At 39.2% G+C, this 521,832-nt stretch overlaps 7 protein-coding genes, 1 long non-coding RNA gene, 1 other non-coding gene and 2 pseudogenes across 18 annotated transcripts; 10 read left to right on the forward strand and 1 right to left on the reverse strand.

Moving 5' to 3' along the window:
- Window positions 1–4,792: 4,792 nt before the first annotated feature.
- Window positions 4,793–75,527, forward strand: PRRX1 (paired related homeobox 1). Of its 2 annotated transcripts, XM_010953856.3 has the most exons (5): window positions 4,793–6,113; window positions 57,734–57,909; window positions 62,460–62,641; window positions 66,453–66,524; window positions 72,260–72,498. In XM_010953856.3, exons 1-4 carry the CDS (start codon window positions 5,873–5,875, stop codon window positions 66,505–66,507), a joined length of 654 nt encoding a protein of 217 aa, XP_010952158.1. In that variant the 5' UTR covers window positions 4,793–5,872; the 3' UTR covers window positions 66,508–66,524; window positions 72,260–72,498. The 2 variants fall into 2 exon arrangements, with proteins under 2 accessions (XP_010952158.1, XP_010952157.1); XM_010953855.3 differs by lacking the exon at window positions 66,453–66,524 and having other exon boundaries at window positions 72,260–75,527.
- A 9,681-nt stretch (window positions 75,528–85,208) lies between these two features.
- On the forward strand, window positions 85,209–85,371 carry LOC123616557 (U1 spliceosomal RNA). Its single transcript, XR_006724570.1, has one exon. It is a non-coding gene; the product is annotated as a U1 spliceosomal RNA (small nuclear RNA).
- A 72,258-nt stretch (window positions 85,372–157,629) lies between these two features.
- MROH9 (maestro heat like repeat family member 9) lies at window positions 157,630–263,642 on the forward strand. Its single transcript, XM_074349963.1, has 22 exons — window positions 157,630–157,691; window positions 158,631–158,745; window positions 170,089–170,238; window positions 213,109–213,188; window positions 215,043–215,178; window positions 215,732–215,818; window positions 217,806–217,910; window positions 222,833–222,965; window positions 229,084–229,208; window positions 231,111–231,260; window positions 235,178–235,332; window positions 237,473–237,638; window positions 238,785–238,927; window positions 239,977–240,114; window positions 241,623–241,743; window positions 246,768–246,905; window positions 248,901–249,077; window positions 250,710–250,862; window positions 250,958–251,074; window positions 251,662–251,764; window positions 260,556–260,618; window positions 262,177–263,642. The coding sequence occupies exons 1-22, from the start codon at window positions 157,630–157,632 to the stop codon at window positions 262,407–262,409; spliced, it is 2,850 nt and encodes a 949-aa protein (XP_074206064.1). The 3' UTR covers window positions 262,410–263,642.
- Window positions 263,643–282,092: 18,450 nt separating this feature from the next.
- On the reverse strand, window positions 282,093–462,874 carry LOC105070495 (uncharacterized). 2 transcript variants are annotated; one of them, XR_835420.3, is made up of 6 exons: window positions 461,314–462,874; window positions 388,052–388,114; window positions 311,707–311,741; window positions 291,641–291,664; window positions 286,034–286,282; window positions 282,093–282,426 (listed from the first exon to the last, which is right to left on the reverse strand). It is a non-coding gene; the product is annotated as an uncharacterized LOC105070495 (long non-coding RNA). The 2 variants fall into 2 exon arrangements; XR_006725522.2 differs by having other exon boundaries at window positions 282,093–283,667.
- Window positions 291,956–294,008, forward strand: LOC141574407 (NADH-ubiquinone oxidoreductase chain 1-like; annotated as a pseudogene).
- Window positions 300,384–324,737, forward strand: FMO3 (flavin containing dimethylaniline monoxygenase 3). Of its 2 annotated transcripts, none has more exons than XM_074349786.1 (9): window positions 300,384–300,512; window positions 301,950–302,087; window positions 310,701–310,889; window positions 312,918–313,080; window positions 313,332–313,474; window positions 316,397–316,596; window positions 319,419–319,774; window positions 321,958–322,030; window positions 322,727–324,737. In XM_074349786.1, the coding sequence occupies exons 1-9, from the start codon at window positions 300,492–300,494 to the stop codon at window positions 323,067–323,069; spliced, it is 1,626 nt and encodes a 541-aa protein (XP_074205887.1). In that variant the 5' UTR covers window positions 300,384–300,491; the 3' UTR covers window positions 323,070–324,737. The 2 variants fall into 2 exon arrangements, with proteins under 2 accessions (XP_074205887.1, XP_010955230.1); XM_010956928.3 differs by lacking the exon at window positions 300,384–300,512 and adding an exon at window positions 300,738–300,881.
- On the forward strand, window positions 340,121–347,819 carry LOC105070489 (putative dimethylaniline monooxygenase [N-oxide-forming] 6). The gene is made up of 3 exons (XM_074349785.1): window positions 340,121–341,131; window positions 342,296–342,458; window positions 343,536–347,819. Exons 1-3 carry the CDS (start codon window positions 341,006–341,008, stop codon window positions 343,712–343,714), a joined length of 468 nt encoding a protein of 155 aa, XP_074205886.1. The 5' UTR covers window positions 340,121–341,005; the 3' UTR covers window positions 343,715–347,819.
- Window positions 372,500–402,988, forward strand: FMO2 (flavin containing dimethylaniline monoxygenase 2). 3 transcript variants are annotated; one of them, XM_010956903.3, is made up of 9 exons: window positions 372,500–372,633; window positions 372,993–373,130; window positions 386,283–386,471; window positions 388,498–388,660; window positions 389,940–390,082; window positions 394,509–394,708; window positions 395,912–396,267; window positions 398,603–398,675; window positions 399,646–402,988. In XM_010956903.3, the coding sequence occupies exons 2-9, from the start codon at window positions 372,999–373,001 to the stop codon at window positions 399,995–399,997; spliced, it is 1,608 nt and encodes a 535-aa protein (XP_010955205.3). In that variant the 5' UTR covers window positions 372,500–372,633; window positions 372,993–372,998; the 3' UTR covers window positions 399,998–402,988. The 3 variants fall into 3 exon arrangements, with proteins under 3 accessions (XP_010955205.3, XP_074205889.1, XP_074205890.1); XM_074349788.1 differs by lacking the exons at window positions 372,500–372,633; window positions 386,283–386,471; window positions 388,498–388,660 and having other exon boundaries at window positions 372,994–373,130; XM_074349789.1 differs by lacking the exons at window positions 372,500–372,633; window positions 372,993–373,130; window positions 388,498–388,660 and having other exon boundaries at window positions 386,337–386,471.
- Window positions 406,822–440,009, forward strand: FMO1 (flavin containing dimethylaniline monoxygenase 1). Of its 3 annotated transcripts, XM_074349787.1 has the most exons (11): window positions 406,827–406,981; window positions 407,081–407,144; window positions 408,307–408,423; window positions 414,369–414,506; window positions 423,252–423,440; window positions 426,403–426,565; window positions 429,887–430,029; window positions 433,500–433,699; window positions 435,441–435,796; window positions 436,329–436,401; window positions 438,002–440,009. In XM_074349787.1, exons 4-11 carry the CDS (start codon window positions 414,375–414,377, stop codon window positions 438,342–438,344), a joined length of 1,599 nt encoding a protein of 532 aa, XP_074205888.1. In that variant the 5' UTR covers window positions 406,827–406,981; window positions 407,081–407,144; window positions 408,307–408,423; window positions 414,369–414,374; the 3' UTR covers window positions 438,345–440,009. The 3 variants fall into 3 exon arrangements, with proteins under 3 accessions (XP_010955195.2, XP_074205888.1, XP_010955185.2); XM_010956893.3 differs by having other exon boundaries at window positions 406,822–407,144; XM_010956883.3 differs by lacking the exons at window positions 406,827–406,981; window positions 407,081–407,144; window positions 408,307–408,423 and adding an exon at window positions 408,501–408,657.
- Window positions 449,731–479,642, forward strand: FMO4 (flavin containing dimethylaniline monoxygenase 4). Of its 3 annotated transcripts, XM_045518006.2 has the most exons (12): window positions 449,731–450,342; window positions 450,498–450,565; window positions 454,561–454,700; window positions 456,928–457,116; window positions 457,746–457,908; window positions 468,259–468,401; window positions 469,339–469,538; window positions 470,612–470,964; window positions 473,052–473,121; window positions 476,443–476,505; window positions 477,561–477,966; window positions 479,250–479,642. In XM_045518006.2, exons 3-12 carry the CDS (start codon window positions 454,569–454,571, stop codon window positions 479,310–479,312), a joined length of 1,782 nt encoding a protein of 593 aa, XP_045373962.1. In that variant the 5' UTR covers window positions 449,731–450,342; window positions 450,498–450,565; window positions 454,561–454,568; the 3' UTR covers window positions 479,313–479,642. The 3 variants fall into 3 exon arrangements, with proteins under 3 accessions (XP_045373962.1, XP_010955183.1, XP_045373960.1); XM_045518004.2 differs by lacking the exons at window positions 449,731–450,342; window positions 450,498–450,565 and adding an exon at window positions 450,598–451,044; XM_010956881.3 differs by lacking the exon at window positions 476,443–476,505 and having other exon boundaries at window positions 449,751–450,565.
- A 151-nt stretch (window positions 479,643–479,793) lies between these two features.
- LOC123617410 (cardiotrophin-2 pseudogene) lies at window positions 479,794–483,324 on the forward strand (annotated as a pseudogene).
- Window positions 483,325–521,832: the final 38,508 nt, after the last annotated feature.

The raw sequence follows: 521,832 nt of genomic DNA on the forward strand, positions 1-521,832 counted from the left end.
TCAAGAAAAAGTGGTCAGGGACATAGAGAATCAGGAGAAGAATTTTCAAAAAGAGAGCACTCAAAACTGTCAATTACAGGAGAGGCATTTGGCAAATAAAGTCTGAGAGTACTCATTACATGTGCTAATGTGTTGGTCACTGATGTCTTTAGCTAAAGCTGGCTCAGTGGCACATGCGAAGTCAGTGTCCGGTGGTTTGAGGGGCAGATAGCTCCAGTAAAACTGCACTAGGTCCCAACTGAATACACTGGGCCTCCCAGCCTCTGACAAAATGAACCTGTTACCAGCTTGCTACTTGGAAATGTGTTTTTAGTCCTATGTCCTTTGATGATTGCAAAATTCCAAAACAACTTAATAGGGCTATTGGATGGAGGTAAGGATGTATAGAGAGCATTTACTCGGGCATAAGAGGAATGTTCCTGAAATGCCACTTATGATTACAAGAACCAGAATTGGAAGAGCAAAGGAGCATTTTTTTCAACGCTTGCATAAAGTCTCTTTCTAGGAAACATTAAAATATGGGAACTCTGCAGAATTTATCTTTCATTCCACTCTTTTTCTTTGTCTTTTGTTAATGAATACATACTAAAATGTCAACCATGAGCAGGAGAGCATTTCCACCCCTACAGCATGTTATTTGCATGAGGATGGCGGTGTCTTGTTTGTGTGGCATGGAACCTGTGACCTGTCACATGCGATTACCATGTCAGCTTATGAATATGTCAGAGAGTACAAGTCCTGGCTTCCACCTCAGAGGGGAGACTGCTTCGGGTGGGGCTATTCTGCGAGCCAGATGAGGCAGCGTTCTGCCAGCCTCCTGTGCCAGGGAAACCCTGGACAATAATCAGTACCAAACCTAACTATGACTAGGACCACCCAAGGGCACATGGCTGGGACCCAAACCTCCTTCTTACCTTGGTCTGATCTCTTGGCAAGTTTCCTTGCTAGTCCCAGCTTTGCTCCCACTTACTTGGGGAAGAATCCAGAAACAGGAGTTATTTTAAAGAGAGTAGGGCAGAAGGAAGGGTTGGAAAGCCACTCTCAGATACTGGAAGGATCATGAGGAAGAGGGTTCTGGTTAATTACATCATCCAGGGTGTCACATTTTTAATAAACATTGATTGATGGATGGAAGTCAAAGCAAAAGCCAAGAAAAGATCTACACATGTTCAGAGATTTCAAGTTAGAAATGCTCTCCTTCCAACTCTTCCCAGAAGGAAGTCACATGGGGAAAGCAAAGCAGTGATTAGGGAACTAAACAGGCCACAGCGTTCTCTGGGGCCTTCTAAGTTCCCAGGCCAGGCCTGCCGCCTGCCTGGGGGATGAGCATGTGCTCCCAGCCACAGCTTCTCCTCTCCTGACATCTTTCTGCCAGATGGTCGTTCTCGAATTCTAGAGGTGCTTGGCTCTCCTGGTTCATGCAACCTGAGCCCAGAGAACTTTGATCCACCAATTTTCCCCTCCCTCCACCCCTCTGGCAAGCAGGGCCTGGCGCCTGGACGCAAGGAGAGGCCAGGCGCGGCGACCCTTGGTGCTCTGAGAAGGAGTTCCCTGGCCCACCCCTGCGTGCCGGGGCAGAGCATCAGCGCTGGCTCCCAGGGTTCTCGAGACAGCCTTCTCCCACCTGGCCAGCTGGCAGCAGGAACTGACGCCTTTCACCATTTACCGGGTGAATGCGCTCTCTGCTTGCTCATGAATCTCCCCGTAGGGTTATCCCGATGGTGTTTAATTACAATCCAGAATCTCAACAAATTACAAACGATTTGTGTAAACATAATAAGGATGTGGATCCAATCCACGAATAATTGCTAATAGAAAAAAATCAAAATTAATTGCTAATAGTAAAACAAAAACAAAAACCCATAAAGACCTAAACAAGCAAAAAAAAAAAGAAAAGAAATCAATTCTGCAGGGTGTATGCCTCTAGGATTTGCTTTCTTGGGGACCCTCCCAGAGCATCCTCTCAGCCCACACTGCTGTCCCGGGTCTCTGAGGTGAATTCTGCACAGGGACTGAGAACTTTGGGGCTTGGTCCCTGCAGCTGAGGCCTGCGGGGTACCCTGGTAGAAGCCACCCTCTGGAGTGGTGGAGAGTCCTGAGAGTTTTTCGCACAAGATTCCAAAAATAGCGCTCCAGGTCTGCAAAGGGCCCTGCCGCCTGTCTCCAGACCCTGTCCCAGCCTGGCATCTCCCTTCCCTTGGACACCCTTGGAGTCTGCACCCGACTTTCAGCTTCTTCTGGGCTCGGAGGACACTCTGTCCGCCCTCTTCCCTACACGCAGTCCTCAGATACCACCCCAATTACTGGAGCGGGACTCGGGGCCTCAGGATTCCAGCGCAGCCGCGGGAGCCGCGCTGCAGAAGCACAACCGACCCCGCACAGGCGACTGGTATTTGAGCTCTCGGTCCGGAAGACATTTTGGGAAAATATTGTGCATAGAAATTTATATTATATGTGTATTTGGTCGACAAATGTTAAGCAAATGTGTCTGGTGTTTTTGTTGAAACCGTTAGCATCCTGGTTGGTACTGATGGGATTCGTTGATACTATTTAATGTATGACAAGCGGATGATGTTAAGGGAGCGCCTGATTTCTCTGGAAAACACCGTGCAACACAAGTGGAGACGTCTGACTTTGTTTCCAACTGCCCATAGTTTCCCTGTCGCTACCTCTCGGTCACCAACCAGGCCGACGCCACACCCGGGGACAAGGCAACTTTCTCTGCAGGGCTATCTCCCCTCAAATGACAAGAGATCAATGGGTCTACCGGGGAAGCAGCAAGTCCAAGGGGTTCCTTATCCAGACTTTAGTCACAAAGGGCAATTCGGTCGGTAGCAGAGACGAAAAGAAACATTAAATTACAACTGTGTAAATGAGGATGGAGGAGGGAAAAGCTAGGGCCTGCTCCAGTTCTGGGAAGATTCGAAAGGGCTGGCCCGGCTACGGGGACAAAACGAGCAGTGCCTCGCGGGGTGTGGAGCGGAGGCAGAAAAGGCCCTTTCACCTAAGCTCCTGCAGCGGGACGCCGGGTGAAAACCTCTGCGCGATTAAGTCGCGTCCATTCCAGCCAGTGGCACTGACGCGTGTGGCGCTCTGCTTGGGCGCGCAGAGGCAGCGGTGTTGGAAATCTCCGCGCCAAGCACCCCCTTCCAACTCTCCCACTGGCTGCGGGCCCACCCGGGGGCGCGTCGGTCTCCCACCAGTATCCCGCTAGCTCCTCCGCGCAGTTCGCCGCGGCCCAGACACGGACAGATGTTTACTGCTTTGAGCCCCGACCGCTGGGGAGACGGAGCGACCGGCTCCGCGCACCGCCCGGCGCTGGCGGGGCTCTGGGCTCCCGGTCGGGGGTGCGAGTGGGCCGGGGGAAGGGCGAGGGGATGGAAAGAGGAGGGGGGAGTGGGTGGACTAATGATGAAAAAGTCTCCTCCATCCCGGCTCCTTAATTAAATGCATGGAAAGAACCGAGGCGAGCACATCTGGTTTCAATCTGCAGCCCTTTGATGGCATCAAATGTTCTTTTCCTAGATCAGGGCTGGAAGTTCTGGGCTAACTATGGCCGTTTGGAGCCCAGAAACCATTTACACACACTCGGACCCTTCTTGCCCTCCAGTTGAGCCTCTGGGTTATAGGAAAAAAAAAAAGTTTAGTAATCAAGGGAATGAGGGAGTATGTGTTTGTGTGTTTAAATAACATAAAACGCCACAAATAAGCACTTAATATTTTACTTACTCGTTATATAGTAACTCATTTCTAATGAGACTATTAAAGCTGTTACCAAATTCCAACAGGTCATGAAAAAATCGCTCAGCACCCCTCTGTCCTCTGTCAAGTTCGCGCTCCGCAGACGGACGACAGAGCATTATCCATAGACTTAGATGGGGGCTCCTCCACCCCTCTCGGTCCTTCCTCCCCTCCCCCTCCCCCCTCGACACCCTGGCTGGACCCTGAACCGCGCAGGAGCCACGGCGACCGCTGGCTCTGCGAGTGCCCCTGTTTCCTCCGCATCTGGGCAGCGCGACCCTCTGGTCTAAGCGTCGTAGCCTGGGGAAGCGACCTTGGCTGCACCAAAGAGGTTACGAAATTGGCCAGGGTGGGGGAAGGGGAGCAATTGTGACAAACTCTTAAGAGTACTTTCTTCCAGCTAAATAAGTATGTACATTTTCTACTGCCTTGGCCCCGGGATTCCTAGCGGCGGGGAGATTCGAACCGATTCGGCGCCTTCTAGATCTCCCCCAAGCTGCCTTTAGTCCACGGAAGAAGCGTGGGAGAGCCTTCCATTATAATCAGTCCTGTTATTTTATTACATTATTTAGTACGCTGTCTGTACAGGGCCAAATGTAGCCTTAATACGCTTGCTCTCTCCTCGTTTTTTCCGACCCTCCTTCATCCCCACCCACCCCAAAACTGTTGGAACAGCAGGAAACTTTAAAAGAAAAAAAAAAAAGGCAGAGGGAGAAGAAAATTTGATTGAGATAGTTGTGGATTTTTTTCCAGCAAGTTTCCCCGCAGCTGTTATCAAAACATGCAAATGAGATTTTCCAACAGGATCTTAAACAAATCTGGAGGAGTTAATGCCGAAGCAAAATAATCAACTCGTTTGAAGTGACTGTGGGTTTCAGTTTGTCTTTTCTCCCCGTGATACTATTGCAGGGGAATGATAATTAGACCTTTACTTAAAAAAAAAAAAAAAATCCGAAGGGGCTCTCTCGCTTTCTCTTCCCTCCCTTTTCTTCCCCTCCTCCCTCTCTCCCTCTCGCGCTCCCTCCCTCTCTCTTTCTCTCTTGCTCAGAAGTTGGCAAAGGGGGTTTTCTTAATCAGACTGTTTTTTGGTCCGAGGGAAAGGAGGAAGAAGGAGATTGTGATGGAGAAAGGGGGTCTGTAAAACGTCAGGCACCGCACAAAGGCTTTGCCACGTAATTACAGGCTCCTATTAAGTCGAGATCTGCCCTCCCAGGGGTCTCCAATTTTCTTGTATTCCCTACAAAGCCTCCTCTGCATGCCAGTTTGTGCCTTTTGAAGTGCCAGAGAGCTTCTTGATCCAACTGAGAAGGAAAAAGGAGCTCAGCAAGAAGAGGGGGAGAAAGCGAAGGGAACGGGGGAAACCCACCACCACCCTCCTTCGGACTCCTGAAGCCCTTTTTTTTCCTCCTTACGAAAAGTAAAGTGAGAATCCTGCTCTCCAATACATCTGCAAGACATCACCCTCTCCTCCTGAAACTTTAGTCACTCCTGAGAATCCACAGGAGTGCGGAGAGGGGGAACACGTTTTCTTGAAGATGTTTTAAAGCTGGAACAAGCCTTCTTCTGTTGGTGCTTGAACTCTTGCCTGGGAATAACTTTTTTAACCTTAAAAAAAAAAAACCCACTTTGATTCTTCTCTCCCACCCCGTCTTCTCTCTTCTTCTGTTTGCCTAACTCCCCCGCCCTGCTGGCCTCCCCTTTCCTCTCTCCCCCTTATTATTATTTTTAGTGTATGCGTGTGGACGCTTTGGAGAGCTGGAAGGAATTTTTTTTTTCTCCTGACTTGAACATAGGGTGACTTTTAATTTTATTTTTTGGTGTGGATTATCTCTTTGGACGGCGCCGGACTTGGCCTCAGGAAAGCAACCGAGGCTGTCGAAGGCTGCTGGTGCAGAACGCTCTGCTCTACAGAAGGGGGTCCCCCGCCCTCTTTCCACTTTTTTGTTGTTGTTCTTCCCCTCCTTCCTTCCCTCTCTCTCTCTCTCTCTCTCCTCTCTCCTCCTCTCTCCTCTCTCTCTCTCCACTCCCCCCTCTCTCTTCCCCACTCGGCTCCTCTCCCCCCTCGCGCCCACAGCGTTTGGTGTTGATTCGAGCGGGAAGAGGGGGGTGGGTGGGATCGGAGGGGGAGACCATGACCTCCAGCTACGGGCACGTTCTGGAGCGGCAACCGGCGCTGGGCGGCCGCTTGGACAGCCCGGGCAACCTCGACACCCTGCAGGCGAAAAAGAACTTCTCCGTCAGTCACCTGCTAGACCTGGAGGAAGCCGGGGACATGGTGGCGGCGCAGGCGGACGAGAGCGTGGGCGAGGCGGGCCGGAGCCTGCTGGAGTCGCCGGGACTCACCAGCGGCAGCGACACCCCGCAACAGGACAGTGAGTGAAGGGGCGCATGCCCGCGGGGGGGTGTGTCCCCGACCGAGGGCGGGGGTCCGGGCTCGGCGGCTGGAACCCGCCTGGGGCCAGGGGGAGAAAGTCAGGAACAGGGAGAGGTCGGTGGCAGCGGCCGGAGGAAGGGCCGATAGCAGACGAGAGAAAAGGATGAGAAAAGGAGGACTCTGCGGAGGACGTAGCCAGGCGGACGCTGGAGGGAGGCTCCGAGGCCCTGCGGTTGGGGTCAGGGACCCTGCCCGCCGCGGACTCTCGCCCCAAAGCCGACTGTGCTGCCTCTCTGTCCCGGCCGAGCGGGGCTGCCAGATCTTCCCGCTTGCAGGGCGACAGGGCTGGGCTGGAAAAGGGTCCCAGAGCGGGGCAGACTCCGGGAGCCCGCCTGTTTGGGAAGGCGGTGGGCTAAAGATGCTGAGTCGGGTCGGAAAGGTTTCTCCCGGGTGGCGTAAGCGAGTTCGAGGGCTTACGGGACAGAGGTGGCGGAGGGCACCGCGCACAGAGAGCGAGACCCGAGCTGCTCCGGCGGCGCACCGCGCGCAGGCTCCGGAGGCCAGGCGTGCCGGAGGGGCGGCGCTGGTGCGCCGGGCTGGAGCGCCCGAGCCGCTCTCTGTCCCAGGGTGTTGCAGCCACCTGCAAACGGGTCTGAGACGCCCGGTAGAATCAAAGGCCTGAGTGACACGAGAAGACTCTCGCGAAGCAAAGGGAGTGTCCTTTAGGGGTGAAACCCAAGCTACCGCCCCGCATGATCCCGCACAGCAGAGATGCGCTGGGGAAGCGAGGGCTCCGAAGCCGAGCCCGGTGTCACACTGGAGGAGCTCTCCCTATTGGCCCCAAGATTTCCAGAAAAGTCCATACACAGTCTCCCTTCTGCACCCTTCCTGATTGGTATCGTGCCCTTATGGAAATCTCGCCTCGCGTTATTAGCGGTGTCTTAAAAAAAAAGTGACTCCAAGTGTATCCATACATCCTGGAGTCTGTAACAGACCTGTCACCTGGCTCATCCCTGGTGACATAGGATTGGATATTTCCTCCTTGAGGTTGCAAGAGTCAGAATGTGGCTGGAAGTTTTAAAATGAAGCGGATCTCTTTCTCTGCCATTATTTGCTGACTGCTATTTTGTCTTGGAACTTGGAAGGTGTGGAACCAGGGGTCCCGCTGGCATTCTATGATTTCAAAAACAAAAACAAAAACAAAAACATTTCCAAGATTAGACTCTCAGAAAACAGCGAAGCAAACTGGACTCAGAAGCAGCTGGAAACAAGGCCTGTGCAAATTGGAGGGAGCGCCGAGGGCTGCGCTGAAACAGGCCGCAGGGAGGGCCTCTCTCTCCTGCAGGCCGCCTGCCCATTGCCCTGCTTCCTTGGTCCAGGCCTGGGCTCCCCTCAGTTTTTTTTTAGCCAAAAGTCAACTGGGGCCAATCCACTCTACTTCTGTAGAGGCAGAGGGCGACGGGGAGTCTGGCCTGGCCAGTCACTAGGGAAAGACTGGCCAACTCTGAGGAATGAAGACCCGATGTCCCCAAGTCCGGGGTAATGGCTAGGTACAGAGGCAGAGGCGTCCTTGTTGAAGTTATTGGTCCGAGGGCAGGGGTGGGTAGCAGCGGTTTGCTGCTCGCACAGCACAGCCGGCAGCGTGAATTAATCTTTCGCGTAGACATTTTTAGTTACAGGAAAATGCACTGCGAAATAATATGATTATTTTAAAACATTTTACTAGGGAATATTTACACATACAAGAGCACGGAGACTAATATTACGTATCTCCATGTACCCATCAGCCAGCTTCACTAATTCTGCAAATTCTGCCGTTCTTCTTTCTCCATGACTAATTATTAATCATAACATTTATCACTGTTCAGAGAACTAGAGGCTGCACCCACGACAGAAAAACAGGGTCGTGAAGAAACTGCTGCATAGAGGACCAGGGTGGGGCAGGAGAGACCAGCCAGGGTTGCTTTGCCTCAAGAGCAAGCGGAGGAAATGTGAACAGCAGGCCCAGGGTCGGTGGCCGCAGCAAGCCCGGGGTCCAGGCGGCCGGGAGTTGGGCCCCGCGTACTACAGGGCTGGAGGGATGCTGACATTCCTGGCGTTTGACTTTGGGCGGACGCTACGAGAAGGAAGCTCGGGTTCTTGGTGGCCTCCTAGTGGGTAGAGAGCGAGGCTAGGCCGGGGAGGCTGGCTGGGAAGCACCCGCAAGCTGAAACGGAGGCCAGGAGATGTGGCCTAGGTATGGTTCCTGCAAGACCCAGGCCTGGTGCAGGAGAGGCTGCAATGATCACGTGGCATCCACGGGGGGCGAGGGGACACATAAGGGTGGCGGTTGGAGTTGGGACCTGTGTCCCAAGGGAAACGGTTGAGATCTGCGGGAACCTGCCTGTTCGATACATGAACACATCTTGAAGTTTCAAGTGGTAACCTAAGGCCTAGTGTGGAGTGAACCCCAGAGGGAAACTGAGGTTCAGAGAGAGAGGATGCTTGAGTAAGAATGATAGGCAATTTCGTAAGAAGGTCGCAGAATGCCGAGCGAGGTAATGGGGACTCTGTCATGGACGTCTGGGGCTGGGAAAGTAGCTGAGAAAACACACACCCAAACACACCCACAGCCAGGCCACAGGCCTTGCTTTGTAAAGACAGCCGGGGCCTATTCTAACAAGTAGTAGTTGCTTTTCAAAGCAATGTTTCCTCAACCTCCTTCCCCATCTCTGGGATGAGACTAAGGGCAGGGTAAGATGGGTAACAGCAAGTGTCCAAGAGGACACCTGTCCTGAGTCTTGGGCCCCCACCAGAAGTTGCCAAGAGGGCTGTCATGAGCTACGTGGAATTCAGGACCGGTGGGGTGGCACTAGGCCTCCCTGTCTGCAGTGGACAGAATGGCTCAGACTGTGAATTAGGGAAGAAAGGAGTCTCCAGGCAGAGGACTAGAGCTGGGCTTCGAGCTGCATGGGACAGAGGAGGGCATCGGGAGTCAGACGCCCCTTGCAGCCTCCTGGGAGTCTACTACTCCAGAGTGAGAAACCATAACCTCCTTTGGAGAGACGGGGGACATTTAACAGACACCCTTTCCTCTTAGAGCTATACAGAAACACATCCTTCCTAAGATTTCTGTTCAGCTGAAATAAGAAAAACAGACTCTATTTACACTGGCAATATTAATCATTAATATTGCAAATTTTTTTACAAACTGGGTCCAGTGTAGCCGAGAGGTGCTAATCACTGTCCAAAGTGAAGGCTTCTGGATGGTCCCCCCACTCCCCTGTTTCCCCCCTGATTTTCATCCACTCCACTTTCCTCTCTGTTGAAGGATTTCTTTCTCCTTTTACTGATACTCCCAGCCTAGTATACTTCTCAAACGTCTGGGTTCAAATACCTTAAGTGTTTAAAGAAACGTTCCTTAAACACGGTTAGGAATCCAATGGCTAATGGGGGAGTGTGGAGTGTGAAGTGGGGTGGTGGCAGAACAGGGGTAGTCAGGGAGGAAGGAGAAACAACTCATAAAAAATAGGCAGACCCACTCCTGGGAGGATGGTGCATCCCGCTGTCATTTCTTAATCTGAACTTCTGCAAACTCTTAAAAAAAAAAAAAAAAGCCTGCCTTCCATGTTCCCAACCTCTAAATTAGTGAAACCAGATTGTCCTAATAAGACCTTTTGTTGGAAACACATGTAGTCATAAAAAGGTAGACGGAAAGTCAATTAGACACGCGCGCACACACGCACACATTCACAAGGCGGTGCTAAGTGTGGACCGGGCGCAGCTGGGCCCCGGGTCGCGGCGGGATGCAAATACAGAACAGCGTCGCGGGAAATCGATTTGTCACAAAGGGAGAGGTGTGAACGCGGCGCGAAGGACTCACCCGCCCCAGCCGCCTGCCACACTCCCCAGGGCCCATCTCCGCCGACTTCTCTAGGCCAGAGACACGCTCAGGAGAGCGGGGAACGTTCTCCAGGGCGCTCCCGCGTGGAACTCGCACGGGAATATCAATTCTGCTGGCGTCTCAGCATTTGCAGTCCTTACGGCACCAGAAATTTTCTTATGCGGCACCACCCCGTGGGGCCTTGGAGCCGGTGCTGCCTCTCTGAATTTGGGCCTCAGTTACCACGATTCAAAGGGGAGCTAATGAAATATACCGTTTTAAGCGTAGCCTGGAGGGTTTTTTGCTTTTTCTTTCTTCTTTTTAGAGGAGGCAGTGAAATCTAGGATCATGGGAGGCCACTGAGTCCTCAAGGTCGAATGTCAAGTCCAGAGAAGAGGCTGTGAATCCTGTTTATCTTAACATACAGAAGCAAGGGGTTGAATGGCTTCCTTCTCTTAATATTTTGGAGAAATTTACAGTCTGGTGACTCCCTCGCGATTAGGAGCGAAAGGCGCTTGGAGTTTTAAGCGCCCGGGAGGTAAGCCTCTAAAGTCCGAGGCCCTGACTGCCAATACTCGCTGGGCCTCCAGATCCCCCAACTCTAGAAGACAGTGAGTTACTGGCTTTACCGTTCATTTCGCCGGGATGCCCTTCCCAAGACTCCGGAGCGCCTTTCCCGCACCTTAGGCGTCGCGCAACCCGGCATTTCTGCTCGGCGACCTTAACCTTCTTCCCGGCAAGCTCAAGTCAGAGCCTAGGGGCGTCAGGCGGGCAGCAGGAGGTCACACGGGTCCCGGCAGTTCCTTGGTCTTCCCAGGAACGTCGCTTTAGATTTTACAACATGAGTAAGTAAATCATCTCCAAACCAACAAGATGTCACCTCCCTCCCGCCCCCTGCGAAAAAAACCCCAGCAATTTCGGAGCCAAAGATATCTTCCTAGTCCACTGGCTCAGATCCGGTCAGATCCGAATTTTGAACTTCGTTTCTGGCCAGCAGCCACCTCCGGGTGCTTATTCACTTTTAAATGGCATCTATAGATTTTCAACGGTGAGGAGCCCTACACCAATTTGATTTTTATTTTAGAAGATGTGTTTCTTTTGCAGTTCCTCTCCTATATCCTGTTTACCGGCTCCCTCCTTCGTCAGGGCAACCCATCAAAGCAGACCTCTTCTTACTCCTGGAGAACCTCTCTCCTTCTCAGGGGCCCCGGGGCCTCAGGAACAGGGAAGTTGCAGAATTGTGCGCGCCTGTACGTTCCCGGAGACTCCTGAGCACCTTTCGCTCCTGGCGGTTCGAGCTTTAAATGGCTCTGAGAATATGTATTTATTTTTTACCCTTTAGGAGGTAAATGGAGTCAGCAGAAGCCATAGGAAGTACAACTTTTAGGTATCAGGGGAGTGTATATATAGAGGAGATAAGGCTTGCGTTTTGCTTGCTTTTTTTTCTCTTGCAGTGGGTAGAAGAGTTTTGGGGGGAAGAATCCTCCCGAAGAAAATACATAGGTATTCAGCATCCACCATCCAAGCCATTTCTAAGTTCAACCAACAGGATCCTCGGAGTGCTGCTCCGAGCTAGAGATCCGATATTTACAGGAAACATTTGGATAAGGAGCCAACTCTCTGTTGCCACTGGGTGTCCAAACATTTACATAACTACCTGGGATTGCATGCTAATGTAATCCAATTGGACGCTCTTTGTCAAATTCTGCATTTTAATTCGATACGGGGCCAGTACCACTCCCGTTGTTTTGGTTTCCTTCAACGCCCTTTTCAACAATCCAAAGAAGGTGCATCTGTCAACAGCATTATTATCTATCCACAAGAATTTGGATTCTTGAAAATCAAATAGCTTGGTGAGCAGGCTAACAACACTCAATTAAAAACCAACTATCTCCAACGGTAACAATAATATCAACAAACTGCCACAACCTCCTTTTCCCTAAGTGCTGTTTGTTATTAAATCAAACAATGCGGAGATATATAGCCAAGATATCTGAAGAGGAACAATCGTCGGTGTTTCAGGCTCGAGGGGTTTGTTTTCCACGTATGTAATCTTTTGAGTAAGGAGTCTCCACCGTGGTCTGAATATTAGTAGATTCTTGGCATCATCATTTGTCTAATTTAGTGAGGCAGTCTCAAGGAAGTAGTTCTACAGAGAATTATGGGCTATCAGTTTTAGGTTTAAGACCAAAAAAAATCACTACGTTTCACTTGTCCTGGAACCACTTTCCTTGATTGAAAAATATCTGGGAAGCCGATTACAGGGGCAATAGCCACTTGAGGGGATGGGAGGGGCACGAAGGCACAAATGGTGGTAGGTTAAGGAAATTTTGTGAAAGAAAATTAAAAAAACATGTCAAAACAAATCAATCACATACACAGGTGACTTCTCAGAAGAGTCTGAGGACAATCAGAATCAAGGATTCTGCTGTACCCGCAGTTCTCAAATACAGGAATTTATATCGGTCCGAGTTATGACCAGAATGCGGTCCTGGAGCACTGGATGTCCCAGCCCCTTTGCTGTACCACGTAATGAGGGAGCTCTAATTCCCAAGGACTTTGACTTTGAGCCTTATTTTTGCCATTATTGATTTTTCCAGACTCAGCTCAAAATGAGGACTGCATTTGAAAAGGGTGTATTAATTAGAACCTCCAAGATCCGAGTTATGAGAAAGGACAAGGACAGGTCCTCTGGTTCCTATTTTGTCTGCTTTCACGGAGTTAATTTGCAAGCAACTGGAAATGTTCTTAATGGCTGAGCGAGGAGAGACTATACCGAAACCCTCATACAGGAATGGCGATCGCACTGGCCTGAACTGCAGGCTGTCTATGAATCTTACCTCTTTTTGCGGGGGCGGGGGGACCTGGAGGAAGGAGTAAATAGTTCGAGGGAGAATTGATTCAGTAATTCAGTGAAGAATTTTAATTTGTAAAACAGACCCCACAGTATCTTAGATTTTAGTGTTCTCCATCTCTGCCGCCGGGACAAAGATGCAAACAGCCTCACACCACCTCTGCCCTGGTCCTCCCAGGTCCCAGGGCGCTGGGACGCAGCTCCCGGGCGGAGTCTGGAACGTACCCACGAGTCTTGCCCGACGCGCGTCTCCTTGCCTTCTCCCGCCGAAAGGGGGCGCATTCCTCTCCCAGGCAGGGGGCTTAATTAAGCCTGCCTTCAAAAACCCTTGGACTCAGGCAGGAGAGGGAGACATGCAGGATGACCCTTCTACACAAGCAGCAAAAATTGGCAAATGTCAATAGCGTGAAGTCACTCCAGGGACCACATAATGCCACACAGCTTTGTGTGAAATGAGAGTGGTCAGGATTCCAGGGTTAGTAGGAAGGGACAGGAGGAGAGTGGGACTAGATGACCCTGAGTCACTGGGTGCTAGGGCTGGATCCTGGGTTCCATGGGGAAGGAGACAGTTTGTCCCTGTGGAGTTCGGTGTGAGACATTTACGTGTATGATCTCCAGGTATTTAAAGAAGGAAGGGCAGATTTAGAGATGGAGAGCTGGCGGTAGTAGTGAGATGCTGCAAAAGTGCTCCAGAAACCCACATTGGTACCTGGAACCATTAGATAGGGCAAAACATTGGCCACCTTAGAGTTAGGCCCTGGGGTTAGGGTAAGCTGCTTTCTCTCAAAGGAAAAACAGTAGTTGCCCCCACAGTCTTGTGTGTGCCTGAAACCTGGGACTTACAGAGACTTACAGGACAGATGAGGCTACATTCTTAATCCTCCCTCTGCCCTGTGCCTTGAAAACCTTGGGATTTTCTATTTCTCTCCTGGTCCATTTCACACCCTGACCTTAGAGGGTCAACAGGACAAGGCAATACTGGGAGCAACAAACTGACAGAACACATATTTTGTCGTCTTAGCATTGATGGTGGTTAATACATACCTTCCAAGATCATCTGAGCTTGGGTGTTCACTTAAAACAGGAGCATGAAGCCAGAACTGTAAGGGAAATTGCTTTCCCACAAACGTTTGTCTGAGAGTAAGAATATTCACTCCATTCACTTAATTTTTCATCATCAGTCATGTCGTTATATTTTAAAGGACCTCACAGCGCTGGAAGGTAGTAGAGTATAAATAAGCATAAAAACAGATGGGTGCACATCCAGTACTCTGCATATACGTGGGGAGGCCAAACCTTTTCAAAGACGATTGAGATATACAACTTAAAGGCCAAGAGGCCCACCTCCATCAAAATTTGAGCCAGGATATGCTAAGTTCAATCAGCTTGACTATGGGCAAAGTGAAAGGCCGAGCCAGCAGTTTGGATATATACAGAGAACCAGGTTTTTCTCAAGTTTCTGTTGTATTTATCCACACACATTCATGCTAGTCTACAGAGGGCTTGGTAGAATTGGCTCGGGCCAGATGGGTGGTGGGGATTCAGGGTCTCGGCCTGACCTCGTCTGCCATACTTTTCCTTCTTTGCATTCATTCCCTGTGCCCCTGTGTCCAAGACCTGGGAGCTGCAGGGAAAACTGGTGCCTGGAGGCCACAGAAGCCTCCTAAATGCTGTTCTAGAATCCTCAGAAGAGGGAGTGCTGTTGAGCAAAATGATACGTAATGTACTAGGTATTTTCATGTATTCGTCCTCTGTGATAATTCATTTTATAATAGCCCAGTTAGAGACTTCTTAGGGATTGAGTTTTGGGGAACTGGTTACTATTCTGTTTCTCTTTCAAGTAATCATAAACAGATGACGTTGAAAGTTTCAATGGAAATAGGCATTGAATCTAAATCTTTATACCTGGGCACTGGCATTCATCACCATTAATCCAGACTGGGAGGGGACATTAGATAATTATATACATTGTCACTTTTCTTTCCATTTTCTACCAGTGCTACTTCCCTCAGTACTTGTCTGGGTGACAGCAGGCACGTACCACTGGCATAGCTGCCAAACCATTGTCTGTGCTCAGTAAGTGCTTCTTGAGTGATAGAATGAGCTCCCCGATTTTTGTGGATCCCCTTTCCAACCTAGTGCAAGTACTAGGCCCCCTCATCTCCCCTTCTCACTTTCAACCCTTTGCCTTGGAGAGATCCTCTAGGCTCACCATTTTAGAGCCATCTCTATACTGATTCTCAGGCTGTAGCTTCAAGGCTCCCGCTTGGAGCTGCAGGTTCATTTATGTAGCTACCTACTCGACATTTCTATTCGAACATCACAAAAGTGCCTCAACCTCAAAGCCAGTCAAAATATTGCTTTAATGAGTTCCTTTTCCTCCATATGTCTCCTTTAGCTTTCTCTATTTTCCCATATCACAACATGTGAGTGCAAAACTCAGAAATTTCAGACGCATCCTTGACTCTTTCCTTTATGCCTCTGTTCAATTCATCTCCAAATCCCAACAAGTTGACCTTCTAAAATCACTTGAATTCATCTCCTTTATAAATCTCTATGGTATCTCACCTGCACTGCGAAGCCAGCCTCCTAACTAATTGGGTCTAATTGCATCCATGCTTGTCCTCCTCTCTGCGGAGGTGATGGCAGAGTGGATATAATACATCTTCAAGGAATATTTGCCAAATGAATGAGTAAATGCTAGTGCATTCTTTTAGAAACACATTTAAAAAAAAAATCATGGCTCTCCCTTTCTTTAGAACTCACGGTTGCTTTTCATTCTTTTCCATCCCAAGACCAATTTTTTGTCCTCTTTTTAAAAAAAAGTCATTCTTTATACTCTATATTTCCACCCCTACCCCAGGAGTTAGCTCGTTCACACACATGTGCAGACTTGAGCTGTTTCCCCACCTCTCCCCAGTGTGCTACTCAGGCAAGTACCCGTGCACCCACCAGTCTCTCCTCCACTTCTCTGCCTTCTGCCCTGCAGTGTCCTTGCTCCGTGGCACTTTCCGCAGACCCACTCATGCTACCTTCCAAGTTCTGCTCCTCTCTCACCTCCTCGTGATGCCTTCCTTGACTGCTTCTTTCAGACCAAGCAAATGCCTTTTCTCATGCTTACTGTAGAAATAATCAGTGCCTCTACAAGTATTGCTTAATGATTTTCTAAATATTTTATCATTGTTAATTTACTTTGAGAATTTTCTTAAGATTAGATACTTCGGTGGGGGGAGCGTAGCATATTCCACAGTAGCACTAAGCAAAGAAATTAAATAGATAATGGGGGGGTGGGTTATTGTGTGGTCCCACTGTTTATGCAATCTCTAGTGCAAGTAATTTTTTAAATATAAGAGTAATACCAAAGTGTAATAAGTGCTCATTTTAGAAAATGCATTATTTTACATTTAAAAAATTTAAGTGGGACAGTCAAGCCACCTATATTTCACCACCCTGAACAGTCTGGTCTTAAAGCATTTCTTTTTTTTTTTTTTTTTTTTTTTACAGTTTCTATTAACATTCTTGATGACTGATTTTTCTTTAATTTTTCAAAGACTGTGTTTCCCCCATATTAAGAAAACATAAACACATTGAACCCACTTGCTCTCATCAGAAAATTAAACACACAAACAACAAACAAAAGTTCCCCAAGGATGATGAGAGCTGTGACATCACAGCTATTTCCCAGTGTTCTCAAGTTCCAATGGGTACATTTCCAGCAGTAAAGGCCTTCAGAGTAAACAGTTTCTTTTTCTTTTCTGCTTGTTCTTAGCTGGGAACCTTCCCTAGACATGAGCACATGTCTCCTTTTGAAAATTGGAAAAGCCTGCATAATACCTAAAGGACGTTCCGAGACCACAGTTGGAGAGAGCTACTGCTCAAAAAATTTGTTTTTACATAATTTAGTAAGGAAAAGCACCACAAAGCAAGTGGGGGAGAAACTTTCTTAAGGGAATGGACTGAAAATTTTCTACTAGTGTAGATCTCTGGATCTTGAATTTTCTTTTGTTAAATGTTTCAAGACTCACATGTGTTTTTGTAGAAAAAGGAGGAGAAAAACGACGTTTCTTTCTCTATACCTTGTAGAACGATGATCAGGTCGGACAGTGACATATTCCAGGACACTGTCATGTATTTTGACAGAAGAAGAAGCACTTAAGAAAAATCAAAGATAATGCATTTATCCAGATATGAAAGTCCACAGGCCCCTAGCCCTTATTTAAAGTGATAATTACAGAGAAAATATAAATTGTTATTATGAAGTCTATGTAAAAATCATTCCTCAGCAAGCTGACGTGAAAACATTTGCCTGAGGAATGCAAATATTTTCCTTAGGGAAAGTATTAGCAAGTGATATAAAATCATGCTGAACAAAATTTTAAAAAATATGAATTAGATACAGCCAAACAATCTTTCCCCTTCTCATGAGAAAGAGGGAACGGAGAGCATAATCATCATGTTTGAGGATGCAAAGCCACGCTTGCCCAGTAAAAGTTTCTGCAGTTCCCCCACGTTGCCTCGTCTCAGGGCGGAGAGACGGGGAACCACCCAGAGAGCTCTTTGCCTACAACCAGATGTGCTGTTCAGCAGCTCTAATCCTCAAGTTCGAGGGAAGACCACAGGATGAATCCTCAACACATTTAAGAAATAAAACCCAATTTGGTTCATTAATCACGAAACTGAAATCTGCAGTTTCGCTTTGCATATTTCAAAGGCTGAATGTCTTCTGACAAGAGAAACAGAAAATAATGTCTCTGCGTGTTTGACTGTTACGAGTCTGTTCTCAGCTGCCCTCAGGGAGGAAGAGATTTTTCCGCGTGTGATCATTTTTACTCAGAATATATGGAGTGTTCTTTAAATTTATATCTTTTTTGCTTCACCCCAACATTCTCCTTTCTCAGGGTGGGAAGAATACCTTTTGTCGGCACTGTTTTGGATGTTTTTGGTTTGGAGATTCAGGGCTGCCTTGAACAGTTAGGAAGTTCCAGCTGTGTTTGGGTAGGCTTTAAAAGTACAATCGTTTTAACTGAACTGAATTAATATACTCAGACTGCTGGTTTGCTTAATTCTTTTCCCTTATTACTTGTATAAATTGATGACTTATGTTGTCTTAAAGGATTAATAATATTAATAATGTGAACAATAAAGCGAGATAGAACAATGAAACTGCTGCACAAGCTCTAAGAACACTTGCCAATGCTATTACGTTTCACAAAGCCAATTCTAAGGAGTAGGTGGGGATAGCATAATTATTTTTATTTTACAGATAAGAAAACTGTGGCTTGGAGTATTTTAGTGTGCTGCTGATGAGGGACTCAAATCTTTCTCTCCTGATTCCATTTTAATTTTTTTCACTGTATCCTATCACCTTTGATGTCAACCAGATTCTTTCATATACATGATTTCCAGTGAATCAATACTGAGTTAGGAATAGGGACACCAGCACACCACTTCTTGACACATTGACATTCTGCACAAATCTCTTCTCATTCCTCTGGCTCTTGCTCTTTGTTATAAACCGGGCACGTTAACAGCACGTGACGGAAATCAAATGGAGACTCTTCTAAATTAAATTATCAAATAAAGATCAAAAACAAAAATGCATTTCAATAAATTTATACCCAGCTCTCAAAAGCATGAATATTTAATTTAGATTTAGGGACCTTAGGAGCTTCGAAGCGATTTACTTTGTTTTTGGACAATTCCATGTTCAATGACAGTTCTATAATTTACTTTAGACAAACCTCTGGGTCTTGATTTTCTCATGTAAAAATTCTGGTGCATTAGTATCTGTCACACAGGTTTGTTCTTTGGAATAAAGAGATGATGTAAAAAAGACCCCAACACCTTACTTCCCTTCCCACTGGATGCTCGCCCTTTCCCTGTTCTCCACTGCGACAGCATCTCTGACAAGTTCAGGCTCAGTTACATACTCAGTGTGGTTTCCCAATCCATTGCTAAGGCCATTTAATGTCCCTGAAATTAGGAATATTCCCATACTCTAAAATCACAGTCGTAACAGCATGTCGCTTACGGAGTGACTAAGGAGACATCCGTTTTTGCTCTACAGTTAGGAACTGAGAACTTAGAATTTTTGGTGACACTCCTAAGACCACACCCTCAGTGCCCAGCAGAGCCAGGAGTCTGGCTCAGACATTCCTGACTACGGCCCTCTCCTTCAGGCCACCCTCCCCTTCTTTAGTAAGAAGTAGATTGCAAATCTTTTAAAACTTTGGAATGGCACCAACCTTTCATATTTCCATGTGCGTCATCCATCACTGCGGACTTTACAGAGACTGAAGAATACAAACACCCTCCTCTAATTTTAACACCAAATTTAACGAAGAATATACGACATACGCTTAAGATACCAGGTGTCAAGACTTCTGATCCCAGACCCGACATAGCCTGTAAGTTTCCAGGAGATCAGACACATTAAATTTTCTCTGTGGTACAATGTCTCTAACATAGCACTGTCTTACCACTCCTCTGAGATTTCTGTGGAGTTTATTTAATTTTTTTTTTACAGGAATAATACTCACCATGTTAACTATGATTATACATAAAGTTGCCACTCTTTTGCCAACTTAGATTTCCTAACCAGTTGAGTAAGATAAACATGCTGTTTTCAGTTTGATACGTGACCTGCTTTTGTATGTATGGCTTTGAAATCTGATAAGCCTGGAAGACATACAGACTGCATTTCTGTATCATGAAGCATCCAGGACTCTTTAATTTTTTTTGCCAAGCAGTTAACGATTAGGTCTCTCTGGCATTCTTTGGTAACAGATCAGCATGGCTAACGCTTGTGGTGCACATGGAGAAAACGGGTCACTGTGGCTGAGGCACTCTGACAGCAGTTTATTGCAGGTCTAGTGCGCCTGCAGTCTGGAGAAGCAGTTTATGCATGTGGTAGATGAGAGACAGACCATCTCCTAAATATGCTCGGTGGGCATCGGTCAGAGGTTAGGAGCACAGCTCTGTGGGGAGTATCAGTTCTGATGTATGGAAAAGTGTGTGTTTGCTACAAATGCTGTGTGCACACTTTACAGTGTAATGTAGAGTCTCTAACTGGGGGTGTAGATAACTGGGTTACTGTGTTCCTTTAGAGAGCATGGAGTTCTTCCTCATCTAGGAAAATTTTCCCTTGGTCCTTATATTCTTCCTTTCTTTCTCCTGTATATGTTTCTCCCACATGCAGTTCATTCCCAATGATTTAGAGAAAAAAGGATAAAGAGAAATAACAGATAATCTGATTCTTTCTCTGAGCTGCTTACAGCCTCATCCAGAATATCTTAAAGCGGGATGCTTGGCTCACCCGCATCAGAAAGAACAGCGGTGTCTTCAAATGCAGCTTCCAGAGCCCCGCCCACACCAAGGGAATCCGAATCTCCTAAATATGTGCATTTTAGGTATCCCAGATGATGTCTATGTGCCGCAAGATTTGAAAACACTGATGTGCACCACTTTCTCTCACAGTAATCGGAACTGAATGACGTGTCTCTTTGTGGCATCCACTGTGTCTCGTGTGTTCCATTGTTATTTAAGTCTCCCTAAGGGTCAAGCTTATCTTTTCAACCAGGTGTCTGAAGTTTGAAGGCAAGGACAGAGAGGCAGAAATTGTGTAACTTCAGAGCGTTTATCACGGTGCTTTTCATATTGTAGGTGGCTTAATAAAAAAGCCGTTATTGAATAAATGAATGCACGGAAGAACAAGTGGGAGATTTAAAAAAGCACACAGAAAAGCACTCCCTGGGTGCCTGGCACTGTTTTTAGTGTTTCACACAAAACAAAAACAGTTTAAGGCAATTTGGGGGGGTTGTAAAAATCCTCGCTATGATGAATTTTCGGTGATTATTATCTCAGCTCCTCTAGAAGAAAAAGCATGAATTAAAGAAGGGGCCGTCTAGCACACAGATACTGAGATTTGCAATTTCACTTTAGTTTTAGGTAAGTTTGGGAAGTTACAGTTCAGTGTTTTGTATTGTCTTTCCTTCTGATGGTTGATACAGTTTTTCTAATATTGATGCAGTTTCGTGTACTTACCTTCTATATGATCTGAGAAAAGCTAAGGTTTAATATACCAGTTTTTTTTCTCAGACGTTGACTTTGGGAAGGTTGTATTTTGAAATTTCAGCATAACTTTTTCAAGTTTTCCATGTTTAGAGACAAATTTATTCCATTAGTGGGCACATACATTCGCTTGGCACGTACTAAAGTTTCGTCTCAAATATCTCCTTTTAAGGTGCGCTCCAGGGCTTTTGCCCTAAATGGATTTTTTCTCTTAAATATCAGGCTTTGCTTTTTTCTAATGAAGTATCTCTAATTCATAGATTGCTGTCCACAGAGGGTGTGGGGCGATGTGGATAGCCTCTTGGATGACAGACCATTTAATTAAAAAAGAGCTACATTTAGAAAAGCAGGCTTAGCCTGACTTTAGAAAGCTCTGAGGAAGAGAACAATAAAGGAGGGCCTTTGCAGAGACGAGGAAGGGCAGAAACCCAGGGGAAAGGCTGTCCTGGAGCTCTATCTGAAGCAGAGACCACGGCTGAGTTACAGGCCCCTAAGTCCATCTGGGATCCTTTGGTGACATAAACTTTGTTCTGGTGGTTGATGCCATCACTGGAACCCCCTTAGTGGAATTACAACTTCATAATTCACAGTTAGCTGTTGTTTATTTTATACGGAATCACTTGTGGAGCACACTGGCGGCATCCTCAGGGGAACTGTGTGGTTATGCTCCTGCAAATCTCATTGTTGCATAATTAAGTACGTCAGAAGCAATTCACCAAGTGTCATAACATCCCATATTTCAGATCTTGCAGATGCTCGCCTTGGTTGTGATTGTCCTGAAGGTTATCCCTGCTGACTCACCTTCTCAATGAGTTTTCCTTTGGGGGAAACAGTTACCAAAGACATCTGGGCTTCTGGTTTAAATACAGTTTTCTAAGCAGCAAGCATAATGCTTCCATAGAAAAATAATCATCTACGTGATACTGACCTCTGTAGTGTAACTGTAAAATGCGGTTCTATTCTGATTAACCCATAAGGATGTAAAATGTATCAATGAGATAACAGAGAAGGTTCCTTGGCTAGCAGAGGGAATTTGGATTAGTTTCCATGTTACTTTGTGTTTGGGCTCAGAGATGACCCCACTCATCTAGCGCCTTTGAGTCTTTCAATGGAGGAAGGGGGTTGAGGGAAAGAAATGAAGATTTATTGAGCACGCACCATGACGAGGTACTGTACTGGGTGATTTACGTTTAATTTTCACAGTAATGCTGAGTGGTAGATATTGTCATGCCTAATTTACAAATAGGGCTTTGAGGCTCAGAGAGAGCAGAGCAGCTTGCCTGAAGCCTCAAAGTTAATCCTGACAAAACCAGAACTTGTTTTGACCCCCGGGGCACCCCATACTCCATTATCCTATCACTTATCCTCCAGTGGCTAGAAAATTGGAAAGAAGACGATTGAGTTGAATGGCTTTTCTGTGACGTTTAATCAGTGGAACACAGGACTCCTGTAACTGTGGTATTGGACTGTGTATTAGGCTTACAAATTAAAAAAAAAGGAAATAGTCTTTCAGAAAATTACATCTTTGCAAAGAAAACCCCTCATGGCACTGGATAATTTAATGACAGTTAAGCAGCAAAGTTGAGGTTAATTACAGGGCTCAGTGAACTTGACTAAAGGGGTGAGTTGGAAGACGGCACTAGAGAAGAGATTAGGTGAGCCAGAGAGCTTTCCTGAAGATGAGGAGTTGATTTTGATCATGGCTCTGACCTTGAACGTGGCACCCAGCCCCTCTGAGCTGTGGGAAGAATAGCAGTATATTTTTTACAAGTCCATTGAAGACTGTATCAGGTCTAACACTGGATTAAAATACTGAAACAAAGCAAGGAGGTTATAGCTCAAGTGGTAAAGCACATGCTTAGCAAGCACAAGGTCCTCGGTTCATTCCCCAGAACTTCCTCTAAAAATAAATAAATAAACCTAATTACCTCCCCCAGCCAAAAACAAAATATATTGAAACAAAACAGGCTCAAAATTTTGGGCTATATTCATTCCTGCTATGGAAATGATTTTTGTTTTTTTGAGGATGCAGGTAATTAGGTTTACTTATTTATTTATTCAATGGAGGTACTGGGGGTGGAACCCAGGACCTCATGCATGCTAGGCATGCACTCTACCACTGAGCTATGCCCTCTCCCACTGAAAATGATTTTATTATAGTGAAGAATAGGATTTTATTTGAAAGAGTCAGTCTGATTTGGTTGTTTGGAATCGGAAATTCATTTTTCCAGATGCAATGTTATAAGTGGTGGTTAGGTTCCCGGGAAGCCTCCAAAAGACTAGTAAATATATGACACAGATGAACAGTAGTGACCATGGAGGCAGCTGGAAAGCTGCCTCCTGGAAGGGTCTTAGTGACTCAACAGTAAGGAGGAAAGGGATGCCTTTCCCTCTTCGCTGGTATAGGACCAGTGCTGGGCAAAATTAGAACTGGATGAATTTAGTCTCTGGGCAGCCTTCTTGAACACCCACTGCCCCACCAAGGTCTGAACTCAGCACTTCTCTCCTGGTGCACTCACATCATTTATGGCATGGTCACATTGCCCAATTTCTTTAAGAATACCACTGAGGTTTTGTGTGCCTCGATTATCCTGCTCACCCCTCTTCTCTACAGTTCTTACTGAGGAAGATAAACACATAGAAGAGAAGTTTAATGGGGAATAATATACTGAATTGTCATCATCTGGGCAAACACTCAGTAAACCCTGAGCATCCCAAGGCCCCTTCTTCTGAGATTTGCCAATAAGACAAGGTTAGAGGCCTAGGTTTAAGTCTGTCATGACTGCACAACAGACTTCCCTTCCACTGTTTTTCTCTTTCTCTCACTCATTTTCCCATGTTTGACAACTATGTATTGAATACCTGCTGTGTGCCCACCACTATTCTAGGTTTTGGGGATTCAGCAGTGAAAAAGACAAATTGTTTCTCCTCATAAACCTTACATTCTCCTGGGAAAGAAAGGCAATACATATGTAATTAAACAAACAACTAGATAAATGATTCAATTATAAATAAAGATAAGTCCTATAAAGGAAATGAAACAGGATTATTAAGCAAGGATATAAATTAAAAGAAGGAGTTAACCTTGAGGAGATCAGAGTAAAGAGCCTCTCAGGTGGTGGGAATGAACCACAAGTGCAAAGGCCCTGTGGCAGGAACAAGCTTGATAGATCCAAGGAACAGAAAGAAAGTCAGTGTGACTGTAAGATAGCAAGTGATGGGAGTTTGGCAGATGAGATCACAGACACAGGTAGGTGCCAGGTGATAGTGACCTTGTAGGTCATAGGGAAGAGCTGGGCTTATATTCTAAGTGTGATGGCTGTGGGAAGCCACTGGCGAGGTTTGAGCTGGGGGGAGGGTTGTAATCTGATTGATATATTTACAAGAACAACATGACTTCTATATGGAAAATAGGTATTAGAGGAGAAAGGAGAAGCATTGGGCCATATGAGAAATGATGGTGTTTGGAACCAGCCATCTGCATGACAAGCTGAGCAGTGGTGGTGGGCACCCAGACTGTCCTTCTTCTAGGGGCCCGGGAGGCTGACAGGAGCCGGCTGGCTTAGTAGATAGAAGAGGCCTCACCTGGAGCACTGACCCCAGGTATTCCTTTTCTCAGCCTCATCTTTTCTGTATTTCCTTACCTAGGTTTTCACTCAAACTTGTGAACCTTTTCACAGAGGGCTCCCTAGAAGCAGTTGACAAAGAAGAGGGGGTGGTTGGGTGCAGTGGGGTGTGAAATAGGAGCAATTTTTTTTTTGAGTTTGTTATTTGAAAAGTTAGAGCCTGTAATTCAGGTACTGCCTGTAATTTTCCCAGAAAGGAAGGGTTCCGTTTTAAGTTCTACAAAAGCAACCTCTTTGTAATTTAGCAAAACACCAGAAGGCGGTACTGCTAACGACCACAATTCAGTTACGTGAGGACTTGTGTAACTGAAATGCCTTGGGCAGTTATCAGTATTTCCTAGGCTGGAGTCACTCCCCTTCGGTGTGTATGCTTTAACGCAGCCAAAGGTCAGAAGTCCGTGAGGTCTTGTCTCCAAACAGTGAAACAGTACGCATCATTCAGATGAGCTGAAGTCAGAGCATTTTACCTACCATGGCCATTGGTCTAATAAGTATTCACTGGGTTCAGCACTGTGCCAAGCACTTTGGAGGATACTAAAGAAACATATGACCCGGGCTTTTGCTGGAAGAGACAATCATCTAATCGGTGAGGTGAATCTAACCCTGGCCCTCCCCTAGCTCACCTTCAGTGTAATTGTAACATGATCAATCCTGAGATCACCAATCCTGCATACCTGTTCCTCCTCTTTTCCTCATCACTCAATGGTACCTCAGCTACCAGGTGGAAGCAGCTCAAAATCTCAACAGCAACCGTAGCCCCTTCCTGTCTTCCATCCTACATGCCTGTTTCTCGGGGCAGACATTTGTCTCACAGGGGCTTGATCAGATCTTTCCTTGTAGATCTTTACAGACAGAATTTTGTCTGACTCAGAAGTGATTCCAGACTGGAGGAAGAATTTCAAACCTGTAAGAAGCTGTTGGAGAACACTCAGAAGAAACTGGGAATAGGCACAGCTTGCTTTTCAGGATGATTTTGAACCCCCAATACTTAAGCACTGGGCAGCTTGGAGCACCGTGAGAGTTAAGAAATGCCTCATGATCTCATCTTCCTCAGCCTCCTAAACCTTCTAACTCTTCTCGTGATGTTTCAAGTTATTTGGCAAATGTGATAAAGTCACAGTCAGCATAAACTTACAAGTATGTAATCGATTAAGCAGGCCACGCAGAGAAATTCAGTATTTGAAAAGAAAAACTGGATTTCATATAAACCAAACTTTGAAACAAGATGACAGTCCCCTGACTTCGAGACTAGGATTCAGGTACAGTTTATTAATTTCTTAGCACAGGTAATTTAAACAATATTTTTCCTGAGGCTGAGATACTGGCTTTACAACAGGGCTTACTTGAGGTTTTATTAGGCTTCTCTCTTCTTCTGAGCTTCTACTAATATCTTTATTAATGATCTGAAAAAAGGAGCAGAAGAAACTGGGTCAGGATAAATCATTGTGGCTAGAACAAGCAGCCCTGCGCATCTCCCGATGCAGGGGGACACGGAGGGCAGCCTGCAGCCTGGGAAGGCCGTTCAGAGTCAGCGCAGGCTTGGGATAGTCCTGTCAAAGAGTGAGTCAGGTCTGGACAAGTAGCTGACTAGGGCATGGCTCAGCAGCCCTCAGAAGGCTGACTCCAAGCCACAGGATTTATGAAGGCAATCTGCAAGACACATTTAGCGGGAAGATGATTGGGGAATGACAGTGCTTTCATCCAGACTAGGAAGTTTAAAAAATACTTGTTTTAGTAGATGAAGAATAAAGAATTTGGGATCAGAATATCTAGATATCAGTAGATCAATTCTGCCTCTATTACCCACCTATAAAATGGAATGAGAATGCCTGATTTTTCTCATTTTATCATGGGGTCTTGAGGGGCACAGCATGGCAGAAAAGATGTATACGGTTTGAGGTCTGATCAACACTACTATAAAAGTCTATTATACAGGAGGGTAATAGGCAGAAGGTAGATTTTTCAAACTAGCAGGGATATATGACGAAAGGCTTCCTGGAAGAGGCAGCATTTGAACGGGACTTGGATATATAATTTTCTTTTCAAGTCAGAATATTGTGAGTTAAGAACAATAGAAATACTGAGCAAGCACATTTCAAATGGACTTGTACCTGTTCAATCCCACAAGAACCCTTCCGAGCAGAAGGGTGAGGCCTGTGAATTTCCTTGGCAGGAGCTAACACTGCTTCACTCCGTTAGAGTTAAAAATACAGACCCTCCGCCTCCAGGCTGTCAATCTGGGCACCTTTCACCAGCATTAAACTCACTTAAAAATGATTTGTAACAACATTACACTTAAAAAAAAAGCCTGGTAGATTTTTTAGTCAAGGGTACAAAAAACAAGTTGCTGTTTGTATTCCAGATAGTTTTTAAAAATATGGTCTGGTGAGTGGAGAATGCAGCAGCTTGGAAAAAACGCTGGCTTAGAGGACCGAAAACCTAAGAGGGCAAAAGCGGGCAGCTCTGCGTTTTATAATCCAGCTTTTCTTTAAATGGAGCCACGGGCGGCCCTGGAAAAGGGGGAACGGAAGGGGAAGAAGAGAAGTGGGGAAGAGAATTTCTCGTTCAAATAATCCCAGGGTTTTCAGCAAGGTCAAAAGTCTGAGAGTTCTGTGGTGCCTTGGGGAGTGGGACTAAGGAAAATGTGACTTGCCAAGGTCAGGAATTTCTGACACTCATTCAGATTCTAGCCTTAGGGGGGTAGCTGTTTGATGAGGACAGAGGAAAGAGGTGGCATGAGGGGTGACATTTAACATCGGCAGGAGACAGGCGGCTGCAGGAGCTTGTGCGCTCAATTCCAGGAGAGACATTTCCAGAACAAACAGAGTCACCTCTTAATTGCCTGCATATGCATTTGGATTTCCCACTTGGTGGATTCTTTCAGAATCTACCGTTGCCGCCTCTGACATGTACATGCCAGAGTCACTTCATTTCCTTATCCCACAGACTACACATTGAGAACCCCAAATCATCTGGAAACTAAACCTAGGCAGAACTCGTTAGAAGTGTCTACCTCCTGGGTAAATGAAAACAAAGACACTAGTATTTATTTTTTCAAGCATAAATACAGAAGGCTTTTGGACTACCTTTTGTTTTGGGGAGTGGAACTAACATGCATTGAGTACCTTTAAATGGTCATGCCTTGCTGTTAGAACAATCAAGAATTGATTGTAATACATCAAAAACAAAAGAATTGATTGGACAATTCTTCAGCCCCACCCCAAATGCAAATTATTTAAGCTTTCTAATTAACACTAGCCTCTTTTCAGAGTAACACAAAATTAAACAAAAAGCTTAGTGTTTATGATATTAAGAGCTTTTTTTTAAAAAAAGGTCACCTTGACCATTAAGGATTTTTTTTTTACAGATCAGAATATTGTGAGTGAAGAACAATAGAAACACTAAACAGGCAAATTTCAAACCCCATATATGACAGCTGGTTTTTAAATAATGAGAGAAGGTTGGTGTGGTACATTTACAGTCTGTTCAAGTTATATTTGGTGAACAAGTCCATGGGAGATACTCATGGAGATTAAGCAAGGGCTTTTGGTCTACAAATTTCCCTCTCTACCCTCTTAAAGGAAATTTCTTTGGATGTTCAGGGACCCTCCACAACTTTTGTGAATTCTCTTCCTTTCTTTTCTGTGGCTAAGCCAACAGGAGAAGAGCTTTGTTCTGAGAGAGAGGCAGGACCCACCGACCAAGAACTGGACTTGGCATAGTAGCCCATTTCCTCACCTTCCCTTTCTCTGAAATGAGGATTACAACACCTCCACGTAGGGCTGTGCTGAGCGTCCAGTGAGGTACCGTGCTGAGCGTGGCCAGCCGTGTGCCGGGAGTGCAGCAAATACTTGCCGGATGGAAGTGATTTCGTAGTAAGCGCTTGAGCCTGATTTTACAATTGAGCAGACACCGCGGAGTCCTTTATCACTCAGCCATAAAAACTGTGTGAATATTTCCTTGAAATATTTGTAAACATCTGGAAACAATTTAGTCCGAGGACACTTTAGGTAACTAAAGGGACTCATTCTTAAAATGAATATATATTCTCGGGAGACTCTGGGGTCGAAGAGCAAGTGACCAAATACTTCTCCTCGCTCCGGAAAGCTTTGTGGTGAGAGAGAAGGAGAGAGAAAGAGGGAGAGACAGAAGGGGCGGGAGAGAAATAGATTTTGCTGGAAGCCAAGCATCAAGCCTGTTTTGTTCGAGAAGCAATATGTTGCTTATTCTGTGACTTTAAAAAGGGAAAACATCTAGGCTATGTATCCATTTATTTGCTGAGTTACCTCTACATCCAGTGCCATAGCTCTAAAAATTTGATGATGATGATGATGATGATGATGATGATGATGATGATGATGATGATGATGTCTATTAACCTAGAGCTCTTGGGAGATTAAGCCTAGAACTGCTTGCTGAGTTTGGACCCAGTAAACACTGTAAAATAACTGAAGGAAACACTAACACACAGAGTGCGATGCGGGTGAAGAAAATGTAATGTCACATAGTGTTAAGAGGGATCTGTGGAATGGGGCTATAATTGCCAAAATTGAAGTATTTGATTTTTTTTCTGTCTTTCTTAGAAATTGCTCTTATTTAACCAGTCCATTTGAAAAAAGCAAGTGGATTTTTAAAATTTGCTCTTAAAGATAACATCAAGTCAGGTTTTAAGGGTTTCCAACTTTTAAACCTTCAAAATTAATTTCAGATTCACGATCAGGATCATCCAGACTTCAGAAATTTTGTTTATTTGTAAAATTTTATTTAAAAAAATTCTGAGTACCCTTACTTATTTAGCCAAGTAAGGACATTTTTGTAAACCTCCTACTCGTTTCTGACCCTATCTTTCATAAAGGAAAGCATATTATTGCATCAAAATAATAAAATGACTGTAATCTCAGAATAAAACTGATAAGTGCATATGACTTATGAAGAAACTCACTGCTTTGTACTTATTTCCCCCCTTCTCCATTTTGTATTGGAAACTTGAAAGCTTTGTCCTTGTTCTGAGCACTGTTGACTGGGAATCTTTGATTAAGGAGTTTTTTGCTTCCTGCATTTATTATATAATTGCTGACTTCACTATTGAAACTCATGTGATGATTTTGTGATGACTCAAGTTCAAGGAAAATTCATACTGTTGTTTAGTTATGCATTTTCAGTTCTTAGTTCTATGACAATAAAATTATCATCAATATGCATTAACAACCAATTGCATATTTAAAACCAGATGAAAGATAATCTGAGTTAGAAGCAGGCATTTGAGACTTTCTTTCAGGAATTGTTGATTTGAAGTTGTACTGAATCCATCAGGATACACTTTTTCCTTATCCACTGGTACCCAATCTCAGATTCCCCAACTTCTTAGGGGCAGTAATAGGAAAACTTTACTAATTTTGTTATTTTGAAACACCTAATGAAAATATATGTTAACTCTCTACAGACAAAACAATTTTTCACATTTCTTGATTTGACTGATACTAGTTTACTGTAACTCTGTGGAGCCTTGTATCGCTCTTAGAACACAGTAGGGACTCATTAAAATGCTGATTGAACACATAATGAATGATGATATTCCTGGCTATCACAGGCTAACCGGAACCATAGACTGACAATTTTGAGCTTATTTAATGCAAATAACAAGTTATAATTTATTTTCTGGTAAATTTTTTAAAACATGGAATCTATGGGGTAGGTGGTCCACAGAGCTGAAAAGATTGAGAGCATTTGTGTGTGTGTGTGTGTGTGTGTGTGTGTGTGTGAAGATGTGAGTAGAAACAAGGCTGTGCTTTGAGGGAGTTTTGTGCACTTAATCTTTGTTTGTGACCAGAATTCTATGCCAAGAAGCGTGTGATTTTTTTTAAACTTTCAGTATATGATTCTAGGGTCCTGAATTAGCTTGAAAAAAATCCTTTTCATTTCTTAGGTATTTTTCTTGCTTTCAGACACCAGGTGGCGATATGAGGTGAGATGCGGGGAGTTTGGGGCACTGAGGTTGGATTATGTCATAGGGAAAGAGGATAGGTGTCTGGAGAGCAAACTGAACAGGTTCAATACTGTTATGTGTGTGTGTGTGTAACGCAGGCAGATAAAAAAAGGAAAATGTTTTAATGATTTTGTTACATTTTGTTGAGAGAGACTAGGTTGGCATTTATCATCTGTATGAAACGGTTTTCTCATCAGATTCCAGACAGTATTTCACTTGGAAAATACAGGCACTACCTACCAGAAGGTCTGTAGCTCCTGTTACCCATTTTTGATTAGTACTTCTTTCTATATAAGGCCCTCCTCCTCCCTTCTCTCCTATTCATTCAACATTCACAGAGCACTACAATGTTGCACGCACTGTTTTATGCATTAGAAATATTGTATTATGTAAGGTCTGGTGCCCCCTAGGACCTTGTAGTTTAGAAGAGGCAGACATGCGAACCCTAAATCAACGACATGTTATGGATTCTAGGATAGAGCCAGAATCAAGGCAGGATAAAGAAGAGTTACAAAGGATGAAGCTGTCAGCCCAATGGCTAAGGAAGAACTTCGTGGAAGATATGAAAGTTGAGTTGCATAATGAAAGATGAATCGATGTTAATCACTTAGAACAGATTAGGGGAGAGAAATTATTATACGTAATAGTCCATCTTGCCACTGTGAACAGTTCAAGTGTGTGTGGTGGGTATGAGAAAAGCTGGGTGGGTCTTAGCATTTAGTCACGGTCGTACCCAAAAGCAAAATCGGTAGTTACCATGAGTAGCCTAGTTTTGACTTTGAAAGTATGAGAGACTACACATTTGGCAACACTCCCCACCTCCTCCTATATACAAGGATTTGTGTGGTAAGAGTAATTATAAGAGAAATTGGGCTTTAAACCTTCAGATATTTTTATGCGATCAGGATGGATTAAATATGGGTCACCTGGATTTTTTGTCAGAGAGCTCTGGAAGTGTGATTCTGGGAAAAGTATAAATAAAGCTTAGAAATTCTTCAGAGAGATGGAAATTTCAGAAAATGCAAGAGTCTGCCTTCCTTCCTGCTTCCCTCCCTCTCTTTTTTTGTTTCTTTCTCATGTTTTTGCTTTTATTTCAGGTACATTGGATTATGTAGTTTTCCCCAGTTCCCATCTTTTCTTCCTCTCTCTTTTCTTTTTCCCTCCTTTTCTTCTTTTTCTCTCCTCCCCCACCTTTTCTTTTCTCCTCCTCCCTCTCCCTCTTTTTTCCTCCCCTATTCTTATGTGAGTGACAAATACAGAATTGAAAATAAATAAAATAATGTGGCACAGTCACAAGGGTTTAACATAAAGCGGGCAGTTTTTAACCCTGCTGCTCTGGTGGCTGACAGAGTCTTAGAAGCAAGTTTCCGGAGACGATGTGACATTTCATTGGGGTCAGGGGAGCTATGCCTTATTGTAACACTCAAACCTGCCTTATTGCAACATTAATTCAAGACATGTTTAATGCACAACTGTGTGCATGATACTGTGTTAAGCACTCTGAGAATACAAAGTTCCTTGTCCTTTAAGAAACTTCAGTTGATGGCTAGGTCTAGGATCTAGACACTAGATTAGATAAACACACAAATAAATATAATTTCAAATGAAAAGTGATGTTATGAGAGGAACAACTTATTTGATACAGGAGCCGTTTTTAATCTTAGAAATCCAAAATTAGAGTAGGATTTATTCAGGTTTACATTTCCAGAAAAGAATATGCATTTATATTAACAATCGTCCAAGATCAGGAAGTCCTTCCTAATAACTGACATTAATCCTTATGGGTTAACGATATAATTATTTTTCCATAGTTCCAAACCTTTTGATTAAATTCTTAACTTGAAGGGTTTAACTCAAAAGAAGAGCCTTAAAAATCCCAAGAAAAGGGGTTAGTAAGCCTGTTGGAATATCCTTCTGTGAGTCACTACTGAATTAAACACTGGAATGTAGCTAACCGTCTAGAATGTAGTTAAAAGATAACCTTATATTATTATAGCTCTACATTATTATAAGCATTATAACTTTATATTATTCAGTTCTGCATTACATATATCTGATGAAAATTTAAAGCTGTTTTTATTTCAAGTCACTAGCATTATTCTCTTGTTATTCAAGAATTATATTTGCCTTTTTCTTCAAGATAAGGAATTACAAGCATTGAGGATTGAAATGGATCCAGTAGAGAAACTTCATGGAAATAAGTTAAAGAAATCTTTGACTACATAACTAATTCTCTTTCTGTCTCCCTCTCTCTCTCTCTCTCTTTCTCTCTCTCTCATACACACACACACACACACACACACACACACACACTCACACATTCACACACGCACACGCACCCCTACCTCTCTTACACTTTTCTGCATCTGGGGCTTTTGGAATTTTTGTATCATCAAAAAGGCTTACCTTCTGCAGAAAGCCCTTGACCTTGAGGTACCTTGGGAAATTTTAGGAGCTGGCCTAATCCTATATATATTCCAGGCAAATTTTGACAGCCTTATTGCTTTTCATCATTAAGTGATCCTGGAACTTTTCCTAAATAGTTGGGCATATTAACACCGGCATCTTGATTCAGTTCCAATCCAACCTTCAATTTAGTCCACTTAGGCTAGTCATAGCATTCTTCTCCGATCCTTACGTGACCTGAGCCATTCTGGGAGACCGCTGTGCGTGCTGTTAATATTTGTAGAGTTCTCAGGAGACAGAAGCTATAGAGAAGCCAAATACCATGGTCTTGTTATTATTACTAATCACAGGGCTCTACCTCAAAGGAATGAGGGTGAGAAAAGATGAATTAGCATTAATAAATGGCTTGCAAGATAGAATATGCTGTAGAAAGGTTCTAAATTACTATAAAGAGTGGAGACAGCATGCAAATGTGATTAAGGAGGTGAGGTCAGAGGGCAAAAGCTGGAATATGGGTGCACTTAAGGTCAACGTGACTGAATTCTGCTATGATGTAATTTCCTGCACATACCAATCTCAGAGTCAGGTTTTCAGGAAACAGGATATTTGATATGGCAGCACTGCCTTACTTATGAAGGCGACCAGGAAAGAACAACAGTTGACTTTCTTGCTGGGCTGTGATCCCCCTCGTCTGCCATCCACAACCTTCACTAAACAATCACCGTTGTAAATAATTTGAAAATTGGTATTGCCAGGTAAAACTTGCTCAGCCAGACTCTTAAAAGGAGAACTTTAAGGAATAAGACATTTGATAGTGTGGTTGGTATGATGGAGGATGGGTAATGGGGTTGATGGAGGAATTTATTACTTGCAATTTCTTGGAAATTGAATTAAAAAGATGAGAAGAGCAGCTCATGAATTGGGTTTAATTTTGAGATGAAACAAGGGATTGAGGAAAATTTATCCTCTCAGAAATTTGATCTGATTGGAGGAAAGTGAGATGTAATAGGAAAGCAAGGAGTCTACAGAGTGGAAATTGCTAATGAGTCTTTGCCTACAAAGTGAAATGGCTGGGGGCAATGATTCCATTTTATTTACAAACATTTGATTCCTAATTTCCACGTTTTCTGCCTGTGAGAAGCGGGACTAGTATTGTTCACCACACACAGATTCCATGAGGCAAATACAGTTTTAGTTTTCTATAGCACTTCACAATTTTCTTGGAGGAAGGTTGCTGCCACAAAGTGTTTTATTACCACATACTTTGGTTTCTAGGTGGAAATGTGTCCAGAATGCTGGCTGCGAATGTATACAAATTTCAGCACCATAAAGTTTTAGTTTCTCACTGATGTTTGTTGTAGAACCAGCCAACACACGAAACACACTAGAAAGCTTCGATCAAATTTTTAAATGAATTTAGGGAAAAATAGTTACTTACAGAATCTTCGAACTCAAGGTTGAAAAAGAACTTATAAGTGATGGAATCAAACCTATTCTGGAATCTGGAATTCCTTCTCTGCTATTCCTGGCAGACAGAATCCAGGGCTTGCTTAAAGATTTTCTCAGCTAGGGAGTGCACTATCTCACAGAACAGCTGTTTCCTTTGTAGGGTGGAAATTATCTTTCTAAAATTTATATGCAAATTTTGTACACATGTATGTCTGTGTGCATGTATAATAATATATTTTGAAGAGGCACAGTCCCCATGTAACTTCATTTCCTTATTTAAAAGCTAGTCACATGAGCTTAGAAGTGTAACCATACTTATGGGGAAAATAAGAGAATTGGAATAGTGCTTAAAATCGGGGAAATGTGTGCGTAGTGTTTACCACTCTTTTAAGAAAGCACATTTAGGTTTTTAGTACCAAGCACATCCTCTTACTGACTCAAGAACTTCTATTATTTCACAATAAAAGCAGACTGTAAATAAAACGTTACTGATTTTTCTTCTTCCCTGTTCCCGTAGTAACCAAATGCTCTCAGCCACTGAAGTCTAATGAGTAACGGCTGTGCTTGAAGTGTCTCTATGGATAAAAAATTTTAAGTACGATAACATCTAAGGACTCTTTGTTGTTGTTACAGTAACAATAGATGCAGGAACTAAGAGGTGGCTAAAGGCATCAGTTCTTCTAATTCGTCATTCAGCCTCTCCGCACGGTAAACCAGGGAACTGGCCGCGTCTCACACGCCAGTGCGCTGGGAGAGGTGCCGAGGCCTGGCAATGCAAGGGTCTAGTTCACCCGCTGGGGTGTCTTCGGAGGCCTGCTTTACAAGATACCTGATATCAGAATGGCTAAATGCAATAACTCTACCCCCATGGACTATGGGAGCTAGAAGGGCCTGGAGAGGGTGTCCTTCCAATCCTCTTCTCTGCAAAATTAGAAATATGAGGTGATTTGCCCAAGAGCAGCTAGCTAGTCACAGAACTATGCCAACAACCGGAGCTCCTGTTTAATCTGCATTATGTTCCACCGGTGGCTTTTCCATAGCTCCCTTCTGGCTGTACCACTCAAAATAAAATGCTGTGTAACTACTGCATACCTACACATTCCATCAATTGTCCCTCCCTGCTTTTAGTAAAACTGTTCTGGAATATAGTCGTTGTTCGTGTCATCTGTCTGTTGGCACACGCTTGGGGAAGGAGTATGTGTCCTTGGGTGGAAAGGTCCTTCTTCCACGCTGGGAATATGTACACGTGTGAGAGTCTTAAACAGAATTCGATAGAGGAGAGTATTTTCTTCTTCAGAGTCAGGACCAAAAGTGTTTCTACTGCCTGCTGTGCTGGAGTTCTTTTTACTTGGACGTACCAACTCCCAGCCAATTCTGTTTCCTGTTCAAGTCACTTCCTGTCACAATATTGTAAATCAACTATACTTCAATATGAAGATAAATAAAAATAAAAAACTCAAAAAGGAAAGTGGAGACTATCACCACCAACATTTTTGGATTTGTATGCTGGCTGGAGTCAAACATCAAAGATTTTTTTTTTTTTTTTTTGGCCAAAACAAAGTTTATTTATTTATTTTTTAGTGTTGATTTTTTGTATATATATATATTTTATTGAAGTATAGTCAGTTTACAATGTTGTGTCAATTTCTAGTGTACAGCACAGTGCTTCAGTCATACATGAACATGCATATATTTGTTTTCATATTCTTTTTCACAAGTTACTACAAGATAGTGAATATAGTTCCCTGTGTTATACAGTATGAACTTGTTATTTATCTATTTTTAAAAAATAGATGTAGTAGTTAGTATCTATAAATCTCAATCTCCAAATTTATCCCTTCTCGCCCCCTCCCCTCCTAGGTAACCTTTATTTTGTTTTCTATGTCTGTGAGTCTGTTTCTGTTTTGTATATAAGTTCATCTATCTTTTCTTTTCTTTTTTTTTTTTTTTTACCACACAGCTTTTCGTTTCAGTGGATACTGGGTTGTGCTAAAATAAGAGAGCAACTGAATTACTGCTGGTTCATTATTTTAAATATAAAATCTTCAACACATATAACCAGTGATTTGATTAACAGTTAATAGTGACTAATAATTGTGGATGTGCTTTTTTGCTCATTTCAGTGAGGAATCATTTTTAAAGTCTTTATTCTATGAACAAACTTATAGCCTCATACTGGTATTAGATATAAGAACAATAGTTACGGATAAATAATAAAAAATAAAATATAAAACTAGATGTACTTGAGGCCCTGAAACAATTAATTTTATTTCATTTTTTAAAAGTAACATTTCTGTATAGTTAAGATGAAAAAAAAGTACTTCTATTAGTTCCTATTAGAAATTCACATCTCCAGTCAACAAGAAATCTGTAAGAGGTATGAATCCACATCTTCTCCCCCAACTATTCTAAGTGCATCTTCTCTTTTCACTTCTCTCCCTGGACATACTCTTTTTTTGCTCTGTTCTCTGGGACCTTTGCTGAGACCTCAGTCAAAGTATTACAGCACAGGCTTAGAGCAATTTAGGATGACTTTTCTGGGACTTTCTAGATGTGCAGTGTGGAGAAATAAAATAGAGAGGTGCTTCCAACATAAAAGGCTTGGGGCTTTAGTTTCCTCTCCCTGTGGTGGTGTGTGTGTCCAAAACCCAGCACAAAAGAGAGACAGAGAGGATCAACACCTCACATCTGCACTGGTCACTCATGCAAGGTGCCAGGTAGGCAGGAACAAAGGAGAGAGTGACACATGAAAAGTCCCAGGGCCACATGACAGTAAGACGAGCCCGGCATGCCTGTCTAGAGCTATTTGGAAACGCAGTGGGTGTTACTCCCACACCGCAGGAAGGGTGATAAATGCATCATTAGTCACGACCAGCAGTGACATGGCTGTACTAGAGAAAAAGAGGCAACCTTGAATCTCAATATCATATTTTTTGTTTTATGGTGCCTGTTCCCTAGTGTGCAGTTCTCAGAGAGGAATGTGCCCCAGTGTTCTAACAGTTAACATAAGGTACAGCTGGCAGTCCAGAAGGGATGTGGTTAAGATTTGTCAAGCCATTTGAAGTCCTTTATAAGTAAAAATACTTCACCGAATGACTCTTATGATCCAATTTTCCAGTTGAAAAAGGGCAAAGAACACATTTTGCCATTTGTGTTAAAGATTAGTATCGCTTTATTTACATGTAAATTACCTTAAAAGCTAGGAAAACCTATAAAATCTTAAATATTCCACACTGGGGACTCAAACTAAAGAGTCTTTGTCAAATAAAATGAATTCTCCAAGATCTGCTTTGAGCTACTTTCTTTGCATCTAAGCACAGCCTCTCTTAGAGGAAGGAAATAGTAAAGTTCTCACAGAGAGAGAAAACGTTTACCACTCAGTAAAAATCCAGGGGCCTTGCTATATGAAAGCTTTAATTTAGCTCGGCTCACTCCTCTGTGAGTTAATTTAGAGCACCAATAAAAGGAGATTATTTTTGGACTGAGAATCTGCCTGGCACATTCTTTGAACCTAACAGAGCTAAATAAAGCCATCCAGACTCCTTTGATTTTTTGGAGGAGGTCACCCACAAGTGATAGCCCTGTGATGGTTTTTATGAATGCAGCAGACCAAATGTGAAGGAACATGCTCTGATCTGGAGGGATCGGGAGCATCATATGTGAAGAGACCCACTTCTTAAACACACGTTAACTGGAGAAGGTATGGAACGTGAACACACACACACACACACACACTCACTCACTCATCCGTCCAGGAGGCAGCCAGGAGAAAGGGAAAGTACACAGGCCTAGAAGTAAAATGAGGTGTGTCTCAGTTTTGGCTGTGGCTCCTAACTGGTTTCTATTGGGCAAATCTCTTCATCTCTTTAGATCTCGGTTACTTACTGTAAAAATGGGAACAACTGTCTCCCTTGAAGGGTTGTCAAATTGGATGCGAAAAGTATATAGATTCACAATCACCTTACAGATAGAACATTCTAGTTTCGATTTTTTTCCTTGCCTGTATCTTTTCTATTTTGTTCCTCATAATAAATGTAAGACAAGCTCATCATAGAAAATTAGGGAAGTGTATAGAAAAGGTAATAAGAGAAAATATTTATTATTTAATTACTCAGGGGTGAATACTCTTAATATTTTGGTTTATTTCCTTCTAGTCCTTTTTTTCCCTGAGCACTGTTTTATATAGTTAAGAATATACCGTATGTCTAACTTGCTTATCCTTTATAAACACAACTTTTAATACTGCATATCCCCCTCCTCCTCATCTTTATCAACATTATTGCTACCATCATCATCGTCCTTTATTGAACACTATATACCAAACAAAATATAAGTGGTTTATATATATAATGTGATTTTACTTCACTCTCATGAAATATTGATGTTTGTATACTAAGATAAATATAGCCAATAAAAGTAAAATGTTGAAGGGAATAATAATATGAATCTGTAATTAATAATATTAATCTATAATTTTAAGTTAAAGTAAACTTAAGGTGCAACAAAGTAACAGTAACACCGACAATGTCCTCACACTTCTTTGGAAAGTTAAATCTAAATAAGGATATACACATATGTTTCTTGAGAAAGGTGTCTTACCACTTACTTATATATGCACTTGAGAATAAATTTTGTTTTAATTTTAAAGTCTGGAAAACAGAGCATCTCTTTGTTTTTCTGTTTCCTAAAGGATGAAATCATTTAAAGATGGTTTAATGCCTCAGTGAAATGTAAAAAGTCTTCTTCCAAGAATACATGGGCACCACTCAGGGTTTGGGAGGGTGTTTTAGAATCACTGTAGATGCCTTTAGCTTATTAAAATTCACTATTTTCCTGACCATTTCGCCTCTAAATGAAGCAGCTGAGGGGAATAAGACCATATTATTTCTTTGGTTTTCAGAAACCAATCTTGTGATTTCCATTTTTATCAACAGAACACATTCAGAGCAGAATTGGAGCAAAGTTGCCGCTGACTTGATTTGGCCAAGGATTCTTAAGCAATGCCTTTCACAACTATCACATCTTGCTGCTGAAAGCTTGCTGGTCGACCAGCCTCTATTAGACGAGGTGAAGGGAAAGAGTGCGAGAGATGGGAGAGTCAGCCTTTAAAAGTGAAGAGGGTGGGCAAGGAAGGGTCGAGGGGGTCTCTGGAGAAAGGGCTCTTGGCTGCTAACTTTCTAATCCTCCCTTCAGAGTGGCCTGCTGGCCGCCAAGGCCAGCGTTATCCTGTGTGTGGTGCTGATGGGCTATAATCCTTTGTCAGAGTAATTGACGGTGAAATCTGCACTTTTGCAGCTAATGATAAATAGGGCTTTTAAAGGTTGTAATTTCTTGTTTAACTGATGCCAGTTGCAAATACTTTGTGCTGAGGAATAATTCCTCTCTGCCAAATAAAATACAGTGGAAGTCTGGGGCGTGTTTTTCAGCTTATTGTTAATCACAGCTTGCCTGACAGAGCACTTTCTATGCAGGAGATAAATGCTCAGGCCGTCTAGCTGCCAATTTCAGTACAGAAAGGACTTTTCTTGTGGAAAAAGCTTTTCTGTTTCTCCAGCAAACATTAATAAAGCCTTTTATTTTTATTTTTTTTTAACTTTTGAATTTTATTCTTGTATAAAACTCTTTCAGAGAGGTAAATGTTTGGTTCCTTGAAAAGAGAGGGATTCTTTGAGTTTCTGAATGTGTCACTTCTTTCTCTGTTCCATCCTGGAGCTGTGGTTTGCACAGAGCTCCTCCAGATAAATGGCAAGGGGGTGACGTTCTCAATTCACAGGAAACTGTGTTGTGAGCAATGGGACTGGGGAAGAGGATCCTGAGGGGTCTGCCCATTTCAAGACTAAAGGGAAAGTTAGCAAAAAGAGCTGGAGAATGACAAGGAAAAGAGAAATGTGTTCCTATCAGCCCAGAAGGAGACAGCCTTGCTTGGATTTAAATTGGGATTACTGCCTTTAAAAATGAAACAAAGCAACACAAAAAAACACGATGAGAAATACCAGTTTGCCTCAAAGTACAAATGCATGCATTTCTGGGGTTTTCATAAATATCTAATTATATTTCAAATGTACCAGTAGAGTTAGCAACTTTAAAATACCTGAGGTCAATATTTCATCATCTGATACTATGCTTTTGAAAATTTTCATTTTTTATAAATCAAGTTGTTTGAAGTAAGGCTCCTGGGAGCCTGAGAGGCTCAGTAGGTCTCAAGTGGAATGTCGGAGGGTGGGGGCACTTCCAGGTAGTGTAGACAGAGCCTTTGATGGGTTGTGTTACTGCAGGTTCCTAGCAGTAGGATGCATGGACTTTTTGGACATACATATTTGGCCCATTTGGAAGGTCCTTCAAAGCTCTGCCGTACATTAAAAAAGTGTACTTCTTCATGTCGTGAATTTGTTCTTTGCATCTTTAGTAACTCAGATACACATACACTTCATAGATTGAAAGAAAGATGAGCAGGAGAGTTAAAAACAGGTCCAAACAAGACAGAAAGTGGGAGATGATGGACAGAGATATTAGGGTGGAAGTCTAAGACTCAGAGATGCCTGAAGCATCCTTACCATAAAAAGTAGGAGGACGGGTCCCGTTATTAGTACCGACCTTTCATTCCATAAAGCACTGAGGTTTTGCCTCACGCCCAGCCAAATCCAAGCTCTATGCCATTACCAGGATGCTATCTGAAATTCAGGCAAAACTGCTGCTGTCACCCACTCCTCTGCTGAAAAACTCATTACTGACTCCCCTGCACTAAAGGATGCTGTCCAAATGCATGTCGTAGGAGGCCCTCCACCAGCTGGCCCTGCTTTCCCTTCAGCTTCATCTTTCTCCTCTTCTCAAAGCTCTCAGTGCTCAGCTTTGGCAACACAGGAAAGTCAAGATCATATCATTTATCTGCCCTGCATTCTTGAGATGTCTACTTTTCTGAACCTCTAAAATTAGGACAGTGACATGCTCCTCCATGGGGCTGTCATGAGGAAAAAATGAAGTGAAAATCCACTATTAGGAATGAGTAATATTGCTTTCTATCACTCTGCTCCATTCAAAAACAAGCCATTTCCTCCCCTGGTCAAAATATGTATTTCTTTTCCTTTAAAAACCGGTGCAATTAGTTTCTCATTTTCTGTGGCTCTTTTTTCATCTATTAAGATATAGTCGATCTCTCCTTTGTGCCACAACTTTACAGTGCATGCCTCCATTATCTTACTTAGCTCATGTTTGCAAAGTTGCTTGTTTGTGTATCTGGTTTTTTGTTTTTTTTTTTCACTAAACTGAGCTCCTTGCGGGAGTGGAGGCCAGTGACCTTTCTTTCATACCCACCACCCAGACGATGCTCAATAAACGCGCTACATTGAATAGAAAGAAAATGCGAGATAGGAAACCTGAATTGATTCATCCTTGCAACTTAATTTTAATTCCATTGTTTAAAGGCTCACATAAGTCTTGGGCATGAACTCAGTTTAATTTGTTAGCTATGATCATTTCATCTCTACTCAGGCCAAATGCTTTGCTTGCTTTGTTCAAGAAGTACACATTTGTCAGACTCCCCACTATGGAGTTGGCAAGTGCGTGAGGTGCATGTGAGGGAAAAACAGATGCATATTTCTGCTAACAAATGTTAATTTCCATCACAGAAAGAACTAAAAAGAGAACTACCCAACTTAATTTCTTAACGGGGCTAACCAGTTCCTTAGACGGAGGTGCTTGCCCCCATTCATGTTAGAAGATATCAGATTTTGATTTGTTTTCTCATCTTTTCCATTGTTCTACCCCATGAGCACCCTCTGAAGGATAAACACTTGAATTTTAAATTTTATTTTGATAGCACTTAAGGCAAAGACAGTCTAATATGGTTCTTCCATAAATGGCCATAGTAGAGTATTTCAAATAACATAGGGATTCCAGAAAGCTGAGGCTGCGGCAGTTCAGTGATTTATGATGCTGAGTGTAATGGATGGGTACTAGATCTATGCAATTATCTTGTTCCCACTGGCCTTGTGCATAATCGGATTTATGCTCCCACGATTCTGAGAAGAATTTGTAACTAGCTGACCAGGAGATGAATAGAAATATCTTACAGGCTGTAACTTCAGTTTTTAATATTTTGCCAAATCAAATGCTCTGAAGTGTTTCTCTGAACTAAACACCTCTGAAGAAAATCATATGATTGCAACCCAAACACATATATCAAGAAGTTGGTGTGTTTATCAATTTCAAACTCTGAGTTCCAATTTTACCCAGCACACTCTCACAAATGCCTATCCATGTCTTAAATATTCTTCCACTTTTTAATAGTTTTAAGAAGGAAGTTTCATAACCTCTGCATTCCTCCAGGACCTCTGGTTCTATGAAAGACATGCAGAGTAAAGAGTTTCAAAACTTGGTCGGTGTGGCCAAACTGCCAGGAGTCAAGTGTCAGCTGCGTGCCCTTGGTCAGGCCGCTTAGCCTCGCTTGTAGATGGAGAAGCCTCGGTTTCACCATCTACAACGTGAAGGTAATAACAAAACGATCTCTTAAGGTAGCAACCTCTTAAGTGTAATGTTCCTTGTAAAGTACCTAACAATGATTCTTGGAAAGTAGTAAGTATTCAGTGATTGTTATTAAGAGACATTAATTAAATATTTCGTTGGGAAATCATATTAACACAACATCACATTAGGTCCTGGAAAATAGGTAAGAAAGGTACAAAATATTGTCTCTGCCTTCACAGAGTTAATCATCATAATGTCTTACATATATGCATAGTATTTTTAGGGGAAAAAAAAACCCCATCTTATTTGAACCTCACAACAATTTTTTAAGATTTTGTTTCATTTGTGCGGACATTTTTCCCCCATTTGCTGGTGAAAAAACTGGAGCATAGGAAGGATGTGAGCTTGCTGAGTGACAGTGAGGGGCAGACACAAGGCTGGCGCGCAGGGCTCTGTCTTCCAGTCGGTGTCATTTCCAGTATACACCAGTCTCTCCCTGTGAGTAGCTATTGAGACAACAATACATAGAAAACAAAGAAGGCAATATGACAGTGTATAACAATGTGACAAAATGTGTGAATCAAGCACTTAACACATCAACACAGTTAGAGTTAAGAAAAGAGAATAATCAATGTGATCTAGAGAAGTTGGGAAAAGTAAAGTAAAAATTTTAATTAAAGATAAAAATAATGAACTCACTCACTGACCATTTTTCATTCTGAATGTTACTAAATACTGGTTTCCCCTGTATATTAAATTAAATAAATGTTACTTTGATTAGTTTTGCTAAACTGCATTAAATTATTAATTTTTTCCTAGAATTGTACTAAGTACTCTTTTCTTACACCATAAAGACGTTTGGAATATAAATGAAATAGCATATGTGAAGTGTTTTATGATCTTTGGAAGAAAGGCACCATGGAAAAGCAACCTCTCAACCCTCGGACGTTATGAACACAATTACACTGTCTCCCTTTAACAGAATTCTGTTCTCTCCAACTGCACTGAGAATAAAACAGGGAACATAGATTTCTAGTTCTTTTCCTGAGATTTAAAAATCTCTAGGCTGTGGTTAACTTTTGGCTTGAGACCACAAAAAACACACTCCAAATATTCATCATATCCAAAGGTTAAATAGGGTACACAAGATGTAATTGATTTATTGGCCATTGGTCACTGCAGTCATTGTATAGGACCATATGCAAACTTGCCCTCTCAGCTGTACTGTATTCTTAAAGGAACTCTGAGAAGCAAGCTAGATTTTGGAAAGCCAGTGACATACATCTTCCTGTCTCTTGTCCTGAGCCCCCACAAGGGATGATCTTGGAGAAACTTGCCATCGTGATGGTTTTTGTTGAAACAAATAAAATGGTAGACAGATTTGCCCCCATAGCTCTGCACCCTGTGTATAATAGACTATACATCAAACTTTTCTTAATCCTGAATGTTACAGTTACTCTCCTGGCCTAGGGGATAAATTGTTTTTCTGGATGCTGTCCTTTTGGAAGAGGCATCAACTTGGAATCTAACTAACAGGCCCAAATTCTGTTGTTACTGGATCCTTTGTAACATTATTTTTCCAGCCCTGACAAGAAACTGCTTTTCTAGAGGGACTCATAAAACTTACCTAGTGGCTTTGGTCTGGACTTTGAAGCATATACTGCAAATGGTTCCAAAGGCTTGCGTATTACTTGGGTCCTAGTGGGATGGTATCAGTGTATAAACTCTCAGAGCTTAATGGAAGAGCATCCTTCGTGATTCATCTTTAGTGCACGCCCACTCTTTTCATGCCACTTTTCCTACATGTCTGCACGATGCGGCAGCTGAAGACCCCACTGATACAGCACTTGGTTGTACCAACCAGCACAACTGGGCAACTGACTTACTTGGAAACGTATGCACTCTGCCTTTGTTTATTTAAAATTTAAACATATGAAGTATCTATTTAAAATACTTTTTTTTGTTGTTGTTTACAGCTGAATCCAGCTGGCACTGACATCACATGAGCCATTGTCTGGGAGCTCCTACCTAGAAACTAATATGTCAAAGTGAGTTACCAGATGTAGCTGGCGTGAGACTAGGTAATGATGATAGGTTTCAGCAGTTTTAGTGGGCTACATGGAAAGCCCAAACAAGTAAAATCTTTCACAGTGCCGCAGGCTGGTCCTTTCCACTGTGGGCAATTAGATCTGCTTCTGGTTCTAATGTTTACAGCACGGTTGTAGTTCAACCCAAGAGTCTCTGAACTGAGTCACACAAACACTCAGACAGACACACACACCCCCACACATGCACACAAACATTTTATAAGTAGGTCCCCCATCTCTAAATGTTAGATTACTTTAAAATTCCAAAACTTTATAAAACAGTTTTTCATCTTTGCTCTCTTCTCAACTGTTTGAATACCTGCTATATCTGAACATTTTATTTAGAGTTTATCTAAAAGAAAATAAGCATCTATGCAATGTTGAAATAACCCTGATATCCACAAAGATCATCAGTAATGTTCTTTAAAACATCAAGAACACTGCAGATTTGACTACGAAAATGTGTATTCATGGAATTGCATGATATCTAGGTAATCACAGATTCCAAAATTGGAGATAATTAGTGACTAAATGTATTATTCTTTAAGGTATACCTCTTTGAGGCCACAAATTTAATCACTGGTCAAGTATTTGAAGAAGAATTTATAATTTAAAATCAGTAAAAGATATTAAAAACAGTCTAATAACATTCCCTGTTTGATAACAACAGAAATGGAAACCCAGGTTGGCAAAGTTAGATTCTTACGATCACGCAACTGGAAAAAAAAATCACATGACTTTTTAGGACCAGACAGGTCGAGAACCCAGGTTGTCTGACTTCTAATCCACTGGAGTACTTCCCTCCTCCAGCCCCCGCCAAGTAGATGAAGCCATCTTTATGATAAAATTCTATGGAAAAACTTATAAATATTGGATTTCTGGGGAAGGGTATAAAATCACTATTGTGTAAATCTGGTCTGGGGTATGACTAATTAGAGATAAACTTTGATATAAAAAAATAGTCTGTCTAAGATCAGGAAGTTAACTGCACTAATGTCACATGGTGACCACCGAGGCTTAGTGGCAAACAAAGCTAGTGCCCCTCCGGCTTTTGGAAAGAGCTGGGATTGGTACTAAGACTGAAAGTCTCCAGGAGAGAAAGTCATGATAATCCTCTAGCCAAGTAGCTTAGCTCCCAAACTAATAGATTTGTAGAAAGAAAGAAGTTTAATGATACTTTCAAGGGGAGGTGTGAGCACAACCTCTAGAAAACCTTAGTGTGAAAATAACCAAATAGAACAAAGTGAAGGAGCCCAGTAGGACCAGAAAATACACTGAATAGCAGGAAGGGAACAGATTTCCTTATAAGTAACTCCCTCTTTGGCTAGATTAAAAAAAACATAAAACTGCAGCTCAGGATGGTCTTTCTTGCCCAGATCGGTTACCGTACACACACTCTCCTCAACTGATTTACAGCAAACATGTTTATAAAATCTGGTTTTCAAAAATCTCTTCTCCTACCTACACACCTAATCCATATATATATATATATATATATATTTTGTGAGTCCCCTGAGTTCACAAAGACACTTTATTTTAAAGGTGCCAGCTTCCCAGTAAGCTAACCACATCATCAAATGATGTGCCATTTTAATCAGAATTGCAGAGGAATAGAGAAAAAATAAGAAGAAAGCCAGCAAACGAAAGTTCTGTCGGGTTGAATAATGGTTTTGTAGTGGAATTAAACACAAGTTTGTCCTGATTTGTCCCTCCTCTTGGTTAAACTTATTGCTATCAAAGCCCTTTCTTGAAAGTAATTTAAGAGTTGGGGAAAAAAAATCTAAAAATAGGGAAAATCTGTAAAAAGATCCAAGGATGTGGAGGGAAGAATGGCCATGCTGGCACTGAAAGCACATTGGAAACAGATGTCAAGGAAGAGAATGATTTAGGTGGTGACTAAAAAGCCATTGTTCTTGCCCTTGGTCATCCTCCTTTGCTAGCTTTCTTCTTTTTAATCAATAATACTTGTTATTAGGTCTTTCCTCCGTCCTGGCTCCTTCCTGTCATGAGTTGAGCAGTATATATTCTTTTTGCCAACTTTCAGTTGATGGGGAGTTGGAAGTGGTGGCCATGACATGAGTCACAGTGACACATAGATTACTCATAGGTTTCCACTCCAGGCAGACAGAATCACCTATTAACAAGGAGTTCTTTAGGGCTGTTCAACAGCAGGGGACATGATTCAGTGGAATAAGATTATTCCACGTGGATTCTGAGTGCTTTGCCCAAAAGCTTTTCTTTTTTTTTTTTCTCATATGACCTTAGTGCATCAGCTTCCTTACTAGTCAAAAGTCACATATCCCTGGAGAGGAAATCACCATATTATTAAGGTTTAGGTGTCGTTGACAGACAGTAACATTCTTGTATGTTGAAGAATGAATTAGTCATGCTTTTGCCCAAGTTCCTTTACCGGTGACAGGGAACAGAAAACACAGTGACTAGAAATGACGAAGTAGAAGAGAATACAACCTAAAGCTAAATATATATATTTGGAACAGAAATAACTGTGTCAGGTCATGTCTAAAATGGTCAATAATTCCATATGTGTCAACCATTATCAAAGTCTAACATTTGCCAGTGCTAAGCTGTATAGGGCTCTGTTCTACACACTTTATTCACCTGCCTCAAGGCTTCCTTTTAACTGGGGAGATAATTACGGATGCAAAGTCTTGAAAGACGCATGTAACACATGCTTCTGGAAGCCATGTGCCTTGTAACCCTATTAAGGTTATTATTAAACAGGAAAACTTGTGTACCAAGACTTTATAGAAACTCACCCCTGAAAGGGCTGTCAGGTTTGGTGACTGAGTGTGAATCAACCCTGGGTATAGAATAGGCGTTTTCACCAAGCACAGTTAACATGTTCATTCAGTCACTCAAAGAAAAGAACCTAAAGTATGCTGGGAACTCATGCTCGATGCTGGGATGCTACAGTTAACAAGTCATAAAAGGCTCCTGCCCTCATGAAGCCCATATTCTACTGTGTGAGCCAACTGATAGCAATAATGACAGATAGTCCTAAGTTATAACGCACATGGGTCATTCAGATGCCGGAAGGGAACAAGTACACTACTTCTCGTGGTAATCAAGACAGTCTCTATGAAGAGCTGACGGTTAACGGAGACTTGGAGGAGGAGGAGGAGCCGTCAATATTAGGAGTCAGTGGATGGGGGAAAGGCCTAGGATACGTTGTTAGGCAAAGGGAGACAAGGGCAAAGACGAATATGAATAAAAAATGGGGAAGGCGTGATTTGTCACTATCATCAGCTGCACAACTGGAATGGGCTGAATGGAGTGACTAGTCATAACGCAGCTGAGAAAAGGATGCTGAAGTTCACATATGGTAGAGAGAGGCTCATGCTGACTGTGTCTTCTCACTAACCACCTGCTTTGGTGTTTCTGTCCTCCTCCCTCACCCATTACTGGCTCTGATAGCCACTCCATCTACTGGAATAACTTATTTCTATTGTTACTTTACTTTTCAAGTGTTTGTGCTGTCATTATGCAAATCAGTTATAAAGTCACTTGAAGGTGGACTACACATAATATTTGTGTATTTTTCAGGGTACCTACTCGCCTGGCATGCATTAGATGCTCAATGAATACATGTTCAAACAAATGACTACGGTGATAGTGAGAGGATGTGAAGGTCAAGGTTAAGTGTGACCATTGTTAGTGGCACCAATTTTTGAATTAGCCTAAAATGGTTGATATAGACAGTGTTTTAAGCAAGTCCACTGTCACCCAACCCATGTAACTGTCCCTCAAGTCCACTGTCATCCAGCAAACCCTAATCGGAGGTCAAAGTTAGTAGGGGTAATGAAAGAAATAGCAATTGTTCTCATTTCTGTTTAGCAGATTTAAAGGTTAGAATAACTGTTTCTTAGAACCCTACCAGATTCCCTCTTTCTCTAGACAGTGCTCATAGGTGAACTAATTTCTTTTAAAATAAAGGTTCGCATTAATTTCGAATTGGAGACTTATCTCTGCAGAGTGCTCTGGGCATGAAGGAACAGGTCAATCGCCTAAACTTCCTCCAGGCATGAGTGACTACAGGATAGTCTTCATCCAATTTATCCTCTAGCCAGAGGTTTTCCAAATCAAAGACAAGAACAAAACAAAGCAAAATCAAAAACATACCAGCAACACAAACAAGACGACATGACTCAGTCATTGCCTTAAACAAACAATTATTCAAAGTTTTCTCTTGGGCTAGATACTGAAAATATAAAAACAATCCTAAAAACCCATGGTGCTGGATTTGAAAGAGATCTTTAGTTACCTAATGTAACCTATAATTCTTCCAGTAAAGAACTTCAGGCCTAACATCACAGATTTTGTCAGTAATCCTACTGAGTTAGTCTGAGCCTCCTGATTGCCAATCTAAAGCCCTTTCCACAATTGTTCCATAACAGAATTTAAAGCAAAATGGAAGGAAATGTGTATACCTAGTTGTTACAATTTAAAAAAAACATATATTGTTTATATCTTAAAGTGACCCATTTTACTGACAAGAAAGTTGAAACCCAGAGATGTTATAGTGTGATCTATTTCTCCAAAAATGTCAAGCTTTAAACCACTGTTTATACTTTGGCTTTTCTAATTCTTGAAAATTATTTAAAATTTTCTTGGTTGTTTAAAAATACCGGGCTTCTTATGTTGACCATTTTGGCATATTTCAGTCTTTATATGAGTTTGATGTCAGAGACCAGAGTAACACCTGAGAGGGGCTTCAATTACCTCTTGAGCCCTCCTCATTTTCTCTGTACAATTACCCTGGTCTCCATCTTTATTGTGATGAAAAGCTGATTCTGTGTTCTCTGTGGTTTTCTCTACTATAGGCATCTGTCTCGTTAACTTGAGACGAGAAAGCATAAGGAAGCACAAGTCATGCTTCTATTCTCAAGCCTTCAAATGCCTCATAACTGTCTTTTCATCCAAGTAAAAGAGTCTCGTTCCACCACTACTGTCCTTCCAAGAGCTGAGCTGACTCATTAATTATGTACATCTCCTCCATTGCTATCTGCTTCCAGCTATTTTTTTTTAAACCTGGGTTTTTTTTTTTTACCACATTTTTCTTGAGAACATTAAAATTTATTACCCCAAAAATGAATCATTAAAAAAAAAATGACTTATGGCTGTTGTCTCCCTTGAAGACACCAGTTCCTACTGCTGATGTCGAGACTGATGTTGTGTCTTTTACAAAATGACAACAAGTCTCACTACAAAGGAAAAATGCTCCCCAAAGAAGGCAGGAGCTTAGGGCCCCTCTAGAGCTCTGTTTGTAATCCTACTCAAATACCAGGCGCTTCCAAGGGGACCACACACCTGGAATATTGCGAGTTTAGAAAGCTTTTAAAATCTCAGTCAGAACTCACTCTTTTCCCAGAACTTTGCCTTCCTTGGTTTCTTTTTATCCCTTTGGAATTCACCAAAGCGCTCAGACTTTTAGAAAAAAAAAAAGTTACTGAATAAATATTGAGTAATATGACCCAACTTTTGTGTTTTTAGACATGTGGCAACCAAATTATTCAACCCAAGGCAAACAGGCTGCAAAATCATTGAATTTTCATAGCCTGGGTTTAGCCCTTGGCTGTCTTCCTCCTTTTTCCTGTCTTTTTTTTTTTAAAACTCATTCTAGTGAGATTACTTTTTAAAGGTACAGGTTGCTTACCTATCTTTGAGTCTTAGAATCTGCCTGCTTTCTGAATGTTCCTTTTCAAAATTTAAATTGAGAAAGGAAAATTGCCTTGTTAGAAAGCCAGGAATTGACTAGCAGCAGAAAAGTGTCCCAAATAGGGCTTTTTTGGACAAACTTCGATGCATGATTTCCATGTGCAATTTTGAGTCTACTGTCATGTCTCAGTTTTTTTTTTAATTTAAAAGCTTTTATTCATTTTTCAAGCTCCCTAGATCTTAATTATGCTCTCCATCAAACCTTAACTAAGCCATATCAACATATCTGAATGTCTTTCTCACTTTCTCCTGGTTATGCTGTGATAAGGATCTTACTGAATAGTTAGACTCCAACAAGCAGCGAACAGAAGTAAAAAGGAAGAACAGCCATGGTTTTGACTAGTCCGTCTCCAAGGAGAACTCGCAGCAGTGGTCGGTGGCAGGTGTAAAGCCTACACTTACAAAACGACTACTATGTGCCAGACTACCTGCCTGCTCTGTGTTCACTCAATCTTCAAATGACCCCAGGAAGTAGGTGGTCTTACTTCCATTTTATTTTACTTTATTTTTTTGAACACTGAGGCTCAGGGAAGTGAAGTGTGTTACCCAAGGCACACGGCTAGTAAGTAGCAGGACCTACAGGAGAACGCAGGTCATTCTGACCGTCAAGCCAGTTAACTTTCCACTCTACTCCCCTGCTCTCCCTCCTCATTATAGTTTAGTTGGCTCCGATGAAAACATTCTCATTTTCCTCTTTATTCAATATCCAGAAATGAATTGAAAAATGAGTAATTAAGTGATTCATCCATAGAGAAATCGGGAGTAGGTTACATATCTGAAGCCAGAATTTTATGTCTTTAGCAAAGAGGTGTTTTGTTCAGTAATGAACTCCTATAATAATAAGAATTCCAATATATGAATATTTCATGTCTGATCATTAATTTGTATTTACTGAGCACTGATAAGAGCTTCAATGAAACACACATGTGAACTTTGTACTCTGAAGTTACCATCTAAAATAGACACAGAGTCACATGGAAAAATGCCAACATGGGGGAAATTATCAAGGTAGTCCCAGAAGAAAACTAGGGCATGGGAAGGCTTGCTTTATGTCAGACATCCTCAAGGTTCTGATCAGAAATCCCTTCAGAAAGATGTCTTAAGAGAGTTAAAGCAGATAAGGTGACACAGATTGTGTTGAAGTTTTTGACTCTATGGAAATATACTGGTCCTAGAGAGGTGAAAGGAAATGTGTGAGATGAAGTCAAAAGCAGTGCAAATTGTATTATGATACCTCATGTTCTTAAGTGTTTTCTGTTTTAAATGAGAATTGGCTATACTGAGAGAGCTAAACTTTGAGCTGTATCTGCATAAAACCACTGTAGCTTTACATAGAGCCACTGACCCATCTTTTGGGTGAAAACTATTCAAAATAATGTTATTTCACACTTTGTGGAGCATTTTATTCTCCAAAGAACATACATCCCCCATATTACATGTAAGGTGTTTTCATGCTATTTTCTAAGGTTTAGGACTAATGCTTGACTGAAAATAAACCATGTCTATGCCAAGTTGATGGTAAAGGAAAAAAATATACTCATGAAAGACCATCACGCTACATTCAGATTCTGGCAGCTGCACAGCTGGGCATCCGTACTGGCTGAGACCTGGCCACTCTTGACAGTTGCTGGGATTCAGTGGTGCAGGATACGAGGCATGCTGTTGAGAAGATGTGCATGTGCTGCTGAACTTGGCTTTGGTCACTGGGATGTGCTAAGTGCAATCTACACTCATCCCAATGAAGGAACTCACGTGCCCAATTATCGGAGCACTTATTAAAAGGACGCTGCCCTAATTACAATCGGAGCTTAGTGTAACCAAAGAAACGCAAATGAATGCCACAGCTGAATCTCACTGCTTTTCATAAGCCTTGCAATAAAAGCTAAACAGTTTTTAGTGGCTTTTACAATTATACTTCCCTTCAATTTTCCAAAGGTTACAGGGCCCGAACCACACAAATCCCATTAAAGTAAGTAGTTGTTGTGCAATGAGTTCCTTTGAAAACAGTCTTCAATGCCCATAAAATGATCAGCGGGCTGCTCTTTAGATCCGCTTGCCTGCCATGTTTTCAACCAAGGGGCAGATGACAAGCTTTGATGTGGCGGTTGGTTTCTGCTACCGAAGCTGGCATTTTATCTTCTTGCATCAGATTTCTTCCCAAATTGATGTGACTCAGGCATACGAAACAGATTTTTCTTCAGATTTTATTCCTAAAATATGTTTTTGCTGTACCTTTAAATTACATTTGGCTGACTGATTTGGAATCTCCAAGGCTTCTCCCACAAGATACAGAGCAGGAGAGGGTCAGGGTCTTGGGGAGTTAACCGGAGCCTGTGTGATGAGTGCAAGGCGATCATGGCGCGCTGCCTGGGCCTCCCGCTGGAGGATGGCTCTCCATCCTGTCTTCTCTACCTGTCTTCAGTGCAACTTGAGCAGCCGCAAGTGAAGTCCAGAGTGAATTTCAAGCTAGAGCCAAGGACAGAGCTATTGTTCTGTTCAACTTCTATTTGAAAGCACGAGGGGTCTCCTTCTCCTCAGGAATTAGGGCTTCCTTTCCTGAAGAACTGCTTCATAAGTATTCTACCATCCTGACCCACTGGAAACACCATTCTCCTAGCGTCTCTTCCTCCTGTGTGTTCCTGTTTGTTTCAATCATTTATCTTAGATGTGCTTTTCTGGTAAGGAATAAAAATGAAGGATGAATTCATTCCTTCATTTACAAAGGAATGAGAACCACAGAGCCTTTTCTCACCTCTAAATCTGGTGAGAAACCTACTTGAAAAAACAACAGGGTAAAAGGATTTTTTTCCTCCACAGGTAAAATAATGCAGGGACAAAAGATAATGTTAACCTAACTGTTTGCTATACACTGTTAAAAAAGAATAATTGGAATTCGGGAATTATTCAGCCCTTGAAAACTTCATGTAAATCACCAAGGTTCTAATTTTCTGGGACTGCTTCTATACCACAACACTATAGAACTCTTTCAAAGTTTACTGTCATTTAATTCATCAAAAGACCCGATGTCTTTTTTTATAGAAATACTGAGTGCACAGAGGTGGCAGGATATTTACACAGAAAGAATTGAACCATAATTTTAAAAAAGTATTTGATTCTATACTAAAATATGTATGGGACTTTAGGTATGGAGAGATCCGTATGGAGTGGTGTTGTCAGCAAAGTTTTCTAGAGAAAGTAGGATTGAGACATGTCATAGGAAACAGGTTTTGAACTGTGTCTTGAAATGAAGAGAAGTCCTAATATGAATGTGGGGAGAAGATGGAAGCCGGGGGTTCACTACTGTGCTAAGGCAACCTTGTACATATTTAATTGATGACACAGAGACTTACAGAGGCCGCTGAAAAGGCAAATTCAAGAACGTCCAGATCAAAGTAGCTTTCCTGGATGAGCATGGCTGCATTTTTTAACGGCTCTTCTGGCAGGAGTAACGACCCATGATACTCCTCTGATACCAGTGATACACGTGGACCGTCATCCCGAGACCCTCTTTGTATGGCTGGTGTGGGTAAACCTGTCTTCGCCATGAAAACCTCTCCCAAGGTGGTGGGTTTTTATGTATATCCCTGCTGCATCCTCGTCCCTCTCATGCACAGCATGTGTACTGTCATTTGCACTTAAAAGTGGAGTGGAATTAGAAGTCCTGGCTTCTAGCTCTGGCTCAGGCACAGCTTGTATTGTGATTTGAGGCAAATCCCTTCATTCTTCGAGGCCTCATTTACCGCATGTAAAATAAGAGGATTAACTTAGACAGTTTCTCTGGCTTCATGCGCTGCCAGTATTTTATGACTCATGAATCCCAGTGAAAATTCACCTGTTAATAGAGTCATTTCTCTTGTTTTTATTAGAAAGCATGGCAATCACTGTATACTTGCAATTTACTCAGTTGTCCACAACGTACATAGTCGTCCGTAAAAATCTGTAAACGCTCTGGATTTGAAACATCTTTCTGATAAAAATGCATCCATGTACCTGGTGGTTATTCTGCAGTTTGGTGAATCCTACCCATTTCAGAATTCCAAAGAATTAGCTCTTTTCTGATGCCCATCAGACATCAGTATCCTTGGACAGCATCTTTCAAAATCCACCTTTGCAAGTAGCTATTTTTACAAGAAAGACGAGCTTTCACCAATGATATAACATCGCTGTGTTCTCTCCCCCATATTCAACCAGAGTCCAGAATCTGATAAAAGTCCTTATCCCAGGTATTTCAGATGCCCCATGTTTGTAAACCTCTACGACGTTCAGGTTTCCTCTCGTGCTGCTGGTGAGACTGTGCTGGGTCCTAGTCTTCTGTGTTCCGGGGGGAAAACAGGAAGCTCACAGGTGGTGATTAGTGAGCAAAGACAGAGGAGCCGAGGGCTGCCGCTCAGGCTGTCTCTGTTGCCCCCTCGCCGTCATTTCCTATTACACTCGCGCTCCACAGGACACTTGCCAGACCCAGACTCCTTGGACCCCTGTTATTTGAGTGTCTTTTCTCACCTTCAGCAGGATCTGGACTGGTGTTTTCATTTGTTAAAAACAACAAGAACATTTGCTGGGAAACTTTCACTGGAATCATTTCAGGTCATCATAGCTATTTATTCTCTGTCATAAACTATAATTCTCCATTTCCCTTACTCCCACGTCAGGGGAGCTGGTGGTTTATGGTGGACAGTCAGTGGAATTTGAGTGAACAGTGGAAGATTTCAGAGAACTAGCGAGAGAGATTCTGCAGCAGGTTGTAGTACAAAGAACAAGACATAAAATATTCTTGTTCTCCATCACAGTCTGGCAGGACAAGAAGAAACAGGCTTCCCAAACAGCATAAAGGATTTAGAATTTGTGGTTATACCTGAGAAAGCACTTTCTTTGAGGAAAGAAAGCAAATCATGGGATTGGCTTAGTAAGAGATTTCCTTTATATGATTAAAACAGCCTAGGGCCTGTCTCATCGGTCTCACTCTTGGGTAGGGATGGAAGCTAAAGACTTTGCAGACCTGTGTTAAATGGGAGCATGCAATGCAGGTGTGGTGCTGTCAGAAGGGCCTGAGTGACCTAGAGAGGCCTGAAGTGCAAGCCATACAGAACTGCAGAAAGGGAATGGGAGCAATGGGAACTGCCTGCAAACATTCAAATAGGAAGGAGAATGCAGATGCAAGGCAACAGCTGAAGGATGTGTGATCCTAGGTGTCTGAATTCCACTGTTGACATGATTGTGAACTAATTTTCCTAATTGCTTTTAAATCAGGGATGGTAAAATCAGGGATGTTGGTTGAAACATTCCAGGCTTTGATAGATCCCAGAAATCACGATAATGCAATTTGGCTGCATTCTCAAGATGCCGCTGACCTGACATTCTTATTGAGAGTGTCACAGCAGTGCCTTCAAAGCAGGGCTCCTCAGTGAGGTGCCGCAGATGGAAAAAACCAGAGAGATGGGCCATCATAACGCTGAGAGAATGGGGGCCAGCAGCTTCTCAGTTAGAGGAATGCGGTCGAGTTTTTATGGGTTTTATTCTACAGAAACAGTTTTCTAAAGACAAGAAAGGTTTCACATTTTCCCCGGGAACAAATTCAACAAGCACTTACTGGGTGCTTTAAATGTCAGGAGGGAGGCAGCCGTCTGTATTCCGAGCTCCCAGGGCACTCAGGAAGACAGGGTTTCTCATCAGAACGACTTGGAGCCTCTTGTTAGGTGCTGAGAGATGTGGGCCGGGAACCCCTGGATTTAAGCTACACTTTGAATCTTCACCCAAATCTAGAACATGCCCTCAATTTGCAATAATAATACTGCAGCTCAGGTGGGCGCCACTCTCCCTGGGACCTCAGGATTCCTGCTAGCAGTCTTCTTGACTGTTTTGTGTCAGTCAGAGAGGAGCAGGGGGCTTTCCGTGTTGGAAAAAACGTTTGAGAACTACTTCCCACTGAACGTGGGGCAAGTGCCACGCTCTTCTTTCTCTCCAGCCTCAGTCTCACTCCTCGTGTTTCCCTTTGCGTTGAGCCTCGTCAGGGGAGAGTGATTGGCAGTGCTCGTCCAGTTCATCAAGCCGAGCGTGTGACTTGGGCTCAGCAGCTCAAGCCGCACATCTCTGAGCGCTGCACGGGCTCTGCGGTGGCTGGGCTACAGGGGGACAGCTTGGTGGTGGTGATGGCACAGCTGGTCTTCCGCTCAGCTTCACACGCCCTCATCCCCGCCTGGGCTGAGTGGGGGCGGCAGGGCAGGAGCACGCCACTCCCTGACTGCTGCAGGCAGGCTAGGGGATCAGCTCGCCAGGGTGCCTTTGGGGGAACTCAGAGAAAACCAGGGAGGAATCTTGACAGGTAGAAACTTGGGGTCATGATTCCTCCAAGGTTCCTAAGACCTCAGGGCCCTACAACTCCAGTTTTGCATGAAACCATTTCAGAGATCTTTCAGGCCTGTTTCCTGCTTCCTGAATTCTCACAGGGTGAGTCCCAGGCCAGTGTCAGCTGGGCTGATGGTGTTGAAGGACTAGCCCCGATCTTGGCCGAGGCCCCTGAAGCCTGCGGCAACAGCATGAGGCCTTGAGCAAACAGAGTTAGCAATTACTTGCTGTTTCCAGGAAATGCATGGCAAAGCGGACATCCCTCTAGTCGGCGTGAACGTGGTCTTTCCTCTGTAGCTGTATTTGTGTTACATGGCTATGCTGAGGTGAAGTAACCAGGGAATAGTCGGTCCTCTTGGTTATGACAGCGTAGGAATAAATGAGGTCCAAAGCAGTCTGCCTTTCTCCCCCCATCTCTGGAGAAGTCCGGAGAATATGGGGAGGAGTAACATTTTCCTTTAGCCTTCTTTGACAAAACAAACTTCAAGGAGCATGCAAGAAATGTCTTTCTAATTGTTCAGGTCCGGTCCCAGATTTAGAAGCAACAAGGAAGCATCAGAACCATCGGGGGTTCTAGGCACACAGACGCGATAGCACCAGTGCCCACATCTGCGCAGTGAAAGTGGCATTTAGCCACAGACTTTGACGAGCATATGAGCAAATGAAACCATCTCATGGTAGAATCTGGGACCTCCAACGTGACTTTAGCTCCTTATCATCAATTTCTTTTATTCCAGATGACCAACTGAACTCAGAGGAAAAGAAGAAGAGAAAGCAGCGAAGGAACAGGACAACCTTCAACAGCAGCCAGCTGCAGGCTTTGGAGCGTGTCTTTGAGAGGACACACTACCCAGATGCTTTTGTGCGAGAAGACCTGGCCCGCCGGGTGAACCTCACTGAGGCCAGAGTGCAGGTAACCAGGGTATTCCCCTCCTCAGAGACACATCTCTGAAGACTGTTAAAAAACACAAGTTGTAGGTTTCAGACTGGAGCAGGTACTAATAAGGATTATAAATGGGCAGCTTGAGAACAGAATCCGTTTCTAACTGTGTTTCTCTTGGCAGCACGGTATTTTTAAAAATCAAAGTGAACGCCTTTAAGTAGGGCAGAATGTGCCTTGCTGCAGGTCTCACCCTCCCCAGGGCTTCCCACCCTTCCAGATTCGTGTTCCAAACATTGTCCCTCTGAGCAGGTGACTCTGCACCCCTCTCCCACGAGCTTTCAACTTTAGCTGCAGGGTGACCAAAGGGATGGACTCTCCGGCCCCCTCCTCAGGTTTCCTCCCCGACTCTGGGACTGTACAAATCTTCAAGAAACATAGTATACACACACACAGGCATGGACACGGATGGGAGTGGGAAATTAATGCATCAAAGACCTTCCACTTAGGAGCTGCGTAAAGAGCACGTTCGAGTAGATGATTTTGCGAAGCGAAGAAGGGTAGGGACACGTAAGACAGGGTAAAGAGAGGACAGCAGTTCTCTCTAACATGAATGCCATGACTCAGCAAATCCAAGTCAGACAGCTAGAAACAGTGCCGTCTGGGATGAGGAATAACAGTGACGATAACAATGCAGTAACACTAGCTGGGTCCTTGTTCACCAATGAGTGTTCTTAGTTACATAAACTAATCTGTCTAATCCGCACACCAATTCAACGAGGTGGACAGTATTACTCATCTTCAGGGGAAGAAACTGAGACACAGAGGTCAAAGTGCTTCATGCAACGTCACATAGCTAGGAAGTGGCTGAACTAAGATTTGGAGATGGCTATGCCGATCCAGAGTTCGTGCTTTCTAGCACGATAGTAGACTTTAAATAAATGAGTCTTCTGGCGAAATGCTTTTTTCAAGTAGTGCTTTGCTGTCTCTGCTGAGAGTCAAGATTCATTTATCTTCCATATTGCCGGCGGTAGGCTGCTGTTTCGCTAAGCGAGGTGGGTCAAATCTGTCTTGTCTTCCTCACGAAATTATTGTTTGTATACCTGTGTTCAGTCTGGGCTTGAAGGATTTCTTTCTGAAGATAGTAACTCTCTTGATGGGGGCTTGAGCTAGACTCAGAGGGCTGGGAAGGTAGGAACTGTATCCAACACCCTGTACTGTGAGAGACATTTGTTAATTTGAGGGACAGGGTCCTCGAGGTCTCTTTAGCCTGAAAAGAAGGTGTGTGAGGGTTTTCACCCTGGGAAACAGGGTCCTCATTCAGAAGAGGTCAGGAAGGAGGAAAAAAATGTCAGTGACAAAAGGGGATAGTTGCCTGGGCACCGTGGTGCCTCCAAGGATAGGTTAGGAGAAGGCGTACGCGACGATGTGTACGTTACGTGGTACATCACTGCTCTCCAGTCCCTCAGGGCTCAGGTGACATTGGTCCACAGGCACAAAGCTCAGTCGTGCCCTCTCCGCTCTGCCGTCCAAAGCAGAACACTGAGGTCTGCCTTCCCACATCCTCTTCCCCCGTGCTGCTTACCACAGCTCTCCAAACACACTCTGTTTCTACTCTTAAATCCCTTCCTCTCTCCTTCAAAACCCCCATATTTTTTATGTCTCAGGCTTGGCCTGCAGTGGTATAATAAATAATTTTAGGCCAATAACCCACAGTCCCTGAAAGTACCACTTTTGCCATGGCGATCTGAATTTGAAATAAAGAAACCTGGACAGGGCCATGCTGGAATTTTTTTTTTAAGATGTGGAAGAGCAATTTTGGGTTGGGGAGCTATTTCAGCCCCATCACAACAATAAGCAGATGACTTTCCTATCTGTTGAAACTATTAACGTCCACCTTTTCCATCCTGCTATGTTCTAAAGTCTTTTAGAGTTAAGAGCATTTCCTATGTGAGCAGGAAAGAATTCTCCCTCCATGACCTTTCTTCTCCCTTCGTGAAGTCTCACCCTTTCCCAGTCTGAACCACTCCCTCTGACTCTGGACTTCTTTATTTAAAAGAAAATTTTTAATGGAGGTACTAGGGGTTGAACCCAGGATCTCGTGCATGCTAAACGTGCACTCTACTACTGAGCTATCCCCTCACCCTGACTCTGGCCTTCTTTATATTTATGGCATTTATCACAACATGACATGTATTATATTGAGCTGTATGTGGGCCAACTTCCCCAACTAGACTGTGAAGTTCTCCTGGATGGAAGCCATATCTTATCATCATTGTGAAATTCTTTTTTTTTCTCTCCTCTCCTGTTTTCCGCTCAAACATTTATCGAGCATCTGTTATTCTCCTGGAGCTGTTTTTGCTTTGCTGGGGATGAGTAAGACACTGGCCCTCTTCTGAAGGGCAAAGAAGACAGATGGGCACATCCTACTGTTAATATAGAGTAAAATGATTCCTACACTAAGGGAATGTTCGAGAATTAGTGACAGCCCAGAAGAAGGCATGATAAATTCTGTCCAGGGAAAAAGGGGAGAATACGTACGCATTAAGCAGCCATTCAGTGAAACTCTCACAACAACCCTATAAGCAGGTATTATTATCTTCATTTGACTGGGAGACAAAGGATCAGAGAAATTAAATAACTACCCAAGGGCAAATGCTTAAAACCGTGGAGCCAGTATTTTTATCCAACTCTGTTAAAGTCATGTTCTTTCCACTCCAACATTTCACAAAGAAGGTGATGTTAAAGTTAAACCTTGAGAAAACATGTCTTTGACACCTGGACAGAGTGGGAGACTATCACAGGCAGGGAGACCACTCGGCGTGAATATACATAGGGGGAACATAACTGAATACATTTTGGGAGTCTTGGGCCTAGGGTAGGATTTGGAATAATAAAGGGCCAGTGCATGAAGTCCAAGAGACACAGGATGTGGCTGGATTGGTGGACAATGAGCTAATTCTTGAACAGTCTGTGTTCTATGGTAAGACGTTTTGATTTAATTCTGTGAGTGATGGAGAGTCAGTGATGATGTAAAGCGAAGCACTAATACAATTATATTTGCATTTAAAATGATAACCTTAATAGCAATGTGGAAGACACGTTAGAGACAAAAGAGCTGAGAGTCTGTGAAGCCAGGCAAGGTTCTGCCTCTACTGATTTCCACCCTGGCCTGCCTTCCACATACTTTCCATGGTTATCTTATGTGAATGTTGCCCTCTAGAGCTGTGAAGTTGTCCCATTCCACACCATAGGGTTTCTTTCCCCCACACCTTGCCATGCTTTCCCATAGTTGCACCTAATTCCTGTTTTGCCATTTTTCAAATGTATATGTCTGTCCTCTTTTAATAGATGGTGAGCTGCTTACAAACCGAGAATGTCTCATTTCTCCCTTCCTAGTATTTAAGCCAGGGTCCGGAACACAGCAGGCACTCCATAAAGATTTCTTGAATGAGTAAATGAATGAATAAAATTCCACAGCAGTCTGGATGAGTTGTATGATCATGAGTCAGATGTCCTTGAGCTCAGAAACAGCCATTTATTATTTGTGTGAACGTCAACAGATTACTTAATCTCACTGAAACTGTTTCCTCAACTTTGAAATAGAAACATTAAAATCTAACTGTAGAATTGTCTTGAGAACTAGCAACAAAGTATGGAATGTGCTCATATAAGTTCCTAGCCCTAACAGCACTTAATAAATGGTAGGTTTATCATGAGCTGTAGCCAGTGATGTCAGCACCACCTATCTCCTTGGAACCCTAAAATTAAACATACTCCAGTCAACTTCCAGTCTTCAGTATCTGCATTTCCGTTTCACAAATTTCTTTCTAGAACTTCAGGAGACATGCCAGTAGTGCTGGAACACTAATAACCAATGACTGACAGAAGCCAGCATACAAATCCATAGCGCTCTCCCCCTCGGGTGGGAGGTGTGTGTCCTGCATTCGTCCTTTGAGTCCCTGCAGGACTGGGCTACCAGGGAGCTGGCTGAGCAGCACACAAGTTAGAGGCTGCTCTTCCGTTGCTACTTCCTCACTCTCCTACTGGTGTTCCTTGCACTTCCCAAATAAACTATTTGCTTCTTAAATCCTTATCACAGGGTCTACTTTGGGGAAGATGGAGAATTTTCCTTAAATATCTAATAAGTATTTTGAAAACAGATGAAGTTTTGGCATTTTGAAGAATTTCGAAAAAAAATTAATGTCATTGTATCTGTGGCAGAAACCTAGTGAGATTTTTCTTCTTCTTCTTCTTCTTTAAATTACAATTCCAGCAGGGATTATAATCCATATTTTGCTACCACGTGAGTTAGCCATGGAGCTCATCTCCGGTGGCTTGATGTGGGGAAGTACCTCATGATCTTGTCATAACAGTCTTTGTCCTTAACAGGTCTCTCACACGGCCCACTAGGAAAAGATTACGGCATATATCTACGGTTCTAGAAAGAATTCCATACTTAGCCTATATTTCCCTCGGGAAGGCATGATATAGGAAAATCAACCAGGACTTGATTCATGAAACCTCTTCTTTGTTTCTCCTCTCGCTCCTGATGCCCTTCTCTCCTCCCGACGATCTTCCAGGTGTGGTTTCAGAACCGAAGAGCCAAATTCCGCAGGAATGAGAGAGCCATGCTGGCCAATAAAAACGCTTCCCTCCTCAAATCGTACTCAGGAGACGTGACTGCTGTGGAGCAGCCCATCGTACCTCGTCCTGCTCCAAGACCCACCGACTATCTCTCCTGGGGCACGGCCTCTCCGTACAGGTGAATGACTGGCCCACTCTCCCTTGCTCCACTTCCGCACGTTTCTCCGCGGTCGGTCATGTTCAAAGCTGCTTGTGCAGCTGGCTGACATTTCTCACTGGGTTACCCTCTTCAGAGACATTCAACTTGCTGACATCCCCAGATTTTCACAGGAGATTGCTAGTTGCCCCAGGAGCAGGGTGTGGGGCAGAAGAGAGAGGGACAGGCCATCAGCCATCTCCTCTTGGACTCAGGAACTCTTGCAAAGGTTTCAAAGATGGGGAAGAATCTAAAAGGAAAGATCATTAAGCTCTGCCCAGAGTCCCTCTTGCAATCATTCTGGAGCAAAATTTTACCCCATTTCTAAATTTAAGATAGATTTGTTTTTATTATACTTAAGTAGGAATCTAACACACAAGGTTCTAAGTGTATGACCAAAGGCAAACTTCACAGTAAAACTGATTTTGAATGAAAAGGAAAGAAGGAAGGAAGGAAAAAAAGGAGAGAGACAGAGAGAGATTGAGAAGAAAAAAAAAAAAATCCAAGGTCACTCAGATCCTGTTCCTGGCCACAATTCTTTGTTAGTAGGTGGGGATGTCTTATGATCCAAGATGCTTCCTATTCTGTTGCTAATTCTTACCTACTTATCTGAAGTTTTTTGGGAGTTAGTTTGTGTGTGTTTTTTAAAAAGTATATATAAAAACAAAGTATAATTTACACTAAATTTTTATATTTAAAAGGTGAAAAATACTAAAAAAGCAAATAGAAGACTATTTCAAAAAAAAAAAAAAAGCACTTGGAAAGGCTTTTAACCTCCATTTATTATGCTGTTGAGAACACATAGATTAATGCCAGAGGGAAGCTGAGACACACGTGCCTAGGGCAATGTCATCAGCCTTAAGTGTCATTCTTTAAACCTCAGCCTGAGTACTCTTAGAAACCAGATCCAGGTTCAACTCTCTGGCTCACTGCAGTGGAAGGCGAAGTATTCACAAATTCATTTATTATGCTTCTGTTTACCTTTTTATTGTTAAGGTTAATTAAGGGTTTAAAGAGAGGTTTTAAACTGATTATAGGAGATTATCTCTCAGCTGGGGATGAACTCCTGCTATGAAACACAACATTTGTGAAATGCAAATACTTTCCAAAAGTTGATTGCTCTAATCAAAGCCAAGAAACCTCACCTAAATATTCTTTCTGTTTCAAATAAGTTCCTTGAAAGAAACACCATAAATGCATTTGGAAACTTTTTTTTTTTAATCCCCTATTGTAAAATTTGCCTGAATTACTTTGGTCTTTGTACATGGAAACCCTATGCAAAGGAAATTGGAAATTTCTATTGCTCTCAGATAGAATATGCCTTGCTGATTTCAAAAAGATTAGTCAATCTGTATGTCCTATTTGAAATTTAGACTCCTCTTCTATAGAATTTACTAAAAACACATTTTGAAGACCACTGTGAAATCACGTAATCTTTAAATTTTTAAATACATGGAAGATTGCTTTGTTTCTCTGATACATATGGATAGTTCACAGACTCATTGAATGGCTTGGGAAATGGATGTGCTTCGGAGCTTGATGTTTCAAGGCCTCTGATTTGAATTTGGTCACAATCAGCAAGTTTTGCTTACTTTTCTTCCTGGGCCCTAGTGAGGAGCTTTCCGTACCAGCGCTAATAACCCAGATAGCTGTCATGTGGTTCTTAACGATGAGAGGCGGAGGGCAACACACTGCATGAGCAGGGACGAAATCCTTCCTGAATCAGTACTGGCTAGATTCCCTGGACCTCAGCGCAAGTTCAAGCCCCAGTGCCTGCATCATTTATCCTTTGTATATGGGCATCTACCTGAAACGATTAACATACAATTTATGTGTGCTTTTTGGGGAAGTGTTCTATTTTAATTTGAAAGATTATGTAGAAATACTAGATACATTTTTCAAAAACATTCATAATTCCACCATCTTGAGATAATTAGTTTGTTTATTTTTGCAATTAGAGTTCAGTATTTTTTATAGTACAGATTTAGTGTATATACTATTTTGTATTCTGCTCTTTTCACTTAAAATCATATAACCTAGTACTTCTTACTCATTTTATGGTATATTTTTATATCATTTCTCTCTTAGACACAGAGTTTGTAAAAAATAATTAATTAAAAGTTCATAGAATCTGATTGTTCATATTCTGTATGAAGAATAAATTAATCTCCAGCTTTAAGTAGAAAAATGGTGGTTTAAGCAGTAATTTAATCAATAATAATGTTTTTGACCCAATGTTGACTGAAGTGTTTATATTTTGATTAATTTCTCAAAGTGGCAAAAAGCTATTCTGTTACTTGGAGAGTTTTCTGCTATGTTTAGAACCAAAATATGTTATCATTTCATATTTTGAAGCTCGGTAGGAAATACAAGTCTTGTTAAGGAACTATAAAAGAAAAACAAGTGGTGAAAAGCCGAGGAAACGGTAGACCTTTTGTGTTATGGAAAAGTAACTCGCTATTTCTGTTGGTACCATTATGTCAAGTTAGTTATCTCACATGTGACATTCATTAAAAGGCATTTCTCTTGGTTAATCCTTGGTTAATGCTCCTGTGTGGCAGCTCTGTCCTTGATCTGGTTCCAAAGAGACTGAACACTTGCCCAAGTTTAAGCCTTCAGTAAGCAGAATTAGAGCCAGAGCTCACGATCCCTGTCTCTGTCCAACATGTTAGGCCACATAACTATGTTTTCATTCAAATTAAACTTTACATGATATTGAAAATAGCGAAAAGTTTGTAAGACTGGGAAACTCCGTAAACATGCCTGTTTGATTCAGGGTCTGTCTCAGATCCGTGAAGCACGCCTGTGCCTGAGGTCCATGTTCTGGGGTGTGTGGGCTGCCCCCCGGGATGAGTGATGTGGCTTGGTCATGCAATCCATGTTCATTGAGCAGACAGTTTTGCCAGAGAGGACAGTTTACTGACTTCCACAGCTCTCCCCTAAAAGAAGAGAGGAGGAAACCAAGACTCAAAGCAAGAGTGTGCATATGGTCAGAATTACGGGATGGGAAACAGCCAACACATTTTTTTTCTGGGTGTCTTTTATATCCAGAGTGATGGCTGTATAATTTATCATCTAAACTGGGACACTTTTGAGAGTAAAAGGGGAGTGCTATTAATAATGACACTAGGACAACAGGCATAAACCAAGACTGTCCCTGGCAAACTGAGACATATGGTTCACTCTATTTATAGCATGTCCTGACCTCCATCATTCCCTTGAGCATGTTAGAGGTGATGATGTCAGGCAGGCGACTGAGTCACCAGAAGGAGCAAAGCATCCTCTAACATGGACACTACTGTCCTGGCAGGTGTCTTTTTTATCTACCCGTAGCCAGCTGAAGGAAGCTTGTCTTTGGCACCCATGCTCACTGCTTAGCTCAGAATTGTTCCTGTAGGTAAATGAAAGCGCACAAAAGCACCAGAGTTACTAAGATTCATTACCTTGTAGTGCTTTTCCTCTTGGGTAGCAGTGATTAACCAAGTTCTGGACTTTTGACTGTTGTTTTAGATGAAGTAGTCAAGAAATCTTTCCACAGAGACATCCTTTCCTATGAAAGATAAAGAATGACGAGGCTCTGCAGTACTGGTCTGGAGTGCCATTTCCAGAGGGAGGGCTGGGCTTCAAAGAAAACTAATGACAAAAGAAAGAGAGGCCAGCGATCCTTATTCACAATCTCCCTCCCCCAACCTTCTCCTCCTTCTCCTCCCCTCATTTGATCGTGGTCACGGTGCTGCCTGACATCTGCTGAACGCATTTGGCTCATTTCTCCCTTTCACACTTTCAAAAATAGATCCTCGTCCCTCCCAAGATGTTGTTTACACGAGGGGCTTCATAACGGATTCTAACGGAAGACACTGAAAAGGTAACTTGTCAGAGGGGGAAGAGGGTGGCTGCTGGGGGTAGGGTTTAAGTGGGAATTAAGTGTGTTCAAGAAAGTAGAAATGAAAGTAGTGAGGTCCTCAAGTGGGGAATACTATTGGAAACCAGAGCTACAAGAAAATATGTCCTTAAAGTTAAGGGTAGTCTGATAGCCTAAAGCAGGGCTCTTCAAAGATTACCGGGCATATGAATCACCAGGATTCTGTTACAACACAGACTCAGATTCAGTAAGTCTGGGGCAGGACCTGGGATCTGCGCCTCTAACATGCTCCCATGTGATGCCCATGCTGTTGACACTTGGCACATACTTTGAATCGTGAGGCTTTAGATGACTGTAGGATATGCGACAGAGGTCAGAAGAACGATGTTCTTGTCCTGGCTCTTGTTGCTCCCCAGGCCAGTTGGGTCATCAGTCTCTTATGTAGGTTTGTATCTAAGATTGAACTAGTGATAGTTTCCCTATTTGATATCTCACCAGGGGTATTTGGAACCAATGGTTAAGCAATGTGCAATTCAAAAAAGAAATACAAAAATCATTAAGACAACAGAAAGATGCAAGGCTTCATACATAAAACATCTCTAGGAAGAAAAGTTCAGGATGGCAGAGGGATCACTGAACGTGCAGTGCAAACTGAAGGCTCTCTGATGAAATATGGTCCAAATGTGTCCACTTTCAGAGCTACATATACCTTTAAAAAATCAACTTCTGAATCTTAAAAATAGAAGTTGAAAATAATTATTTAAATCACAAAAGATCACTTCTAAAAGGATTTATCAGGTCTTTGTTTAAAAGTAAATTTCGCTAGGAAAACTCATATTGAATTTTCTTACATGAAGCAAGCACACCTAAAGTGTTCTTGCACTGACAAAAGAACAAACCAAAGATGATCGCCAACCTCTACACATCACGGACAGGGTCATGAAAACCTCAAGCTCTGCAGTCTTGGAAAAATACCGAGCTGGGAAGCCCTGGGGTCTCAGGAAGACACAGACTTCTTGGGCTGACAGATCTGTCTTTGGGGTGAAATTTTCAACAGCTTGTCATCATTTGTCCAAAAGGGCCAAATAGAAAACAAAGTTAGAGTTGAAAACTGAGTCAGGTATTATTTTCCCCCTAGCTCTCCTCAATTATCTTGTGATTTGTGGGATTTGCACTCTGGGTGATTAGAAAGCCGAGGGGGAGATGTTCATGCGTTTCTTGGCTTTAGAACCACCCCATGTATAGTATTTTCCATACTTCCTTGGTGTTTGGCAGTCATTTTAACACATTCTTCCTCACGACATCCTTTCGAGGTAGGTTGAAATTATCAAAAATGATTTGTCCCCAGTGAAAACAGAACTCTAACCCTGCCAGTGGTTAGCATTCTGCTGTGTATGTCTGAACTCCATCTGTTAGGGATCTCCAAATAAGGAGATGGAAAAATTTCAAGCTTACTTAAATGTGTCAGCTCTGTGCAAGTCCCAGAGCAGATCTGCTGAATCAACAGATGGGATACAAGCATTTCTTTTTTATCTCTAATTCCTTAATGCCCTTTATTTAGCAATGCAGTTTCTTGGTCATGGACACAAAGAACTTTACATTCTTAAAAGTGAAATAGAAATGTTGCTGTGGCCAAACCCTGTAAGCCCAGTCGCTGTGCTCATCTCACGTCTGCCTCCTGTTAGAGGGATGGGTGGTTCTAACTCAGAAGGCAAGACCAATGGGCGGGGTCTCTGGGTGTTGGTAAGCAGGCTCTTGGTGTTTTCATGTGCTACTCTGTACAACTTACTTAGTTTCAACTTCACCCTTTTATCCCAGGAAGCTTAATCCTGTTTGGGAAGAGTGGTCATTTTACATGGTTTGAATGGCCCTATAAAAGTGGTTGAAAACAGCTTACTAACCTCATTGGTTTCTGTCTTGTGTGAAAAAAATCTCAGGATTCTCTTTCTTTTCCTAACAGAGAGCCATAACAGCTTTGATGACATGGAAAACAGGTGGTCATGAACAATCTTTCAAACTGGCAGCCACTCAAGTCTCTCTTGCATCTGTTGTCACTTTTGGAAGTGGGTCCTCTCCACTTTACTTCTCATGCCTTTTTAAAGCATGACTAAGCTGCTCTTAGATTAATTCTGTCTTTTCTGATGCATAACATGTCTCTCTTGTCACTGGTATGTCAGAGGACTGGTCCCTACTTGCCTAAGAGGCACTTTTAGTTGAGAAACTAAACTCATGTCAAACTACAGGAGGGAAAGCAGACTTGTTTTGTTTAGTATGTGCACAAAGTAGCACTGTAATCTCTACCTACAGAGTTATGTACTCTACATGTGTGTTTTGAGGCTGTGAATTAAGGCCGTCTCTGTGCTTTTATCCTATTTCTTGTGGCTCTGCAATGCTGAAATAAGTCAGACCAATTTTTGAAAGTTTATAACTTTTCCAAACATTTACTGAGTGAAAACATGATCACTTATCAAGTGTCTAGGGAACTGCAAAACTCACTCTTTAACATCAACTGCTTTTTTTATTCTCACACCCCTCTAACTTGAGAGCTACCTGTAAGGCATTGTCATGGTCTCACTAACACAGTGGTGTCTTTCTAACAGCACCACAGTACAATTAGACAAGGATGCTGTTCTCAACTCTGCAAACACAGGCTGCCGTTTAAGGAAAAATGTCTCTGTGAAAATCCAATCTTCTGTATAAAATAGAGCTCTAATTTTATTAATTTGGTTTTGCTATGGGAAATGGATCAATATTCATCTCATTTGGGATGTTAACATTTGGCCTTCTTAGAGAATCTCAGTATTTCCAAGAAATGTGTTGCCATCCTGAGTCTTCAGACTAGAAAACCAGATGATACTAGTAAACTATGAAGTAACTACAGCAAAAAATGGTTATATAATAACCATGGAATCACAACTATAGTAGACATTTCTAGAAAACAGTTAACAGTACCTTCAGTAAACTAAAATAATTCCCCAAGGTTCTAATTCCCTTTGTCTGCTAAGGAAAATGGACCACACTTTGATCATCCAAAAAAAAAAAAAGAGAGAGAAAGAGAGAATCTCTATTAAACAGGACTTGGCTTGTCCAGAATCTCAAAGGATGGAAAACATAACGCTCAAAAAATTGGGCCAAATACTTAAAAGCACAATACTCCATGACAATCTATAGTTTGCCATCAGAGAATTTTTTTTCTTTTCACTCTCTCATGAAGTTTTAGCCTCCTATTTTCAGAAGCTATTCAACTTTATTCTCAGTACTTAACTAATGATACAGATAATTCAAATTTCCAGCTTCTGTTCTATGCATTTAAAATGGTACCATTTTAGGGCTTAATTCCTTAGGGCTTAATTTTCTCACAGAAACCTTGCTGAGAAAGGCTGGTTTGGTTGATTTCATGATCTGTAACTTAGGTACATTTCCCAAATCCAGTTGTCTCTTTTCTTAGCTACTTAGAACTTTGCTTTCTTTGAAATCTTAGATTTCAGTATATCCTAGCAATTTATTGAGTATGAGATTTATGGATTTCCATGTATTTCTAGTAGCATCTTGAACAGAAGCATGTAATTCATATACAACATAAATGATAATACATCCATGGTTTTTGAAAATAAGTGAGACTTCTTGATATATTGTTAAAAAAAAAAACTTGTCCTGTTTTAACAGGCTATTCTGATTATTTATCTCACTCCTAATTGAAACTCACCTGAACTGGGGATTCTTTTTCTGCTTTTGTCTTTTGATAGACAGTGGTAGAAGTAATAGTGTATTCGGTAAATCTAAACTGCATCAATATTTGTTCTTTTTTTAATTGTTAAAAGCTGTGATGGATTCAGAATATGCAATCATCAACCGCTGCTTTTGTCATGTCTCTTCTGATTCTACTCATTCTATTAAGATAGAAGAATTAATGGGAAGAACTGGTTCCTTAAAATAAAAGCATATTGGTAAAATATTTTTGTAAATCATTACTCACAGCAGGATGACAGAGATCTTTGATATTGAAAAGCCATCGGTTTAATCATACTAAATCTAGATATTTCTCAGTTTGTTATCTATTCATTAAATACTTTATTGGACGCTGAATATGGGCTAGATATGGTGTTAGCACTTCCTGGGGACACAGCGGTGAACAAGGCAGATATGGTATCTATGGAGTTTATAGCCGAGGAATTAAAATAAGAGCTAAAAGGAAAAGTACAGGGTGCTATAGGTGAACCTAACTTTGTGCAGACGATTAAGATCACGTATCCAGAAATGAGTAAGGGCGTAAGCGTGAAGCACACAAAAATGAAACAGAAAAGAGTATAGGATCCTTTTAGAACACTCTGAGTCTTTTTCCTTCCATAACACACACACTCACAAATATACTGGTGTTGTACGGATTTTAAATTAAGGATTTGTATTTCTGGAAAGACCTAGTGATGTGGGACTAATTACATTTCTTTAACCCAATTTTCCTGGGTTAATTGCTAGTAATTGAGCTGAAATAGGCTATTGTGAGTCTTGACTGTAAATCTTGACTAGGTGGTGTCCCAAATAAGTATTAATGATTTAGTCTCTCTATTTGTAGAGTAGCTTTAGTTTTTTTCTTTTTCTGGTCTGTCACTTGATCCCCAGAACCACAAACTCCTGTGTGGCTGACAAAATTGCACAGGAATGCAGGCACCAGAAGAGTTCATGTCTTTCCATTTATAAGTCTATCTCATTCCAGCCCTCAGTTGAAAGGTATTTTGCTAATCTTAGAAATGACTAGAAACATTTTCATTTAGATTAAAATGAGTTCCCTTTTAGCTGTTTAGTATAAAGTAATGGATAATTTGCATCCAAGTATAGGAAACCATTACTTTTCCTTTAAAAGAAATGCATGGATGCAATTAACAGAAAACCACCAATTACAATTTCTCCCCAGTGGTAGTCCCAGGTCTTAATTACAATTTCTGACAATGAAAAACAAGTCTGGGTTTTTCTCAACAATAAGAATGGTCGGAAACACGGAAACTGGAGCCTTCTCTAGTTTATCTAGGAGATTTAAACATTTCCAAAATAACTGACCCAAAAGACAGTGTGAGCTACTCAAGTTCATTTGAAGAAAAGCTATAAAATCAAGGCCAATCAGGATGGAAACTCTTGGTTTGGCAATGCTTGCTACTATCAACCAGTGGATCAAGAAAGGTAGAAAAGTCATCTTACGCTGTTTAACTGGTTCTCCAAGTACACTATTTAATATGGTATTTATTGACTATCTAAAATGTGTTAGAATTAAAGTCAGCTACCTAGAGAGAGGAAGGCAAAATGCCCTTTAGTTTCTTTTCAGATACCCTCTTCTCCTCTTTGCTCCCACAAGCTGGTGACGTAGGCAGGATGAGATTAAATACTGTTTTAATTGATCAGCTGATGAAACACCTGCTATCCACCATAAGCAACTTTCTTCTCTCACCCCCGAAATAAATCATTACTCACTATATCCGACACAGAAAGTACTTCTTCCCTGGCCTTGTTCCACTCTCCACTGCTTTTCCCTGCCCTTCAAAACACTGCCACCCTTTTCCAAGTGCCGTAGACTAATGGAAATCTGGGGCTGTAAGGGACCTCAGAGGTCATTTAGTCCAACCCACCTGCCCCGACCTGCCCCCACCTGCCCCCATCCTGAGAGTTGCAGCCATCTGGGGCACAGACTTGCAGCTTTGTGAAACTAATGCCTTTTATTCTCCCTGCTCTCTCCTTTGTCCCTACAGCGCCATGGCTACTTATTCTGCCACATGTGCCAACAATAGCCCTGCACAGGGCATCAACATGGCCAACAGCATTGCCAACCTGAGACTGAAGGCCAAGGAATATAGTTTACAGAGGAACCAGGTGCCAACAGTCAACTGAGGAAAAAAATAATTAAACAGGCCTAAGAAGAAAGCAAAAACCATAAGACACCTATCCTGCTCTGTCATTTCTTCATCTGCTGGAAAAATAAAAATAAAAACAAACAAACAAAAAACAGAACTAAACTATTGGGACCATGGCAGAGAAAAGCAGGAGAGGAGCAAAATGAAAATTAGTTAACAAATGTTCCTCCTCCCTCTGGGATACCACCACCACTTGTTTCTGTGTGTGTTAATTTTGTTTTTCTTCCTATTCATATGCTTTGCTTAATATACTCTGAGCTTCTTCAGTTAAGTTCGGCCCACCCACCCCCATGATTACATGGGTTTTAAAAGAATCCACAGCAGCCAAAGAAACCAGAATAATTGCCTATATTCTCCTCATTGACCTGTCTGAACTTCAGTGCCTTACCTTAGCCTTCTTCCCAGCTCTCTGTATAGAAGCTCTAGGAACTTCTGAAAAGCCAAAGTCTTTCTGAAAAATCTGTGCCAGACATAATTCCCTTTCTCATTGCCTCCATCTCTGTTGGTCATGGTAAGGTTTTCCCATCAGCTACTGGGAAACAATTGTGTACAACATCTGGTGGCTGGCCTGTCTGATCCAGTGTCATTGTCTGTGTCTGGCTAATTCTAAGCTCTAAGCTCTAGATCTAAGCTCTAGATTTAAGCTGTAAGCTATAGAGGATAATATCACCATCACCACCAACCCTTCCCCCCTATCCAAACAATTAGCCATCTTAAGTTAAAGATATTTGTTGTTTCTGGATTTACTGTCACGGGCTATTTGATAGAAGAAATATTTTTCACTTGAGAGAGGAAGAGACATTTTTCTAGGAAAACAAAGACTGAATCGTGAAAGGCATGGCCTACATCTCTTTGGTGCCTTAAGGATAGTCAGATGCACACTTATATATATACTGTATATATTTATATATTATATATAGATATAAAATATTTTTGCAAGCTTGAGTTTGCAGTTTTTCAAACACTACAAAGAGCAAATTTCACACCATCACCTGTGTCCTTGTCTCTACAGTGATGAGACTTTTTATTAGGGATCCTGTTTCCTTTCTTTCTCTACACAGAGCAATTGATAGGGCAACTGTTTGAGAACAGGTCCAATTTTCACATTAGGGCTTTAAATAAATTAGAAACTATTTGAGGCTATGAAAATGTCCTTAAGCCTGAAGCCCACGCTCTGGTGGAATGCGGATGCATCCTGATCTGTCACGGGAACTACACTTAGAAGAGGGAAAGCCATTTAGTCACCCACCCTTTTCCCACTCAACAGGAATCTGCAAGACACATGTTTAAGTGGAATTCTTAAAAGTCTGCCTAAATTCTAAACCTTTAAAAGCCAACTGTGGGCTGTTTTTGTTTCCTAATATTTTGAAATAAAGTTTAGTATCTAGGGCTGGGAGCCAGGACTGACCTTTTCTTTGTTTCTTTCTCTTTGTTTCTGGCCATGCTTTTGTAACTTGTCAGGTAGACTTGACCAAAACACATTACCATGCTGTGCCTTGGTTTACCTTTTTGTAAAATGGGTTTAAACAATATACCTACCTCACAGGGGTGTTGTGAGGCTCTAATCATTTGCTACTTTGTCCTTTCCTGTATTCTCTGTATGTCCAGCACTTTGTAGCCATGGGAGGAAAGGGACTATAAAAGTATACAATGTTAATAGAAGGATACGGTACCCAGAAGCCTTGTTGTCTAGCAAGGAAATGCTACCTTGCTGTAAAAACTTACATTTGGAAATGAGAAATAGGTTTATATTTTCAGACCTCTCAAAAAGCACATCATTTGATCAAAAATTAATTTAAGACATTTATTTGACTTTTATTTTCATCCTGACCAACTTGGGTTCTAATAATTTCTGTTATCAGTGATTGAAAAGCTTTAGATTGATTTTGGCCAAATATGGCAACTCTAAGTGACAGACAAGGATTTGGGATTTAAGATGCACTCTCAGTACACGTCTGTTATTTCCCCTGGCATATCAGATTGAGCTAATGGCGGTGTTTTTTCAGTCAAACAGCCACCAATCTGAAAATGTATTTCAAATGTTGATTTCGTACTTCTCTTAATAAGAAGGAAGACCATTGTATGCATTTTGCTTTCATCAACTGATTCCCTCATCTTTTAGTCAACTATTAGAACACTTCTTACTGAATGGCTTCTGTAGCCTGGCTGAACAACACACATCACTTGCTCCCTAAAGTTTTCTTCAACTAATTCTTTTGTCCCACTAGCTGATGCATATTATCAACTTTCAAAGGAAAGTGTATTATAACAGATTAAAACATTCTTTGTGAAAAGAGTGCAATCCAAGAAATTGCTGAGATTTTGGAATTCAGAGAGAACGGCTAAAAGAGGAATCTGAGTTATAGTTCAGGGGAGAGAAATCATACATGAAAGGATTTTGTCAAAAGCGAGGAATATTAGAAGAGGGAGTAAGAGTCATGTAAAACCAAACCATTTGAGAACTTCATCCTGATACTCATTTTCAGTGGTGAACAGAAAAGTCTGACTCCATAACCCCAATGCTCGGTGAAACTAGGCAGTTTTACTCAGTGCCTGGGCAAGTGCTGTCTGGGGATATCACAGAGCAACCAATGCTGTCAGCCACAGGAGCTTTTACTGCCAACCAATACCACATGCATCTATTATCTAAGCACCCGATGGAGAAGTGCGCACAGGGTACAAGCACTCAATTTTGTTCACTCGTTATTGATTCTTTAAAAAATAGGGGTTTGAGATGTGATTTGGAGGAACAGCCTTCTGGCTCCTAAGCCAGGTATCAATAGAGGGCCTCAGAGCCACAAAGGTCAGAGGCATGTCCTTGTTCATCACCATCATTATACCCAGATAACAGATGAATACTTACGAACTGTCTATCTGTGTCCCCAATCCCTCCCCAAACAAAATGCTGACTTGTAAGATACTTGGCAGGTTAAATCAAACCAGAAGAGGTGATCGGATAAAAAAGGGAATGACATGACATTTAGGATATAAAGATCTCATAAGAAATGTAATATGTAAATTATATCTTGCTTTATGATGTAAAATATACATTGTTTGCGCTAGAATAGAAATGATTCCTTTTCAATAAAAAGAAAGAAGGATACTACTGCGTTGTCTTTTGTTATATACACTGGAGGCTGCTGACTTTTCTCTCTTTGAACTTCAAAAGCAGGTCTGCTAAAATCTAAGGCTGCACTCAGAAAAAAGTGAAGATAGGAGGGATTTATGAACAAGAGAACCTTTATCAGAGTGTAATAATCGTTTCTATAAAGGAAAATCTATTGTTCCTCACAAACCAAAACTATGGTAGGAGAAAGAGAGGATTTTTTCTTTTTTAGTATAATAGGTAAGTATAGACAGGAACTTTTAGGAGAGTTTTGCTATTTTTTTACCCACATCTTTAGTATCCACAATAACAGCGATAGGACAAAACAGACTTCATATAAAGTATAACTTTTTCTTGTAGAAAAAAGAATTAACAAAGTAAAATTTAAGCACCTATTTTTATAGCATTGGGTATGTGGGGAGGGGAGGTAGAAAAACCTAATTGGGAGCCAAGGGTTCTTTTTCATACAAATTAAAATCTGATTTAAAAGTCAACTGTAGCATGAACAGATTTATGCAACAGTTCAAGTCAGTAAATTAATGTGTCAAGCAAACAGGAGTTCAAAGAGATAGCAAGAAAACACTGTGAGCTGGAGTGGGAGAAGTTTTCACTGAGGACCTGGAACTTGAGTTTCATCAGCAAGGATTTGGGCAGGAGAAGAGGAGGTGATGGCTTTCAAGTTGAGGGGTATGGTATGAAGAAGAAGGGATGAAGTCAGGGATACAGGAATGAGGAATTTGTATTTCAGGAGCACAGCAAGCTGGGCATAGAGGGAATGAGAGCTTATTTTGAAGTAGAGTGTAAGAAAACACTGAAGAAGTTGTGTCTTCATCTTGCAAGGTGTTATGTGTCAGACAAAGGAGTCTGGACTTTTCCTCAGGCCATAGAGGTCCACTGAAAGTTATCAGCAGGAGAAAAAAAAAAGGTGCCATGCAAAAAATACTACTTTAGCAGGATTACTGTTGTAAAAGAATGAAGATAAACTAGAACAGATAGAAGGAGAACAAAAAACAAAGGACGAATAGGAAACATCTTGCAAGGAGGAGAGAGTCAATAGGACTTCATGGCAGGAGAAAGAGAATGGAGTCAAAGATAACACTGATTTGAAACCTGGGGACTAGGAGAATGAATCACCAAAAAACTGATGAAACTTAACAAAAATGGGAGAGACCCAAGTACAGGAGAAGATGATTTCAGTTTTAGATGTGTTACACTGTTTGAAAACCAAAATTTAAGTGTCCAGTAAGTAAAGACATGAAAGTAGGGCGGGGAGCCAAAGTCAAGGATGGAGACAGAAGCTTGGGATTCATCCTTAAAGAGGTGACACCTTGAGGCACAGAAGTATGTAAGTTCTTCGAGAAGAGAGAGTGTCATTATGACTCAAATAATTACTTCAGTAAATGGCTTTTGGAAGTAGTTGAGTCCAGAAAGAAAGATAGGACTTTGAAGAACATCTATAATTAAGGAGAGAGCTACTGAAAGCAATTTACAAGCAGCTGTTGGAGAAATAGGAGAGAGGTCAGCTTGTTTGTTATCCCTGAGTTAAGAAAAGAGAATTTTTCAAAAAGAAGGGTATATTTAATATACTCAAATGCTGTAAAGAAGACTAGTTAATTGGGGATGGAGAGAAGGACACTGGGTTTGCGATTTTCTAGCGTACAGGGCACTAGAGCGTTGGTAGAAGAAGGTACCTTTGGGAAGTGATGGCAAGAATAAGTGCTTTAAAAAATGGAAGCGTTGGCTAAGGACCACTTGCTTGAGACTTTGATGTTAAAAGCGTATTAATAAGGATTCTTTTAGTTGCAGGTGGCAAAGGCAAAAACCTCTCAAACTAATTCAAAACATAAGAGGCTTTACTTAAAGAACCACAGGGTTGCCCACTGGAGCCAGAGCAGCTGTGGGAATCCCAGACCCTGGAATGAGGCTCATAGCCTTAGACCAGGCAAGGTCCATACATCCTGCCCTGGGTCTCACCATCACTCTTCTGACTGTGCCCCTCCCCTGGGAAAAGAGTCTACAGAACCAGCTGGATGTACCCGCTTGGAATCTGCACCCTTCATTGTAGATCATCCTTCAGGCACTCGAGACTTGGGATTTCCTGTTCAAATGATCTGGAACCCATTTTCAGGGTCTACATAGGCCTCTTTTCCTGAAGCCACTGTTTGTGGGGGTTGGAGTATGTAGATGGTCCTTGGATATGAGTGTTGCAGTTGCCACCTGTGTATGCACATCAACTTTTGGTGTGGAATGGGGCTGAGGTGAGAAGAGAAGTGGGTGGGCCATTGGCTTGGGGCTCAGGTCTGACCCTCCCCACACTGTCACATTCTGGAAAGGAACTAAAAAACAGTCTGAGAATTCTAAATGTGAACCTGGTGTTTTAGGTCATTATAGAGGGATCACTAATGTAGGAAGGCGGAATATAATTTGTTTATGAGTTTGTTAGCTTGATTTATAACATAAATGTGCGGATGCAAATATGTGGACCTTCATTTTTACTGTTGCCTGGGTATCACTCTAGCATCCCACTGGGTGAGTGACACATGCCTCCTTTAAGGCCTGGCTTGGTGGAGGGCGGGGCTTCAAGATGGCAGAATAGAAGGACATGGATCTCATCCTCTCCCACAAATAAAATCAAAATACATCTACACGTGGAACAATTCTCACAGAATACCTACTGAACTCTGGCAGAAGATCTTACACAAGTGGAGCCACAAGAAAAATCTCCACATAAACATGTAGGAGGGAAAAAAAGGAGACAGGACCTGCTCCCAGGGAAGGAGCAGTGAAATACGAAAAGCGCCCTTAGCCCAGAAAGCCCCTTCACCAGCAGGAGGGTCAGCTGAGACAGAAGGGGAGGCTCAGAGGAGAGCGCAGCCGCCACCCTGCAGCAGACAGCACAGAGAGAAGCCCGCACAGAGGGTCTGTGTGGCCCCCAGCCCGAGACACTAGCCTGCAGGTGCATGCTGGGACTCAGTGCCGAAGCTGGGGCTTTCAAGCACAGACCTGGGGAGAGAACTGGGGTTGGCTGTGTGGAGACAGCCAGAGTGTTGTACATGCTGGGGCTGGCAGTGTGTGCAAAGGAGCCTGGGTCTGCCATAGAAGGCGCCATTGTTGGTGCACATGAAGGGAGGGACAGGACACTGTCATAGCAACCTCCTTCTCCGTGAGTTCACAACGTGTGACCCTGCCAAAAAAGTCCCTTTGTTAATGTGCTGTCATGAAGGGAGGAATGGGACTCTACCATAGGAGTCTTCTTTACAGCTTGCTCTGGGAAGGCGCAATCACTGGCAGGTTGCCCCCAAGCAGAGGCAGGGCTGAAATTTGAGCCCATTTGCCCATAACCCCAGGAGCTGGCATTAAGAGCAGTGTGCACACGTGGAGGTGGGGCTGGGGTCTGGGCTGACCTCACAGCCCTCAGTGGATACAGGTGTGTGAGTCTGCATAACTACTGTGGGCCCCAGTGCCTGACTTCAGTGGAGCTTCCCTGGTGGCTTTGTGAGCACAGCACCCAAGGGACACCAGGGCAGGCTGCCTGCATTTCCATGGCTGAGGTGGGGCTGAGGACAGTGCCAACAACAGTGTACTTTGTGAGCTCACACCATGGGTTACGGTACGATATCACAGAGGGCACTTCCCAGTGGACATCTCCTGCGGAGGAATTCTCAGCTCCTCTCCCAGCAGAAGTGCTCCCGTCCTGCCTACCTCACACAGCAGCTCAGAAACAGATCTAGAAGTTTCTACTCCAACAGCTGAAGAACAGACCTGGCCCCCAACAGGGCTGTGACAACCACAGAGCAAAGAGGAGGCCTGCTTAATATCCAGTGCAAGCTGTGGTCACCACAATACCAACTGCACCCCCTATCAAGGGGATAATAGCCAGCACACACGGAGGAAAGATGTGACAGCCATACATACTAAAAACAGCGCTTGCAACAAAAATATTAGATGCACACAGTCTACACAAGGATGTTCCCAATAAAAAAAGGACCACAGTAGACAACTGTTACTCCTAAATACATAGAGTCAGAGAAATATAAGTAGAATGAAGAAGCAGAAGAACAACTCTCAATTAAAAGAACAAGAGACATCCCCTGAAAGGACAAACCATGAAATGGATCTCTCCGGTCTACCAGAACTTGAGTTCCAAAAGGAGATGATAAAGTACCAAAGAAATTAAGGAATTGATAGAAATACAGATTACTGTAAAAATAAATTAGAAACTATAAAGAGGAGCCAATTAAAATCAGAAAACTAAATTTCTGAGATGAAAGCTGAGCTAAAGGCAATAAATAGCAGACTAAATAATACAGAAGAACGAATAAGTGATCTAGAGGACAGAATAATGGAAATCATCCAACCAGAACAGCAGACAGAAACACAAATGAAAACAAAACAAAACAAAAAAAAGAAAGTAATATAAGAGAACTACGGGATAATATAAAGCATGCCAATCCATACATAAGAGGGGACATAAGAGGGGTCCCAGAAGGAGAAGAAAGAGAAACGGGGATCCAAAATGTATTTGAAGAAATTAGGGCTGAAAACTTCCCAAACCTAAAGACGGAAACACATATCCAAGTACAGGAAGCACAGAGGATTCCAAACAAGATGAACCCAAACAGACCTTATAATTAAAATGGCCAACGTTAAAGATAAAGAGAGGATTCTAAAGGCAGTGAGATAAAAACAAAGAGTTGGTTACAAGGGAACCCCCATAAGGCTAACAGCTGATTTCTCTACAGAAACATTACAGGCCAGAAAGGAAGGGCAAGATATATTCAAAGTCCTGAAAGACCTGGCTTGGCTGCCTTTTGAGTTAATTTCTGGAGATTCCATTAACTAGAAATCAATGCCAGAAATCTTGTTGAGTCATAAATCTTGAATCTGATCCCATCCCAGACCTCTTGTTTACTCTCTTAAAAACAGGACTTGGAGCTCTGTGCATCCGCAGGACTTCAGTTTAAAGGCTTCTTTCAAACCTTCTTCCTTGGGACAGGATGACAGGAGAGTTTTAAACAGAGATATTCTGCCCCCTATCAGCCAGCCTCCCAATTTATTGTTTTACAGGGGATGATGTGGCTCGATAACTTCTATCAGACCTGTGGGGAGAGAGGACAGCAGAGAGGTTTGAGAAGGGAGATTTCTAGTTATTTATTTAGCTCTTCTTAAGCCCCAGTACTTTCCACTGTGTTTCAAATTTCCTGACTTTGCTTGAAAAGGGGGAAATTCTGTTACATCTCACACCGTTGGCTACTGTCTGACCCTCAGGAGTCTTGGAGATCTGGCACTGGGTTGAGATCCTCCCCTGCCCCACCCCAGTTCCACAAAATACCTCAGGTCATGTAGTTCTAGATTTGAAGTCCTATAATAAATAACACTCCTCTTTTCATTGATTAATTTCTGTATTGTCAGGTACATTTTGGTTGCAAGTGGCAGAAACCCAACCAAAATTAGGTTGAGATGGTTTAATTAGGGTGTTTATTAGATGGATGGGAGGTAGGTGGTTTAATTAGGATGTTTATTAGATGGATGGGAGGTAGGTCACCGGAAGAAAGGAGGAGCTATAAGAGACAGGGTAGCTCTGAGAACCTCAGCTGCTGGACCTGAGACTTGACATCACCAGAATGCTCTGTCTCTCGTCTCTGCAGGAAAATTTTCTCCACGGAGTAGGGAAAGTGGCTGCTGGCAGAGGCAGACGTACATCCTTTCAGCTTTATAAGAAGTATCTGAGAAACCAGCTCCTTTTATAAACATCCTGGGAGAGTACTATGATGTCCCGACTTGGTTTGTACACACTCATAAGCCAATCACAGTATCTTGGAATGAAAGGTGTAGGGATGTACTGAGCATCCAGACCAAGGTTGTCTGCCTTTATCAGGCACCATTTGAGCATCAGTGCAACTCTTCTGGTCCACACCTCTAGCTCTAGTCACTACTGAAGCACTCAGTCCCCAGAGTATTTCCAGAGTCTTGTAGCCAGAGCATCAACTGAACCAATGTATAAATGCTCTCTGCTTTCATTTACAGGCATACAATTATTGGGCATCAGTCCCCACAGCAGTGGCAGCTACCTTGATAATGCAACCATGTGTTGTTTTCCTCTTTTTACCTTTTTATTCACTTGGCCCCTCATTCTTGCTCCTGGAATCATTTTTCCAAATAAACTAACTGCGTGTCAGCCATTACCTCTATCTGTGCTTTTTTTTCCTTTCAAGGGGATGATAGGGAGGGCCCTGACTAACCTAAAGCTCTATTTGCTTTTGCCAGGGACATCATCCCCAAAACTATGTGGATTGAGTACTGAAGACCTGTTCTTACTGGAAGACAGAGAAGGAAATGAAACATAGGCAGATTAAAAAAACACATTATCCAGAGCAAGGAAGAAGAGAGAAAACACTTTTGGCTGTAAATTGTTTTCCATCTCAATTGGTATTAACTATTAGTTCTCACTAATGTTGGCAAATGTTCGCTGCAAGCTCTTCAATGAAAACCGTACCAATTCCTTTCTTCTTTCCTGTGGAAGAGACCACTAGCATCTCAACAAAGTCCATTTACTCTCCTTTCTGGGCACTTGAGTAGACTTCATTTCCCAGCATCTCTTACAGCGAGGTGTGGTCTTGTGACTAATTTCTAGTCAATGGAATGTGAGCAGAATTTGACAATCTCCATCCTGACTCATATCTCCCATTTGTGCTTTCCCTTGCTCTTTCTTCCCTCGGGCTGAATGATATGACAGCCTCTGATCAACTTTAGGAGCCACATTTTAAGGATAGTAAAGCAACAGTCAACCTGGGGCCCAGAAAAGTGACTTCAGGAAGCAAAGCTGCAACTCTCACTCACCTGGAACCATTCTGGTATGTTATATGGTGGGAAACAAAGTTCTATTCTGTTAATCCATTACATGACAAGGTTTATTTGTTAATTGCAAGGCAACCCAACCTAATATACCTCCTTCTCCATTTTTGCTCCCTTTCCTTCTCTCCTTCCTTCAATACCACATGCATTTCAAGATCCTTGTAACTCATGGACTTACTGCTTTGCAACACCAAACATTCTTACTCTCCCATATTGGACATTTGAATATTATAAAGTCTTGTGCCCTCTTGTGCCCTTTGGATAATACCTAATTAACTAAATGTTGTTGTAAATGAATACACTAAGTAACACTTTCGGTAGATTAGTTCCTGACACTCTGCAGTTCCTGGAAAATATCTCAAAATGTTATTCTAGTTATAAAAAGGCAGCATTCCGAAAGTAAGATAGCTAGGTCATCTACAAATTGAAGACATCTGAAAACTATTCCTTAGAGTCACATATTTATTTACTTAGTGTCACTCAGTTAAGCAGAGGTAAAATAAGGCGAGCAACCCGGGACAGCCAGAGAAACTCACACATGTGCACAGGAAGACGGGAACAGAAATGTTCCTTATAGCATGGTTTGCAATAATAAAATGTTGGAAACAAATAAAATGTCCATCAAAGGGAGAGTAAACAAACTGTGCTATATTCATACAATGGAATACTATTCAGAGATTAAAAAATGAATAAATAAAACATGGGTACATATATCTAGTTAGACACCTCTCAGAAACATAATTTTGAGGGGGAAAAATAAACAAGTTGCAGAAGGATAAACAAGTTGATGCTATTTATATGAACTTTAAAAATGCACACTAAAATCATATATTGTTTATAAACACATATGCATGTGGTAAAAAGATAAAATGAAAAACAATTTCAGAATACTAATTTCTAAAAAAAGCAATTTCTGAGTAAGGTGGTATGGGACAGAATTGGGAAGGGTGTGATAGGTGCTTCAAATACATCTTAAATATTTCATTTCTCAAAAAATATGAGATGCAAATATGACAAATATTGAAGTTTGACAAAAGCTGGATGGCAAGCACAGCATGTGCAAGATACTGATCTCTGTACTTTTCTGTGCTTCTTATATTTCACAGTTTGTTAAATGTGGGGAAAAAAGAATGCACATGTATATCTTACAACCTCAGCAGGGAGATATGCAAGATTGTGGTGAGTGTGTTTGTGTAATCCTAGCCTTTGCTCTAGCCAAGGTGAAAGGAAAGATGTTATAATACATTTTTAAGAAGACAAAAAAAAAAAAAATCCTGTGTGTAACTTAACTCATCCAGTCAAGCTTCTAGGCATGGAAGAGGCAGTATCTCTGAAAGATTTCTACCAAAAACATCTCCCTTGGTTTACTACTGTACCTAAATTCCTGCCTTCACAGTTTGGGTTTCCAGGAGTCTTCCATTATCTGGGCTGTGTGCAGTAACCCATACCTTGAAGCTATTATCAGCCATTATCACTCCTGCATGGTCTTGAAGGCAGAGGACATAGCTCTGATGCATGTGATGGGGGCAGAGGAGAAGCATGTGTGTGGGGTAGGGGAGTCCTGCTGCAGAATAGCAAACATTGACGGGAACTCTACAGAGAGGAATTTTAGTGGATAACATGATGTAATGGGAAAAGCATGGACCTTGTTTCCAGTCCCTGCTTTGGAAAGTTGCTTATCCCCAATGAGCCTTTTTTTCTTCTTTTGTAAAGTGATGCCTACGCCATAGGTTGGTGGAGGGATTAAAGGAGACAACAAACCGAAAGGATTAACATAACTACCTGAATCATGTTGTAGATTTCCTGTTCCTTCCATACTTCCAAGGGGTAACTCACATACAGTGGAGGGAGTCTTGGGCGGTAGGTTAGGAGGCCCAGGCTCTCTGTGTGGCATCATAGCAGAAGGAACTCAAAGATAAGGGAAGTGTGGCAGCGAGAGGAGGAGGGAAATGCGGAAGGAAAAGAGGCAGTGTACAGAACGTGTGTGACAGCCCGGGTCTTCCCGGAAGTGTACACAAGATGTTTCTCCTGCTGCCTAGCTACTCTTAAAATTGAAGCCCCCCCCCCCTCCTTGGATACAAAAGTGAAACTCAAAGTTAGAAGCCCCTTTCCCCCACCCCTTTGGAAATTCTACAGAACGGTGAGTGAGGAGCGTTCCAATGAATTTCTTTTTCCTCTTCGTTAACACAAAATAGACCAGCCCCAAAGCGGTAGCACACAGAGATAATTTTTGAGTAAAGACAAAGTCCCCAAAGTGTTTTGCTTCTGCTTCTGCTTCTTGTGTGTGCAGTGCCCCTTCTTGTTCCGGATGGCGTGCTTTGCGCCAGTTAGCTATGGAGAACTTTCCTCAGCCTGGACATCACGCCCTATTTCTCCTGACCCCCAACCTTTCCCTTGTTGTCTCCTGGTGCGTTCTCAGTGAGTTTTCTTAAAGTTAACTGTTTCCATGCCAGTGAGGAAAGCAGCAGCCCCCACGGAGGCCTGTGAATGATTATGAAATTGTCCTTTTCCAAGCCTCAAAACATTGAAGTCTGGGCTAGCTCTCACATGCCCCTGCTGTCTCTGTCACTAGGTACCTAACTCAGCCTCTGCCTCCCAGGGAAAGAATGCACCTCCTTCCCCATTTCACCCCAACACCAAATAAATTGCCAACGATCAAGTGGGATTAAAACTATACTGCAGGGGGAGGGTATAGCTCAAGTGGTGGAGCATGTGCTTAGCATGCACAAGGTCCTGGGTTCAATCCCCAGTACCTCCATTAAAATAAGTAAATAAATAAGTGAACCTAATTACTGTCCCCCCTCAAAAAAAAAAAACTACACTGCAGTACTTAACTGGCAGGGAGGATACCATGAACACAAAGGTGGTTCTCCCAGGGTGAGGCTTATCCATTGCACTCTGGATGTGCTGACCCTATGATTTCCCCAAATGTGGGAAACTCAGCTGCATAACTTGTGGTAGTTGAGGAATGTGTTCATGCTCTCCCCTGAAAAAAAAATATACTGCAAATATGCTGTGGAGCAACTGGAAATCTTACACATTGCTGGTGGAAGCGAAAAATGATATGATCTCTTCTTTAGAGAACAGTTTGTTTCTTATCAAGCTGGAAATATAGTTGACATAAGACCAAGAAATTCCACTCCTACATATTTATCCAAGAGAAAAAAAAAATTGTATTTATAAAGACCTATACACAAATGTTTATAACCATTTTATTCATAATAACCCCAAGTGGAAATAATTTAAGTGCTCACAGTAGGTGAATAAATAAACATACGTGTGGTCTACTCATACAATTAACACTACTCCATAATGAGAAGAAACAAACTATTGATTCATGGATGAATCTCAAAAACATTATGTTGAGTGCAAGAAGTTAGAGACAAAGAGTATATATGTTTGATTCCATTACATGGAATTCTAGAAAAGACAACATCTAATCTATAGGAACAGAAGTTCAGCGGGTTGCCTATGGCTGGGGTTGGGAGGGCTGATTGCCAAGGTTACAAGAGATCTTCCTGAGGGATGGAACAGTTCTCTACCTTGACCGGGGTAATGGCTACATGACTGCACAAATTTGTTAAAACTCATCAAACCATACTTATAAAATATGTATATTTTCTTGTATGTAAATTATCCCTCAATAAAGATTAAAACATTGTATGACTATACAACAAGAAGAAGTTGGAGATACCAATAAAGCATGTAGTTAGTAGAAACAGAAGCTCCTTGAATGACCTGTGGTGAAAGGCTTAGGTTGTAGGAAGTAGGATCTAGGAACAGCTGTTAATCAGTGGCTTGAGCTGCAAAACAATGAATAAATTTTGGTATGTATTGGTTAATTCAATGAATTGGGCACCTGTACCAAAAAAAAAAAAAACAAAACTCCACTATGACCTCAGAGAAAATTATATATTCAGAGTTGCCCTGAAGGCCTAAAGGACTAGGCTCTGCAAACAGGTAATAATAACCATTATTAAAATCTTAATTATTACTTTTTATTGTATTTGTACTTCTCTTGGTGAGTAATATACCTGTATGATCACAATGAAGTTTCCTGAAATTTAAACACAATCTATTATTGGAAGATACTAATGTTGATAACTAAATACAGGCTGAACATGATTTTCCAATATGAGATAATGTGCTTAACATTTCACATGAATGTAAATCATTTTGTCAAGTAAGGCCTCATTTTATATCACAGAAGGGCAATTATAAGGAAATCCTGGGGTGTTGCTTTAAAAAATCAAAACTCAAAAAGACAGACCCCAAACTATGGTATATGAAAGCTGGATGGCAATTTAGGTAAAGCCACAGACTGACCCCTCATGCTAACATTTTCTCTGCCAAGACACAGTCAGGTTGGTTCCAGGAGCCAGCCTAAGAGAAGAATTATATATTGCACTCTCCCCAGATGGAGACCCACCAATCTGAGTGATGGAAAAGTGCGTTCTACACTTCATCATGATTTTGAACCAGGTATCTATATGAGGATACTTTTTAAATACATTTTTTACACTATTCTGATGCATTTTCAATGCTTGAGTGGCATGGCACCAATATGAGCAAGATGCCAGCTTTTGGTTAGCTAGCTGTTCCCTGGGCACACTGTGGAGAATGCCAGCTCTCAAGTCTGTTTGAGTTTCCAAACCTTTTGTGGCAAAATTAAACTCAAAAAAGAAAAAAAAAAAAAACCCTCACATATTCTGCTTGCTAGGCAGTCCTATCACACAGATTTCAGAATAAAGTCATTAGTATTGAGGAATTCTCCTAATTATGCTTGGAAACCTGACACGCAGTTTTGATAGTCACTTCATGTTGTGCTGCCCAGCTTGAACTCTAAAAATTGTTCAGCTGCTAAACCAAGTACATCCCAGGTTTGCCAAGGAAAATAATCTGTTTTCCTATTTCCTGTGCTCCAACAGGGTACAAAACATAGAATAAGCCAAAATTCCTCCACAGTGGGCTTGCAGTCTTAAGGAGACCATTATTTTCAATGCAGAAAGTCAAATATTTTTTCCAGAACCAATTTTCTTGCTGACCACACTGAACATTGAGAAATCAGTGAGCGCCTTTTTGAGAAAAATTGAATTGAAGAAGGAATTTGGCTTTAGACAACAGGAAGTGGGTTTCTATTGCTGTACGAGGTCAAGAGAGAAGGACTTCTCAACCACGTTGTCAAAGGTGGGCGAAAATCTCTAGAGGCAGTGACTACTCCTTTTGATGCTTATCTAAACCAAAGCAAGGTTTATCCATCACTCCTCATTTAATGACGAAGCCAGGATAATACTGATGGGTTATTCTCTCTTTTCAAGGGAGGGATCAAGTTGGGAAAGACCAATTCAACACTTTTAAGAAGTCTTTAGCAAAGACATATTTCATCCATTAGGGTAATGTTTTCCTCAGGCTTGTCCAGGAATAAATCCCAATCTTCTCCCCTTAACATCCCAAAGACACAGCTGATTTGTTTTTAGTTGGGGCAATGAAATGTTTAAATGGGAAACACATGTCCATTTGGTCTGGAGAGGACATGCTAGGAAGCTTCTTGTTTACGAGGCCCCCACTCAGCAATAATCTGACAGCCACAGAAAGACTAAACAAGTAACTAGCAATTAACTCCTAAATAATAGTTCTTCCTGGGAAGACAGTGGATTTTAAATCCATGTAGAACACTCAGTATGTAATGTAAGGTTTAAAAGGCTCTTTATTTCAAAAAGGAGGAAGTGCTGTTAAAAACCTTACTTAGTTGTTGCACTTCTTCTTGGAACACAGAAAATTTGGCCTAACTCTTCCACCCAAGTGCTCATGATCCCGGATCGCTGCCTGTCCGAGGTAATGTTTCCACGTGGCTATTTCCTCCCTGCGTTTCTTTCACCTTTACATTCTTTTCTAAATTCTGAATCCCAAGCAAACTCTGGAAATAAGAAGAAAAAATATTGTCTCCTGAGAGAATTAAACTTGATGAGCAACACAGAGAAGTTGCTGAGTTAAAGGAACCTCAGGAGACATATGGAGTGGAAGTTTAAGGTCAGCAGCTTTGGTACCAGGACAGGGGCACACAGGCGGGATCACAGTCTAACAGTTTTCCCTGAAGCTGTTACCACGGCATAAGTGTGTGCTCATAGCCCTGTGTGCTGTTAAAAGTGAGTCTTTCTTGTAAATAAAATATGGCAAGTTTAATCATGTGGAATATTCTATACAACTTCTATGAGTAGTGTTTCTAGAAATAACAGGTTTTAGAAACAAAGTATGTCCTTAAATTGACATGTGATTTTGTATACTGAGGTTAACCTTGTTAGAAGATCTAAATTACATTATTTTTATTATTACACTATTATTATTATTACATTATTTCCTACATTCTTTAAATCCCATCCAATAATGTTTTCTAGTGTTTGAATATTTGCTATAACCTATAGTTCTTTTTAGTACTATTAAACTTAATATCTACTATTTGTTAATAATGAACATTAATAAAATAATAATTAATAATAAATATATTTACAAACAAACATGTTTTAGGTATCCATAGTAAGAAGTAAAGAGTGTAAAGAATGTTGAAAGTCTTTTAAGAATAACTTATGACTTTGGAAATTCCCAAGAATTCCCAGGAATTCTAATTTCTTGTACCCCAATCCTAAGATTAATACTTGTTGGGAATTTAAAGCAGTAGTCCTTGGTGAACTTAGGAGGGAACATCATTCGTAAATGGAAGACTGGGTTCCCAGTGTTCAGTGCCTTAGCAAAGCTCAGTGAACATGTTTTGAACTTGGAAATTGGCAAGAGCTAGATATGAACCTTCCTTCAGAGACGTGCCCTCCAGACAGCCTTGGGTGAGCCACTGGCAATATGGAAAAGCTAGCATTTTACCGGATTGTTGATGAGCTCCAGTGAGATTAGGAATTTCACTTTGTACCCTTTTATACACTTTAGATAAGTAAGAGGAATAAATTCAGGCAATTACCTCAAATAATATTGCCAATTATTTTGTGTGCTCATGTATAATATTGGGAAGAGCCAAAACTGAGGTGGAATGCTGACTGGGAAATTAGTAGACTTTTGTGGCTAGTTCCAAGTATTCTATCCCTAGTAAAGAGTCTTCTCCATCTGCAGAATAGGATCAGGAATGGGTATGGTAAATGGCTGATGGACTTTGAGATTCTGGAGATTTCTACTGACTAACTTCAGCAAGGCTCCAGATCCAGGGGCCTTTCTTTTTCAAAATTGGAAAATCTTTTACTAGCCTAATGGGAAGATACAAAGATGGGATCAGCCAGAACAAAAAATCAAAGATCAAATGTGGCCCAAGAATGCTATCCAAATATTTAAAGTCATTAAGACACCTTAACCATCCGGTTTTTCCACTGTTTCCAACCTCGACCATTTAAGTACTATATTATACTTTCTATAACATCTGCATACCATCTGTACTCTTATTTCTTTAATATTTTTTCTTTAATTTGGTCCACTTTTAACTTAGCCTTGTCCCAAACAATAATAAACATGAAATTATTGATTGATGTGCAAATTATATTTCCCTAAAACACATTTGCATAACTATTACATATACTATAACACATTGGTACGTAACTATTACAGTAAAAAATGTCCATCTGTATACTATTTAAGATCATCTTGTCTACCACTGGACCACACTTTGGGAAAGACTTCTAAAGACCATTTTCATTGAGTTTACTAACAAAGCCTAAGGAAAGGCATCTTGTCTTAAATGAGTAAACAGCAGGCCTGTGAAATCACACAGGACCCCATGCTCAGAAGGGTCCCAAGCTTCATTTAATGATCAATTGTCACCTTCCTAAAATTCTTAACAATTTTTAAACAAGAAGCCCCACATTTTCATTTTGCACCAGGTGCTGCAGATTATCTAGTTAGTTCCAAAAGGATACAGGACTACAAAAGGATTGGCATCAGGACATAGCTCAGCTGTGACATAGCTCCCCGAAATTCGTTTTCTGTCAACAACTTTTTGCAATGAATCATTAAGTAGTTATTAGAAAAATCACCACTCTAAAATTCTGCAAGACATCCAAGGAAGATAAAAAAGAAATGTAAGATATGTATTACTTTATATTAGAGGTTATAGTCTGGTTGGGGAGTTAAGGTGATCTTCATTATTCAATTAGATATTCCATAATAAAGGGCTAAATTATATACTGTGGATAATAATTATAATAGTAGCTTATCAAAGAAAGGAATCTCAAGGCAGGAGCAGTTGGAGAAGATGTTAAAGGGAAAGATTTGAGCCATTTAACATGTCACATATCTATTTTTAGAAATGTCTATGCTAAACTGTCACGTAGAACCCTCCACAGTCTAGTCCTAACCTTTCTCTCCAGCTTCTTCTCTAACCAATTTCCCCCCAATACAGATCTGTCCCAGAAACTCATAAAACCCAGGTCAAGAGCATCAGTGGAGGCTCAAATACCATGTGTTTAAAAGTTTTAAAGCAAGGTAATAAGCTGTTCAATAATACTATCCTACCTTGATTATCCTATCTTTATAATGATCTGGAAGGCCAGGTTCTAATTTAGATTTCCTGGACTCCTGGGAGTTCCACTCGTGAGCATGGTGGAGTGGGAACAGCCGGCTCCCAGCCTCAGGCTCACAGCCCACCCCCCTTCTGTTACTGTATCCAGCCCCAGCCAACAGTGTGAGGAGTCTGATGCATGCTGTGTGGACCAGCTCACATATCCAAGCACATCCACACATACATAAATTCCTGTCTTTTGTTCTCACCTCAGTGTAAGTAAGCTCATATCAGCAGTGTGATCTGCCTTTGGGAAGGTGAATTTGAGGAAAAGGTCTGTGCAGGTCCTCAAGCAGGTTTGGGGCCATCTGGGATCCCTGGAAACCAGATTGGGGTCTGCAAAGGGCAAGGGTGGAAAGGAGGGTAATGGGAGCTCGGTACGGGCTCTGGGTGGGTGTATCTTCTCTCTCATGAACTTCTCGTTTCATGGAAGGTGTGTATCTGGAGAAGGGCTGAAGCCTGGTCCTGTAATACACAGGACCTCAGGAAGGCATAGCCAATACACCCTGTGTTCTTACCCTCTTCCTAATTTCCCCTTTTCCCTAAAAATTGTTTTTAAGTATCATATATATACACACACACACACACACACACGCACGCACACACACACACACACACACATACATCACTCCACCTGTCTTTTTCACATGGAACACCCATACCTACTCTGTTGTGTATCATAAGACCTTGTTCAAATGCTACGTTATCTATGAAGCTTGGTAAACTCTCTTAGGCCCAGATAGTTCATTTCTGCTTCGTGTTCCCTTAAAGTTTTATTTATGCCTCTTTGATGATCTCTACTATCTTGCATTGTAATCACTATTTTCCTCCAGTAGACTGTGAGTACTCTGTGCATGCCTGGCCTCTTGTACCTCTCTCTCACAAACGTGTTTCCCAGGAGAATTAATGAATGAAATATACTCTTGTGGCCCCAAATGTGCCATGCTATGTAAAAGTTTGTTTATCTTGGAGCATCACCAGTCTCTTAAGAGTAGACTTAAGCATCTACATGGCACCATTCTGGTGAAAACTGGAAACACTCAGTCATCCAGATGTTGGGTGTCATGTGGATAAATCCCCAGATGATTGACTGAAATTTTCAGTTTTCATCGGAATGATTGGCATTGTGTATATAGGGTCTAGTGTTATCAGCCGTTACACCCCCACCACGGTGGGTTCAAAAAGTTACTATTACAGACACAAATGCTCAGCAAGCTATTAATGGGATGCAGCATTCTTCGTTGTATGCTACTCACGTGAAAGCTGACAAGTTCAGTGCCAAAGGTGATTTCAGTTCATCAGTCTAACTGTCATTAGCAACTAGCAGTTATTGGGTATTCACATGTGCAAAGCACATTTTCAAATGCTTTCATGACAAACATTAGCTGATGAGAGATGGATTCTTTGTTAAGCCATGGAATCGACTTTCTTGTCGCCTACCAAACAATTTTCTAAGAATTATGCTTAAATGATTCAAAGTATGTACTACATTTTCACTATTAAAAGCTCACACAGTTCATGGAAGTCCTCTGTCTCCCCAGTTCCCTGCCCCTTGTCCTTGTCCTTTATCCCAAACTCCATTAACTGGACATGCATTTGCTTGGTACATCCTGCCACTTAGCTTGGGAAGCTGAGTTGCAGCGGAAACACAATGTACTGAGTTGCCTCTGTATTTGAGGAAACTCACTGAACCTCTCAGGAGTTCTGTTTCTTGATTTCTTGTTAACAATATCTGCCTTACAGAGTTGCTGTGACAATGAATAAGGTAATGTATGAGAAAGCACTCTGAAAATTCCTAAATAATACAAAACTAGTCAGGGTTATGACTATTTGCCTTAAGTGTACCTTTCCAATTGATTTGAGGTTTTATCTCTCCTCAAAACAAGCTTAGATGGTATCTGAGCAATGGTCCTTTAGGGTGTCCAGATATGACGGCAAAAAAAAAAAAAGTCAATTAAAGTGTAATAATTAGTAATGATGGTGTTTGTGATGGGTAACAAGAATAATAATCCTTCAAGTACAGATGGGAAATTAAAAACCTGGAATTTCCCACAGGTTTTCAAGGAGATGCCAGGACTTCTAATGCAAATTCCAAAGCTCAGTGTGCTCATTCTACTGCACTGACCTCCCCCAGCAATATTTCTTCCTTAGGGAGTTATAAAGTGAGACCTAATTTTTCATGTGCTTTTATGTGGCTCTCATGATGGAAGAGCTGGAGAGAATCAAAGAACCAACTCTGGCCACTGTGTCTGAGTGGTGCGATCTGGGCACAGGCCGTGGGGTCTCTTGATATGGGGGCCTGTGGGCCAGGCACTGCTGTTCCATGTGGCACTGTGATAAAAAGTGGCAGCCAATAAGAATAGAATTGTCCCTCTTCCTTGAAGCAGTGACACAAGCAAATGTGCCCTGGCAGCTTTTTCTGAACAAACACATTTGGCCAGCCGTCGCCCGCAGCTTCAAGAGAAATTTGAGAACACAGACATTTAAAAAGCCCCACGTCTGGGGGAGAATATAAGCACTTATTACAGAACTGGCAGGTAAGATTCAGGAAAGATACTCTTTAGATTAGAACTAGTCAAAGGAAAGGCCAGACAGCTAAAGAAGCAGTTGTTTTAATTGCACAACAATACCACATGGTGGCTCCAGAAAGAACTGCACTGAGAAGGCAAAATAGAATCTAAAACCCGTTTTCCCCCCATGCAGCCTCTTTCTCCAAGGCATGGTGAGAATTTCAGAAAAACAGGTGCAGTTAAAAATAGGAAATTTGCTGAATATCAGAAATTGCTTCTTGAATATTTCAAAGAAGTATGTTAAACTAGTCTGTTCTATGGAATCCTCTCTGACAGCGCCCAGGTGCAGAGGAGCCTCACCGCACTGGTGTGTGAAAATTGCTGACTTTACTTGTCTTTCTCGCCCAGGAGGTGGTAAATCCCTCGAGGACAGGGCTGTGTCTCTCATCTCTGGAAGGCAGGCTAGCGTAGTGCAGAGAGCTTCTGTGAGACACTAGCCTGTTCCACATTAACTGTGTGACCTTCGGAAAATGACATACTTATTAGACTCAGTTTCCTAACTGGAAAAGTGAAGATCGAAATAACTGCTTCACAGAGTCATTACCAGGAAGGTTAGTTCATGGTGAGCCGTGCCCAGCATACAGCAGACACTTAATCGATATTTCGTGAATGGATATAAGATGCATCTGTAAAACATCTGCTATTGTATTTTTCATTTTGAAACCTGTGTCTTCAGTATTTTTTCAAAAACGCAATTTAAAAAGAAGTATTAAATTAAGACTTTCTCTTTGTATATGCTTCTTGTTTTTTTTCTTTTGACCTTCTTTCATATCACCTCTTCGGGAAGACACTCCTTATTTGGGCTTATATAATTTTTTCTGCTTGTCTCTTCAATCTCTCCTCTTACTACATATAACAATATCTTAATAGATTCATGACGTGAAAATATCCCCTTGACCTGCAACTCCATCAACTCAGTCTTTTATCTTTCTCCATTTTACTATCAAAATTCTCAAGTGCACTTTCTCCTTCTAATTCTTTACTGTGAAGACATACTACAAACACACATACAAGTTTCAAAACTAGTTTATTATCCACTATGCTACAGAAACCAAATTTATTCTTGAACATCTCCAATGACTTTGTAATCATTAAATTTCATGGACTTCAAAACCTTATTATAAATTTTTAAATAAATTCCCTTTTTAAAAATAAAAGTTCTATGTTCTAGAACCAAAGCCACAGTTTATTAGTTTTATGCTATCAAGTGAGTCTCCTTAAAGGTCTTTGGACCTCAACTTCCAAATATGTATTCCTCACCAAATTGTGAGAATAAAATAAGACAGGGTATATAAAAGTTCCTTAAAAACTGTGAAGTGTTGTGCTCATATTAGGAATTATTGCTCTTGTTACTACTATTAGGGACATAATTTAATTAGAAACAGATCCTGCTCCGTTTCTAAGAAGACCTTATTGCTTACCTATAAGGAAGACCTATGGAAGATAATTTAGAAGGACACGAATGAGTGCTGAAAGAGCCAGTGTAAAAGTTTCTTTAAAACCTTAGCATGGAGTGACTAGATTGGGGTGGATAAGGAACAGACATTCAATCACTGTTGGAATTGATGAAGAAATGATATTGATACAGAGAGCAGATCTTTGAGTAGCGTCTTAAAGATGGATAAGGTCAGTGGTAGGAAGATGATTCCAGGCAAATGGGCCTGTAAGGATGTATGTGATGCAGTGGAAGGTGACGATTCTGGAAAAGTAGGCAAGAACTGTGTCATCCAGAGAATATATACCATTATTACACTGTGCTCATTTCTTACAAAGAACGTTCTAGAATGGCAATAAGGACAATTGTGTGTTGGTATTTCCTTATCCTTTCCCAAATTACATTTTAATAATAATTCACCTTTCTTTTAAATTCCTCTAGGGCAGATGTTCTTAGCTGGGGGTGATCTTGCCCCAGGAAACGTGGCAAAGTCTGCAGACATTGCTCATCATCACAATTAAAGGAAAGCCACTGGTATCTCGAAGGTTGAGGTCAGAGATGCTGCTACACATCTTACAGTGCACAGGACAATACCACACAACAAGAATTATCAGCTCCAAATATTCTAATACTATTATTCTCCAGAATAAAGCAGTCTCATTCAGAAGAATTTAGCCACTTTGTTTCCCAGGCCTCTGTCCAGTCAGTCCTCATGCCTGTAAGGTCTTACCTTTGACTCCAGGTTGCTTATTAGAGTATTTTCTTAAACAAAGTAAATTCTTTCTGCAAGAGAAAATCTGGCACCAGCTATTAGGATGGTAGACTTTCACATGCTAGGTAGAGACTCAGGTGGAGGAGAAGGGTATTACACTCATGCTTACTTGGAACACAGACAGCTCTGGAACCCTGAAGATGGGCAGATTGAGGAGCATCAGGTGACAGCACCATGCACAGCAGGGGTAGCAGCTAAGGAGAACTGTCCCATCCATGGCTTTGTGAGAGGACACCCACTAACCAGGGAGGGGCTGTAGGGTGGAAAGGAGTTCGGGAGGAAAAACACAGCAGACGTGTGATGGCGGCTGTAGTGGGGAGATTGATTTGTGAGACTATCCATCACTGCTTGGAGATTTTTAGACATAACTGGGAGGGACTGTGGAAGACGGGGGTCTCTCATGAGCAAGTAGGAGCAAAATACAGGAAAGTTACATCATTATATAATTGTGATACAACTGTAACACTATATAATTCCAAGTGAGCCTGAAGACATTTGTGTGATATATAAGCAGCCAGATGTCCAATTCCAGGGAAGAAATATTCTAGTAGACTTGCTTTGGGGGTCAAGAAACATTCCTTACAGCTGTAGGATAAGTGTAACTTTTTATGGTACATTAGCATTTTAATTTAAGCAGAAAAAAGCACTTTTTGATTTACTGTATAGAAAATTAATTGAAGAAAGAACTAATAATTCTTAGTAGTTTATTATAGTTTAACACAGGAGACTCGACCCCAGGGGAAGGTCCTCTGGAATCCAGTTCTTACCCTCCTACTTCTGTTTGTAGCTGTCATGGCCATTTGTCATCCAGTCAGAATGCAATCCCTAATGCCAGAGAGACGCTGGCCACCGAGGAGAGACGAGAGCCTGGTGCTCTAGGAAAGCTGCCTGATATGATGCTGAGGCTTGGAGAACCTGCCCATCCTCTGCACAACTCCGAAAGCTATAAATATATGTGGGTAGGACAGCACCATAATCTGGGAAATGAGTACAGATCCCTGTCACGCTCAGAGACAAGGGATAACTAAATACACATACATAATACATGTACATAAATAAATGTCTACCTGCTAGATTAGAGGCATGGATCACAGCCTGTGGAAATCTATTGGAATTTAAGAGAGGAAACAGTATTCAGTTACTTTAGAAAGAACAGTTATATCATGTAAACATATCACAATTTAACTCATTGTTATAAATAAGGCTTTAGTAAACACAGTTATTACAAATATTTGCCCATATATTTTATTATTTTAAAAACAGATTTCTAGAATTGGAATTACTGAGTCCAAATTATGAGTTGTTAGGATTATCAGTACATATTGCAACATAGTTTTCCAAAGCTATTGTGTTTGTTATCATCCCTCCGACAGTTCATGGTATAATACAATGGTCTTGCTAACAATTCATCTTTTACTTTCAATAGTTTGACTTAAATAATTGGATAATATAATAGTTTAAGACTATTGCCTTTATTTTTAGATAGTATGTTTTATTACATAAAAATAACTTTTTATTCCAATGAATTTTTTTCACCTAACCAGTATCTACCATTAATCATGCTTACATTGCTGCCATTATTCGTGTATTTGCATTTGCTAATAAATAATTATTTATACTTAAAAAAAGAATAGTTGTATATTAAAAATATATTAGTTGTGTATTTATATATTAACAGTACATATAACAATAGTGTACTGATTAAAATAGACCACTGAAGCATCAGTATTTAACAACACTTTTTAGACTGATTTTTTATGACTTTGAGCAAGTCACTTAAACTTCTCGCCCAACTGGAGGATAGGGTTCAGAATGTCTTCCTTTTAAATTTGTTGAGAATGACTTGATCTATATACTTACACCAGCGTATACAGCTTTTTCCTATCGAGCTTCTTGCCTTCAAGCAACCTTCTTAATTCAGTTAAAAAACATTTATTCAGGCTTCCTATATGCAAGCACGCTTTTAGATGCTTGGGTACATTGATGGAGCTTATGTTCCAGAGACAGAGAGTAAACAACATACATAATAAAATAAATTTTATAGTGTTGAAAGGTAATAATTGCTACAAAAAATAGAAAGCAGAAAACAGAGTAAGGAAAGTCAGAGATGCCAAGAGAGGAAGCAGGTTGTAATGCTGATGTACTGCCTGCCTCTGGACCAGAATAAGCACGACAGAGGCTGGTAGAAGATAATGTCACAGAGCTAATGGGGAGCCAGATCATACAAGGCCCATAGGTTGTTGTGGAAACTTTGATTTTACTGTAAGTGACACGGAGAACTTTAGCAGAGTTTTTAACAGAGGAAGGCCCAGATTTAACAGTTTTTCAAAAAGGATCCTCCAGCAGCTGTGATGAAAGTAAAGAAGGATTTCTCAGCCTCAGCACTACTGACATTTCAAGTCAGATGATTCTTTGTGGTGGGTGCTGGCCTGTGTATTTACAGTATTTAGAGCATCTTTGACCTCTGCCCCACTGCATGCCAGTGGCACCACCTCTCCCAGTTGTGACAATCAGAAATGGTCTCCACATATTACCAAATGGAGGACACAAAATTGCCTTCAGTTGAAAGCCACTTGGACAGACTATTGAGGGATAAGAATAGATGTAGGAAGATCTTTCAGGAGGCTGTTACAATAACCCAGCACAGAGATAAATGTAGCTCAGAGCAGGTGGCAGCAGAAGACATGGTAAGCAGTGTTTGGATTCTGGATAGATTTTGAAGGCAAAGACAAACAGAATTACTGATGGATTGTATGTAGGATGTGGGAAAAAGAGAAGAGTCAACAAAAGAGAAGAGATATTGTTGAGAATGGCTCAAAAATTTTGGCCTGTGCAAATGGAAGGATGGAATTGCCATTAACAGAGATATGAAAGGCTATGGAATAAACAAGTTTAGAGAGAACAGCCAAGAAAATCAGGAGTTTAGTTTGGGAAAGGTTGAATTTGGGACAGCTTAGTAGACACTCAAAGATGCCAGGTAGATGAGGAGACATACAAATCTGCAGTCAAGGGGAGAGTTCTCAGCTGAAGACATGAATGTGGGAGTCATTGACATACACACTGTATTTAAAGCCATGCAACTGAGTGAGATGACCAAGGATGGAGCCTCATTAAAGACACAAAAAAGAACGAAGGACTGAACTCTTTAACACTGCAATATTGAGAGTAAGGAGACCAGGAGAAATCAGCAAAGAAGGCTGAGAAGGAGTAATAATAGGAAAAAATACAAGCAAGCTGATGTTGTGAAAGCCAAAAGAAGAATATATGTCAAGGAGAAGTGATCTATAGTGTCAAATATTGCTAATGGTTCAAGGAAGATAAAGCCTGAGAACTGACCATTTGGGCTTAACAATGGGGAAGCCACTAGTGACCACATCAAAAGAAGTTTTGATCAGGGTGCAGGTAATAGCTTGACTAAAATGAGAGGAATCAGAAACGCCAACTATAGACAGATCTTTGCTGCAGAGGGAAACAAAGGAATGGGGCTGGTGTTGATTGGTGAAGAAATATTTTTGGTTTTGGTCTTAAGATGAAAGAAATAACAAGATCCTTGTATGCTGGCTGGAATTTTCCGGTACAAAGGGGAAATTGATGTTGTAGGGGTGAGAGAGGAGAACTGGAGTAACGTCCTTGAACAGAAGAGAAGGCATGCTATCTGTGCAAGCAGATAATTTTGCCTTAGGTAGCAGTATAGAGAGGGTTCAAGTTTAATAACAGGTAGGAAGGCAGGGTATATGCCTCCATATGCTGATAGGTAAGTTAACATGATGATGGAAGTCTATAAGTTCTCTTCCTTTTGCTTCAGTTTTCTCAGTAAACAGGAAGTAAGGTTATCAGCTCAAAGTGGGGATGAAAGAGGAGGTACTGGGTATTTGAGCAGAAAAGAAAAGGTGTTAAAAATAGTCATCTAGGACAGTAGGAGAGTAAACGAACTAAGTGTGGATACCTTGACTCCCTGATAGCATTAACTCCATCATGTGGTTTGTGGTTGTAAAAGTTAAGGTTTTTCCCAGCCGTGCTCAGCTGCATGAGTGCAGGTATAGACTAGAGAGAAGCATGAAATAGATGGACTAGTTGGGTGTATGGGCTGGAGCTTTGACAGAGTGAGAGAGGGCAAGGTTATTGAGAGCATAGACAGTGGTGTCATTCTAATCATTAGCTATACATTTAACTGTGTAAGGGAGGGAAAAGACATCAAATGAGTGAGATCGGTGAGAAAGTGGCAGGGTTATTAACTGTGGTAAAGTTAAAAGATTGGTTATTGGGGTTGGATTGACAAAGGGAGTGAGTGGGGAAAAAAATGAGAATGAAAAAAAAAAATTGGAGATGTTGCAGTTATTAGTAGTGACAGAGTCCAGGGAATGATTGTGGGAGGCTGTGGCTGAGGTCACAGAGGACAAAATTATTGGAGAAGGGAAGCCAAGGACCTAAGAGGTCACTGTCATTTACCAGATGTGTGAACTTAGAAGAGAAGGACTAGAATAACATGCTTAATAGGCCCTCAACAAATTGATTTTAACCTTGCTGAGCCTTTATTCCAAACTGAAGATTTTAACCTCTTTCTGCCTATGTTAGAGGACAATTGTGAGGATCACATGGGACCATAAATCGGGAGTGTCTTGTAAATACTGCACCAATGTACAAGCACAAAGACTTTATTACATTTGCTTTGGTTCATGGCTACATGGTATGGTGTAGAAATTTGGTGAAGGGCTGAAGATTTTAGATTTTTAAAGGATTAATAATAGGGAGCTATTTTAGGATCCTAAGCAAGAAAGTGACATAATCAAACACAATCAGTACAATTCCCTCATTTACACTGGATAGAGATAAATTTGTAATTATTTACTAATTACCTCTGTTCTTATTCTTTTCCTGCAAAACTTTTATACTATGCTCAAACATACAGATTAGATCATCTCAGTTCCTTAATTATCACCTTAATATTTCAATTGTTTACATGATAACATCTATATTCCTTTGCTTCATATTCAACAGCCTCCAAGATCTGATGTAATTTTACATTTCTGCCTCCTTAAGCTGCTCATCTGCTGTGCAGCCTAGTCTCCAAGATTTCAGAGCACATGACTCTTCATGCTCCATGGGATTATACGTTATACAGCAGCCCTGCTACTCCTCACATCTGATTCTGTATGATTCCATATGCCACCTATTCAATAAAGCCTTTTGCCAACATTCATCTTTCTTTTTTTGTATCTTCATTATTGAGTATATAAATATTCATGCTATTCTTAAATAATTATTAATTGCTTATCTATCTATTCCACATGTCTTAGTAGAAATGAGCAATGAATTCCGTACTCAAAAGCACCTATTATGGGTTTTTTTATGCTAGTAAATATTTGTTGGCTGAATAAATGAATGGAAGAATGATTGAAGGTTTCCTATGTACAAAGCACCATGCTGAATGCTGTGTTGAATATTGTAAAAAAGAAAAGAAAAGAAAAGAAAAGAAAAGAAAAGAAAAGAAAAGAAAAGAAAAGAAAAGAAAAGAAAAGAAAAGAAAAATATATGCTTAATAAAACTCAATTCATCTAAGTGTTCCAATTTCAAAGAGCTCCCCTGCTAAACTGGAAACTGCTGGCAGAGTAAGAGCAAATGGAGTCTTGACATGTCAACTAAGAAAGACAAGGCAGCTATGGAGTAATGGAAAGAGAACTAAACTGGGATCAGAAGCTCTGATTTCCAAAACCAGCTCATATGCTAGCTTTATGACTTCAGCTACCTTCATCTCTAAACATCAATGTCCTCATCTGAAAATGAGGTATTTAGATTATGTGGTCTTCAAGGTCCTTTCCAATGTTAACACTTCATGATTCTAAAATGCTGTGAAATCATTAGAGTTGTGGTCAAACTCAAAATCAACTTTTGCCAAGGAGAGCCACTTACGAATATCTGGATGGCTAGTAACCATCACTGAACAATATAACTGTTCACAATAGAAAATAACAAATTATAATACTTTTTTCCCCATTGTCTAAGGCAAGATCCCTGGTTCTGAAAGTTATACAATATTCTCAGCTCAAAGTCCCAAAGACTATGCCCCACCTCTGTTCTAGAGGGTGCGCGTGAGTAAATGCACATCTTCTTCAATCTAGATGGAAAATATGACATACTTCAGGTTAAGTTCCAACCAATGTGCATAGAATCACTTCTGGAACCTTGAGAAACATAGGGAAAAAAACACTGCACAATTTCAACCAAATTGGAGTTGATGTTTGTTGCAGAGCCTGGAGACTTGCCTCCTGGCAGAAGTAGATTTTTCCCAGTTGGTTTCAAAAGTCTAATGATATAAAACAACAGCTGGCCTTGTAATTTCTAATAGACTACATCTGCCTCTGATATTTGAGAGTGACCATGACAGCACTCTCAGTAGGGATCTCACCAAGCCTCAGAAGATAGCCTTGTTCTTTTAAAAAATCATATATTGTCTCGTGCACACATGCCCATGACTGAAGAATCTGGGCTCAACACTGGGACACACCGAGAAAACAAGAGTAAGGTTTTATTTCCTTAGGGCAACAACTAAATATCTTACAGTCCACTTCTCAGTCCATGACTGATTGGTTTTATTTCATTGCCACAAAAGGAGTGGCACAATATAATGGAAAAACTGTGGGCTTTGGAGGCAGGTAGCTCTGGGCTTAATTAGTAGCTCCTCAAATCCCCAAGTTCTGTGCTGTGATAATGGTAGTGAGGATTGCTATTTTAAACAACTTAAATGTGTTGTTTTAAAGTTGAGGATAGAATTTTTAGTATTACATACAGGAAAGTGAAGCAGCCTTGCTGGCAAGTGACTGTCAACTGCAGACAAGGGATCGGTTATCTACTGCCTCTTAGGAAGGAGCACTAGCAAGGCTGGCTTCATGAGTGTTCTTCCTGTGCAGTTGCAAAGGGCCCTGTGCTCAGAAGTGCCCCATGCTTGGTTTAATGTTCTGTGCTGTCGACACCTTGAGATTCTTAATAATTTTTTAACAAGGCCCCTGCATTCTCATTTTGCACTGGTCCCTGCAAATTACATACTAAGTACTGAGACTTAGGAAGGAAATTCAGTGCGATATGCCTGCTTGCTCAAATGTACGAAAAAGAATGCATACATGTGGAGGTGTTACTCTATCTTAAAATAAGAAGAGATATTAGCATTTATGCATTTGGTTTCAAAGGATAAAGTTAATTCTGAGTTGGCTTTGTACAGTCTAAGTGGAGTAGATTCCACATTACATATGTAAATATAGCAAAGATTGGGAGATAAATCAAAGGGTGGCAGGAACATTCATATACAAAAGCTCTCAAACTGAAACCATTTTTTAGCTAGACTGCCTGGATAGAAATCCCCGCTCTGCTTACCAGCTGTATAACTTTGAGGAACTTGCTAAATCTAACTACACTTCCAATTATCATCTATAAAATGGGATCGTTGCAATCTCATTGGGTTGTTGTGAGGATTCAATAACTTATTACATGTAAAGTGCTAAGAACACTGACACAGAGTGAGTGCTCAAAAGTATTATCTATTATTATCACCCACAAAGTTTCACTTTCTTTTTGAAATAATATGTACCTGCTACTTCAAGGGATTTGAAAGCCCTCAACGAAAAACAATAAAGATAACTCTGAATTTTATTGACACTGTGAGTTTTATAAGTCATACCCACCTTAGAATAATGTTCATTCCTTTTTTAACATACAAAGGGAAGTGTCAATAGATAGCTTAGTAAGTGGGGATAAACATTTAAGTGTAAGTCGTTCATTTGTATATGTATGTATGTATTTAACAGTTGATCATTGAGTGCTTGTTATATGTCAGGTTCTGGGTTAGATGCTACTGATCAGTTGGTGAAGATGTCTCTTCTCTCAAATAACTCATCATCTAATAGAGGATACTGACCTTCAATCAAGAAATTACTATTGAATGAAAAGATTGTTGAGAGGAATAAGTACCAGGTATAATGGAATCAAAGAGAAGTGCCCCCAATTCATTCCTGAGGCAGTAAGAGGTCAGGAAGGGTTTCAAATAGGAAAGAACATCTAAGATGAGACCTAAAAGGTCACGGGAAGTTAATTATGTGGAAAAGGAGGAGAAACATAAGCAGAGTCCTGGAACTGTTCATAAAAATTGCACAAGGTCCAATACAACTAGAATGTAGAGTGTGAGGTAGAAGAGTAGTGAGATAAGAGGCTGAATTAGAGATGGGCTAAACTATTTACTTTGTAAGCCATGCTAGGTTTAGACCTTATCCTGAGGGCACATTGAGTCATTAAGATTTTAAGCAGTTGAGGGACATGATTAAGTTACAGGTTAGAAAATTTACTCTTACTACAGTGTGAGTAATGGATTGGAAGGGGAAAATTATTTTTGGCAGGTAGATAAAAGGCTGTGATATAATCCAGGTGAGAGATGATAAAGACTTGAACTAAGGTAATGGGTAATCGTAGTTGTAATAAATGGACAGAGTCAACAATAACAAAGACATAGAATCATCAGGACATTGAGGAAGAGGTGGGGAAGAGGCAGGAGTGATCAAGTTTTGGGCTTGGGTAATTGTATGGTTGGTGGTAAATCACTGATAGCAGTGCTTAAGAGGATGAGCGGGATTGGGAAGGGTGAAGGCTTAGATAATAATGAATTTAATTTGGGACATGAGGAGTTTGAGGTGTCCTTGGAATACAGAACAGAAATGCTCAATAGGCATTTAGGCACACAGTTTGAGATTTTGGTAAGAGAGTTAGGCTTAGGCAACTATTTGAAAATCTTTAGCATAGAGATGAAAAGTGAAACTATGAAAGGAAGAAAATATGTTTAGAGTGAAAAGAGATCAGGATTTATGAAAGAATTCTAAGTCAAACAAAGGTAGATAGAAGAAAAAGAACTCATAAGAGGCAGGAAAGAAGATAGAAGAAAAACCAGGAGAGTGTTGTATCAAAGAAATTAAGGAAAGGAAGTGTTTTAAGAAGTGGAAAGGATCCAAAAATGTACAAACATATCAGGTAAGGTAAAGACTGAGATATCTCCATTGAAGTCTGCAACAAGAGCACTGCTGACCTGGGAAAGAAAGCTGCAGTGGAGTTGAAAGCCACCTTACATATCACTGAAGAATGAATGGAGAGAGGAAGAAGACACTAAGGATTCCTGTAGATAATGGTGGCTTCCTAAAGCAGAATCTGTTCATGTATTCTACTGAGAACAATGAAAATTTTAAAAAGATAGAAAATAAGATCACCCATAGCCCATGCCAACCAACTAATAAGGAAACAGAGAAAAATGCAAAGTCCAATTAACATGGAAGTGGAGAAATGAATACTCAAGATTAGTAAAGTTAGTTCTGAAACTCACAACAGAGCTGAGTCAGTTAGGGACTGAACAAAAGAGAATACAATGCAGTGGGGTCCTTTCAGTGGTGGAACACAGGCTAACATCAACTAAAGTCCACCTGAAGAGAGGGGCCTACTTTGACTGGAAAATGCTGAAGGTAGATCAGAAGATCCAGTGAGTCAAAGCACTGGATTCTTGGGAGTCAAAAGGAACAAACTTGGAAAGTGTGCAGAAACAGGATTTGGAAAGGAGGAGACATTTTGGGAGTTGGGAATTCCTTTGGAAATTGGTGGTAGAAGTAAAGCATAAAGAATTCAAAGCTAAGGGTTTTACTGAATCATCATACTATTGGTTTTCCATTTGTTTATTCTGTTCTTTGTTCTATTTTTTCTCTTTATCTTCTTCTGGGTTTTTTTTTTTTTAAGATTCCATTTCATTTTCTTTGTTTATTATTAGCTATAACTCTTTGTTTTCTTATTTTAGTAGCTGCTTTAGGGTTTATAGTACACATCTTTAACTTATCACAGTCAACCTTCAAGTGATACTATATTACTCCATATATATTATAATAACCTTACAACAGTATACTTCTCTTTCTCCTTTACTGACTTTATGCTATTGTTGCATTTTACTTTTCCAGATTTATAAACTTCACACTATATTGTTATTATTTTTATTTATAATTTTGTTTAAAACTATAATTATCTTCTAAAGAAATTTAAATAATAAGAAAAAGCTCTTATGGATTTATACACACATAAAGGTGCTTTTCATTCCTTTGTGTAGATACATACTTCCATCTGGTGTCACTTCCCTTCTGCCTGATGGAACTCCTTTAACATTTCTTGTAGTGTGGGCCAGCTGGTGATGCATTCTTTCAGCTTTTATATGCTTGAGAATCTCTTTCTCTTTTGAAGAAATGTCCTCTATTTTTGAAGGGTAACTTAACTAGGTATAGAATTCTGTGTTGACATTTTTTTTTTTTTTTTTTTTTGCTTTCGGTACTTCAAGGATGCTGCTCCATGGCCTTCCCACTTGCATTGTTTCTGACAATAAATCTGTAGTCATCCTTACCTCTGTTTTCTATATTTGTAACGTGTCTTTGTTTTTCAGAGGCTTTTCTCTTAATCACTGGTTATAAGCATTTGTATTATGATGTGCATTGGTGTAATTTTAATCAAGACTCTTGGGCTGGAGGTGTTTTTTTGTTTGTTTGTTTTTGAGATCCTGAGATCTGTAGATTTATAGTATTTACCAAATTTGGAAACATTTTGGCCATTATGTCATTACTAAAACCTAACGTGGTTTACAAAGTCAATAGTTTAGTCCCTCTCTAATTCAACCTCTTATCTCACTACTTTTCTACCTCACACTCTACATTCTAGTCATACTGAACTTTGTCCAGTTCCAGGACTTTGTTTATGCTTCTCCTCCTTTTCCACATAATTAACTTCCTGTGACCTTTTATGTCTCATCTTAGTTTTTCTTTCCTATTTGAAACTCTTCCTGATCCCCTACTGCCTCAGGAATAAATTGGGGTACCTTCTCTTTGATTCCATTATATCTTTAAATACTCCTTCTGTGACCCCTTCTCCTTTTAGGGCTCCAATTATACATACAAAAGGCCACTTAAAAGTTGCTCCATACTGCACTAATGATTCTTTTATTTTTAATTTTTTTTTTCTGTTTATGTTTCATTTTGGAGAGTTTCTTTTCTGTCCTCAAGCTTAGTAATTTTTATTCTGTGATGTCTAATCTGCCATTATTCTCATCCAGTGTGGTTTTCATCTTGGATAGTATAGTTTTCATTTCCAGAAGTTGACTTTTGTTTATATTATATCTTCCATATCTCTACTTAACTTTTTGGATATACAAAATGCAGCTATAACTGTTTTAATGACTTTTTTTGAAATTTCAATATCTGTGTTGGTTCTATGTCATTTTTAGTTTAAGTTTCTCTTCATTACAGGTCATAGTTTCTTGGGGTTTTTTTACATGCCTGGGAGTTTTATTATAATTATTAGATTCTAGATGTTGTTAATTTTAACTTGTTGGGGGCTGGAAAATTTTGCATTCCTATAAATAGTCTTGAAGTTTATTCTAGCATGCAGTTAAGTTACATGAAAACATTTTGATCTTTTGGGGTATTGCTTTTTATATTTGTTAGCTTGGACTAGATAAGTGCCCAATCTAAGGCTAGTTATTCCTTAGTCCTGAGACTGGTTCCCTCAAAATCCCTTATTCAATGCCCTTTAATTATGAGATTTCCTAGCCTAGTGGGAATAGAACTAAAGTGAAGTGAAGGTAAGCAATCTACCTGATAAAGGGTTCAAGTTAATGACCACAAAGATACTCACTGAACCAGGAAAAGAATGACTGAACGGGATGGGAAGGTATAGCTCAGGTGGTAGAGCACATGCTTAGTATGCACAAGATCCTGGGTTCAATCCCCAGTAACTATTCTAAAAATAAATAAACCTAATTACCTCCCCACCAAAATAAAATAATTAAATAATACAATGATAAATAAAATATTTCTTTTAAAAAGAATGAACACAGTGAGAGTTTGAACAAAGAGTTAGAAAATATAAAGGCAAACCAAATAGAAATGAAGAATACAATAATTGAAATAAAAAGCACAATAGAAGGAATCAACAACAGATCAGATGATACAGAGAAACAGATCAGCTAACTGGAATGCAGAGTAGTGAAAATCACCCAAGCTGAACAGAAAAAAGAAAAAGAATTTTAAAAAACTAGGTTAGTTTAAGAGACCTATGGGACAGCATCAAGTGTACTAACATTTGCACCATAGGAGTCCCAGAAAAAGATGAGAGAGAGAGAAAGAAATAGAGAACTTATTTAAAGAAAAATAGCTAAAAACTTTTTTACTTAGGGAAGGTAACACACATCTAGTCCAGGAATCATAGAATCTGTTATAAGATTAACCCAAAGAGATCCACACAAAGACTCATCTTAATTAAAAAGCAAAGTTTAAAGATAAAGAATCTTAAAAGCAGCAAGAGAAAAGCAACTAGTTACATAGAAGGAACTCCCATAAGACTATTAGCTAACTTTTCAGCAGAAACTTTGCAGGCCAGAACAGAGGGCAACAATATGCATGTGAAACATTCTCCAGAATAAATAACATGCCAGGCCACAAAACAATTCATAATAAATATAAGAAGATTGAAATAATATCAAGCATCCTTTCTGACCACAACAGTATGAGACCAAAAAGGCACTGCAAGAAAAAAATGCAAAAAACACAAACATGTGGAGTTAGCATCATGCTACTAAATAACCAGTGGGACTGAAGAAATCAAAGAGCAAATAAAAAACTACATGGAGACAGATGAAGGCAGAAACACAATGATTCAAAAATCTAAGGACACACCAAAAGGTTTTCTAAGAGGAAAGTTTACAGGGATACAAGCCCCTACCTCAGGAAAAAAGAAAGATCTCAAACAATTAAAAAAGGATCAATCAAAACCCAAGAAGATTTATTTTCTTTCTTAGCAGAAGAAAATAAATCATAAAGATAAGAGGATAAATAAATGAAATATACACTAAAAGTAGAAAAGATCAGTGAAACTAAGAGCCAGTTATTTGAAAAGATAAAGAAAACAGATAAACTTTTAGCGAAACTCATCAAGGAAAATAGAGAGAGGATCCAAATAAATCAAATCAGAAATGAAAGAGGAGAAGTTACAACTGACACCACAGAAATACAAAGCATCATAAGATATTACTATGAACAATTATGTGCCAATAAAATGGACAACTTAGAAGAAATGGATAAATTCCTAGAAATATACAACCTCCCAAGACTGAATCAGGAATAAATACAAAATACATACACCATTTACCAATAATGAAATTGAATCAGTAATTTAAAAACTCCCAACATAAAAAGTTCAGAGCAAGACAGCTTTACAGCTGAATTCTACCAAACATTTAAAGAAGAGATAACACCTATTTTCTCAACTATTCCAAAAAACTTCAGAGGGAGAATAGCTTCTGAACTCATTCTGCAAGGCCATCATCATCTTGATACCAAAATTAGATAGACACTACAAACAACAAAAATAGGTTCCAAGCCAATATCATTGATAAACATGGATGCAAACATCATCCTCAGTAGAATATTAGCAATAGAATTCACCAGTATACTAAAAGAATCATACACCACAATCAAGTGTGATTTATCCCAGGGATGTGAGGGTGATTCAATATTTCCAAATCAGTCAATATGATACACCACCTTAACAAACTAAAGAATAAAAATTATGATTATCTCAGTAGATGCAGAAAAATCTTTTAACAAAATTCAACATCCATTTATTATCAAAACTCTCAACAAAGTGACTATAGAGAGAACATACCTCATCATAATAAAGGTCATATATGACAAGCCTGCAGCTAACCTCATACTCAATGGTGAAAAGCTGAAAGCATTTTCTCTAGGATCAGGAACAAGACAAAGATGCCCACTTTTGCCACTTTACTCAACGTAGTATTGGAAGACGTAAGCTACAGAAATCAGAGAAGAGAAGAAATAAAAGACATCCAACTTGGAAAGGAAAAAGTAAAACTGTCACTGTTTTAGACAACAAACAGTGTAGTGTATGATATTTTATACAGAAAATTCTAAAGGCATCATTACTATTGGAAACTATTAGAACTAATCAATAAATTAAAATTAGAATGACTAAAATTACTAAATAATTACCAAAATAATAACTAAAATTAAATTAGAACTAATAAACAAATTCAACAAAGTTGCAAGATATAAAGTTAATATACAGAAATATATTGTGTTTCCATACACTAATAACAAATTATCACAAAGAGAAATTAAGAAAACAATCCAATTTACAATTGTATCAAAACGAATTAACACCTAGGAATAAATCTAATCAAAAAGGTAAAAGACTTGTACTCTGAAAACTTCTCCTGAAGTTTGATGAAAGAAATTAAATTTTGATGAAATAAATTAAAGATGACACATATGGAAAGATATACCATGTTCATGGATAGGAGGAATTAATATTGTTAAAACAACCATGCTACCCAAGGCAATCTACAAATTCAAAGCAATCCCTATCAAAATACCAATGGCATTTTTCACATATGGATTAAATAATTCTAACATTTGTATGGAAACACAAAGTACCCAAATGGCAAACACAATCTTGAGAAAGAAGAGCAAAGCTGGAGGTATTACATGCCCTGATTTCAAACTATACTACAAAGCTACCGTAATAAAAATAATATGGTACTTGCACAAAAATAGACACATAGATCAATGGAACAGAATAGAGAGACAGGTAATAAACCCATGTTTATGGTCAATTAACCTATGACAAAGGTGGCAAAAATATACTGTAGAAAAAAGACACCCTCTTCCATAAATTGTGTTGAGAAAACTGACAGCTACATGTAAAAAAAAATGAAACTGGACTACTTTCTCATAGTGTATAAAAAGTAAACTCAAAATGGATTAAAAACTTAAATTTAAAACCTGAAACCATGAAACTCCTAGAAGAAAACAGGCAGTACAGTGTTTGACATTGGTCTTAGTAATATATTTTTATATGTCTCTTCAGGCAAGGGAAATGAAAGCAAAAATAAACAAATGGAACTATATCAAATTAAAATCGGTTGCACAGAGGAGAAAATTATCAACAAAATGAAAAGGTAGCCTACTAAATGAGAGAAGATATTTGCAAATAATACGTCCAATAAAGGGTTAATATCCAAAGTATATAAAGAACTCATATAACTTATTATCAGAAAATCCAAACAACCCAATTAAAAAATGGGCAGAAGACCTGAATAAACATTTTTCCAAGGAAGACATGTGGATAACCAACAGACACATGAAAAGGTGCTGAAGATCACTAATCACCAGGGAAATGTAAATCAAAACCACAATGATATATCACTTCACAACTACTGGAATGGGTATTATCAAAAAAAGACAAAAAATAACAGTGTTGGTGAGGATGTGGAGAAAAGAGAACCTATGTGCACTGCTGGTGGGTCTATAAAGTGGTGCAGCTGCTATGGAAAACAGCATCTAGGTATATCAAAAGACTAAAGGTAGAGCTGCCATATGATCTGGTAATTTCACTTCTAGGTATTTACCTGAAGGAAAAAACCCCACTAATTTGAAAAGACATATGCACACCAATGTTCATTGTAGCATTATTTATAATAGCCAATTTATGGACACAACCTAAGTGTCCATTGATAGATAAATGCATAAAGAACATATAGTATATATTTATAATGGAATATTGTTCAGCTATTAAAAAACCTCACAAATCTTGCCATTTGTCACAACATGGATATATATATAGAAAGAGAGGTTATTATGCTAAATGAAATAAGGCAGGCAGAAAAAGAAAATACTATATGATTTCACTTATAGGTGGAATCTAAAAAACAAAACAAATGAGCAAAATGAAACAAAAACAGACTCAGATAAAGAGACCCAACTGGAGATTGCCAGAGGAGGCAAGTGGGGGTGAGGACAAAATACATGAAGAAGATTAAGAGGTACAAACCTCCAGTTATAAAATAAATAAGCCACAGGGATGTAACTTACAGCAAAAAGAATAGAGTCAATAATATTATACTAACTTTGTTTGGGACAGATGGTTACTAGGTTTATTGTGGTGATTATTTCAAAATGTACACAAATATCAAATGACTATATAGTACACCTGAAACTAACAAAACATAGTACATAACTACATTTCAATTTTAAAGGCCAAAAAAAAAAAAGACAGAGTGACTGAATGATTAAAAAACTAGACCCAACTATATACTACCTACAAGAGATTCCCTTAAACTTTAAGGACACATGTAAACTGAAAGTAAAAGGATGGAAAATATATTCGATGTAAATGGAAACAAACAAACAAACAAAAAGCATAGGCAGCTATACTTATGTAAGACAAAACAGACTTTAAGCCAAAAATGGTAACAAAAGACAGCAAAAGTTAAAAAATTAGTAGAAAAAAGGAAGTAACAAATATCCAAATGGAAATAGATATAATAGAGATTAAAAAGGCAACATAAAAGATAAATCTAAAAAGAGATAATTTTTCAAAGATAAACAGAATTTATAAACTGTTAGTTAGACCAAGAGGGAAGTCTCAAATCAATAAAATTTGAAATGAAAGAGTAGACGTTACAAGTGATTAGCACAGAAATTCAAAGGATCAAACAATTATACACTAATAAATCAGGTAACTTAGAAGAATTGGATAAACTTCTAAAAACATATAGCCTCCCAAGCCCAAATCATGAAGAAATAGAAAATCTGAACAGATCAATTATTATTAAGGAGATCAAATCAGTAATCAAAAATCTCCCAGAAAAGAAAATTCCAGATGGCTTCAGTGGTGAATTCTACCAAATACTTAAAGAAGAATTAATATCAATTCTTCTCAAATGCTTATCATAAATATAATAGAAGAAACACTTACAAACTCATTTTATGAGGCCAGCATTACCCTGATACCAAAGCCAGACATGACACTACAAGGTAAGAAAATTATAAGCCAATATCCCTGATGAACATAGGTTTAAAAATTCCCAGCAAAATATTAAGAAACTGAACTCAATAGTACATTAAAAGGACCATACATCTTGATCAAACGGGATTTATTCCAAGAATGTAAGTATGGTTCAACATTCACAAATCAATAAAGGTTATACACTACTTAATAGAATGAAAGATGAAGCAGTATGGTATTGGCATAAAAACAGACATATAGATCAATGAGATAGAAATAAACCTGTGCAAATATGGTCAATTAATTTTTGACAAAGGAACCAAGAATATACAAGGGGAAAGGTCAATCTCTTCAATAAATGATGTTAGGAAAACAGTATAGCCACATGCAAAAATAAAACTGGATCCCTATCTTACAGCATACTCAAAAATTAATTCAAACTGGATTAAAGACTTGCACATAAGACCTGAAACCATAAAACTCCTAGAAGAAAACATAGTAGGGAGTAATTTCTTTAACGTTGGCAATATCTTTTTGAATTTGACATCAAAATCAAAGGCAATAAAAGTAAAACCAATAGTGGGACTCCAGAAAACTTAAGAACTTCTGCATACCAAAAGAAACAATCAGCAAATTAAAAATGCAACCTATAGAATGGAAAAAAAATTATTGGCAAACCTCCTATCTAATATGGGGTTAATATCCAAAACATACATTATACTCATACAATTTAATAACAAAAACCCAAATAACTCAATTAAAATAGGAAAAGGACCTAAGTAAATATTTTTCCAAAGATGATATTCAAATGGCCAAGTACATAACAAGGTGCTTAACATCACTATCATTAGGGAAATGCAAACCAAAACCAGAATGAGATACCACCTTACGCTTTAGGGTATCTATTATTTAAAAAAATAAGTAAGAGATAACAAATGCTGGAAAGGATATGGAGAAAAGGAACCCTCGTACACTGTTGGTGGGAATGTAAACTGGTACAGCCACCACAGAAGCAGTATGGAGATTCCTCAAGAAATGAAAACTAGAACTACCATATGAATCAGCAATCCCACTTCAGGGTATAAATCTAACAGAAAATGAAATCATCATCTGAAAGAGACACCTGTGCTCCCCTGTTTATTGCAACATTATTCATAATAGCCAAGGTATGGAAACAACCTAAGTGTCAACTGATGGATGCATGAATAAACAAAATGCGTGTGTATATATATGCCTACAATGAAATATTATTGAGCCTTAAAAAGAAGGAAAACCTGCTATTTGTGGCAGCATGGATGAACCTGAAAGGCATTACAGGAAGTGAGATAAACCAGACAGATAAAGAAAAATACTGTATGGTATTGCTTACATGTGGACTCAAAAAACAAAAAAAGACAAAAGTCAAATGCATAGAAAAGAGAGTAGAATGGTTGTTGCTAGTGGCTAAGAGGTGGAGGAAATAGGGAGAGGCTGGTAAAAAGTGTACAAATTTTCAGTTATAAGAATGAATAAGGTCTGAGAATCTAATGTATAACATGGTGACTATGGTTGGTAATACTGTCGGTTTAACTGAAATTTGCCGAGAGTAAAACTTCTGTTTTCCCTAAAAAAAAGGAAATATGTGAGGTGGTGGATGTGTTAAGTGACTTGATGGTGAGAATATCAAATCATCACATTGTACACTTTTAAATATCTTACAGTTTTGTCAATTATATGTCTGTCAATGAAGCAGAAAAAAAGACATATTCACATGGAGCCAAACTACCTCCCTACATTTAACTTTCTAATTGTAAGGATAAAAACATAAATTTACAATGGAAAGATCTGACTGTCACCATCTTAATCAAATGCTCAAACTTAGCATCACCAATAGTAAGACAATTTGATTTTATGTGTCACCTGATGTAATATAATATGAAGTACACAGCGTTCCTTATAAAGCATTCTCACTGAACATGTTTAACCTGAAGCTAATTATTCCTTTAACCAAACTTCCAGTTTATAGAAGTATAGGAGATAAAAGAAGCAAGATAATTGACATCCAGATGGAAGTAATCAGTCAGGCAAATTCAGATTGTAGAAGTTTTACAAGACAACTGGCCCAATCTCTTCAAAATTCAATGTTATTGAAAAGAATAAAGGTATTGGGACTGTTCTCAATTAAGAGAGACTAAAAAGATATACAACTAAATATGATGGGTAAACTTCAATTGGATTTTTTTTCATAAAAAAAGCTAATTGAGATATTTTTGTGGACAATTGGGGAATATTTAAGTATGGACTGGTTTATGTTATATTAGGGGTTTATGGTTAATTTTATCTAGGGCATTCATAGTATTATGTTTACAAAGGAAAATTTATTTTTAAGAGATGCAGGGATATATTAATTTTGAGGATGTCACAATGTCTGCATCTTACTTTGAAATGATAAAATGTTCACAGTTGTTCCATCTAGATGTTTGATACATGAAATTTATTTCATTATTCTTTCAACCTGTTCTATAAATTAAATTTTTTTCATAACACAAAGTTTGGTGAAGGAGAGAACGTATTCTACTAAACAGTTTATTGTCTAGAAAATTTTCCTAAGGAATTACTGATGAATAGTGACCAAAATTTCATTAGAATGTTTGATGAAATAACATGTGTATAACAATTATAAATCTAGATAAATAAGTTCTGTATTCTCAAAGAATAAATTAATCTCAAGAGGATTGTTTGGTTTTTTTTTTTTTTGGCAGGTTGATTCTAAAATTTATGTAAAGCAGCAAAGGGCAAAAAATAGCCAATTCATTTCTAGAAAAGGAGAAAATTCTTGTGGTTATAAATGTAAAGGTTAGAAAGCTATTTTAAAGATAAACAGATATGGTATAGGGATGAACTAATTGAGCAAATTAGACAACTCACAAACTAGGGAATGCAAATATGGAATTTTAATACGTGATAGAGGTGGCATGACAAACTACATGAGAAAGGAGAAACAATTTAGTAAATGGGCCTGGAACGGTTATAATTTATTTTAAGAGAAAAGTGAAATTGTAGCCCTCCCTCAAACCATACACAAGAGTCAATTTCAAATAGAGTAAGAACTCAAATGTTGAAAAATGTTGTGAAGGAGAAGAAAGAGAAAGGTCACCAGCTGGAAGAGAATATTAGGTTGAAGGATTTGTTTTGGTCTTAAAGATAGGAGAAACTTGAACTTTAGAAAAGCATCCAGTAAAGAAGGAGATATAGGAAGGAGGAGTAACCCTAAGAAAGCAGAGGGCAACTGGATAACAAGCAGGATGGCTGCCATACAGTAGGTGTTCAATAATTACCGAATGAATGGATTAACCAATAAAAGAGAAGGAATTCGCTTAGACGGAATGTGCAGAAATTGGTTCAGATAGGAGGTAGTCTTTTTCTCACTGACAGGTGTCAGCGTGGAGTTAACAGATACAGCTACTGGTAAGTTTGCCTGGGTTATGACTTTTTACTTCAGGCTCCATGAACAGAACTTAAACTAACAGGAAAGAATCCAATGTGGCTAAAAATCCAATATAAAATTCTCACACTCAAAGGGCATGGGAAAATGCGTAGATACGAAAAACATGCACTGTAACCAGACACCAAGTGAGAATTTTCTAAGTAGTGTCATTTGTTCCTTGCTCTTCTCGTTGTCTTTCTAACCCTGGCACCAGTACATTCTTGAAGGATAGGGGATCTCCTTACAGCCCAGTGATTTCAGAAGATCAAAAATGGCATGTGTGGCAAGGGCCAGCAGCAGCAGGAGGCTAGATCTAAAATTAAACTGTCTGGGTTCATACCTTGGTACAGCCACATACTAGGTGTGAAAATCTTGTGCGAGTTACTTAGCTTCTGAAGATTCAGTTTCCATTCCTATCAAGTGAGGATTCTATTAGTTTAAGTTCTTTGTTACAAGTTATAGAACCTGACCCTGGCTACCTCGAACTCATTAGGAGAATATGGGAATCAAAGGGAAAGCTGCAGAATTAGGCTTAGGAAAAGCAGACACTGGGGCACCTCCAAATATCCATGTAACAGGAAAGGATGGATAGTTCTTGCATCCTGACCCCTTGATGCATAATATTCAGTTGTCAGCCTTTGTCAGTGTGTTCAAGATTCAAATTTTGGAACGTTTAGATTCAAATAGCCTAATTTAGATTCTTTACTTATCTTCCAACTAGAGGAGTATAGAGCATCTTTATTCATGGTTGCATCAAACTGTGGAAGAGTGTTGTTGGGAAAAAGATGGGGGGTAGTTGGTATAAGAGGAAAACAACAAATTTACATGTACTCCGTGCTTTGGCTATCCAGATGTTTTTACTTCTATACATAAACTTTCAGTAATGCTTTGGCCTAATGTAATGTAAATATTCCACAACAAAAATACATTCATCTTCTCTCCAAAGATGAATAACCCCAAACTGCAGCTACCTCCAAGTCTAGTATCTCTGAGTAATATGAGTTTATTCTTTAACTCTGTTATCAGCCTATCTCAGGAGTCTGCAGTCTATGCATCAAGCAAAATCACAAAACAGAAAATAACTGTGGCTTTTGGTTATAGAACAGTGCATTTAATTAGTGGTAATCTTATGTCTCAGAGATCCCTGAAGGACAGATATGGAAAACGAGACCCAGAGTGACCATGTAATTTATTTAAAGTCACCAGTGAATGAGTAATCAAGCCAAGGTCTGAATCCAGGTTTGTCTAATTCCAAGCTCTCCCTTTTCTTTCCATTACAAAAGGGTTAGAATAACATGTCCTCCTCAGAGAATTTTAACAGGAAATAAAGCTTTAGGGCATGAAAATTGAAGTCTGAAGAGAGTTTTACGCTATAGAAAGCAGAGAGTGGAAGGTTTAGGGTTGTAGATATGAGAGTAGGGGATGAGAAGTATATTTATTTAATGGAGAAAGTAGGAGGATAGAACTTTCCTATTTTTAAAACCATTTCACAGTAATGTAACACTTTATAAGTGGCTTAAATGACTATTTCTTCAACCATCCTTGTGCCAATAGGTAATTGTTTAGATTATTTTATTACTTAAGGCTTTGATTGACACAAGTTAAGTAGGTCACTTAGAAATCTAATTACCAAACTCTTGATTTTTTAAATCTCTGTACCCATAAAGTAAAAATACTATTCAATTAGAGCTAGGATGGTGTTGAAATTGACTATTTAGAAAAAAAAATTAGATTCTCACTTTACATCATACAGCAACAACAAAAGGCCAGGCACACTGGAAAGTTTTTTTTTTTAAAGGAACCATAAGAAAACAAAAACTTAGAAGAAAATATAGGAAGTATCTGGGAATAGAAAAAGGGTTTTAAAGCAAGAAGGCAATGAAATGTCCCTGCTGTTTAGGCGTTGCTCAAGCATTAGTGATTTTTAGTTAGTGATGGCGGAGGCATTTAGGAGGTGGTGGGGCAATCAGTGTCCAAAACATTAAATTCCCTGTAAGATCTCCTAAAAGCACACTCCCACCCCCACTTCCTTATACTCTGCAAAGATCAGTGCCAGACATTTTATTCTGCTAAGATTTATTCCCAATTTAAATCTTGGAAACTGCACACAGGCATAATTATTTTGGTCAATCAGGAGAGAGCTTATTGTGTTTCAAAACAAGTCATGCAAGGAAAGATTTAAGGAATTTCATTTTAGCCTGAAGATGTGAAATTTAAACTTCCACTAAAGGACGCTTAGAGGAAATGTTTAGAGAAAGTCATGGTGTTGGCCAGACTCTTTCTGAGTGACTTATTCTGATGTCAGGTATGTGGTAAGGGTTAGCAAGAATCTTACATTTGGCACAATCTAGGTTCTTATAGTCTCAAATAACAAGCTGGTCATACTTGGATTTTATTTTCCTCCATTGTTTAGATTGCATTCCACTATTGGCTTGGTAGCTATTATCCAACTTACACTTTTAAAATGAACATTTATCTGTTGGTAAGCAAAGAAGACCACAGAGAATATTTTTTCTTTGCTTTTAAATCTTTGGTCAGAATATTTAGAACTAGACGAATTCCAAGAGAAACAAAGATCTAAGCCAATGACTGTAGTTGCTGCTACAGAATTCAAATCCTTGTGTGTCATCTCTGACTGTAATTTTTAAATTAGTGATTATATGGTATCAAATAATGTGAGAGCTTCTGCCAAGCAAAGCAAAACTAAGGGATAATGTCACAGTGGGGAGTGACAATCAATTGAATAAGCTCTGAGCAATAAGGGATACATTTTAAGGGGGAAAAATATCACAGTTGGTGAATTGATAAGCTGTCAAGTGTATGTGTCAATCAGTATGGCTTAGTCTTGACAATGAAGTTCAATGGGCTGTGTCAGTTGACACAGCTTGAAGTTGGATTAAAGAATCTAACAAAGTGCATCAATTGCATTGCTCAGGGAAGTTTTAGGAATATTTCAAAGCTACAGATACAGATAGATGTGAACCTCACTGAATAAATGAACAAAGCAGAACTGAAAAAGAGGTAGATGAGGATATCAGAAGAAGTTCATTCTCTCAGCCATTACAGTAAAGCAGACGTCCCTTTATCCCATTACCCAGCAAATTAAAGGAACCATACATGTATTACATTAGACAGACAATTAAGTCAACACACCATATATCAATAAGGGCATTGCTGAGTTTTAGGACAGAAATAGGGGCCTTCCGACGAAGCACTGCATCTGAGAGGTTTAAATGTTGGGGGCCCTCAGTGCAACAGAGATGCTGGTAGTTGACAGAGAATGCACAGAAAAACAGGAGTGATTTGAAGGACTGGGAGTAAGGTTGAGGAAACAGAGATTCAACTCTGCCTGGTTAAACCATAATTTAGGAGGGATGTGAGTAATGATGCACAAATGTTTTTAAGTTCCCAATGACTATGAAGGAGAAAGATTTAGTGCTTTTAGAGCAATAAATTTAAGCTAATTATTAGGATAAACTTTCTGACAGTGTTATTTGTTTTATCTGGGAGATAAACTGTTCCTAGAGTGAGGAAATGGGACAGGTTAAGCCAAACACCAGCTGAGTGAAACACATTTTATAATAGGATAGGATTGTGATGTCTAACACACGATCTAATGGCAGGCATGTGACCATGAAACCCAAACTCACTATTGGCCTGATACTCACTTGAACTTTGTTGGGTTTGACTTTATTGAACTTTGGGTTTAGGAGGAAGTAATAAATTGTATGACAACCTCTCTGAGTGAGGTCCCATCTGTAAAGAGGAAGAAGTAGGTTCTTCTTTGCTTCATCATGGGAAGGTCCCCAAGGGAGGCATAAGCTAGAAATGAATGTGTGTAAATGTAGGAGGAATCCACAAGACAAGAATAGTTTCTTTGGAGCCTAAGGCTTTTGGCTGCTTGCGCTGTAGGGTGACATTTCAATGGCCACTTCCATCTGGCCCCTGATCTCTAAATTTCATGGGGATATTGGATGTCTTTTGTTAGTACCTTATTTTTAGATATGCTTATCAGGCAGCACTCCTAAGTAGCAGTGTACAGGTATCTGAACATTTCTTTCTTGGATTTATTTGTCCCTACTGGTAGTCACAAGTCTTTAGCCACTCAGATTTTGTATCCACTGTTATATTTGTAGCATCTTTGATTTTATTGATTCCTTGTGTATAAGAATCTTGGGTTACCAGTATTGCCTGGTTTAACGTGATATTTTTTTCTTACCTTATCTTGGGATCTCCTTTAGGAGGGCAAACCTTTAACTCTTTTTCTATATTGTCCAGGCCCAGCTATTCAGGATCCCCATAAAAATCTCATGTTTCCTCATAAGGTTCCCTTTAGTCAGCCATGCAGATCAGGTCAAAAATAGCTTAGTTTTGCAACAATACCCAGAGTGAGAGCTAAACCAAGAGTGGCAAGTGCTTTGGGGAAGTAGGAAAATAGAAGACATGTCGACTTCTTATCCTGTGATATGGAGAAAGTGATACACTAGTAATGTAAAGACAAGCGTAAACAAGTGTTAAATAGATTGTGTCCATTTAAGTCAACAAATATTTCTTGAATGCCAATGTATGCAAGGCTCTGGGCAAGATAATTCAGAACATGTAAAGATGAATGAAATAAAAATCTAGACATTAAAGAACCATATGTCTTTTGGAAAGGGACTGGATACATGACATCTTTGATGTAAATAGGGTAATGATGTGATCCAGTTGTATCTCAGACCAGGGTAAAAAAGGAGCGACAAAGCAACAAATGACAGGTCATATTTTCACGATCAGCTTGGCATCCCTGGCTTACATAGGTGCAGCCCCCACCTACTAGAAAAATTAAACCAGCTTTAAGTGAAAAATAATGTTCTTTATTAAATGATCTAAAAGTATTCTTAGGGAGTTCTTACATTCTCCTCTTGTCCCTTTATACTTTTTCACTCTTCTCATTTTTACCACCATATTTATTATAATGATTCATAAACAACTATTTCCATTTTATTCTTGGTTTTTATTACATTCAATCTCATATTATCTACAGGTTCTTGGGAATATATATTTCATTACCACTTCTGTCTTAATATATTTCAAACAGGATTTACTTTCTTCTAATGATACTCACTGTTCCAACTTTCATGACTCTAATCTTCACAGAATCTTTCAAGTCTCTGCTACCCAGTTTCCACACCTTTTCATTATCTTTGATTCTTTCTCCCCTTTATGTGTCTGGGTATTGATACATGCCAAGTACTCATTTATCCAACAAACTGTATCTTTACCCAAGTTTCCTTTTGACCACTGCACATGCCTTCTCTTCTGTCCATCTATAATTCATTCTCCACACATTAGCCAGAGTAAGCTTTCTAACAGGATTAATAACTTCAGTGCATTGCCCAATGCTTTATCACACTTGGAATAATTCACTTCAACTTGTAAGGGGTGATACAGTCCCCGCTCTGTTTCCAAGGTCATTTTAGGTCACTCCTTGCTCTCTACGTTGAATCCACACTGTCTTCCTCTCTGTCCCACCACCCTCGTCAGGGTCTTTCCATCAGCAGCCCCCTTGGCCTGCTGTGCCTGTCCTTAGTCGGCTGACTGGCTTCTTCTGCCAGTCAGGTCTCAGCAGAACTGCCCTGTCGCTTGCTCAGGGAAGACCCTGATCGTTCTCTTCTCCTCAGTTTTTCTTTATAACATGGCCCTTCATTGCTTTTGTCACTATCTGGTGTATTCTTTATTCATATCAGGTCCGTGAGAGTTTGGGAATTATCTCTCACGTTTGGCACTGTATCCTTAGAGCCTTCCGAAGTATCTGGAAGAAACGTCTACACAGAGCCAAGCACAGCACTTTGCACTGGGGACACAGCAATGGATATGACGATACGCCATTATGGGAACTATTTCTGTTACCCATTTGGTGCTGTTGACTGATCCACAAGCGTTGCAACAAAGTGTTCCCTCCCAGGCTTCTATGACTTGACAGACGGTCCCTTTGGATTTATACCTTCTCCCTTTAGAAATATTACATTGTGAGTGTGTTTTGTTATACTTGGACAGGGAATTGTTCTGTCTCTTCAAGTTAGCTTCTTGGAGATCTGATGCCATCATTCTGTGTTACTTATATGTATCGCCTTCAGCACTTAATTATGAAACTGCTTTTCTTATTATTGCTTTATGTGTTTCAGTTCTGTCTTATCTGGAAAATTAATGCCCTGTGTTATATTTATCTCAATTCACAGTATTGTTCAACACAGTATACATGCACCTAATAATTCTTTTCAGGTTGATTTTTCAACATTATCTTCATTGTCTTTCTATAATTATTATAGTCTCTGAATATGACTATTGGGAAAAGGAGTATTTTGTTTCTTAATCTGCTGTTTTCTTTCCAAAACACAGGAAAGAAAAAGAAAATATGCCTTGGGGAAAACCTTCCCTTGTAGAATTTACCGAAAGAGAATAAGCACCTGATTATGATACAAGGCTGATGGTTTATTTTACTTCTCAGAAACAGAGTTAGAATGCTAATAATGAAAATTTTTAAATAATCCCTTGAAATGAAAAATGTATCTCAAATTAACTTTTGCTTTATATATTCCTTTGGAGTAAAAATGGGTGACATTTAATCTTCTATCATTTTCAATATATTCTGAATAGCATAAATCCTAACCAGGTTTTAATTCATTTCTGTGGGGAAACTTTCTACTTTATGTCCCATTTCCTGAACCTTACTCTGCAGTCCAATTTGGTGCTATCCTGAGTGCTGTTTTCAAAACTGATCTAGTTGCAAATGTTGGAGACCACTTGAACTGTGGAAACGTATTACCCATAATTTGTTATTACTCATAAAAAAGAAGATATACTGAACACAACTTATCCAATATGCTCAAATATATACTTAATATATTGCCTATTATATTCAAAATATAATTAATTAGTAAGTCATAACAATAGCCATGTATTGAGGAAGCATTACATTTTAAGAACAGGATTAAAAACTTTATGGGCTGACTTCTTCCTGCTTTAACAATTCTATGAAGTAGTTCTTATCATCCCTACTTTGTATGTAGAAAAAAATGTATCTAAGTAAGCGGATGAAGTAGAACCTAAACAGGGTTCTTTGTGGCTGCAATGACTCTGGCCTTCATTTCTTTGCTATGTAAAAATTCACTGATACTCTCAGTCAAGCAGACGTGAATTCAGAACCTGCTACGTCTTTACTATATATCAGCATGCAAGGGGAGCTTGAATGATTGGCAGAGTGGGCTGGCATTGGTAGACAGTTTGGCAGGTGTTCACTGGGGATGACTGCCAAGCCTTTATTTTTGGATTGATATAAATAGTAATAGTATTTAAAGTCACAAGATTTGCATTTAAATCCTAAATCTAGGAACCCCTTGGACAAGCGACTTAATGAGTTTGAACTTTAGCCTTCCTGTCTGTAGGGCTGACAGTATTAATAGTTTTCCCCCAGAGATGCTTCAGGCATTATGGTACATGAAATTGTATTGAGTTGTATTGCTTGAGTTTAAGTGGAAGTCCAAAGTGACTGGCAAAATGATGGAAGGGATTTACCAGAAACCTACTTTCCTGGGTACTTTGGCATGTCTGGGGAAATGGTGGGATAATATCAATATATGTCCTTTTGTGGGGAAATGGGGAGCCTTCAGGAAGAAAATTCATCCTCAAGGAACAAGGATCCAGGGGTAATAAATTTGATCAATAATTAAAACTTAGTTATCGTAAAGGAGTAAGAATTCTAAATAGAGTTTGGTGCCCATCAGTAAAAATTGTCTCTCAACACAGTCTACTGGTAATGCAAAATGGGACAGCCATTCTGGAAAACAGTTTAGCAGTCATTATAAAGTTAAACATACGCTTAACATGTGATCCAACAATTCCACTCCAAGGTATTTACTTTAATGAGATGAAAACACATATTCACACAAAAACCTGTGCATGAATGTTTACAGCAGCTCTTTTCATAATAGCCCCAAAATGGAAAAAGTTCAATTGTCTTTTAGTAGCTGAATGGATAAACAAATTGAGGTACATCCATACAATGTCATACTACTCAGGAATGAAAAGGAATGAACGATTAATATGTTAGTTGGATGAATCACAAAGAGATTATGCTGACTGAAAGAAGACAGTCTCAAAAACGTTACATAATGGATCATTCTATGAATATGATAGTCTTGAAAAGACAAATTTATAGTGACAAACAGACGAGTGGATGCTGGGGGCTAGGGATGGGGAAGAAGGAGTAGCTACAGAGGGGTACCAGGATGATGGAATAGTTTTGTGTCCTGACTGTGGTGGTGGTTATGTGAATCCATACAAGTATAAAAGTTCACAGAACTGTACGAGAAAAAGTCAATTTTACCGTATGCTAATAATAAAAAAAAAATTGTTGGGTCCAGCACCCTCCCGTGTCACCAAATGCTGTCCTTGTCCTTGCATCCTATTGCCACATTATCATCCTTTCCAAAAGTGACCCACACCCACTTCTTCAACCTACCCCATAATATTCAGCAAATTGTTCTCTGTCTCTCTGAAATTACCCCCAAAGGCTCTCATGATCCCTATTCTTCTGCCCATGAGGACCTCCTTAATAATCCCAGCACACTTTGCCCTGCTATGTCTTGACTTCTATAACTCTTTCTGTATCCTTCTTCTTGGCACATATTCTAACACTTAGATTATTCAAAAAATGTTTCAGGTGTGTATATTGATCTGTCATAACCAAAAATCTTTTTCCTCAAAAAGCATGCAGATAGAGGACGAACCCCAGACTTGCTGGAGCCACAGTAATCAAAAAGTTATGTCAAAAAAATAGTCAGAATTATTTCTATGAGTATGAGACTTTCGGGAGGATAGCTTAGGACAAAATACCTAATACTTATTGTCTACAAAATGATTAATTACAAAATTTCATTGATGAATACACATATACATAACCACATGTGTACATCTGCACACATGCACAACTACATAGAGTGTACAAGTATCATTATCCATTCAAAATGACTGGTTGTAATCATAGCGAGGTGACAAGTTTGTTTTTTACAAACACACTCACAAAATTTCATTTTAATATCTCTTTTATACAATCCCCAACATGTTTGTTTTGGCCTCTCTTCTAATTTAATTATTTTGATCATTTATATTTTTGCAATAAAGTGCTAGAATGGGCCAGAATATTTTGACGTTGGTGAAGTTGCAAAATATTTTTAGTCCAAACATTCTGTCTTCAGCCAGACTTGTCTCTGTGTGGTTTTCTCTGCTAGAGATGCTCATTCCACATTCATTCAATAAACACTGATTGACAACTTACCATGTGTCAGGTACGAGGTTAGCTGTTGTGAGTAAAGTGATTAATAAAACAGACATGGTTCTTGCATTCATGGGGCTTACAGTCTAGCAACTGTAAGCAGACAAATGAGCCACTGTTTACAGGACATGTGTGTAAGATGTAAGTTATGGATGCACATAGAAGAGGTGTCTGACCCAGTCACTGGAAATCAGAGAAGTTTTCTTGGAAGGAATGATGCTCAGTTGAATTTTCAGAATAAATAAGAGAGAAGACAAGAAAGATGGGAATGGATTGACAGAAGAGAAAACATGTGACAACATTAGGTCTGACAGTCCTAGGATTCTGGTATCACTGTAGCCTGACATCTCAGAAACGTGGTTTCATTCTCCTGCAAAACCTTCCCTCGCTTCCCTGAAACACAGGCTCTTCTGTTCCTTGAACTCAGCAGAATGTGTTGCCTGCATTTATCTTTTGGTACTTCTATGCTACCAGAAAGCAGAATAACTTTTCATTTAGGCAAGCCAGTTAGGATAACAGGTGCTGAGGTAAGGGTCCCTAGATTTGCTCTGGGTTGAATTCCAACTGTGTGATATTTCACTACTTATTATCCTCTCTAAAGCTTCAGTTTCATCATCCATAAAATATGAGTAATAATACCTACTTTACAGGGTTATTATTATAAAGGTCAAGTGAGCTGATAAATGCAACGGTGCATTTATTTAGAACAGTGTGTGGAGTATTGTTAAGCACTGGTATAAATGTCACCTCTTACTAATATGTTTGTATGCCATAGCTTCCCAGCTAAATTGTAAGTTCCTGGAAGGCAAAACCAAGTTTTAATCAAAAAAGGCTAAAAGTTTTCCACATAAAATTCTATTTAATTCCTTCAGTAACTCCCCAAGTCTGATATTATTTTTCTCATGTTTCAGATGTGAATGCTGAGGCTCAGACATGTTAACTTAAGGTTGCCAGCAAGTAAATGGGAGATTTAATCCCATGTCCCTTTCGCTGTAAAGACCCTGCCATTTCCGTGATATAATGAAATAAGAGAAGTGAAATGTATCACTCTGGGGTTTTGGGTTACAAACAACATAAATGGAAATTGACTTATTTAAGCCAAAGGAACATGATTGGAAGGTTACCTGGTAGCTCTCAGATTAATGGGATGGCTGGCGGTCAGGGTCTGGGAAGGGGAGGTGAGTGTCCACGGTCTAGTCAGTGTACTACCACGGCCTCAGTCTGGGATGCCAAAGCAGAATCTGAACAGTCCCTGCCTCTTAATGACAAAGCTGTAGTTTTATGCTGTAAGCATAGCTGTTCCACGAGTAAATAGGGTCCAGGGAAAATGGGTATCTGGTCTTTGGGGACCTTGTTACTTCAAACCTGTTGTGCCAGACTCCCCAACACAGGCAGGAAGTTCTGCTTCTGGGCAGCCTAAATAAATAAATCAATAAAGTCCACTAATCATGCTGTAGGGTTTCTCTTGGAAACCATGCTGACTTTCCCTGTGATCCAAAGCAATAATACACTTTCAGTCTACGAAATGGTGATGCTGGCTTTATCTGTTCTGCTTGGCTGCACCTGGATTCTGAGCCAACTTGCCAGCATAAGTGCAGAAAGGAAAGATTCAAGTTTCAAGTGCTGGGTATTTCTGTGGAGACCTCTGGGAACTGAGATGATACAGAATAAGCACAAAGAGGAGAAGGGGGCTGGTATTCTAGCTGCTATGAAAGAATCAAGGAAAAGTTGAAGCATTAGGCAAAATAAGGAAGAAAAGGAAACATGAACACAAATAGTAAAAGTCTAGAAAAGGATCCTAAGAAGGATTAAGAAACCAAGGCTAGTTTTATATAATATTTGGGAATAAAATGAAGGCAGAGAAGCAATACCTAATAATGTGGGAGATCCTGATTTCGAGATCAAAATAGAAACAACAGGGCTATTTATAGGAAGAGCTTAGAGGAAGCCAAAGGAAGAGACTCTGGGGGACTCTATGTCAGAAAGAGTTATTCTACAAGGAAATTAAGAGTTCCAGTTCCCCTACTCTGCCCCCGCAAAACTAAGAGGCTGTTCAGGCCTCACGTTTTCTAGCAGGACCGCAGATTCCTAACGGGGTCACGTGAACACAAAGTCCTTTCATATTTCCTTTGATGTGTGAGTGTATGAGGTGGGGGTGTCCTGCCACTCTCTGGGTCCAGAGTTTCAGGGACAGGCACATAGAGAACAGATAAGGAAGAGAGCAACCATCTAATTTCCCAAAGTAGCAGAATTTAATAGTAAAGACCAGGGATGTTTTTGTCCAGATCCTCCACGGTAAGCTGCATCTGCACCAAGAGATAATAATCAGGACTTTTCTGTGTGTGAATTGGGGGAATCATTAAAATCACGTTTAAGTCAAGTTTAACATTTACTGAGGGCTTCACATCAAGCATTATTCTATGTGAATTCACTGAATCCGCATATCTGTCTATGGGGTGAGTGAAATTACTGTCTCTACTATACAGAAGAGGAAACAAAGGCTTGAGGGCTTAGATAATACGCCCAAGCTCACACACAAAGAAAGCTGGAACTTTAACTCAGGTCTGTAGAATACTGTGGCAGTTTAGCTGATTTCTGCTGCAGATAAAAGAATACTGACTTCCTGAATCCTAAGGCATATGCTGTTCAACACAGCAGGGGACATGGAGGAGGGCTGTTCAGCAGCAAGCGGCGTCATGCAGGACTGGGGTTTCCAGCTTTCTGCTCTGCCATGTGTGTTGGCGCTATCTCACGTTCAAGAGCATAGCTGTAGCAGTTTTAGGCATCCCATGAAGACATGACCACATTTGTTTAAAAAGAGGAGGGGAATGTCCTCTATAAATCTCTTTTATTAGAGAGAAAATCTTCCCTGCAATGCCTCCAATAAGTTCCTCTGCATGTAGTATTGACTAGTACTAAGCCACATGTCTATGCCTAAACCCAGTCAGCTTGCAAGATCAAGGGATTACTGTGATTGGTTTAGATCAGCCGTGACTCACTGCCCGAGACTGTTATAGGTAGGGGTCAACCTTAGCAAGTAAAAGAATGGGGTGCATAGGGAAAGGGGTGGTGGTGACAGCAGTCGGGAAGGGAAACAAATTTGTCTGCCCCAGATACTCAACAAAATTCTTGTTTTTGGAACGAATTTAGATCTAATACAACTGATAGAAAAGGAGGAAAGAAGAGGAAAGGAAGGCAAAGGAGAGGAGGGCAGGGAGGGGAGGGACGGTAACATTTATTGCATAAATTATGTTAGCCTCTTCCACGTATTTCACCATATGTCCCTCCTATGGTACTTTTATTATACCCATTTTCTAGAAGCTCAATAAAGACCTTCAAATCACACTGCCCCAAGATAGAGGAATGACCATTTTAATCCAAACTAATTGATTAGAAAGTGCATGTTCTTTTGCTCTTAGGGGAGATTGGTTGGAAATTATTTACCTTAGATTCAAGTATAAAGGAAATGAATATCAAAGGAAAACTCATTCTTTTCTGGAAAACTAGCCTAATGCCTCTTGGCACCTTCAACTCTCTCAAAATCTCATATTAAGCTAATAAGCATAACTAATTAAGCTAATGAGCTAAGCTGATTAATTATCTGTATGCACAGCCTGCTGTGCACTTGTCTATGTTGCATTTCCTGGTACTGGATGATGGAGGAAGAGGAGACATTTCTCACCTTCCATGGGATCCTTATTTCCATATATCAGAAGTTAAGGCAATCATAGACAGCACTGGTGGGGAAGCAGGAAAAAAAAAAAAAAAGGGAAAGAAAATCAGAAAAAAACACAGGCAGGAATGGAACAAGGAACTCCAAGAGGGGCTTCTAATATTTCATTGTTATTGAAAATTACACTTCATAAAAAGTCTTATTCATTCAAAGTTCGAAGAGTGACAGAAAAAATGGCTTTCATACTTAGGTCTGCTAAATGTATGAGAAATCAAAAAAGATGGAACAAGGAGAAACTTCAAGAAAAACAAAGCAGAAAATCAATGTGCAGTATAAATAGCACTTCATTAGTGCTGTGGTGCCTTACAAAACAGCTTAGAAAATTGCACGGGTGTAATCGTAGTATACAGTGGAGGAGAGAATAATTTACTATCATTAGGGGTTTGTAATCCCTACCATGGAAAGGGGAATGTTTGCTCATAACTCTTTAATGATAGTGGACTTGCAGGCATAAATCCCTAAATGATGAGATGTGAATACATTTTAGAAATTCAAGTTTCTGTTGGGTAAGAAAAAGTCAGGCTGTCTGGTTTGATCGGCTTGCATATCTAAACCTATCGCTGATCCGCTGAGAACTGCAGCCTTGGGAGTGATTTCCATCCTTTCTATGTCTTAAGAGGGGCCACCCTCGGGGGTAGAGCATAGTGGTTTAGTCTCTTGCCCATCAGGCACACATCAACACTATAAACACACAAGTTTTAGTTAGTGGTAGTCAGTGCCAAAGGCATGGCAGCCTGCCGCACCATCCAAAAACACTCTCAGCAATAACCCAAGTGTTTTCTGTCAGGAAAGCTTTTTCTGTCCTAAGTTTTAGACATTCAGCTTAGTGTGGGTCCAAGGCAAAAATGAGGAACAGGAAAAATTAATAATTTTACACTCCACCCTCCAAACTCCCTTTTCCTCTCTTAGCAGAGTTTCTTCTCTCAATGCTGTTTAATTCTCAAACTCTCTTCAACAAAATGATCTCTGAAGCAAAGATCTGAAACTTATTAATGCAAAAACACAAACAAAAGACAGGAGTTTAAGTATTACTTCTCCCAGAGGCATTTTTTAAAACACTGAACCTAGATCCAATTCTTAAGCTAAGCAAGATTTAGAAAAATTTTCAAAGGGATGTTCTCCGGACAAAGATGCCTAGAGGTTGGGTGAGAAGTAAGGAATTTCCTAGAGGCTGAATTAGACTGTATCCTGGGTGTGTGTGTGTGTGTGTGTGTGTGTGTGTGTGTGTTGCGAGGGGTCATTATTAGAGTGTAACCAAGGGAATCATATAATTATGGTTGACTCTTGAACAACACAGGGGTTGGGGCACTGACTCCCATGCAGTCGAAAATCTGTGTATAACCTTGGCTGTCTGTATCTATGGTTCCACATCCTCAGATTCAACCAACAGTGGATCTTATAGTACTGTAGTACATATTTATTGGAAAAAAAAACATATATAAGTAGACCTGAGAAGTTCAAACCTACATTGTTCAAGGGACAAGTGTATAATCAAGGAGGGGAAACACATCCAAAGGGGAGACAACACAAACATGAAAAAATAAGATTCCGGGTCAGCTACTAGGCAGAAAGGGTAGAGGCTGGGGAGTGGGAATATGAGACTAGTGTTCCAGGACTAGTGGTTTGGGGGAGGCTGTGAACAACACAGAGAATGTCAGAAACCTGCTGTTAAATGGTGCAGGCTACACATGGTGGGTGGGTTAAATCAGGGGTTCTTCATCTGGTGGGACAGATGGCAGAGTGAACAGTGGTCCATGGACAGCCTTCAAGAGGTCTGGAAACACCTTGAACTCTTATTTAAAAGGTTGTGCAAGGAGAAGCCTTGAAGATTTGATTAAGTTCTCAGAGCAGCTTGCCTCCCTAAAATGTCTAAGTACAGCAAGCCAATGAAAGGAGTCTTTGGGAGCTCCTGGAATCCCACTGCAGTGGCAGTGGTCTACTGTCAGTTGTGTGTTCAGCCTGGTTCCCACCCTCTGATTCCATCTTCTTTTAGCACCTGTAGCAAGACTGGTAATGCACATTCGTTTTCTCCTTCCTTCTAGTTCCCTAAAAGAGGGGAAAGCGTTTACTTAGCTAGGACTGTTGTGAAATGGCATCACTCTCTCTCCTCCCATGGGAATGATGCATCCTCCCACTGTTACACCCTGGAGTGCAGCTTGTCCCCAATACCACATCTCTGCTCTGCTGGCAGACCAGCTAGTCAGCTACAGTCTCTCGTATTTTTAGATTTCTCAGGTGTCAGCCAGATGCCACTCTATGTCCTGAGCACCGCAGAACACACAACAAACTCTCCAAAATGCCCGTTTCAGTTGGGGAATTTAATGAGAATGGAGTACACAGTATACTAACCGCACTTTCAAAAATTCTTTTTGATTTTACACTCCTCTGTCACATAATAATAATAATAATAACAATAACAATAATAATATTTTTATAATTATTATTTTCCCCAGGCACTTTAACTTCAAATGTTTTATGCTCTCAAGTGGGTGCCAGGTGAAGTTATCAAAGCCTGTAACTAGGCACCTTCTTGCAAACCCTGTATGGAAAGTCTTACTTTGGGCTGTAGGAGGAGCTGGAGTCTGTTTTCTTGGAGCCATGGGTAAAACTAAGACTGAAATAGTTTCATTTTGACAACCTGTTACTTGTGGGGATATTAGGAGTTGGGACAGGGCCCCATGACTATTAGCAGTGTCCACTGGAGACGAGAACCAGCCTATCAAACACAAAGTGTTCTAAAGAAACCAGTCCTGGGAGAACCATGGCTCCCTGTGGTTCTCTGAAAAACAGGCAAACATTGAGTTGACACCTGAGGAGGAGGCTTTTCTGGTCTGAATTTTTTTGTTTCACGTTGGTAAACCTGTTCTTTCAGGGCACATGCTGCTTTCTTTATTGGAAGCTTAGAGTGACACATCCCTGTTGATGGGGTACAGATGGCAGGAAGGAGAGGATGAAGAACCAGAGGGGAAGAGAGGCAGAGGGGTTCCCAAGCAGTTCCTTTGGGGACGGTTTTATGTTCACCAGCGGCAGCATCAATAGCAATGAACTCTCATGTGGGGGCTGACTCAGGTTTCTGTTATAAAGGAGAATATTTGCCATCCAGAGGGTTTTTAGTATTCTGGTCTGCAGCAGGAGTGGCTTGTGGCCAGTCTCAACACTGCTAGAGAAGCCCAGAGGGTTTTCTTAAAAGTCCCAAATTGTTTGTGTTCTTTGTAAAACAGAATCAAATACAGAGATATCTCACTTATCCAGCCCCTGGGGAATGAGCCATTCCACAGAAATGCATTTTTCAGATAATATTTAAGTTTGTGCTGTGATTTAATAAAGTTTGCAAGAAGTCTTTGGGGTTTGGGTTTTTTTTTTTTTTTCCTTGCCCTTCCTATCTTACTCTGATCCTTAAGCAACCACCAATAAAACAAGGCTTGGGAGGCTTTATTACCCCACCTGCAGCTGCCTTGCCCCCATGACACAGGTAGCATAACCGATACCTGCTTTGCCGTCCATGGCTCTGGGTCTTCTGACCCCAGATGTAGTTAGAAGTCTCTTCAATGTGTCACATATAGGATACTTTGGGAAGTCCTATTTTTATTCACTATTAGTGAAAAGAACAGTTGAATTAAATTCATTAAGTGTGTTCAGGCAACTTTTTAAGTGTCAAGTACTGTTAGGTACTCTCAAAGTTATTTTGGTTTAATTTAGAACAGAGAGAGATGTTGGGTTTAGAAAACTCTGGAATGCAATCAGTGGAGTGGCTGGAATGCTACTGGCTGGGGCTAGAGGCTGAAAGGCTGATCACTACTAGGAGGGCCAAATAGAAAGGAAAAACAGAAGAGAGGACTAGATGAACAGATCATGAACCTGAGACAGTGGCTCAGAGTAGAATGGAGTCTTTACTTAGTAAGACAATGTCAGAGCTGGGTAAGACATGGTAAGGTCAAGTGAACAGTCATCTGTTGTCACTAGTTAGCAATTTCTTCGTATGTGGGATCACCTGGATTGGCTCACTCTTAAGGCATCCTGCCCCAGGGCTTCTGGGGTTTTAAGAGGATACTAATAGAATGAGAGACATGGTTCCTGATCTCAAAGCTTTTAACATGCTAAGTTGACCCAGAAACTTTTTATTTCCTATGACCGTATCATCAAGTTTCATCAGCTTTTGCAAAAAATAAAATTATCTTTCTGGTATTTTTTGGAGATCTCCTTCTATTTTAAGTATTTGCAATATTCTCATTTGGAAATAGGTAAATCCCACTCTATCAAACATTTAAAGTTGCATCTTGGGTTATCCATTGCCCTTTTGAGAGTTGGAGAGCAGAGACATTTGCTGAAAGGAGAGAAGGCAGCACTTTATCAGACTTTGAAATCAGCATATTCCTAAGAAGGATGTCTAACCAGAAGGAGAAAGAGGAGCATCCTTTGAACACCAAAGAAAGTCCCCCTTCTTCATGCTTGGTATATTTCTCCCACATTGAAGAAATCCAGGTCTGCCATCTCCTGACTCGTTTTCGCTGCTTTCGCCTTTCCTTCTACCAACTCCCATGGGCAGGCTACATTCTTGAGCTGACTTAACTCAGTCAGCTTCAGGGTTGGCCAGAGCAGTTTCCACATTTGTTCAGGGCCCCCAGGTCCTTCCAACTTCATACTAATGATGGAGCTTTGGGAGCCTAAGATTCTTGTTTCTTGAGTTGATATGAGTACTTTACCCATCACACACACCCTCCCAGCCATTATACCCTCCAGGAAACCTACTAGCTGCCCCAGTTCACACGAGAGCTTCTGTTTTGGGCCTCCTTCTGAAAAACTGGCTTCCCAGGTCTTTTCTTAAGCTCCTGCCTTTTCCTTCTCCAGATGATGGAGCGCCTCCTCCGCACCCAGGCCAGGGGCTAGTGCCTGGGTGCCCAAGTACAACTGTCTGCAAGTCAGTCTGTACTACAGCATCTGAGTGTCACCTGTTGCTAGGACTCCCAGCCTTTGGGTCCTGCAGGGTGCTGTGCTTTCATGTTGGGTCCTCGGTGCCAACCATACACCTGAGTCTTCATTGAAGACCAAAATAACTTTTACCTCCCCTATTTTAGTCATGATGAACCACCCCTTTTTGTCCCTGCTAGTGGCATACCATCATCTGTCTATACCAGCCCTGGGCCCTTCTCCCTGTAGCTCCTGTCTTACTTGGCTACCTAGAAATTCTGATGGAAAATAGTCTTTATGGGTTATTAAAACCCCTTCCCAAGTATCTTCTTAAAAAGTACAAAGAGTTTCAGGAAGACTTAAAATAATGTTACTTTAGTGTTAATTATTTTTTCAGTGGAAAAACATAGGCAGTATTGAAATCTAGTAAGAAACTTGGGTCTGTTGGGTTTGTGTTGGGGGTGTGGAAGGAAATCTGAAAAGATGAAAAATTGCAAGTACAGAAGGTTAACTTTTCTCAATTTTGCCAACACTGGCATGAGGAAGTTAAATTTCTGTATAATAAATGTATTTAACCATAAAAAGTATTTTTCTTGTCAGTTAACTTAGTAATTATAAAGAGAGACTTTCAAATAAGCACAATTAATCACTCCAAATTCAGCCATTCTGAAACACTGTAAAAAGTATTTCTGGAAGGGATAGATGGCGACTTCAAAAGTGTAGAACAGATAGACGAGATTATACTGTATAGCACAGGGAAATATACACAAGATCTTATGGTAGCTCACAGAGAAAAAAATGTGACAATGAGTGTGTATATGTCCATGTATGACTGAAAAATTGTGCTGAACACTGGAATTTGACACAACATTGTAAAGTGATTATAAATCAATAAAAAATGTTATAAAAAAGTATTTCTGGAATAACGGAAGAGTCATATGATATCTCTTATGCAAATTTTTTGATATACATTTCTGTACCCCAAATTGTAAACTACTTTAGAAGAGAGATAATTTCATGAAGTTTTGCATCTTGAGAACTCTGGAATGGAATAAAACAAGTTCTATGCTGGGGGATGGGGGCTGTTTGCTTTCAGGTTCTAGCCCATACTGTGCATTTTACTTTTTCTCTTCTGTGTCTTCTATCTACTTCTGAGCTAATTGCTCATTTAAAAAAATTCTCTTATAGCACCTGGTTCTATGATTTAAACTTGGTAGTGCTGAATAATGGTTGTTAAATTGAATTGAAGTCAACATCACTACATATGGGCCCATTTTAGCTATAATTCTAGAGCAAGATTGACTTTTTGTTTTTCTGTTGTGTGATGAAAGCAAGTTGGCAGACAGCTAGCAACCTTTCATTCCCTGGTATCACTTTTATTATTTATTTACTATTTGTAGTGCAAACATGTTTTCAGGACCTTAAGCAACTAGAATGTAGTTTTCTACTTAAATTCAATCCCTCTGTTTAAAAACCTGTGTATCAGGGAGAGTTTGGCAAAATTCAGAAACTAGTAAGAAAAAAATGACTGCAACTATTCTTGGGATAGAAGAGAAAAGAGAGAAGAAGAAATATTTACTGAATCCCTTCATGCTTAACAGATCCATAACTGTTTCCAGAACCAGTTCAAACTAATTCTGTGTCTTGCACTATTTTATTTGGGGCTTAACGCACTTTAGGACCACAGAAGGGAGAACTGGTTTGGCAAAACATTTCAGACTATTCTTTTCTCTTCTCTCTTAGTCTTTCTTTTTCTTAAATGATTTGGGTCTTGGCAAAACTAAGAAGTGTTTTTTCCTAATGCTCTTTATTATTTTAGTTTAATTTTTAACTAGATGTGCATTTCAAAGGAAATGTAACCCAGCTGTTTCTTATTCTTTTGCACTCAACAAAATGGTACTTTGTAAAAGCCATTCAATGTCCAAGAAGCCTTGAGCCCCTTTTAAAAAAAAGTTAAGGCTTTCTTTTCTTTGAACCAAGAATGTAAGCTTCGCCAAAAGAGAAGAGTTGGAACCAAGAAAGACTGGGATTTGGTTTAATTTAAACTCAGAATTTATAAGTAAGGGAATGATTGCAGCGCTGGCAGGGCGTAGGTATTTCCAGGTAACTGAAATTTAACTCTTTTATTTAGGAGCCTGACCACATCCAATAGTGGCACTTCTATATTGTCTTCCCTGAGGACTTCTTAGAAGGGAAAACAGTGTCTACGTGTCTATGAGTGGGGTAGGGAGAGGGATGGGCAGGAGGATGTAGTGGGAGACAGCAATACCTCCTACACAGCTGCACTGGGGAAAAATGTAGAATGAACCCTGATCACTCAGGACTTTAGTATCTAAGAAAATAATCATTTCCACAGAAGTAAAAATAAAATTTACTTTTAAAATGTTTAAAAGTAGTTGGTTAAACAAATGTAATTCTCAATAAAAATGCAAAGAGATACTTTTACTTTACTTATGAGAAAGGAAATTTCCAAATCTTGGAAAGACCTATTTGTATTACATAATTTTGTATTTTGATTACAAAGTTTTATATATTTATTAAAGTAGATTGTTGAAGTTCTTCCCCTTGGCAACACTTTGTTGTCCTAATTAGAAGTTATTGAGTAAATGGAAGTAAAAAAAAAAATGTATTTCTCTAAAGACATTCTATAATTCTAATGTTCACTAATGGAAAACAAACTTTTCTCATTTTCCTCTTGCTCTGAATTAAATCTTATTGAGTTAAAAGGAGCTGTATGCAAATATTTTACAGACTTGGCTTTGAAAAATTGTCTGCATGATAAATAGGTACCAAGAGGGCAAAGAAGCACCAGGGCCTCCAACTCGTCAGAGCTTTTGTGAGAAGTTGGAAAAGGTTCCTGTCCAGGTGAGATGCAGCTTGCAGGTGTGGTCTGCAAAGTGGACAGCGCCTACATGCAAGGAAAAAGGAGCGGATTCCTTTGGGTAGCTACAGCCCACACTTGGCTTTCAGCTTGGAGAGGGTGGCCTGGGCTGGATTTCAGGCCCTGTTTACCCCACTGCTGAACTAGCACAACTGCTCAGATCTGAGAACTACATTGCCTGCCTGGGGAGACAAGAGGAATCTGGAGAAAACCCATGTCTGATAAAGTACTTTAAGAGGCTTGCTGTGAGCTTTAAGATTTAAAATCTTCCCAGCAAAAACTTTAGGGAAGTCTCTATTGTTCAATAACACTGTTGGTGCTGGGGGTTCCTTTTCCTCTGGAGAATATTATGCAGTATTGAAAACTGCATCAAAATGAACTTGAAGTTTCAACCAAGGACAGAAGACATCTGAATTACAAAGTTAACCAAGCTACTTTCCTGCCTTGGAGTAACTCACTGCCTAGTGAGGGGGATGGACAACCTAACCACGTAAGGCAATATGAATCAACCTGGTGACACTCATGCAGTCCACGTGCAGAGGGTATGCTCTCTCAGAGAGCAGAGGCCAGGTCTAAGCTGTGCTCTGCACAACCCCTAACAACGTCCCGGGTATGTGATGAGTGAGTATTGCAGAACTGAGTGAAAGAAATATTGCAATTCTAGGTCTATGTGCTAATCCATGTTTCTCACCTTCAAAAATTTTGCTTGTAGTAAATGAATTACAATTTTACTTACTTTCCCTCAGATCCAAAGGAAATGAAATATTTTGGGGAAAAAAAGTGATTGGGCAACTCTGAGGCATTTTTGAAAACCATGTGTGTTTTCACTTCTTATTTCCTTATTGCTTAGGAAACAAATACCTGAGTGAAATTTAAATTCAATAAAGTGTGCAGATTTCACTTCAATTAGGAAGAGAAAGCACTATGAAAGCTTTGCATTATGAGAAACTTGGGCTAGTTTGGGCATTTATTTCATAGTAATGAGTGTGTGACAGAAGGAAAAGGATAAAAAAGAGCTGTGACAACGGGGACTTATCACCCTTCCAGCCTGGAGTGTGGGCTCCCAGGATAACTTGGTGACAAACACAGTGAAGGATCTGTTAGTAAAGGGACCAGGGCTGGTGGGGCCCCACAAGGGCCGAGCAGGTTGGTGACAGATGGCTTGAGCAAAATACCGAGAATCTGGAAAACTTAAAGCCCTCAGGCTATCCGGCTAGATTATATTGTGGGAAAGATGGAAAGGCTAGGAAGGGCCTGCATCCAAAAAGTCTCTCTAAAACGTTATCATTATCATTATACTGCCCATAAGTCTTTAAGACTTTCCTTTCCTCCTTGGGGTTTTGTATTAAAATTCCAGTACTCTTGGTTTTCATAACCTTTTCAGCATTATGAGTTAACGACTTAACTACGCGTGGCTTTTTACCTGCAACAACAATCCAACAAGGCAAGTCTGTGTGGAGACTGGAAGTAGATGTGCCTGGCTGCGGAAAGGAGGCTAGGAGGCAAAGCGGGAGGAAGCCAAAGGAGACGCAGGCCTGCTTCACAAATTTGTGCAGGAACAGCCTTCCTCTGCAAACTGACACCATGCTAATGACCCAACACTCTGACAATCAAGATTTAAACTCATCGAACCCTTTTTGGCTTGCTTGGAAGGAAGGAAGAAAATGCACGTATATTTAGCATCTGCCAAGTATTATCTGTTTTCATAAATGACTTCTTTTGTATTTCTCATAACAGCCGCATGGCACACCTGCTCTTTCCATCACTAGCAAGGAAGAGCTGGAATTTAAACCAGGACTTCTAACTGTAAGTCCAATTCTCTTTTTGCTCTTCTAAGGTGTGTCAAGGCTAAAAATGAGCTTGTTCACTGCTGCTTCTACATCTTTTTTTCCCCTTTTGATTATTCTACTACTGGGATTTTGGAAATTCCTAAAATGAAATTGTCTCAGAACAATCCCGAGGTAGGCATTATTGCCCCAGTTTTCAGATGAGCCAACTGAGGCACAAACAGTTTAAATAATGGGCCCAAAGCTGCAGAGCTAGATACCAGTGCAGCCAGGTTTCAGGCACCCTGACACCAGAGCCCATGCTCTGAACCACTGGGGACTCCTCTGCATTGATGTCTCTAGGGAGCCACCGCCCCATGTTGACTGTGACCTCCCTGGCATCCTGGGGACCCACTAGCTGATTTGTGGTGGGTATCTGTGCAGACTTGAGAAAAGGATCTAGGAACCTTCACACTGGGTCTATTACACTAGCTGTGCACAGCACGCCCATTGCACAGTCCCAAGGTCAAATCAGTGATGGAAGAACTGAAGAATCTTGTCTGGAGTTGACTTCCCAGGATTGCTTTCATCCTTGTCTAAGACCGACCTAGCACTTCATGGGAACTAGGGTGACTGGAAACATTTTGCAGAGAAAAGCGAGCTATTTAGACTTCCCTTTTTTTTTCCTAATGAAAAAGCTATCAGGGAAAAATGTCAGGGAGTGAACACTGCCATCTCCTCTTCACCCCTCCATGGAAAGCAGTCCAGCAACAGGATACAGGGTGTCTTAGCAGAGTCTCTCATAACTCTGCCCCTCACTTGGGCGTAAATCATTCTCCACTTGCAGATCAGGCATAAATCGTTCTGAAACCACGTTGCTCACTAAATGTTACTGTGTTATTAAGACATAAATCCTATGTCAGCTCGATGAAATGTCTGAGGCTATCAAGTTAAACAAGTCAAGGCAGCTACTTAATGATTTCCAAACACTCGATTATTAAAGTTCAGACGAGAGGCTTGAGAGGAAAGCCATGTTAAAATGGACTCCAAACAGCCGTTTTTCACATTTGTTCAGTGACCAATAGCCCTAATGACTCCCTCCAGCTCTGAACTCCATCCCAGGAGTAGGGTCTAGAACGGACAACATGGGTCACCAAGGAGAAGCAGCCCAGGATTTGGGGAGCCTCCTTTGACCTTTGCAACTTTCATTGTATGAATCACAGGCTTGCAGCAATTCTCAGATCTCGCTCTTTTAACCTGTCTTTAAGGCATCTTCCATAATGTGGAGAGTGAAAAGGACTCATTTTGCCCAGTTGATGTGATCCCAGTGAGCTGATCACAGCCCAAATTTACGTAAACATAATACAGCACCTTATATGTAGGTAGCCCTTTAGAGTTTCAGAGAATGTCCTCAGTATTTTATTCACATCTTCCCCTCTCTCCCTGTCACTTCACAGAAAAGTTGGAATGATCAAAAAAGAACCTTCTTGACACCTTACCTCCACACTACGAATTTTTCTGCAGCTCCTTTTCCATCCCTGATGTCAGGATGGGAGAAATGTTCTTCCTTCTACACAAGATGCACCCTTCCACCTGTCCTGGAATCTGATTGCTTCTCCCCTTCTCTTTCCTAAGATACTTTGCTCTATTAAAAAGCTTCTCGATTTGCAGATACTGGCTACTATATATAAAATGGATAAATAGTTTATACTGTGTATAAACTTATATTCAATACAGTGTAGTAACCTATAATGAAAAAGAATATGAAAACAAATATATGTATGTGTATGTATGACTGAAACACTATGCTGTACACCAGAAATTGACACAGCATTATAAACTGACTACACTTCAATTTAAAAAAAAAAAAAGTTCCTCTCCTGGCTCTATTTTCAGCCTCTTCTTTTTACTGTTCCCTTCCCATTTGCATTTAAGCAACCATTAATCTTCCACATATTTGACAGAACAAATACATTTCTGCCAAACTCCGCCCCCATCTACTGCCTTATCTACATCCTTCTTTCACTACTAAACTTTTTGAAAGAGTCTCTCACTCACTGTCTTCTGTGTTTCATCTTTCATTCACTCCTCAATCCCCTCCAGTCTGACTTCTGCCCCTAAAAACTTCTCTAGAATCTTACCAAATTCACTGTGTAGATTAGAAGACTCTGGCTGCAAGTAACAGAAAATCCAATGCAAGGTCTACACTCCCGAATGAGTCAGCTGGGTGCAGAATGGCTGCGATAGATCTGGGCTGCACGTCAACGCACAATGACATTCAGAAGAGAAAAAGCCATCTCTTCTTATGGCTGTTTGGTAAGTACAGAACCTTTTCCTAGAAACTCCCAGAAAACTTATTTTAATTATTCCTTAATGTGAATTGTGTGTGTTGTGCCCAGTCCTGAAGCAAGTCTTAAGGCCAGAGGCACACCACGTGAGTGCCCTACTTACAAGCACTGAAATTCTTCTTATACCAATGGTTCTCAGCCAGCAGCTATTTTGCCCCCGAAGGGACACTTGGCAATGTCTGGAGTCGGTGCTGATTGTTACCACTGTGACTGAGGTGCCAATGGTGCCTAGAGGCTGGTAGTCAGAGATGCTGTTAAACACTCTGTGGTGCTCAGGGCAGCCCCCAACAGCTAAGGACGACCTAGCCCCAAATGTCAATAGTGTCATTGTTTTTCTTTATTATTCCCACATCTCGTCAATCACAGCCTCTGTCAGTGCCAGATCCCAAAGGTCTCTGTAGTTTGTCCATCTCTCTGCCTCCTCATGGCCACTTTCCTCCTTTAGGTCACTAGCACTTTTCATGTTTTTGTACAATTTTTTACATTGTTTTACTAGCATCATTTTTCTAACTGAGGTGTTGAACTTTGCTGCCACCCCATCCACTTAACCCTACACATCCTGTATCAGTTAAGGTTTGGCTATATAGAAAAGGAAATGTCTGCTACAGAATATCTTGTTTTATTTTTTGTCTTTTAAATAGACACAATGAGCGGTTGTGCCATTCCTGCCTCTGAATGCTATCATCAGCATTTCATCCCTGAATCTGAGCCGTCTGAGGTCCACAAGGAGTGCCAACATGCTGAGGACGGCAGAAGGGAAACACGGAATGCATCTGATTCTTGACAACATCTCTGAGTGCTGAATTAGTCAACACCAGCACTATACTATCTTAGAACTTCTTCTTATGTGCAAAACTAAGCATTACTTAGCATTTAAACCACATGAAACTTCATTTTCCTCTTGCGACCAAAAGCATTCCAAATGGAACACCAACCCTGAAATGCACTGAGGAACCCATTAAAATGAATTGTACACTGATCCTTTTGTAATGATAATAACATTTCTAGATGTTTCTTAAGTTTGGATTCAAAAAACAGTAGCGATGCTCTTACATTAAGTGCTGAATACATATTATTGCTATAGGAATGTATCGGATTATCTCTAAATTGTATGAAGCTGAATCCAGGAACACCTGGGACATACTGCTGTAACAATGAGTGTGACCTTTCCCAGGATTTTTCATCCTGAGACCCCAGTTTTCTGTTGTCCAGTCCCTTAAACAGAACAATTATATTATAAATAACAATTCCTCATACATACCTTGGCCTCGAAAGTATTTAAAAACTTAGAAGATAATTCTCTGGGTCACTATCTTTATAAAATGCATATATTGCTTCAAAATAAGAACCTGCTGTGAAAATGGTCCATTTTCCACACTCCATTTCCAATCAAAACTCTAACTCATGTCTTTAGCCTGCTTCACATCTTCCTCTGGAGAGTATGAAACATGCTGTCTTTGAAAATAGTGTTGGCTTGGGCAAGGGAAACTCATTGGTCATGTTTTCAGGTGTAAGTCCTAAATCATATATTTAAAATAAAATATGCACTCTCCTCTTGGGAAGGATGCATAGCTTGACATGGGAACCTGAAATGGCCTGAAGGTTGTACTTGGCTAAGGAATGATTTGTATGCTTTTTTGGTTCATCTCCTATTATAGTAGAAAGAAATCAACTGAGTCGATGAGATTATTTTAGGTCTGGGTTCTAAATATATCCTGGAAATCATTCAGTCTAGCATCTTCATTTTACAGGGGCCTGGGTCACTATCAGATAAAGTCAGTGGAGGAAGCTCCAATGAAGAAATCTTTACAGTTTCTGGGGTCACTCTGTGCAGCTCTGGGGTGAGAAGGGGATGAGAAGAGGCAGTAAACTAGTTGGACTGTCCAAACCAGTAAAACAGAAGCTACAGTGGTTGCCATAGTATGGGAAGGAGGGAGACAGACGGAGGCAGTGCTTTCTGTGTGGTTTAAGAGGGTGAAGGTTACACACACATTAGTGTATGCTTAGGTTCAAATCCCAGCTCCTCCATGGGCGACTGCATTAGTGTCGAAGTTAGTTCAGATATAGGCTAGGCTTCTGTAACAAAGGGATCTTATAATAAAGTTTCCAAATAACCAGTTGAAAAGATACAAGAGCCAACTTGAAGGAACTCCCAATGGCTAAATTGGGAAAATTTGAACAGGAAGAAAGAAAGGTGGGAAGGACAGAGGGAAGGAGAGAGAGAAAGCAGGGGAGAGAGAGGGAAGAAAAGAGAAAAAAGAGTGAGGGAGGAAGAAAGGAAGGAGGCTATAGAAAGATCACCACATATTTGTCAAATACCAAGGTAATAGCTGTTGCAGTCAAGGATCATATTGGATATTAAAATCAGTAGACAAAAGTATGATGAGATACGGGATATTCGCAGTTTCTCAAAGTATCTTCCCACAAGATAGTTATTAATTGCAAAGAGGAAAAAGTTGTATAGAAACTTGGAAGTCACTGCCTTAACCATGGCATCAAAGTTAGCATCAGTAGAAATGAGACACAGCAGTATAAGGTGTCTTCTGATAGGATGCACTGAGAAGGGAGAAAAAAACCTTTCTGTGGTATCCTTGCTAAAAATGAGTGTACTGAATTAATCATGGGAAAGACTCAGATAAACCAAATTGAAGGACTTGTTGAAAGTTTCAAGGTCATAAAAAAAAAAAAGAAAGACTGAGGAGCAGTTTTGGATTAAATAAGACCAAGGAGACATGACAGCTAAATGGATCCTGGACCAAAAAGAGGACATTGGTGGGACAACTAATAACATTTGAATAAGGTATGTCTGTACATTAGTTAATAATATTGTATCAGGATTTTGTGTGTATGTGTTGGGGGTTGATAATTGTACTATAGTTACATAAGAATGTAATATTTGGGAAAAGTGTTTAAAACGTAGACCTTTAAAAATTATGAATCACTATGTTGTACACCCATAATTTATACAATATTATACATCAACTAAAATTTAAAATTTAAAAACACAGTGTTGGGACCAATTGTGGTAACTTAATAAACATTAGGTGGACAGATGGTACTAAGACAATGACACTGGACTAGGAATTGCCAGGAAGCATGGAGTTCCTTGAGATCTGACCAGAGTCACTCTTTGGGGCAAGCATGGGACCTCTGGGGAGAAAACAACAGGAATTACGTAGAAGGGCTTTGCTAGGAGTTGATCCTGCAAGAGTAGCCATCTCGGAGCTGCCGTGATGGAAGATTTCGTTGGCAGGAATTGCCTTATTAAGTCAGGAACTTTTTGTTTGAAAAAAAAGGTAGACAAAAACATTTTGTACTGATTTGCAAATTTTTCATAAGTATAAACTATTTCAAAATTAAAAGTTAAAAAATAATACTAATTAAAAAATAAATCAATCCAAGTAGCAGTCTCAGACAGAGAAATGGACAATGAGATTCCAGTTTTTGATGGAACCCCACCAAGAGTCTAAACTTCAAACAAAACTTCATTAACCAGTACCGCATCCAAATGAGGCGATGTAAACTCTAACCAAGCCACCCTAAAATCGAACAGCTTTTTCTACGGCTTCTTTTTCTTTATGTAGCTTTATGTCCTTCAGAGCTCCATCATTTCTTCCTGGCATGTGCAGTGTTGCCTGTAATTCTTGTGATAGGTGGCACTCTCGCCTTTCCCTGTCCTCCCAGGCTGCCGCTTGAGCTCCTCACCTTGTTACTTAATGTCTACAATTAGAGCCTCATTCCTTTGACTTAAGACAATTTATTCTTATTAAAACAATAGTAAATCTCCTCATATATGATTTTAAAAACATTGTACCTTAATGATAATTTACATCACTTTGCAAAGGAATTTTTTGAATAATCATCATCATAATTTTTTACAAAGGGGGTGGTAGAAATAGCCTAAGGGTGTTGTATATCTGAAGTGGAAGATGAGGTAATAAAAGAGAAAGGAAAAGAAGAATTCAGGCCCCTTTGGGGAGAATATTTTCTTCTAAAATAGCGGTTCTCAAACTGAATCCCAGTAGAGTATTGGGCAGAAGTGTTCATCTCCTACAACAGTGGCTCCGTTCTCCCAGTTCATAGAGAAAAAAAAGTGAATAGAATGTCTTCCTTTTTAATTTGCCTTAAGCTATTGCTCTCTTGGAAAAACAGAAAGTACTTGTAAACAACCAAAGGTGCTTAGCATAATACCTTGTTTTTCTGTGGATAATATGCTGTGGCCATGACTTCACATTGCTTACCTATAACAGAGTCAGACCTTGTGCTAGCAAAAAAGTTCATATACGTTTGATAGAATGAAATAGATCAGCGTACCCTGATGCTTTCTTTACACAGAGCATCCTGGCTTCTAGGTATTTTCCTGAGCAAGTCTGAGGACCACTACGCTACTTAAGAATCTAACAGATAGCTGGCTGTGAGTTTGCATCACACCCTCCTCTTCCACCATTGGCTGAGCCCTTTCCCAAGAGTATTCCAAAGCACAAAACCAAAGACACCTCTGTGCCTCATTATGCTCATACAAGCTTGCATCAAGGATTTTTCCAGTAGCAGTAAACTTGCTTCACCTAATAGCTTGAGACTGCATCAAAGTTTCATGTGAATACTGTTTTTCACCATCCTGCATAATGGTTGTCTAATATAAAGACCAGCCTTTGCCTTTCACCAGTTTTATCACTCCTTTTTTCGTGTGGGAAGTTCTTTCTGACAATGCATTTAAGTCTGAATTATTGCTATGAGCTGAGTATTTGCTAAAGGTCTCTATTTTTTGTTGCCTTTGCTAAATTAGAGGCTTATTACTCTGTGTAGACATTCTGAATAACTGCAGCTGATACAAAATCATGAAATTTTCAAAAATAAAAATTAAAAATCAGTAAGCTTAATGGGTGATGAGCTTGACACATTCTTGGTATGCTACTTAAATTTGAGGTGAGATGTTGGCATCACCCAGCTTTGAGACCTGCACATAACACAAGTACAGGGTGGCCTGGGGCTTCACCACCTATGGGCTGGAAGGTAAGTGGGATGCACAGTCAGAGCATCAGGGAAACACACTCCCACACTGGTCTTGATGAATCTCCTGTACACGACAAGAGAGCTCATGGTCCACAGGACCTGAGTTATATAGGGCCACCTGGCCTCAGTCCACAGAAGGGCATGGTGATGGAGCGCTATAGAAAATGGACTGGGCCTCAAGAGGCCAAAGTTCTGGACCCAGGTCTAGTACAACCAGCTGCAGGACTTTTGACAAATCGTGGAATCTCTGGGCCTTGCTGTCTTAACATGCATAGTAAGGAATTTGAGCCAGACGACTGCAAGTGTCCCATCCGGCCCTCTACTTCTGTGGTACTATTTTGTAATTTTTGACTGAACGCCTTTTATATATAAGCCCAATTCCATAAGCCTTAAAAACAGAATTCATTGCCAATTAGTAAGTTGCAGTGAACATGCTTAGAGAGAAGATAAAATAACCTTTTTCTCATGGGAAACTCTCACACACCTTGCAAAACAAATGCCAAAAAAGGAAAGTAGAAATTTCCCACAGAACATTGAGTCTTTTCTTATAGATCATTTATATCTTTTCAAGAGAAATACATTATGGATAAAGACAATTTTTCAGTGTTATTTCTGTGTCCTACACGGGTCCAACCTCCAGGTGACCTGCGGTTTCACTTTCCTGCAAGTATCCTTCCTCTGACTTGAAGCAGGTGCCTAACCCCCCACCACATGTTATTATCTGTGTGTGTCCAGTGATCGGGCTTCAAAAGAACTAGGTCGAATGTGTACAACCTACTTTCTCATATGAATGGCATAAGGATACACTGAATTGTATTTTTTTAATTTAAAATGCTATCTCATACCCACTAACAAGAGAATTCATAAACAGATTTGTGGTTTATCTTTACAATGAAACACTATTCAGTAATAAAAAGGAACAAACTACTTCAATGCCATGAATGAATCTTTAAAACATGATGAGCAAAAGACAGACTCAGAAGAAACTAGAAAAAACAAGTCTAATCTTTGCAAAAAGAGATTAGCATAGTGGTTGCCTGAGGTGGGGTGGACAGGGAGCAGCTGGTAAGGAGCATGAGGGAATTCTCCGGGGTGATGGAAATGTTCTGTTTCTTGTTTGGGGTGTTAGTTACACAGGTGTACACATTTATACAAACTCACTGAGCTGTATACTTAAGGTCTGTGAATTTCACTATATGTAAATTATAACATTAAAGCTGTTCATACTTTGTTAAAATCCTGTATCAACAGTCTCAGGTGTCCTACTGGTGGGAATATAACTGAGAACAAATGTTTGGAGGAGCATTTTCGTAACAAGTATTAAAAACTTCAAAATATTCATACTTTTGACTCCAAATTTAAAAATTTATCTTAAAACAAGAATAAGAGTTAGGGGACAAATATTCTACATTTATGATCACTACAATAACATATTTTCCCCAGCGTTTTATTATAAAGAGTTTAAGCATCTGGAAAAGTTGAAAGAATTTTACAGTGAGTACATTCATACCCCTCACTTTGATTCTACCAGTAAAATTTTCTTTTTGATTTATGCTATATCCATCTATCCCACTATACTTTGAATATACAAATAAATTTGTGGAAATTTGACAGGTTTTACAATATTGAGCCCTATCATTCATGACTGGAAGGAATACTTTGAAACACTAATAGATATTTTTTTCTTCCTGTGTAATGGGATTCCACAAATTTATAAACCCTATCACGGTCACCAAAACATTCTTTTAAGTGTATTTATGGAAGTAGAGTTGAATTTACCCAGAAATAGATCAAGTAACTATCTCTGTGTCCTAAAATAAGAGGAAGATACCTCTGCTTTCAGACACCTTCTCTAATCTGCCTTGTTTCCTCAAAGTTCCACAAATAGGTAGTCATCTTTTTGAGTTAATGCAGTAATTAATTGTAGGATTAAAAATATGACCATATCTAGGGGAAAAAAACAGGTAGAACCACTCTTACTAGCTATATATTGATACATTCAAATGAGCAGCTATTAAGCAGAAGCGACCACGGGAGTTGGCCAGGCACGCACTGAATTGGGAGGACACAGGGAAGAAAGCTTAGCCTAGCACTGGTGATTCGGAGTGGGGAACCAGGCAACAGGATTAAACCTGGCATTTGTGTGGACGGAAACAGGTATCAAGGTTCACATGAGTGCTGGGGACACTGTAGTGTGGAGCTGGCTCTGTATTCTGGAATGACCATTCGCAAGGGTGAACATCTGATACCTAAACTTGTAGCAACGGGTTTGTGGATAGTCAGATAAAGCTTTTACTTCCTTTGTAATTATTAAAAACTCTGGACTACCCCCAAATTCTAAATTATGGTTTGTATTAGATATTTGGGGATGCCTAGAGGTTGCAACCCACTTGGCTGAGTATTTCCTGGTCTGTATGTTGTGTCATTTTGATTTTCTGTTGAAGGGCCGTGGGGACTTGGAATGGGCATCCTCAGGGGGTTCAGAGGGACTGTCCGCCAATCGAATTCACAAGAGCTCCGGCTTAGTTAGCTTGTTTTCAAAATTGTAGGCACTGTTGTTCCAAAATTAATATTTTTGAATATTCGACACATCCCTGGAGGAAAGCAAAGGGCCTCCCCACCTTTGCTTCCCCTGCAAAACAAGTCAAGATGAAGCCTTCGCTGATGAAACTCTTGGCTTTCTCTTGTTCAGCTGTGCTACATCCCTGCAGCCTTCCCTCCTGGAAATCCCAAAGCAGTCACGGAGGCTGGCCTGCAAGGCTAGGGCTGACCTGGCCTGTCTGGCTGTCTCCCAGAAAAGGTTTTTATGAAAATATTACTTTTTTTTTTCTCATCAGAGAGTTTTTTTTTTTTTTTTTATTACAACCCATGCAAAGCTGTGGACTTCCCTTCTTTACCACTCCTTCATAGTTCTAAAGTCTTTCTTTTCTTACCCTATCAAGGATACATGCTTCCTTCTCTGGGCGTAATAGTTTCTTAGAGGAACTTGCAGCGTAGAGACACATAGTGCCTTGATCATAAAAGTGTGAAGACATTTGAGGTCATGATAGGAAGATATTAAAACTCTGAAAAAATTGTCCTATCCAGCAATCAACTCCCTCTTTGCTTCAGTGGTACTTTGTTAGACTTTACTTTTCACATATACAAAAAACAAAAATAAAACAAAACAAAACATTGCTGTTGACAAAGGCTGGGATGTAATAAAGAGTCCTACCACCCAGTGAAAAAGATTGGACAATGAATATATGTATGTTCATGTATAACTGAAAAATTGTGCTCTACACTGGAAATTGATACAACATTGTAAACTGACCATAACTCAATATATATATATATATATATATAAAAAGAGTCCTACCACCAGTACCTTAATAGTTCTGTTTCAAGCGAGACTTCATTCCCAAATTCCCTATCAGAATGCTGTGGTTGTGCTAACTACAAGTAAGGGCGTGCTACCTCCCACTGTAACTATCTGGTATGTTTGGCTGCATCTCCTATTCAACTGTGAACTCCTGGAGAGCCAGAACTGGGCCTCATTCATCTCTGCATCCCCAGGCCTTATGACAATGCTTGACATGTAGAATTGCTCAGCAAATGTTGGATTAGATCTACAGTCAAAGACCAAAGACATGGCTCCTTCATGGCTTACTAGCTCAGTGTTACAGGGAGAGTCGGTTAACCTTTCTGAACCTCTTTTTCATGTGAAAAATGGAAATAATATTACTAAATGCCTACATGAGTTGTAAGAGGCTTAAATGAAATAATTGTATGTGGAAATGATGTAATTATAAAGAGCTATGCAAAAAACTGATTGACATTTTGCAGGCCCAGGGCAAAAGGGCTTTTTCCTTTCTTCCTGTTTGATTATCATTCCAGAAAGGCTGGGACTCAAGAAAAACAAGGCATTCTAGTGCTGATCCCAGTATATACCAGTTATGTGAGCTTAAGCATGTCACTTTTTTGAGCTTCTTCCTTCCCTGTGAGTTGAGGAGATTATATTAGATAGAAGTGGCCTAATACAGTGCCTTGCCCATTTTAAGTCCTTAGGAGATGGTCACGGAGGGAACCCAAAGTAGTGTTGTGAAAGATATGGACCGTGGAGTTCAAAGATCTGTTCTGTCACTGAAATAGCTGGGTAATCTTGAGCAAGTTACTTATATTTTTAAACTTCAGTTTCCTCAGCTATAAGATAGAGATAGATATTAATATTATGGGATTGTTGTGGGATTGCATGAAATAATGGGCATAAAGTGCCGAGTACATGTCAAGCACAGAGTAGGCAAGGGAGTTTCCTGTCTGCCTGTCCTTCCCCCCAGATCAACAGGCTGCCATCCTCCCAGCCTTGACTTTTCCTGGCACAGTGCTCTAACCCCAAACACAATGGACAGTAGAAAAGAAAGGCTGAGCCCTACCCACCCTCCAAGAGAGATTCGTAGGCTAGCTCAGGCTTCCAGACGTGCTTCCTTACTATTCACAGGCCCTTATCTGTACTTCACCAAATACCAACTACACTGTTCCCCTTTGGCCCAAATCCCAACATCTGAAATGATTAATGACTCTACCAATTTGACAAACTATATTGGTTAAGTGCCCTTCTCTTGCATGGACCAATTTCCTTGCAGCTATAAAAGTCAGCAATCCCTCCCTGATCCTTGTCAGACCTTCTCAGGGCAGTGAGCAGGGTACACAGACAGGTGGACAGGGAACACAACTGGCAAATGCTCTTGTGGGTTTGATTTCTGCAGATCTAGGGGTCTAGGAGCTGCCATGGAGGCCAGTCCTAACTCTCTGCCTAGGCATCTTCCTCTGTCGCCTAAGAATCTTGGGCTCACTAACTTCTCATTACCGATTTTTACGTCTCAATTGCAGTTAAAGTCAGCAATTGCCCAAACTGACATAGTATACTTCTAGCAGACTGACCCAGCAGCCAATTACATAAACTGTATTGCCCTTTCACTTACATTCTGACATGCCACATTCCTTTTAAACCTGAATTAATTGCTTAAGTAAAGGACCACTGGGATTGTTATCTAACTGGTTTCTAGAATGTAAAATTATGAAATTCTGATTATGATGGCTTCATGTTAGTCCAGGGAGGGCTGTGTATGTCAATGTGAACGTCAATGAATAATAGTAATAAAAACAGCGACAATAACCATAGCTACTATTTATTGGGTGCATATATGTACTACGTGATTTGAATAAAGCCATGTTAAAGTGGTTGCCAGGCAAAGTACCCAAAAACTTTTCTTACATGCTTTACCAAAAGTTTGAAGATGGATTTCAAAAAGGTCTGATAATTGTATTGTTAGGCCAGCCTCAATTAGTCGACAGGAACAGGGACATATGGGAACAAGACAATTAAACCTAAGCTGTAAGAGGGCCAATGACAAATAATGAAAATTTTAATAAAGATTTTGTTTTTTAATCAAAAATTCTGACCTTTTACATCCATGCTAGCTTATCATTCCATACTCCAGAACTCTTCATTATCAATAACTGCAATCCTCTATCATCTCAAACATCCCATGCTTGGACCTAAATTCTCACCCTTAGTCCCCAAGTCAACCATCCTTCAGTGTTGTTGGTCCTTTAGTTATTGATCCTATGATCTTCTCACTGTACTCACTCCCCTCCACCTTCCTTATGCAGCTTAAACTCCATGATCAATCACAATATGAGTCCCTTTCACACACTCTCAAATACCATGCCCACCTCTTACTTCATTGAACTTGCCTGGCAAACCACAGCCTTGGTTCTAACCAACCTCTGCCCCCTTTTCACCAGCACCCATGCAGCTAAGGGTGACTGGAGAAGGACACAAACCACACTGACTTGTCTTCCTTACAGTCATTTCCACCAGCTGAAGTGGGTCCTTAATGCTGCCCAATAGCCATATTTTACTTCCCTTTTCCATCCTCCCTCCTGGTCTCCCAATCATCTTACACTCTCTCTTTCTCCTCCTAGCACGCCACTAAAACTGCCTTATCAGTATCGCAGATGACCTACAAGGTGCTAAAACCAAAGATTATGTCTCAATTATCATTTATTTTAGCAGAAGTATTTTACACACTTCTTAAAATCAGGGTTTTAGAATAGCTTCTTCTCTAATAGCTGTTCCTTCTCAGTTTCTTTTGCTGTTTCCCCCTCATCTCTCTGTCCTCCAAATGTTGAAGTGCCCGTCTTCAGTTGTTGGCTGAAGTCAGTGATCTCATTCTTTCTCAGTGCTTCAAATGCCATTTATATAACGATGGCACCCAAATTATTACCTCCTAACTTCCATCCCTGGCACTACGTTCTGTGCAGATGACTTCGACAACCTTCTAACCCATCTCCTGCCTGTGCCCTTGTGACTACTGAGGCTATGTTCACCTCCATATCCAGAGTGATCCTATTAGAATCTTAAAAAAAGAAGAAGAAAGAAGGAGGAGGAGAGAAGGAGAAGAAGAAGAAGACAAATGAACTTAAATATAAAATGGAAACAGACTCATAGACATAGAATACAAACCTGTGGTTGCCAAGGAGGGGAGGGGTGGGAAGAGGCAGACTGGGAGTTCAAAATTTGTAGATACTGGCAGGTATATATAGAATAGATAAACAAATTTATACTGTATAGCAGAGGGAAATACATACAAGATCTTGTGGTAGCTCATGGTGAAAAAGAATGTGACAATGAATATATGTATGTTCATGTATGACTAAAAAATTATGCTCTATACTGGAAATTGACACACACTGTAAACTGACTATAACTCAATAAAATAAAATTAAAAAAATGTAAATCAGACGATGTCACTCCTCTGCCCAAATGTATCTCCCTTGTTTTTTTTTTTTTCTTTTTTGCTATTTCCTCTCAACTCCTGCTCCTCATTCCTGCTTTGTTTTGTTTTTTTTTTTTTTGGATTGAGGGAAAGGCTACAGATTGCTGTTGTATGTTTCTTAAAGATAGAAAAAGATTAGCATTATGTATACATATAACTTCCTTATTTTAAAGGCTTTGTGGTATATTAGTGAATCAAAATGGATGAAATTTCAGTAATGTCAATTAGTAATTTGGCCACTTTTCCCACAGCTGAAAATAGGTTGTTTATCTGAAGAGAAGGCAACGAAGAATTACAAATACATATTTTTAATTTCTACTAAAATGCTGGATGAAATAAAATTGATATACCTTTTGTGGAAAGATGTACTCTTATCATATTTAGTAAATTACTTGGTTCTAGAGCTTAGACATATTTGAAGCTAAATTAATCAATCCACATTTGCACAAATCTTTATGCTTATTTTCAGGTAAATGCATTTATAGTTTGTTAAGAAAGGCCATTAAACTCCTATAGGGAATAAAATAGCATAAAGATAATGGTTAATACTTAGTTGAAATTGCTAGCATGAAAATTAAGTAACACAATGCATGCAAAGGGCACAAACACTTACTGGACACACAGTGAATACTCAGTATCAGCTGTTCTTATAAGTGGAGTCACACTGCCTGCAATGACCTGGCTACTTAAGTGCCCCAGGTCTCAGTTTCCTCATTCATAGAATGAGGGTAGTAACAGTACCTACTCCAGAGGACTGCTATGAGGATCAATTAAATGCTCAGAACAGTGTCTAGCATTCAGTAAATTCTCACCAAATGTTAGTTTTCATTTTTAACTATTAGTACCCAACATAAAAGTATCTTGCCTGGATTATTACTAGTGGCATTTATATGTATTTTATCTTAGTAATTAGATTGGCATGTATATATATTTTATCTTAGTAATCAGTAATCTTAGACAATAATTGAGGGCCTCATGTTTCTTTTGCAGTGCTCTCCTTTTCTAGCTTTGCATCATAAGCATAAAACTCAGATTCTATAAATGCCACTGTTTCAATACACAAGTGATTTGGTGGATTAATGTGTAACTTCAAGAGGTATGAGCTATGGTTAAATTGGCACTAACAGAAATGAAGAGAAAACAAATAATTCCTTCTCAGTCCCATCCAGAGGAAGGAAAAAGGGGAAAGTCAGATTTTTCTTATCGTTTGCTAATGCTCTATAATTGAAATGACTCATCAGCCATATCTGTCTTCTCAAAAACAAAGTGCTTCTGGAAAGAGGGACATCTGTGCTCCTCACATCTGCCCTATTCTGTGAACAAGAGGTGTGATTTAAAACAACAAAAACAGATGTTGGAGGTTGCTTAGCTGCTGTGCTGGTTCTGAAACCATTTATAAATCAACAATGCCACCTGTTGGATAGAAGAAGCAGGCCTGATATAATTTTTTGTTGTTCACTAGGCAAGTGTTTATTCATGCCTCTTCTAGGCAATGAACACTGCTGGGCTGCAGTATGAGAAAGAAAGAAAAATAAAAAATAAACCCAATTTGCAATAAGCCTCCTATTTAGTAAAAGCCAGTGAAAGGCTGTTTCCACTCATAGCTAGTGGATGAGTTTCTATTTTAAAACCTGATCTTTTTCCCCAGCAAGTCATGACGAGGATTATTCTCCATCCTGGCATTTGCTCTATTGCTCCTTCATGCCTAGTGTGTTTGCTCTCCTTCTATAGGACTGCTGAAAGTAAAAACAGCAATCTCTAACAACTGTCACTTAACTAAGAGGAGACATTACTTTAAATAAAAATCAGATAATGGTTTAACACATCAACAAAGATGGTTGCATTTGCGGGGCTTCAGCAGCCTCGCACTTTCCTCTACTTGTCGTTGCTGTGTAGTCATGATTTCGGAAATGTCAGGAAAGGAAAATCAGAGTTTGATACTCTGCTAGTGAGAGGACATGTGGCTCTTACTCCCTGACCTGGAAACTCAAAACAATTTACTTATTTGGGGCAGTTTTAGAACATCTTCAGAGTTGGAAACCTATCACTACTGTTCAGGATGGCACCCTGTCACTCACTAAATGCATTAGTCTAACAACAAAACACTCGATGCTATTGCTTTTCCATTGCCAGCAAGCACATTAGTTAACTTTTGGTTTGGCATAAAAGAAGCAGAGAAAATCTGGAATTGTTTGCTGCCATTAGCCACATTTATTGAAAACCTAAGTGGGCATGGCAGGTGGGGAATGAGGCATACTATCAAAGAAGGAAAGAAGGGATCTAAAGGAAACAGGCATCTCCGTTTTTTATTGTTTGGCAAGATAATTACCCTGGGACCTCTTCAGATCAATTTCCTGGCTGCAAAGGCCAACCCAGTGGGTTAAAGGAAAGGATAGGTGTGTACTCAGAACAGCACCTGCCACTTGTGTGTCTGTACAGAAACAGCTACAATGTAAGACAACAGGTAATATCATATGAGTGGTGTAGGTGATTTGGGAGTTTATAGGTCATAGATATTCTAATTAATATATACAGGGAAGACCTAAGCAAATTGGAACAGTGAATGCAAGGAAAATCTGAGATCCAAACAGAAATAGTCAGATTGTGGGAGCAAGCCATTAGGACTGTTCAATTTTTTTTTTCCCACTTCTCATTCTTCCAGGTAAATGGTACAATTGCAGTTTCCTGCCTCACTGAAGTTAGGCATGGCTGTGTAACTTACATGAGTGAAATGTGAGGGAAAATAGTGTGTATTACTTCCGGGCAGAAGCTTTAAAATCCAGTACAGCATTTTCCAAGAATCCTTTTCCTGCCTCAGCAATCATGAATCCAAATGTCGAGATGAGGTTTCTCTCAGTCTGGTCTCTGGGGAACCATGATGATCAGTCCACCTGTTAATCCACTTTGGATGTATACTTTTACGGTGTTAAATCATCAAGATTTTGAGGTTTGTCACTGCAGCATAACCTAACCCTTCTCGACTTAATACACAGGGTTCCCAAGGAATATATATAATAATTAGCTAATAAAAGTAAAAAGAAAAGTTTTAAAGGGGTTAAAACTAGAAAGTATTATTTTGGGGGGAACTAAAGGACAAGGATTTATTTAGTGAGCTGTAGAGAGCTTAGTCCATATCTATATCACACACACTCTATACATATCTATACATCTGTCTCTATGTAGATATACAGAAAGAATATATAGATATAACTGGTTTAGACATGTATTTCCAAATTTTAGCCTTCCTCTCATTGAACACCGTATTGTCTCCCCATTTCCCTACCCCCTAAAACAGCAGCAGTAACAACAAAAACAAAAACAATACAACAAAACAACGAAAACAACAGCCCACAACATCACCAGAGGGGTACTTTTCAGGTATCTCTCTTTTCTGTTACAAATTTTCTTTTTCACTTCCCAGACTGGAAATTATAGCATCACCTGGACTCCCTGCTTCTACCTTTGTCCACATACAGTCCCTCCACACAGTAGCAGAAGAAACTTTATGAAAACATAGGTCAGCTATGCCACTCCTGTGCACCATGCCGTCTGATGACTCACCATGCACTCAGAGAAAAGCCAGTCCTTGCAAGGTCCTGCAGCTTCTGGTCCTCAACTACTTGTGATTCCCTGTTCTTTACACTCCTTACCTCTGTGCACAGATGTTCCTCAACCCGAACAAGCACACTCTTACCTAAGGGTGTCTGTAGTTACTATTCCCTGTGCCGACAGTGTTCCTCCCTTAGACGTCTACATTGCACACTCCCTGCCTTTCCTTCTAGTCTATGCTCAGGAAGACCCTTTTCATACCTTCTCTGACCCTTTTCACACCTGAGTGACTCTGCCTATCAGACTTACCATGCTTTATTTTTCCCTATAGTATTAAAGACCACGTGATATACTACGTATTCACTGTGTCTTTGTTACTGATGTGGTTCTTTTGATAGAACCTATGTTCCATGAGGGTAGCTCTTGTGTCTGGAATGCCATCACCCAGACGAGTACCTGGTTCCCCAGTGCTAAGCTTCTCAGCTCTGCAGTATGGCTTCTACTTTCCCTCCGAGTCCCTGAGTTTGCCATTCAGTGTCCAGTATGCTATCCAGGGTCAGGCTCAGGGTGACAGCATGCCAGGAGCAGAGCACCAGAAAGAAACACCAGGCTTCCTGCTGAGGTTCCCAAATGCAGTCCATGGCCAAATGTGTACTTGCCTATGGAGGAAAGAGACAAACAAGGGCAAATTCTGAGAATTTTTACATAAAGCTAATTTTTAAAATGTGACATTATGTCCTTACATCTTTGGTGCTAATGTGTCTTTTCATCTGTGAAATGATGATGGAGTTTGATGACAGTTTTGGGGTTTGCTGTTTGTTTGTTTTTTCCTTTTCATTGTCCTTACTTGGCAAGGCTAAAAAGTTTGGAGTCCTCAATCATTTTCAATTTTAAAATATTCTAAAATTAGTTCTTTCATAAGGTAGGAAACTGAAGCCCAAAGGGATATCATGACTCCTGCAGGTTCACAGATCTGGCTTTTCACAGAACTGGAACTACAACTCAGGCCTCCTCACTTCCAGCCAGTTCTGCTTTCTCCACACAAAATCTCCTTCCTCCGAGAAGCTGTTGAGAAAATCCCCTCCCCGACCTGGAGTGCTCTTTACCCCCTGATATCTGCTCTTTGATTATTAAGCACTCTGGGGCTCTGGCAGAAAAACAGAGCTCCTTTTCTCATTTTTCTTTTCTTATTCCTCTCTAGAGATAAAAAAAAAAAAAAGGTTAGGATAAAGATTGAAGACTTTCATCTCTTGCCATGCCCCCAAGGATGAGGATCACTGCCATAAGTCAGAGTGAAATAGCAGGTACTTTTTATAGGTAACTGCATAGGGGATACAGATTTCATTTTTACCCTTTAGAAATTTTAATCATTTACTTACATGCTTCTTTGTTGTTTAAAACATCAACATAGAAATGCACAGAATAAAAGTCCCAGCATCCTTCTTTCCCCAGAGAAAATCACACTTAATAATTTTTAATACATCCTTCCAGAGCTTTACATATATAAATGAGTAGGGTTCTAGGAATGGCAACCAGAAACCCATAAATCTGTGAAAGAAAAGAATACATATGGAAAAAATGAGAGAAGATATAACACTATGCTAATGGTGGTTACATCTGAGTAGCAGAATTAAGAGTGATGCATAATTTGTATACCAATAAAATAGTGTTAAAAAGATGAGTTCAACAGATAGCAAGCTAAGGTTGCATGGAATTTTTAGGGGAGTCAAAGGGTTTAAGAAAGTCAGTTCTAATAGGGTGAAGAGAGTATCAGTGCTGAAGCAAAGCAGAGAGGTTAGGAAGGCTGGAGGGTGAGTGGGAGGGAATGCTGTGTGTAGGACATTTCTGGATGTCATATTATCCAGTCACCTCCTTTACTGTCTTGGATGTTGTTTTGTACATTTCTCAAGTACTGTGTGTGTGTGTGTGTGTGTGTGTGTGTGTCTGTGCACGTGTGTGTGTGTTGCAAACATTCAACTCATCTGTTGGAGGCAGAACCTTGTCTCCACGTATTTACTATGCCCCTAACCAGAGGGCCTGCACGGTACCCAGCACTAGGTAAACACTGAATGTCTGCCACATTGAGTTCTGCTTTTGTTTATTCTCTTTCTTAAAGATTGTTTGAGCTAAAGATTACTCCAGCTGTTAAGAAATTCCTCCCCTATCTCTGGCACTACATTGGCTCATGAGCTTCCTTCAGTCATGTTTCTTGTTTTGTTTTTGTTTTTGTTTCTGTTTTTGGCATCTGACCCATAGGCAGACAGAGAATGCCAAGTCCACACCAGATGACAGTCAGCAGGGACTGGTCATCACAGCTGCCATAGAGAATGGAATGTGCTCCCTTTACAGAGACCATGACACTGGAAAGAAGGTTTGAGTTTTCATGAGTCAAACAGTTTACTCTAGTACCTTACCACCACCCAGAATGTCTTGATTTCTATGTGGGCTCTTATCTGGGCCACCATCATGGACTGTACATTGTGATCATCATCAGTAAACTCAGAAAATCATCAAATTCCAGAATCAAAAGGGATCTTAAAATATCTTAATTCAACATCTGTCTTCTCTATATTTACTGATGACTGTTAGTCATTTATGTAATATATTTATTGCAAGGAAGTTTTCTTATCACACATTTGAAGATTTGGAGTCTCCCTTCTTGAAACTTCCACCCATTGATTGCCCATTAATATTTGAAAATTGAACTCTATCAAATGTCAGGTTCTGTGCTATGTCTTGAGGCTAGAAATCTGGGTAAGACATAGCTCCTGCTTTCAATAGCTTCATGGTTGGGTTGCAAAGTAGTTATATAATTATATAATTAAGATACTGTACGTATGTGAAATGATAGCCATTTTTGTATAAAAAGCAGAGTAGAGAAGCACCTTACTCGATGTGAGCTGGCAGGGTAATGAAAGGGAAGATTCCTAGAATATGTGACATGTCACTTCTCTCTCTCTAGTTTGTCAACCACACCGCTATTTAATCAGCTACTAATCAACCTTACTATATCATCCAGACCAAACTTTTACATCTTTTTCATAAACATAATAACATTTTCTGGGGACATGGTAACTGAATTCCCATCATTCTTTCCCAGTTCACTTCCATCCCTTTGTAATAAACAATAATGTTTGAGGAATTGACCTTAACACCAGTCATAATACCATCTCCCTTGCCAGGATCCCTAACCTAAAGCTGTCAGTGCATAGCGTTTCGTCAATGGCAATTATTGTTTAAAAAGTGGGGATATTATGAAGGGCAAAATTAAGTTCAGTGCTTGGGAGCTGCATGCTCTCTTTCATTTTCTCTTTCCAGAAGGGAATAGGAAACTTGTAACCTATTTTCTCCTGCTGAACAATTTACATTCATGATGAAGCTGACACTGTTATCAAAATAGAGAGAGAGAAAGAACCTAGGTCTTTGATCACATTGTGAACTGCTGGATCTATACATACTTCCAAGCATGTAAGCCAATAAGTGTACTCACTTTGGAAGCCAGTTTGACTTGGGTTTTCTGTTACTTGCATGTAAAAGCATCTTAAGTGTTTAACTTGCCTGAAGACTTGGTAAAATGAAAGGATGTGATGTCTATGGGTTTTTTTTTCCTCTCCAAACAACTGATCTAATAATTTTAAGAAGGGAATGAAAGTTTCTTTGGTATTCCTCATTTTTTATGAATCATTTATGGTTGTGTCCGAAGGCACATTTTCCTAAAGAAATGTTCTTCATTCACTTAGACTACGGTAACAGTTGGAAGCAATTCAGTGCCACAAGTATTGATTACATACAACTCTTTGCCCTGCATTATACTAGGCACCAAGGTATATGCAAAATGGTTCTGAATAAGATATGGCTCCTTTCTTTAAGGAGCTTAAAATCCTTTGGAAATCAAATGTAATATAAGGAGTTTGAGCTTTGGTGTCAAATATTCAGTTTCAAATCTTGTGCTGCCTATTACATGTCTGGCATTATACATATGCTGTCTCATTTAATCTTCCCATCAACCGTTAAGGTCATTATTTATGAATGAGGAAATTAAGTTCAAAGAGGTAACTAAGTTTCCCAAAGTGACTTGTCAGACATGATGGCGCTGGGAAATGAATATAGGACTGAATCCAAAACCAGAGGTATAACCGACATTTAGGTGGAATCTGAATATACTGTTAATAGGCAAGCACCCCAGGCGCCAATTTATGTCTATTGTAGTTCTTCTGTCTTGGAGCTATGCTCTGAGGTTAAAGATGGTGCTGTTGGTCTTTTAATGGCAAAACAAAACAAAACAAAAACAAAAACAAAAAAAACCTCTCAAGCTAGGCAAAAGGTCCATCTGATGGCAATTAGTGCAAAAGGCAAGCACATCATACAAGCTGTTTTGGTTATTCATCCATGTGATGAAGATTTATTATACCTAATATATGACAGGCATTGTGCTAAACACAAAGAAGAATACAAAGATACATAAAGTTCAGTTTCTGCTCTGAAGGAGCTGTGGCCATTTAAGTACCAATAGCTTCCCTGTATAATATGTCTACTAACTGCTAAGCATTTTTCATAAATCATCTGTAACACTTAAATGGCACTGCAGGATAAGTATTTTTGTTCCCATTCTATGGATGGGGAATCTGAGGCTTGGAAAGACCAGACCCAAGTCACATAAGCACGGTCAAGATTTGAAAGCGAGTCTGACCCAAAAGCTTGTGTCCTTTTCATGGTGTCACTCAGCCACACAAACCTGAAGCCTAAACTTGATTGAGAAATGTAGCATCCAATAGGTTTTTATTTTTCATTCTCCACCCTACCACTTAACTTTCACCCCCTCTCAGCACTGAGCACCTACCAAAGTGCTGAGTTCACTAGGCACTCAGTGAATTCATATCATGTATTTTCAGCTCTGTAATAGAACCTTGTCATCTCTTCCTGATGCTTGTCAAGTGATTGATCTTGAGGAATCTGAGGTCTGAGCATTATGTTTTAAGTTCTGTTGGCCACAAAAGGCACTCCTGCCTCTAGTGTAGAACTAGCTGTATTATTTAGATTCAACAAATACATTTTAAACACTTACTATATATGCTAGGCACCTCCACATATGGTATTTCATGACCTCCATTTTGCAAATAATAAATTTGAAGCTGTATAAAATTGCTCAAGGTCACTCAAATTGCAAATGTAGGTCCAAGGTTCAAATTCCAATTCTTTCTGTCCAGCATAGTTTTATGCATATATCCAAGTTTTCAATATATTTTCAAGGATACTTCCAAGTCAAGTATATTTTCTGTTACACCAGATGTGAATGCTGTTGGGTTTCGTATGGTGAGAACTACTTTTATTTAAAGCATTTACTCTCTTCTTCTCATTTCACTTCCATGATTGCTTCTGGAACATTTTATGTCTGTGCAACCTCTTCTTTTTCCCTTGGTGGCTCATAATTACTGGTCCTGGCTCCAAGTCTTCTCCCATAACTATTCCCAGAAGTCATCCCTCACCATGCTACAGTCTGTCTATCAGTTAAGTTTTCATGAGAAACATCTCCTTTGTGGCATTTACCAAAGGAAAAAAAATCTCCCAAGCTTCTCTAAATAGCACAAAGTAATGCTTTTCTCATAGTCTTTTAAAAAAGGTTTTCTCTTTTTCTTTTTTTTTTTTAACTTGTACAACTTGTCTCATCAGTAGGACCTAGACAGCTTGCCACATGAAAACTATTTGAATAGACTTTGCACAGAATTTTAGTGTGACTAAGACAGTGATTTACCCTCCTTAGCCCAAAGTAATCTTTGGGGAATACTTTATTATTTTCAGAAAGAAGAAAATATCAGATTAAACATGTGATATTTATTTAAAAAAACTAATATTTATGATAAAACTCAGTAGAGTTAAGGAGCTCATTTGGGTAAGGCCACAATAGTTCTTATGTCTATTGCCTTTTCTACATCTTCATAAATGCATCCTGCTTGAAGGCTTCAATGTAGTGGCCTCTGAATTGAACTGAAAGAAAGAACGCAAATAGGAAGAGAGCAGTGGTCACCCACTGCTACATTCAGAAGCCGTTACGTATTTTTGCAGTTCTATCAAGAGAAAGTTGGAGCAAAGTAAGGCTAAGACTACCCTCTATTTGTGGAAAAGACAAGTGGAAAAAATGTCCTAGTCTTTTGAGAGAATTCCAGAATCATGCTTTCAACTAACACCTCTCAGCAAAGTAGTGAAGAACAATCACCAAGGAGTCTGACAGACCAGATTCCAAATCCCATGACAGCTACGTATTAACTGTAAGTGACTTAACATCTTTGGGGTTAATCATAAATACCACTTCAGAATTGTGTGGTTTAAATAAGATAATGCAAACAAAGCACTTAGCACAGTGCTTGTTGATCTTAAGTTTGGTAAATTGTTTAGCTGTTACTGTTAATTATTTTATCTTTTATATGTAAATATTCAATGCAGTCTAGGTGGCATGACAGGACATTTCCGTTTAGATATCTAGTCATCACCTCCAGTTTATAATCCTGTATGGCAGAAGCGGATTTTTCTGAGATCAAGGTGAGAGGACAGATGGGACAAATAACACTGGCCTAGTAAATAGATTTAAACTGCTCATTGACACCAATCAATTAGGCATTTTCAACACAGGCTAGCTGAGGCAATTAGCCTTCAGTCTCTATAAGTATAGGTGGCTAGATTTCCCAAGGTATTGATGCAGAGAGATTATCTCATTCAAATTCTCAGCATTCACAATCTCAGCATATATCTTTAGAAATCACATGATTTAAATACAATATTTTGAGAGTAAGAAAGTTTGGCAAGAAGGAATTAGGAAGCTTTTGGTTGACATTGGGAATACTCTGGAGAAGAGGGCTACAAATCAGTCAAAGATTCAACTGACTATCCAGATTCTGAAACATACGCCTTATAACCCAGAAATCTTCAGCATAGTCCTTATTAGAATTTTTTTTTTTTAATTCCTGTGTTACCTAGCACAGACCTAGGCAGAAGGATGATTGGAATTACCCTTTACAATCAAGGAGCTTACATGATGTTTCTGAATATAAGAAGCAGAAACAATCCTAAATTAATTTACTTATCCCAGACCACATTTAGCTTATTTATTGTCAGGTTTTGAAGATTTATGGGCTAGAAATAATAGTGTCCCACCCCTCAAACTGGGTGAACTTGCTCTGGATTCTGAAGAGCAGAGTTTCTGGTCAAGTAAGCAAGACATGAACTTAACCTAGTCAAGGAAGGCAGCGAACCGCCTGGGCAGACAAGCCATTGCTTGAAAAGCTGCCTCTCCAGAGATTATGGAGAACCCGGGAAAGACAGCCAGAAAGGAAGCCCATCTCCAGCTCCCTCTCTTCCTCTCTTCTGACACCACCACTTTTTTTGTGATGTATTAATTAGCTTTGATACAATATTTCAGAATAACAAATGACCTGAAGACTCAGTGACTTAAAGGAACAATCATTTATGTTCATGAGTGTGTTGGGCTGGCCGAGCTGGGACTGAGGCTGGGCTCTGCTGGGTAGATCTGCTTCTCACTGCAGATCTGTGGGCCAGCTAGGGCAGCTCTGCTCCACGTGTCTCTCATCATCCTAGGACTGACAGCTAGCCATGGCATGCTTCTCTCATAGAGGGAGCAGAAGCAAAAGGAAGCATGCGAGGCCTCTTAAAACCTTGGTGTGGAACTGGCCCCTGTCACTCCTACCCACATGATCAAAGCAAGTCATATGGACAAGCCCTAAATAAGAAGTAGGGAAATCCACTCTACCCACAATGAGGCCATGGCAAGTGTATAGATGTAGGGAAAAGTTAAGTATTGGGGCATTTAACTACCAATCCGAATCACCCCCCAACCCCCCCCCCCAAAAAAAGGTTGCTTTCACCTGGAGAATTTGAAGTTTCTTTATTTAAATGGTTTTTCTTCCTTCACTTTTTATATCATTTTTCAAGGTTCTAAATCCCTTCCACTTCTCCCTTAGCCAGAGTCTAGAATTTTCTATTCTCTCTTCTCTCCATTTCCTGCCTCAAATTGGAAATGTTCTCCCTTCATTGTTTATCAAAGCATGATCACTTTTTGTGCCATATTTCTTTGTAATTCTTTGGGAACCAATCTATGTTGTGTTTTCTTCAATAAATGGTATTAATATTGTGGTATTGCCTAAGTTTACTCCACATAAATAATAAAAGATATCAGATATGTGCACACACACACACACACACACACTAACTATAGAGACTGTATAAAATGAGGAAAAGTTAATTAATCTGAACCTCTTCATAACGAATTTGAATGCTGAGTATATTCTTGAAGTAAGTCACTAATCTTAAGGGCTTAATTACTCAAAAAAAAATTTTAGTCCAATTTTAAAAATCCAGTTGCAACATTCTACTCACTATCCATATGATGAGTAAATAGATGTGTGACCTGGTTAGTATTTTGCTCTTTTACTTGTATTTACCACAACCCTTTGTCCAGCCATCTCAAGAACACAGACCATTAGGGTAAAGGCAGGTGAGTGAGAGTAGGGAGAGCTCACACCTAACTCAACACCACAACTAGATAGAGCTTAGAGCCCATGCAACTTTGGTGGGTCAGTAGTACGGCTCATGCGTGTTCTCTGTGTGTCTCTCTCCCCATGTGCCACACATGTGTGTACATATAATCAAAAGTAAATTTATGCTGTGCTTGTTGATTAATTAATGCCCATCAGTGATCAATAAATTGTACTGTATCTGTCTGATTGCTGCTATCATCATTAGGAGCTACTAGTCCATCTAAAAGTACACGTGTTTGAGTCACTAAAGTGATGTATTGTACAGTTGCTTTACTCTTCTGTTTCTAAAACCAAGTTTAAGGTGATATGGTAGAAGCCTCTTCTTGGGTGAAGTACCCTTATTCAATGTTGTGATGCCACCCTGACTACCCTTCACCATAGAATATACCATCCTATATTGCAATTGTTCCCTTGTCTCTGTCCACCTTTCAATCATAAGATCTTACAAGGGCAAGTAAGCAGTTGTCTTTGTTCATTGTTTTATCTCCTGATATAGTGCCTGTTGTGTGTTAGATGCTCAACAAATAAACAACTATTTATTGAGAGAAATAAACATCGTTCCAATATGTTAAAAAAAAAAAAAAGACAAGTGGAGCATTTTGTAAGTTACCAAGATTATATAACTTCTTATAATTGTTCTAATCTCCACTAAAATTACCTAATGAGAAAAATTACAATAAGCAGATCCCAGATTACAAATGTACCAGCTCAAGCAATCTGACGAGTTTGCACATTATCTAATTTGGGGGTTTTACACATAGATATCAGCATGAATGTGTACAGCATATACTTAAAAACATGGGCTACAGGCAATATAAACACGCTTTGTGGTCGGGGGCAGGTCTGTACCCACTGCCTACACAGACAACCACGTTCATGACAGACAACCACATTAATGACAGACAACCTTGGAGTTAACATTAAGATGGTTTCACTATGAAAGCGCCTCAAGATTGTAATATATAACTGAGATTCAAATGTAGAATAAAAGACTTACAGGGTGGGTGGGGAGAGAAACAGTTCTTCTCTGCATTAAAAAAAATAAGAGAGAAGGTTTTTGGTTTATTTTTCCCTCAACGACAGGACCATAATGATTCAATTTCTCTTGCACCAATCAGTATCCACTGTGAGATCCAGACCTGGCATATGGAAATTTCAGCCTTAAGTCAAATATTATTTCAAAGTTAATGACAAAATCTATTTTTGCAGTGGTCTTGTTTAAAATATTTCCCTTTAATACTCTTGAAATGCTGTAATTGAAAGCAGTTATTTGAGATGCCAGTGCATACTTCTTTAATTATGTCCTGTACCATCTGTTTCCAATGAAAGGGCAGTATCTGTTTGCAGTTACCAATCTTATGAAAACCAGGCTTGTCCCAAAATAGATTGGAACTAAAACCAGAAAGCATTTCTTTCAGAGGCATCCTTTCAAGCCAATTAACTTTAATCATTATAGAAATGTTTATTTCCCATCCTAGTCTCTCTTCACATGTAAATTCCTCCAGGGGAAAAGATCTCTTTTTGTGACTGTTTGAATAGTTCCAATTTGGATTAATCAGAACCTGCTGGTCTGTTTATGTTCCAATTGTGAATGCTGGCAGATTTCTTGATGAAGAAGGCACACAGTCCCTGAGGAGAGCAGATCTAGAAATGCAGCAGATACACACCTACTGGTCTGAGAAAGTTCACTTAACCTTCAGGCTCCATGCTTGCCCCCACGTTGCCTTCTAGGGTGGGGACCAATGAAGTGATTTGGTGAGTGGGAGACCTGCATTGGTATGAAGCCCATCTCCTCAAAGGAGCCAGACATTCTCTTAGACCACATGCCCACAAGTCATTCTCATAAAAGCTGTAAGAAGGCTTGGTAACCATGCAAAACACAGCCTCTGTGGTGGTGGCTTATAAGTGGCATCATACCACCTAGGGGAGAGTTATTTCTGAACTGCTTCTGTTCCTCAGGGCAATTGGCAACCCGCGGGTCAATACAATGGATCATGGCACATTTTTGGATGTTATTATTAAGTAGCTTCATTCATCCATAATTTGCCTGTAATTCGTCCATAAAGCTCCTCAAGGGCAGAGATATTTGGCTGATTTTTACACTAATATATCCCAAATACCTAAAACAGACCCTCAGTGAATATCTGATAAATGTATTTGCTCTTCTGGACCGTCACGATACATCAGTGTAAGACACTACCAAGTTTCTGCTCTTTCTGGTGTCTGGGAGACGAAAATGAAAGGATCAAAAGACAAGACATAATGACCATAATAAGCATCTTGAGGGAAGGACAACAAAACCATCTCTCTGCCCAGAAGGTATCTGTTGCAAAGTATCTGGGGCAGAGTTGGTATTTAATATTTGTTTAATTTAGCTCAGCAAGCATATGTGTCTTGGCCAACACCTTAAAAAAGCTTGCATTTACCAAGCCTTTAATAAGTTCCATTCACTGGGATGAATGTTTTATACACGAGCTCCCTTGGTCCTCAAAACAAACACGCCATGAAGTAGATATAAATTATTTTCAATGTTCAGGTGAGAAGTTGAAGCTTATGTATGGACAATAACTTAGTGAGGTTGACCAGTTAGTAAATGCCAGTTTGAGATAAGAAAATCAAGTCTGTCTTAGTTGCAAGTTGATATTCATATGTGCTCTATTGTCTCTCCTGCAAAGCTCAAAATGTCCAGGAGGGCCTGTCTCTGACACACCAAAGCTCAGGGATTTCATGGTCATTTATTGAAAAATCTGAAACCACATTATCATCATTTGGAAAATGGCAATTCCTATTCCCATTTCTCCCTTGAAGCTTCTGGGGTTTTCATTGACTGGGCCTCCTAATAACAACAGCATCCTTAAACTTTGGCTTCCTGAGCATCTGTAGCTTTTGGATCTCATGGGCTCCATCCAAGGAGCAGATATTCTCCCTGTTTCCCAAGAATCATGAGCGTAAGTGACTTATTTTTTTTCTCTTTGGAACTGAAATGTTATCCTGTCAGGTCAGATGGACTTGGAAGGCTCAAATTAAAGAAAACCACCCATCTATCCCACGCTCTCTTCCTCTGATGATTTAAATGGAAGTGTAACAAAATCCCTTAAACCTTCATAATGTAATACCATCCCCAACTTTCCAGCGAATTCCTGTGGGAATGTCAAGTGAGAGGCAGTTCAGGATGATGCAACAAAGGGAAACATGGAGGGAGGTGATGGAAAGTTGGGAAGGAGAATAGAGACACACTAATTATGCAGTGACTGAGCATCCTAATGCACTCACACTAATGAGTGGCTTCTGAAATTATGTGGTCAAGGAGGCAGTGGACCTCCATGTTCTTGAGCCTGGCATTCAGGAGCTGTGACTCATATGCTGGGTCTGGAGCAGACTAGTAAGTTATGAACAAAGGGCTAGCACTAATTCTACGTTAGAGTGGCTATGATCTATTTGTCAGCTGTTCATTTATCACTTAATAATATCAATCACCACTTCTCAGTCTTCATGCACAGTGTCCTAAATGCTACCCCAGCAGCAAGTGAGATGTATCTTTACCCAGAGAACATCCCATTTAAGTGCATTAAACACACACATACATAAACATGGGATAAAGATATGAGCTCCCCCAAAGAAAAAAAAGGATGTCAGGATAGGGTAAAAGTCAGTATGTTAAAATGAAAAATACTAATAACAATGACAATAAAATTAATATCATTTACTTAGTTTCTGCTATGTACTAAGCACAATGCTAGAAGCTTCATAGTAACCTTCTAATAATATCATCTTTTGTGACGATATTTTTATCCTTGCTTTACAGATGAGAACATTGAGGCTCAAAGAGATTAACACAAGTTCCAGAGCTAGTAAATGGTCGAAGCAGAATTAAAACCAGCTCTTCCTGACTCCAAAGCCTCTGCTCTTTCCATATTAATGAAGCTTGTCTTAAGGATCATATTAGCAGAGGATGCTGTACAGAAAATTTTGTACTGTGAAGGAAGGATATTGAGGAAACAGAGACGCTAAAAACAACACAAGATCCTGAGATATTCCTGAGCCAGAAATTAAAGCTCTATTTTCTGCTGCTTTACTAACTTTCTAACTTAGATAAAGTCACTCCACCTCTCTGGACTTTAGCTGTATCATGTATTCCACCAGGTTAAGGACATGAATTTAATGCTGTTAAGAATTTCAATGGGAAGTTTTGGTGTTCAAATCTCACCCTCCTCCTATCTCAGGGTTCTCTGTTGAAGGAGATATTTCAGCAAAGCTAAGTAGCCAAATGGGAAATCATATGCCAGCATTTCAGGTGTAGGGCTCCTTGGCTACGTCATTCTAGAGCATCTTGGGCTTTGAGGCTGTACTGGGCCTTCCTTTCCCTACTCCCACCAAGCATGATTAGATCTGAAAAGCATATTCCAAATTTACACAAACAACTAACCTCATGGATAAGAACAGTCAGTTTGTCTCAGCCACCCCAGTGCAAAAATCATAAGGTCAAAATGTGAGTGAACTTCCCCTTCTGAATGGACCAAGGCAGAAGCAGGGGAAGGAAAAGCAGCAGGAAAGAAGAGTAATTTATCTCCTCCACAAGTGACTTCTAAGTTCATTCCTGGTATTAAGCATCCATGGACTGACAAAGGCACTGCTCATAAACAAACAGTGCTAACATTTAACGACTATCCTTCACACTGAGACATGTATGAAATTGTGAATTACATGTAAAGAAATGACAATGAGATTAAATGCAGACTTTTAATTAGAACAATAGATATCAGAAGACAGTGGCATAAAATATTCAAAGTGCTAAAGGAAAACCTGGAATTTTTTTCACTCAGCTTAACTGTTATTTAAGAGGGGGAGGGGAGAAACACAATTTACTGTGCAGAGCCTCTCACTGAAAAAAGTATCAAATATGTGCTTCATGACATTATCACTTTATGAACCAGGCATCTCTCTTGAGCCCTGTCACACTGTTGCTCTCCTCTCTGCCCTTGCTTTGCTATGCCTCTGCCCACAAGGTAGAATCAATACGGCTAATGGAGTACACCCACATGAAACCTGTCTCTCCTTCTAGATCCTGGTCCTGATACCGAGTACACTAGAATGTCCTGCCAAAACCCCTGAGCCTATTTACAGATCCTGCATGGGCCTCTTTTCCCAGTCTATTGTCCCAACAGTGGGAGGTGCCACCAATGGTCACAGCCATAAACCCAGGAGGTATCCCAGAGGTGGCTGTTCGCAGAGATTGTGAACTGAGCTTGGATGTATGGGTAATGGGAGTGATAAACATGTACAAAAAGCCTTTAATTGTGTGCGATGGAACCAGAGTGAGAACAGAATGGGTGCAAGCTGCAAAACAAAGGCCAGGGCTCTCCCCAAGCCATGATTTTTTTTTGGCTTGAAAGTCCAAGAAGTCCAAGAAACCTAATTTTGAACCTAGACTTCCAGGTTGCTACGAAGATATATTTGTCAAGATGGAGGACAGAATATCTTTTATTAATAATTTGTAGGCTTTATTTAAAAATGTCAGATATTTAGGCACAAGGTATGTGGACCTCCATTTATATCCATTTATTTCCAAATTAGTGGAAATCACTACTGTAGAACAGAAAAAAGATAAAAGAATGAAAAGAAATTAGAATAATTTAAGAGAACTCTGGAGACAACATGAAGCAGACTAATATTTGCATTATAGGGGTCCCAGAAAGAGAAGAGAGACAGAAATGACCTGAGAAAGTTTTTGAAGAGATAATAACTGAAAACTTCCACAACTTCAGAAAGGAAACAGTCACCCAAGACCAGGAAGCACAGAGAGTTCCACACAGTGTCAACCCAAAGAGGAACACACCAAGGCACACAGTAATCAAACTAAGAAAAATTAAAGAGAAGGAGAAAACATTAAAATTATCAAGAGAAAAGTAACAAATAACATACAAGGGAACTCTCATACGGTTATTTTTTTTAGATGATTTTTCAGCAGAAACTCTACATGCCAGAAGGGAGTGGCACAATATATTTAAAGTGATGAAAGGGAAAAACTTACAGCCAAGAATACTCTATCCAGTAAAGCTCTCATTAACACTTGATGGAGAAATCAAAAGTTTCACAGATAAACAAAAGCTAAAAGATTTCAGCACCACGAAACCAGCTTTACAACAAATGTTAAAGGAACTTCTCTAGTCCTCAAACCATAAGAAAAGAGAACAATAAGAAGAAAGGGGAAAAAACACCTACAAAAGATTGCTTTGGCAGTTTGGAATCTTTTATGTTTCCATATAAATTTTAGAATTGTTTGTTTTAGTCCTGTGAAAAATGTCATGAGTATTTCGACAGGGGTTGCATTGGATTTGTGGATTGCTTTGGGTAGTGTGCCATTTTGATATTGTTGATTCTTCCAATCCAGAAGCACAAGATATCTTTCCAGTTCTTTGTATCATGTTCAATTTCCTTCATCAATGTTTTAAAGTTTTCAGAGTATACATAACCTCCTTGGTTAAGTTTATTTCTAAGTATTTTGTTGTTTTTGATACAATGGAAATGTTTATGCCAGTTACAAAATTCCGGTTTTTGAAGTGAAAAAAAAAAAAAAATGAATGAAGGACCGCAAGTGGCAAAATAGCCTTCTTTTTTATGGGTGAGTTGTATTCCATTATATATACATGTATACATGCTGCATCTTATTTACCCATTCATCTATTGATGTGCACTTAGGATGCTTCCATATCTTTTTTGTCAATTATAAATAATGTTGCTGTTAATAGTGGGGTGTATGTATCTTTGAATTAATTCTTATTTTGTGGTTGGCTTTATTTCTTTGATCACTATGTAAGTTTAAAAAGCTAAAGCTCTAAATGTTCTTAGAAACAATGAACAGTAAATGTACGTAATTTTTTTAATGTGCAGTATATTGTATATATGTATTTACATGCAATATATTGTATATGTGCAAGCTGTAACAATTCTACCTAATAAAACTGAAAAATAAAAAAAAAAGAGTGCTAGCATCTCATTATTCAAGAGGAGGATGCAAATAATGAATAATTTTATATGCCACTAAAAAATTTAGAGCTAATCATGCATGATAAAACAATAGAAAGTTCAGGGTAAGCACTAAAGGAATAGACATACTTATTTTCTGAACAAAGAGAGGGAAAGAAAAGGGAAATACGTTGAACTTTATTAATCCAATGGATGAAGAGGAAAAGGGAAAATAGAGCAAAGAAATAGTGATAAACAGGAAAAACACAAAATAAGACAGGAGTAATAAATCCACATTTTGGTAATTAAAATAAACGTAATGCAATGAAAGCACCTATTAAAAGAAATTAGTAGTCTGGATAAACTAAAGAATAAAGTCCAGCTATATGCTACTTATAAAATATACAGCTGAAATAAAACAATGCAGGCTGAAAATGAAGTTATGAAAAAAAGATATAACACATACATTCAAATGAAATTAAAGCTTATTTTATAATGTTAATACCAATAACATAGAATTGAGGGCAAGATAGTTAATATAAATGAAGTGTGATACAGCATAACAATATAAGGAGAAATCAACCAAGAAATAATAATCATAAATGTATATGCACCTAAAAGCGTAGTTTCTAATATAGAAAGAAAAATTGCTAACAGGCATGTCTTTCAAAGCAGAGTGAAAGCAAGCAAGGATATAGAAGATTTGAACCAAACATTACCAAGCTTGATCTAAACCCCGTATTTCTATCACTATATCTACAGAGATTATACTTCTACCTTTAGTTAGAAAATATATACTGCTATCAAGAACATAAAATGTATAAAAATTAACCACATAGTAGAGTAAAATTAAATGAAAAATTAATAACAGAAGAATACCTAAAGTATGTCATGTATATGAAATTAAAAAAAACTTTTTAAAAATTCATGACTTATATGAGAAATCATAAAGAAAACAGGAATATTCACAACAAAAAATGGTGAAAATATTAATTTTGTAATTGTTAGGATATAGCTAATATGATACTTACATGGAAGCAAGTAAAAGAAAAATTAACCTTAGAAAAGGAACAAAAATAAATAAAATTTGAATATAACAAAATATTAAGTATCAAGAGAATAGATAGATGGAATTTATTTTATAAGAATGGGATAATATTCTTAATGCTATTTTAAATAAAATATCCAACATTTAATTTTACTCTAAGAAGAAAAGTAATTAGAAATAAATTGATGAATGTTAGATAAAAATTTCTTCTGTATCAGAGTTATTACTTTTTAAAAATCCCTCTAAATTTAAAGAAGATATATGAAGAAAATTAAATTGGTGTAATTGTCATTTTTTAAAACTACATTCCAATTTTAGTGTGATTTTTATCTCTGCCACCAGCAATGAAGCAATTGGTTTGCTGCATTTCCTTTAGTCCCTCCACCTTCCTAGTTTTGTTACCTATATAATTGTTACTTGTTTAAAAGTTGTAACACATATTGTTTTTTTGCAGCCATAATTCCTGCAATGGTTAAGTTCTATTCTATTTTTAAATGATTCAACACCTGAAAGTGTTTGTTTTGTTTAATTTTACCAGTTTTCCAACATGGTGGATTTTAATTTCTTTAAAAATCACTTAATTGGCTGGTTTTTACTATTGAATGTTTGAGTCAAGAAATCTTTGTTGACCTCTATAGTTCTTTACTTTGTTCACATGTGAAGTGTCTGCCTTTTCTCATATTTTCCTGAATGGCAATTTGGCAGAGTCAAATATTCTAGGATCTAACAGTTGTTCCTATAGAACATTGGAGCCATTGCTTCATTATCTTCTGAGTTTTTTTTCCTCCTTTGGTGACTCAGTTTTTCTGCCTAAGTATCTAAAGCAATTCCTTAAAAATTTTTCTTTGTAAATTCAGTAATTTATCAGTAATTTAACCAGGATTGTAAAGAGCACTAATTTCGTATTATTATTTCTTAGTATGCAAAGTGCCCTCTGAAATTGTGAATTCAACTCATTCCTCAACTCATTCCTCAACTCAGAAAAATGTTTGTTATTGTGCTGTATCTTTAGGAGAAGTCTTTATTTCAGGGATGTCAACTGTCTTCAAAACCAGATTATATTTGTCTTTCATAACTATCGTTGCCTCTCTAATTGCCCAAATCTTTTATCTGTGATTATTTCAATGTCTCCCCGATGCCATTAATCTAGTTTGTAACCATGCTGTTTCTTTCCTGCAGTGCTGATGTTTTAGTTCATAATCTGTTTCATTAGTTCTACAACCTCCTTTTCATCTCATTCTTTTGCCTCATCCCATCTTTGAGCTTATATTTTTACACAATTATTTTCCTTTATGAAGCACTATATAGCATTATACCAGGTTAAGATGGAAAAGAGAAGCAGAGGTGCAAGTTTTCCCTCGTATAATACCTAAGAATTAACAAAAAATATTTTTAAGAGGCAAAACTATACATAATACACATGTTGCCTGTATATGTGTTTAATGAAGATGAATTGTTACATTATTGAGATAGTTTATATTTGGTCCCACAGGTAAAGAGGATAGACTTCAAATTTTTTCATGTCCATTCCAAGCCTAAATATTTAAAAACAACTTAAAGTATTGTGTTATCTGAATCTTAAGAGTTATATGTGTATATCTATGTATAAAATTATCTGTTTCTAAAAGGAAATTTTGCAATCCAATGTAATTTATTTTAATCTAATTCAGTTAGTTTATATCAATTCAGTCCAGGTCAGATAAGCTCAGTCAAATTTAACTGAATACAACTGCTTGCTCTCATCTTGGTCCACCTTTATATTAGTACAAGAAAGTAAAAATCCAGCCCCAGATAAAACCTCTCTATTGCCAGTGTTTGCTCTTGCCACTCTCCAGCTTCCCTACTTACTCACTTGACTAGCTTCTTCCAGGTCTCATCTCCTGAACTTTGATCTTTTGGCTTTGTGGCCCAGCTCCTATTACCTGCTCTAGATCCCTCTTTGTTTTGACAACTTATTTGGACCAGTTTCTGTGTCCTATTAATTTTAGTCTATTTCACTAATCTGTTGACTTATGATACATTCAACTTTGATGACTTTGCAAGTCAAAATAAGAGACACTTGGTTAAAGACTAGTTCTAAAAAATTCACCAGAATATGAGAGTATACCTTGACCTGTCTACAAGTGTATAATGCTTTTTTGTGCAGGGAGACAGAAAATGACAGAGAAAGACCATGTATATTGTGAATTAAAAAGACAATGATGCCTCAACATGTTCACCACTGTGCTGCTTTGTCCTTGACTCTTTATCCTTGATTATTTACACTCATAGCTTCCTCTAACTGGATAGAGCCAAAAATGCTAGCCCAACCAGGAACTCCTTTTATGTGTGCCAATGCAATTCCTAAAGACTACATTGAGAGAAGTAGGCACATAACTGAGGACCAGCATCAGTTCAAAGTTCTCAAAGTAAATTACCTTCCAAAAAGTTCAAAGATATAAAGAAGGCAGACAGAATTTTTATGGCTGGTAAATGGATTTGAATTGTAGTTTGCTGTATTTTCATGCTTTGAGTGACAGTCTAAGTGTCTTTCTGTTAATCTTGGCAAGGCAGAAATTCAGATTTTGTCTTTGGTGTTTTTACTTCACTTTATTATTTTTTTAACTGTGGCAAAGCAGTATTTTCCAAAACTTAGCAAAAACCATTAAAGTCATCTTCTTGATTGCTCTGCCCAAAGAATTACTTCCTATTGTGTGTGTTCAAGGACTTCTATGAACTAAGTTAACCTTAAATTATAGCAATGTTCTCACTACTCTCTCTGGAACATGTCTCCGAAATCTAGTAATTCTTATTATGTATTAGATATTTCTTTTTGATTCTGGTTTCCAAATTTTCTACACAAGTTTCTTTGAACTACATCTGTCTACATTATGCAGCAATCCTAACATGGGGTTATGACCTTCATATTAAGAAAGGCATTTAATCATACCAGTCAGAATGGCCATCATTAAAAAGTCCATAAATGATAAATGCTGGAGAGGGTATGGAGAAAAGGGACCCCTCCTACACTGTTGATGGGAATGTAGTTTGATACAGCCATTATGAAAAACAATATGGAGATTCCTCAAAAAACTGAAAGCAGACTCCCTCTATGATCTAGAAATCCCACTCCTGGGCGTATATCTAGAGGGAACTCTAATTTGAAAAGATACATGCACCCCAATGTTCACAGCAGCAGTATTTCCAATCACCAACGCATGGAAGCAACCTAAATGTCTATCAACAGATGAATGAATAAAGAAGATGCAGTATATACATACAATGGAATACTACTCAGCCATAAAAAAGAATAAAATGCCATTTGCAGCAACATGGGTGGACCTGGAGATCATCATCCTAAGTGAAATAAGCCAGAAGGAGAAAGAAAAATACCATATGAGATCACTCATACATGGAATCTAAAAAAAAGGACACAAGTGAACCCATGTAACAAAACAGAAACAGACTCACAGACATAGAAGATAAACTTATGGTTGCCAGGGGGAAGGGGGATAGGAAGGGAAAAATTGGGAGTTAGGGACATGCAGATACTAACTACTATATATAAAATAGATAAACAACAAGGTCCTACTGCATAGCACAGGATACTATATTCAATACTTTGTAATACCCTACAATGAAAAAGGAATATATATATGCATAACTGAATCACTATGCTGTACACCAGAAATTAACACAACACTGTAAATTAACTATACCTCAATTTAAAAAAAGAAAGGCCTTTAAGCATTTCCCTCAGTTAATGTACTGAGTGTGGAGATAGGCATGTATAAGGGAGTGGAATGTTATAAAATCTAAACCTCCTAACCCCCAAGATATGACATCTGTTTAAGGTAAACATTAGATATTTCCTTGAAAGAAAACTAAAACATCAAAAGACAGCCTGGTGGATGAGTGAATTGGGACAGTTCCAACTCTTCATTAGAGTTAAGAGAGTAACTCACCAATTAATTAGGCTTAGACCTCACTGGATTCTCAAGCTATTCTATAAGGTCTTTCAATTCTTTCTCTCTAATCCTGAACATTTTCCATCCCTGTATGAGCTCAGGTGTTTTGTTTTGTTTTGTTTTGTTTTGTTTTGTTTTGTTTTGTTTTTTGTTTTTTGTTTTTTGTAACTCACACCTTCTTGGTAATCATTCTTCTCCCAGCAGCTGCAGCCCAGCCTTGTAGAATCTTGCCCTGAGCATTCACAGCTTATGTTTTGGCTAACTAAAGTTTCAATATAGATTTCTGGAGCTGACAAAGAAAGACGTCTACTTTGCCACTTATATTTAATGTTTTACTGGAGATCCCAGCCAATTAAATAAGGCAAGAAAAATAAACAAAACATGTACATGTTGGAAAGGAAGATATAAGACATAAAACAGTCTTTATTCACAGGTGGCATAATCATGTGCATAGAAAAATCCTAAGAAATCCTAAAAAAAAAAAAAAAAGTATGTATCTAACACATAGATTCAGCAAGATCACAGGATATAAGGCCAATGTACAACAATTTAATTTTAAGTCTAGATACTGACAATGAAACTTAGAAAATAAAGTTAAGAAAACAATAAAATTTACAATAGCTTCAAAGACTATAATATACTTAAAGCCAAATAGTGGTATATAAGCAAGACCTATGCATGCAAAACTATAAATAGTGCTGAAAATAAAGAGCTGGAAAAAAAAAAGGAGAGATATGCCATTTTCATAGACTAAAAGACTCAATAGTAATATGATATCAATTCAGAAATAAACCCATACTATTATAGTCAACTTATTTTTTAACTAAGAATTCAAAGAAATTCAATGGGGGGGGGGGGGGAGAAAGTCTTTTCAACATATCATGCTGAGTCAACTGGCTGCCTATGTGAAAATAAGTGGGCCTCTCTCAACCTGCACCTCACACAATATGAAAACAATTATTTTGAGATAGATCACAGGCTTAAATATGAGAGTCAAGTATTTATAGACCCAAGAAAGAAACAAAGGAAAATATCTTCATGATGTTAGTGTAAGCAATAATTTTGCCAGCCATTACCTAGTAAACACTAACCATAAAAGAAAAAAAAAATTCCAAGTCAACTTTATCAAAATTGAAAAATTTAAAAGATTCTGTTAAGATAATCTAAAGATAAGCCACAGAGTGGGAGAAAATATTATATACATCAAACTTTAAAAAAAAATGGGCAAAATACTTGAACAGGCATTTTACAAGGACAATATACAAATGGCCAATTTGTATATTAAAAAGTACAAAGCACTATGCATCATTAGTTATCAGGGAAAAGCAAACTAAAATCACAATTAAGTACTAAGTGCCAATCACTAAAATAGTTAAAATTTAAAGACTGATAACACCTATTGTTGATGAAAATGTGAAATAATTTAGCCCTTTATAATGGGAATATTATAAAGTAAAACCACTTTGGAAACATTTTGGCAGTCTTTCACAAAATTAAACATATACCTACCCAGGGTCCAACTATCCCACTTTTAGCTATTCACCCAATATAAATGAAAAGATAAGTTTTTAAAAAGTGAATGTTGAAAGCAACTTTATTCACAATAATTAAAATGCTGAAAATAACCTTAACATCCATTAACAGATGAATGAACATTCCATACAATGGAATACTAAACACAATATGGCTGGACACCAAAAAAAAAAAAAAAAAAAAGCTGAGTTAAAGAAGCCAGACACAAAAGGGTCTGTAGTTTTATTTCTTTTAATAATGTTAGGTTTTCATTCAACTTTTCCATAATAGTGAAAATAAATCTACAGTTCCTGGAGGGTGGGCAATGGGTAAGGTTAGTAGGGACTGACTGTAAAAAGGCAGAAAAGATATCTCTGGTGTGACTAAATGTTCTGTATCTTGGAAAGAATGAGTTACATGTGTATATACTTTTGGACAAATTCATCAATCCTTAAAATTTGTCCACTTCATTTGATATAAATTATACTTTAAGAAAAATTTATAATGAAAAAAATTCATATTTTAATTTTGCTCTTTGATCTCATCTCTTCATAAATGCCTAATCCATATTTTTCTACTCTTGATGAGTATTTGAGTATAAAATTAAACTTTATTTACTTACAAAATTTGTGGCCATCTTTATTTAACCACAAGTATGTATTTAGTACCCATGCCAGGCATTGTTATGTGTCTTGGAAATACAGCAATAAATTTTTTCCCAAGGATCAGTTTAGAGTCATCTTCAAAGAAGGCAATCTGACTGGGGCTGAAAACAGAGGCAGAGAGGAGGGAGGTACTTGGCCAACCATAGGAAACACTAAGGGAACTCTTGATAGTTAAGATTGGAGTTTTGATTATTAAATGAAATTAGACAAAATAATTACTTAAATACATTTCATGAATAAAAATCACATTTGAGAGTAACCAGAAAAGTCACAGGACTTGCTCTAGGTTTTATCTAAGAAGTTGGGGGCAGCAAACCCCCAAAAGACAATTTTATACAGTAATGTGGGTAAAGGAGAAAGACTGTTGTTAATGCTGGTGTTAGTATTGATGGTGATAGTTGACTTCTCTATTTATTTTGCACTTTATCAAGATTTACTCTTTCAATATAAGTTATTTCCTGCTCATTCCTCACAGCAGCACTGTTCAATAGAACTTGCTGTAATGATAAAAATATTCTAGAGCTAAGCTGTCCAATTTGGTGGCTACTAGCTACATATGGCTATTTAGAACCTGAAATGTGGCTAGAATGACTAAGAAATGGGATTTTTAATTTTATTTAGCTTTATCAGTTTAAATTTAAATAGCCACCTGTGGCTAGTGACTACCATATTGGACAAGTTATTCTCAAAGGTACAAGTGCACTGACTGATGTAGCTATAGCCCCCAATAGGCCCTAAAGGCATTGAAGTTTTTAGTAAAATGTTGCCTTGGCCCTACAAGGTGAATGAGTACACCTTTTCCGCCCATGCAAATATGCATGGTTTTACTGTATAGTACACCTTTTTAACTTCTGTATCTCAGTCTCTACAGGGAAACTCATGACTTTTCTTTCCTCATTTCTCATAAAGCCACGGGCCCTCATTGCTGAGGAGTCAAACATTTATAACATTCAATGGTCCTTTAGTAATTTTTATTTGTGTCTAAAACATTGGGAAAGCCACTGGGGATCAAAATGGTGTAGTCCCTACCTTCATGGAATTTACTTCCTGCTTCAAAGGTCTTTTACCCTGAGAGCCCCAAGCAAAACCAAACTAAGCAGTTTGACTCTAGACCTCAAGGAGAAACCTATTTTCTTCCCCTTATACTTCTTTCTTCCTCCACTCTGCTTTTACTCGGCATCCTTATCCTTAGGCTAGTCTTCATGAAGTTTGTTTTTCATCACAGTGGTATAATCTACAGCAACATTTATGCAGGCTTTTTTGTTGAACATTTAGTTCACAAGATCATTAATTTTGTATCAATTTAAAATTCAGCTATCAAAAATTTAAATAAAACCTCCTAGTATTAAAAATCATTTATTATAATGAGTACATTATTTCAGTGACATTATTTACAAATTATGTCAGCTCATGTGTTTAGCTCTTGATCAGCAGAGGCAGCTTGACTTATAGGTTAGTTAATTCCATCTCAAATGTTGTAAAATGTGGTAGTTAAAGGAGGGGTTCCCAGGGTTAGAAAGTTTGGTTTCAAAACCTGGTTCTACCTCTTACTGTGTGACCTTGAGTAAGCTAGTTAGAAATGTGCTTCAATTTTTCATCCATAAAGTACAGAATCAATTTTATAATGTTATTATGAGGATTAACTGAGATAATGAATGTAAGGTGCCAAGAGGAGTGCGGGGCCATAGTATATACTCCATCAGCATGAAGTATCATTTTATCATGCGCAATCCTTCTTTTCTTCCTTTTTAAATCTACTAAATTAGAAAAAATTTCAACTCACAATTACAGGTTGTTAGGAGTAGAAGCATTTGTTGATTCTGTCAGATTGTTCTGGATATTCCTTTGGACCCAGGAACACCAAGAAGGTTTTTCACTGAAGAGGTCAGTGCTACGTCAGTTGCCAAACAGTTCGCCAGCTTCACTTGGTAGACATGTGGAAGAAAAGCTGCTTCAACCCCAGAGATTAAGGCAATTGGTTTCCTAATACTGTTTGTTTTTTTTTCATTTGGCTGTGGAAAGCATTTCTTAGTTCTCTCTTGCACGTGTTGTTTTGTTTTGCTTTGCTTTGCTTTGCTTTGCTTTCCTCAATTCTTAACACATCAATTTCTTTCTCCAATGAGAGAAGGAAATTCCCAAATGTAGGAGAAGAATCAAGATAATAATTCTCTATAATAAAGTTAGGGTTTAACATCGTCCCAAACCAGTAGGTTCTGCCTATTTAAATGCTGAACATGTTGCTGAAATGTATCACCTGAGCAAGTCACTGGCAGTTATAAAATTGGCCTAATGAAACTTCCAGTGTCAACAAGAAAGTTTTAATACCATCCTTTATTTCAGAACCTCAAATTAGCACCTTTAACTTGGACAGCCAGAGAACTTTAGTGCGTAAGACAAGCATTGTGTAACTGCATCTCATCTCCTCGCACCAAATGCTGAAAAGACACGCATCAGTCACTGAGATTTAATCACATTTCCTTCAATACCTCAATACTTCCTCAGTACTTAATGAAGATCATGTGACATTTTGCTAACCATTAACTACTCTGGGAAAATACACTAATCATAAAGAGAAGTAGAAACAGCATTCACCAACAAGTTTCAGTGAATTTACTATAGGTTAGCTAATTGGTCATTTTGTGATTTCTATGAACAACTAAGGCTTTGTGCTGGCTGGCTAAAGGATTCGGGATTTAGAAATGGAGATTCTAAAGAAACAGACTTGTCAGACTACTTGATTAACTACTAATCTCTGAAATTTCTCTATGTGGTCTCACAGGACCATATACCATTCACATGTCATGTCACATTTGTGTAACTGTTTAATTGTTCTCTTTCCCACTGGATTGGGAGCCCAGAGAGGGCAAAGACTATTCTGTTTGGTGTTGTGTAGCCAGAAACGAGCAGAGTCCCTTGCATCTAGTGAGGTCTCAATATACATTTCTTGAACATATAAATAAATAAATGAGTAAACCAGTCCAAAATGGTAATAAATAAATAAATAAAACTTAAGATAAAAATTTAATACAAAGACTAAGTTTGACACAACATTGTAAAATGATTATAAATCAATAAAAAATGTTAAAAAAAATATCGTGTAGAAAATCTACAGCAAAAAAGAATATGAAAATGAATATATGTGTGTTCATGTATGACTGAAGCATTGTGCTATACATCAGAAATTGACACAACATTGTATGACTATACTTCAATAAAAAAAAATATATATATATACAAAAAAAAAACAAAGACTAAGTTAACCATTTTTCATGTGTTACAACAGTTAATGAGCTGTCAAAAGACCAGCATATATAGTATTTTAACATTCTCTCTATTTTGTCATTTGCCTTTCCCAAAATTAAACAAATGCATCTTACTGTAACTAATTTAAGTTGTACATTGCTTCAGAAACCAAAGATGAGACACATTTGTCAACCACAGAGTTAAAGATAGACAGAAAAATGTATAAACTCTACCTTGAGCTAAATAGTTCATAAAGGGAGGGTTTTTTTTTCTCTCATATCAGAATTCCACCTAACAAATGCAGAAGGAATGATAAAATTAGAAATCATCATTTTGCAAATCCTAATGAAATAATGATCGATGATCATCAATGGAACCATTAGACAAAAAACTGAAGGGGAACTGAAGGTGGCTCAGGCTGACAATACCCAAACCCACTAGCTTTAATATCACAAAAAGAAAAATAACCAGACATTTTGTGGCTACTGGTATGATGCACAGAACATTCACAACACCATCTGTGAAGTACAGGCATGCCTCACTTTATTGCACTACACAGATACCACATTTTTTCACAGATTGAAGGTTTGTGTCAACTCCACATCGAGCAAGGCTATTGGTGCCGTTTTCCCAACAGTATTTGCTCACTTTGTGTTTCTGTGTCACCTTTTGGTAATTCTCATGATATTTCAAACTTTTTCATTATTATTATATTTGTTATAATGATCTGTGATTAATGATCTTTGACATTATTACTGTAAAAAGATTATGGCTTGCTGAAGGCTCAGATTGATGGTTAGCAATTTTTAGCAATAAAGTATTTTTAATTAAATAGTAATATTTTAATAAAGTATTTTTAATTAATAGTTTTTTTAGACATAACGCTATTGCATACTTAATAGACTACAGTTTAGGGTAAACATAACTTTTATATGTGCTGGGAAACCAAAAACTTTGTGACCCAGTTTATTCGGATATTTGCTTTATTGTAATGGTCTGGAACTGAACCCACAATATCCCTGAGGTCTGCCTGTATTCTTGCCAAAAGTCAAACATGCATCTTATCAAGCTTCTAGATCAAATTTCCAGTTTATAATAACCACAAGGGACAGAGGAACATGTTAGTGACACCACAGAATGCGCTAAGCAAATTCGGACTATAGGACATTCTACCAAATAACCAATTCAGTTCCCTCCACAAATATACGGCAAGCAGGAAAAGAGGGAGGAAAAACCCATGGTTTGAAAGAGATTTAAAAGACATATTATCCAAATGCAACATATAAACCCTCTGAGGCTCTGAACTGAACAAACTGTAAAACAACAAATTTTTTAAATTACGAGGCAATTAGGGAAAGTTTGAATACTGACTAAATATTTGTTCATGTTAAAGAATTTTTGTTAGTTATTTTAGGCATGACAATGGTATTGGTAGAAATCTTTTAGAGATATTTACAGAAGTATTTACAAATAAATAATATGGTCCATGGGATTTGTTTCAAAATAATCTAGTTGAAGAAGGTTAAGGGCTACATAAAAACATGTGTGGTCATGTGTGATAATTACTGAGGCTGATAGTAGGTATATAGAGATTTACTATAATGTTCCTGCTACTTTCATGTATGTTTTAATATTTTCATAGTAAACAGTATAAAAAGAGGGAGAAAACAGGCAGAAGTGAATACTGGAAACAGTCCAGGGTTGTGGTGGAGAACGCAGCTCTAATCAGCTGCCTGAGACTGGATCCCAGCTCGACGACTTACCAGCTGAGTGACAACAGCAAGTACTCAATGTTCTTGCGCCTCACCTGTTCAATGGGGTAATAACGGTACTTCTCTAACAAAGTTGCCGAGATTCAGTGAATTAATACATGTAAAGCACTTAAAACAGACAGATACATAGTAAATGCTAACACATGTTGACTATTTAAGGAGAAGACATCCTTATGACTAGGAATTAATTCTGAAGCTCAGCTGGAAAATGTTCCAACTCTAATCTTTCGGTAGTAACTTTGTAAGTCCTGAGATGAGTATGATTTTGAGATTAAATGTGGGCACAGCAAAAGATAACTTAGTCATAGGTCTGCAAGGGTAGAGAAAGTGGATGTGTATAGAGATATTTACCAACTCTCTTCTGTGGAGACCAAGAACCAATGACAGGACAGTTTTCATAAAATTCTAGAATTTCATAACTGGAACCTACTTTCTCCCTTTCCTTTACCGAGGATACAGCTGGAGCCCAGAGAGGTCAAGTTACTTGTTTAAAATCACACAACTGGCAATTAAACAGTCCTAAAAATCCAAATCTCAAGATTCCAGTAAGGTAAATTATGTGTTTCTTATATCCCAGTGTGGCATGTGTGGGGAAGGCCCATTCATTCATGAAATCAATTATGACTAAAGCTGTGAAGTATCTTATTTGGGGATTTCCCAAAATATTGGGAAACAGAGAAAGGAATCAGTGTGGTGGCGCTGAGGAGGTCTGGAGCAGACAACCAGACCATCATTTCCTGGTTAGTAGGAAACTGAATCATTCCCCGCAGCTCAATTCTTTGTTCTGCAAGGTCGAGTTTCCAAAGGATTTTGCAGGTCAAACCTTAGGTAGTAGTGCCTATGGGTACTACTCTGGTCTCTGGTTCACTGCTTCAGGTCTCTGGTTTCCTTCATGGCTAATGAAATCCCTCCAAAAACTGAATAATGACAGTGGCACTGATCATTTTTGAGATCTGTTCAGAGGCATTTGAAAATATCATTTATTTGCCTTGAAATAAAGGAAATATTTGTTTTATTTGAGAGTGTCCTAACTGTTCATGGGGAACATCCAAAGTAAGCATATTCTTTCCCAAAAACAGTTTTCAGGAAGGGTGTATATTTCTTGCACTGCCAAGAACAAAGCTTTAATCTGTGAGGGACTTGAGAGCTAAAGCATATTTCAAAGACATATTAAACTTGTCTCCAATTATTCTTGAGAAATTTCAGGGGCTGAATTGAAGAAATGTTCAAAAGGAAATTAAAAATCGAAGTCGTTATCAAAATTTTGTCTTCAAAATGCACTGTTAATCAAAATGGGCCTTTACAAAGGTCATTCAATCTTTTTTATGTCTCCTCACCAAGTAAATTATTAATGGGAAAGAAAACTGTGAAGCAGTTACTACTCTTAGATACCAACTGCACAGAGGGAAGCATTTTGTAAACTAAGCAGTAATTTCTACAAAGTAGTTTAATGTCTTAAAAACATTTTTCAATAGCAAATATGCCTGCAAAAGAACCACTGTTCTAGTAATTATTAAACAACTTGTAGTGCCCTTGACATCATGTCTTTCCATATGCCTTTTCACATATCTGTGGCTATTCTTTGCTACTGTACTAGAATTTGATAAGCAGCCTATTAAAGGTTAGTTACAATGTGGAATCTGAAGTTGTATCAAACAAACTTTTCATACTCTATTACATTAAAACCCATTGGTCTGTTTTGCACTTTGAGGAGATCTTTCACTCATGCCCAATTTTGTAACATCATACGTTGTCAATTTGGAACATACTGGTTTACTTATTTATGCAGATCTTCCAAATGCTGACACAGAGTCACATTTGTTAATATCACCACCAATTTCATCAGAAAAGTCTTTAAGTATTGGGAAGCTGTCAAACTCATGGTGGTGGATAAAATTTTCCAAGATTCGAATTTTCTTTTTAAGACTTTAATTTTATCATTGGCACCAGATACTTGTTTTCCCCAAAGTGACAAACTCACTTCACTCATTTTTGAGAAAGTGTCTGCCGAATACCCAAGTCTGAATATCCATAGTGTTTCATCCCTTCTCTTAAACAAAAAATTATGTTTCACGAATAAAGTGTTGGGGTTAGCCTACAACTCAAAAAAATCACACAAGTACTTTTCCTCAAAAATAAGAAGTCATTGTATTTCATTGTGTAGCAGACGTGTTTTATGTGTGCTTTCCATTTCATCACCCAGAATATTAAAAAGACTAACTTTGCTTGTTTTGTTTTGTTTACTGTGACTAACACAGTTTGGGGCCACTGCAGTGATTAATGCTAAAAGACCAGCAGTTTTACCCACCAATGTTTTTGCACCATAATTACATTATTGTAAAAATGTTTTTGACCATATGGACCCCTGATAGGATCTTTGGAGCCTACAAGAAACTGCTGATGATACTTTGAAAACTGCTGCCCTATGTTAATTCTGACAGAGAATGATTTGAAATAAAGATTACAGGAGAGTGGCAAGGAAGGAAAAACTATCTGAGCTTAGGTTCTAAAAAGGAGAGCTCAATTCCTACTTGGGTTATGTCAAAATTACCCTTAATGGAAGATACTTAAGGAGATTATCTTAGGGGCAGGCTACAAATATGATCACTGCAGTTCAATAGTAAAATGAATTAATGAAATGGATAAAGATCTAATACAAAATTTAAAAAACTAAATTAAATATGATAAAAGCATTTTGCATCTGAAATGTGAAAAATTCATTTGTATTATCCCTGCTGTTAGTTCCTTTCTACTGTGGGAATTATCTTGATTTGACAATACTTCACTGGGCAAATTTAGAAAAACACTCTAAGTTCCTGTACAGTATACAAGAATAATAATTCCTTTTTTTAGAATTCCACTTTAACATTTCAAAGAAATGTAAGATCCGTGCCTTCAGTTCATCAGCTCTGTTACTAACCTCAGAATCTGGGGAAAACTTACTCCCAAACTAATGTAAGAGATAAACCCAACTTAGGTGCAAATGTACCTAGTTTTATAAAATAGGTGTGTGGATCAGCTGGAAGGTACATTTTTGCATATCAACATACTAAATATTCATCAAGAAAACTTGGTTTTGTAAAGATTTCACAAATGAATCACTTCCTATTTTTTAGAACTTTTGCTGGTTGTCTTTTCTAAGCAAAAAGTAAAGCCTTTTCCTTATGTGCAGAATGTGTTTTACATTTTCTTCTAGTAGAAAAAAGGAGGGAAAAAGGGGGGAAAGACAATAGAAAATTATTCTTAATGCCATGTTACCATTTTGCACCTTTTGGATTTTTTAGCGAAAAGTACACATTCAATGTAAAAACATTGGGAAATATACAAATAAAAGTTGACATAAGAAAATAGGAATAATAAAAAAAGTGGTAACCACAGTCAAAATTCTCTCTCTCTCATTAAGCCAGGTAACTAAATAGTATGAACTCAATAGAAATACAAGCATGAAAGGGTTTTATATCTTTTTCCTCATGATTGCCTTCAACTAAGCTAGGTTGCAGCTTTATTTTTCTATCTCACACTGACGTATAAAAGAAGACACAAAGCTTTTCCATTTTATCTTTACAGCCAGTGTGGACTTCAGAACGTCCTGTCACTGGGTCTAGCCGGGTGAACAAAATCTGGAGTCAGCTGGAGAGAGTATTCTCTATAGCTTCACTCCCTTACCATTTCCACTCTTCCTCAACTATGGCCATTGCTAAGGTCCTCTCACTGTTTTTGTTCTTTCTGCTAGCTCTTTCTCCATTTAGAAAGTTAGTATTATCTAAACATCCTTCTTAAGTCTTTAAAAATTCTTTGAGCATAATTTCATGTTTACATATTACACCATTTGTCATATGATTATTCCATAACTCTCCAATATTGTTGTGTTCATTTGGTTTTCATAAATCTGACTTCCAAACATCAGATTTTTTTTTAAGCAGGTACACTCAGTATGCATTGAAACTCTATAGCACCCTTCTGTGAATTACCCCTCTTCTATAGAATTTCAGTGTGGTTCAAAAATTTTAGCTGAGTGTTATATAAGAAAGAATTTAACTGGTCTTTGTCCCTGGCTCCTGGGAGGGAGCCTCTAAACCCTGGGAATTTCCTGAGTAGTAGGAGTGCCTTTGTTACTCATGGTGGTCCCCTGGGACTACAACGAATTTATGCTAACAAAGTGACTCACGCTGGGCCCTAGATAGTCTCTGGTCATGCAGAAAGACCAAGTATGTTACCAGAGGGCTGATGGAAGGGAAGTGGGGCTGCAGATCCAGTTCAATCACATGTCCAATGACTCAATCAATCATGCGTATGTCATGAAATGCCAATAAAACTCTGGACACAAAGCTGAGTTTCTTTTTTGGTGACACACATCAATGTAGGGAGATGCTTCTGCAGCATTCAGAGCAATAGAGACATCAAGAGTGATGTGCAGTGCAACCTGTCCACTCCATTCAATACATTAATTATGAAGATCTTTGGCCAGCCTTAGCAAAAATAATAATAATAATAATAATAATAACAACAACAACAACAATAATAATAGTAAAATAAAATAAAATGTAAGTGAGTGCTAGAGGTTAAAGTTAGATTTTAGTGGATGAGCAGTACAGGGGAGGGAAATTTTTCCTCTACCTTTCTAGGTTCTTCTGGCTGGTCTCTTAATTAAATTGACATAAGATAGATTAACAGAAGAAAAAATAAATCTAATTACATATGTACAGGATCCTGATAAGAATATAAGACCCAAGGGCAAGTTGAGCAGCTGAGGCTTATATGTTATTCTGAGCTAGAAAATGGGATAAGGGCCTGAGACTTCAAAGGGGAGGAGGGTAATTCACAGGACAATAAGAAGAGCAGATATTTGATAATTAGATGTTTGCTTTGCTGTACAGATGTGTCATTCAGATAAAAGTTATCTCTGGCAACAGCTTATCAGGCTCCTTATCTAAATTCTTTTAGATAATAAGAAGGAGGCAAAGTATTTTTGGTTTTTCTTGAGTCTGCTGGGTCTTGACTGCCTGCAGCTCAAAATAATCTGTATGCCAAAAGTGGCAGATTTGGGGATCACATGTTCTATACCCCTTCAACAGACAATTGAGAATCAAAGTATGGACAGTGTATGAGCTTGTTTTCCTAGAATCTCAGTTCAGTTTAAAGGGGACAAGTAGAATGGCAGAGAGACAGAAGGTTAAGAAAGGGGGTTTAAGTGGAGAGCTGTGCATGCGTGCATGCTGACTGGAGGGCAACAGAATACAAAAGAGTGGGTAGATGATAAATTAACTTCTGTCAAGAGGACATTGGGATAGGATCCAGGTAGTTGAATTGATTTAGGAAAGAAGGTAGGACAACAATCCTCTGAAATGGTTGAGCTTTTCTCTAGATCAGATCCAGTTTATTCACTGTCATTAAATAGATTACTTAATCCTATCCAGGAGAACAAATTCAGTCACCAGCTACAAGGACTGCTCCCAATGAGTCACTGTAGTTGTTGCTGACGGCCCACTCAGATGAGGTGATCTATGCGTCCTCCTGGGCCTACAGTCCATCAACATTTCCGGGATGGTTCTAGCCGTTCTTCCCCACCAAACTAATTCCTAGGTGCTTAGGGCCACCAGGACATTCTGGTTTCCTTCATTTTGTTCTGTTGAACATGGGAAGCATTAAAGCAAATTATCCAGTAGAGTCCTGTTTCCCCCATGAGGCTGCTAGTCAATAATTTTCCTAGGGAATGTTGCTTCCTCTTTGTGTATATGCTATCTGGGATAGCAGGAATGGGAACTCATTCTCCTGGTGATCCCACTGAAAATAGTTCTTGAAAAACATTGTGATGAGTTAAGTGTAAATGAATCAGAAATAAAAGGACTGGGTTTCCCTGGAAATACAAATGGGCTGAAAAATGAAGGGAAGGAAAATTTTTCACCCAAGGTCCTTAAGAAAGAATTGGACTGTGCTGCCAAGAAATGACAGTCTGTTTTCCAACACTCAAAAACCATGTGAATTCCCTGCCTTTCCTTTCCAGGCACCTGACAATAAATATGATACTCAGATGCTTTTCTCCACCCTGAAGTATGACTTTATTAATTTAGTTAACTATGGTCCAGGTTTTCTTCCTATTATACAAACTAAAGGGACATCTGGAGTCTTACAAGAATAGCTGATGAAGCAGTGGGAGTCAATCAGCACTCACGAAGCACTGAAGGTCTGATGAGCCTTTGACTGTGTGGGGTTAATTATCAGCTTCAGCCTTCTCTCAAATCAGCAACCACATCCTTCTTCTACTCACAGCCCCCAATGGCTTCCCTTCTCACACTAGTCTAGGGGGTCCCTCTCTCACCTCCCGTCCTAATACTTCACTCTTTCCCACTTTTGTCCAACTACAGTGGTCTTTTTGAGAAGTCCAAGCACGTCCCAGAGCCTCTATGCTGGCTGTTTCCTCTGCTGGAATGCCCTTCCCCCAGGTAGATGCATGGCGCCCCCTCTGATGCCTTTCAGGTCTTTGCCTAATGATCACTTTCTCACTGAAGCATTTGCTATCCGCACTATTTAAAACTGCAAATTACACTCACTCTCCTTATACCCCAAATCTCTGCCCTCTCCTTTACCTTGTTTCTTGTAGCATTTATAACCATAGGACATACTACACTTTGTGTTTACTTGTTCATTGTTTGTCTTCCCATTACTGCCCTCATGGTCACTACAAGGTGACGAGTGATCACGGGGGCAGTAATGTTTCGTTTCTTCACTGGTGAATCTTCAGTCTCAAAGTTTTTAGACTTCATAATTCCACCAACACATTACTTAATGTTTTCATCCTAACACTTTGGAAAAAAAAAAAAGAACTCTAGATGTTTGACTAGATCATACTTTTTGAGGGTCTTTTTTGTTTATTTGCTCTCATTGAATGTAGATGAGTTTCTGTATTTTCTATGTACTTTTGCAATTTGGTAGTGTGGAAGGACAGAAAAATTATACAATGTGCTGTGCCCTACATATTATATAAGTCTTCTAAGAATAAAAACTTGAAAAAATAAAAATAAATTAAAAAAACAACTTGGGAAAAAAAATTAAAACTTGGTGGTGGAATACCAAAAGTATTACAGATTTTTCATATTTGAAAACTTCCATGCGAGAATCTTGAGTCTTTTTGCAACAACTCTCAAATTTTACTGTAAAAGAGAATGTAATAGATTATGTGCTATAATTGTTTATGGACTTTCTTCTTTTTTTCCCATTACAAGAATTTCATTCTAAATTCAATTGTATGTCCTAAGAATTACCATGTCTAAATGAAAATGTGATATAGCTCGCCCCTCCCCCCCCACCAAATCTCCACTTTTCCGGAAAGATAACTTTAAAAATTAAGGCCTATTGTTTGGAGAATTTTCTTTAGTGTAAAGGTGGGAAGTTTTTTTCTTTTTACAAAAAAAGTGGCATAATTATTTAGTCGCAGTTTTAAAGAAATGTCCTTATTAATTAAGACAAAAGTTTAAAACAACTAAATAAAAAAACCAAATACAATGGAACTAAATGATAATGCTCATGCGGGGAGGAGGCGGGCATCCTGCCTTCTAGTTGGTTTTTCCATTTGGTATTGGTTTCCATTCGGCATTATTTTTAGCTTCATACATTTACCATTCCTATAATTAAATGCTGGGTAATAAAAGAATCAGAATGGTCCCTGCTCATCTTAACCATGTCCTTTCCATTTTGAAACACAATAAAAAGAGAAAAAAGGGAGGAACGTGGGAGGAGAAAACAAGGAAGTTTCTTTAGGACTGTTTATAAACATGGGAATGGTGGACTTCTTAATGTGTTCATTAATAAGAAAGCAATGCCTCCTCTCCCTCTTCTCCCCATCTCTCGAATCCCTCCCTCACTGTCTTTCTGTTCTTTCAAGCTTCCATCCTTCAGTCCAAAGAATGAAGTTTCTCTAGTGCTCCAGTTAAAGTTTTGAGATTCACCATGAGATAGTGTCAAATACATTTTATCATCACGAGATCTACAAGTAATTATCTGACAAATCTCTGATACCGTGTATGTGTAACATAAAATCACAACCATGGAAACTGCTACTTTGGAAAAATAAGGCTAAATCTAAGTATGATTGGCTCTTTGAAATTTTTTTCCAGTAATAATGCTTGTTACTTGTTTATTTTATCAAGCAGAAAATCAATCATTGATACCAAAGATTTAGGCAAAATTTATGAAAAAATTATTTTAAACTAAAGAAATGTTCTCCATGAGCCTAACTTTTATTGACAAATTAAGAAAGACCATCATTATTCAATCAGTGATCAAATTCATGGATTGCTGCCAGAGGAAGCACCAGGAGCTCACTGCGACACCCCAGGATGCAGAGGGTACTAGGTTTAATGGGTGCTCTTGGATAAAAGGGTCCCACAACCAAATGAGATCGGAAAATGCTAAGTTAAAGAAAGTTAAATACATTTCTGAGAGCACCTCAGGGGTACTCTGTCATTTAAAATGCGAAAGTGCAAAATGAATTTGCAAAAGGAGGCAGTGATCATAGAACCTTTTGTTTGCGGCGCATGTCCTTGAACTGGAAGTCATATAGGGAAACAGTTTCAGAATCTGATAGGGAACTGATCTTCCTAGGGAACAAAACCACTAATTTTTTATTATAACTTTTTATAATACACAATTTATCTAAGAGAAGTGGAATTACAGGAAGTTAAGCATGAAAAAACTATGGTAACATTATTAATTAATTAATCTATTTATTTCCCCTACGTCAATAGATATCCTTGGGATTTAATAAGAATAAAACAAGGCTCGCTGCCTCAGAGAACAGAGAAGCAGCAGCTATGAAAATGCGGGAGAAGAAATCAGCCTTCGAGTGTTGATCCAGTGTCTCGTACAGGAAGGACGAGGAGGACGTAAGAGTGACCTTGTCGGCAGAACCTCCCCATTTCACCTTTGCACACGCTTCTTCCAGAACCTCACACAATGTCATAAACGTAAGATGATGAAAGTCAGGATGCACGTGTCAGGGCTATTTTTCTAATCCTGAGTTTATTCATTAACAAAGCTTTCCTAAAATTAAATCTCATTTAGTTGTGCATTTCTATTAGTTAGGATTTTGTTTGTCTGCAAGTGATAAAAACTTAAAGCAGCAGACTTAGAAGTTTCATGATCTTTAGGAATAAAGTCTGGAGGTAGGCTGTAGAAAGCTGCCAAGTCAGCTCAATGATCGCCAAGGCCCTCAGCCCACGGCTTCTGCCTCATTGCCAGTCTTCAACGACCACATCCTTGCTGAAGCTGATAGGAAAGAGGAAAGGAAAACCAAAGCAAGCCTCTCCACTGAAGGATACTTCCAAGAATTTTTAAATACACCATCAGGAGGGAGACTGAGAAGTGTAGTCCTTATTGCAAGTGGCCATGGACTCAGCTAAAAATTGGGAATTCTATTACTATAGAATAAAGAGGGAAAGCGTTTAATACTCAAAGTATTTAATAAATTAAAGTATATGAAAGAAAAAATTGTGATGTATATTAAAGAAAATAAAAGTATATGAAAACTGAGAGAGAATGGCCAGCCAGAAGAAAATGCTTAGCTTGCATCTTTGGAAGTGTGATTAAATTTCCTAGTAGGGACGTCTGTATATCTTGAGAGAAGATATACATAAGAAAGAAAGGACATACAAAGAAAGAAAATTTACTTCCCTCTTCATCTCTGCATCTTTCCCACCCTCTCCAAACTATGTTAGGGAGTTGGGAAAGTGATGAGTATGAAAAAGAGAAGAAGCATACCTCAGCCCCTTCTGGAGGCTGCCAGACCACCACCAGCCCTAGCTTGGGGGAGGAGAAGTTGTGATTCTCAGTGAAATAAGCTGCGTTGTTGGACAGTTTTCATTACTAAATTTTGATGGCTCTTTTACTTAAAGTGATCATAGGACTTTTTAGTAGCAACAGGAGATCAGATGTTATAGGTGTGACTAAAGGTTTTATCCAGGAACAGGAAAGGAGCTTTCCTACTGAATAAAGTTTAAAGGGAAAATGAGGGGGGGGAAGTAAAGATTATTTGTGACAATATCCCATGAGTATTACTTGTACAACCCTGATTACAATGACTACCTCATAGGGTGTTTTGTGAAGATTATGTTAAAAATGGATAGAGAACAAGGCATAAAGAGGAACTAAAAATATTGGCTTCCTTCCCTTGATTCAGGCTACTCATCCAACAAATATGTACTGAATTTATACTATTTGCCAGTTATGTTTTTCAGAATAAAGACATAAAACGGGGGATCATAGCAAAAAGTAGAAATTAATTTGAGGGAAAATCGTATCTCAATTTTCCTTGTCTAAATAGAATTCATGAACCTGACTCACTGTCACCTGAGGGCAGCTGCTGAAATTTTACACACAATTTCCAGGAGGGACTCCAGCACTTGAGGCTTGAAATTTTAAACCCATTTTATTAACAAAGTCATTCTATAACATACTTCTTGAGTTTTGTGAGATCATTTAGTTATTTTTCTATTAAATGCCTTTGCCAACTCAAATGAGTCCACACACAGATATGACAGACGGGGTCTGAAATCATTTTCTGGGCGTACTAAGCTAGAGAGAAGCCACTTTCCACTGTGTCACCGAAAGGTGGAAATTTCAGTTTTCTCCATTAACATGATGGATTTCACTTGTCTTTTCTGCTTTCCTGGTTGTACTCTTTAATGCACACAAGTTTTATCTTTAGTGACACCTAGTGGTTTCATGTTGTAATGAAACATTTTTGCTTTGATGCTTTTCTCTGGCTGATGAACAAGTCAAGAGGGGCTGGGCTTGGATTTGTTTCTCATTTCTACCCTCGTCAAATAGTCTGTGAGAAAAATTACTTTGTATTATGGCAATTCAGATTCTCCCACTTCCTGCTTGTAAATAGAATTGATATTTGTGCTCCCATATCATTGACGGGATGCCAAAAATCCTCTCCCTGGAAGAGAGGTGCTATGTTCTTTCAAGTGGTTGTAATTGTAAGGCAACTCCCTTTCCTCCACTGGGAGCTGTGGAGGTGTTGTAAACCAACACTGCGGAGAAAAGAAGAGAAACAGTGTCAATTCCTTCCTTTCCCTGGGTGGAGCAGAGACATACTATGGAGATTGTTAGAGAAGAAGAAGCCAGTGATTCACATTATTCTGTCTGGCTTGAACTTGTGATTATTTAAAAGCAAAATGAAAACCAGAATTTGACAGTCCAGATTTGAAAGCCATTTCAACATCATTTTATAACAGACCCAACTGCGGTTCAGCAGTTATTTATCTTATTCTTGTCTTTTGTTTGCTTTCCACCCATAGATTATTAAAAAACTGAGAGTCAAATGAGTTCCCAGGGAACAGAAGAATCCAATGCATTATGACTTTCTTCTTTCTGCCTAAGTTTTAAATAGAGAAAAGCACAAAAACAATATAGCAAACACTCATGTGTCATATTTTCTTTAATAAAATAAATAAATGTTATGGGGAAAGTTGCTCTTATTTTTTTCTTTCTTTCCAATCCTATTCCCTATCACTATCATGCATATGGTATTTATCCTCCAAGCTCACGTTTTGTAAAAATAATTTGCTCTCAATATATACACCCACCAAAGATATTATTCACTGTGTTTTATGTGTTTTAATTATATAAATATTATTATACTGGATGTATCATTCTACAATTTTTTTATAGCTATCCATTATTTCAACTGCTGAGTTCCACTGTATGAATAGATCACAATATATTTGTCTATTCTCTGACTATAACAAATTTTCCAAATTTTTTTCCTGTCAAAAACAAAGCTATTGGAGGGAAGGAATAGCTCAGTGGTAGAGAACATGCTTAGCATATACAAGGTCCTGGGTTCAATCCCCAGTACCGCCATTAAATAAATAAATAAATAACAAAGCTATGAAAGTACTTGAATAGTTGAGTAAGAACCTCTAAAACTCTGCTCCTCCTTAAAAGCAATGGCAAAATCAACTTTTTTAGAACTCAGAGAAATAACTGAATGTTTGCAATTGCCTAAGAAGCGTTTTTTTTTGTTTGTTTTGTTTTTTGGTTTTTTTTAATGGCTGAAAACCAACAACTCCAAAACCACAGTAGCTGTGAAAATCAAGCAGCCTGGCCACTGCTAGAGAGGGCAGAATAGGTTCATAGCTCCCCCAAGTCCCCCAGGGAACCATCACTATTTGACCTTTTTGTTATCTCCTTGAAAAAGTTCCATTCACAGAGCTTGACTTTATTTTACCTGACTCAGAAGTCGTTTGGTAGAAACAACCCTATTCCCAGAGCATTTGTCAAAACCAATCAGTGACATTAAACATAAATAAAATTAACACTCCAATATAAAGTTAGAGATATTCAGAATGGGTACAAAAAATATTATCCACATATTTGCAATTTGCCAGAGACATAACTTTAGATTCAAAGATATAAATAAACTGAAAGTAAAAAGATGAAAAAGATATATCATGCAAATAGCAACCAAAAGAGAGATGAAGTGGCTCTAACAATACCAGACAAAATTAACTTTAAGACAAAAATTATTACCAGAGACAAGAAGGACATTTTATAATGATAAATGAGCCAATACATCAGGAAGACATAACAATGATAAACATATATACACCTAACCAAAGAGCCCCAAAATACACTGAGCAAAAATTGACAGAAGAGGAGAGACAAACAGACAATTTAATAACAATAGTTGGAGATTTCCATATCCCACTTTTAATAATGGATAGAATGATTAGAAAATCAGCAAGGAAATAGAAAACTTGAACACTATAAAACCAACTGGACCTAGCAGACATCTACAGAACACTCAACCAAACAGCAGAATGCATTCTTCTCACATGCACACAAAACTAAAAGAATTGAAATAATACAAGCATGTTTTCCATTTACAATGGAATAAAATTAACAGAAGGAAATCTGGAAAATACACAAATATGCAAAAATTAAACAGTACATTCCTAGGCAACCAACAGATCAAAGTAGAAATCACAAGGAAAATTAGAAAATACTTTGAGATGAATGAAAACAAAATCATAACATACCAAGAGTTATGAGATGCAACTAAATTTATAGCAGTAAATGCCTATATTAAGAAAATCTCTAGTTAATAACCTAACTTTGTAGTTTAAAATCTAGAAAAAGAAGAGCAAACTAATCCAAAGCTAGCAGAAAAAATAAACAATAAAGATTAGGTGAACATACATGAAAAACAGACTAGAAGGAAATAAAAGAGAAATTAATTAAAACCAAATGCTGTTTTTTTTAAAAGATAAAAAAAAATCAACAAACCTTTAGCTATACTGCTCAAGAAAAAGGGCATAAGACTGGAATGATTAAAATGAGGACTAATAGGACATTACTATCAGCCTTACAGAAATTGAGAAGATTTTAAGGGGATGCTCTCAATTATTATATGTCAACGAATTAGATAACATACAAAATGGACAAATTTCTAAAGAGACACAAACTAGCAAAACTGATTCAAGGTGGGAGGAGAAAAAACTAGTTCAGGTAGAAAAAATTTAATAAAACTAAAATAAGAGATTAAATTAGTAGTCAAAAACCTTCCTACAAAGAAAATCTCAGAACCAGATGGCTTTACTGGTGAATTTGACCAAACGTTTAAAGATAAATCAACACCAGTCCTTTATAAACTCTTCTGAAAAAAAAAAATAGAAGAGGACTGAACATTATTCAACTCATTCTAAGAAAAAGAAAAAAAACCTAAGAGATCAATATCTCATAAATGTAGGTGCATAGATAGTGGTGATAGTTTTACAACTCTGTTATTACATTTGAAACTACTAAATCGTACACTTTAAAAGGGTAAATTTTATGGAATGTGAATTATATATTAAATTTGTTATAAAAATAATGTTACATTGAATATGCTTCCCCACGCCTCCTAGTGCATAAATTGTACAAATGTTTCTATGCCTATGGACCTATGATTGGAAATTCTGGGTTGTAGTTTTTCAGTTTTGCTAGAATGTGACAAATTGCTCTACAAAGTAGCTATATCCATTTATATTCCCTCCAGTGCTGTGAGAAAGTTTCAGTTTCTTTTAGCTTTGCCAATATTTAAATTATCAACTTAAAATTTTTTAGTTATTATTTTATTTTTACTTATTTGTTGCGAAGTGGTATTTCATTGGTTTGCATTTTCATGACTTCAAGGAAGATTAAGCATCGTGTGATATTTATTAACCATTCAGTTTTCCATCTGTGAATTTCCTGTTCACACCCTTTGCCCACCTTCTACTGAGCTGCTGGTTTGCAGAGCTACCTTTCAGTACTGGTGACAAAAGGAACAGAAGCCTCCCTCCTCAGCAGTGACAGTGAGCATTATCAGCCACTTGGGCAAATCAATACTTTTCAGGCAAGAACCACATCCATTCCAGAATGGAATCTTTGAAATATATGGTTGTCATGACAAGTGACAACATCTCAAAAGATTCCTTTGGTTGATAGACTATTTTGCCTTTGGCTAAGAAGTAAGATACTTAAGTTTCTCTTCACTACTCTGACTCCTATCAATTATTGAGAAGTTACACACAAGTAAGTGATTTTTCTTCTATTAATCCTTCAGTCAGTCAAAAGCCTGTCTTCTTTCTAACCTTGACTATTTTCCTTAGTTTTTGTTCTGTTAAAAGAAAGAATTATGTATATATTAGAATTCACCTCACCATTGACCCTCTTCTACAGTTCTTCCAAATTTGCCAATTGGAAGAGTTCATCTTTGTTAATTAATCTCCTAATTTCAAGTCTATCTTCTTTTCCATCATCTGACCACATCTCTCCTACCTTACAGGCATCTTGAGCACTTACGTTAACTTATGGCAGTCTACATCATCAACGTATGGTCTCACCTCAAGCACTCAAAGTCTAAAATTCGAATTCTCCTCCAGAAAACATTTCATGTCTCTAAATGAAGCTTGATTTCAAGGAGTCAGGAAACAGAAAAATTCATCAGGTGGTGAAAAAGCTCATGAGACTAAATAGTTTAAACATCAGTTTTGAAAAAATGTTGGTCACAATTTATTAAAATAAGTCATACACACATAAAAACACAGAATGGCAAAAAAAAAAAAAAAAAACTGTATCACAGGAAACATTCTAGATCTGTCCTAAAATTTCTTCACATATGTATTCAATCCTGTGAGAATCTTAAGGAGCAAACTTTTGCTAAAGCTACATCTTTAAACAAGGTAGACTAGTTATGCACATTTAGTAAAATACGGAATATTTGAAAATAACAAGGAAAACACTCCAGTATAGAAATAGCTGAATTGTGAGTAAACATAGCATCTCTGGAATGAAGCTTTGGCTTACATGTTTGGACACAGAGATACCTCCCTGGAAGATGAGTGATGCTTTTTGTAGGGGATGGAGGCATGAGGAAAGCAAGGTGAGCAGCTGAGACAGAAAACACACTGAACATCTTCTTTGGTTCTGGTTTTCAATGAAGGATAAGCTGCTGAGGCTGGAGTAACCAGAACAAACAGAAGCTATTGTTGCCGGTAGGTCAGGATAGAGGGGGTAAATTCTGCAGCAGCTCTGAAGGTGTCAAGATCAAATATTGGGGCAAGAACAAGTATAAAAGAGCAAATTTACATACATAGTTCCAGGTCAAGAGGAGAATTTCTCCATCTGAAAGTCCAGCAAACATGTGATCTGAGAGTAGCTGATCTCATTCAACACTGAGTAATTGCCAAAATGGAATCAATAGAGAATGTAAAAAAAAAAAAAAAAAAAAAAAGACTCTACAAGAAAAAAGCAGGAACATAATATCAAAAAGAATGACAGTTAAATAATTATAGAAAAATATCACAGAGCAGATAAAAAAGACTTTATAATTTAATGAAGCAATTTTATCTGGAAAATGTAATTTTGAAATAAAGATATAAGAATTTAGGGAAAAAAACCAGTGCAGCTTAGGACAGAAGTGGAGGGGAAAAAATATTCCCACAAAAACAAAGGCCATGTTGGAAACAGTGCAAAGAAAGTAAGCAGTGCTGAAAACAGGGTAGGGAGCATGAAGGGCGAGACTGAGGAAGCCAGAAGGACATTGACAAAGAGATCTGTATAACCATAACTGGTATCACCAAAGAAGAGAACCAAAAGAATACAAGAAAATATTTTAATAAAAGTTTTAATAAAACCTTTCATGAAGTTATAGACTGAAAAGCAGACTATGTCCCTCGAAGAATTAACTTATGACAAAGGAGCTATATCTTAGTAACGTTACTGACTTCCAAAGATAAAGAATACTTTGGAAATCCAGGAAAAGGAAAAATTAACATTTTGGGGAGAAGAAAAACTCCAGCTCACCTTAGCCTTTCCCACATCGATGCTGGATGACAATGGAACAGTGCTTATAAAATCCTTGAGGAAAACACTGTGGCCCAAGAATGTTACACCCAGGCAAACTTCAAATCATAGTAAGTGTCAGAAAATTTTTTTAACATAGAAGAATTCAAGGAATGTGACTCCCTTCTTCAAGAAACTAACAGAAAATGAACTTCAGTTCAGCAGGAGACGAACAGAGAGGCATGGCAGTGTGCACTGTATCTGTTTAAATATAGGGCCAAGATATAAAGGAAAGTGGGGATTATTGTCACAGAACTAACTGTAAATATTATAAACCTTGTAATCACAAAAATTATATCACTAATAAAACACAAACATTAGTAAATAAGGAGGAAAGTGATGTAAGTACATTGATTTCTTTATTATTAAAACTTAGGGATTAATAAGTCATCAAGTAATACAAACAAAAAAGTATAAATGTTTCACTAAGTTACTTAATCAACTAAAATCATATGAGGGATGAGGGAAGGGGAAGAAATAGAAATGAATGAATTTCATCTTTGCTCAGCTGGGAATCAACAGATTTGGTCTAAAGTTTTGAAAAATAAATATATTATAAAAAGTTATAGTCATCTTAATCATAATCACAACAGGAATATAAACCTTTCATATTAAAGAAACACTCAAAAACACACCACCTCACACACACACAAAGAAAGTAAGGAAAAACTACCAAATAATAAAGGATTTAAAAGTAGCAACAACAATAAAAATGCATGACATAAAATATAGAACAAAATTAAGACCAAAATCTGTTTTATAAATAAATTAGAATCAATTGAATTTACCTATAATAAGAAAGGAATCTGGTTCCAAATAAAACCCAGCAATATGCTACCTACCAGGACATTTATAGAACAGAATATCTCAAAAAGGCTGTAAAGGGGAAAAAAGTGTACCAAGAAAATGTAAACAACAACAATAAAAACAAATTAGGAGTTGGGATCTTAATTCAGATAACCTTGACTTAATTTAGGTTTTGAATCAAGCTTTAAAGCAATAAGTGTGGTTTTTTTTTATGTACTACATAATGAGAAAGTTTATAATCTATCAAAAGGATAAAATAATTATAAGAACCTATGTGGTAAGAAGAATTTTAAGATTTCCCCCAATATTCCTATCTCTTAGCATCCATGCCTTGTATAAATCCCTCCTCTTGAAGCTGAAAAACTAGAGGATACAGGAGGAAGCTCTAAATATGATGGGTTATGATTATGTTACACAATATAGCAAAAGAGATTTTACAGATGGAATTAGGTTGCGAGACAGCTGTCTTGGAGTTTATTAAAAGGAATATTATGAGTGAGCCTGGTGTAACTGCATAATCCCTTTAAGTATGGGTCTATATGCTGGAGACAAAAGTCAGATATTGGTAGTGTGAGAAGGCCTGTGAAGGGGCCACAGAGTAAGGAAGCACAGACAGCTTCTAGAAGCTGAAAGATGCCCTCAGACCCAGCCAGCAACAGAACAGGATCCTCAGTCTTACGGCCTTAAGGAACTGAATTCAGCCAACAACTTAAATGACCTTGGAAGAAGATCCTGAGCCTCAAGTGAGATAGCAGTTCATACTGACACCTTGATTCCAGATGCATGAGACCCTAAGAAGAGCCTGAACTTCTTGACTCCCAGAAACTGTCAAATAATAAACAGGTGGTTTTTTAAGCCATTACATTTGTGGCAATTTGTTACACAGCAATTCAAAAATTAGTATGATCTACATACCATAGCAGCATTAAAACTGATAAAGCAAAACAAAGCTATAGAAAAGTTACAAGTTTATGTACTAATACAAAGTACTCTTTTGCAGCATCAGTAGTAGAAGACTTTAATTCACCTCTGTCAGCATGTCGTCAAGGAGCAGCAAAGCAAATAAATCTACAGGATATGCTTCAGACAACGGCAAGCGTGCATGTATGTTTATGTGGGGGTGGGGGGAGAAACTCATATATCTAGCCCTGAAAACAAAGAATGTATCTTTTTTCTAAAGCCTACAAAAAGGGGTGCTCACAGAAGATAACCAAATGTTAAGCTAGAAATTTCTGTATAAATTCCAATGTATAGAAATAGCAGAAATATTCTCTGATCATAATGCAAAAAATATTAAAAGCCAATAATAAACTTACAAAACAAAAAACCCCTACCACTTGTCATATAAGGTATTCTAGTTTAAACCATTCTTATGTTAAAGAGGAAATTAATGCAGAAATTACAGAATGTCAATAGCACTACATATCAGAAGCTACAGCATAAAGCTGAAAGAATGCATGAGAAAAAGCCATAGCTTTACATACTTAGAATTATAAACCAAAAAGAGTTGAAATAATTGAATCAAGTATTCACAACAAGAAGTTAGAAAATCAAAGTAATTCCAAGGAAGGCAGAAGGAAAGAAGAAGGTATATGTAAAAATGAAGCTGCATCCTTGAACTTGATAAGAGAAAAGCAGTAGGACTAATGAATAAATTCAAAATCTGACACTTTCCCATGATGAGAAGGACACTTCACTTCTGTGGTATTTTTTCCCAAAACCTATATTTCCAATCAAATCATGAGGAAAATATCAGATAAGTGCAAACTGAGAGACACTCTACAAAATACCTGACCAGTACCCTTTTCAAAACAGTCAAATTTATGAAGAAGCAGATTGCAAAACAACCACAGAACAGAGGAAACAAAGAAGACATGATGACGAAATGCAATGTGGGATCCAGAATTGGATCCTGGAACAGAAAAAAAAAAAAATAGTGGTAAAATGGCTAAAATCCAAATAAAGTCTATAGTTTAGTTATTAAAATTGTACCAGTATTAATTTTTCAGTTTTGAAAAGTGTGTTAAGGTTAAGTAAGATGATAACATTAGGGGAAGCTAGTGAGGGGTGTATGAGAGCTCTATACTATCTATGCAACTTTCCTGTAAATCCAAAATTATTCTAAAATAAAGACACTATTTTTTAAGAAGAATTACAGAAGACCTAAAAAATTTAAACAAAATTAAAATTAAAGAAATAAAAATAATTATCAAAGGGCTACCACCCCAAACAAACAAAAACATAACTAGTTCTAAAGATTTTATGAGGGAATTTTACCAAACATTTCAGTAATTGGTAACTCCAATTCAAATTAAATCATTCTGGTATCACAGAGAAATTTAAAAGGAACTCATATTCCTTCCCATGAATGGAATGATTTAAAAATAAATCTTTCTTTCCAATGTTAATACCCTTCTTTCTTTCTATTTCCTTTTTTTTTTTCTAATAATACTGGATGAATGTCCATAAATGGCAAATGATAGTAGTAATAATGGTCCTCTTTGTCTTGTTCTTTAATGAAAATACTGCTATTTCCTTATTACATTCTGGTTCTGGCTTTTGTGTTTATATTTCACATTAAGAAGCTGACTACATATGTATTTTTTTGCCTCAATTAAAATTATCACGTAATTTTTTTTAGCAATTAATGTTGAGAATCATATTGTGGGTTCTTTTTTATCTAACCATCCTTGTATGTTCGAAATAAATATCACATGGTTATGGTTCATTATTTTAATGTGGCTGTGTATTCTGCTTGCTAATTTTTTAGTTAAGTGCTGTTCAGTAATATTTATAATGAATTTGTCTGAAGTTTTCGTGTGTGTGTGTACATGTACTATCTTTGTTGGGCTTTGCCATTAAGGTCATACAACACTTCAGATTTGGGGATATGTTCCACCAAGGTGATAAGAGATTAAGTTCATTTCTTTTTAACTAATCTCCTTCTTCTCTCTGACTAGTAAGTAATCTCCAGATTCTGCAGTCCAGTGTCAAATGGCACCACCTGGTAAGTGACTTTCTATGAGGACATTAATGTAACTGAAATCTTTTGGGGGAAAAATGAAACTCATTTGCTGTCTCTATTACGAGCCTGCCATAATTAATGTTTAAAATACATTTGTGTGGGAAGAAGGAAAAATGGGCAGTTTGGTTGAAAAGTGTTTTTAGCTTTTTCTTCCCAGCAGAGTCATACTCTTGCTCACCCTTGTGTGTCCCTGGAAATGACCTTCAACACTAATTCAAAAGGATGAAAGTTCTGACCAATCCCACTATTCTTCCCACCCACTCCCATCTCCTGACCGGTCTGCTACAACAGCCTATTATCCTTGCTTCCATCATCACTGCGGAAATCCTTTTCACCAAACCAGGTCAGAAATACTGACCACCAGGAAGAGGACAAGAAGTTATGTCATGGGCAGACAGAAAAAGAAAAAGATTTTTCCCAATTCACAAACACAACTCCAGAGAAATAAAGACAGGGGAGACAAGGGGAGCTGTGAGAGAGGAAACCCCACTGTTTCCTGCTCCAATAAGAGTAAAAGTAGCCAACACTTAACGTAGCATTTATAACACGTTAGGCATGCTCTGAGTTCTTTAAATGAAAAACTCATTTAATCCTCACAACAGCCCCGCAGAATAAGTACTGCGGTAATCCCCACTTGGTAGATGAGGAAACCAAGGCAAGAGGTGACCTTTCCATGGGCCCATAATTTTCAAGTGGCAGAGCCAGGATACAAAGCCATAGAACCTGGTTCCACAGTCACTGGTCTAAGCACCAGGCTATAATGTATCAACCCTGAAACCAGGAATCTTGCCTGCCCTTGGGATCAAGACCTGTGAATAAGTTATGAGGTTGAAGATTTTAAATAAACAGGGTTCGGTATTAATAATAATGGTGAAGCTGTTTTAATAAACAAAAGAGATGAAAAATTCATGGAATCAGGCTTAGAAGTCAATAAGGGAGTTAATCGTATAGGAGGGGATCTAGGGTAGGGGGTCAGCAGAGAAGAGAGGGACAGAGTACAATGGAAGAGTCACAGGGAAAAACAATTATTTCATAGTCTTCTCAGCCAAAATAGTGTTATTAACACTCTGCATATTCTATCTCTGGACAGACAGAAGGAAGACTTGTAAACTTTGTCTGTTATTATCCTTTTGTGCTGTACTGTACATGTGTGTGCATTACTTTTTAAAATGTTTAAATCATTAGTGTATAATGCTTTACAAGTTTACTCAAGAAGATGCTTCTATAGATAATCTAAGTTTTATCACTGGATCAAACTATGCATTTGTAACTAAAATTTGAAACCTATCTCTTGCTCTTGTAAAGACGCTGTTTACTACATATGTCTGTGAATGCGCCTCATCTTCAAATCATCAATTTTATGTTAATTTTTATCTTTATTTTCTTCTAGCTTTTATTTACTTTTATATCATTGGAATTTTTTTTCTTTGTCTGTAAGCCATTCCAAATCCTTCTTTATTTCTCTGAGGAAGAGAGGGAGGCTTAATTAATAAAGTAAATTAGTAGAGAACAAGATATCTGATTATGTGAATTTAAAATTACTTTTTGTTTTGTTTTGTTTTGTTGCTAGTAGGGATTGCAAAGTGGAAATTTGTCATCAGTGAGAAATATATTATGCTTTGATCTAGTGGAATATATACACTGTTAGAAAAAATAGAATAGTCCAAACACAATCATTGCCAACACAGTGATGAAGAGTTTTACTGAAAATATTAAGTGAATGGAAAATCTAGAGAGCATAAAGAGTTAATGTATGCTATTTATATTACAGAAACAAGTTTATTAGATTCACCAGTTTGTTTCTGAAGGTGCAGCAGGAATCAGCAAGCTAGTTACTAAGCCTGTTATGTAAGAATGTGGTCCCAAGATTAAAACTGCACTGCATTGACACAACATTGTAAAATGACTATAACTCAATAAAAAAATGTAAAAAAAAAATCTGCACTACAATTTCAGTTCTTCATTTGTTTTTCAGAAGCAGGGTCTATATTTCACTTGGCTATGGAAAAGATCAAGTCCAGAAACCAAACTATATTCAAGAGAATAATATATACTTAGGTTGGAAATAGTTGTACATACAAAGAAAGGAGATGGTCAAATGGTTTATGGGACAAAAAACAAACTTGTTTCATGTAGAGGTCACAGTTTGAGTCTAAATTGAGTTCTTGCTAGACCGTGTCTGGACCACTCCAGATGAGACAGAACTGTCGGGATGGAGGAGCCTGCAAGGAAGAGCACATCTTGTGTGAAGAGATTAACAAGGTGCATAAGCATGATTCAAGGACAGCAGGCTGGTAGAAAAGGGCAAGAGTGACCTCACTGTAGCTCAGTCCCAGGACACAGATGCTGAGTCCTGGAAAGGTGGGGCTGCTGTAGAAGAGAGAGAAACAATGAGTAGCTGAAATGGTGACAGTAACAGAAGTCACCTGTGGCTTTTGCTATAAAGTGAGAGCATCTTTTGTGCAACCCTAGTTTTCTCTTTTTTTATCCAAATTGAAGTATAGTTGACTTACAATATTATGTTAGTATGATCCAGAAATTCCACTCCTTTGTATTTATTCAAATAAAAGGAAAACACTAATTGAAAAAGGTATATGCCCCCCTCCTCCATGTTCACTGCAGCATTATTTACAATAGCCAAGATATGGAAGCAACAAGTGAATGGATAAAGAATATATAGTACATATATACAGTGGAATATTACTCAGTCATAAAAAGAACTAAATCTTGCCATTTGCAACAACATTGGTAGACCTGGAGGATATTATGCTCAGTGAAATAAGCCAGTTCTCTTGATAATGGGTATCAGCAGTCATGGGACTCTATCAGCAAGCACTACCAGCAGCAGCAATGCCTTTGACAGATGGCAGCAGCGTCTTTAGCAGCATCTTTTGGCTTCAGCAGGAGTAGTCAATGTCATCATAGCAAATCAGAGCAATAAAGAAGCTATCATACCTTTAAACTATTATAGATACCTCAGATAATAGCACAAAATCTTCTATATCTAATTAGGTGAATCTATCCAATTATTCCTCTTTTTCAAAAATGCATTGGCTAATTTTACTCATTTACACTTTTAGATGAACTTTGGACTATGCTTGTGAAATTTCTCTCAGAATTTCTTTTGGCATTTGATTAGAATTGCACTAAATTTATAGATTTGTTTATGGAGAATTTATTTAAGTTATTGTCTTGTCATCAGGAACATGTTTTTTCTTTTCACTTACTTGAATCTTCAGTAAAGTTTTTTCTTCATGTAGACTTTAAATATTTCTTGATCATTTATCTATGGGTATTTTAGATTTATGGCTATTGAGCGTAGAATATATGATTTGCAAAGATTTTCTCTTAGTATGTTTCTTTTCTTTTCCTTAATTGTATCTGTTGAAGAGCAAAAGGTTTCAGTACAGGTCCAATTTATCTTTTTTTTTCCTTTTGTTGATTGTGCTTTGGGAGCTGTACCTAAGAAAATTTTGCCTAAACCAAAATTGATGAAGATTTTCTCCTATGCTTTCTTTTAAAAATTTTAGTTTTAGCTCTTACATTTAGATCTACCATCTATTTTGAGTTACTTTTGTGTAGTGTAAGGTAGGAATATAAATCATCTTTCTGCATATAGATATCCACTGTTCCATTCTTTTAACGTGTAATCTCATAGCACTGTTGCAGCAGAATGTAACCTGCAGTTTCTGTCTCTGAGAACTTAGAGATTGTTTTCCTTATGAAGTGGATATATGATCAGTTTTAAATGCCTTTTTAGTTTTACAAAAGTGGTATGTTCCCATTTTTTTAATGATGCAATGTAGATGAGTTTTTTAAAATACCACTATAAGACAGCCATCAACATTTATGGTTCCTGTTATTTCTCTAGGTTGCAAGTTATTTTCTCTTAAAAAAATTGGAGGCGTAAGTTACATTTTTTTCTGGTATCCAGTATAACCAATGATCAATGATCAGGGTCTGATTCTCTAGCCTTTGTCATCTGTTTTCTCTCTGGAAGCCTTTAAAATTTTTCTTTATCTTGGCTAAACTGAAATTTCATAACAGGTTTAGGTGTATTTTTTTTTCAAATATATTAGGCACTTACTCATCTAAAGACCCCAGCCATTTATCTCCGAGAAATTACCTTGCATTATTCACTGGACAATTTTCTTCCTTATGTTTTCTTCATTCTTTCCTTCTGAGACTTCTTTTAGACAGATATTGAATTGTAACATTTTAATAAATGTTAAGAAGATTCAACTTGGGACAGAACCAAAGTGTTTCTCCTTGTGGATGGATTGAGGTGTGTGTATTAGGGAATTGGCATGTGAGAACGTTAACTGACAAGACAATTTCAGTAATGCTCGGGGAGGACTGTTTGAGGAAAGATTAATACCTTAGGTATTATGCACTGTTTTAAAATGTAGTTTTGTGGTTCATTCTAACTGCTATTGTTAAATGTCTAATAAGTAAAAAGAAATGTGGGAGGTTTTTTTTAAGTGTGTACATATTAACATAATCACTGAACCAACACCCTCTATCTTGCCTTCAGGGATCTCTAGACTACTTGCTGGAATGTCTGTGGTTTTCCACAGGCTAGATTTGTTAAGTCAGTGTTGCCATTTCCAACTACCAGATAACACACACTGATGAGGATAATAACAAAGACTTTTCTATCCAGTGGAGATTTATTAGTTTAAAGGGAAACCTTTTAATACTGAATCGAGAAGCCGTTTAGTAACATGATCTACCTAAAATTATTAGTGTTCATGGGTAACATTAATATTGTCAAAGTGGATAGTAAGAGGCATAACAGATTGTAAATTAAAGTCCTAGATGGACTGGGGAAAGCTAACTTGAAATTGTTCCAAAATAAGTGCATGGTCTATAGGTCTTTCTAAAATGTAGCGATTAGGAAACAGTGTCTGCAATCACCAGCTAGCCAAACCTTTTTAATTATTTGGAACAAAATTTTTCTGCCTCAATGAATATCACAGAAAACTTGCAAAGAATGTTTATGTTATTACAATAATCCTTAATGATCTAACCCAGGGGTCTAATCCTGGTCTAAACCAGGGATATATAAAAGAAAGGAGTTATAAGCAGCCTTCAAAAAATAAGAGAGTAGCTAGTAATCCTCTCCCTGTTGAATCGCTGAAGTTGATGTGAACATGATGGTTTTCATCCCTGTTTTGCTTAGGTTTTCTTATATATAGGAATTGACATACTAATAATAACATGTATTACTAGTTCTGAGGGTTTATACAATTACATTAAAAAGAGGAGAGGGAAAAGAAACCAGTAAGTTTCATCGGCAGAATTCTGTCAGATACTGAAATGGATACGTATGAATATAGGTCTCCAAAGTGGGCAGTCACCAGCAAGTGTTGGAATGATTACACTGAGACCTGGACTTAAAACAACACTTTAAGTAACCAGTACTAGGCTGATACTACTACACAGTGTTGGACATACTGTTTACGATGTTTATGTACACTTAAGATTAAAAAATAAATTTCTCTTTTTGCTGGCCCCAATCAAAGAAAGTGGAAATTTTTCCCCACTAAGGAAGTGAGGGATATTTGGATCTCAGTGTCTGCAGACGTTCAATGCTTTTATAGTCATGCTATTTATAACTTTTGAGTTGCCTCAAGAAAGTATACTCTAGTGGCCGTCAGTAATGCAGTTCAACAGAAATGCGAATTGCACTGCTCGGTGAAAAGGAATCAGAGAAAGCACAAGGGGCAGAAGCCCAGCTAAGAAAAATGAAAAAGGGGAAGAAAAATGATTTTCTAGGTAGAGAACATCAAGTTTCAATGAATATTAATATTTTACACCAGATCCAGTAAAATGGCAGGTATTATTCCCAGTGCATATGGTTCTGAAATGGAAACAAATGGTTTTGCCACAGAAATGCAATCTTACTTTCCCCTGGCTAAGGTGGCATCAGAAACATACATTGTATGAATGTGATTTGAAACATCTGAGATTTAAGAAACTAGTCAGCTTGGCAAGACTCCAATTCTTCTGGCCAAGAATGACAAGACATTGAACAAAAATGTCAATGATATAATATACATATAAAAAGCAGATGGATAACTTAGATAAAAAAGCCAAAATAATAAATATGGAAGCTTAAGGCCCACCACACTGGTCATAGAACCCAGTGTTATGAAATATATTACAAAGTACAGATTTCCAGGATGATGACGATTTTATCATTTACTGTGGGTTTCCAATGAAGATCCATAGTGATTAAGGAGTAATTGAAAATGATATAAAAGAGAACTTATCCATATAATACAAGTTAAAGCCAGAATGATAACCATTTCTTCCCAGAGGGGGCACTGAAGAGTTTCTGGGAACACTGGCGAGCATGCTATATATTCTGAACAATAACAAAAAGCCTAACTGGGAAAAGCAGGTGAAATTCTCGGCTAATTCCCATAACCCCCTAGACTGACACCACTGGAAAAACAGTTTATACATGTTAGACAATACTTACTGCTTTTCCATTTGTGCCCCGGCTTTTGGAATTAGATAAGCATTAGTAGTACACGTGGCACAGGAGAAGGCATGCTTATAACAAAGAAGAGGTATTGCTGTACATCAGTCAATCAGCAAAAGATGTGATGCTGCAGTAACATGGGCAGAACAATAAGCTGGGGATGGAGCTGTGGTAACAACTTTGTCTCCAAGAAAAAGAGATGCTAGCTAACAGAGGGCAAACAGAGGTCTGTGTTATCATAGATCAGCTAAATGACAATGTATTACTGTACAATCAAGCTGCAGAATTTAAAAGGGCTTCTCAATTCTGGCTGTACAGCAGAATCTCCTGAAAGGCTTTCTCCTTCTCCTTCTCCTTCCCCTTCCCCTTCCCCTTCCCCTTCCCCTTCCCCTTCTCCTTCTCCGGTTAGTGTTGACATCTCGTCTAGAATATAAACCTATTCAATCCAGATCTCTGGAGGTGTGGCCCAGGAATCAACATCAACATTTTTCAGCCCCTCTAATGTACTGCCAGTGTTGAGAACCAGTGATTTAGAGCCTAAGTGTTACAAACTGATTTCCAAGGACTCAAGTCCAGTTGAAACATGTTCTATGAGAAAAGTTCGCATCGAGGCAATAGTGCCAGAAGGACATTTTTTATATAGAGACAATGTTTAGTCACTGCCCAGAGAAACAGGGATTAGTGGATTTCTGCCCAAACTGAATGAAAGTGGTGACAAGGATAAAAAAAAATACGTATCTTTTCAAAATAGATGAATCACCATTGTAGTTCCATGTTAGAGTGAAAGTTTTCAGCCATATAGTAGGTTTCATACCCTCTCAGTAATAATTATGTTCAGTGTGTTAATAAGTAACATGGCAAAGAGTTGTTCTCTCAAGGTTAAGTAAAATCATGTTTGGTGTTGTCAGGAATCAATGATAGATGTGAATATAAATATTTAATAAGCCTTCTGCACCACTCAGTCTGAGCACAGCCCAGAGAAGGGGTGCGAGAATGCTGATTCCCAGGAAGGTCATGGCAGGGTGCTTATGCCTTGTGGGGAGAGGCCATTTTTTAGTTCAGATCCCCAATCAGGAAGCTTCTCTGACTGTCTCAGTCAATTTAGGTTGGTTTAACATGGCACCACAGAACAGGAGGCTTAAACAGAAATTCATTTCTCACAGTTCTGGAGGCTAGGAAGTCCAAGATCAAAGCATAGCAGATTCAGTGTCTGGTGAGATTCCTCCTCCTGGTTTTCAGACAGCCATCTTCTCCTTGCATCCTCACGTGACAGAGAAGCTAGAAGCATGCTCTCTCATGTCTGTTCTTATAAATAGGCTCTAATCCCATTATGGGGGTTTCATCCTCATGCCCTCATCTAAACCTCGTCACTTCCCAGTGGCCCCACTTCCTAATACCATCACACTGGGGATCAGCATTTCAACAGAGAAATTTTGAGGGAACACAAACATACAGTCCATAACATGAACTTAACAGAAAGCATACAGCTCCATCCATCAGGATAGCTCTCACAGCACATAGAGGCAGAACATAGACCCCACGGGGCACTCAATGCTAGAGTCAGAGGAGCAGCACTGAGCAAACAGAGAAGGTTTTTTTTTGTTTGCTTTTTGTTTTTAGGGTGATAGGTAATCAGGGGCAGGCATTTACCTATGCAGTAGAGGGAATAAATCCTCTTTAAAAAAATCACTATTATACAGCAGTACCTAAAAGAGAACTTTGAACTACTTTGGAAATAGAAATTGAGAATTTCTATAAACAGCACAATGGCCCTGATATAGGAAAGTGACACTGCAACAGAGGCTTGCATGAACCACAGTGGGATGCACAGAAGAAAAAATAAACGATTCGTTTAGGTCTTCTCCAGTTCTCCAGTTTCTTGAATAAAGAACTGGAAATTCTTAATAGAACCCCACTGATTATCATTTATAAGTCTAAATAGTTATACTAGACAGCTATACATTGACCTGTACATGGTTCTCACTCTATAGTACTGTGTATTTGGACATTCTTCAGTAAGGCCTAACTTAAATCACCTTGCTGGTATCTTTCTAGGCAGGCTCCACACCGAGCAGACTGCACTTAATAGAGTGGTGTACAGAAGAGCATTCCTAACAAAATTTTGTCTGGAAATGCTAATTACATAAGCACAGTGGTTGGCTATAAATGGCTAGCATTTAGCACTGTGTGTGGGTTTAAATTACAGTTTGTCTGGTCTCAACACTTCTGGGAACCCTTGACTTCATGTTCCAAGTCCTGTAAAAGACAGAATTACACACGATGTTATAAGCTTCAAAGGTCTGTCACCATTGATTCTCTTCTTTCTTCCGGTAATACAGGCTCAAACAGCTACCAGCCTATGGGATGCATATTCAGGCCTATTAAGTAATCAAGCCATGATCCTGGCCATGAATTCCAGGTATAATAAGTTTTAATACACTCTTATTTCACTTATTGAGTACCTTTAAAATGTAATAGATACATATCACAAATGTCCAAAATAAAAAATTATTCCAAATTCCACCATCCTATTTCAGCAACTATTAGTTCTTTCTTTCTCATGTTCTTTTTTAATCTTTCTACATTGCATGGATAGGCAGATACTCTAATTATTGCAAAATCATAAGCAGGTTACACATTCAATTTTCTATACCTCTTTTAATTTTTGCTTTGTTAATTTTTAATTTTTCTGTAAATTTACATTTCCATTTTAATGGCAGCATAGTATTCCGAAATTTTGAAATTTTCTAAATTATATTTTACCAACCTTAGATAATTATCTTTGTAAATAAAAGACTGTATCTTCTCTGAAATACTTATTCAAAATACCCTTCTGAGAGTAAAGTTATTGATTTAGTTGAAAAGCAACCATGAAAATGCCAATGCCCTGCCTGCTCTGGGAGATCCTCATTGGTCAACAGCTCCAGCCATTGCTTATAGATCCACCAGCTCAGTCTCTGAGGCCTCACCTCCCACAGGTTGCTCCCACTAACGACCCAGTGTGGTAGGACAAATAACTCCAGTGGGTGACTTCAGCCTGAGGAGTCCCCAACAGCCAGACTGAACCCTCCTTGGAACTTGCTGCAGTCCAAGACTCATCTTAGCCTAATCCTCCTTCTTTCTCTCTCTCTGCTTCTCTTGGAAATCTCTTGTGCATCTAATTCTGTTTTGGCATCTGTTTCCCCTGAACCTAAAGTAATGCAGATGGGCTGAACCTTCTTAGAGCTTTTGATAAATAGTGTCAACTTGAAATAAATGTTTCTTCAAAGCCTAGTCACCTAGAAGATATACATACATATATACATAGATACATATAAATAAAATTAGGCGTATTATTTTACAGGGTTCATGGAAAGGCTTGCTTTGAATTTTAATTTAATTTTTTTTGGTCTACCTAGGCACAGCATCCGAGTGTCATGCTACTTTCCTAATCCCTGTTCATGACCTGGACCATTTTAGCATTTTAAGAACAGGCAATATGATTTCAAAGCACATTTTAAATCACTATTTTTTTTATTTATTCCTGGAAGCTTTTGATAGGTATCTGTTCAGAGTCTAATAATCCATTAGATCACATGATTAAGTCAAATCAATCTTCCCAAAATTTTAAATATCTAATATATTCTAAGAGATTCCATTCCAAACAGTGGATATCAGATATTCAGATCTTCTTGTCCAGTAGAGGAAAAAGACTCTGAGTTCAGCACAAGATTTCTTACCTTACCAACTATATTACCATCTTTTAAAAAATATTATTATTTTCATCTCAAAAGAAATCAGGAGGGGCTGTTATCCAGATCACACCTACTGAAGGAACAATAGCTGTGTCTCAGATTGTCTTCCTAGCTGTTGATGGGAAGGCTTCTTTTGCCATCTACTGGAAGATATGTCTCAATATCAGAAATACTAAATGTGAGAAACATAGTATCATGGATTCCATAAAATGTGGCAGAAATGTATTTCAACTATCTAAATCTCAGCATAGCTTTATGCGCTTGGCTGAGAAGGTAACCACTCTACGTTATTATGTCTTTGGAGAAATATATTCTGAATTCTAAATAACTGGTTACAAATAATTTTTCCCCCAAAACAGACAAGCACCACTGTCATTTTTACAATAACATTTAAAGCCCACGTGTTATATAAAGCCAAAAGTTGGGCCTCATTTTCTAGTACACTCTCTCTGAAACTAAGAAAAAGAAAGAAAAAGCCACTAAAGTGAGGTTATATTTGTTCTTTCCTCAGTTTAATAATTATGCTTTTTTCTTGTCAGCTTCGTGGATCCCTCATTGCAATTTGAAACTCAACTGAAGATAACAGAGTCATCCTTTAAAATGGTATTTTCTATACCAAGTCTTGACAAAGTGAAAGAAATAGGGAAGAGTGAAGATAAGCAAGAGGACCTGGAGGTGAGACATCACTACGCATTACAGCAATCCCCCAGAATGTCTGCCTAAAACTTGTAATCCTTGTTGTTCTCACCTTCACCCTTTTCAGATACAATAGATAAATAGCATATTCCAGCACTAATCCATACCCCTGGGGTCCTTGTGAATTCTACAACCCATGAGATTTAATCGATTGTACACGGTTTATGGGAACAAATGGGTGAAGAGATTTCAGTTAATTTGTTCAGCAAGAACAGCAAGTTCACTGGCAAATGCTGCAAAGAAGGAAAGAGGAGCCAGGAAAGGTGGAGGTAGGAAGAGTCCTACAGTAAGATTAGCAACATCTAATGCTTCTATTTCTCAGCACAGCTACTCAGTTCACTTGCCTACAAGGTGTAGAAGCATGTAGCGTTGGGTGAGATCTCATCTCCACAGCTACCTCCCGCCTTTCTCACCTTCAGTTTATGGAGAGAACACAGGTCCCCAGGATGCAAAACTATAGGCATTGGTAAAATTTTGTCTAAGGCTGGCTGGCTGGCTGGCTGGCTGGTTGTGTAACATTCTTGTTTTTCAGACTTTATACCGAAGTATTTTCAACGTGTATGAGGACACTCTTCTGATCTTAGTGTCTAAAGACTTCTACAAACTGCAAATCTTAAAGGTAAAGGGAAATAAGTGGCTTCGTTTTCCTGTCATAAATCTAAAGAGGGTACTATATTTTACTCATTATTTACCATTTGCCATACTTAGATCTCCTTCAAGGGATTTGGCGACTAAAAAGATTTTCTTTACCTTTCAGAACGTGTCAATATCCCCCAAATGAAATCACTTCCCTTTATTTGAATTACAGAGACACAATCTTAAGAATTCAATTTTGGGAGAATGGCATCAACAGACACTTAGGAAGGCAAGTGTTACGGGGCAATGTAAGAGTGAACACTACATGGGGTAACAGAGCATAGGATGAATGGCCTAAACAACCTTCGGGTTCAAGAACCGTGAACCACACTTTGATAGGGTCTGTATGCATGGGCTTCCCTAACAACCCAGGGGCTAGGGAATCCTGTGAACATCCTGTCTTCATGGATACCATGCTATCAGAGGAAGGTCTAACAACTATCCATAACCCCATTTTTCACATCCAAGACTTCACTGTGTTTTTAACGTCCCAGCCAGAGACACAGGCTGATCTGGACATACCATGCTCTTCAATTTTGCACTGTTAACACGATGGCACCAGGAGGCGGCCATCTGAAAATACTGAGGAACTAGACTGACTTACTCTATCACAAGCATCTATGGGTTTTTGAAATCATAAAATACATTCAAGAAAAGAAGCAGAATTGTTATCTGTGAAGATAAGAAGAAATGTGAGGGATAATAAAATATACAGAGCTAATTTGTGCCTAATGTTCTCTGTGCATTTAAAACAATGTTAACTTCGCAACCTTTTAAAGCAGTTATCGTTGCCCCGCAAGCATAACCCTGTCCCCGCGTGTGCTCTTTCAGCCACCCTAGGCTGCGTACTGAGCATTCACCCTACGTCAGGCACTAAGCTGAATAGTTACTAAGTGGGCTATTTACCTGAATCCTTAAAGTAACCCTATATGGAAGTTAAAATTATTTCTCCCATTTTTCAGATAAGGAAATGGAAGCAGAGAGAGGAGCAGTAATGTGTGCACAGCTATAATGAGTGGAGGGGCTGCTCTAACTTGGGAGTCCGTTACTTAACCACCTTGTTCTTGCATCTACCATGTCTAGAAACTCCCCTGATTCTCAAAACAGAGCTGAACTACACTGCTGGAAAAGGCAGAGGCTGACCCCTCTGAGATTTATAACGTCTTCTGCCCTAGGAAATAAACTTCAGAACAGTTTTACACAAGGGGATCAAGTGAAAGGGAAGAGATTTGCCAACCATTGGCACAAACACTAAGGCTTCCAACAGTCTGTGTTAAGTCTGTCAACGGTGGCTAAGATGTGAGACATACGCAGTCTTCTTCCCTTTACAAGATTATAAATATGTCCCTGCAGCTCAGGATTTAGAGTAGGAAGAAGTTACGGCACAACAGACCAAATCTAGCAATGAATCAAAATTAGCAAGAATTTTCTCACCAAGCTGCCTCCAGGAATGTACTCTAAACCATGAGCCAGAAAATATCTGGATGGTGAGTTCGCAGAGGAAATTCTGGGATAAGATGACATTTCAGGATCAGACAACATTTTGATTCTTTTTTAAAACTGCAAATCAGATCCTACGATTAAAAAAAAAAAGAGGAGATATATACTTTGAAAGAAAAAGATAAGGAAAAGCAGCTGATGATAATTCCAAATCCCATCATAGCCTCATGTTAAACTTTTCACAATGCCTGGAAAAGTGACTGTCATAGTGGATATTAGTAAATACTGGATTAGTAAATGTTGGGTAGAATTAAATAAAATAAAAGCCAGGTATAGTTATTATGGTAGATAATGTACTATACTAGATGGTAATATACTAGCTTATTGTCATATTTTTGAAGTAAATATAGGTTAGGTGTGAAACCCTTGGGAGACCATGGGGGACCTTGATTAATGATGATGAACACCAGAAAGGGACCTGTGGAAATGGAAACACCATGGTTCTTGGATGATTATTGTGTTTTTAACAGGAAATGGCTGTGTGGATGAATGAAGACAGTTCATACCTGCAGGAAAGAGCCATGGTGATCATCAGCAGAGTCCTAAGCTTTGCATCCAGGAAAGTCAAAGGATATGTAAGTCATAGAGTAATCACGCCAGGGGCTTCTGAAGACTGCATTCAGTGCTGCTTTCCAAGTCTTGAGTCTTGAGAGTGTTAGATTGCCTGTTTGGTATTGTCATGCTAGTAGGTTGGGGTACTGGGAAAAGACTCAATATCCTACATGACTTTATGTTAATTAGAGCACAGTTTCTCAAACAATTAATTAAGATGCCTCATGCTTTACACAAGCAGTATGAGTGTGTCAATACTAGGTTTTTGCTGACTCACTGGATTCTCTTCTGTGGACCAGTGTTATCTGTAAACTTATAAATTCTTCCATCCTTACTTTCCCTCTTATTTCTTTTTCCTAAAACATTTTAAACCGTTACTTACTTTAAATTTGTACAGGTAATTTTTGAGTACTTTTATTGTAAAATAAGCTAAAGATATAACAGAAGTCCTTCTTTACTATCCTCTCCACCCCAATCTCCTGCTTAGCCACGTCTGTGTGATGTGTGTCCTGTCAAACAGCAGTCTGTATACATATCCAAATACACACGCACATGTGGAGATATATAGCTTTGTTACTCAGTTTTTCTTTACTAAATTTGTATCATGTTTACATATGGTTTTGCAATTTGCTTTTTTCCCTGAACAATAAGTCCTACAGATGTTTTCATAGATTTACTTCATTCTTTTAACTACACCTTATATCCCATAGTTTTGATGTATTATGATCTACTCAACTGTTTTTCAGTTGATGAACATTAAAGTATATTTTGGCTTTTTCTACCTCAAACAACACAGAAATGGTCATCTCTCTGCAAGTTTGTGAATATGTACTTAGAAATACTTAGAAAGATAATAGATCATAAAGTATGATTAAGTTAAAGTTCAGCAGTGCACGGCTGCCCTCCAGCTTGCAATCCTATGAATATTAGAGTGCCCACATCCTTCACAGACTTTTTAATTGTTTTGCAATTAGACTTTTTAATTGTTGCTTTTCAGATGCAGAATAAATAGGTACCTCATAATGCCAATATTTACTGAGGTTTTCTATGTTTCAAATGACACTATTGCCTGCCTTCTGATCCTCATGCTATCTCTGAACAATTTCTCCCTCTTATGGATAATGTGTTTTCAGTCTCTGTTTCACAACTTATCCTCTATTAACTGCATATCTGATTGCTTAAATCAGTTCAGGGGCTCAAAATAAAGAGGGTCAGAAATAGGCATTTGTGACGCTGTCTTCATTTATCCATTTTCTACTACATGCACAGTGTCTATACATATTGAAACAAAAAGCCTAGATCAGCCTTACAACAAAGCTAAATTTTTATTGTTTTATCTAAAATCAGCCTTGGAACATTACTGACATAGGGAAATACAGTCCATGGCATCCTTTGATCATGCTGATTCCCTATTTCAGTGTCCAAAAGAGAGACTGAGCAGCTTGTTTAAATCTTCTGATTCTTTGGACTGGGAAGGCAGCTTCCCTCAATTTCTAAGATGAGTTGGGATGTCCAAATTGGCATAGACAATTCTGCAAGTAAGGCTTGAGGGTAACTGTAGTTCACCCCTCCAGTCTGTGTTCTGCAAAGTTCCTAACATGTTTCATGCACTCAGCAAGTATTTGATGGTAACTATTCACATGCTTCTCTCTGCATTTCTAAATATATGTGTGCATATACATACTTTTTATTTATAAACCTACCATATATTTATATACTATATATATAATATATATATATATATTCTAGTGTGTTCCACTCAGGTTGCAGGTAAGACATTTGGGGGTTTCATCTACTTTTATCAATTCTTCTGTCTTTCAATTACGGTTGCAAAGTTAACTTTCCCCTGCACAAAACTCACCCCTCAACCATGAAAGAATAACTACGTAAATTCACCTGTGCAGCAGAAGGCTCTCGTAAATTTTCCAGACTAACTCAATCTATAACTGAGACTTGTTTGGGAAGCCAAGATAACCTGCTCTGCAATGTTTGCAAACTGCCACCAGGTGGAAGCACACCAGCATTTCCCAGAAGGTGGGAACTAAGAGCTGGCTTCAGCCAGCTTATCACAGTCACAGAAGCATAAAACTTTACTACGTTAACTTTCTCTTTAAAATAATGGCTTCTAAAGATAATTAGGTCAGTGAAATTAATGGAGGCGGGGGACAAGTATATAAAACAATCAAAAGTATTATTAATAAATAAAAAGCTGAGCTTTCCTTCTTTCAGCACTTTAGACAGATTTTCTATAAAAGCAGGGCTATGTTGTATTAAAAGTTCCCAAAGCCTTGTGTCTGAGGCGATGTGACTGCAGTCGGCACACTTCTGAAGGGACTGTGCAGAGAGCATAATCAGTGTGCCCCACAGTTCACACAGCCTTACTCCTCTCTTAGCCTCTCAGAGGTCATGTCTCCCTTTCTCCTCAAACACACTAAGCAGTCTAGACATGGCCACACCACTCTGCTAAAGGCACACATCTAGACAGACCAATTTGCATCACTAGTAGTCTCCTTTATAAAGACACCTGCTAAGAGTTACACATCCACCAGTTCATTAGAAGGGATAACCAGAAAGGATGCTCAAGGCAAAAACTATAACACATAAGACTTTAGAGTCAATCCCTGTAAATGATCCCCAGCTTCACTGAGCTAAGCTGTGAGAGGTACTCCCCTGGTTCTAGGTACTTATGCTGTAAGCATCTTTGCCATAGACATCTTTGCCAAATAACTAATTGGACTTATGGCAATTTTTCTTAAAAGATAAAATAACAAAAAATAAAACAGGAACATTAAAAAGGATATAATACAACATGAAAAATTAGTAATAAAATTTTAAATACTTTATTACAAAATACACAATATTTAAGTACATTGAACATTTATTTAAGTAGATTCGTGGCAATCCTGACAAATAACTAATTTTATCTTGTGGGTTGTACCTAAGCACTTGTCTTTGAAGTCTTTCATTCATAGTATTACAAGTATTTAGCTTGTTGATTCGTCTCCTCATTCAGCATGGCACTTTTTCCTTTTTGCTAAAATGTCTTCCTTCATTAAGAGAGGTTTCAGTTTCTGAAAACCAGACATGCATATTTGTAACTGAGCTTTGTGTTGCACTGTAAAAATCTCTGCACTGTTTTTTGTTCTTGGCATCTTGTCACATGTGTGTTGACAGATGTTCCAAAGTTCTATGGGAAATGTAGGTTCAGCTCTACACCTCCTAGGCCCTCAGCCTCTTTCTCCTCCAATGTAGCATGTTTCAAAATAAGAAACCAACTCTTGGAGCAAATCATTGTATCGGTCAGCTCAATAGGCCATCAATAAATTGCTGACTGGAAGAAATGCTAACGCATTTCAACCAGTTGAAACCAAAATGTCAAACCAAACTGTCAACTGGTTATTTTATGTTTTCTTGGCAAAATTGCCTTACAGCCAATTAGTCGTGTGGTAAAAATAATATCTGCAGCAAAAATGTTTCTAGCAAAGATGTTTATGGCAGAGAAGCTTGTGGCAAAAATACCAGATGCATACTCATACTCCTCCATCATGCCGAACAAAGAAACAGAACACTTTGCCTTTTTTCCTTAAACCTATAATGAAATAGTGGTTCTTAAAAGCTTGCCATTCAATGGAAAAAGAAACTTGGAATGCAAACCCAAAGAAGAGAATACCTAATGGAAAGTAAAACACTTCTCCCTAGGGCCTAGAGTAAACAGTAACCCCTACTGTCTGCTTCTAGACTATCCTGAGTCATAGGACTCCTAAAATAGGGAGAGCCCCAGGTAGCCTTACAACAAAGTATCATCCACAGAAGCAAGAGATTATCTTCCCTTCTTCTACTAAGACCATCACTCCTAGCACCCTAATACAGTTATACCCTTGGCCCATGACCCTGGTCACCTCATATTCTTCTTCATGAATGACTCCGTGTGTGTGTGTAAGACTGAGACAGACAGAGAGATGTGAGTGGGTCAAGCAATGAGAGGCAGGGATAAGGGTGCATGAGAGAAACAGAAAGAAGGAGAAACAGGTCTTGGGATCTCCCTGGAAGGTTGACTCAGACTAATTTTACCACCAATCATCAAAGCATCTATCTAGGAAAAATAATCATTTGTCTTATAGACAAGAAGATTCTGCAGACCCACGAGTTAAGCAAACCTACATGTGGGCAGAGTCCTTTTTGTTAGAAAAAAAAAAGTAATGGTACTCATACCGTCACAAAAGCAAAATGTCAATTCCATCTCTCCTGTCTTCTTTCATGTGCCTCCTCCTCTCTCTGTTTGCATTTGATCTGACCAAAAAAATCAGTCAAGATGAAAACCTAAATATCTGAGAAGCCTATGTGTCAAGGAAGTTGTGGGGGCGGGGGGAGAATACATAAATGTTCGGGTAGTAACTTTTACATCAGAAGTACATGTTCTGAGTTTTTTTTTTTTTTCTTAAAAAAAAAAAAAACATACACACATTTCCTTGGAAAGAATCAGAGCAATTCTAGGAAAAAAGTCACATTTCTCCAGTGACTTACTGAGTCATCTGAAGTGTTTCATACATGGAGAAGGAAGCATGAATGTTTTTGAATACCCATCCCACATCCCAGTATCCTAGGAATTTGCTACATATAAATGGCTACCTAATTTATGGAACAGAAACTATTAGTTGAGTCACTATCATTTCCAAGAACTTTGCTAGGAACTTTCTTTTTTGTCATAAATCTTACCCTCTTAATCCATACAATAATTTTTATGGGGTAACATCTGTTACCTGCATTTCATAAGTGAGAAAACTGAGGCTCAGTAACAGAGCCAGGATTTGAATACAGATTTTGTGAACTCTGAAGCTCAACTCTAATACTAGTCTGATATACATATATATATATGAATCAGATACAGACATTTAATGTTGATGATGCATTGGAAACACATTTTTCTCCTTTGTTTTTTCATTAGACAAGTGTTGATGCTCCATGTTTGGGTATCCTGGCAGCAGAACTGTCTCTTTTGTGTTCTCACACTGATCCCTCAATCACACAACAAGCATCCTTGGGAATGTATCACCTCCTCTGCATTGCAAAGTGTCAGAGTGGTAAGAAGATTACTAAGAATCTGTTCTTAATTATTCTACTTGTGGGTCCCAAGGAGGCTTTATGTCTGGATTTCTAAAATCTGTCCCAAGATTTATAGCTCCACTTTTTAAAATGTATTTTAAAATCTTTTTTTAGAATTACAAAAAATATTATAGTTGGTTCTTCAATATCTATAAGGTACTATACTTAAATTAGTGTTGGGTGTTTCTGGTGGAGACAGGAGTCTTAAGTGGAGATAGGGAAGAAAGAGAAGAAGAAAAATTACCAATGGGACTTTTTAAAAAGAAGCATTTTTACCCTCTAATGGAACATCAAATAGAATACTCAGATTCTTGCTTCAGCAGTGGGAAAAAAATCAACCCAAGACTAAAATTAATGCTGCTCTAGTATGCCTAACGGAAGCATAAAAACAAGACCTCGAAGTATCAAACTACTCCCAAGTACCTTAACAGATAATAGATTTACCCTCTCATAATAACCAACTATTTAAAGATTATATATATTAATGGTTCTGAAGTCATTAGACATCAGATAACAAAGGACAATGATTCCTGAGACATGCGAACAAATGAACAAATAAGGTGGAGTCTACCATTGACTGAGTTTACTACCTAGAGTAAGTTTCTAGGCTGCAGCCCAGAAAAGAGTAACCCAAGGGTCTCATCAAGTTGAAGAGACAGAACTGGAACCCAGAGAGGTCAAGATAATGGAGAGTTCACAGTGCAGAACCCCAGAAAGGAGTGCACAGAGATAGAGCTCCAAAGACCTGCAGAGTCCCCTTTAATTATCCAGCTATGTGGTGATCAGTACACGTATGTGAGGAAACCACCTGATGCTTGTGATGGGGCAGGGGGGAACACCAAAAATGATTAAAGAGGAAAATTTACTGAATTCCAAAAGTCTAGAAATAGTGCCTATGCCTATGAGCTAGAATTTAAAACTTTAGAATTCACAAGTGATGTAGTAGAGTACTCAAAAGGATTTGTCTCATTAGCAGGGAAAAATTATCCCTAAATTATTTGTTTTAGTGCCACTTAACAACGCTTAAAAACAAGACCCCAGAAGATCAACTGATATTCAAATACTTCCATCGCTTATCAGAACAAAGCTCAAGCTTACATCTAGGAACACAAAAATTCCAGCATTTGACAAGTTAAAATTAATGGTCTGACATCCAATAAAAAAATTACTAGGCATGCAAAGAAATAAAATGCAACCCATAATAAGAAGCAAAATGAATCAAAAACGACCCCAAAATAACACAGATGATAGAATTAGTAGAGACAGTAAGGAGTCCATTTACTTAAGGAGTTAGATAAACATGCTAAGGAGAGACAAAGAAAAATTCCTAAAAGACCCAAACTGAACCTCTGGCTATGAAAACTACAGTATCTGAGATGAAAAACACTCTGACAGGGATTAACAGTGTCATCTTTTAAAATTGAAGTATAGTTGATTGACAATACTGTATTAGTTCTAGGTATATAGTGTAGTGATTCAGTATTTCAGTGATTTCAGTATTCAGTATTTTTCAGATTATACCTCATTAAAAGTATTATAAGATAATGTCTATAATTCCTGTTCTACATAATATATTCTTGTTGCTTGTCTACTTTATACATAGTAGGATGTATCTCTTAATCTCATACACCTAATGTGCCCCTCCCCTGTTCGCTCTCCACTTTGGTAACCACTAGTTTGTTTTCTGTATCTATGAGTCTGTTTCTGATTTGCATATACATTCATTTGTATTATTTTTTTTGGTTCCACATATGATCATATAATGTTTGTCTTTCTCTGTCTGACATTTCATTAAGCACAGTATTCTTTAGGTCCATCCACACTGCTGCAAATGACAGAATTCTATTCTTTTTATGGCTGAGTAATATTCCATTATATGTATACACACACACACACACACACACACACACATATATACACATTCTTCCAACATTTGTTATTTATAGACTTTTTGATGATAGCCATTCTGACAGGTATGAGGTGATATTCCATTGTTTTGATTTGCATTTCTCTAATAATTAGTGATACTGAACATCTTTTCATGTGCAACAGTGTAATCTTAAAGAGAGCCAGAGTGGGAAAAAACACATTTCATTTAGCATAACAAAGGCAAGGATGACAGCAAATTTCTCATGAAACAATGCAAGCCACAGGCAATGGAATAACCTAATAATGTACTTACAGAAAAAGCTGTCATGCAGCATTTAACCAGACATGCAATGTCAATTTAACATTTGAAAATCAACCAATGTAAGATACCACATTAACAGAAGAAAAGAGATGACCATATGATCATTTCAGTAGATACAGAAAAAGCACTTGACAAAATGCAACACCCATTCCTAATTTAAAAAACTCTCAGAAAACTAGGAATAGAAAGGGAACTTCCTCCATCTGCTAAGGTACATCTACGAAAAATCTATACTGTCATACTTAATGCTGAAATACTGAATGATTTCCCCAAAAGATCAGGAAAAAGACAAGGATGTGCACTGTCATTACTTCTGTTCAACACTGTGCTGAATAGAATAGAATAGAATAGAGTCCATATATGTATGGTCAAATGATTTTTGACAAAGGTTCAAAGTCCATTCAATGGAGAAGGGATAAACTACAATAGATGGTGTTGAAAAGTTGGTGATTTATATGCAAAAAAAGAACTTTGATCTGTATCTCATACATACACAAAACTTAATTCAAAATGGACCATAAGACGACGTGTAAAACCTAAAACTATCAAACTAGAAGAAATCTTTGTACCTTGGGTTAAGCAAAGATTTCTTAAATACAACACTGAAAGCATGACCCATAAATGAAAAACTGATAAAATCCTTCTCATTGAAAAATACTTAAGAGAATAGATAAGCCACAGAACAGGAGAAAATATTTGCAAATTACATATCTGATAAAAGGCTTGTATCCAGAAATTTAAAAGAACACTCAAAACTCAGTAAAGAATAAATCTGACCAAGGAAGTGAAAGACTTATACGTGGAGAACTACAAAACACTGAATAAGAAAATTAAAGATGAGTTAAAGAAATGGAAATATATCCCATGTTCTTGGATTGGAAGAATTTATATTGTTAAAATGGCCATCCCAAAAGCAATCTACAGATTTAATGCAGTCCCTATTAAATTACCAAGGACATTTTTCACAGCACTATAACAAAAAATCCTAAAATTTATATGGAATCACAAAAGACTCAGAATTGCCAAAGCATTACTGAAGAAAAAGAATGAAGCTGGAAGGAATAAACCCTCCCAGACTTCAGACAATACTACAGAGTTACAGTAATCAAAACAGCATAGTATTGGTACAAAAACAGAATATGGGTCAATGGAAGAGAATAGAGAGCCCAGAAATAAACCCACAAACTTTTGGTCAATTAATCTTTGACAAAGGAGGCAAGAACATACAATGGAGTAAAGACAGTCTCTTCAGCAAACAGTGTTGGGAAAACTGGACAGCTGCATGTAAGTCAATGAAGTTAAAAAAACTCCCTCACACCATACACAAAAAATAAACTAAAAATGGCTTAAAGACTTCAACATAAGACAAGACACTATAAACCTCTTAGAAGAAAATATAGGCAAAACATTTTCTGACATAAATCTTAGCAATGTTCTCCTAGGGCAGTCTACCCAGGCAATAGAAATAAAAACAAAAATAAACAAATGGGACCTAATTAAACTTATAAGCTTTTGCACAGCAAAGGAAACCATAATCAAAACAAAATGATAGCCTACAGAATGGGAGAAAATATTTGCAGATGGGACCAACAAGGGCTTAATCTCCAGAATATATAAACAGCTCATACCATTCAATAAGAAAAAACAAACAACCCAGTCCAAAAATGGGCAGAAGATCTAAACAAGCAATTCTCCAGTGAAGACATACAAATGGCCAATAGGCACATGAAAAAATGCTCAACTTTGCTAATTATCAGAGAAATGCAAATAAAAACTTCAATAAGATATCACCTCACACCAGTTAGAATGGCCATCATTCAAAAGTCCACAAATGATAAATGCTGGAGAGGGTGTGGAGAAAAGGGAACCCTCCTACATTGTTGGTAAGAATATAGTTTGGTGCAGATGCTATGGAAAACAGTATGGAGATTCCTCAAAAGACTAAAAACAGACTTACCATATGATCCAGCAATCCCACTCCTGGGCATATACCCAGAAGGAACCTTAATTCAAAAAGATACATTCACCTCAATGTTCACAGCAGCGCTATTTACAATAGCCAAGACATGGAAACAACCTAAATGTCCATCAGCAGATGACTGGATAGGGAAATTGTAGTATATTTATACAATGTAATACTACTCAGCCATAAAAATTAATGCCATTTGCAGCAACATGGATGGACCTGGAGATTGTCATTCTAAGTGAAGTAAGCCAGAAAGAGAAAGAAAAATACTATATGATATCACTTATACATGTAATCTAAAAAAGAGAGAGAAATAAACTTATTTACAAAACATAAACAGACTCACAGACATAAAAAACAAACTTATGGTTACTGGGGAAAAGGGGGCAGGAAGGGATAAATTGTGAGTTTAAAATTTGTAGATACTAACTAAAATATATATAAAATAGATAACAAATTTGTACTATATAGCACAGGGAACTATATTTAATATCTTGTAGTGGTGAAATAGAATATGAAAATGAATATATACATGTTCATGTATGACTGAAGTATTGTGCTGTGCACCAGATATTGACACAACTCTGTAAACTGACTATACTTCAATAAATATATATATAAACTCAGTTTTTAAAAGACAACCAAATTAAAATAATAATAGTAGATTTAAGTCTTCATTTCACTAAAGAAGCACAAATTGCAAGGATGTACATCAAAATATGGTCAATGTACAGTCATAAAAGAAAAGTAAATTAAAACAACAATAAGATACCACTACAGTCCCATTAAAATATCTAAAATTGAAGATGGACCATACAATGTATTATTAAAGATGTGAAGCAACTGAAACTCTTATACATTTCTAGAGGGAATGTGAAATGATACGACAACTTTGGAAAATAATTTGGCAATATCCTAAAAGTCAAACACATCGACTATATGATTCAATCATTCCACAACTTAGTATTTATCTAAGAGAAATGAAAGCAAATATCCAAACAAAGTCTTGTACACAAATGTTGATAGCACCTTATATTTGTAATAGCCCAAAACTGGAAACAACCCAAATGCCCACCAAAAGGCAAATGAATAAACAGATGACAGTATATACATATGTATTTTGTGGAATAGTATTCATTACTAAAAAGAATCAACTATTGGTACATGCAACAACATGGATGAATTGCAAATAATTTTACCAAATGAAGAAATGCCAAACAACAGAAGAATGGCTCCGCTTGTGTAAAATTAGAAAATACAAACTTGACAGAATGCAGATCGGTGGCTGCCTTTGAATCATGAGGTGGGTTCAGGCAGCAGATGTGAGCAATTCCAAATGGACATGAAGAAACTTTTGGAGGGAATAAATCTTTCCTTTTTATTGCAGTAATGTTTTATGGGCATATACATCTATAAGAACTCCCCAAATTGTACAATTTAAATATGTTGCATATTGATTATATCTCTATAAAGCTGTTAGCAAACAATATCACTTAAAAACTACCTTCTCTGGAACGAAAGACATCTGCAACTAAAGCTTATGTTGAGGGCTTCTCTCTTTACTGCTGTACCACTACCCCAGTCTTTGCAAAGTGCCTCCAAGTCTGCTCTTCTACTAACAGACTCTCCAACTTAGGAGTAGCTTTTCCATTGCACTGAAATGCCTTTGATGGCCTAACTGTACTTGATATTTAGTCAGCTATTAAATTTATCTGTCTCCTTTATTCATATTTCACACAGACCTCTCTTCAACACTTTACAAACCCTGGGTCAGTATAATCATAATATTTTATGTGACTAAACTGTCAGCAGAGGGTTAAATACTCAGAAAGATTCAGATCTCCAGAATTGGGCAGGAAGAGGAAACTGGAAATAGCAATGTCATAGAAAGAATCAATGATCAAATAAAAGTTTTAAACTCTTTTCCTTAATACAGCGGATATTGCAAAAAATAAAACGACAAAGTATGCTAAGCCTGGAAGTCACTGCCTCCAGCCTTCTCCCTCTGATACAGAATTCCTACCCAAGATCTTGCAGAGGGATAAAACTAAAATTGCTCAGGTAACTTAGCCCCAACTTTATCCTATGGCTTTTGTTTCATGTGTTTTGTTACTTTAGTAGCAACTTATTTCAACAAAATTTTTTTTTGATGATTATTTTTTTTAACAAAAAAATTATTTTGTAATAATTTTTTTCATTTTATTTAAATTCAGTAAAACAAAGAGCAAATGATAGAGTATCTGGCTTCCTGATTTTCATCTGTACTAGTAAGAATTACATCTATTATTCCTATTATAGCAATTTTTATTATTTTATTTAAGCCTCGTAGAATGCCAATGAGCAGGTGTTTCCTAGTTGTTATGCTTCTTTTCAACTGACTAAGAAGTCACTGAAGATGGGGGACTTCTGGCTTTCTAGCAAAATTAATGAAATCAACAATGAACACACTTTTCAGTACTATTATAATTTATTCAGCAAACATCAAAATAATGTGATTTATATTTTGTCTTTAAAAACCTATTACATTTGAAATTGTTTTAAGTTTAAGTGATAAACCTCAGTGTCAAGTAAATAGTTTTTACTCTGACCCAAGCCTCGGGGAAAACCACAAGGCGCTGTAGCTCTACACACTCCTCACCTCCTCCAGGTATGCAGATTTGTTCATACACCCCCGAGGGACTGGCACTGGCGCCCAGTCGTGCTGTCCAATGCCTCCACATGGCAGAAACTTCCGACACTACCTCTAAGGTTCACTAGGAACTGCTTCTTTTATAACTTTTTAATAGACACTAAAATAAAACATTCTGTTGAATAAACAAATAACTATTCAAAAGAGAATATTCCCATTTCCAATGATTTTTTTTAATTCAACATCTTGTATCATTCAATCTGGCTTCCTCAAAGAAGGGCAAACTACTTGCGATATTCAGTTCACCTCATCAGGACTTAGTGACGCTCCTCTAACTTTCTGTCACAGCTTTCCAAAAACACTGTCCCTCATCCCGCCGCCCCGTAGGAGGGAGCCCGGTGGTCATCCATTTTCACTCAGACCTCAGTCCTACCCTATTGGCCAGAAAAAGCCTTGCTCCACCCCTTTAAAGAGGATGCAGAAAAGCTTTTATTGTCAAGATGGAGTGCTTTCTGTACTGGGGAAAATAGCGCACACACACAAGAAATTTTGTATACATGTACATGTACACAAAAGGATAAATTGCAGTTCATTCTCCCTTCTTAACTGAGAGATCCACATATTATGTTCATATTTTATGGTCCATAGATACTCCTCTAACTTTAAAAAGAGATTGTTTGAATTGCAGTTGTTGTACCTCAATCATGGACACATGGGCCCTTTTTTCTCTTTCTGCTTCTTGATCCTTCTCTGAAAAAGAGAAAAGCCCACACCCTTGTGCCGCTCTGGCTTTCTTACCCTATCCCCCCTGCCTCTACAAATCGTGCTTGTTTCTGATCTGAAAAAATTCATTTCCAAATCTGAAGAAGTTCACAATAAGCTCTACTATTTAAATAACTGAATTGGGGTAAAATCAATATTTTACAGGTTCCTCTAAATTTTAATAATTTTAATTCCATGGTTTCCCACTTCTCCCTGGCTTACCCTCAGACTTACTAGGATGGAAATGTTTTAAATGCTTTAAAAATCAGAAGAAAAAATAAATATAATTCAGCTTGAATTATAGTCATCACAATAGCAACACAGTTGTAAAATGTTATTTTTTCAACATTATTTAGTGGAGGAAGAGGCCCACAACAGCAAAGGTGCCTAGGGCCCCCCAAAATCATGTGGCCCTGCCTGGCCCTGGAGCCTCCCCCAAGATGTCTGAGCCAGGCTAACCATCCAGTTAGCTTTTGCTCCACCATCCAGTCTAGAGCAAAAGGAATAGGATTAGGTCTTTCTTCTGTTGATATAGGTAAGGCCTGAGGTCATGGCTCTCCCTTTGGTTTCAGAGTGTAGGAAAAACCTTATTGCCATCCCTACTGACTGACTTTGTGTGGACTCTCCTGATGAAACTCTCTGTACCTGACCCTGTAACTGCATCTGAGGCGGCAGCCATACTGAAACTGACTCTGGAATATCATGCCCCTAAGGTCACCATGGTAAGACATTTGACAATGGGCAGAGGAGCGCAGGGTTTATTCTCTAATGGATTCTTGATGCCTTTGTTATGTATCTACTTCTTTTCATACATATTTTTTACCATTGCTCATTATGTTACTTTAATCAAATGAGGATTTTTCTGTAAAATAGTTTAAGCACACAGAAAAGTTTCAAAAATAGTGTAATGAACATTCACCCACCAATAGTTGCCTCAAATTTTAAAGACTTTTTTATTATTAACAACAATAAAATAGTGCAGTTATAACTGAAATCCCCTGTGTAGCCATTAAGGAAAGTTTTCAAGAACCGTCAGCTTGCTGTGGGGCTAACCACATAATTTGTGGCCCCCAGTGCAAAGTGAAGTGTCAGGCTTCTTATTCAAAACATTAAGAAAAAAGGACCGTTAAATGTACAAATACATGGAGTTTTTTTCCTTTTCACCATAGTGTGTCTCTCGCTCGCTCGCTCTTTCTCTTTCTCTTTGTCATGGTGTTTTTATTTTCTAGGTTAAAAAAAAGCTAAAATTTTAAATGATCAGCATAAATTTTGCCATCCATCTTTATATTGTGCAGGGCCAGTTACAGATGCAAGTATAAGAGCACAGAACTCAACAAAATCCTGCAATTCATATTTCATAGCTCAAACACGCGTATGCATCTCATTCTTACCTGAAGAACAGAAACATTACACAAAACTAACTCAGTTGTCTTTATTATACTTACAGTCACTGACATTCTATTAACCTGCTCTATCTTCATCTTATTCATGAGTAAAGAAAGATTGAATAGAAAAGGATTTATGGATTGCCCCATCTTTCTCTTTCCTTATGTCATCATTTTCAGCTGAAGTGGTTGAGGCATCAATAAATGCTTTGATTTTACCTGCTTTGATTTCCTACTGAACTCCTACACATTGTGGGTCCATCAGAATTCTGTATACCTAAGGCAATGTGAATGCTGCCTATGAATGGGCTCCAAGGACCACAGCTGGCTTGCACATTGCACTTATCTTCTCTGCTCACACACACTCACACACACGTGCATGCTCCACTGTCCCACAGGATACAAAGCACACAAAATACAAGCTCAAAGAAAAACATTAAAAATTTCAAGATGGGACAACAGAGGTTTAAACAAAGTAAGGGACCTTCTGAGTGTGGGACCTTGTGCAAATACATGGGTCATATGCCCATGAAACCAGCCCTGATGGTGACCTAAGGGCTGAACTCCCAGTTCCCCCTCTTGACATAGCAATGTTCTGTGATTGCAGATAAACTGAGTGCTTGCCCTCAAATTAAAGGGCAGGCAGAGGGGAGTAATGCTTTTTACAAATTTCTGTGCGGCTACAGAAAGGAGCATTCCGAAAGGCAAGCAGAACCAAGGGGAAAGCTGGAGAGCGACGATCATTTCCTTGTCAAAATAAAGCTCTCCTCTCATGTAATGAGAAAGGGAGGCTAGATAAAGCCATTTCAAGTCCTGGAGAGGAAGAGGAGCCAAACAGAAAATTGGATGTGTAAAACTAGCCTGCTCTACAATAAAATGATTAAAAACAGGGGGAAAAACTGAACAAAAATGGGGTTTAACAAAAATGGGGTTTGACAAATTATCTCCCCACCCCAGTTCCCACAAACAACTGAACTACTGACTACAATGGATTCTTGTCTTAAACAGGGTTAGGTTCTAAAGTCAATTATAATGAAAAATTGCATATGATTAAAATTATTCTGAAAATATCCTAAATTGCACATATAGTTTGTGGACTTGCAACCTTCAAATAAACCTAACACAGTAAGTCTTTCCTTCAGCATCGAAGGAAATCATCATTTCCATAACTGAGCATACAGTAACATAGCTGGCTTGTTGTAGGGGCCTGCTGCAATTAAAGGAGGCAGCGGAGGGTGAGAAGAAAAAGCTCTGAAACCAATAGTTAAGAGATCTGTGGGGAAGAACGATTGTTTAATGTCTCCCATTTCATGTCCACCTTGGAGCATATGTAATAGGACAAATGTTCTAGACACTTCATTTTTTCATTTGTTTAGAGTAGAGGATTGTACAAAGATAATTCTATTATGTATGAGGCAACTGCAATGGAATGTAAATGTACATTACCCAGCTTTTCAGTTTATGATCTTCGAGAAGTATTTTCAAAAAAGGTGAAATGATCTGGGTGGATTACATGTGACACTGAATATACAACCCCTGATTTGAGAAAATTCTAAGTAAAATTCTAGCTAAAAGTCTCCTTATTCAAAAATGAATAAAAAGGAAAGAAAATAAAACTAACATGGGGCCTATAAATAGAATTTGCAAGATTATGACTCAGTTTTCACCATTCTGGGCCATTCCTCCAACACATAGTTCACACCTTCAATGTATAGATTCAAGTCTTCAATTGCCAGCAAGTTTTTGAAGTACACTGTTCCACTGTTATTCTGTTCCATTATTTTGACTTTCTTTTTAAAGGACTCAAATTATACATCTTCTTTCTGAATTGAGCTCATACACTTTACATCATGACGTCTACCTTCCCGAAACAAACTTTTAAAAAATGGCTACTCTCCCACTATCAGTAAGTGCATAGGTTGGGAGGTGGGCCAAGATGGCAGAATAGGAAGACCCTGAGCTCACCTCCCTCAGCAGGCACACCAAAATTACAACTGTTTACAGAGCAGCTATTGATGAGAAAGACCAGAAGAGTAGGAGAAAAGATTTTCTATAACTAAAGATATAAAGACGGAACCACAGTGAGATGGGTAGGAGAGGCAGAGACACTGTATAGTTAAGACACCTCTATATAGGCGCCCCCACGATCCAGGGGATAATCACAATTTTGGAAGTTCTCCCCAAGGAGCAAGGAGTCTAAACCCCACATTGGACTACTCAGCCTGTGGTTCCTGCACCAGGAGATAAACCCCCAGAACATCTGGCCTTGAAGGTCAGTGCGACTTGCTTTCAGAAAAGCCAGAGGGCTGTAAGAAACAAAGACTTCACTCTTAAAGGGTACGCACTAAACCTAACCTGCTCCAAGACCCAAGGCAGCAGCAGTAATTTGAAAGTAGCCTGGGTCATACCCACTTGCTGATCTTGGAGAGCCTCTCAGAGAAGCAGAAGGCAACTTGGACTCACCTGGGGACACAGACACTGGTGAGTTACGGGGACAAAATGTAGTGTGGGGAATACATATTGTCAATAATAATGTAATATCTTTGCATGGTAACAGATGGTAACAACTTATCATAGTGATCATTTTGTAATGTACAGAAATACGGAATCGCTATATTGTGCACCAGGAACTAACATAGAGTCATAAGTCAATTATATTGCAAAAACAAACAAACTCACAGAAAAGGAGACCAGATTTGTGGTTACCAGAGGCAGGTGGTGGGCAGAGGAGAAACTGGATGTAGGTAGTCAGAAGGTACAAATTTCCAGTTAGAAGATAAATAAGTACTAGGGAGGTAATGTACAACATGACAAGTGTAATTAATGTTGCTTTATGTTGTATATGAAAGTTGTTGAGAGAGTAAATCCTGAGCTGTCATCACAGGAAAATATTTTTTTTCTCTTATTTTGTATCTATATGAGATGACGAATGTTCATTAAACTTACACTGGTAATCATTTCATGATGTATATAAATCAAATCAGTGTGCTGTACCCCTTAAACTTACACAGTGCTGCACATAAGTTGTAGCTCAATATAACTGGAAGGAAAAAAACACTTAGGTTTATTTCTCACTCAAATAAATATTTTCACTGTGTAGTAACACACATAAATATGATTTCCATTGGTGCCTATCTTTGTGTGAATGCCTTGGTCATTCTGAGAAGGACTGAATTCTTATGTGTAAGAAATGCCTGGGCTTAGAAGTGGCCATGGAACAAGACTCTGGCTGACCCATGAAATCGCTTTTCCAGGTGTCTAAAATTGTGGATGCTATTTATAAGCAACTGCGTGCAAATGCTTCACACGCTATGAAGCAAGCCATGTTGCGGGTCATCACTCTGTTGACACGTACTTCACCAAAGAAGGTCATCTTTCAACTTATGGACTACCCAGTCCCAGCAGACAAGTAAGGCCCCAGTGGCCCCTTCCATGGGGTTTGTTCACAGTTTCCAGAGTCAGACAGCCCTGTACAAGTCAGATCTGCTTTCTTTTCTTCTGAAAGAGGACATCTGTTTTCACGCCATATAGGATAACTGCAAGGCTTAAATAAGAACACGTATATTATTCATATCTTCATAAAATATCTAGCACATAGTAGACCATCAAGCAATGATCACTGTTACTATTATTTATCTGAGGCTTTAAATTGTGTTCTGCTGCATATCCCATATACAAAACCTCTCCTCAAAGTAATAATGTTTTTCCCTATATGTGATAAAATTCACAGTATTTTTTCTCATCTATGAAGGGCAAACATAAGATAGTTCCACCTACCAATAAAATAAAGCAACATTTAAAATCCCCAAGTTTAACTGGGAGCCCCCTGTCCCTTAAATGTTTATCTGAAATTCATGATCCAGGATCACAAGAAATATTTAAGAAGAAAGGATCCTAATATGAACTTATGGGACACTATGAATCTAACAGGCATGTTAGAGAGCTTAGTAACTCACATCACTCCATTTCTATAGTCTGTACGTTGGAAGGGAAGGTGTTACTTCTCTACTATTAATAGTGTAAAAGGCAATAAGTTACATTATAGAAAGGATTCAGGCTTTGGAAACAAACGACGTGAACTGCATCCTATCCTTGACCCTTACATCCTGTGTGACATCTCACAAGTTTCATAAAATCCTCGATACTCAATTTCCTCATCTATGAAATGAGGAAAATTCTTTTTTATCTATAAAGCTGTTACATGAATTAAATTAATGTCTGTGAAAGGGCAATGAAATCAACAAAATGCTAAACCAATTATATGACTGACACCTTATATGAAAAAGAAAAGTTTCCCAACTGAAAGACTGCATTTTCTAGGAAGCTGAAACTCACAAAGTATTTTACTACTTAGAAAACTCCTGGAAACTAAAAATCTTCATAAGACTCAGTGTTTTCTCACTCAGGAAATAAATACCCTCTGTGTGTAAAGGATTACCAGTCTCCAAGTATTTTGTTGAGATATAAGATAAAAGCTGCCAATGAATCCAGTACAAGCAGTATGTAATGAGGAGGTACAGAAAGCAAGCATGATTAGAACTGGGTGAACTCAATATGAAATAGTTACCAGCAGGTCTTGTGCAATAGTAGGTGAGGATTGAGGTAGAAAAGACTGGGATATGTAGGGAAGCTTAAAGAGAGAAGCAGAAAGATCTGATCAGCCGGAAGGTATGATTAGGAGGTTAAGGGAATGAGACAGGGCATGTGAGATTTGATGTCCATGTGGTTCTAAGTATGGTTCTATGAATAAGCCCTGCAAGCAGGAGCAGTTGAGTAACTGTTCTAAAGAGCTGGGTATGTCCATGTGATGGGGGACCAGGCCCCCATATTAGAACCTAAATGCAGACAGACAAGCAACAGGGTTCAGAATCCAGCATGGATTGACATGGTGTCAAAAATATACCAGCGCAGAGGTGTGTAGCAGTTTTTAAGATAAGCAACAGTAAGAATAATTTTGAAGAGTGGCAGGTACATAAGGAAAGGAGCTAGGAAACTGGAGATTGAGAAGCCAGGGTTCTCATCACAACTCTGTCATTAATTAAATGTGTGACATCTGGAAAAATGACTTAGTTTTTAATTTTCTAATTTTAAGTTATGTAGTTTTTTATTCAGTTAGGCTTTAACCAATTTATTTTTTAATTTATATATTTATTTACATATTAATTTATATTTCCATGCCATTTTTAAAATATTCTATTATCCCTGGACAAACAAGGTAACAAGGTGGGAGGAAAGAGTATGGGGTACAGAAAGCTGATCAGTTCTTGACATTGAGCTAAACAGGTATTTTAAAAGTAGTAGGAAATGAACTTGCAGGCTTACAGACTGTATTTTTCCATAAGATCTTACTGAAATTCTTCCTCTGTTTTCAAGGGCAAGAAACTTAATTGAATCATTTGCAAATGGGAATATCAATTTGTTTTGGACTTATCTGTAGTGTCTTTGCTATATAAGGGTGTAAAACCAAGACTGCCTGACTCATGTCACAAGGTTGGGTAGGAAATGAAAAACTGATGATTCTCATGTTCGGGGTGGGGCTGTATTTGCAGCACTTTGATACTGATGTGGCAAGCAGCCGGTTCTGAGTCAAGTGTGGCCCCTCACGTACTGAAGACAATCTTGCTGATACTGAAAGGAAAGCCTGGGGAAATGCAGGAAAGAATAACGGAAAGAAAACGTTTCTCTCTCGACATTACTAACATGATGCCTGTGGCGGTAAATAATCCAATGAGTGTTTCCTTTTTCTCATATTATTTTCTTAATCATGAAAATCCCTACCTCCCCACAGACACAGTCATACTTCCTTCACACAGTCTGGCTCTCATTCATTCATTCATTCAACACATATTTATTGAATGCCTGCTATGAGCCACATGTCGATCATGAAGCTTATATTCTGTTAAGAGACACAGACAATGAACCAAAAAAAGGTGTCATATGTCAGATGATATAAAGCTTAGAAGAGATATAAAGTGGTGTGGGGGAATGAAAGTGATGGGGAGAGTTTAGGTAAATTGGTCAGAGCCGATCTCTGCTGCAGTGACACCTAATCAGAGACCTGAATGAGGTGCGGGAGTGATCCTTGCAGATATCTGGGCAAGAGAGTTGTAGACAGAGGGAAGGGCAACAGCCATGTAGTGATGGGAGCCTGCCTAGTATGTCAGTGAATGCAAGGAGACCAAAACATGTGAAGAGAACTGAGCAAGGGTGAAAGTATAGGAGATCATATTGGAGAGGTCGCTACCAGTCAGATCACACAGACTTCACAGGCGTGTGAAGACCTGATCTCATTTGTGTCCATCATTATATATCTCCCAAGAGCCAAAATCGCCACTCCTGGAGTAAATTCAAGTCTCAGAGAAATATAAAAGAAAAAAGTGGATAATGCTCTACAAATGTGAACTGGTGGGATGTGATGTGTTTCTCTGATGTAGTGGGTACTGCAGTGGTCAGTGGGCCAAACAATGTCAGTGATCTGGCCTGCCCCTCCTTAAATATCTCACTGCCCTGGACTGCTGAAGCATGAGGAGGACCTGGGTTATTGGTAATACTATTCTTTGTGGCCTCATATGAAGGGAGCCTTGGGTGGTGTGCCCTCCTTGGGACTCAGTCATTTGGCAGCCAGGGCTGTAGATTGTGCTTTGGGAGCCAATTGCCATAGAATGCTTGGTACAGCTCCTGTTTCAAAATGGACTTAGTAACTGTTGCTGAATGAATGAATGCACCTGCATACTTCAGGCTTCCTTCAAGGAGGTTGGGAGAGAGGTTGCAGAGTCCCTCCCTTCCCACCCTTCTCACTAATGCTGACTGTGTTTAAAGGGAAATGGCTGCATTCTTGACTCCTTTTTCCTTCCCTTCCAGGCATCCCAGGCCCTGTGCACATTGCTGCCTGTTGGTTGTTACAAGAAAGCAGTGGCCCAGTTTTTCCCCCAGCTTTTGATGGCCCTCATGCTTCAACTCTTTTACAGCAGCAACCTGAGACTGTTGACAGAGGACAGGCCTTTGTGAGATAGTAGTGGTTATGTCAGACTGAATAAGAAATGTACTTCTAGCTGTCAAATTGTTCTACTCTTTTGGGTTCATGTAGAAATCTTTATACTCCCATATGCAGTATATTCATTTATTATAGTTTTCTCTCCTCTGAAGGGTAGATGCCTTCAGAAAAGTGACTTTCCTAAGTACCTAGAAGTTAGCCAGGACCTTCTGAGTGAGTGGGTAATGTATAACAGAACTACTTTCACAGAACACAGTTTATCCCTACCTTAAAGGGAGGCCACTACACAGAGAGAGAGCAGGGAGGAGTAGTAGGTCCAAAGCTAGACACATTCTAGCTCTGCCATTTACTCTGATAGTGATCTCTCAGGGTAATTTATGTGTAAGATAAAATAATGTGCACAAATGTGCTTTGTGAACTGTAAAGTCGTTTCGTGGTTGTGGTATAATGTGTGGTACCATACAGTCATTCTGTCCACATAGGCAAAGTTCAGCTCTTCTCTTTTACCTGAGAGTACAGTTAGCTTTGCTGCTCTCCAGGAAAATCTGGACCCAACTGTCTGCCGTCTGCCCTTGGCTGATGTGGATTTCTAGGCCAGGCAGAATTCTAAAACACAACCAGGCCCACTAAGATATTTAAGCCACTCTCTGTCTTTCAGGCAGACATACACCAAGTCATCCCAAGTCGATAAGAATGTATTCTATTCATTTAAAGCATCCAAGGAAGAGAATCAACAGGCACCCTTAGCAAGTTTTCACATCTTTTAACATCTTTTGCTAATAAGCTTCAGTAAGTTAATAAACTAATAAGCTGCCCTGTGCTTGTTCCTAGATTTTACACGCTGCAGTTTCAGTTTCACCCCACGTTACTGTACTGTACTGTCAGTCAGGAGAGATGAAGAGCACTTAGTAGTCTCTTTCCTTTGAAGCATCCCCTTTCCCAAAACCAGCCTCCTGCCCAACATAGAATGAAAAGGCAGGTCACGTGTATTTAGTTATGTAAAGGCCACTGACAGGTGGCAGGTGGCAGGTGATGACTGTGCTGTTCTTTGGGCCTTAGCTATGCCTGCGATGCCCTGAGAGTTCTGCTGAATTGTTCTGGACTACAACAGGTCAATACCGCTCTACAGAGAAAGAACTGCTGGAACCAGTTTTCCCAGGTGCTGTTTCACCATCACGGAGTCTACCTTGTTGCCAAGTAAGAACAGGGGCTCTGCATCGGGTTCTTGGTCTCTTTCCCAACTTCTCCATCTTCCTTCAGCTAAGCTATATGGGAACACAATAATATCCACTCCAACCTCCACGTCTTCCTTAATGATCTGAATTGCCACTTGACTTCTACTTCACTCATTTTGAGGGGTCTTTACTTCAGGGTAGTTCTTCCTTGCCCTGTCCTCTACCTAATGATATAGATACCAAGTGATCCTCCCTCAACAGAACAGAATTCTCCTTCAGACATGGAGAACCAGCGGTCAGTCTGCTTTTTCCTTCCTCTGCCATCAACTGATTCCTGCTCTGCAGGCATCAGACAGTATAGATGTGCTCCCACTTTAAAGATGTCTGATAAAAACCTGTGCTCAATGAGACAAATTTGGGAAAGTATAATAGAAGAGGACTTTTATTTTTCTCATACCAGAAAGGTTTTTTTTCTAGTTAGCTCATTAGTGAATAGCAAGCTTCTGATTATAAGAATCAGATTTTCTGATCAAGAATTAACATGGCCTTGACAACATAACAGACCATTTGAAATAGTGACTGACTCACAGAGTACAGCCTATGCGGTTTCTGGGTTTTCAGTGCTTTTAAAAATGACATTTTATTTGCACATAGATTTCAAGAACACATTATTTTGTAAAAGTGTAGTTATATGCACCCTGCAGATTAAGTCATTCTATCCTCAGTACCTTAGTACATTTGGATCTTCTTACTCAGAGTGTGAGCCACACACCAGCAGCAACAGCGTCACCTGGGAGTTAAACGTGCAGAACCTCATGGCCTGCTTCAGACCTACTGAGTCAGAATCTGCATTTTAGCAAGATCCCCAGGTGATCTGTATGCATATTAGAATTTGAGAAGTACTGGTTTAGAATACCAGCCTGGAGTCTTCAAATGCAATCTCTGTAACACCCTCCTTCCTAGTCCTGCCAATCTGATCCAGGCCAGCTTGTCAGGACAACTGTGAGCCTGGCCTGCCCGAGTGTGTTACAGAGAATGGCTCAGTGAATCAGGGCTCACCACCGCTTCTCCTGAGTAACCCAGGACAGCCCCCAACTCTCTCCTTCACCACATCATTCAAAGGAAGGATTTGGTCTAAAACCACAAAGGTGACCTGTGTGGCCACCTTGGATTGCCAAGGTATTTATTTTCTCACCCTTTGATCAGGCATCGAAGGGAGCTTACAGTAATAGAGGGCATTCTGTACTGTGACACAAGAGGTAAGAGAAAGGAAAGAGGAGTGATGTTAAGGAAAGAGATGTTATCAGGGATCCAAGTATATATAATTCCCTAGAGTCTATGTAGAATTCACAATGAGGCTGCAGTTGACCTTGGATTCAGGAATATTCAAGAATATCTTTCTTTGTATTTGGGTCATATAAAATATGAGGATGATGGTTCTCTCTTTTCTACAATTAGCATTTGCTGATGCAGAAAGTGGTTGGTTTTGTTGTTGTTGTTGCTAATTCAGTGCCTTCTTCTCCTTTACAGAACTCTCAGTGAATACAACTTTCCACAATTTCCAGAGACTTTGCACTATCTCTACAAGCTCTCTGTGGAAGGTCCTAGAAGGTCAGAAGACAGTGTCATCACAATAATATTCCTCACTGAAGTGAGTTTTATTGGAAGATTGTGAACAATCATGTTCTCATTCCTTTTCCTTATACAAACTTCAATCAACACTCTAACCCTTTATCTCTTTCTCCGAATATTGATTATCAAGAGTTAAGACAGTGACAGATATGTGAAGTTGAGGGGGTAAGGAGGAGGTGGATCTGGATTAAGAGAGAGTTGTCCCTTTCGACTGCTCCGGGAGTTGGCCTCTGCAGTTTTCTAGGGGTGTGGATTTGCACAAACTAGTTATTTTGTAGTACTAGTTTATATATCTCTGCATGCTTATTACAGTGTATAAGGGTAACTGAGTTGACTAAAGTTAGTAGGTAACACCTGAGATCTAAATGATACTTCAGACTGGGGAAAAAAAGGAATGGGCTAAATGGGTAAAATGAAAGTGTGGAACTATATTACTTTGTATATGAATATTACACCGTATCTGGGAATGTCACACCAGAGTCAAGCAAATTGAGGCAGTTCTTTTGCTTAAAAAAGGCATGTATAAAGTTTCATAAATTGAAATCATCTGAGTCAAATCTAATTTTTCTATATAAGTAATGTATAATAAGCAAGTATTGATCTAAGGCATGATGCCAAATATTTTCAAAAGTTTGACATGTTGTCAAACATCATAGCAAAACTGTTAATAAACTATAAAAGACATACCCATACACTATACTACATACTTCTAAAGCTTGCAGGATACAGGAATCAGTTTAACCAAACACTGCAGTAGCAAATCACCAATACTTTTCAAACTTGCTTAATCCATTTGAATCTCTCATTAATTTTATTATGTGACTCATTATTTTTATTGCACTGTCCTTCAAATTGGTCTAAATATGACATACTTAATCCCTCCAATAAAATGATACATTAGAAGGAATTTACAGACTACATAATATTTGATTAAGCATCATGAATGTGGCTGATGATGTTCAGTGAGACCTAGCTGTTTGCATCCTCATGAATGTAGTGCTTACTGCTATTGGAGATGGCATGCCTGTCCTGCCAAGAGCTCAGACATGACCACATTCTTCCACCACCTTCTCTAACTGGAACTTATGAGAAACTGTCAACTTTCTGGATCAACTGTGAGGTCCCTTGGCCTTCAGTTGTTCTGAGCACATAATCTATGTACTTTACCTTATTTAGGTCTTATCAGCCAGTGATACCTAAGGTAGTATTACCAATGCCTATGCCATTTTTTAAATATGTTACTTCTAGTTTTCTACTAATATAAACAGCAGTAGAGCTTACATCTTTGTGCCTAAATCTTCTTTCCTTTGGTATTTTAGATCATTTTCTTGTAAGAGGTTCTAAGAATCTGAGATAATAACTAAAGGGTATAAACTTTCTCAAGGCTAAGGATTTTTAATGTTAAACTGATATCTGGAAGATAGTGCCAATGAGTGCTCCCCACACAGCTCGTGGGTGTGCTCACCCCATGGCACTCTCGTCACCATGGACAACCTTTCCAATTTGAGAGGTAGACATGATGTCTTGTGGGTGATTTCATTTGTCCTTATTTTTTAAATTTTTAGAGAGGTTGAACATTTTTAAAATATTATTATTTATAAATTAAAGTTCTGTAATGTGAACAACCTGATCTCTCCTTTACCCATCTACCTGTTATGATCTTAGTGTTTTTCTCAATGAATTGTATGTTTCTCCCCGCCACCTTTCCCTCTCCCTCTCTCTCTCTCTCACACACACACACACTCACACAAAAATCTGTGACTATCAAGTGACATACACACACAGTGCCTTGTACATCCTTAGTGAGATGAATTGCATGAACAAAAAAATCTGTAAAGAAATATTTATTTTTCCTCAAGAGGTTTATTAATCTTATATGTTGATATCATAATTTTAAGACTATGGTATACATTATATAGCAGAAAGCAAGTAAGTAAATATAATAATGCTATTAGGCGCCAAGGTTTTCCAGGTAAGAAAAGAAAATATAAAAGTATAAAAAATTAACATAAACTCTATTATATTAAATTTGAATTGACTGTACCAATATTGTCAAATGAACTCACGACTAAAAAAATAGGACTTCCTAGCTGAAGTAAAGGCCACGAAGACACGATATTCCAATAGCAGTGCGTACACCTAGCACTCATTTCTAAAGGTTTCTACATACCATTGCTCACTGAGGCAAGAAACCTTGTTTCACTGAAGAAGTGGCTGAATTCAGGCGGCAAGGAAAATATGAGCCTGGGACATCTAATTTTTCCACAAGCAAAGAAGTGCTCAAAGGTAGATGACTCATTTCAAAAGGACACAAGAATCAACTCGAAGGGTCTACCTACTAGACAAATTTGAGCATCAAAAGAAATAGTAACTGCAAATAATTATAATATATTGGAAAAAATTTTTAAGGCACAAGGCCTTGGTAGTACTCAAAATTGTAGATCTGGAAAAGAGATAGAGAGACAGAGACAAAAAGATAGATGCCAGCCAATAAATGCAGAAGGAATGCTGGAAGTAGAAAACCACCATTTTGCAAGTCCCTAAGTAATAACTGAATGAAGAAAAAGACACCAATGAATTTTAAAACCACTAAGTGAAAGTTGTGGGAGAACAGAATATTCACATAGCACTAAATTTAGGTTAGTTACTAATTATAAAGGGAAATACGCCTTTACATTTTGATGTGTGGTGATCACTCAAAAAGAATTGAACTTGATCCTATTTGGCCATAACACATTGATAACTGTCTGCTATCATTCCTAATCTACTTCAATTATCCAATTTCCTTTGCCTCATGACTGGGACAAAGCCCAGGCATAAGTAATATAGAAATCAGAGCCTCAAAACATCCTGGTATGCATCCTTAGTTAAGAACCACTGACACACGCTTTTTTCCCTAAGCACAAGGCATTATATCTACTAATTTCACTGTTTTTCTGTTTCCCAATTCAATAATCTCTACTATTATCTTTATTATTTCCTCACCCCAATTTTCTTTAGCACTATTTCACTTTTTGCAATATTTTATTTTTCATAATTTCAGGAAACAATCAATTTGTTCATTTTTAACATTTCTTTTTAAGTAAAGTTACACATTAACTTCCAACTATAGTGTATCTATTTTATTATATAAATTTTTATTATTTTTATTGTTTTGTTGTACTCTTTATTGTATGTTTGATTTCCTCTGTGGTTTACAATTTCACCACAAATGGACAAGGATTCTCTTAAATTTCCAAGTGCTTATACACTTTCTCATTTTTTTCCATTTAAATTTTCTTCTTGGTGTCTTCTTTTATTATATATACCATGAGTTGTTTTTTAAGTGTTTTTAAATGTTTTGCTTTAGGGAAATTATTGATTTTTTTGAACTGGTAATAAATTTTTGTGCAAGTGCTTTGGAACTATGCTGTACCCCAGAAATTAACACAACATTGTAAACTGACTATAATTTTTAAAAAAAGAATGTATGTTCTCTCCTTCCCTCTCACTTTCTCTTGCTCTCACTCTTGCTCTCATTTTCTTGCTCTCCATTTTTCTCTGTACTTGAACTGTCTTAGTAATATTTTTAATTCTTCCATGAAATTGTTTTTTAATTAAACTCATTGTGTTTCTAAGAGATTTTTTTAAATATGTCTATTTTGCCTGCTAGTTATTCAATGAGTAAAAGGGTCATGATAATCACATCTTCATTTGGCATATTAACTGTTAAACACTAAAACTCCTTAACTTGGCCACCAGGTCCCGGGCCACCTGTCCTGCCTGCCCTCCCACCTCACCACCCTCCAGTCTATTTTCCCGTTCTGTCACTCTGGCCTCCTTCCAGGTGCTCAAACACACCCTTCTTCATCTACTCAGGGCCTTTGCCCATGGGTTCTGCTCCTTGGAGATGTGTTCTCCAAATACTCTATCTAGTTAATGACAGCTCTGCATCAAGTCCAAATCTAAGTATACTTTTTATTCTCAATGCAGTCTACACTACACAATCTAAATTCAGCACTCCTTTAAATGTTCTTGTGGTACCTTGTAGCTTTCCTTCCTAGTACTGATCACAGCTAGTAACTCTGTTCTCATGAGAGTAGTATATATACTATTGTGTAGATAGTGTCAGTGTACAGTATCATTCTCTCCAGCTACTCTGTAATCTCCTCAAGGACATGAATTGAGACCGTTTTGCTCACTACCGTGTCTCCATTTGCCAGTACAGTGCCTCACCCATAGTAGGCATCACCTCAGTGTATATAAATATTCACTGTCAAGGAACTAACCCACCTGACTGCAATCTGGGAGAAGGAGGTAATTTAAATTAGGTCACTCAGTTTCCAACAATGGAGAGAAAAACAAACCAAACTATAATAGGAATAGAAAAGAGTTTTATTCAAGCCCAACTGAGAACTATAACCCAGGAGACAGCCTCTCAGATAACTCTGAGGAACTGCTCTGGAGAAGCATGGTTTTCAGCACAGTTTTATATCTTGTCAGAATAAAGAATATCAAACAAGTCAGGAATGTATTCCTTCAAGGTTTAAAAAAAAAAACCAGATCAGCATATGCACAGCGAGTCAGTATGGACTTGGCACCTGGGAAGGGAGTCTTATCATCAAAGGAGGACCAGCGCTGGCGTCCCAGGAAGGGAGGCATTTAATCATTAATTTTAACACGGACATTCTTTACTTCTGGTCAGTGTACCCTTTTCTTTAATAATTAAAGCAGATGTACAATTCATGCTTGATAGGCCACAAACAGGCTATTTTAGTTAGCATAAAATTAGAGTTAAATCATAAACCAGGATGACTTCACCATAACTCCATATGTGAAAATTTCTTTCCTCATATGTATAAAACAAAGCATGTATTTCCTACTATATCTGATACTTCTCCTTCACTCTGTGAGCACAGAAGTACACGTAAAAATGCATGTTAAGTATTTAGTTTCAATGTGATGTGTATCCCTGCTTTACTGAAAATGTCTTGATTCTTATGACTGAAGCAGAAATAATGCTTGGCCATTACTCTGCCTATGAACCTAACTGTCTTCTTTTAGCTTCTCAACAACTTCTTCAAGGACCCATTCCCAGAGGAATTTTTGGTTCTCTTCAGAAACTGGGTCAATGACTCTGACCCCGCAGTTAGCAAACTGAGCCTTCAGAAAATTGCCAGCATGGCACCAGTTATCAATGAGGTATGCGTGTGTGTGATTTGTGTCTGCAGGCACCATGAAAGTCATAATCTGAGATTTGATATAGCTCAATATCCTTACTGACAAAACATTGGTATTTTTTAGTGTTTACATAGCTAAAACAACATCAAAGCCAGTTGTTTTATCAATAAGAAAACTGGGTTGAATGAAAGGGCTATGTTAAATCAACTTACTGACTTTATCACCTTATTTATAAGTTTTTCCCAGAAAATCATTCATTGCACTCAGAATTTATCAGCATTGCCTACCTGAATACTCTTGCTACAGTCTAAACCACACGTACACAAGTTGTTTTCCACTCCAACATACACACATGCATACATATTAATTCATTTCTCAGAGCAGTCGCTCAAGCCTCTTCTTCCTTTATACCACTTTTCTCCTTCACCCAATCACATTTTTCTTATTTTTCAATGATCAGCTGAAGTCAAATTTCACTGAATATTCTGCTCTCTAGCAGCCTCGTCCCTTTCAAAGCCACACCAACTATATATATAAGCAACTATATATAGAAGCACTTGCTTATATAATATTTTATATTAATGGTTCTCTACCTGTGACTCTTGAGCCAGCAGCATCAGAATCTCTTGGGAAACTTGTTAAAAATGCAAACTGTCAGGCCCTATCACAGGCCTAGGGAATCAGAAATCCTGGGGGTGGTGCCCACTAATCTGTGTTTTCAAAAGTCATCCATCCAAAACAAAAAGTAAAAAAAAAAAAAAAGTCATCCAGCTGATTCTAATACTATTTAAACTTGAGTCTGCTTATATATATATAGTTGGTGTGGCTCTGAAAGGGACGAGGCTCATTTCCCACTGAGTCATGTGAATACTTCTAGCCTTCCAGAAAGACTGAATCAAAGCATACTCCTATGTTTTGTAATTCTCTTGTAAATTCCAAAGTACCTTGTACAATGCTGATACTGTAGATGTTCCATAAATTATTACTGATTTAATAATAGATTTAATAATAAATCCTAGTATATCTATTAAGCATAGTTTCTGAAAGCTTAAAGCCTGTCACTGGGCACTCATTTTGCATTTAGAATCAAATGAGCCATGGTTTATTTGCTTTAGATAAGTCATACAAGTCAACAGTATGTACTGTACACACAGAGTTATTGACTGCCATGTCCAGTGCTCTTACCAACATGAATACCAACTGAAAGGCCTGTGTCAAGGTTATCTAGGAGAGTGAGAGCGAATAGCAGGGAGTGATCTGGATTGAGGTTTTAATACCTCTATTGGTAAAGTCTCAATTTTCCAGCCAGATACAAGTGGCATCTGGCTATTATTTTGGCAAATAGCATTTCTTTCTTTTATTTATTTATTTATTTCGAGTCTTTCTTTCTCTTCTTTGGTGTCTCCTTTTCATGTTTTAATTGTCTTATATTCTGTTTGTCTCTGATCTGCAATTGACACCCACGACCTGGCTCAGCAGCTCAGTGGTTTCCATGTCCAAACAGATTAGTCACGTAGTTTAGAGGTTTCACCGCCAGTGGTGTGTGCTGGTAAATGTTTAAACAATCAGCTCTCTGGAAATAAGACCAATTTCCCTGGTGTAAGTACTTACACCATGGCTGATTTCAAGCTACCAAAGGGACATCAGTAAACCCAGATTTGGGCAGAGATGCACAGTAGCACATCATTATCTAATACTTCTACCATACAGATACAATACATGTAAGTAACCTCAAGGGCATAAAAGAGCAAAATGTAGCAAAGGAAACAGTGATGAGTTTTGAATATTTATTACCATTGTTTTTATTTATTTCTATATTTATAAAATTTAATTTTTAATAGTGACTTTTTAAAAATAATCAGTTGCAAAATTTTTGACAGTTTGATAACTGACTCTTGTAAGCCAGCTCCAGCACACCACTGCATGCTGCCCAAACTCAGAGGTGGCCATGCCAAATGCTACCTCAAGTCTCCTTCCAGTTCCCAAATCCCATCATTTTCTTTCTTTTACACATAGATAGAAAATGTCAGCAGCTTATTATTATCCATCGTGGATGCCTTCCTTTCCAAAGACAAGACTGTTGTAATTCGGGCCTTCATCACCCTTCGAAGTCTTCTAGTCAGACTGGACAAGGTGACCTACTCCTCCCTGTGTGCCAGAATTGCTTCCAGCTACTGTCCTCTGATGGATCATGTGAGTTACACAGAAATGTGAGATCATTAGTTTTTATCATTCAACTGAAAGCCCCAGCTGAGGCAATGATATTATACCCCAAAATAAGTCAACAGAAGGCAGTCATTTTGTGCAGAGCCATCATTTCTTTTCCAGAGATAATAATATTTATCAGGTAAGCTCTATGTTTGTTTGTTTTTTCAAACTATACTATGAGAACCTGGAAAAGTCAGCCCATAAGAAAAGAGAATCAAAGAATAGCCTCTGTTCTTGGATGAAAGAGGAACTGTAGCTTAGTGTCTATGTATTGGTTAACTCTGAATCTGGATGGAATTCCTAGGTTCAAATCCCTGTTCTGCCACTTACTAGCTATAAAATATTGAGCAGATTATTCAGTCTCTTAATGCATCAGTTTCCTCATCTATAAAATAGAGTAGCAGGCACATTATTGGTATTAGAGTTGACATCTATAATGCCCCAAATGAATATGTTATTATCATATAAAAATTTAATTAAAAAGTATTTCATCAGAAAGTTACGCATTTTGAAAATTCTCATTTTGTATAGTAAACGTGTTCCAGAAAAGTTGGATAACAGAAATATAGTATTTTAATAAACAAGAACATTTGGGTATGCAATGGGAAATCTATTTATTTTTAAAGATTCCTATGATGAGTTGTTTGTGAACCAGAGAATTATTTCACAGTAAATTATCTTGCCCGAATTTATAAGTTCTTAATTATGCAGGTTTCATTGAAGAAAGGCCCAATATTATTTAATTATAGAGAGAAGAAATTTAGTGGCAAAAATGATTTTCATAACGACATAATGATAATAATAGTAAAAATAATAGTGGCTAGAGTTTATTGAGCATTTACTATGTACCAGGCACTATTCTAAAAGATTTACATGGGTGATCTCATATAATTCTCTAAAAATCTTCATTACTGTTATCCAGTTTACATATAAGGAAACTGAAGTGAATATTTGGCCAAGTTCATACAGCTAATAAATAGCTGGCATAACCATGTAAAGAATTATTTTCAAAATTAAATCATAAACATTTTTTAAAAGCTGGAAGGTGATATTATATTTTTTTTAATTACCCTCTTCCTCTGACTTGCAATTTTTCTCTTCTAGAGTGTTTCTAATCCAATCACCTTCCTGTTTGGCATAAATGAGCTCTTGGAAACCTAGAATTATGCCAGCCAGTATGCCAAGAAATCCCATTGGTATTCACTGACAATTCTGCAAAGGCCTCCAGCATTTGAAGACAGTCTCTTTTTTAACAGAAATTATCTCTAAGTTATACATATTTTTACAGGTTATATTTTTAGGATGTTATTAAATATTAACTATTTTCCTAAATTTAAGAAACTCACTTTTCACGAGGGATTTTCCTTAACATAATCTGAATTTTGGTAAGTAAATCTTATTTTAAAATGAAAAGAAGAGCTGACTACTTGAACCCAAGGTGAATCTTTTCTAAAAATAAATCATAAAAATTGTACGTATGTATATATACATATATATATAATGAAGTGCATATGTATGTATATATACTATATATAGTATACAGTGCGTGTGTGTGTGTGTGTGTGTATATATATATATATATCCTCAAATGGGATCTTTTCTGCGTGCGTATTTCAGAGTAATGGAGGCATTCGGAGTATGGCCATTCGACACTTTGGTGAGTTACTCAGGGACATGAGTCATTACACATGGATGCTAAATGATGTGGTTTTCAGAGGCTTGGTGCCTCTGATCCTGTTTTTGGAAGATACAGAAGCAAGAGTAGTTAAAGTAAGTCTTGTGATTTTCTCAGTTTTGCAGAGAATCACAATGTTTTATGTAACACTGGATGAATAGGTATTTATTGTCCTTTTTCTACTTCACAGGCATGTAAACATACACTAGGAATCTGTGCCTCAGAATTAAAATGGTCGACATCATACTTGTTCAATGAGGAATACTACAGTTTTGAGCTGGTAGTGCTCAACATCTGTAACAACCTTGTAAGTGATCCCCCAGGGTTTACTACTGTAAGAGTTACAGAAAGAACTTTAAAGGCTATCCAAAGTGATGAAAAGTGTGATGGGCACAAGAGTGGATCTTGGAGAAGGAATGTGAAGAAAGATGATAAATGAGCAGTCACAGCTAGGGCTTGAGACCAGAGAAAATTAAAATTTTCCACTTTCTCTGCCTCAAGGTTGATCATCTATCTTTTCTTCCTCCAACCCACCTACTTTGAGCAGTGTAAAACTAGGAACAGCATTTCAGATCAGCAAAAGAAAAGCTGGAATTATTTTCCCACGGCCTAATGAGCCGGTTCTCTGAAAACCAGCATGAATTGCAATGATAGACAAATGAAGATGGAAGAATGTTACCCAAAGGTTGGAAACACAAAGTTTGTGTGTCATATAACAAGCTGAATAATACCTGCAAGCAGAAGAGTAAAGTTCACACATAGAAATCCCCAAGTTTTAAACTGGCCTGGATTTGATGTAAGCAACCAAGTTCTTTTCTTTAGAAGCCTCTCTGGAGAGAACAAATGTGCTTTTTCAAGAAGTGAGAGAGTATTTTTTTTCCATTTTATTCTCAGCTTATTTCTCACGGGAACTACATTACAGATTTAATATCTGATACCTTAGGATACCTGAGGAGCTCCAGAACACATCTGAGGAGAGCATCAGTTATTTTAATAGGTAGGTAAAATTCAATTCTCATTTTCTAATTTGTTTTAAAAGGTAAAGAACAGGGTAGCAGCTGGAAATCTTCCTTGAAAAAATTAGGGACTTGGGTACAGCTCAGTGGTAGAGTGCATGTTTAGCATGCATAAGGTTCTGGGTTCAATCCCAGGCACCTCTACTAAAAAAAAGAAAAGAAAAAGAAAAAAATTACAAATGTTCCTTGTTTTGATGGACAGCACTTGTCATGATGATATCTATAATGAGCAGAAGTTAATATGTATGATGAGAATAGAGTTCTATTTTATAATACACAATGAGTGTAGCCATGTGATTAAATTATCATACAAAGTACATTCAACAGGATAAATTTCAAAATTTAAGATGGTGACAAACCACTACTAATTATTCCCTTTCACTGCTTAAAAATCACCACCCAAAGAGTAAGAATAATATTTTTAAATGCCATCTGCAACAAAACATGAGCACTTGTAGCCACAAACTACAACAGAAGAGGAAGAGCTACCAAATCCAATAAAGTTTAAAAAAGAAAATGTAGCATTAGGGAAGTGCAGGAAGATTCTAAAAGAGGACAGCTAAAGTTTTTGACCTTGGACAAACCTGACCAAATAGTTTTTTTCCCACTAGATTCTCACCATGAAGAGGAGAACTAATAATCCTTTATTTTGAATGACAGGAAGTGAGTTCCCAACTTGGTGGTGGGATCCTCCCTTGACACCATTTGGCATCATGGAGTAGTATGAACAACAAAGAATGAGGAAATACTGAGTCATATCACACTTGTGCAGAGGAGTCTATCATTAAGATAGAAAACCAATTAAATTCTGATCAGCACTAGAGCTCACTATCTGTGTTGATTAGAGAGGAGTAAAGAAACACACACACACACACACACACACAGAGAGAGAGAGAGAGAGAGAGAGAGAGAGAGAGAGAGAGAAACCCTTGTATTATAAGACCTTTATTTCAAACCAGAAAGAATTCATGCTACTCTGAATTCTACACTGGAACATTCCACAAATACTCCTCTGTATATCATACTGCAAGATCAAAAATAAGTAATTAAAAAAGGAAATGGCATTATCATTCTAAAGAGGTATTTCCAAGTGGGGAAAGAGAGGAAAGAAAGAAGAAAAACAAATTTTAGAAAATGTTTCTACAGAGTAGATAAAAATCATGGTAAATATATCTGTGAATCCAAAACTTTTTAAAATAAAGATCTAAAAAAAAAAAGACCTAAAGATACAAGTGCACAGGGACTATATAATGGGATAATGGGAGTACACAAAAAATAAGCTTTCAAAGTACACGGCAAAAGTATAAGAAAAATATATAGCAATTATAAAAAAAACTACATTGCAACCAATAGAAGAGAAAATACAAACTATGGATAACCCAGTAAAGGACAAAGAGTAAAGGATTGAGAAATGTTAGCAAAATAAAATGTAAACCAGCAAGACACAGTTTGAAAAATTAGGGCACAATGAAAGATACAAAAGATAGATCAAAGAAGTGTAAATATGCATAAGTAATATCCTTGAAGAAGAAAAATCACAAGTAGAAAAAAGTATTCAAAGACAGAATTTTAGAACTTAAAAAAATTGATTAAATATACTGAGGGTAAATAATTTTTCAAGAAACATTTTATAGAGAATGCAACATTAAGACACTTCTAATAAAGTTACGGAACTTCATAGTTAAAGAATTCTTTGAGGATTTAGGCAAAAAAAAAAGTCACATATAAGTTACAAAATAAATAAACCTGGCACGAGATTTCTCCACTTCAGTATTCAACTCTAAAATATAGTAGACCAGTGCCTACAAAATCCTAAGTAGAAAAAAATTGTGAATGAAGAATTTTATACTCATCAAAATTACATCCAACTATAAGGATAATAGGAAAACATTTCCAAAACACAAGAATTCAGAATAAGTTCACTATCATGAATCCTTCTTGAAAATATTATTGATGGATGGATTTCAGCCAACTAAAGAATAAATGGATAAACTATTGCACAAGGACATACAGTATCTACTTAACTATAGGACTTCCACGTCCCAAACCATTCCTATTTTTTTGTTTTGCATTTTTCTGTCCCTCAAAAAACTGACCTCTATGGTCTACATCTCCCAAGCTCCCTCGCCAGCTTGCTTCTAGGTTGGTATAGTATTTGATGTTAAAGGAGTATGCTTAATATTTGCTAATAATCTAACAGTGCTATTCACAAATTATCCCATCTAGAATCCCCAATAAGCCCCCATTGAGAAATACTGATCAATAAGTTCAATGCAATCATAATAAGAATAACAACAGATAATTTCACAGATCTTGATGAGTTGATTCTAAAGGTATGTGGAAGAGCAAAAGACCAAGATATGAAGATATATTATAACTAACAAATTTTAGATAATCTTTGTCTCACTCAAGGAATGACAACCAAGACATGTGAAACAGAATAGAAAGCCTAAAACAGATCCATACATACACAGATACATAACATAGAAATCAGAACTGGGAGAGTATATCAGATCAGAAATGATGGGCTGTCTAGTAAAAGATGCCAGAACAATGGGAATACACACACACACACACACACACACACACACACATACACACACACAAATTCCTACCTGACACCCTATACAAAAAGTAATTCTAAAAAAAAAAAGTAATTCTAGGTGTTAGCAAATCATGCAGACTGAAGGAAGGAAGACCTAAAAAGAAACTTTAAAATACATGCAATATTTCTATGAAGATTTGCAAACATTACTGAGAGACATAAAGAAAATTTAAGTAGAAAGGTGTAAACCATATTTTGGAAAAGAAAGTCAAAATTTTAAATGTTCTAATTCTTTCCTAAGTGAGTCTATACATGGAATGAGATACCAATCAAAATATCAATAGGGCCTTTTTTCAAAATTGACATGCTAATTTTAAAATTAATGTAGAAAAGTTACCATGCAAGAACATTCAGGCAAATCTAACCAAAAAAGAATGAGATAGGACTAGCTTTATCAGATATTAATTTAGCTACAGTAATTAAAAACATGTGGAATGAACAGACAGACAAATGGAAGAAAATATCATTCAGAAATAACTGCCAGAACATGCAATATTTTAAAGTGAATCACTGGCTTTAACTAATAGTGGTGAAAATGTGGAGTATTCCTTAAATGGTTTGAGGACACCTGGTGAGCTATCTTGAATTTTTTAAATTATTATATTCCTATCCCACTCTACACTAAATAGATTCCAGACGGTCAAAGGCTCAAATGCTAAAAATAAAACTATAATAATAAAATTAGATAAAATAGTATGGAAGAATTTGCTGTATAATCATGGGGTATATAAGATCTAAGTAAAAGTAAAAATCATAAAGACAAGATTGACCAACTATGTAAAAAGTAAACATTTCTGCAAGGCAAAATCAGTATAAACAAGAGTCAAAAACCAAATTGGAAGAAAATATTTATGACACTTATCACATATAAAGGGTGAATGAATTCTCACTGTCTAAAGAGTCCTTACAAATCCCTAAGAAAAGACAAACAACTCACTAGAAAAATGGACAAAGTGCATGAAAAGAATTATTTGGCTCATATGCATAAAATTTTCACAGCTTCATCCAAAAAGTGATGCAAATTGAATTGATAAAGTGTTTCCATCCATCAAACTGACAAAGAACAAAAAGGTTTATACCACGCAGTTTTTACTGGGCAGAGTGTAAATTGCTACAATCTCTAAGAACAGTTTGGCAATATTCATCGAAATGTGAAATGCATATTTTTTGACTCAGTAATCTCCTCATAAGAGGATTTATCCTCTGATACATTCACATACGAGAAATGATGCGTGTTACATAGGTATTTATTGTATCAATGGTTTTATAATACCATCATCCCTAGCATGTGGCTTTTTATCCTTGTGTTTTCTTTTTACCTTCAGCATTTTAGCAGGGTTACACCAAGAAAGAAACAAAGTAAAGGGCAAAAGGTGTCACTGGGTCAACCTTACAAAGCTTTACTCAAAGTCCCAACCAGTGATTTATCTTACACTGCCAATGACTAGAACAGTCACAGTGCCACCATCAGTTGCAAGAGATGCTTGGAAATGTGTTGTGTTTTTTGGGTTTTTTGGGGGGGTTTCTTTTTAATGGGCAAGAAGGGGACGATGATACTGGATTGACAGCTAGCAGTATGTCACAACTTCCAACATTTAAAATTTAAGAATTTTCTCATAGGTATTTATGTTTCCAATTATTTGATGAGGGGAGGAGATAAAGCTACACTGAGCCTCATTTCTGCCTGGTAGCAGTTGAGCGGAACTGACCAGCAGCCCCGTTCATGGGTGGAGCTTGCCCTTCCTGTCCCTCAGCTCCCCACCACTACCAGCTGCACTCTTCCACACAGCTGAGATCCCACCCACGTGTGCCGCGGTGGCATTTTGGTTAATCTGTCATGTTTTTCAAAATCTCAAATTCTGTATGAAAGTTTGTGACTTTTGGAAACACCATATCAGTAATATAATTTTCGGGTGTTTTTGCCTAATTTTGCCACCTATTTTGTTCCTTTGGTGGTAATATTGTATTTATGAAGTAAGTTCCTATAGTGTAAGGAAGACCCAACTATAACTACGGCTTAAACAAGATAGTAGTCTATTTCTCTCTCATGTAACAGTCCAACTTATAAGTTGACTAGGGCCAGCTCTCGTGTTGCTCTAACAGTCTCATCAGTTTTCTACATTAGGTCCACGATGTTTGCTCCATCTAGTTGATTGGAAAGGAAAAAATATCAAGAGGTCACAGCCATCTCTCTAAAGAGCAAATATAACTTCTGCTAAATGATCATTAGACCAGAACAAGAAGTCTTAAAGAGCCTAGTCATCTGCTGGACAACCACACGTCCAACTAAAACCCAGGAGTTTTTTAGTAAGAGAACTAAAGATAAAGGAGTAATTTGACAATAGAGGAAATCAGTACTCTGTAGCATGGGAAATTTTCATTCATTTATCTGGCCCCTCCATCTAATTCTAAAAGGAATTGCACTGGATTACAAAATTAAGCAAAAGTATGCTGATTAAAGATACCCCCCACAACACAGGTTTTTGTTTTCAAGCATTATTCTTACATTTTTAAGCCCATATGCCACCCATCAATAAGAGTATCTTGAGCTTTACTATCTGTAAATTGCGTTATGAAAATAATGAATTGTTGTGATTTTGTGGTCACTATTTTGACTGAAGCAGAGGCAATGTGAAATGCTGGTGAGTGTACATAAGCTTCCATTCAAATTTCAGAATGAACACCCACTGGCCATGTGAACTTCACCTTTGTTGCTTAATCTCTATTAGCTTTTATCATTTGTAGAATGAAGGTAATAGGAACGCCCACAAAAAGATTTTTTAAATCTATCTGAAAACATTTAAGAGCTTTTATAAAGGCAGTGATCTAGAACAAAATAACAGAAAATCCAAAAGAATTAGGCCTGATATTTGGGGATTGTTTTCCTTTTTAGCTTTTGCCAATTCTAAATGCAAAAAGGCTAGTTGGGAGGCTGTAAACTGCAGAAATTTTAGCTGTCTCACTGAGCTGGAGGAATAAAACGCTCAGAGTGGACTGCCAATGATGAACCCTAGTAAATAATTCCAGGTTTTTCAGCTGGGATCTCTATTGTCTCTACCCTAGGAGTCAGAGTAAACTAAAAATAGATCAGCTCTTATAATTATTGAACCTTTGAATATCGAACTTCCTTGTTGGATTAAGGAGAACTATTTCTAGCCTAACTGCCTGCCAAAAGCAAAAATAAATCCTCTCTGGGAAAAGATAAATTTTCCAGAGACTCAAAATCATACACACAATAGCTGAGATCTAACCAAAAATAATCAGACATATAGAAAGATTTTTTTTAATTACAAGGGAAAAAAACAATTGAAGCAGAATCTAGTATATGTAATTACTGAAGTTATCAGATATGAGTTTTTAAATAAATATGACTAATATGTTTAAAAGATTAATGAGATGGAATGCAGAACTCAACGGATGAAATTAGCAGCAGATTAGAAAGAACTGAAAAGGGAGAAAGAGAATTAGATATGTCTAAATAAAATATTCAGCCTCAAGATCAAAGCTTGAAAAGATAAAAATGGAAAATACAAAAAAAAGCACAAGTATGTAAGATATGGTTAAAAGGTCTAACATACCCATTCCATAAGTATAGCAGGGAAAGAATGAGACAAAATAAACATTTGAAGAGACAGCAACCAAGAATTTTCCCAAGCTGAAATAAGGTAATAAAAGGAAATAAAATGTGTAAGTTTGGGAAAAAAAAATAAAACTTTTGAAATTTACAGATAAATAATTGAATATTTAGAACAATGGAAAAATCAGAAAAACTATTGGAACTAATACATTTAGGAAGTTTTCTAAATACAACATCAATATACGAACCAATTGGGTTTCTACAAACAATAGAAAATTAATTTTTTCAATGCCTAATACATTGAGCCAAAAGTCATCAAATACCTGAAAATAAAACTAAGGAAAGATGGGGGGAGGGTATGGCTCAGTGGTAGAGTGCCTGCTTAGTATGCACAGGCTCCTGGGTTCAATCCCCAATCCCTCCATTAAAAACTAAATGTAAATAAATAAATAAACCTAATTGCCTCATACTCTCCTTCCCACCCCCACCCTCCAAAAATTAAGGAAAGATGTACAAGACTGATATACAAACTAGAAAACACTGAGAGAATTTTAAGAAAATAGAGTGATACACTGTGTTTACGGATTAAAGGATTAAATATTATAACAATGTCAATTCTCCCCAAATTGATCTGTATATTCAATGCAACCAAAAAAAAATTTCACCAGGGTTTGTGTGTGTGTGTGTGTAAAATTTGACAGGTTGATTATAAATTTTACATGAAAATTTAAAGGTTTGCAAATAGCCAAGATAATTTGAAGAAGAACCACGAAGTTGAGGAACTTATACTACTTGATATCAAGACACGTTAATACATTAAGGTAGTGTGGAAGTGACACAATGATAGAATGGAATCAAGACACTGCCCACCACACAATTTATGGTATAAGTGATATAAGCGACCCTGCAAAGCAACAGGGAAAGGACAGTTTTTTCTCTTAATGGTGCTGGGTTAATTACACATGTAATTAATCTCAACCCCTACTTTACGCCATATAATTCCAGGTGGATTTGTAATCCAAAAGTGTTAAAGGCAAAACAATAAAGCTTCTAGAAGTATACACAGGAGAATATCTTTATGATCTTGAGACAGCAAAGGTTTCCTAGCATGACCCCAAAATTCACTTACCATAAATTGGACTATATTAAAATTAGACTTCTGTTCATCTAAAAAAAAAAAAAAAAGCCAGAGTACATACATAACATAGTGCTCCAACTGTACCTACATACAGACTACAACTACTGCTCATTCATCTGCTGTCCAGGAAAGCATTCCTGCTTTTCTACAAGGAAAAAAAAAAAAAAAACAGTACAAGTTTTGGAATTTTCTGTGATTAAACAAGGCATATTAATGTATTACACACCAAAAAAATAAAAAATCCAATATGAATGGAAAAGTTTAGCCCTGGGATTGGAGAAGATGTTTGTAATCAGTGTAATATTAAAAAAGATTAGTATCTAGAATTAAAAATGCCTAAGAATGAATGAGAAAATATAAATATAAAAACAAGCATGAGACTTACCTGAACAGACATTTCACAAAAGAAATATCCAAGTGGCCAGTAAATATACAAAACTCTTATTAATCATCACAAAAAAGCAAAGTAAAATCACAATGTGATACTACCACTAAACCCATGAGAATGACCGAAAGGAAAAAGACTAACAATATCAAGTGTTAGAGAGGATGAAGAGCAATGGAAATGCTCATTCAGTACTAGTAGGAGTGAAAACTGGTACAACTACTTCAGACACTATCTTACAGTAATGATTAAAGGTGAACATAAGCATATCCATTAACCAGTAAGTCAGTCCATCCCTAGCTATATACCAAATAGCAATGCATACAAACGCACACCAAAATTCATGCATAGGAATGCCCACCATAACATCATTATTCATAATAGCCCCAAATTGGAAACAACACATGGCCCATCACTAGCAGAATGGCTAAAAAGTGCTGCAGTCGTAAGATGGAATATCCCATAAAAACATTCAGCAAACTTTGTGTAAGGAACCAAACAGTAAATATTTCAGGCTTTGAGTATCATACGGTCTCTGTCGCAACTACTCAATTCTGCTGTTGTAGGGTGAAAGCAGCCACAGAAAATCCATAAACAAATAAGCCAGTAAGCATGGCTGTGTTTCAGGGAAACTTTGCCAACCTCTGTCATGTAGCAATGGAAATGAATGAACTAGTGCTATGTTAAAAAAAAATACATAGATGAGCTTCACAATGTAATGCTGAGCAGAATATGTTCGGAAGGGTGAAGGAGATTGGGAAGGGCGTAAGGGAAGCTTCTGGGATAACAGTCATATTCTGTTTAATAACCTAGGTGATAGCTAGAAGTATTCACTTTGTAGTCATTCACTGAACAGTACTATTATGATTTGTGTACATTTATACACACGCATATATCTCAATAAAGAGTTTTATTAAATAATAATTATTTGAAAGCACTAAACGATGATTCAAGAATAATTTAGAGATGCTTTGCTTTGAAGAAAGCAATGAAGGTAGCCAGATAATATCAGAGAATGTATTTTCAAAATGTATTTTGGGGTAACTTTAGTTTTACTTTGCACATAGGATACTTGGCAAAATTGGGTGGTTATTTACTGCACAGAGATGAACTTGAAGTCATGCTTGAGGGTAAGTGTTGAAGTTTTAATGAAATCTTTATGGATAGGCCTAAATAACCTCACTATTTGTGATTCAATTTATATACCAGTTCCATAGTGGTGCCAGGGATGGGAGGATGGTGGTAATGGTGGGTAGGTCGTTAAGGGGGAATCAATGGAAGGGCTGGGTTAAGGGCATCCTTTTTTCTTTTCTAATCCTTCTCTTTCCCTCTCTCTCTGTTTCAATCTCCCCATCTATCCCTCTCATTATTTGAGGCCCAGCTATCATTTTAGTATCCTTAGGAACTACAGAGAGTTAAGAATTCACTCATTCATTCATTCACCCATCCAAAAAGTATTTTTCTAGCATCTACTATGTGACAGCACTATTCTATCTGCAAGGCATACAACAACAAAGCAAAGTCCCTTCCCTCAGACAACTTACATTTTAGGTACAGCAATGTATACTTGCACAAGAGAAAATTAAAGTGTAACATTTATTGTATCAAAATGTTTGGATCTTCAGCATCTCTCTCAGCCTCTGTCCATTTCCCCATCGGGATCAGAATTACAAACAGGTGAGGCAGAAAATAAGGTGGCTGCCTTCCTTCTTATTTTGGTAATAGACTATAATTTAAAGCAGTCTTACATTAATAGGAAAATTGCCTGGGAGATACAAAGACTTCCTGTGTATCTCCCGTATACTCCTACACACACATAGCCTCCCCTGTTACCAACATCCCCCAGCAGAGCGGTACATTTATTACAACTGACGAACCTACATTGACACATCATCATCTTCCTTCCTTTTCCATTTTCTCATTCATTCACTTGTTTGCTCAGCACACATTTATTGACTGTCTGCTAAATGCTAAGCACGATCCTTCTCCCACCACGTCTCTCAGAATACTTTTCTTCTTTCTCTCCTCCTCCTCCTTCTGCTCCTTCTCCCCTTTCTCTCTTTTCTAAATCTGTCCTTTTTTTCCCCAATTTCTTTTTATTAAGAAAGAATATTAAATTCCCACAAGATAAGCATCTGGATATAATGATATTAGCATTTTGGTTTATATATTATCCCAGATATTTTTAAAGAATATAAGCGATTATTTATTTTTAAAACTATCAACTGTTTTATAACTTCTTCACTTACTCATGTGTCATAAACATCTTTTCATGCCAAGAAATATGAGTCTACATCACCATGTTAATATGTATGTGCTATTTCATTTTATGATATTTATGATTTTTAAGCACTTCTCTATTAATGAACATTAAGACTGATTCCAATTTTTTCACTTTTATGAGCAATATTGAACCTCTTCATGAATATATGTTTATGCTATTTAGCAGTGTGCTTAGCACATAATAGGCACTCAGTAAATGCTTAGTGAATATTTCCATTTTTCTTTTAATGGGGTCTGATGAGGATAGATGATAAAAACTTCCTGAATGCTATTTGTGAAAGTAACACAAATTGGGGTTGGGGAGTGAAGGACGGGAGCTCTGTGAAAGGTGATGAGGCTGTTTAGGGTTAGTTTCTCAGACTATGAGAGAGATGCCTTGAATTAATGGCCTTTCTGCTGTTACAGCTGTTGACCGAGTGCTTCGGGATGACGATCCTACTATCAGGGAACTGGCAGGAATAACACACAAACTTTTTAAGGAAATAGCCTATACGCTGACCTCCTCAAATATTAAACAAAGCTTCCGAAGATTCTTTAACTTCATCTACATCAAAAAATTAGAGCCTCTTTATAATTATAACCTGCCCAAGCACCTGACAGGCAGTCCTATGGGGATTAAAGAAACCAAGAATGATTAGGAAGCCAATGTAGAGGATAATTATGAAGACGAACTGGTAAAGAATGAGAGGTTCGCCAGTGTTATGGAGCACACCTCAGAAGAGGAATGATTTTCCTTTCCCTCTTGGTAACTTGAGACTATATGTAGCTTTTCTGAAGGATGCTAGAAACCTTTACTGTCTCTTTTTGATTCTCTACTCAAATACAGAAATTTGTTGCCTCTTGGTCTGACAGTGGTCAGAAGCCTTACTTCATCAAAGCCACTAATAAAATTGAACAATCATATAAGCAAAGAGTTTGATGAGAGGCTCTTGGAGCTTGATATAACAACTAAGCATCTATCAAATATCTTCTAAGCACCAGACTCCTCTGTCCTAGACATGGGAATATTTGGATGATGTAAACAAGGTTCCCGTCCTCAGGAAGGTCACAGTCTAGTGACACACAGTGTGGCTATTTCCATCCTGCTCAGATGAATGCTGCCTATGGCAGCATTTGCAAAGGAACAAATGGAACTTGCAGGGGAAGAGGAAGGCGAGCAGGCAAATTATTTCAGGTAGACATACTGAGACAGAAAGAGTGTAGGGAGAAGCTGGGGAGTTTTTGTGGATACAGGCAGTTAAGGAAAGAAGAATGGAGAGAGCTGAGACTCAAGGGAAGGACTGTGTTGTGCTAATTATAATTAATGGCTTTAAAATTTTTGAAATGAAAATTGAATAGTCAACATAGTTAGTGGTTCCCATGGCCATCAGGATCCAGTTTAACACTTCCCTGGTTTGTAAGAAAGTTGATATATAACTGTTGATCTGTAGTGATCTTGCTTGACTCCAGGCTCCAGGCTCACCTCTCACTCCTCTCACCTTACCTTCCTTCCACCCCTGTATCCCACCCTAGTATAAACCACCCAGGGAAGTACTTGTAGTTAGATGCAAGCCCCTTTTCCTCTGTCAGCTCGGGTGTTGTGGCTTTGGGCTGGGTCAACTTGCAGTTCATGCGTGTTTTCATTTCTCTGCTGGCTTCCCCTGCTGCTGTGGGGCAGTAGCTGCTCCACCTTCTCGTGGGTACTCCTTCAGATTCTCTGACTTCTGGGCCAGGTGGGTTTGGTTCTATTGGCAAAGGACACCAGCTTCTCCTGCAGGACGCCCACATCATCATCATCAGTGTTAGAGGAAATGAGAGACTGACACATTCTCGAGTTTGTGGGTCCCTGCTATTGTCCCTCTTCTCCACTGTACACCCACCCTCCCTTCCCAACCACCTGCCCTTCAGACTTCAAACTCCAGCATCAGATGTCAGATGTGAAGACGACAACTTTGCAGAAACTCCTTAATCTGCTCCCACAACTGCTTATGGTCAAACCTCTCTTTCTGCTTCTCTAATTGAACCCTGACTGATATATCTGAGAGGCATTTCCAGTCCCCTTTGATCAAGTGGCTGGGTGTTGCTATCATGTTTTGCCCTAATGCTGTGTGTATCTGTCATTACATTTATCAGACTGTAGTGAAATTACTAGGGTCCTTCTCTTTCTGCCCCACAAAATTGAAGTTTCCTGAAAGCAAATGTTATCTTACACTTGGTTAAGTACTCTGGAATTCACAGTGCCTGGCACCTAATATATGCTCAATGAATACTTGCCAAATGAGTAAAATGCTAACAGGACATGTTGCTCTCATGCTTCAATAAAAATTTTCAGATATTTATGACTACTACTTAATATTAGAAATAATGAAAGAACAGATGATTTTAATTTACCCCTAAACCCATATTATTCCATATTACCCAGATGTCCCAGACCTAACTTTTCAAAGTCAGGGCAAATTTTCTTTCCCACCTTCTAAACTAGCAGGATGACAAGTATGGTAGGCTGAATAATAACCTCCCCAAAGATATCTAGTTTCTTCTATGCCCAGAATTTGCAAGTCTGTTACCTTAGGAACTTTACAGATACGATTAAATAAAGAATCTTGAGATGGGGAGATGATCCCAGATTATCCGGGCTGGCCCCATGTAATCAGAAGGGTGTTTATAAGAGGCAAGTGGGAAGTAAGAGAGGAAATATTTTTAAAGGTTCAATGATGCTGGCTTTGAAGATGGAGATGGGGAAATTGAGCCAAGGAATGCATGGAATACAACTCTAGAAGCTTGAAAAGGCAAGGAAATGGATTCTCCCCTAGTGGCTGCAAAGTGAGCACCGTCCTGCCAGCACCTTGGTTTCAGCCCAGTGAAACCCATCTTGGACACCTAAACTCCAAAACTATCAGATGATAAATTGGTACTGTTTAAAGCCACTAATTTGTGGTAATTTGTTAAAGCAGCAATAAGAAACTTATATACCTACCTAGATTTCCACAAAACAAAGAAAACCCAACCAAATCATAATCCCCTCTCCTTCCCATCCCTAAAGGACAGACATATCAACAAGTATAGTGGACCTTATACAAATGTTGAGGGTTTTGTAAAAGATCTGATATTCTGTGATATTTACATGTTCTTCAAAGTCTTTCAACCTACAGCAGTAACCTCCTCCATAATTTCTGGCTCTCTCTGCTCTTTCTCCTTCTAAGTTTTGTCATTTTAATTACAGAATGTGTCTTGATGTGTTCTTTTGGGGTTCATCCTCTGTGGGGCTCTCTGTACCTCCTGGACTTGGATGCCTGTTTCTTTTCCCAAGTTTTCAGTTAGTATGTCTTCAAATAAGTTCCAACTTCAACTTATTTCCAGCTGAGACTCTGGGAAATGGAACAGCACCAAAAGACTACCTTATCACCACAACCCCACAAAATCTATCAAAGCCACCAAGATAAGGATCTCCCTCTAATGAGCCGTAAAACTGATCATCCTTTTTCCTTAAGCCTCCTGTTCTAGATGGAAGGCTGCTGGCAATTGCTGCCATTTTCCTGGTGACTTACAGTAATTTGTAACTTGTGCAATTGATGGGAACTCAGAGATGCAAGATAAATTCTTTTTTATTTAGTTCCTTTAATCACCTTTTGATTTTCCTGCTCCTGGGGTAATACTAACAGTGTAAAAGCAACCTTCTCATTTTGTAAAAGAACACCAGGTGGAGGAACCACTCTGCTTATGGTTAGACCCAGCTTTCAAGTCTGTGTTTCTCAACAGTGCATCCAAGGGTCAAAATTCGTAGTGAATCACAGCCAAACTCTGTCATTGACCTCTGTTGCAATTTTCACCTCTTTGTTAGCTCCTGGATGAAATGTAACCTTTTATTACCTAAGTTCTAGAATATTTTGGTTTTATTATTTTCCTGATCAGATTTTCTAGCTCAGTTTTCTTTTTTTTTAATTTTATTCATTCATTCATTCATTCATTCTAGTCTTAGCTCTTTCATCCATTCATATATAATTACCTCCTATGGTAAAACATATTAACAACTTGGTATATATTCATTCATATTTTCCTCCCTAATCAAAATCTATTACAGATTAAATGAGTGATTGTGTGCATGTGTGTCCATACATATACAGAATTCTTTTAATTATTGCTTATTTTTGAAATTAGGATTATATTATAAGCACTTTTCTATTCCTTGCTTTTATTTCTAATACTTTTTGGGGTATTTCTCCAAGCTATATGTAATAGCTCTAATTCATTCTTTTGGGTCCCTGCAAAATATTCCATGGAGGGGATGGAATAATTTATCTATTTCTCTAACAATGAGCATTCATTTTATCCTCAGGTTTTTGGCACTTTGAACAACATGGAAATAAACTTCTTTATTCAATATGTTGAAATACACTTGTATTTGCATTTCTGTAGGATAGATTCCCAGGAGTGAAACTGCCAGATCGAATAGTAAGAAAAACTTTTTAAGAAAAAACTTTTTTTAAAGAAAAACAGTGAGCACGTTAGTTTTATCATCTTCATCATCATCATCATAATGACAAACCTCATTAAAGGAAAGGTTTTACATAACTTTACATCTGTGATCTAGGACTCACAGATACATGACATAGACAGATAAAATACATGAAAAAATATATCTTTGTAAATAAACACAGCATTCCTATGAATGTGAAACTTAAAATATAGAAAGTTCTTAAATTTTCAGCATAAAGTGCAATGGACTCAACCTAATTCAGCACTGCCTGCACAAAGTGTTGTGCAGTTGTCCCTTCCTAAGAGGCTGAATCTTTGGAATGTTCCACAGAAGCACTAGGAATCCAGTCTGAATCTCCAAAGACTATCATCATTTTGTATGAACTTTTCAGCCATTAAGTATTACCAGACATGACAACATAGTGTCACAAGAATTATCTGCCGCACTAGATAAGTCAACTAGAAGATAAGAAAACAAAAGGTTTCTTTGAAATACAGAGCAAATCATGCTCCTCTCTCAGGAAGCATTAGAGAGATTGATAGGACCAGACATGTCTCTATTTTTACCAACTGGCAGATACAGATTTGATAATGGCACCGGCAAGTGTAGCAGTGTAGACACTGCCAATCTTCAGCAAGTTGTAACTATGGGCAAGGCAGCCAATCCAGCCTGCACTCTCCACAGCACTGTTTCAGAGACTTTAACACATAAATACATAAAGCAGTTTCTCCACAGAGCACTCTAGACTTGTCCCCCAAATAGCAGTGCGCAGTATCACTCCACAGGAAAAATGTGTGAAATAATTTAACACAATCTGACAGGCTTACACAATCCTACTATCTATTTTCAACAACTTAGGAGATGTTTTGGCTCTAAACTTTTCCATCCTAATCTTAGCTACCACCTCAGTACTTTATTCATCAAAACAACGAAGCATAATATTCTGACCTCTAAGCCAAGGCTGATTCTGAATTCCTGTAGCAGATCTTTTGAAACTAACATGAATTGGAGGTCATCCAGTTGAGTAGCCGTTTATTCATACTGGCCAAATAGCATCAGTCTACATTTTCTTCTTATCCTTGTGATTAAACAACTTTCAAGTTTAACTGAAACTAATCCCAAATTAAGAGTCCTTGTAGTATATTTATTACTCTGGATTTTTAAACCAGACATGGAGAGAAGCTTCTTCCTAGACAGCCAAGGAAGAAGCCTTCAGCTCCACCCTCAGCACCCTAAGCTAAAACTCTACTTTAACTATTCCTTATATGCTTACATGAAAACAAGAATCATTATTGTCAGTGCTATGTCAGTATTGAGGGAAAGAATTTAAAATCAACCCACCGTGAACATTGTGCATTATGTGATCCACCACATACAAGTACATCAGTACACATGTTTAATTATATATAATACATACCATATGTAATTGTATATTACACTATCTGCCCCATTCACATAAGCATGTACATTAAACTACTAATCTTATATATTACGTATGATGGTTTATCACACATAAAACCCCAGACCATATGAATAGTCTATTCTATATAGCACCATTACCGTTACAAAGGACATCATCACTCCTCTCTTTCTCTCAGTGCAGGAAGGAACCTCTCTCTCTTTCTCTCCCTCTCTCTCTCTCTCTCCACTCAGGGCAGGGAGGAATCTCTGTTTCTCGACCCAGGGACGAGAGGAATCTTTTCCTCTCCTTTTCCCCACAAACATACACACACACACACACACACACACACAGAGCAATAAGTTTATTAATTTATCATGATGATTACTTACGATTCATTAAGTGTAAGTGGATCATCATAAAGATCTCATCCGCACGTCGCCACACTGAGTAAGCCAACGAGGAAGAGGAGGCACTGGTCTTGCTGTCCTGGGTGGCAGAGGTGGAGGAGGTGGAAGGGGAGGCAGGAGAGGAAAGTGTAACTTTATGGAAATACATCATAGTTTCTGTATGACTTTTTTGCTTTTTCATTTCTCTAAAAATATTTGTATATGGTAATCCTTCCACCATTTGCTTTAGTTCCGGTGCCCGTATCATAGAAGGATCCATGCTGTAAAAGCAGTCAGAAGCAGTCTTGAATAGTCAAAATCCTTGGGGGTTGTCTGACGTCAGTTTGCTTCCTAGGACTGCTGCTTCTCCGTCCTTCTCATCTTGTTCACTGTACTGGTTCAAAAGCACTCATCTCCACCAAGTTGTCTTCTGTTAATGCAGTGTCTACTAGCCCCTGAATTTACAGAAGTAAATGATAAAATAGGCGAATATCCACATATTTATGCATTCCTGGCATACACAGTTTGTCCTGAACTTTTCTGGATATTTTTAGGCTGCTAGGTTTGTCTGTGTTTTTTTCAAATTATCGAAAATCTCCAAAATTTTCCAATATATGTATTTTAAAAATCCATTTATAAGTGGCCCCATGCAGCTCAAACTCTGCTTTTCAAGGGTCAACTGTACTCTCTTTTGGTCACATGTCTTGAGACCTCATGAAACATCTAAGAAATGCACAGATGTTACCCAGCGCCAAACATCAGTCATCTCGTCCACAGAGGAAAGGCACACACATCCTTTTTCCAAGGCCTGCTCAGAACCATTTGGTGGGAAAGCGCTTTGCAGAAGCAAAGGACCGCAGGAAACTGAGGGACAGAATAAATAAGTCGCCAAACAACACATTCCTGGATGACTCCTACAGCTGCACAAGAAAAAAAGGGAGGAGAGCACAAGTCACATCCCTGTCCCTCGCTGGACTCAGGCAGTGGGCGCTGGGGTCCACCAGCCTGCCCCGGCGAGGACGTGGGTGCGGCTGCGGGGAGGCTCCCTCCTGGCCGCGGCACCTCCCCACGGCCGGGCCTGGGTGCTCGCCGCCACAGGCCCTCTGCGGGCCCTGGGTCGCCCTCCCTCCCAGCGCCTCAGAACCTACTTGGGTCCTGGGTATTCGGGCCTGCAAAGACCCCGCATAACGTGCCCAGGGGGCGGCAGCTCCAGGACCCAGCCCCCTCCTCTGGTGGTCAGCGCTTCCAGGGCCCACGGGCCCCGGGGAGGGAACTCCCGGGCGGGCTGCCCCTACTTCTCGCCCCTCCTTACAGGCTACCCACCCTCCGCCCTTCACCCCGTAACTCCACTACACCCTCAGGCTCTTCCTGCCTCAGTCCTCTGCTCAACGCCGCCCTTCAGCCGTCCACTTACGCCCGCCATTCGTTGCCTCACTCCCCGCGGCCCTCCCGGCGCTCTTTCCGTTGATCCTCGGTCCTACCGTGGGCCTCGGCCTTTTCCTTTGACCCTGGGCCCTTTCAGTCATAACTCGGCTGCCTTGGTCAACACAGTGCCCTTCAGCCAGCCTCGGGCCTTTCCGTCGCCCCTCGGCTCTCTCCGCCAACTCTCGGTTCTTTCCGTCACACCTCGGCTCTTGGCCTGGATCCACGAGTTATCCCTTGCACAGTCAGACCGTGGAATCCACTCATACTTAATCTGAGATTGTTTCCTTGTCTTTACTGAAATCACACCTTCTCAAAGAGGTGTTTTCTTCTGGAAGCCCCAGCATCGTCTCGGGGTTAGAGGTCAGAGGTCAAGGGTAATGGCCAATATCCAGGTCAGGGTCAGAGATCACAGTCAGAATCATGGTTAGAGAATTAGGGTTAGGGGTAAGAATTGGAGGTCAGGATCAAAGATTGGATCAAGGTTAAAGGTCATGGTCAAAGGTTGGGGTCAGGTGTTAGGGATCAGAATTACATCAGGGTTAGAGGATTCGGGTTAAAGGGTCAGCTTCAGGGTCACAGTCAGTGTAATGGGTCAGGATTGATGTTGTGGTCAGGAGTTAGAGTGAGGACAAGGTCAAGGATGAAGGCAAGGCCTGGCTTAGGGCTTCAGGGTTAATTATTAGGGGTTAGGTTCAGGGTAGGTTTAAGCATAACTGGCCTTCTTCCCCCTCCTCCCTTTTCATCTCTCCGAGGCCTCCAGGATGGAAAGGAGCCTCCCTGGTCACACGTGAGTGTGGGGTTCAGCTGGACTTTTGGTTTTCTGCCCCCTAATCCTGGGGTCTGGTAGAAGATAGTGTGAATCTGACCTTTTGACCTGATGGAGTCATCCAGAACATCTACCACACAGAGGTCATGCAGAGTTTCCCTCCACCCTCCTACCTAGAAAAGATGGTGCTGGCCCCACTCTGCCTGGGTAGCCCCAGGTCCAGCTCAGCCCTGACACACGAGAGCACTCAGTAGGCACTGTGGATTTATACAGGACTGGGTGCAGCAACCTGTCAGCCCCCAAGTGTTGCCTTCTTGAGGGCTTCTTGAAGATACTTTCTGGGACTGACTGCATCCTATGTCCTGTCCAAGTGGGCAACAGTAGACAAGCAGGTCTTTGACACAATATCCCTTGACCTCTAACCATCCAGGCAGGCATCCGCAGTCCTCCAGCTCAAGTCAGCCTGGGCCCTATTAAACCTGCATGACCAATTCCTCAGCTGATCGTCTCTGTGGGTCTCAGGACTGCCCTCCTCCAGGAAGGCATCCTCAGTCAGGATTGAAGCCTTTTGTGTTCCAAAATGGCCCATGTGCGAGTAGGGTGCTTGGCAGGGGCTGTTGTCCATTGATTTCCGGCTCTTCCATCCCTGCTTCTCCCAAGAGGGGCCCTTGTAGGAATAGCTCCTCAGATTCTCCTCTTTCAATTTCATCTTCTCTCCCCATTTTGGAAGGTTCTGAAGCACATTCTCTGGTTCCCTTGTAAAGCCAGCGTCAGATTTTGAAACACCACCAAGAGATCCCTGAGCCCAGCATTGCCATGGCTTAATCAAAGAGGCTCAGGTGGAAAACAGAACCACAGCAGGCCCTGCCGATGTCCCTACTGGGAATGAATCATGTCAGAGCACTGGGGATCATAGACTTCAGAGGACCCCTACCCTTGGACTGGTCCTCCTCCTTCCTCTCCTGCTGGTTAGAAACCCAGGCACCCTCCATCCTGGATCCACCCCCTAGGGCCTGGATTCTGGGACAGCTTAGGGGCAATGCAAGACCCTCACACTCCTTTATCTGCCTGGAGATGAGAATGTCTTTAAAGCTGCAACTGGCTGATTTTGGAGGGCTGAGTGCTTCCAGCAGGTATGGGCAGAAAGTTGGAGTGTGAGATTCCCGTATCTACAGGGCCTCCCCAGTGGAAAAAGCTGCTTATTCCCTCTGTCAGTCAGCTCCCCACACCACCCTCCCAGGAAGCTCAGATCTGGGATTAAGAGGGCAGAGGTTCTCCCGCTGCTTGTCTGTAAATTCCTACTTCCACAGGGAGGAGGCTGGCTCCCATCATCTGACTTTAATTCATTGCTCACTCTGTTCCAGATCACAGTTAGAGTACTTTCAGCATTCTTTTTCCCCATGGAAAAAAAGCTTTATAAATTAGGGTCCACTGTTTATGTATAGTACATTTTGCCTTTATTCTACAGTTTCTATTTCCAAAGTTACTGAGGTCAACACCTTTTGCCCCCCCAACAGTCAGATTTTTCTATTCATTTCTAATACAGTTAGATTCTTTGTCACATTCTGTATTCCATCCTGTAACACTCCGCATCCAAAATAACTAGATTTGAATCGGCTACACTTTACTCCTTGGGCTGTAAAAATCCATGGGTTTAGACAAATGCATAATGGCAGGTGTTCATCCTAAAGTAATACATGGTATACTTCAAAAACCCTACCCCGTGATCTGTTTACCATCTCTGTCGTTTTGCCTTTTCCAGAATGTCAAATAAATGGGGTCATACAGTGTATATAGCCTCTTCTAACTGGATTCTTTCAGTTGTGAAGGAAAATCAAAATGGAGTTGGTACTGCTAAGGGAGTTTTTTTAAATGGAGCTGAGAGACCATTTGGGAAGTGTGACTTATCACGCCTCAGCCTAAATGGAATCTGACCTTTTGACCTGATGGAGTCATCCGGAACATCTACCACACTTTTCGTAGATAGGCTTTTGGTGTTTTGTGTTAAAACTCGTCATCAGATCCAAAGTCATGAATTTTTTTTTCTGTTTTCTTCTATGTTTATAGTTTTGCAATTTAAATGTGTCTATGGACAATTCTGAGTGACTTTTGGTGTCAGTTGTAAAGTTTATGTCTACATTCATTTCATTCCATGTGGTTTCTCACGCACAGGCACAGCACATGTGTGCACACAGGCACACGCACACACATAGCACACATACAGGGAAGATAGTGAATACCATAAAATATTAATTCCTGGACACAAGTGAAGCTCATATATGTTGTTCCCTTTTTCTTAGTTTTGGTTTTTTTCAAAATAAAAAGTTTAAGAGAAAAGTTAATGGCAAATGACTTGATTCATAGGATTTTCTGAAGTAATTCCATAAATATCGTAAGACATGAGAAATCAACATAACTATTACATGTGTCCATTGACGGATGAATGGCGAAGCGAAACATGGTCCATCCATACGGTGTAATGTCATTCGGCCTGAAAAAGAAGGAAATTCTGACACGGGCTACATACAGCATGGATGAGCCTTGAGGGCATTATGCGCCAGACACAAAAGAACAAATAACCCAGAAGTCCAAGATCAAGGTGTCAGCAGAGATTTATTTCCTCTGAACACTCTACAGAAGCATCAGAGAGGAGAAACTTTCCTTCTACTCTCTTAGGTTCAGTTATTAGGGCTGTGAATTAAACTAACAAAAGATAGGTTAAAAGGAAAAAAGGAACACAATTTTTAATTAAGATTTACATGCACATGGCTTCACAGAATGAAGTGAAACTCAAAGAAGTGATTAGACTCAGGGGTTGACGTACCCATTTAGCCAAGGAAAGAGGGTTTGGGTTTCAGGGAAAGGTCAGTTGTGGGGACATGACTAGGAATATATGGGGAACTGATGGAAGCTAAATGTTATTTTATAGGGTCTGTTTATGCAGCCTTGTCTTGAGGCCAGTTCTCAATCTCTGTGATAAAGTCACTCTCCTCGATCTGACACAGGAAAGAGGGAGGTGTTTGTGCCACCTTCACAAGGGGATATTTATACCTACTTTCAGGCAGATAAGGGAGGGCAGACAACTCTTCGTGCATTTATTGATTCAATTGCCTTCAGCTCAAAATAATTCTTATGCCAAAGTGGCATGTTTTAGGTTGGCAAGTTCTGGTCCCATTCGGAAGGAACTCTTCCAGACCTCTTTCCTGGAGCTTCTGGAAGTCCCTTAGCTTATGGCAGTTTCACTCCATTCTTTACCCAGTGTTCTTGTGTGTGTGTCTCTCTGTGTCTGATTTTTCCTTTTTATAGGGACACCAGTCCTGTTGGATTAGGGTTCGCCTTAATGACCTGGCTTTAGCTTGGTTACCTCATACAGACCCCATTTGCAAATGTCATCACATTCTGAGGTCTGGGAGTTTGGACTCCCAACTACTTTTGCAGTGACACATTTCATCCCATAATAAAGTAATTTTCTGGAACACAGAGGTGGGGGATTCCTTTCATCTTTGGTGTTTTCCAGGATCACAGGGCCAGGTGAAACTACACATCACAGGGTTCTCACCATTTCTCCCCAAAGCTTGTTCCTTCTCTGTTCCCTCGCCCTTACTCAGTCCTTGGGCTCTGTGTTAGAAACACAGGTATTGTTGGTGAGATGTCAGGTGGAGGCATCCAACCCTGCAGAATGCGTTCTGGTCCAAAGCTGAAGACCTCTGGCCCAGGACCGTGAGCCTGGAGTGGGGAATGGATATGTGAATTCCTATTCTGGTTCTGCATCTGTGTACTTGTGTGTGTGTGTATGTGTGTGTGTGTGTGTGTGTGTGTGTGTGTGTGTGTGTATGAGGCTGAGACAGACAGACAGACACCCTCAGGACATGACTCACCCCAGGGAGCAGGCAGTGATAAAACCCTGCAGACACTTGGTTGGGAGCTGAAAGGCATCAGGCACAGTGAGGACATTGTTTTGGAGACTCTTGGAAAATATTAATAAATTTTCCATCCAACAGATTCCAAACCTCTGATTAGGTTTAAAAATTCTCTTTGAAACAAACAGAACCTGAAGTCAGCAGAAGAAAGGAAATAATAAAGATCAGAGAGAAAATAAATAGAGATTTTAAAAAATAGAAAAAAATCCATAAAACCAAGAGCTGTTTTTTTGAAAGAATAAACAAAATCAACAAAATTCTGACCAGGTTCATCAAGAAGAAAGAGAGAGGATTCAAATAAGCAAAATAAGAGGTGAAAGAGGAGAAATTACAACTGATACCACAGAAATTTTTTAAAAAGACATAAGAAAACATTATAAACAGTTATATGCCAACAAAATGGACAATATAGAAGAAACGGAAACATTTCTAGAAACACACAACCTGCCAAAACTGAATCAAGAAGGAACAGATCATTTGAACAGACCAATCACTCAACATGAAATAGAGTTTGTAATAGAAAAAAAACACTCTTCAAACAAAAGTCTAGGACCAAATAGCTTTACTGGGGAATTCTACCAAACATATAAAGAAGAACTCATACTGACCCTTCTCAAACTCTTCCAAAGGATTGGAGAGGAGGGAATACTCCCAGACTTATTTTATGGAGCCATCATCACCCTGATACCAAAAGCAGACAAAGACACTACCAAAAAAGAAAATTATAGGCCAATATCTTTGATAAATACAGATGCAAAATCCTCAACAAAATATTAGCAAGCTGAATTCAACAACATGTAAAAATGATCAGACACTATGATCAAGTTGGATCATAAGGAAGGTTCAATAGACACAAATCCATCAGTATGACACACCACATCAACAAAAGAAAAGACAAAAGCCACATGCTCATCTCAATAGATGCATAAAAAGCATTTGATAAAATTCAACATTCATTCATGATAAAACTCTTGCCAAAGTGGGTATAGAGGGAACATGTCTTGTAAAAGCTATTTGTGACAAACCCACAGCCAACGTAATACCCAGTGGTGAGAAGCTGAAAGTTTTCCTGCTGAATTCTGGAACAAGACAAGGATGCCCACTCTCACCGCTTCTAGTCAATATGATACTGGAAGTTCTAGTCATAGCAATCAGAGGAGAAATAAAGAAATAAAAGGAATCCAAATTGGAAGGGAAGAGGCAACATTGTCACTAAACGCAGATGACCTAATAGTCTATATAGAAACCCTAAAGACTCCACACAAAAACTATTAGAACTGATAAATGAATTCAGCAAGGTAACAGGATACAAAATTAACATATAGAAATCTGTTGCGTTTCTTTACACTAACAATGAAATACCTGAAAAAGAAAGTTAAGAAGTCCCATTTAAAATTGAATTAAAAAAAAAATCTAGGAATAAACCTAACCAAGGAGGTGAAAGACTTATATGCTGAGAAGTATAAAACATTGATAAAGGAAACCAAAGATAATTCAAGGAAACAGGAAGATATCCCAGGATCTTGTATTGGAAGAATTAATATTGTTAAAATGGCCATACTACCCAAAGCAATCTATAGAATTAATGTGATCCCTATTAAATTACCCAGGACATTTTCCACAGAACTAGAAAAAATAATCCCAAAATTTATATAGAATCACAAAAGACCCAAAATTGCTAAAGGAATACTAAAGAAAAAGAACAAAGGTGGAGGCATAAACCTCCAAGACTTCAGACAATACTGCAAAGCTACAGTAATCAAAACAGCATGGTATTGGCAGAAAAACATATATATGGATCAGCAGAAAAGAACAGAGAGCCCAGAAATAAACCCTTATACCTACAGTCAATTAATCTTCAACAAAGAAGGCAAGCATATACAATAGAGAAAAGAAAGTCTCTTCAGCAAGAGGTGTTTGGAAAGTTGGACAATCACATGTAGATCAATGAGGTTAGGACACTCCCTCACACCATACACAAAAATAAACTCAAAATGGCTTAAAGACTTAAACATAAGACAAGACACCACAAACCTCCTAGAAGAGAACATAGGCAAATCATAACTGTTTTTCTTAGATTAGTCTCCCAAGGCAAAAGAAGTAAAAGAAAAAAATAGATAAATGGGACCTAATTAAACTTAAAAGCTTTTGCACAGCAAAGGAAACCATAAACAAGGTGAAAAGATTAGGAGAAAATATTTGCAAATGATCTGATTGACAAGGGCTTAATTTCCAAAACATACAAACAGCTCATACAACTCAATATCAAAAAAACAAACAACCCAAACATTCACGATGTTGCACGTACAAATGGGGGCACCCAGCAATGATCACCCCAAGGTGAATAGAATTCAGGCTTGTCACCCGTTTTGGGCTGTACAAAGGAAAGGGGTTTGGGCTTCTTTTGGGGGGAGTTAAGTTAGGGGAAGGCAGCCAGGAAACCATGGTGAACAGGGGTGTTTAGTGGGATTTGTTCACTGGGCATTTCCTCTGTAAATGTAATTTTCCTTTGCAGGAGCAAAGCTTATGCCTTGTTCTAGAGCTGCACCTGCTGATTCTCAGTGGCCATTATGTCAAATAATCCACATGCCAAGGAGATACATTCTGTGGTGATGTGTTCTGGTGCCCTTGTTTCTCTACTGACTCAGCAGGACACTTGCTGAGAGCACGTTATGAAGGCCCAGCCAGGATGCGGCCAATGTCGAGGCCAAGGTGGAGTCAAGGATGGAGTCTGGGTGCAACATGGTCAGGGAGGGTCTTGGTCGCCTTCATGATCCTGGGTATGTGCTTGGTGTCTCTGTGTCCTGATCTCCTCTTCTTATAAGGACGCCAGTCCTATAGGATCTATTACCTCAGAGTGAAGGGGGATCGTGTACCCCGCAGGGAAAGAGTTGTCCATGTCCTGATCCCAGAGCCTCAGGACATGACCTTATTTGAAAGTAGGGCCTGGTCATGTAAGTAGGTGAGGCAAGGGCATTAGGGTGGCCCCAATCCTGTGTGACTGTGTACTTGTATGATGAGGGGAGACAGACACAGAAGAGGAGCTATGTGAAGATGGAGGCAGAGATGAGAGGGGTGCATCCATAAGTCCAGGGACGCCCAGGGCCCCCAGAAGCTGGGAGAGGCAGGAAGGACCCTCCCCTGGAGCCTCAGCACTTCCCAAATAGACAGTTGCTATGGGTAGGTCTGGAATGAAGGCAGTGCTGTGGTCCCAGACGGGTTTGTGTTCCCAACAGGGCGCCCTGTGGGACAGCTTGCAGGATGCTGACCGGAGAGCTGGTTTTACATGAGACCATAGGGCGCTGGTCCTCGGAACACGCAGGCCCGTCTTGCCCTTCCTCCTGGGCTCTGGTCACATGGGGTGTCTGTGCGTCGTGTGGGGCTGGACTTTCTGCCTCTGCACAGGACCTCTGGGTGTTGGTTGTAAGTGCAGTTATACACCCCAAGAGTGACAAGAGATGAACTTCTCACCAGCCCCGTGCAGTGGGGGCAAGGAGTCACAATTAATTATTGAGTTAAAAGCAGAAAAAAATATTCCTCAGCCATGAAGATGAGTGAAGCATTGACACAGGCTACAATGTGGATAAACCTCAAAAACAAGATAATCACGGAAGAGAGAAGCCAGACACAGAAGTACAATTAGAGTGTGATTCCATTTCCATGAAACAGGCAAATCCATAGAGACAGAAAGTGGATTAGTGCTGCTGGGGGCTGTGGAAATGAGGGGTGACCTCGTAGGGCAGGGATTTGTGGAAGACAAAGGAAATGTTCTAAAATAGTTTGTGCTGATGGTTGCAGCATGTTGTGAATACACAATACACCACTGAGCTTTAGACTTAAAATGGGTGAATTAATTGTGTGGTTATGTGAATTAAATTTCTATAAGGGTGTTATCAAAAGTGAAAAACTGGAGGCTTCCAGTTCCACCTCCACAATCTGACCCCAGAGGTGTGGGGTTAGGCAGGACACACTTGTCTGAAAGCTCTGGTGTGTCCACCAGGTGCTCCGAGGGCGCCTCACAAAATTCTCGCCATGGCATCAGACACATCATGGTTAGACTTCAGCCAGTGAGACTGGATCCCATAGCCTTGCCATCCTCTCTTAGGGATGCTGGCATCACCCCCGTTGGAGGAAGTGGGTAAGCTCGAACCCCGCTTCTTTCTTCTGCATGTTTCTTCCCTCCCAGAAGTGGTGATGGCCAAGTTGTGTCACAGCAACCAGCATGCACAGAATGACTGAGAAGTCTGACCAGGTGAGGCAGGCTCCATGGAGGCGATGACCCAGGACGGAAGACCCAGAGCCTCCTGAGTGTCGGGCCCCAGTGTCCTGCTCACAGAAGCTGCTGTCAGACTTAATGGTTGAAGCAGCCACAGCATCGAAATTTCACTGGTAGAAACTGCCCTCCTGTTCTTCCCTGGGAGAAGCAGGCCTCCCTGTACTTTGTTGGGGGGGCCCCTTTTTTAATTAAAAAAAGATTAATTACATATTAAAAATTACATTGTATACATGTGAAGAGTAATCATAAAGATTAAGAAACAGAACATGAGGAGTGGGCACCCAGGGGTGCCCTTCCCTCATCACAAACCCCTCCCCCATTGGGAGAGCTGTTCTCCCGATTTTGTGACAGTCATCTTGTCCTCACACTTCACCCCCAGGTGTGCATGGGTAAATAACCCAGCTCAGCTTTGCCTGGTCCCAAACTCCGTACCCAGGTTCACCGTGCCTTCTGCTTTGTCCCTCTTGGTGGCTCAACATTGTGTCCATGAGAGCCTTTCATCTTGTGGATATGGTTTTTTTAAAAAATAATTTTTATAGTTTTTAATAACTTTAAATTAAAAAGTACTCAGGTGTTGTGGAATAGTCCTTTGTATGAGCCTGCATGGTTCATTTCTGCATCTGCTTGTGACGGCCTTCAGGCTGGTTTCAGGTTTGGCGGTGGAATCCCTGTCCATGTGTCACAGTACAGTGCTCATGGGTCTGTGTTTAACTGGGAGCAGCACCATGGGTCCGTGTGTGCACGGACTTCACTATCTGAGTCCAGAGTGCCAGACTTTCCATTGCTCCACATCCTGCTGATATGTGATGCTGTGTCTGTAATGTTTGCCAGTCGGGTACGTGTATGCATAGATTTTTCTTGTGGTCTTAATTTCCTGAGTTATTAGTGAAATTGTGCATCTTGTTGCATTCATGGAGTGTGTCCTGTTGTTTTTTAAAAAGTTTTTAAAAACATGGTCAAATACAGGTAACATAAAATTTACCATCTTGACCATTTTTAAGTGCACATATCAGGGTCATGAATTAATTCACACTGTTGTACAACCATGACCGCCATCCATCTCTAGAACTTTTTCTTCTTGCAAAACTGAAACTGTCCCCATTAAATACGAACTTCCCATCCCCCCTCCCTTAGCTCCTGGCACTCACCATCCTACTTTCTGTCTCTGGATCTGACTGCTTTAGGGGCCTCATATGAGGGGAATCAAATGGCCCCAGAACTGAGAAAATAAATACACTTCTGGTGTTTAAGCCACGTGGTTTGTGGTCATTGGTTTTGGCAGCCTGCTAGGCTAGTTCACTAGACCTCCTATGACTCAGAGAAGACCCACGTTTGCCAGGGCAAGGTGGGATAGACCTTCCAGGTCCTGTTGCCTCATCAACGACTAACTGGACTTCCTGTCCCCATGGATCAATCAGAACAAGTTTTTCAACCACACTGGTCCAGCTTCTCCCCTCCCTCCAGGCCTCTGGACTTTGGCCACCCTCAGCCTGAGTGAGTAGATGGCCCTCCCCGGGGCCCCTCCTGAGAGCTGGCTGAGGGCAAGGACAGACATTCCCTGACCACTGTCCCATGACACCACCCGCTCCCCACACCCTGTCCTCTGGTTTGTGTACTCCTGATGCTTGCACACTTGTGGTCACAGTGTCCTCTCTACCTCAGGTCCAGTACCTGCCAAGTGCATATGGACATTTTGAACCAAACTCTCCCTTTAAAAGTAATCTGATGGATTCTACATCCCGTAATGACTTTATGCTCAATATCATCCATTTAAATCTCTGTAAAATCCATGGCTAACCTCTTGGCTTTTTTCTGATGGACCACAGTGGACAGAATCAGATAGTCATTCAACCAGATCATGACTTGGTCTTAGCCCTTCTGAGCACTCTTTCACATATTTATTTGCTTATTAGAGTTTAATAAGCACCTGTGAACCCACCACCCATAACAAAGCTATGTGGTTCCCCACCCCCATCTAATCCAGGCAACCACTTGTGTGTGCATCCATCCCTGTTTTTCCTTCTGATGGAATTAGGTACCATGTGGAGTATGGCCAGACTAGTTTCCTATGGTTGCTGTAACAAGTTACTGCAATCTGGGTGCCTTAAAACAGTAGCAATTTATTCTCTTAATTTGTGGAAGCCAGAAGTTCAAAATCAACATGTGGGCAGGGACAGTTCTTCCAGACACTTAAGGGGAGAATCCATCCAGGGCTCTGTCCCAGCTTCTGGTGCTTCCTGGAGACCCCTGATGTTCCTCACTTTGTAGACTTATCACCCCCATCTCTGCTCCACCGTCTCATGGCTTCTCTTCGTGTCCCTTCCCCTGTGTGTCTCTTATAAGGACACTGTCATTGGTGTAGGGCCACCCAGGTAATCCAGGATGATCTTTTCTCAGACCCTTCACTCAATGACCTCTGCGAAGACACTATTTCCAAATAAGGTCCCTTTCACAGCTTCCAGGAATTAGGAGGTGGGCGTGTCTGTCTCAGGGTCACCATTAAATCCACTACAATTCCTAAAAGAGTGTACATTTTACCTTTTAATTTGTATAACTTTTTTTAAAGTTTTACGCTGTATGTAATCTTTGGGGACTTACTTTTCCCCTTAATGGTGTATTTCTAAGCTTCGCCCATGTTGGGAGGTGTCTGCAGCTCGTTCACTCTGATTGCTGGGTGACCCCTCATGACGGGAACCCCGTGCAGCCTCATTCCCTCCTCCACTCTCCTGCTGGGTGTCTTTGGAAGTGTTTCCACATCTATGCTGCTCTGGATGGGGTTGCTGCAAACACTCCAGTGAACACACCATACTCTTGGATTTGTATCAGGGAAGATTGACCAGGAGTTCACGCCAAACAGTTTCCTGAAGGGTTGCACCATTCTGAACTCCCATCAGCAAAATGCAAAGTATCTTGTGGATCTAGAGCCCACATGTGGTCTACTGTCCAGTGTTTTAGTCTTGCTGTAGAGGGCGCAGAACAATTTCTCACGTCATCTTAATTTCCACCCCCAACCATCTCACCCCTGTCAATCGTCCCATTCAGTTTGCTCTCATGTGAAACAGTGTTCATGACTTGGCCCAATTTTCTGCTGGGCTATGTATTATTGGGATATATGTATGGCTATTGATTATTGGGTTATTTTATATGCATGTGTATGTAAATTAAGTTAATACATATAAATTTAGACAAATGCATAATGTCATATATCCACCATTATAGTATCATACAGAGTATTTTCACTGCCCTGAAAATCCTCTGTGCTTTGGAACGCTGTCCATCTCATTCCACCTTTCCCCATGTGGTACTTTATTTTCATAAAGGGCTCTTACTGTAGGATGTTCTTGAAGTGCAGTTCCTTCAAATCTATGTATTTAGCTTATTTTGCTTGTGGAAGATAATTGGTGTGTCCATTCCTCCCTGACTGGCCCACCAGCCTGGGCAGATTCTCTTGTAGCCAAAACTCATTTCAATGTTCACTGCAAGAAAAATGTGTGTGTTTGTGCTGAGAGGAGGCACACAAACCCAGCAAGAGACAAACTATAGGACGCATCCCTAAAAGCAGCCCCATCGAGATCAGAATGAGATGGAGCCCAGGTGAACACAGTTCCTATTTAAGTCACAAAAAACGAGATGAAAACGCTGCTTCTCATTAAGCCACTGAACATGCAATGATGCATTACTACCTAGAACTCTGAGTTACTTTAACAGCTTTATCGAGGTGTAATTGACATAGGGCAAATACACACATGTAAAGCGTACAATTTGGTATGTTTTGAAGTATGTGTACCCCCATCATGATGAAGGATATACTGTTGACAAAAAAATTAATCAATGTTCAATAGAAGAACGATATGGAAAACTTCATTCAAACCAGTCTGAGGATTATAACCGGGGAAACAGTTTTTCAGAAAGTGACTCCTTCCAAACCATGCACTCTCCTGCTCCCTGGATGAGGGGCACACGTCCTGGCTTGGGAACCTCTGGTCTCGGCTCAGTTCTCCCAGGAGCATATGGAACTGTGCATCTGTGGTGAACACAAAGATCAGTGTTCTCGAGTATATCGTGGAGGTGCCCTGAGCTGCCAGGCAGCCTGCGGGAAGGGCTTCCCTGTGCCTGCCCATGCGAAGGACCTATCTGTAACTTTCTAAGCTGAGAATTTGATTCTGTTCTACTTCACATTACAAGTTATTTACAAGTTATTACATTACAATTTATTTCTGTATGGCTTTAAGATACACTACATTTTGCATGATTATAAAACGACAACGTGACTCTAGAGAAACTCCTTCTCATTGTCATTTAGAACATTACCAAGAATTCGCCAACATCTTGGAAAACTGCATCTCCTGGTACAGTGTCTCAGAGTTTCTGAATTTTCAGTAAATGCACTGGCATTGCTGCCACCACAGTAACTCAAATTATACACAAAGATGTCTGTTTACACTCATTTTAAAATATTAAATATAAAAGATTGAATCAAGTTGAATGTCATCTCTCTTTTCTTAAATCTAAATTGAAGAAAAATTGAAGCAAGTATCTGATTACTTAGTGTAGTTGAAGCCAAGCACTCACCTATTAAATTATGTATTAAAACATTTACTTTACTTCTCTGCACTATTGTAAATATAACTGTGTACATAAACACACACACATATAATTATATTTAAATTATATGCATAGAGAGATTATATTATTTCTGCATTTGATTTTAGAAAGTGAGCGGAATGTTACAAAATACTTGATGTAAAAGGGGTGAGGGTCTGATGGGCTGACAGAGCCGCCATGACAGCATTCACAGAATCAGAAAGACAGACAACAAGGGGAGAACCTGGAACCTTCCAACACTGCTGGTGGAAATGTGAAACGGTGCCGCCGTTTTGGAAAACAGCCTGGCAGTTCCTCAAAATGTCAAACAAGGAGTCAGTATATGACCCAGAAATTCCACTCCTATGTAGAACCCCCAAGAGAAAGGAAAACAGAAGGGGGTCCATCCACACAATGGAATATTAGGCTTAAAAGGGAATAAAGCACTGACGCAGGCTACACGGTAGGTGAACCTTGGAAACACGGTGCACAATGAGAGAAGCCAGACACAGAAGGGCCCTGGCTTAGTCCGTGTGGGCTGCCATGACAAAATACCAGACTGAATGACAGAAATGTCTTTCCTACAGTTCTGGAGGCCAGCACTCTGCGGTCAGGGTGTCAGGACGGTCAGGCTCTGCTGAGGCTCTCTTCCTGGTTGCAGGCGGCATCTTCTCTCTGTGTCTTCACATGGAGGAAGGGGTGAAGGACGTCTCTGGGGTCTCTTGTATAAGGACACTAATCTCATTCATGGGACTCCACCCTCATAAACTCGTCACGTCCTCAAGTCCCATGTCCAACTACCTTAGGTGTCAGGACTTTGGCATGGGAATCTTGCGGGGGCCACAAACACCCAGCCCAGAACAGCCACAAACTGTACGATTCTATTTTTAGAAAACATTCAGAATGGGCGAACCCACAGAGACAGGAAATGGGTTAGTGGTGGCTGGGGCTGGGGGAGCAGGGTGGGGCCTCTTTTCATGGGCTGAGAATGTTTTGGACCACACAGAAGTGGTGCTTGCCCAACATTGTGACTGTAATAAATGCCACTGAGTTGTCTACTTTAATGATAAACGGTGACTTTTATGTTACATATATTTTTCCACAATTAAAAAAAATTCATTTGTCATATCAACAACTTGACCCCACAGGGAATTCCCATTTCTGCTGAGAGACCCCTCTGTTTGCCCAGGTGATTCCTGGGACCCCAGGTGACAATGTGAGGGCTGTGGAGTGTAAACAAGGACATAACGACTCCACACTGAGATGGTCCAGAGGCAGACACAGCGCTGGACCTGCGTGTAGATGCGGCCCCAATATCAGAATCTGCCTGGAGGGTTGACCTGCATTATCATTGCGAACAGCCCTGTGGGGCGGGTGGCAGTGCACTGACTGACAAACAGACTAACCACAGCCCCGGTTGCCAGGGTCAGGGTCCCATTCCCCTTGCCCCAAGGCCAGGACCCACCCGGGGAAGGGGATGGCGCTGTGGTCAGTCCATGGGCTGCTGGAGCACAGGCACAGCACAGAGTGAGCCTGGAGCACTTCCCGCTGCTTGAAAACCCTCAAGGTAGAAATGTCATTTTTACATAATGCCTGGGAGCCCTGAAAAGTCATTTTCTCAGGTGTGCTGATAACACCACCCCATCCATGCATGGATGCTGGGAAACAAGCTGCTGGAAAACAAGCCGCACCTAAATTTCCATGAGCTTAAAATATTATACTCACACTTACTTGCTTAAAATGCACGTGCGTGCTTTGTTTTAATGTTTTACGCAGTAGATGACCTATAACACGTATTATGCTAAAGAAAATCTGTGAGGGGCAATCCTGAGACTGACCATAAGGGCACGAAGGAGGGCAGATATTTCCTTAGGGTAAACAACGGATGGTCCTGGAAAGCCAGATCATCCATTAACAGAACTTTGTCCTGGCATGAAAGCATGTGGTTTAACCCAGGGGAAATACTTGCTATCTCGAGATGTCCTGGAGGCAATAACAGGATAGACTTAGAAATTTTGCATACCCCGAGGAGGGTGATTGTTCCTGGAAGGGGTAGGCCTGAAATTAATCAGCAAGCAGAATTCAGTGCTTATCACACGGAATATCTAAAGCCCCACCTCTTTGATTGCATTTTTTTCTGAGCTGTATACTCCTAATAAATACGGTGTTGACCAGGCTTTCAGCACTCTAGATCCATGAAATCTTGAGGCCCCTGGTCCCATCTTTGCTTTTTACTTTGTCTCTTTGTTTCTTAAGTCTTGCATCGCCTGTCCTCAGACATGGTCCCAAGCTGCGCTGGACGCAGCACCTGGAAGCTGCCTGCCTGGCTTACTCTCCCCATGGTAGTTGGAGATGAGCCCTTGCTCCTCTGCAGAATCTGCCACCACAGCCTCCTGGGGGGCCCTCCTGATCCCTGAGATAGAATCCCTCCTGAGGCTCCTGACACAGTGAGCTCCCACTCAGGCCAGCCTGTGAGGTCACGCAGAAGTTTGAGTAGTCGGACCCCAAAGCAGTAGAACGTGATCCTGGGCACCAGCATGTCCACTGTGCCCAACGGAGTCCCTATGAGCAAGTGTGAGATCACTTCTTAGGGCCACCGTCCCCGTCCAGCCCAGGTCCCTTTCTCTGTGGCACGTGCTGGGCTCAAACCACACCTTCTCCAGCCCTGCCCCTGCCCCTGCCCCTACCCCTGTAAGGCTGTCAGCATAACTGATGCTGTCCTGGCCCCGTACAGCTCCTCCTGTCCTTCTGCTGACCGTACCTAGGACTGTACTGTGCTGTCAGTCACTTCTCTGTCCTCAAAGACTTTCTAGTTAATAGATACCGTTTATTAAACTTAGGACCAAGTAGCCTCTATGCTCCGTTAGTCCCCAAATAGTGAAAACTTTCGCTGATGTAGTCTGCACCCAGGAGACCAGTTACCCATTCATGAATCTTGAGTTAGGAATGCACAGTCCTGTTTCCAAGCACCCACTCCCTTCCCCCATAAATTGTCCCAGCAGCCCCTTGGTGATGTGGATCCCGATCCCACCCTGTGAGTAAGATACCTGATAATGAACCAATCCATTGATTACGTGGAGCTGTCTGCCTCCTTTTTCAGTCTCAGGACGCCTTCTCAGTTTGGTGGGCATTCCTCTTCCCTCCGATTTCCAGTACCTCACCTGCTGCTGTGAGTTCAGTAGTGTCCCCAAAATTTGTGTCTCTTCTGACCCCAGAATGAGGTCTTATTTTGAAAACAGGGTCTTTACTGATGCGGTTAAGATGAGGGAGAGCCCTAAATCCAACAGTTGGTGTCCCTGTAAGAGGAGAGAAACAAAGACACAGGCACAGAGGAGAAGCCCTGTGATATGGGAGGCCAAGGTGGAGGTGATGTTGCCCCAAGGAGTTCTGGAAAGCAGCAAAGGCCGGAAAGTCCAGAGCATATTCTCTGAGAATCCAGAAGGCACCAACCACACCTTCATTTTGTTCCTCCAGCTATGAGAGGATAAATTCCTGCTTTTGTGACCTGCCTCATCCCCATCCCCATCCCCAGGTTGTGGCACATTGTCATGGCTGCCCCAGGACCCTCACACCCACCAGATGATGCAACACGAAGTGCCTGAGGAAGGAGCCCCTGGGGATCTGGACGAGTGTCTCTACAAACACGTCTGGGTCCTGAACACAGTGGACACACAGTGGCCTCCTCACTCGGGCTGTGCCTCGGACCAGCCCTGCAGTCCTGCCCACTCCAGTCTCATGTCCAGGAGGTACCCAGCCTCTGATGATGCAGGCACCCCACAGCTTTCCTGAGATGTCCAGGGCAACCCATCCACAGGCCCTGCTCCTGCTGCGGCTGCGGGCTTGGCTTGGCTGCAATGACAGGTCAGGGATGTGCCATGCACCCCCAGCCCCGGGGCGGTGTTCACAGCGGGAGGCCCTCAGCAGCTGCTCATTGTCCTGGATGGGGCCAGGCCTGGAGGAGGCATGTCCAGCTCTGTGGGGTCTTGGATGCAGCCCCGCATGCCACCAACCCCACACACTCCCCAGCCGGATGACAGCTCTGTGTCCCCAGACTTGACGAAAGTGCTTCTCCTCCACAGTCCGTAAGTCTGTAGGTTTGTTTCTAGGGTCTCTATTCTGTTCCATTGATCCATACATCTGTTTTTCTGCCAATACTACGCTGTTTTGATTACTGTAGCATGGTAGCATCGCAGTATTGTCTGAAGTTTGGGAGGGTTATGCCTCCAACTTTGTTCTTTTTCTTCAATATTGCTTTGGTCTAGTTCTGTGAAAAAATGTCCTGGGTAAATTGGTAGGGAGTGCATTAAATCTGTAGATTGCTTTGGGTAGTACAGTCATTTTAACTATATTAATTCTTCCACTCCAGGAGCATGGGATATCCTTCTATTTCCTTGAATCATCTTCGATTTTTTTGTTTTTTGTGTCAGTGTTTTATACTTCCCAGCATATAAGTCTTTCACCTCCTTGGTCAGGTTCATTCCTGAGTATTTTATTTTTTTGATGCAATTTAAAAGGGATTTTTTTTTACTTTTCTTTTCTAATATTTCATTGTTAGTGTGACAGATTTCTGTATGTTAACCTTGTATCCTGCTACCTTGCTGAATTTGTCTGTCAGCTCTAGTAGTTTTTGTGTGGAGTCTTTAGAGTTTTCCAATATATAGTTTCACGTTATCAGCACATAGTGACAATTTTTCCTCCTCTCTTCCAATTTGGATCCCTTTTATTTCTTTTTATTGTCTGATTGCTGTGGCTAGCACTTCCAATACTATGTTGAATAGAAGTGGTGAGAGTGGACATCCTTGTCTTATTCCAGATTTTAGCTGGAATGCTTTCAGCTTTTCACCATTGAGTATCATGACGGTTGTAGATTTGTCACAAATTCCCCAGTGAAGCCATCTGGTCCCAGACTTTTGTTTGCAGAGAGGCTTTTTATTGCTGATTCTATTTCACTTCTAGTGATTGATCTGTTCAAATTATCTATTTCTTCTTGATTCAGTTTTGGTGGCCCATACATTTTCTAGAAACTTGTCCATTTCTTCTAGGTTGTCCAATTTGTTGGCATATAATTGTTCATAGTACTCTCTTATGGTTCGTTTGTATTTCTGCAGTATTGGTTGTAATTTCTCCTCTTTTATTTCTTATTTTGTTTATTTGGGTCCTCTCCCTTTTCTTCTTGTTGAGCCTGGCCAGAGGTTTGTCAATTTTGTTTACGCTTTCAAAAAACCAGCTATTGGTTTTATTGATTTTTTTCTATTGTGTTTTTAATCTCTATTTTATTTTTCCTCCCTGATCTTTATTATTTCTTTCATTCTGCTGACTTTATGTTTTGTTTGCCTTTCTCTTTTAATTTTTTTTAGGTAGTAGGTTAGGTTGTTTATTTAGGATTTTTCCTGTTTTTTGAGGAAGACCTGTATTGCTATGAACTTCCCTCTTTGGACTGCTTTTCCTGCATCCCATAGATTTTGTGTGGTTGTGTTTTTATTATCATTTGTGTCAAGGTATTTTTTAATTTCCTCTTTGATTTCGTCCTTGACCCCTTGATTTTTTAGTAGCATGTTGTTTAGTCTCCATGCAGTCATTTTTTTTCTTGTTTCTCTTTCTGTGGTTGACTTCTAGTTTCATGCCATTGTGGTCAGAAAACATGCTTGATATAATTTCTATCCTCTTAAATTTGTTGAGGTTTGTTTTGTGTCCAAGTATGTGGTGTATCCTAGAGAATGCCCCATGTTAACTTGAAAAGAATGTATATTGTGTTTTTCTTTGGATGTAATGTCCTGAAAATATCAATTAAGTTTAACTCCTCTATTGTGTCATTTAGGATCTCTTCCCTTACTGAAGAGGAAGGAGACTCTTTCTCTCACTCCAGGAGCAAGGGAAATCTCTTTCTCAGGCAGGAGGACCCTCTCTTTCATGCTCCCTACCAGAAGAGGAGGAAAGTAGAGAGGAACAATCACACTATTGATTTTCTATAGTACACTTATCCAAATCATTTCTTGTCACCATGTTTATCATAGCCATTTTCTTTCCTTAATCATCAACCTTTGAGAAACAAACTATCCACTTAAGTTATATCCTTCTTCTCACTCTGAGTCCGTTATATGAAGAAGTTCTAATGGGGAACTATACCGGCATCTGGTTTTCTTTAGGATCATTCCACTTAAAATTGCCCACTTGTTCCCTTAAAGAAGACATCTCAATGAACTAATGACTAATCGATCCGATGCTCCCACATAATTGTGGTGCCGTGCATTTAGTATTTTTTTTAATTTGGGAGGATGCTGTGACCCAGCTATGGCTGTAAAAGGCCTTAACACAGTCAAGCAACTTGAGCTAAGCTCTGAGTAATTAACTGAATATTAATTATCAACATCATAACCATAAGGTGCTAGTCAATGCTTGTAGGACATAAAAATGTAATTACAAATTTGTCCATATATTATCATCAAACAAAATTAGCTTAGCAAGCCCTCATAACTGCCCACAGACCTTTAGCTGTATATATTGTACAGGTGCCCACTGCTTTTCAAAAGTTTATTTCATGCCACTTCACTTTTACAAAACATCTACATTAGTACCTGTTTTCACAAACCAAAAGAAATACAAAGAGGATTTTCTCTTTTATGAAAAAAAGGAGAAAAGCAAAAATAGCATTCAGTGTTTGTTTTGCAGGAGCCCTTACAGAGGCAGCATGCACCCTGAACAGTGACAGTGGCATCATCAGGCTCCTTCCCTGGGAACTACACTCAGCATCTCAGTATCAAGCCACCATAGCTTTGAATTGTGTCTATGAGCATCTGTGCTTTATCTCAATTTATTTTGTGCATCTGTTAGCAAAAGTGTCCTAAGGCGATTGCTTCTTTCCTGTAAGCCATTGGCTTATGAAAGGTTTCACAGGAATGTTCTGCTTTTGAATGGAGGTGGGGGGTGGAACATACCTGTATGTGTTTATTTTGTCAAACCCCCAAAACAGGACTTTACAACAACTCACACAAAGCCTAAATAATCTTGATTATTCCATAATTTATAGCAGGTTTTCCCCAATTATAATCTCAGCCAAACACATTCTAGCCCAATTCTCAATTATGAAATTTAAAAACACTTAAATTTTTTCCACTCCTCTCTGATACAGCCTATGTACCATCATCTTCAACAAACCTCCTAAAAAAGAATCATAGTAAGCACAGATATCAGCACAAAAAAGATTAGCTCAAAGTGCAGCTTATGGGTGAAAAGAAATGGGCTTCTTTTCCTGCTTTCAGAGCATTAAGTATTAGATGAAAGCCTTTATGAAACTAAGAACTAAAGGAGGAATCAATAGTAAATTAAGAATAGAGAACATAAATGAATCACAACCACGAAGCATGCACACATCATCAGTCACACTCCTTGAATATTAATCTCATAGTTAAAGCTATTTATAATTATCTAGCACATGAGAGGAGACAAGTCATTGTACAAGATAACATCCTGGAAAGTGTGCTTGGATGCACCAAAGTGCAGCTTAAGTAAAGCACCTAGTTTACACCCAGGAAATTTCTTCTTCAAATGACCACTTTGAACTAAAGCTAGTCCAAACTTAACTAAACTTAACAATTATATTTAAGTTAAATAAAACATTTATTTACAAATAAAAGTATAGAAGATAGCTTATTGGGTACTAAGTAGACAGTTTTTTAAGGGAATGATAAAAATAAGCATTTAAAGTATTAAAGAGCAAAGTTTATCCCCTTTTATATTTTGCATTAATGAACTAAGTAGAACAATTTCAGAAAAAAAAAAAAAACTTATGTCAAATATACCCAAACCACAGGAACTACTATATGAGCAATTTAAGGAACAAATTCATCTATGTAGCAAAATAATGAGAAGATTCTATAAATATAAGTGAAAAGCTTACTGAGCCTGATGGTATCTGGCTATCCATGATAGAATTTTATTTCAACTCTAAATTTACATAAAAAGAGATTAAGTCCTATATAAATTTAAATGATAATCTAAAAAGGTACAGCTTATTAGACATAGTTAATAACATTCCTTAAAGAGTGAATGTTAATAAATCCACAGTTGGTTTAAAAGCAGCCATCAGTTAAGAAGGCATTCATGCTCAATGATTTAATTTTAATCTTTTTTTAATGGAGGTATGGGGATTGAACCCAGGACCTTATGCATGCTTGGGTCTAAGCACATGCTAAGCATGTGCTCTACCACTGAGCTATATGCACCCCCTCATTTTAATCCATATAATAAAAATTAACTCCTAATATAATACTGGACTAATCTATTAATTAATAGAAGAAATACTATTATAACTAGTAAAAAGAATTAATTCTTCTAATAAGCTTAGATCAGATAACTACTGATAGTTAACAATTAAATAAATTTACCCAAATAATTAACTATTAAATGAAGCATTAATTCAATACAGATATGTGCCTTAAAAAATATTTTTAAAAGTAGAAAGAATTCTGCTAACATAAACCCTGCCTGTTTACCAAAAACACCACCTCCAGCATCTCTAGTACTACAGGCACTGCCTGCCAAGTAACATGTTTAAAGACTGCAGTGTCTTGACTGTGCAAAGGTAACATACTCATTTGTTCTTTCTAAATAAGGACTTGTATGAATGGCCACACAAGGGTAAAATTGTCTCTTACCTTCAATCAGTGAAATTAACCTCCCTGAGAAGAGAAAGGAATAAAAAAAATAAGATGAGAAGACACTATGGAGCTTTAATTAGTTAATCATTCAAATATAAACACTTTAATCAAACAGAAATAATAGAAATTTGAATGGATTAATAACTTTGGTCAGAGTGACCTCAGAGTATATTAAAATCTCAGAATAATTTAAATTTAGACCCAATTAGTCAAAATATATTTTGTAACTTATTCATTCAAAAATTGGTCAACAGAACAAGTTACTGTAGGGACAACAGTGCAATCCTAACGTTCATGTTGACAATACGGTTTATGACGTCAATGCTGAATTAGGACGTCCCAATTGTGTAATTGGTCTTTTGCTCAATGATTAAAGTCTTAATTGGTCTTTTGCTCAATGATTAAAGTCTCACAAGTTCTAAGTTCAGATTGGAGTGATCCAGGTCAGTTTCTCTCTATTTAATATTTCTCCCAGCAGGAAAAGGCAAGAGAAATAAAGCCAACTTGACAAAAGTATCTTCAACCTAATAGATGATACAATCTTAATTTAATTAATTTCTATCAACTCTCACCAAGAACAGGACTTATTAAAGTGGCAGAGCCCAGTAATAGTATAAAACATAAACCTTTGTAACTAGAGGTTTGATTCCTCTTCTTAACAGTATATTCAGAATTAATCCTCTTCTGTTAAATGCTCCTGTTTTACTTGCCATAGCATTCCTTATATTAATCTAACAAAAAGCATCAGATTATAAAGAACTTCATAAAGGACCAAATATTGTTGGTCCTCATGGTCTACTTCAACCCATTGCTAATGTTTTCAAATTATTTATCAAAGCTATCACCTCGTATCTTCCAGAATAGCTAGCATCAAAAAGACAACAACTAGCAAGTATTGGCAAGGATGTAGAAAAAAGGAAACCCTTGTGCACTGTTGGGGGGAATGTAAATTTGTGCAGCCACTATGAAAAAAGTATGGAAGTTTCTCAAAAAGTTAAAAATAGAAATGCCACATGATTCAGCAATTCCACTTCTGGACATTTACCTAAAGAAAACAAAAGCTTTAATTTGAAAAGATATATGCACCCCTATGTTTGTTATAGCTTTCTTTACAATAGCCAGGTGCCATTTGTAAAAATATAGATAGACCTAGAGGGCATTATGCTAAAGTGAAATAATTCAGAGAACAAATACTGTATGATCTTGCTTATAAGTGGAATCTAAAACCCAAAACTAATGAACAAACTAAACAAAGCAGAAACAGACTTATTTATACAGACAGCAAACTGGTGGTTGCCATAGAGCAGGATTCAGGGTTGGGTGAAACAGGTGAAGGGGATTAAGAGGTACAAACTTTCAGTTATTAAAAAAATAAGTCATGAGTGTGTGTGTGTGTGTGTGTGTGTGTGTGTATACGTCATAAAGAATGTAGTTAATAGTACTATAATAATTTTGTATGATAACAGATGGTTGTTAGACTTATCATGGTGATCCTTTCATAACCTGTTCAATTGTCAAATCACTATGTTGTACACCTGAAAGTAACACCTGAAAGTAACATAATATTGTACATCAAATGTACTTCAATTTTAAAAGATGGTAAAGAAAGAAAACCATTATTTATCAAAGAGTCTTTATGATGATTAACTTCATCAATATGAATTTCACTATCCATACCATATCCACTTATCAGCATAAATTTAGGTGTATTATTCATATTAGCTGTATCACATTTAGCTGTTTATTCTATTCTCTAATCAAGATGGGTTTCAAATTCAAAATATGCCTTAATTGGTATACCCCAAGCAGTAGCACAATGTCACAGGAAATTATTACACTGGCAATTATTCTATTATTAGTACTAATAGTAAATGGATCATTTACACTATCAACCCTAATTATTACTCAAGAATATTTATGATTAATTTTTCCATCATGATCACTAGCCATAATATGACTTATTTCAACTCTAGCAGAAACCAGCTGAGCCCCTCTTTTCCTAACAGAGAGCTCCTTTTTTCTTAACAGAGGAAGAGTAAGAACTTGTCTCTGGTTAATGCCAAATATGCTGCAGGTTCATTTTCCTATTTTTTTCTAGCAGAATATGCCAACGTTATCATAATACTTTAACAGTAATTCTTTTTCTAGGGGCATTCCACAATCTGTATATACCAGGAAACAATAGAATTAACTTCATTTTCAAAACCCTTTTATTTTATTTATTTTTATTAATTCAAGCATCATAACTAGGATTCAGATATGACCAATTTATACATCTCTTATGAAAAAATTTCTTACTTTCGCACTAGCTTTATGCATGTGGCACGTATCACTTCCCATTATTATATCAAATATCCCATCATAGTATAAAAAATACATCTGATAAGAGTTTCTTTGATAGAGTGAATAATAGAGGCTTAAACTCTCTTATTTCCAGAATTTTAGGGACTAAACCTAATCCTAAGAATTTAAAAACCTCTGTGTTACCATGTGACATCATACTCTATAGTAAAATCAGCTAAACAAACTATTAGATCCATAGCCCCAAAATGCTGGTTTATATCCTTCCCATAGTAATAAATCCTCTTCTCTTTATCATTATTTCACTTACCATTATTATGGATACCATAATCATTATATTAAGCTCATGTTGATTAATAATCTGAATTGGTGTCAAGACAAGTATACTTAATATACCAATCCTAATCAAAAATTATAATCCATGATTATACTTAACAACATTAAATCCATGAAGTACCCACTAAATATTTCCTAACACAAGCCACTACATCTATACTTTTCATCATAGCTAATTATTAAATTAGTATATTCTGGTCAGTTAAAAACTACTAAATTTTTAATCCAACAGCATCTTTTATTATTACAATAAACTTTATTGTAAAACTTTGACTTTCCTAATTCCACTTTTGAGTACCAAAAATTACACAAAGTATTCCATTAATATCAGGCTTAACCTGGTCGGCATGACAAAAAATTGCGCCCATATCAGTTTTATATCAAATTCCATCATCAGTTAATCTAAATATGTTAATTATTACTATGGTATCAATTACAGTTAGGAGACTGAGAAAGACTCAACCAAACACAACTACAGAAAATTCTGGTCTATTTATCAATTAGCCATTGAGGCTGAATAGCTGCTATCATGATTTAGAACCCAAACATCGTAACTCTTAATCTATTCATTTATTTTACGTTGACATTTATTACATTCACATTATTTACTTACAGGTCATCCACCATAACACTTCCACACACATGAAATAGAATACCTTTAATCACTACCATCATAATTCTTCTGATTATATTACCCCTAGGAGGCCGTCCACCATTCATAGGTTTCTGACATAAATGAATAATTATGTAAAAGTAGCAGCATTATTATAAAATTAATACCTATTATAGCATTACTTAATCTATACTTATACATATGTATAACTTATTCTGTGTCACTAACATTACTTCTATCAGTAAATAACAAAAATAAAATAATAATTTGAAAATATAAATCAAATACTTTTTAACCTCCATCCATTATTGTATCAGCATTAATCTTTCCCCTAACACCAATATTATTAGCACTGGACTAGGAATATAGGTCAACATAGACCAAGCCCCTTCAAAACCCCAAGAAAGTATTACCAACTTTGTTTCAGAAATATGAATTGCAAGACTCTATCAGTTGAATGCAGAGCAAACTCTTTCATTAAGCTAAATCTTCACTAGACTGGTGGGCTTGCACCCTATGATTTATTTAACAGTGAAATACTGTAGTCAACTGGCTTCAGTCTTCTCTAGCCACTCAGGATAGAAGGGTGGGAGAAGCCTGGCAGAACTGACGCTGTTTCTTTGAATTTGCAATTCAATCCGTTATTCACTTAAGGGCTTAATAAAAAGAGGACTTTATCCCTAATACTTATTCTATTTATTGGTTCAGCAAATTTATTAGGTCTGTTACTCTACTCACTTACACCTACTACACAACTCTTGATAAATTTAGGTATGGCTGTTCCCCTATGAGCAGGAACAGTTATGCTTATATCCTTAAAACAAACAGAAACCCCATAAGACAAAAACATTCTAGCCCATTTTTTTTAAACCATTGTACAGGTAATTTTGCAATCAGGGCAAAGGTATTTTGAACAGTTAGTTGATTGGCAAATATATCACTCCAGCAAAAACGGAACGTGTGTATTTCCACTTGCAGATATGATTAATCTCCCTTTGGAGACAAAAGTGATTTCTTAACACATAAGTTAGGTTTTTATCTGGTCTTTCTTTTGCTTTCAACTATCTTGTTAACATATTCCAACATTGCCCATATGTCTATTTTTCTATCCTGGTCAGTACTCATTTCAAGAGGTCAAAAGACTCTTGTTCAAAGCCCAGAACTGATTACTGAACATCACGTATTTGCCTTCTATTTTTCTTTGAATTGTGACGCAGTCTCAGACTCAGGGACACACACCAAGATGACTCATTTGGAAAGTATACCCTTTGAGTAAACTGCCTAACTCTCAATTTTTCAGAAGGATAAATCTTTGAATTCAAAGTCATTTAACAAAACTACAATGAGGTATCACCTCACACTGATCAGAATGGCCATCATCAAAAAATCCACAAACAATAATGCTGGAGAGGGTGTGGAGAAAAGGAACTTTCCTACACTGTTGGTGGGAATGTAGTTTGGTGCAGACATTGTGGAAAACAATATGGAGATTCCTTAAAAAACTAAACATAGACTTACCCTATCATTGAGCAATTCCATTCCTGGGCATATATCCAGAGAAACTAATTTGAAAAGATACATGCACCTGAATTTTCATAGAAGAACTACTTACAATAGCCAAAATTTGGAAGCAACCTAAATGTCCATTGACAGATGACTGGATAAAGAAGATGTAGTATGTATATACAATGGAATACTACTCAGCCATAAAAAGGAATAAAATAATGCCTTTTTCAGCAAAATGGATGGACCTGGGGATCATCATTCTAAGTGAAGTAAGACACAAACAGAAACAAAAATACCATATGATATCACTTATATGTGGAATCTAAAAGAAAGACACGAATGAACTTATTTACAAAACAGAAACAGAATCATAGACATAGAAAACAAACTTATGGTTACCAGGGGGAAGGGGAGAGTGCTAAACTCAGAGTTTTGGATTTGCGGATACTAAATACTATGTATAAAATATGTATAGTCCTTACTGTATAGCAGAGGGAACTGTATTCAATATCTTGTAGTAACCTATAATGAAAATGAAAAAGAATATGAAAAGGAATATATGTATGTGTATGTATGACTGAAACATTACGCTGTACACCAGAAACTGATACAATGTTGTAAACTGACTATATCTCAACTAAAAATAAATAAATAAATGACTCAAATAAAATTTAAAAATTAAAAAAATTAAAAACAAAAGAAACAAACAAACAAAAAAAGATACATGCACCCCATTGTTCATAGCAGCACTATTTACAATAGCCAAGATATGGAAGCAACCTAAGTATCCATTGGTAGATGACTGGATAAAGAAGTTGTGGTATATGTATACAATGGAATACTATTTGGCCATAAAAAAGAATAAAATAATGCCATTTGCAGCAACATGAATGAAACTGGAGATCATCATTCTAAGTGAAGTAAGCCAGAAAGAGAAAGTAAAATTCCATATCATATCACTTATATGTGGAATCTTAAAAAAAAAAAGACACAAATGAACTTATTTACAAAACAGAGACAGACTCACAGACATAAACAAACTTATGGTTACCGGGGGAAGGGAGGTGGGGAGGGGTAAATTGGGAGTTTGGGATTTGCAGATACTAACTACTTCATACAAAATGACAAGGTGCTACTGTATAGTGCAGGAAATTATGTGCAATACCTTGTAATAACCTATAATGGAAAGGAATATGTAAAGGAATATATATATATATATATAAATGAATCACTAAACTGTACACCAGAATTTAACACAGCATTGTAAATTGACTATACTTCAATTTTTTTAAGCCACTTAAGATCCAGTTATTGGCTTACAGACAATAAGGCCTGTAAAAATCGCTTCTTTAAAAAAAGTTAAGGCTTTGTTTGAGGTCAAGTACCTAATCAAAGTTTGTATGTTTCATGGATATACTTTTTAATATGCAAATACTGTATTTAAGGTCCTAAGGGATATACATACATATATTTTCATAACATACATATTACATATGGTCAAATTTACTGAATTGTTATATTCAGTCCCTCTATACCCTTATTTATCTATTTTATTTTTTTGTTTATTAGAAGAAAATAATTCTTTTGTTATTATTGAAATTTTCCACTAAATTTTGAATACATTTTTAAATCAATTTCTCTTTGTATTGTTAGTAGTTTTTGCTTTATGTATTTATTTAATTTTTAAAATTGAAGTATAGTTGATTTACAATATTATATTGGTTTCGGGTATACAAAATAGTGATTCAGTATTTTTATAGATTATACTGTATTTAAAGTTATTATAAAATATTGGCTATGTTCCCTGTGCTATACAATATATACATGTATCTTATTTATTTTATACGTAGTAGTTTGTACCACTTAACCCTCTTCCCCTATTTTGCCCCTCTCCCTGTCTCTCTCCCCAGTGGTAACCATTAGTTTGTTCTCTATATCTGTGTTTCTGTTTTGTCATACCCACTCATTTGGAAATTCTCTCTCTTAAGAAATGTCTTAAAAACACAACTACATGTTCATACTTTGAAGCTTTTTAGTAAAATCATCTCACAGGAGACCCACAATACCCTGAACAACGGTTCACTAGGATAATGTGGTTTCTCTAAAGCAAGGGTAGGTGTGTGGCCAAATCTGGCCCCATTTGTTTTATACAACTTGCAAGCGAAGAATGGTTTTTACATTTTCAAGTTGTTGGGAAAAAACTTCGTCACACAGGAACATTTTATGAGATTCATATTTCGGTGTCTATGAATAGGTTTTGTTGGAACACACCCATGCCCATCAGTGTACATATTGTCAATGGCCGCTTTCATCCTACAATGCAGAGCTGAGTAGTTGCCACAGAGATTGCATGGACCAGAAGGGTAAAATATCTGCTCTATGGCCCTTTGCTGAAAAAGTTTGTCAACATCAGCTCTAGAGCGCACATGAGGAAAGGAGGCATCGAACCCTCCCAGTCACATACAAAACGAACATATCTTTACAAGCTTGTATAGGCATCTTGCTGTGCGGTTATGGGGACTGTACAAGACCAGGAATAGAGAAAAGAGAGTGCGCCAGGACAATCTGGGTGCTTAGCCCCAACATTCCTTTAGAAAATCAGCTGTCAGTCTTCTCACCGAAGCACTCACATTTAAACTGCTGGCCTGCAATCCTAAAGCTGCAGGATCCAGCGGAAGAACAGTGGAATACAGAGAATATGGTCAGAAATTAAGAGCAATTTTAGGACCCGCCAGCTTCACCTCCTTAGGGTGCTATATCCTCTGAGCTAAATAGCTCTTCCTAAAATTCTCTCTTGCTGTGCCCCACTCCAGAGAACACGGAGAAAACACATAAAATAGTTTGGAAAAAGAGGGGGCAATGAAGCAGAGTGGCCACTGCCCCAGCGATGGCCTGGGCATTTGGGAAGATGAAGATGAAAAAGGGCTTTGCAAAAAGCTGCATCAAGCTAGGCTAAAACTAGGCTGAGGTGCCCAGGATAGAGGCTGGGGCTAGTAAACGTGTCCACTGGAGATGAAATATACTCATGTAAAGGGCAGAATGGGGAAGAGTAGCCTTTTTCACCTCCTGGAAAGAGACAATAGCACAGGCCTAGGTGGAATTGGGTGTATCCTGCTCATCCTTGGATGAGTAAGATTATAGGAATGGAACTGCTTCCTAAGGAGGGTATCCACAATCACTATAGTTTGTGTAGCATTAAAACCTCAAAAGAGCTCTATGTAAAATGAGAGGAGAGAAAATCATGTGATACGAATTGCAACCCTAGAAAACTTAGTGAACCTGTGATTTTATTTTTAAAATTTACCTACAATGCACATTTACTATTTGGTAATTGCTAACTACGTGCCAGATTTATATATACATATATATATAAATGTATAAATATAAATATATATATACAGATATATACTCTAAGCCTTGTAGCAATTGAGCAAGAAAGATAGTAGTAGTGTAGTATCCTCATTTTATTAATGAAAAAAACAAGAATTTGAGAGGTTGAATGGCTTGCCCAAGTCCACACAACTATAAGCGACACAACTAAGATTTGAAGTGTCTCTGACTCTCCATGTCACCACACCTACTTTAGAGATGAGCATTACCATCTCCGAAAGACATAAAAGAGGCAATTCCTCAAGAATTAAATCTATGCCGGTTTATGCTAAGTATCACCTGCTCAATGAGGGGACTCACTGGGTAAAATAATTGAGGTGTCCAAATTTTAAGTGATAGAGGAGTATGGTTGGTAGGGAAACAATTCTTAGAGACTTCAATATGCTTCATGCCTGGCAATTAGGTCCAGTTTATTTAGTCTTCTCACCAACATAATTTTACCTGGTACTAATGGATCAATTTATGGAATTTGATCTTTTTCCAATTTATGGAATTTGGTCTTTTCCATTTGATTCTGGCCTACACACTGACCAGAATCAAAGAAATGCAAGACTGAGCAGTCGAGGACTTTGACCACCAAGGCTGAAAGAGAGGACAGGAGGAAAGAGAAAAGAGAAGACTCCTCTTTACTGCTGGCACATCTCAACTAAGCAGCTAGTTTTCAACAGTATCAGGAGGCTCCAAAGAGATACCTACAAAAGAATGAAGAATGAGAATAATAAGGTAAACTTTAAAAAAAGAAATAAAAAAATGGAGCAGAAAACTGCAGTCATCCGTCTGGGACAACTGCCTGAGTCCCAGGCCCAGCGTCCAGGGGTGTAAGCAGTAGATCAGGTTCAACAGGACTAAAGGGAAAGCAGGGATTAGGGCACCCAGAGACTGGAGAGGAGCCCCACCCTTCATGGGGAGCTGATGGTGCCTCATTTGCTAGAGGACCAGGAAATGAGCTCCTCTTTAACAGCAGCTCCTCCCATTTTCCAATCACCCTACTTCCCCGAGAATGTTGGTTGAGAAGAAGCAGTTTTTCTTTCAGACTGCACAAACGACTTGGACAGGACTAAAACAAACAGAAGAAGGGAAGAAAAAGAAAAGGTAGATAAAGAAAAAAAGGATGATATTGTAATGGGCTGAGAGGGAAAAGAGTGGGATTGGTAAATGGAGGAGCATGCTATATTTATACCAAACACGGCCAAAATGAGAATGACATATAATTCAAGTAGGCCTTTTATTTTTCCTGAGAATTAAGTATTATGATTCTTGTCATCCAAATGTATTTCTCTGCATATCTATGTGATTTTGTCTAAAAAGAAAAAAAAAAACAGAGAAGTAATAATAGGGCCTAAAGATACTGCAGGAACAGGAAAAGATTAGGAAATGTAATTTTTTTGAAGAGAATGGAAGTCAAGGGTGGCAGTTATTGGGAAGAAGCTGTTTTTAGATAAAGAGACTTGACTTTTGTTTTTAATTGAGAAGGTGAAGAACATTATTAGGGGAGGAAAGTATATCATGACTACATGATATACTGAAATACAGACATACCATACCTTATTTCTCATCAAGTCTGATGTCCAAGCAGAAACAAGAAATAAATACATGTGTGTAGGCATATATGTATATGTATATATCTGTGTGTGTGTGTGTGTGTGTGTCTACATACACTATGTATTTGTCTTTTCTTTCCTGTATACATATGACTGTAGATGTGGGTATATGCATATGTGTGTGTATACATACACTATATATTTTGTATTCATATATGCATAAGTGTTTGTGGGTGTAAGTGTATGTATATTTGTTTTAGTTGTAAATCTCCTCTTCCTCCCATTCACTCTCTCCAGTAGAGAGTAAATGACAAAAGACCAAAGGCAAAGAAGATAAATATTTCACTAGGTCATCAGCTGCTTAATTTTGGAGAGTTGGCTAAAAACAGTGTTTCTTTTAGGAGGAAGAAAACATTCTCTTTAGAAATTAAAGAGAAATGCAAAGTGTAGTTAGATGACTAAAAGGAGTTCTGATCTTTTTTTTTTTTTTTTAACGTTTCTTTCTTGGTGCAAAAACAAAGTTTCTTATTAAGCCGGAGAGTAATTTTTAAAAAAAGAAGAAGAAGAATGAGTTTTCTGTAATGCTGTTACTGGAAATGACCTCTTGGCCTTTGCACAGGTGACCATGGTGAAGAGAGTGGCAATCATCGGAGCTGGCGTCAGTGGCTTGGCCGCCATCAGATGCTGCCTGGAAGAGCAGCTGGAGCCCACCTGCTTCGAGAAGGGCAAAGATGTTGGGGGCCTGTGGAAATTCTCGGTGAGTGGAACGCCACTGCAGGAGACTAGGTAGGAAGTGAGGTGGGAAGTATGAGGGAACACATTGCTTGAGCACAGGCTTCTAAACCATCAGTCATGGCAGGTTTAATCGCTCTAAGAAGCACAGCATCAGGAGAAGGCTGGAAAGTATGTCCTTACTTACTGCAGAAGCAAGTGAGATGATGGGCTAGCCAGTCACTGGGTACAGAGTTCAACTCAGATAAATCAATAATAAGTTAGCCACTGGGGATAAAATCCACAGTCAAATATTGATTAGGTTTATGCAATAGAATTGCATGAGCTGTTCATTTCCATTCTTTTATTGAGGTTGTGTAGCATCCTCTTGGTGATTCAGACCACAGATTTTAAGGTTTTGGGGGCTGACTTTGATCTTGCCAAAAACACATGATTTGTGGAACAGCTACAGGAGGAACTAAGAATACAACACACTGATTCGAAGTTCTTCAATGACTTTTTATTTCTGTGCATTTATCATAAAGACTCTATTAGCAGACATGGGTATGCACCCATTAAAACATTTCCCGTATTGCCTGACATGCACATCATTGGGTGTAGGGGGCTTTCCTGTGTCCCCGGCTCCCTTAGTGTCTCCAGCCTTAGGAGTACTGTCTGGCTAAGCCTACCCCTGTCTTTCTATAAACCATTACTATATATGCAAATATAGGAAGAGAACCCTTTTTAAGCCACTATTTCCTTCTCAAATGCAAAATTAATATTATACTTTAATAAAAAGGTTATATTTGAGACAGTGTCTGTAATAGCTCTTTAAGTGTTACAAAGATATGAGAATTATTCTTATTGATACAGACTTTTCTAGACTGTAAATAGCTCCTGAAACTACCCAGCACCTTGTATAACATTGTCAAGCCTAGTGTATGTCACTGGAATGCACCGACAGAGCTTCAAATTAGCACAGTGATGACTCTCAGGGCTATTTTACTGAGCACTTTCTATATGCCAAACACCTTTCCCATTGAAGCCAATCTTTATAGTAATCCTATAAGCTAGCTATGAGTTTTTCCCTTTTACAAATGAATCTGAAACTTTAAAAGAAAGGGAGGAAATGGTAAAAGGCTGGGAAATGGTAAAGACAAGATCCCAGTTCAAGCTGACTCATCTCTCCAGCGTTTGTAAACTTCCGGGCAGCATTTCAACAAGTGACCTGTGGAGCTGGGTGGTCTTCTGCACAGTGATCTTGACCAAATCCTCATATTCAAACGTACTTCACAAAGTATTGCTGAAGAAAGACACTGTTGATAGAGCTTTTGAGAGCAACTGCCTCTCTTGTTCTCAAGGAAGACCTTAAAAATTTTGAACCTAGCATCATAGACTGATAAACTACTCAGCTGCAAACATGTACTGCTCTTGAAGAAAAAGGAAAAACAGCCCAGAGGGTGAAACCTCCGGCCTTGAGACAGAGAGGGTCATCCCCAGGCCCTGAAACCTAATGAAGGTCACCCTGCTGGATTTCAAAATTGCTTGGGACTGCTAACTCCTTTTTTCCTTCCATTTTCTCCCTTTTGGAATGGGAACATTTCTAACGGGTACCCTATGCCTGTTCCATCATTGTATTCTGCGATAAGACAACTTGTTTTTTAGCTTCACAGGTCCACAGATGGAGAGGAATTTTGCCCCGGGGTGAATCATGCCCCAAGTCTCATTCATACCTGATTCACATCATTTAGATGATGAGATTTAAGACTTTTGAGCTGATGACATATAAATGAGATTTGGGACTTGATTTAATGATGCAGTGAATTGAGACTTCGGGGATGTTGGGATAAAGTGAAATGTATTTTGTGTTGGGATAAATGTGAATCTCTAGGGTCCTGACAGTAGACTGTGCTGGGCTACTTAAACAGTGGTCCCCTTAAAGTTATCAGGTCCTAATCCCTAGAACCTGTATATGTTCCTAATAAGAAAAAAAGTATATTTGCAGACATAATTAAGAATCTTGAGATGATGAGATTTATCTTGTATCCTCTGGGTGGGCCCAAAATGCCATAACATATCCACTCATAAGAGAGAGGCAGAGGAAGATTTGACACACAGAGACAGAAGAGAAGAGGAGATGTGACCTCATCAGAAAGAGAGATTTGAAGATGCTGTGCTGTGATCTTGAAGATGGAGACAAGGGAATAGAGATGATAATCAACACAAGGAGAGACTAAATATTAAAGATCAAATTGATGGATAGACTAGGAAAAAGTCAGGGGAGGTGAACAATGGTTTGTATACCCAGAATACAAACCATTAGCCATGGAACACGGGTGGCCTCTAGAAGCTCAAAAAGCCAAGGAAAGCCAGCATCCACCAGAAGCTAGCAGAGGCTGTAAATGGATTCTCCCCTAGAGGGAGCAGAATGAACTCTGGAATGAACACGGCCCTGCTGACCCCTTGATTTAGGCCCAGTGATACTGATTTCCAACTCCTGGCCTCTGGAATCATGAGGGAATAAATTCATGTTGCTTCAAGCCGTCAAGTCTGTGGTTATTACTGAGGCCACAGGAAAGTAATACGGTTGATTATCCATGGTTTCCTACCTATTTTACCTCTGTGAGAGGATTTACAGATTGCCAGTGGTGGTGTGACTTGCAGTGTTTCCCAGGCTCCACCAGGAGTCTGCAGAGGTATGCCTAGAATTCACATTATGTGTTTATATTAAAAAATCACGTTAATTTTGTATCTTCGTTACCTTTAGTTTCTCAAGTTACAGTCACTCCACATTTTTTTTTCTTTCAGAGAGATCCAAACATTAGCTGAGTGTGAAAAAAGCGAAGTGCAGATCATTCAAACTTTTGTAGCTGTAGCCCCCTCCCTCTAGTTCTTTCTTCTAACCCAGATCTAAAAGCAGAATGATGCGTTTCCTTCACCTGCTCTGATCACGGAGAAAATAAAGTACTCTGTGACTGGGCAGCAGGTCTGGGGGAAATGCCTTTCTTTCCCAGAGCTCCCCAAACAGTGTATCAGTAAATTGTCTGGATTCTGTCCTGAAGTGTTACATTAAATAAAGTCTCTCTTTTTTCTGGGCATTACAAACCATTGTTCACTTCCCTTGATTTTTTCCTAGTCTAGGTATAAATTTGATCTTTAATATCTAGTCCCCTCCTTGTGTTGATTATCATCTCTATCAAGCTCCCTAAATTTACCCAAAGCTGCGAATTCCTCCACCCCCCACCCACTCACCCAGCCATCCCACATGCCCACTAGCAGAGTCAACAAGCCTTGGGAGCAACAGAAAACTCATGCCCTATTTCAAGATCACACTGCTTTCTGATGCAAATGTGGCAACTAATCTACCACTTAATTACTTGTCAATAATCAGGCCCTGGCCACTCAGGTCTTTGATGTGATTGTAATTTTTAGTATTATTCTAAAAATGTATATTCTGGGGGCCTGAAAACTTTGAGGTATAAGAGCCCTAATTCTAAATTTCTAGTGCTCAGCGCTTTTCATTATGAACTAGCAACTCTACAAGGAGATCTACAGTTTGATCTTTTATCAGAGGGAAAATCATTTCAGGTAGAAACCATGTTAAATTTTTTAAGGAAAGAAATGTTTTCCTTTGAAGCCCCTTTTGGGGTTTTACTTGCTCTTTAAAATTGAAAATGCAATCTTTAAAACTATATTAAGGTTTACTTCATTATTTTTTATTTTTTTAAGGATCATGCTTAGTTTTGGTCAAACAGTAGCTCAGCAACCATTGCACCTTGCACTTTGGTCTGTCACTAGTTGAGGTACAACAAATCCAGTACTTTAAAAAGATGAAATACGCCTCATTTTCACATGCCCATGGAACACTTCTAAAACTGATTTTTAACCAAAAAACCTCAATTTTTAAAAATAAATATGTAAATAAAATTAAATTCTTTGTTAACAATACAATAAAACAGAAATTTATAACAAAATGAAGATGGAAAATACTGCCTCCAGGAAATTTTCAAGTTCTCTCTTCAAGATCTATTAATTTATGTTTTTCTACAAGTTTGAGCCCAGTCCAATAAAACAAGTGATTGATAATAAAAATGAGGAAAAATGGAAAGGAGGGAAAAATTATCACTTGCTGACTATCTGATTTTATATCATGAAAATCTAAGGACATCAATTGGAAAATTGTTAACAGAGACTAAAATAATACAGTGAGATGGATGACCACAAAATAACCAGACAAAAATCAATAGTTTTTGTATGTGTTAGAGTTAGCAAACTGGCTTTTTTATAGTACAACTGGCCTGTTTTATCTGATCTCCACATTTTAAAAATTTTTGATCTAATACTTTAAAATCAGGATATTTCACATAAAAATCTAGCAATCTGTCTTCTTTTGAAAAAATCAGAAGAACAGGCAATACTGGATCTCCCCTTACTCAAAGTATACCCCGACCCTTTTAGACTGAATTTGAATTCTGTTACACCATTTTCATTTTTGGCCCATTTCTCATAACTTCCTCTGCACTTACAGAATTCATTTTGACTGGCGCTATGTACAAACAATAATCCCTTAGAATATTTGGAACAAAAGACCCGCCTATTTACAAAAGTTTCTATCTCCTCTTGTTCATATAATTTTCTCATTCTTTTTGTTTAAATTAACCTTCATGTTTATATTACTATAACCATGTAAATGCTGTTCATTGTAAACCACTTAGTGGACTCTGATTACATCTCCTTTCTTGAACAACTTTTTGTTTTCACTGGAGTTAACAGTTGCCTTGTGTCTTTGTTGGTTTAACTTTACAAATACTGTCTCTAATTCATCCCCTAATCTGTCCCACAGAATTTTGATTCTCCTCTCAATATATTTAAACACATCAGGTGTTCACAAGCTTAATTCTTCTCATAAGCATCTCTCAAAGGATGTTCTTCTGGACTGTCTTCCTTCTCTTCTCTGGGCCAGTCACATTGATATTACATTGGGTAACTCTGTCTTCTGGAAAATTTATCTTCCAACTATTTTGTTTATTCTCACAATTTAGTAGAGTGCATCCTCCAGCAGAAATTATACATGTAAAGTAAAAGACTATAGACCTTGAACATCTTATAGTATCATTATTTGATCCAGATCCCCATTTGATTATCTAGGCTTAGTTTTCAGCTTTCTTTGGTCTGTTAAGTCAACTGTCACTCATCCACCTATGTTCTATCTTCCAAAGTATTGTTGCTATTTCTTGTTTGCTTTTACCTTTTTCTCTTTTTTTCATTCTGGGTTCACACCTCTGATACCTTCACAGTAATTTTTGTAGAAGAAGAGTAAATGGATCTACATAACCTGTATGTTTAATCAGAGGTCTGGATTACTTTAGTAATCAAAAATAAACAAATAAAGCTACTTTCACAAATAATCAAGGTTTGGTTCTTGACCACTTGCCCCTCCAAAAAATTATATTTGAAAATGTAATTATTGATTCTAGAATAGTTATTCTTTTATGAACTTCTTCTAGATGAAATTCAAAGAATCAGTCTATAAACACAGGCTCTGAGATACACTGTAACACCAAGGAGGAACAGTGAGATGTCTATAATGTATTTTTTTTTCTAAGATAAAAGCAAGTCACAAATGATGTGTTTAATTGATACTACAACTCCTTTCTCAGTAATCATGACCTTTTGGGAGCCTAAGAAAAATTAAAGACCAATCAGCTCAGCATTACTAGGGAGATTTATTACCCTGGAGCAGCCAAAGTTGCAAAAGCACCTCAAACTTGCTTCAAAGATTTGCATCAATTTTATTATATGAAATTTCTCCCTTGTCATTACATTACACAATTTCCCCCAACTTTGGCTTGCTCCAGAACCTTACCTTTGGCCTTGTATTAGTTTTCTATTGCTGCATAGCAAATTGCCACAAACTTAGCTGCTCAAAACAACACTTAGTTATTATTACTCTCAGTTACACAGGTCAGAAGTACAGTGTAGTCCAGCTAAGTTCTTTGCTTAGGGTTTCACAAGGCCAAAAATAAAGTGTTGGCTGGACAGGGCTTTTATCTGGAGGCACTAGGGAAGACTCTGCACCCAAGTTCATGCAAGGTGGTAGGTGAATTCAGTTCCTTGCTGTTGTAAGATTAAGGTCTTCACTTCCTGCTGGCTGTAAACTAAAATTCTTCTCAGTACCTAAAGGTTGCCAGTATTCCTGGGTAAATGGCTCCCTCCATCTTCAAAGCCAGGAACTACAAGCTGAGTCCTCACGCTTTGAACCTCTGCCTTCTGCTACCAGCCAGAAAAAAAACTTCCCACTTGTAAAGGGATCGTACGATTAGACGAAGCCCACGTAACAACATAGTCATGGGACGAGGTATTTACAGGTTTCACCCATACTCAGAGGGGAAAAGGACTATACAAGGATGAGGTGAAAATTCTGCCTATCAAATGCCTCGTGTCTTAAGCTGAGGGAATATCATGAAAATTGTTGAGTGAAGCAGGCCAGCCAACCCTAAAATTCTCACTCTGTCCGAGGAGAGCCTCTCCTATTTTCTCCTATGAGTTCTTGATAATTTGCAATGTTTTATCCATCAGTGATACTGGACTGCTAAGGGCTCAGGTCACTCTTTTATGTCTAGCATAAATAGGACAACAGACAAACAACCAGAATTACACAGAGAGCACTTAGGCATTCTGAGACACAAGGAGTAACCCCCTGTTGGCACAGCTTAATCTCCAGATCTCTTATGGATCAGTGCTCATTCTTTCTGATCCCCTCCCTGCCCCCTAGCTCTTTCCAAAGTTGTATCTGGGCTTGTGGAGAAAAAGAGCCTTTGGGACCTTATGGTGAAGGAAAGCCAAAGTTTCCAAAATTCAAACACAGGCCCAGTCACTGTCCCCTGGCCCCTGTGGTTCCTGTTCTATTTGGTTACCATTTGTGCTCATCCTTAAGGGATCTTAAACTAAGGACAGCAGTTGATGAACCTGGAGAATGTCCTCTTTTAACGTAATCAGGAACCAGTGAACCTCCTTGCTGAATAGACCCCACCTGCCAGGTCCAGTTTGCCCACTGAGTCCCTGACTCAAGTGGTCTACTCCACGCCATAGCTCTCTTAAAATGCCACTTAGCCCCGGCTGTGGCAACCCTCTGGTAAACTATCAAGATTGTCAGGTTAATAATTTCTTCATCCCCATTCGGAGTAAGCGGGAAATCTTACGTTTTGTTCAAATTGAATGGGTTCAAAAGAGCTAAACTAAGGTCCTACCTCTTTCTAATCATGCCATTTCTTCCCAATAACTGCTACTTGACTCTCCTCTGTGGACCTCCCCTCTACCCAGGTTGGTTCAGGGGGAGACTTTGAAATGATATCTTACCAGAATTTCAAATGTGAAAACAAAAGTCCTTCTTCCCTCAGTGTTTCCCTTAATCTATCTAATAGGCTATGTTAATCTCAAAAATTCAGCCCAAAGAATAGTGCTTAGGACTTAGGTGATTCACCGCCGTCCCCTTGCGTGCCTCTATTCCCCTTTCTCCTTATCCAATTCCTTTAAACCAGTGTTTTTAAACTGGAGACTATGACCCATTAGTGTGCTATGATATAAATTAATGAATCATTCTGAATGCTTAAATGGAATAGATAGAAAGTATGTATGCAACTCAAGCTATTGAAAATGATTTGTTTCATAAAACTTTTGTTTCCTCTGTGTGTGTGTGCGCACATGCGCACAGGCACATGTATGTACTAGGTTGCAATGTAAAATGTATTACTAACTACGGAGTATGGTCAAAAACATTTGAAAAACACTATTCTAAATATAGCCAATGTTCCCTCTGCCCCTATAGATACATAAGAATATATTATCTAATCCACCAGAACTACCTCATGATATACTAAAGAAAAATTTTTCCATTATGGTAAATACACCACAATAAAGATTTACTCTTTAACCATTTTAAAGCGTTCAATTCCATGGCATTAAGTTTATTCACATTACTGTACAATCATACCACTATCCATTTCCAGAACGTTTTTAATCTTCCCAAAGTAAAACACAGCAGAAATTAAACAATAACTCTCAATTCTTCCCTCTCCCTGGTCCCAGGCAACCACCATTCTTTCAGTCTCTATGAACACGATGACTCTAGTATCTCAGATAAGTGGAATCACACAGTGTTTGTCTTTTTGTGATTGGACTATTTCATTTAGCAGATGTCCTCAAAGTTAATGCATACTTCACTGTGTATCAGAATTTCCTTTTTTTTTAAGGCTGAATGATACTCCATTGTATGTCTATGCCACATTTCGTTTGTCCATGCTCATGAGTTAACACATTGAAATCATGCACAGGTAAACTTTGGAAAATATCTATTATTGTATTTAACGGCTCAAAGGAATAAAATTATTCCAGTTACATATTCTTAAAAGAACATGATGAAATTCAGAATTTGTTTCCCTTAGAAAAGATGTTAAGAAAGATATATTCTTCTATATTCCAAGTTCCTTTGACTAGCATCAAATTGTTTAAGTGATGTTAATTTATGCCTCATCTTACTGAATTTATTTGTGGGTAAAGGCTGACTCAAAACGAGTGATGATTATTTGGAACTGGCTCTGACCGTGGTAAGTACACTCGTTTACAAACACTCTTCCATTTAAAAATGATACTTTTACAGGACCATCCAGAGGAAGGCAGGGCCAGCATTTACCGGTCAGTCTTTACCAACTCTTCCAAAGAGATGACGTGTTTTCCAGACTTCCCATGTCCTGATGACTACCCCAACTTTATGCACAACAGCAAACTCCAGGAATATATCACTATGTTTGCCAAAGAAAAGAACCTCCTGAGATACATACAATTTAAGGTAAGATATTATCAAAAATTAGTTTGGGGCATAACTGTGAGGAATTCTATATTTATTACTAGATTCTCATTTATTCCTTTCAGTATCTCTTTCATATTTGCCAACATTTTTAACAATGTGGCCTCTCTGACTCTAGGTTTAGAGAATATACAGTCTTCTTAAGAATATGTAGGAAATTTACAAAACTTAACCACGTACAGTTCTTAGACCAAAATGCCATAAACTTAGAAGTCAATAGCAAAGAGATAAATGTAAAATACCCATGAATTTATAAATTAAAAACTATTTTTTTCCTAAACAACTTATGGGTCAAAAAGAAATTTCACTGTAAATTTAAAAATATTTAGAATGAAATGATATTTAAATTCTATATATAAATATTTGTGGGAAGCAATAAAATGAAAAGACAGCCTACCGACTGGGAGAAAATACTTGTAAACAATACAACTGACAAGGGCTTAATTTCCAAAATATACAAACCGTTTATAGAGCCCAATATCAAAAACACAAACAACCCAATCACAAAATGGGCAGAAGACCTAAACAGACATTTCTTGAAAGCAGATAGCCAGATGGCCAACAGGCACTTGAAAAGATGTTCAACATCACAAATCATTAGAGAAATGCAAGTCAAAATTACAGTGAAGTATCACCCCACACCAGTCAGAATGCCCATCATCAAAATGTCTACAAATAAGAAATGCCGGAGAGGGTGTAGAGAAAAGGGATCCTCCTACACTGTTGGTGGGATGTAAATTGATGTAGCTATTATGGAAGACTGTATGGAGATTCCTTAGAAAACTGAAAATAGACTTACCGTATGATCCAGCAATCTCAATCCTGAGCATTTATCTGGAAAAGACAAAAACTCTTAATTTGAAAACATACATACACCCAAATGTTCATAGAAGCCCTATTTACAATAGCCAAGACTTGGAAGCAACCTGTGTTCATCAGCAGATGATTGGATAAAGAAGTTGTGATTATATATGCACAATGGAATATTACTAAGCCATAAAAAAGAATGAAACATTGCCATTTGTAGCAACATAGATAGACCTAGAGATTATCATGCCAAAATGAAGTCAGACAAAGACAAATATATGATATCCCTTATAAATGGAATATAAAAAATGATATGAATAAACTTATTTACAAAACAGAAACAGACACAGAAGACAAACGTATGGTTGCCAAAGAGGAAAGGGGGGAGGGACAAATTAAGACTTGGGGATTAACAGATAAACACTACTACATATAAAATAGATAAACAACAAGAACCTACTATATAGCACAGGGAACTACATTCAATATCTTGTAATAACCTATAATGGAAAAGAATCTGAAAAAGAATATGTGTGTGTATATATATATATATATATATATATACACATATACATATACATATACATATACACGTATAACTGACCAACTTGCTGTACGTCTGAAACTAATACAATCTTGTAAGTCAACTATATTTCAATAAAAAAATAAAATTAATATTTGTGGGAAGCAGTTAGAGCAAAACTCTCATGAAAATTGTAAGCTTAAATGTTTTATATTAGGAAATAAGAAAGGTTTCTCAGGTAATCCTTATGCACACTAAACTTGGGAAGAACTTATACTCTGAATATAGACAATATCTTTCATTTTAAGACAAAAAAAATTTAAAATGCCTTAGGAAATACATTAGGAGATAGTTGTTACTATAAAAATGATTATTGTGGTAACCGCCTCTTGTAAACTATGATTCAGCTCACTGTCACATCGCTAAAAGGAGTCACTCTTGTACTGCAGAAAATACTGGTTATGCACAAGAAACCACGTGGGGATGAAAACATATATACTATTTCATGTTTTGATTTTTTCTGAAGGACTTTTGAATTTGTAATACATACCTTAATAATGAATTAAGTATTTTTCCTAAGCCACTAATTGAGGGCTTTTTTCATACTATTTGGGTAAGTTGGTGCTAAATCTACCTGTTAGCATAGAAAAAAGAAGGCTATCTTTCTGTGTTTCTCTTAGACTATTGTATCCAGTGTAAACAAACGTCCTGATTTCTCAACCACCGGCCAATGGGATGTTACTACTGAAAAGGATGGTAAAACAGAATCAGCTATCTTTGATGCTGTACTGATTTGTTCTGGACACCATGTGTACCCCAACCTACCAAAAGAGTCCTTTCCAGGTAAGGCCAAAATTTAGGCTGCCATCTACACATGTGGTATGAATGAATAACCTTGATAATGTCTTTTTTATATCTATAAAAGTGCACTACATAGAAGTACACATTAAATTAAAATATACTTCTATTGTATCTAATATGCTTAGAGTGTTAAAATTCCTTGTTACTGTGACTATATTCACCCATAAGATCTGTTGCGGCAGTTTTTAAAATAGAAATCAAAATGATTCACATGTTTCCCACTTTTCACTCAGGAATAAACCTTTTTAAAGGCAAATGTTTCCATAGCCGAGACTATAAAGAACCAGGAATATTCAAGGGGAAGCGAGTCCTGGTGATTGGCCTGGGGAATTCGGGCTGTGATATTGCCACAGAACTCAGCCACATAGCTGGAAAGGTATGCCTCCCAGAGAACTATCTTTAAAAGGATAGAAACACTTACCATCTGAAAGGGGTGATATGAAACAGGGGGGAGGAGCAGGGTACTTGATGCAAAGTCAAAGTAGTATTTCATATAGCTCAACTTCCCTTGGTAACAGGTGAGATTTTTAAAGAGCTTGATCTGGCAAAGGCAGAACATCAGCAAGGAGTAATGTTGTCATTCAACAGTCTTTTTCTTTGGGACATTTGGAGTCTAACATGTGTCCAATCAATTCCTCCAAAATTAGTGTGGATATAGGGTTACTGTGGATATAAGGTTAAGGTTATAACTCTGACACTCTTGGGTAAATCCTTCAGTCTCTCTGAATATCAGTTTTCTCATTGGTAAAGTAAATAAAATAGAACCTACTTTTTGTTCTTGGTAAGGAGTTAAAGCATTTGAACATTGACTTCAGCAATATAGAGTCCTACATTCATTCATTCATGCATGCATACAGTCATCCCATGGTTATTTGTTAAGAGCCTACTAAGTGCCAGGCGCCACCTTGAGTGCTGGAGAAAGAGTGAACAAAACAGGCATAATGCCTGTTTTGGAACTCAGAGTCCAGTGTAGAAAACAGATGTTAGATGAGCAAATGCACAAGTGTCTAATTTTTCACTGTGAGAGGTGCTAGTAAAGGGAAAAAGAGCACGCTGTGGGAAGGGATAACAGCGGCGACCTATGAAGACTGGGAAGTGGGAAGGCCCTTTTGAGCTGATGACATTTAAGCTGAGGGCTAAAGTTGAAAAAGAGGTTCAGTGGCAGACGAGGACCCCAGGAAGATGGTCTTGAAACAGAAAGAAGCTTAGAGTGAAGACACTGAGAGAAAGCCCCTTAGCTGCAACTCAGTAGGTCTGGAAAAGAATAGTGTGAGGAGAGGTTGGAAAAAAGATAGAGAAGAGGTGATACCACACCCTTCAGAGCATGTTAAGGAATCTGAACAAATGTCACCTACTAGCTTTGGAAGATCCTTGAGAGATTGACTGCTCAGAAGCCCAAAGACAGAAATCCTATCCCCAGATGTCTTGCCCACCAGTTTCACACTGGGCATCCCCAATATAGGTCCATTTTACATCATGATATTATAATCAATGAGATCATGATAGGACAAGTGGCATAAAAATATATTTCTATTTATTAGTTCAAAGCACTATACTAGACAACATGGAGTTAACTAAATGGCCCCTCTTCTCCAGGAATTTTAAACCTGTTTGGGAAAGCAATACATCAATATGACATAAATTGAACATAACCTCAAGAGCTAAGTAGAAAGCATAACAACAGTATAAGAGCTGCCACTGGAATAAAGGATAAATGAGTGATTCAGGATCTAAAGGCTATGATTACAGGACCGAAGGCCCCAAAGTGGAGGGAGGCCTGAACAGTCTAGAAGGATGTATGTACATCGTATGGTTGGGGAGGTGGCCAAAGGTGTTCTTGGAAGGGAAAATAATATGAGAAAAGGTGCATGAGAGACAGGAGTGAGCACTGAGTACTTGACTGCTGTGGCTTCATCTTGCTAAAGTGGAGATTCTTAGTAACAACCTGTATAAGGCATTATGGTGCTCAAGAACCTGTAAAGCAATATGTGCTCTGGTTGGGGGAGGAGATAGTCTGAATGGTATTATATGTACTTTACAGAAAAGGTAACTGAGGACAAGAAATTTCAGTTGTCTTCTTGAAAGTCATCAGAGGAAGGCAATGTTGAGCCACAGAAGTGTTTGAGGATCAAATGCCAGATATGATTCCAAGGAACGGAGCAGTCACAGGAATTGAGACAGGAAAGATCGGAGTCAGGTTATGTCATATGCTTTATTTAAGGAATCGAATGACAGGCTAACAAATTTGGATTTCTCCATAAATAATGATAAATTATTTCCCCCTCTTGAGCTAAGGAAAGATATGATGAAACTATAGATTTCAGGGTTTCATTCATTAGCTGTACAAATGATAAATTAGAGAGAAGAAAGACCAATTTCAGAGGCTCTCAATTCAGTGATGCCTCAGTCTCTTCTTACTTGCTTAGCTTCCCTTATAAGAAATACCTTGAAATAGCATTATACATAAAAATTCTGGAAAAAAAAAGTCATGAAAAACTACACTGTTAGGGATTAACAGGACAGCAGAGGGGGAAAAAAAGTACATATTCCACGCGAGGCGATATTAGTCATACGGCGTGGGTCACCACATTGAATAAATCCTCTCGCAGATTTGATGTGGTGGGCATCTATTTCCATTTTATGAATAAGGAAACTGCGTATTAGGGAAGTTAAATGAATTTGTCCCAAATCGTATTATTAATAAGTAGCAGAGTTTTTCTTATTCCAGATCTCTTGCCTTCTTTGGGGTGGTGGGAGGCATTCTAGGTCAGAACGCCTCTTTGGAGATCACAATTGCTTGTTCGTAGACAACGATTATCAGATGGCCACTGGCAGAAATATGACTAGAATTCAGGTATTGGTCACCTATGTTATAGGAGATTTGATTAAAACATGAAAATTTGCCTGGAACAACCTGACAGGGTGTTGATCCTAAGATGTAGATCGTTGGGGTGTGTCCTCCCCTCTGAGGGAAGGGAAGGATGTTTCCCTTCACTTACTCTGAAGCTAGGATAGTCCTTTCAAATTGTCCCAAGTAGAAATGAGAGGCTGGGCCTTTATATCCCTGCATCTATCCACCACTGAATGCAGGGAATCAGAACGTGTATAAGATGTTGGGTGAGGCCCCCTCTTCAAACAATGCAACTCCCAAAGACGGCTGACAGCTGAGGGCTGCCCTCTGGCCACACCCCCAGCAGCCAGTATAACAACTCCATTCTTAAAGGCAGAATTGGAGGGCATGTCACAACATCCACTGTGAACGGTCACCACTCTAATGGTTGAATCGGTGTTTCTTAAGGTCATCATCAGCTCCAGAAGTGGCTCCTGGGTGATAAGCCGGGTCTCGGATGATGGCTATCCATGGGACATGATGTCAATCTCTCGATTTGAAACCCTCCTCAAGAACGCCTTACCAACAGCCATCTCTGACTGGTGGTACACGAAGCAAATGAACGCAAGATTCAAGCACGAGAACTATGGCTTGATGCCTTTACATGGGTAAAGCACAATTAAATATAATATGCCTGCTAACTTTTACTTCAGTGTCAACAACCCTAATGTGTGTTGTATCCCCCACATAAGTCAAAGTGAAGTAATCACATCTCACATTTCAGAGGATAAAGAATTGCAAAAATGGGGACTGTTTGCCTATTTCGTAATCCTCCTTACCAGATTTGCACAGCTGGAAAGTTATGTAATACCCCGGGAGTCCCAGAGTGATAATAATAAAATCAGTTAGTGTGTTTTAGGCACTTAATGTCAGAGGCTTGCTAAGCCCTAACATGCATTATCTCATTTTACACTCATGACGACTATGGGGATGACTCTATTGTAATCTTCATTTTAGAGATGAGAAAACTGAGGCTCGATGTGGTTAACAACTTTACCAAAGTCACACAGAGAAGTTAGAAGCAGTATTCAAAACAAGTTCAGGTCTGCTGACTCCAGCACCCCTCACTCTTAACCACTTTGCTCTGCTGCCTCTTTCTTTAGTGGCAATGTTAAGTGAAGCAAAGCATGACTTGCCCTGTGCTACCCTCTCATCACCTGCCCCTTAATGCAGCCCTCCCACTGAACCATGGCCACAATACTGGCATCTTCAGTCTCCTCACTGTCTCCTATAATATCCCCAAGCCAGTCACATGATGGGAAATTACTTACGACATGGGGTAAAAAACCCAAGTTATATCAAAGTTAACTCATTCACTCAACAAATATTTATTAAGCGTGTATTATGTGCCCGGTCCTGTGTTAAACCCTGTGGATACAGCAGTGAACAGAGAACATAAAATCCCTGTCTTTGTGGAGCTTAGACTCTAGTATTGGGAAACAGACAGTAAACAATAGCAGAAAACCATGTGGTGATATGTACCAAGGAGAAAAAAACAAAGCAGGCAAGGATAGCAGGAAGTGCCATCAGGAAAATTTTAAATAGAGTCCTTGAGGAAGGTCTCACTGGGAAGACTTTTCAGCAAATTGCCAAAGGAGGTGAGAAAATGAGCCATGAGGACATCTGGGGAAGAAGTATCCCAGACAGCAGGACCAGCAAGGACAGCGCCTCTTCAGGGGTGTGACCAGTATGTTCAGCAAAGTACAGTGGGCGTCCCTTCCTGGAGAGGAGGGTTGGGGAGAATAGAAGGAAATGAAACCAGAGACATTAAAAGAGCCAGCTGATGTTGGGTCTTCTGGCTTTTACCCTGAATACAGTGGGAAGCCATAGCAGGCATCTGTACAAATTAGGGACAAGAACTAAGTTAGACTGAAGAGGTCACTTTGGCTGCTGTGGTCATCATTTGGTATAGGGGGTAGGTCAAGGACGGAAGTGGAAAGACTAGCTAAGAGGATACTGTCAAAAACCCAGATGAGAGGAGACGATGGCTTGAACTAGGATCGTCAGCAGCAAGTGCTCAAGTGTGGTCAGATTTTGGATATAGTTTGAAGGTAAACTCAAACAGAATTTCTCGTTAGATTGAATAAAAGATGTGCGAGCAATGAAGGGATCAAGAATGTCTTCGAGACTTTCGATCTGAGCAAGAGGACAAGGGTGAAGGTGACATCTACTGAGATATGGAAGACCATGAGAGAAGCGGAAGTTTAAACACATGAAAGTTGATATGCCTATGAGACATTTGCATAGAAGAATGCTGAGGAGTCGTGGGATACACAAGACAGAAGAGATTCAGACCCTAAGGTCCAAATGTGGACTGGTCAGAATATAGACAGTACTTAGAGGCAGTGCCACAGTACATGGCAGCTTGAAGATCCTGCTGGCCTTGACAAAAGAAGTTTCAATGTGATAGTGGGTCTAAGAGAAATGGCAGGTAATTCGAGCAGTTGAATCGAGCATTTTTCCAAACAGAATTCCAACTGATCTCATCATCCAGCTCAGTTTCCTCCCCAGTGGAGTCTCCCATGGCTCTGTCTCTCACAGCTCCCACCATCCTACAAGAACAAAGTCTATTCCTTCAACATTGTTCACATTCACCCCTAAGTTCAGATTGATCTGCACTCACTAGAGATATTGCTGAATAAAAAAATAATCAAAAGCTCTCTCTAGTGACCAAAGATTCAAACTAGCCTCTTCCCTCTCCTGATCTTATTTAAATTCCTGGACGCTCCTTCCCTCACCTGACTTACGCCTTTGTCTACGTGGGGCTCACACTTCCCCCTCTAGGAGAGAACCCAACTGCAGGCTTCCCATCTTTGGCTCCCTTTTTCCTATTTGACATTCTTTACATCACAATGGCCACTTTGGAGTATACTGTATTAAGAACAATGGCTAACATTTTGAGCACTCTCTGTGTGCTACAAACTATGCCAAAGTCTTTATATCACTTAGGTCTCCCAATGACCTGAGCTAGGTATAACTGTTATTGCCACTCCAGATGAGAAAGATGGGGCAAGAAAAGTTAAGAAACTTTAATTGGATCAAGGTTCACAGTTGATAAGTAGCAAAGAAAAAAATTCAAAGTCCCAGGTACTCTGACTTCAGGATTTTTTTTCCCGATATAGGCTTTAACAGGCAAGAGGGCCAGGGTTCTTATTCTGGGATTTGGAGAGAGCTCTGTGGAAGAGAAGAGAAAGATCATGGGAACCAGAGAAAGCAAAATCTACTTCTCTTCCTCCACAGTGTTGCCTTACATCAGTTTTGCTCTTGGACTGTATTAGTGACAATCCATGGCACCCACAAAAAAAAAATCTTCGGTAGTTTTCTCCTTCCGTACTAATTAACAATTAATAATTATTAATTAATTATCACAGGCCAACAAAACAAAGAGGAAGTATTACCATTCTAATGGTTGTCTCTGTTTTCCACGCAGCACCCTGAGGAAAGAGCCTGTGTTCAATGACGAACTCCCAGCTCGCATCCTCTGTGGCACCGTGTCCGTTAAGCCTAATGTGAAGGAGTTCACAGAGACGTCAGCCATTTTTGAGGATGGAACCATGTTTGAGGCCATTGACTGTGTCATCTTTGCCACAGGCTACACTTACGCCTACCCCTTCCTTGATGACTCCATCATCAAAAGCAGAGACAATGAGGTCACCTTATTTAAAGGCATCTTCCCGCCTCCACTGGAGAAGCCAACCTTGGCTGTGATTGGCCTTGTCCAGTCCCTTGGGGCTGCCATCCCCATAGCTGACCTGCAGGCCCGCTGGGCAGTACAAGTACTAAAAGGTAAGTAGACAAAGAGGCTCATTGATGGGGAAGATGGATGCCGATGAAAACAATAAGTCCTAATCACAAGGGACAAATCCTAGGTCCCATTCAGTTTCAAAAACCTATAATTCTATATTTTTGGTGCTATATATGTAATTAAAATATATCACATTAGATTATCATATGCGATAGTGTAAGATATTATTCAAGGAGTGTTTTTTTTGATGACCCCTTAGAAGTGTTATTTACCCAAGAACTTTCATTGAATTTGAGAACATCAGAGCTTCTCATTTTAAGTGCAAGATAACTTTATAAAATTATGATTTCAAAAACTCAGTAGAATGATACTGCTTGAGAGATCAATAAAATAAGATGTTTCCAAGCCAATATCCAGACAACTTTAAATATCCACAGTTATGAAAAAAATCATGATTGCTGGAGAGGAAGTGGCTTTCCTGCTCTCTTTTCTTCCCTGCCATGTGTCAGATAAAGACCGGCAGTAGATCATTAGAAACAGAAAGTACTTGATGTGGTACACAGTCAGTCTCTAAGGTAGAGGAATACTAAGTCCCTGTATTTTAAAAAGGAAAAGGAAACAAACTTGACTGAGGTCTGGCAAAGAAGGAAGCAAGCATCATCCAGCCCCAGGTACTGGGATCAGATTCACACTAAGGTTGAATGCAGTTGTGCTCAGATTCAGATCATAAGACCAAACAGGGCCATGGTTAAGGAACAAATAGAGATGTCAGAGTTTAATGTGCAAAGTTTTGCTGGTCTTGGAGGTATGAGCTTCTGGATAAGGAATCTTAGCAGGCCTGTTTCCTTTGAAGCCACACTGAAGGCTTCCAGTCTGCCTGACTTGCTGGGATTTAAATGTTCTTTTATACTGTGTCATTTTTCACCACCAGGCTGCACATCACTACAGTCCTGTAATCAGTGATCTCCTTAAATCTCCTTCACTCCCCAGCCCCTAAGCAGAGATGTGTTGCAGGGTAATGTTGCTCCTGTGAGGTAGCAGCCACGAAGGTGATGGCATGAAATTCCACTTAGAAAGAACTGTGCTTAGGATTCAGGTTCAGAAAGACTGGTATTAAAAGGCAAACACTTACTCTCTGTGAAGACAGGAGTTATAACCTGGGCTCTGAAGAAAAGAGACAAAGCAGAGACCCAGTCAACAGAGGATCAATGTACAAGGTGAAGACTCAGTCTCAGGGGAAATGGGAGACAAGGCAAACAATCCAATTTGGGGGATCCAGGGCACCAGGACACAGGGACCAATTACAAGTAGCCCAATGGCAGTAGCTGGTGGGCTACTGAGTACAGCCTCTTCTCCATCTCTCCTCTTGCTCAAGGACAGAACGGGTTCCGAGGTTTGGAACAAAGCTGTCTCTACAAAGGCTGTTCACATGGTCCTGCCTGTAAGGACTGCAGAACAGCGAGTTAGGCAAGTCATTGTAGATCTCGAGCAATTAGATCTAGGCTGGGAATTCTAGCCTTGTTCCAAGTGATCCCATAATTGCCAAAGAAACAAACTAAATTTGATGTATCTCTGGGTATAAAGGTTTGGGTCTGGGTTTTACAGAATTCTATAAACCTATGTCAGGATGAGCCTGAAATCTTGGGGCAGCCCCAACTCAGATCTGGTGTATCCTTAGTGGCTTGTGGACAGTCCATATCCTCAGTCTCATCTAAGAACTATCGGCTCTTCAGAAGAAAATTGGGACTTCACTAAATTCTGTATCTTTTCTGTCGGAAATCCATTTTTCTGGCAAAGCAAGATAATTTCCTATGAAGTTTTTTTTTCATAAATCTTAAAGAGGTACTGATTTACCTTTGGCTATAATTTATTAGATAACATCCTTAAAAATAAAGCTGAGAGATTAGAGTATAATCCTTGAAATTTATTTTTTTTAATCTGGTAACTAGTTTAAGAGCAAAGATACAAAGATATAAGGTTATTTGGGTATGGGCTTCTAATTATTGTGACAAATATCAGCACTTAGAAGACTGAGAATGACCTGTATGTTTGTCCCAAAATGACCACTGCTCATTTGCTCAAGATTTTATTTTGCTAGACAATGACAAAAAAAAAAATTGGAAACACTAATGTGATTCATAACTCATTATTAAAAAGGAAACATTTCAGGCTGATCCTATGCCAGACTTATTTTAACTACTATCATGTCCTTCTCTTTTTTTAGGAACTTGCACTTTGCCTTCTGTCAAGGACATGATGAATGATATTGATCAAAAAATGGGGAAAAAGCTCAAATGGTAAGAGCATCTATTATAAATGGGACTAGAGTTTTCATAGAAAAAAAATCAGAATTTTGAATACTTGGAACCGATTTAGTCTTAAATGGTCCTGTGTGAGATCATTAGGGTGACAGCTATGAGCTTAAATTCATTCATTCAACAGATATTTATCAAGGATCTATTTTGCACTTGATACTAAGTCCTGTTTTAGCCCTCCATGGCTCCTGCAATACAGCATAGAAAGGAGACCCAGAAAGATTAGCAATCAGAGGCATTTGGGAACACATGGATGTAGGCTTCTATTTTTCAAGCCCATAAATCCCTTAAGTTGTAAAGGATGGCTTCTAGCCGATGGCTCTGATGAAAATGACTCAGATAAGTGAGAAACAGAAGAACTGGGCTCCAATCCTACCTCTGCCACTAATTAGCTCAGTGGCCATAAATTCATAACTTCCCTTGAGCAAGAGACAATTTATCTACGTGTAAATCAGCCTTTCCCAGCTGCCCTGCGATGCTGTGGAATGTCCAAATGAGATCAGTTCAAGAAGGTCTTCAGTAAAAACTACAAAGTGCAGGATAAGGAGCAATTGTCTGCTTCCAACACCAGGGACCAATGCAGATTCCTGCTGATAAAAGTGCGTGGGGCATTTCCCCCATTCTTGTTTCTGCCCAGAGCTTGGATAGCCACAGCCTTGTTTCCTCTCTCACCTCTAGGTTTGGCAAAAGTGACACCATACAGACGGATTACATTGTTTACATGGATGAGCTTGCCTCCTTCATCGGGGCAAAACCCAACATCCTGTGGCTGTTTCTCACAGATCCCAAGCTGGCCTTGGAGGTGTACTTTGGCCCTTGCAGCCCGTACCAGTTTAGGCTGGTGGGCCCAGGGAAGTGGCCAGGAGCCAGACATGCCATCCTGACCCAGTGGGACCGGTCACTGAAACCCACGACGACAAGAGCTGTTGGGAATCCAGTGAAGCCTTGCTTATTTTACAGCTGGTTCAGGCCCGTTGCTATTTCTGTTGTGTCAGTTGCTATTTTCCTTCTGTTGATCTAAGCATCGTTCCCTCTAAGAGTCTGGATGTCACTGACTGCTCCTGGGAAGAAACTTCAACAGTTAAGGATTTCACACCTCCCACTTTCCTATTCAGCAGGCATTAGTCAGTAAAACAGTCCTACTTCTAGACTTTTAAATAAGCCCCTTTAAGAATCATGTCAAGATCTGACGAGAACATGGATCATTTATTTCTCTTTTAGGATCGACTAACTTTTCATAATTCCATAATACTTCCATAACATTTCATAAGTAGATATATGCTCTTGATCTCTAACCTAAATCAGCTCCTGAAACATTGGACATGATTCCTTTCCTCCGTGAAACAATGTTTGAAATATGTATTTCAAACCTAAACAAAGAGCAAATAAAGCAGAAGAGCTAAGATATGGTAGCCTCAGCCTGCTTCTACAAACCGTTTGCAGGCTCAAGGGGAGAATTTGGCTATTATATTCCATTTTCGTTTTCTGCTGCATCCTCTAGGCAATACCTCCTGTTCCCTGGCCAAGAAACAGCATGGAGACCCCATCTATCATGAAAGTTAGCAAGAAGTAACTCATTGTATTTATATTCTCAATAAGGAAACAAACTTTCCAACGTGTAGCAGCAAAATAACAACAACAAAAACCATAATGAATAGAGCACCAAATATATCTTTTAGCTGAATGGAAAATCTTTTAAAAAATTAAATATTTAGCCAAAATTGTTACCAAAGTCTAATGCTACCCTTATAAAACCTGATCATGTATATCATATAGAATAATACATGCTTATAGATTGGTGTGCCAGAGTAAATCTAAATTTTTGGTTTTTAAGTATTACTACATGATATAATTAAATTTTTGATCATTAAAATTTTTTAAGTTTGAGGGGGATGGTATAGCTCAGTGGTAGAGTGTGTGCTTAGCATGCATTAGGTCCTGGGTTCAATTCCCACTATCTCCAATAAAATAAATAAATAAACCTAATTACCTCCCCTCAAACATAAATTAATTAAGTAAAAATAAATAGAAAATTTAAAAATTTTTTTAAGTTTGACATTATGGAGCAGATAAAAAATCTGTCCATATTATCAGTCATCAGGGGGCCCTGTATGTTGTTAAAATCCATATTTCTTACTATAGCTTCACTTCTAATCGAAGCCAATAGGGCAACAAGAAGAGGAGACCATATTTTTCTCTAGTTCTTTCTTCTGTTTTCTTTTTTAATTCTCTTGATATTTTTATCTTTGGGTACCAGACTTATCATGGATATTGTTGCCTCCAACTTTAAATCATTCCCTTTTCCTAACTGTTTAAGTTAGCAAAATAACATTCTGCTTTCAAGGTCTTCTCACAAGAGGTGAAATATTCCCAAATATTCCCAAGTGAGACAGAACTCTTCTTGAAACATTGTAGCCTAAATGGAATCAAGTAAACAAAAATTAAATACATACATAAAATTTATTTGTTTAGTGTTATAAATGCTAGTATGCAAAATAGATTTAAGATTAACATTGATGTGACATAACTTCTGTTATTCTTCCTCATATTATTTAACTTTTGGTAAATGTTCATTGGCTTATGAAGGATATAATATTCTTCCTAAACTGATGTAGACAACACACTCTCTTAATAGTTCTACTAACATCATCTATTTTCATAATAAACTGAACTATTACCAATGTCTTAATTACTTTTGTATATAACATTTCTGCATATTTTACTCTGATGAAACCAGATATATGTGTATATATAAATACCTATTCCAACCGACTTGAAAAATTTGAATATATGAAGCACAGATTTTTTCACTCCAAGTTTCATCTAGAAATTCTTACCAGTCCTTTAAAGTACATAGTCAGATACTAAAAATAAAACCAAATGGAATTTTTTTGTACAGCTGACACAGCTCTACTGACTAGGTATGAAGATGACCTGCAGGTTCATGGGATTATTGGCCACACCCAGTTGCCGGGATGGTACCTTGAGGTGGGCTTTGGCAATTCAGCCATTCAGAGGTTTCAAAGTTTCTGAAGTCAAGTAATAGTTTTTGCCCAAATACTGAGACCAAAGACACTCTTCAGTGTATTTACCTACCAGTCTTCTTCACTTCCTCTTTTCCTTCCTTTCTTCTTCCTCTTTATCTGCTTCTTCTTCTTTGTTATTATTCTTACTTCTTTTTTCTTTTCCTAACTTCTTTGTCTTCCTTCTTCCCCTTCCTTCTTTCTTTCCCCTTTTCTTTCAGAAGAAATGACTGGAAGCAGGTGTATTCACTTTGAAGGACTCTTGGATCTTCTGGGATGGTGTCCCAGATGCTAACTCCAAACAGTCTTCCAAGAAGTGAGCACGTTCTGCTAGACACAACCATGCTAGAGTCCATCATGAAAATTCTCAGTTAGAAATGGTCCCTGTCTGTAGTCAGGTACAGTCTGGTATGTAACAGAAAACTGAAAAAGGGAAAATCTAACTTTGCTTTAAGCAAGCAAAAACACCTTTTATGGAGATCCAGCCTCTGTGCTCTCAGTTGCCCAAGATTTTCAGAAATTTCTAGCATCTGCTATAATTTGAGTTTAATTAAAGTATTAAAGCTTAATTAATCCTCAGAATAATCCTTTGACTTGAGTCTTATCACCAGGGCTTCTCAGAAGTCGAGAAGCTTAAGATTTTTTTTTCCTATCAGAACATTTTTTAAAATAAAAAAAAGTCCAAAAAATTATAATTTGTTTAAAAAGTTTATATAGGTAAACTAAAACTTTCAAACAAAAGAATATGATGCAATATTACATATAAGCTCGCTGTACCCTAAGATACAGCTGCAAGTTCAGTGTTTTAAGATAGATAACTTCTTTCAGGTCTATCACTGTGAATCTCATTTGGAGACAACATCAAAATATAAATGTGAGGCCCTTTATGAAGATGAGTCCTGGGCCAAGGGGTCTCCCTGATGGCCCTTTTGATCAAGGCATTAGAAGTCAGTGGTCCTCAGCAGGATTCAATGCAATGCCCCCTTGTAATAGTAAGTATTTTGTAACACTCTATTTACAGAACTGAAGTGAAATTTACATATAGCCTACCTACGCACATAAAAATATACATCTTAATTAGTGTAGCCCCAATTGTCCTATACAATAGGACCTCTCAGGTCTCTCACCTACAAATACATATCCAGTGGGTTTCAAAAGTTGTTTGAAATACTGGACAAATCATTGTGCAGGATTGTACAGGGTCTCTCATGTCTCGTACTCTCCAATCATGCAACAACAATAACACCAAAAAAACTGCCCCTGCAAATTCCAAAAATGTTCTAAGGGGAGCAAAGTCACCCCTAATAAGAATCATTATATAATGCTTGAAAAATATGAGTCTCAGAGATTATAATCCAAGATTACACACTCTTCCAGAAAGGGCACAGTTCAAACGCAAGGCCACATCTCATGATGTGTAATGCAGTACATTTTTTCAGAATGCCACAACTCCCTCCTAATTTGGAATGGATTTTCAAGGTGACATTTGACCTTTCTGTGTCTGTCCAAGGTCTGCTGATCTTTAGAGACACAGAAATCATGCAGCACATAGTTCCTTTCATACAAATATACAAATCATAGTCCAGCTTACTGACACTGATAAATGATACTAGTTCCATGTAACCAGCCCTTTGTGTCGACATCCAAAAGTGATGGGAATGGATGAGAGGCTCTTAATTCCTTTATTTGAATCATTTACTATAACAATTTTCTAGGTTTATGCATACCACTGCCTATTTGATATCTTTTCTTTCATGTAGATAGGCATCTCAAACATAAAACTACTAAATTTCACATTTCATTTTCCCTGCCACCTGTTGGTGTCGCGATATCATGTACACATACACACCGTATGTGGAGAGAGCTGATGGCTACTCTAAAGCTTTATTAAGTTACATAGTCTTATATAGCAAAGAAGAATGATAAGGGAAATGGTTAACAGGCAGCGTCTGGCTCAAGGTCAGAAGATTCTTTATGTTTTGGTAAATCACGTTCATGTTGGCACCAGCGAGCCTTACAGCTTATCAGGGCGGAACGTATGAGAAACAGCTGCTTAACAATATTCTTCTTGGACTCAGGTGGCTGTGCCTGTCTTTGGTTGCCCCCCTCTGGGGATCTTACCCGTCCTTGGCTAACCAGCCTTCTCACCTCTGAGTCTGCAGCTTTTTATAACTTGTTTACCATTCCAGCCCGAGGTTCATTCCTTTGTTCCCACAGTCGGGGGGGTGGGGGGGCTACACCGCCAACACACACATGTGTGCCCCAAACTTGTTCCTTCCTCAGCCTTACTCATCATGGTAATAAGACATCTAAATATCTAGTTTCTCAAGCTAAAAACCCAGGTATGATCCTTGATTCCTTTCTTTGCCTCATATACAAGTTTACTAGGGCTGCCATCACAAAATGCCTCAGACTGAATGGCTTAAACAACAGAAATGTATTTTCTCCCAGTTCTGGAGGCTGGAAGTCTAGAATCAAGGTGTCAGCAGGGCTGGTTTCTCCTTGGCTTGTGGATGGCCGTCTTCTCCTCCCTGTGTCTTCACATGGTCTTCCCCTTCGTGTGCCTGTATCCAAATTTCCTATCCTTATAGAGACACCAGCCATACTGGATTAGGCCCACCCCAAAACCTCATTTTAACTTACCTATCTCTTTAAGGACCTATCTCTGAATACAGTCACATTCTGAGGTACTGGGAGGAGGGGAGCTTAGAACTTCAACATAGGAATTTGAAGGGGGAAACAATTTAGCTCATAACACCTCACTACCTTCCCACGTACAGCATCAACAAATGTTTTCACTTCCCGCCACCTCACAGCCTCTGCCGTGGTCCAAGCTACCATTACCTCTGACCCATTACTCTAAGAGCCTCTTAAGTAGTCCTTTGCTTCTAGTCTTACATCCTAACATTCCATCTTTTATGCAGCAGCAAAAGTGATCTTTCTCAAACACCAATAGGATCGTGTTACCCCCAAGATTAAATCCGTATGATGGTGAGTCATTGCAACTAGAATGAAATACGAAGTCCCATCATGACCTACAAGATCCTGCTCTACCTTCAACCCCATTTTATACATTTCTCCTCCCTTTCTATACTCCCATGGGGCTGGCTTTCTTTCAGCCTAAACTCATTCCCAACTCAAAACATTTTTGCTCTCCCTCTGCTTGAAATGCTTTATCTCCAGATCTCTGCATACTGGCATTTTCTTACATTCAGATCTCAACTGACATAGTACAATCTCAGAAAGAAACACCTTCCCTGGCCACCCAACTTACATCAGCATAACCCTCTTTCAGACCATCCTATTTTATTTCCTTCTTAGCACTTTTTCTTTCTGAAATCATCTTATTCATTTTTTCACTTGTTTCTTATCTATCTTCCCATTTCTTACCCCCAACTACAATATGAACTTAGATCTTTCCTGTTTTATTATCTACTACTGTATCCTCAGTTCCTTCAGTGTGTCTGATACATAGTGGACACTCAATAAATATTTATTAAATTAATAAATAAATTTCCATGTGTATTTACTATATAAAAACATACATTTTAATATACATTCTTAATATATACTCATTTAAATAAAATTCTTTAATATGTTCCTTTTAAAGTCATCTTTATTCCATAAAATAAATAATATTGTTATTACCCTCAAATTGTGATATATTCATTACATAAAATGATACGTCCATTGGCACTTCGGTAATGCAATGTAAATTTACTTTTACAGGTCCTAAGTATTATAGTTGTCTTTTATCAAGATGACTAGTATCAAAATTACCCTATCATAACAAATCATATCAATATTTAATATTAAACCAATTAATATTAAATCAATAAATAGTATGTGTTTTTGAGCAATTCTTTCTCATATCCAATCTACTGTCCTTGAAAAAAGGTTAAAATAGGCCAAGAGATAGATCAGGTTAGGTCAAATTTGTACTCTGTATTTGATACATTCACATTTATAGAAGCAATTGGTTATACTTGAAGCACAAAGGAATCAGATTCTTGAAAACAAACCAAGATATTATTTATTTTGAAGCTGACCATTTTGAGGTTAATAGTCAACTAACAGAAAGAAACCCAGTTATTAATTTATGAGGCTAATCAACTTGCTACCTAAAGTCCAGAGGTACATGGTTGCCTTTGTTCATTATTACCATCATCTCTACCCAGATAGCATTGCCTTGAATTTTTAGGACATCACCCTATTCTCCAAGCGCTTTCATATTTACTTTATCAACCTCTTTTCATGAACAGCATGTAAGTTTATCAGCACATTCTCTATGCCCATATTGCAGATGAGGAAATAAAAACACAAAAAAGCAGTGGTAGAGCCAGGGATCTTCCAATTCCCTGGCAGGGTGCAGGTTAATTCTACGACAAATCATAGGAGGAAAGTACCTACCAGCTAGAAACCCAGTTCTATGTTGACTGTTTCCCTGGGTTAAGATAACACTATTTAACAAAGGAAGTTCTGACTCCCTTTCTAATCTTGAGATGGCACCTACAGTCCTCAAACTTTTTCTTATAGACTTTTGTCACAACTCCTTTTCATAGATTCAGTGACAGACTTAGCTATGGAGGAAGCACTGGAAATAAACAGCTTACTAAGTTGGAAACATAAGTTGGTCAGAATAATTGCCCATTTCTTCTTGCCAAAAGGATTAAGTTGTAATACTATACCCCACATAGAAATGTATAGCCTCCTGCTTGTTGTGTAATGGTGTATCTGACAAATAGAGATTTCAACTCTTTGTTGAGTCCATGGCACAGATATGTAGAAAGTCCAAGGCATTCCCTGACACTGGGAAAAACTATGGAGGCAATAAAGTTTGCTTTGAAGTTACCAGCTTTCCTTTTCTTTTTGTATTCCTTGAAATATTTGCCATGTCACCCAAATACCCACTGCTTTCATATTTCTTCTGCTTTCACAATAATCTCAATAAAGAATCTATAATTCACTGTCATCAAGGATTACTAGAAACAGCTGAAAATGTCACCTCTCCTGAAGTGTACATTTCAACATCTCATTTAGATGATTGATACTCTAATTCTTGATGTATGGGATAAACTGGGAGTTCAAGATTTGCAGATACTAACTAATATATATAAAATATATATATGGAGATTCCTTAAAAAACTAAAAATAGACTTAACCATTTGATGCAGCAATCCCACTCCTGGGCATATATCCAGAGGAAACTCTAATTTGAAAAGGTACATGCACCCCAATGTTCATAGAAGCACTATTACAATAGCCAAGACATGGAAACAACCTAAATGTTCATCAACAGATGAATGGATAAAGATGTGGTACATACATACAATGGAATACTACTCAGCCATAAAAAGGAATAAAATAATGTCATTTGCAGCAACATGGATGGACTTAGAGATTATCAGACTAAGTAAAGTCCGACAGAAAAAGACAAATATCATGTGATATCACTTATACATGGAATCTAAAAAAAAGGCACAAACTTAATTACAAAACAGAAAGAGACTCATAGACATAGAAGACAAACTTACAGTTACCAAAGGGGAAAGGGTGGGGGAAGGAGAAATTAGGAGTTTGGTATTAATACATATGCACTACTATCTGTAAAGTAGATAAACAACAAGAACCTACTGTATAGCACAGGGAACTACATTCAAAATCTTGTAATAACCTATAATGAAACGAATATGGGAAAGAATACATATGTGGGTATAACTGAATCACTAAGCTGTACGCCAGAAACTAACCCAACACTTTAAATCAATGAACTTCAATAGAAGGAAATACAGTAACTTGGTTTCCTCTTGGTGTCACTTATACTTTGCCCTGCACTAGAGTTATGCCTGTACTTGTCTCAGCCTCTCCCTTCTCTGTGGTCCTCCTCCTCCATACACAGACACAGACATGTTAGAAGATCAGTGAATGCTGGAACAGTAACTCATTTCTGTCCACATCCCTGTGATTTCTCAATAACCAGCTGTATTGATTCACTGCTGAATCCCTAGTATCTACAGCTGGAGCTGGCACATAGCAGGTATACATATTTTAACGAATGATTAAGCAAGTTAGTGAATGAATTTAACTGAATTGAATATCAGTCTAGGAAAATCAGGCTTAGCTATCACTAGGGGGGTTTAATATGGGAATGCCTTGGTTAAACAGTACGTTATTTGAGGAAATAAAAGAAAACGTCTTTGTGGAGTCACTGATCTAATTTCAAACTCAGGCAGCTTCTCAGCATCTAATTCACTGCATTCCCCTACTTCTCCCCTTGACCATGTAAGGAGGAGGACATATGCCAAAATCTCACAGATTTAAATAGATCCAAAATCTGAAGCCAGTTTCACAGAACACAACAAATACAGAGAATGTGTTTTGCAACCAGCATGAAAAACAAACCAAATAAAAAAATTTAAAAGTATCTGGCTCCGACTTGCCTGAAAAGATAAACATAGAGTATTATATTCAAAGAAAAGGAAGAATGGCTCGAAGCATTCCTGTGGAAAGAGATGAAGTCTGTTCCAAATTCCATGATACCAAAGAGTACTTCTGGCAGGTGAATTTAATCACTGTTCTGCGTTACTAACAAGAAAACACTTAGAAGGGGGTCATCAAGTTAAATCAATATTTTCTTATAGAGCTCCTACTGAATACCTGACTCTCTACTGGGTGTTGAGGAAAATAAAATTTAAAATACACATGATGGTCTGCTACAGGAAGTATAAAATCTGTCTAACAGAGATAAGAATTAGCACTCATGAGACCATCAGCACACAACCCCTGGAAGGCTACAGCGTGAGGGAGTGTGGGACATAGTATTTGATCTACGGGAACTCAGCAGCAAAGTGCACAGGTGTGAGGAAGCCTTGAGGAGAGTGAAGTTTGCTCAGGGTCTCAAAGCATGCATAGCACCTGTATGAACCAAAGGGAAGTGAGAGAGGTCTCCTCCCCACCCCCAGAGGCCTGTCCCAGGAGGGAGCACAATCATAGGCAGAGAGATGAGGAGTGTGGTGTGTGATGGGCATTAAGGGGGCCAGACATCCTTGCAGACAAAACAGTGGGATTGGTAAAGCAAGGCAGAGCGTGAGTGCCAGTGGGGAGTGACCATCAGCCCCTAAGAAGGGGCATGGCATAATGGGTAGTTTAGGCAGATTAATTTCCCAAAGCCATTTGAGATCTCAGCTTCAGAAGAATGGCCCCTGAGAAAGAGAAAAAGAAACAAACTTACTGTTTTCCTCCACGTGGCCTAGGGCCTCTTCTTGGCTGAACTGAAGGGTCACTACAAAGCAGTGTGCCCTAATATCTTGTTAGTGAAGGAGACTTCCAGGAAAAGAGAACCCTAAATCTTCTTCCCTGTCTCCCTCCTATCTCTGGGGTAAGACTGCACAGCTAGGCACTCATCCAAGCAAGGGGGTAAGTGAGTATCTCTGTCATGGGATGAATCCCAGGGGTCTAGAATCACAGTAAAGCAAAGCCTCTGACTACAGTGGTGGGTCCCCCATGACTCCCTTAGGTTCAACAAAATATAATAATGAGAATGACAAGATTTAAAGCGATCTGGGAAGTCTCCCCAAACTCTCACATGTTCTGCAGTGCTCAGCTTGTCTCTCAAGCACCAGTGCTTCTCACATTTTACTACAAGGTTCACAGTAAGTTCTATCATTACCCTCACCCCACCAAAAAAAAAAAAAAAAAAAAAAAAAAATTTCTAGTCTGCTGCCCAGGGAAGCCAGATAACAGGCAGTCTATTCAAACCACTTCTGCTCTATTTGGCATTCAAACTACAAACCACCTATGGAATTTGAAAAACAGTGAATTGCAGTCTATAGATGTTTAAAACTAATTCTTACCTATGTAGATGTTTCAGCTTATACTCCAGAGGCCCCCAAACAATGGTGGCCTCTCCCCAGTAGTTTGCTTGACCCAGAAGAATGGACCCAATTCCGGCAGACAGTTCTTCAGCAGCCATTCCTCACACTGGGGTCCCCTCGTGCCTCTAGGCAGCCCTACTGGACAAGGCCTAATATGACCACATGCTAGCTCATCTTGGGTGGCTTACATCTGGCCCACAGGAAACCCGTGCACACACTTTGTCTCAACAAACTCTGGGAGTGCTGGCCAAACCCAACACAGAAGCACATGTTCCTCGCAGCTAACCGGTCTGAATCTCATCCTCTGGATTTCGCAGGTGGGAGGCAGGTGCACAAAGTTCCCTCCATCCTCCAGCCTCTCTCCAGGTGGTTGGATTGAGCCCCTTCTCCTGTGCTTATGGCAAGAAGCAGGTCTTCTGAGCCCATCTCTTTGATGGGAGGGGGACACAGCACACCAACAGCTATTTCCAAAGAGAGCTACTTCAAGACTCTCAAGCTCTGCTTTCTTAACGCTCCTATACTTCCAGGTGCATCAGCTGGAAACTTCCAATTTAGCAAGTGGCTCTCAGCGGCCAAATTAAATCAACTTTCAGACAACTTTCAGTGGCCCATAGGTTAAGGAAGATCTTCTCAAGTAGTTTAAATGTATCTGTATTGTCTTTGGCTTATATTTTCCATCTTTGAAAAGGCTTACTTGGATTTAGTCAGTAAATTAAGAAATTCACAGATGGTCAGAAGGACATTAGTAATTATCTAGTTCAGCTTGCTCATTTTACAGAGGAGAAATCTGAGGTCTTGCAACAATTACCACAAAATGTACAAAGAGATAAGTTACTGTGTATTTACTGTAGTGCTATTAGAGAGGACTATAAACATGCTTAGGTGTCCTGGGAATGCGGGACTGGCTTCCATTTCATACCACATAACCCACTGTGCAGGCACTGCCTAGTGACACTTGGCACACTGACCTTCCCCCTGTGGGCTCCCTCCTGCATCATATGGACTGGAAGGCTAAAAACTACATTTCTAAGACTTCCTTGCAGTTAGGGCTTGGATACAATTTAGGTTTTCCCATTGAGATAGACATCTGGGGTCGGAAGGAAAGGGAAGAGGAGGCTAAATCTCTGTGCCCGTGTTGATCAGCAAACGTGTTCCAACAGATCTGTTTACATCAGCCAAATTCCATACCTCAACCTTTGGAGGCATCTGTGGTGGCAGCAGAAGTTTCCTGCCTTTGGGTGGTTTCTCTAGTGGTGTGACCTTACACGCCCTGTGGCAGCCCCTTGGTTTCTGCTCCTCTGGCCCTTCTGTCAATTGCAAGCACCTAATTCCTTGTGCTGTATCCGTCTCTTTGTGAGATAGAATGGTTTCTGCTTCCAGGACTAAATCATGAGCGGTATGCATATAAGCCATAAACATAAAATCTTAAAGACAGAAGGACCTTCTTTGAGGCATCGAGTCTATAATCACTCAGCAAGTCCCAAAACATCTACTTCCTAAGTATCTCTCATGCCCAGTCTCTATTCTCCTCTCCCCGCGACACTGCTCTTATTTAGGACCTCCACATCTCTGCCTAGACAATTGAAATAACCTCCTGGGTTTTGGTACACTTGACTGTAGTCACTGTCCTCTCTAGTTCCCATGTGAACCTGATCTTTCCTGATCTTGTCACTTCCTTGTTCAAAATTCTTGAAAGGATCACCATAACCTAGAGGATGGTATCCAAACCCTTGAGTGTGGCTCTTCGATATCTGTCATAACCTGGGCCCTGCACGTTTAGTTCTTCTGCTATTTCCATCACCTCATGGCTCAGCAGCACAATTAACTGTAGCTCACTCTATCATGTTCTCTTAATTTTCTATGCATTTGCACATATTTTTCTTTCTGGCTGTTGTGTGTTCCTTGCCTATCATCTACCTAACAAGCATCTATTCTTCATTCAAGACTTGAGTCTCTTCTCACTTCCTCTTGAAGCCCCTCTTATTCTTCTCCCAGCTGGACCTAAATCTTCCTGCCTGAGTGCTGGCATTACACTGAAATCACATCTATACTGTGACGTTGGCCATCTCTCCATTAGACCGTATGTTTCTAGATGGAAACACTGTGTCTTCTCATTTTGAACCTCCCAAAAGACTACTATGATGCATGGTAGACACTCAGGGAAGTGGAAGAAATGGAATGAGGGAAGAAGAGGAAGAAGAAAGTGTATAGAAGCAGGAAGGGTGGGTATAGAAGTGAGAGGGAGTCAGAAACAAGATTCAGTGACTTCCCAATTCTGTCCTCTGGGTTCATGAGTTCTACAAACTCACCATCTCCAAGAGTTAGCTCACCTCCTCAAATTAGGCCCTCCTAAATTTCCAGAAAATTGAGCTCTTTTTTTTTTTTCACTGTTGACACAACAAAACCTTTCATTATATTCCAGGTGCATAGTCTTTGTTTATATATTCTATACCTCTAAAGCAAAAAAGAAATGAAAGCAACATTGTTCCTCTAATCTCCCAGGGGTTTCACTTTACAGCTTTGGTGACTATATTATCAGTTATCATTTTATTTTTTGGAACCAGGACAAGAGACCTCATTCTTGCTCTTACCCTATTCCTTTCTTTCTCTGCTCCCCACTACCCCTCCCCTGTTCCCCTATCCCTACCAAACTCAGTCCTTCTCTTCCAGGTTTTACCAGGACTCTACATCATAAAAAATACAAAGAAAAAGGAATTCTTACTTTAAGAAAAATAACTCCTCCCCCTTTTCCTAATTTTGACATCAAAAGACACTGTTAAAAGCCATTCTATTCTACTCCTGGAGAACTACAGGTTCTCTGAGGAGAGAAGGTGGTTGAGTAAGAGTAACAGCCAATCATTCAGAGTGAGTAGGGGTGACCTGGCACAGTGGGTTTCATGTAAAAGCCTGAGTTCTAGTTCTGACTCCTTTCCTTGTTTTCTCTGAGATCCTGAAGAAGTAATTTCCAATCTTCTTGAAGTGACAATTGCTTCATTTGCAATTGAGAGCATTGGATTGATGATTTCCAAGGTCCTTCCTGCTCTAGGGTTCACTGACTCTGCTGTTTTTGGTGTCAGAAGATCTTACTGCAGTAAAAGTAGTAAAAATAATGAACATCAACTCTTAATGTGCATCTGTGTCTTCTTGTGTTAAGGTGAGGATCCCGACGTTTAAACCTCAGCTGATTATTTCTACTGAACAATTTCAGGCATTCAGGGACACTCCTCTGAAGAAGTCTGTCCAGATCCTCCTACGGGCGACCATGGTGAAGAGAGTGGCCATCATTGGAGCTGGCGTCAGTGGCTTGGCCTCCATACGTTGTTGTCTGGAAGAGGGGCTGGAGCCCACCTGCTTTGAAAGGAGCAATGATGTTGGAGGACTGTGGCAATTCTCGGTGAGTAGGATAATAGAAGGTTGATGGATTACTCTGAAAATCAATTGTGATCTGTTCTAAATCAGACTCGGGAGGTAGGTCACAAATGGTCCAGATCTAGAAAGTAAAATGTAATCTCTCCCATCCCAATGAAGTCCAGTCACTCACAACTACTTCACACGAGCAAGGTTTACCCTGAAAAGGACTCCTCCAGCTCTTTAAACACAAATCGCTAGACTGTAAAAAGTGCTAATGTGGGTAATTAGCAAAAAGAATTTATACACACACACACACACATATATATATGTATATATATACCACTGCCTCCCACATAACTTGAAGATTCTATCCCAATTGCTCTTAAATCTTAAGAACATGGGGAGGGGGTTAAAAAAAATAAATAACAGAAAAACCTAGGCTGGAGTCAGAGGTCCTGAGTTCCAGTCTCAACTCTGTTTTTATAGGCAGATAGATTTTGTCACTTTTTTCTTTCCAGACTTCAAATGCTCATTAGTCAAATACAGAGGTTGGAAATTATATTATCTCCAATCTGCCTCTCAATTCCAAAAGGGTGACTTTATAATTAACTCACGTCCACTGGAAAGACATTATAGGTTATTATAAGTTATTATAAATAGTGACGGTGTGTGCTGTGTGTATGCTTATTAAACACTATCAGCTCCAAATCCAGAGAGAAAAAGAATTATCTCTGCCATTCAGACTGATTGCTAGAGGAATAATATAATCAGGAAATATTCATTATGAATATAATTCTTAAATTTTAAAAGCCAGGTTTGGGAAAATGTCAAGCTTTTCTGTCATGAACTTCCCAAACATTATGATTGGATGTAAATGATACTTATTTGGCTTGAAGACATTATATCCACATCATTCACCTTGTAACCATATTCTGTCCTGCTCTCAGTTATTGCTCAACCCATAACATGTTCCTCCAACCAAGTATATCAGTGCTAACTTAGAACACAAGCATATTCATTTTAAGAGCTTTTGTAAAAATAAAAGGGAGGGGCTCCTATAACTCTGAAATTATTACATGAGAAGAAGATCATTAATTTTTATTTTCCATTAGGAAGTAATCAAACTTTTTTTTTTTAAAGAATTCAGTTTTTTTAGTTTACATTTGCTCGGGGGATATGACTAGCTTAGTCTCAATCATGAAGTGGTTGTTTACTATCTTATTAGCAACAACCAAATGCTACTTGAACACCTCTTTTGGCAGAATTTTGTGCTAGGTCCTCATATGACAAATATGAGCCATAATCGCTCGACGTAAGTGGTTTCCACTGCACTTGGTATAGCAAGCCTTATATGGTATAGGTCAACAGTCCTTTGCTAGAAAATGGGAAAGAAACTCATTTAATAGCAAAACCTGTCCTGAAGTCATATGGTCAGAAAACATGATTGAATTGACATGAGGCTATTCATAGTCTTTATTTGGGCCACTCTGTGTTTTGCTGCAAAAATTTCATTGCGTTTGATTATAGGGTGCTGCCCTAGATCTCACCAGGAGTTTTATGGAGGAAAAATCCAAAAATCTACAAATTTCAAAATAGGTCTAGCCCTGAGAGTTTATATGAGAGATTATAAAATTACATGACAACAAGAAGGCCCTTGGTCACTGTCAATTTAATAAACAAATGCCTTGAAATTTACGTGAAGCTGGACCACTAAAATATTAGCAGGTCAAGGAAATCTTCCTACAGGGATGGCACTTAGCTGAGATTTGAAAATGTTCTCAGACAAGAAAAGTAGAGAACCCCACTGTGTGACACAACTCCAGAGAGTGGCATTCCCAGTCAGTGCGCCAGCACCAGGTGGGAAAGGTTTTTAGGTAGGGGTGACCAGCAACCCATGAAAGGCACAGAGAAGGTAATAAACATGGCATGTCCAGGGATATGTACATTAATGAACCAGATCAGAGAATTTATTTAAGGAAGTATTGGATGACAGAGTAGTAAGATGCAAAGTCAAACTCTGGGTTATCCACAAGAGGGGCCATCTTGTTTCCATAAAGACGTTGTGTGTAAGCAGAATTATACTCAAAGGTCCTGTGGGGATTTAAACACATACAAATATGCTAAACTTTAGTCCCCTCCACATCCCATCCCTTCCTTCTTTTCTAAGAGAAGTTGCTTGGTACAATGTATGACCAGAGAGGGATTTTTGAAAAATGTATTACGTAAGCTTTCACCTTGCAAATCCTGTTAGGTAGAAGGCATGCTGGAAGAGAGAAACCTGATAATTCTGAACTTTCCACTGTGTGCTTTTCTTGCAAAATGAAAACCAAATGGGTTTAAATACCAGCCAGGTGAATGTGAGCATGTCTTAAGTTTCATATACTTCAATATGGGGCCTCATGACCTCAAAAATTTTACTGCTGCTATAATAAGAGGTTGTTCAACAAGCCACATACAATAGGTCAGTTATCATTTTGATTGCAAGGGGGAAAATAATCAAACCAGAACTATCTAAACTTTGGTTTCACTCATTCATTCATTTATTCATTCAACAAATACATCTTTGAGTTCACTGCATATAGGGTACCACGTTAGGCATAGCTGCAGATGAGAGGTAGAGCAGGCAGCCAGTATTCTAAAAGCAGAGAGAATTCAAGTATTAGAATAATCATACTACAAGTGAATAGGATAGACTGTAATTAGGCAGTAAAGACAATTAGAGCTTGGTGGAGGTAGAGATGACTTCCAATTGGTGAGAGGGAAGACAGGGAAAGGCACGAGAAAGGAGACAACTTTTGAGCTGGACCCTGAGGGTATATCTAGACAAGCAAAAATGGGACTGATAAGCAAGATGGCATATGAAAGAAGATCAAGGCAGACTGCTAAAATGCACTTGCAACAGTCTTGAATTAGCTTCCAACCTTGCCCTCAAGCTGCTTATGTTCTAGTGGGGTGGATGAGAGATGGACACAGAACCCGAGACGCTGACAATGTGCCCCATAGCTTCTTGGGTATCTGCGTCTAGGACAAGCTCCCTTAGCCAGAGGCAGAGTCTGAACTTAATTTCCTCTTTCCTGGCTCAAACCACCTCACATATTGAAATAATGAAAATGTGAGCTCTCTGGAGTAATTGTCTGTTGCTCTATAATACTCCTGCTTTCCTTTATTTGGAGAATAGTACTTTAGGGAAAATTCCAAGGAGCTGTATGGCACATTCTCTTCTCTCCTCATGTTGTGATTGGCTGGAGTCCAAGGGTGAAAAAGCAGGGATTCATTAATAATGGAAATAATGTGAGGTCTTATCACCTCTGTTCCCAGAGCAGAATCTTACTTTTTTTTTTCTTTTTTGTAAGACCCCAGCCCACAGCTCAGCCCTCCCTTCAATGGGCAGCTAAGAAACTTCCTTCCCTCTCTCCTTCTCACAGCCGTCAACAAAAGTTACCAGCTATGGGTGAACAGAACAGACAAACCTGAGAACCTGTTCAGGCACAAGACTTCACCCTTTCTCCGATCTTAGCAGAAATTTCCAAGTGATGTTTCAAAAAGTTAAAATCTCTGAGCTTAGCTGTTACGAGAAATCCAGCAATCATGCATAGAAGAGGTTTTATTGTCACTTGAGGGGAAACACTGAGGCCTCGGGCAGCCCCCCCAGGGACACAATCCTCTCGTTTGGGGTTGTTGGGCTGGAGGGAGACAGATGTCTTGAATCCAGGAGCAATAACATTCCATCCTTTTCCTTCATTTCATGAGAGTTCCTTCAGGATTAGGGGAAACAGAGGTTGCCAGCTTTTAAATGTGCTTTCAAGGCAACATATCGTGTGAATTTTCATCCTGTTCTTAAAACAGAGAGGAAATGTTTATATGGAACTTAGCCTTCCGCTGATCCTCAAAAGATGTCACTTTTCAATTACACAGTGTTTTTAAAATAAAATGCCAAGATTTAGCACACGTTCTAAGGCTTCCGGTTTCCTGTGTTTCTTTGGTGAGGAGTGAATCCCACTAACTGGTGAGTTAAGGGAAGTCATCAAACACAGAACTCACTGACGATGCAGAAGTTATTCTCATGTGTGGTCCCTAGGCCGGCAGCATCAGCAGCACCTGGAATTGTTGGCAATGCAAATTCTCAGCACCCCTCTCCACAGACACACTGAATCAGAAGTCCTGGTGTGGGGCCCAGGAATCCAGAGTCTCAGGAGCACTTCAGGTGGTTCTGATTACACCAGGCAACAGCTTCATTAGAGAGCTCTGTGGCTGATGAAGAATTTGCTGAAATCCATAGAGTCAATTAAATAGGCTAAAAGCCACAACCTCTTGTGAACCATTCAGTTCTTTTTTTTTTTTTTTTAAACAGAAGTATGAGATAAGAGCCAGAGCTGTGACTGAGGGGGTAAAAAAAGAAAAAAAGACAAGTCTATGGAGCCATAAACACAGAGCTAAATGGGGAGTAATTAGAGTAAGAGGGTGTGCCAGCTCTGTGCCAGGTGCTTTGCTGAAGGCTTTCCTTTCCATATCGTGCAGAGAACTGTCCGTTTTTTTCATGTTTTTCAAAACCTATTAAATTAAGGTTTCAGCCAACTGAGAATTGTATACTCACTGAGGGGAATGCCATTCTTGGTTTCCTTTTTAAGCTTTATTATTGTTCCTAGGACCACGCAGAAGAAGGCAGAGCCAGCATTTACCAGTCTGTATTCACCAACTCTTCCAAAGAGATGATGTGCTTTCCAGACTTCCCGTACCCTGATGACTACCCCAACTACATGCACCAGAGTAAGCTCCAGGAATACATAAAGACATTCACTCTAAAGAAGAATTTGTTAAGATATGTACAGTTTGAGGTAAGGACCTTATAACTTGTGCTGTTGATATCAGTATGCTTACGGGTTAGAGGACAAACCAGAATATAGCACTCTTATCCTAGAAATCCAAATGTTTGCACACTTCACCAGTCAAATGCTGGTTCTGATTGTAAAGCTATGCATGCATTGTTTTTGTTTCCCCTTAAACATGCCCTCCACTGGTCTCCAAGAGCTTTTGAAATACCATAGAAAATGCTGGAGGCATCTACACCAGCATAGTGTACATTCCACCCTCATACACTCACGTTTTAGAAACAATCCCAGATTCTCTAGTTCATATTTCGACTTCTGTGGTTCAAGGCCAAAGAGCTATGGTTCAGAAAAACGTTAGCATTTGTTAGAAATTCTGCCATTATGAAGAGAGTAGCAACTTAGATGAATAATTAATATAGTCATTGCCTCATCCTTCACCCACTCAGTTCCTTAGATTAGGAGCCTTGGGAGTTATGGCACAAAGGCATTGTCTCTGTCAGCAATACTTTACATTTGTATAGAACTCAACTTCCATTCATTACTGTCCAATACAGAGCACATATATGTAGTGAGAAAAATAATCAGCAGAATTATAAATTGGGATTATATTTAATATAATTGTACTTACTATTATTTTAGTATTTATTATACATAACATAACGTGATTTAATATAATTTTACCTGTGTCAACAAAATAGTCATACTATGGAAGTGACTATTATTTCCAAGAAAGAATATCTATAGTTTGCAAAGGAGAGATCAAGGATTGAACTCTGAGACAATCCCATGTTTATGGAATATTTCCCATATAATCCCATAGTACGGAGTATCCCACGTTTGTGGAGAAGATGAGGCCAAAGAGGAAGAAGCCATGAATGTCAGTGGAGGGTGGCAGTAAGCAAATGACCCGGGATTTTTACAAGAATACTCAGTGAAATTTACCCCAAATCTTCTAACTAGATATCAAAAAACTAAATATACCCCAGTGAGCAATTTTCCTTGTGAGATTTGAAAATTCACTGGGACTCCTATTTTAATGTCTTCCCATATGTTTCTCAGTGACCAGGAGTGCGCATAACAATCATTTTCTCCACAGAAATACTGAAGAAAACATAAACAAAAAAGCCCTAGACTTGTAAATAAAACAAATTCTGTCTGGTTTTCTTTAAGACCCTGGTTTCCAGTATAAAGAAATGCCTCAGCTTCTTAGTCACTGGCCAATGGGAAATTGTTTCCGAAAAGGATGGGAAGCAGGAGTCTGCCATTTTTGATGCTGTAATGATTTGTTCCAGACACCACGTGTACCCCAACCTACCAACAGATTCCTTTCCTGGTAAGCATGGAAAATATATAATAATCTGATGTCTTAAACACAAATATCAAGGATTGAAATAGCTCTTTCCACAGATTGTACATCGTGATTATTCTTAAGGTTCCAAGTATTTCAAAACAAAATTTTTAAGTCTGATAATATGTGAAATATAGTAATCATTGGCCTCATACTAAAAGAATCAAGGACTTGCAAGTCAGAGATTAGATGAAGACACGGGGCCATAGAGAAGAAACCTGGGTTTTTAAATTTCATCTGTATCCACATTTTGTAAATTAACTTTAGAAATTACTGTGTGTGTGTGTGTGTGTGTGTGTGTGTGTAGTGACACACTCCATTACTGTACAAAAGTGGCAAACATCAAACAAATACCTTACACAAGCAACCTTCCTTCCTTCCTTCTTTCGTTCCTTCTTTCCTTCCTTCCTTCTTCCATCCATCCGTCCACCCTTCCTTCCTTCCTTCCTTCCATCTATCCAACAGGAAAACATGTCCACTCAAAAATATAAGAGTCCACACCCCAAGGCTTGATGTTCATAAGCCAAGGTAATTAAAAGAGTAGAGATTCAGGAGAAATAGAAGATTGAAACCAGTACTGTGAAGAGGCAGTACATTTAGGGGTTCTGAGTGTAGAACACCTGGGCCCAACTCACTCTACTAGATCCTTACCGTGTGACCTTAGACAAGTCACTTAACTTCTTTGTCTCAACTTCCTTGTCTTTTAAAATAGAGATAATACTAGTAGCTACCATTCAGAGATGTTATCAAGATTAAGTGGCTAAAACATGTAAACCCTTTAGCAGAGAGCCTAGCCCACAGTAAGTACTTAATAAATATTACCTATTAGTACTACCAAATGTAAGTTCAAGTACCTTAAGCTTTTTCAAAGTCTCTAAAAGTAATTATTTAGGGGTTTAGAATCAAAAATCACTAAAAGAAAAAATATATTTTGAATAAGAAGCTTTTTTAAAAAAATTCAGACTGATAATAGGAAGTTTAAAAATAAAAATTATTGAAAAAGGTAAGTCTTCATCGTTTCTTCTGAAAATCAACTCACACCACTCCCCATGTTCCATGTAGGCCTAGACCAGTTTCAAGGCCACTACCTCCACAGCCGGGACTACAAGGGCCCAGGCGGGTTCCAGGGGAAGAGGGTCCTCGTGATCGGCCTGGGGAACTCAGGATGTGACATTGCTGTTGAGCTCAGTCGTCTGGCTGCACAGGTATATGATCTAAAAGGTTTGGGGAAACAAACCTAGTGTACAGCTCTGTTACTGCAGCAACAGCCCCGGCACTGAGGATGGCATTTACCATGTCATACCACCCACATCTGCCTGTTGCATATGCCCATTAAGTCAAGGAGGACTCTGCCTGTGAAGCCAGGTACTGTGGCTCATGCCAGTAAGGAAGTACATTCTGCTGGAACCAGAGGTAAGTGCATGTGCGTGTGTATATATGTCAGTATGCACTTTTTTGTTTGTTTTAATTTTACCCTCTGATCACCTCCAAGCAAACTGGTTGCAAGTCAAGCTCTGCCTTTATTTATTTAACAGGATTTCCTATCATCTATCATGCAACAGTACTGGGCTGACTAATCTGAAGTTCTGGAAGATACACAAGATTTAGTTCCTTCTATTGTTTATCCATTCAACAGCCAATGCCCAACAAATACTGGGCACTTTTTAAAGGTCAGCACGGTGTCAGACTAGAAATAAACACAGAAATAAATCAGACTACTTCTTGACTTCAAAGGGCAATCAACAGGTGGAGGTGGGATGACAGGTTCCCAGACCATCACAAAAGGAGGTAATGAGACTCCAATGACATTAGGTGTGGCAGTGGTGGCACCATGAATAGAGAACCTGACTTAGTTGGAATGAAGTTATCAAAGGAGGCTTCCCAGAGGACTCCAAGCTGAGTCACACATGACCAACAGACCTGGAAGAACTTAGCATACTTTTAAGTAAATAAGTGCTCGATAAGTAAATTATTAAATGGATGTTGAAAACTACCTAAGGATTATTTAGTGTCAGATTTCCTTGGGTTACCACAGAAGTGGGAAAATAGGCAAGCAGCGGGCTCATCTCAGGGCTGAGGCAGCTGCCATGGTTTGGGATGCCTAGCAAGTCCAGGAGTGGGTGTGTAGGGAGGACTGGAGGAGACCAGATACAGAGAACAGAATTAAATCCTTGGCATCTTCTTGGCCTAATTTTAGCTAGGGATTCATATATTTCCCCCATCAACCCAGCAACTACCACCAGTCACCACCACTGAGGCTTACTGGATTACCTTGTCTTTACTAGACCTGTTAGTCTTGTGAGTCTGCAAAGATTAAACTTGTCACAGTTGAATACAGAGCCTTCTTGTTCCAAGATGTCAGGTTCACACTCTTTTAACACCTAATCACTCACCCTCTGGGTGAGTTTGCTTCTATCTGGTTTCAGTCTTGGACTATTCATCTTGACCCACCTCTTTAAAAATGCTCCTGCCTGGATATTGAGGGAAATGTATGGAGATGTCCATGGAATTCTGTTGTATTTGCTTATTTCTTAGAGTGATGTTGAAATCTATGTTGCCTTCCCCACCAGGTCATTATCAGCACCAGAAGTGGTTCCTGGGTCATGAGTCGGGTTTGGGATGATGGCTATCCTTGGGACATGGTGTATGTTACCCGCTTTGCATCCTTTCTCCAGAATGCCCTTCCTTCATTTGTCTCTGACTGGTTATACGTCAAGAAGATGAACACATGGTTTAAGCATGAGAACTACGGCCTGATGCCTTTAAATGGGTACCATAAACAATACATTTTTTATTTTTTTTTAAAAAGTGGGGCACTGGTTTAAGTTGGATTCTTTCTCTCTTTCTCTCTAGGTCTTGCTTTTATTTGCCTTTTCGAGGCTGGTGGGATTGAATTAAGGACTGCATAAGTGATAACGGTATACTCAGAGACCACGAACGAGATGAAGATCTTATTGAAATTAGTCTAGTGGGAAAGGGAGTATGAAAGAATACAAAATGGGGATAGAGCAGGCAGCAAGATCTCCCTGACATGCAAGATTTGATTATGGTTGCTACAAGCCATAGCATAGAATTTTGAGAGTGGAGCCAATTCATGAATTGGTTTTTTTTAGGACTATCTTGTTCATGTTTACGGATGACTAGGGATAGCAATAATAACACTGATTCCTCAAAACTGCACTTAGTAAAATTTAAAATGTAAGAATTATTGAGGGGAGGGTATAGCTCAGCGGTAGAGTGTGTGCTTAGCAAGCATGAGGTCCTGAGTTCAATCCCCAGTACCTCCATTAAAGATAAATGAACAAATAAACCTAATTAGCTCCCCCCAAAAAAGTTAATTTAAAATTAATTTTAAAATTAATAAAAAGCATAAATTGCAATAAAAAATAAAAATAAAATGTAAGAATTATCTTATGAACTATAATGCTTTACATATATTGATTTTATTTGTCTCTAATTTTCTAGTATGCTTCTAAGGAGCAACTAGCAAGGTAGTAGTAACCAACATGTCTCAGGAAGTAGAAAGTCTCAGAATAAAAGGACACAACTCCATGGAAGAGTTGACATTTCCGCAGGACAGTCAGGAGTCATGGAACATGTAACACAATGGAGGGTCACAGAACTGATGTAGCCTGTCAAATTAATAAGATTCACTTATTTACTTCTCTATAGAGACAGAGCCCAACACCTATTAACAAGAAAGGCTTTCTAGGTAGAAAATCAGTATATCAATTAAAAAAAGAATAAAGTGGCTAAGAAAAGAAAAGGATCCCCTGGGAATTTCACCTTTGGTCCATGCTACAAAAGTATTTCATTAGGTTTAGAGAAACAGGTTTAAAAAAAAGTTACGAGCAGATTGTAAACTGGAGTAGTGAATGTCAGGGTTAGTAGTCAAACCCTCACTCCACAGTCTGGCAAACTGCTACATCCCTAAAGGAAAAAATGTTGATTTCATTCATTCAAAATTATTTTTAATGTAATAGATGTTTCAAAGCTTGAACTGATTATGACTTTTTTTTTGTTACGTAAGAGCAACTGCAAACTGTATTTTGGCTTTATCCTTCAGACAATTAAAATATAATTTTGGGAATCCATTTATTCTAACTCTTCCCAGGAAGGGTTCCAATTACCATTAGGTGTTGATGACACCTTCTCACTCCCTTGCTCACTCCCTTGTTTGAGGCAGGGGGGCTGGTTTTGCTGTGACCTGCTTATTACCACCTTGTAAGGTAAAAGAAAAGGTTGCAGAATTATAGAGATGTAGAACAGCGTGGACAATAGAAACAAATTCTGAGATTTATAAAGTGTCTTAGTGATTGAGGTAGTTAGAGGAAATTCCAGAATCCCTGAAGGAAACGAGTCAAAATGAAGAATGGCATCCAAAAAAGAAAAAATCATTCCTAGAATTTTGGCAACTGAAATGAGGTACCAAAGTTGTTGGACTTTCTTTTGTGACCACAGTTGATGAAAGGAAACTAAACGTGTCAAAACAACATCCCACCACGGTGGATCTGATTCCTCATGTAAGATGAGAGCTTAGTTATAATAATAGTCCACTTAGAATAATGATGCTTGCATGTACCAGGCACCGTTTTAAGTGCTCTACAGATAATGGTTCATTTGATTCTCACAACAGCCATATGAGGTAGATTCTATATTATCCCCATTTTCCACATAAGGAAACAAATCCAGAGAAGGAGCAGCTAGATTATAAAGTTGGGGTTGAGTTTCAAGGGGCCAACCAAAAGAAGAAGCTCAGACAGATATTCTAAAGGACTGTTACTAGCAATAGAAAAGGAATTGCCAAAAGAAGAGAGTTTAGTTGTCCTCATGCTGACGTTTAACTGCTCAAATTTGGTTTCAATGCTCTGGACTATTGCAGATGTTTCTTGGAAACAAGGTATTTTACCGCAAGGGCCTTTTTCTCTTTTTTCTGCACAGCACCCTGAGGAAAGAGCCTGTGTTCAATGATGAGCTCCCATCCCGCATCCTCTGCGGTACTGTGTCCATCAAGCCCAGCGTGAAGGAATTCACAGAGACTTCGGCCATTTTTGAGGATGGGACCATGTTTGAGGCCATTGACTTTGTCATCTTTGCAACAGGCTATGGCTATGCCTACCCCTTCCTTGATGACTCCATCATCAAAAGCAGAAACAATGAGGTCACCTTGTATAAAGGCATCTTCCCCCCGCTGATGGAGAAGCCAACCTTGGCAGTGATTGGCCTTGTCCAGTTCCTGGGGGCTGCCATCCCCACAGCTGACCTGCAGGCCCGCTGGGTGGTTAAAGTGTTTTCAATTAAGTGGGCCATTTTATCTTTATTCATTTAGTCAACAAATATCTACCGAGTACCTACTACATGCCAAGCAATGTGCTAGATGCAAGGGATATAAAGCGAACCAGACACACAGGATCCTTGACCTCGCAGAGCTGAAAATAGGGTGAGGGGAATGCTACAATAGGGATAGGGTGTTCTGGTGAGGGGAGTTCGGTAGTGAGTTATTTCACGAAGATGGGACAGGATGAGAAAAACATATAAAGGTGAGGAACAGCATGTCATGTGTGAAGAACCAGAAATATTGGTGTATTGAAATATAAAGCAGAGTCAGGAAGTGGCCAGAAACAAAGGAAGGAACCAGAGCATGGAGGGTCTTAAAAGCTGTTAAGGAGTTTAGACTCTCATAGGGGAATTGATAGGACTTTGCAAGGCTATAAGCAAGAGAAGGACAGCAATGAGTCACTGAAATGTGAAAGTACATTGCAAAGGCTGAAAGGGCCCCAGTGGATGTCGGGGCATGCTGGAGATATTACTGGCGTCAACTGTGTCAGAATAACAATGTCAGGCCACTCCTACTCTATTGATAATCTTTTCCCCATTTCTCCCTCTAAACCCCATGGGCTCCAGGGACTTCAAATATGTTTGTGTGGGGAAATCAAGAATATGAGGATAACACAGAGAAAGTCACTGTCTCAAATATTGATTTAATTTGCTCCAATCATATTGATCACCACTGTTATTAAAAGTGTCCATTTATTCAAGGGTTCAAGACTCTTGGCCAATATAGGTATACCTTACCTAACACACTGTCCATAAAAACTCTGACTGTAGGTTATGAAGAAAAAATTACAAACATTTATGTGATGTGATATTTTCTTAAAATGTGGTGGATAAATAAGCTTCTATTTCAAATATATCATGAAGAATCATTATTTTTTTTTTAAATGCTGTCATGAAATCTTTTGTAAGGGTGCTCCTGTATGAAATGATTCCACTGTCTTTTCCCTTAAAAGACACAACAGTGCCAAGCACCTGAGGTTTTAGGGAAGACTGGAGACAGTTCACAAACCCAAGAAATTTCCATGAAACAGAGGGCATCATTTATTCATTCAGCAAATATTTATTGAGTACCTACTATGCTCCAGGCTCTGTCTTGGCACTTAAAATACATCAAGCATGACCAAAATTCAGGTCCCTTACTTTCTAATCGAGGTGCAGCAAATATCTGACCACGACTGGGAAGTTTTCATGCAAATGTCCTAACATCCCCTGCCATTGTTACAAAGGCAAATGAGCTAGTTAGCAATTGGAAGAGGCCTCCACTGATGTAGTGAAATTTTCAAAAAACTAAAAAATGTTTGCTGCTCTTTAAAGTATCTTTAAAATATCTTCCTTGGCTGCAGACAGATGCTGGAAAATCCGTGCTTTCTCCTGTTGTCCCATTTTAATTGCCTTGGACCTTAGATTGAATTATTTTACCAGATTATTTCTTGAAAGAATTTTTAGTAGGAGGATGCAGACAAGAAATATGAAGAAACTGTTAAGCTATTACATGCATGAGGTATATCTGAGGCATGTTGAGAATTAGATCCCCCATAGTGTCAACAGAAACATGAGATTGGGCGATTTGAGCTACAAACTTTTCCACTGTCACTATCTCATTGCAGGCCAGCTTTACTATTCCCAGAGCAGGTTCATTGGCTTCTCAGATCATTGTATCTGTGAATTGTTATTCTGCTAAAGATCCTAAAGATAGCTCCTCCTGATACAAAATCTTTTAGGGATACAGCTTATAAGTACTGTGTGAAACTCATCATGTGTCATTATGTATTTCTGATTTCTGTGTCTTTTTTCAGTATTTCTCTCTTCATTTCCTTTTTTAGACTCATGTACCCTACCAACTACAAATGAAATGATGGATGACATTGATGAGAAAATGGGGAAGAAACTCAAGTGGTAAGAGATTGTACTTGCTGATGAAACAAACCCTAAAATTTGCCTTGATAATGTAGGAAAATGTTAGTATATTCTATAATCTTGTCACTAGTCAAAGTTCACATTTTTGGAACACTTGTTATAACCAAGCAGTATTCAACAGGCAAATAATAGCCTAAACTTCTCCTGTATAACTCTAGGGTGCAGGTTCTAAAACAGGGATGCCCAGGGGACATTTGGCAAAGTCTGGAGACATTTTTGGTCATCTCAAGTGAAGAGGGTGTGTCACTGGCATCTAATGGGTAGAAACAAGGGATGCTGCCAAATATCCTACAGTGCAGAGGACAGTCCACCTTAACAATTATCCTGCTCAAAATGTGAGTAGTGCTGAGGTTGAGAAATTACTCTTTCCCCAAGAGTTTCTCTCCTGTCAGCCAATTAGCTAGCTGGGAACTGAGAAGTGGCAGTGCTATAATAAGAAAGACAAGTGAAGAATTCAATTGAGTTCACCTGCCCTAGTACTGTCTACTAAAAGAATATTCACTTCTGATTCATCCAAACATCAGTTTTCAAGTATACCATAAATGGGATTTGTAGAAGGTTAGGTAGCTAGACATCAGACATTTAAATGTACTTTTTTTAATGTTAATTACTTCTATGAAAGTAAATCCTTTTTAAATTAAATATCAAAATCTGCTGAAAAATAATTAGTGTATCACATCTAGATGACTAAGTGAACCCATCATTTATTGACTGCCCCAAGGGGAAAGTCACTGGGTAAGAGCCTAGAGAAGACATGGGTAGCCTCAGACTCAATAGAACCTCCCCTGAACCTCCTCTAGTTCACAGGACATCTCTGTGAACTAGGCACTCCTATGCGCTAACAATTCATGCAGCTTACTCCACTTATTACCCTTTAGGTTAGAGTCCAATAGGAATAAAGAGGAGGGAAAAGGCTTCAATCTTATTTCTTAAATGATAGGCTGCTCTTCAGAGTTTCTAAATGCAAATAAGACCACACTCCAACTAAAAGTATAAAACAATTAATATTAGTAAAATGCAGCAATATTAAAACTATACATAAATCCAACTTTAAACACATCAACATAAAATCTAATATTGGGAGAGATCCTAAGCAACATTATATAAAGAATAATCATGTATTAAAGAGTGAACTAAGTTAATAAATCACCTTGAGTCCCTAGGGTCAGTTCATTCCAGACCACATGGCTAGAAGCAAAAGCCCAAAATGACATCAAACTTGGATAGACATTAGGAAGGAGAGGAAAAAACAAAACAGCTCATTTACAGCCAAAAAACAAATGATAAATTCAGTGTTGTGGAAAAAGAGAGGAGTGGGGATATTACTGGAGGTGCTGACTAAAATATTACCTTTCTGAGACTAAAAAATAAGAAATTGGTGCTTCTGTTTACTCATTTTGACATGTTCTTTTCTTTCCTCAGGTTCGGCCATAGCCAGACTTTGCAGACAGATTACATTACATACATGGATGAGCTAGGCTCCTTCATAGGGGCCAAGCCTAACATACTGTGGCTCTTCCTGACTGATCCCCAGCTGGCCCTGGAAGTGTACTTTGGTCCTTGTAGCCCATACCAGTTTTGACTGATGGGACCAGGGAAGTGGGATGGGGCCAGAAATGCCATCCTGACCCAGTGGGACAGGACAGTAAAGCCAACCAGGACAAGAGCTGTTGGTGAAGCTAAGAGACCACAGCCCTTCTACAATTTGCTAAAAATGCTTTTATTGCCAGTGCTTGTTCTGGCTGTTTTGCTTACATTTTATTAATTAGGAAGTTCTTTGGGTCTCACAATTCAGCCTAGAAGTTCAATTGCAGATGTGTGTGTGTGTGTGTGTGTGTATGTGTGTGTGTGTGTTTATGTGTGTGTATAATCTCATAGCTGCTCTTTCCCTTCCTGCAGATGTAAAAATGAATCCTGGCCCATTTGGATCAAAGCCTAAATAAAATGGAAAATACTCAGTCTCTCCTTTTCTGATAAGAATCTGTACTCTAAAAGGATTTTCATGTACTGAATTGGCAAAATTGGAGATGCTCAAGAGGGTAAATGGGAGTGAGCACAGATTTGCAGGCTGAACAAAGTTTAATAAACTTTTTAAAGTGTGTTTTGTCATGGGGAGAAGTGAAATCACGATATTGAGTCTTCCAACCCATAACCCATATATCTCTCCATTTATTTAGATCTTTAATTTCTCTCATCAGTGTTATAAAGTATTTAGTATACAGGTCTTACCCATCTTATCTCAGATTTATCCTAAGTAGCATATGTTTTTTAATGTTATTATATATTAGTTCATTTTTTAAAATTTCTTATTGTTTATTGCTAATATATAGAAATGTACTCATTTGTTCTAGAAACTTTATGTAGATTCCATAGTATTTTCTAAGCAGAAAATCATGTTGTATAAAAATAAAGATAATTTTACTTCTCCTATTGCTATTTGAATGTCTTTTATTTTTCTTGCCTTATTGCACTGGTTAGAAACTCTAGTATGTTAGATAGAACACACTAGAGATCAGATATCCTTGCCTTGTTCCTGATCTTAGGAATAAAGCATTCAGCCTTTTACCATTAGGCATAACTTTAGCTATAGATTTTTCATAAATGCTCTTTATTAAGTTGAAGAATTTTTCTTCTATCCTTGTTTGCTGACAATTTTCATCAGGAATGGACATTGGATTTTTTCAAATACTTTTTTCTGCATCTATTGAGATGATCATATGCTCTTTAATGTTTCTTTATAAATATGGTGAATTCTGTTGACTATTAAGCCAATCTTGCATTCCTGAAATAAAACTGACTTGATCATGATATATTATCCATTTCATATACTATAGGATTATATTTGTTACCATTTGCTAAGAATTTTTGCATGTTTATTTTAGAGGGATATTAATCTGCACTTAATTTTTTTATAATACTTCTGTCTGGTTTTGATATCAGTGTAATGATTGCCTTACAGAGTTGGAGAGTATTCTGTCCTCTTTAATTTTCTGGAAGAGTTATATATAATTGGCATTATTGCTTTCTCAAATGTTTGACAGAGTTCACCAGTGAAGTTATCCTGACCACTGAAGTTCTTTGTATCTATTAAGCCCATACTCCTAATTTATCCCTCCTCCCTTTCTGCTTTGGTAACCATAAGTTTGTTTTCTATGTCTGTGAGTCTGTTTCTGTTTTATATAGATTCATCTGTATTATTTTTTAGATTCCACATGTAAGTGATAACATAATATTTGTCTTTCTCTCACTTTACTTAGTATGATGATCTCCAGGTCCATCCATATTGCTGCAAATGGCAACATTTTATTCTTTTTATGGCTGAGTAGTATTCCATTGTATAAACATACCACAACTTCTTCACCCATTTATCTGTCTATGGACATTTAACTTGCTCCTACGTCTCGGCTATTGTAAATAGTGCTGCTATGAACATTGGAGTGCATGTGTCTTTTTGAGTTAGAGTTTTTTCTGGATATATGCCCAGGAGTGGGATTGCTGGATCATATGGTAACTCTATTTTTAAATTTTTTTAAGAATCTCTACACTGTTTTCCATAGTGGCTGTACCAATTCACATTCCCACCAACAGTGTAGAAGATTTCCAAACGGGGTTTTAAGTAGAGAAGTGTCAAAAATTAAATTAACAATATAAGAAGTTTATCTGGCTCCAGAGTGGCGCATGTATAAGTGGGCAAGAGAAGAAATAAGAAAACTAGTTAGAAACCCATTGCAATAATCCAGGCCTTATTTCAATAATTCAGAAGATATGATAACTCCAAGAATTATGTGGCTGAAATACCCCTTTATTGTATCTATGAAAGGAAAGTTTCATAAACAATTAATATTTTAAACAAAATTGTAAGAGAAAGCTTAAACTATTACAAGGTACAAAATTTTTTAAATACTTTGGAAGCAATCGTGTTCCCATGACTAATGTGCTGGTTTTGTGATTATTTATTTTTGAAAGTGTGTTCTTGAAAGACTTTGATTGGGCAACAATGGGTACAGTGGCTCAAGTATGTGCAATACTTGGCAAATACTATGTACTCAATAAATATTTACCAGACAAATGCACATACCATTATCTCTTTAAAAATATCCTCTCATTCAGATATTATACCAGTTGACCAGCTTTATTCACTTCCACAAATTTCTATGAATTAAGTCTTCTATCCATGAAATATTCTCACAGAATAAAGTATGAGTTATAATTCTACCATGTATTTTACAACATTTAAAAATCGACTGGGAATTATCCTTGATTTATAAAGTTAAATCATATGCTTTTAAATTATACAAAGTATACTAGAATTAAAAGTCATAAATGTGCCTGCAGAGAAAAAAGCCAGCAAAATTCAAGTTGTTTTCTTAAAAACCGGTCATATTGGAGATGTATTGTTAATGAGATTTAAAGGATTTGATTAAACATAACAAAGAACTTCCAGATAGTGAGAACTGTTAAAAGAAGAATGAGTGACAAAGAGAAATTCAACATCTCCTTTTCTAAGAGGCTTTATAAAGACAATAATCCTTCATAAATCTCACGACATCTCTACATAATATTTATAACATCATGGATCGAGTGTAAGGTAAAGTTGACTCTTGATATGACTTCTGTTTTTAAGTTTGAGAAGAAAATGAATAAAGTGAAAAATATTTCAACAGGGACCACTTGGCCTAGTTAAGAAAACAAACTAATCAGGTACTATAGTAGCACAAAATCCACAAAAATTAGGAATTATGGCAAATATAAATGATGATCTCTTTGCTAAGAAAGTGCCCTCCAAGGTTCTTATTACATTTGAAAGTGAATTATACTGCATGCATTTAAAAGGTAATCATTATTCAAGCTTTTCACTGATTTTCACTGATAATCTAAAAGGCTAATGCTAGTCAGTCTCTTTGCCTTAAATTCCAAATTGGTAGGACTATATCAATAATCCTCATGGCACCTAATGAATTAAGGTACATTTCAATTCAAAATTAATGAATACTTTATGTTATAATTATTCAGCAACTAGGACATGCAAAGCATTTTGCTACTAAGGAAAAAATAGCTGCCTTTCAAGAACTTATTATCTAAGTGAATACAAATACATAAGGAAATATGTAAGCAAAAAATCTGGAGTAGTTGAGGACAGTGATGGCTGTAATGTGAGCCCCATCCCAGGATCTCCTCATCAAATAATTTGAAACAATTAGAAATAAAAAGTAATTCCTACACCAAAACATGCCTTCAATAAGACTTAAAGTCAGACCATGCCAAAACTGTAAAATAATTGTGACTAAAAGAGAAAAATCATCAAATCACAATGTGCATCTTCTTACTTTGCCACCTCACCTCATCAAGTTGTAAGACTGTAGAGGCAGACCGAGAAAAACTCCATGGAAGAAAGACGGAGGTAGTGAAGGAGCCTAAGGATGATGTAAACAACCTCTAAGTTGATGACATTCACTATACATCACAGAATACTGGAAAAGCACCTAGGCAGATCAGAGCACAGACTACAAGGAAGGAACTTCGAATACTAGGAATCTGAAAAACTAGACACCATTTAAAAGAATTGGTGCAATATAAAGAGGAGCAATTGGAAAAGATAGACTACATTTAAAGAAACAATCTTTGAAATGCATATCTCTGGGGGAGAAAAAAAGACAAAAGAAAGGATGACAGCCTTTGGAAATTTGGTGGTGAAGGGGAAAATAAGAAAAAAGGAAAAAGAACAATGTAAGAACCTGCAAAACAAAAAGGAACCATAAAATTGGAGAACTCATAACCCCTCTACCACCATTAAAAGAAACGAATAAAACTCTTAAATACCTGAACTTTTCTATTCTTTCAGAAGAGGGCATCATTAAATGAGGAATCTAGTAAAACATCACAATATCATAAAAATAAAAAGATAAAGGTTATGCTACGTCTAGATAGATAGATGAAGGGAGAAAGAGAGAGAAGTGAGAGAGAAAGAAGAAGAAAGAAGGAGAGGGGAAGGGGGGAAAGGGAGGGAGAAAAAAAGGAAGGAGGGAGGGAAGAAACAAAGAAGGAAAGAAGGAAGGAAAGAGAATCAAACACAGAGATCCACTGGAAGAATTCTGTATACGTCTCATTGGCCAAAATTGAGATTGCATGGTGATTTCCAAGGGAAGAACACCTGAAAAAATGACAATCTTTTCCAGCCTATAGTGCAGGGTAGAAAGGGAAACGGAACTTGGAAACTTTTGGATAACTAATAAATAGTGTGTGTCTTATCTCTCATATGTCTATCCTCACATACTTGATTAGTAAGTAGTTCAGTTGAATATAAAGTTATGAGCTGAAAGTCATATTACCTTAGAGTTTTGAAGTCATTGCCCCATCGTCTCTTAGCTTCAGTATTACTGTTAGAAGTTCACTGTCATTTCTATTCTTTCTTTTATACATGACTTGCATTTCTTTTTCTGGAAGGTTATAGGATTTTTTTTTCTTAACCCTGCAATTCTGAAATTCATAGTGAGGTGCCTTGCTTTGGGATCTTTTTATATCTTCAGGTCTAGAACTTAACCAGTTCAGTTTCTACAAAGCTCAAACTTCCAGTATCCAACCAGGATGGATGAAGGTCGGTCTCATAGTTGTGTTGGACGGGAGAGAAAAATATCTATTCCTTAAACAAACTTCACCCAATCTTGTTGTGTCTCCTGACTAACATCTTTGCAGTTCCTGATGCCTCTGATTCCTAAACCATCCTGACACCATCTGGTATGAATTGACCTTTTTTCCATTAGCATCCCTGTTACAAGCACTTGGTGTTAATGTTCTCATTTCTGATGAATTATCAATTCACTTCCTATATTCAGAAAAATATGTTGATACTACTTCTCTACTGTAACCTCTTTTATTCTGTGTATCTTTTGAGTTCATGCCTTTTGGGACTTTATTCTTATTTCAGTGGGGTTTCAAAGGAAGCAGAGAGAAACATGGGCAGAGCTAACCATAGTTAGCCTGAAGTTCTCTCAATTACACCTGTAGTCTAAAGGATGAATTTGTGGGTGGTGAGGAGTGGTTAAGGTAGAGGACAGTGATGGGCTAAGACCAAGAGTATAGAAACAATCAAGACTTTCATAAAGAAGTGGTGATGATCTGACCTATGATAGTAGCAGGAATAATGGAGATAAGAGGACAAATCTGAGACAAACTAAGTTGATAGAAACAACTGGAGTTGTTGTTGGTTGTAAAGGAGAAGTCTAATAAGACATTTAGTCTAATAGCATATAAGAGGAACTTGTGAAAGGTTACAATTCAACAGCAAAGGTAAGTTCTAACTTCTATCTGGGTTGAGCAGAGAAGTCCCCCAAAGAAGGGTAAGAGTTTAATAGATGGAGATGGAGGCAGGGCATTTTAAGCTAGATAATTCATCATTACTATTTATTTGCAACAAATTCTGCAAAAACTAGAATTTAGAATATTTTGAAACTGATAAAACTGCTATTTCAGCAGATACAAAACAGGTTCTGCCTTCCTGAGTGGAAAGTGTCCTTTTGCCTCTTTGGGCAGATTCTCTCTTTGTTCCCTTTGTCCCCTTTGTCCCTTAGTTCACTGCTCCATTATTTCAGTAATGACAATGTAAGACAAGCATTCGTGTACTTTACTCAGGCAAACCTGGAATTCAGTGAACTTACTCAAATGCAGTTTTGGTTTGTTTATTTTTTTTTTTTTTTGTGGACTAAACAATGAGTATTGTGCTTGTGCTTGTTTTCTGTTAATAGTTATGTATTTTCATGGTTCAAAAAGCTTTTAATAAAAAAAATGAAAAATCTTACATTCTACTCCTGGCCTGTCTACCAAGGTCCCATCCCCTCCTTTTCAGTCCCCATTCTCTGATCCCCTCAAGTATCTGTTTTTATTAGTTTCCTGAATAGTGTTTCAGAGTTTATTTAGGCAAAAATGAGGAAATAAATATGCATTTTCTTATTTTTATTCTTGTTTCTACACAAAGTATAACGTGGAATATATGCTGTTATGTGCTTCACTTTTTCATTTAATGACATATTGTGACAAGCAGTATATAGAGAACCTGCTCATTCTTTTAAAAGCTGTATCTTGTTTGCTTGTATGGATGAACTGTAATTTATTGAACCAGTCTCCCATTAATGAACATTTTGTTTATTTCCAGTGCTTTGCTATTTTCTTCAATAAAAAATCATGCATGAATCCTTTCACACACATTCAACTATATTTGTAGCATCAAATATTTTGTTTAGAAATAAAAGTTGACTGTTTTAGCAAAGACATGACCCTTCAGATCTAGTGATATGTTTGGCATTATTTTTTGGCTTGTTTTGATTTTTTGTAAATCTGGAGCTAGACCAACCTATGTTTAAAACCACTTGGTGAATGATGCATGTAAGTTTGTGTTTATTTTTAATTTGGCTTCCAAGATGCAAGAGTAGACATGAGAATTCAGCAAAAAGGAATAGTCAAGCAATCTCCTCCTGAGAGAACAGAGTGGAATAGAAAGATACTGGCCTTGGCAGCACAACATACCCCTACTTTGGGGTTGCCTGCATGGAGTTGAGGCCCTACAACTTCAACTTTGGGATGTCTCTACTGTCATTCTAACGGTACAGTATACCGTTATTCTATTATACCCTCATTCTATTATTATGGTTTGTCCAGATCACAGAGACATGCCCTTCTTTATAGGCATGGATTTTTTCCAGAAGAGTATGAAATTCTTATTGTCAATTGCATGAGAATGGGATAATCACCAAGAATGAAATGTGGTAGACAAGGGTGACTGTGATCCCTGGGTTTTACAGGCAGCCAAGCCTGATCTTTAAGGTTAAATCTCTGCTAGAAGCTAAGCAAAGAGTCAACCTTGGGAGGGACTCTGAGCTCTGATTTGGGCATACAAGTTTTCGAAGAAGACAATTCTAGTATCAACTATAACTTATTCACTCTATTATACTATTATTCTCAAGCCTTTGTTAAATCATAGCACTGAATATTAATTCAAAAAATTGAAGTTACTATAATGAAATATGATTTCACATCTTTAATATCAGTAAAAATGAAAGTCTGAAAATACCAAATATCAGATAGTTGAGGAGCAAGAAGAATTAGTCGTTATTGGAGGGAATATAAATTCTTACAAACATTCTGAAGAACAGTTTATCAATATCTAGCAAAGTTGAAAATATGAATACCCGATAACCTAGCCATTTCACAGTGAGGCATGAACCCTGGAGAAATGCTTACATAGATGCAGAAGTACATAAATACAAGAATATTTGTGGCAGCATTGTTTATAAAAGAAAAAAATGAAATAATCTAAATACTCATCAGTGGAAAAGATCTAAATGAACTGTAATATATTTATGTAAAGAAATTCTCCACATGATGAAAGTAAATGAAATAAGGTTTAGATTTAGAAAACATGAATCTCAGAAAGATAACATTGAGCAAAAAAGCAAGTAATGCAAAACAGTGTATGATGTGATACATTTTTATGATACTATGTGATGTTTTTATTCATTCATATGTAGTAAAAGTATAAAGAAATGCACAAAAAATATTAATAATAAACTCAAGAGACTGGTTACCTTTGGCGGGCATGGAAAGGATAAAATCAAGGAGCGTACAAAGAGGGCTTTGACTGAGTAGTGAGTACATCAGTATGAGCTATATTATACCTTTGTAATTTTGTAATATAAGTGTTAAAGTAAAGCTACAGCTTTATCTTTGTAATGCAATAGGGATTTAGGGAGAAGCTATCCCAAAGTGAGAATATACACAGAGTTCAACAATAAAGAATAGCTATGCCAACAAAGACATTATTTCATAAAGGCCATCAGTTATAGAATGTTGGCAAGATGAAGGCACAGAGCAAAAGGAAATAATTTTTTTTTTTCTGGACTGAGATAGAGACCTAGGAAACTATTAGAAATAGCTGAAAATTATGGAAGTCTTCCAGCTATGCCTGGCTAGCTTACATTGGTCCAGCCTTTCCACAGTAACAACTAGAAAAACTGTATAAAACATTATTTTAAAAAATATTTGTTTGAAGTATCAGACAGCTACGAGGGCAGCAAGAAGCAAGATCTTGGAAGAAAGGAAAGCTCTCTGAGGGTGAGCCAAATAGTCAGCTTCACTATTTGTTTGAGGCAGGTACCATTTAGAAAGCAGAGATGAGAGGCTAAGTTTCTGGAAATCTCAAAGAGCAAGGGAGGCAAAAACTGAAGTTCAAGGGGAAAGGGAGGTTGAAAAATAACACTAGTCTTTGACTGGGACTCCTAAAGGGCTTTTAATCAGCTACACCCAGCCTAACTGCCTTCCAGAGTAACCAGAAAGGTAATCTATGCACATGGCAGTAAAAACTGATGAAAACTGAATACAAAGAGACTATTTTAAGACCTATCTCAGGAATAAAAAGAATGCATTGCCTTCAAAGGAACAACAAGAAGACTTACAGCTGACTTCTCAGCTGAAATAATGGAAATCAAAAGAAACAGACTAATTTCTTCTAAGTGCTGGAGGGAAAAATACTGCCAATCTAGAATTCTAGACCTTTCAAAATGCTTTTCAAAAATGAAGGTAAAATAATTCATATTCAAAACAAATAAAGAAACTGAGATAGTTACCAGCAGACTCACACTAAAGGAAAATTAGAGCACTTTGGGCAAATAAAAATGATCCTAGATAGAAGTATGAAAATACTAAGGAATAAAGAGGTAAATATGTGTGTAAATTTAAATGACTATTGATTGTATGAAGCAATAACCAAAAAGTCTTGTGAGGTGTTAACATATGAAGAATTAAATAAACATGACAACAGTACCACAAAAGATGTGAGAGTAATAAATTAGAGTGTTATGTAGACCTTTTATGGTCATGGCAGTGGTAAAATGCAAATACATTTCAGACTTTTAGAAGCCAAGAATGCATACTGTAATTCCTAGTGAAAATCCTAAGAGAATACCAGAGGATAATTTTAAAAGCTAATGGAGGAGGAAGGATAAATATATTTTATTAATTCAAAAGTAAGCACAAAAAGAGAAAAACATAGAACATGTGAGACAAATAGAATATAAATGGTAAAATGGTAGGCACAGATTAAATGTAAATAGATTAAATATTCTACTTAAAGACAAAAAATTGTCAGACTAAATTTTTCAAAAGGAATAGCTGTGAGACCCTTTGTAAAAGGCTAAGTTTAAGGAAATGGCAAAATGAAGTCTAGGAAAAATGCTGGGATATGATAGACTGGGAGAAAGAACATACTATTCTAAGGACTTTGAATTTTACTCTGTTAATTAGAATTAATCCTGGAAGTAAATACTGCTGCTCCTAGTCTCTATGCTCAGAGGTGATGAGTAGAAACATGAAGGAAGAAGAACCAGCCCAGTTGTTACATAGACTCTCATTTAATTAATTACCTCAGTTAATATCCCACAATATACTCCTCTCCCCTGACCTGCATCCTCTGAGCTTAGGGCTTAGTGGTAATTTGATGTTGTGATTCAGAGCATACCCTGTGGAGTTAGATGACCTGATTCCAAGCTCTCCTTGTTGTGTGATTTTTCAGCATTTTACTTAATTCTTTGGTGTATCAGCTTTCTCACTCATAAAATGCAGGTTACGAGATTTATTCTCTCATAGGATTATTGTAACAGTCAAGCAAGTTGATCTCTATAAAACTTAGACAATGCTTGGTAAATAATAAGTACTAGATAAATGATAGTTAGAGACTCACCTAGCCTCCACTGGGAAGGATAACTCCCATCTCTGCTCCAGCCTTCTCCCATGTGTTCTGGGCCATGGCTTCTGCTCGACTTTGTCAAGATTACCCCATCCAAATTTTATTAAATTTTATTAAAATCTGGTCCACAAATAGGCAAAGCCTTCTTAATTACAACACCAAGTACAAGCAACAAAAAATAGATAAATTGTACTTCATCAAAATTAAAACTTAAGCACTTCAACGGACACCATCAAGAAAGTTAAAAGACAACCCACAGAATGGGAGAAAATTTTTGCAAATCGTATATATTATAAGGGACTTGTATCTAGAATATGTAAAAAACTCTCATAACTAAATAATAAAAAGGCAAAGGGGATGAAAATTCTGAATAGACATTTATCAAAAAAGATATGCAAATAGCCAAGTACATTAAAAGATGGTTGACAACATTAGCCATTAGAAAACTGCAAATCAACGGAGAAGATGGCGGAGTAGAAGGACGCTCGCAGGTCACCCTCTCCCACAAATACACCAAGACCCACATCTACAGACCCACTCAGCCAACCAGAGCACCTGTGGAACTCCGACAGAACATCGCCCTCTTCAAAAGATAAAGATGCCAAAAATCTGGTAGGAGAAAAGGAAAAAAGAAAGAACAAAAGGCAAAGCAGCGCGGGACGGGTCCCGCGAGGAGGCAGCGGCAAAGGAGGACTGGCGCTCGCTCGCTGGGTCTCCCTTCTCCAACTGAGAGGCCAGCGGGACGGAGGGGGAGCCTCCGAGGCTCCGATCTGTACAGAGCAGCCCTTGACTAACAGAACTAAGTTAAAGGGGCACAGAGCGTCCCCCGTCACCCAGCCTGAGACGCGGCCGGCAGCGGCGGGCAGGGCCAGGCTGCACAAGCCGGGCGGAGGACAGAAGTGGCTGCACGGAGGCAGCCCCGGGGGAACGCAAGGGGCTGCGCGCCGTGGCTGTGGGTGCACAGGGCAGAACAACCTGGACCCTCCATAAAACAGCAGGGTTGATGTGCTCTCGGGGGAAGGGTGCACACCCCCATCTCTGAAAACCCGCGGAAAGTTTTCGGGGGAAGAGAGGCGGGGCTCAGGCACAGCCGCCATATCCTCCGCGCTGAGCACCCAGGCGGGGGCGGGGACGAAACCTGCATCCGCACCAAGGGGCTTGGCAGCCTCAAAGGCCAGGCTGAGACTGGCCTGCAGCCCGGGGCAGATAGGATCCTTCCATCCTGGTCCCTCAGAGAACTTGCTCCACAAAGACAACCAAGGAGCTGGGTTTTGGCTCGGAGCAGGGACAGGGCTGTCCCTCGGTCTTCCCCGAGCCCACCGGTGGAGCGCCGACCAGGGCGGAGCGTGCAGCCGCACAGAGAGCGGAGCTACCGGCGGCACAGGTAGAGGGAGAGCGGCCCCCACCCCCGCCTTTCCGGCAGGAACACAGCCCCTGACCGAGGTGCTGGGAGGGGGCACGACCCACCCTCCTACCTGGCCAGTCTGCAACATCTGACTGCGGCATCCGGAGGGGCAGCGACCCGCCCGCCCACAGCAGAGAGCTGCACCTGACCCAGTGTTAGGAGGAGGCGCGATCTGCTTGCCGACAGGTGCTGGGAGCAGCACTGAAGAGGGCGCCAAGGGAGGGCCTCTGAAAACAGCAAGCTGAGCTTCCAAAACAGGACGAAGACAGAAAGACTTCACAGTAAAAGCACACAGACTCCAGGAGAACACCGACAAACACCCCCCCTTTTTTTTTTTTAAATCTGTTTTTACCTGTTCTATTTTCTATTACTCTCTTAATCTTTACTTCTTAATTCATTTCTATTTCTCTTGGGTTTTGATGTCCTGCTATTGATTAGACACAGGTTTCAAATACATCTATTCATCCCCCCTCCCTTTTTTTGTAAAGGTTTTAAAAGGACGTCTCAACCCGATTAATACTCTGCTTCAACTCACTCTTCTATTATTCATTATACACTGTTTTCAAACCCTCTTTCTCCCTTCTTTTAAAATTCTTTCTCTCTCTCTCTTATTTTTTCTTCTTTTCTTCCTAAGTTCTATTCCTAAATAGGCATCAGATAGATAAAATCCTTAAGGACCAAAATAAACAACTGATACTCCATAAACCACAGTGCCAAAGAGGTATGACCAAGATGAAGAAGCAAAAAAACCTTTCCCAATTAAAAGAACAAGAGAAATCCCCTGAAAGAAAGATCAACGAAATAGACATCGATAGCCTACTAGATCAAGGTTTCAAAAAAGGAGTGATCGAATTGCTGAAGGAATTAAAAGAGATAGTGTTTAGAGATATAAAATATGTCAAAAATGAAATTGAAGCTATAAAGAAGAGCCAAGTAGAATGGGTAAACTCATTGACAGAGATGAGGAATGATCTAATAGCTGTGCAAAGCCGACTAGATAATGCAGAGGAACGAATCAGTGATCTAGAAGACAGGGCAATAGAAAGCACCCATTCAGAAGAACTACAAGAGAAGCAAATAAAAAATAATGAAAATAGCATAAGGGACCTATGGGATAATATAAAGCATCCCAATCTTCGCATAATAGGGGTCCCAGAAGGAGAAGAAAGATCAAAGGGGATTGAAAAGGTTTTTGAAGAAATCATGACTGAAAACTTCCCAAACTTAAAGAAGGAATCAGATATCCAAGTACAGGAAGCTCAGAGGGTCCCAAACAGGAAGAACCCAAATAGACCCACACCAAGACATATCATAATCAAGATGGCCAGAGTCAAGGATAAAGAAATGATTCTAAAGGCAGCAAGAGAAAAGCAAAGAGTAAGTTACAAGGGAACCCCCATAAGGCTCTCAGCTGATTTCTCTACACAAACACTACAGGTCAGAAGGGAGTGGCAAGATATATTCAAAGCCCTGAATGAAAAAAAGATGCAGTCTAGGATCCTTTATCCAGCAAGGTTATCTTTGAGGATAGAAGGAGAAATAAAGAGTTTCACAGACAAAAAAAAAAGCTGCAGGAGTTTAGCAACACTAAACCCATGCTAAAAGAAATATTGAAAGGGCTATTCTAAATAGAAAAGCAGCAGGATGCTACAGAAATGAGAAACACACAACTGGAAAGGTGATAACTCATGAATTACAAATAAAGTAAACATGAAATTATAAAAGAAGACATACAAATCACTGAGAGTGGGAGAGGGAGGCAGGGAAATACAGAATTTTTTTTCTTTCTTTTTTAAATTTTTTTAACAGTAGGATGGGTTTGAGATCATGTCACTATCAGTTTAATAAAAACAGTTATAGTAATGGGTTGATAGATTTACAAAAAAAAAAGGGTAACCACAAGCCAAAAATTTACAAAGGAGTCACAAAAATTAAATAAAATCCATGATAATACAAAGGAAAATTACCAAACCACAAAAGGAAGAAGAAAGGAAAAAAGAGGATATACCAATTCAACTGCAAAGATAAGTTCAAAATGGCAATAAACACACATCTATCATTAATTACTGTAAATGTTAATGGACTAAATGCTCCAGTCAAAAGACACAGAGTGGCAGACTGGATAATAAAGCAAGAACCTTCAATATGCTGCATACAAGAGACCCACTTTAGGGAGAAGGACACATATAGATTGAGAGTGAAAGGATGGAAAAGGATATTCCATGCAAATGGAAAAGCCAAAAAAGCAAGTGTTGCAGTACTGATTTCAGACAAAATAGACTTTAAAACAAAGGCCATAAAGAAAGATAAAGAAGGACATTTTATAATGATTAAAGGAGTGATACAAGATGAGGATATTACACTCGTTAATATATATGCACCCAATATAGGAGCACCTAAGTACATACAAGAATTACTAACAGAGATAAAGGGGGATATTGATGGGAATACAATCATAGTTGGAGATTTTAACACTGCATTAACATCACTAGACAGATCTTCCAGACAGAAAATAAACAAGGCAACAGAGAAATTAAATACTACAATAGAAAAACTAGATTTGGTGGATATTTTCAGAGCATTACACCCCCCAAAAATAGGATATACATTCTTTTCAAGTGCACATGGAACATTTTCCAGGATCGATCATGTACTTGGGCACAAAAGAAACCTCAACAATTTTAAGAAGATAGAAATTATCTCAAGCATCTTTACTGACCACAATGCCATGAAACTGGAAATCAACAACAGAGAAACAAAGGAGAAGAAAAAGGAAAGCATGGAGATTAAACAATATGTTATTGAAAAAACAATGGATCAATGAGGAAATCAAAGCTGAAATTAAAAAATACCTTGAGACAAGTGATAATGAAAGCACAACCACTCAAAACCTATGGGACACAGCAAAGGCAGTGCTAAGAGGGAAGTTTATAGCGATACAGGCCTTCCTCAAAAAAGAAGAACAATCTCAAATAAACAATTTAACCCACCACCTGAATGAATTAGAAAAAGAACAAAAAGCCACAAAAAGCAGCAGAAGGAAGGAAATAATAAAGATCAGAGGGGAATTAAATACAATAGAGATTAACAAGACCATAGAAAAAATCAACCAAACCAAAAGCTGGTTTTTTGAAAAAGTAAATAAAATCGACAAACCTCTGGCCAAACTCACAAAGAAGAAAAAAGAGAGAGCACAAATAAGCAAAATAAGAAAGGAAAATGGAGAAATTACAACAAACAAAATAGAAATACAGACTATCATACAAGAATATTATGAAAAACTATATGGAACCAAACTGGATAACCTAGAGGAGATGGACAAGTTTCTGGAAACATACTGTCCACCAAAACTGAATCAAGAAGAATCTGAACACTTGAACAGTCCGATCACTAGAAAGGAAATAGAAATAGCAATTAAAAACCTCCCTACAAATAAAAGTCCAGGACCGGACGGCTTCACCGGGGAATTCTACCAAACATACAAAGAAGAACTCATACCAGTCCTTCTCAAACTCTTCCAGACGATTGAAAAGGAGGGAATACTCCCAAACTCATTCTATGAAGCCACCATCACCCTGATACCAAAACCAGGAAAAGACACTACAAAAAAAGAGAATTATAGGCCAACATCACTGATGAACATAGACGCCAAAATCCTCACCAAAATTTTAGCAAATAGAATCCAACAACACATAAAAAAGATTATACATCATGACCAAGTGGGGTTCATCCCAGGGACACAAGGCTGGTTCAACATACGCAAATCAATCAGTGTAATACATCACATCAACAAGAGAAAGGACAAAAACCACGTGATCATCTCAATTGATGCAGAAAAAGCATTTGATAAAATTCAACACCCATTTATGATAAAAACTCTCGCCAGAGTGGGTATAGAGGAACATATCTCAACATAATAAAAGCTATATATGACAAACCTACAGCCAGCATAGTACTCAACGGTGAAAAACTCAAAAGCTTCCCACTAAAATCTGGGACAAGACAAGGATGCCCACTATCACCACTCCTATTCAACATAGTCCTGGAAGTCCTAGCCACAGCAGTCAGGCAAGAGAAAGAAATAAAAGGGATCCAAATTGGAAAAGAAGAGGTAAAAGTGTCATTATATGCTGATGACATGTTACTATATATAGAAAACCCTAAAAGGTCCACACAAAAGCTACTAGAGCTGATTGAAGAATTCAGCAAGGTAGCAGGTTACAAAATTAACGTTCAAAAATCAGTTGCATTTCTTTACACTAACGATAAATCAACAGAAGAAGAAAGTAAAGAAACAATCCCCTTTAAAATAGCACCCAAAGTAATAAAATATCTGGGAATAAATCTAACCAAGGAGGTGAAAGAATTATACACAGAAAACTATAAACCATTGATGAAGGAAATTAAAGAAGACTTTAAAAAATGGAAAGATATTCCATGCTCTTGGATTGGAAGAATCAATATTGTTAAAATGGTCACACTGCCCAAGGCAATCTACAGATTTAATGCAATCCCTATCCAATTACCCAGGACATATTTCACAGAACTAGAAAAAATCATAATAAAATTCAAATGGAACCATCAAAGACCTAGAATTGCCAAAGCATTACTGAAGAGAAAGAAAGAGGCTGGAGGAATAACTCTCCCAGACTTCAGACAATACTATAGAGCTACAGTCATCAAGACAGCATGGTATTGGTACCAAAACAGACATATAGACCAATGGAACAGAATAGAGAGCCCAGAAATGAACCCACAAACTTTTGGTCAACTCATCTTTGACAAAGGAGGCAAGAATATACATTGGAATAAAGACAGTCTCTTCAGCAAATGGTGTTGGGAAAACTGGACAGCAGCATGTAAAACAATGAAGCTAGAACACTCCCTTACACCATATACAAAAATCAACTCAAAATGGATTAAAGACTTAAACATAAGACAAGATACAATAAACCTCCTAGAGGAAAACACAGGCAAAACATTATCTGACATACATCTCAAAAATTTCCTCCTAGAAGAAATAAAAGCAAGAATAAACAAATGGGACCTAATGAAACTTACAAGCTTCTGCACAGCAAAGGAAACCAGAAGTAAAACAAGAAGAAAACCTACAGAATGGGAGAAAATTTTTGCAAGTGAAACCAACAAAGGCTTGATCTCCAGAATATATAAGCAGCTCATACGACTCAATAAGAAAAAAATAAACAACCCAATCCAAAAATGGGCAGAAGACCTAAACAAGCAATTCTCCAAGGAAGACATACAAATGATCAAAAAGCACATGAAAAAATGCTCAATATCACTAATTATCAGAGAAATGCAAATCAAAACTACAATGTGGTATCACCTCACACCAGTCAGAATGGCCGTCATTCAAAAATCCACAAATGACAAATGCTGGAGAGGCTGTGGAGAAAGGGGAACCCTCCTACACTGCTGGTGGGAATGCAGTTTGGTGCAGCCACTATGGAAAACAGTGTGGAGATTCCTCAAAAGACTAGGAATAGACTTACCATATGACCCAGGAATCCCACTCCTGGGCTTGTATCCAGAAGGAAATCTACTTCAGGATGACACCTGCACCCCAATGTTCATAGCAGCACTATTTACAATAGCCAAAACATGGAAACAGCCTAAATGTCCATCAACAGGTGACTGGATAAAGAAGCAGTGGTATATTTATACAATGGAATACTACTCAGCCATAAAAACCGACAACATAATGCCATTTGCAGCAACATGGATGCTCCTGGAGAATGTCATTCTAAGTGAAGTAAGCCAGAAGGAGAAAGAAAAATACCATATGAGATCACTCATATGTGGAATCTAAAAAACAAAAACAAAAACAAACAAACAAAAACAAAGCGTAAATAAAGGACAGAAATAGACTCACAGACAGAGAATACAGACTTGTGGTTACCAGGGGGGTGGAGGGTGGGAAGGGATAGACTGGGATTTCAAAATTGTAGAATAGACTACACTGTATAGCACAGGGAAATATACACAAAATGTTATGATAACTCACAGAGAAAAAAATGTGACAATGAGTGTGTATATATCCATGAATAACTGAAAAATTGTGCTGAACACTGGAATTTGACACAACATTGTAAAATGATTATAAATCAATAAAAAATGTTAAAAAAATGTAAAGTTGCTATGTAAAAGGAACTACTGGAAAGCAAAGAAATAAACAATGTAAACCCAAAAAAAAAAAAAACAAAACTGCAAATCAAAACCATAGTGAGATGCCACTTCACATCCTCTAGGATGATTATAGCCTAAAAGACAGACAATACCAAGTGTTGAAGATATAAAGAAATTGGAATCCTCATAAATTCCTGGTGGGAATGTAAAATATAGCTATTTTATAAACAGTTTAGCAGTTCCTCAAAACACTAAACATAGAGTTATCATATGACCCAGCAATTCTACCCCTAGATATGTGTCTAAGAGAAATGAAAACATACACTCACACAAAAATGTACACATTAATCCATACAGCAGCATTATTCATAAACAGCCAGAATGTAGAAACAACCCAAACATCCATCAACTGATAAATGGTTAAAATTAAATTAAATGTGGTATCCATACAATGCAATTTCATTCAGCAATAAAAAGATATGAAATACTGAGACATGCTATAATATGAGTGAACCTTAAAAACATTCTGCTAAGTGAAAGAAGCCATTGACACCAAAAATAAAACATAGATCATATGATTCCATTTGTATGAAATGTTCAGAATCAGCAAATCTATAGCAATGGAAAGTAATTAGTGGTTGCCTAAAACTAGGGTGTGGGGAGTGACTGCCATTGGGTGTAAGAGTTCTTGGGTGGGGCAGATGACGAAATTGTAGTGATGGTTGTACAAATCTGTGAATATACTAAAAAAACCATTGAATTAAATGGTTAAATGGTTAAACTACTTAAATTAAATAAGTGAATTATATAGCATATTAATTATATCCCAATAAAACTGTTTTTTTTTTTTTTTAAATCTGGTCCAAAGAGTACTTCCTTTTCTCAGACCTGCCATGGATTTCTTTCTTTTGTATAACTTTGCTACCACTTCAATGAGATTTTGGGAAGGGCAGTAAATATAAAGGCTAACTTGGTTCACTCTCTTGATCTGGAAGATTCAGGAGGATTATTTTAAAAGAGAACTGACCCAGAAAATACATGGCACATACAAATGATGGGACTATATGCATCACACAAGAGATACAGATGAGTGCATCCAAACAGTAAAACTGGGTCATGGTCAAGGGATAATAAGACTAGTTTAGCTTGTCATTTACCTAATGGCCTATAACAACTTAATGAGAAAATTTGTCCTCCTGGCTCTGTGCTTCCCGTTCTCAGGGAGTGAGACATGGTTTTAAGAAAAGTTTTCTGTGAAATATATAGCAAAAAGTAAAAATGGAAAGAGAAAGAGATACCGGGGCTTAGCTATACATTGTTCTCATGGGAGTAGCCATAATTAAGAGAGCTTGGAACCTTTCAGGAATGTCAATGGTTCCAGGATCCCAGACACGTGAATGGGTACTTAGTGCCAACAGCCTCTCCTTCCCCTACCAGTATGCTAGTTGAAAGTAACCAGCATACTTTCAAACCCAATCTAAAGTGTTCTCAGCAACTTTGTGCCTGTCTTAGAACTACAACTGAATAGGACAGAATTCAGATCTCAGACACTAAAATCTTGAAGTTAGGACAACTCCACTTCACTAACACACCCTGCCTGAATTCTTCTACCAACCAGTAACAAGTGGTTTTCTAACCTCGGTCTGAATACTTGCAGTGATAGGGAATTCACTGCCTCACAAAACAGCCCATTCCATATCGTACAGCCTTGTTAGCCGGAAAGTTCTTTCTTGTATCAAGGCAAACAGCTTTCCTATAACATTCACAAATGTGATCCTAAATAGACTTCTGCATCTACCCAAAATAGGCTTATATAACCTTTCCCACATAACAGCCTTTTTGAAGGCAATTATCATATACTTTTCAGTATATATCCTCTGGGCTAAACATCAAAAGCCTCTTCAGTGGCTCCTTGTATGGCAGGGTTTTAAGAAGCTTGTTACCACCCTGGTTATTTTTAAACTTCCTAGTAGCCAAGCCAAGCTCGTTTCCACATCCATAAAACAGAAAATGGGTGATAATACCTACAGTCCTGAATTAATCAAATGAATTAATGTTTGTGAAATATTTTTATGCTTTAATACACTTTGTAAACATAAAACACTATTAGAAAGTATTTGCATGGGAGAAGATACAGCTCAAGTGGTAGAGTGTCTGCCTAGCATGCACAAGGTCCTGAGTTCAATCCCCAGTATCTCTTCCAAAGTAAATAAATAAACAAACCTAATTACCTCTCCTCCTACCACCCCCCCAAAAAAACAGAGAAAGAAAGAATTTGCTTCCTAGAAGGCAATTTGTCAAAACATGGTAGAAACCTGCAATTCAAAATGTGATCTAAAGACCGGCAGCATTGGAATCACCTAGGATCATGTTAGAAATGAAGACTCTCCAACCCACCTCATATCTATTGAATCTGCATCTGCATTTTAATAAGATCTCCAAGTGTTTCATACATTAGTGTGAGGAGAACTGTAGACATTCAAATGGGCATACACTTTCATTCAGCAATTCCCCTTTTAGGTACTTATCCTGAGAATATGATATGGTAAGAGTGGAAGAGATATATATAAATAGTGTTCACTAAAGCATTTTCATAATAGCAGTAACTTATAAAAAATCTAAAGATCCACTAACAGAAAATTGGCCAAGTGCTTTATGGTTCGTTTGTGGATATACCCATTCTCCCCAGGAGACTTGTTAGTCCTTGGCATACCTAAGTACCACTTGCCTGCCAGGGATGTCTGTTGAGCAAGCTTCTTGGCTGGTACTGATGGCAAGATGCCTGCTCCTAAGCTGATGGTTGCTGCTGAGAACAAAAGTGTATGTTCAACTGGACACAAAAGGATATGAATCTCTAGAAAGGTTACCTACTGGGGAAGAGCTAGACCATCTGCCCAAGAGTTCAGTCATCTCTCCAGGGTTCAGTTAGTTTAAAAAATTGCTAGCATATCTGAGTGTTTTGTTTGTCAGGTATTATTATTACTTACAGGACTTTTTTTGAGATTGTAAGTAACCAGAGAAGGGATAGTGAAGATATAACTGGAGAATTGTTCATAAGCTAGTTATAAAATTAGTGACCCAATGTCAATAAAATGACTTATCTTTTTTCTTTTTAATTGAGACACTATATAGTAAAGTGAAAAATCAAGTTGGAAATTATACTTAGAGTGTGACTCCATTTTTGGTTGTGCGTATGTATACATGTAAATAAAAGGTATACAAAAATGTCAACAGTGATTATAGTGATGTCTGTTTGGTGTAGTAAGGGATAATTTTAACTTGTTTTTACTTGTCCATACTTGCTAACTTGTTGATGAACATCAGTTACATCCATTATAGAAAGGATTTTTAAACTATCTGCATGTTACATGTGTAACCATACAATGTTGTTACTGTAAAGACATCCCTGCTACTACTCTAGACCTCAGAATATAAGCCTCTTGCTTAATTTCAGGACTCCTAACAAAGGCCTTGGAGTGTCACTGGCAGAATGCCGCAGGAATGAGAGCTCCTCCCATTTCTCACAGCCTCCTCCAACTCTTAGAACATTTCTGACTTCCTCCCAGAACCAACACAGAAAACTACTCCGTCAGAGAGGGCACCAAAAGGCAAAAACGGAGGTAAGGATGATAGCTGGGGAAAGCAGCTGAAAAAAGCACTCTGAAGAAGAACGTAACTGAAGATTTGGCTCTTATCCCGAGTACTATGTTGCTGAATTGGTTGGCTTTTTTAAATGGGTTGCTTTTAAATGTTAAACTAAGACGTTGTAACCAAGGTTTGCAGCAAAGTCCATGGCACAGCTTGGCTTCTCTCAAGGGGAAGAGGGGACTGTATTTGACTGGTAAGGCATTAATTCAATTAGTGCTGCTGACCAAATTACCACTGCTGCTGCATATAAAGCCAATTCCTGTTCACGCCATAAGGGTTCTCTTACCTTTTGCCTCCATGAAGCAGCATTAATTGATCAACTCCTTGACAGGACACCATGGCAAAGAAAGTGGCAGTGATTGGAGCTGGGGTCAGTGGCCTGATCTCTCTGAAGTGCTGTGTGGATGAGGGACTTGAGCCCACTTGCTTTGAGAAGACTGAAGATATTGGAGGGCTGTGGAGGTTCAAGGTAAGTGAGATCTTCTTGTTTCTTGAACAGGTTGTGCTGCTCTTGTAGGGTGAATCATGCTACTGATGGGCTTTACGGAGGGATTTCCTAAACAACTTTAATAAGATTGATTTCATGCTGCTGTACAGGGACTGAAGAAACAGGCTGGTGCCTCTCCAGGTCATTACTATTCTAACACAGGTAACTAACCCAGGTATATAAGAACCTCTTCTTAGGGATCCAGCGGTTGTCTTGCAAACCAAATATTTATTATTCCCAAACCAATTTACTGATATTAGAGAACACTTTACAGAACAGAAATGACAGGGATTCTTTTCAAGACACCACTTCTATTCTAATCATTGAGCACTTGGTTTTTCAGAGTGAGTTCTTGTTACTGCTGACTTTTTCTGATAAATAAATTGTATTTGTTTGCTTGGCTTTACTGATGACACCCTAGTGTAACTGCTGGGAAACTCTTTAAATATATTATTAAATGCATTTTATTTATCAAATTTATTCTATTAGCCTAACTCAAATATTGGTAATGCTAGCTGTCCATCAGAATTTGTATAAAAATTGGAAAAATTACAAAGATAGAGAGCTGTAAAGATTTATAATTATTTCTTCTAATAATCTGTTATGTAAGTAATTAGTCTGCCATGTCCTAAGTGTCTTGGGCGAGTTATTTACATTCCTGTGTCTTAGTTTTCTCAGCTGTTTATAATGAGGATAACAACAGAAAAGCATAATTATCTCCTAGTGCTACTTTGAAGATTGAGGGAGATAATTTATGTAATAATAACTGTATTTATAGGTCATAGACAAGCCAACAGAAACTGGGGGAGGTTAAGTGACTTGGTCATGGTCACACACCTGCAGGAATTAACATTCAAACCTGGGTCTCTATGAGTCTTAAGCAGCTAATCCCCTAATTATAACCCTAATGTGCATTCTTGCTCAAAAAGGTTGAACAAATTTTCATCTCAGAACTCAAGAGCAGTGACTTTAGGATTATGTAGCAGGTACATTCAAGTGAGGAATTAAAACAGGTGAGAACACTCCAGACAGGAGTGAAACATTTGAGTGTGTGGAAATCGCATCAGCAGAGGTCATCCAAAGGGCTGACCAGTCGGGTTACGGGAAGGACATCCAGCACACGTGCTTTGCCAGTTCAGACTGAATCTCATATCAGAAGGAATTTTTAACATTTCTCAAATGTATATAATTATAAGACATGTCTAGAAGGTTTCTTAAAAAATACTGATTCTTGAAAACTAGCCCAGACTTACTGAATCAAAGTCTTCTGAGGAGGGGAATCTATTTTTAACAAGAGTCTCAAATGAATCCTAAGATGAGACTTGGCAAACATTGCTCAAATACCAAGCAAACAAATCTGTTTATTCAACTATCGAAGCACTCTCAGAGCTAATGATGGAGATGTTGATCCTTATACGGAACAGGTAATGTTGCCGAAAGGAAACTGGACAAACAGCTTGGATCACATTTATTTCCTACTAACAATTGATCATTAGAATCATTACAGCTTGACCTGAGAGGGTGATGTGATTAAATGATCATTTCGGTCTTAACTAAAGGTGTGCTATTTTTGTCTACTCTTGGTTCACATATAGATTCCATTTGGGATTTTCCCCACCAGGTAGATGTTTTGTTTTGTTTTGTTTTTTCACCTAAGAAAGAAATGTGAAATTTCAACAAATTTCTGTTTAATGATAAATTGGTCATTGCTTTGTTTTACTGCCTGTTTCGAGATTTAATATTAAAGAGTCAAATGTCCTTTATTTAATTATTAATTTGGAGGCAGAAAATGTAAGAGTTTTGAGTGGTCCGTCAAAAATATGATTTGATGGATTGAAGTGGTACAAGACGGCATTGTAGGAAGATTCTGAACTCACCTCCTCCTATGTATACAACAAATCTACAGATACATATAGAGCAACTCCCTCTGGGAAGGACCTCAAAATTAGCTGAGCAGCTCCTCCACAACAAAGGATAAAGAGGCCACACTGAGACAGGTAGGACAGGCAGAGACATGTTCTTGCCCAAAACCCCGCCCTTGCATGGCAACCCACAGGTGGGAGGGATGAACAGAGAGCTTCTCCCTGAAGAGCAAATGGCTTGTCTTTGAAAGCCAACAGGGTTTGCATCCAAGAGAACATCAGGCTTATAGGGAATGGAGATTCTGCTCTTAAAGGGCTCACACACTGACTCATTCACCTTGGACTCAGCACAAAAGCAGCCATTTGGGAAGTTCCTAGATCATATGTGAAGGAGATTCATTTGCTAGTCTTAAAGCACCTGCGAGAGGAGCAGGAACTTGCTGGGACTATCACTGGAGATGGAGGCACTGGCGAGCACCAGTTTTGCATTCTCCCTACCTTGCTAGCACCAGCACTAGCAGGCACCATTTTGCACTCTCCTCTCACCTGATAACACTGGTGGATGCACCCTGCCCCTGTGCTGCTCCTTTAGTCCTACCAAAGCCAGCCAAGCAGGCACCCTACCTCCAAGCCACTCTCAAGGCCTCACCGAAACCAGTGGGCAGGTGCAGACAACACAGTGGATGCCACTAGGGCACCTTGCTCTGGAGGCCAGGGAAGACTGCATTCTGGGCCCTATAGTCTGAAAAAATCACAGAGACAGTTCTTGGCACCCCAACAAATGGGACCTATCAAGAAAAAAATTAGGCTACTTAGACAATCACAAAGGCTCAAGAGACAACCAAGAGTGATGACAAGGTGAAATGACAAGTTCATCTCTTACACAAGGACACTCCTTTAATATTGGGAAAGACAGCTATTTTACCTAATACACAGAAACAAACACAGAGAGACTAGCAAAATGAGGAGACAAAGGAACATGTTCCAAATGAAAGAACAATAAAACCCCAGAAAAACCTTAATGGAAAGGAGATAAATAATTTATCGGGGGGGGGAGGGACAGACTGTAGAATGTAGAACAGATAAACAAGATTATACTGTATAGCACAGGGAGATACATACAAGATCTTGTGGTAGCTCACAGCGAAAAAAAAATGTGTGACAATGTATATATGTATGTTCATGTATAACTGAAAAATTGTGCTCTACACTGGAATTTGACACAACATTGTAAAATGGCTATTACTCAATAAAAAAAAATGTTAAAAAATATTATCTGTAAAGAATTAAAGGTAATGGTCATAAACACGTTGACCAAACTCAAGAAAAGAATGAGCAGAACAGGCTGAAAGTAGAGATTTAAAAAACGTTTTTCATTTTGCAAATGGAAACAAAAAGAAATCTGAGGTAGCTATACTTATATCAGACAAAATAAACTTTAAAACAAAGACTGTAATAAAAGACCAAGAAGGCATCTTGAGTTTATTTTTGTGTATAGTGTGAGTGTTCTAACTTCACTGATTAACATGTGACTGTCCAGCTTTCCCAGCACCACGTGGCAAAGAGACTGTCTTTTCTCCATTACATATTCTTGTCTCCTTTGTTGAAGATTAATTGACTGTAAGTGTGTAGATTTATTTCTGGGTTATCTATTCTGTTCTATTAATATGTCTGTATTTGTGCCAATACAACACTGTTTTGATTACTGTATCTCTACAGTATTGTCTGAAGTCTGGGAAGGTTATTCCTCCAGATTCATTCTTTTTCTTCAGTACTGCTGTGGCAATTCTGGGTCTTTTGTGGTTCCATATAAATTTTAGGATTATTTGTTCTAGTTCCGTGGGGAAAAAAATGTCCTGGGGAATTTGATAGGGGCTGCATTAAATCTGTAGGTGGCTTTGGGTAGTATGGCCATTTTAATGATATTAATCCTTCCAACCCAAGAGCATGGGGTATCTTTCATTTCTTTAAATTATCTTCAGTTTCCTTAATCAATATTTTATAGTTCTTCCTGTATAAGTCTTTCAAGACTTAAACATAAGACAGGACACTATAAACCTCCCAGAAGAAAACATAGGCAAAACATTCTCTGACATAAATCTTAGCAATGTTCTCCTAGGGCAGTCTACCCAGGCAAAAGAAATAAAAGCAAAAATAAACAAATGAGACCTAATTGAACTTATAAGCTTTTGCACAGCAAAGGAAACTATAAACAACATGAAAAGACAACATATTAAATGGGAGAAAATATTTGCAAATAAAGCAGCTGACAAGGGCTTACTTTCCAGAATATACAAACAGCTCATACAATTCAATAACAAAAACAAACAAACAAACAACCCAATCCAAAAATGGGCAGAAGACCTAAATAAACATTTCTCCAATGAAGATGAACATATGGCAAATAGGCAAGTGAAAAAAATGCTCAGTATCACTAATTATCAGAGAAATAAAAATCAAAACAACAATGAGGTATCACCTCACACCAATCAGAATGGCCATCATTAAAAAGTCCACAAATGATAAATGCTGAAAAGGGTATAGAGAAAAGCGAACTACACTGCTGGTGGGAATGTAGTTTACTGCAGCCATTATGGAAAACTCTATGGAGATTCCTTAAAAAACTAAAAAAAAAAAAAAAAAAAAATAGACTTACCATATGATCCAGCAATCCCACTCCTGGGCATACATCCAGAGGAAACTCTAATTCAAAAAGATACATGCACCCCAATGTTCATAGCAGCCCTATTTACAATAGCCAAGACATGGAAACAACCTAAATGTCCATCGACAGATGACTGGATAAAGAAGTTGTGGTATATTTATACAATGGAAATCTACTCAGCCATTAAAAAAAAAAAAGAAAAAAATAATGCCATTTGCAGCAACATGGATGGACCTGGAGATTGTCATACTAAGTGGAGTAAGGCAGAAAGAAAAAGAAAAATATATGATATCATTTATATGTGGAAATGACACAAATGAACTTATTTACAAAACAGAAACAGACTCACAGACATAGAACACAAACTTATGGTTACCACGGGGGAAGCAGGGAGGTGGAGGGATAAATTGGGAGTCTGGGATTTGCAGATTCTAACTACTATATATAAAATAGATAAACAACAAGCTCCTACTGTATAGCACAGGGAACTATATTCTATACCTTGTAATGGACTATAATGAAAAAATATGAAAAGGAATATATATGTGTATATATGTATAAGTCAATCACTATGATGTATACCAGAAATTAACACAACATTGTAAACTGACTATACTTCAGTTTTAAAAAAAAACCACAGTGAGATATCAGCTCCCTACAGTCAGAATGGTTATTATCAAAAGAACAAGAAATAAGAAGTGTTGGCGAGGATGTGGAGAGAAGGCAATACTTGTACACTATTCGTGGGAACATAAAATGGTGCAGCCCCTATGGAAAACAGTATGGAGATTCCTCAAAAAATTAAAAATAGAACTACCAAATGATCTAGCAATTCTACTGGGTATTTATCCAAAAAAAACAAAACCACTAATTGGAAAAGACATATGCACCTTCATATTCACTGAAGCATTATTTATAAGCCAATATAGGGAAAAACACCTAAGTGTCCATCAATGGATAAATGGATAAAGAAGATATGGCATACACTGGAACACTACTCAGCTATAAATAAGAATGAAAACTTGCCATTTGCAACAATATAAATGGAACTTGAGGGTATTATACTAAGTAAAATGAGTGAGACAGAGAAAGGCAAATACCGTATGATTTCATGTATATGTGCTATTTAAAAGAAATAAAACAAACAAAACAAAACTCATAAATACAGAGAACAAATTGATGGTTGTCAGAGGGGAGGGGGTTGGAAGATTGGTGAAAGGGGTGAAGGAGATCAAGAGGTACAGAATTCCAGTTATAAAATAAATGTCTGAGGATATAATATACAGCATAGTGGCTATAATCAATAACATTATGTTGCAAATTTAGATGTTGCTAAGAAAGCAAATCTTAAAAGTTCTCATCTCAAGAAAAAATAAATTTTATAATTTTGTAACATGACAGATGGGAAATGACAATGTAGCAATCATTTCACAATGCACAGGAATGTCAAATCATTATATTGTAATACATCTGAAAAATAATATAATGTTGTATGTCAATTATATTTAAATTTTAAAATATATAGACTTGATGCATTCCAGGAAGATAATTTTTGCCCCCAAAATATTTCTCCAGCTATCATGTTCCCAGTGTCTAAAATTTCAGAATTAGAGATACCATTCTATAGGTTAGAAAAGTTAAATTAAAATTTGAATTAATTAAACCTTGTTAGATGGAAAATGGTTAAGTATGTAACAATATCACACTTCAAACTTCTCTTAAAACAATGTCCAATAGAGAAATGTAAACAATTTCTCTAACCAAAGAAGACAAAGAAATCTTCACTGCAGAGTGAAAACTGCAAGCAAAATTTCACAGGCTGCCAATGAGACCATGTGAGGGTCTTGATTTCCAGGAGACTGCACTGCCAAAGGGAGGCGGTACTGAAAAGGATGCTGGGAGTCTCTATACCCATTCCCAGAGAAAATTTGCCCCACCACAACTCTACCAACCAGAATCAATTTTAAAATAAGTTATTCTTTAATTTCCATACTTACACACAATTCTTCTAGAATCACTTAACACATTTAGTGGTGACAAGTTAAAACAAAATTTAAGAATTTCTGTCCCATGCCCTGCTCAGATGGTGCTGAATTCTTCCCCAGAGGCTCTCCAGCACCTCCTAGTGGCCGCTTTGGAACATGGGAAGGGTGGGTAATTAACATACATTTCAGCACTTTTCTCCAGCAATGGGAAGCACTTGCCATGCATCATCTCATTTTTCTTCACAATACTCCCAGAAAGTAGATATAACTATTATCCCCACTTACATATGAAGAGGAAACTAAGGTTTGGGGTGAACAACTTACCCAGGAGGATATAGGTAGTGGGGAAAGAACAAAAATGAAGGTCTGTAAGACTCCTGAGCCCTCATACAGAATAACCTTCCTGGGGTATTGAGAGGAAAGCGTGATCTTCCTTCTGCCACTAACCTGCTCTTCTCTCTTTATTGTTCCTAACACCTGTGTTCATAGGGAAGTTACCAACACATGTTGCTTTTTTGTTTTTATTTCTTTTTACATTTGGATTTAAATGTCTTTACCCAGCTATATACACTCAATTATTTTAATTAATCTTCATGGAATAGCCTCTAAATGTCTCTTCATCTTGGTTTCCTTCCTCTGGATTCAATCTGAAATATCACTTTTCCTCTTAAAATGTGACTCCCCAAGGTCCAATATTCCAAACCAATTTATCTTCACAACATGTATATTTTTCAGAACCAAAGAGGTGGTTGGCACTGCTTTAGACAACGGAAAATAAATCAAACATATTTACTACCCTCAAAAAAATTATAATCAACTGCCCTGACAATTGCCCACTATAGCTTATGCTTCACTTAGTTTGGATGCTACACCTCTCGTAAGACAGTTTTACTGTTGCACTGGCCTTTTCAGTATTTGCAAAAGAGAAGCTATCATTTATACAATCATTTTCATGTGAATTATCTCATTTTATACTCACAATACTCCTCTACACTGGTTATTAATAATTCCAACTTAAACATGAGAAAGCCAAAGGTAAGTGGCTATTCTTCAATTTTTGTTAAGTGTTTATTAGAAGTTTCAATCCTCCATGATGTTTTCTATGCCCCTGTGCTTTGTAGACACAAATTTGGTCATCTGTATTCATCTCCATCAAAGTTATTGATATAAGTATTGATAATAGAAAGATAAGACTCTGAAGCAGGCACCTGGGATGTCACCAAATGGAATTCCCCATATGGTGACATCTCCACCCTGGCCTAAACATCTATTTTTTCTATGCCTCACAGCCTCTCTTCTGTTTTAATTGGCATGCTCTTTTAACAGCACATTCTATGTTCAATTTAACATTATACAGAACTAGCTTAGAAGCCATTTCCTTCTCTGAAAAGATAACTACCTTCCCCTTGTTTTACATTCAGAATTTCTCGTAGATAAATTTATCCAAAGAATCTGTCACGTCATAATTCAGTGTAACTTCAGGTTTTGTACACTGCTGAGCATTTAATAGAACCAAATTTAACATGTTAGATATTTGTAATTCTCCAGGCAATCAAATAAAAATACGATGGTCCTTAAACCTCTCCACCAGCAATTTAAGATGTATCTTGGTTAGTTTTCCATAATATTTTGAAAAAAGTAATATTTGCATAAAGAATAAAGTTTATACCATAATATCAGCAAAATCATAACATTTTCATGCATAAAACAAAACAAAGTTTATAGCATACTATCAGCAAAACCATTTACTTATTCCCATTATGATACAGAATATCCATTTTAGTATCATTAAGCCCTATTTGCAATGATGAAAAAATGCTTCCTGTTAACATTACTTATTCCTTCACTCATTCAACATGCATATCAACTGACTGCATACTAGGCACCAAGCATATACTAGGTACTAAAAAGACACAAATGAGCACTTCCTGCAGCCAAAGGGGTCATTGTTCAGGTGGGAATACTAAAGAAAATCCACATCAGATTGTAAATTTATAAAGGCTGATACACTAAGCGTCATGGAGACTGCAGAATCTCACTCAGCAGAGACTAAGGCAGGCTTCCTAGAGAGCATGATGCTTTTATTTGTCTTGACAGTAAGCAGAGATCAGGCGTGCGAATATGAAGGAACAATGTTCTAGGCAGAGCAAATGGCATGTGCGAAGGCATGGAAGCTTGTGAAACCTGACGCCCTCGGAGAATTGAAAGTCATGTGATATGGCTGGAAAGAAGGATGCAGGCAGCTGAGTGATAACTGATGAGACTAGAGAGAATAGCCAGGGTCTCATTATGAGAGACTTTTGCCACATGCCAGTGAGTGAACCCGTTACCTTGAAGTCAGTGAAGAAAGTGGGCAATATCTGAGTCAGGGAGTTTCGTTAGAAGGCTCTGCCAGTGATCAAGGCCAGCAATCAGGGAAGTACCAGCGTAATGGGGAGATGGCAGAGTGCAGTGACACCTGAGCTAGGATGCTGTTTCCCAGTGTTCACTGTATATACGTATCAGCTGGGGAGCACTTCTAAAATATAGGCATCTGAGCCCAAACCAGACCTACTCAGACTTTCTATTTTTCAAGGCTCCCCTGAATTCTTCAAATCCAGCTAGCCCACAGGCTAGCGGACAGCATCTGGGAACAACAGTTTTCCCCTTAACTGTAAGACAAGGAAGTAAAAAGAGTTTTTCAATTATACTTATTTCAAGCAATGGGGCAGACAGTTTTAAGGTCCACATGAAAGAGTGAAAATGTGGAATAATGGAATATGTTTAAAGAAATAGAATGTCATTATTTCCAACTGCTTGGTTGTAACTAGCCACGAGAACAAACTATTGATTGGTAGAGGTCAAGATAATGATGTTTCATAATGAAAAAGACTAAGCTTTTAGAGTCACATTTGTGATAAGTTGATCTATTTTTGCTTTATAAGCTTGATCCCTCTAGTACGTTAAATATTATCCTTATAAACTTTCTTCAATTTAATTTAGTTTTTACAACCTTTTTATTTTTATAGAGCCAAAGATAAACTTCCGTCCAGCCTATGATCAAAAGATCATAAATTCTAAATCAGTGCTGTCTGAACTAACTTGGTTTTGCTATATAGCCTGACATTCAGAAAAGTTTACATGATGAAAATGCTCATCATAGGATCATTTCTCTTAAACAAGTAAATTATAGCAAATTCTATCTGCTAGGGAATTCGGACTATTTGTCTGTATTTGAGCTTAAATATGTTTAGGCAGTGCTTGTATTTTTAAGTAAATATGTGAGTTATATTTATGTGTTTTGAAAGCTGTGTCTCCTGTCCTTGTCTTGGTTGAGAGAAAAGCCTCTCATCTTATTCTGTCTCCACTTTCCATCCCTACACCCTAAAAGGACTTTCATGCAACATAATAGCAATTTCCACGAAGATCGCAACTATGTGTCCTGGTTGCATTTTATCCCGGGCTCCAAGCTCAGGGCCTGGACAGGAGAGACAGATGACACATATCTGTTTATTAATGAGAATCATCTTCCCTTTATAACCCAAGCAAGCTTGACTTTACCCAGATCTGTCTAATCATATAGACACCTATTTCAGCCAACATAGGAAGAAGTATATCTAGAGACAAAGCTTTTTTTCATAGCTATATACCAATCAGCCCAACAATAAAGATTATTACTTGACCTTCAGAAAATTAATTGTGATGTCATCATCAGTTGCTGACAAACTGCACAAGTAAGACTCCTAAAGGAGAGACGTGCCCTGGCTCTGAAGTTACTCTAGGGGCTCAGACATCAGAACCAGCTCTTCTCATCACTCGAAATCCCCTAAAAATTGACCTAGCAGAGGAGCCCACCACATTTGAAAGCCAACTTAAGGCACTTGAAAAAACTAACATGTTGGCTACAGTGTAATAGTCAATCTTAGTTTAGCTATTTCAAAACTATGACTGGTTTAGTAAGACTAACTCCAGTGGCCTGTAATAATGGTAATAGAGGCAAAGAATTATTTAGAGTCAGGCATTGTGGCCTCATAACATTTGCATAATGTTGGAACTATTAATGAACCCCGTTTTACAGCAGAACATGAGGATTCTCCCTTACGTAACTTACCCATTAAAGGTGGAAGGATTTGGATATCAGCTCAGTCTGACTCCAGACTCTGCTCTGTATTACTTATAAAATTATCTGGTATTGTTGTTTGATTCATGGAATATTTCCAATTTCGGGAACTTGGTTGGATAAGAAACTCACATTCAGTCTTGCCAAGGACATTGTGTTCAATCATGCTGAAACATCCAGAAATAGTCTGTACATCAGTTTAACTCAATATAGTTGGCCCTCCATATCACATCTGAAGATTCAAACAAGTGTGGATTGAAAATATTTTGGGGGAAAAAAATCTAGAAAGTTCCAAAAAGCAAAACTTATATTTGCCATGTTGGCAAGTATTAACGTAGCATGTACATTGTATTAGGTGTTGTAAGTAATCTAGAGATGTGATTTAAAGTATATGAGAGGATATGGGGAGGTTCTTTGCAAATAGTACACCATTTTACATAATGAACTTGAGCATCCGTGGGTGCGTACATTCACAAGAGGGCCGGGGACCAAATGTCTATAAGTATCAAAGGAGGACTGTATTGTGCAATTTGAAGCTAGATTTATTTGAAATCTAAATAAAAATACCATGAGTTATTCATCCAGAGTTCAGATCATAGTATCCCTACGTATCAGACAGAAACCACTTCATATTCTAACTCTCTTTGCATTCTAATACAGTTAATAGTAACACCAACCAAACTAATTACCTAGAAAGCTGGCATGCCCTAACCTGACTAATTTTAACTAAGCCACTTAAAACTGTAACACTGTTATCATCTGAGCCTTGATTCTGGACTAGGAAAGTTAAACACCTTGCTCATGGAAAAGGGCCTATGGTAGGCATGAATGCATGCATACATGAATGAATCAATGAGGAAGAAAGAGAAAAAGTGAAATGTATGAGGGAGGAGGAGCTTTAAAAACAGACTTTTATTTAGCAAGGATTCTACACATTGCTTTTAAACAGCATCATCTGAGAGCAAATGTCATTTTAGCTTTGGTAACTCATGTTAGTGCAGATAATCCCTGAAATTAAGACACAGAGAAGCCCAACACATATAAAGAGCTTTGCTAATAAAAGAGGCAAGATCCCTCAGTCTGCTCTTTTTTTAATTCTTTGAAACCAAGAACAACTTCTTGTATAGGAAATATCAGAAAACTCAGACAGTGATAGTGAGTCTGCCTTTATCAGTTCTTTGGTGTCAGAGTGGCTGCCTGGGTGCCTTTCTTCTACTGTGGTGAACAGTGAGCTGTGTAGCTGATGCCTCTGCTGCAGCTTATAGCTTCCTCAGGAACATGGAACAGTGATGATACCACTGAGCACCTAGAACATCTCTAGTCTACAGACGAGAGGGCTGAAGCTCCAGGGCACTGGCTGGTCCAGGCTCACCCAGTCTGAAGGAGATGGGTTCAAACCTCTGTCTAACTCCAAAGACCAGTCTCTTTCTGCTAATACAAGCTGCCTCTTTGGGTGTTGCAAAAATCTAAGGAGGCTTGATCTAAGGACTTGCCAGGAAAGTAATGATTTTCTATGAATAATGATGAGAAAGCAACATGCACAACTGATTTATTGCGGTGGTGGGATTAGAGTTAAATATTTACTTTCCTTTATTTATCATTCTGTGGAAGAGATTATAATCTGGTTTATGTAAGATTAAGTAATTCATTGCAATTAATTTATGAGTTCCTACAACCTTTCCATTTCTTTACACCCCACCCTAGTGCTAAGTCTTAACAGCACCTAGAGATTATGCCTTAGCCCCTGCAAATGCAGAAGCATCTATTGAGGAGCTCTTGGGTGGCATTATTTACATTTCTTATAAAAGCCTCTTTGATACCATGCTGCTTTCACAGACATTGACTCCCTGTACTTGGCTCCTATATGATTTAACATAAAGAACATTATCATTAGGCAGAGCACTTCTTGTAGAAGAAATTGTAAACTCAACCACAGCAGGTGCTGCCTCCTGTTCTACCAAAGCCTACTTGCTAACATTTAGCATCAAGTTTAGGATTTGATTGGCATTAATGTTACTCACCGTTATCACTTGAGAAAGGTTCATTTGCATGGAGCACAAAATGAAGGCAAGGGATTCAAATTAAGATGTGAAAATCACCTGCCACCAACAGTAGTCATTTTAACTGAAATTCTCCATTGTGTTTTCGGACCAGTGTCCCAGGGTTTGGTTCCTAAAGAGGTGGGAGATGGGTAGAGCCTCCCCAGGGGGAATTTCAGAAAAGGGCTGGTTGTCACCACAATGATTGACATTAAATAGGTATAGACGTGGGATGCTAAATATCCTGCAGTGTGTCAGAGAAGGACGGTCCCCACTCCCAGTCCCACCAATGGGGACAGCCCCTCTGGCCCTAGCCCACAGGGTGATAGAGCACATTTGCTGCATCTCGTCATCCAGATGTTTCAGTCACACTGCAGCAATGAAAGAGGATCACATCACACAGAGGCGAGATTTGGACAAAGAGTAGGAAACCAAGGGATTTTTTTTAAAGACATGATTATTACTGTTTGATTTGATTCTTTAGGAAAATGTTGAAGACGGCCGAGCGAGTATCTATCAATCCGTCATCACCAACACCAGCAAAGAAATGTCCTGTTTCAGTGACTTTCCAATGCCTGAAGACTTTCCAAACTTCCTGCACAATTCTAAGCTCCTGGAATATTTCAGGATTTTTGCCAAAAACTTTGATCTTCTAAAATATATTCAGTTCCAGGTATTGTATTTTGTGGGGGGAGAATGGTTTTCTCCACATTAGTTTAGCTCCCATTTAAATAGAGAAGTTACTCTGCTAATGAACGTAATTGTGAATAAAACAAAGTATTCTAATCTGATTATTTCCTGAAAAAACAATAGCATGGTAGAAAGCCCAAAAAGTAGTGTCATTACCCCTGATATTACAGATTATGTACATTAACAGAAGAAAAATATCTGTTAAAATTAATGGTTTCAATGATGATACTGATGGTGAAACTGCATCTAAACTAATATTTATAACCATTAAAGACTCATTTCCTTTAAAAGGACATATTAAAAAAAATCATACTGTTATTTCATATTCTTACCTTCTCCATAGAAATGGAACTTCTTAGAAAAATGGACTAAATAAACTCACAGCTCTCCTTTCATCCCAGAAGCCTGTAGAAACTATCTTTGCTAATTTTTGATGCATTCTCCAGCAACATAAGAATAGTCAGATCATTTTGAAATACAATTGTAACTACCTTTCCTGTGATTCCTCAAAAACTAATAATCAACAAGAAAAAAAGACAATATTCTCATTAAACATCCTGAATTTTTATCAATAACCTACACTCTGAAAATTAGTAACTATGCTTAGGAAATAAAATTTAGATTCTATCTCTGAATAAATAACAGTGGAGCTTTTTAAACATATCTCATTTTCTCAGTAATTTTAGTTTTATTCCAGATTTGTATTACACTCATTTATAATAGTTGATTTGGTGGAAATCTACATATATAAATACCATTAAAATGTTCCATTCTATCTAATGCAGTTTTCCCCCAGTTTCTATTTCTCTTATTTATTGTTTTACTGCTGTTGTTTTCTGGAGGTTGGAGAGGGGTTCTGAAAACTCACTTTCCATCTATTGGTCTCAAAGTTGGTATAAGTCATAAGATGTTAGGGGCTCAACTCAAACTGTAAAAGGAGGTGCTCGCTCTAAGTTCTGTATCAACATGGCAAGCTCCCAGGAGCAAAGAACCACCAGGTTACCTAAGGGGAGCAAACCGGCTCAGGTCAGTTGCATTTCTAATAAACTCCCCAGTGATACTGAAGGCTGGTCCTGGCACCATATTTCGAACAGCAAGAATCCACAGTACTTTAGTGAATATACTACCCTGAAATACTAATCTGAAATCTTTACTCTCAGCTGAATATGCCTAGACATTTTATAGCCTTTTCACAAGATTTATGCTAGCATTCCATATACATTTTTAATAGGAACAGCTTCAAAATTTGCCAACCCAGCATTGTGAAAAATATCTGAAAATGTGAAAAGCATGTATAAGGAACTCGAATACTTGCTAACAAGAGGAGAATCATGCAACTCCTCTAGAAGTGAGAAAAGCATTGCTTCCTTTGACATTGTTTCTTATATACATAGCAGACACAGACATTTACGCACACTTTAAAAAATTCATAAACCTCCAGACAGCAAACAACATTAAAAAAAAATCAATGAACCAATGAATTATTTCATCCAAATCAGATCATGAAGTGTATTGCTAATATGATGTACTCTGTTTTAAAAATAATAAATATGAACAACTTACCATTTATGGAGTGCTGTCACTGTGCAAAGGGCTTCACATGGAATATCTTTTCAAACACAGAGTCTGCACATAGGTGAACACAAAAAAGGGTTCTTGATAAATATTGATTGTGCAATCACTTGAATGATGAACATGTATTTTATACCTTGCCCAGGGCTCATCTTCCTTTTCTGGGCCTCTCTCAAGTCCTTATTCAGTCCTTCACACACTCGTTCCCACTGCTGAGTTAGGCCTCTAGCACAAAGCAGTACTGGTAGCACCTTCCAAAGAAGAAGGAGCAGGGTGCACTTACAGTCTTTGCCTTAAGAGGCTTGAAATGGATTCAAAGGGAACCTAAATGGAATCAGAGGTACATTGCACTCTACCCATCCCCACTCCCAGGGCACCCTGGACAAGGCCCCTGTTGTGCCAGAGTAATTCTCAGTGATGCCTTCTCTGTGTTCAAGACAACCGTCCTCAGTGTGAGAAAACACCCGGATTTCTCATCCTCTGGCCAATGGGTGGTTGTTACCGAGAGAAACGGCAAGGAGCAAAGTGCTGTCTTTGATGCAGTCATGGTTTGCAGTGGCCATCACATCGTCCCTAACATCCCACTGGACTCATTTCCAGGTGAGGCCTGCGGGGATCCCCAGCTTTTTGGAGTAGACATCCAGGTTGGACTGACAGGCAGAACCAGCTGCTGCAACTGGGTGTAAGATTAAGATCCGGATAGAGCTAGACAGACACTTTGAAGGCTCCAAAGAGCATCTTTGTTTCTGTTGATCTCCAGGTCTTCATTATCAGGAAATTCAGCCAACCTCCCCCAAAGTCATTAAATCTTAGAAGTTCAGAGAATTCTCACCCTAATTAGTTCTCTGTTGAAGAGGCCTTTTCAGCCCTGTGCCTCCCTTGGCCGGTTTCCATCCTGCCAAACCCTCATGACTTTGTTACAACCCTGGAGACTTTTCCACAGAACCATGCCCACAGCCAGGGTTACTGGGGAGAGTTTCTGGAAGCACATGCTCCTACCGGACAGTGATGGATGTGGGGAAAGCAGGGGAAGATGGAAGCTCCCAGGCCCTTCCCTCAGAGAGCATACTTCCTTTCCAAGGCCGTCAGGAAAACCTTTAATACAGTGGTTCAGTCCCAGCCTCACATTATTCAAACCACCTGAGGAGCTTTCAAAGCTCTAATGATCTTCAAAGACTCATTTGGTATAGGGTGTGCCCAGGTCCATTAAGCGTTGCTCGAGTGATTTCAATATGCAGCCTGAATTGCAGCTTGCTGGTCTAAAGCAATGAAACTCTCAAACAGAATCACCTGGAGGGCTTTTAAAACCACAACTTGCTAGGCCCCTCTCCTATCATTCCCAGCTCTGTCGGTCTGGTGTGAAGCTCAGAATCTGCAGTTCTAACAGGTTCCCAGGTGATGATAACACCGGCTGGCCAAGGAACCACACTTCGAGAACTAATGATCCAAAGGCTCTTTCAAGCAACCCATCATCAAAGACAAAGACTTTGATAAAGTCCTGTGTTCCTGGGAAAAGACACAGAGATGCTTATCTTCAAAAAACAAAAAAGGCTTGTCCATTAAGTTGCTGACTTACTGCAACGTGGAAACCATCCCTCACCTTCCAATGTGCCTTGTTTTTAGCTTATTTTAGTTTTTGTTTGCTCTTGCAAAATAAGAATGATAAATATTCTTCTAATTATTACACTTCTAGTTACTACACATGAAGTGCTATCATCCTAATCATACTTTGAATTTGCTCATTGGTCTTGATGTTTTAACTCCTCTAACAGGGAAAGAGGCAAAACGAACGACTGACTCCAGAAAGGAAAAGCTGGCATACAGCTTTACTGAAATTAACTTGACATAGTTCATGGATGTCTCTCTTCTTTCCCTGAAGGTATCCAGAAGTTCAAAGGCCAGTATTTCCATAGCCGCCAATATAAGCACCCAGAGGGATTTGAAAGGAAACGCATTTTGGTGATTGGAATGGGAAACTCAGCCTCAGATATCGCCGTCGAGCTGAGTAAGAAGGCTGCTCAGGTATGATGCTCTCTGCTTACCTCGTACTGTAAGGGGGAGAAAAGAGGGGAGGGGCATATTGGAAAATCTCAGCGATATAACCACAGCTCATTAATTTGTTGGTTAGTTGATTGGTTGATTAGTTGGTTGTTCAGTGTGGTATTGCAGAAAATCTGGAAATCAAGAAGCCAGAGTTTGTCTCCCAGCTCTGCCACTGATCAGCCATGCAACCCAGAGTGAGTCATTTTACTTCTCTGGGCTATGGTTCCTTCACTTGAGTTTGGACCAGATGACCTTCTGCACAAGAGGCCTTGTTCCTACCCAGGCGGTTCAACAAGTTGAACTGTTCATATTTTAGGGAGTGCCTTTTACAAACTTAGTGCATATTTGAATCCTATTTGAAATATAAACAGTCCTTAGTTACCAAGAATCATGAAAAAACAGACTAAATGAACAGTTAAGACTCCCAGCCAAGATCACAAGGTGCTCCCTGAAGCCTTCCAACTACTGTTATCTTTATGCCTGCTCAGGAATGACACAGCTTAGCTGCCAAAGAGTCAAACATCACAACTTGCAGATAATGCTGACAGAGATGGTTGGGAATGGCAGGGGAAAAAAATCCGATTGATAAAATTATCACCTGGGATAACATGGAAGACAGGCCAACTACCTATTTAGCTCTAGGGGATGTGACTGCGTCTTGTTGTTTATAAGGTATTACAAGAAACACTACTGTCTTGACTATTTCCATTCCGGCTGGGAAATGTTTAATTGTGTACCAGAAAGAATTAGAAGAAAATTATTTTTTGTGAACACCAAAAAAAAAGAAAAATCCCTTTGAGAAAGACAGACCTAGGCAAAGATGGGAAAATAGCCAAGGTTCTTCTCCCCAGTGCATTCCCTCTCAAGAGGGCCAGGGCCCAGCATGCCCTTCTGGCTTCCTCTGGCTACACAGGACTTCCCATGGCCATGTCTGCAACCAGCAAAACTGTCCTGTCCTGAGTCTCACACTGTCAGGGCTCAGGATGCCCAGCAGCAAATGTGATCAACGGCACCATGAAGGGGTTTCACTGGGACCTGTCAGAGTTATCACCCTGGCGACAGAGTAGGTCACTAACACCAGAAAGAGATTTACTAGACCCAAGAGGTCCTCACCTTTTCTGTGAAAATAAACCACTTTTCACTTTTCAAAGCTGTAAGACCTCAGCGCGAAGAACAAGTGAGGAGGCAGTAACTGTAAAGTCTTAAAGAGCCAACTCAGATAGGGGAGCCACCAGCTCCAGCCTCCTTCCTGCTGGGAAAACCTGCCAAGCTTGAAGAAGGGAGTATAGCTCTCAACCGAGTGATGCTCTGTACCAGACCACTACATGTTGTCAAGTCAATGATTTGGACTTAGAGCAGAATTCCAAAGATTGTAAGAGTCTATTTCCTTAAATGGGTCTTACCATGTAAAAAGCCTGTCTATTGTGCCAAATTCAATATTAAGAAACCACCCTGGCTATATTTGTGTGCATTCCAGCTCATGAATCTTTCAAATAGAGTATCTCTTTGGTATATATTAGATTAATAACACAACAGATAATTATGATAGAATCTCTTACACAGAGCAAGGTACACTCAATCCTTCTATGAGAAGACTTACCAGGGACTTCATAGGAGCTATGTATGTAAAGGAGAGAATCAGGCACTGCAAAGCTTAAAAATCACAGCCTAAACTCACCATACTCCTGAGTGTACCCTGCTTCTGTTAAAGGAAGTTCACGATCATAAGTGTACAGCAGCAATCTCCACCACCGTCCAAGAGCACCACTCAAAATTCTATGGGATGGTGCTGAGTCATCCACACACTTCCCCACCAAAAACCAAATCTCTGGCCCTTGGCCTGCAGTATGCATCTCAGAGAAATAACCCCTGACCCCAAATCCTCAGGCATAGCATACTATTGCAGGTGGTGGAGCTAGCCGGGTTAGACTCCCCTGCTGAGAAACGGTAACAGCAGAAAGAGAGTGAATAAAATAGGCGGAGCTCCCGTTGCAAAACATGGATTGATCCCAAGGAAGAAGGGCAGACAATAAGTAATGGGAAGGGACATTCATGGAAATATTCAAGTATATTATCTAATACCTAATCAAAGTGTTGCCAAGTCAACCAAAATGCAACAGTGGGAAAAAAATCGGGACATAAGTATATTACCACACACAGACCAACAATTCAACACTATTTTATGTAAGTACTACTTCACAAGCTAATATCACTCATATGTGGAATCCGAAAAAAAGAAAAAGAGGACACTAATGAACTCATCTACAAAACAGAAACAGACTCCCAGACATGGTAAATAATCTTATGGTTACTAAGGGAAAGGGGTTGGGAGTTTGAGATTTGCAAATGCTAGCCACTATATATAAAAACAGATTTAAAAAAATTATTCTGTATACCACAGAGAACTATATATAATATCTTATAATAACATCTTATAATATATCTTATAATATCTTATAATAATGAAAAAGAATATGAAAACAAATATATGTATGTATATGCATGACTGGGACACCGTGCTGTACACCAGAAATTGACACGTTGTAACTGACTGTGCTTCAATAAAAATAAAAAAAATTTTTAACTTTTTTTTATTGAGTTATAGTCAGTTTACAATGTTGTGTCAATTTCCAGTGTAGAACACAATTTTTCAGTTATACATGAACATAAATGTAGTCATTTTCACATTCTTTTTCACTGTGAGCTACCACAAGATCTTGTATATATTTCCCTTTGTTATACAGTATAATCTTGTTTATCTATTCTATAATTTTGAAATCCCAGGCTATCTCTTCCCACCCCCCACCCCCTTGGCAACCACGTATTCTATGTCTGTATTCTATGTCTACGAGTCTATTTCTGTTTTGTATTTATGTTCTTTTTTTTTTTTTTTTTTTTTTTAGATTCCACATATGAGCGATCTCATATGGTATTTTTCTTTCTCTTTCTGGCATACTTCACTTACAATGGCATTCTCCAGGGACATCCATGTTGCTGCAAATGGCGTTATGTTGTCGGTTTTTATGGCTAAATAGTATTCCATTGTATAAATATACCACTGCTTCTTTATCCAGTCATCTGTAAATGGACATTTAGGCTGTTTCCATGTCTTGGCTATTGTAAATAGTGCTGCTGTGAACATTGGGGTGCAGGTGTCATTTTGAAGTAGGGTTCCTTCTGGATATATGCCCAGCAGCGGGCTTCCTGGGTCATATGGTAAGTCTATTCCTAGTCTTTTGAGAAATCTCCATACTGTTTTCCACAGAGGCTGCACCAAACTGCATTCCCACCAGCAGTGTAGGAGGGTTCCTTTTTCTCCACACCCTCTCCAGCTTTTGTCATTTGTGGACTTTTGAATGATGGCCATTCTGACTGGTGTGAGGTGACACCTCATTGTAGTTTTGATTTGCATTTCTCTGATAATTAGTGATATTGAGCATTTTTTCATATGCCTATGGATCATTTGATATTTCTTCCTTGGAAAATTGCTTGTTTAGGTCTTCTGCCCATTTTTGGATTGGGTTGTTTATTTTTTTCTTATTAAGTCATATGAGCTGCTTATATATTCTGGAGATCAAGCCTTTGTCAGTTTCATCTTTTGCAAAAATTTTCTTCCATTCCTTAGGTTGTCGTTTTGTTTTGTTTATGGTTTCCTTTGCTGTGCAGAAGCTTGTAAGTTTCATTAGGTCCCATTTATTTATTCTTGCTTTTATTTCTATTGCTTGGGTAGACTGTCCTAGGAGAACATTTTTGAGATGTATGTGAGATAATGTTTTGCCTATGTTTTCTTCTAGGAGGTTTATTGTATCTTGTCTTATGTTTAAGTCTTTGATCCATTTTGAGTTTATTTTTGCGTATGGTGTGAGGGAAACAAATTTTTTTAAGTCTTTCACCTCCTTGGTCGGATTTATTCCTAAGTATTTTTTATGTGATTTTAAAAGATTTTTTTTTACTTTCCTTTTCTGATATTCCATTGTTTGTGTAAAGAAATGCAACAGATTTCTGTATATTAATCTTATATCCTGCTACCTTGCTGAATTTATTTATCAACTATAGTAATTTTTGTGTGAAGTCTTTAGGGTTCTCTCTAGCTACTATCACATCATCTGCATTTAGTGACAGTTTTACCTCATCTCTTCCAATTTGGATTCCTTTTATTTCTTTTTCTTGTCTGATCGCTATGGCTAGGACTTCCAATACTACATTGAATAGAAGTGGTGAGAGTGGGCATCCTTGTCTTGTTCAGATTTTAGCAGGAAGGCTAGAAAGTACTTCACTTTGAGGTCAATCATCTTTAAAACACATTACAGCAAATTCTGGAGCCATACATGTGATGTATATGTAGTGGGTTTCTCCCCAAAGGGATGATGCCCTAATGTAAACTGCACTCCTTTTTGCTCACCAGGTGTTTATCAGCACCAGACATGGTTCCTGGATCTTGGGCCGTATCTCTGAAGATGGTTATCCTTGGGACATGGTGTACCACACCCGGTTTAGCTCCATGCTCAGAAACGTCCTGCCACGAAAAGTTGTAAAATGGATGACAGAACAACAGATGAATCGTTGGTTCAACCATGAAAATTATGGCCTTATTCCTCAAAACAAGTAGAGTTATTTTGCCTTTTTATGGTATACTAATTGGTAATCAAGGTTTTCAGAAATGCCTCTCTTTGCAAAGAGCCAAATTGCTAACATGGTTGTTCAAACTACAAACTAACAGTATGGTATCATATATCCCCTGGATATTGAACTCCAAATTTGTTCTGTATATCTTTTAAAAAGTAAATATTTAAGTAGATGAAGTATAAGTATTATGAGCTGCTCCAGAAAGTAGAACTAGGATCATGGGTAGAACTTCCTAATACCTAGATCTGTCCCACATTGGAAAAGACTGCTTTAAAAGATCGTTACCTTCCTTTCAGAGGGTGGAGTGGGAAACCTGACCTAAATTCTGTATCTGTTATGCTGCTAACTCTGTACACCATAAGGGTTCTTCCTATGGGTAGCTTTTGAGAACATAATCACTGCCTATTAATCTCAAGGTTATATATTACTGATCTTATAAACACAGGCAAACAATATGGATGTTTATTTTTCTTTAGTTGATAACAGGTTCCTTCCCTTTAAAAAAAAAAAAAAAGAAGTTTTGCAATCTTTCAACAAATGCAATGTGGCTGCTATATTCTGAAATCTGATTCATGTGCAATGTATTCTAATTTTTTCAAAAAATGGTTATCAAATCTACAAAAACAAAAAAAGGAAATTCCAGAAATACAAGCAGACTTTGCTCCATCATCCATGCTATCATATACAGAGACTCTCTGGATATTTACGATAAAGAAAACTTAATTCTATGCATTAATTTTCATACTAATCCCTTAAGAAGTTTCAAAACTAATGGGAATTTAACAAAATTTTCCTTTCTTATGATCAGATAGAAATTTAGTGGAACAGAAAGATAATTGAAGGTAGATAACATAAAACAACAGTAAAAACATCAGTGGGATAATAAAAACTGGAATACTTAAGAATTGACCATATGCACTGGCATTTTGTCTAAGCCCTTAGAGATGCCTCCTTTTTTGAAATGTCTTTTAGCCACATCACCTACATGTTTTTCCAGAGATATGTGACATGAGAATAAAGTCAGATAGTACCATTTGGAGGTAGGCCAGCCAATCAAGTTAGAACATTTTATGGATATTTGAGAAACCTCTTCATTCTCAGAGCCAACCCCATAAAATATTAAGAGAATTAAAGACCTCTCCTTAAGTACTCCTTCTGAGTGTTTTCTTCTGCATGTTTCAGATACCTTATGAAAGAACCTGTACTAAATGATGATCTTCCAAGTCGTATACTCTGTGGAGCCGTCAAGGTGAAATCAAGAGTGAAAGAGCTCACAGAAACCTCTGCCATCTTTGAAGATGGCACAGTGGAGGAGAACATCGATGTCATTGTCTTTGCAACAGGATATACTTTCTCTTTTCCCTTCCTTGAAGATCATCTTGTCAAAGTAGAGAATAATAAGGTCTTGCTGTACAAATATATGTTCCCTCCTCACCTGGAGAAGTCAACTCTTGTATGCATTGGTCTCATCCAGCCCCTAGGTTCCATTTTCCCAACTGTTGAACTTCAGGCTCGTTGGGTAACAAGAATTTTCAAAGGTAAGTGAGTGGACAAGTGAGTAGCTGAGGGTTTCATACCTGGTAGATTTTACTCAAGAACAAATTTAGAAAAGGAGGTCACCAACAAGAAGGCTGCCAATTTTGGCTGCTCTCACAAAATTAACATCCTAAAAAGTTAGCAGGGAATTCACAAGATAACAAATTCAGAAATATAATAATGATAATATGTATCTGTAATCATTCCTTTAAAATATTAGAAAATTCAGATAATTTCAGTTGGCATGAAGTTAAGTACATATTTTCTCTTGGACTAATGAGAGAACAGTTATGAAGGAAACCACCTATGACTCCTGGTTTTACCTACATGATGTTTATAAATTCCTCAGAATATGCACAAATCGAAGAGATTGAGGGCCTACTCCATGCCTGTTTCCAAATTAGCTCTTTTTTATTTATTGTTTTTATCTTGCATATTTATTACTGAGCCAAAGCACTACTGCAGAAACCCGGACACAAAGAGAAAAATCATTTTCCCGATTAAACACATCCAGCCATTCATATAGTAGTGGTATTTTCAGAGTGACATGGTAAGATGCAAGTGACCTCGTTTTGTTTCTTGGCCAGGAATCTCTTGATCCTGAAAGTCTTGTGAGAAGACATGGCAAGGAGTAAATTCAACCACACACAGGATGGCAGAGAAGAGAAGAGAATAGCGTTCCAAATTATCTCTTAATACCTAAGTAGCTCAATCTCACAGATCCCTACAAAGCTATAAAATTATTTAAAATATTTCTATCTGAGCATTGTGTAGCACATTGCATTCCTAAAAAGGCTATTACTATGTCCCTCATCCCAGGGTTCAGTTCAGCTCAACAGAAACTTATTGACTACTTAGCCCTGTGCTGGAACTTGGTGGGATAGAGAGAAATTCAGGCAGATCATTTCAACATAATAAAACAAATGCTTTGGTAGAGGAGTGCATGGAGTGTGTGGGTAGAAGAGAAAGGGTGCTTAGCAACACCAGAGTGGGATAAAGGGAGGGCATGTGGTCAAGGAAAATTTCCTGGATAGCTGGATCTTCCCAGGTGCAGAAAAGAGAATTGCTTGAGCCAGAGCACAGGGGCCATAAGACATATGAAGAATTACAAGCTATCTGACATTGCTAGAACATGAGGTGTGAGGCAGAGAAGGGTGAGAGATTATTCTTAGAGAAGAAAGGACCAGGACACAGGAACCTTGTAAGGCATGATAAGGAGCTTGAATATACAATGTAGATCAGCTCCTCCCAAACTTAGCTACACATAAAAACCATCTTTTAGACCCTTGGGGACCCTGATTAAGTCTGGACTGAAGACCTAGATTCTCCATTTAAGAAAGCTCTTCAGCCAGGAGACCCAGTGAAAGGTCCTAAGCAAGGACCAGACATTATCAGATTATATTTGTGATAGGTTATTTCAGAATTAGTGTGGAAGATAGATTTGAAAAAGGGAAATGATTGGAGTCTCAGAGACCAGTGAAAAGGCTACTGTGCTAAAATGTGATGCAACCTGAGACATAGTTAAGAGAAACATCAGCAGGACATAATGCTTGGCTCCACATAGAAAAATTAGAAGAAGAGAGAGGAGCCAGGGGTGAGTTGCAGATCTCAGGCCATGGAAACTGGGTAGAGAGCAGTGCTGTGACTAGAGAGGGGACACACAGAAGATGCAAGTCCGAGCAGGAAGACTTCAATGATGAGCTCAGTTTTGGACTCATTGAATCTGAAATGTCTCAAGACTAGCCAGATCCAGAGGAGCTGATCATTTTTCAACCTGTCTGAAGCTCACAGGACACTTGGGACAGGGAATGGAATCATAAGCACACAATGATAACCTACATCAATCTTCTCTCTCCATCCCCACTACCCCATCTTAGCTGGCACCAATCTCTCAACTGGTTTTCTTCAACAGCCTCTTAACTATTCTTGCTGCCTTTAAACTCCCCTTCCTGACCCCATTTTCCAAAATCCAGTGGCTAGAAGGATCTTTTCAAAAGGCAAATCTGATATGTCAGCTCCCAGAAAACCCTCCCACAGCTTCCCATCACCTTCAGAATGGAGCTCAAGCCACCTGGCATGGCTTCCTGACTTATCAGGCTTACCATCCCTCTCCAGCCTCTTCCCTTACCCCATCCACCTCCGCTGTACCCTGGTGATCCATGGGCAGTACCACGTAGAACCCAAATGCAAGTGGCACAGCCCAGAGTTCAATAGCACAGCAGCCCTGACTTGGTATAACATGCGTAAATGGCCAGAATTTAATTGTAGGGATCAACTGTTAGATAAAGCGATGATACTGAACCAGACCCACTACTCAAACCAACTTTTTTTTCCTAGGCTTGTGTACTTTGCCCTCAGAGAGAACTATGATGGCAGACATTATCAAGAGGAATGAAAAAAGAATTGACCTGTAAGAATTTTTTTTAAATTCTTTACATAGTAGTGTTTCTCAAAGTCTGGTGATCTATCTCCCCAAAGAACAAACTACCTGCTTCTTAAAAATGCAAATTCCTGGGCCACAGCCCAGACCAGCTGAATCAGAATCTCTGTATGAGACTGCAAATCTGTACTTTTATGCTCTTCCTAGGTGATTCTTATACATACTAGTTTAAGAACCAACTACTTAAAAATAGAAATTTCACCAAATCAGAACATTTTTTCCTTGACTTAATTTTATTTCAGTTTTGTATGAAGTCCATATTAGATTCTGTATCCTCTCACACTCTGTGGCTTAAGAGGGAATGGAATGGGGGACAATGGTGGTGACAGTAGTCTGAGTATCTCTGGAAAGTTAGCTGGGGGAGTTGATGTGAAGTAAAGGGTCAGGGATTTATACTTTGTGATAAAGTGGAATGGAGTTCAGTAGTGATCAAGTACCCTTGGAAAGTTGACTGAGGGGCCTTAAATCACATATAGGGGTTATCTCACGTTCAAATTCTAACTTATCTATCATACGCCAGCCAGAGTGCCAGGTACCTTAATAATTTAACAGGGAAATATTAAGCATCTCCTCCATGCAAGACACTGAGCTATGCTTTCAACTGTAGTATCTCATGAATCTTTGCAGCAATCTTGACTAGTTTTACTTGCCTGGAGACTTGAAGCTGCTTACCAAATACCAAATAATAATCATGGTTGTAAATTCTGTCACATTCCTAGAACTTCCGTGAATTCGTGGGTCTTTATTTTACAGCCTACTCTCCATCTGAGATATGGGCCTCCTGATGGGATAAACTGACACTTGACAACCAGAGATTTCATTCAAAACTCATTTATTCCTTCATTCTCCCCTTCATTCTTTCAACAGCTATTGAATGCCTAATGTTCTTATACAACCGAGAAGCTTTTGTGAATCTGCCCCTTTTTCTTTCTTCATTAAGGTTTGGAGAGAGCCAGAGCCAGATACTGCAGACCAATTACGTCGACTACTTGGATGAGCTCGCCTTAGAGATAGGTGCAAAGCCAGACCTCCTCTCTCTCTTGTTCAAAGATCCTAAGCTGGCTATGAAACTCTATTTTGGGCCCTGCAACTCCTATCAGTATCGCCTGGTTGGGCCTGGGCAGTGGAAGGAAGCCAGGAGTGCCATCTTCACCCAGAAACAACGGATACTGAAGCCTTTAAAGACACGGTCACTAAAAACTTCATCCACTTTCCTAGTTTCCTTCCTGCTGAAAATCCTGGGGCTTCTCACTGTTGTGGCTGCCTTTTTTTTCCAGCTTCAGTGGTTCTAACCTGTCAGCATAATGCTTTTGACTTTATTGTCAGTCAGTACCACTTAAAGAAAAAAAAAAAAAAAGAAGACTAAAAGAAAAATTATTAAATCTATATTCTGAACGTTAGAGTTGGGAGAAGCAGAGTGAGAGTTAGCAAAATTAGGTCTAGGTATAAAACCAAAATGGTGTCATGACATTTCTTTGTCATTCCACCCTTCCCTCAAGTTCACCAGAATCTCCGAAAAGGATAATAGTACACTGGCTAAATAGTACTGCCAAGCCCTGATGTAAGAGAGTCATGTGGAAAAACAGTAGAATTACACAGGATGAAAAGCAGGCCCCAAGGCTTAACTCACTGGAAAATTTAAATTGTGGGCAAATATTTAAACCCCTGCACATTGTTCCTGATAGTCTTCTAATCCGGACTCTGGTAGCACGGTTCTCAGATGTTAGGTCGTGCTCCATTTTTGCTTCATGGGGAATCACTTAAAAATACTGGAGGAAAAAAATGGCTAGAAATTAGCCTAGAAAACAATGGCAATGCTCAGACAGACTTTTGGGGCTTCACACTGAAAGCTGAGCAAGTAGCCATCTTTCTTATACTTGCCTTATATTTTAACAGAAACACTGCTGTAAAAATAAAAAGAAACTTACCATAACAGCTATATTTAGTGCTCATCACAAACCAGAAAATGTACACATCGTATGTATTATTTCATTTAATTTTCATGACAATTCCGTGAGATGGGTGCTGCTGTTATACCCATTTTACAGATGATTAAACCGACACTCAGAGCAGTTGGGTCACATGCCCAGGACCAGACAGCTGGTCTTGTGATGGAGCTGGGAGTGGAACCCAGGTTTGCTTGACGCTAGAACTGAAGATCATAACCTTGCCCCGTAATATACTTATTTACAAAAACCTCCATTATTAAATGCTTATTAAGAGCTTTATTTATAATCACATATATGTTCCTTCTGGAGGAACTTTACATAGAAAACAGCACTCTTCTTGCAAAAGAGATCTGATTAATATTATATAAATTATATATATAATTTTATATAAAATATATATATATAAATTATATAATCCTTGGTTTCTATTTCAGCTTGATCTAAAATTCGTTCGAAGGAATTTACAAAAAAAAAAAACACCTATACAACATTTAGGATAATCATTGACATCTTCGGAAAAAACCAAGCATCAAAGAGGAAAAATGTATCTCCCAAGTAGATAAAAAGTATTGTAATGATTGGACCTTGTCTTTAGCTCTAACCTTACAAATAACCAAGGCCAAAAAGCAAAACAGCGTGTACTCTTTGTCATCTGATAAAAGAAAGCATGCCGGTTTGTTAGGAGAGATAAACATTTGCTTAGAACTAAAGTCTAAAAATGTCAAAAGCAATTCATTGTCAATAGGCATTGAGCAACATAATAGATAAACATCTGGTTATAAAACATACACTACAACTGTTCTTTCCGTGAACTGTGCTTTAGGAGATGAACTCTGCCATAAGCCCAGAACAAGACCTTCAAAGAGAGGGAAAAGCCCACAGATTCAAGATTAAGGCAAATTTCTCTTCTTATTCCTCCAAAGCCTTTGTGGTCATTATTCTTCACTTTGGCCTAGATTTCTCCCTCAGATGCCTACAAACTTGTGATGGTAATCCCTGTCAGTGGAAACTCTTTAAAGTCCATTGACATGACACCAGCATTTAAATACAAGAATTGTTTTTCATTGTTCTTATAAGCAGATTCCTTTGAAAAAAAAAAATTGCAGAAGGTATAGGTACTTTGTTCTTGATTAAAACCTGATTACTTTGCTAATTATTAAAAATGATATGCAAGCTATTATATTAATAATAACCACGATAATAATAATTAATAATAGAATTTAGCAAGGCTTTATAGCAAAAGGAGGTAAACTACCTATTTGCCCATTTACCTATTTCTGTAAATAAAATTTTACTGGATCACCACCACATCTATTCATTTATTGTTTGCAGTCACTTTCAAGCTGCAATGGCAGAGTTGAGTAGTTGCAACAGAAACAGTATGGCTTACAAAGCCTAAAATGTTTACTATCTGGCCCTTTACAGAAAATTTGCTAATCCCGGCTTTGTAATGTAAAAAGCATTGTCCTAATTATTTTTTATAATTTGCCTCACTCATCATTAACACTACCCAGTGAAATAGTTATAGTTGTTATCCTATTTCCATAGTGGAAGAGATTGAGAATCATTTGTCAGATTGATGCTGAATTAGTGAGGGAGGAAGAAAATCATGCCATTAGGATGCAATTATTATTAAATTTGTATCCTTGAAAATTTTAGAAAGAAAATAATCAGTATTCTGGTATCTTTTCAAAACACAAATAGATCATGTCCAGAGTCTGAGACTGACTGAGGAAGACTCATTCAAGTCTATTCCATTGCTTCCGTACATCCTGAAACATAAAACTATCCTAGGATAGTATGTTCCACATGATGGTCCACAGAGATATTCCCTGCATCAGAATATCTAAAGGAGCGTGTAGAAGTGCAGATTCCTGAATAAGATGAAATAATAATTCAGACCTGCTGAATGGGCATTTCTGCTGGAATCTAAAGTCTTGATAAGTTCCCCAGAGGATTCTTGTGCACATTAAATTTAGGAACCATGGGATTGAGACCTCTTGAAAAAAAAAAGCTGCTTTCAGAGATTAGCCCATGGCTTTTTCCACTTCTCAGGGACAAATTCCTCCTTAGGTTCAGCCTTGGTGTTTCTTGCTGTACAGTGTTTCTTCCTCTTGTAAAGGATTTTAGCTAGTTACCATTTTCATGCAAAATCTCTCCCTGTGATGGTTCCCTTTTACTAACCTTTTAACTATCCTTCTCTAGATGATTGTTCCTTGATTTTCCATTTCAAAAGTGTAAAATTTGTTCTTTGCAGAAAAATATTTTTTCAAATAAAACTCTTGGACCAGGATATGTAACAAAGTTTCAAGTAATAAAATTTTAAAAACTTAACCAAGATAGAATCTAGCATTCACATGATAACCTTAGGACCAGATCATGGATCAATGAGGCTTAAAAAAAAATGGTTCCTGAGATTAGATTCTACTTAATTCAGGTCGGATGCCAGAATGAGATTAAACATGCAAGGCTTTTATTAAGGGAAATGACTGTATGAAGGAAAAGGAGAGTGCAGGAAAAGGCTGGACAATCCATCAGACAGCAGTGCAAGCCTGGCCCTGCGTGAAGGAGAGAGAGAAGAAAGGTGGATAGAAACATTGTAGACTGTTGTGCAGTCTACAGAAGATTCGGCAGAGCCACTGGGGAGCCCTCAAGCCATCAGAGAAGTCCTGACTCTCCTGTGAACGATCTGCTTCAGTGTCTCTGACATGCGATCACTGGCTGGGAACAGCTCATGGGGAAAGAGGGCCTTTACACCAGCACAGCAACGTTATCTCAAGCACAGCAGCTAAAGCCCTTGGTTAATTACACTCCCTGTAGTTAGAGACCCATGAAGCACATTCTCATAGTTACCTTAGGTTCATAACATCATTTTTGTGTTCTTCAATTAATTGAACCATAATTTTTAAATTAATTAGTCATCAGTTGCTTCAACAGACAATGCTGAGACATAGGAGTGCCTTCCTCTTGCCCCAAAACTTCCAATGCCTAGAAGCCCAGACTTGAAGGTGTCTGTGAGAGCAGCAACAAAGAGGCCCTGCAGAGTCCTCCTTTCCTGCTGACACTTCACTCCTTTTCTCAAAAACCCTCAGTGGCTCCTCATCACCTTTATTTTTCAAGACCCTCCAAACCGGCTGTATCTCCAAGTAGATGTTTAAGGGAACATAAAAGAAAGTAGCTGTTATTCCCATCTCCATCCTTGCTGCAGTGCTAAGTCGAATGCCATTCCACATCAAGCTTTCCTCAGTCCCTGCAGCCAAAATGTGTTTCCTCCACCTTTGTATCACCAAACCACTTTGTTTTAATCCTGCAGTAGTGCTTACACCCTTACCTTCTACTATTAGGTTGCTTTTGTAGTCCCTAGAGAAGTCACCTAGCTTTCTGAGACTTTCTCATCTGAGTGTAGAGAGGTGGTCAAATGATCACTAATGCCCATCAAATATAATATTCTATGACCCTACCATAATTCCTTAACTGTCAATTTTTCATAACGGTTAAATTGAATGTCTTTTGTATCATGTTCACTGGCCCTAATGGCAAAGATGACAGTTTTGTGCTGAGAAGCCACCAAATCCAACTCTCAGAAAATACAGAGGTTAGGAAACTTGGGCACTCTTCAGGGTGATGCAATACTAGGAATTATACTTTGGAACCAAAAGGTCTCTGCAAATCATGGGGTCATTTTAGAGATGAAAGGGACTGAAGAGAATGCTCTCAGATAAGAAAACAGAGGTTCAAAGAAGCCGGCTCATAGTCCAGGGCCGCATGATTAGTCTTATCTCCTGAATACCAGCTGATATTGCTTCCACTGTCAGTTCAAACAAACTGCGGCAAGTGTTGGCTCCTTTACCCTTGCGGATGAGAAGAGGTATCTAAAACTTGTATTTTCATGCTAGATGTCCATCTGTATATGCTACATATTCTGGGAGAAGAGTTTTAATTTTAACTATTAAAAAGAGTTTCATTGTTAGGCATCCCTATGCTTTGAGCCACTGGCCAGTAGAAAGTAGTTGATTCTGTAAGAGCATCAATTTCTCCTAATGTTGAACAGTTTCAAGTTCCAGCAACCTCAGGAAACTGGATAAAATGATAACAAGCCATCATTTACTGATCATTTATTGTGTTCTAGATGTTATCAAGAATTCAATTTCATTTCATCATATTTAATCTTCACAACCCATTTTACACATCAGGAAATTGAGACAGAGTGTTTAAATGGCTTTCCCAAGTTTTTTAATCAATTTTTTAAAATCACATATTATTTCTTAGTTTTCCAGTGTCTGTCTTACACTAGAATAAAATATCATGTTAATCGATTTTGTTCCTTCTCTTACACACTGAAAATGGAGCTGATCCCAAGGAGAACTAAAAAGTTGACGAACTACAAGTTGTCAAAAAAGGTTCAAAAATGGTTTTAATAAGTCTAATACAGTAATATGAAATTGTATGAATGTCTACATTAAAAAATATTTTATTAATTTGGTATTAAGGTATCTAAGTAAGAATGAGAACCACATTTGTTTTGAAAAAAAAAAAAAATCCTCACAAGTGCCTGGGGGAGAAAAGAGAGACTTGAATTTTGGGCAGAATGGGGTTCTTCAGAAGAAAAGAGAGAAATGTTTAAGTCATTTGAAAGAGGACAGAAGGAAAGAAAATAAGAACAAAATGAAAGAATACAGCCAGTAAGATAGCAGAAAGCTGGCTAGGGTACAATGTGACCTCTCCTTATGACTCCTTGAATACTCAGCAAAGTTATTAAACATTAAAACCTTGAGTGGAGGTGGACTTTTGTGGAATAGAGAAGGAGCTAAGCCTTACACTTATATTGATTTGGGGCAAAACATTAACAGCACAGTCAGAGGCCAACGCAGATGGAGGGACCACGCTGTGTCCAGGATACTGAGATGAACAAGAAAAACCAGATGCGAACTTTAAAGATTTAGATAATTGAGTTCCATAGCATTTCCAAAGCACTTCCACAGTTACCTTCTGACCTATTCTTCAACACAACCTTGTGTATTAGGCAAAGCAAGGGTGAATATCCTTCTCTATAGAGAAGAATATTAAGGAGCCCTCGTTTCTTGTCAGTATTCTTCCTATTTTGTCCCACTGTGCTATTCCAAATATGTCACCATGTGAGAGTTCCCCATTAGTACTCCTTAGGCAGTCGCAGAATAGCACCTAAAGTGACATGACAGTCTCTAATTCACTGTTGCAGACTTTCCCACAAAATTCTCATCAAGCCACAAAGGCATTTAAGGGAACATAAAAGAAAGTAGCTGTTAATCGCTCTGGTCCTTAGATGGTAGAGGTGAGTCACTGCTTCAACGCTATGGATAGAGAAAAGACCCATTTCAAGCAAAACAATTGGCCTTAGGTAGGCATGGAACTATCCCCACCTCCCCTTGCAGTGCTCCTGTTCTGCACGTGTATTCTCACAAAAGGAAGAAGAGCAAGCTCAACGTGTAAGGGACTTAGGGAGTTAACCCCTCTTAAGAACATGCGCATTTAAACAAACAGAAAACACTGTTGAGAAAGGCATAGGGAGCTTCTCGGTGCTTTTTGTGTGGGGGTCGGAGGGTAGGGAGTTGTAGTTCATTAAACGCTGCTCTTTAGAGGGAGGGAGGAAAGAATTACACTAAGTCCAATTTACAACTGGAAGTAAAACTACTCTCTCAACTGTAATTCTATGATTCTAAATATGAATCAAGGAAGAGTGATAAGAATTCAGGCATTGATTTAGAAATACAATGAAGCAGCCAAGAAACATCCCTCTAGTGATCAGTCAGTATGAACTAGGTATGATGCATTAATAACCAATCCCCAATCTCAAAACCTTGAAATAAAACAAAGATTATTTCTCTTTCGTGCTATGTATCCACTGGGAGATAGGCTCTGCTCATCTTAGCTACTTGGGCATCCAGTCTAAAGGAACAGCCATGTTGGAAGTTGCTGGTTTCTGTGCTGAAGGAAAAGGAAGAGCTACAGGACTTCCCACTGGCCATTAACTCCTCTGAGCCCAGAAAGGACACACGCTACTTTGGCTCGTAGTTCAGTGACCAGAACTAGTCACATGTTCCCAAACAACCACTAAGAGACCAAGAAGTTTAATCCTCCCATGTGTCCAAAAGGCAGAAAGTCCACATTAATTCCCAGAGAGCATCATAATCTATCAATTTGGCTTCTTAGGGTCTAGATACACTTCACAAAGGGGCTTGAATACCATTCCCCATTCCAGGTTCTCAAGTACAACTAATTGACAATAAACCCTAAAAATAACAGAAAATGAAGTACAACTGAAGACCAGTCTTCTCATTTTTAATTACTGTAAGTTTGTTGCTAATTCTGGAAAATGAGATGATATGATAAATGATCACGTTGGTGCTCAACCAACACTTTGAAGTTCTTTGTTTCCACTTATGTTAGCAGCATCTCTGGTCAGGACCTGAGTCTTCCTTGGCGTGCACCAAGGAGGCATGTACATACCAAGGTAAGTGTCTAAATACTGGGATTTGGGATGCTAATTGTGCCCCTGACTCTCAGGGTGTCCCTGATTCAATGTCAAACATATTTTGATTTTTAAAAACACACTTGAACTAATAGTAATCTTGAAGGCTTAACTTCTGGGTAAAAATTAAGCTTTGAAGTCATCCAAATGTTATCATCTTCATAACTGCAGGAAGGCAGCTGAGCTCAACAGAGCCAACAATGCTGTCTCTGTGCCAAGTCTTTAATAAGCCGGAAATAAGGCAAAGGGTGAGCCTAATGAGCAAGCAACAGACCTAGTGATACAGAAGGGTTTCTGGGTGTAGGGCCAAAGGATGTAGTGATAATATATTAAAAAAAAATCAGGGGGAAAAAAAAGAATTTATCCTTCCAGAACCTTCTCCCTGCTTCAGTCTTACCAATCTGTCTTGACGTTTACTCTCTGTGCCTGTGGCAGTCATTTCAATATTCTGAATCAGTAATCAAGACACCTCTCTGGTCTGGCAATGACATCACCATCTCATCATCGCAGCCATTTGCTGAGTGTTTACTACATATAAGACCCTCCACATAGATTATCTCTTCTAATCCCCACCACAACCATCCGAGATAAGTATTATTATGCTTATCTTAAATTGAGGAAACTGAAGCTTTAAAAAGTTATACAATTTTCCCAAGATCACTCTGACAATAACTGGTAAAAACATTATTTTAACCCAGGACTTGGGACTCCGAACAGTATGCTTCTCCCATATATTTGTCGTATTTGCTAAGTGCCTGGGCAATCATCTGCACTCAGGAAGGCTTTAAAAATTGAATTTAATAATGTGGGTGATGTATGATTTTAAAACAGTAATCATTTTCTCTAAATGGGAAATGGGTCAAAACACTTACACGTGAATCTTTGGTGTAGCAGCTGTTGTCATGAATGTCTTATTTTACTTTTTCCCTTCCCTTTGAAGAATGAGATCTACGAACAATGAAAGATGCTGCTGTGACTCCCTAAAACAATTTCTATTTCGCAGGGAGAAGAGTAAGTCTAAAGTGCCTATCTCCAGACCGTGTTTCTCTTAGCATTTCACTGTTGCAATTAATCAAGTTAAAATATAAACAATGGCTAACCTCAGGTTCCAAATTCTGCATAACATTCCTTATCTCCCAAACAGGGTTCATCCGGTGTCCTGGGGGCCCCTAGGCTGACACTGGCTCAGCATCATCCATTTGCAAGCTCCAGAGTCCTAACTGTGGCCGGGCCTTGGGACCAGGAATTTCAAGTACATAAAGTAAGTAACCAGATATAATCTCTGATTCCTTTGGATTAGGGAGCTGAGGCCCAGATTTTTCCTGTTTTGTTATTGTGCTTCAGAACAGAATCACCTCACCAGAATGCCACTCCCCCAGTCTGTGGAGGAGTTATAAAGCCACTCCCTACCCAAAATACAAAAAGAGTGGTAAATACCTGAGTACTTGTAACGGGACAATAAAGTCAGATATTATCAAGTCTTCTGTGTACCCTGGTAAGTACACTGCTGGGTAGATTACTAAGTGGTTAATTCAAAGGGAAAACTTGGATTACTAATGCCAAAGAAACTAATGCAAAAAGAAATCAGTCATTTTTCTTAAGTGCTTCCATTTATAGCTTCTAACGTGGTGTCAGACAATGCTTTGGGGGGTTGTCTACCAATCACTGGTATTCAGCACCAGCTGGGAGCGAAAAGCAACCCCAGCATATCTGGTCAGGACCTGGCCCTTTTGAATCTGACTAATTTGTTGTTGGCACGTTGTCCTGTTTCCTGTTTTTAGAAGTGCATCATTCTATGCATTATGACAAAATTTCCTGCTTTTCGTACTATTGTCAGGTCCTTTTCCCTAATCCCACTCCCAGCTGAATTCGCAAGGTTATCAAGTTTAACGATTTTAAAAATCTCATAGGTATCCGGTTGAATGCCACCTGATTTACAGATGGAGAAACTAAGTCTGTTCTTTGTTATTTCTTGGTTTCCTCTCCAGCCTAGGGAACACCCATAGCCTTGTAACTGGCATGGTGAGTTTAGAGCCTGGCAGAATTTTTCTTATCAGGTGGTTTTACTCAGGAATAGGCTTGAGGAGGTGGGCAATTGCTGCTGGAGGATAGAAATCCCAGGGCATGGTCCTGCTCTAAGCACAGATTTCTTACAAAGTTTGTGCTCTTTCGTCCCCAGGGGCTAAGTGGGCACCCTCACTCACCCCTAGTTGCCATCCAACAAATCTACTACTTCTGCTACTCCTGAAACGCACAGCCCACTTAAGGATATGGTGTCGTTGTGTGGTGTGGGCCAGTACCTGTGTGCTAAGAAGGTGTGTGTGTCTGTGTCTGTGTGTGAGAGACAGAGAAACAGAGAGCGAGAAAAAGGAAGAGAGAGAGAGAGAGGGATGGGTAATTTACATATAAAGGGCTAGGTACTAGTCTGACCCTGCTAATGAAGATGGCTTCCTAGGAAGTACACAGGTGAGTCACACTGGTTAACTAATACACTGCTAGGCTCAGACGTAGGATAATTTGCATTTTCCTGATACCAGTAGATAAGGTCTCCTAACTCTAACCCAGAGGCTCCCAAACTGCCTAGGTTCAAAAGGCCCTTTAGTGTGTGAATCTTTCACAGGCCCCCAGGCTCTAGTTTCTCTTATTAAGTAGTCAGGTTCAAACAACCTGATATAAGCAAGTCCCTTCTTTGTATTTGTATTTTTGTTCTGTTCCTTGTATTTGTATTTTTGTTCTTTTTTTCAGGCAACTTCATAGTTGTCTGAAAAAAAATACACAAGTGGAAAGAAAAATGATATTTTTATTTCATTCTTGAATAATCCAAAATTACTTAATGAGGTGGTTTATGTGCCTGCTGGGCACGGCACTTCTCAACCCTTGGAATCAGATCGGACATAGTCCCTTCATTTCCTGTTCTACCTCTATTAAGTTTTGTGCACGACTTGCTTTTGAACATTGCAACTGCCAAAAACCCAGCTTTACAAAGATGTGACATCATCAAATGGAACACAGCCCCAAGTGATATTAAAACTGGGTACTGCCTCAAACTCATACTTTGTTCAGTGTTCAAGAGAAAACACACTGTGCTTTCCTCAAATTTTTAAAGTAACTCAGTGCCTCTACACACAATTTGGGGAATGACAGCCCTAGTCTCAAGTTCTTACCCCCATATCATTCTCATAAACTAAAGTGGGTGCTCAATCTTACTTTAGTACTTTTTGTATTTGTATCTTACTTCTTTGAAGCAGAGGCAGCACTACGAAATGCCCAGGAAAAGAATAATCGTTTATAACCCCATGGTTAAAAATTGGTAACTTTCATGCAACCAACAGTGATTTCCCAGCTCATTTAGCAATTTGCTATTGCTTAAGCTATTTTGCTTGATTTTTTTTTTAAATTCACTTTCATCCAGTGACACTTTACCAATTTAATCATTTTTAAATTTTTATTACTTATTTCTTTCATATTTAGTCAGCTTTGAGGTCTTCTTCATTAAAATAATAATAATAATACATTCCTTTTAAAACCTTCAACAAAGGAATGGCCAGATTTTTACTGAATATTTACATAAGGAATAATAGCATTTTTAATATTAGTTTGCATTAGCATATGAAACAGCACTCCAATAACCAGTGGCAATAGTGTACTTTTCACCCTAATAAAATTTCCTACCATGTTATCAACCACTCTGTCTAAAAGTACAGCATTTCACTGAGTAGAAATGATTTTTAGTTTAATAAAAAAGCAGACACTTTTTCTAAAAAGCAATTTTTAACTTGAGTGAGTGGTCGGAAGCATTAATTTTTACCAGCATGTGAAGGCAGTATTTACCTTGAATGCTTATGGGCTCATTCTCATGTTTGTTTTTCCGAACATGGGATCCATTCAAATGAGACTATGTTGACACACTAAGCAGATCTGAAACAAAAACTTAAAGAAAAAGCCCTGAAAGTTGACTTTGAAACCTATTTTTTCTTTTTTTCCCCTCTCCTTCCCTTTGTCTCACCATCATTCTTCCATTTCCCCACTCATTTCCTTCACCTCCTAGAAGACAACATTTAGATATACATTTCTAGTTGCCCCCAATGACTCTGGTTCCAAATAAATAAACCCAAAATTGTTAAGGCAGATAGCCACAAAAATATCAGTTAAAGGAAACTCTCCTGGAGTTGTAAAAATAACATAGCAACATTTATTCGGAGACGAGAATGTCCCAAGTACTGCGCTGAATGCTTTTTATACATTAGTTGATTCATTCTTACGACAGGTTCTACTTCTAGCTTCGTTTTAGAGAGAAGGAAACAGACACAGAAGCAAATTACTTGGGTAAAGTCGTACTGCTGGTCATTAGCCAACACTGAACTTCAGACCCAGGTCTCTGACTCACGACCTCCCTCCTGTCCCATGAAAAGCCCCAGGGAGGTTCACTGCTCAGAGAAGGCTGGCTACTTCTGGCCCATGCCGAGTAACAGTGGTGACCTGCGGAGAGGATTCCTATTTATTGTACATTTGATAGAAAGTCATTTTGAGGAAGGATTTCTGACCCAGAATATTAGCTCTCTGAAGATATTTGCGCAATTATTTTTTTTAATTAAAAAGATATAAGGTGATGAATTAATTCATTGTACCCATCAGGAAATCAACTCATTGCCAAATATTTATGCAGCTACTTGTATAGACCAAGCGTGCGGCTAGGAGCCATGAGAAAACAAGAGACAAGTCAAAGAAAATGGCCTGGGGACACATCTAGCCTGATGCAGAAAGAAGACTGACACATACGATCAAGGGAGGACCCTTGTGTGGGGAACACGCTGTTTCCTGTAGGAGTCAAGAGAATAGCAAGCTCTTCATGGAGTCAAGGAGCCGTGGATGCCTCTAGGGACCACTCCTAGCCCCTGCTCTCACTGCTCCCTGTCTCTGGAGTGCCCTTCCTCCACTCCTCTGCCCTGGGACTTCTTTTCATCCTTCAAAGCCTGGGGCCAATAGTATTCCTCTATGTTGCCTTCCTACTACCAGAGAATTAAGTCAGAATTAGCACCTCTTTGTTCATGCTCTTGTTGCAATGTGTACATGAGATATATCTCTGTGTTGGCACTGTGACACAGACATTGTATTTATTTTCGAATCTTAACTTCCCACCAGAATGATAGGTGCTATAAAGAAGGCACCATGCCCATTCATCACTTGTACCCCGGACACCTTGCCTAGGGCTGAGCAACATAGAGGCCCCTTGTTGAGTTTTGAAGACTAAACTAATCAGAGAACAAATCATAGACTCTGAGTTGACAGGACCCTACAGGGCATTTGAATCCACCCTCTACCTGACCTATTAATTTCCTACTTACAAAATCTCAAGCAAACAAACAAAAAATCATCATATAGACTCTGCCTAAACAAAGTAAATATCAGAGCTTGAAATACTGCAGTGTGAATATTGACCTAAATTTGCCTCCATCTAACATCTGTGATTCTACCATTGGCCATAATTAGAATCTTTCTGTCCGCGACGATTCCTCAAATATTTAAACGCAAATATTTACAGTACCGACTCAGGCCTCTGGGGTAAGTGTCAGTACAGATACCCTCTTTGGCACAGTTGAGTCCAGCGCAGTCACACTAGGATCTAGGGCATGACTTGCCCTAAAGGGAATCTACTGGTTCTTCCCCCAGTAAATCAGATCCAGTTCCTGTAGGGAAGCAAGCAGCTCCCAACAATTTTACACGACACCTGAAAAAATTGGGCCCTTTCATTTCATTTAAGAAATATTTATTGATCATCAGTTACATTATGTTGCAAGTGCAGCCGTCGACGCTGGGGCCACAGCACAAAGAAATCACTAGCGTGGAATTACTTCTCTCAGTTTCCCAATCCCAAAAAAACAAAAGCTGCATGTTCAGTTGTGTGAAGAGAGTTCATCTGTGAAACAACAAAACAGCAAGTGTTCAGGAAAACAACGTCTGTAGGGGGTACTTCTTGCATCTACTCTGTGACCCATGTGCTTTAAAAACTTGCTAACTCAGGGAGAGAAAATTGTCACAAAAAAATATTTGGAACAACACCTAAAATCACATGATATAGTGTTAAACCTGTATGTGTTGACCAAAATGCTGCGGGAATGAAAAGAGCAGAGGCTCACTGATGGGAAAGGCAGAAAAGGAAGTCAGTTTGCGGAAATGTTTTCACACTTGCAATTGTTTCTATTTATTGAGCATTTTCTATGTGCCAGGAGCACTTCGAAGCCAACTGTCCATCGAGACTCACTCGATTCTCACAAAACACTGTAAGAAAATCACTGCTATTTTCTCCATTGTTAGCATAATCTGGGTTAAATAATTTGCCCCAGATTACAGAGCAGTAACTGACAGAACTGAGCTTCAACCCAGGCAACCTGGTCCAGAGCCTGGTTACTTAACCAATGCAATATATTGCCTCTCAGTGTTCTTACAAGTTCGTGTTAACTCATGTCCTGGGGCCGGACAATCCTTTACCTGGGCCAGTGGTGACAGTGCCATGTTCTCCATAGGTTAAAACAGAATCTGATGGAGAAGGGAGGGGTGATTCTCCATGCCTACCTTTCCACCACACCCCCTCTCTTCCACTGGTGACCATCCACTGACAGTGGGCGGTGGGGGGTGGACAGGGCAGCTGGGGCCCTGGCGGTAGGCCAGGCACTGGGACTCGCCCAGGGCACTGCTGGCTGCAGTGTCTTGGCTCCTGGTCCAAAATCCACTCCACTAGCTACTGTGTGGCCTTGTGTCATGTCACCTCACCAACGAGAGCTTCAGTTTCATGTGTTTATGAAAACCCATGTTTGACAAGTGATCCTTTCTTGGTGTGCAGCTCTGTGGCACTCTAGGACTGTGGAGGGAGGCTGGAGGCAGCAGCACAGGCCACAGGGCAAGACTCTGTCCACTAAAGGATCTGATTGCAGCCACTCTGCCAAAAGCTACAGTCTTGACACCAACCGTACTATCATTTAGCACCAGCTCCAAGGGAGGTGGGGTGGAAACTTACCAAGCACAGGGTTAAACCAGTGACCTGAACATTTCTCGTCTCACATTCCCAACACCAGAAGCCTCAGAGGATTCAAATGGAGCAAACTCCTTAATCTTTCCAATTCTTTTTCCTGGTTTGCTGGAGCAGCCAAGGATGGGGTGGGGCTTTCACTTGTGAATAAAAGGTTCTGCTTCATTTTCCCCAAACAGGAGAACATGGCCAAGAGAGTTGCAATTGTGGGCGCTGGGGTCAGTGGCCTGGCCTCCATCCGGTGCTGTCTGGAGGAAGGGCTGGAGCCCACCTGCTTCGAAAGGAGCGACGACCTTGGGGGGCTGTGGAGATTCACCGTAAGTGGGGCGTCAACAGCTTCATTGTGTGTCTGTTGGAAAAGGGTTTGACTGGTCCAAAAAGAGACTGAATTTCTTCCACAAGGGCTGGCACCCATGGTGGGGGACTAGAAACATCTGTTGAACAGCAGGACAGGAAGGGCCACTGAAAACGAGAAAAGAAAGAAGCAGGGCACAGCCTGAATTTGGGTGGGAGGTGCATCAGCCACCTTGCAAACTTCATCCAGAGCCAAGAGGAAGAAAGATGCTGACAAAGGGTAGAAGAGGATGGAGTGGGTGGGACAGGCCAGGAAAGCCCAGGACAAGCAGAAGAGGAGGGGAACCAGGCGATCTGAAGCAAGAGACTGCAGCATGGGGGGCAAAGGTGGAAACACAGCTCAGGAATTTCAGTCTCTGCCGGCAAGACCCGGCTGCTTATACCTGCTTCTTTTTCCAGCCCTGCTCTATCTGAGGTAAAACGACACAGGGCTTGGTGCACAATGAGTCCTATACTCAAGGTCTTGCTGTTGAGGCAATCCCAAAAACAATCAGAAGCAAAGAACGTTTGAAGACTTTTTCTGTTACCTGAGCAAAAAAAAAGAAGAAGAAGTAGTAATATTCTCAAATCTCGGCAGGGCTAGAGTGTGGATTGGAGAGCGGAAATGGGTGGGGAAGGAGGAGAGGCAACTCAAAAGCCTACCCTTCACTGGCCTGGTGCTCAGGGGAATCACAGGGGCCCTGCTGGAACCCTGGAGGCCCCATGGCTCAGCCAGGGAAGCATGTACATCAGATCTCCTCAAACCTCTTCTCCCTTCTTCTCAGGTGGGCAAGAACACTTCCCGTGAGCTTTAAAGCTGCCAAGGAGAAAGCTGTCAGGAAGATGAAAAGGAGTCAGGTGTCAGATATCCTGGCCTCAGAGCTCCTAGGGAGCAAGAGAAAGACCTAGCATTTCTTTATTATAGAGAAGGGTGGAACTTGGAATGGAAATGAAGTAATTATTTCCTAACTCAGTGAGCAAAGCTCCAGGGAAGCCAAGGTTGCTGGTTTAGTCACAGCTCTCCCAGCACAGGAGGAAGAACTGCATATCTTGAAATCTGTCCAACCATCAAACATGACCATCAATGCAGAGACCTCCCCAAGGGGCCCAGGGGAAAGAACATCTGTCCCCATGATTCAAACCACATACATTCCAACAGGACAGCAGAAACGTGACACCCAGGCCATAGCCTCTCATGTCCATTGAAGATATTGCTTACCAAGCATGATACATTTCCCCTGGTCAGCCTCAGAACCTTTCTTAACACAGCACACCAGACAAGCACGACAAATCCCTCAGAGTTGGAAGCTGGTTTGCAAGATAAAACAAGACAGATTACAGGAATAATTAATGAGTTATTTGGTTAAAGTACAAGCGAAAAGTGAGCCTGGAGACCATGAGATATCAGACAAAAATGCTCCTTATATAGGTCACAGATACCTAATTATTAACACACAAAAATGTATTGATCTAAAACTTAAGACAAATGAGTTCTAGATCCAGCTGTGCCCAACTGGCTGTGTGACTTGGGCCAGACACCTATGTACAAAGCACTGTGGGGGGCACAAAAATGAGAAGCCGTCATCCTGCCCTAGGGAGCTGTCTGGCTGATGGGAAAAGGGCAAGTCAGATATAGTGCTATGGGCATCTAAATGAGGTCAGGATCACGTTCACCTGAAGGAAGCCAAGAAGGCTTTGTGGAGGAGACGGTGTGTGATGGACTTTGAAGGATTTCAACAGGCATAAGAGAGTGAGTGGGAGTCACCAGGGAGGGAACGGTAAAGAAAAAGTACTTGGAATGCTTGGAAAATAAAAATAGCTTATTGGTATGTGTGGTATTTGTAAGAGAAATAATGGGTGGGGAAGTGGGTGGCTGAATGTTTGAGCATGGGGTTCATACTCAGTCTAGAAAGCAATGGATGACAAGCAGAATTAAGATGTCTCCCTGTTGCTGTTGTTATGTTGGCATGAGAAGAAGACCAGTAAAGAGAAAATATCTGGATGGAAGGAAACAATTGTATACACAAGCCCAAACAGAGACAAGATCCTGGAAGAACAAGGAAGGAGTGGAATTGTAGGGAAGGGTTCACCCTGGAAAGATGGAGAGGCCCACCTTCCTCAGAGATAGGAGGGGAAGGAGAAGTGAACATGGGAGAGAAATGTTGAGGTCGGGGAAAGAAGATGCAGGAGCACGCACGTGGGAGGCATCAATTCTTTCAGGAAAATATGGCATCTCTGGAGGGTGAAGAAAGAGTTGGGGGCGAGAAGAGAATGGCGGTGGAGAATTAAGAAAACCAGAGAAGCCTGTGAGGCATGTGGTAGGATATCCAAAGGACGAGAAACAGGGTGACCCAGCAGGAGCCGAAGTAAAACGGTGCTCAACTAACAAGTCATTTCAGCCCCCGTTACTTCACATGGGAAATGAGAACGTGGGATCAGTTTAGAAAATAGAGGCTGAAGTCTCAGGGAACTGCCCCCGGCTTCATTCAGCAACCCTCTCTCGACACAGTGGCCCCTTTAGGCACCTCTGAACTAGCCTGAGATTCCTCTGAAGGCTGATTGAAAATCTTTAAACTAGGTGACCTTGAAGGAGACTTACTTCCAGCTCTAACAAGCTGTGAGTCTCCTGGGTCTTTTTAAAGACATCCCTTCCCCCTCCTACCCCCGCAGACACACACACACATGCACACACACACACCGTGAAAGATGGATAGAGATACTTTTTCAATCAAAGCAGTGGCTAATTCAAAACCTGCAGAATTAGAAAGCCTGTTCTGGCAAGGGCCATGTTTGCCAGAAAGTGAACAAGGAGGATCCTTGGTGCCTGTTCTGAGTGGAAGGGGCCATAATACAGAGATGGACAAACTGCAGAAACCCAATAAAACATATGTGGAGAAGGTTTCCATTTACCAATAGGGAGATGGTCCCAGAATTACAGAGATTATAAACTACTGCACTTACTTCAACACTCACATGGGCATAACTGGTCTCTTCCAGACCACAATCTTAAGCAAAAATTAAGCAGACAAAGATTGCAATGGAAAAGAAAGGCCATCACTCACTGGGTGGTGGAGGGGTTGGGAGCCTTTAAAAAGAAAAGGGATACACTGGTGAAGAACCCACTTGTGATCACCAACTCAAGGGGCTGCAGAAGGTAGGTGGGGAGCGTCTGTTCCAAAACCAGCTCTCTCAGGCTCTTGAGAGGGAAGGGAGGATTAGGACAGTAATGATGCAGGTTGATAATCTCAGTTACAGAGTAACACGTGAAGAAATGAAATGCAAGGAATTGTCCTGTCACTCATAACTAATATTACTCAGAGAATTTGAGTACAGGAAGGAGACCTGAGAAACAGCCCTCATGTACAACCACAGACATCAGCTAGAGGCTATTATACTGCACTTGGTAGAAACACATTCTGCTTCATCCTTCAGATCCCTGAAACAATAACCCTCCCTGGAATGACTTTCTTCCTTATGTGCATCAAGGTCTTTTCCTCTGCACATGCCTCCTTTCATTTCTCAACATTTATTGAGCACCTACTACAAGCCTTATGTACCACATATTTTTAGATTTACTGAGGGCAAGATGAAGAGAAATACTACACCCCTTAAGTCATTGAGGGTTCTTCAGCTATCTTTATGCCTGGTAAGTCTGATTTTTGTGGGAGCTGAAATGAGTTGGGTGCCATTTTACTTCGTGTTTAATAGAATTTTTTTTTTTTTACTTCTTCTTAAAAGCCTTATTTCTAATAGTTCAGTAATCTTGCTAGGTTTCTTTTTATTCATACATTCAACGAACAGCTATGGAATTCCTATTATCTTGGAGGGGAATACACCTGACAGGTCCCTACCCTCTTGGGGGTTCCCCAAATCTCCTCAGGTTTCCACAGCTCTCCTGTGCTGTAGATCTGAGAACAGGACACAGTCCTTCAGTAAGAGTCAGACTCTCACGAGGGAGAGACAGTGACAAAGTAAAATGGGTTCTGGCTGTTCGAAGGAGCAGAAAAGAAAACAATTGTTCTCGAGGACAAATGGTGTGAATGTTGTGCATTAAGAGAATGTCTCTATGTACCTACGTGACTTTTGTTATTGTTTTACATCTATTTTTTTTAAATCAGAAAGGAGAGAACTTTGAGCTGACAAAGCTTTCTTTTCATTGCCTATAATCCTCTCTGAAGGGCACAAACTTGAGAAAGTAAATCTCCTTGGTAATTGTAGAATAATACAAATAACAATTAACATTTATTGAGCACTTAGCAGGCACTGTTCTAAATGCAAAATAGCTATCATTTCAGTTTATCATATGTACTATTTTTATTCCTATTTATAGATGAGGAAACTGAGACACAGAGAGGTTAAGAAAATTCCCAAGTTTACCCAGCTAAAAATGTAGAGCTTGAATATGAACCCAGGCTGTCTGACTTTGGGGTCTGTGCTGCAGGAACTCAGGAATGACATTTCATGCATTTCCAGACTCTGTATCACAGCTCAAGAATAAGGGCAGGCAAATCCTGGTCTGTTCATGGAATCCCATGAAGTGTTCTAGTGAATGATGGGGTCTTTCCCATTGTGCTGCAGAACCAAGTAGACCAGGAAGCCAGAAACCCCTCCATTCTTGCTCTTATCCTTCTCCCTCTCTTTACAGTCAGTCACTCCTCCCCTCTCATTCAGTTTTCCCTGTAGGACAGAAATCTTTCCCCTAAGTGCCCTCATCTGTCCCCAGGAAGAACATGCTTCCACATTCAGAGTGCCAGGGCACTTGGCAGACACACACAGAGACAGTGCCAAGAGTGCCTGCCTGCAGCCGGTGGTCCCAGCAGGGCCTGCGAATCACAGGGGCACATTGTTCACTGAGGCAAACACTGGAGGGGCAGAATCAGGACCCATTCAGAAGTGACATGGACCATACTTTCTGTATATATCCCAAACACTCCAGACCTTGTATTTTCCCAGAGAAACAATCAGTAGGAAGAAAGAGAGACAGAGCAAAAAAATAGTGTTAGATTCCACTCTAAAGGTTAAATTTCCACTCAAAGCTACAGTTTCTCCTCAGTCACCATTTGTGATACATTATTTCACAACAGGCATCAGTGTTTCCTGGAAACGTTTTCTTCTTCCATCTTATTATCTTCCAAAATTTTGCAAAACAGAGTTGTTAATTTTTTAATTATTATTTCTCTCTGTGTGTTCATTTGTTTTAATGTTCCCCATGGTTCCCTGGCTTATCCAATTCCAATGTGTTCCCCATCACTCTTTGATATTTAAACATGCCATTACAAAATGCTTTAAATTTTTTTGAACTATTTTTGTGTAAATCTTTACAACATGGTATTATGCACATCTCTCTACCCCTTTTAAACAGTATATATTCCCAACATAGCCTTTTATTATTGTTAACTAGAAATCGGCAGTATTACCAAAGTGTTATTTACAACGTGATGCTCTCAGATGCCAGAGGAAAATATAGGAGCTTTCGTTATACATTAACTGACTCCAAAATGTTTACAAGTCATGTTTTTCTCCTTACACTATGGTTTCTTCCCTAGCTGTTTGCTCTCACCTCTCAGGATTACAGCTCTTTAGAGCTGTTCCTATTCTCTGTTTTCCTATAACCCAGAGGAAACTTGATCACTTTTAATTACATCAAACCAACACTAAATTTAGTTCCAATATTTGGCTTCAAGTTTAAGAATGTTCTTAAGCTGGGTTGTCCAACAAGGTAGCCAGCAGCCACGTGTAACTATGGAATGTGGTTGATAGGACTAAGAAACTTAATTTTTAATTTAATTTAGTTTTAATTAATTTTAATTTTAAAACCAACACTTGATTCAGTTATTAATTTTCAACTATCTTTGTTAACAATTTCGGTATGGTGTGTGAATCCACTTTTTCCAATGAAAATTTAGCGTTTGAATTGAGATGTGTAAACTACACATTGGATTTAGAAGATTTAATATGACAAAAAATTTAATATTTTATTAATAATATTTGTATTGATTGCACTTTGAAATTATATAACTTTGGATATATTGAGTTAAACAAAATATACTGGTAAAATTAATTTCAACTCTTTCTCTTTACTTTGTTATTGTGGCTACTGAGAAATTTTATATAGTACAAATGTGGCCTCATTACATTCCTATTGGGCAGGACTGCTCCCAGACCTTGCAACTCAAAGCATGATTCATGACCCAGCAGCATCTTCATGGGAGCTTGTTAGAAATACAGAATCTCAGGCTCACCTGGACCTACTGAATTGGCATCTACATGTTAATAACATTCCCCAGGCAACTCTTTACAAGATTTAGGAACACTGATCTAGAGAGCTGTGTTTCTCATACTGTGAAGAAGAATCAGGTTTGCTTGTTTGTTTTAATTTCCAAGAAAGTATAAGCAATTATATTTGTTAAACATAATAAAAATGAACTATTAGAAAAATGAAAGTAAAAGAAAAATATCAAAATATAAATTCAAAATAGACATAGAGTCAAAAGACATTCAAAAAATTTCAGTAAATGTCATTAAACATAGAAATAAAAGAAAACAATTCAAAAAAGTGGACACATTGTGCTTTGACAGTGTGTGCAAGGCAATTACTATAGAGAATCACTATTACACTTGTAACTTTTTGCCAAACAAAGCATTATATGTGCAATGCTAGTTTCCCATGTTAAACACCTGTAGGCGCATTTTCACTATGCATTGTGCTGACTAATACTTAAGATTTTTAATGTGATAATTAAGCCTGCTATTTGTTTGTCATTTTATCTAATCTGTTTCAATGGATGACCACACTCCTCCCAAGAGATAATATATATCTATGTTTCTAAGTTTCGCTTACTAGCACACACAGTAGAGAGAGGCTCACAGAGTATGTTGAATGGAATGGAAAAAAAGATTTTAAAGCAACCTCAGCAAGCTTGGGATATTTTTTGTTTAACTGCTATCCAAAATGAAGCAAGTAGTGATGAATTTTTAAAACTTATCTTCAGTTCTTTATCAGTAGTCAGTGCTGATAATTTATTCTGTAAATTTATAATCAAATATCAATTATTCTTCAATGAAAGAAAATAGTTATAGATTCTATGCACTTTTAGATAAGTCTTCAAACTAACCTTAAAACGTCACACATTGTAATATAGCCCTACCCACACGACTAGTACACAGTTCAAATCCCACACAACTCATCACATGACTGAGACAAACCCAAGACTGACCTATGTCCCATTCACCATAAAGGAGGCCATATGCCTGGATGTTGTGCAATGTCAAATTATTGCTATAAGATTTTCAAGATGCTCACTTTCAGTTTCTATGCTTATATTTTCATAGATAGGAAGCAAACAGTTCATATCAGTTTGACTCCGCTGACTACATCTCTGAACAGCACTGCTTTGATCTTCCCATAAAATAAAGGATCAGGATTTAAATAGCCATCTTTCTCCAAAGCCAGTAAGATTCCAGTTTTCTAGATTTATTCTGGATAAGTGAGACTGTCAGATGTGGGGCCAGAGATGAGCAGGGAATAGTAAACTCATCAGTTGATGAGATCGGTAACATTAATTCAAACCACAAAGATATGTTTACAATTTTATTCTCTGTTATCACTACATATTTCATGCAGATCTACATTCACACCTCTTGATAGGTCCTCTCCATAGGTCAGGTTTATGTCCATGTTTTTACTTGTTCATACAAATAATTATTGTTTCACAGGAAAAAAAGAACTATACATATCCAAGATGGTAAATAATATTAAAATGCTGAGGACTTTCCCATGAAATTAGAACAGTCCTTCCTAATACATCCAAAAGACAGAGGCAGTGTATAAGCCTAAATGAATAAGTGAACCTCGTACTGTTCAGCCTTGTAGTAGTTGTCTGAGAGATGGCTATGTGCTAGTTATTCAAGTTGAAACGGGGGTGGGACATCGGTTAGGGTTTTGCCATGCTGATAGTTGTCCAATCTGTAAACCTTCAACCTGCTTCCTCTTCCAAACCCTAAATCCAATCAGTTTCACAGTCCTATGCATTCTACCCTACTGCTGCCTCACAAATCCTCTCTCTCTTGGTTTCAACTTCCACTGTCTTCGCTCAGGCCCTCATTGGCAATCATGTGGACTTGTGTTCCAAGTTCTTAAGCAGCTTCCTTTCCTCCCTTTCCAGATCCCTCTAACTCATCTTTTGTAGAACCAGAATTATCTCTCCAAAATTTAATATGAATCACTTCTATGTTAAGACATTCAAAAGACTGCCATCACCTTTCTATGAAACTCAAATTCCTTAACTTTAGATACAAAAATCCTTCATAATCTAAACTTCCTTCTCCATAATCTTTTCAACAACACCTTGTGAAACCAAACTGCCTAGCAATAGTCTATCATCCAGATACTACATCCTGGATCTGGTATCATTTACAAGTTCTCCTCTCTTTTGCAGTGATTTGGTATGAATCTGGACAGGTGAGTTTTCCCAGGCTTGTTTGTTAGCACATAATGAATGAAATTATAATTCTGATCATGATATTCATAGTGGGGTCCAATGTTCATCATCAGTCAGGTAAGTGCAGGATAGCAAATCCCATTAGAAAGGTAGCAGGTAGCATAAATCATCTGGGTCACCTTAATCTTAGTCAATGCTTGAAATGTCTAAAAATTAACATCCATTTCACGAGTGTGCACGCACATGCACACAGGCATACCTGCTCATGTGCCTGCACTGTTTATACAGGAAGACATTGAGGAAGGCAGAGCCAGCCTCTACAAGTCTGTGGTTTCCAACAGCTGCAAGGAGATGTCTTGTTACCCAGACTTTCCATTCCCAGAAGATTATCCAATCTATGTGCCACATTTTCAGTTCCTGGAATATCTCAAAACGTACGCAAACCGGTTCGACCTTCTGAAATGCATTCAATTCAAGGTAAGAAAGACACAAAACATCAGTTGGTAGTCAGGAAGTATTTCCTGCCTATTTCCTATTATCCCTCTGTTGCCTGCCCCCAAGCTCTGTTAGATGAGATCATGAACTGGCAAGACTGATGACACCTGGCTGGATTCCTTTTCCTGTTGTATTTACACTCACCCTAAGTAAATCTGGAGGTGAAAGTGAATACTTTGTCTATGGACTCACATGTATAAATTTTTCAGTTTGCAATGCTTATATCCAAGTATTCAAAGGGACCTAAAAAATGTCAAACCACATTTTCAGTTTGAGCCAAGTGCCAAGGGACATAAAGAACCTCCTACCAGCTCCTAGGTACTCTATTTTGACTGCCCCTTTATAGGAGTGGGCGTTTGTGCTGGCTTATACACAAGAGAATCTCACCATTTGAAGGAAGTCTTTTCTGCTTAACCTCGAGAATAGGAAAATCTTTGAATGTGGATCTTCTCATAGGCCATACCCACCTCCCTCCCCATTTCAGAGGACAGAGACAGGAGGAAGGTAGAAGGACGGGGCAAATGAAGATATCCTCTTTCTTCCCTTTCTTTTTTCCTTCTTTGCTTCCTCTGTAATAAACATGAAAATCCATGTGTTTCCTTTCTCCTGGTTTCCTGTCAGAGTTGGGGGAGGTAAGGAATTCCTGGGGAATTACACAAAGAAAGCAACATGAATGGAAAGATTAACCAAAACATGTAGCATGTAAGAGTCATATCACAACCTTAAAAGTACTCCTGATCCAGGTGAAATCACTATCTCAAAGAGGTATCTACACCTCCATGTTCATTGCAGCATTATTTACAATGGCCAAGACTTGGAAACAACTTAAGTGTCCATTGATGGATAAGTAAATAAAGAAAACATTATAGGTGATAAGTAGATAGAGAGAGAATAAAGACAAACAATGGAATATTATTCAGTCAAGATAAAGAAGGAACTCCTACCACTTGCAAATACATGGATGAACCTTGAGAGCATTATGCTAAGTGAAATAAGTCAGAGAAGGACAAATACTCTATGATCTTATTTACGTGTGGAATCTAAAACACACACACACAACTCATAGAAACAGAGATCAGACTGATGATTGCCAGAGGTGGAGTGCGGTGTAGGGGAGGGAAGTGAGTGAAGGTGGTCAATAGGTCCAAACTTTCAGTTAAAAGATAAATCAGTTCTGGGGGTGTAATGTACAGCATGGCAGCTATAATTAACAGTATTGGATTGTGTATTTGAAAGCTGCTAAGAGAGTAGATCTTAAAAGTTCTCATCATAAGAAAAAAAAATGCAACTATGTGAGATGAAGAATGCTACCTAAACTTATTGTAGTAACCATTTTACAATATATACATATATCAAATCATCATGTTGTACATTTTAAATGTGTACAGTGCTATATGTCAATTATATCTCAATAAAACAAGAAACATAAAAGTATTCCAGTTTTACAAAGAGTAGTTCATAATCACTTCCTTATTTTCCAAGGGACACAGTAAAAATAATGCACTACCATAGTCACAAAAACATTTTGAATTCATCAGAATTCCTGAATCTGAAGCATTTCCTTTACTATACACTGCGCAAGCCTGGTTTGTTTGTTTGTTTGTTTAAATTTTTTTTGGTGGGGGAGGTAATTAGGTTTATTTATTTATTTTTAGGGAGGTACTGGGTACTGAACCCAGGACCTTATGCATGCTAAGCATGTACTCTGCCATTTGAGCTACACTCTCCCCCTTGTGCAAACTTGTTTTAAAATAACTTATTAAAAAAAAACCTAAATATTCACCAAAGTTTTAATAAAGAACACACAAGCAGCTGTGAGAGGTTTTGCTTTTCCTTCCTTTCTAGACATTCCAAATTTTCAATGAACACATTATTTTCAAGATAAAAATAAATTTTATTTTGAAAGGACTTTTTAATTAACGGAAAATGTATATTTTAAAAAGACAATTGCTATTACAAATGTGGAACCCAACAAGCACTTCAAATATTATAAACCAAACAGTGAATCATTAGGAGGGACTTGAGAAGTCTGTCTTCTTTGAAAACTGTAAAGAAAGCAAGCCGCGAAGTCTCTCAGTCAGTGGTTCATTTATGCTTTTAAATTTGACTTGTAAATTTCTTTTAGATATTTTCTGAATCAGAACCTAGTACCCATGGACATATGTGTACTCAGTGAGAACAAAAATGGACAACAGCCGACCCCTGAACAAAGCAAGGGTTTAGGGGCACCTACTCTCTGTGCAGTGGAAAATTCCCATTTACTCCACATCCCAGGTGCCTCTGTATCTACAGTTCCACATCCACAGATTGAACCAGCTATTAATGCTATTGTATTGTAATACTTACTATTTTTAAAAATCTGCATATAAGTGGACCTGCACAGTTAAACCCATGTTGTTCAAAGATCAACTGTATTTGAAATATGGACAACTCTCAAAAAGATCCAGTCATAAAGTTAGCAATTTTCAGTAGTCCTCTGGGTCAGGGAAAACCTCAACAACATATTCTTCAAGACCTTTCATAAGCTAAGATACTTGGGACCAAATTTACATTTTCATTTACATATTATCCATATTCTTATTAAAGGAACTGTTGTAAAAGATACAGCTCTATGAGAACTGTACATAATAGAAAAAATTTTTTTAAACAAAGAAAGACCTAGGTTATAATCTTGTTTCTATCACTTACTGTGAGAATTTGAGTAAATCACTTAAAATTTTTGGACCTCACCACCTCTCTTAAATACCCCTCTACAACTCTAGGCTTAGAATACTTCCATCCAGGAAATTATGATTAGTCTGATAATGCAATTTAACTCCTAGGGTTATGCTTATTATGTTTAGTCTGTGCTCTAGAACATTTGAAATGTCAGTTGACACACCAGCCAGCAAGCCCTTACTGGAAGCTTGAAAACGATTAATCATGTCAATGATTGTTTTTTCAGACTAAAGTCTGCAGCGTAACCAAACGTCCAGATTTTACTGTCACCGGCCAATGGGAGGTAGTCACTCTGCGTGAAGGGAAGCAAGAGTCAGCCGTCTTTGACGCTGTCATGGTCTGCACTGGTTATCTCACTAACCCATACTTGCCATTGGACTGCTTTCCAGGTATAGCCTTTTCTGCAACTGACCCTAATTTGTCTCATGGAGCCATCCTAATACTGGATTGGTCTGGAAACAAATTCCTATTGATTCCTCCATCAAATAGTTAAAGTTCTGAAGTAAGAGGGATTTTTTTCTAATCAGCACCATCTGGCCAGTTTTGGGCTTTCATTTGTTTCAAACAACTTATGAGTACTGAAGAGCAGGATGAATAACTAATAGGAGTTTTATGCTTCACTGAAGTTCAACGTCCCTCCATAAGTGCCTGGTAGCATTCAGAACGTCTTCTAAGACATGGGAGGGCTAGACAAGTTACTAGCCTCAGCAGTAGGGCATTGCCAAAGCTGAGTTTAGAGACCACAAAGGTCAGTTAGTGGATAAAGGAAAAGGTAACTTGATTTTTGTTCGTTTGTTTTCTATGAGTCACAGCAATTAGCTAGATCAGAGGTTTACGGCACTGAGTTAATAATCAGCAGGGAGATAAGTCTTGGGAAGCAAGTTAAGACATCTTTGGGTCTCCATTTCTTTTTCTTGCTTTTGCAGCCATGATTCATGGTAATCTGTGCCAAATATCAATCTAGGGGAGGGTATAGCTCAAGTGGTAGAGTACATGCTTAACATGCATGAGGTCTTAGGTTCAATCCTTAGTACCTCTTCTAAAGACAAACAAACAAATAAATAAACCTAATTACCCCACCCCAAAAAGAAACTTTAAAAAAGAAAAGAAAGGAAACAGAACTTTAAAAAAAGGAAAAAAAAATTTTAAGTTCTCTTTAAAAAATTCTATCACTTGGATGGCAACTCAAAGGAAATAGTAAATTCAATGGTTTGGTTTATTTCATCTGCAGTAAAGGATTCAAAAAGTCAAAATTTTAGGCAATTTTTCTCTGAATCACTTAAACATGACCTGTAGTAATCCCAAGGCTCAGCTCACAATAAACTCACGCACCTCCTTTGTCGGCCCCCAGAGGTTAGTCACGTCAGGTCAAGTTAAGATAAAGCATATGCTGAAAACTGCCATAGAACAGAATCACTGAATTGGGAAACAGCTCAGTCTTCTTCCAGTTGCAGGAAACTCCCCATCATCCCTGAGAGAGACTCAACAGCCTCTGCTCGAACACATCCAACAATGAGCTCCTCCCACCCCACCCATTTCTTTCCTGTGGAGAAAATCCCTGAGCAGGAAAGCTACTCCAAACTCCCAGCAAGGACTGCCTGGTACAGGATCACTCCAAGAATCCAGAGAATTTCATGACAGATACAGTACGCTGCACAAGGTGCTAGAATACTAAGGAGGAGGAGACAACACAGAGCTGCTTAGAAGGAATGAAAAGAGTTTTATACATGTCCATTGGAGGAATCACAGTCTACATATGACCCGGAGTGATTCCAATACCCATTTTACAACAAACTCATGTACTTCTAATCATCCTGGACCTGCCCCCCATAGGTCACTCAAGTCAGGTCAGACTAGGATAAAGCATAGCCTGAAAGCAACGGACTCAATGTGCTCAGTTTAAATAAAATGAGCTTGGGACATAGGAGGTATAGACTCCAGGCTATACAATTAACAAGCTATATGATCTTAGGCTTTCCACTTAACTTTTCTAAGCATCTGTTTTTCTTCTTATAAAATTGAGGGGTTTGGACCACCTTCCCTAACGGCATACATCACACATCAAGGAAACAGAGCTCTACAGTACTCGTGATTCTTCTTAATACCCATCTTACCAGCCACTACCAATTGTCCATTTAAAACCCCTGGATAAATTATTTCTAAGGAGCCTCTGAGCACTAAAACTTTATGGCTTTAGACTTGAAATGCAGTCCTCCAAATCTCACCATCTTCCTCTGCCCCATAGCAGACTTGCTTAGTCTGTAAGCGCTCCCGAGGGCAGTTGTTAACCGTTAACAAAAAATTTAATTCATTGAAGTTACTCAAAAACGCATGTCATGAGTTCTAGAGGCAATTCCAAAGATGTTCCAAAAACTCATAGTAAAAACAATAGGTATTACAGCAGGAATAAATCTATAACTTCCCAAGATAACTCATTTTATTCATTCAGATAACATATACATTCTGCTGTGTTTACTAACACAACCACTTCACCTAGTGAAAGTTCTTGCTCCGTCCTCCTGTAATATACGTGGGGAAAGTGTTAGTCTGATAGAAGACTCAGCCACAGAGTCTCATTTCTTGTCCATTTGTGATCCAAAACAGCCTGATTCAGAGAGGATATAAAATAATCTAACATTCAGGGATAATTCTATGATTCTCATTAAACTCGGCCAGCTCTCGCCTGTTGGCAGCTCTTGTATCTATGTTGGGTCCCTGAGCTGAGTCAGGATTTGAACTCAGTTGCATCATGGTTAAATTCTAAATGATCTAGATTGTAATTGAGTTTTACCAGGAATTCAGGTGAGATTTCTGATGATTTAAGGTGAAAGTGAAGGAAAAAACTACAGGGCTTTGGTAAGGCTACTTGCCACAGCATCCATACTTACCCCCTGAGAATCTAGATGTCTTATCACTTTAAAAAAAAAAAAAAAGATTCTTTGTACAGCACGTATTGCTTTTGATTGTGTTATGCAATCTTGAGAGTATTTTCCAATACTCTCCCTTAGTATTTGATGTTTCAATGAGATTTGGCATTAACTGTCTGAGATAGCCTATCTGCTGAAACAGCATCTCTAATCCCGGTATAACTAACATAATCCCTTTTTCTCTGAGCCAAATGACTGACTCAGCAAATTCAGCCTGAGTTACCGCGTCACCGAGGTGAACTGTCAGTGAACTGCCCCAACCCATGAGGATCTTTTCTAATAGAACCACGTTTTTATTTCTCTGATTTCCCATATTACCTAGTACAGTGCCCGGCACATAACAGGTATCCAAAAAAAGTTTGCAGAATAGGGCGCAGGCACATAGTAAACTTTAACTTCTCTGCTGTTGCTCTTTGCTTGTGAAAAGTTCTATGTAGATCAAATATTAGCAAATAGAATATTTCTGTCCCATTGATTTCCATCAAACTTTAAAAGGTAGTGACTTCTTACACTTTAGCTTAATAAGTCTTTATGCCATGATGGTTTAACTTAGTAATCATCTAGTAAGTTACACTATCTAATGAGATGGAGTAAGTAACTTTATTAAATAAATAATCACTCACTAGTATCTGTTTCTTGTAAAAATCATGTATTCATATTTCAGATTTTCTCAGAATTGATTATGCTATTGAAAACAACCTAAATCATATTAACTGAATAATATCTATGTTTTCTTCATTGGTATTGTAAATTCTCTATTTGACTTCTTATTTTTTTCCACAGGTATAAATAATTTTAAAGGCCAGTACTTTCATAGTCGACAGTATAAACATCCAGATATATTTAAGGACAAGAGAGTTCTTGTGGTTGGAATGGGAAATTCTGGCACAGACATTGCTGTGGAGGCCAGCCACCTGGCAAAGAAGGTACCATTCTTTTGTTTTTGTTTTTAATTTCTTGGGGGGCTGGTAATTAGGTGTATTTATTTACTTTTTTGGATGGAGGTATTGGGGATTGAACCCAGGACCTCATGCATGCTAAGCACATGCTCTACCACTGAGCTATACCCTCCCCACCAGAAGGTACCATTCTTGATGTTACTTACAGAAGAGTTTTATCTTAAGACACATGCCTCAGGCAAACAGTATTTGACACCACGGTAAATGATGAATGGAAAAAAAAATCCTTCAACACACATACATACATACATGAGACAGATTTTTTTGAAGACTTTTTCCCTTGAATGTTCATAAATGTTCCTGTGAATTCCAGGTGTCATCTTTCCTGTGAATCCAACTTCTCTGACTTCCTACTTTTGGCACTTTCTTAGTCAAAAAGAGCTATAGGAGGCATTTTTTTAATCAAATAGAAGATTCTTTAAATTCAATAGTACTTGACAATTTTCAAAAGTTTCACACAGATGATTTCATATAACCTCATAATAACTCTTTTTTCTCCTACCCTATATTGCCCCTGCCCCCTTCCCTCTTCCCACTAGTGACCCCTAGTTTGTTCTCTGCATCTGTGAGTCTGCTTCTTTTTTTTTATTATTCACTACTTTGTTGTGTTTTTTAGATTCCACATAAAAGTGGTATCATACAGTATTTGTCTTTCTCTGACTTACTTCACTTGGCATAATGCCCTCGAAGTCCATCCTTGCTGCTGCAAATGGCAAGATTTTCTTGTTTTTCATGGCTGAGTAGTAGTCCATTGTATGTATATACTACATCTTCCTTATCTATTCATCTCCTGATGGACAAGTAGGCTGCTTCCATACCTTAGCAATTATAAATAATGCTGCTGTGAACATTGGGCTGCTTGTATCTTTTCAAATTAGTGTTTTTGTTTTTTTTCAGACATATACCCAGGAGTAGAATTGCTGGGTCATACAGAAGTTCTATTCTATTTTTTTAATGGAAGTACTGGGGATTGAATCCAGGACCTCGTGCATGTACCCTACCACTGAGCTATTTCCCTCCCTCCTATTTTTAGTTTTTTGAGGAACTTCCATACTGTTTTCCATAGTGGCCACACCAATTTACATTCCCACCAACAGCGTACAAGGGTTCTCTTTTAAGGGATGTCTGTTTCTTACTCAGTCCCATAGGTCAGAAAATTCTGGCAATTCTTTCTGGCTAAGATCTCCCTCTTGCTCCTCCCTTTTCTTATTAATTACCACCACCCTTATCAGGTGCATAACACCTCACACTGAGGCTACTGCATTGCCCTCCTAATAATAATTATAGAAACAGTTCATATTTACTGGGGTTTGCTTACTCTGTGCCAAGCCCTGCACTAAATGCTTTACTGCATTACCTCAACCAGTCATCAAAAACAAGCCACGAAGTAGGTACTGTTAGTATCCTTGACTACAGATGAAGAAATTGAGACTTAGAGAGGTTAGCTAGCCTGCCTTGAGGCATACCATTAGCGGGTAGTAAAGCCAGTCTTCCAAGTCTCTTTGATTCAAAGCACCTGCCCCTAATTTCACCCTGCATCCCTGCACTCCTACCCCATCCATTCTCCCACACATGACAATCCATCCAGACCCCCAACCATCAACAAACAGATCCTCTGAAAAGCTTGTTTTCATTATGATACTCGTGGTAAAAACTAACTCCCCTTTCCCCAAAATAATAATAATAATAATAATAATAATAATAATAATAATAATAATAATAATAATAATAGTAAATTGCAGGTGTATTAGCCCTGCATTTTAGGACTTGCCATAACCTGGCCCAAATCTGCCACTTTAATTCTACCCCCACTATTTTCCCACATGATCATCAACTGCAGGCTGACAGGTCTGCTCTGTGCCCCTTACAATTCCCAAGTCTCTGTTTTCCCCTTTGTTCTCTCTCTACCCCTCCCTCCCGCAGTGCCCTTTTCTCTCTATTTACAATTTACATTTACATTTCCCAGCCACCTCAACCCAACACAAAATGATCTCTCACTGGTATGAATTTATATAATAATTGTAATTTACACTCCTCAATTGGCAATTTTTAACTCTCAGTATTGCTAATTACCTTTTATAATATACATTTTCTTTCCAACTGTACTAGCAACTCATTGAGAGCCACTTAACCAACAAATAAATATTAGTCGTTGACCTCTGTTATACCAAATGTTGTATCAGGCACAAGGGATACACTGGAGAACAGAACAACCAAATAAGATCTCTGTTATCATAGAGCACGGAGTCATGGGGAAAACAGATGTTCACTGAGTAAGTGTAAGTAATTAGATCAATCATTGCAAGCGTGAAAATAGCAATGAAGGAAAACAATTGGGAGTGTGTAACTTTGATATTCCCTTCTGGAACTTTCGGAAATAAAGAACTCGATGATTGGTTGATTGATTTGGAGAGATTTAGCAATTTGGTAGAGTTAACCTGAAAGAGGAGAAAGGAGGTTCTAAAGCAAAAGCTAACACAGGTCCATCCACGATGGCACCATATGTGGGCAACATATTATCGCTGCTTCTCTAGCTGTTTGGAAATTTCTTCAATCTGAATACACACTTTGGCAAACATCATTGCTACATCAGCCAAGAAACTCCCCTTGTTTCAGGACATAATTCATATCTACCAAAATGTCATATCTGATTCTGCATCAAGAGAGGCAGGTGCAAATATGTTTAATGTCAAAATCACCTGTATGTTCATAGTTCTTGCCACCGTATTGCTCCATTATGTTATAAGGTCAAACAAAATGTATAATAAAAACCACCATGCCCCAGTTTATTGGGAGAAAAATCATATATTAAATCAGTCATTTTGTATCTGCAAAGCAACAGATTGGTTGACCAAATTTTTCCATTTTTAAACAGTTATACAGACAACTCCTTATTGTATAGGTACCAAAACAACTGTTAGCTTACTTGGTGAACTCGGTCAGCTGGTAAACTCAACTAGCCAGGTAATCTGTTAAAAAAAATCCACCAAACTAGTTGTATTACTGAATTTTACTGTCAGTTCTAACAATAGTTTGTGTTGAAACTTTGCAGACAACTTTCAACTGCAGCCCTGTTCTTCTTGCTTAAAATTATTAACATACAGAGTTGTTATCACCTGTTCACTGTCTTCTCCCATGAGACTCTGACCAAGGAGACTAATGGCCAGCAGCAATATAGCATTCACCATGGTGTCTAGCACTGAGCCTGGCAGAGAAGTGCTCAATTACATGTCCTAAGGCATTTTAATACTCTGGACACTCAAACCATTTTCTCAAAAGAGCAACTTTAAAGTGGGAATTAGAGGAGCCAAAACTATCTATTTTGAGGGTGGCAGACTTTTGGGTGCCTTTCAACAATTCATGAAACATCCTGAATCTCCGGCAGAGCCAGTCCTGTTCACTGTGTCAAACTGAGTGACCTGTTTGATTGCTTCCAGGTGTTCCTCAGCACCACCGGAGGGGCGTGGGTGATCAGCCGGGTCTTTGACTCAGGGTACCCGTGGGACATGGTGTTCATGACGCGATTTCAGAACGTGTTCAGAAATTCTCTCCCAACTCCAATTGTGAATTGGTTAATAGCGAAAAAGATGAACAGCTGGTTCAATCATGCAAATTATGGCCTAATACCGGAAGACAGGTAAATATGGTGTGCCTGCCGAGGGCTGTTAGGGAGAAGGAGCCTCGATCCTTCCAGCAGCATCCAGCAGCATATTCAAACCAGGCGATAGCATAACAACATGATTGAATGTGAAGGAAAACTTCATATAAATTCCTTGATCACAATAGCTAACTGTTTCTGAGAGCTTGGTAAGTGAAATTATGAATTCACTTTGTCAACAGTCCTTTAAAGTAGTAAAATTTCCCTATCACTGTGGGTACAGTGAGGCTTAGAGAAGTTCAGTCAGTTGGCCAAGCTCAGTTAGTAGTAAGTGAGTTCTGTGACCTTGGCAAGTTGCAGAATCTCAGCTGCAGCGATCAGAAGAGAATGACTTGTCTATGACTCTTTTGACAAAGGCGACACACTTGAATCCGACAGTTGCCCTTCATCATCTCTCTAGGGGCAGAGCCTTCTTCCCCTTGTCAAGATGACCTTGATTTCAGTCTGTCCTGTCAGTTACAACCATTTATGACTTATCCCATTAACAAGGTCCAACAGTTTTATTCCCTCATTCATTGAGTTTCTACTATGACATTCCATTACCAGGATGGCATCACAGCCTAGAGATCCTGCCTGGCCTTCCTCCAGAGTCCACTCTGGGCCAGCACGGCTCAGGTGGCACCAGGCCGCCGGGGATGGCATGCAGCCCCCTTCCTGCCGCATGGTCTTCTCTCCTCGGGGTCTCTCCATCCTTCTCTCATGTCCCTCCTCTCCGCCCGCTCTCCTCTGCCTGCTATTGTCTCCGCTTTCACTTCCTTCATTTCTTATCTATCCTTTTCTACTTCTTAACTCCAGGCCTCTCCAGGGTTTGACTCTTTCCACCAGAGCTTTTTCTACCATAAGCTTTATCTAGCCTGGATGGCAGCTCATGGGACTATAAAGAATTTTATTTAATCCCACAAACTGTAGAAAACACAAAAGGGGCCTGGGGAATTGAAATCTCTTCTCCCTTAGATTTAGCTAATCCTTTATCATTTCCGAAGTTCTTACGTATATACCATTTCATATGTTCTTCGTCCTATTCAGTGAACTAAGGATGGCAAGTGTTAACGTCCCTATTTTACAGATGAATAAAAGAAAGCCGAAGGGGGCCAAATGATGTTCCCAAGTTCTGTTAAGGACAAACATAAGTACACAAAGCCAGCCTTACTCCCTCCTGCTCTGGTGCTCATTCCGTTTTATCACGTTGTCTCTTTCTGTGCATTCACCGTAAGCCAAAAATGGCTCAGCTTCTTTCAAATCATCTTGCAGAGTGTTGTTTTGTCATTCCAAAGGCATAGCCAGAAAAAGATAATTCTGCCCTTGTTCCTTTTAAACACATGCCTGCTTTCCTTGTACAATTGCTTCCTAGGAGGAGAGAGTTTCTAGCAGTTCCCAGCAGATCCAGAAGCCCCTGGTTTCCCTTGCGGTCCTTCAGCATTCGGCTATCTCTAAAATGACAGTGATGGCTGAAGGCTGAAATTCAGCAGGAGAAGCAGGAGCTAGAGAAAGCTCTAACCTCCTTCTCCTCAGGCTAGTAACTCTAGTAAACGGGACACACATTTCACCATCCTTCTTGGTCATTCATGAATCCCTTCCCACAGAGGTAACTTCTCCCACACCTGGCACCTCCTGCCTGGCAGAGGGGAGAGTCCCAGAATGAAGAGGAGAAGGGAAGGAGGACGGAGGGCTGCTGCACTGTTCACTGGCAGATCTCGTCCCTGTTTGTGTTTTTGTTTAGGACACAGCTAAGAGAGCCTGTGCTAAATGATGAACTCCCAGGCCGCATCATCACTGGGAAAGTGCTCATCAAATCAAGCATAAAGTTGGTGAAGGAAAACTCTGTCGTATTTAACAACACCCCAAGGGAGGAGCCCATTGATATCATTGTCTTTGCCACTGGATACACCTTTGCTTTCCCCTTCCTTGACGAGACCGTAGTGAAAGTTGAAGACGGCCAGGCATCGCTGTACAAGTATGTCTTCCCTGCACATCTGCAGAAGCCAACCCTGGCTGTTATCGGCCTCATCAAACCCTTGGGCTCCATAATACCCACAGGAGATACGCAAGCTCGATGGGCCGTTCAGGTCCTGAAAGGTAAGTGCTTGAGAAATAGCAGGGCATAGGTGTTCAGTCTGCCAAGTTATTTTGAATACTGGAAACTTTGAGATAATTCCCAACTCCTACCTACCAGAATCTTTAAAAGCAGATCCATTTGATTGTCTGAATTACACTATTGTAATGAATTTGTGCCACTACCAGAACAAAAGATAAAATCATGGGTCAAAAAGTACCAGCTAGTGTCTACCTGCTATTTTGACTCAACCAACTGGCTCAATTAAAATGTAAAAGTTCAATCAATTGAATGACGAAATTCAGCCAAAGCAGTTGTGAGGTTCTGTCATATGAACTAAGTAGTGAGATGACCCGATGCTTATCTCTTCAGCCAGTGGCATTATCCCAAGGAGCACACCCTCCGTCCACTTAGGCTGCTAGCATCTCTACCAGAAGAACCGATGAGTGACTGGGCACTAGAAGTAAAAGATGAGCAGTAGTGAAGCATCTTTGCCGGCTAAGTAATCGCTGAAATCTAAAGTTAAATTGCATTTTTTGTTTGTTTGCTTTATAGGTGTAAGTAAGTTGCCACCGTCAAGCGTCATGATAGAGGAAGTTAATGTAAGAAAACAAAACAAGCCCAGTGGGTAAGTTAACTACCATGCATTCTTTTTGGATCAGAACTAAAACTAGTAAAGCAATAACAAAGACAGTGAGAGTTACACTGGAGATAAAAGAAGCACCTGGAACTTAGAGAAAAAAAAAAAAAAAAAACTAGGCTAGCCTGTTTAAGGAGAGAGAAGGGAAAAGTAAACTGAGAATTAAATTGACAGTTAATGTCCCAAATCATCACTTTAGACCATGGTCATCTAGCACCATATGGAGTTTAGAATCTAAACCAAATATAATTAACCCTCATTTACCAGGGTTGTATACCTTAGCCACAATCAGCAGGCAAGAAGTTGTGTTTATACACTGTGACACCAGGAGGGCCTGCTCATTCATTCATTTCAACCAATCTGTGTTTATTCAGCTCCATTTTTATTCAGACGGCTACTCTACAGCAGGAGTCAAACTAGGGCCTACGGGCCAAACCTGCTGACCACCTGTTTTTCTCTTTTACGTTTTTAAATTGTTGGAAAGAAGATTTGGGGATACGTGGAAATTATATGGAATTCAAATCTCAGTGGCCGTCAATAAAGTTTTATTAGAACACAGCCACACTCACGATTTACATATTGTCTAAGGCTGCTTTTGCATTACAGCAGCAGAGTTGAATAGTTGAGGTAGGGACCATAATACAGCCCTCAAAGCCTTAAGTATTTACCACCTGGCCTTTTGCAGAATGCTTGCTGACCCCCTCTCTAGAGGAGAGGTCTCCACATGTGCTCTGCTCTTTGGCTACCACTCAAGGGCCAGGGACAGTGGAAGGGAGATGGCCGGCGAGGAGGAAGTCTTGCCTTTCCCCCCAGCTCCTAATCCTAAAACATCTCGGTTTTATCTGTTTTACTGATTACCTGTTTCAGACTCTGATATAAATTTTCACTTGAAAATAGAGTTTCTGTGGCAGAAAAAAGAAGTTTTAAGATCATGCATTTAAGAAACATCACTTCTCTCATTCACATATATTTCCAAATGTCAAGTGTTGCTCTAGCCTTGTCAAAGTGCTAACTCCCAAAACAATAAAAGCATTTTGGGTGTCTCTTCTTCATCCTCAACCTGGGATATGATTTGCTCTCCATTACGGCATTCTAGCATAACACAGATAATTGATTAGAACTATGCAATGTAAAAGCTTTTGTCACGTAGGTCAGTCAATTATATTAGGGACTAATACCAGTATTCCAGGGAATTCCACCCTGTTGATTTCTGTGGCTTTTTACATGGTACAAATCTAGCAATAAATGAGTTTTAGAAAGATTTAGAAATAGTAAAATTATATAAAATCTTTTTTTTTTTGGAAGCTGCTAATCATTTGACAATAGAACTAAAATAATACTAGATCCATTATTGGCATTTGGAGCACCATATGTACAGAGTATCTTTTCAAGGAATCCATCTTGTATTTAAAGAATATTAAGTAATACAATAAGACATTAGACAGCCATGGGCATGGAGGGAAGAACACAGAAACTCGTCCAAATATTGCAGCATCATTGTTTACTTCCGGCAATTTTATGTGTTCTAAGGTTATCATTATATAATATTTTTGTCTTCCCCTTTCTCCCTAATCTTCATTTCATAAAGATTTGGCTTGGATTACTGCAAAGCTTTACAATCAGATTATATCACCTACATAGATGAACTCCTGACCTTTATTGGTGCAAAGCCCAACCTGCTCTCTCTGCTCCTGACGGATCCGCGCCTGGCTTTGACCATCTTCTTTGGCCCGTGCACACCGTACCAGTTCCGCCTGACTGGCCCAGGGAAATGGGAAGGAGCCAGAAATGCCATCATGACCCAGTGGGACCGAACATTCAAGGTCACCAAAACTCGAGTTGTACGAGAGTCCTCATCTCCCTTTGAAAGCTTACTCAAACTCTTCAGCTTCCTGGCTTTGCTTGTGGCCATTTTCCTGATTTTCCTATAAATGAAAGAGGACCTAAATGGCTTGTCAGATGCAAAGAGTGGATGGGCCGTGCTCTGGTTCCTCCATTGCAGCAGCATTGCCTTAAGAGCTATAAGCCATGTCTGAGCAGGGAAAGCAACACCCTGCCCCCACCCCAGCTGGCTCAAGGGCTACCAGTGGTTTTCCTGAGCCTCTCCCAGCTCCCGCTGCTTCTGATCCTAGAGGATTATAACCAAGATTTTTGTGCATTTGCTGGAAGATTCAAGGGTCATTTTAGGGGAGTGGTCCCAGACAGCAATCTGAGCATTTAGACCTCTTTCCTATTTTCACATATCTTACCTAAAACTCCCTGCTTCTCAAAAGATTTAGCTGTACTAAAACGGTGCTCTTATGGTATCAGATGATTAAAAGTAAAAAGAAAGATGAAAACCTAGAAATTGACTGTTTCAAGTGGTCTTTTATTCTCTTTTTGAGAGTTGGGGAAAAGATGAGGGCAAAGAGAGAAGGGGATGAGGAGTTTATTAATAAAGACCATGAAATGCTGGGAGGGTTCAGTGGCTTTGCTGGAGTGTTTCTAAAGGAATGTACCTGTCTGGGAGTGCTCATCGCCCTGAATGCTCTCTGCAGAAAACAGGGCCTCCAGCTGCCACAGTAACAGCCCCTGTCAGACCTACTCCACAGAAAACCACCACCTCCACCTGCTCTTGGACCCGGCCTCCACCCAGCTCCCAAAGGAAAAAGACCTCCTCTACAACTCTGCTTAAGGAGGCCGACAGGGCTGCCTCTTAACTCAGCCAAATCCAACTGGAACCCATCAGAGAAAGGCCACAGGCTAGCAGTTTTTAACAGAGAGGTAAAAGGAAGAAAGAAAAGACCAAAAAAGAAAGAGCAAAAGCAAACACCATGTCAAAAGCAGTTTTTGACCAAGCTAGACCCAACCTAGATTCTCCTTCCCAGTTACACAGCTGGAAGAGGTTTTGCCTTCAGTTCAGCTCATTACTGGGCTTAGATGGCAAATCTCACGTCACACAGAGGTCCCCGGTTTGCACAGTAGAAAGGATCCGAAACTATGGGATCAGGAGAGAGTGAGCGCTGTAGGAGGCACAGAGGCAGGGCACGCCTCCTCCACTCTGGTCTGCTCAGGTCTAGCTCCTCTTTTTTGTTCCATTTTTTTAACTTTCCTCCTGACCTGTTCTACTTCTTAACATATGTGATACTGTGATTTATAACAACAAACATATATTTGGTCTTCCTCCTCATTTCCAGCACAGGGCTCCTAAAACCCTTTAAATCTCCCAAGTGATGAGAGCATAAAGGCGTCTGTCGTGAATGAGGTGATTTTTGAGAAACATGTAAGGATGGGGAACTTTCAGTCCCATCTCTCTGATCTCTGGGGAGGGAAGAGAGGGACTGGAGATCGAATCAGTCACCAGTGACCAATGATTTGATCAGTCATGCTATATAATGGAATCTCCATGAACTCCCAAAAGAATGGGGTTCAGAGAGTCTCCAAGTTGGTGAATATATGGAGATTTGGGAAGAAAGGTGCCCTTAGAGAGGACATGGAAGCCCCACACCCCTTCCCACCTACCTTGCCCTATGCATCTCCTCCATGCGGCTATTCCCAAGTTATATTATCCTTTTGTAATAAACTAGTAATCTAGTAAATAAACGGTTTCTCTGAGTTCCATGAGACCAACTAATTCACAAAACTACTGATCATTCTAGGAAATAAATCAAACCGAGGGAGGGGAGTCATTGGAACCTCTGATCCTTCACTTGTTCTCAGAAGCACAAATGACAACCTGAGCTCACAATTGGCTTCTGAAGTGAGAGGGAGGGTACTCTTGGAGGACTGAGCCCTTAACCCATGGAATCTGATGCTATCTCTGGGTAGATAGTATCATAATTGATTTCAGTTGTAGGACGCCCAGCTGATTTCCAAGATTGTTCAGTGATGTGGGGGGAGGGGAGCAGGGAGGAAACACACACACATATTGGAACTGGCTGCAGAACACTTAATGTAGAAACTTAGAATGAAAAACTGTTCCACTGAACAGAACCTAAATGACTTTTGGAAATGCTCTTCTCTCCCTTGAAGCAGAGCTGACATTTTACCATTCCTCCTAAAGTCAGCTGGAGAGGTTCAGCGCCCAACGTGAAACATGGCAAGGTGAACCACCCAGGCAGCCTCAGGGGCACACCACGAGGACACAAGCTGGAGCCTGGACCTAGCACAATCTATTGTGCTGAGCATATTGTACTGAGAGGCTGAATATACAAACAATGGCCAGGCCACCTCCAACAACAGAACTCTACCCACAACCTCTGCAGCAATCAGTTCAGAACACTCAGGACCAGGACTTGGTCCATGAGTGCCAGCTTCTCTGTTGTCCCTGCTCCAACTTAGGACCAACAAAGGAAGTCAAATATACACCCCAAACCAGTCACATGAGGTGCCTTGCTTCTCGTTAGCCCGCCTCCACCTCCCCCATGCCAACAGCCTCCAACAAGAGTATGTCTGAATCCTTCCCCCCCTCTTTTTTTTTAAACTATTAAAAAAGATCTCCTGCCTGCCTTTAAATATCTGCCAAACTTGAGGGATGGTAGCTGAGTTTGTTGCTCCAGCAAGCTCTGTCTTCAAGGAGAAGGCTGTGCTGCACAATTTAACAAATTGGAAAACAGACAAAGAAATATCAATTAATTAGTCCATGGTAGCAGAGCTAAGAAGTGGCTGAGTCAGGACATAGGTCTGCAGAACACACAACCAGGGCTCTTAACTCCACCATGTAAGTCTATGGTTTCCAATGTTCAGATGACTTCAGAAGTCTTAATAGTGATATCAGGAAAGTCATGTTACAAGGACGTTACTCCGTGGAGTATCTGTGTGTCTCTCTCCCTTTTTCACTCTGCCTGTGAGTGGGTGTGGACCTGCCTCTCCATCGCTGTGTGTCTTTCCCACTGTGTCTGGGATTTGGCAGCTCTTTTCCTTCATGCAGACCACTGTGTTTCTGAATCTCCACAGGCATCCTTTCCCCTGTTTATCCCTTCCTCTTTTTCTCTGACCATGTCTATTCTAGACCTGCTCTGTGGCTGTAGTGTAGTAACGTAGTGTAGAAAGGCCATAGTGTAGCAGCCCCTTCGATAGACAGAAGGGGCTCTCATGCCTCACCTTGGAATTATTCCATAAATCATACTGGGAAACAGTATTGTTTTGTCCCATTCATAAAAATAAATGAATGTGGTTAGGTCCCAGAAACCTAGCAAAAGAGAAAACATATTAAATGCTTTGGGCTCTTGCACATCCTTTAAATCAGATGATTTTCTAAGGCATTTCAACTCAAGAGTAATTTCACATTTTCAGAAATTCCTTTTAATGTATACAAATAATACCTTCTCGGGGGCCTGTTTTAAGTAAAGATGTCTATCTTTTTTTTTAAGAGCTTATGTTCTATTTATTATTGTATTATTTAATTATTTTTTATTTTGGTGGGGGGAGGTAACTAGGTTTATTTATTTTTAGGGGAGGTACTGAGGATTGAATACAGGACCTCATCCATGCTAAGTAAATGCTCTACCACTTGAGCTATACCCTCCGCCCTTAAGATGTCTTTCTTTTCACCTTCCTATACTCTGGCTCTTTTAACATACCCCACTGTTGGGGGTGCTTAGAGAAACCTGTGTGAAAGCTGTGTCATTTACTACCTGCGTGACCTTGAGCAAGTCACGTACTTTTCCTAAGCTACAGTTTTCCTTTCTATTACATAGAAGTTGTAATACATCCTACCTCCTAAGGGAGTTATAAGGAATCAATAGTGCGATCCACATGAATTTCTTAGTAAAAGTCCTGGTAATTGTTTAATAAATAATTGCTTTTATTACTATCATTACCTAGACAGGATGCATGTTTTATTTCTTGCTTTATTTTTTCTAGCTCCTCACTGGACATTTCCAACCGGATCTGTCATGGGCTTCTTAAATCCAATATGTACAAAATTAACCTCATTATCTTCTCCAACAGTGCCCTCCTCACTCCCTGATAGCATCCTCTTCATCCTCTGTGGGGGAAAAGTGTATTTCAAGAAGTAACTATGTAGAATTGGACAGTTTACAAATAAATGGCACTCACTGTATAACACAGGGAGCTACATTCAATATCTTGTAGTAACCTATAATAAAGAAGAATATGAAAAGGAATATATGTAGTTTCATATGGCTGAACCATTATGCTGTACACCAGAAATGTGTACCTCCTCTGAACTGGTGGTAACATCGTAACCAATTCCCTCTTTAATAGCAAGTTAAATAAAATCTTTAAACTGTGTTCACTTTATATTTGTATGACAGTTATGATTTTACCTCCTTTGAAAATTATCTTTTAATACCTTTCTCAAGGAACAATACTATTCATCCACAGTTTTCCACTGAAACACAAAAGAAGTCACCTTGACCCTCTGACCCTCACGCCTCACATCCAGCAGTCAATTCCTATCAAGGGTGTCTTCAGGGCAGAGCAGGGGTCACTTGGAGCTGTGGGTGAAAGCACAGGTCATAGAGAGACAGCCAGGGCTGAATCCACTTTCCTGCACAACCTTGGGCAAGTTGTTTAATCTCTTCTAGCTTTTGTTTCTTCATCTGCAATGTGTGGAAATAATGTGCTAGCATTTTTGTTAGGAGGAATAAATGAATATAATGCATGTAAAGCACTTAACCCAATGCCTAGCATACAGTAAATACTCACCTAAAGGTAGCTATTATTAAATCTCACAGACTCGTCTGTCCCTCCCCCTCCCTCCTTTCTCACTGGCTAGTTCAGGCCCATTTCATCTTCCGTCTAGGTTACTGATTCCTGTGCCGCTGGTCCCCTGGCCACATCTCCACCCCACTTCGCCATACTCCCCCACGGAATACTGTGAGGGTGCTCCCGTTCCCTGCAGGGGTCCTCATAAGAGGAGATAAATTAAAGAGCTCCTGTGTTCTCCCAATCCTAGTGCACACTCTCAATCACTGCTTCCCAGCTGAGCAAGTTTCACACATGAGCTGTAGACAAAGGAGAAAAGCAACACCTTTTACAGCTGTCCTGTCCTTGATAAGATGCATTACTATTCTAAAATAGTCTGTAATTTCAGAGCATTTTGATTTTTTTGAAGTCTACACTTAGTTCTTTCTCTTAAAAAATTTTGATTAGACATTTAAAAACAGGCCTGGAGAGTTGGGACATAGCTCAGCGGGAGAGGCGTGCTCAGCATGCACGAGGTCCTGGGTTCAATCCCCAGTACCTCCATTTAAATAAATAAATTAAATAAATAAAAATAAAAACAGACCTAAAACCTTTAAGCCAAAGGGGAAAATATAATGAGACAATTAGCCTGTATGAATAGGATAAGAGAATTGAGCAAATTTTGCTACAGAGTGGAAGTTCTACTATCTATGCAACATTTTCATTTCTGACTTCTGTTTCCACGGGAGTGCAAGCAGGCTTTATGAAGAGTGTGACTGCGGCTAGTTATGGCCAGATTAGTAAACAGAGGAACCAGTGCAACACGTGGCTGGAGAAAGAACCTAAGCCTCCACGTCAGCAGAGAACACGTGTCACCAAAATGCTCTTCTGTAAAAGCTGTTCTACAAAATCAAGACACGAAAGGAGTCAAAGGGAGACGTTCCAGGACATTAGAGAAGGAGAATGGTGATTGGGGAATGAAAATGTTATTAAATGCAGGTTGGGGCAATTTGGCAGCATTTACCAAAATGTTAAATGCACACATCCTTTGGCACAGCAAGTATACATCTTGGACTCAACCTCATAGAAATAGTCGTGTGTACAAAGATATGTATGTCAAGATGTTTACTGCATTGCTTGTAACAAAAGGAGAAAAAGAAGTAACACTGTCAGTAGTAAAATGGTTAAGTAATATGTGGAACATCCTAACTGCAAGAAAAAGAAACTCAACTCAAAGTAGCGTAACAGGGAATCATTGTGGCTCATATAATCGGAGTTTAGGGGTAAAACGGGCTTAAGATGGGCTTCACGGTTGCCTTAATCTAGTGGCTTCAGAGCCATTTCTCCACAGCTCCCTTGGATCTGCCCTTCTCCCTGGACCAGCCTCATCCCCAGCATGCCAAGAGAACAGCTGTTGCATTCCAGACTAAAACCTGCAGAAAAAGAGAGAAGTACTTCCAAGATTTTTCCAGCAACAGAATATGGCAGACAGCAACTTGTGTTCAAAAAGTCTGCTTACCCCGTCTTCCTGGGCACATGGCCACCTAGCTAGGGACAATCTTTCCCCGCCCTTCTTGCAGCTGGTGTGACCGTGTGATCACGTTCTTGCAAGTGGAATGTGAATGGAAAGGATGTGTGTGATTTCGCCTTCATCTACTCAAAAGGAAATTGCTGACTCTGGACGTCCTCACTTTCTCCTTTCTGCAAGCGGTATCATGGTCGTGGCAGCAATCCAACTTCAACAAAGTCTTCAGCGATGACACAGTAACAAAACAAAGAACAAGGGCCTCTGAGTGACCCAGGCAAGGAAGCTGCCTTACCAGCCAAGACCGGTCAAATTGTTTCATGACAGACAAATAAAATTTTGTGTTATTTGTTCCATTGTATTCAGGGGTTACATCAACTTTTCTTTTACATGAACTAATCTATACATCTTAAAGTCTCCAATGAATCTCTCTTCATGTCTCAAGTCCTCATGCATGAATTGCTGCATCAAAGCCTCCTTCTAAGGCAATTATTTGCTGGGGGGGATAGGATGGCTCTTTGACCAAAAGACCACCACCTGGAGCCAGGGGTGGGATCAGCTGTCTCCTAGAGGCTCAGAGCTACATGGAGGAGTGAATCGATCTCTGACTCAGTGTCTCTCTCCTCACCACTACACCCATCATAATTCTCAGCAATTTCACAATCAACTACACAGTCCTTCCATGTCGTGTCCTCTCAGCCCCTTCACCTGGCTACCTCTAACCATCTTATCCTCCGCCTGTCTCAACCCCCTACTACTATGTTCATCCTCTAGATCAGTGCAGTCCAATACAACTTTCTGCCATCGTGGAAACTTTTAATCTTCACTCTCCACTGTGGTAGCCACTACCCGTGCATGGCTGTTAAGCAGTTGACATGTTGGCTAGTGCCAAAGAAGAAAGGAATTTTTAATTTAATTTAACGTTAATGAATTTAAATCTAAATTTACATAGCTACATGTGGCTAGTGGCTGTTATATTAGATGGTGCAGGTCATGACCTTGTTATTCTCAATGAATGCAATTCTGCACAGTCTGAGTTGCAAACATCACACTCTCCAATATCATCGTATTCTTCCAGCTAACTCTTCTAATGTGATACTCTCCTCAAACTGCTGGGACTTCCAATCCAAACACTCTACCATCTTTCACTGTCCCCATTGCCCTTTATTTTCTCATCTCCCTCATTATGCAGCTTAGAGTTCATGATTATAAAACATCACATTTGCATACACTCTCCACTCCATCGCCCCTCCTCATTCATTCATAGTTGCATGGGAGGACTCCAACTCTGGCCAAAATCCAAAACTCTCTGCCTATTTCCAACTCCACCTGAGCACTTAACCTTCGGTAGAGGGAAAACACTCAGAATGCTAAGTGATCACTCTTCAACTCATGCCTACCCTACTGCCCCAAAATCCTGCTACATTTGTCTAATTCCTTCACAGGCCCATCTCATCTCCTAGATGATTATTTTGTATCATTTCTTCTCAGGGCAAAACTCTACCATTTCCTTCTCGCCTCACTCTCAGATGAGAAAACAGTAACAATGAGCAGATAACTTCAATAGATTTCCCCCCCTGTCTCCCACTCCACCTGCAGCTGGGCCCATGTGCTCTCTTTCCTGCTACCAAGGATGACTACCTGTGCCCCTAAGGCCAGGTCCTGCCAGCACTCGGGATCCCATCGCTTCACACCTGCCCAACAACATCACTCCTGTAATTGTCCAACTTCTCTCCCACGCTGTAGATTTTCCACTTTCTTCGGGGTCACTCTCCATAGTACATAAATATGCCTTACTCTCTGTGTTTTTTGAAAATTCTCCCCAACCACACATCACTTTCAGCAAAGTGTTTTTTAATACTTCAGAGTAACATGATCTGATTTATGACTTAGAAAAATCATTTTGGAGAGTGGATCATAAGGGAGTAAATGGAAGTAAGAAAACTAGTTAGAAGACTATTTCAGAACAGTTCCAGCAGTAGCAAACTTGATAATATTGACCATTCTAAAACTTGACCCCTTGGAAGCTGGAAAACCATTACAGAATAAGGTGAACTAACAAGACCTAACAACTCAGTGCAATTTATAAACTTTGATTGGGTCTTTAATCGGGAGAAATATAACCACAAACAGCGGCGTGTGGTTCAATGTATGCAAATCAATTAATGTGATATACCAACACTAACAAAATGAAGGATAAAAATCGCATGATCATCTCAATAGATGCAGAAAAATCACTTAACAAAATTCAACACAGTTTCATGATTAAAACTCTCAACAAACTAGGTGTAGAAGGAATTTGCCTTAACATAATTCAGGTCATATATGGCAAGCCCACAGCTAATTTACTCAATTGTAGAAAACTGAAAGTTTTTCCTCTAAGATGAGGAACAAGACAAGAATCTTCACTCTTGCCACTTACAGTCAACATAGTACTGGAAGTTCTAGCCAGAGCAATTAGGCAACAATAACAAAAATAAAAATATACAAATCAGAAAAGAAGAAGTAAAATTATCTGTTTGCAAATGACATGATTTTACATATAGAAAACCCTAAAACCTCACCAAAAAAAAAAAAAAACCTGTTAAAACTAATAAAGCTACTGTGATTGAACAGTATGGTACTGGCATAAAGACAAACATACAAACCAATGGATGAAACAGAATAGACAGCTCAGAAATAGACCCCTATATATAGAGTCAATTGATCTTAGACAAAGCTGCCAAGCTCATACAAGGGGGAAGGGACAATCTTTTCAGCAAACAGTGCTGGAAAAATTAAATATCCACATGCAAAGTAATAAAATTGGATTCTTACCTTAAACCATGCCCCAAACAATCAACTCAAAATGTATTAAAGACTTAAATGTAAGTCCTGAAACTATAAAACTCCTAAAAGACAACACAAGGGAAAAGCTTCCTAACTTTGTTCTTGGCAATGATTTCTTGAATATGACAACAAAGGCACAGGCAACACAAACAAAAATAGACAAGAGGGGTTTCATCAAACTAAAGGGCTTCTGCACAGCAAAGGAAACAAGAGAATGAAAAGGTAACATACACAATGGGAAAATGCTTGCAAACCATGCATCTGAAAGGGGGTTAATATCCAAAACATATAAGAGACTCCTACAACTCAACAGCAAAAACCCAACCACCCAATTTAAAAATGGAGCGAAAAACTTGAATGCACATTTCTCTAAAGAAGACAGACACGGCCAACAGGCATATTAAAAAAGGTACTCAGTTTCACTAATTATCAAGGAAGTATGAATCAAGACTACAATGTGATATCACCTCACACCTGTTAGGATGGCTATTATCAAAAACAAAACAAAAGATAACAGGTATTGGAGAGGACATGAAGAAATCAGAACCCTTCTGCCCTGTTGGTAGGGAGGCAAAATGGTATAGCTGCTAGGGAAAATAGTATGGAGGTTCCTTAAAAAAATTAAAACTAGAACCACCATACGATTGAGCAATCCCATTTCTGGGTATTTGTCCAAAAGAATTGAAATTAGGATCTCAAAAAGATAGCTATACTACCAGGTTCACTGCATCATTAAAGACAATAGCCAAGATGGAGAAACAACTTAAATGTCCATGGACAGATGAATGGATAAAGAAAATTTGAAATATATATATATATGTGTGTATATGTATATACACACACACACACACACACAATGAAGGGAGAGTATAGCTCAGTGATAGAGTGGGTGCCCAGCATGCACAAGGTCCTGGGTTCAATCCCTGGTACCTCCACCAAAAATAATTAATAAATAAACCTAATTACCTAACCCCCCCAAAAAATACATATATATATACAATGAAATATTATTCAGACTTAAAAAAAAAAAAGAAACCCTACCATATGTGACAACATTGATGAACCTGGAGACATGACGCTGAACGAAATAAGCCACTCACAAAAAGACAAGTCTGTACGATTCTATTTATACAACGTATATAAAATGCTTAAATTCATAGAAACAGTGAGTAGCATGGTAGTTGCCAGAGTCTGGAGAGAGAGGGAAATGGAGAAGTGTTGTTCAATGGATATAAAGTTTCAGTTGTGCAAGATGAATAAATTCTAGAGATCTGCTGTTTAACATAGTGCCAATAGTTAACAATACTGTATTGTGCATTTTTAAAGTTTGTTAAGAGGGTAGATCTCATGTCAGGTATTCTTAACAAAAACAATGGGGCATGAGGGAACTTTTGAAAGTGATAAATATGTTTATTGCCTTGAGGAGTGATAGTTTCACAGGTGTATGCGTATGTCCAAACTCATCAAATTATATACATTAAATATATTCAGGTTTTTTGTATATCAGTTATACTGCAATAAAGCCTTTAAAAAAAAAAGAGTGGTATGTGGATAAATGTTTAACAAATGGCCAGGGGCATGGGGGGAGGAGATCCCAAATTTGTAGTGTTTGCCAGTTTCCATGATGTAAACATCCTCACCATGAACAATGGCAAGCTACTGTGTCAAGCATCACTGTGTGTAATGCCAAGCTATCACTGAACTTCGAGTTGGAAGTGATGTACACCCTCTCTGTACAAGCCAACTCAAGTACACTACTAGATAAGAACATTAGGGGGACAATTGGAGAAATCTGAAAGTGGACGGTATGTTGGACGATATTACTGAATTTATATTGACTTTCTTACATGTGATAATGGTAACATGATTGTGTGGGAGAATGCCTGTGAGCTATGTACTGAAATACCCTGACTCTGATGTTTGAAGACTACTTTCAGGTGTGTGTGTGCGCGCGTGCTTGTGTGGGGGGAGAGAGAGAGATGAAGAAAATGTCAGTGTGTTGAGAGGTTGCTAGTTGATTAAAAGGGTGAGGGATACTTTGGTGCTCAGTGAAATTGTTCTCTCACCTTTTCTGTGGGCTTAATATTTTTCAAAAGAAAAATTTATTTGTTGACAACAGAAGATTTTATGTACAAAATCTGGATTTTCAGTTTTTATTGAAAGGAGCCTAAAACCTTGCAACATTGGGCTTATGCTCTCAAATAGCACCATTTAGCCAAATTTAATAGATGGGGGATGTGCTGTCCAGTCAGATCTTATCTGGCCCTCTTCCCCTTTTGGGTTATCTTCCTGACCCCTGTGGGTATTTGCATTTGTGCCCCTGGTCTAGAAACTGTTCAAAGATGGTCTTTAATGCTGGCTCCCAAGCACTCAATGGAGAAGGGGGAAAAATAATCTATATTGCCAGTGCTTCTGTAATTATTCCTCTTCTTGTGCCCTAGATTAACAGCTAAAACTTATTCAACGCTTCCTCAAACATGTTTTACGAGCTCCCTCTGCTGACCCTTTCTGAAGGGATGAAACTGCTTCAATTCCTTGTAAGTTCTGAATTTTGAAATCACCCTTCTGGGTTTAGACTTGGAAGAACTTGATGACATGACAGTCACCCAACTGACTTTCTTCCATGGACGGCTCCTATGATGATGGTTCAAGGGACTCACGGAAGAATCAGAATTTAGTTCAGTAGAACGCCTGTTTCACTGGAGGCTGCCTTGGGTGACTTGGCGCCCTCTAAAGGCTATAGTGCGAAGAGCAGCCCTTACCACGTGCTCCGCTCTAAGTTTAGGGCTTTGTCGGAACTGTGACGTTCAGGAGGGTGGAGGAAACGGGCAGAAGTCACTTATGGCCTTCGAATCCGGAAGCCGTATTGCAGCTCGTCAGTTAGCCCTCCCTTGAGATCACGGAAGTGTCAAGCTGGTGTCCTACACAACTTTTTTTTTTCTTCAGTGAGTATACTTTCTGCAGTCACCAGCATGACAGGAAAGACAAATGGTTTTTGTTTTCAACCGAGAGCACTTTGAGTAAAGTCAGCATTCCTTCATTTTTTTTTTTCGAATAAAGAGTTTGAGTTTCTTTCTTTTTTTTTTTTTTTTTTTTTAAGACAAACACTATCTTTCGCTATTGGCTTTAAGAAATAATTTGTCAGAATATCTGCTCTGTGACAACAAGGTAAGTGTCCTGGATTTTTTTTTTTAAATGGGGAAATGTTTCCCGAAGTGCTTTCACGGAGGATGAATACTGCCTTCCTTAAAAATGAATGTGATCCTCTGCTTCAGGACTCTCTTGATCAGGGTGAAAGCAACAGAATTACAGAGAAATGAGGACGCAAAGGAACATTGTAAGGAAATAAAGTTATGTCGTAGGGGGAAAACCATCCAGAAGGAAGGTGTGGGTGAGAGGAACAGGATCATGGGACTTTCAGTGATTCTAGGCTCACTTCTGGTTTCACCTTACGGGTGAGATGGAATTGCCAGGCACTGGGAAACACAGAATACTCCGCAAGTGTTATGATGGGAAATACTGAAGCCAAGGAAGCGCACTGGTGGGCTGATAGTAAGAAATATAAACAGATCAGACTTGAAACTCACATGAATCATAATCGGTTTCATGATTTGCCAATCACCCAAGTCTCTCCATGTCTCAAAAATGTAAGAATTTACATTTTCTGGTCTGTCACGTAGGGGATGGGGTTTTCATGTTGTTCAAAAGTCTGGTTCAGCAGTTTCAGAGCTCATTTCTACTAGGGAACTAGGTATCAGCGACCTTTGACCTGCAATGGACCTTGTGCTTACAGCACACTTTATAGTTTACAAAGGGCTTAGCTTAAGTCCTCCAGACCCTTCCGGCCTGCGGTATTCCCCCCTACCTTTCAATTCACATCCATTTTTGGTACCAATTATTTGGCATTCAAACAGTCTCTACATCAGTCTGCAAAGGACAAGGTGTTTTTTGCCCAGGAAAAACACAGCCCACTTTGTGTCTCTAACTAGGTCTCCAGGCATAGCTGAGCTGCCCAAGAGAGTCTGCAAGCATTTGTAACCAGAACAGCTGCTGTTACAGGGCCTGCCACATGGTATCGTGTATATTGGCCTCTCTCCATACAGTGGCATCTTCTTGTGACCCAGTCACTGGGTCTATTTTCATTACTATTATTTAGTCACTGGTTCTTTTTTTTTTTTTTTTTTTTTTTGAGTTATAGTCAGTTTACAATGTTGTGTCAATTTCTGGTGTACAGCACAATTCTTCAGTCATACATGAATATACATATATTTACTTTCATTTTCTTTTTCACCGTGAGCTACCGCAAGATATTATATATATTTCCCTGTGCTATACAGTATGAACCTCTTTATCTGTTTTATTAGACACTGTTTCTTAGTCATCTTTGGGGCCCCCACATTTGGCTCAGAACCTGCCCTGAGAGGTACCCAGGGTACAACTCTTGAATGAATTAATTTGCCACCAGTCTATTCACCACAGCACATTTGCGTTTTCCCAGTTCAGTTAGCAACCATTTCTTTCACATTTCTGCAGAGCACAGCTGAGATCTGCCAATTCCAGACCTCTCCCTTGTGCCCAGAAATTTCAGTGTTCTTGTTAGTGGGGCCACTTATTTCTGATGAAAGGCTACCTAGAACTTTTACTCCTCAATGCAAAGGAAGCCATGAGTATATTTGCCTACTTGTTGTTGCTGATAAATTTTATCTATGCGAGCTGCCTTTTCCAGGGAGAAGAGAGGAAAGGAGGGAGTGAAGGAGATGGGAAATGAACGTTGAGCAAATATTTGGTGCTGGGCACTTTTGTATAAGTAATGTCACTTAAAACCCAAACAATCTATAACACAGGAAACTATATTCAATATCTTATAGTAACCTATAATTAAAAAGAATATGAAAATACAGACTTATGTATATGTATAGCTGAAACATGCTGTACACCAGAAATGGACACATTGTAACTGACTGTACTTCAATAAAAGTGTGCTCTTGCTGCAAAAAAAAAAAAATTTAATCCTTCAACATAGCTATTTTTTATATTTTACAAACAATAAACCTTAAGGTGTAAAAGTGGGTTGTATGGGGTCAGTTCCAGAGATAGAGCTCAAACCCAGTTCTGCTGCCTCCAAAGTCCATTCTTACTGCAGCCTGCCCAGCTCTCCCAAATTAGTAGAGACCCCTAAATAAACCAAAAGCGTCAGGGGAAGAAGTGCCCATTTCCCTATAAATAATGAAGCCAGGCATGAAGGCCTCAGCCTTACAAAGGGCAGGATGGAAGGTAACATTTGGAAACAGGCAGCCTTGAGAAATCTCTCTGATTCTTGTTGCAAGTCCCTGGATCCTGTTCTGGAACCAGGTGAGTCAGAGGGGTCTGAGCGCTCAGAAGTCTTCCTCTGCCCTCTGTAAAATCAGTAACTCCACTTTGTTTCTATGCCTGGGGGTTCTGATCTGACCAGCAGGCAAGCTGCAAAGCCATGGGGACAGACTCCCTGAGGCCCAACCAGAAGGTGAGGCAGCAAACCTGAGTGCAGGTGAGGGAAGAGGCTCAGTAACGGGAGCCCCAGGACGCTTGGGGCTCTCAGACCAATGAGATGTGCACATCTAGGCTCAGCCTCAGAGATCCAGAGTCCCTCCAGATTCAGCCTCTTAACAGCAGGGCAGTCTTGTGTCGTGTCCAATGATGATGCTATGGGTTTTCCCATTTACTGGTGCTCAGGGCTCAATGAATGTAGTCTCTCTTGGGTCCTCAAGGCAAACACCACTAAGTGGCATGACACTACCAAAATCCCCTAAGAGCTGTACAGCAAGATCTCTCCTCAAACAGCACCATGTCTTCAAAGGCAAAGTCCAATGTATAGATTATAAAAAGAAATACTCTGAGGTCTCAACTACTCTTTGTGTTTCTTGGACTGACCAAGGGGGCTGAGGGCAAGTTAGCACTTGCAACCAAGTCTGCCTGACATGTCAAGGGCCTCCAGGTGACAAAACCTGATTTGCTGGAATCAACTCAGTGGTTAGCCCACCTAATCAAAGAAAAAGCTATGTTGATGACTGCAGAAGCCCAAAACATAAAATAAAGAAAAACTGGTTATAACAGGGAAATATATACAAGATCTTGTAGTAGCTCATGGTGAAAAAGACTATGAAAATGAATATATGTATATTCATGTATGACTGAAAAATTGTGCTGTGCACCAGATATTGACACAACATTGTAAACTGACAATAACTCATAAAAAATTTTTTTTAATTTTTAAAAGACAAACTGGTTACAGATCTCTGTGACACATGCATACTTCCTCCAGTCTTTCCTGACAAGCAAGGCATCCTTCCCCTATGACCTCATCTTGGTCTCTAGAATGTCTCATATGACTTTCAGGACTTAGTTCTGTGTTTTTGTCAATCTTGCCTCTGTGCAGTGCTAAGTACCTCCCCTCAATTCATGTAATATCTTTATTGCATGGCACAACATGGCCCATGACCAGATATTCTTCAGGACTTTAGATGCTTTGAATAGAAACTATCATTTCTGCTGGGAGCAATTCCTAGGGTTCAGAGGGGCTAGGTGATAGCAAAGAGCCCCTTTAACACTGAGGGGACCTAAAGCCTAAAATCCCAAGGGGATCAGGGTCCCAGCTGCACTAGCTAATAACAAGAGCTAAATTTAATTGAGCACTTACTATGTAACAGACACACTTGCACTGTACAGGCACACAAGTCTACAACCCTCCCAACATTTCAGTGTTTTAATTTTATAACAAATACTTAAAGTAGGTGTTACATTCTTTCCCAAGCTCTATTTACCTATTTGGAGGAACAATATTTAATTGTTGTAAATATAAAATGCTAGCTTTGAATATTATTAAAGCATGTTTATTTTACAAAAAAATTATAATAATAAATAGGTATTATTATTATTACTATTATTATTTCCATTCCCATTGCACTGATGAGGAAACTGAGGCACAGAGAAGATAAACAGTTCAAAGTCATACTGTTAAAAAATGAAGCCAAGATTTAAACCAAAACAATTTGATATCAGAGCCCTCATTTTTAACCAAAATGGGATTCTGCCTCAGCTCAAAGACGTAAAAGTTGCATTCTGTGACAAGGGCTCCCTTCTAGCCTTGTCACATAAAGAAGCTCTGCTCTGCCTTTCTCTAACAGAGCTCATCATGGCCAAGCGAGTTGCAGTGATTGGAGCTGGTGTGAGTGGCCTGTCCTCCATCAAATGCTGCTTGGATGAGGACCTGGAGCCCACCTGCTTTGAAAGAACTGATGACATCGGGGGACTGTGGAAGTTTACTGTGCGTAGTTCACACCCTCCCACCTCCATCCGTCATAACCTGGCCTTTGCTTTGTCCCTGCTCGGGCACGGTGGCTTTAGCCCACCTTGGTGATCAAGTAAGGGAGCAGCTCACTGCAGCAGCACAAGCTTGTGTACGATGTCGTGCCAACCCTGTACAGGATGCAGTCTGATAGGTGAAGGACCTGGAGAACTGGCAAGGCAGGGGCAGGGACAGTTGAAGGAGAGAAGAACAAAGAGTCAAGTCTGATGCACAAACATTACTGGAAGTTACAATGATTTCTGGACCACAGACATTCTAAGGGAAAGTAGTAAAATGTCATGTTGGGTAAGCTGAACAGCATTGATGAATATGGAGCAGATAACACTTTAGGAAGGACAGAAGCTGGCATCAGGGCTTGGAGCCCCAGTCCCCACGCATTGGGCAGGTCTTTGTGGGGAGAAATGGCAAGGATGAGGCAAGAATCCAGACCTTGAAAAATCTAGATGACAGCTTTCACGTTATCAGAATAAGAAGAACGCAGACACCAATTTACCCTTCTTAAGAGTGGAATATGCAGCCTAGGGGATTATGCTCAGGGCCAGACCAGCCATTAGATGACTTGAGCATCAGGAAGTGAGGCTGGAAGTGGCTAAATACTACCTGCGTCTGGCCAGGATTGGTCCCAGGTACTGGGAGTAGTGAGGATCCAGGGATCTGCCCCAGTGGTGAATTATGAGGTGTCAAAAGATGGGAGGCCCAATTACTAAATGCTTCAGGGGAAAAAGAAGAGCAATGTTCAGTGGGAGCTCAGGTGGGGGAGGGTACTTCAGACTGGTATGAATGTGGGAAGCCTTCATGGAGGAGGTGGCATTTGCCAGTCTTTGATGGATGAAGAAGAAAACAGAATACACAAATGTATGGAAGCAGGGATGATCACAACCTTATGATTATAATGTACTAGGGAAAAATAATTTTTTCCTGATGTACTGTGAGCCTCATCAAGCCACCAACTGTCAATGTGGAAAGAAAGTAGTAAGTCTGGTTTGTGACCTTCTGCCATTTGACCCCACAGTTGGTGTGGTTTCCTTCTCCTATTCTGAAGTAATATAGATTAATTTTAGAAAATAACGTTGAGTTAAACAAAAGAAAAAAATACAAATTAAATATAATGTCAATGCACATGGGTCAGCCCTATTAAAATTTCCATATAATTTCTTCCAATCCTATACTATTTTTTTTTTCAAAAATGCAATTGTAGTATTCATTTTCATTCATTCAACAGGTACTCACTCGTGATGTCCCTCTACCAGGACACAGTGGGGAACAAGATAGGTAGGGGCCCAGCCCTCCTTACGGTGTGGTGAGAACAAAATCGCTTAGTATATGTGCTACTGAAGCAATGATCTGTAAACAGATCATTACAATGCAGTGTGAGCGGTTCTGTGTTCGAAGTACAGGGTGCTGGAGGAAGTAGCTATGCCTTGTGCGGATCTGCTGGGTCATGGAAAGCTTCTCAGAGAAAGTGACAGCAAAGAAAGACTTCAAGGAGAAGAAGAGATTAGCTTCAGCCACAAGAAGTTTATTGGTGCCTTTAATACAGATCTTTTTGTTTTGTTGTTTTGTTTTTGAGTGACTGAGATTAAGACAAGACAGCAGGTAGAGGAGAAGGCAGAGGCTGGCAGAATGTGATGATTCTTTCATGAAGATTGAGATAAAACAGAGAGAGACGAGGCTGGAAAGGGATATAGGTTGAAAGGAGTTTAGTTTTGTTTTGAAAATTAGAGTGTTCAGTATTTTAAGTGCTGATGGGGAGGAGCCAATAAAGAGAGAGTGGTTGAAAATATGCATAGACAATAAATAGAAAAATCAGTGAAGGACCCCTTAAGCAAAGACAAGAGGAAGAGGACCAGAGCATGAGGGGTGGGACTAACCACCACAAAGGAAGAAGGAAAAGTAAGCAAGATAGACTGTGGGACCCTATGATTATGGAATTGTTTAAGGGCAGTGTCAGTCTTGGAGAGCCCTGTCTAATTTAGTTCACGTCTTTGTAGCTTGAGAAAGATACTGTATTTAATAATTCCAACCCCACCAATTATTTCTGACAACTATAGCGTGGGGGACCCAATGCTAAATTTTCCTGGAACTCTTTGGAATTACAAGTGGAACTACTGATGGTCTCTTTTCGATTCCTCCTGTCCACCTCCCCCCGCCCACCCCCACCAAGCTAACTATGCTTTCACCACAGGAAACTTCTGAAGATGGGATGACCCGGGTCTACAAGTCATTAGTGACGAATGTCTGCAAAGAAATGTCCTGTTACAGTGACTTCCCCTTCCGAGAAGATTATCCCAATTTCATGAAACAAGAAAAATTTTGGGAATACCTCCAAGAATTTGCTGAGCACTTTGACCTTCTGAAATACATTCAGTTTCGGGTAAGACGCCTTGGGTCATTGTGGAAGGTGGCTGAAGGCCAGCCCCCCATTCAGCAGTCTCATGGAAATGGGATGCTTAAGTAAACTTCTTTCTGGTTTTCTCTCTACATGAATAAGACCGATAGTAATCCTGCTGCTCATGTTTTACTCAGATAGATCATTAAAATACTGAATTTCCCAGTTCATTCTCTAAATCCAAACCCTCATTCAGGATGAAATTTAAACCATTTTTTTGAGACGAAAGGAAAAATGAATTTTGTTCATAAAACCCTTTGGAAAGAAATGACCAGAAGCCTGAGCCACAGAAATTATAATTAAAAACTCATTTTCTTGAACATTTTCAATGCATTCAATATTTTAAATCATCTCCTGCTCACCAATAAAACCTGAATGTTTCTTCCTTACAAGGAAGGCATTCAGATGTTTGGGGTCCTAATCTACATGACCACTTTTGAGACTTTGCACAAGTTCCTTAACTTCTCCAGGTAGAAGATAAAACCAGTGTTGATAGACCTCCTATCATGGGGCTGACTTGGCCCACTTCACATAATGAACATGGGTACCCTACAATCACTGCATGAGGTCCCAAGATGATTGACAGAAAGCAAATGTTTGTCTTCTGCTTTCAGACCACAGTGTGCAGTGTGACAAAGCATCCTGACTTCTTGGAAACTGGTCAGTGGGATGTTGTCACAGAGACAGAAGGGCAGCAGGACAGAGCTGTCTTTGATGCTGTCATGGTCTGCACTGGACACTTCCTAAATCCCCATTTACCTTTGGAGTCATTTCCTGGTGAGTCATTTCTACCCCAGACCATGCCTGCTCTTCTGGGCTCTTCTAGAAGTTATGGATTCGTAGTTGGAAATATTTCCTAGTGATTATAAACAACTTTGTGTTCACCCTTCAAAATAATATGTACAAAATAACTTTGAAAGATAGCAAGCATGATATAGGTGTCATTACTTATTAATATAAATGCTGGTGTTATCATTTAAGCTTTATTAACCCTGTCTGATTTAAGTTCAGTGATCACATAAGGCTCAAAACTATCAGATCTGTCATGAAAAGGAACAGGTTTTAAATTTTGTCATTAAATTACAGGTCATTTGAATCAGGAGTGACCTGTAATTCAATAACTGAAAGGAAGTGAGAGCATAAGGAAACTTGACAGATTTTTGTTTTTAGTATTTGTGCTGCCGGAGCGAGCACAACAGATTTTTTTCAAAGAAATAGACCGGAAATTATACATACAAAGGAATATCGCCATCCTTCAAAATAGTCATCACAATAACCATCCATACACCTCTTGAGTCAGGGCTATCAACACAAAGGAGTTTTAGAAATCCCCCTTTGGAAATCTTTCAAGCCAACAGAACATTCTTTTTAATATACTCACAACTGACAAATCTCCATCTTTTGAGGAAAAATGAGGATTACTAAAATGTAATGAAGCTACTCTTCTGTTACGTATAAGTGGCCCTAAAGGCAACTGAGTATGAAATTTTGAAACTTCTTTAAGGAACTAAAACAACTTTTTAGAAAGGAATATGTGGAGAAGAATGCTTGCAAACCTTAGCCAATTTTTTAAAAAATGAAATCTAAATCTTACAAACATAATATCAAATTAACAAAATATCTTATTTTTAAAAATGTCTTAGGGATGGAGGGCGAATTCAACGTATACTTTTGCAAAAAAGCAATACTGTAAATGATGGTTCATCTTCGGGCTTGCCGCTAGTCTGGGGACTAAACACACAAATGGCACAGTGCTAAAGGAATATGTAACCGCCTCTTCTAACAGTGTTTCTGTGGGGAAACGTGTTGTGCCAAACAAGTGATAATTTGGGAATTTAGTGTCTTGTCAGGCTTGTGGTGGCTCATCCTTTACTCCTAACTAAGCACCTTCAGTTCCTCTCAGACTGTAACTAAAGAACACTGTTGCAAAAGACCAACAAGAGCCAAGAGGTGAGGATCTCTGTGGCAGCGCAGTGACCAAACTGGCAGAGCTGGTCCCAAAGAAAGAGACTGACTAACTACAAGCTGAAATAGCAAGGTAGTTGGATCATTGTGAGAGCAGACATTTTTACAAATTTTAATGGCCTGGTGAGGCTGGAGAGGGATGACTGCAACAGAAATATTGAAATACCCATCTCTTTTGCCCTAAAACCCAGATATTGGAGAAGGAAGAAACCCACACACACAGATTTCAGAGACTCCTCCTGGGGGTTCTTGGTTCATGATCACACTTTAGAAGGATTGTTACAGGGGGGGAGCAGTACAGACAATCCCAGTTCCCTCTGTGTTTCCCGAGTAGGTGAATGGATATGGTGTAAGCTTTCCAGAGAGTCCTAGTCTGCCACAGTTCCCTCCTGGATAAGTAGCATTTAGCATAATGGTTACGAACAAAGTTCTGGATCCAGACCCTGGGACTAGTTGCATAATCTTGGATAAACATAACCTCTGTAAGCCTCAGCAGGATGGAAATAGGAGTTCCCATCTCAGAGCAGCAACTACGTGAGATCAGCCATGTGAGATACTTAGCACAGTGCAGAGCAGAGGTAAGTGCTCTGTGAGCAGCAGCTACTACTGCTGTGAATCACAACCTTCTGCAAGCTGTTATCTGCCACCTGCGAATTGTTGAGAAGAACCTGCTTCCTAAGAAGCATGCGACTCCCCCAGACTAAGAAGTATTTATCCCTCTTAGTTAAGTTAAAACCCTGGCCTCAGCAGCCATTCCGCCTAGGAGTGCCAGACCCTTCCAGAGCCCACATGGGAATGACGGGATGGGTAACACAAAGTCCAGTTCTGCAGGTCACCCCTCTTCCTTCCCTCTCTCGCTCACAAGTTGTATAAGAGTGACTCTGCACACACATCGCTTGTAATCATTAGTTACAGGTTAGTGATCATGAATGCCTAATTTGATCAGTTATTAACAAGTGTCTTTAACCTTTTGAGCATTGTACACAACTTCAAGCCTGGTCTTCCTCCTCCTAAGGCAGCTGCTGAGCATCTTCCAACACATAATATTAGGAGAATAAATATAAGATGAATAAACCACAGTACCCCAGAGATACTTGGTGACAAGGCAAACTGAGCCCTATGCTGCCAGCAGAACTTTTTTACCCCTGAATTAGTCATTTTGATTTATCAAATAGATTCTCTTTTGTGGGGGCGGGTAGTAGAGGGTACTGTATTACTGACATAATCGTTAATTCAGACCTACCTACGCATTCTGTACTTTTTCTTGGGTCCCCTGCTCAAATAAGCAATTACGGAGAACCTATTATTTGAAAAGCCCCATGTTAGGTAACATGAAAGATACAAAATCTATGAATCAAGCTTGAGCCCTCAGGGAGCTCGTCTCCAGCCAAACCTCAGAAAATGTCTTGAAGCCCCACTCTCTAATGCATTCAGGGCACGAGCTCCTCCCCCTTCTTGAAATTCTTTCAGTGCTCCCCTTTTCAAATTCCTAATCATCCTTCAACTGTTGTTTTTTTTAAAAAAAAAAAAATCACCTCCTCCAGGATGCCTCCCCTGGCTCAGTCTAGGCTGATGCCCTATTGAGCCATCTTAACACCTCCTGTTCTGGGAGGCAGGATAGTGTCATGCTTGGGAGCTGAGCTCCAGAGACAGACCCTGACTTCCTGTCCGGGCTCTGCCTCTCACTGTATGGCCTTGGGCAAGTCGCTTAACCTCTCTGTGCCTCACTCTTGGCATTAGTAAAATTGAATCATAATATTATCCACCCTAAGGGGCTACTGTGTGGTTTAAATTAATTAATATGTACAAAGCCCTAAGAAGAGTGTCTGGGACTTGCTAGTGGGGGCTGAATAAACATTTGTTAGCTATTGAATGTTTAACTAGTTCTCACTGGAGTATGAACTCCTTGAGGATAGAGTGCCTTTTACCCTCACATCTCCCAAACCTAAAACCTGAAACAGCACTTGGAGTGCACAGGGTTGAAAGTACATGTAAGGTACAATTATTAACCAACTTTATTTTTCTTGTAATGTCCCTGTAGACCTGATCGGTGGGGCTTGTCCTCCTGCCCCTGGTTGCAATCTCAGGCAGTTCCCACCACTTTTCTGCTCACTCTTAGATAATGGAAAGCCCTCTCATCACTTTAAGTCACCAAAAACTTCTCATCTCTATAACCAAAATGTTCCATCTCATGTAATAGTAAAAATTTGCAACTACCTGTAACAGTGAAGCTTCTCTCCTCCCTCAGCTGGCACCTGCGTTGTGCTGACAGCTGCAGTGGGAAGAGATGGTGTGCGTGGCTGCTCCCTTCCTCTGCCAGTTCCTCCTCCCGCAGACCCTTTGCCCGGAGCTGCAGTCTCTGACCTTCCAGAACTGGAGTCAGGGGAAGGACAAGAAGTAAAGGGGCAGGAAAGGTCTTTCTTGATGGCACCTGTCGAGAGCTGGCTCTCTCAGGACTTGGGAGTGTTTAAGACCCATGCTTTGTGGGTGCTTTCCTAAGCTCTGCTCCAGAGACCCGCTCCCTTACTGGGGATCTCTCAGTGCTGCCCCTTGTTACAGACCACACCCTCTCGGGCTGGCCGCTTACAAATCCTTAAACCCTAGCTCCTCCCTAGGTCATCTCCGTGCAGATCATCTGTTAAAGTCTCATTGTCAGTGCAGATGGCTACCTTGTGCAAAGTTCCTTTAAATTGGCATCAGACAGCCTCCCTCTTACACGGTCCTCATGAAACATGTATTCCACAGTCAACAGCAGTCAAAAAACTTGCTATGGGTACAGCCACCACCCCTAGCAGCCAGTTCCAGTCAGTCTTTCAAGCGTGGGTCACACACCCGTCTCTGTGCTCTTTAGGTTCCAAGTCAAGGGTCTCCTGGAAGTCCCTTGAATCTGGCTCCATGTCAGAGAGACAGAAAACACAGCAGCACTTTAAATCCTTTGTTGAAAATCTCCAGTGTCCAACCTCTGGTCACTTCAGCTTAAACCCCTGAAAGTGAGTGAGGGGTTAAAGATCACAAAACTGGTCTGCAGACACTTTCCTTGCACGTTCTGCCTAGGTGGTTAATGAGCACCTCCTTGGGAATGTGGCAGCTATTATATTTAGTTTCTAGCTCTGGGGGCCTCAGTTACTGTACGGTAAGAACATGGTAGGTTCCAGGAGACAGTTTCCTTTTTTTACACTAAAATTGCAAACGTGTTTGAAGTATTGGGATGAGAGGCTGTGGGGTCCTCTAACGTGCAGAGCTTCCCTTTCTGATTCTTTGTCAGCGCTTCATCTCACCGTGGACGGGTCTGATGGTCGCCGGCCCCATCGCCGTTGCTTCCTCTGCCACGTCGCATAATTCCATAGCAGCAGCGGTAACAGACCCTTTCCAGTCAGTCCTCAGCAAGGGTCCCTCTGGCTGGCGTCATTCAAGCCAATAGACAGAGTTCGGTTCAGAAGCAAAGGAAAGCTTTATTCTTTGATCCAAAAGTGGAGAGGTGTGAGCTCTCGGCTCTAGAGATTCCGCTCTCCCAGAGAGGCCACGGGCGGGGCTACTTTACAGGGATCTCGTCAGACAGAAGGAGTTGGGGGAGGGGGGGGTGTTCTCGCGGGGCCGGGCGCAGGCGCACTGCTCCAGCTCCAGGTCGCCGGGCGCAGCGTCTCTGCACACGGCCCGCTGCCGCCATCCTGAATCGCCGTGTTGTGCGCCGGTGCTTCTGCACGTGGGGCCGGAGCTGGGAACTCAGGTCTGAAGGACCGGGGACGAGGCCTCTGCAAGCAGCATCCTGTGAGCAAGTGAAACCAGACTGCGCATGAAAGAAAAGGGAAAAAAAGGTTAAACTTTATTTTATTGCCCAGAATAGGCTCTGTCAGTGACAGATCCCTCCTCTGCATTTTGTCCTGCTCTTCATTCTGGAGGGGCACCGGGGGATGCAGGTCCCTCATCTGTAACTGCTTCCTGCTGACTTCAGGCGCCATCATAACCCCGGGAGGGGAGCAGAACTGCCTTTAGCTGTGTGTGGTTGTCCCCAGGCCTCAGCCTTGACTGTTCGTTCCCTGAGTGACCCACCCCTATTTGTCTAACTTTGTGGAAACAAAAAACAGCAGACAATTTCAGATACATGGCCCAAATATAGGCAACAGAATAATGGTCACAAGTCAAGTTTTTCTCAAAAATGAAGGTGGCTAGATCTTTGGTTCACTGACGTGGCCTGAGCATCCCTGGTCACACTTTGTTTTTCAGAAGAGAAGCTTCAGGTCAGAGAGGTTCACACGAATCAGGGTTTACTGCTGCAGGTTTTGGTTTTTTTTTTTTTTCTTTTCACTTGCTTTTTTTTTTTTTTTTTTAACTTTTTTTTAAGGTAATTAGGTTTACTTATTTATTTATTTTTTAGAAGCCGTACCGGGGGTCGAACCCAAGACCTCTTACATGCTAAGTATGTGCTCTACCACTTGAGCTATGCCCTCCCCACCTCAATGTTTTCTCTATGGAGGCTGGGGCTCGAGGACCCTCTTCACTCGAGTGTGATGTGCCTCGAGTGACCCTTGCAACTTCAGGGCAGAGTGGGTGGTTAGGATCCCAGGTGGGGTGCATTCCCCTTAGGAGTGAGCTGACTTTGCAGACTGCCTGCGTTCCAGGTTTTTAGGTTCACCCAGTCCCCTGGCCGGAAGGGGTGTAGGGCCAGGTGCATGGGTGCACGCAGCTCCTGGTCACCATATTCCGTGTGAGCTTTCATGGCCTCTCCCCGCTAGAGGGCATACTTGAGTTGTTCCATATCAAGTTAAGGTGTCCCTTCTCTTGGGCTTGGGGAATGAGTCTACTATATAGGAGTTCACATAGACTTTGATTTATCCCTTGGGGCTAACCACATGCAAAGCAAGGCAATCAGAAGAAACTTAATCCAATTTTCTTAACTTTCCTATCATAGCTTGGCTAAGACCCATTTTAAGGTCTGATAGGATCTTTCTACTTTCCCCAATGATTGGGGTCTCCAGGCTGAATGCAAGGTCCATTTTATGCCCAGGGCATTCATTACCCCTTCATCACTTGAGATACAAATGCAGGACCATTATCGCTTTGTAAGGATCCTAGGAGCCCAAATTTAGGGGTTATTTCTGTTGGTGATGCTTCTACCTACCCAGAAAATGTCTATTAGCATCAAGAGATACCTGCAATTGCCCAGTACTCTCGGCATGACAGTAAAATCAATCTTCCAGCCTTCTCCAGGATATGTCCCTCTGGTCTGAATGGGCCTTACCTGGGGACCTCAGGGAGCCAGGTGGGGGAGGGGGCTGGTGTTGGGGTTATTCATTATGCCAATGGGGCAGGTCTCAACTATCTGACTGATTATACATTTCATGCCAGGAGTTACCATGACCTCAACTAACCAGTTATATAGGGCTTCCTTCCCGAAGTGGGTTCCTTGACGAGCCTCCCTGATGGCTGGACAAGGTGCAGTTTGGGGAAAGAAGTATTGCCCGTGTTCATTAACTAGCTGCCCACGGCTTCCTCGATCTCTACTGAGGCCCCATTTTCAGGCTTTGTTTAATTCTTTGTGTAGGCTGGGGAATAATTGGATGGATCTGGCCTTCAAGGCATGAGGGGTACTTGCCAAGTTACTGGTTTTACGGCCACCCTTTTTGGTAGTTGTGTCCCCTTGTTTCCCTTTATTAATTCTGCATCTCCCTTTTGGTGGCCCCTACAGTGAGTCACTGCCAGGGGTTTTTGTTTTTTTTTTTTTTTTTTTGGTAGTTGTACTGCTTCTAAGAACTTCAGTATGCCTAAGCCATGTTTCATGTGTGTATTCTCTGCAGTAAGCGTACCTCTTTCCTTCCAAACAGCCCTGTGTGCATGTAGGCTGGCATACACATACTGGGAATCTGGGTCAGCATTTAAGATCTTCCCTGTCCTGAGCTTAAAGGGTCACGTGAGGGCTAGTAGCTTGGCCTTTGGGGCAGAAGTCCTGGGGGGTAGACTTCTTGCTTCTATGACTTGGATCTGAGAGGTTACTGCATATTTTCCCGCCAGACTTTTTCCCTCTCTCATAAAACTGCTCCCATCGGTGAACCATTCCTCTTCTGAGAGGCTCGCTTCCTAGGTCAGGGCAACTGGTATAGATTGTATACAGTTGTGCTCCAGGTGCCTCCTTTCTGTGGGTAGCAGGGTGGCAGGATTTACCATGTGATAGGTTTTCGTGGTAGCAGCTGGGTTGCCTAAAAGCATAGCCTGAACTTGAATCAACCTTCTGGGGCATAGCCATTCTGTTTCCTTAGAACTTACTAAAGCCTAAACCTGGTGCGCAGTCCATGTAGTGATTGGCTGGCTAAACGCTAACATTTCAGCCTCCTTTAGCAAGGTTGTAGTTGCTACTGTCCGCAGGCAAGGAGGCAGGCCATCTCTTAGTGGTTAATCTAATTGTTTAGAGAAATAAGCAACCACCTGAGTAAGGGGTCCCAGTTTAGAGCTAATACCCCAAGAGCAGTTCCTCTTCTCTCCGGAATGGAAAGGTCAAAGGGTTAAGCTACATCTGATAGGGCCAAGGCAGGGGCCTGAAGCAATTCCTTTTTCAGTTCTTGAAAGGCCCTTTCACATTTTCAATTCCTTTCAAAAGGATCATCAACATTTTGTTACTGAACCAAACCTGGCCCACTGTTTGCCCACACATGGTAAATCCAATCTACTGACACCGGGTTGTGGTGAAGGCAAGTGCAGTGTTCACTGCAGGGCGCCAAGCAAGGCGTTCAGGGCAGCTAGTGCTTAAGAGGCCCGAACTCCCCGAAGGCTCTCAGGGAAAGGTTTTTAAAGATAAGGTGAGGGAGGGGGCTTGTGGGCTGTGTGAATAGCTTGTGGACATTCTTCTGATTGGTTGGTGGTGAGGTCACCTGGAGTCAACATCATCAGCTTTCTGGTTCCAACCGGTCTGGGGTCTATGTGCTTGTGGGCAGCATACAGTTGACTTCTTTCATCTGGTGTGGGGTTTAGTATGTGCAAAACAGCCCAAAGGATATAGCTCAGAATATTATCTATAGCCCTTGAGGAGGAACTAAAGGTCCTCGGCTTTGTTTAATGGCTAAACTATTGTTATTTTGTCTTGCTTGACTGTTTTCATTTTGCATTTTCTCAATTTCCTGATTAAATGTACTCTGTGGAACTCGGGGAAGTTTAGGAGACTAAAGTTTTTCTACAGACAAGAGGCAGATGGAGGATATGGCGGGGGCGGGGGTTTGTCCCAGGAAAGCCCCAAAGGCTCGGTTACACTTTCTTTTCACCTTTTTGTACAGAAGCCTAGTTGTTAGGCCCTAGTTAGGGATCCTTTTCCCGGGCTCGCCTCTTGGCTCACGAGGCTGGCTGCTTTCCCTTATCAAATTGAAGGTGACAATGGAGACTGCTATCGTTGACCCCTGGAGGTGGGCAAGGAGGGCACAAAGTCCTGATGCGACTGCTGCTGCCTCGGACAGGGGTCAAGAGGACAGCGGACAAGGCTGCAGTGGCTCCCTCTTGTCCACAGGTCCCCACTGTCCCTGGGTGTCCAGCACCACAAGAAGGCCAGCCAGTGGTGGCAAGCAGACACGCCTGAGTTTCAGTCTCAGATTCCCAACGGAGGCACATTATGACTCCCTCAAGGGGGCCCAGTCCTGATTACTCTGGGGGCTACAGTGTGTGCGCACCACACCAGGTTCAGGTTGCTGGGCAGAGTTGCTCTGAGTTCAGCAGAAGACAGCAGCTACCCCATCACAGTGAACTCAAAGACCAGAGTCAGTCATCCCCTCTGGAACCTCCCAATGTTTCTGCCAACCTCCCACTAGAGCCAAAGCGAGCCTGGAGCCTTAGTGGGCAGGTGCAGGTGAAAAGGCCACAGTCTGCCTCATCTGAGTCGCCAAAATTTCTTACCCAACATTTTGTGTAGATGCCCAGCAAGGGTCCTCCTGCCAGTGTTGTTTCAGCCGATAGGAGGAGACCAAGTTTGGTTCAGAAGCAGAGGAAAGGCCTTATTCTTTGATCAAAGAATGGAGAGGTGCGAGCTCTGGCTCCAGAGTACCCCTTCTCCCCAACAGGCCAGCAGTGGGGCTGCTTTACAGTCTGTCAGCAGGGAGGGTGGCAGAGCGCTTGTGGGTCGGGCACAGCTGTGCTGCTCACGGCTCCAGATTGCAGTCCCGGGTGCAGCATCTCTGCACACGGCCCACCTGTGCTGAAGTGTCAGGTGCAGCTGTTTTGCCGTAGGAACTCTGGTCTGAAGGGCCTGGTGCAAGGCCTCTGCACACAGCACCCTATGAGCAAGTGAAATTAGACTAAGCACAAAGGAAAAAAACAAAGGTTAGACTTTATTAGCCAGATTCTATTTTTATTTCCCAGGAATTGTTAATGGGCTTTGCCAGTGACATAGCCACCACTGTAAACAGCTCTATGTTTTCACTTTTACTACCATCTTTACTTTATACAAATCCGTGATTTCTGTCTTATATATACCAAGGAGACAATTATCCAAAAAAAAAGAGGAGGAATATTTGGTAGCCCTTTTCATATACAGTGTATAAATATCATAGTGATACTTCTGTTGACAGAGTGTTAGGAACTTGAAAGATCAATCAGAAACACAAATATAAATAATATAAGAATAAACTATAAATAAGCGACAATATAATAAAACATTAAGCATATAATAAGGCACAAAGCAAATAAGCATGAAGTAACAAACCTAAATCACAAGAATAGTTACTTTTTTTACATGAGAACATGCCACAAAATTCTCCTTGTAAAAAAGAAAAAACTTTTCATTCAATTTGTAAACATGTTAAATACATCAGTCACATTCTGATAGAATATACCTAACTGGTAAAGTAACATGCAACAATCTACTTCTTGTCTAGGACGTTCAGGGTTATGCATGAGATGTTTCTTATTATTGTCTGCAGCAAGCTTGATTTCCTTAAGCAATTGCTTTAAGAAGGAACATTCATGGAATATAAGTTCTATACTTTTAACACGGCATGCTGCACTAAATCAATATCTGGCCTGACAGCATCCAATGGGATGGGGAATGATATGCTAGTCCTTCTCCTGCCATTGGCCCCAGGAGCAAAGGGCTACCGTATTTCTGGGACTTCCCTTTTCCCACAGACCCTATACCTGACAACTAGGGAATTATAGCTCCAGATATTTCTGATCCCTTCTTCCCCTCAGGAATCCATAAGTTTAAAGGCCAGATCCTGCACAGTCAAGAGTACAAGATCCCAGAAGGCTTTCAGGGCAAACGCGTCCTAGTGATCGGTCTTGGGAACACTGGAGGAGATGTTGCAGTGGAGCTCAGTCGAACGGCAGCTCAGGTACAGCATCTCTGAATCCCACCCCCTGCATCATTTCTGGTTTCTGGAGAGAGGTATTCAAGATTATGAAACACATGGCCAGTTACTAAGTTATGTGGACACAGGGGTGAGTGAAAAAAACAAAAGAAATTGAAAATCTTTAAATCCTCTCATGATCCTTCGTGAAATATTTAAAAATCCATGCTTTACAATACTGAACCATCTCCAGGAAGGGTCTAGGAAAATTATATGGATGCCAGACCACTAGGCATTTTTCAGAGATGCTCCTGAAACAAGACCCAATGGGCAAATGCTCCATCCGCACCAATTATGTTTCTTTTACCCTCTCTCTTTGTAATTCTGGGAGGGAAAAAAAAAAAAAAACCACATAAAAATAGAAAGGGAGATTGTTTACTGAACATCTCCAAATTTTTAATTAGGAGTCAGATTCATTCTTTGTTTTAAGATAAAACCCCCCTACTTTGTCCAAGAGGTGTACATAATAATTTAAGAAATTCCAAGCATAAATTCACAAATTAGAAACCTATTCCACTTTACCATAAATTATAGTACAATGATTAGATCTGGAAAGAATAGATTTTTATTTGTTACAGTTAAAATTGCTTCCTCAAAACCTCATTTTAAATCCTGCATTATTTACATGTGAAAAATTGCCAGATCAATACCCCATATCTGCTAGTACTATTATTCTTGATATTAAACAGGATGAAAGGCCTTAACAGAGACATAGATCAGGTCAAAGTGATTTATGAAAACAGTGACAGCAATAGAAGCAGCTAGTCATTTGCAGATCTGGGTGCAAGTTCACCGGTCCTCTGATGTTGTAAGACCAGAAAGTTATAAGATCATTTGAAACATATTGAAGAAAAATACTACAAAATGATAGGGGGCACAAATCTGTTGCACATGTATTTATCCTTCTTGCCTTACTTTTTAGGTATTTCTCAGTACTAGAACCGGTACCTGGGTTATCAGCCGCTGTTCAGATGGGGGCTACCCGCTTAATATGATGGTTACAAGAAGACACCATAATTTTATTGCACAAGTTCTGCCTTCGTGGGTACTAAAGTGGATTCAAGAGAGGCACATGAATAAAAGATTTGATCATGCGAATTATGGATTAAGTATTACAAAGGGGTATTTATTTTTTTGTTTAGTGGTAAAGTTATTGAATCAATATTTCTCCTTCTATTTTATTCAGAGCTCAAAATGTTCAATAATTGTGACATTGCCTTTGTTTGTCCTGTTCTAAGCTTATTTTCGGAAGACAATGTCCCTCAGTACCACAGCAGTTCTTGAAACAGGAGTGATCTCTGTCTGGTAACAGAAGTAGTAATTCACGAGTCTAGAGGAAAATGAAGGATGAAAACTTTATTTCCAGTTTGAATATCAGGAAATTTAAATAGACCTCAAGGAATCTCAGGGTGGCTGCCATCCACAAATAGAATATTTGCAGCACCAGTGAGTGCAGATGGCCAGCTCTCATTACCCTTTAATAAATTCTGCTCTGGCTGAATGATTAGAGGTATGAATTGCCAATAGGAATTTCTGGAATTCTATATTTTAATACACATCTGTATAGAGCTGCACATTGGGAAGGAAAAGAAAACCTTTGAAATGCATGTAAGGTCATTAAATGTGATTTTTATTATATGCTTGACCCAGATATTTTTATTTGCAAAGAGAGCTTTCAACTTACAAAGAAAATTAATGGCAACAGATGATTTGACATGTAAATTTTATAAAGACATTATGTCTGCTGTGATTAGGTAGAATGATATTCATAATGAAGATATTTATCACTATCAATAAATTCAGATTTTTTTTAATCCAAAAAGTTCCTTGAAATTTCCTCTTTGCTAAATGTCAATCCTTTGAGGCCTGTGTGATATAAGACCCCAAACTGGTTATCATATGGATTGTTTATACTCCATCCCAACATTGCTCCAGGAATTAATTCCAAAAGGTAAAGAATTTAAAGCCCTGGGCAGGAAAGAGTAGGTTTAGTCATCTTCCACATGCCTTCTACTGGGAGCAGGAAAACAAGAATATTATCAAAACACTAAGCCACATAGAACACTTTGAATTAGACATTAGTCAATTCACTCCTTTGGTGTGGTGGATAATTTCCCTGAATTGACTAAATAAATCATTTGCTGAGCGTCTCATAAGTGTAACTACAGTGAATAATTTTCTCCTCTGTGTCAAAGGAAAAAATCAAAAAGAATTGTGAACGATGAGCTGCCAACCTGTATCCTCTGTGGGACAGTCACTGTGAAGACCAGCGTGAAGGAGTTTACAGAAACTTCTGCTCTCTTTGAAGACGGGACAGTGGAAGAAAACATCGACATTGTGATCTTCACTACAGGATACACATTTTCTTTCCCCTTTCTTGAAGAACCTCTCAAAAGCCTTTGTACAAAGAAGATATTCCTTTACAAGCAGGTCTTTCCCTCAAACCTAGAGAGGACAACACTCGCTATCATTGGCTTCATCAGCCTCACAGGCTCCATCTTAGCAGGCACAGAGCTCCAAGCACGATGGGCCACGAGAGTATTCAAAGGTACCTGCAGTCTGTTTAAAGCCCTATGTGACCAAGTGAGTCTTGAAACTAGTGCCTTGAGATTTGGCTAAAATCAAACAAATGTGAGCTAAATTAACATAAAACATGCTTAAAAAATTTTTAATAGAGAATTAATTTTATACATGTGTAATATTATGGTGGGTGTGTTCATGTCACCGATGTGACTAGGGGAAAAAGAGGCTTTGGCTCTGTGGATGGGATAAATTTGGACAACAGAATATAATCACAGTTCTCAGATTAACTGAAATTATTAGAAGCTTCGGGATCCTATTCCATTCCACTCAAGTCAAGCTATTTCCTCTTAAGTCTTTCCATTTATTTCCAGCAGTAGAATTTTATATTGCTTCCTGAGAAAGACATCGGAATAATACACACTGTGAATAAACTTGGGACCTAAGGAGATAGTGACTTTTAAAACATGCCCATAAAAACATTGCAGACACTGGACACTAACTGCTGTCAGTTATCACTGTGTGAGCACAGGTGACAGGAGTCTGGGCTACCAGGGTCCAATCCCAACTCTGAAGCTCACTAGCTTTGCAAGGACCTCTTTACTTCTCAGCCCCGTTGCCTATAAAATGGGGATAAGAAAACCTCTTTACAAGGATTTCATAAAATGGATAATGTCCACAAAGCAGTTAGCACACTACTTGACACATAGTAAATGCTTATTAACTGTAGCTGCCTTTCTTACTAATGCTGTTATTATCTCTAGATATTATTATCTGTTCTCTAGAACAGGGCAGGTTTTAGATTTGTGAGCATTTTAAAGAATTGCATTTGTATTATTTAAAAATATAAAAATGAGTCACAGTTGGGCCAATCAGCTGTTCTTTAGCAGAATTTTGCCCCTAATGAATAAAAACAATCATCAATAATTTATAAATAGCATATAATGCAATACTAAGTAGTGTTGACTTCCATCCCACTGTACACATGTAATAGATATCAACCATACTGTACAATGTTCTCCTAAGTGGACAAATATGATATTTGAATTTGAGGGGGTTGAGAGTGGAGGAGAGGAGGTTAATCTCATTTGTTTACATTACAAAAGAAATTCCGCAGCCTTTCATTCAATTATCACAAATGTTTATTTCTTTAAGGACGATTAAAGTGCTTTCACTGCACTTTCCAATTATATTAAAACCACAGAAGACTCTTAAGTACTTGCTTTTTTTTTTTAAGTATTTTATAATGAGCTCAAAAATGCTTATCAGAATGGTAGAGCTGACAAAACAAAACTTGATTAGATCACACCATAAGAGTGATCGCGTGCCTTTCCAGAGAGCCTCCAAGGGACAATCTGGGAGTCACCGAGTGAAGTCTTTCCAGCTTCATACAGAATAAAATGATCCCAGTGGCAAGCACACTGTAGAACTAAGTCAGATCTTTCTCACGCGGATGGTAACCCCACCCCTGGCATCAGCACTTGGCCACTGACAGGGGCAGGACTGGCCAGAAGAGCAGAGACTGCCTAGGTGGGCTATTGAGAACAAGCACATCCTCATCCTCATGATAACTCAAGCAGACAGAGCCTTTGTGAGACAGAGATTGCCAGGCCCCTTCCATGCCTGAGGCTCCCCATGTAACAAAAGTGATGATGTGCCAAAACAGGGTTATAAAAACAGGGTTAATTTAAGTGATAATATGTAACCAGCTAACAGATTTAATATACACACACACACACACACACACAATAAAATGTCAATGTATATATACAACATGATATAAATAATACTATGTATAGATATATGTAATGTGTGAGCAGATGAAGAGGGGCAGGTGCTGATGATCAGTGGTGACCAGTGCAGTGACGCAGGCTGAGGGCTGGGCACGGGGCATCTGATCTGTCCTCACAATTCCAGCAGGAGAGTACCCTGGTTAAGTGAATTTGGAGGGGGATTTTACCTCCAGAAAATTACCCTCTGCACTCTAATTCCATTCTGAGCTTTGACCATCACATGTTCTGAGCTTGGAGCAGTGGGAGGACAGAAATGAGAGGGAGGAGAACTCAAAGGAAAAGCCACATGTGACTTCAGCGTTGTTTCTGACTTCTCTCACAGGACTCTGTAAGATACCTCCATCTCAAAAACTGATGGCTGAAGTTGTGAAAAAGGAGCAGCTCATAGAAAGGTATGAAATATAACCTACTGCAGGAAAAACTTACCAATATATTTCATTACAAAAAAAAAAAGGCTTTAAATATTTAAAGCCATTTAAGCCATTCGTAGAGAAGCAGTATGGCAGGTTGGAATAATCACATTAGGAGTCAGAAGAATCTGTTTTTAGTCCTAACTCTTCCACCAACGAGATTTATGGCCTTAGACGTGCCCAATGGGGGCACCAGTTCGCCTCAGCAAAACATGGAGGCTGGCCCCTACCAGATGGCAATCCTTTGTTCACTTGCCCCCAGAAACTTACTGTTCTCTCTGCCTGGAATGTTCTCCCTCCACCCAATACCTGCAGGCTCACTCTGCTCAGATATCACCTCATAAGAGAGATGCCTTCTCTGACAACACCAACTGGTCTCATCACTGTCTCTCCCCTTTACCCGCCTTCATATTTCTCCATAGTAACTATTACCACTTGATATATTATATATATAGTTGGCAAGGTTTTTTATAGCCTGCTGATTTCCACTGTTAGAATGTAAGTTCCTTGGCAGCAAGGCCTTTGTTCTACTCACTGTTGAACTCCTGGTACCTAGAATGGTGCCTGTCATGTGATAGACACTTAAGATTGATTGATTGAAAGAATGACATTGGCATTATCGTGAACATTTATAAACAACAGAGCCTTCAGATACACTGTGCAGCTGACCCTTGAACAACATGGGTTTGAACTGTGTAGGTCCACTCATCAGCAGATTTTTTTCAACATACTAGAAAAATTTGAGGAGATTTGTGAAAATTTGAAAAAACTCGCAAATTACAAAGCCTAGAAATATTGAAAAAATTAAGGAAAACAGGTGTCATTAATGCGTAAAATATATGTAGATACTATTTTATCATTTACTACCATCAAATATACAAAAATCTATTATAAAGTTTTAAATTTATCAAAACTTGCACTCACACAGACCATACATTTACAATCAAGAGAAATGTAAGCAGATGTAAAGATGCAGCATTAAATCATAACAGCGTAAAATTAACTGTAGTGCACATTGTACTGCTGTAATAACTTCGTGGCCACCTCCTGTCGCTATTGTGCTGAGCTCAGGTGTTTCGAGTATCTGCTTAAAACGCTATGTGATGCTAATCATCTCTGCCTGAGCAGTTCATCTCTCCGGTAAATCTTATATCACAGTAAAATGATCTCTCACAGTTCTTACATATTTTTCATCGTGTTTAGTGCATTACCGTAAACCTTGAATAACACCATGGGACCCAACCAAAATGCCACTAGTGATGCTGGCAGTGCTCCCAAGAAGCAGAAAAAGAGTCATAACATTACAAGGAAAAGTTGAATTGCTTGATATGTACAGTAAATTGAGGTCTGCAGCTATAGTTGCCTCTCATTTTAAGATTAATGAATCCAGTATAAAGACCATTGTAAAAAAAAAAAAAAGAAAAAAAAATTTGTGAAGCCATCACTGTAGCTATGCCAGCAGGCATGAAAACCTTGCACTTTTTTTATGAAATACCTTTTTATCTTGTATTGAAAATGCAGCTTTTATGTCAGTGCAGGATTGCTGTAAGAAAGGCATTCCTGTAGACTAAAATGATTTGAGAAAAAGTGAAATCGTTAATGACAACTTAAAGCAAAAGGAAGGTGAAGAATTTAAAGCTGAAGAACTCAATGCCAGAAAAGGATGGTTTGATAATTTTAGAAAGACTTTTGGCTTAAAGAAAATGTCAAGATAACAGGAGAAGCAGCTTCTGCTGACCCAAAGGCAGCAGGTGAGTTCCCAGACGTCATTAAGATGAGGAGAAAGAGAGAAAGGATATCTACCTGAACAGATTTTTAATGCAGACTAAAGCACCCTATTCTGGCGGCGGGGGGGGGGGGGGGGGGAATGCCACAAAGGACATGTATTGGTAACGAAGAGAAGTGAGCACCAGGATTCAAGGCAGAAAGAATAGGCTAACTCTTCTGTTGTGTGTAAATGCCGTCGGGTTTATGATCAGGACTGCCCTGGTCTATAAAGCTGCTAACCCCTAAGCCTTGAAGGGAAAAGATAAATACCCACTGCCAGTCTTTTGGTTGTACAAGAAGGCCTGGAACACAAGAACCCTTTTTCTGGATTGATTACATTGATGTTTTGTCCCTGAAATCAGGAAGTATCTTGCTGGCAAATGACTACATTTTAAAGTTCCTTTGATATTGGACAATGACCCTGGCCACCCAGAACCCCACGATTTCAACACAAGGCATCAAAGTGCTCCATGGAAAGGATTACCAAAGCTACGGAAGAGAACCCTAATAGAGAGAACCTCATGAAAGTCTGGAAAGATTGCACCACTGAAGATGCCATCATGGTTATAGAAAAAGCCTTGAAAGCCAGCAAGCCTGAAACAATAAATTCCTGCTGGAGAAAACTGTGTCCAAATGTTGTACACGATTTCACCAGATTTGCGAGAGAGCCAATCAAGGAGATCCTGAAGCAGATTGTGGATATGGGGGAAAAAAAAAAGTGGGGGATGGGGGAGGTGAGAGGTTTCAAGATATGGATCTCGGAGAAATTCAAGAGCTAATATATACCACACGAGAGGAATTAACAGAAGATGACTTGATGGAGATGAGTTCTTCCGAACCAGCATCAGACGATGAGGAAGAAGATATAGAAGAAGCAGTGCCAGAAAACAAATTGACATTAGACAATCTAGCAGAAGGGTTCCATTTGATTAAGACTGATTTTGACTTCCTTTATGACGTGGACCCTTCTATTATATGGGCACTGAAACTAAAGCAAATGATGGGAGAGGAATTGGTACCATATAGAAATGTTTTAGAGAAATGAAAAAGGAAAAAAGTCAGACAGAAATTACAATGTATTTCCGTAAAGTTACACCATGTGTGCCTGCCTCTCTTGCCTCCCCTTCCACCTCCTCCACCTCTTCCACCTCTGCCATCCCTGGGACAGGAAGACCGACCCGTCTTCCTCCTCGTCCTCAGCCTACTCACCATGAAGACAACAAGGATGAAGACCCTTATGATGATCCACTTTCCTTTAATGAATAGTAAATCATCATCATGCCATACAGTTAACAGACATGTTGTACATGCGTGCAAGTGTCTTCATATGAACATCTAATAACTACATGGTAAGAACTGTATGAGAAGTTTTTGTCTTATCATAAACATTGCTCAAGTATTTATCATGTAAAAATATCACAAGACTTGTGCTGAAATGGATCGTCCATCCTTACATAGGCATGAGCTGAGTGATGTTTGCAGTAATATAAAATTAATAATGTGTTGGTTTTCTATTCTCCAACTTTGCTTTCAAAGAATTACATTACTGTACAGTCTGCCTCTCTCATATTTGGAAAAACTATCAGCCTATCATCACAGGTAAGTGGAGTTTTTTTTAATGTAACAATGTTTCCAATACTGTATTATGAATATGACTGTAAGACTCTATGCCATAAGAATTTTGTAATGATTCATTCATTCATGCATAGGCCAGGCTGCAGTGAAGCAGTCATATCAATTACGCTAGGCTACAGTAAAGCAATCATATTGCTGCTTCTTAATAATCAATGCATCACTCATTATGCTTGTAAATAAGCATGAATTTCTTTTTCACATTATCTTTTCAGTTTTGATATCTAGTGTTAGGAGTACATATAACATCGACAGTGTTTGGTATCATAGAAGACAGTATTGACATAGGTACTGATAGATGATTCATCTTATAAACAGGTGACATAAACTTATGGTATTGATAAATACAGGACAGTACTGTAAGTGCATTTTCTCTTCCTAATTATTTTCTTAATAATGTTTTTTCTAGCTTACTTTATTATAAGAACACAGAAAGTAATCATATAACATACAAACTATATGTTAATCTGCTGTTGATATTGTCACCATGGCTTCTGGTTAACTACTAATAACTAATTAGTATGGTAATTAAGTTTGGGGGAAAACAAAATTTCACATGGATACATGGAGGGGTTGGTACCCCTAACCCCGCCATTGTTCAAGGGTCAACTGTACTTATATCTATGTCATGTTCAGTACTGTTACACCAAGTATGGCCCTCTCAACTCACAATTAACATCAATAAAAACAATTTAGGTGGCCATAAATGTGATGCTTTCTGACTATGTTAATTTATTCAACAACTATTATATTTGGGCTGATCTGATTACTCTCATATCAAATTCAAGAACCTAAAACATTATCTCAAGCTCCTCTTCCAACTGCCTCCTTTTACCATCTCCTTAACAAAATTAAATACACTCACAAATACCCCATCTAAGTAAACTCCTCTTGTTCTTTCCTTTCCAACACAGAAGAACATTCCCAGCGTGGTTTGAATCTGATAAAAAGAAACAAAATGGTGGGAGGAGCAGTAACTTGTAACTTGAAAATGAAAAGTGATCTGTCTTTTTCCCTGTCAGGGGTTTGATGAAAGATCCCAGTGGAGACAAACTTGACTACATTTCCTACATGGATGACCTCGCTGCATGCATAGGCACGAAGCCCAGTATCCCACTTCTGTTCCTCCAGGATCCCAGGCTAGCTTGGGAAGTTTTCTTTGGACCATGTACTCCTTATCAGTATCGCCTAATGGGCCCTGGAAAATGGGATGGAGCCCGAACGGCCATCCTGACCCAGTGGGACAGGACACTGAAGCCCTTAAGAACTCGAGTAGTTCCTGATTCCTCCAAGCCTGCCTCCAGGTCACATTATCTGAAAGTCTGGGCGGCTCCTATCCTACTCGCCTCCCTTCTACTGATCTGTAAATCTTCGCTTTTTTCGAAATTGGTGCCAGATAAACTACAGGACAGAATTTCCTCTTACCTAGTAAGTATTTGGTGAGGATGAGTCTGATTGATTATGAGCGTTGTGCTAAGTCACAATAATTCTATTTCCAAATTGTTTATTCCCCCTCCCCTCTCCATCCTAACTGCTATCAGCCCAGTTCAGGTCTAATCACCTCTTATCTGAATTATTGTACTGTCTTCCTCTTGAGTCGCAGTACCTGCTTTTTCGCTTCCTTTTCCAACTCACATTCTACTCTGCTACCTACACAGTTACTCTAAAATAAAAAGATTGTCATTGTTTCTTTCCATCAAGATCCTGGTGGTGATAAGACAGTACTCCAAATTAGGTAATTTGTGGAAATTTTAATATCAAGATTATGTCAAATGGTTTGGGCAGAGTGTAGGGAAATCCTACAATTGAATGAAATACTCCCAGACTAGTAACAGTGAGGTGCTCTTACCATCCATAGACCTAATGAGGCAAGGGGAGAAACCAATTATGAATAAGAGAGAGATACCACCTCTCAACAGCTATAACCTTCAGCCGACCAAGAAAGGCAGTCCATGGTGACCCCAGAAGTACAGCGCTGGGAAAGTAAATTGCCTGATCTCATTCTCTTCCCTCCTGCTGATCCTCTGCCCATGCTCCCCAATGGCCTGATCCAACCAAACTCAAAGGCAAGGTTGCTGACTGTTGTGGCTTGAATTGATATATTCAAGTCCTAACCCCTGGCACTTGTGAATGTAACCTTGCTTAGAAATAGGATCTTTGCAAATGTATATAAGTTAAGATGAGATCATGCTGGAGTAAGGTGAGCTAGATCCAATATGACTTTTTATAAAAGAGGATAAGACACACAGAGATGCAGACACAGTGGAGAATGCCCTGTGAAAACAGGCAGAGAGATTGGAGCCATGCACCTACAAACTAAGGATTGTCATGCAAGCAAACACTGGAAGCTAGGGAGAGACATGGAACAGGTTCCCCCTCAAAATCTCCAAAGGGAAAAACCCTGCCAATAATTCCAGACTCCTAGCCTCCGGAACTGTGAAAGAACAAGCCACCCAGGCTGTGGTCCTTTGTTATGGCAGTCCTAGGATACCAGTACAACTGATGTCGTCCGTGCAGGTCAGCCTCCTAAGCCACAGAGCAGAGCAAAGATGATGGAAGGTGTATATAGAGGGGCAGCCAGAAAGGATCCAATGCAGTCACGTCGCTTTCCATTCAGAAATCCTTCAACGTTCCTCCCTTGATTAGAGATAATAACCCAATTCCTTAGCCTGGGAGAGGAGTGTCTTCATGATCTGAGTCCCTTTGCCCAGGTCACCAGAATCCGGTCCTGCAGCTTCCCCTCCACTTCAAACGCTGCCATCCAGTACTACTAAACTGTGAACTGTGTCCTGCCTCATCACTTCGACACAAGCTGTTGCCTCTGCCAGCCACTCGAATCCACACCCGACTGTCTCTCAAGGGAGAGCTTGATTACCTCCCTCTGTGAAGCCTGCCCTGAATCCCTGAAGCAGAGCTGACTGCCTTTTCGTAGTGAGTACACCCCATATACCACTGTCATTGCTCTTTTCCTACTGAGGTACACTTTTCTTTTTGTGTCTGTCTCCCAATGAATGGTGAGTTCTTGAGAGAAACCATGTCTTGTTCAGCTAAAACACTGCCTGACACAAAGTGTTGCAAAATAAATATTTGATGACCAAACACTGGTTTCACTGACTGACGTTCCTTTTGTCTCCTCTTCTACTCACATTCTTTTCTTCTGCCAACTCGATGAATTACCTCAGATGACCTCAGCTATGCAAAGGAGCAAGGACAGTCCATCAACAGCTAAGTTTATGAGTAAAAGACAACCCACATGGCAATCAGAATAAATACAACCATACAGCAACTGGGAGCCGTGTGTACTGGTTGAAAGCTCTGACTCTAGAATTCAACCCAGATTATAATCCCAGCTGTGCCTTTAGCTGTGAGGCCTTGGCCAGGTTACTTAGCCTCTCTGAGCCTTAAGTGTCCTCATCTGGAAAATGAGAAGAAAGGAATGCTGTTATCTACCTCAAAAGTGAACATTCAGTGAGACAATATAGGGTGTTACTTACACAGTGAATTAACTAGAGCTGAAGAGACTGCGGACCTTTTCAATTGTCTGAATCAAAGGATTTGAAAACTGTTGCCTGGCTCTGTTCCCTGTTGCCTAATCAAAGAGTATAGCCTTTGCTCTCCATGGATTCTCCAGTAGCACTTTCCAAGTAGGATCACTCTTCGGTCCTCATGTCCCCCACCAAACCCTGAGGCCTGTTACCTCCACCATCGCTGCTGCCACCACTATACCAGCCACGTGCTTCTCAGATGGACCCTCCAGGATTCAGCCAGCAAATAATAGCAAAGGAAGAATTATTCTCAATCCTTAGGAGTGGGCCTCCTGATATAATTTGTTCATGTGTCTCTAGGTTTTTACTGACGACATCCTCCAGTAGAAGAAGCACTTAATTCCAAATCTTCGAAACCAACTCAAACTGACCAACAGAAACTGTCACTGGAGGACGGAGGAACCAAAAATGCTCGCTCACAGGGTGGGATCTGAATCGGGCAATGATCTGGAAGCAGTCACAACTACACTCCATACCACCAAGCGCCTTTTAGGTTAATTTTACAGTTTACCTGAGGTATGGAGGGCACGTGCTTGGAAACAGTATGTGCATTCCTAAATTAAGATTTATGAGTAGGGAGGTGCCCCAGAACTACCCAGAGAGTGCAGGGAGGAAGGAGCGAAGACAAGAGCATGGGCTGCCCGCTGGCCCTCTGCTGCCTGCTGACCCTGCTGCTGCCACTCCTCACTCCAGGGGCCTCCATGTCCCCAGCTGAGCGCATCAGTCAAGCCTACGACCCAGCACTCTACATGCGGAAGAATACTTCAACAGTGCTGCAGACTTACCTCCAGTGCCAAGGCAGCCCCTTGAGTGACTCTGGCTTCTCAGCCCCAGAGCTCCAGCTCAGCAGCCTGCCTCCTGCCGACATCTCCTTCAAGACCTGGCATGCCCTGGATGATGGGGAACATCTGAGCCGTGTCCAGGGGCCCTTCCTGGCCTTGACCCAGCACCTCCAGCTCATGGGGAACGACCAAAGAGACCCGAACCCTGGCAGTCCCATCCTGCTGGCTCAGCTCAGTGATGCAAGACTCAGGGCTCAAGGCCTGCTGGGCAACATGGCTGCCATCAAGGCTGCCCTGGGTCTGCCCAACCCCCCCAGTGGAGGACACTCCTGGACTTGTCCCCTTCGGGGGCCTCGGCCTTCAAGAAGAAACGTCGAGGCTACATAGTAACCGGGGAATATGGCCACTGGCCAGACCGAGCCATGAGGGACTTGGCTCTTCTTAAGGCCAAATACCCCATATAGAGGAGGACTTCTGATCAGAGGCGGCAACACTTCCCCTTTCAGACTCTTTTCTGCCTTGCTCCTTGGCTAGAAGGGAGACACATCCTGTCTAGCAGACAGGGCTTCTGTGACATGGACTTGGGGAAATTTCCCGGGAGCCAGGCCTCGAGTCCCTATTGCCTGGGCCTTCCTGCCTAGGTCCTATGGCCTCCCTTCCAGGTCTGGTTGGGACTCTATTGGTAGCACCTCATGGGTTACCAGCCCAGGGGCACTGGTTGTCCACTTCCGGGGTGGAAATAAGTGTCTCCTTGAAGAGGCTTCAGGCCCCACTACAGGGAGAGCAAAGTCAGCCTCCCTCCTGGGCTCTCCCGAGACCTTCCCCTCCATGGAATTTCCGGGAGGTCCAGGGGCTGCCTTTTGTCTCTGTCTACCTCGCTTTCTGTATGAATATATGGGCTTTTGAGCAAATAGGCCTCCCTTCTTGCAGTAATTCACTTCCTCCCCTAGTTGACCTCTCTGTCTATGGCCACTGTTCCAACTTCCCATCTTAAGGGGCTTCACTCCTGATCAATGGATGTCCAATTCTTGAAAGACTAAGGGCTCATGTCACATATTTCCTGCTCAGACACATCCACTTCTATTCTGCGCTGACAGATTGTATCCCTGGCCTGGGGCTCTCACGAACCTCCTGTCTATACTGTGGCTTTTGGAGATGATGGGGGACCAAGTTGTACCCCAAGGAGCCTACTCTCCTTAAAAGTGTCTCCCCACTTTCAACAACTATATACCGGTAACTTTAGTGTTCTTTTTATTTTTAAACATTTTATTTACAAAAAACCTAACTTATTCTCAGAAATGAAACTCTTTTTCAGTGGTTAAAAAGAAAAAAAAAAGATTTACGAATGGGTAGCTAGTCTTGTGAGCATCAGGAATACGTCAGGGAAAGCTTTCATCATTGTTTGGGGACTAACAGAGCATAGAGGCCACCTGGTCCTAATAATTATTAAACAATATCTATTAACTACAAAGCCCTTGACCACAGAGAAATGATTCACTGCCCAGTTCAGTCCTGGGTAGGGTCAGTGAAAGGACAGAAGAAACTGTAAGGGCCGAAGATGGCATCACTTATGCTAACAGCCATACACGTGTCATATGTAAGCTATCTACACCCAAGTTCTTGAGGGAGAGAGCAAAACTGAGATGTTATTATTAGCTCATTATTTTTAGTGTCGCTATTTTTTGGGGGGTGTTAATTTTTAGATGAGAAATCAAAGTCTCATAGATACTAAGTAATTTGCCCTGATTCAACACAGCAAGTAAGAGGCAGAAGAGGGATTTGAACCCAAACAGATATAACCCTAAAGCTCAGGCTGTCTCATTAGTTGCCTTGGGAGGCAACTCTTCTATTCATTCCTTATCACCTCAGTTTGCTCGTCGATGCAGCCCCATGCTGGACACCTCCTCCTCCAGGAAGCCTTTGTCTTCCTGTTCTCTGTTCCTTTCTCTACACTTGCAATAGACTTCTAAACAGTACACTTAACCACATTCCATGACCCCAGTTCTCAAAGAACAAAGGATACCAGCCAAAGGCCACTGCCTATGAATCATTTTAAATGAGAATCAAATTTTCACAGTAAATAGTTGGGGTAGGGGAGGAATCCAGTTTTACCAAGATATCAACTTGAGAAATGAAACCAGAAATTATGAAAATGTTTGCTTTGCCTTTTATTGAACCAAATTTTAAGTATAATTGCAACAATGTGCTAAGGAGAGTTGCCTCATTATCTGGAATTTTATATGACAGCAAAATAAACCATCCTCCACCTCATACATTCTCATAACATTGTACATGGAATTTGATTTCAGGAATCCTCAAATCCTGTTAGTGGAGACACTGGGATCTGCTTTAAGAAACTCAGCCCAGCTGTAGTCTGACCCTGACCAAGTATTTCTGATCAGGTCTTATGCACAGGGAGGAACCAATCAAATGCCTGGCCTGCTGTGTGTGCAGTTCCCTGGGAGAGGTAAGTGGGAGAATCCAGTCTGGGCTCAGGCTTGGACCTTTGTAAGGGGTCACGGCTCCAGCTGACACTGAAACAGTTTCCCTCAGAGCAGCCGCTTTGAGACTTTCCACCTCCTCCATTAAGAATGAAACACAGGCCCGAGGGATAATTCATAATCCCATATTTTAAAATATTACTAAAGTCATTTTATCTTCTGTCATTTATCATATGGTTCATATTTTAAATATAAAAGTATGATTTAAATGAAAGAATGCAATATTAAGCATTATGAGGGAAACCACATTTCGCAAGTCCTTCCAAGGAAATTAAAAATAAACCAGCTGTAAAAGTCTCTTGTTCAACAACAGAATGTGTGCAAAGCTTGCCATCACAATTAGCTACTTCTGTTGTGCAACTTCTGAAAATTTATCTCCCCAAAAGGAAATCTTTCAAGTGAAGGGAAATCACTTTTTAAAAAGGACTAAGCTTCAGAGATTGCATTTTCTAGTTTAATAACAGTATGTATAACTTAAGAGGAAATAAATAAGCTCAAAAAGCATTATTTTCTTAGATTCCTCTTATGCATGCAAGTTCTAACACCCTGACCCTCTCCGCGGTGAGCTCACTGTAGCTCTTCTGGCTGACTCGTGAGTCTCCTTGGGAATAGTAATCAGAGCCCGTGCCATTCACTCTTTCACTCAGCGGGACAGCAAGTGAGGGAAGACCTCACATTGCTTGTATCAGGCTATCTCACCTCCCTGAACCACCCCCAGTTAACTTCCAGGTGCCTGGCATGTGAACAACAGGCAAAAATTCAGATGCAGTAGTTCACTGGCAGCAGCCAAAACAAAAACAACAGACAAAAGCAGAGAAGAAGAGCAGCCAAGACAGAAGACAAGGAGAGACAAGAGCTCCAGCTAGAACAGTGGAGTGCTCTAGAGTCACGTGGGGAATTAGCCCTCTCTCAGGAACCTCGAAGAACACCACTAACGTGAAAGACAGAAAACCCGTCAACCACAATAGCACAGCTTTCTGGGGTCATTAGGCAGAGGATGCCAGATCCTTTCCAGCAGTCATGTGAGAGAAAAATGCTTAGACTATACTCAAGACATGTTAGTTGGACTAAATCATCTTTTGAGAGGAAACTGGGCTTCTGAAAGTAGTTAAAAATCATTTGGAACCCAATATGGGGGTATAAGATATAAAGACAAAGTGAGAAATTTCCTTCTGATGAAAGACAAAACATGATACAAATAATGAAACTGATTTGCTTTTGTGATTCCAAACAGTGAATTTGGAAAACAGAGACAGGGCAGCTTCACAAAAGAATGGAAACCTGAAAAAGTAACTGGAACAGGAAACTTTTATACTTTTTAGGCAAAGGAACAATAAATTTGTGAACAGTTGGGAGGACAGAGGGGTTTGGGCTAGTGGTAGTAAATGGTGAAAAAAGTAATCAAGAAGACAAGGATAGTTTAACAGGGTTTGATTGTACTTATTTCTCAGCCCCAAATTACCAATCTCTGGTGATAAGAATGTCTTTCTTCCTCCTGGTACAGTGAGGGTATTTTTCACCTGGGAGTTTTATGATCTGTTTTAGGGAAGAAGGGTTGGGGATGGTGGTCAGAGGTCAGAGTAACCTTCCTGCTTCTGCCATTTTTCTCAAGTTTTTTCAGCTTAAAAAAATATGATGTTCAATATGCCAAGGTATTATATTTTGGGACAGTGTGTCCTGAACTCTGTTATCACACTGTTGTACCACACTGAATTTAGACCACCACAGATACACAGGCTAGAATGAGTTTCCTGCTCACACTTCTTAAGAAAAAATGCACAAAACATGGTAATGAGGCCAAGAGAATACCTGCCTGCCCTTTCAATGTCACACTTAAGCATTGTTTAACAATCCTCTCAAGGATTATTTCATTATCTAAGAGAAGTTGTCATTTCCTGAATTTTCTATTTACTGTTAATTAGGGGCTCAGACTCTGTGAAGTTATGTTAACTTGCAGCTTTATGTCCAATAAAGATGCAAATGATTTCTCTCCAGTAGAAAAAATAATCCCAAAGGTTATGGTTGAATGCCCTATGAAACATGAATCGGTTTTGTTTCTTACTCAGATAATTTATTCTGACATTTCTTTACTAAACTGCCTATAAATATTCAGTTCCTTAAATGCTCTTTGAACCAGCTTTACCCATTGTCCTGGTTCCCTCACTAATTAATGAGGTGATTAAATCTTTGACATGCATTCATTCCATGTTTGCAAAGAAAGTTGTTTTTAGCTTCTAAAAATTATACTTCCACCCTCTAGAAGTGAGAGAATCATTTACAAGGATTCATCTAAATGAATCTTTTTCACAATGAAATCTGGTAAGAAGTGCTTTCTTGGCACCTGCTCCTACTCGAGTCGTGAGCAGCAAAATGGAAGCCAGGGAAAGGACACGGACTTCGAAACCAGACAGACCGGGGTTCAAATATGACCGTGTCCAGTCAACAATTTGGGGAAATTCACCCTTTTACTCTAAGTTCTACTCTATGTCCATGAAATGAGGATAAACATTTCTTCTACAGAGGGTTAGTGTGAATATTAAATGAAGTCATACATCTAGTATTTAACACAGTACCTGAGTCCCAGTGAGTGATTAGTGCATACATCAGTAACCTTCCCCTCCTTCCAGGGGAATGCTGGCAAACATCTAACAATCATCTTTCCCAAGAAAGTTCACTGTTTGCAGATTTTCACAGTTTAAACACTCTACCGTGGCTGATTTCAACCCATCAACCTGAACACAGAATTGGGAAGAGATACATAGAGCTGACCCTCACACTGCTGCACAGAATGGCTCTTTCTCCTCCCGCTCTCCACCTCTGCCGTTCCTTCTCTTTCAGATCTCAGCTCAAACGCCTCTTCACGAGGGGAGCGGCCCTGATCCCCCAACTAGGTCAAGTCTTCTATTATTTTTCTCATACTACTGTGTGCCTTTGCTTCCGAACCTTTCTCACAATTTATAATTTTTAGTTGATTAACCTCTGTTATACCCATTAAACTGTAAGTGCCAGAAAGACAGAAACTGTATCTTGCTCTCCATTATATCTGCAGCACCTAGCTCAACTCTGGTACAGAGAAGAGACTCAATAAATACGTGTTGAACTAGTCAAGCAACCAGGCAATTGAAAATGGATAGGTGGGTGGATGGAGAGATGGATAGATGGATGGATGCATGGATGGAACTGAGTTTTTGTCCCTTGTCAAAACAGTACGCAGTTACTCCCCCTCTAACTTGTACTCAGCCCTCCTCTGAATACTTTTGCACAAACTTGCTCAAATCAGTCCTCTTTGAAAGTAAAATATTTTCTGATGGTTGGAGAACCTCAGTACAGTGGCAAATTTCCTGAATGGCAGTCATCTGACTACCTGACTCCTCTGTAACTGTGACAGTTTTCCAGGGGGGAAGGTATAGCTCAAGTGATAGAGCTCATGCTGAGCATCCATGAGGTCCTGGGTTCAATCCCCAGTACCTCCTCTAAGAATAAATAAATAAGCCTACTTACCTCCCCCAACCAAAAAAAAAAAAAAAGAATAGTGAGACAGTTCTCCAGAGTCCACTTTGGAACTTGAATCTACATCCAATTTCCTTCTCTTCTGCATCTGTTTCTGTAAAAAAGAAAAAAAATTAATAAAACAGAAACCTCAATTAAATACAGTCAGGAAATCAGAACGAGGAGTTTGCGTGCCCTGCAGTGACAGCAGAGTTCAATAGGAAGAAGAAAGGCTCCTCTTCTTTTCTGCAAGGACTCAGCTAATGAAAAGCCATCGACCCTTTGTTCACCATCGCCCTACCAGCTTCCTTTCCCCCTGTACAAAAGTGCTCTCCTTCACTTTGCCATGCGGGAACTTGCATGTGCTCACCATAGTTGCAGACCCCAGATTGCAATTTTCTGCTGATCGCAAGCACACCTGTCTTAGCTGGAGAGAAAACTGGCAGGCTAGATTTGTCTCAGGTCAGCATTTCTTACCACTCCTCCTACATAACGCCTCTATCCAAGTTACAGATTCAGATCAACACTTACTTAGCTTGACTCTTCCAGCGCAATACTTTTTTGTTTATAACTAGAAATATTTCCCCATATTCAGAATTATTGTCTCCACTCTCCAAGTGCAGCTTGGCGAAACTAAGTGGACTGTCCTCCAAGGAAAGAAACATTCATCTTGAAGTACTTCTTAGGGTGTTGTGTGAAAATCAGTCTCCTTAAAACTTCTCGTTAAACATGGCAGATGGAACACGTGTGATCATTTTTATTTCATTTCTTTAAAACAACATTAAAGGGAGAAAAGAGAGACAACAGCAGGTGGGCAATATCATTATATTTTCAGTAGATAAAAAGCAGACTAACAAAGTGAGGGGAGTTTACAGCCTAAATTAACACAGACAGAAATACCATATGAAACCACAGAACCTTAGGAAAGCTGAGGATCTAGAGGCATCCAGCGTGGCAAAGGGCAGGGCTGGGGCAAGTATATAAAACCAGGTGGGTTAAAGTCTTATTCCAAAGGGTTAGCCCGAGGTCCTTTCACCTTGCATCCAGAATACCACCATCCAGGGAGAGGAGTGGCCCTTTCTTCTCTGGAAAGTCGGAATGGCTCTAGGGAAAAACTTCTGGATTCTAACTGTAGGGGACCTCAGCAAAAAAAGTGGAGAGCCTAAAGTTCCAGCCTGATTACTTCGTGATCAGTCTTACTAGTTGAAAAGACCTGCACAAGTGTACAAAGTCACCCATCAACAGTTTGGACCTGTGCTCTGAAATGTGAAGAGGAAGACAAAAAGATCAACATATGTTTCAGGAAATCACCTAGTACATAAGGCAGGACCGAAACAAGCACAGAAGAGAAGAAGCTGGGGGAAATAAAAATAATGCATGAGTGAACATCAAAAGAATTATAATGCCCATCCTCTGAGAAATAAAAGATAGTGTTGGGCCTGTGTAACAAGAACAGAATATTATTGTAAAAGGAACACTAGGACAAGAACGAGCTTGTAGAAACCAAAAATAAGAATGGAAGATAAAGTTCAGGAATTCTCACAGAGAGTGCGACAAAAAAACGAAAATGATGGACGGTACAAAAACAAGAAAATTTAAGGACCAGTCTAGGAAATTTAACATCTGAATAACAGGAGTTTCAGAAGGAGAAGAGGACAAGCATGATAAAATTATTGTAAGGAAGCAAAATTTGCCACCCCATAATGTGTCTCCTAGGCATGAGGATTATTTTTGGCTGATTATTTTTAAGAAACAGAAGTCTCAGAAAGTCTTTCTTTTTACCTCCTCCTTAGCTGCCTAAAGAATTGAGATAAAGAGTCTGTTCCTAGAATAGAGATGTCTACAAAAAATATGGGCTAGGTGTGGCTGGGGAGACTTGGCAAGGCCCAGAGATCAGAGTCCACTCTGTGTCGCATTGTCTCTACCTGGCCTAGCAAACATTTGTTTAGCAAACAGCTGATTTTTCATCTCCATGTGAATTGCCTTCCTCCCCTTTGAAGTCCCAAACCCCAACATCCTCTTTGGTCTTTAGCTGAAGATGGTATTCAAGGTGAGGGTTTTGACCATTTTGGTGAGTTACTCATTTTTTCTAGCTCTGTCCCATTTATACGTGTTACTAAACTTTCATTCGATTTTTTTTTCCTGTTAATCTGTCTCATGTCAGTTTAACCCTCAGATCAGCCAGAAGAATCAGAAAAAGTAGAGGAAAATTTTTCCTCCCCAATACTATCAGAGAAATAATACAATCCCCCACCCCCACCCCCAAAACTGAAGACCCAGTGGAAAAGCCCTCTGAGCACACAGCACAATGAATGAAAAAGCCTCAAAGCGAGCCACAGCGGAGTTCTATTTCTGATATGTAACGTTTGAGCAGCTGTTACAGATACCAGTGAAAATATCGCATAAATAGTTAGATACAGGAGTCCAGAGCTCAGGGGAGAAGTCAGGGTTGGAGATGCAAAGTGGCATCCATTAGCTTGTAAAAGTATTTGAAGCCAAAACGTTGAATAAAATAACCTATAGAGAGTTAGATATAAAAGGGCAGAGGGGAAAAGGAGAAACAGATAAGAGAGAAAGGGAGAGGCTAGAGCTCAAAGCAGAATCCTGCAGAGGATGTTGGCGACACACACATAAACACGCCTCGGGGAAACACAGAGAAGAAAGTACTTCGGGAGGTGGGCAAGGTCAGCTGTGTCAAAGGCAACCAGCACAGAGGGAAACCAGGGTACAGAGCAGATCTGGTCATCAGACTTACTGAGTTTGAGAGCACCAGTGACCTTAGTAAGAACTGCACATGTTTCAGAAGCGTTAATTCAAAGATTAGAGTTGGAGTATAGGGGGATGGAAAAAGACACCGGTTATTAATAATTTAAATGCCAGATAATATAAAACATTATTTTGGCATTAAAATAAAAGTGAACAATTTATGGAACAGAATACAGTATTTGCATTAATTTTTGAGCTGAATCAGGACACCTCAAAGAAATTGGGCCACATGCCATATGTCCCTTCTCTCCCAAACCTCACAGAAGTATTTTGCTCTGGGCCCAGGGCTGCCCAGACTTAGTAATATTAATATATTAACAGTTCAATGGGAAATTTTGAGAAGCTCCACCCAAAGCATGAATACATTAACAAATGGCTCCCCCTGGTGACTCAATTTTTTAGAGATGTTTTCAAAAGTCCCCCTCCCAGAGACAGGATTGATGGACGAGCCAGGAGCACATTTGGTGAATTGCCATGTGACATGACTGGTCCAGCTCACATGCTGTGTTAATCCTGGGCAGCCTCTTGTCACTGTAGGCTGAATTAATGTCTGCTAAGTATTTGAGGAGATTTTCCCCTATATGTTTCTGAAGAGTCATTTACACTGTCTACATTTCATTGAATGGGCCTTATGCCTGTATTTCAGTGGGAGACACAACAGTCCCCAATGGAGGGACTGGACTAGGTCATTGGTCTTTTAACTTTCCTGTTATCTGCATCAAGGGATCAAAGATACTTGAAGGGGAGGAAAAACTAAAGCATGGCTTCCCCTGAACCCAACCCACACACCTGCTGGAGTACCCAGTAATATTTTATTAGGGAAAATGACACCCTGTTAAAAATTTGGAAGCCACTCATTCCTACTAACTCCAATAGAAAAGGATTCTGTGGATAAATGTTATATTCAGTCATCTCACTGTCATCCCTGGTTCTGCATTCAAGTGGAGATGCCCAGTAGGTAGCTGCATATTCCAGTCTGGAACACCTGAGAGACAGCGGGTTCTCATTTTTAAAAAGCACTGGATAGTACAGAACACTGTATTTCTGCAATACATTCAGGGGGAATATCCTTATAGTATTGTTCTGTGTACTAACTGATGGCATAAGTCCCCAAAAGCAATTCTAGGAGGGAACAAAATAGCCAAGTACAAGTAAGCAGGTACCTGATATGCTGGAAGGACTACATATCCATTAGAAATCTTTCCTGAATATTATTCCTCTCAAATGAGCTTTTGGCAAGGATTCAGCTCCTTACAAATACATGGTCAATTAAGGGAGTGTCTCTCTGCACTTTGACAATCAATTCTGCCAACATTTGCACAACTATGAGAACATTTGCCTATGATAACGTAAGCCTGGAAAAAATTCTCCTTGCTCATGTTACCAATTGCCCAAATGGTAAAAAGAAAACATCAATGAAGTATTTTTATTTTAACCTTAGCAGTGTGTTTTGCAGTGAACCCTTCAGGATATTCTAATTGCGATACGTAGTCCTGGGTAATTGAATGAATTAACCTGCTTGCTTATTTTGTAGGAATCAATTTAACATCAGAGCATAACTCCTGAAAATGATACATAAAATAGGTTGCAGTGCCTACTCTTTTAGCGCTTACAGGAAATTAAACAAATCATCACAAAATAAATACATAATTGCAGACTGAAAAATGCTTTGAAGGAACATTCCAGTAAGACAGAATGACAGAGTGACCTAATTTAAACTGTGAAGGGATGTTATCAGGGAAGCTCTCTGAGTAAGTGACATTTAAACTAAGATGTAAAGAATTAGTAATACTCTCCAGCTAAAGAATGGAGGGTTAAGGGTATCTCAGGCAGAAGACAGCAGGTAGAAAATCCCTGAGGCAAAAGATAGTCCAGTGCTGCTGGAAATCAGTGAGCAAGGTGATTGGCAGGGGAGGATTTGAAGAATCAAAATCAAACAAGCCAAATAAAGCAAGACTTTATGGGCCATAAGAAAGATGTCTGCTTTTATCATGATGAATGTTATAAACAAAAAGTACTACAAAGAGCTTTCAGCAGCTTTATTAAGCTATAATTGACCTACCATACAATTAATTCATTTATGCCTATAGTTAATGATGAGTTTAATAAATTTATACAATTATGCAACCATCATTACAGTCACCCCTCAAAAAGTTAATTTGTGCCTATTTGCACCTATTTTTTCCCACCCCTATCCGAGGCAACCACTAATCTGGTGGTGTTACTGAACCAAATTTTGCACAGCAAAGCCAATCTACTGACACTGGATTGTGGTAAAGAGAAGTGCAGTGTTATTGCAAGGGGCCAAGCAAGGAGAATGGGCAGCTCATGCTCAAAAGACTCAAACTCCCTGATGACTTCCAGGGAAAGGTTCTTAAAACCATATTAGGGACAAGGATTGCAGGGTATGTGATCAGCTCATGGACTTTCTTCTGATTGTTTGGTGGTGAGGTAACAGGATGAAGACATTTTGAGAATATTAATCATCAACCTTCTAATTCCAACCAGTCTGGGATCTACCTACTTGCTTGTGGTCAGCATATAGTCACCATCGTCCACTTTGGGGGTGGGGGGTGGGGAGGGTCTTAGTTTCTGTAGAACAATTCAAAGATATGCATCAGATTGCTGTGTATATCCCTTAAGGGGAAACTAGGACCCGGTTTTATCCCTGAACTATCGTTTAACCTATCATTACTTATCTTACTGGGCTGTGTTTCCTTTGTTTCTGCATTCCCGCCTTTCCCTAATTAGCAACTGCTTGAGTCTACTCTTTAGAACTCAGGGAAGGTCTAGAAGACTAAAGCCTTTTGCTACAAACAAGAAACAGAGGACACAGAGAGGCTTTTGTACCCAGGAGGGACCTGCAGGGTCCTGTTCCGTCTCACAGTCTGTCTCCATAGTTTCTTCTTTTCTAGAAATTTCATATAAATAAAATCATACACTGTGTAGGCATTTGTGTCTGGCTTCTTTCACTGAGCACGATGTTTTTGAGATTCATCAATGTCATTGTAGTTTGTTCCTTTTTTTTTTTTTTTTTTTTTGCTGCATAGCATTCAAAGGTGTGCATGTAACGCACATTTATCCATTCACCAGTTGATGGACATTTGGATTGTTTCCAGGTGGTGTCTGTTATGAATAAGACAGCTATGAACATTCATCTGCAAGTCTTGGTGTGGATATATTTGTACTTCTCTTGGGTACATCTCTAGAAGTGGACTTGCTAGATCCTATGGTAAGTTCTTGTTTGACATTTTTAAGAAACTGCCAAGTGGCTGCATGATTTTACACTCCCACCAGAAATGCATGAGACCTCCAGTTTCTCTACATCCTCACCAACACTTGTTATGAAGGAATAAAATCCATATTTTATGGCAAGACGAGAAAAATTTAAACAAAGTTTTTCTTTGCCCCTTTGGTCCTCCTCCCTCCCCTTTAGTGTGTATGGTGCATCTGCATTAACCAGACCTCCTTAGGAGAGCATATTCATTCTTAATCTCATCAAGGGTCACAGCTCCTTAGGAAATAACCATCCTTGATCTTTTAAGGGGCCAGAAGTGGTCTTGATCTTGTAAGTGGGCCACATGACTCATAACCTGCTACTTTGTATGTGTAGGTCTAGACTGTGTAAACTGTCAATAATATGTCAATCCATGTACAGCCCTGTGTCTCAAAAACTTATATAACTGTGCTTCAACCTTTTATAGACAGAACTGTCCTCAGAGCTTTCTGAAAGACTGCTTCCTGGGTTATAATCCTTAATTTGGCCTGAATAAAATTTTCCATTTCTTCCTTAGATTGACTGATTAATTTTCTCCTGGACAGTCTGACTTATTTTTATCTTAGTCATTCTAGTGGGTCTGTGGTAGTATCTCTTTGTGGTTTTAATTTGAATTTCCCTGACAAATAATAATATTGAACATCTGTTCTTTACTATACTTATGTGCCTTCCATATATACTCTTAAGTGATTATTCAAATCTTTTGCTCATTTTTAAAATTGGGTTGTTTATCTTATTGAGTTGTAAGAATTCTTTATATATTCTGGATATGAATCAGATATATGATTCATATCTTTGTATCAGTTACATGATTGTAAATACATTCTCCCAGTCTATGGCTTGCCTTTTCATTTTCTTACTGCTTAGGAATTTGAATAGGTGAGTATACAAGCATGCAAATTATGAAGCTATTGCTGTAACTCAGGCAAAAGATGTTTAAAAATAGGGGTAATGTAGGGGAGGGTACAGCTCAGTGGTAGAGTACATGCTTAGCATACACAAGTCCTGGTTTCAATCCCCAGTACCTCCAGTTGAAAAAGAAAATTAAAAGATAAATAAATAAATCTGATTACCTCCCCCTACACCCCTCCCAAAAAATAGGGCCAGTAAAGGTGGAGGAGAACTGACAGATTTCAGATATATTTTGAAGATATAATTCATAGGCCTTGGCGATGCATTAGACATATAATTTTGATTTTCTGGCACGAAAATAGATTGGCACCATTTTCTGATACAAAGGAGATATGATCATCAGATTTGAGAATGGGAAATCGAGAGTTCAGTTTAAATAGCTTTGAGATATTTGTGAATTTCTATTCATAAATTTCGCAAAAATTATTAAAATTATTATTTAAAATAATTTTAAAAGATAGATTCTTAGAAGTAGGATTGCTGGGCCAACAGATAAAACTGATAGGCACTGCCAAACACTTTTCAGTGTCCTTTCACTCACATCCTTGTTAAATCTAGATGGTATCAATCTTTTTTTAATTGGCTCCTTTATATAATTCTATTTCCTATACTTTAATTTATAGGTAAATATGAAAAACTGAATTTTGATTCACATTTGCCTGATTCTTGATTGAACAACTGTGATATTATGATTTATGAGAAATATATATTTGGTCTGTCAAGGAGGAAGAAATTTTCCTCTACCTTTCTAGGTTCTTCTGGCTGGCCTAAAAATTACATTGATGTAAGACAAATTAACAGAAGAAAAATCAAACAAAAGTTTAGTAACATGTATACATGGGGGAGACCCAGAAAAACCAGTAACTTGCCAAAATGGCTGAAACCCTCGCCTTCCATATCATCTTCAGCTAAAGACAAAGAGGATGTTGGGGATGGTGGTTTGAGACCTCACGGGGAGAAAGGCAATTGATAACGGAGATGAAAACAGAGGAATTTGACAAGTAGATTTCTTTGGTTTCTCCCTGTCTACATACCTAGTTCATCCTATAGTCATCTATGGTGATAGCTCCCTTCCAGGAAGAGGCCCTCTATCCAAATTCTTCAAACAGAGGAAAAATCACTTTCTTCCGGAGTCTTCTGGATCTCGATCATTTTCAGTTCAAAATAATCTTCATGCCAAAGAACATTTGGGGTGGCAAATTTTGCTCCCCTACAGGTCATTCAGATGACCAAAATATATTTCTCATATGGTATATATATATTTCATTTTCATCCATTGTTCCTGGTTCACAGCTGCCACAACCCTCATTTCCTGAGCAATAAAAGCAGGTGGGGCAACTTTTGTCATAATATTTGATCTCCTGTCCTCAGTTGCCTGAAAACACTTTAGACCACGACGGTGGAATGGGTGTCTTGTTATTCAGAACAAGCCCTCTTCCACCACAGCTGGGTTTATGTTAACGAGGTTATTAACTGAAAACTGGGTTTGCTTCCTGGTTGGTGTTGAGCCAAAAGCAGAAGGAAGAGTTATTACTTGGAGCAAGTGAGGAGAACACTGGGGATCTTTCCCCAAACAGCATCTCTCTCTCTTTTTTTTTTCTCCCACCACATCCCAGTTATTGAAAACACTAAAGGCCACCCCAACCAGTTGGGAGGTGTGGGTGTTAGGCCCTACCACAATCTTTTGAAGTTTTGGGGGCGGGTATCTGAAGCACTCTGAGATATGAAACAGGTGTTTACTGCTACTGCACTTCTTGGCTCCTCAGGGACCAGGGTGGTGTGTTGCCTAAGGCCTTCTCTAATCCTCTCCAAAAAAGTGGAGGGCGGCGGGGTGGGCACAAAACAGTGCAAGTTAAAAGATGGTGTTATAATTTAAGGAGCCATTCTCTGGTCATTTCTCCTGGTTGCCTAGTTAGTTTGGGGGCCAGTGTTAACAAAAGAAAATAAGTTGTTTTCTTCATCATTGGGGTATAGCCACAGAGTTTCCAATGACTCAGAATGTACTCTAAGGGGCTGTCAGAGGGGACTGACATCTGGTTGCCCATGTCCTTGGATCTCAGATGAGGACTTGTCTCCAACCAACAAGAGTGTAAGCAGATAGGGCAGGGGGTCCCCAGAGACAGAGAACCAGGCATGGATTTCATGACAGAAGAGAAGCTAATTTTGGCCTAAGCTATTTTGTGATCTAAGCCTGGCCACAATGCTTGCCCTTGAACAGGTCATGATCTTAAGGAAAAAAAAAAAGATCTGAGGAATGATCTTAAGGAAAAAAAGAATGTAGAAACAAACTGTTATCAGGCAAGAGAAGTAACAGTAGTAAAGATAATGTATCAGCTGTAAAGACTCCCAGTTCTGTTTCACTGGTAAAGATTAGCCACCAGATCAACGGGAACCTAAGCCCTAACCTAAGATCTTCCTGACTTGGACTCTGTTGACCACCCAAGTCACTTCCTGAATATGCATATACTACCCAAACCCCTTCATGAATATGCATATATCCTTAGCTTAAAAATTCCCCAATTTTGCTATTCGGAGAGACACGCTTTGGGAAAGATTCCCAGTGTTCTCCTTACTTGCTGCAAGTAATAATAAATCCTTCCTTCTCCCAGCCTCTGGCTTGGTTGTGTCTTCTGGCGCAACACCTGCCAAGAGGTGAACCGTTTTCTGGTAGCAAGAAGTCTAAGTGTTGGTGGAGACACGGAATCAGCTGTTCTTAGCTCACTGACCACTTCCTTCTCTAGAGAGTTGGTAAGTTCTTCTAACAGATAACCTAAAAGTGCACACTCAAGTTGTTCAGGTGTCCCATCCTGGCACCCCTCTACCAGGACCCCCTAGTGACAGTCAGAACCAGAAGAGACAGTTGCCTGATCAGCCTCCAGGGCTTAGAGGACAGGGATGTCTTACCATCCCTCAGACTCTCAGCGCCACCCCAACCAGAACTCGGGAAGACAGGACACCTTGCCCAGCCCTTTTGGGTTCCTTCAGCTCCCAGTAGGTGAGCCAGCGGGCTGCGGCAGCTCAGCCAGGTGAATGCACTCCTGTTGCTGGGGCACCTGCCAGAAAGCGCACAGCAGAATCCCTCGTGGTGCCTGCTTTCTCGGGTCCACGCTCCTCCACTCGCCTAACAGGCTCAGCCGCGCACGTATTACCAGATTCTCTAACATTGATCCAAGGCACTTTTTTTTTTTTTACAGTAAGAGGTTACAGTGCTTCCTGATAATAAAATCATAGTATCAGCGTCTAGGTGTGCTTATCTCCTTCGTGAGCAAGGGGTCATGCATGCAGCTCAGAGAGATAGGATGTTGAGCCATTGTGGATAGCAGTTTTAAAAGGAAGGTGTAGACTGCATCACACCACATTTTACCTCCAACTGAATTAAATATCTATTGACCCAGGTTTTCATGATGCTATTAGAGGTTCTACATTAGCTTCAGTAGCTCTGGGGACTACATGGAGCTAAGTGGCTTGGCTAAGTCCAGAATAGATTCCTGACCACAGAGACAGAGGCCAAGGAAAGATCATTAAAAGCTGCACCCAATTTTATGCTGTTTTTAAGAGGTGATACACAAGGAAGATGATAGTCAGTAATGGAAGAGCCATGCATAATTCTCTCCTGTTTGTCCAGTAAACAATTTACCTGAGAGACCTTAACTAGAATTTTCTAGGAGTAAATTTCCTGGCAAGCATTTTAGATTTACTGTCTGGTGAAATAAAGCTCTATAACCTGTGGGGGATGGAGAATTGACCTTTAAAAAAAAAATGAAATAAACCACACTTTAAGTCCTACCAGATGGGACTTCCAAACAGGATTAAAATACAAGCAAGTGCTACAAATTAGAAACCATTCTTCCACAAGCCTCGACTATCCTAAAGGAAGGAGATTTACACCAGACACTTTGTTCTTTTGCAGCCAGGCAATGCGAGAGTGTTCTGAGTCAGGAAAAGGCTTAGAATTGATTTTCTAGTTTGGGTTTCCTGTATTGTTACATTCCTAAGAAAATTGGAGCAAGGATTTTGAGTTGAACCAATTCTTTCAATGTTCTCATTCAAACAAGTGCAATTCACTACATACCTGCTTCTCAAGTTCCATAATATCAAAACAGCTAGTATTTATTGAGCAATTGCCTTGTATAGACCAGTCGGCATCCTGTTACACATTAATTCTCACTAATATTTTCAACAACCCCATTAAATAAGTATAATTTTCTCCCTGTTACAGATGAGAAAACTGAGACTCAAAGAAGTTAAGTAACATAAAACTAGTGTATGGCATGGCCATGATTTAAATCTAGGTCTAGCTGATTCCAGAGCTCAGGTTCTTAACCAGCAAATTAAAATAACAATGAGATACCACTACACACCTACTAGACTGGCTAAAACCCTAAAAAACTGATACCACCAAATGCCGGTGAGGAACAGGAATTCTCATTCATTGCTGGTGGGAATGCAACATGGTTCAGCCATTTTGGAAGACAGGTTGGCGATTCCTTACAAAGCTAAACATAGACCAGACAATACCAGCAGCTGCACTCTTAGATATTTACACAAATGAAAGAATGAGTTGAAAACTTTTGTCCACACAAAAACCTGCACATGGATGTTTTATAGCAGCTTTATTCATAATTGCCAAAAATTGGAAGCAACCAAGATACTCTTCCGTGAATGAGTGAACAGTTGTATCTGCACAATGGAGCAGTTTTCAATGATAAAAAGTGATGAGACATCAAGCCACAAAAAGTTTTGAAGGAAATTTAAATGCATATTTCTAAGCGAAAGAAGCTAGTTTGAAAAAAGGCTACATACGATGTAATTCCAACTACACGACATTCTGGAAAAGGCAGATGATCTCACTGATCTGTCGTTTTCAGGGATTAAAAGTTAGAGAGAGATGGATACTTGGAGAACTCGAATTTTAAAGGCAGTAAAACTATCTGTATGATACTCTGATGATGGATACATGACATAAAGCATTTGGCAAACTCGTAAAACCATACAACCCAAAGAGTGAACCCTAATGTAAATTTGGACTTCAGTTGATAATAATGTGTTAATATTGGTTTGCCAGTTGTAAAAATGTATCACCTAATGAAACATGTTAATCAGGGAAACTGTTAGGGGAGAGGACATAGATGAGAACTCTGGACTTTCTGCTCAATTTTTCTGTAAACCTAAAGCTGCTCTAGAAAATAAAGTCTATTAATTGAAAAACATTTGCGACAATCCCCACAGGCACTCCCTATGCTTCTTTCCTGCTTTACTTGTCTCTGTAGAACTTACCACCTTCTAATATACTTTTTACTGATTTATTTTGTCACTATCTGTGTGACATAGTACTCCACCTCACCTACCCACTAACTCACACATGAAGGTGAGTTCCACCAGGCCAGGAAAATTCTTTAAAGTTTTATTTTGATATATTTAAATTTTCAGAAAAGTTGAAAGAACAGATTGAGAAATTCCAATGAATTTTTTTTACCTAAATTCATTAGTTATTTACATTTACCCCTTTGACCCCATTGTCTTTATCTTTCTCTTACTCCCACTAAATCTCTCTCATGTGTGTCTATATAAATGAACATATATATATGTATAAAGAATGTTTAAAGAATATATGATATATAGAGGATACATGATAAATATACATTTAAACATATATCATGCGTTCATTATACATTCTATATATAATTACAATATGTATAATTACCCAAATCTCAAACTAAACATTTATACAATACTATTACCTAATTCTCAGTCCATATTCAAATAACGTCCATTGTTCTGATAGTGTCTTTTATAGCTTTTCTTCCCCGTAATCCAAGGCCCAATCCAGGATTATGCATTGCACTTAATAGTCATGTATCTTTATTCACCTTTAATCTGGAACAGCTTCTCATTTGGGGGGGGGTGCGGGGGGGCGGTCTTCCTTTCCTTTGACATTTCTTAAGAGCTTAGACCAGTTATTTAGTAGTTGTCCCTCAATTTGGGTTTGTCTAGCTTCTCAGCATCAGATTCAGATTATGCATTTTTGGCAGAAATACTGCAGAAGTGGTATGTCCTCAGAGACACAAGATGGTGGTCTGTCCCACAGTTAGTGATCTTATCTCTTGCTTAAAGTGGTGTCCATCAAGTTTCTCCAAGAAGGGAATTTTGTTTGTTTCATTCACTGCTGTATTTCCAAAGCCTAGAATTGTGTCTCAAAAAGAATATATTGAATGAATGACTACATGACTTCAACTCTGTGGAGCTGAAAAGACAAAGAGGAGGAAGGAGAAGGGAGAGGAGGAAGAGACGGAGAAGCGGGGAGTGGGGTGGGGGGAGCAGTACCCTTATGGAGTAGATAATCGGTATGCACATTTTAAGTTCCTAAATAACATTCAAAGGATTTCCAGGACATTTGTATTAATAATAATACCACCAATGTTATGAGATTTTCAAATCCATTATACTGTTACTATTACACCAAACATATTTTCTAATGTATTTCATAATAATATAGACTTGTCCCCAGTAATTACTCATTTTAAGATGATCTCAATTCTTAAAAATATTTTCAACTCTTCCAAGAGAAAATCTTCTAAGCAATATAACAAAGAAGCCTCAGAGGTCTGTTCCATAGATTATCAGCTTTTATTATAGTAAGCCTTACTGACAATCTATCTCTTGTGTAAATACAATTTACTATTTACCTCAAGACATCTCTAATTCGGTTTATTGTCTTGCAATCATAAAACAAGTCATGTAAAAAAAAAAGTGGTCACAAGTTCAAGCCATGTGCTAAGGGAAGCAGAGAAGGATACGAAAACATCCTAAAAAACTTAAATCGACTAAACAAGCAAAAGTCCATTTTGACTGGTTCAGTGCCCATCAACACAAAGAAGTGAAAAGGAAAATTGTGTGAACCATTTTGTTTTAAATCATATTTTAAAAGCAGTGTTGAAAGTGAAAATTTTAAGTATCACTTTTAACTGTCAACATAATTAATAGTTAGATTTTAGCCTGTGTAGAGAAGGATTATTTTCTCTTCTGACTTATCATCTCTGCTGTTAACAGCTTTTTCCTAGCACCCCACAATGGAGAAAAAAAAAAGCCCTTATAAACAAGTCTATGAAGTGGCAACTGTTTGAAAGACAATCCTTCTAAAAAAAAAAAAAAAAAAATAGTTTCCAGGCTAATTGCTTCAGTCCAGCAGGGAATTTGTGTGCAGTTATTTCCCACATCTCCTTGGGACTTTATTATATAAACAGATACTGACACACTCACCAGACAATACTTGATTGAATGATAGGTATGTTTTCTCTTATTCGCAGATTCTTCCATAAGAAAAACACAATTCATTTTGTCATAAGTTTGTACACCATAAAAATGAAGTCTGTTTGCTAATTGTGTAAAATTTGGATCTAGGTTCCTATTTTCTAAATGTTTCTTCATGCCTCTTCAAATAAATTAATGTTTAACGGGCAAAATTAGTTGCCCCCAGTATGATTAGAAAGGGAGTAAGCAAGGAACACACCTACTAAAAAAAAAAAATCAAAATCAAAATTGCAAAAATCTACACGTGGACAGGATTAAAAGAGGAATTTCATTTGCATTCAAATGTCATCTACATTTTTAAAATCATCTGCGTATGAATAGTTTACACTCAACGGTGACATTTCACCTAAACGAACGATTTTGCTCCCACCAGTACTCTTTGATAGACATTGATTTAATTTCTTACGCTGCTTCTACTCTGTAGGATTGAGTCCCTTTCGAATTTTAGGCAGTGTTCCTTTTTCTGCAATTAATCATTCTTTCAAATTAAATATTTCAGGAAAGTAACGTGTACAGAATTAACAAAAGGAAGTGAAATACGTTAGGTTCCTTAGCCTGGCCAGGTAGAGCCAGAGTGACCAACGTTTTACTCGTGAAGGGGTTTTTTAAATCCCAAAGCTGTATCATAGTTTTGCACTAAACGGTATGGACAGTCAAGGCACTCTAATATCCAGAGATCTTCTTTTCTACATTTTCCTGAGAAAAAAAAAAAGCAACCACTGCCACCCTAGTTAGACACAACAAGCCCTGTTCTAATAATTTCAGCATGCCATTTTTATATACAAGCAGCCCACAGGGAGCAGCACATAATATCATCCTCCTCCTCTCACTTCCCACTCTCTTCTGAGGGATGAAACACCAAAGAAAGTGAACAAGTGGATAAGCCAATTTAAGAAATTGTGGGTGAAGTTAGCAACCTGCTTGAGGACACAAAAGCGTCCAAACTGTCAGGCTCCAAAAGCATAGAAAAGCTTGGTTTTTAAAAATCTGAAATGTCATGGCACTTACAGTCTGTCCCAGCCAGTTTGCACTTAACCATATTGTTAACTGATATTGTTAGTTCTCTTCACGTGTAAATCTTCACATTTTCTCAGTCATTAAGGAAGAGGAAGAAACTAATTCTTTCAGGAAGACTTGATTGTAAATTTTTTTTATAGATAAAACATCATAGAAACAAACCATTGAACCTAACAACTTGAGGATCCTTGCAATACATTTAATCAATCACTATTAACTATTTAATTAGGTCCTCTGGGTGCTTTGCACTCTGCTGTCTGAAAATCTCTTTATATCTGTTCACTTGCTCATTATCTGTTTCTCACACCAGAACAAAAGCTCAGTGACTTCAGGAACATTTTTTAAATCTTTTCCTCTGTTTTGTCTACTGTACCTAAATCACACTCGGAGCTCAATAAATATTTGCTGAATGAATAACAATGCCCCAGCAGCTAGCAAAATGTTTTTTCTCCCTCTAGAGAGCCACCTGAGTGTCTGTCTCTCTGCTGGCCATAACATCCCAAACTGCTTACACCTGAGTCGCATTGCTTTACGGAGTTTGAACAGCAGTTCACTAACAAACTGCCTCAGAAACTCCCAAGACTGCAGTTTGCGTGTGTCATCAGGGGAATCCCCTGGGGTACTCACATTATTCCCTTGATACAAATCAGGGAGCTACACAGGAGTGAGTTTAGACTAGATGCTAACTCTTGGAAACCTTTACAAGTTTCTAAATTATGATGTTAAAACCAAGAGCCAACTGTTACTCTGACATAGATCGGGTTACCTCCAGTTCAAAATATGAGCATCAGCAGATGCCCAGTGGAAGTGCTGAGCTAAGCTTGGCATTCTTGAAAGCAGATCCAAATAGGGATTTTCCGTAGGTACAGTCAGCCCGGAAATGGAATTAGACAATTTGAACCCATCTATCTCACCCTCTGTCTGTCTGCCTGCATAGAGGCTCACACAAGCAGGAGCTGCTCTGGCAGGTGGTGGTTAATCGGTTAATGGAACAGCTGCTTCTGCTGGTGCTCATAAGCACCAATCCTCTCTTTTGCCATCAGCGCTTCTCCTGTTCCCAACCTCACCCAGATTTCTAGGTGCTTCTCATGTCAGAGACTCTCCCTGATGTTATTTTGACTTGATTTCATTCACAAGGAAATCATAAAAAGTGTTTTCCAAACTTGCCTAATCACAAGAATCTGGAATACTTATTTCTAAATGCAGCTTCTAAGGGACTTCCTGAATAACCATAGCCATGTAAATCAGCATCCTCAACCTCCTGGAAAGCATACAAAGCAACAAAGAAAACAACAATAAAACACAAAGACAAATACACAATTTGTATACACAAATGTTCATAGCAGCATTATCCACAGTAGCCAAAAGGTAGAAACAACTCAAATGTCTGTTGAAGAATGAAGGGATAAATGGAATGTAATATATATATATATACATATATATATATATATACACACACACACACACACAATGAAATATTATTCAGTCTTAAAAAGGAATGAAATTGATACATGCTGCAACATGGCTGAAATAAGCCAGACAGAGAAGAGCAAATGCCTTATGATTTCATCCATCTGAGGTACCTAGAGTCCTCAAATTCATAGACAGGAAGTAGGACAGTAGAACATCTTCTGGGGTGAGAGGAAGATGGGGAGTTAGTGTTTAAGAGATTAATAGAGTTCCAGCCTGGGATGATGAAAAAGTCCTGCAAATAAATAGTGGTGATGGTTGCACAACAACTCGAATGGACATAGTGTCACTAAAACATGCAGTTAAAAATCATTAAAATGGTAAATTTCATATTAAATACATTTACCACAATTTAAAAACCAAGCAAATACATGAAAACACTCCATTTTCAGTGAGACTAGGTAATAGACATAGCCTACAGATTCCAAAACATGTCTCAGGCCGCTAAAAGCAGCTGGGAATGGGCAAAAGTCATATGGGAGGAAGTGAAGAGAAGAAATTTGAATAGTGATGAGAGGCAGAGACCCTTTTATTGGAGCTCAGAAAATACCAGAGGAAAAAAAGTCACTTTCTGAAAGTGAACTCACTCTGCATGCAGCTCAAAAGCAATATCACTTCTTTGCAAAACTTTCTTTTGTATAGCACAGGAAACTATGCTCAAAATCTTGTAATAACCTTTAACAGAAAAAATATATGAAAACAAATATATGTTTGTATATTCAAGACTGGGACATTGTACTGTACACCAGAAATTGATACATTGTAATTGACTATACTTCAATTAAAAAAAAAAAAAAACAGGGGGAGGGTGTAGCTCAAGTGGTAGAGCGCATGCTTAGCATGCACGAGGTCCTGGGTTCAATCCCCAGCACCTCCTCTAAAAATAAATAAATAGACCTAATTACCTCCCTCCCACCAAAAAAAAAAAAAAAAAAAAAAAATCAAGATAGGAACAATAGGAAAGGTGTGTTCAGGAATGGCAAGAATTTCAGGGAGAGGCAGAAGATGCCCTGCGTTAGGACCAGATCATTATGACATTTGACCTTAAATTATATACAGAAAGTCAATGGAGGGTTTTAACTTTGGGTGTAATGAGGAGAAAATGTGTGTCTCTGTGTGCTGTGTGCTCTTGTGTGTGGGGGTATGAATATTATTGGACCTCAGACACACAGGGGTGAGTTAATCACACTCAACAGGTCAAGGCATATTATTTTTTTCATCCAGACAAAACTCTCCTCTTATTTATTCTTTTTATCCTCATATTCTTTCTCATTCCCCTTAACTCCTATAATCATATGCAATCGTACTATGTTGAATGATATTTTTTGTTTTGTGTGTTCTAACAAAATGTGCATGTATTTTTAATTTATGTAAATGATAGTGTCACATGACTCATTCTCTTTAGCTTTTTCCTTCTAACTAAACATTATGGTTTTAAAATGTATCCATATGGCTGTGTGTATATGTAATCTGTTTATTGTAATTACTGTACAGTACACAAGAGTGTGTATTCATCACATTTTACTACCTACTCTCCAAATCACGAACACCCAATTGATATAACTCCTTACTATCATACAAGAAGAAAAAAGCTGCAATGAACATTCTCTTATATATCCTGTTATACTGTTACGGAAACGACAGGCCAGTCAAGAAACAAGCACCACTCAGAGGGTTGGAGTACTCAGATGTATTTCACCGGCGGGCTCAGAGGGGCTTCTGCTCCGAAGCTCTGAGCACCTTCAAGATGTGCACATGAGGTTTTACAGGGTAAAGTACAAGCTTGGGGTATTCGGCCAATAGGCATGGAACAGCTTTAGCAGCATTATCATCACAAAAGTGGAGGCAGGGAGGCAGTAAACCAACATTCCAAAGCCAGATATGTATCTTTGAAAACCCAGCTGGCTAGCAAAAAACATGAACAGCAAACCAACACTAATTAACCTAGATTTACAAGTTAGTCCAGCAGAACTCAGCTCAGTATTCCAATACTTAGATTTGTGAGTTATCTTGTTAGACCAGCCCAGCCTCTCCTTCACGTTCCTAGACTTGTGAGTTATCTTGTTAGACCATCCCGGCTTTTCCTTCACAATACAGCTCTATGAAATTCCCTTTGGAATACATACTCGGGAGCAGAATTGCTGATCATAGGGTGTGCCTATATTGAATTTGACTAAATAGTGCCAGGTTGCTCTTCAAAGCAGCTGCACCGGTCTATACTTCCAGCAGTAATGCATGAGGATAAATTCCCTCACCCCGCCTACACTTTTTAGTGTTTGCCAGTTTATTTGGTATAAATTGATATTTCCTTGCAGTTTTTATCTGCATTTCTCTGATCACCAATGACCAGCTTCTCTTCATAAACTCAGTTTTTCAAGTTTCCTCTTCTGTAAATATCTTTGGCCCATTTTTTTTTTTAACCCTTAGCCCCTTTTTTTCCATTGGGGTTGCTGTCTTTTGTAGGAATATTTTTAAATGTTCTATGTATTAATCCTCAGGTAGGTTTAGACATTACAAATACCTTTTCCTATTCTTTCATTTGTTAACATCATTTACAGAAATACTCAGATTTGATAGAATAAAAAACATTTGTCCGTTTTTTTCCTTACGGTTGAGGCTTTTGCTTTATTTTGTTAGGAAGTCCTCTCTGACTCCAAATCACAAAGATATTCTCCTACATGTTCTTCTATTAATTTTGTCTTTTTGCCTTCCACTTTTAGATCTTTAATCCATCTATAGTCCACTCTTCTCTGTGGTATTAAGTGGGAATTCATTTTTAATTTTTCTCCATATAGTGAGTCAATTTCCCCCAAATTATATTTTTAACAATCTATTCTTTCTTTCTCTTGATTTGGGGGCAAATTTGGATTTTTGGAAGTTAACTGGCAGTTCTGCAGAGAATAAAGATTAGAAATAGGGATGCCAAGTAAGATATATTGCTACTGTTCAGATAGATGTAAGAATATGACTGAAGACAGTGACATTGGGGGCGCGGGGAGTAACAGGTTTGAGAGATATTTCTGGGGTTGGCAGTGTGGTATGAAGGAGAGAAAAGAGTCCAAAACAACTTCAGTTTTGAACCCAGCACTTTCTGTGGCCAGCAGTGCCACTACTGAGGTAAGGACAGGAGTGTGAACAGTTTGGAAAAGGAAAGACGAACACAATTGCAGAGCTGTTGAGGATGGGGTGGCTGTGGACATGCTGTGGCCCTCACATTATTTAAAAATGTGTATATATTTAAATAACATCATTTAATAACTGGGAGATTCTGTTTGTAAAAAATCTATATTCAGCTTTCTTTCAAAAGATCAGAACCACTGGAACACCAAAGTTGCATTTCTGTCTGGCATCAATTAAATGGAACGGATCAGCAGCTCCCACCACTTAATGTCGCAGGAGCTCCCCAGACCTCCAGTGTGCACTGGATCCTCAGTTCCTGCACACATTTGGGATTACGATCCTGGTATATGCAGAGTGATGAGGTGGTGAAAAAGCACAGATGTTTGACATCAAACAGACAATTTGAATCCAGGGTCAGCCGTTTACTTAACTGTTCTAAACCTGTATCTCCTTATCACAAAATGGGCGGAGTACCTGTCTTAGAAGGGTTTCTTAAGAGAGTTTAAAGAGAGGATGCATGTAAAGCTCAGTAGTAATTGTTAGCAAATAATAGCTAGAAAAAAATCCAGTTAAAAATTGGACATGGAATTCCAGAGCTGAGAAGAGAATGAGAGCTATGAGCCATGGATTGGAAAGGCAGTGGTGTATCATTCTGTCCTACGGTTCATGACTTTCTTGATGACTGGAATATCAGAACCTCCTCTCTACCATAACCCCATCTTCACTTCTTTAAATCCCTAAAAGTGGACACATAGAAAGAACCCCATGGAAGGGAGGGTATACCTCGGTGGCAGAGTGCCTGCTTAGCGCACACAAGGTCCTGGGTTCAATCCCCAGTACCTCCACTGAAAAAAACCTTTTTTTTAATTTAAAAAGAAAGAACTCAATAAATGTTTGTGGAAGGAAGGGAGAGTGGAAGAATGGGTGAAGGAGCTGGGGGAAAAAACAAAAGCAGGCATTTTCTTTCATTTGTAAACAGAAGAAATATGGAATGTACCAACTTAGGTTAAGTTTGTTTCATCAACCCAGCCCCACCTCCAAGCCAATAAAAATGTTCACTAAGGCGTACAATTGTATTCTGTACTCCCAGTTCCCAGGAAAAGACTGCAAAAAGACACACACTTAGTCATGTTGGCTGCAAAATACATCTCCAAGCCTCCTTCAGTAAAACACTATTTGGAAAGTATTTAATAGCAGCATTTGTTATATGTAATTAATAATACCAACAAAACCCAACCAAAGACTTCAAAGATGTAACAGTTCTCATCTGGTGCAGAAAGCCTCAAAGAAAAGATGGTTTGTGGGAGTTGGTTTATCTTCTCCTGTTGTGAAAAATGTATATATAGTTAACTTCTGAATTCTCCACAGCAACATTCAACTCTGTAAGCACATTTTGCTTGTGCTTCTGCTAAACACATTTTCTAATAGCCATATTTATCTTAAATTCATTTCTTCAGAATATCCTGGCATTTGCTCTTTTTACAATATGTCAGAATTGAAGTTTTAAGTCTTCCCAATGTTCCTAATATCTGAGCACCAAAAGACCCTTGGCTTGCCCTATTAGTATGGACTTGATAATACTTACTCTTTGTAGCTAAGAAGAATAACCATGTTAAGTTTCAGAATGCATTGACTCTCATTAAAAAAAACAAAAAACTAGGCTGTTAAATTATAAAAAGTTTTGATTAATATGATATTTTAGAATGTCATGAATTTTGAAAGCTAGAGCATAAATTCTCTGACAACAACAACTAGGTCATCTATTATAAATAAATAATACTGCCAGCTAATTTCAAGGATTCAACTAAGTATTACAAAAACTATAGGGCAGGTGTATGCAATGATTTGGCTGAAAAATCCAAATTATTCTTGGAAAGAAACCAGCACCAGGAGAGAAAGTAAAGAGTGATTGGCAGGAAAGGAGCGCTATGAAAGATATCCTATTATCAGATGGAGGAGCAGTCATCTGGTCCCAAGTCACCTGCCATTAAGTGCAGATGTATATAAAGTCTAAATGTTTTACAGTGTCTCAGCCAAAAGCGCATTGCAGTCCTTATTCCCAAGAAGCTAGATTCAAAGACACTTAGAAGTGGAAGGGGCTTGTCGGGACCATCCAGTCTAGTTTCCTCACTTTCCAGTAAGGAAACTGAAGATCAGAAGTGTGACTTGCTTTCAGTAACCAGATCATGTGCTCCTTCTGAATTCCATTGCCTCAGCAGCAACTCCACCAAGCGTAAGTTATTCAATAAATGGTGCTAAATTTATATTCACAAACAGAGCATGGGAAAGGGCTTTCTCATGAAGTTTATATTCTACACGTGCTTTTGGAAGGTTTGTCAAAAGAAAGATTTCTGAAAGAGGGAGAAGCTAGAATATGATGTTGAATGTGTCACTGAGAAAAACCTTTACCAATTTTTTATTGTGGAGTTTTTTTAAACTTCATGAAAAGAGAATACAAGGGATCCACATGTGTCCATCACTCACTGTAAACGATTATCAACATTCTACCATTCTTATTACATATGTATTTCATTTTCTTTCTGCTTTGTTTTGTTTGACTGGAATATTTGTAAAGCAAAACCAAGGCATACGATTTTACCTATAAATATTTCTATATATATCTCTAAAAGATGAGGATTTTCAAACAACATAATCACAATAGCATTATCATACCCCATAAAATTAACAATAAATCCTGAAATAGGCTAACATCTAGTCCAGGAGAAATTTAACTCTGTGAGAGTATTCACTAGTGGATCAGGATCTCAAGTCTTTCAATCAGGCTGAAAACTCAAAAGAAGAACTTCAAAACTAAAGATTGCAATCTCATTTTTTTCTTATATTGCTCTGCAAATACATATCTGGATACTCAGATTCCAGAAGAGGATAAAAATAGGCAATGAATCAAAACCATTAATCATATCCTGTTATTTTTAGTCATCTGTTTCTTCCTGATGTTTTAATTCAAAATCAGTTTAATATATCTAATCATACTTTTTTCAGAAAAAAAAAATTAGATTCATAGTGGAAAATTTTGACAAAAAGGTAAATTTAAAGCTAAAGTAGAGTGGTTGTGAAAGCCTGTATCCATGACCTTGGATGAAGTGTGCACTTAGTCATTTGGAAAGTCCTATGTTAATAGTCTGTCCTATGACTCAACTATCTGCCATGTAGAGTTAGTACAAAACACCCTCAAAACAGTCACACTTGGAAAAGTGAAAAATCACAAAAAAATAAGTAAATAGTAATTGGGTGATAGGTCACATTACCCTCCATACTAAAAGCAGATACTAATGAAAGGAATTTTGAGATAGCTTGTAAAAACATTTGGCTCTGAATAAACCTAGAGTCAAAGTGAAGTTTTACTTCTGTTGGAACATTTAGAAAGACACTCCATACGCAGCAGTTGCTCAATAATATTTGTTGATTGGATTTAACATTGGAACCAAACTTTTCCAACCTAGTGACTATTAAATTCCTGATTATGTACAATGCAACGGATGTGTATTATTCTACACCCTGGAACTGAGTAGGAGAAAAGTTTTATTTTTTTTTTCTTATATGTGCCTTTGCTCTGCTCTCAGTGCATTTTCTACTGTTCCAAATCTATACCTTCATATTCAGGGTTCATGCTGAATTTGTATTTGTGTGGGTCAAGATTCCAGCATCCCTACTTCACCCCCATTCCCAAATTTCAGGGTCCACAGAGTTGGCAATAATGGGGGCATTTTCTGGACATTGATAGAAAGACACTTATCAATACTTTATTTTTACACTAATTCTTCTGGATAGACAGCCAATTTGGTAAGGATATTAGACCTCCCAGACAATTGCATTTCATCTTTTCCTGACCTGGAATTCACTGGACCTACGCAGAGTTTATATAATCATGTGTGCTTCTAATTACACACCAGTGTAATATATAAACACATTCCATCAGCCCACATATTTTTCTACCAGCACACCTTCACTCCCAACAATAGTATCATGAATATACAATAGCACTGGACCTCTCCATGAAGCCTTAAGCTGTATTTTGCAGGAAGGGTGATATGGGCAAAAAAGTTTATATTACCTAGAGCCAAAATCAAATCAACAAACAAAAAACTGATATTACTTGACTAAGTTTTCCTTATTAGCTATGTTCCTCTCCCAATCATCTTTGTGAATAGGATCAGCACCTTCAGTCTATTTGCTTTTCTGGAACAGCGAATCAGAATCACATAAAGAATTTTTTTAACACTAGCCCCCAGGACCCACCCCCAGCCCTTTAACAGAAACCCCAGGGTGTGAGACCCAAGAATCTGTTATCTTAACAATTCCTCACGTGCTTTTTCTCCACAGTGTGTGAGAATCACTGCGCAGAGTACCTAGGGCAGCACTCAATGTATAGTCATGTATATAAATATTTCCTGAATGAATAAATAAATAAGTCAAAATTGTGGAAAGTAGCAACTGTGAGTTCTAGCCACTCCCAAGGTCTACTGGTCTATGTGTCTTCTGAGTATCTTGCATCTTGCATTGTCTGGTATAGAGAGATTGCTGCTTCTACTTTGATCTATGTAACCTCACCCTCACTCCACCCTGAGCAGCCAGCAACAACCCCACTCAGCTTGGAAACAGTGATAAGAAAACTTTGCTTTATTTTTACCCCTTGATTGGTAAAGTAAGAAAGTAAAAAAAATCATAAGCTCTAGCCTCACAGAAACACCTCCTGGCATTCAATATAGCTACTTTTTGGTTATCTACTATGGATTTTACATATGCCAGGCACAGTAGAGATACAAAATGATTACAAGACTTGATACTTGCCTTTGCATATTTTACATTCAAACTTGGTAAGACAAAAGCATGTGTCCCATCTTGTACTGGGAACTTTTTTTTTAAATTGAAGTACAGTCAGTTATAATGTGTCAATTTCTGGTGTACAGCGTAATGTCCCAGTCATGCATTTACATACATATATCTGTAGTGGGAGCTTTTTGATATCATCTTAACTTCATTCCTCAGAGCAATTCTATAAGGAGGAAAAGTATTACTATCTCTATTTTATGGGTGAAGAAATTAAGGCTTAAAGAATTTAAATACCAGCTAAATACAAGGTTATATATTGGCAGATTTGATTATGAACTTCTCTTCTTTCTCACTCCAGGATCCAAGCTGTTGGCCCTAAGCTGCCATACACGGTGCAATGGAAATTACTACCCATTCAACATCCACTCCAGAAGTATGTAGTAAGCATTTACAGTACACTAGACCCTGGCATAGATGCAGATCATATGGGGTCTCTGTCTTCATACAGCTTCTAGTTTAAGTGGAAAGTCAGACATTTACCAGTAAATGCAGTGAGAATTATGAGGGAGAGCTAGAGGATGTTACACAAGAGTCTGTAACCAGAAAGTTACAGGAAGTAGATGAATCCTTCTAAACCCAGGAACTCCACTTCCTAGCTGTGTGACTTGAGGGAAGTTACAGTTCCTTATTTGCAAAATAATGACAATAACACCAACGACAGGTTTTGTGCTGGTTAAGAGCTACAGTCCAGCACAGAACTGGACAAGAAGTAAGCGCTCAATAGTCGTTAATTAGCAATTATTGAAAATACTCATTCATAATTAAGTATATGCAAAAGCAGGGGTAAAACAGAAAAGAGCAGTGGAGGGAAGAAGGAAAAAGTGGGGCAAAGGTCATAAGACTAGAGGCGCAAAGCGTCACATGACCTGGTTTAAGATCCAGTCCTGCCTAGCTAGAAAGAAAGCGCCCTGCCAGAGAAAGCTGGAAAGGTGCGTGGGGGATCACACAAAGCCTTCAGATAAAGATTTTTATCTTCATACAGAGGCAACTGAAGCATCAAACCTGCTCAATTAATACTTGTTGAAAGAAATAATGCCATTAAGCTGTATTTCTTGTGTGATGTCAATAAAATTCACAGATTTTACCTAGGCTACATAATATCCCAGTGAAAATCCATCCAAAGTCTCCTCTTGCCTCTGGAGTAAAAGTCAGACTCATGTCAGACTCAGAGTCAAGGCTCTTTGCAGTCTGGTCTCTGATCACCTCTGCAGTTTTGCTTTTTACTCCTTCTACTTTTTCTACTCCTTCTCTTTCACCTTATCAACAGAGCTACCAAAATACTTTTAAATCCTCTAACGTGCCACATTCCCTTTGGTTTGGGGGTGTCTTTTCACATGATGTTTCCTTTGCCTCGAACATTCCTCACCCCTCTCTATATCCAACTGCCTCCCTTTCCCTAAACCTTGTCCCACCACATATCACCACACCTCCCCCATCACAGATACACACTCACTCTAACACACACCCACGTATGTATCTAATTCCTATGAAATGTTAGGATTCATCTTCTCTAACCAGCTGTCTCTGCAGATCTGGGTTAAATGCCTAATCTTTGGTTCACATGTACCTTTTAATTCCCTCATCAGTGGGAAACGTACTACCATTAGTTATAATTGCTTATAACTTTTTTTTGACTTTACCCCCATCTCCTCCCACTTGGTGATTCACTCCCTGAGAGCAAGAGTATAAACTGTCTTACTCATTTTTATCTCCTCTGTGGCTGGCACAGTGCCTGATATAAGTTCTTAAATATTTGTTGAAGGAAAAAAATTAAGTAAAGTATATATAAAGTTAAATGTCCCCTGTTAAAGCAAATAATACAGATTTATGATATACATCATGACATTTACAAATGGCGAATACACTGTTTGAGTAATGCATTATGAATTCCCACTCCATTTATTTTCTGTGATCCACTTAGAAAAAGCTCAATTCTTGGCAACAGGTATGAACCTGTCAAAGTTCTGTGCAATACTTACTTGCAAGATTGATACCAATTCTTTAAAGCAAAATTCCCTCTAGGGTGATTTAAGAAAAATTTCTTCTAATGCAAGGTGACAATAGTTAGTTACGATTTATTTGTTAACAAGACACTTTATCCTAGTAAGTCCTTAAACCCTCAGTTAGTACCATTGGCTGGATGGTTAGCTGAGAAGTCACACTGCTAGAGAACAGGCAACAGGCTGTTGCTCACTGAAGACATTTTTTTTTCTCCACTGTTCCTGGAAAAAAGTTCCTTTTGCAACTTATGTGATGAAAAATAATAATAATAATCTTGAGGCCAAAATTTTCTTTCATACTTTGAGCTTAAAGGTCAAAATGTCAAGCAAATAACTAGAACTTCTATTTGCATGGTACCATGTCAGCTTAAATGCATACTCATTACCTCCTCATTCCATAACACTGATTAAGTTGGGTAGATAGTTAATGCATTGCTGAATTGTTGATTCAATTTGAATTTTAAGGAGAGTGAGGATTTCACTCTCCAAATCAGTAATCTAGGTACTTTAGTGTTTTTAATTGTATCAGATAGACCAAATTACAGATAATTTATTACTCACTGATTTTATTTTATTTCATTTTATTTTATTTTATTTTATTTTATTTTATTTTATTTTATTTTATTTTATTTTATTTCATTTTATTTTATTTATTTTTGCCTCTCCCCACCTCCCCCACCCTATTACTTACTGATTTTAAACAAAAGAATTTCTTGCTTTTGGTGTTGATCTTTCAACAATGCATAGCATTTTGTTCATGCTTATTCTTTTTGTGCTTTTTAAATCACCTTCTGTCACTGAGCTGAGGGAGGTTTCACCAGCACAGACATAATGCTCTACCAGCAAGGAAAGAGCCTGATCTTGTCAACAGCATCAGTCTCTGTACCTCCAGGTCATATGGAAGTGATGAGGAGGTACTGTCCTTGAGTAAAGGGTCAGAGAAAGTACACAAAGAGCCTTTCAGACAACCTGGGAGACTACAGAGTGAATGAAGGCATCAGCTTTGTTTGAAGTTAAACCTCAGTTCAAACACCAGCTCTAGCACCAATTAGTATTGTGAGTTCAAAGCAAGCCCCTTATCCTTTGGGAGCCTCAGTTTTATAAACTGCATTGAAATTTGCCATGTAAAATGTGTGTGAATGACTCACAAAAGTGCTGGCCCCAGGGAGGTTGTGATAATTTGTAGCTGTCACAGGGTAGAAGTTAATGCAGCAGAAACAGCCAGGTGAGAACCACAGCAATGGTGTGTTCATTTGCTGCCAAGGGTTCCTCAGGCTTAACTTCTCACTTCTCTCCAGCCTGGTTAACCCCTCAAGATTAAAAAGAACCTTCTCTGTTATCAGGCAAGTTTCTCTGTCTCCAGAAAGGGCATCTTCTCAGACAGACAGCAAAGATCAAAAGGAGATTTTAATGTGGAATAAGTTTAGAACTATGATCTACATTACCACTTCATTGTAGCCAGCATAGGGTGACCCTGAACTGAGAAGTTTCCTGGATCACGGGCCCTTCAGGAGAAAAACCATGACAGCCTTATGCTAACTGAGATGATTCATCATCCTGCTAGCATTTTCCAAGGTTGAGCAGGTAGTCTGGTAATGTGTAGCCTAACAGGTGCTACTATTTTATTAATCATTACAGTAATTAATGAAACAGAGCGGGACTCTGTGGGGTCCTCCCCAGTACAAATCCTTTGTGTCCCCTGTTTCTTGTTTGTAAGAAATAGGCTTCATTCAGCTTCCTTGACCTTCCCTGAGTTCCAAAGGGCAGATTCAAACAGCTGCTAATCAGGTAAGGGAGGGAGTCCAGAGACAAGGAAGGAACAGTCAAGAAACAATAGTGCAACCTTGAGGCAGGGTCCTGATTCCCCTTAAGGAATATACATAACAATATCTTTGAGTTCTGCAGAAACTAAGTCCCCCACCAAGGTGGAGGATGGCAACTTTAGGCTGAGCACAAGATTCCTGGAGCACTGCCTGGTTCCCTCACCACCAGCTAATCTGAAGAAAGTCACACTCACCCTATAGCCTTCACCCCAAACTTTGCCTATAAAAATTTTCCCCCAAAACCCATTGGGAAATTCAGGCTTTTTGAGTGCAAGCTGCCCATCCTCCTTGCTGCAATTAACTGTTCTCAGCTCCACACTCTGACATTTCGGTTTGTTTGGCTTCACCATGCTTCGTGCACACTGACTTTTGTTCGGTAACATTAAGGCTTTCCAATTAAAAGTAATAACGAATACTGATGAAACCGGGAAAAATGTGGGGCGTAAGGATGGCTGTATCCCAGGCCTTGGTCTTCCCTAGGACATGCCCCGTGAAGTGAGGCTCCTTGGCTTCCTGCAGGAAAGAAGTCAAGAGTGAGTCACAGTTGAGTAAAAGTAGATTTATTCAGAGAGATGCACTCTCCACAGACCGAGTGTGGGCCATCTCAGGCCATGAGGCGTGTGTGTCAGGGGTGGGAGGGTGGTTAAAGTAAAAGCAGATACACACTCCATAGTCAAAGTGTGGGCCACCTCAGAAGGCCAGAGAGAGCACAACCATGAGGTGTGGGATTGTTCGTTTTTATAGGCTTGGTAATTTCACATGCTAATGAGTAGGAGGATTATTTCAGCTACTTTGGGGAAGGGTAGGGGATTCCCAGGAACTGGGCCCTGCCCCACCCACTTTTTGACCTTTTATGGTTAGCCTCAGAACTGTCATGGTACCTGTGGGAGTGACGTTTACCATGCTAATATATTACAATGAGCTTATAATGAAGCTCAAGGTCTGCTGGAAGTCAAACTTCCCACCATCATAGGCCTCAAGCTCTATTGGGAGTTGAGTTTTCTGCCATCTTGGTACTAATTGCTGTGTCAAACTGTTAATGATTGTGCCCTGCCCCCTTCCTTCCTGTCTCATTGGTAACATATAGGTAATAATGAATAGTGACATGAAGAGTTTAATTTCACTACAATTTACCCAGGCTGTTAAATACTTTGAGAAGTTTTTTCTCAATCCTGTTTCAATCACTATTCCTCTTTTCTCTTCTTCCTATCAAGACAGTGCCCTATAAAGTTAACAATAGTCCAATCTCTTGAGGATTGTACTTAGAACTAATTCCCATTTGAAGCAATTATCTCACTGAGACTCTCAGCAAAGCAAAGAAATATTTCTGAAATAACTCTTTAATTAACCCTAGCAGAAAAAAAAATGGAAAATACAAAGAAACAAAATCTGAACTAGGTGTGAACTATTGATACTATGTAACACAAAATAATTCTCTGTTCCACTAAAAGCCTGAAAGTTATTTTAAAAAACCTAGTCCCACTGCTCACAAAGAAATGTACTATCCAACTTACTTCTCTTAATTATTATGTAGCAATAAGTGATTTTAAACTTGGTGGTTTAATTATATACTTTACACACAATTGGTTGGGCAGCCAAAAAAAAAAGGTTAAAAGTGACTTATACTTTGAGAAATGCTACCAGCAGCAGCCAGAGTTACAATTTAGATTTAGAGGTAATAACTGAGTACTGTATCTATATCTATCAGCAATATCTCAAGTTTCTATTATCTGTCCTAAAACATTGAGAAATCACCTTTTCTGTATCTTTAATTATCACCTGGCTAGTTTCCTCTGTAACCTTTTCTGCTCTACATTTCCTAGACCCACTCCCTTTCCCTTTGGTCTCAGTCCCTGCCCTTTACCATGACTCACTTCTGGACTCAGGTGAACTTCCAGCCTGAGGCAAAACTGGGAGCCCGTAAGTCTCCGTCCTTTATCTCCTCACTTTTCCTCTCCTTTCCTCTCCTGTGATCTTCTCTATTCATTAACAACACTATACCCTCAACTTAAATCCAAGGCTTCAAAAACTTAGTTTCTCCTCTCAGCTAAGAAAATTCTGGGGAAATTTTCAGTGGACAATAAATCTCAGTTAATTCAAATTTCACTGACATATGACTTGTGATAAATGAACCATACATTTAGCCAAACTGTACCTTTTATTCCATTATAAAAGGGATTGCTGAGCAAATTAATGATAGACTGATAGTTGATCAATAGTAACACATATATTATCATTTAATAGCTATATAATACATACATAATAAAAATAATTATCCTACTTAACATATAATATATTCATATCACAAATATTATCATATATTTATTGTATAACCTTTCACAAGTTGACAAAAGGTAATTTTTCAAAGGACTAGCAATATTTTTCTTTATTAGCAAAATTACAATATCTGTTGAGGTTTGAAAAATGAGATTACATTTTCATACAGTGTTTGGGTATTATGGTTTTCATTACACAGGCGTATACTATTTCACAATTTTACTAAATATGATTTGCTAGGCCATTGGTGAAAAGAAACCAAAATTGTCATGTTCACATAAACATTTAGGAAACACTTCTACTAATGAAGTGTGATACCTTCATCGGTTCTTTTACTTTTCACATAATACCCCATAAGTCTCCAGTGCCTACAGGTTTGTAGGATCGATCTCAATGAGAGGGGCAGAAACTCAATATAAGGCTGGGCAATCACAGCAAATAAGGCTGGGCAATCACAAACAAAATAGGTCATGTTGTTTGGAGAATCAATTTGTTTTCAGTATGAAACTGGTTTTCCTGATTTCATATACCAGTTGGCAATTTAATAATGTTACCCTAAAATTAATTTTTAAATGGCAGACTGGAAATTAAATGCAAATTTTTATTCAATCTGCCATGAAAACATGTTTGTTATGACAAGTTTATCTATGTTGAAAGGGTGCTAGGAGAGGTACCAGTAATTCAAAACAAAAGTAAATTTTTAAAAGAGTATTATTTGGCTTTGATATTGTACCAGTACCTAGAAGTTGCAGTCAGGTTTTTCTCCAAAATATAGGAAGTAAGGATAATAAGACTGTTTTCTGAGAGCTAAGCTTTAAGATCACATACAATGGATATGAGCAGAAGTAAGCAAAATTACCTTTAAAACACAAACTGGCCTGACTTAATTGTAACGATTTTTATTGAAGAACATTGCTAACGGTTGGGTAACCATGGAAACACAGAAAAGAGCATACAGGGGGACGTTAGGGCCAGTGCCCATCCAAGCACCGTCAGGAGAGAAAGAGCCCAAATCAACAGCATGGCAGGATGTCCCTACTGTATTGGAGCTCAGTGTAGCAAGTTGCAGCCATTGGAAACTGAGTATCTCTATCCTGGGGACAAAGTCATCCTGTCATGGAGACAGACGAGTCAAGAACAGTTCATACACACAACTCCACTTGCTCTGAATCTGTGCTCATCAAGCAACCTTCTGATAATGCCTTTGTCCTCCTGAGTAGGGCTGTCTACATAGAAAATGTGCTGCCTTTGCAGTTTTGAGTATTCAGGCATATAAATTACAGCTGTTGGAAATTAATAACTACTCTGGTTATATATATCAGTCTTGAGACCTTGGTTAATGTAAGCTTATCTGATGCTGGAGCTGTTCTATGTTGCTAAAGAAAGATATTTCTGTTCAAGACACTCTAGATCACATCCTGGAGTGTTTTGGAAAATTCACCGAAGTCTTGTTTCCCTGTCCTCTTGGGGACAGTCAGCAGGTCTTCCCCTGCCAGTGACCCTGTATCAGCCAAGTTTTTCCACTGCAAAAAGTCATTGATTTTAGTGGGGGTGGGGGAGTGGGGAGGAGGGTGTAGTGCCTGCAATTTACCTCTCTATTATTTTACTTATTCCAACATTGCTACAGTGACAATTCCATGACCATAATGGTGTGGAAGACAGCTCAGATGAGAAGAGGTGGTAGGGAATTCTTGGATTTAAAATATACCATAAATAATTCATAGAATGGACACAAGTTGCCATTTACTACACATCCACAATATGTTTAAACAGAATATTAACATCACTCTAGTCCCTCACACACAGACACCCCACCTGCCTGCATTACACTTGCCTGGGAAAACCCAGCATAGGTGAATCTTACTACCGTCTCCATAGCTATACCGAAGAGCTGACACTCCTGGCAAAATCATATGAATAAACTGAGCGGCGTATTTTATATCCATAATCCCAAACTTCAAAAAGTGCTCTCCGCAGAGCATGCCCAGTCTACTCTGTTCCTCACACTAAGTTTACTTTTTCACTCCCTGAGAAATAACTTTTGAAACTTTTGAATCTCCTTCTCCTCAAACTCCTACACTCCAAGCCCTTTCAGCAGATTCCCTTGTCCCCTACTTTGCTGAGAAAACAGAAGCCATCGGTGGGACTTCCCTTATGCTCCCACCATCAAATCCTCAACTGTCCCTAAGGCTGCTCCTCTGTTCTCCTTCAAAAGTGAATCCTCAGGCAGTGCTCTGTCTCACCCCTTCACACCTTCACACAGACTATCTTTTTAAGTCTTCCCTCTTTCTACTAAACAGTTGCTCCCACCTCCTTCTTCTGGGTTATTCCCATCAACATACAAGCATGATCTACTATTTCCAATATTTTTAAATGTCTCTCTTTACTCCGCATTCCCTCCAGCCACCACCTGTTTCACTCTCATGGCAGAGTCCAAGTTCTCGAAAAAATTGTTTATCTATGGTCTCCACTTTCTCAGCATCTATCTCCTTTTTAGTTCAACACCATATGGCTTCCTGACCTCACTGCTCCACCAAAACTTCTTGTAACAGATACCAGGAACTTCCATGTTGACAAATATAATGGGCACTTCTGGCTTCTTCTTCAGATGACTTGACCTCTCAGCAGCATTTAACGTAGTTGATTGCTCACACCTTGTAATACTCTCCTCCCTTCACTTCCTTGACATCATCTTCTTTGGGTTTCCCAGTTCTCTGGCATCTCCTTAGTGTTCTTTGCTAAGTCCACCTCTGCCTAACCTCTAAATGTTGGTGTTCTTCAGGGCTGAGCCTTTTCTCTTCTTTCTCTACTCTCTGTCTCTGAGTAATCTTATCTCTTCCCACTACTTTAAGTACATGTCTCTGAAATACATGTGAAAAATATATGAAACACATCTATGAAGCCCAAATCTCTGTCGCCAACCCCAACCTTCCCCCTGAGTTTGAACATGCAGGTCAACTGCATACTTAGTCTACAGCTGAATTTTACATGAACATCTCAAATTTAACAGGTCCAAAATGGATTTTTTCTCAATTTTTTCTTTTTAACATTCAATTTTTATTGTTCCACCAACCAGACTGTTTTCCTTCCCTCCCCCATTTCCATAGTCTCTATAAATGTCACTCTCATACACCCATTGTTCAAGTCATAAATCTGTAAGTCATCATTGAATCTTCTCTTTTCTTCATACCCTTTAGAGGTGGTCATCTCCCACAAGCAAATATGTTCTAGCTCCAAAATAAATACCAAACCTTTTTACTTCTCTCCATCCCACTGCCTCTATCCTACTCCAAGACACTATCATTCTTCACTACTGCAATTTCTTCGTTATAGCCTACTGGGGCTCCTTGCTTCCATTCTTACCTCCCTCCAAAACATTATTCACACTTTTCACTCAGCAGTAATGGTGATATCCTTAAAATGTAAAATTGGATCATGTGGCTCCCCTCCTTAAAATCTTCCAATGGCTTTTCACTGCACCTAGAAGACATTCTGAATGCCTTACTCCAGCCTCCAAGGCCCCGCTGAGCCTAGCTCTTGTCTCTCTTTTTGTGCCACTCTCTCTCTTAACTAAACTCCAGACATACTCCTCCTAGTTCCTAGAACATTCCAAGCCCTTTCCCAAATCAGGACATTTGCAATTGCAGTTCACTTGGTCCAGAGCACTGTTCCACCTGCCCTTTGTATTGCTGCTTCTTGCTATCATTTAGGTCCCACTTTAAATGGCATCTTCTTAGAAAGATACTCACTGACCACCCTTTCTAAAGTTAAATTCCTCCTGCCCCTCTTCCTGGTTATTCTTTATCTTAATACCCTGCTTGTTTCCTTCACTGCACATATCAAAATCTATTCTTTGATCTGCATCACTAAACTGTTTCTTTAGGACCAAGATCTTAGCTGTTCTTTACCTGTGTATCCCAGTACCTAGCACATATAGTAGGTGTTCAGTAAATCTTTGGTGACTAATATATGTACACACACACTATATATACACTATATATGTATGTATATATTTATCATTTGTTTCTTATAACAATTTTAGGACTCATACAAATTTTTCATTATACATTACAACTTTTTCTGATTATAAAATTTGAAAATTACAGATAGGCATACATAAAATATTTTTTAAAAGCTGATGGCTCTAAAA

This window comes from Camelus bactrianus, chromosome 21 (assembly GCF_048773025.1).
Source record: "Camelus bactrianus isolate YW-2024 breed Bactrian camel chromosome 21, ASM4877302v1, whole genome shotgun sequence".
In the NCBI taxonomy this organism is placed as follows: domain Eukaryota; kingdom Metazoa; phylum Chordata; class Mammalia; order Artiodactyla; family Camelidae; genus Camelus; species Camelus bactrianus.

Coding starts and splice junctions, on each gene's coding strand:
- PRRX1 (XM_010953855.3), top strand. CDS start 5,873: ATGACCTCCAGCTACGGGCACGTTCTGGAGCGGCAACCGGCGCTGGGC. Junction 6,114..57,733: donor CGACACCCCGCAACAGGACA/GTGAGTGAAGGG, acceptor CTTTTATTCCAG/ATGACCAACTGAACTCAGAG. Junction 62,642..72,259: donor GGCACGGCCTCTCCGTACAG/GTGAATGACTGG, acceptor TTGTCCCTACAG/CGCCATGGCTACTTATTCTG.
- MROH9 (XM_074349963.1), top strand. CDS start 157,630: ATGCCCCCAAGGATGAGGATCACTGCCATAAGTCAGAGTGAAATAGCA. Junction 231,261..235,177: donor ATGCCCCTAAGGTCACCATG/GTAAGACATTTG, acceptor TCGCTTTTCCAG/GTGTCTAAAATTGTGGATGC. Junction 238,928..239,976: donor TTGACAGAGGACAGGCCTTT/GTGAGATAGTAG, acceptor TTTGGGCCTTAG/CTATGCCTGCGATGCCCTGA.
- FMO3 (XM_074349786.1), top strand. CDS start 300,492: ATGAAGAATGAGAATAATAAG. Junction 319,775..321,957: donor GGCAGTACAAGTACTAAAAG/GTAAGTAGACAA, acceptor CTCTTTTTTTAG/GAACTTGCACTTTGCCTTCT. Junction 322,031..322,726: donor ATGGGGAAAAAGCTCAAATG/GTAAGAGCATCT, acceptor TCTCACCTCTAG/GTTTGGCAAAAGTGACACCA.
- LOC105070489 (XM_074349785.1), top strand. CDS start 341,006: ATGATGTGCTTTCCAGACTTCCCGTACCCTGATGACTACCCCAACTAC. Junction 341,132..342,295: donor TAAGATATGTACAGTTTGAG/GTAAGGACCTTA, acceptor GTTTTCTTTAAG/ACCCTGGTTTCCAGTATAAA. Junction 342,459..343,535: donor ACCAACAGATTCCTTTCCTG/GTAAGCATGGAA, acceptor TGTTCCATGTAG/GCCTAGACCAGTTTCAAGGC.
- FMO2 (XM_010956903.3), top strand. CDS start 372,999: ATGGCAAAGAAAGTGGCAGTGATTGGAGCTGGGGTCAGTGGCCTGATC. Junction 388,661..389,939: donor CCCACTGGACTCATTTCCAG/GTGAGGCCTGCG, acceptor CTTTCCCTGAAG/GTATCCAGAAGTTCAAAGGC. Junction 396,268..398,602: donor GGTAACAAGAATTTTCAAAG/GTAAGTGAGTGG, acceptor TTTTTTTCCTAG/GCTTGTGTACTTTGCCCTCA.
- FMO1 (XM_010956893.3), top strand. CDS start 414,375: ATGGCCAAGAGAGTTGCAATTGTGGGCGCTGGGGTCAGTGGCCTGGCC. Junction 423,441..426,402: donor TGAAATGCATTCAATTCAAG/GTAAGAAAGACA, acceptor TTGTTTTTTCAG/ACTAAAGTCTGCAGCGTAAC. Junction 435,797..436,328: donor GGCCGTTCAGGTCCTGAAAG/GTAAGTGCTTGA, acceptor TTTGCTTTATAG/GTGTAAGTAAGTTGCCACCG.
- FMO4 (XM_045518006.2), top strand. CDS start 454,569: ATGGCCAAGCGAGTTGCAGTGATTGGAGCTGGTGTGAGTGGCCTGTCC. Junction 457,909..468,258: donor ACCTTTGGAGTCATTTCCTG/GTGAGTCATTTC, acceptor TCTTCCCCTCAG/GAATCCATAAGTTTAAAGGC. Junction 477,967..479,249: donor ACAGAATTTCCTCTTACCTA/GTAAGTATTTGG, acceptor CCCTTTGCCCAG/GTCACCAGAATCCGGTCCTG.